The 576,716-nt window shown below is 49.1% G+C and overlaps 6 protein-coding genes across 7 annotated transcripts in view; 1 reads left to right on the top strand and 5 right to left on the bottom strand.

The window, feature by feature from the left end:
* The window catches only part of NANS (N-acetylneuraminate synthase), a 26,641-nt gene extending 12,402 nt beyond the window's left edge, over positions 1-14,239 (top strand). For both annotated transcript variants that reach the window (XM_036261235.1, XM_036261234.1), the window contains exons 3-6: positions 6,907-7,006; positions 8,719-8,873; positions 11,921-12,187; positions 13,941-14,239. In XM_036261235.1, coding sequence (XP_036117128.1) covers positions 6,907-7,006; positions 8,719-8,873; positions 11,921-12,187; positions 13,941-14,150 — 732 coding nt within the window. In that variant the 3' untranslated portion in view covers positions 14,151-14,239. The remainder of the gene's footprint in view (positions 1-6,906; positions 7,007-8,718; positions 8,874-11,920; positions 12,188-13,940) is intronic.
* Positions 14,240-20,464: 6,225 nt separating this feature from the next.
* On the bottom strand, positions 20,465-41,360 carry TRIM14 (tripartite motif containing 14). Its single transcript, XM_036261563.1, has 6 exons — positions 41,145-41,360; positions 38,811-38,906; positions 31,744-31,977; positions 27,509-27,671; positions 23,775-23,867; positions 20,465-21,360 (listed from the first exon to the last, which is right to left on the bottom strand). The coding sequence occupies exons 1-6, from the start codon at positions 41,358-41,360 to the stop codon at positions 20,825-20,827; spliced, it is 1,338 nt and encodes a 445-aa protein (XP_036117456.1). The 3' UTR covers positions 20,465-20,824.
* A 5,741-nt stretch (positions 41,361-47,101) lies between these two features.
* Positions 47,102-91,050, bottom strand: CORO2A (coronin 2A). Its single transcript, XM_036261470.1, has 12 exons — positions 90,984-91,050; positions 66,152-66,352; positions 55,928-56,044; positions 55,152-55,301; positions 53,722-53,901; positions 53,005-53,121; positions 52,234-52,338; positions 51,373-51,469; positions 50,487-50,599; positions 50,051-50,141; positions 48,649-48,923; positions 47,102-47,594 (listed from the first exon to the last, which is right to left on the bottom strand). Exons 2-12 carry the CDS (start codon positions 66,350-66,352, stop codon positions 47,463-47,465), a joined length of 1,578 nt encoding a protein of 525 aa, XP_036117363.1. The 5' UTR covers positions 90,984-91,050; the 3' UTR covers positions 47,102-47,462.
* Positions 91,051-97,217: 6,167 nt separating this feature from the next.
* On the bottom strand, positions 97,218-146,625 carry TBC1D2 (TBC1 domain family member 2). Its single transcript, XM_036261912.1, has 13 exons — positions 146,087-146,625; positions 143,551-143,692; positions 137,625-137,772; positions 130,066-130,199; positions 126,074-126,267; positions 118,317-118,712; positions 113,102-113,212; positions 108,120-108,307; positions 106,619-107,095; positions 102,493-102,613; positions 99,702-99,887; positions 98,559-98,680; positions 97,218-97,713 (listed from the first exon to the last, which is right to left on the bottom strand). Exons 1-13 carry the CDS (start codon positions 146,459-146,461, stop codon positions 97,506-97,508), a joined length of 2,802 nt encoding a protein of 933 aa, XP_036117805.1. The 5' UTR covers positions 146,462-146,625; the 3' UTR covers positions 97,218-97,505.
* Positions 146,626-159,878: 13,253 nt separating this feature from the next.
* Positions 159,879-502,852, bottom strand: GABBR2 (gamma-aminobutyric acid type B receptor subunit 2). The gene is made up of 19 exons (XM_036261795.1): positions 502,352-502,852; positions 399,136-399,273; positions 367,715-367,885; positions 325,704-325,805; positions 312,687-312,752; positions 306,392-306,592; positions 291,428-291,664; positions 254,057-254,117; positions 241,961-242,041; positions 238,365-238,515; positions 235,497-235,629; positions 220,731-220,838; positions 211,286-211,408; positions 176,883-176,993; positions 172,119-172,343; positions 169,536-169,718; positions 165,613-165,742; positions 163,812-163,929; positions 159,879-160,885 (listed from the first exon to the last, which is right to left on the bottom strand). The coding sequence occupies exons 1-19, from the start codon at positions 502,673-502,675 to the stop codon at positions 160,720-160,722; spliced, it is 2,829 nt and encodes a 942-aa protein (XP_036117688.1). The 5' UTR covers positions 502,676-502,852; the 3' UTR covers positions 159,879-160,719.
* A 24,287-nt stretch (positions 502,853-527,139) lies between these two features.
* Positions 527,140-569,926, bottom strand: ANKS6 (ankyrin repeat and sterile alpha motif domain containing 6). The gene is made up of 15 exons (XM_036261580.1): positions 569,525-569,926; positions 562,244-562,746; positions 558,766-558,810; positions 557,894-558,098; positions 556,800-556,906; positions 554,380-554,528; positions 552,937-553,135; positions 552,159-552,208; positions 548,674-548,877; positions 547,396-547,549; positions 545,184-545,353; positions 537,610-537,793; positions 533,116-533,183; positions 530,822-530,938; positions 527,140-527,371 (listed from the first exon to the last, which is right to left on the bottom strand). The coding sequence occupies exons 1-15, from the start codon at positions 569,872-569,874 to the stop codon at positions 527,267-527,269; spliced, it is 2,610 nt and encodes an 869-aa protein (XP_036117473.1). The 5' UTR covers positions 569,875-569,926; the 3' UTR covers positions 527,140-527,266.
* Between the last annotated feature and the right edge of the window lie 6,790 nt (positions 569,927-576,716).

Here is a 576,716-nt window from a genome sequence, read left to right as displayed (position 1 = left end):
GACCCCAGTTCATTCTCTAGGACTCTCACTCTTTGTGCCACCCCAAAATATGTCTGTAAATTGAGTCCAAAGAAACTTAAATCTAGCCTAGCCGTTGGTAGTTTTTAAAAAGGTGGGGAGGCAGAGAACCTAAGCCTCTGGAAACTTGACAGGTCTGGGCTTCAGTTTTGTAGCCCAAATTCATTTTTTAATTCATAGCATCCACAAGCATGACATTTTTCAGATCTAGTTGTGCATTTAACAATCATAATTTCCCAGTTTTGAATTATACGTTTTAGTTTACACAGCATTTTCACAGACTAAGTAATACATTTGACCACTACTATGCCCCATTTTACACATGAAAAAATGGAGGTTCAGAGGGGCTGGGAAGTTTGTACAATATCGCACGACTAGGAAAGGGGCCTGGGGGGCAGATCTGAAGCCTGGTGCAGTGTGCTTTCCACCGCCGCTCAGCTGCCACCGAGGCGTCAGTCCAGCTGTGTATGTGGCTTCCCAGAGCTCAGCAGAGCCTTTGAGCTTCCCCCTTTTTCTTCCCTACCCTTCCCCACCATATAGTTACTTCCCCAGGACAGTTTTCCTAAAGCCTGACCACACCTTAGCATTGAGTCCAAAATAAGGAGAAATGGAAAAAATGTCATTTGGGAATTTACTGCAGTGAGTGACAACTAAAGACAACAACAAACCAAAATAACAAAAAATAACAGACCAAAGAATATGGCAGCTGCTCTCAAAGTGTGATCCAGGAACCCCTGGGGGATTCATTTAACCTTTATTTATTTATTTATTTAGAGAGAGGGAGAGAGGAAGGGAGAAGGAGAGAGAGATAGAAACATCAATGAGAGAGAACATCTATTGGATGCCTCCTGCATGCCCCCCACTGGGGATTTGGCCCACAACCTGGGCATGTACCCTGACCAGGAATGAAACTGGCAACCTCTTGGTGCATGGGTTGATGCTCAACCACTGAGCTACACCAGCCAGGCTTCATTTAAGCTTTAAAAAGCTCTGTGAAGTCAAAACTATTTTCATGATACTCAAGTGTTATTTGCCTTTTTCTTTTTTTTTTTAAATCCTCACCCGAGGATATTTTTCCATATATCTTCAGAGAGAGTGGGAGGGAGGGAGAGAGAAAGTGGAAGGGAGGGAGAGAGAAAAAGAGAGCGAGAGAGAGAAACATGGATGTGAGAGAGATACATTGACTGCTTGCCTCCTGCATGACCCCAACCAGGGCCAGGAACGAACCGCAACCCAGGTATGTGTCCTTGTCCAAGAATTGAACCTGTGACTCATTGGTCTGTGGCTGATGCTCCAATTGCTGAACCGAACTGGCCGGGGCTGCCTTTTTCTTTTTTCTTTTCTTTTTAATCCTCAACCAAGGATATTTTTTCAATTGAATTTTAGAGAGAGTGGAAGGGAGGGAGGGAGGAAGACACACAGAAACATCGATGGGAGAGAGACACATTGATTGGTTGCCTCCTGCATGCACCCCAGCTAGGGCTGGGGATTGAAACCTGCAACCCAGGCATGTGCCCTTGATCAGAAATAGAACTCGTGAAGCCGTCAGTGTGCAGGCCGACACTCTGTCCATGAGCCACACTGGCCAGGGCATTATTTGCCTTTTTTTTTTTTTCTTATCCTCACCCGAGGACATTTTTCCATTTTTTGTTCAGATAGAGTGGGAGGGAGAGAGAGAGAGAGAGAAACATCGATGTGAAAGGGACACATCGAGTGGCTGCCTCCCCACGACCCAACCAGGGCCAGGGACAAACTGCAACCAAGGTACATGCCCTTAGCGGGAACCGAACCTGGGTCTCTTTGGACCGCAGGTTGATGCTCTAACCGCTGAGCAAAACCGGCCAGGGCTATTTGCCTATTTTACTGTCATTCTCTCACTAGTGTAAAGTGGCGTTTTCCAGAGGTCATTGTAATGTGTGATGATCTCATTTCTCTGGCAAGGGCTAATGAAAGGGGGGGGTGTGTATTTTATTTATTTATTTATTTTATTTGTTTATCCTCACCCGAGGCCATTTTTCCATTTTTTGTACAGATAGAGTGGGAGGGAGAGAGAGGAAGAGAGGGGGAAACATCGATGTGAAAGAGACACATCGAGTGGCTGCCACCCGCACGACCAACCAGGGCCGGGGACAAACTGCAACCGAGGTACGTGCCCTTAGCGGAAACCGAACCCAGGTCTCTCTGGACCGCACGTGGACGCTACAACCGCTGAGCCAAATTGGCCAGGGCTGTGTGTGTGTTTTAAATAATGGCTTTATTGACATGCTAAACAATTCACCCAGTTAAAGTACATAATTAAAATTTCTAGTATATCCACAGAGTTGTGCACCATCACCACAATCAATTTTAGAACAGTTTTACCACCGCCAAAGATAAAACTGTATCCGTTAGTAGTCATTCCTCCCACCCCAACTCTCCCAGCCCTAGGCAACCATTAATCTTTCTGTCATTATAAATTTGCCTATTCTGAACAATGCATATAAACAGAATCAGACATGTAGTCCTTTGTGTCTGGCTTCTTTCACTTAGTATTGTGTTTTCAAGGTTCATCCATATTGTAGCATATATCATGGTCTTTCAGTTGTTTGCTCCCAGGTGGCTTCAAGGTGAGAAGCAGGAGCAGTTGGGAGATGGAAAGGACCCTGGGTGTTGGTAGCTGGGGCTGCCTCTCAGCCTGCAGCCTTTTGGTTTCCCAGGAAGCTTCTGTTTGGGGTATAGAGCAGGTGCTCTGCAGCCACATTGAGTTCAGGTGCTGGCACTGACACTGTGGGCTCAGGCTCGTCATGTAACTGCTTTAAGCTAAAGGTGCCCCATCTGTAAACATGGAATAAAGATGCCCACCCCATTGGGCTGGGGTAGGATTCAGAGAGATAAGCCTGTGGGTGCAAGGCCAGTGCAAGACCTGAATCTACCGAATGATTATTGTTCTTACAACCTTGTTACTTACAACCTTTTGGAGTTTTTTTGCATCACACCATCTTTCTAGGGAGGCTGCTCTGTCCTACTAATGCCATTTGTTTCCAACTAGTCTCCTGACTGACCTGGGCACAGGCAGTGAGGAGAAATGCATTCTTAAGAGTCTTTACAAGAGTTCATTTGCTTTGCCAGCCAGGTTCCATTGCTGAACCCGCATGTCCTGTCTACCTGGCCGTTGGAAGTGGGTTGGTCCCTTGTTTGATATTTACCTAGTATGTGGCTCTGGGTATTTATCCACCCTAACTTCCTTGTGGACAGTAGGCATTTAATGAGTGCCCGTTTTCTCCACTCTGCATGCTGCCCTAGGGCATTCTTTATGTGCTAAGAAAAGGTTAAGGTGTGGCAGAATTTTATTAAGGCCAAGTAAACTAGCAGGGTACCTGGTCGAAAGCTGCACAGAGGAATGTGTAACTCCACTGGAATGAGCAGAGTGCCTTTGGTCTAATTGGAAATTTCTATACAGAAAGCCAATGTCAGCCATGACCACAGAGGTGGCCCCTCACACACAAATGACCCATCCTCAGAGCTGTCCTTCCTCCCAGACAACCTCCTTGGTGCCCTCTTTCCTCCTCCCTTCCTTCCCTCCGCCACCCTTGCCAGCAGGTGCCTCCTGCCCAAGTCCCGGTGCACTCCGGCAGGCCACTTGGCTGAGGGCAGGCCCAATCTGTTTTTGATTCCGTGCTTCCCCCTCATCATTCCTCACCTTGGGCAGCTCTCCAATTCATCACCCTGAGCTTCTTTTTTCTTTACTACAGGATCCCAAAACTGAGGGGAGTGGTAGGGGCTTTAGAAAAATCCCAGCTCCTCTCTTCTGTTACCCTATAGATCAGTGGGCCCCAAAGTTTCTCACAGGATGTGATACGGAAAGGGGGTTCTTGGCACACATTGTCAGTCCTTAATTGGTTTAGAATCAGTAAATCCCCTCCTGCCAGATGAAGTGACCCTTTAAGAGGGAGCTCTGGCAGTGCAGCATTTCACCTAAACCTGTTTGCTGGTGGGATCCCTTTTTTGTGTATTTCCCCAGTTGAATGTCCAAGGCAGGCCACACTGGCCAAGTTTTCTCCAGGCGGACTCCCAAAGGCATTTGCTGTGGTGCGGGAGGGAGGAGAAGTTGTGAGACTGCCTGTTGCGTTGTACCCCTAGATGAAAAGGGGATGGATAGCCAGATGGACATAGCTAGCTGGGGCAAGTCAAGGAGTCCACAGAGAGAAAAGGGCCACTGGCACTGATGCAGCCAGAGGAGGCTGGGGCACTGGGGTGGAATTGGCACCTTTTGCAGAGATCAGTCCGAAATGGCAGTTTTCTGAATGGCCACTAGGTGGGGATGGCTCCCCAGGAGGCCTGCAAAATGAGGCATGCCAATGGAATTTGCCCATTTTTTCTCTCACTATAAAATTGTAAATTTTACAACCTCCACAGGTAAGCTTTTGCAGTGTCTTATTTATTTATTTATTTACTTACTTAAAAAAATATGTTTTTATTGATTTTTTTAGAGAGAGAAGAAGGGAGAGAGATAAACAGATGTAGGAGAGAAACATTGATTGGCTGCCTCTAGCACGCCCCCTACTGGGGATTGAGCCCAAAACCCAGGCATGTGCCCTGACAGGGAACCTGGACCTCTCAGTCCATGGGATGACGCTCAATCCACTGAGCCACACTGGCCAGGCTGTGAAGTGGTTTTTTCCCCCCTGCATTTGCCCCCCCCCTTTCCCCTGCTTGCTCTGCACCTGTCCCAAGTGACCTCATCCATTATTTATGCCCTTGGGGACTTTTTCATCATGAGCCACTTTCTCAAGTTGAACATTAGAGAGAAGAAAACTTAGCATAGAATGTTCCCTTTGAAAATAGAAAACACTCTCTTCATCTGTCAAATAGAGTGAGAGGTGTGGAAAAATTTGACTTTGTTCAGTAAACATGGTAAAGAATGTTTTTCAGTACCATTCTAGGGCTGGTTAACAGTGTGAGACACATAGACAGGAGAGAGTGAGCTAGAAAAATATGGAGGGGAAAGAGACAAGGAAGAAATAAAGTAGAAGGGAGGAGGCAGCAAGAACTGCAGCAAAGGTGACTTAGCACACTTGGAGGTGAGTGGCACTTGGGCCACACTGGACAGTGTCTCTTGGACATAGTGGGTTGCAAACTGTCTTTGAACTGTGTCTTTGTTAGCCACTCATATGGCTCTCTAGCAGTTATAACCAGTACATTATTAGAGGACTTACATATCAGGAAAGTTATTCTCTGAGTGCAGCCACTGTGATTGGAGTAGCTCTTCACCTGCTGGGAAAATGGACAGAAGCTCAGGAGTCAGTGGGTTGATTAAAGAGCCTGCTGGCAGTATGACCTTTTCATACTGTTCCTCACCACCCCTGTGCCCTTTGGATTTTCCGGCATGCTGACCTACTTCCTTGCTACTCAGTATGATTCACGGAGCCCCAGCCTTGGCGTTACCCAGGAACTTATTAGAAATGCAGGCTCTCACACCTCACTCTAGATTGACAGTCAGAGTTTGTATTTCATTTTTTTTGTTTTTTTTTTTCAGGTAGAGTGGGAGGGAGAGAGAGGAACAGAGAGAGAGAGAGAGAAACATCGATGTGAAAGGAACACATCGAGTGGCTGCCACCCGCACAACCGACCAGGGCCGGGGACAAACGGCAACCGAGGTACGCGCCCTTAGCGGAAACCGAACCCGGGTCTCTCAGGACCGCAGGCCGACGCTCTAACCGCTGAACCAAACCGGCCAGGGCTGTATTTCATTTTAATAAGATCCCTGGGAGATCCGTGTGCCTGAGCTAGAGCATGAGAAGCACTGACCTAGCTCATCAAGTCTTTCAAACTGGCCAGGGCTCAACTTTAGTTTTTAAAAATAGTAAAAAGCCCTGGCCGGTTTGGCTCAGCGGTTGGAACGTCGGCCTGCGGACCAGAGAATCCCAGGTTAAGTTCCTGCTAGGAGCACGTACCAAAAAATAAATAAATAAAATAAAAATAAAAAATAGTTAAAAAAAAGTTTTTGCCCTGGCTGGGTGGCTCAGTATGGTTGGAACATCATCCTTTATACCAAAAGATTTTGGGTATGATCCCTGGTTAGGGCACCTTTGGGAGGCAACCAATCAATGTTTCTCTCTCTCTCTCCCTTTCTAAAATCAAAAAACATATCCTAGGGTGAGGATTTTTTTTAAAACAGTAGTTTTGGGGTTCTTGTAATTTGATAGCAAACTGAGATTTTACTCTTAAAACTTGTGGTGGTCTTCTGACTCCTTTAGGCATTTGCTATACTTGCCAGTCTCCTGAGTCTTATTGATAAATCCCAGGTAAGGATGTGAAGGGCCCTAGATGGGATTTCAAGCAGTGATGTTGTATCAGAAAAAAAGCAACTGAGGTTTTCCCTGTGGGCTCATGGCCTGACAAGGCTTGGGTTTGATGGGCCCTACCAGCTTCATATGTCAGGGCTTGGCCATCAAATACTCCATTTTCCCACTTTTGGCAAAGAATGAAATTGCCTCTTTTCCTAGCTTTTTGGTCCTGAGTAAAAAGTAAGGCCTTGGCGGGACATTCATTTTCTCACTGCCTGGTTTTCTGGGTCAAGATTAGGTCCTGACCCTTTGAATTTGTTCTGCGCCCTGTGTGGCTAGGGAAGAAGATCTAGCCAGGGGTCCGATTCTTTTCCAGAGTCTGTAGTCAGCCAGGCCAGCGTGCTATGTTTGTTGGACAAATGGGTTGGTAGCTATGAATGAAAGAATGTTTGAAATGGAAAGAAATGACTGATAACAAATCTTTGCCTGCTTTCAAATTGTTGAGAGAGCCCCTCGTGCTGGTGAAAGGAGAGGTTTTCCTGTTGCTGTGTGGTCCCTTGCCTGTTTTGAAGGTGGTGGTTTGAACAATGGTTAAAAAGAGCTCCTCCTTTGATTTTTATAGATGGCAGTTGAGTTTCTGCATGAACTGAATGTTCCATTTTTCAAAGTTGGATCTGGGGACACTAACAATTTTCCTTATCTGGAAAAGACAGCCAAAAAAGGTGAGTGTTTAATCTTTGTCATAAAATACGAGGGGGTCCAAACCACGTTTTTACTACTTTAGTGGCAGCTAAAGGAGTAAATCAGACTTTAGAAAACTGTTTGATCCATGGGCTGATGCCCTAAACGCTGAGCCAAACTGCCCAGGACATTTTTTTTTCTAATCCTCATCCAAGGATATTTTTCCATTTTTGTTCAGATAGAATGGGAGGGAGAGAGAAAGAAACATTGATGTGAGAGAGACACATTGACTGGTTGCTTCCCACATGACCAGGGCCAGGGATGAACCGCAACCGAGGTACTCTTGACCAGAATCACACCCCTGACTCATTGGTCCATGGGTCAAAGCCACTGAGCCAAACTGGCCAGGGTCATTTTTTTTTTATTCCTCACCTGAGGATATTTTTCTATTTATTATTATTAGATAGAGTGGGAAGGAGGGAGGGAGAGAGAGAAACATCAGTGTGATAGAGCCACATCAACTGGTTGCCTCTCACACAACCCAACCAGGGCCGGGGATGAACTGCAACCAAGGTATGTGCCCTTGACGGGAATCGAACTCATGACTCTTTGGTCCACGGGCCAACTGCTCTAACCGCTGAGCCCAACTGGCCAGGGCAGTTTTTTTTTTTCAATCCTCACCCTAGGATATTTTTCTATTTACCTTCAGATAGAGTGGGAGGCAGGGAGGGAAGGAGGGAGGGAGGGAGGGGGGAAGAAAGAGAGAGAGAGAGAGACATCGAATAGAGAGAGACACATGATTGATTGCTTCCCACACGACCCTGACCAGGGCCAGGGACCAAACTGCGACCAAGGTACATGCCCTTGACCGGAGTCAAACCTGCAACTCTTGGTCCATGGGCCAACACTCTAACCACTGAGCCAAACCGGCCAGGGCTAGAAAACTATTTTCAATCTGCACATACTTACACTTTTTCATCTGCTGACTTGAAAGAGGGAGGAAATTAAGGATGACACTGTTGTTATAAGGATTTAATTAAAAATTATTTTTAGCCCTGGCCAGTTTGGCTCAGCAGTTGGAGCGTTGGCCTGTGGACCAGAGAGTCCCAGGTTCAGTTCCCACTAGGGGCACGTACCAAAAAAAAAAAAAAAAATTATTTTTAATTTATATGAAATTACACAAAATTGAGGACACTAAAACTTCTTAGAGGAAGCTTTGAGAAATATACTGTAGGTATAATATCTAATATGTGTACGTTACAGTTTGTATGGAGGATTTACAATATGAGTGATCTCATTTGATTCTCACAGCCCTGGGACTGAAGCGGGTCATGATTTCTACTTATGTAATCAATGAGACATCTGCGACCACATAGCTAGTGAGTGGCAGCTCTGGGCCTCACATTCACTTGTGCTTTTGATTCTGGGGTCTGTGCATACTCTACCACATAGTGCAGCCTCTTAATCCAAAGAGATGCTCATCTTCCTCTGAGGAGTGTGAAATTGCTTTGAATCCTTAATTCAGTTCACTTTTCTAAACTGTAATGTTGGGGGATGAGGGGAGTCTACATTTCCCATGGTTGAAGGCAGGAATCCACCAAGCTCACCTCTGTTCCTCCACAGTGGCTGGCAAAATATTTGAGATATTTGTGAAGTTCAGATGACTGAGGAGACCAACAGTTGGGTTGTGCTTGAGGGAGAATCAGAATCACTGAAAAGAAAATGACGATGGTGTTGGTATTGGGTCACTCAGGCCGCCCAATGGTGATCTCCAGCGGGATGCAGTCGATGGACACCATGAAGCAAGTCTATCAGATCGTGAAGCCTCTCAACCCCAACTTCTGCTTCCTGCAGTGCACCAGTGCATACCCGCTTCGGCCCGAGGACGTCAACCTGTGCGTCATCTCGGTGAGCAGGAGGGAGGGCTGTTGTTTCATGGGCTACTGCAGAATGACTTTTCTTGGGCCATTTATTTTAGGGAAGATGTATGTAGCTTTTTTTACAACCAAAATTCCAACCAACCCATGGCATACTTTGTAATTTGAGTCTCCTTTGACAATCTTACTGTTATGGAATCAAATTAGAATCAACTGTGCAGCTAAGGAAGCAGATGCATTCTAAAGAGGGTGATTATAAATTAAATTTTCTTTTTTTTTATCCTCACCCGAGGACATTTTTCCATCTTTTGCACAGATAGAGTGGGAGGGAGAGAGAGAGAGAGAGAAACATCGACGTGAAAGAGACACATCGAGTGGCTGCCACCCGCACGAACAACCAGGGCCGGAGACAAACTGCAACCGAGGTACATGCCCTTAGCGGGAACCGTACCCGGGTCTCTCTGGACCGCAGGCCGATGCTCTAACCGCTGAGCCAAACCGGCCAGGGCAAATTAAATTTTCTTAAAGCCAATCTTAATTTAGGAACCTTTTTGTTTTTCTTCATATTGAGTTGTAGGTGACCTTGAAACTTCTGGCTTTCCCTGCTCTGTGTTATCTGCCAGTGCGGTTAATTTTCTACCCGTAATTCTGAGCATCCCTGAGGCTCACACTGTTTACATTAACAACCTTGAGAGAGCTTTTACGCTCCCAGGACTTTGTCCACTCCAACTCAATCAGTTCACAGATGGTGAAGTCTAGTCCCAAAGGGAAAAGAACTTATTGTCTAGGGCCAACTCTGAAACGTAACTTCATTAGAAATGTATTTATATGTATGTAATTACCATACAAAAACATAGTAATGTTAGTGTAATTCTACATATACATGCACAGATACAATCATATTGCAATTGATCAGTTTTCCTTTTACATTTTCCTTTCAGAACAGTATTCGACATTGTTTTATTTTCACGATAGTGTAAACTTTTGTACATGTTGCTACAGTCTTCATATTATCACTTTAAAAAAAATTAACCAGTTTTGAAAACTGACACTCTCTCTTTTTTTTAATCCTCATCTAAGGACATTTTTCCATTTTTTGTTCAGGTAGAGTGGGAGGGGGAGAGAGGAAGAGAAAGAGAAACATCGATGTGAAGGGACACATCGAGTGGCTGCCACCCGCACAACCAACCAGGGCTGGGGACAAACTGCAACCGAGGTACATGCCCTTAGCGGGAACCAAACCCGGGTCTCTCGGGACCGCAGGCCGACGCTCTAACCGCTGAGCCAAACCGGCCAGGGCTGACACTCTCTTTTTACCTAAACTTTCGGTCCCTCTCAGTTGATAGTCTTTTCTTTATTTCTTTATAGATTTTGGAGAGAGATAGAAACATTGATGAGAGAGAACATTGATTGGCTGCCCCCTGCATGCCCCACACTGGGGATCAGGCCCACAACCTGGGCATGTACCCTGACCGAGAATTGAATTGGTGACCTCTTGGTGCATGGGTCAATGCTCAACCACTGAGCCACTCTGGCCAGGCTTTTCTCTATCTCTAGCCATCTCTAAATGCCGTTATTTTTGTTGCTGTTAATCCTCATTCAAGGATATTTTTCCATTGATTTTTTTTTTTCTTAGAGAGAGAGGAAGAAAGGAGGGCGAGAAAGAGAAAGAGAAAGAAAGAGAAACATTGATGTGAGAGAGACACATTGATTGGTTGCCTCCCACATGTGCCCCAACCAGGGCCAGGGATAGAACCTGCAACCCAGGTACATGCCCTTGATTGAGAATGGAACCCTTGACCCTTTGGTGCACGGGCCGATACTCTAACCACTAAGTAACACCAGCCAGGGCAATTTTTTAAAATTTAAATATGAGCCCTGACCAGTTTGGCTCAGCGGTTAGAGGGTCGGCCTGCGGTCCAGAGAGACGCGGGTTCAGTTCCCGCTAAGGGCACATACCTCAGTTGCAGTTTGTCCCCGGCCCTGGTTGGTCGTGAGGGTGGCAGCTACTCAACGTGTCCCTTTCATGTCGATGTTTCTCTCTCTCTCTCTCTCTGTTCCTCTCTCCCCCTCCCACTCTACCTGAACAAAAAAATGGAAAAATGTCCTCGGGTGAGGATAAAAAATTAAAAAAAAAACAAAATTTAAATATGATTTTTAAAAACTCAAACAGCTTTGAGTTATAGAACATAGAAAGTAAATGTTCTCTTAATCCTGGGCAAGATTACCATAATCAACAATCTAGTATATATAACTAAATATTTTCCTTGATTTTCTTTATTTGTATAGCATGGTTTCCTTTTCCCTTCAAACCCACCCAAGGTGTAGTCATGTCCGTCCACTCTCTTGATACCAGGGCACAGTGAGTTTTTAACCACCAGCCCTCCCATCTCAGGCCCACCATATTACAGCAGTTTGAATTCTCCAGCCTAGTAACCTGCACTCCCTTGTCCATCATACACCCTTAAAGCCTAGTTTTCAAGGCCTTTGCCACTCAGCTAGCCTAATCTTTTATTAAACTCCATCTGGGTCTTTCTACTGTACTTAAGCTTTCTGGTCACCCTCACTGATAAGACTCACTGGACTTAGAATGCTTTTGTTGCATTCAGTGAATTATAGATTACAGATTAATTAACTATTTAGCATTTCCACCAAAGGATTGTTTTGAGATTGGGCTATATATATTATTGATGGTGCTATTTGTGCATATAGCACACTTGCTTTCAGCAGCTCAGGCTAATTAAATGTGACAGATGCTTTTTGAATGAGTTTAGGCATCCGGTTAAACTCCGTTATTCCTGGTGGTTTGTGCAGTGTGAAACATTCTTAAAATGCATTCTTGACAATAGCCATTATTTTTTGAGCATCTACAGTGTGTTGAGGGTTTTTCTTGTATTTGTGGCAGCCCTTGCCAGCTATTATTAACCCCAGTGAGGAGAGGCCCAGAGAATCTGAGTCTCTTGCCCGTAGTTGCACAGATGGTGAGCTGCTGAAATGGGACTCAAACCCAGATCTGCCTGACTGGAATCTCTGCATAAAGTACCACAATATTTAACCTTTTTTTTTTCTATTTTAAAGGAATATCAGAAGCTCTTTCCTGATATTCCCATAGGCTATTCTGGGCATGAAACAGGCATAGCAATATCTGTGGCTGCTGTGGCACTGGGCGCCAAGGTTTTGGAGCGTCATATAACTTTAGACAAGACCTGGAAGGGGAGTGACCACTCGGCCTCGCTGGAGCCTGGAGAGCTGGCCGAGCTGGTGCGGTCCGTGCGCCTCGTGGAAAGGGCCATGGGCTCCCCGACCAAGCAACTGCTGCCCTGTGAAATGGCCTGCAACGAGAAGGTGGGTTCTGCCCACCTGCTGGGCTCCACTGTTTGAGAGGGCCAAAGTGGGTTTACCTGCCAGGGAGAGTCAGTACCTACCTTGCCTGAGCCCAGGCTGGTGGGATGATCATGTGTTGCTCCAACTCTGAGTCTCTCTGGGCTCATATTAGCAGAGGGAGAAACATACGACTTAAGGAAACTTTAGCAGTTCCTCCGGCTGTCTGGGATCATGTTATAATGTCTCACTAAATCTCTGAAGTCTGTGGCCCCAAACTCTAGACTTCAGGAGATGTAAGGGGCGGTGGTGGTGTCCTGGGCCTCATGAGGCATTTAGGCAGTTCAAGTCTGGGGTCCCTTGGAGTAGGTGAAAGGGTTTCACGAGGCAGTGGAAAAAGGGCCTGTGATATGTCGAAGCATCCCTAATCAGGAGAGACACTGGGTGGATAGGGTGGCATGTTATGAAGGATGGTTGGTGGGGAATGATGCAAATCATCAGTTTGAACTGTGTAGTATTGACTTTCAGACAGAGGGGATGGTGAATACCTCCTGGCACACTGACCACCTGGGCTTCCTGGAAGCTGTGGACTAGGCCCATCTTGGCCTCTGAGTCACAGAGCCAGGCATCCCAGGGCTGCCAGGAGCGCAGATACTCCTGGTCTGCTGCAGGCTGTCTGGGCAGAGATCAACCACCAGGCATGCATGGGGAGTGCTGTCATCTTTTATTCCAGTGGGGCCCTACTCACTTCCTTCAAATGAAAGATGCATAGACAGCAGGAAATTACAATAATAGTAAAAAGAAACAAACTACCTGATAGAGGAAAAGGGGAGAGAATTGTACCAGAAACCAGAATGAGAACTGAGTGCTTAATTTGGTTCTGTCTTCTGGCTCCGAGTGAACAGTGAAATATAACAGGAGGCATAATCTGATATTGTTCGCTGATAGATGTTTGTCCTGGTACTTAATTCCAGAATTGATTCCTTGGCCTTTACATGGAGGATATAGAGTAATACAATAATTGGCTTAGCAGCATTATGGACAAGACATAGAAATGCTGGTCTTGAGCTTCAAGTATCCTTCATTGTTCTTGCCTGCCCATCTGTCTGCCTCGTCCTAGGAGGCCCCCTTTCCTGTCCTCTGAGTAGCAGGCATACTCATCATCTTGTGAGACCTTCATGTTCCTATTTTATTGAGCAATGCAGCCTGTAAGGTTCATGTCCCTTGAGAGCAAGGGCCAGGAATGAGGAATCCTAGGTTCTCATCCCAGCTCCTTGCGCCTTAACCAAGTTACCAGCCGTCTGTAGGCCTCAGTTTTCCCATGTTTAAAATGAGATATTGAACTAAATGATGACAAAAGTAAACGACAGTTTTCACTTATCAGGAGCATTCTATGTTCCAGGTAGATTACATATATTATCACTAATCCTTATCATCATCTGACAGATAGAGGCACTGTTATTTCCCATTTTACAGAGAAACTGAACCACAGCTGGGATTTGGACCAGCTGACTGGGATTTAGACCTGGCTCTGTTTGGTGAGATAACCCGAGCCCTTTCCTTTGCATTTCATTGTGAAGGCCCCTCCTCTGAATCTGAGTTCACCCCCACTGGCTGAGTTCATGCCATGTGTGAGATACTGCTGTAGGCATCGAGGTGGAGAACAGAGTCCCTATTTTTGAGGTACCTTGTGAAGACTGATCAGGGACCTTGGGTATAAAGCAATGGTGCACTAGTTACTTTTGTGAGACTAACACTGTCTTAATTTTATCCACAGCTGGGCAAATCTGTGGTAGCCAAAGTGAAAATTCCAGAAGGCACCATTCTAACACTGGACATGCTCACTGTGAAGGTCGGTGAGCCCAAAGGCTACCCTCCAGAAGACATCTTTAGTCTGGTGGGCAAGAAGGTCCTGGTCACTATTGAAGAAGACGACACCATCATGGAAGAAACTGTAGAAAATCATGGCAAAAAAATCAAGTCTTGAAATAAAGTGTGCCCACTGGTGTGGCTGAGTGGATTGAACATCCTCCCATGGACTGAAAGGTCCTGGTTCAATTCCTGGTGAGGGCACAGGCCCAGGTTGCGGGCTCGATCCCCAGTAGGGGGCGTGCAGGAGGCAGCCAATTGATGTATCTCTCGCACATCAGATGTTTCTATCTCTCTTTTCCCTCCTCTGTCTTAAAAAAATCAATAAAAACATTTTAAAAATAAAATAAAGAGCCATTCTCTGAATTCTGAATTGCCTTGCTGGTGCTGTTGGATGAGGTAGGACAGGAGTGGTCTCCAGAGACCTGGCTCTCATCCACTCCCTGTCCTCGACAGCAGACATTTTGTCCAGGCCCTGTTTCAAGCCTGTTGGAAGGATACAAAGAGTAAATACAACCATCTCTGCTTCAGATTGGCTGGCCCAGAAGGGGAAGTGGACACAAAAGCAAGTTATCACCTCCAGTTGTGTGGGTGCAAGAGGGGCGAGCACTGGCTGTATAGGTCCTCTTCTTTAAGGCTATATTCTTTTTTTTTTTTTTTTTTAATCTTTTTTTAAAAAATTATTTTATTTTTTAGAGAGAGGAAAGGAGAGGGGAAGAGAGAAACATTGATGAGAGAGAACATTGAGTGGCCGCCTCCTACATGCCCCCCACTGGGGATCAGGCCCACAATATGGGCATGTGCCTTGACTGGGAATCGAACTAGTGACCTCTTGGTGCAGGGGTCGACGCTCAACCACTGAGCCACACCAGCCAGGCTAAGCCTTCATTCTTATTGCCCACAAAGCCAATTCATATGACCCAAAATCTCCCTTCCAGACCTCCAGCTGTCTCTCTCCATTGCCCTATCCCCTGCCCACTGTGGGGCTCTGTATTCAGTTAGCTGTATAGTGATAACTTGGTATTAGAGAAGGCAATGGTCAAAGAGGTCTTGCAGGCAGAGAAATACCCAAAGTGTTCACAATTCTGCGAAAAGAGGGAAATGACATTCATTCTTTCAACAGATAAGGAGGGTCAGACTCTGTTGTAGGCCCTGAGGATAAGTCCAATCCCTTCCTCAGGGAGCTTCCATTCAGGTGGGGACAGGTACACAATAAACCATGAGCACAGTAAGTAAATCAAAGTATGTTTAAAAGGGATATGTGCAGTGAAGGAAAAAATAGAACCGTATAAGGGAGATGGGGAATGGTGGGGCTTGGCATATAAGCAGGTTGTGGCGACTTTGAATATGGTGGTAATGCTGTAATGACATAAACTAAGCTAATAAAAAAGATCATTTTACTTCCTTGAACAGCGGCATGAACCTTTCACGGAGATTTTATATCATATTCCCTTGTTCTTTTGAACCAATAAAGATTAATGATTCTTTTCCAGTACATTTTCAAATTCTTGTTTTTGTTTTTTTATCCTCACTTGAGGACATTTTTCCATTTTTTTGTTCAGGTAGACTGGGAGGGAGAGAGAGGAATAGAGAGAGAGAGAAACTTTGATGTAAAAGGGACACATCGAGTGGCTGCAACCCACACGACCAACCAGGGCCAGGGACAAACTGCAACCGAGGTACACGCCCCTAGTGGGAATGGAACCCGGGTCTCTGGACCACAGACCAACACTCTTAACTGCTGAGCCAAACCGGCCAGGGCTGTTTTCAAATTCTTAATCTTTGTTCAGTTGACCTTGTTTACTCTAACTCTTGTTTCAAAGTGTACATTTGAGTCTCTTTTCAAATGCATAAATTAGCCTTCTGAAGTTTGTTTACTTTTGAGTATAGAACCTCCCTTTCCTGCAGATCCCAAAACAGTTTCTGGAAAGGTGTTCACGTTGTATGTGTGGGTGGGATGGTATAGGAATCCTGGGTTATACTCGTGTAAAAAAAGAACCCGTAAAATTGATTTGCTAAGAACTGAAGTGTGAAAGTACCAATTTCCGGCTTATATTATTAACTCCCTTTCACTTTTCCCTATCAACAGACCTTGAATAGACCATCAAAATTTCCTATTCCATGGACTTTTTTTTTTTTTACAACAGCAGAGAAGGTGACATTTAAGCAAGTATCTGAGACTTCCTAACAAGAAGAGACAATATTAGAGAGATGTGTTCCAGGGCCTGGAAACAGGATGTGGGTCTGGAAAAGAGGGAAGGGCCTTGTCTGGGCTCTAGCTGAGAATGTGCAGAAGGGTGGTTTCCAACAGGAAACCAGTCAGTTGTCTCCACAAACAACATCCCATGTGTATGAATTGCTGAGATGTTTTCCAAGAGTGATGGGAGTCATGGGAGTAGGGATGGGAGAGGAGGCATAGTCGGGGAGGAGGGGGCTCCTGGAGGAGGCGGCACTATAGTTCACTCTTGCAGGTTGAGAAGTGACTGAGGGAGTTGGGGCATAGGCTTGGGAAGTGCCCATCATATATAGGGACTAGCAGGTGATGGTTTGGCAGGGAATGGCCATAAGGAGAGGAAAGAAGGGATTTGGAATTTGTCAGGAAAGAAGCAATAGCTTAAAAGCCAGTTGAGTTTGGACTTTGTTCTATAGGCAATGGGGAGCCATGGAAGACTTCTGAGCAGAACATGGGTCTCCCATTCTTACACTTATCCCTCATCTAGCTTGGCTTCTTGGGCAAGCTGTCCCCTCCTCATAGTACAAACTCCTGCCCACCAGGCCTAGCTGTGCAGGGCCACCTCTGTGTGCCCTCTGGTAGGCTGTGCCTTAATTAGGCTGATGTCATTTTCCACTGCTTCCTGGCAAAGTGCAATTGCAGAAATGGAAAAGATGATGCAGTAGGCAAGGAAGGGTCCCTGAAATCTCAAAATCATTAAGGGCCAAAGATGGCTTCAGTGCTGGTAAAGGATGATCACAAAGATGCCAAAAGCTACATAACACTGTCATGGATAGGAACAGCTGGGAAGCAGGGTTTGTTTTCACATAAGCAAGAACTTAGTGAATTATCTTCAGAAGTGGTGAAGTTCCCATTACTGGAGATATTCAATCAGGGACCAGCTGACCACTGCAAGGAAATTGTGGAGGGTGTGGAAAATGAGCAAGACTGTCCAGACCTAGATACTGTGTACATGAAGCAATAACTCCCAATGAAGACCATTGTTAAGAGACAATATATTCATTCAGTCCTGGCCAGCGTGACTCTTTTGATTGGAGCATTGTCCTGTACATCAAAAGGTTGTGGGTTCAATCCCCAGTAGGGATGTGTGCAGGAGGCAACTGATCGATGTTTCTCTTTTTCCCCCTTCCTCTCTCTCAAAAAAAATTTTTTTTAAGTTTTAAAGAGACAGTATTCATATATATGTAAACATACATATTAGAAAACTGATGTCATTTAAACATATCTGCAAACAATTTGCTGTATCAATTAAGAAATTTCTCCAGCCCTGGCCGGTTTGGCTCAGCGGTTAGAGCGTCGGCCTGCGGTCCGGAGAGACCCGGGTTCGGTTCCCGCTAAGGGCACGTACTTCGGTTGCAGTTTGTCCCCGGCCCTGGTCGGTCGTGTGGGTGGCAGCCACTCGATGTGTCCCTTTCACATCGATGTTTCTCTCTCTCTCTCTCTCTCTCCCTCCCACTCTATCTGTACAAAAATTGCAAAAATGTCCTCGGGTGAGGATTAAAAAAAAAAAAAAAAAAGAAATTTCTCCAAATTAAAATCTGAGTGATCTGTACCCTTACAGACATGGACCCCAAGGAAGCTCAGTCCTCTCCTGAGAATAAGCTCCTGCTACTGCTAGATGGTAGTTAGAATTACCAGTTGGCTCAGCATTAAGCACAACAGGAATTCTGCTGAGGATGCTCACACATCCTGGCATGGCACAGCTCTGTACAGTTTTTAAGGCAAGTTCCTATCCTTGGCTTATTAGAGACTCATAGCACTGGTAGATAGGATCATTTCACCTGTTTTACAGATGACACTCTGAGAAGAAGTGACTAGCCTGATGCCACAATTGATTGTGGACCAAAACTGCAGTTTCCTGGCTTGTGCAGGCCCTGGCACAGAGTAGGCATTTGATAAAAACCAATTTTTTTTTTTTTAAGATATGAGAAGTTTTCTTTTTTAATTTTTTTTTTCTTTATTGATTTTCAGAGAGAGGTAGAGAGACATAGAAACATGATGAGAGAGGACATCGACTGACTGCCTCCTGCATGCCCCCAACTGGGGATCGGGCCCACAACCTGGGCATGTGTCCTGACCGGGAATTGAACCGGCGACCTCTTGGTGCGTGGGTCAATGCTCAGCCACTGAGCCACACCGGCCGGATGATAAAAACCAATTTTTGCCCTTTATAGTCCAGTTCTGCCTCTGCTACTCTCATTTTCCACTCTAGTGTAAGAGCTCATCTCAGAGTCCAAGGAAGATCATCTGAAGCTATACTCAGGTCCCACAGAGTAACCAGGCAAAAAAGCTAAGTATTACAGACCTACCGAGAGGGGCTAGACTGAGCAGGCACTGGCCAGAGACTGGCTACTTTCACCCAAATAGTAAGGGCCTGGTGGACATGAGCACAGACCCCAGTTCCACCATTAGCTATGTGACTTTGGGCAAGTTACGCCTTGTGTGTCTTAATTGGGATAACTTTCCACCTCCCAGGGATGATGTGAGGATCAAATGAGTTCATAGTTGTAAAGCGTTAGAACAGTGCCTGACGAAGTTACTTGGCCCCTGTGCCTGTGGGTCTGGGTACCAGTCTTGATTTGCAGGGATGAAAAGAGATGTAGAATCAAGTGCACCCCTCTTTCTCTGTCAGGAATGCCCTCTGCCTGATTTCAGTTCTGAGCCATCCCCACTAGAATTAATTTCTCTTTTCTCAGGATTCCTGGAGCATAGTGCTTAGACATCTATCCAAGCTAGAGTTTTAAATGATTTGGTTAGAACTGAAGGCACTTTTGAGGTTCCTTCTGCCTTGTATTCTACTTGTATTATGTTGCCCCATATGAAAGTGCCACTTTTAGGTCAAAAATATTGGAAATTCGCAGTTTGTGGTTCAAACTAATTGATGCACTGAGAGTCTGTTTAAACCATGAGGGTGATTCAGCTTCACATTTTTCTCACCCTACTACTGTCCTCCTGTTAAGCACCTAACAAGATACTTTTAATATAGTATAACTTAAAAACTGTCTAGGGAATTTGACAAATCAGAACGCTGAGCCTACAAAACTGATGCACAGGCCCTGGAAAGAGGCCTTTCCCTCCCTGCTAGAGGAGCTGGTCTCCCTGTGAAGTCCTGCTGGTTTGGCCTTCTCTATTTCTGTCACTTCTTTCTGGGAAACGAGGCTACATGGGTTTCCTTGGCAACATCTGGATCTGAGGAGCACAGGGTGTCTGGGCTGCCCAAACTCTACTCAGAGCTGCTCTCCTTTTGATTTTAAGACAGTGGGAAAACTGCCAGTGGTTGCTTAGTTACTGCCACCTGCTGAGTCTTCCCAACATCCCCTGAGAAATGAATAAGCAGTAAAATCTCCCACGTTAAAGGCTGGGCTTAAAGGATTGGGCCAAGGGGCAAATCAGAAACTTGCCTGGGAGCTGGGGGGTGGCTCGGCCCTTAACCACCATGGGTAACTTTAAGCAACTTTCAGGTCAGGACCTTAGGCTCCCCAAATGTACAGTGAGGCCAGACTGGGTGATTTGTGAGGTTCTCCCAGCTCAGCTGCTCTGTGATCCAGTGATAGCCAGCTGCTGGCTATTCACTACCTGGGAGGGCAGGGACTTACTGAGTTTTTCAGGGTGGGGAGAGTATAGGACATAGCTGCCTTAGAAAGCTTCCAATCCAGTTGGAAAGATAGGTCCCAGGTTTGTGGTCTGATACTAAGCGATTCTTGTGGCTTGGGGAGATTCCCGTGGGGCAGTTAAGCCTGGGGAATACTGGACAGGAAAAGAAGAAAGGGCTTTCTTGTATAAATGTGCATGGGGCAGGGAGGAAGGATAGCTGCAAAGGTGCAGAAGTCAACTATGTGGTACAGTTCTGCTCGAGGGTATCTGAAAAGAGCTGCAGAAGCTAGCTGAGAAGTAGCTTAGGAGCAGCCTAGAAAAACCTTGAATGCTAAGGCAAGGTGAAGTGCTTTTCCCTCCTGGAGTCCTTGGGAACCTTTTCATAGTTCTGAGAGGTTAAGTGTGGTTTTAGGCAGATCACCCTGGCTATAGAGAGGAGAATGGGGGAGGGTTTAGGCCAGGCACTGTTAAGAGGCTCTCGATGCTGCTCTCAAGGGAGGAAACATGGACAAGAGGAAGTAGAGCGGAGAGGAGGAGGCAGATTTAAAGGACACTGGATAGACAGAATTAGGGCTGGGTGACTCATTCATTCATGTGTTTATTGTGCACCTACTATGTGCCAAGCGGTTTGGCTTCTGTATGAAGGAGGAAGTCTCAGGCTAAGGATAATGTACTGTGATTGGTTAGGATGCTCAGCGCTCACCTGCAAATGTCCTTTTGGGAACTTGGACTAAAAACAGTGTTGCTTAAGTGCTCTGGTGGTGGTGGGGAGGTCTTATGAGAGAGCAGCAGCAGAGGACCTATGTTTAAGGCATGTTGGAAACCAGCCCGAGAGAGGAACTGTTAGAGCACAAGTGTGACCGGTGGGGGAGACGATGAGTGTGCTCAGAGAGTAGGCAGTGGACCACTCACGTCTGTGACCAGAGTCCGGGAGAGCCTACGGGCGGTCACTCCAGTCTCAGCCCCTAGGGCAGCCGGGGGATGCGGATGGCCCCATCCCAGAGCCGCAGGGCAGGATACAGCGGCTCCTGGAACGCGGCACGGAAGGTGTGGAGGTGCCTCATGCCGTCGGACACGTCGTAGAAGGCGAGGACGCCGGCCTCGTAATCCAGGAAGACGCCCAGCCGGTCGGGGTCGTCGCGGGGCCACAGACGGCTGCGCTGGCTGTCGTGGAAGGCCCAGTACTCGAGATCGTAGCGCTTGAGGCACCAGGACTGGCGGTTGCAGCCCAGGCGGGCGGCGGCCGAGGACCCTCGACGCCGCAGGGAGGCGTAGGCCGCGCCCACCCACCAGCCGCAGCCCGCCTCCTGCACGTCCACTTCCCAGTAGTGGCGGCCGGCGGCAAAGCAGTCGCGGCTCAGCAGCTGCCACAGCGCGTCGAACCGCAGCGAGGCCGAGGAGCCCAGGCGGCTGAGCAGAGCGCGGTGCACCGTCAGGCAGTCGGCCGAGAGGCGCAGGCGCGGGTGCATCGTGTCCGGGTCCAGCGTGGGCGTGCGCGCATCTGCGGAGGGCGGAGACACCATGGCACGCCTGGTGGGCGGGGCCAGCGCTGCGCCCCGCCCCCGAGAAACCTGCCCGGCTCGCCCACTTACAAGGAAAAGATGGGTAAACTAAATCCTCCGTGGAGAAATGGAAAGCCACCCTTTTAACCCTGACTGCCTCTGGGGAGGTGACTGAGGGAACATGGGAAGGGCAGTAAGTTTTACTGTACAAACGTTGTACTATCTGAATTTTGAACCATGGAATTTGTTGCCAATTTCTAAAAATTTTAAGCATAATCCCTTCACTGTTAACACTTAGGAATATATCCTTCCAGTATTTTATAGCTTTCCTTAACATTGGTATATCATGCATGCTCTTGGACAATCTTTTTTTTTTAATGTATTGATGTATTTATGAACATTTTACCACACCAAATAATTATTTTAAAGAACATTTTAATGGCAAACCTAAGCTTTTTATGTATGGATGTATTATAATTAAACCTACCCTCCTTTATAATATTTAGGCTTTTCAGAAGGCTTATGAAAACACTAATATGATTACACCTTTATGTATTTGATTATTTACTTTTTATAATTTTTTTGGTTTTGCTTTTTGTTTGTTTGCTTTGTTTTTAGATGGAGTGAAAGGGAGAGAGGGAGGGAGGGAGAGACATCTATTCTCTCACTGGTTGCCTCCCTCACCAGTCCAACCAGGGCCAAGATCAAACCTAAAACCCAGGCAGGTGCCCTAGACAGGGAATTGAACCCGAGACCCTTGGGTCCTCAAGCTGACGCTCTAACCGCTGAGCAAAACTAGCCAGAGTTGTGCTTGATTATTTCTTCAGGATATATTCCTTACAAAGGAATTGCTGGGTCAATGGGGATGACTGTTTTTAAGGCCTTTGGTAAATATTGCCAAATTGTTCTCTAGTAATGTGGTAGTGATTAAACTCCCAATGATAGTTCTCATTGCATTATACCACATGCACAGACATAAAGTTTTTTTAAAAGTCTGGATCATAGCCCTGGCTGGTTTTGCTCAGTGGTTAGAGCTTCAGCCCGCAGACCAGAGAGTCCCAGGTTCAGTTCCCGCTAAGGGCACATACCTCGGTTACAGTCCCCGGCCCCTGTTGGGGTCGTGTGGGTGGCAACCAGTCGATGTATCTCTCTCACATCAATGTTTCTCTCCCTTTCTCCCTCTCGCTCTATCTGAAGATAAATGCAAAAATGTCCTCGGGTGAGGATAAAATAAAATAAAATAAAATAAAAAGTCTAGATCATAAGCCCTGGCCTGTTTGGCTCAGCGGTAGAGCGTCAGCGCTCAGCGGTAGAGCATCAGCTGCGGACTAATGAGTTGCGGGTTCAATTCCAGCGAAGGGCACGTACCTCAGTTGCAGTTCATCCCGGGCCCTGGTTGAGGTTGTGCAGGAGGCAACCAGTCGATGTGTCCCTCTCATGTTGATATGTCCCTCTCACATTGATGTTTCTCTCTCTCTCTTCCTTTCTCTCCTTCTCTCTCCCTCCCACTCTATCTGAAGATAAATAGAAAAATATCTGCAGGTGAGGGAGGATTAAAAAAAAAGTCCAGATCATAAGGTATGTGGATGTTCAGCTTTAGTAGATAATGTCAAATAGTTTTCTCAGTAATGTTTTGGCATTTTCCATAGCAAGGTTTTAATCCTCACCTGAGAATATTTTCCACTGATTTTGAAGAGAGTGGAAGGGAGAGAAAGAGAGAGACAGAAAGATGGAGTGAGAGAGAGAAATATTGATGTTCTAGAGAGACATGAATCAGTTGCCTCCTGTACATACCCCAACATATCAGTAAATGAAAACACAGATTACAAAACAGTATGTAGTCTGGCTGGTGTGGCTCAGTGGTTGAGCGTCAACCCATGCACCAAGAGGTCGCTGGTTCGATTCCCAGTCAGGACACATGCCCAGGTTGTGGGCCTAATCCCCAGTGGGGGGCATGCAGGAGGTGGCCAATTGATGTTCTCTCTTATCAATATTTCTATCTCTCTCTCCCTCTCACTTCCTCTCTCTCTAAAATCAATAAAGGAAAAAAATAGTATCAAAATAGTATGTATAGTATGACACCATGTTTTAAAAAAAATAGACATTAAATATATAGAGATATGCCAAAGAAAACTAGAAGGGCAAATAATAGTAGTTATCTACTACTACATATCTACTAGGGTAGACATGAAGAGAAGAATTTCCAAAGCTGTCCAGTGATTTATGAATGATTTTCTTTAAAAATTTTTGCTTTCCTTTGTTTACTAATTTTTCTACAATGAACATATTATTTTTGTATTTATAAAAACTAATAATAAAATTAAAAACCAAATGGGGTCTCTTAGGGGGAACTCCATTTCTGTGACCCACCCCGCACCCATGCACACCTCCCCCTCCTCCCTGGGGGTCTTACATTTCAAGAAGAGCGATCGCTCTGGTGAGGGACTGATTTTCAACAAGGAGTCCAGCTTGGTACTAGAGAAGCTGGAGAGCCGGCAGTTCATGTCTGTAACGAATTGTAAGAAATGAGTGTCTGGCGCTCATGCAAGCCGCACAAATTATTAAAAATATTATAAAACTGGAGAATCACATGCAAATTTGGGTAGGAAATGCAAATTCACAGCCACAGGAAAAATTCCAGGACAACGTCAGATCTGAGAGAAATGCACTTTCCAGGGTCTGAAGCACATTCAGCAAAGGCAGGTCAGCATGAATGAGCCCTGAACCTGGGGAGGAGACGGCAAGCTCCAGGCACATCCTGAGAATAAACTGTGTGCTCAACAGTCAACCATGGGAGCAACCTCACAACAGAAATGCAAGTTCCAGGATAAAGATGGAAAATAAGAAATTAAAGGTGAGTCCTCAGGAAGGTCATGTTCAGGTCTCATTCAGGTGAAAGGGAGTTCAAGGGAAAACCCAAGCCTGGTCCCAATCTTCAACAGCCCGGTCAGCCAAGTTGGATGAGAAATGGGCTCACTGGAGCTATCAGTCAAGGCAGAGAGTGCTCCAGGTTGCAGAAAAGAGAAGGGAAAGGGCTCTGGGGCTTGGAGGGGTCTGGGAAAGCTTCATGGAGGGGGAAGCACCTCAGCTGACAACTACAGGAGCGGGAAGATTTGGACACCCAGAAAAAGGATGGGAGCCTTTCCCAATAAAAGGGTATAGTGAGAACAAAGACATTAAGGGCAGGTGCTGGGAGTGGCATGTCAGCAGTGAGGAGCCATGAAAGGTGTCTGAGTGAGGATGGCTCTCTGGTGAGGACTGGACAGACAGGGTGAGCGGGGAAGCAGAGGCCCTGTTGGAAGACTGAGACCTGAGCAGGGCAGCAGGGAAGGAAAAGGGGCTGGGCTCAGGAAATATTGCAGTGGCAGAAATGCCAGAGCTTAACTGTTTACTGGAGTAGGGAATGAAGAACAGACTGGAGTCAGGAAGCAGCTGACCAGGGAGGGGTGGGTGGGGAAAGATGCCAGATTCCACTGGGCCTGTTGAGCTGCAGTGTCTGTGGAACACACAGGCACAAAGCTGGGGTGGGTCCTGGAAGGGCAGTGGTGCTGCAAGGCCCCATCTCCTTGGGTCCTCCCTGGGAGTCAGCACCTCTCAGTATTAACTTGTGATCGTAAGAATGATGGCCTCATCTGGAGGTGGGCAAGAGGTGATGGCCTGGGAGGAAGCAGGCCAAGAGTTCACAAAACAGACCCTGGGACCAGAGTGTTTGAATTCTTTCTCGATCCCTACCAGCTCTGAGCCGCATCTTCCTCATCTATAAAATGGGGATAATGAAGTCACCTACCACACAGGATGGTGGTGAAGAGTTGCTGGGCGAAACTGGTAAAGTGCCTAGAACACTGCCTGGCACAGAGCAAGTGTTGGCTGGTGTCAGGCACTCAGCAGGCACTGCCAGTTCTTTGGCAATGGACCCTGAGAATGTACATGTGAATCAACTGCATTTTGGGACCATCTGAGTGTCTTCTTGCCTGGAGTGATGGGAAGGGACTTCAATGCCCACTCACTGGATACTGACAAGCCCAAAGCTTCCTGGAGCCGACGGCTAAGGTTCTTTTTTTTAAAAAAAAAAATTAACTTTTATTTATTTATTTATTAACTGAGCTATTGACTACTACCATTCTGGTATGTGATTTTTAAGTAATTACATCCCAAGAAGAATTTTTCACTTGGACTATGTTCACAATTCCAGTGGAAGTTATGAGCAGAGCAAACACCATCCACACATTAAAAATCTGCTGTGAGCCCTGGCTGGGTGGCTCAGTTGGTTGGAGTATTGTTCGTATGCCAAAAAGCTTACAGGTTCAATCTCTGGACAGGGTGCATATGAAAGACAACCCAATCAATGTTTCTCTCTCACATTGATGTTTCCCTCTCTCCCCCCGCCCCCCCATCTCTTCCTGTGTCTCTAAAAAAAATCAATAAACATCCTCAGTGAGAATTTAAAAAAGAAAAAATCTGCTTTGACAAACCAGCTCAGAAAAATCCACATCTCAGCCCTGCTGCATGCATCACAGTGTCCCAAACTGTATCCTCTGTCTCAGTTTGAAAAGCTTTTCCCAGTTCTCTCCCACTCTCTAGTCCGCAGGCCAATGCTCCAACCGCTGAGCCAAACTGGCCAGGGCCTCACTCTCAAAATGTTAGTGATTATAGCCCAACTCAAGTACTAGCTCCTCCAGGAAGGCTTCCAGGCTTCCCATCAGAGTCCCCCTCTTTCGTCTGAGCCCCCTTAGCCCCTGGCTGTCTTCTCTGTTACTCACCTCATGAAGTTGGCCTGCTCGGCAGCCAGGGCCTGGCCTCGCCTCTCTCCATCTCCCAGAGCTGTTCAGTGGGTGCTGGTAGCATTTTGCCTTGCGTCTTCCTACCTACTTCTTTCTCCTTTTCTCCTGACCTTCCCAGCTGGCACTACCCTGCCAGCCCCATTTGACAAGCTAGCTTCCAAGTTCCTCCACCTCAGCTCCCACCACTGTGCTCTAGTCACTGTGGCCCCCTCTCTGTGCCCAGATCTCAAGTTCTTCCCCCACTCAGGGCCCTAGGCACATGCTGTTCCCTGCCTAGATGTTTCCCCCGATGTAAAAACAGCCACAGTAACAGCTAGCACTCACATGCCTGAGCTCCACTCTAAGCACTTTGCAGATAAGAATTCATTCTGTCCTTATAACAATCCTAGGAAGGGGAACTGCATTATCATCTCCGTGTTATGTTGTTTCACAGAAACAGGCGTAGAAAAGTTAGGTGCTTTACCCAAGATGACAGGGTTGGGAAGTGGTGGACCTGGGACAGGAACCAAGTAAGTCTGGCTCCAGGTCATGCTGTGACCCCGGTGCGCCCCCGCCCTTCAGCTCTGCAGAGCTTACAGAGGCTTCCTTCAGGTCAGTTACCCATCCCCTTCTCAGAGAGGCCTTCCCTACTTCCCCATATAGAGTACCTCCTTCTCCTCCTGGTCACCCTTCATTCCACTTAACCTGCGTTATTTTTCTTCAGAGCACTTATCACTGACATATATTCATTTGCTGTCTGTCTTCTCCCCCAAAGACTGAGCACCACAAAGGCAAGAGCTGTGCCTGGCACATAATAGGGGCTCCATAAATGTTCTGAATGAATGAATGAATGAATGAATGAACAGATTATTTCTGAGCATCTGCTTTGTGTCAGGCCCAGCAGGAAAACCCAAACGATTCTTGCCCTTCAGGCATTTACGAGAGGCAGGGAGGAGTCCATGCAGAATAGCCCCAGGCAGGGGACGGTGCAGGCCCTGGAGTGGAAGGATAGAGGTAGACGTCCAGGGAATGGAGTGAACCCAAGGTGATGTGGACAGGCTTTCAGTGAACACAGCTGTCATGGCCCCGCAGGGACAGGAGCTTGACCAGGCAAAGGGGAGGAGAAGGAGTTGCCCATTCCAGCTAGGACCCAGAGCAGGCAGAATCCTAGGAGTGACTGACGGGCAGGGAGAAGCAGTGTGGCTTCAAGAGGCAGAACACAGTCTCAGCAGGGGTAGGAAGTAAAGTCAGAGGGTGGGTTGGGCACAGGCCCGGGATCATCTGACTACCCAGCCAAAGGCCTCTGGGAGACACGATTCATGGTTGCCTCTGGGCTAAAGGACACTGAGGGAGTAAGGGACACAAAGTCGGTCACGTGGTGACTTACTTTCCTTTAAGCGAACCTCTAGTGGTGTCTGTATCACCCTCTGCATGGCTTCCACAAGGCCCTTGAAGAAGGTCTTGATGGGCTCAAAGGATTGGGGCACGGGGTGGCACATCTCCCCCAAGCTCATCTGCTGCTTCAGCTCCTGCTCAGTGGCTGTGAAGACCTGCATGGGCACATGGGGGTCAGGGCGGCTCCCAGCGGCACCAGGAACAAACCCCAGCCATCAAGTGCAGGCCCATCCCACCCTGCCCTGGCACCTTGGATCAGCCCAGGGCTGCGCCCCCAGGAATACCGCACAGCAGGCCCGGGTGGGAGACGTATGGAGGTCCGGCCTTAGCGCTGGCACGACCCCTCCCACTCCCCTTCCAGCCTTCCACGTTCACCGAGGTCTTCTCCGTGCCAGGCGTTAGCATTGGTGGCAGCGGGGGGAGGCAGGCTGACTGCCTCATGTTTCAGTTGCTCACCACCTCCAACTGGGCTGTGAAGCTTTGCAGACAAAGTGACAGGTGTCTGCCTGAGGTGCAGGGGGACCCAAAGGGGCCAGTTTTCCTGGGAAAGGAGCCCCCAGAAGTTCAACTGGAATGCTGCCTGAGGCAATGTGGCCGCCACAGTGGGGACCTGTCCTGTTTTCTGCCCAGACAGCACCTTTTAAATATCTTTCCAGTGTTAAGTGTGGCTTTGCTAAGTAGAAACTAGAAAATGCATTCTCGCAGCCTCCTTTGCACCCACGGGGCAGGCATGTGACGAGGCACCTGCAATCCAAGACTTGCATGTGGAAGTGGAGGTGAAGCAGGGACAGCAGCATGTAGGGGACAGTGGCGGTGGAGGCTCCGAGGGCCAGTGCCTAGGTCGGCGGTGTGAGCTGAAAAGCGGTGGGGTCTGCCCAGGAGCACACCTGTGCTGTGGCCTGCACCTCCCTCATGCTGCCTGCTCTTCACCCGACTTTCTGGCCCTCCTGGAGACCCTGTGAGCTGCCGAAGCCTCTTTCATAAACTCCTTTCTTGCTTCAGATAGTCACAGTGGATGCTCTTTACAGCTAAGAACCCCGTCTGTACTCTCCGGAGGGTTGTCCTGGGCAAGGAGTTGGAAGACAGCAGATTGCCTTAGGCGAGCAGGCCCTGGCTAGTGGGCAGTTATGCCCAAGATAGGATGGGCGAATGGATGCCTCAGGAGGGAGGGAGAGTAGCCCAGTACTCAGCTGTTGGGCAGAGGAGGCCCACCAGGCAGCATGCTGGACCTCGGGAGAGGGCTGAGAGATGGTCCCCAAGCCCTGTCCAACCTAGGAAGTTGCAGTCTAGAGTTCATCCTCATTTTGTGGGAAGAAGATAAATTGTGGGGAACCAGGGCTAAGGTCACACTCAGAGGGCTGCACTAAAGCTGGCCAGGGAGTCTGAGCGCTAGCTAGAGAGGGCAGGGAGCAGCTCTGGGGTGGCAGGGGGTGGCCCAGAGCGCAGATGGTTGGGATGGGACTGAGGAGGGGAATGAAGGAAAAATGCCGTGACCTGGTAACCCCCAACTCCAGCATTTAGCACAGAGCCCGACACACAGTAGGTTCTCAATAAACATTTGGGTTTAAATGAATGAATGAAACAGCGTATCTGCTTTGTGCCTTTGCAGACTCAAAGAACAGCCCCCTGGCCACCCGTCTCTCAAGCCCAAATCCAGGAATCATCTTGGATTCCCCCACTTCCAATCACCAATCCTGCTGCATCTCTCACACCTGACTTCATCTCTTCATCCCCACGGTCCCATCACTGGTCCAGCCCACCACCATTTCTCTGGACACTGGTCTCCTAACTTCCCATTCTAGCCTCCAGTCCTGCCTGGTCTGCGTGGTCTATCCTCCAACCTATTACCAAAGTGACTTGACCATGTCATTCCTCAGTTTAAAGCACTCCCCTGGCCCCCATCTCTTTACAGGACAAAGTCTAAACTCCATGGCCAGGTATGTAAGGCCCTTCATCAATTAACCCTGGCCTCCTGATCCAGCTGCATCTCCCAACTGTGCCTGTATCCAAGCCCCACCTCCAGCCAGGCTGAACCAGGTGGTTCTCCAGCGTGCTAAGCTCTCACAGGCACATGGTTCCTATCTGCCTGGGATGTCCTCTCTGCTTTGTCCCTCTATTTACCTAGTGAGCGCCTCCTCATCCTCCCACACCCTGTTCACTATCACCTCCTCCTAGAAGGGTTCCCTGATCCCCTGTGCAGAGCTGGACATTTCTTGGACAAAATTTTGCTAGCTCACTTGAGCTGTGTTGTAAATACCCGTTTCTGAGCATGTATCCCCACTTATGAGCTACTAATACTGAGCTGGGGCCTGGTGCAGAACAGGTTGCTCAGTGAATATTTGATGAATAAATGAATGAGCAAATGGAAGGAAGGATGAATGATGAAAATCAGTAGCTTTGGCACCAGAGAATAAAGAAAGAGGCCTGACCTGTGTGGCTCACTGGTTGAGCATCAACCCATGCACCAAGAAGAGGTCCCCTGTTCGATTCCCAGTCAGGGCACATGCCCAGGTTGTGGGCCCAGTCCCCAGTGCGGGGCATGCAGGAGGTGGCCAGTCGGTGTCTCTCTCATCAATGTTTCTATCTCTCTCTCCCTCCACTTCCTCTGTCTCTATAAATCAATAAAGAAAAACAACAACAACAAAAAAGAATACAGAAAAAGATGACAAAGCCTTGAAACTGTATCTGTGATGGAGGAATAATATTCTTTTCCATGGAACATCCCTTTGAATTAGCTATCCCAAAGAGGTACCATTATTTTAAAAGAAACAAATAAATGTACTCCCCTGTGCATCAAAGTACAGTAACCATTTTGCCTAGGACAGCACCTCACCCAGATTTTTTTTTGTTAGGTTTACTGTTTTTACTTGAATTTATTGGGGTGACATTGGTTAATACAATTATATAAGTTTCAGGTATAGAAATTCTATAATACATCAACTGTATATTGTATTGTGTGGTTACCACCCCAAGTCAAGTCTCCTTCCATCACCATTTATCTCCCTAAACCCTCTTCTATCCCCCTCAGCCCCCTTCCCCTCTGGTAATCACCATGCCGTTGTCTGAGTCTATGTAGGTTTATTTTTTTGTTAGCTAACAATGAGACACAGGCTGAGTTGATCGAGGCCACATAAAGGCACAAGAGTAGAAATATCCACCAGGGACTGGCTTGAATGGTTTTGTATCGATTGATTTATTTGTGCTATTTTCCAGCCACAGCCCCTGCCAATCTGTGGTTAGACTCTATGCCACCTTTATTTAGTTGTACCCTGCCTTGTCCCAAAAGCCTTTAAAGTATCTTACAAAGGTTATCTAATACTGCAAGATTTTACTTTATAGTGAGAAAAATGAAGCAAAGAGGAAACCAGGATAAGAATGTAAACTGTAAAATAGAGTGAAATGAGGCACAAAATATATGCTACAAAGTCATAGCCCAGCTATTTGAAACATATTTGGCTGTGAGCTTCCCAGAAGCCATAGCAAAGAAGGAAACAGGAAGAGTTACATGAGTGAAAAGCAATCTAAATGCACAGGTAACTGCACAGAAGTATTGACAAGAGAGAGGAGTTTCTCCCCCTGGTTCCCTGAAGACAGGACCACCATCCTCAACACATGCTGTTGCTAAGTGTAGCATGAACATCATAGGGGTTATTTCTTAGACTCTTCCTCAGTATAAGGTAATAACCTACAATAGAGCCCAGTGACCAAAGAATACCATTATTCTTTCCTTTTTGGGCAAACTGTGACCCAGCTCTTGAGGTCTGTTCAGCAGCTGACAGGACGCTTGCCCTTCCAGGAGGGGTGTCTCAATGAAGACTATATAGGTAGAGGGCTGGGCAATGATGCCCTGCGGCTTCAGTCAGAGAAACCTGGGTTCTGAGCCCTTCACCTCCCTGAGCCTCAGCTTCCCATTCCTAAAGCAGGCTGATAAGATCCACTTTGCAGAGTTCTAGTAAATATTAAAGCTAAGATACATGAAGTGCTTGGAACACAGAGGCCCTCAAAAATGATGGTCGTAAATGTTATTTCATTAGTCTAAGATGTATATTATCTTCCTAACTATGTATATTTTCTGACCACTTGTGTAGGGGCAAGAAAGTCAATTTGCTAACAAGGCAGTTCTCTGTGTAACTCCTTGTGTAAATACTGTCCTCAGTGCCACAGTAACCACATGAAATGCAAATGGTGGTGACAGGTGGCAGCTGTGAGGCAGAAACCCAGCATTACCTGCAGCAGCTGTACAGGATCGGTCTCCTGGCTGATACTGCAGACCCTGTTGGAGAGACTGCTCAAGATGTCAATTTGGTCCTCACAAGATCTGATTTGATCCCCATATGCCTGGAGGGCAAACTGGGTATTTTTATCAATGAATTTCTTGGCCAGCACTTCTTCTTCATCAAGTAGTAATCTGAGTTCAGTGAATTTCCCCGTCAGCCAGGTTTTACTTGACTCTGCATGAGCCTAAAAAGAAAACCAATTGCAGATGATATGAGTGCCAGCTAGGAAATCCAGAATATTTAACATGAAAATACTATTATCACATCTATAAGCAAGGTGGACAATCAGGGAAAAGATCAGCTTAGAAAAAAAAACAAAACTCAAGCTATCGTAAGGGCCAGCCATAACCAATGGGAACATGCATGGAGAAACAAAGGTCCTTTTTTTTTTTTTTTATCCTCACCCGAGGACATGTTTTCATTCTTTGTTCAGATAGAGCAGGAGGGAGGGAGAGAGAGAGAGAGAGAAACATCGATGTGAAAGGGGCACATCGAGTGGCTGCCACCTGCACGACCAACCAGGGCCCGGGGACAAACTGCAACCGAGGTACGTGCCCTTAGCGGGAACCGAACCCGGGTCTCTCTGGACCACAGGCTGACGCTCTAACCGCTGAGCCAAACTGGCCAGGGCGGTCCTTTTTAAAACAGTGGGCAAAATATGCCCGGCCACTGTGGCTCAGTGGATTGAGTGTTGTCCCATGGACTGAGAGGTCCTGGTTTGATTCCTGATCTGGGCATATGCCCGGGTTGTGAGCCTGATCCCCAGTAGGGCATGCGGGAGGCGGCCGATCAATGTTGCTTTCTCACATTGATGTTTCTATCTCTCTCTCCCTTTCTCTCGCTCTAAAAAAAAAAAAATACATTTAAAAAAGTAAAACAGCCCTGGCTGGTTTGGCTCAGCGGTTAAAGCACTGGCCTGTGGTCCAGAGAGATCCAGGTTCGGTTCCCACTAGGGGCATGTACCTCGGTTACAGTTTGTCCCCGGCCCTGGTTGGGTCGTGTGGGTGGCAACCACTCGATGTGTCCCTTTCACGTCGATATTTCTCTCTCTCTCTCTCCCTCCCACTCTATCTGAACAAAAAAATGGAAAAATGTCCTCGGGTGAGGATTAAAAAATAATAATATACTACTGTTTACATTTTAAAAAATGAGCATATGTTCATGTATTACTAGAACAATTAAAAATATGAAACAGAAAATCATTTGAAAAACAAAATAAAACATAGGCCAGCCTCTGCCCTTAACTCAAACATCTGTATAGCCACATGGAGAATGACCATGACCCCTGGCACCTGGGCAGACTGCCCTGTGACGCTTGGTTCTCTCCTTGGCAGAGCAGGAACATATGGCTCAGCAGGATCTAGGTGGTGGGTTCCCAAAGTCTGTGTTTCCTATACAATGGTCTTGGCAGTGGTTAGGTTCTGAGGCTAGCTTATACCACCATGCCATGTAGGTTAAATTGTCTTTGGAGTAGCCTGGGAATTAGTCTACATTTACAACATGGTTTCTATGGGTCACCAAGCCTGGACACAAACGTATCTTTGATGAATGACCAAATGAAGGCAAAAAATGTGTTCCAAACCCTTGACTTATAAACACGTTTTCAAGGCAAGGCATGTAAACAGAGGACCTTTCTACAGAAACCAAGAGATCAACTATATCTCCTCCCAACCAAGCTATGTTCCAAGTTTCTACAGATCCACTCTGTAAAGAAGAATATACAAAACAATCATAATGATACTACACATTGTTATAACTGAAACTATCCAGAAGAAAACGTAAAGTGCAAGCATATGAGGCTGATTATGCAATATGGTTAAAACATTAACAAATTTAAAGAGAGGGAGAGAGTCACAATTCCAGCAGTGAGACAAGGACGTGGCTGCCGGGTTTAGGCTGCACTGGTTCGAAGTGAAACTGGACCCCAGACTGAACTGGGGGGCTGGGCTGGGAGGAGGGCCTGATGAAGTCTAGTTGAGGAGATCTAAGGACTGTGAGAGAGCAAGAACTTGAGCAGCGAAGAAGCCCTGGACATGGAGGCGAAGGATTTTGCACAAGGAGTGCCGGCTGCTGTGTGAATCCATCTCTGCCAAGGCCCCTGAAGCCCCCTCTGGTCCCGTGGAAGGAGGAGCCTGTAAGGGGAATGCAAAGAACTGTTTCTGAAAACTCAGTATGACTTTCAACAATTCTGCTATGGATGCCACTCAGGGGCGTCCCACCAGGGAAAGAGATGTGCTCACCAACCCTGTCCAGGCCACATCAGCTATGACAGCAATGCACTCTGATATGTGGCAGTGCCAGGCAGGAGACAGAGGAACTGCCATGCCCAGCAGGGCGGCGGAGACCAGTGGCATCGTCAGAGTCAACAGCAAGTCCTCATCTTCCTAGTCTCAGTCTGGCAAAGGCTAGTTCATATCCCCCAGCTGTCCCTGACCCTAGGCTGTGGCCCAGTCTTTACAGCTCTGGTGAGTCACAGGGAAAGATACAAAGTTAGGAAAAGAGGATGTTTACAGGTTCCTCAGGGTGCCTGTCTAGGCCTATGTGCCTCAGGTCTATGTCCTGGCCCCCCCCCCCCCATTCAGTAGGGCAGTGGGCTGACTCCTTTGGGCCAGGATCCCCCTTCAGGTTTGGTTTGGTCAATGGAAGGAGGAACTAGAGGGAGGTCAGAGGGGAACAGCCAGGATAGCCCCGCCTCCGAGTTTCCTCCACCACCATCTCACACACACACACACACACACACACACACACACACAGGACAAGCCCGCTCTGGTTGCAGCTCCTGCCTAGGTGGCCTTGGATTCTGCACTCTGCTAATACCCCCTCCTCCCGCTGGCCATGCAGCCCAGGGGTGAAGGTTTCCTGCTGGTGCCAACTGCCTCACCACGCCCAGGTTGGCTTCTCTGCCTCTTCTCTGCCGTGTCACCATTCCCTGCATTCATCTCCTCTGGGTGAAACCCTCAAAGTGGCTTCTGTCTTTCTGGGTGGACCTCAACAAATACAGCCATGGTCCCAGGTCCACCTCTACCTTCCTATGTGACCAGTGACAAGTTATTTCCTTTTCCTGGGTGGCCCCATCCCCAAGGGCCTTTCAGCCTGACACCATCTGCACATTCTAAATCCCTACCTAGGTCTGGGCTCAACAGACATCAACCAAACTCTTCATTTATAAAAGCATCAAAAGCTCATTGTAGAATATTCAGGCGATTCAGAAAGAAGAACACAAGCACTGCATACCGTCATTGTCCCAGCTTGAGTGAAAAGTTAGGGTGGCAGGCGAGTGCTGGCTTTTCCCTACACCGGCATATATGAGCCCTTGAGGAGCAGTGATGGGTTCAAACAGCCTATTAACAGGGATGTCAGAGAAAATCATTCATAGGTGTTGGTGGGGGATTAATGGCCAAGTCTTTCTCAAATATTCTGTGGAAGGGAGTGGCGGGTTGGGCCTGGTCACTGGCTTCGGAACGGCAGACTTTGGACCATGTATGAACTTTATTGATTTTTATTTATTTATGGAACTGTTTTATGGATTCACGTGCAGACGAAAGGTTGCCCCTGTGTGAACGGTACGCAGCAGCGCGCTTGCCCCAGACCACCGTGGGCAGCTGGGCAGGAGGCACCCGGATCCTCACAAACGCCTGGGCCTGCTGAACCGGGCGCATCACTTCTGGAAACGTGTCCCGAAGGCAGTGAATCAAGCTGCCAGAATCGTTCACTGCAGGGGTATTTTACATTTGTGAAAAACTGGAAATGACCTAAATAGTCAACATTAGGAAAATGGCTTAATAAGTCAAACCCTCCCTCTCAGGTGAGGATTTAAAAAAATTTTTAAAAGAAAATAATAAAAATAAATATTGCACATAAGTGAAATCATACAGTATTTGTCATTTGGTGTCTGGCTTATTTCATTTAGCATAACGTCTTCAAAGTTTATCCATATTGTAGCGTGTGTCAGAATGCACCCCCCCCCCCCAAAAAAAAACAACAAAACCCCACAGATAACAAGTAAGGAAATCCTCAGGTGCCCAGAACAAGGAGGGCACTTGATGTCAGAGCTGCGGGCAGAAGACGAGCTCAGACTGGGACGCTGGGCATGCAGCTGTCCGAGAGCGCAGCACATTGGGGCCTGCTCATTCCAGAGGGTGCTCAGGGCACCTGGCCCCATTCCAGCTGAGAATGGGAAGGGGACACCCGCATCAAGCCAGAGTCACAGAGGGCTGCTCCGGCTGGTCTGGGACTGCTGAAACAGAGTCCTCCACAGATGCTCATCCACGGTGCTCTGCAGGGGCCGCTCACAACCCAGGGCACATGGGACACTGTGGAAAATACCTAATGAAGGCAAGGTGATGACACAAATGTCAAATGACACAGGGACACGAACCACCATGCCTCACCTCCATACAGGGGATATGATACTATATGAAATAATATTTGTATACAGAAAAAAAGAAATATCAAAATGTGATTAGAGGTTGGCTTGGAGTGGCAGAATTATGACTGAATTTTTAAAAATCTTCTTGTTGACCATGAATTGAAATATAAATGCCCACAGGAGACAGCCTGGTAACACAGTGAGGAGAGTGAGCAGGCAGGGCCAGGAGATCCGGGCGATGCATGCCCTTCTCATGAGCAGGTGCTTTGACAACTCCCACGCGGGAATGTAGGTCTAGGGTGGCCATATCTTCCTACTTTACTACATCTAATGTTTTATACAAATACCTCTCAGCATTAAAATGGTGACCGCTAATTTTTCTTAATACCTTCTGAGGGCCACTTAGGTGTAAGTCAAAAAAAAAAAAAAACATGTTCAGGATTTGTATACAGAAAACTACAAAATGCTGATGAAAGAAAACAAACATCTAAATAAATGAGAAGATATACCATGTTCATAAATTCTCAAATGCTGTAATTATAGAGATAGAGAATAAATTAGTGACTGCTAGGAGTTAGGGATCGCTGGGAGCAGGGGGTGGTGACCATAAAGGTGTAGCATGAGGTAGATCTTGGTGGTGATGGAACAGGTCTGTATTTTTATTACAGCAATGGTTACTCAAATCTACACATGCAATACATTGACATAGAATGCAGTATATACAATGTCAATTTTCTGGTTTTGAAACTGTACTATTGTTAGGTAAGATATAACCCTTGGGGCAAACCAGGTGAAAGGCACACAGGACTTACTACCTTGGCAACTTCCTGTGACTATAATTATTTCAAAATAAAAGTCTGACATACTTTTAGCATTGACCCATGCACTAGGAGGTTGCCAGTTTGATTCCCAGTCAGGGCACATGCCCAGGCTGTGGGCCCAATCCCCAGTGGGAGGCATGCAGGAGGTGGCCAACTGATGTTCTCTCTCATCGATGTTTCCATGTTTCTCCGTCTCCCTTCCTCATTCTCTGAAAAAAAAGATCAATAATGAAAGTTGGCGAGAAGGTTAAAAGAAGAAAAACCATTCCTGAAACCTGCCTCCTTGGCTGTCCACATGGATCCTAACTCTTGTTTTGGAGGCCCCCACACTATATCTGCTCAGAGTCTTGCAGACAATGAACCTGTGCCCCAACCCTGTTCTAGCTAAACAACCCAAAGCATCTCCCCCATCCCATCAGATGCACCAACTTTCAGTTTCCAAATCCTTTTGAACTGACTTATCCTCCTGGGGCTGGAGTCCTACTCTTGAAGATCTGAGGAACACTATTAATAACTACGCCAGGGACACAACTGTCCTCAGCAAACTGGGTCCCGTAGTCATCTTTCAGATAATGGGTGCTGGGCCAACAGGAAGCCAATTCCGTGGCCTGGCACTGGCCTCAGCATGTCCACTTTTTAGATTAAGCACAAACCTGTCCCCTTGGACTGTCTATGTGAATCCTAACTCTTATTGTGGGGGCCCTTGGCCTGTCTACGTTAATCCTAGCTCTTGTCTTTCAGAGATTTTCAGACAGTGACTCCGCTGTGAACGACTGCCACAGTGCGAGCCAGCTCCTGCCTGACTGTAGGGGTCGGTCAGGGGCTCCCAAAGCTCTCAGGGGAGCAGGCCCTGGGAAGGCATCCCACCGGGAGGGCATCCCACCCCAGCCCTTACTTCCAGGAGGGGTTGCTGAGGTTGAGAGGGTAGGGACTGGCCCAGTTCACATAAAAGGCTCCTAGAGACAGAACAACTTTTTCACAGTCAAAACGGCAGCTCATGATAACATCAGCCTCGACTTCCCATTTAAAACCCACAAAAGAATCCATTTAAATAAACATCATTAAGAAAGGAGAAGTCTGAAGAAAGTAAATTATTTGTGGAAAATATGTATACCTTACTCTCCCTTTCACCATGGGCAGTGAACCCTAAGGAGCTTTTCGTGTGTTCCTTAAGTTGCGTTGTGCTTTGCTTAAGGCATTTGGGGATGGAGGACTAGTCCCTTCAAGAGAATGACCTTGGCCATGGTGAGAGAAAGGTTACTCCTCTATTTTGTCAGGTGTTACGGGGCAAGGTCGGGGTGCTGGGTGGAGGCAGACTCACCACAAAGCTAATGGAACAGTAGCCTCAGGCCCCTCACTAGCAAGACCCCTTCATGGTCTTGCACCTAATTTTGTGTTCTTTTGTTCAAAAAGGGCCCCCCAAATCAGCGATTTTCAAACTTTTTTATCTCATGGCACACATAAACTAATTACTAAACTTCTGCAGCATACCCAAAAATATATTTTTTGCTGATATGACAAAAAAATAGGTATAATTTTGATTCATTTCCACCAGATGACTATTGTTGTGATGGCTGTTGTCATTTTTTTATTTGACAATCTAAGGGTCAGTGTCCCTGACTACATAGTTATTGCACGTTTTAAAAATTCTTGTGGCACACTGGTTGAAAATCACTGCCCTAAATGATAGAAGCCCCAGGCCCCACCAAAACTGATCTCCCCTTTGAATTTGATTTTTCTTTTTCTTCGGCTCCCTAGTGGGGAGAACCTTGCGTCCGAGGAGACATTTGGGCATCTCAACTAGGATAAGGAAGAACGTCCACTTGCCTTGAGCTGCTCAGCAGCATCTTCTATCTGGTTTCTGTTGCCAACTTGCTGCTGCTTCTTGGTTGTCAGCTGCTTTAAATATTCTTGGGTGAGTTTCTGTAAGTGAAGGGGTTAGGGAAAAAGTCTTAATACTGTCACTTTCAAGATTACAAGGCTTCCCAGGTGTCATCACCTCTCACCCCCGTGTTGTGTTTCAGCTGAGGTATCTGAGACTCGGAAGGTGAGATGACTCACCCAAAGCCCCTCTGGTCCCGAGGCCCACATCAGGGATTCTTCAAACCATGATGCCCCATTCTTTCTAGGACAAGCCTGTTTGTGACCTGCTTTTCCTGTCGCTCAAATAGGACCTCAAGGAAAGCTTGGGGACACCCAGGAAGTTATGAGCACAAGCCCCAGAGTCATATGAGCTCTCCTGGTCTGAGTTCCCGGGCAAGGGACCTCAATCCTCTAAACATCGGTTTCCTCAGCTATAAATATGGGGATAACCTCATAGGATTGCTGTGGCAAATAAGTGCTCTACTTAGTGGTGTAGTGCTGGTCAGACAGTAAGTGCTTAATAGACGAACCTTTAATTTTAACATCCAATAAGATTTGCTACTATGTGCAATTTTATTCTAGGTGGGGTGTGGGAGTGGGGACACAACAGTAACCCGAGTTCCAGGAGCACATCCTTACCCCACTGTGATTTCTAAACTTTCAAGTTCAGCTCCTGTTCCTCAGCCAAGGATAATCCAGCGCCCTGATGCCTGTGCCCTCCAGTCACAGGGTATTTCTCCTATCTTAGCACTTGGTGAAACCCTACTCATTCTGCAAGGCCAGTTCCAATGGCACATCCTCCAGGAAATCTTCATGGGCATCTTGTCCCTGGTTCACATTGTCTTCCATCTGAATCCCATTGACCACTGGGCATCCCAGTTATAATACCTACCACATTGTATTGTCACTGTTCTCCCCACACCAGCCAGGGAACTCCTCCAGGTCAGGGAAGAATTGACCTATTCCTTGACTCATGACACAACGTATGTACTGAATGGATGTTTGGTGAGTGAATGAATGAATGGGTGGATGACAGGTAAATAGATGAGTGGGTGGGTGTGTGGACACAAAATAGGTACCCATAGGTAGGTGGGTAGACTTACCTATGAGACCCACAGCTATATCTCTGGACAGCACCCTTGTTAACCCTGGAAAACAGCCTTTTGAGGACCTATTAATATTACAGCCATTTTATATAAGAAAAGGAGGACCTTAGAGGTACAGGCAGACCTTGAACCCAAGATTCCACCTGCTGGACTGGCCCTCACAGGGCCATTCTCACCTTGGAGTTCCAAGGTTGTTAACAATGTAATAATGTTAAGTCATGCCATGCAAGGGAAAGTGGTCATTCATTCATTGTGGGGCTGGGTTAATCATGGAAGACTTCTTGGAGGTGTTAGTGGTAGAATCAATGCCCACTAGAGATGGGTGGGCCTGCCTCTGGAGAGGTGGAGGAATTCGACCACAGCCACAGAACAAGTCAGCCACAGGGCTGGAAGAAGAGTCCAGAGCCCCTGACACTACAACGATTAAGCAAGGGTAAGGGCTCCCAGGTGAGAATGAACCCCGAGGGGGCAGCCCATGGGGTGGACTCCTGGGTTCAAGGCTTGCCTCTGTGTCCAGGGCCTTCCTTTTCTTACCGATAAAATGGTTGTCCTAGTTCCCACCAGGCAGTTATGCTTGTGGAACTGGAGCGTGTGGAGGGAGAGGGTGGAGTGGGTAGATAGAGTAAGAGGTGGGGATGCTCCCAGTGCAGTCAGGAAGTCAACAGCCCCTTCCTGTTAACTCCATGAAATAAAACCAGAGACACTTGTGCGGCTTTCCAGGCTCCATGGCTGTTTTCTAATAGGGAGGGATTTTAATCTTAGTTAAAAGGCAGATTTTTTTCCCAGCCCCAGAGCAGTGTGGTGGGTCTGCCATGGTGGACGAGGTCCAGGGTATCTGGGAAACAGCCGGGCTCCCAAGTTCTCACTGTCAGACCCACATCTTCTGCAGGTTAACTGTTGGCCTTGGCTCATTTTTTTATTTGACAATCTAAGGGTCAGTGTCCCTGACTACATAGTTATTGCACGTTTTAAAAATTCTTGTGGCACACTGGTTGAAAATCACTGCCCTAAATGATAGAAGCCCCAGTCCCCACCCAAACTGATTTGGGCATCAGTTTCTCTTTCTGAACAATAAATAGGTGGGTCGCCTAGATGACCTTTGGGCTGTCTTGAGGTTTCCAGGCCCTAATGGGAATTGGCAGTTGGACCCGGGTCTCGTCCCTCCCGGCCCCTCGCGCCCCAGTGTCCCCACCTTCACGTGCGCCGCCTCTTCCAAAGCCAGGCCCACCGGGTGGCCCCGGTGCGCGCCCAGCACGGGGCAAAGCGCGCACACGCACTGCCGGCAGCGGCGACAAAAGAGCTCGGCCACGCGGTCGCTGTGCTCTGGGCAGCGCCAGCCGCAGGTGTCCTCGGACTCCGTGGGGCCCGACATCCCAGGTGTTCGGCTTAGCGCCCCTGCGCCCGCCATTCACTTCCACAGCTCTGCGCCGCGGGGTGCAGGAGGAGCGCGTGGGAATCGAAACCGGACGGTGGGGCGGGGCCCGGCCTGCGCCAGCCCCGCCCGGGATGGAAGCCTGCAGCGCGGCGCGGGGTGGGGGTGGGGGTGGGGGTGGGGGTGGGGGTGGGGGCGCCTCGGCTGCACCATCACCCTCCTGACCCTCAGGGTGCTTTCCTGCCGCATCTGCCCAACAGTTTTTAGCCGGTGCTGAAGGCTCAGGTCTGGTCCAGCCGACCTCGTGTCTGGCCTAGAGGTGGGGGCACAGCGGAAATGGGGTTTGCTCCTGCATACCTTAAAAATACAACACGCACTTATGTTAACGGCAGAGTGGATTCAATTGGAAAGAGCCAAGGAATTGCAATGCGGGACAAGCAAGTTATAGCAAAAGCCATAGGCAAGTCCGACCAGCAAGGAGAGGGATGTTGTATCTTGTAGAGAAGGAGGAAGTTGGGAGCGGTCGTTGTGGAGGAAAGTCCATTGAAGGAAAAGTGAGAATGCAGAGCTGTGACAGTTTCTCCCTGGCTGAGGGGCTGGGCATGAAGGAAATCCTCCTCAGCTGGAGGAGTAAGGTAGTATCCACTCGCATTGAATTCTTCCCGCTGGGCCCTGGCAGGTTTGGCTCAGCGTCGGAGCATTGGCCTTCAGACCAGAGAGTCATGGGTTCGGTTCCCGCTAGGGGCACAGACCAAAAGAAAAAATAATAGGAGTCCTTCCTGTTGGTCTGTAATTGACTTAGAGTGGTAATGCTTAAGGACTCCCCCTTCTGGCCTCCCGACTTCATTTTAAATGAAGGTTCCCTTTATTTTCACACTCCTAATGGTCTAACTGGAAGGAGATGGGCTCCCCCGACACCTTAGTGAGGCTGGTCCAGTCCTGCTCAGAGAGGTGCAGCCCTGTGGATGGGGACCAAGTGGGCTCTGGCCTTCTGGAGTGGTAAGCATTTACCTACACTTTTCACTTTCCCTTGATTCTCGCTTGCCCTTTCCACAGGAGAAATAACCATTTCCACAATTGTAGGAAACACCCTGGAAACTACAATTGCCCCCCAGGTTAAAGTCTCAGCCTCAGTCGAATGTAAATTGGTGCAGCCATTATGGAAAACAGTGCGGAAGTTCCTTCAAAGATTAAAAATAGAACTACCGTATTATCCAGCAATCTCACTTGTGGGTATTTATCCAAAGAATATGAAGTCAATATCTCAGAGAGAAAGCTGCACTCTCATGTTCATTATATCAATATTCACGAAAGCCAAGATGTAGAAATAACTCACGTGTCCTTCAGGGGATGAATGGATAAAGATGTGGAATGTATATACAGTGAAATGTTACTCAGACCTAAGAACAGAACTCCTGCCATTGCAACATGGATGAGCCTGGAAGACATTGTACCAAGTGAAATAAGCCAGACGGAGAAAGACAAAGCCTATATGGTATTGATACTGTTGTAATTAACCTAGTTATTAATAACAGGAAAGGACAACTATTATAGGCATGTTATTTGGGCAGCTTTGGCAAGAAGCTAAAACTTTACACTCCCCAGGGGTCCAACGGAGAAGAGATAGATGCATGCCCTGTAAAATTGGGGTGACACAAGGAAGGTACTTGCCTGTCTGTCACACCTGGGAACAGGTCATTGGCCAGAATGGGTGTGGCCACTGCAAGGGCAAGAAATGTTTGATATTTAATCCCCTGAACAAAGGAGTTCCTGCTCTTGGGTTCTTGTGCGAATGTGCTCTTGAGCTTTTGGTTGCTCTCTTGGCTCTCTTGTTGTAGGGGGTGTGCTCTCTTGGCCCCCCTGCATTTTCCCACATGGCCCACAGCCATGTGGACCCCACACACAACGGACTAAGGGACTGCAGCTAGCCTGATGCTGAACTAGACCCGGCTGCAACATGGAACGGAGACTCTGGACACTGGCTTTGCTTTTAGCTCTATTGAATCCCCAGCTACACTTCTTCCAGGACTGGATTAAGGGAAATGAGACTTTGGAAACCCAGGGATGTAATTCCATGCAAATAAAAATCACTCATCCTTCCATGTGAGTCTCAGAAAATTCTTTTTCTTGAGATATTATAAAGACTCCAGCCACATCATTCAGTGGGGAAAGGGATCTCCCAGTTTTAACCAGATGAACTACCTGGCCAATCTGTGGAGAGTATATCTCAAGGGTCCTTACCACAGAACAGAAAAAAAATGGTAACTATGTATGGTGAAGGGTGTGTAAATTGAGTGTGGTGATCATTCAACAGTCTATACATCTATTAAATCATCACATTGTGAAACTTAAAAAAAATCACACACAGCCTAAATACATAGGATTTTTTATCAATCATACCTCAGTGAAGCTGGGGGGTGAGGGAGTCTCAGTTCCCACCTACAAGGCTCTTGGCTTTTAATACCCTTAATCCTTGCCCTGTCTATGCTCTAGTCTTGGCTTGTTTCCAGGCCAAAGAACAGGCAGTTTTCTCTGCTTCTAACACACTTTCCCCAAATGCTTATTGCCCTGCATACTCCTATTTACCCTTCAGGTTTCTGCCTAAATATCACCTCCTCCAGGAAGCCTTCTTTGCCTCTCCTGCCACAGCAGTCTACATTTCTCGTATCCTGGGTCTCCCCTTCCCTCCAAACATGACTTGAAACTTCAGACAGCAGGGACAAATTCTGTCTTACCTGTTCCGCAGCTTGGAAAAGTAGGTACTTAATTGTTATTTGTGAAACAAAATCAAGAAAAGGAAAAGTCCCATGTGTTAAAATGTGTAGGCAGACGCTGTTTATTATGTTGTTATATTCTTTCCATAGCAGGATTCCACATCTATTTATTTTCACTTTATTTATTTATTTGACAAAGGTACAAGGAATTTAAGAAACAACATTAAAACAATCAAACTGTTTCAGGCACGGTTTCATATGAAAAGCATAGATCAGTTTCTGACTTCCTGCTTCCCTCTATGATACTCAAGTTTTGTTCCAGGAAGAGCAGTTACTGCAGCGCTAAAGGTGGACACGCCCTAACGCTCATCTCCCAGCGCTGTCTTCATTCTCAGAACGTTCCTGAGTCAACAGTCAGGGGCCTCCCAGGGCTTGGAGTAGAGAGATGAGTGCACATTCTGCTTGCCCTGAGCGTGAGGGCCTGGCCCTGCAAATTCGGGCAAGTCCCACTTCATTAGTCAAGAACATAAACAAAAAAGTAATTTTTAAAAATGGCTTAAAAAAATATCTGATAAAAATTACCTATCCCGCTCCCTTGCTGTGAAATAATTTAAATAATTTACTCTAGATGTAAAAAAAAGAAAAAGTTTGTTCATGGATGCCTTCGTCTTGTTTCTAAGCGCAAGGTCCCTTTGAGGTGGGGAGAGTCTGAGAAGGTTTGGCTCCGGCTGAGGAGGCATTCAGGAAGTCCCCCAAACTCAGCCCCACCTCCACCCCCTTGTAGCCTTTGGGCATGAAAGTTTCTTAATTCTCTAAGGCTAATCTTCCCTCCTGAACAGGAGGACAATCATGCCTCCTAGCCAATGTTAGAGTAGAATGTGTTAGTGAGTGGAGGTGGAAGGGCTGCTTTTTAAAAAAATTTTTAACATTTTTCCTTTATTGATCTTAGAAAGGAAGTGAGAGGGAGAGAGAGAGAGAAACATTAATGAGAGAGAACATAGATTGGCTGCCTTCTGCATGCCCCCCACTAGGGATCGGGCCCACAATCTGGGCATGTGCCCTGACCAGGAATCGAACCAGTAACTTCTTGGTGCATGGGTGGACGCTCAACCAGTGAGCCACACCGACCAGGCTGGAAGGGCTTTGTAAACTGTGAAGTGCTGGCCACAAATGAGGCAGGACAGGTGACCCCATCCAGTAGAATTCTGCTTGCCTGACACCTGGGATTTGGTCTTTGGCAAGCTTGGCAGGCCCCAGCGACTGAGTAAATAGAGGACAAGACAAGCAACTGGGGTGTCTGGCATGTGTAGGCAGACAGGGGGACTCAGCCATGGCTAAGGGAGGGGACAATCAGAAGCACAGAGCCCCCATTCTGCTGGAACAGTGTGGGGGGGGTGGGAGACCTGCAGAGGGCTCAGAACAATGCTTTCTTTTTTTTTTTTTTCATTTTTTGTTCAGATAGAGTGGGAGGGAGAGAGAGAGAGAGACAGAGAGAGAGAGAGAAAGAGAAACGTCGACGTGAAAGGGACACATCGAGTGGTTGCCACCCGCACGACCCAACCAGGGCCGGGGACAAACTGCAACCGAGGTACGCCCCCTTAGCAGGAACTGAACCCGGGTCTCTCTGGACCACAGGCCGACGCTCTAACTGCTGAGCCAAACTGGCCAGGGCAGAACAATGCTTTCTGATTTTAGCCTCTGGCTAGGACTTAAGAGGACAGGGTTGGAGTCCCAGCTCCTGTCTGGTGCTCCTTGTCTTCATCTTAACTGTAGATAGGTACAGATGGACTAGACCAGGGGGTCTCCATCCTCAGTGTATCAAAGAATTACCTGTGAGCTTATAGAAACATACACAAGGCCAAGCCCGACTCTGCTGATTCAGCTTTGATTGGTCCGGAGTTGGGTCTGGCCATCTGTATTTCTTGAATGCTCCCAAAGGGATTCTAAGGTACAGCCTAGGTTGAAACCTACCAGGCCAGGTGGCCTCCAGCAGCCCCCATCCCAGCTCCAGGACTGCTCTGTGCAACGGGCAAAGCTCATCGTCTGCACCTCCTTGGTAAGGAGGTGCATTTACCTTCCGACATTCGCTGTCTCAGGCTGGGCCACTGTATTGACCACTGAGAAAGAGAGCATCTCAGAGAAGGGCTCAGAACACAGATTCACAAAGTAGGGACACAGAAAAAGCTCAGGCTGGAAGGGAACGTTAGGGCCACGTAGTCTTGCTTCCTCGCCTGTACAATCGTCCTTCTCCAGAGGACCTCATGGTTGGGCAGCCAGGGGGTTCTGCAGGCACACGGCCAGCGGTGGGGTGGGGTTCCCTACCACCTGCTGCCTCTTCTGGTACCTTGGACTGACATCTGCCTACAGCATCCTGGCAGACTCAAGCTCTCCGACCCGAGGGCTTTGGTGGCTGTCAGTGGCCGTGGGCAACACCCTGGTGCCTGTGTTCCACTAAGGGAGTGTTTATCCACATCCAGCTGATTCTGGCTGAAGAGAGGATGGTTTACCTCCTGCGTGTATTCTAGAATTGGGCTGAACCTTAACTTCTTTCCCTGAAGTTAAACTCCCTCTTTCCTTTTCCCACAGCAAACCCAGATCATCACCTTACAGGTAGTTTTCCTTAGGTCAAGGCCAACATTTCTTGTCTTGGATGGCAGATCCCAGGGCTCTCCTTGTTCAGATGGAGAAATTGAGACCAGAGAGGAAATGACTTGAGGTCACGTCAAGTCAAGGGTGCAGCTGAGGCTAGAACCAGTGGGTTCCTGCGCTGTGAGCTGAGAACTATATCAGACCAGAAACAGCCGACAGACAGACCCAGGAGACCAGAAGCTCAGCCCAGCCCTGCCACAAACACTCCAGGGGAAACGCCATTAACTGTCTCTCTCTCTGGGCCTCAGTTTCCCCGCCTGTAAAATGAGGAAGTTGGGCCCATCACTGGTTTTCAAACTTCTAATTTTTTTTTGAGTAGCAGAATTACGTATTCCATTGAAGCCAATGTATAAAACAGAAAGGAGAGCTGTCTGGTTAGAAAGAGGGGACGGGGTACAGCCCTCCTCCTTAGCCTGCCCCATTCTGTAGCTCACAGTTTGAAAATCACAGGCAGGTTCACCTCCTAGGTCCTTCTAGCTCTAACTTTCTATAGAGTTCTTTGCCTTGGGAAGTGATAGCTTATCATGGACCCTTACAAACAGAATTAAACAGAAGGCAAGGTATCATCTAAAAAGAGTCCATTCAGACACCGTTGTTTTGAGAAGGCAAATAGAAAAACGGCACCATGTCCCACCGGAATCTTTCGGCGACCGAGTTTCATTTTCTGGTAAAAAATATAGATAGTGGTTGTTCTTGGGGGACTTGTAGTTTGGTTCTGGACCTCCCCATGGAGCCAAGTGGTGTCCCTGAGGGCGAGGAGGGCAGAGGCATCTTCTCAGAACCACTCTGAGCTCATCCGCAAGTTTTTGATCTCCAGTTCCAACTGTTTGGCCTGGACCTCGCGCTGGGTCACCAGCTCCCGGAGTCTTCGGATCTCCTCCTGCTGCCGATAGAACATCTGTAGCAGCTGGGAGAGCACAGAATAGAGGACCAGGTCATGTTGGTGTGCTGGGATTTGAGGGGGCAGGACACCAGCAGAAAGAATAAAACATTGTTCCTTTTGGACTCAGAAAGGTGGAGGTGATTACATGAACATGGCGGAGGCCTAAGCGGGCAGCCATTGCATAGATCTTTTTAAAATAACCTTGTTTTCTTCACCTAATCAATGAAATTTAAAAAGACTTGATGTTTCAGACATTTTTTTGCCTCCTTTGATTCTCCTATGGTATGGAAGAAAGGATATTTCCTGATGTCTGAAGATCGTGGCGTTCTCACCACCACTAAACTGTGTGACTTCAGGCAAGTTACTTACCCTCTCTGAGCTTTAATTTGCTCCTCTGGGAAACGGGGGACAAGGGGTGGTCAGAAAACTAAATTCCAAATTATCACAACTGCTGCTGCTATACAGAATGGTGCTAGGTGCTGGGTGCTCCCCCTAAGAAAGGGTCCTCGTTATTCCCCTGGATGCTCACAACAGTCCAGTGAGGGTCATGGTATTGGTACCCCCACTTTACTGGTATGGAAACTGAAGCTAAGAGAGACTCGGGCCCTGGGGCCAGTGTCCTACAGTTAGTGCTCAGTAGAGCCAGGATTAGAATCCATCTGAGAGATGCCAACCTTGAGTTTTTAGCCCCTACCTACTGAAGCCCAGGGCTACTGAGAGAATTCACACAGGTGATGTATCGGAGTGCCCACCATGGGACCTGGCACACAGGAGGCACTTAACAAATGTTGGCTCTGAGAGCACAAAACTCCTACAGTGTCTGCACTGGAAGGGATTTTAACACCCACCCAGTCAAACCCTCTTCATTTTGCAGACGGTTCTCCACCATCTGTATGTAAGCCCACCATCCGGGCACACAGACGGTGCTTATCGCCTGTCTGGTGAATGAATTAGCAAAGTGAATTAAGTAGCTAGGCCAGGCCACACAGCTGGTCGTTCTTCTCATCCCTCATTTCTCTACCCTCTTGCCCACCCCCACCCCCCACCCCAGGCAGGCATACCCCACCCTCATTCACACCTCGTTCTCCGTCTTTGGTGGGGGACATTCGAAGATGTCAAAGCCGTTGGTGAGCCAGGTTTTCTTCTCCTCCAGCCTGTGTTCTGCTGCCCACCTTGGCGCCTTCTCCTCGAGCAGAGAGTAGGGCCCCTCGCCATCTTCTGCAACCACCTTTCCTGTCTGGTCCCAGAGGTGGGGCGAGGTGGGGGCCATGGGGTTGGAGAGAGGTCTTTCTGGGGGCAGAGGCCGAGGGCTCAGCAGCTCGGAGCCAGGCCTAAGGGACACCAGCAGAGGCTCTGGGAGGGAGGCAGAAGGCTGTGTGAGGACTGAGTGCCCATAAGCACATGGGCATGGGGGGCACTGGCACAAGCAGGCGTGCAGAGACAGACAGACACAAAAGCTGTGGGAGATCTGGCCAGTGCAGAAGGCACAACCCACAGACCAGGGCAGTCAGAGTGCACATCGGAGCCCCTCGCACGTGTCCATCTAAAGCAGCGGTTCTCAACCTGCGGGTTGCGACCCCTTTGGGAGTCGAACGACCCTTTCACGGGGGTCGCCTAAGACCATCGGAAAACACATATTTCCGATGGCGAATCATAACAGTAGTAAAATTACAGTTATGAAGTAGCAACGAAAATAATTTTATGGTTGGGGGTCACCACAACGTGAGGAACTGTACTGAAGGGCCGCGGCATCAGGGAGGCTGAGGACACTGCTCTGGAGAAAGCCAGGCTTGCGGGAGCAGCATGGTGCGTGCCCTGGTGCTGCCCAGACCCCAGGCTCCTCAAGTGAAGCCTTGCCCTCGCTTTGCAGGGACAATCCCACCACAGTGCGCTCTGCGTCGGCCGGTTTATGAATTCTCCCAACACCCCTGGGAAGCAGGGGAGGCAGGCATCACGGAGAAGGATGAGGAAACTGAGGCCCAGAGAGGAGTGTCTAAAGGTATGGCTTTTGGGGTAGAAGGGGAGGAGGAGCCCAGCTGAGGCAGCAGCTGGGGTGTGGGAGGGGGGAGCACCCACTGCCTTCCATGGGCTGGCCCTTATGTTGACAGGACAGGAAGGGTGAGTCAGGGCACAGGGCCTGGGTGGGGGCTGCTGCCTAGACAGTCTCTGGAGTAATTGTGGGGGTGGGAGGAAGGGCAAGGGTGTTCAGCTGAGACTGTCCAGTCACTCTGCACGGCCCGGAGCTTAAAGTAGTTTTCCGTGGAGCAAACCCCTTGACTTGGAGGGAGTGTTCTGAGCCACTTAGGACAAGTCCCTCTGCCTGGATCCCATGTGACCGTACCAGCCACTGGGGACCGACTATCAAGGACCAGTGTTCAGGGTTTCAGGAGAATACAAACACAGTCCAAACGCCTCTCAGCTGCCTGGTCAGGACATGCCACCCCCCACATTCACCTGCGCCGCTTCTCTGCCTTCCTCACCTTTATTCATCCCGCTGAGCCACTCCCTGGCCGTCAGAGAGGGCTGTGCCCCTGCTGTGGGTGGGTAGATGTCCTCTTGGTAGGATTCCGACTGCAGGAGAGGTCAGGACAGTGAAAGCTGGGGTGGTGGGGAGGCTGCCCAGGGGGGCCCTCAGGGAGCTGGGGGTCCAGGCCCTCCCCAAACCCTGTGACTTGAGAAAATCAAGGCTCAGAGAGCAAAGGGTCGTGCCCAAGGTCACACAGCGACTCAAGAACAGAGGTTAGACAAGACTCCTAGCTCCCGGTGACGCTTCCCTGACCACGGGACAGGCTTTCCCTCGAGGGAGGTGGCCATCGGCCTGCCTGTCGCTGCCTCAGGAGCATAGGCTCCAGGGTTAGTTTTCTCCAGGAAGGGTTCCCCGCCTCCCTCGCAGACACCCACCCCCACTACTCTTACCCGCCGGGGTACAATCATGGATACAGGCTCGATGAGGCTTTTGGTTGTAATCAGCTTGTAGAAGCGGAAGATCTCACAGGTGGACACGTCGAGACCTCTCTTTGGCATAACACCTATAGGAAGATGGTTAACAAGGGCCCAGCGGTTCCAGCTGGGCTGGGGCAGGCCCCCAGTGCAAGTGGCCAAGCCAGGCTGCGTGCCTGGATGTGCACAGGACCACCCGCCCCCACCCTGCTTCCCCTCAGCAAACAGTTCCTGAGCAAACACCTCCGCTGGGCCAGGCCCTGTGCTGGGAAATGGGGTTGAAATCATCCGACCCGATCCTCATCTTCAAGGATTTAAATGACTTTAGCTCAACTTTTGCAGGACGTATGCTCTGCTCCAGGTCCCTCATCACCATCCCCGCAGCTGGTGACCCAGATGCTCTTAACAGAACCTGCCCAGCTTTCCTGTGCTTACTGCTAGCGTGGTGTATCCCCTCTCCCGTTGCTTGTCATGGAGCTGTCTTTACGTTTAAGTGGGTTTCTTGTAGACAACACATAGTTGCATCTTGTTTTGTGTTTTATCCTCAAACACACTGAGAAAGCAAGGGCTCTCTTAGTTCAGCCTCTCCCATGTCTGTGCTCCAGTTTAACTGCCTAACCTTGGCCTAGAACACCTTCCTTCGCTCCCCATGCTGTGCTCTGCCTCCTCTGTCCGTTCCCCAGACACTGCTCCTCCAGGAAGCTTCCCAGAGGACCTTCTGCACACCTAACTAGGGCTCCCATCGGGTCAGACTGCTCACCCACCGTCTCCCCTCCCGAATGTGGGCCCTCCTGGGTGGGGCCTGAATCTGACTCAGCCCTGTCTCCCCAGGTCCCCAGTGGCCCCAGTGGCCCAGACTCACCGATCCCCTTCTGTGGGTAATAGGAGCGGTACTCGGTCAGGTAGTTCAGGTGAGGTTTGTCGGCGCTCACCTCATAGTAGCGAATGTTCCCGTCTCCCTGAGGAGGAGGAGGGTATGTTCAGAGCTGGTTCCCATCAGCCCCCAACCTGGCCGTCCACTGCCTTGCAGCAGAAACCTGGCATTCATAGTAGGGAAAGAGTTGGCAAAGCCACCTCACACAAGGGAACACCAGGGAACTGTCACCAAAGCAGGGGGGTCCTCATTTTAACATTCAGTCCCCCCAACCATGTCCCAAAACCCACCCAGGTGCCTCCAAGGCAGAAGTTCTGGGGGCACAGGCCAGAACCCCAGCCCCGTCCAAGAGCTGCCTGCAAAGGTCCGAGTGGCGTGTCCTGAGACCAGCCCCTGGGCCTTACCTGAGGGGCATTTCTGGTTGTCACTGTCATAATGCCTGGGTGGGGCGGGGCGGGGCGGGGGAACGTTGCTGTTGCCATGGGTGGGTGGATCAGGACAGCACATCCAGATGACACCCCCACCCAATGAAGGCCGCTCTGCCAAACCTGAAGGTGCCCCCGATGAGACACACCTCCTCATCGGGACCCAGAGTCGGGGAGGGACAAGCCCTGTCAGGGTGTCTAGCTAAAGCCCTGGGCCCAGGTGCTCTGGGAACCAGGAGGTGGGAGGAAGGGACTGGGCTCTGCACAGGGGGAGAGTGTTGGCGACTCCTGCCTATCGCTGCCCCTGCCTTGCACCCCAGGGGCCCCAGGCTGCTGTCTGGCCACCAGTTGGGCCAGGCTTAGGGTAGTTCTGCCTCCCACCTCAGGATTCCCTGAGACCACCTCCCTCCCGTGCCAGACTGACCTTCCCCACCACGTAGAGCATGTTGGTGTCCGCGTCATAGAAGGGAAACAGCACGCCTGAGGAGCCATCCAGGTCCTCCTCTGTGAGAGGCACGGAAAGATTGTCCTGCAAGGGGAGGGAGACCAGGCAGGCCTGCAGGTCACTCGTGGGGGTGCTCACTGGTGCTCTCTGAGCTAGGAATCCGTCATGGGGCTGTGGATGTGTGGATGTGTGTGCACAGATGTGCGAGAGAGGTCGAGAGACTGTGTGTGTGTGTGTGTGTGTGAGAGAGAGAGAGAGAGAGAGAGAGCGCCCACCACCTTTTATTTTGCCAGCATTTTGCCCTTAACAAAGCACTTCACACAAACCTGATCTCACGGGAGCCCTCCCATCGCCTGTTTTGTTATTTATTCAAATAGATGAAGAAGGAGATTCAGAGAAAAGGAATCAGTTCAGTCTTTGAAACTCCGGCCAAGTGCTCCTTCAGATCAGTGCTGCCTGGCCCCCACCCACCCCACCCCTGCCTTGGACAGGCAGCTCCTCCTGCCATAGGAGGCCTGCTCCGCCCTCCCACCCAGGCCTGGTCTAGATGCAGCCGTGCCCCCCCCCCTCCTGTCCTGACTAGTCTCCCTCTTTGAACGACAAGATGCGAGGCTTGTGCCATCAGGCTGTTGGCATCTTCCTGTTATTCGTCAATAAATTCAACCAATGACTGACTGACTGAATGAATGAAGCCAGAACTAGGCTCAGGAGTGAAGGTGAGGGGTGTGGGCGGCACTGCGTGGGACTCACCTGGTCCCACAGGGCCATCTGCCGGTTGTTCCATCGGGACGTGCCCGTGGACAGCAGCTTCTTCAGGTTCCCCAGAAACAGCACTTTGTTGGCCCGGTGCCCCTTGTAGCTGGCTTCCTGGAGGGACAGGGGTGGTCAGGGACGCCCTTGCCTTTGCTCATGCTGCTGCTCCCCCTGGAGGGCCTTCCTTTCGCACCCCAACTCTGCCTGGAGGGTCCTTCCAGAGTTATCTTCCGAACCACAGAAGGCAAACGTTTGCCCAGTTCCGTGCTCTTATTGAATGCTTATTGAGTACCCACCATAGGCAGAGCACGGCTGGGTTACCTCACGTCATCAGCCCCCGGAGAGGAAAGACTCGTCTCCATTGCTGCAGACGAGGGAACAGAGGCTCGGCCACCTGAAAGTGCTGGACAAGGTCTACCGCGGTCAGCAGGGTGCCCTGAGGTCTCCGGCCCCGCGTTATGCCCCTGACAGAGCTGAGGCACCCTGACAAGCTTTGGTGTTGGACCAGGTTCCAACCCCATTTTCACTGTGGGCATGTCGCCTAACCTCTCTCCAGCCTCAGTTTTCTCATCTGAAAAATGGTGATGACGTGGGTGGGCTTGGCAAGAACTTACATTTCTGTAATGAACAGCTTACTGCCCTGTTTTCAGAAACCTCCACCATCTCCACTCCGCGCTGCTCTGACCCCAAGTCAGACTCGAGCCTCACACTGACCTGGAGGATGGTCCCTGCTCGGGGGTCAAGAACCCGAATCTTGCGGTCTTTACAGGTGGTGGCCAGCAGGCTGCCATTGGTGTTGAAGGACATAGAGAGGATCACATCTTGGTGACAGTCAATTGTCTTCACAGGGCTCATGATTACAGACTCCTTTGTATCCAGGTTCCAGACCATCACCTGCACGGCAGAGAGCCGGCTCTGAGCAGCGGCCGCCCCGCCCCCGGCCCCACAGTCACACGCCAGCCAGGCTGTCGTGAAACACGGTATCCCCGGGAGGGAAGCCACAGATGGCAGTCTGGCCAGGAGGCCTCAGGTGGGAGGATGGGTCTGCCTGCTGACGTTGCCGTGGTAGGAGGGGAAAGCTGAGAGTCAGGCTGTCTGGCTGTGAAAAAAACACCATCTGCCTTGGAGCACCGAAACATTGATGCTGCGAGGACCCTGGGGGACCAGCTCATCCGGGGGCTCCAAACAGCACTTTGCACCTCACATGCACAGACAGGACCTCCACGTTTCGTTGCACAGGCTGTGCCCTGCAGAGCTCCAGGCCAGCCATTCCCATACCCATGATGTGAACAGTGCCCCCTGGAGTTGTGTACTGAACAACCTACACAACCCCAGGCAGTAGCCCTGCAGACACAGCCTGCATGCTAAAGAGCACTTCTAATCAGAGGAGGGAAGAGGCCCCCCACTCCCATTTTACCCATCACAGAGGCCCCTGAGGTGCCTCAGGAAAGCCCTAGAGAACCGCAAAGGGAAGAGTTTAAAAGCCGCAGCTGCGGTGGTACCCCATTCATGTACAGATTGAGAAACTGAGGCCCAGAGAAGACAAGGGACTTTCCTGGGTCGCACTGCAAATCCGAGGTGAGTCAGGACAGAATTTCAATACTCATCTCTGGTCAATGCCAGCTCCTGCTTGGGCTGGAGGACCTTGGCAACGCCGCCGTCCCTCTGAGGTGCCCTGAGTTTTCCCAATCCCCAGGGCCCACACCACCTCCTCCAGGCAGACTAATGGGTTGAACAATGTCCTCCCCAAACTCATGTCTACCTGGAACCTCAGAATGTGACCTTATTTGGACATAGGGTCTTTGCTTATGTAAGTAGTTGCAATGAGGTCATACTGGATTTGAGTGGGCCCTAAATCCAATGACTGGTGTCCTTGGAAGAGGAGGAGGGGACAGACACACAGAAGACAAGGCCAGGTGACAAAAAGGCAGATTGCAGTGATGCAGCCACAGCCAAGGAGCCACTAGAAGCTGGAGGAGTCAGCAGAATTCTTCCCTAGAGCCTTTGGAGGAAGTATGGCCCCTCTAACACGTTAATTTAGGGTTTCTAGTCTTCAGAACTGTGGGAGAATACATTTCTGTTGCCTCGAGCCACTCAGCTTGGTCACTGTTAGGGCAGCGCCGGGGGCGGACATGCAGACCCACCTTGTAGTCGTAGCCCGCGCTGAGCAGGATATTGGCCGCCGTGGGGTGCCACTCCACCAGGCCCACTCTGCGCGAGTGACACACCAGCTCCTTCCTGTAGGCTGTCAGGTTCCTTGACAGCAGCTGCTTGGGGATGTCCCAGATCTTAATCTGCCAGGGGATACATGGCCCAGGGGAGTGTTAGCCAGGGTCACCTTGCCACCCCAAGAGCTGGCAGTGCCCAGCAAAAGGGACAGGGAGTTCTCTCCAGTGCCCAGCAGACGGGACGGGGAGTTCTCTCTGTATCCACCTTTCCCTCAGTGGAGGGGCAGCTGGGGCACCTCAGAGGGACGGCGGCTTTGCCAAGGTCCTCCAGCCCAAGCAGGAGCTGGCATTGACCAGAGATGAGTCCAGGCCTCCCAGTCTGCCCCCTGGTAATCTTTGCCACCCCGATGACCTGAGGCAGTGGGTGGGTAGGTGGGCAAATCTGCCTTCCAGCAGGGACTATCTTCCCAAGTACCATGGCCTCCCCTGTTCCATTGTCTCAAAGGCCCAGGGTGGAGCCTTGAATGCCGGAGGATTTTATAGTTGGGGGAACTGAGGCCCATAGAGAGGGGGGGTCATGCCCCAAGTTCCACAGAGGCCAGAATCTAGGTTACCCCCTCCCCAGGCAGTGGCCTCACCTCACGAAGGATGAAGGAGTCAGGAGCGTCAGGGCTGATGCGAACACCGGTCCATCGCCCTCTGCCCCAGCCCCACTCCTCCGGGTCAAGGGAACAGCCCATGCCGACACTCACCGTGGCATCTTCAGAAGCAGAGGCGATTTCAAAGTCGTCAAAGGGGTTCCACTTGATGTCTAAGACATTCCCTCTGTGCCCGCAGACCTTTGGGTAGTGGGGGTCCAACTTTCCGGTCTGCAAAAACAATGCCCAGGACGATTGGGGAGGAGAGGCAGCTAATTCCACTTTAGCCTCTGACGGTCACTCGGTCAGTCAGCAATCACCAGGTAGACAGGGAAACATAAGGGGCAGACCTGGGTGTGAATCTAGAACGTCCCCCTGTTCCCTGTGTGGCCCTGGGGAAGTCACAGCACTGCTCTGAACCTCAGTGTATTCCTCAGGAAGATGAGAGGAATGAGGGGTGTTTCACAGGGGTGGTGTGAGGATCACAGGAGACAAGGTGTGGACAGGGTCTAGCACAGTGCCTAGCACAGAGCAGGTGTTCAATGAAAGGACATTTGCTTTCATACACTGCTGGTGGGGAGGCAAGAATGGTGCAGCCACTTTGGAAACAGTCTGGCAGATCCTCAAAAGGTTAAACGAAGTTACCATATGACCCTTTAGTTTCACTTGTAGGTATATCCCCAAGAGAAATGAAAACACGGGCCTACAAAAAAAAGTGTACATTGGTGTTCACAGCAACATTATTAGAAATCTCCAAAAGGCAGAATGTCCATCATTCTGCAACCTAAATGTCCATCAACAGATGAAAGGGTATGCAAAATGCAGTATGTTCACACATTGGGATATTACTCAGTCAAAAAAAAAAGAATGCAGTGCCGATGCCTGCTACATGGATGAACCTTGAACACATGCTGAGGGAAATCAGTCAGACATCAGAAGCCACAGAACAGTGCATGATTCCACTTAGTTGATGCACCAGATATGGCTTCATTGCTTGAGCAAATTAACACGTCCCCTGGCACCTGGTATTCCAGACCCTGACTACACACATATGAAAAATTTGGAACAGGTAAAGCCATAGAGACTGCAAGCAGATGAGAGGCTGGGGGGTGGGGGCAACAGGGAGCGACCGCTAATGGATATGGGGTCTCTTTTTGGAGTGATGCAGTTACTTTGAAATCAGGCAGTGGTGATGGTTGCACGGCCATGGAATATGCTAAAACCCCACTGACTTGTAGCCTTTAAAATAGTGACTTGTATGTTATGTGAATTATATTTCAGTTAGAAAAAAAGGGCATTCCCTTCCCCTTCCTCTTTTCCTGCTGAGACTTCCTGCGCAGGGGGGACACAGGTCCAGGGCAGCCCAGTCAGACTCAGGCAGTGTGGCAGGGCCAGGTGCAGCTCAGATGGGCTCCTCAGAGCTGAGCCCGGGCCAGGGCTCCTCCCAGGCCTCGCAGAGCAGAGGCCCAGCCCCAGACAGCGGGGTCCTCCCTTGAGGCCTGCGGGCTGCTCTGTGCCTAAAAGGGTTTTGTGCTGAGGATCCACATTAACAGACATTAGCCAGCCTGAGGGGCTATTGACTGAGCCACTAACAGCCCTGTCAGGGCAGGGACTTTCCAATCAGGAGGCCACTTCTGCCCTTCTGTCCCTTAGGTCAGCAGTCAGCCAGGAGCAGGCCTCTGATGATGGGGGACTCAAGCTCCAAATCAGGGGAGGTATGCCTGCTCCCCTGACAGACCACAGGGAACCTGGCCTGGGCTCTCCGACTGCTCCGTCTGCGGAGACACCACCTCCAAGTCCCCCCGAGGCTGCACTGGGCAGAGAGTGGACAGGACTGTAGGAACTGGAGGGCAGACCCAGGCGGGCAGGGGGTGTTTCGGGGGCAGAACTCAGCTGCCTGGATGGCAGAGCTGTGAGGCCACTGTCATGTCACAGTCATGGCCCCCAGTGACCCCCACAACAGCCCAGATGAACGTGGGAGGGGGGATGGTAGGGGTGGCAGAGGCCGTGTGTACGAGGTTAGGTGGGCAGGCTGACTCCTGAGTTTGAATGCCGGTTCTAGCGCTCACTGCTGTGTGACCTTGGGCAAGTGACCTCAGCTCTCTGCACCTCAGTTTCCTCATTTACAAAATGGCAACAGTAGTAGGCTCTCACTGAGTGGATATGAGGATTAGATGAGTTAATATGCATAAGATGCTTAAGACAGTGCCCTGCACATGGTAAGTTCTCGGCAGATTCGCCAGCATAAGTTCACTGGAGCTGGTCACAATGATCCCATTTTATTGTCGCTCAGAATGTTTCAGGGACCCAGGGAGGTTCTCAGTGTGAGGCTAAACTGTTCTGCAGAGGGACTCCCATCACTTCCTGCCCAACTGATGGGCATTCGCCCAGGGCTGCCTTACTGAATAAATCGATGCCCTCATTGTATTCCAACTGATGAACTCAAGCACATTCTCACTCGACAAGAACAGGTTTGCAAATCTTTTCTTGAGGAACCATAACTACAGAGTCATTTATGTGCCAGGCCCTGTGCTCGGTGCTCTGCTCATATTGTTTGATTACTTCCCAACCACCCCAGGAAGTCGTACAAGAACCCGCGTTTATGATGCAGAAGCTGGGGACCGGAGGGGTTGACAGCTGTGTGCTAAGGGCCACAGAGCCAGTCCATGGCCGAGCCGTGAGAACTGGGACTGTTTCCTCTCACTGCCTGGTCTGCCTCTCGCTATCCTCACGCCAAGTTACCATCAGCATCACGCAGCCCTTTCACTGAGGACCTGCTGGGTACCAGGCCCCATGATGCATACACCTGGTGGCAGAAGATGAATTATGGTCCCTGCTCTCCAGGAGCTGCCAGTCTGTGGAGGGCATGATGTAATATACTCAGGGCTTGGAGAGGCAGAAGAAAGGCCTGGGGAATCAATCCGATAAGGCTTCCTGGAGGAGGAGGCCTTTGAATTGGGCCTTCAAGAGAGGGAGACAGGCTAAGGTAGAGGACAGGCATTTCAAATTAAAAAGGCAGGGCCATAGGTAGGTTTTAAGTGAGAAGGATCCTGAGGCAAACAGCTGGGAAGGCAGACAAAAATGGGATCGGAGAGAAGGCCGGACAAGAGGACTTAGGCCGTGGGCATGAAGACAGTCACTCTGCACAGGGCTCAAGACTGGACCCTATGAAGAGATGGCCATGTGGACGGATGAGATATGTCCTGAGAGGGGGTAAGACTTGGGGCCAGGGGCTGCCCAGAGCAGAGAGTTGAGCAGAGGGAAGGATGCTAGGAGTGCTCCTTAATCCTGGGAATATACTTGCCACTAAAATGCAAATCATGTTCCTGTAATGACTTAGGGTAGAGCATCATTCATCAGCCCTCCCCTTTCGAGCACACAGATGAGCATGAACATGGTTTATAGTAGAATCCCACACCCAGGGTTGGAAGTGGTGAACCACAGAGGTTATGTGGTAACCTTACTTGGTTACCTCCAGAGATGGGAGCTCACTTCCTACCTAGGTGGTCTATTCCACTTTCAGGCTGTGTTTACTGTGAGAAAACACTTCTGACTTCGAGCCTGATGTGGCTTCCCTGTGGCCCCTCCCCGTCCCCTCACTTTCTGCTTTTGGTCCTAGCTCTGTCCTTTGGGACCCCACAGACACCTTCTCCACTCCCTCCCAGGCCAGCTCCTGGGAAATCTGAAGGCAGAGGACCCGTTCCTTGAGTAAGTTCTAACAGATCCATAGAACTGAAAGAGACTGAAAAAACAACACCAAAAAACACACAAAACAATACAGACGAGCCGACACCCTGAATGCCTAGACAGGGAGTCTGAGTGTGGGGGGAACAGGCAGGTGCCACGGAAGGCTCTGAGGTTCAGAGTATCAGCTGGGACAGGCAGTGAACAGCCTGGAGGAGGAAGGCAGGACTTTGTCTGCAGGCAGTGGGGCGTCCTGGGAGGCACTGGAGCACGGAGTGACATGGTTAGACACAGGCTTGAAAAGGGTCTGTCTGGCCTCTATGAGCACCGCGGTGAAGTGCCCCATGCCCCCTTCTCCCAGGCTCCCAAAGGCCCTCAGGTGTCCATTTGACCCCTCAGGCTCAAGGCTCCCCTCTGGCCTGGTCCACTCCCAGCAATGTTCCAGAGCCCAAGGCCGGCCCTTGCCTTCATTCCTTCCTCCTCCACACCTCACAGCAAAGTCCACCCTTCTACCCTTCAGGAGGAGGATCTGCTGCAAGCCGGCCCCAGGGTCAGGAGCCCAACCTGGCAAGTTCCCAGGCTCGGGACAGGCCCGTCCCCAGACCTTCCTGCTCTGCCCTGTTCCCTGAGCACAGCCCTGTTGCCAAGGCTGCAGGCACCGCCTCCAATGGGCTCACCCTGGGTCACAGCTGCAAAAGGAAGGGCCCTGACTGCAGTCACTTCCTCCCTGACACCTGACACCACCTGGGTAAGCCTCGTCCTTTTGAGAAAAAAACTTCCAGACAGTATGGTGAGGCCAGGCACCTTGCAACCCAGACACTCCGTTAAATAACTAGCTAACGTGTCCCTTCCGTCCCTCCCTTCCTGTGCACAGCATTCTTTGCTGACGTGTCTCTACCTGGATGGGACATAATCCCTGGTAACCAACAAAGAGCCGATATTTGGGCCATATTAAGGTCCTCACCCTTACTGCTCAGAGTCCTTGGGGAATTTAATTCCTTTCCCTGAGCCTCAGTATCCGCATCTGTACAATGGGGCAATACTCCCTACAAAGAGGGCTAATGGCATCAGCGTAAGCACTGTCCTGTCTGCTCAGAGTGAGTGGTGAGTGATGGGACCAGCACCTGTGTCCCTTCCCTGTCTTGGCCTCTTGTTCTTGGATGTAACTACTTAAGAAAGTATCAACCAAATGCAATGCAGGGGGCCTCTGGACCCTTATTCAAACACAAGGAGGCGCTCTGGGGCATTTCTCATGGAGCGGAAATCGGTGCCCCAGGAGCCAGTCAGTGCTGCGATCCTGCCATGTGGTCAAGGCAGAACATGTACTTACTTTTTAGAATTGAAGTCTTTGGGGGATAAAATGACAAAATGTCCAGCGTTTGCTTTAAAATACTTCAGGGAAAACAGAAAAAAGGGGTGGATGAAGCAAAAGTGGCAGTCTGGTACATTCTGGAATCTGGGTATAGAAGAGTTCAGTATATTGCTTTCATCTACTTTTGCGTTTGAAATTTTGTCATAATTACAAAAAAGAACTGGATTACAGCCTTGTACCCAAACCAGCAGCACTAGCACCACCTGGGAGAGGAGATGCCAGAATTAGTAAATAAAAATACAGGCTGCCCCGGGATATTTAAATTTCAGATAAACAACAACTATTATTTTTAGTATAGTAGGTCGTATACGATGTCTTACTTACACTGAGAAATTCTTTGTGAAAATAGCTCGGCCGTTTCTTCGTTTGATGACCTAGCCACTGCACTCCTGGGCATCTAGCCCACAGACCTGGAGACTGACTTATGTTCACACAAAAACCTGTGGGCAAATGTTTGCAGCAGCTTCATTCACAACAGCCCCAAACTGGAAACAATCCAGATGGCCTTCAACGAGTGAACGGTTAAACAAACTGTGGTGTAGTCACACCACGAAAGGAATACTACTCAGCAATAAAAAAGCATGAGCTACTGATAACATGCAGCAACTTGGATGGATCTTTTATGCTGAGTGAAAAAAGTCAAGCCCAAAAAGTTACCTACCATATGGTTCCATTCATGTGACATTCTTAAAATGGCAGGAGTATAGAAATGGAGAACAGATGAGTGGTTGTCAAGGGTGAAGAAGAGGGTGGGAGTGAGGGAAGGGGCTGTAGTGACAGAAGGGCAACATGGGAAATCTTGGTGATGCTGGCAACACTCTGTGTCTTGACCAGGATACGATGTCAGTATCCTGGTTGTGACACTGTCCTCTAGTCTCACAAGAGGACAGTGTTGCTATTGGGGAAACTGGGTGAAGGGTACAAAGGATCTGTGTTATTTTTTACAACTGCATGTGACTCTACAATGATCTCAAAACAAAAAAGTTCTGTTAAAAAGAAAAAATAAGAAAAAGTTATTTGGTGCTTATCTGAGATTCAGATTTAACTGACATTGTGTATTTAATCTGGCGGCTCTGGAGCTTGTGGGAACACAGACTCTCTGGCCCCACTTCGGATCCACGGAATGAGAATCTGCGTTGTGACGCTCAGGTGTGAGCTCTGGCTAGTGGCTTCCAGCTCCTGTTCTGTCTGGACTCCTAGGAGTCTGCGACAGCAGCAATTAACATGTGTCCTCAAGCTATTTATGATACTATTTTGAAGAGCACAAAGGGAATTAATTGTCCTGTGCAGCACCTACCCAAGATGTACAGGACAACTACATTTCAACCCCCAGAGTGGCTTTCCGACTGGACACAGAATGGAGCCAGTCTCCTGACTTGGCCTCCAGGGCCTTTATAATTCCAGCCCAGCTCCCCTCTCTGACCAACTCCTATTGCTCTGGCCTGTGTGACAACACACCAGTTTGTTTCTCAAACATCAAACCCATTCCCACCTCAGGGCCTTTGCACTTGCTATTCATTCCACCTGAATACTCTGCCTCTAGAACTTCTAGTGGCTCTCTGCCCAAATGTCACTTCCCCAGAAAAGCCTTCTCTGATCCTAACCTAAACTCCTCTTCCCATCCAGGTCACATTCCATCACATCAAACCAATTTATTTTCTTAATATCAGTTGCTAGTACCTATGCATACTGAACATTTCATGCAAGTTAAAAAACATGACAGTTCTGGAAAAGTTTGAGTAATAACCATCAGGAAAACACATTAATATGTAATTAATTAAGAATGCAGCTGGTTTGGTGGACAGACTCTTTTAAACGCACCCAGAACTTGGAAGAAATAAGTAGCCGCACAGGCCATCTCTAGGGGTCCTTCCAACTCTGATCTTCAAGTCTTTCCATAAATTTTACTGTACACTTGTGCCTCTCCAGTTTGAAAAATTTCATCTCTCGAGAATACAGTTCAAGTCCCTTCTCATTTGGCCCCAGTCCACTTCCCCAGAGTATTTTCCTTCCTCCCCTAAACAGATTGTTTATCTGTTCTTGCCAAACAGCTCTCTGCACTGTTCCCTGAACAGCCCACTCACAGTCCCACCTCCATGCCTTTGCTCCTGCCATTCCCTTTGCCAACTATGCCCCACCTATTTAGTTGGATGAACAATTATTGGGTAATTTGTTCAATCAATAAAAATTAATGAGCACCAATTATGTGCCCACAATGTGATATATGGAAAATAAGTACTGGTTCTTTCTTCCCCTCTGTTCCAAGTATAGAAGATACTAGCAGAACATGAGTGACTCTAATTTAAAGTACTCAGGGCATGGTGTTCTAAAGGGGGGAAAGAAAGGCTATGAAATATGTCCTAAAAAGGAGAATGGTGTGGAAATTTGGGGGAAGAAAAATAGCGGCTATTCATGAACATGGTACATATTTTCATTAGCTTGAGTCATTAACAGTGGTCTCTCAGAAACGCTCTGTAATCTTCTCCTTCAAAGTCTTGCTTGTTTATTCCCAGGAATTCACTCTCCTTTTTCTACTGCAAATGCTTACATTTCCTAAGCATTTTTGGTGTGTAAATATGCAATTCATTTTTGTATTCTGAAATTTTTATCCAACCACTTTCCAAATAGCCATATTATTTTTCTAAAAATTTGACTATATGGTCTTCTATGTTTCTATGTAGTTAATCATAAGTAATAGTGGTTTTATTTCTTTTTCAATTCTTATACTTTTACTTTTCTGGTTTACTGTGCAGTTCAGAACCTTTTATTTTATTGATGATATAAAGGGATGTTTCTAACATTCTTTCTTTACAAATGATGTTTGCACCATATTAACAAAGAGATCAAATATCACCAACAGTGGGACAAACTGGCATGTGCCACATGATGTAATGAACTGAGGATACAATGTCACTTGTTTAATATTATTGCCAAAAATGCATAACATGAACATAATCATGAGGAAACAATTTGACAAATCCAAATTTAGAAATTTTCTACAAAACAGCAGGCCTTTACTGCTTAAAAATGTCAATATCATGAAATAAAGTAGACTAAGAGATATGACAGTTAAACACAGTGCATAATCCTGGGTTGTATTCTGGACCAAAAATTTCTATAAAAACACATATGGAGAGAAAAATATATGAGAGATAAGAAATAAATCTAGCAGAATGTTAACAACTGGTGAATCTAAGTGAAGGATAATCAGTTTATTTGACTATTTTTGCAACTTTCCAAAAGGGTTGAGATTCTTTCAAAATAAATGGTTTTAAAAATTGTTTGCTATATATTAGTAAGATTCCCTTTTTCCAGTTTGCAAAGAATTTTTATCATGAATAGGTATTACACTTTATCAAATGTTTTTTCTGCATTTATGATGAACATATGGTTTTTCTCCTTCCATTTAGTAATGTAGTGATCTACATTCATATATTTATTAATATTAGACCACCCTACATTTTGGGAATAAATCCAACTTGATCAGAATGTATCTTTTTTTTTTTTTTTTTATCATGCAATTTAAAAAGTAGCTACAGAACTATTCAGGCTTTCGTTTTCTATTTGAATTAGTACTGATGAGTTATATATTTTTTATAGAAATGTGTCTATATTGTTAACATTTTCAAATATATTGTCATAAAATTGCTCGTATTAGTGTTTTTGAAACTCTGCTGTCATATTGCCTTTGTTCCTGATGTTGATGTTATTTGTACCTTCTCTCTTTTATTCTCGACCATCTGTCCAAAGGTTTGTCCATCAGTCTTTTCTAGGAACCGACTTTTGGTTCTACTCTATCTTTGTATTTTCTTTCACTGATTTTTGGTCTTTACTATCTCCTTTCTCAAACTTTCTTTGGGTTTGCTCTGTTGTCTTTTCTAACTTCTCAGGTTGAACATTTAGTCATTAATTTTCTTTTCCTTTTTGACTTGAGAGAGAGAGAGAGAGAGAGAGAGAGAGAGAGAGAGAAACATCAATCAGTTTCCTCCTGAAGATGCCCTGAGGATCGAACCCACAACCTAGGTATGTGCCCTGATTGGGAATCGAACCCACAACCTTTTGGTGTTTGGGACAATGCTCCAATCAACTGAGCTACCCAGTCAGGCATTAATTTTCTAATACAGTGTAAGCATTAGTGCTATACATGGCCCTTGAAGAACAACTTTCCCTGCATCTCTTACGTTTTGTGATATATTTTATCATCACTCAGTTTCAAGTAGTTTTAAATATTCATTTGACCTAGAAGTTATTTAGAAATGTGTCTTTAAATTTCCAAATGAATGAGAATTTAAAAGTTATCTTTTGTTATTGATATCTAAGTCAGTGGCATTGGGGTCAGAAAACCTGGTTAATGAGATTCCAATTTGCAGTTGTGATTTTTAAATTCTGAAGTCCTCTGGTGTTTAAGTTTATTGTTTCTGACTCACGGTGGCTTACGAGCTGGGTGATCTCAGACTATGAATTTCCTGATCTTAATTTGTAGGACTCCTGTCCACACTGGAATTGTTTTCCTCTAGAGAATTTGTTTCTGCTTTTACTGAGAACCAGAGGCACTACCAACCCAGCAACTCGACCCTTCGGAGGCTCAGGCTCCGCAAAGACCTGCTATTGGGCTATTTTGATCTCTCTCTCTCTCTCTCTCTCTCTCTCTCTCTCTATCTCTCTATCTCTCTATCTATCACGTGCCCCTAGCAGGAACTGAACCTGGGACTCTCTGGTCCTCAGGTTGACGTTCCAACCGCTGAGCCAAACCGGCCAGGGCGATCTGCTATTAGGTTATATCTACACAAAACTGCCACCTGGGGGATCAAAACCTGTTAAATTTCAGTAAATGCATACGGTCCAACCTCTACTGTCAACATCTGCCCTTAGGACAAGTCAGTTCTTTCTGTTCACTTACTGCTTTCCTCTCTTACCTTAGATTTTGGCTTAAGGTTGGCTGGGGGGGGGGGGGGAGGGTGGCTTTGGAGATTTCCCAGATGTCTTGTGAGCCTGGCAAAGCATTAAAAATTATACTTTATTCAGGAGTGAATTATTTTACACTGGGGTGGAGGTGAAATTCCAAGAATAGTCAGGCAACTACTGAAATCCCAGGAGAGGTATATTTTTCCCAGTAAGGAAACAAAGGCTCACGTAAGTAAAATGACTTATTTAAGGTCTCACAGCTGGTAATAGTCAGGTCTAGGACATAAACCCATGCATGGTAGTAGAAAGCCAGGCTCTTCCTACCTTCCCTCTGTCCAGAGAGGTACTGTGGCCTGGGGCTCGCCAGGAACCCTTACCTGGTGCAGGGGGATGACGAGGAAGGCCCCCCCACCAGCGCACTCAGTCACGACTGCAATGAAGTGGGGGTTCACGGCGCAAAAGTGATTGTCGTGGACGCTGTGGGTGATGGGCACTGAGTCGTAGCAGTTCTCCTTGCTGGCTGGTTTGCCAAAGACGTGGCGGAACTTGGAGCTCCGGTATTGGGGGTGCCATGACATCTGCAAGAGACAAACGGAACAAAAGGATCTGAGGCTCACTGCTTTGATAGCGGAGCACACGGGGATCTCACCTTGAGAATACATAAGGTACAACCTTCATAGCAGAGACGTGCTATGAAGGTCAACCAAATGAACAGGCTATTATTGGGGCTACTTCCTTAGACTTGGGGAGATGTGGCAAGATGATGTATAATTACTGCTGACCTGTTTGCTTTTCATCCCTTCAAGCGTGAACACAGAAAAGCAGAAAAACCATAGAGAGACCTCACCACATTCCCAATCCACCACTCACTTGACAGGCCAGCTACCCTGCCCCACCCCGGCCCAGGCAAGTGGTGACATTGTGTTCTCTGGAGCCAGCCATCCTGTGCTTCGATTCCAGCTCTGCCTCTTGCCAGCTGGGCAGGCAAGTGACTTAATTTCCGAAGTCTCCGTTCTATCATTTGTAAAATGGGGACAAGGAAAGTATCCTTCTCATGGACTTGCCATGAGGATTAAATTAGATGGTACATTTAGATCCCTTGATCAACGGTAATAATCACAATCACTATTATCATCCAGGCATCTTGCGCTGTCCTGACCTCTCATCCAGCCTTGTATTTGTTCACTCAGTATTACTGAGCACCACCGTGTGATCAGACCCCGTGCCAGGCCCTGGGGTTTTGGAAAGAGTAAGCCCAAGCCCATCCTTACAGGAGCGAAGAGTCCTGTGAGTGAGGTCACTAGGGGAGTCTGGGCCACTGGGAACCAGGGGGCCATAGGTAATAATGGAGGTTTGTACATGGCAGACAGGGTGGGCTTACCAGAGGAAGTGACACGTGAGCTGTGATTTGAAGGGCAAGTAGGAGTTAGCCATGTTGGCCGGACAAGAGAGGGCTGGCGGGAGGTGTCCCAGGCAGATGGAACAGCTTGAGCAAAGGTCGTGAATCAGAAGAACATATGGAATGTTTGGGGAACTACATGCAGTTCGGTAAGATTAACAAGGGGATGTTAAACAAACATACATACACGTATGAACATGTGACTTGGGCGATGTGAGTGAAGAGAATACCAGCAGATCATGAGTGGCCGTAAGAGGGTCCTGGGCCTCATGAGTGGCCAGATGCATAATACTATGTGTCCTCCCCTCAGCCTCGCTGCTGCTCAGGCCCAACCCCTGCCCCTACTCTGGCTGACCCCACTGAACCCTCCCATCTATGCTCCCCATGTAAGGCAGAGGGATCCTCTGGATACCAACCCCAGCTATACTCCTTACCACCCTGGCCCCCACTTTGTATCACCCTTCATTGCTCCCTACTCGTTACTGCCCTACAGGTTCAAGGCCAAACTCAGCCTGTCATTCAAGGCCTTCTGGTTGTGTCCCACCCCATATTCCAAGATGCACTTTTCTTGCTGGTCTTCTAAGTGGTACCTTCCAGATGAAGAACACCATCCAGCTTCCCTTGGGTCTGCTTGCATTTCCAGTCTTCTGGGGCCTACACCCTTGCCGTTCCCTCTGGTTGGCTGGCTGTCCCAGCCACCTATTTATTGCCTGTATCCATCTCTGCAAGCCCACAGCCTCCCATCCCCCAGCTCCCAAGCCCCCCCGAGTCTTCCTTGATGCCCCGACAAGCAGAGACCTTGCTTTCCTCTGCTCTCCACAGCTCTCTCTTCCCTGTGTCTTAGGTCCCTGCCACTGTCTGCCCTGATTTGGAGTTTGGTGTCAGTTCTCATCTTCTCTACCAGCCTGTGGGGTCCTCAACAAAAAGCCTGGGCCCTCCTCCAGGAGAGCCTAGCACAGGGCATTGCCTGCCCCAGGCCCCAGGAACTGCTTGGGGAAGACAAGTCTGGCTGGACACCCACAGGGTCAGGACAAAGATGGCATCTGCTCAGCCTGGGCAGCCTGACCCTTAAGGCTCTTCTCTGGGCTCAGTTCAAAGGCACAAGATTAGACTGTTGACCTCAAGAGGTCATGGTGATCAAGGGCCTGACCCATGCGCCAAGCCCTTACCGGTAGCCCATCTGCCTCAGGGAGGCAGGTCCGTCCTGTGAAGCTCAGACATTCCCACTCTCCTTTGGGGAACTTTGCCCAAAACCCTGGCTGCATTTGCAAGAGCTACAGGAAGCAGCACAGAATGCAGGGGCTGACTAATTAATGCCCATCTGATCCCAGAAGGGATGTAAGAAGCCTCTTAGAAGTAGAGGGAACACAAGAGAGAAGGAAATGGAAAAGCCACGGTGAAGAAATGGGGAGGCAAAATGTAGGAACAAAAAGAGATCCTCTGAGATGCAGGGGGAGGTAAGCTCCCGAATGTGTGCTGCCAGGTCCTCCACACAGAGGAGGTGGGCCTCAGATTTGTGCCCGAGCTTCCTAGCAGTCAATTCAATAAGGGAAACAGAAAGGGGTTTAGCCATTGTGTGTAAGATAAAAAACCACCCCTGCTAAGGAGAAGCACAGGTTTTCTCTGCCCTGGCTCCTGAGAGAAATGGGTCCCGGGAGTCCTCAGAAAGGAACAGCAGGTACAAAGGCCTCCCTAGGGTCTTGCCAATTAGGTGGCAGCTGAGAAGCTGCCTTAGGCCTAGGCTGGGGGTGGGAAAGTAGGGAGAAGTCAGCAGGTTCGCTCCAGGTCCCACATCCCACCTCACTCTGAGCAGCACCAGGGGTGGGGAGGGCCTACCTATGGCCAGTGGTGATGCTCACCAGACAGTCCATCATCCCCTCCCATCCCAGCCTCCTTGCAGTTAGGCAGCCACCCTCCAGAACTCTTGTCCTTGGCGCAAGAGATGAGGAGGCCATGTGTTCCAGATGGTAGTTTTCATCATCCTGGGTCCCCCCAAGAGACTGCATGGAACTGAGCATCTCCCCCCAGCTGACTCATTTTGGACATAGCATGACAGAGAAATAAACTTACAGAGTGAACCACTGAGGTAGTGGGGTTATTTGTCATAGAGCATAGTCTACCCATCCTGACTCACACACTGCCCCATGCAGGCCCAACCAATGGCAGTGGGCAAACAGGTGCCTGTGCTTGGGGTGGCCAGAGACAGGAAGCCTGCAGGGAACAGGTGGGTGAGGGGCAGGACCCAGATCACATCAGGAGCCACTTTAAAGAACCTGGACTCTGAGGGCAATGTGTGTGTGTGTGGGGGGGTGCTGCAGGGTTAAAGCAGGAGAAAGACCACACAGTCACCTTTATGGAAATAATAAACTCACAGTTTGGGGGTGGTTTCTATGTGCCAGGTGCCATGCCAAGTGCTTCCCCTGTATGAACCGAACAAGTAGGTGCTGCCTGGCTCCCCATTACAGAGGCAGGGATCGAGGCAGAGAAGTGAAGCCCCCCGCCCCCCAGGTCACACAGCCGTAAGTAGTGGAGCTGGGAACTGAACCCAGCTGTCTGCAGACTCCAGGTTCCTGGAGATCATGACCAGGATGACAGAAGCTCTTTCACACCCACTACCCCCTGGCTCCCCCCTTAGCGCATGACCATTATCACCCCCACTTTACCAAAAAGGAAAACATGGCTCAGGAAACTAAGTGGACGGCCTCCAGAAAGGAGGCTGTCGGCCTCCACTGATGAAGATGGCTGGACTCGAAGCAGCCTGCACAGTGACCTCTGCTCCCCTGCCCCAGACGCCTTGCCTCACCCCACCCCACCCCACCCCACCCCACCCATCTCACTACCTTATCTTTACTGCCAAGTTTCTTCCAGACCTATTGCCACGGAGGGAAACTTACAGAAGTGGGGGAGGGAGCAGCACCCAGCCAGGTGGGCCACCTCTCCCTTTGCCCATGACATGGGATTATGCACACATAGGTGCAGGTGAAGTCTGTGCATCTGCGTGTGCAAGTCTGTGCATCAGCACTGCATCCACCAGTGTTCATATGTGCCCATGCACTCAATCCCGTGTGGTTCACGCATGTGTGCATATTTGGATGTTTAATTGCATCTGTGCATGCATGTGTCTGTGCACATATGTGCATAACAGTTGGTGCATGCATGAGTTTACAGACTCAGCAATTCAGAGAACAGGAGTTTTCTTTTCCCCACAAGCAGGCACTTGCTGGAAATGAGGACCGTAGCGGGCCCTCAGCACTGCGAGGCCTCGCCCATGGGCTGGCCCAGAACAGCTGATCCAGGCCAGGTTCATTCCATGCCACCTGTCCTATCTTGCCTGGTCCCATCTGGCTGGGTCCACATCAGTGCCACAGCAGGCTTTCTGAGGCGTGGCACAAGGCAGGGTGGCATCGATTCTGTCCCATGCCTGCTTAGTGGCCCTAATCCATGCCAAGGATTAGGCTCTGTGGGCTGGGAATTCCCCACCCTCCAAAAGGATTTAGTCATCTCTGGGTTTAACATCCCATTGAATTGATTTCTTAATGCCTGACAGTGGAATAGCTAGCTCGCTGCCTGTCCCATCCCTTATGACTCTCCTGGGGGTTGTTGTCTCTGTTTGGTGCAGGGGAAGTGACCCGACCAAGATCATATGAGTAGGAACAATGCAGGTGGGAAGCAGAACCCAAATCCTGTCGAGAGGCCCCTCTTCCTGCCACATGCTCCTCTCTGACAGGTGAGAGAGACAGAGACAGACAGACAGAGAGATGTTCCTGCCTGCCCCAAAGGCCTATCTTCCCGGCCAGGCCCTCAGTGAGGGCAGGACAAGAGTAGCTGCAGGGAGGCTGGGATGGAACCTAAACTGGGTGTGGTACACATCAGCATAATTGATTATTCATTAACCGCACTGTTCCTGGCCTCAGGGAAGGAATGAAATGACCTGCTTTGGTCGGGGAGTGTCCTGGACGGGTAGATGCCTGGTGCCGCCAGCTACCATTGTCCCTTTGTAAGTCTGTGGCTCCACATCTAATATTTGGAGTTTTAGTTTATTTTTTCTCTTAAAACTTGACCTTGTGGTCAGTGAACTAGCCCCATACGTGCCTCATGAGGGTCCGAACCACCAGGCTTATGTCGGCTGTGGTTAACAGGGAGATTAGAACCACAAGTTTCCTAGTTTAAAAAAAAAAAAATTACTGTAAGAGTACAGAACACTCTATTTGAGGGTGAGCTACAAACACCAATAGTTAACACAATAAACACCTAGTTATGGGAGGTATCTCAACTTGACCCCAGTCCTTGACCAGCTATCCTCCATCATGGAATTTACCCTGATCCTGGCCTTGGCCCCAAACTCGACGGGGAAGCTCCTTTTCAGTTTACCCTGAATCCGGATGGGGCCTCTGACCCACCCAGGAGGGGTGGGGTTCTGGGCCAGGAAGCCAACCCGCCCTGCTGTCAAGGGCTCGCTGAACCCTGGAACCCAGGCAGAAAGAAGAAGCCACTGCTTCTCCCTAGGGAGATTTTGTTGACAGTCATGTCTGTTCATCTGAGTCCAGGCCCTGGTGCTGCCATTTCTAGGCACAAGGTGACTTTATTGCTGCCTTCCCCTGGCCGGCCAGCGGCAGGGTCTGAAGTGACAAGGACCTCATCCCTCAGGCATAGTTTTCTTCCCTCCTTCAAAGCAAAGAGAGGCTGGTCGCTGTCCACGGTGGGAAGGGACCCACTTTCCTGGCTTCCCCGGGGTGGGGACGGGGGACTCTGGGCGGGAAGACTTTCAGCGCTCAAGTTGGAAAGTCCCAGGCAAAAAAGTTGCTCCCCCTGCCACCTACCAGAGGTCTCCAGGTCACATGCAATGATGCTCCTTTACGTCACCAGTGACCCTGACTCTGACAACTTGCCCATGAAAGAGAAGACTCCAGAAGGGATATCTTAAAGAGCCCAACATCCTAAACCAGAGAACAGACCATCTCAAAGCAGAGAAATCCAAGAAGGCTTGTCAAGAGACGTGAATATGGTTTAATTCAATCAACCACCTTCACCCTCCAGCTCTGTGCTGAGTCCCTGCAGGCCCCGTGGCGGGGGCGGGGGCGGCCAGGGACAGCCTTTCCGTCCCTGCTTTCCCATGCTTACACTTCTCAGGGAAATGGCCTTGAGCGGGAAGATGAGAGGCTGTGACCCTGACGGGCTGCTCAAGCAAAGGGCAGTGGCTTGCAACTCTGAATGCACGTTAGACTCATTTAAATCCCATCACTGGTGAGGGACCCAGGCACCAGCGCATCCAGCACAGCGCCTCTAGTCACACGCGGCTTCTAAACGAAAGCCAAAAGCAAAGGAAATGCAACATTCAGCTCCTCAGCCTCTCGGGCAGCGTTTCAAGTGCTCCATGGCCACATGTGGCTGTTTGGGCATCTGACTGAACAGTGTGATTACAGACATGTCCATCACACCTGTGTGACTCTGGGCACATTACTTAATGTGTCTATTTCCTCACCAGTGAAACCAGGCACTGTAACAACAATAAAATAATAGCGAACACTTAAATCTTTTACTATGTGTGAAATATGTTCCATATACTAACTCAACCCTCACGCTAATTCTGTAAATACCCATTTTCACAGATGAGGAAACTGGGGCCCAGAGAGGTTAAGTAACTTGCCCCAAATCACACAGCTAATAGGCAGCTGAGCTGGAACTCAAAGCCAACCCGTTTCAGTCCCAAGTCCACACTTTCTCAGAGGGCTGCCCCGATGATGAAGTGGGATAAGCCACACAGCACAAGCAGCAATGCTGGGAATGCTTAGTGCTCAGCAAATGTTGGCTGTTAAGACTGTTGTGGTCCCGATGTTTACAGGATGCTAAGATTTGATTTAGTGCATGACAGGTAGGTGCTGAGGGCCCCACATTTGGGGGAATCTGAGTAAAAATCCCCAACCAGAAAGTGCAAAGCAAAGCCGCATGCTAGGCAAAAGGCCTGACCCCTGGTGCTTACCAGTTGTTGGAGGAAACAGACAAGCAAAGGGAAAGCTAACAACACCTGCTGGTCAAGGAGAACCTGAAGAGAGTGCGTCTGTGCGTCTTTCTGGCAGGGCTCCGAGTGGAAGGCAGCAGCTAAGCCCAGCCCTGTGCTCAGGGCGCAGGGGCTCTGGGGCTCTTGGGGGGGGGGGTATGGTCCCACCTGGAATGCTCCTGCCACATCAGCAATGGAGGCAGAGGCCCCCTGCAGCCACCAAGTAAAAAACAGTCCTGTCTCCAGGTTCCCTGCCCCAGTATCCACCTGCCTCGGTCCCCATTTCCTCTCTTCCAGGCCAGCCCCCACCCCCACCCCCACCCCCACCCCAGTCCTTCTGGTCCAGCACAGATGCCCTGCCACAGGCCCACAGGAAACACAGATTGAGTCAGAGAGGGCGAGCCAAGAAAATGCCTCTTTCCTCCTGATGAGATTAGGCCGGAGGGGGCGCCTCCCGACATCTGACTTTGCCCAGAGCCAGGTCCCCAGGCCCTGAGGGGCAAGGCACCTCCTCTGATGGCCCAACAGCCCCTGCCCCAGGGCCCCCACCTGCTCTCTACCCCTCCCTCAAGCTGTGCCGGGCCTGGGCAGCCTTTTCTCTGGGTGACTCTGTTGCTTCCTGCCCCCAGGTTCCTATCCTGCCCCTGTCATTTCCCTTAGGGTCTCCTTTGTCTTCAGGATAAAGCCCTGGAGTGGATTTGACCTGTGAGGCCCCCCACGTTCCCCCATGGGCTTCTCATCTCCAGAGACCTGCCCCTTGAGCCAAACAGATGTGCCTGCTCTCCCCTCAAAGCATCGTGTTTTCCCAGACACCCTGTCTCTGCTCATGCCCCTTCTCTGTGCCTTGAACCTAGTCAGCCCACATCAGTCCATGGGCACTTAGCTGGCCTCCTGGGATGCCCCCTCCTCTCACACCACCTTCCTGGGCCCGTTCAAATACAACCACCTCCCAGGGCTGAACACTTTCTCTGCCTGTAAAGCAGCCCAGGGCAGGGGGAGAGAAGGCACTAGGTTCAAATCCTAGACCCCATTTGTGTCTGGGCCTCAGCATCCTCCCCTGTAAAAGGGTATCCTGATAGCCACTCACGGGTTGTGCCAGGGATTCCATGAGATAAGGGATGTAAACCAGCTGTACATGTCTGGTGCTAAGTAGGAGCTCAGCGGATGCTCCTCCCCTCCCTCCTGTCCTGCTCCCTGCGTGTCTTCCTTCTTTCACCCGTCCGTCCGTCCGTCCATCCATCCATCCATCCATCCATCCCCAAATGGCCCTTTCTTTGGCTTTGCCCACCCACAGGCCAGATCCCAGAGACAGGCACCATGGGGAGACCGACCTGGCTTCCGTGCTGACCTTCCACCAGCACCCCGTCTCTCTGACCCCTCAGGACATGAGGACGCGGGCCTGAGTCTGCCCTTTCACAGCAGGTGTGACACCCGTTTGCTCCATGACCTTGGGCAAATCTTGTCCTATCTCAGGTTTTCACTTTCCACCCACAGACGGGCAATGCCTCCGCCCTGCCCACCTGTTAAGATGATGGCGGAGGGCTCTGCTGTGGCGCACGCCAAACCCGGGGCCCGCAGGGTGCAGGAGCGGTCTGCTGGCGGCCGCCAGTCCTCAGAGACACGGAACAGGCGTCTTCCTGTTTGTGCCCCCACATCAGGCCCTGACTCAAAACTCATGCAGATTTATTGCCCCACGTTCTCCTTATCTGGCAGTTTCGAGAGATAAGGGCCACTTGGGACTTTGTAAAGACACCTCCAGGAGACAGAAAGCTTGGAGGCTCCACTTCCTGCTCACCGTCCACTCCTCGGCAGCGTTTCTGGATCTGTCTTTGAACAGAGAGGGATGCTGAGGCCCAGAGAGGGAGAGTGTCTTGCTCGGGCCCTCTTGAGCAGGAGACAGGGCTGAGGCTCCCTGGGATGGGTGTCTGGCCAGGGCCTGCAATTTGTTGTCAGCAGGTCCCTGCCTCGGACCCACGAATCCACACACACCCTGCCCCACTGCAAGGGACCTGGGGCCCAGAGCGAGTTCAACCAGCATCCCCGGGTGCCCCCTGGAGCCTGTCCTGTCCTGAGGGCCGTGGGGAGAGCCAGTGATGGCCCTGACGGGCCGCTCGGGAGCTCAGATCGATGGGAGAGGCCGTCTGTAGCAAGTTCAGTTCAGGGCAAACAGGCTGAACAGGCTGCAGCAGGGAGATGGAGATCTGGGGACTTGATGAGGGCAGCCGGGCGGATTTTTGACCTAAACTTTAAAGGCCGAGCCGAGCGAGCCCAGCACAGAAGGAAGAAGGCACTCGGGGCGGAAGGCAGGGCCCTGGGCCACGCAGGCCCTGGGCGCCCAGGTGGAGGCTCTGAGGCACAGGGGGGCTTCGGTGTGGGGTGGGGAAGCGAAAGCACAGCCAGGGAATCACAAGGGTCTGGTTTGGCTGGGATCTCGGCAAACGCAGGGAGAAACGGGGGCCTCGCGAGAGAGGTGGCCGGGCAAGGGCTCGGATGCCGGCTACGGGGCAGGCACGGGGAACTCCGGGAGGTGTCCAGGCTTGGAACCAGTGGTGTGACCTGGTCAGAGCTGAAGTGGATTTAGCCTCTGCAATTAGGTAGTTAGAACATTTGCCCTGGGAAAGTACAGGGTGGGACAAAGGTGGGTTTTTACAGTTGTTTGCATGGAAAATAATACAATAATTAATAAATCATAATACAAGAATAAGCTGTGTTTTGTGTACTCACAATTGTAAGCCTACTTTTGCCCCACCCCATCTTTTTTCCTTAACATTGGGCTAGTGTCTAAGGAAGGAATTGTGGGTTTTGTTTCCTGCCCGGCTCTCAGCCTGGAGGGGCTGGGGCATGGTGAGGAGGAGGCGGAGGACCGGGGCCTTCCTTGTCCGGCCTCAGGAGGAGGAGCGTCATTGATTAGGGGGCGACTGGGGGCGACTAGGGGGCATGTGCAGAGCTGGCGGATTTGGTGAGCAGGAGTCCACGGCTGCTCTGCTTCTACAGATCTCAGTTCCTCGAGCACCCAAGCCGGGAGGCCTGGCCTGCAGGCCACATCTCAGCAGTGGGGCTTTCGAATCAGAAAATAGTTTCCTTTCATCCTGCAACCCGTCCCCTGTGGCAAGAGCCCCCAGACATGACTGAGGCCTGCTGCTCCTGCAGACGCCCGGCCCAGGGCCCTGCTTCCCAGCTTAGCCGCACACTCAGGAGCGCGACGGGAGCCCCTTCCTGCGTCCTCCTCACTGTTGTTAACGTGGAGGTAAATGCCGCTGCTCAGCCTAATCAGTGCCCCAGCGCGCACCTGTAACAGCTGCCGGCGCGATGGCGAGGCCACCTTCTCCCACGGCCAGCGTCCCTGAGCTCTGCCTGCCGGCCAGGGACAGCAGGCGGCCCTGCTGAGGGTGCCGAGGAAAGATGTCAGTGCCCAGGCTGAAGAGGCACGTCCAGCCCTAGACCAACTCCGCCAGGACTGGTGACAGGATCTCCCTTACACTGTTGTCTTTTTGTTTTTGTTTTTCATTTAAAGTGTTGATTTTGGAGAGGGAGCAGGAGAGAGAGAGAATGGTTGTTCCACTTATCCACGCATGCTTTGGCTGCTTCTTGCATGTGCCCTGACCCGAGATCAAACCCGCAACCTTGGCGTATTGGAACGATGCTCTAACCAACGAGCGACCCGGCCAGGGCCTCTGCACTCCGCACGCGGCAGTGGGTCTGAAACTTGCGAGCCCCCGTCACTGGAAGGTTGGGCCCATCCTCTCTGATTTGGAAAGTTGAGGGGTGGGGAGCCTGCGAACCTATATTTCTAGCAAGTTCCAGGTGACAATGGCGCAGCTGGTCCAGGGACAACTCGTGAGAGCCCCTGCTCTCTAACCCTGCTCCGTGATTTACCGAGTCCTTCCCATTCACCACTCCTCACACCCCCTTGGGGTGGGAGAATTATCCCCATTTTATGGATGCAGCAAGTTGTGCTCAGCTCAGGGCATGAGAGCCACTCCTTTGAGGTCACACAACTAGGAGGCGGTAGGAACTTGTCTTCAAAAGGCCCCTGAGCACACAGCCACTGCCTGACTCGAGCCACTTGGGGCTGCAAGCCAGATGGGACTTTCCATCTCTGAAATGTCCTTGGTATACAGACACGGCTCGGCCGCACTCAGGCACCGGGCGGGTGTTCCCATGCCCGCGCTCAGGCATCCCCAGTCCACACTGGCTTCGGATCCGACACCCGGCTACAAACCAGACTCACCTTCTCGGGGTCTCAGGACGGCACAGGCAGCTGCCCCTGGCCGCCAGCTGGGAGACGGGGCAGAGGCTGACCAGGCACTTGGCCTTGGCACACAGGGAGTCCTCAGAAAACGGGAGTGACTAGTGGCCCAGACAGGAGTTGGCGAGGGATTTGGGGAAAGAAACTAAGCCTCTCTGTGCCTCAGTCTCCTCATCTGTAAACTGGGGCCAATAACAAAACCTAACTCAGAGCGGATTTGTAAGGACTCAACAAGTTTATTCATTTAAAGTGCCCAAGAGCAGAGCCGAGCAGGGGGCAGCTCCTCCGTAAGGTCTTCAGTCAACACGTAAGGCCCTCTTACCTCAGCACCGAGCCGTGCGCCCTCTTCATCAATACATATAAGCAAAACCGTTCAAGAACAGAGGAGGCGACTGTGAAGTCAAAATTGAACCATCACGGTGGTGACGGCTGCACAACAGTGGAAAGGTGCCTCGTGTCCCAGAACTGCACGGTCGACCCCTGAACAACGCAGGGGCTGGGGCACCAACACCCCTGCACAGCTGAAAATCCACATATAACATTTGACTCCCCAAAACTTCCGTCGTCCCTCAATATTTGTGGGGAGTTGGTTCCAGGAGCCCTGTGGAGGGGGCAGTGGGCTCTCCCCTAAGGGCTCACCCCTTCCCTCCGGGCAGCCAGGGCCGTCTCCACCCGGCCTCAGGCAGACGGGGCCCCGTGGGTGAGGGTCCTCACCACTCCAGGGGGCGGCTTCAGGACGCCTGAGGTCCTGCTCCCGGGCAGAGGGGTGGCTTTTATCGAGTTCCCTCTGGCTTGCTGCCTCTGTGCAGCTGGCTGTGGCTCCCTGCGGAAGCAAGGCCCCTAGAGGCCGCAGTGCCCTCAGTGACCAGCAGTGTCCCACCGGGCTTTAGCCGGGAGCCCTGCTCTGTGGACAGAAGGTACACGGATATTCTGAGGCCAGTGGCCCGCATTCCCTGCGTGACCCTGCTCAAGTCACTGTCCCTTTCTGGGCCCTACTGCCCCATCCATAAAATAGGACTGCGCGTCCCTGCCTGCCACCCTCCTGAAGCTTTGGGGAGGCTCAGGAGGGAGGATGGAGGCGAGGCGTTTTGTTTATTTATTACAGGACATGACCACATCGAGAGGTAGCATGGCAGTGGTTACAGACATGGTCAGGGGCCGGCCTGCCGGGCTCAAACATCGGCCCACCACACACCAGCCATATGACCTTGGAGTTTACTCCACCTCGCGAGGCCTCAGTTTTCTCTTCTGTAAAATGGGATGGTAACAGTAAGTGAGTTCATATCCGACACGTACTTAGGACCCTGCCTGGCACATGGCATATGCAAACTAAAGTCAGCGTCAGTAATGACTGCAACTTCTATTGCTCTGTCACTGTGAGCAGGCACTGTTCTAAGCCGTTTACCTATCAGTGGATTGATAGGTAAACGAACATTTAGCAGAATGAATAAGGATTTTGAATAGAGCTTACAGTTTAAATAGAGGCACAAAGATCTTCTCTCTCTCCTCAAAGTAGTGATACCTAGCGATCTAAAGACAGGGATGGGGGAGTCATCTGTGCTGGGAGGCACCAAAACCTCCTTTCTGGAAGGAAACAGAAGCCTGGGCCCCTCCCTTACCCTTAGTGCTGACTGAGAATCTAAAGCTCTAATTCTTATCTACTCTAACTCTTTGCCAGACCCACTCTCAAATGACCTTATTCCATCTGGGGGCAAGACACAGACACACCATCCCAGGACTGCAGGGCCAGGGACCCAGCACAGCCCCCGTCCTCTCCACACCATTCCACCTGCAACGCCTCTCGGCTTGTATCGCTCTAGTGATGGGAAGCTCACCCCTTCCGGGGCAGAGAGCTCAAATGTTAGACTTCCTCCTCCTACTGAGTGGAAATCTAACTGCCCCCCCCAACCACATCCACTGCCCCACAACAGCCCTTCAGAGCGCTGAGGCCCCTGACCACGTGCCCCTGTGAAGGCGTCACTTCAGGTTAGGGAGTTTCTTGTGTGACTCAGCTTCCCTTCACCTCCCCATTTGGGTTGCCTGCCCATGATGCTCCGAGCTGTCCCCATCTCTCACCAGGTTGGAGCCCAGACACCCTCAGACCCTCCAGATGGAGCCTGAGAACCACTTAGTAGAGCAGTTCTCCCAAAAGGTTCCAGACTTCACATCTCAGAACAGTAGCACTGGCCAGGCCCCAAGAGATCATGGGGTGCAGGGGGACAAACCAAGTCAGCATGCCCAGGGCCACTCCTGCAGGGCAGAACCAAGAACAGGGTCCGGGTTTCCAGCCTCCCGGCTCAGGACAGTCTTCTAAGACAGGGAACAAAGTTTCCTTTGATCCTGTGCCTGGATACCTACCATACCAAATATTTTGCTCCTTATCTGTGTTGCCATTCTCAGAAGGACAAATTCCAAGGATGGCTGGGGAAGAAAGATCTTCTAATTGTGAGGCCGGCGGTCATTCATCCTACTGGGCTCTCCTGGGGCTCAGCTCTTTGAAAGGGGCTGCATTTCTTCGGAGTGCGGTGTGGGCTGGGAAAGATGGGGCTCCCTGGGGTCAGGACAGAAGACAGACCCCAAGTCTTTGATGCTAGAAAAGCCAGCAGAGCACCAGCAGCCACGAAGGAAGGGTAAATTGGGGCACATCAACTCACCCCCCACTTTCCTAGTCCCCAGCTGCAGACGGACACAGGCTGTGGGCCCAGAGGGAGCCAGGGGGTCTCTGCCCTGGGAATGGGTAGAAAAACGGAGACGTCACTACACTCGAACAAAGTGTGATCACTCACGGTGGGCGTATGAGGCGGGCAGTAGCATAACGAAGACCAGGAGGCTAGAACAGTGGGACCCAAGCTTTTTTAAATTATTTTCTCGTTTAGATAATGTTTTTCCTGAACCCCAAAGATTGTCTTACATACCTCACTTTGGAGGCCACCAGAATAGAAGATGGAGAGACTCTCAGAGAGGATTTCGGGCAGAGATCATTTCGTTTAACCCCCTCGCTTTGCAGATGAGTAAACAGGGACGTGGGACAGGATGTAACTTGTCCAAGGTCCCCTGGCTGATCAGTGGCAGATCCCAGAGAGAACGCAGTATCTACTTCTCGATGCTAAAACCAGCTGCCTCCATGTTCCGGCCACAGTCCAGCCCCTACTGGCCCTCTTGCGAGGCATAGGCAGCTCCTTCATGGCTCAGCCCTTTGGGGCTGCCTCCCCTGTGCTGTGAGGCCGCTCACAGGCTCTGAGGGAGAGTAAAGCTTACAAGTGCTATCAAGACGGGGGACGCCGGGCCATCAGCAGATTTTGGTTCTAGAAGTCACTCTGCTTCACTCTAAAACCTCGTCTCCCTTATCTGTGAAATGGGTCTAATCAAACCCAGCTTTGGGGCTGTTGTTTGGGTGCCCATGGGGTTCCACAGACATACGTGAGCTGGAAAGTGACCAGAGGAATTTATTGCTGTCCTTGCACTCTGGCAGGTTCTGTTTTGGGGGAGACATCTGCGATGCCAAGAGCTGCCCTGGACCCTGCAGCACCTGGAGCCCCTGCCGCCCAGTGGTTCCAGGCAGTTCCCGCCCAGGCCCGGCGTGGGCGTGGGCAGCTGTGAGTGTGTCCTGGGCCTTCCGAGGTACAGACCTGAAATCCGGCTCCTGTCTCTATGGCTCTGTTCCCTCCTGCTGAGAAGGGGAGGTGGGGGAGGGGCAAGTGCAGTAGGGAGGGGAGCAGTCTGCCTAGGTGCAGACAATAAGGGGGTGCATTTTCTATAAAGAACTTAAAAATAATCAAATCGACTAAAAGTCTGACTTTTTATCATCATAATGGGCCTATAGTTCTAAACAATGTCAGTGATAAAACACCCCTCCCTGCCAGGGCGGGCTGCTCCCACCTCCCTGCTGCTGGTATCTGGCCAGTACCTGATGCTCTTCCCCTTAGACTGAGCCAAGCCCAACTGGATGTGCACCGCATCCCCCACAGGCTGGTGCCAGCCACGTGCTTGTGTGGCTCCTTCCCCAGTAACCCCCCCCACCACCACCACTCTGTACATCCAGCTCCCTCAAGGCTCAGCTAAACTGCTCCCTCTTCCAGGAAGTCTTCCTGCATGCACTCCTGTCTGTTCCCCAGCTGGCCCCGACTCCCTTCCCAAGCCTCCTGACGCCCAGCCCAGGCTGTGGACTCAAAGCATTATGTTCTCATCTCCAGAGAAAGATTCAAGAAAGAAACCACCTTCTGAAATCTGGAACTCACAGCATAGAAAACCACACCAGGAGAGGCACTTCCTAGCTCTGTGACCTCAGACAAGTCCCACGACCTCACCAGTCTGAGTGTCCCTGTGCACAAGGACCATCTCATCTTCAAATAGTCTCCTTGGCTTGACCTGCCATCCCTTCTCTTGGCCACACCCTACAACTTGTCATCATGCAAAAATCCTCCACCGCTTCCAAAGTCACCGATTCAAGCACCCCGTTGCTGACCATACCGCCCCACCTCCAGCTTCTTGCCAGATATGACCTGCCCTCTGTTAGTATCACAGATGAATCAATAAAAACAGGCTCAGATCCAAGAAGAGAGCCCTGGACCACAGACTACTCTCCAGGATAATACCAGCCATAGCTCATTCCTCCTCTCCAGCTGAAGGTCATCTTGCAGGGACCAGAGCAAACTCAGTGCTTTTATTTTTTATTATTTATTTTTTAAAGAAAATGTTTTTTTTTTTTTTTTAATTTTTTAAAAATATGTTTTTATTGATTTTTTAGAGCTAGAGGAAGGGAAAGAGAGAGAAACATTGATGTGAGAGAAACATTGATCAGCTACCTCCTGCACGCCCCCTACTGGTGGTCAAACCCACAACCTGGGCATGTGCCTGACCGGGAATGGAACTGGGACCTCTCAGTCCATGAGACAATGCTCAGTCCACTGAGCCACAGCAGCTGGACAAACTCAGTGGTTTTTATTCTTCAAAGGCCCATTGCCTCCAGCCTCAGGACCTTTGCACAGGCTGTTTCTCTTGTCCAGCATGCTCCCCTCCCCACCCTCACCTGGTTATTCCCTACTACTTTTCAGATCTCAGCTCAAATGTCCTTCCCTCAGAACAGCCTTCTGCAGTGACCCTGGACTAGCTACATCACTCTGCACGCTGTCACACCCTCTTTTTTCATTCGGGTACCCGCTCCAGGTTTTGTGGGACTCCAGGATTACTGCCCAGATCTCTTCATTCTGTGAGCCCACGAGGGCAGCATCTGTGTCTGTTTTGCTCTGCTCAGTATCCCTAGCATTGAGCCGTGCTTCATGTGCAGAAATGATCAATACATGAGTAGAAGTTGCATTCAAAGAATTAAATTTAAAATAACTTTAAGCCCTGGTTGGGTGGCTCAGTTAACTGGAGCATCGTCCTGCATACCAAAAGGTTGTAGATTCAATCCCCGGTCGGGGTATGTACAGGAGGCAAGTGATGGATGGATATTTCTCTCACATTGATGTTTCTCTTTCTCTTCCCCTCTCTCTAAAAATCAATAAAAACATATCCTTGGGTGAGGATTTAGAAAAACAACAACTTCAAGGAATAAATGAACGGGCTAGTCTGGGCAAGAGTTTAGGAATATCTGTGTGGGGCAGGTCTCTGCGGTCTCTCTCCAGGGTGGACCACAGGCCAGCCTACTCCTGGGAATGGTCATGACAAGGATGGGGCTAATGACCCAGCCAACAGGCTCTCAAAGCTCCTTCCTGTCCCTTATCTCCCAGCCCTCCTCCAGGCCCGCCCCATTACTCACAGTACAGGACACTTAATGACCAGCCCACTGGGGCATTTCTGTGTGAACATTCTCTTCTTCCCAAGGGCCAGAACTCAGGAGCCTTTTCTTTGTGGGGTTGGATAAGGACAAAGTGGTGGAATCTAGTCAGAGCAGGGTTCAAATCCCAGCTTTACCTCTTGCTGGCTGTGTGACTCCGCAAAAGTCACTTAACCTCTCTGGGCCCCTATTTCCTCATCTGTACAAATAGGACAAGAATATCTAGCCAGAGGTTGCTGTAAGGATTAAATGAGTAAAAAAAGTACATTAAGCGTCTAGTCTAGGGTAGATATGCCACGTGTCATATCTAATTGATTTCAAGACAGTTTTTAACATTTTAACATCTCTGAAACTGAAATGCAACTCATAATCACAGTTTGTCTGCCTTTTTTTCTCTACTAATGGATTATAAAATGATGGCACCTCTCATAGTAGATGGTGCCCTGCATTCGGTGAAATACAGCAGTAGCTGTTTCTTTGCTTCCTTTGCGGAGAGGTAGAAAGGTCTGTGTGAGTCCAGGGTCCAGAGACCGAGCACACACACTGTGGAGGGAAAAGGGTCTGCTGGGCCTGGTATGATGACACGGAACCCGACAGCATCAGGGAACATGAAGGCACAGGCCCTTCCCGGGCCTGATGGCCTCCAAGTCTGTCCCACTGCCCTGGTCTTACTCAGGGTGGCCGGGACTCCAGCAGGACCCTCACCTTTCTGGCTCTGACCCCGTGCTCCTGGTGACACAGCCTGCAGTCGCTGGCTTTGGGGGCAGTCTGGTCACAATGCTAACTGTGCCTGCAGCCACCTACAACCCCCAGGCTCTGTCCCAAGAGGAGAGTCCTGGGACCCACCCTGAGACCTCTCCTCCACTGTGGCCTATTTATTAAGCCACCCTGGACTCTGCTCTCAACTGCTCTGAAGGTGAGCCCTGGGATGTCATCCTGACCTCACTAAATCCCAGCGCCTCCTAAACCCTCCAGCCCGGTGACGCCGGTTACTCGCGCCTTCATTGTTCTGTTGTAACGTGTATCATATACAGCCAAATGTTTATGGCAATAAAACGTCTACCACATATAAAAATGCCTAAATAAAGAAAAGACAAAAGAAAATAAAATTCTGCCATCTAGTGATAACCTGCTTGATATGTGTCTGAATATTTCTGTATTATTTACATGTGAGCAGATATATTACTTTCCCATATTCAAACCAAAACAAGCTCAAGCCGTATGCTCTCATCTTGGAATTTCTAGTTAATGCAGCATTGCTGACCTCTCTCTACATGTGTGTTTCCTCTCAGTGACCTCATAGTGCTCCCCCATCCTCCATCCCTTCACCCGGCCAAGTCCCGAAAGACCCCTCAGACAGGTCCCTGCGGCCTGACCGGGATGCAGTGCTTATGGCCTTTCAGGTTTCTGGGGACACTTGTCCCCCTTCCTCCAGTCACAGCCGCCTTCAGGGCCCCGCTAAGCAAAGCAGAGCTCTTAAATCAAGGGTGTGAGGTGAATGGTGGCTGTCTGCCCCTGTGGGCTTTGATTGCAGGCCTTTCAAACAGACGATGTTCTCCCAGACCCAGAGCTGGCTGTATTTCCCCAACCCCCAGGGCTCCAGACGCCCCAATAAACTACAATGAACAGGTGCCTGGCATTTTATAGCTTGTAAAGTGTTTCCATACTCTATGCGATTCTCAGTCTCACAACAACCCTGTACATTAGGCAGAGCAGTAGCGATTATCTTCGTCTTACAGATGAAATGAATGAGGCGCAGAGAGGTAGGGCCATTTACTCAATGCTCTCCCTGCTTCCCTCCCATTCAGAGTCTGGGCAACTGCAGACTGCAGTAACAACCTGGCTCTGGCATCCCCTCCTCCAGGGAGCCTTCCCAACCCCCGCCCCGTGCACCCTGGAAGGCAATGATGGGTCTGGTTTATCTCCCCATCCATACTCCCTAAGCATGGAAAAACCTCACTAGATGGCTGCTGGGATAAAGATCATTACAATTAAGGCAGGAGACAGTCTTTCACTTTACATGAGGACAAGGGGCATAAAGAAGAGATAGGACTTGCCTACCGAGCAGGTCAGGGCTCCCTCCTCAGGGGGAGCTTCTTCTGTTCCAAAGTGTCCCTTGCTATCTGCAATCCTGGACTCCAAGCACTGCCAGAGGTTCATTTCCTGCTCCTCGGCACCGGCTGGGCCCTACCAGGTCCAGGCAGATGCAAAGGGGAGTACTGTGGAAGGGGCTCTGGGTAGGGGAGGCTCAGTCCCCCAGCCTGGGCCACCACCCTGGGGTAGCCTTAGGAATGGCAACAGTAGCTGGCCACCCACTGGGCACTTTCTGGGCCACTCCCTGTGCCAACACTTTCTGTCTACATCTCGCTTCGTCCTGCAGCTGGCACCATTATGATGCCATTTTCAGGTGCGGAAAAAAAGGACCCTGGCCCAAAGCTCCCTCAGTGGCTGCAGTGGGCCTGGAAGCCTGGGCCGCATCCCTGGCAGCAGACAGCCCCAGGGCATGTGGGCACGAGAGCCAGAAACAAATGTACAGTCAGAGTACAAGAGGCAACTCCTCCCAGGAGACTTGCAGGCTTGGTTTGGCACGGCCCCAAACTCTCCCTCCCGATCACCCGGCCACTTCCCACCCAGGCCGGCTGGAAAATGAGACTTGAGCCCAGGGAACACGGGCTGGCCCTGGCAGTCCCCAAGTACCCCTGTGGGCAGGGTCATGCCACCTGCCAGCTCCCTGCAGGCTGCAGGCTCCGGGCCAGGCTGGAGCAGCTGTCGCTTCAGCCCTGCACAAGTTCTCAGCTCCCTGTTTCCTCAGAGTAAGACCTCACATATCTGCTCCCCACGGGCTGAAAGTGCTGAGCAAGGCCCTGCCTTCCACTGGGCTTCACTTTCCCTCTCTGAAATGACGCCAGGAGTGGGGTGAGTGGAAGGTGGGGGTGGGCGGCGGGAGGGGTTTTTCTCAATGGAACCCACCAACTCTGACACTGCAGGGTTTGCCTGTAAGCAGCATAGCACAGTGATAAAGACCCTGACACTGGAGCCAGACAACATGGGTTCAAATGCATGGCCCTGGGCAAGCTGTCTAACCTCTCTGGGCCTCAGTGTCCCCATCTGTAAAATGGGTATAACAGTAGAAGAAAGACTGAAAGTAAATGCAACAAAAAATTTATATTGATTATCTGAGATGAAAAGAGATGTGGGTAATTAATTTTGTCTGTTTTCCTGTCTTTTTCTAAATTCTCCACTATTAAGTATTTATAATAGAAAGAAAACAAATATACTTTCTTTGTGAATGAACTTTATTGAGATACAATTTGCAATATAATATACCCATTTAAAAAATAGGAATAATAATGAGTAACAGCATCTATTCTACAGATTGTTTTGAGGATTAAATGGGTTAATGTGTGTAAAATCTTAGACGGTACCTGGAGCATAAGAAATGCTATTGTTTGCTAAATAAATAAGTCTGTTTGCTAAATAAATAAGCCCAAGACCATTCTGACTTCCTCCTCTTCCTGCTCACCTGGGCTGGACCTTCCACCTCATCTCCAGCAGCAAGGTGCCCCGTGTCCACTGCCCAGCGCCACTTCATCATCGTATGCCTGGACTACTTGCACAATCTTCTCTCTGTACCCCCCAGGAATTGCATTAACAGTCAAATCTGGCCATGTCCCTGCTCTGCTCAATAGCCTTCCATGGCTCCCCACTGCCCTGGACTAAAAGCCCTACTCCTACATGAGACACTGTTTCAGCAAGTTATTTAAGTTCTCTGTACCTCTGTGTTCTTCACTGAAAAAGAGAGATAAAAATAGTATCTCCCTCACAAACTCATAGGACTCCATGTTGTCTGGGTGGGGTACACAATCTGACTCTTAGCCTCTCTCACCTGTCTCCTCTGCCGTCTCCTGTCGACACTGTTCTAGCCTGCTCTTCCTTGAACTTGCCAGGGGTGGCCCTATCTCAGGGCCTTTGCACTGGCTGTTCCCTCCACCCTTCCGCCATTCTGGGATGGCTCTTTCCCCAGAAATCAGCCCAGCTCACTCCTTACCCTCCTAGACTTTGTCCAAAAGTCGCCTTCTCAACGATTCCCCTGACCACCCTATTTAAAACTGCACCCCCCTCTCCCTTCCCCCTCACGCGCCAGAAATGCAGTCCTAACGTTAATTTGCTCCATCTCAGTTATCACCATCTATTTTACTTGTTTTTTTCCTATTCAATTGTAAGTTCCTTTACAACACATTTTTTGGTCTTTTTTTTTTTTTTACTGTCAAGACTCCTCCCTGCACAGAAAATACCTAGCGTAATGTAGGTGATTAGTAAATGAATGGTTAAATGACTAAATGAACACTGTAATGCACATAGGGCAGAACCAGGCAGATGGAAAGTACTCTGCTCTTTAATGATATCTTTTTTCCATTTAGGCTGAACCAAATCAAATTGCCATTACTTATAAGTCAAAAGGAGCCAGACATTGGCCATTTCACACAGTTTAACCTAATATGTTTCCCATGGCAGCCTGCAGGCCCCTCAAGGCCTAGCACACAGAAGTGCCCAATAAATGTTTGTCCACAGAAATGAAGTCACCTACTCCTGGCCCTTCACACTAGGTGTGATTGCCAAGTACCTCCTCTCTGTCTGAAGGAGGCAACGCACAGACTATAGACTTCAAATAATAAATAGAGGATCTTGCTAAAGTATTTTCTGGTCCTCCTGAAAAAAATCTCTGTCACCTGATATCTGGTAAAGAACATAAAAATAAAAACGCACTCACTCTAAAATAACCCAGGTTCTGGCCATTTGGAAATAACCAAGGTCTAGGGCTGAACCAAGTCCCTTCCCAGGGAAGAAGCCCAGCTCCCGTCTCTGGGAGGATTCATGTGATGATGGCAGAGGGAGGGTGGAACATTCTTTGGTTATCTCTGTGTTCACTGCTCTTTACAATAAAGGCTTTGGTTAAAAGAGATTTAAGTCTAGAACATGGGTTATCAGACCTAAAAAAAAAAAAAATCAGCAATCACAGAATGTACCCCATTTCACAGATGGGGGAAGTAAGGTACAGAAAGCGGAAGGGTTTGGCCAGGGTTAGAGTGGGCTCCAGGAAGAGTTCATCCTGGAATCTGTCTGCTGGCTTAGTCCTGGGGTCTTTCCTCTGGACCACGCTGCTTCTTTGCTGGCCGTTGTGCTCATCCCTCTCTTTCTCTCTCTTTCTCTAGTTACTTCCTTATGGGAAAGTCCTCACAGTAGAAAGCTGGGGGACAAAGGGCAATTAAGAAAATGTTCATGGACTTTTGTAACAAGTTGTCAGTCAGACTGTCCTGCAAAATTAAATCCACCAGAGAATCCCCATAGCCTTGTCAGCATAGAGGTTTATCCTTTTATATTTATTTTTGCTAATTTTATAGGAATAAATAAAGACTGCTTTCATGTACTATATGGTATGCATTTACACACACACACACACACACACACACATACACACGTCTTGGAATCAGGATCCCTGGGCTTGGATGCTGGTTTGCTTTATGACCTTAGTCAAGTCATATCCCCTTTGGAGACAAGGATGCCTATCTCTACAATGAGGGGGTTGGATGAGATAATTTCTTAAGATCCCTTTCAGCTTGGACATTCAGAATTCCATGGTGCATTTAAAAATTATTAGCATGGAATGACTTTTTTTTTTATCCTCACCTGAGGACATTTTTCGATATTTTGTTCAGATGGGGCGGGGGGGGGGGGGGAGAGATAGAGAGAGAGAAAGAAACATGAAAGGGACACATCGAGTGGTCGCCACCCACATGACCCAACCAGGGCCAGGGACATACTGCAACCGAGGTACGTGCCCTTAGCGGGAACTGAACCTGGATCTCTCCAGACCGCAGCCCGATGCTCTAACCATTGAGTAAAACTGGCCAGGGCTGGAATGACTTTCTAATAACCAGAATCTGCCATGCTCCTAAAAGCCGCGCCCAGATTTTACAAATGTAGAGATGACAGGAGACGTAGGAAGCACTTTAGCCTGTGCATCAGAACTATGCTTGAATCACAGCACATATACTTAGTCTGCTTTTAAGAGGGGCTAGTAACACTCATTTGTGATCTAGTTCCAAGTTCTGTGCTGCTCCACCATGGCCAGAAGGCAAGGCCATGGTCACTTTTTTCAGCCCTTAGAATCACAGACTTGAGGTAAAAGGTAGATCACCCTGAGCAAGTGCTCATCCAGCCTCTGCTTGCATACCTCTGATGACACAGAGCTCACCACCTGCCCAGGAAGCCCCTACTTTCTTTTAGTTGTAAGAAAGTTCCTGGGAGAAAGGCAGATCATGAGGGGGACAAGAGAGACCAGAATGCCCAGACTCCCTTTTTTTTTTTTTTTAAATATGTTTTCATTTGATTTTTTAGAGAGAGAGGAAGGGAGCAAGAGATAGAAACATCCAGGTGAGAGAGAAACCTCCTGCATGCACCCTACTGGGCATCAAGCCTGCAACCTGGACATGTACCCTGACAGAATTAAATTAGGACCTTTCAGTCCATGGGATGATGCTCAATCCACTGAGCCACACCTGCTGGGCAGAAGGCCCAGGCCTGGAGAAGGGTTACTCTGGCTCCTCCTCTCACTTGAGAACTTTGACAGCTGCTAACCCAAAGGTGCACAGGAAGTGCAGGGCCACATTCCTGTCCTAATGCAGGTGGGTTCTGAACAAGCCCCAGGCTGATTACTGCCCGCCAGGGGGTAGACACCTCAGGTCCCCCTTCCTGCCTTTGCTCCCTTTGGCTGTGGCTGGAGAAACAGTGCTGAGCCTGGGGCTGTTTAGGTTGAAGGTGAGATTTATGGGTCAGATGATTGCCCCTGGGTGGGGGTCAGATGTTGTCTCTGTGCCCAGAGCAGGAACACCAGAATCCAGCTGTTTAGTGCTAGTGAGATCCACATCAGAAAGCGTGTGCAATGGACAGCAAGACTTCTGGAGGGAAGTTCACAGAGGGGCTGGGCCAGATGCTGGAGGTCTTTACTTACAGAGCATCAGCCACAGTCCTTCAGACATGTGCTCTGTCCCAGACCCACCCCTATGGCTCACACTCTCAGCGCTGTGAGGCCTCGGGATCCAGCAGAGCTGGGACATAGAGCTGGATGTCAGCAACTGAGCATAGTTAAGGGACTTCCCACACCATTCCTTAAAGCCAGACGCGTGCGTGGGTCTGGTCCAGGCAAGTCTGCAACCAAGGACCCCACCTCCAACCTAGGGATCCCCTAGACCCAGACCGCGAAGCAGACTTGGCAGGCAGACTCTGACAGCCCCACCTTGCATGCCTAGGCCGGGTGGATAGGGACCTGGGGGTGTCCCCTCCTCCTGTTTTTTACACCAAGGGGGAGAGTACCAACACGGGTTCCGAGGGTCACTCAGGCCACAAGGGGGCCTGTCGGGGCCGGCTGGCCACACCCGGAGTGAGCAGCCCTCACTGCGGGCGGGAGTGGTGGGCGGTGCAGACAGCGCCCATCCGGGCCCTAGCCGTCGGGAGCATGGACCTTGGGGTGGGCCCTCCTCATGGCCCAGTGAGGAAGAGGCCACCATGTGCCCTCTGTCCCAAGGGGGAAACTGAGGCCTAGAGAGAAGCAGTGCTTTGTGCAAGGTCACGCGGAGGGGCTGGAAGCCAGGTCCCCCGCGCCCGGCCGGGTCCCCGCGTCGCGCCCTGCCCCAGCATCCCTCCTGGGGTGCTGCAGCCAGGAGACGCAGCACACACACCGCGCGGACCGGGAAGGCATGGCTGGCAGCGCGGAACCGCCCTACCTTGATGACGGCCGCGCAGGTGGCGGTGGCGTCCGGATCCGGATCCGAGCTCCTCGCCGCCCGCCGAGTCCCGGAGCCCAGCGCCACCGCCTCCACCCCCCGCAGCCTGGCGGGCGGGGCCGGTGGGCGGGGCCGGAGCCCAGCACAAGCCCCGCCCGCGCACCCCTCCTTCTCCACTCCCCCAGCCGCGCTCCTGGCCCCCCGGGGCTGGTCTCGGGGCGTGCACACACGCAGAGAACAGGCGCACACACCGGCGCGCGTACCGCAGTGATTGGGGCGGGCTCCCCGGCGGCCAGACTGCGGCTGGGACAGTCAGACCCGCCTGGCTTCACGTCCCGCCGGTCCCTCGCACGGGACAAGGGACTCGACCTCCCGGAGCCTCCGTTTTCCCCTTGGAATGGAAACAGTAGTCGTGTCTGCCTCAGAGAACTATTTGAGAATTAGATGAGACGATCTAATTCACGCGCCCGGTAACAGAGCCGCCGCCGGAGAAGCGCTAAGTAAACCCGGCCCTGGAGCTAAAGGGCAGGGAGCGCCGCAGGAGAGTAGGGAGGATCTCCTTCCTTCTCCTGGTAGCCAGGAGGGGGCACTGCTGCGCGGTCCGGCAGGCTCGGGGTCCGGGGTACCCTAGGCAATCTGGAGGAGATGGGGAGCCCCCGCCTTTGAATACCACCTTCTAACATTCATTGAGCCAGGTCCTGTTCTTCACACCTTAAAGCATTAATTACCTTACTTAACGATCACGCAAACCTATGAGGTTACACTATTACTTATTTTACATATAAGGAAGCTCAGGCACAGAGGCTAAATACCTTGCTTAAGAACACACAGCTTATTCAACACTAGGCAACGTGGCTCCCAAGCCCAAGCTGATAGCCACTCCACCTCTCCTGGAGAAAAGCTGTGTTGTATCTCCAGGGCCTAGAACAGTGCCTGAAACATAGGAGACACTCAACATTTGTTGTGTGATTGGAAGTATATACTCTGGCCTGGCAGGTGTGGCTCAGTGGTTGAGCATGGACCTGTGCACTAGAGGGTCACCAGCTCCATTGCCGGTTAGGGCAAGTGACCGGGTTGTGCCCGATCCCCAGTGTGGGGCGTGCAAGAGGCAGCCGGTCGATGCTGTCTCTCATTGATGTTTTTTAAGAAAAATTTCTTTTCCTTTATTAATTTTTTTTAAATCCTTACCTGAGGACATTTTTCCATTTTTTGTTCAGATGGAATGGGAGGGAGAGAGAGGAAGAGAGAGAGAGAGAGAAACATCAATGTGAAAGGGACACATCGAGTGGCTGCCACCTGTACGACCAACCAGGGCCGGGGACAAACTGCAAACAAGGTACCTGCCCTTAGCGGGAACCGAACCCGGGTTTCTCTGGACCGAAGGTTGACGCTCTAACTGCTGAGCCAAACTGTCCAGGGCTCTTTTATTGATTTTTTAGAGAGAGTGGAAGTGAGAGAGAAAGATGGAAACATCGATGAGAGAGAACATCGATTGGCCGCCTTTGCATGTCTCCCACTGGGGATCGGGCACACAACCTGGGCATGTGTCCTGACTGGATTTCGAACTGGCGACCTCTTGATGCAGGGGTCGATGCTCAACCACTGAGCCACACCGCCGGACTCTCACTGATGTTTCTATCTTGATGTTCTCTCATTGACGTTTCTATCTCTCTCCCTCTCCCTTCCACTCTCTCTAAAAATCAATAAAGAAAAAAAAGAAAGAAAGTATACACTATGTCCTAATTTACATAGATTTCATTTAATTCTGCTAACTCCTTTATTTGGCCACTATGATCACCACCACTTTACAGATAAGAAGAAAATTGAGGCTTAGAGTAGTTAAGAACTTGAAGGCTCTTGATTATCTCCTGAGAAAGAACAGCCAGGCTCAAAGCCTGTGATTCAGTGTTTACGGGCCACTTCCCTGCCCAGAGCCAATGGGCTCCCCGCTTATCACCCAAAGTCCAGCAGCTAATCTGGCCTGCAAAGCCCCAGCCCTGACACAGGACGGTGAAAGCTGGCCTGCTCAGTAGGCCAACTGAATGCACACTTCTGGTATTGGCATGACAGTTGGTTATTTGATGTTTCAGAAAAGCACATGGAAAATCAGAATGTTGTGGGAGTTCCTTAAATTTATGGTTCAATACTGCCTTTATTTTTCATTACACCTGGGGGGTGGGCACCATAACCTTGTGAAGACTAAGGCACTTGAATGTCTTAATTCACCTGGGGCTCAGGCAGTCTCTCTGGTGCACGTACCCCTCTCCTACCTCCTAGCATGCTCACACCCCTGTGCCTCTGCTCACGCCTTCTCTTCCATTAAGAATTCTTGCCCTGGCCGGTTTGGCTCAGTGGCAGAGCGTCAGCCTGCGGACCAATGAGTCGCAGGTTTGATTTTGGCCAAGGGCACGTACCTCGGTTGCGGTTCCCCAGCCCTGGTCGGGGTTGTGCGGGGGAGGGGGGGGGCAACCAGTCTATGTGTCCCTCTCACGTCAATGTTTCTCTCTCTCTCCCTTTCTCTCCCTCTCTCTGCCTCTGACTCTATCTGAAGAAAAATGGAAAAAAGTATCCTCAGATGAGGATGAAAAAAAAAAAAAAGAATTCTTACTGCATCATCTCCCACTGTCTAAACCTACTCATCCTTCCTTCCAGACTGGGTACCAACACTCTTTCTTAGGAAGCCTCCTCAGACGCCGTGGATGTGCCCTTCTAGCCTCGTGTCTGTATCATCCCACCCTGTGCATAAAGACAGGTGGCTGGGACTGTTTGGGGAATGCTGGTTTGACAGGACTTCTGGGGGCAGTGGGTATATGGACCAAGGAGCAGAGGGGCGGCCACTGGAGGCCTCTGTAATAAACAAAACCTAGGACCCTTCTTGGAGATGCTGTGTGTGTCCTCATTTCCTGCTCCTTCCCTCCCCCTAACCCTGTTCCACTTCCAGCTATTCCCTGACCATCCTCTGCATTGCACACATGGGGAAACTGGGTCCAGTGAAGATGATTTGCCTAGCTGGAAAACCACATAATAGACCTGCCTCCAAAATTGGGCCCATCTGCCAGTACCTTCTACTGGGCCGTATTACTGATTGGGATGGGCCAGGAAACCAACACCTTTCTCCCCTAGGTGTCAATATGGCCTGCTTTGTTTAATTGCCACATAAGGGACCAGAATAGGTGTGTGTGTGTGTGTGTGTATGATTGGGAGGGGGGGGCAAATTCTATCTACCTGCCCAACATGGAGCTGTCTGTACCATACGGCCCTGTGCCCAGGGGAGATGGAGCCGAGAAATAGGGGGCAGCAGCTCCTGGGAGGTGAGGGCTGAGTGTGGAGTAGCCCTGAACACAGGCAGTCTGCGGTGGGGGGAGGGAGGCCTCTCAAAGTGCCCTCCAGGCCCTTCCTTCTCCTTTGAGGAAGCCCTTTATTCTTAGGGATTTTGGCCCAGGGAAGTCTCCTGGGTAACTCTTTCCCCTTCCCCTGTAGAATGGGGTGTGGACCTCAGCTTCCTGGGGGTCTAATGTCTGGAAAGGGGTGCTTTGAGCAAGAGGTCCCATCCCCTGGGGTAGAAAGGTGGGAGCTGTGAGGGATCAGATCCTCGTCCTGGAAGGCAGCGGCCCCTGGGGATGGGGGCGACAGCTGTGCTGCAGGGCCAGGAACCTGACACCAGGGGTAGGCCCCAAACGCCCTTCAGGAGGAACAGAGGGAGGGTGGGCAGTCTCTCTAGGAGCAGCCGCCGCAGCCGCAGCCCTTCTCAGGAGTGTGACTCCATCTCCACCTGTCCCTGCTACAGCCTGCTGGGCAGGCTATCCCCACAGGCCCTGCCCCACTCGGGAGGCCGTGGGCCAGGCCTGTGCTTTCCCCTGGGTCTGTGGGGGAAGTGAGCTGGGGGGAACCCTCCCTGGTTTGCACCAAGGGCCTCTAGGCTTGAGCATGGCTTAAACTCAGTGGCTGTGACTTTGGGCCAATTAACCTCCTTATGCCTTTGCCTCCTCATCTATACATTGAGCGTGGCCTGTAGTGGGCTAGTGCTCCAGGACGGTCATTTCGCAGCCCTGGCCTGGCTCTAGCTCCCTCTTCAGGGCTGGAGGAGGCCCCATGAGTCAGTACTCCTTGTTCTGTGGTCCCCAAACCTCTCAGTGTGGCATAATGCCTGTGCCCCACAGCAGGCTCTGTCACCAGTATATTTTTTTCCTTTATTGATGTTAGAGAGGAGAGGGAGGGAGGCAGAAACATTGATGAGAGAACATCGATTGACCACCTCCTGCATTGACCCCTGATTGACCCCTCCTCACTGGGGACTGGGCCCACAATCTGGGCATGTGCCCTGACTGGGAATCATACTAGTGACCTCTTGGTACATAGGTCAATGCTCAACCACTGAGCCACACCAGCTGGGCAGCACCAGTATTTTTAATGCTCTCAGTGTACCATGATGCTCATGCCCCACAGCAGGCTCTGAGCGGGGTCCAGCACCAGTATTATTGTTTTAATCCTCACCTGAGGATAGTTTTCCATTTATCTTTAGAGTGGGAGAGAGAAAAAGAGACAGAGACATTGATAGGAGAGACAAATCGATTGGTTGCCTCCTGCACGACCCCAACAAGGGCCGGGGACAAACTGCAACCGAGGTACATGCCCTTGACCAGAATCAAACCCGTGACTCTTTGGTCTGTGAGCCGATGCTCTAACCACTGAGCAACCGTCCAGGGCCAGCACCAGTATTTTTAAAAAGCTGCTTAGAGGACTCTGTGGTGTGGCCGTATAGGGACCAGGTCAGGTGGCACAGTCCTGGGTCAACTGCAGAGCCTTCCCCCTTCCCCCAGTGGGGGAGGGGAATGAGAAATGGGGGGGGGGGTAGAGAGGAGGGAGAGAAAGATGAGGGAGGGGAAGAGAGAAAAGGAAAGAATGGGCCAGGGCTGGAGGGGAAGAGGAAGGAGAACGAAGAGGTTGGGAGTGGGCAGGGAGGGAAGACAGGAGGGGAGGGTGCCATTTATCTGGCAGCCCCTGTCCCATCTGGGATGGTTTACTCTTTGCTAAAGAGGAAATCTGATTTTCAAGGTGGAGTCTGAAGGACCACCTGGGCCCAGTATCCCCTGGAGCCTTGGGCCTTTGCAGGCCTCAGAGACCTCTTGGTGATGTTTTCTTTATGAGAAGGCCACTCACTGCCTGCGGCTGCACTTTACTCTGTGCCAGGCACCAGGCACCAGGCACCAGGCTCATCACCAGCGTCATGTCCTTGTCTCCTGGTGACGGCCCTTAGGGTTGCAGCACCCAGCCAGGACCCCAGTCAACCTCACACCGTCATGCTTCACAGATACCGTCTAGTGATGAAAGGGCCTCAGCATATGAAAAAAGTAGAGTAAAAATGAGAAAGGCCATCAAGCTCATGTGGGGCATTCACAGGAAACCCGGTGTCCTTGGGCCAGCCTGCGGCCTGTGAATGTAATGGGAAGAGCCCTGAGCATCCCCGCCCCAGGGCTGTGCAGGGCCAGTGCAGGGGCATGGGGTGCCTGACGTGCCAACCGAGTTCACACCTGTGGGTGACAGAGGGCCTGTCTCTTGTCCAGTAGTGGCCATGGTCTCCTTCCCCAGCCCTGGACAGGAGCCTCAGATCAAAGCTAGGTTTCCATGTGAGAACCCCGCACCCCAATCCTTCATACCAAAGACTGCCAAGCTCAAGGCTACACTGACAGTCACAGGTTCTGTTGAGAAATGAGCTGCCACTGTCTGTGCGGCCTTGACTCCCTGCCTTGAGGGGGTGGGGGAAGCCTGTCTGCTGAGGAAGGGCCTGGAAGAGCCCAGAACTGAAGCTGCTGGACAGCTGACGGCCAGGCTGCAGCTGTCACTCACCGCCCTTCCTCACCCCGCCCACAAAGTCCGTGGTGGGAGATCCGGTCAGACAACTGACCCAGGGCTCTCTGCCCAAGCCCCACACCCAGTTCCTCTAGATGGCGGGCAGGGTTTTCCTTGGGAACCCCCACCCCCAAATGGCTGTGAGCAGAAAGGAGAGCATAGGAGCCAAACGCAGGAAACCGGCTTGGGCAGAGGGAGGCGCTCTTGCCCAGGAAGACAAGCCGTAAGTGCACAGGCCGCCCTGGGGAATCCGGAGGGCTGGCCTGCAGATGCCCTCAGACAACAGCCAGGGGCATCCCAGGCCGGGAAGGCCCTTGTGGTGGGCTCACCCAGGAACAGGCGGTTACTGAGAACCATGTAAGCTCCAAAGCTCGTGAACTATTTTTCATATTTATGTTGTTTTGCACAGATAAACTCAGAGAACGTTCCCGGTTCCCTATAAAGACGGCACTCTGTCTATGTGCTGAAGCGCTGAGGAGCAAGTGAGAGAGGGGCAGCATCCCTGGGTATGTGCTCATGAAAGGGTGACCCAACCAGCAGGCGTTCCGATGGGGAGACTGGAGCCCAGAGAGGGGAAGGGACTTGCCCGGGGTCACATGGTGATGAGGTCATCCTCCTGTGAGCCTGCCAGTTGAGGGTGGGAAGGGCTTTGGGGGAGCACAGGTGGCCATGTCAGGCCTCCCCATCCCCCTCGTCCTCACTGGTGCAACCCTCAGGCACCACGGGGACCAGGGATGCCCGAGTCTCCAAGTAGTTGGCCTTAAACTGCTCCAGCTCCCGCAGCTCCGCCTCCAGCCGCTCCCGGTGGGCTGCCCGCAACTGCCGCAGCTGTTTCATAGGAAAGGGGTTCATGTCATTGAAGGCGATGTTCATCAGCTTCCTGCGGGGAGAGCACAGTCAGCCCAGAGCAGTGTCCCACGGCGCCCGCACTCACCATGCCTCCCCGTCAGGCCTGCATTCACTCTGCTCACACGGCTAAGGCCCGGCCCCTGCTCACTTTCTTTTGTTGTTGTTGAAAGTATTACAGATGTCCCCCTTTTTTCATCATTGACCTCCTCCTTCCCGCTCCCACCCCCTCCTACCTTCCCAGCCTAGTGTCCCTGTCTACTGGTGTGCATATGTGCATATCAGCTCTTTGGTTCATCCCTTCCTACCCCTCCCACCCCTCATCCCTCTGAGGTTTGTTAGTCTGATCCCTACTTCTGTGACTCTGGATCTATTTTGGTGGACAGCTTATTTTGTTCATTATGTTCCACAAATAAGTGAGATCATGTGGTATTTGTCTTTCTCTGACTGGCTTATTTTGCTTAGCATAATACTCTCCAGGTTCCTCCATGTCATCTCAAAGGATAAGAGATCTTTCTTTCTTACAGCTGCATAGTATCCCATTGTGTACATGTACCACAGCTTTTTTATCCACTCATCTACTGATGGGCACTTGGGCTGTTTCCAGATCCTAGCAATTGTAAACAGCACTGCTATGAACATAGGGGTACATATATTGTTCCTGATTGGTGTTTTAGGGAGCTCACTTTCCAGGGAGGAAATGGTAAAGAAGACAACCCCCACTCAGTCTTATGTACTGAGGCAGGAGCAGCTTAGGGCTGATTATGGGAGCCCTAGCCTACTAAGGAGAGGTTGATCAGGGAAGGCTTCCTGGAGGAGGAGACACATGAGCAGGTGTGGGTGGTGGGGAGCGGTGGAGAGAGCAGGGTGGGTTCTCACCGGCTGTTGCAAATGGTCTTGGTGAAGAAGTGCAGGTACTGGTAGATCTCCAGGCTGTCCCGCAGCCTCAGGATCTCCTCCTCGTTGTACTTGAAAATGGCCAGGGCATAGCGGAACACCACCTGGGGGCAAGGTGGGGGCTCAGGCTGGGCAGGTAATCCTCAGAGGGAGGAGAACCCACACACCAGTCGGTGTGGGAGTCCCTGGACAGGCTGCAGAAGCTGAAAGCTTGGAGGTGACGTGTGTAGGGTGGCCACGAGAGAGGGGATGGCTGGAAACCCCGTGGGGGACACAGCTTGGAATCTGGGGATTGGAGCTGAGTCCCAGCTCTACACTGACTTGCCCAGGGACCCTGGGCAAGGTGTTGGCTCCAGTGGACCTAATGGGGGTAATGCTGTTTTTACATGGGGCACCAGCAGGAATCAATGAAGTGACAAATCCGAGGGTTCTCTGTAAACTGTGCAGTCAATATGCTTTGTTTTTTTAAAATTTTGTTTTATTTATTGATTTTAGAGAGAGAGTAAGGGACAGAGAGAGATAGAAACATCGATGAAAAAGAATGCCAACTGGCTGCCTCCTGCATGCTCCCCACTGGGTATCGGCCCACAACCTGGGCATGTGCCCTGACTGGGAATCGAACCAGCGACCTTTTGGTGCATGGGTCGATGCTTAACCACTGAGCCACACTGGCCTGGCCAATATGCTTTCAACCACCATATGGAAACGGGTGGATGGTGGGGGAGGGCCCACCCAGGGTCTCCTAGCAAGGTCAGGGGCAGAGCTGAGACCAGACCCAAGTGCCAGCCTTCAATCCAGGACTCAGTCCAAATAGAAGGGAAGGAGGGGCGCAGGGCACTGGAGTGCAACGGAAGGAATAGGGGCGATGCCTGCCTCCTGGGTCGTGCTCATGCTTCCTCTCCTGGGAAAGGACCTCCCCCAACTTTAGGGAGCATCTCTGGCAGCAGACACTCCCTCTCGTGTGTGTGCAGCAATCTGGGTTACAAAGCCATGCTCCCAGCAGCTGTCCTCAGCAGCCCTCGGGTGTCACTGTCCTCCCATGTTTCAGGGGCAGAATCGAGACTCAGAGGATGGAAGATCTTGCCCAGGACCCCCTGTTCACCCCCCGCCCCGGCAGCACCCTACCTTGGTGCCCTCATACAGGAAGGCGTCCCAGACCTGGAGGAGGATATTGCTGATGAGACTATCGGCAAAGACCACGAGAAACCAGTTGAAGGTCATGAAGGAGAGGTCGACTTGGTGCTGCCCTAGGTGGGCCATGAGCTTGGGCAGCTTCTCCGCGAGGAGGTCCTGGAGCACCCGCTGGTCCACCTGGAGGCCAGTGAGAGGGCCCATTAGCTGCTGCCCAGGGAAGGGGCTGTTTCCCGCCCGCCCGCCCGCCCGCCCGCCCCTTCGTTCCCAGCCACAGTCCTGGAGCCTCAGCTTGGGGACACCCTGCCCAGGGGCACAGGCCAGCCTGGCTGGGGAAGGTGCAGTAGCACGTCGCTCTGCTGATCCCAGGTTGCAACACCGAGCTCTGCACAGAGGCCTCCGTGGGCTGCTACGGTCATGCGGTAGAGTTCTGGCCCCTCTGCCCCTCTGAACCTCAAGCCAAGCAGGAGCTCAGGCTTGTACCAGCTGACACTGCGGCTGCTTCGCCATACCCATTTTGGGCCCGACACACAAGATGCTCTGTGCATGTCTTGGGGGAGGTCCTGGGTGCAGGTATGGGTGGGGAGTCACATTGTCCTGCTACCTAACTTTGAGAAATCCTCCTAAAGGGGAATGCTGCTGGGCAATGGTTGTCAGCGACCTCCCTGTGGTCACTGCCATGCTCCATCCTTGTTTTCCTTGACCCCGTGGATAATTCCCAGCACTGGCTCCTTCTCTGGTGCTAAGACATGGCTCTGTTGTGATCGGCCCACCTCCAGGACTGGCCCATCTGAGTCTCCTGTTGCTCTCGTGTCCTGTAACCGCTGGTTTCTCAGCCCTCCCCTTCCACTTAAGTCCTCTTCTGGGCATTAGCTGTTGGCGTGGCTACACCTTCCCTCCCTTCCTTCCTCTCCCAGACCCCGGGTCCACCGTGGAGGCCTAGCGTCCAGCTCAAAACCTGGGGCCACTCATTCATCTCAGATGCACTGAACCTGAAGGATTCATGGTGAACTGATATGATGTCTGAGGTTTACTTTGAGATCATCAGAGGAGGAGGAATGGGAGAAGGTTGAGGTGAAACAGCACTGACCTCCTGGTGTTGATAATTACCAATAATTACTGATAATTACATGGAGGTTCACATACTGTTTTTTCAATTTTTCTGGACATTCAAAATTTTCTATACTAAAAAATGAAGACAAAAACAAACAAACCAAAAAATCCCACCCACCATAGCACTTTGGTTATATAACACACCTCAGCTTCAGAGATATTGAAACATGAACATGACATATAGAACATTTCCCAGCCTGCCTTGCAACTAGAGGTACCATGTGATCCAGTTCTGCGCAGGAGGTGTAGGCAGGAACTGCTGGGTCGGGGAAAGCTGTCGGAAAAGGAGCCAACTCCTGCCTTTCACCCTCTGTGTCTTCCAGCCTGGGCAGGGCCCCAGGGCCGGGGTGGTGCAGCCGCCCTATGACCACAGATGATAAGCAGGAGGATGAAAGCCGTGTGCAAGGTGGCAGAGCAGAGGGCAAGAAGGGGCCTTGGGCTTTGTCATTACCTGAGAAGAGTCCCCATTTAAGTCGCTGTTAGGTTGGGCTTTCCTTCCACGCAGCCAAACACATCCTTACCTGATTGACCACCTATTTCCCGATGACCTACATCCTGATCTTTAGCCCTGACCTCTCTTTCTTCTTTTTTTTTTTTTTGTTAATCCTCACCCGAGGATTTTCCATTGATTTTTAGATAGAGTGGAAGGGAGGGAGAAAGAATCATCGATGTGAGGGACACATCGATTGGTTGCCTCTCACATGACCCAGGTACATGTCCTAGACTTGAAATTGAACCCGTGACCCTTTGGTGCGTGGGCTGATGCTTTAAACAGTGAGCCACACTGGGGCAGCTTTGACCTTTCCACTCCACAGCTGCGTGCCTGCTCTCTCCTGAGCTCCCACCCCCAGGTGGATGTCCCAGAGGAGGGCCGCACTGGGTGATGTAATAGGAAGGCAGGTGGGTGGGCGGAGATGGCTTGGTAGGCTTGGGGCCGAGAAGTAAAGTTCCCTTTTGATGGCCTCCCTCCATAAAGCATATGGCGCTGGCACAGCAGGAACAGGACAGGGTTAGGACAAGGGGTGAGGCGGCAGAGGCAGGAGATGTGGGAGAGTGGAGATGGGAGGTTTGAAATGATTTTCATTTACGTCTCTCAACAAACCCAGGAAGTAGCGTTCTTCCCATTCAAAAGCGGACAAGCCTGAGGTTAGAGAGGGCTGCCACTGGCCAAGGTCGCACAGCTGATCCCTGGGGCTGGCTCCGACTGAGTGCGCTGGTCCCCAGGCCTGGCCTGTGCCCAGCGGGCAGCCGAGGTCATGAGATGATGGAGGTGGCTGTGCTCTCAGTAGGAAAGGTCGAGCGTGAGTGAAGAATCATCACCACCTCCATCTCCCAGGCCCATCTTCCCCCTGCCTGACCTCTACTTTGAAATTCTTCGCTGGCAAATAGCAAGTGACACTAGATTTTCTTCTCCAGTCCAGAGGAAACCAATTGCTTCTAATGATATGTCACCACTGGAATAGCCAGTCTATCCTGTGGGCAGGCCCCACAGTCTAGAGGTCATCAGCTTACCAGGACTTCCCAGCAATCCCAGCGCGGGGCTACCGGCCCATTGTGCAGAGGCACACATGGAGGCCTGGGAGGCTCCTGACTCTTCCGAGACTCACGGCTTGTAGGAACAACCGAGTGGCTGATCTGCAGAAGCCCTAGGTCCCCTCCCTGGCCTGCTTACCTGGGACGCTGTCAGCGTCTTGCTGTAGTAACCGGCTGGCATGATGGTCTCCACAATGGCCACCAGGCACCAGAAGGCACTCTCCTCTTCATCCAGGACCAGCAGAGCGATGGCCGCCAGCCTGTGGGGGTGGGAAGGAGGCCTGGAGTGACCCACAGCAGCCACAACCAGGCAACTGGAGACAGAGGTGGCTCCCTGGTCCCAGGGGGAAGTCCTGCCCCACCCTACACCCTAACCAGGCTGGTGTTCTTGGCACGTGGGGTGAGACAAACATGCTTTTGGGGAGGACTATATAGGGGATTTCCAGAGCAAGAGGGACCATCTTAGAACAGGGACTCTGAAGTCCTGCTGCCTGGGTGTGAATCCTGGTTCTGCCACTTTCTTGCTGGGTGACCCTAAGCAAGTTACCTACCTCCTCTGAGCCTCAGCATCCTCCTAATAATCACAGGACTATTAAGAGAATACACACAGTTAACACATGTTGCCTGGCTGGTGTGGCTCAGTGGTTGAGCGTCAACCCATGCACCAAGAGGTCGCCGGGTCAATTCTGGGTCAGGACACATGCCCAGGTTGTGGGCCAAATCCCCAGTGGGGGGCATGCGGGAGGCGGCCAATGGATGTTCTCTCTCATCGATGTTTCTATCTCTCTCTCCCTCTTCCTTTCTTTCTCTCTAAAATCGATAAAGGAAAAAAAATTAAAATACATGCTAATGCCCAGCACGGTGCCTGTTTCTTTTTTAAAGAAACAGGGTCAATTCTCAAAAGGAAAAAAACACCTTTTATCTCCTCAGTAGATTGGGAAGGAATTCCTCTCCATTCTGGTGAGAGCTTTATAACTGCCGGCTATCCTCATCTTCATATGCACAGGCTGACCTCTGCAAGTGTGCCAACCTCGCTTAGCCTTCCACCTGCACAGTGGGACTAATCTATCCACCTCCCAGGGCTGTGAGGCCTTTGGAGCGAGAAGACTAACCCTACAGGGCTTTGCTCGCTGTCTGCCATATACCAGGTGCTCAGTACACGAAGTTCTGTTTCTCCTTCGCTTCCCTTCTCCCCTTAATTTATCACAGGGTTCTAAAGAGATCATAGGTAGAAAGAAAACACTCATAGTGCTGAGCAGGGAAGTCTGCCTGGAAGAAATACTGTTTTCTCTACTTCTCCCATCTTTCCTGATCGGTCTCTTCCAAGGCCATCCAAGAATACACTTTCCAAAATGTACCTGTCTGTCAGGATGCTAGGTGAACACAAAGTCGCATATTCGAAGATGTTTAGGGAATGCTATATACTCTAGCTCCCTTTTAGAGGCTTATGATACCCAGTATCTTAGCAAAGCCTCCGAGAAATCCTGCAGTGAAAAAAGCCTCGAGTGACCTTCTAACCCAAGGCTGTCAGTGGGGCAGTGGAGCCCCTTCCGTATAGTGCACCCACTGAACACCCTGAGGGAGGCCCCGCTTCACAGCACTGAGAAGGCTCACACCCTCCATGGGCACACAGAGCACATTTCTTTAATTCCCCCGGGGGACAGACATCTCTTTCTTATAACATTTAAAAGAATCACATACTCATTCAGGCAACTTTACCAGGTGTGGCCACAGTAAGTTACTCACACACTCAGGTACTGGGAAGGCTACGGCACAGCTCCTGGACTGATCGGGTCAGGGCAAGGGGCCACTCTGCCCATAACCAGCAGAGCACATTTCATTGTCTAGGTATTTATGCTTCTCTGGGCTTTTACTGGATTGGATTCGTGACCTCCAACCTCTTCTCGGGTTCATGTTTTTTAAAGAAACAGGGTCAGTTCTCAAAAGGAAAAAAACACCTTTTATCTCCTCAGTAGATTGGGAAGGAATTTCTCTCCACTGTGGCTAAAATATTTGTACAAGCTCTCATGAGCCTGAGCTAAGTGGATGGAGAGAACAGTCACAGGTCTTCTGGGAAACAGAGCTCTGCCCTTTCGGAGCTGGGGAAGGGTGGTGGGGGTTCAGAAGTCATTTAGCTCAGGAACAGCAAATGTAGGACACACTGGCCACCACTCTGACTATGCCCAGGGCAGACATCACTAACTGATCACGGCACTCTTTCCCGCCGAACTGGAGGCTGCCTCAGAAACTCTCACAAGATAAGGCTTAAGGCAGCTGCATGCTATTGGTCTAGACAAATTCACTACAGACACGGTAAGACAGGCCCAGAAAGCAAAAGTCACTTGTACAAGGGGTCACACGAGTCAGTTGGTAGCAGAGTGGAAACTGAACCCAGGGCTCCCAAAGTCCACCGTGGTGTTCTCTCCACCTCTCCTCGTTCACTAGAGCCTCTGGATGTATTCAGAGCAGGAGCTGGCTGCCAGCATCGGCTTAGATTTCTGCACATTAAAAGGTCAGCGATGACAGGCTGCTGGTACCAACTAGGGCCTACAAACTGCTCAGGGCTGCAGCCAAACTCCAAATTAAGGCATTTAAGGCCCAGTGGGTCTGCAAAGAAGGGAGTGTGGTAATGGGGGGAAATAACTAACTTTTAAGGACTCATTTTATATTTGAAAGGGAAATGGATTTAAAGTATTTGCTCTAAATTAGCACTAAATCATTACCTGTTGCATATAAGCAGGGTCTGTCTATGAAACACGACACATGCAGTTCCCATGGAGGCCACTAGATGGCGGCACTCAATAAGTAAAAGGGGCTTGTAGGCTGGGTTTAAGAGCCTTTGAAAGAGTAAGTAGCACACACTACATTTGAACAGGTTCTATTACAACTAACTTTTTATTTAAAGCAATAACATGAATATTTTCCTAAATACCAATAATCGGCTTAAAAAAAGCATTCAGAGAAAGAAGAAAATAAATATCCTGTGGGTGTTACCCCTCTGTTGGTCTCAGGTGTTCCTAAGTACACCTGCCTCTTTCCACACAGGGAGAAGTTTCTTTCCTTCTCTGAGGTTTATCTCAAGACCCCCGCTGCTATAGGAATTCCCCCTGCCTCTTCAGCACAGATGAACTGTTCTGGGGTTTAACTCAGAATTTCCAGTAATTGTACATGTATATGCTTAAGTTCACCCAGTTTAGCCCGGAAATAAAGTATCAAGAATATGTACTCTCAGGAACCATTCCCATCTGAGTAGGGACAGTCTGAATGTTAATTCTGTGTTGAATAAGTGTCACACCCTGCCAATTCTGAAAAAAGAGAAGAATGGCTTATGTAACTTTTGCTTGAGCATATGTATGTCTAAGTTGAGTCAAAACTTGCTTTGGGAAACATCTGAGATTGTGCAACCTCTACTGAGATGCGAATCCCCCACAGTACTGGAGGGGGCAGCCCTCCCAGGTCACTGTACCTCTATCCCGTCACCTGCTGTTGGGCCAGAAGGAGAAACTAATCCAGGCTGGGCCAATCAGATTCCTTCCTTTGGGAATTTAGACCTGGAACATGAGGGTATCCGCAGAAGGGGAGACCTGCTGAAAGGCTCTAGACTCAGGGGCTGAGGTCTTCATTCTGACAGCCTCCTCAGGCCCAAATGTCCAAGGAATGATGGACAGAGAGGCTGGTCTACTGAGAGAGGAGGAAGCAGAAATGGGGGACAAGAGGCCACACACCACGCAGCCCCACAGAGGGCTATAAGGAAGGGTCATCTCCGAGCTGCACAACCTGAGAGAATAAGGAGTGGATGATGCCCCTGGGTGGTGCAGTTAGTTGCCCCGGCTTCCAATAACCATGTGGTCTCTAGCTCTATTTTCTGTTCTTGGCTTGTGAGGTTCCCTGTAACAAATTCTCTTTTCCTTTGGCTCTGCTAAGTGGGTTGCATTTAAAGCAAATGATCCTTGACCCAGACAGTTTGCACAATTTGTGAGCTGGGTTGTGCGTGACACAGCTCCAGGCGACTGTTCACTGTGCTTTCTACAGCAGTGGCACTCCCTGAGCACAAACCGAAGGAGACAGCATGGGATGAGGAGCCCCAAGCTCTGACCCCCTTGTCTTGAACATGTCCTTTCACCTGCTTGTCTCCATCTGCCTGTACAGTGGGAATCATATCAAGACCCCTGGGCTCACCTCTCCGGGTTCTGGGAGGCTCCAAAGACACAGAGGGCTGCTCTGAAGGATAAAGGCTGTTTCCTCACTGGGGCTATGGTGCTCACCTGTTCAGGCCCTGGCAGTAGCCGATGGAGGGGTTCAGCCAGGAGAAGGCCAACAGCACCCGGCGGAGCTTGTCAGGGAAGATGGAGGTGGGGCAGGTAAAGTGCTTGTTGTTGGGGAAGGTACGATACAGGTCCAGCTCAATCTGGCGGGCAGCAGGGTGCTTGCAGGTCTGGCTCTGACTCAGCAGCTCCTGGTAGCGGCCAGGGGCCTGCAGGTGCTGGACACGGCGGTGGACCAGCCACCTCCACACACGAGGCCGATGCTCTTGGGACACGCCCATCCGCAGCAGCTGCTTGAGCTCCACGGAGGGTGCAAGCTCACCCAGTGCAGCCCAGCGCTCTCGCAGCGGTCGCTCATTAGCCTCGTGGGCCAGCAGGTGGTGGGAGCGCACTTCCAGTACCTGGATCTTGGCCAGCAGCTGCAGGTCTTCCACCTCATAGTTGGGCACCATCCGGAAGCCATACTCATCATACTCACTGCCAGCAAAAGCCCATGTTAGCAACACCTTGCAGAGCCCCTTCCCAGATAAGGGCAATGGGAGAGGGGTGCACCCTGGGCAAGCCTCCTGCCTAGGCTTCACCTTGGGTTAGCCATGCAGCTCCAACACGTCACTCAGTTCTCTGAACTGCAGTTTGCTCATCTGTACAATGGGTAGAGAAACTCCTGCTCTGCCTCATGAAGACCCACTCAGATCCTCTGTTATAAACTGCTGGGGCCTAGACAGTGCCTGGCACAGTAAGTGCTGAAGAAACATTTACTCATTCATTCTATGTAAATATAAAGGATCCTCTTATTACTCCATGTTGTCTTAGGCCCAAGGAGTCTTGCACTATTAATATAGAACCCCACTTCCACAGCCAGTAAGCCCAAACTGGATGGGGCGCAGGTGGCACCAAGGATACAGAGCTGGGAGAGCTGGCACCCGTTCCAGATGGCCTTTCACTTACTCAGCCATTTGCCCATGTGTGCTCTGCCTGTGCTCACTGAATCGGGAGCTCCTACAAAGTAGGGGCTTATGCTCACCTTACAGAGGCTGCACAGGAGGCTCTGAGAGGTAAGTGACTTGTCCAAGTCACACAGTGGGAGACTCAACTGTGGCTCCAAAGCCTGGGCTCCTGCCACTGGGCCATCCAGCCTCCAAGGGCCTTCGACCCCAACCACAGGCCCTCCTGTCCCATTTAACTGTCCTTATCCATTGTGCTCAGGGGAGGCAGCTGGCTTGTCTCCTCTCCTCCCCTTTCTGACAGACCTCAGGGAGGCAGCCTGGGGAAGCGGAAACCAGAGCTGTGGAGGCAGACCCAGGCCAGCTGCACTAACGAGCTGTGTGGTCTTGGGCAGGGGGCTGCTTGCTCTGAGCCTGCATTGCCTTAGTGTAAAACGGGGCCCATCCCAACCACATGCTCTTTGATCTGAAAATAGAGGAGGTAAGACATACGCAGTGCTCACAGTCAGCAGGGAGCTGGGGACCCCCAGGTTACACAGAGCTGCCGCTAGGCTCACCTGATGGGACTCAGCTCGACGCTGTCAGCAGAGGCCTCGCTGGCTTCCCACTGCAGCGCCTCCTGGATGAGTTGCCTGAGCAGCTCGGAGCACTCGCCGGCCTGGTCCCCCATGGCCTCCTGCAGCCTGCGAAGCCCTGCCAGGCACTTGCTCTCCACCTGGCAGTTCTTGGCCTGGAGGTAGGCACACTGTGGAGGTGGGGTCAGGGTGGGGGTTGGTCAGGCCACTTGGTTGGGCTTGGATTACCCCTGAGGCCTGAACATTCAGCTTTAGGCAGCGCACCCTTCTCCCAGCTCTCAACTCCCACCCTCCCCACCCCCAGCCCTTCACATAAGGGAGAGGGCGTGGACTTAGAATCCGAGGGTTTACAACCAGGCAGAAAGGGCTCCAGTCAAGAGAGAATGGGCCCAGGGCTGGGTGGCCTGCAGGCCTATCCTGGCTCACCTCTGCTGGCTGAGTGACCTACGAGGCACGTTACTTAACTTCTCTGTGCCTTAGCGTCCTCTGAAAAGTGGGGATAATAGAGTCTGCCTCAGGATTCTCGTGAGGCTTAGAGGAGCTGATGTGTACAAAACCCTTCCCAGGGCACTTGGCTAGAGCGAGCTGCCTGTGGGTGGTATCACAGAGCAGTGCCCGGGGATGGGCATGGAGCTCTGGACACTGCCCCAGTGCTTTCTGCGCCGCCACGTGGACTCTTTCTGTTCCTCCCGCACAACACCTCTCCCACCTCATGGACACACACTCACACCCTTCCTTTGCCTTGAACTTTGTGTTTCTGTTTATACAAGCTGGGCAGTGCTGGGCACATCAGGTGACCTCCCTGGTCCCGTTTCCCTTCTTTGTAAGATGGAGATGGGAAAGATCTGCCTTGTCGCACTGTCAGGGCCGCTGGGCCAGCCCAGCTCCTGTCTCATCCTGGGGTGGCAGAGTGGAAGCCCCCTGGGCAAGGCTGCCATTCTGTGGCACCCCTGCCTGGGCCACCATCTCCAAACATTTGCTGAGCACCAACAACAAGCCATCCTGTGAGCCTGTTCCACCTGTGTCAGCTGCCCCCCTCGACTCCCCACCACCAGGCGGCTTCTGAGACCCCTCACCAAAGCCTCCTCGGGACTCTGCTACAGACTCCCAGGTCTTCCTCCTCCAGGCCCACCTCGGCAAGTCCTCCGAGCACCCAGCTTTCTCAGAACAGAAGTCTGACTGAGGCCCTCCCCACTCGAAACTCCTCAACAACTCCCAGCTTCCTCAGGTGCGCTCCCAAGTTTCACATCTCAGCCCCACTCCTCCCTGCCCGAGCTCACGGGTCTTTTTTTCATCCTTACCCGAGGACATTTTTTCGTTTTTTTGTTCAGATAGAGTGGGAGGGAGGGAGAGAGAGAGAGACACATGAACGTGACCACACGACCCCAACCAGGGCCGAGGACAAACTGCAACCGAGGTATGTGCCCTTAGCAGAAACCGAACCCGGGTCTCTCCAGTCCGGGTCTCTAACCGCTGAGCCAAACTGGCCAGGGTAAGCTTTCTTATTTTTTAAAAGCATTTATAGCTATAAATTTCCTCCTTTGCAAGGCTTTCACTTAGTCCCATAAATTTTGGTCTAGTGTGTTTTCTTTTTTACTCATCTTTATGCATTTTGTAATTTCCCTTGTGATTTCTCCTTTGATTCATTGTTTAAAAGTGTGTTAATTTCCACAGATTTGTGAATTTTCCAGTTTTACTTCTGTCATTGATCTCTAACTTCATTCCACTGTGATTAAAAAATATATTTTGTATGACATCTGTCTTTTTAAATCTGAGACATAATTTGTGGCTTAACTAAGGTCGGTCCTGGAAAATGTCACGTCTGCACATGAGAACATGTATGATGTTGCTGTTGGGTCCAGTGTTCCGAATGTGTCTGTTAGTTCCAGTTGGTTTATTGTGTTGTTCAAGTTCTCTAGTTCCTTACTTATCTTTTGCCTAGTTGTTCTACCCGTTATTTAGAGTGGGACATTAAACTCTCCAATTACTGTTGTACAACTGTCTGTTGTTTCCTTCCATTTTGTCAGTTTTTGCTTCATCTATTTTGCTGGCCTGTTATTAAAAGTATAAATGTTTATAACTATTGTATCTTCTCACTGTATTGAACCTTTTATTAATACATAACGTCTTGCTTTGTCTTTTGTAACTATTTTAAAATTTAAAGTTTCCTTTGTCTGATATTAGTATAGCCACCCTGCTCTCTTTTGGTTATTGTTTGCATGGAATATCTTTTCCATCCTTTCACATTCTATCTATTTGTGTCTTTGGATATAAAATGAGTTTCTTGTAGACAACATATAGTTGAATCATGTGTTTTTATTCATTCTGGCCATCTGTCTTTTAATTGGACAGTTTAATCCATTTACATTTAAAGTAATTATTGATAAGGAGGGACTTCTGTCATTTTGCTATTTGTCTACAAGCACTATAACTTTTTTGTCCCTCATTTCTTGCATTACTTTCATTTTTGTGTTTAGTTAATTTAAGCATTTCACATTTAAGTGAAATGCTTAAATTCCTTTCTTATTTCCTTTTGTGTGTATTCTATACCTATTTTCTTTGGGTTACTGTGGGAATTACATTTAAAATCTTAAAGTTATAACATTCTAACTTCAATTTATACCAGCTTAACTTCAATAACATATAAAAACTGCACATTATATATAGTTCCAGTCCTACCCTTTTGGTTGCTGATATAACAAAAATTACATCCTTATACATTGTGTGCCCCATAACATAAAATACTTCTTTTAAATGCATTAGTCTCTGAAATTACGAAGAAAACAAAATGTGGAGTTACAAACCAAAGTTATAATACTAATAGTTTTTAGACTAATTGTTTTTTTTTAAATGTAGTTTCTTAAATCATGTAGAAAACAAAAAGAAGAGTTACAATTTTTACAATAACATATTAGTTTTTATAATTGCCTATATGTTGACCTTTATTGAGATCTTCATTCTTCACAGAGCTTTGAGTTACTATCTCAAAGTATTCTTCCATAGTATTCTTTCATTTAACCCTATAGGACTCCCCTAAGCATTTCTAGTGGTAATGAACTCTCTCAGTTTTTATCTGAAAATGTCTTAGTGTCTCATTTTTGAGGAAAAGTTATGCCAGATATGAATTCTTCTGTTTGTTTTTGTTTTTATGTTAATCCTCATCCAAGGATATTTTTCCATTAATTCTTGGATACAGTGGAAAAGGGGGCGGGGGGGAAACATCAATGTGAGAGAGACACATGAATTGGTTGCCTCTAGCACGACTCTGACCAGGGCTGGGGATTAAACCTGCGACCTGGGTACATGCCCTTGAGTAGGAATCAAACCCTTGACTCTTTGGTCCTTAGGCCAATGCTCTAACAGCTGAGCCAAACTGGCCAGGGCCAGATATGGATTGATTGAAGGCTTTTTTCCTTCCAGCACTTTGAATATATCAGCCCACTGCCTTCTGGCCTCCAAAGTTTCTGATGAGAAGTCTCTGCTCATAATTTTATTGAAGATCCCTTGTATGTGATGAGTCACTTCTCGTTGCTTTCAGATAGCTCTCTGTCTTTGGCATCAGAAAACGTAAGTATACTGTGTTTTGGGGTGGGTCTCTTTGAGTTTATATTAAACTTGATGTTTATTAAGCTTCTTGGATGTTTATATTCATCTTTCATCAACTTTGGGACATTTTCAGCCATTATTTCTTCCAATATGCTCTGCCCCTGTCTCTCTCTTCTTGGATTCTCATAATATAATGGTATGTTGGTCCACTTAATGGTGTCTCACAGATTATTAGGCTCTGTTTATTTATCCCAATCTTCTTCCTTTCTGTTCCTCAGATTTGATCATTCCCATTGCCCGATCTTCAACTTCACTGATTCATTCTGCCTGCTCAAATCTGCCTTTGACACTCTCTAGTGAATTTTTCATTTCAGTTATTGTACTTTCCAGCTCCAGAATTGTGTGTGTGTGTGTGTGTGTGGGATTCTTTTTAGGTTTTCTGTCTATTAAGATTCTATTTTGTTAATACACTACTTCTTTTAATTCTCTACATCTTCCTCTAGTTCTTTGAGCATCTTTAAGATAATAATTATTAAAGCCCTGCCAGGTGGCTCAGTTGGTTGGAGCGTTGTCCTGTACACCAAAAAGGTTGTAGGTTTGATTTCCTGTCATGGCACATACCTAGGTTGTGGGTTTGATACCTGGTCAGAGCACGTGCAGGAGGCAACCAACTAATGTTTCTCTCTCTGTCTTTCTCAAATCAATGAAATATATCCTGTGAGGATTAAAAAACACACACAACTGTATTAAAGTATTTGTCTAGTATAGCTGCCATCAAGTCTTTTTTCAGGGACAGTTTTTCTTGATGTTTTTCCTTTGAATGGGCCATATTTTCCTGTTTCTTTGTAAACATAATTTTTTTTTGAAAACTGGACATTTGAATCTAATAATGTGGTAACTCTGGAAATCAGATTATCCCTCTTTCCTAGAGTTTGTTGGGTTTTTAAAAAAATTGTTTTTTTTGTTTTGTTTTATAATTGTTGTAGGCTATTTTTGTGCCAAGGATCAGCCTTAGGTGTAAACTTAAGGTCTTCTCAGGTCTTTTCTGAGACTTTCCCTGGCCTTGCATGGCCACTTTCTAATTTTCCTTATATATACAACTGTTTTTGAATGTCTAGTCTTAATATCTGGCTCCCAAAAGGAAAAAAAAGAGAAAATTAAAGGTGGAAAACAGGGTGCCAGCTCTTTAAATTCCCTGGAAGTTACTTGCTCCAGGAGGAGCTTGAAACAATGGGGGCGGGGGATGGGTAGGTGCAACAACAATGACCGCCTGCCTTTTCCTCTGTGTCTCTGTGATTAGAAGCAGCAATCAACACAGCCAAGAGGGAGAGTAGACAGGTAATGAGGAGTGAGACGAGATGATGAGACTGAAAGGGCGGTTGAACAGAGATGGCCAGAACAGGACTCCCACCTCTCACCTTCATCAGGAGGGCCTTCTCCTTCTCAGCCACCCTTCTCCAGATCTTTGTGACCTGGTGGATCTCAGAATTGAGAAAGCGGTTCTGGGTCTGGTATGCTTCCATGTCATCCTGGAGAAGAAAGCAAAGCAGTTAAGGATTTGCACTATAAACATTACCTTGGTTCTCACCCTCAAATGAGCTTCCAATACTTCCTTTCTTTAGAAATTTCCAATAATGCAAACAGAAAGGAAGTCTGAAAGAAAAAAAAAAAAAAAATTACTGCTAGCCCCGTTCTCTAATCTTCAACCTAGAATTGAATGGTGAAGTGAGCACTAAGCCTGGAATTCAAGTCCTAGCTATGACTTCCTGGCTGAAAGGATTCACTGAACTGCTGTTTCCTCATCTGTAAAGGGAACAAATATAAACTTATCCCATTGGACAGCAGGGAGACTAAGAGAGGTGACATGTGTCATAACACTAAGTACAGGGACTAAAATAACAGACACTCAAGTAATGTTTGTTTTTAAAATAAACATATTTTATCATATATTTACGATCATACTAAACAATTTTGGGTGAAATTTTTTTTACGTAGTGTCACGTTGTAAATACTTTTCTATGTTGCTACAGAAAATTCCGTGTGATCATTTTTAATGTCAGATACTATTCTATTGGGTGAATTACCATAACTTAGTTATAATCCTTGTTTTTTTTTACTTGAGCTCTGGGTGTTTTCAGTTTGTTTTTGATTATGAATAATGCTGTGAGGAACCTCTCTGAGCCTAGAGTTTTCCTTTTACAAGCTCTGCAGTAGAGAGAGTAATATGCAGCTGCTGGAGTGTGCAAGAAGTTGGTCAAGCAAGCACTGGAGAGGTTCAAGTAGGAGCCTGAGACTCAGAAAGGATCAGCCATAGCAACGGCTCTCTGTCTTTTTAAAAAATGTTTTTATTGATTTTTTTAGAGAGTGAAGAAGAGAGAGAGAGAGAAACATCAGTCAGCTGCCTCCTGCATGCCCCCTACTGGGGATCAAGTCCACAACCTGGGCATGTGCCCTGACCAGGAATCGAACCAGGACCTCTCAGTCCATGGGACGATGCTCAATCCACTGAGTCACACCCGCTGGGCAACGGCTCTCTGAGTCACACTGGCTGGGCAACGGCTCTCTGTCTTTATTCTACTTACATGGACAGTGCAGAAATGAAAGAGAATGCACACTCACAGCTATACCCAGAAATTCCAAGGCATTTACTAGCTGAAACTCAACCCCTTTCTTTCCCACTCAAGAACATGTACTGGGCCGTAGTTGAGTAGGAGAGACACTATTGCAGGGATGACTCTGGACATGTCCTGATTTACCTGGAAATTAAAAACATCACACCTAGTCTGTGTTGTTTCATTATCAGGAAAGGGTCAATTGTGCACAGCTCATAGGTGATTCTGATCCTTCCTGGGTGGGTCTTCTTTCTGGCCAACAACCCTCCTAGCCCAGAAGCTCCAATTCGTGTCCAGGGTCTACTGCCTTCTGCCTAGTCAGCTGACACAGTGGGAGGATCACAGGGCAGGAAATAAATGCCCTAGACTGACTGCACCATGTGGCCTCTCACCACTCTGCTGGGACTCTCCGTGATGTCCCCAACCCCGGCCACTCCCTTCTTTCATCTCCCTCACTGTGCCTGGGCTGCAAGGCTGCACTCAGGCTAAACTTGCTCTCTGCTCTCTCCTCCTAGCCAGGACCCAGGCAGTTCCAACTGCCTAGCCCCGACTTCCTCTTCCCCTCCAACTGTGTCCCTGCCCTAGATCAAATTCTACGCTCTTTCTCTTGGAAATGCTGCCAAGGGTGGTGGCTGCTCTTCTGGTCTGCCTGCTTCCCTTCATGATCCCCACTTCCTTATCCTTGTGTGGTAGGGGCCACGAGCTTGGTGAGAATCTTCATGTTTGCAGCATAAGGACCAACACCCGTGGGCATCAGGATTTCAAGGACCACTCCCCACTCCCGTAAGTCTTACACTTTAGTGTCTAGAGATTTAGAGAACTCATGAATACAGAGGCTGTGCAGGCTCCCTGCACCATAACTCCCAACCCCATCTCCGCACTGAGCATGTTATCTCATAATCCTCCCAACAGCTCAGAAACACAGAAGAGGTCTCCAAGGCTCTGAAAGGAGGAGGAAGTTGCCCAAGGTCATAGAGCTGGTACAAGGCAGGGTGTGACTGAGCCTATGTCTGTCTGTTTCTAAAGTCAAGTCCTAACCACTGCATTTACTGCCCAGACACTCTGTAAGCACCTTCCCCACTGAACTCCACCTGGATGTTAAGTCTTGGTAGTCTTCCAGCTGAATGCACACAGGCTTGTCTGACCTCTCTTAATGGGTGGTATAATAACAAAATGTCAATGACGCACAAACTGCCCAAGTCCAGCGCTGCCTGGTGGTCAGGACACTGCCTGGATATAAATTCTGCCTTCACCACAGAGCCCCGGGGCAAGTTACTCACCCTTTGTCTTGTGTCCTCACTTGGAAAATGGGGATAACAGCACCACAGGGGTTGTTAGGCAGAATGGGTTAGTTAATATGTACAAAGGCTTAGGATGGGGGCTGGCATGCGGCAAATGCCTAAGTGCACCACCTCCCTTATGGAGTTCTCACATCTCTGAGGGCCACTCCTACCCAATGCACTCCCCTCTACTGCTGAGATCAGATCTCTGGCTGCTGCTGCTGTGGGTTCTTCCCCAGTGCCTGGGAAAACGACCAAGCCTCCAGGCAAGGGAGAAGAGCTGCCAGGTTCCGGAGTTCCTGCTGTGTGCCAGGCCCATTTACCCGCACTCACTATTGGATGTGATTTCATCTTGACTACAGCGCTGTGGGCTAAGTACTGAAGAACGACCATTCTTCCTTTACAGTTAACAAACAAGCACAGAGAGAGTAAGTTCCCCTGTCACACAGATGGTACGGAGAGAGGGAGGACGAACCCAGGTGTGTTCAGTCCACCATAGGAACCGAAACTGCTTCCAGCTGAAAGGCATTGGAGTGTGCTGCTGGAGCGTGCTCTGCACCGCCATGGTCCTGCCTCCTGTTCCCATCCTTCTCTCCTCGTGCCCGGCCCAGAGTTTGGACATACTGCATAGGGTGGAGAAGGGCAGGGTTGAGCACCCCTGGAACAGCCGTGGGTGTAACGTGGGAAGTGGTGTCTGGGAAGCACCTTCTCATGCAGCTCATTGCCCTACCTTGAGGTTCTTCTCGGCTCAGAACTGTAGAGAGGAAAAAAAGAGATCTCAGAGAAGAGACAAGCCGCATGACAGTCACCAGTGAAGTAAAGGAGGAAAACACAACTGGAGAGAGAGGACAGACAGGAGGAAAGAGTCTGCCTGCCTGCCTCCACAGGGATCAGGGACCTGGGAAGTGTCTTTGGAGAACGCCGTGTGGACTAGCCCACGAACTAGTGAGGAACTAGTGGGGAAGGCAGTGGACTGTGTGGGGAGGCCTGGGGCCTGGCTGTGACCCTGATGCTTGTGCCATGTGACCCTGGACTAGTCCCTTTACCTCTCCAGGGCTTGGCTGTCCCTGCCAGAAAATGGGGTGGGGGGCAGACTAGATCTTGGAGTCTTTCCAGCTCTGATATTAAAGGTCAGTGATTCTACTTTTAATTGACAGCTTCAATAACAAGGGGCATTTATTCTCGATCACAGGGCAAGCAGGAAAAAGGCCCACAACTAAGGGACTTGAGACATGCAGCTCCTTCTAGCACAAGATGCTGGGCCTCTGAGGATCAGCTACAAACGTAAACTTGGTTAACGTGACTCATAACCAGTGTCCTCGCATCTGGACTCGCTGATAAACTGATCCCTGTGCACATGCTAATGCAGGGGCATACTCAGCCCCCTAGGAGTGTCCACGCTTCCAGGCAGCTCTCTGGGGCAGGGGGGAGGTATACAGTGAATCCAATTCTCTGACCCCAGGCTGCTTTCCTGGGTCTCTAGCAGTGGAGTCCAGCAGGACGGGCCCAGCAGGGCAGGGAAACAATCTGCTGGAAGCCTTTCCCCACTGTGTGAAGGTCAGAGAGCTCTCCAACAACCTAGCTGCACCTGCATTTGAAATTATTTTGTTTTCATTTTGAACTAAAAAAAAAAACAACTCTGATTTTAAGGAAGAAGACCCAGAGACTGGTCATGTGGTTTTCATGCTGAAAGAGGAGAAAGGAATCTGGGTTTCTGTCACCTTCCTTTAGCCTCCTAACAGCTGTACCACTGTACCACACTGCCCCCTGGTCTCTCAAAAGCTTCTTTAGCCCCCCCCCCCCCAACAATAGTTCTTTGGTTCAGCAGCACAGGAGTTCCCACGGTTATACATATATACACGTGTGGCTGTGAGTGGCAGGGTTTGGGGCAGGACTGGCTGGTTATCCCACTGCCTTTAGGGAAAGTGGGACTATGAGCATCTATCCCCAGCCTCAGGCCTCCAGGTGTCTGGCAGCTCTTGTCACTGCCCTCCAGAGGGGACGCTGCAGCCCATGACAGGCATCACACCGATAATAAAGTTCCTGCCTCCTGTGCCACACTGGTCCCTGTGGGATGGGCAGCCTTTCCCAGGTGAGAGCCACAGCCTGGGCAAGGGGAGGCAGGGATGGCGGCGGCAGCTGGAAGAGGCAAAGCTGGAAGGCAGCAGAGCAGACAGACCAGTCGGAGATGTTGCTCCAACCCAGTCCAGTTCCCCACCTCCTCAGCACATGGAGCACACAAGGGACTGCCCCACAGGGCTGGTGCGAGGATTAAATGAAACGATGCAGGTAATGCTCTTAGGAGCAGTGATTAGTGCCATCATCATGAGCAGGTCACAGCCAGCTGCAGGTTACCTGTACTGTGTGCAGGACTGCTCGGGGAGGGCCGCCCTGGAACCATGGGGGCTCCCGAGGGCACCAGCATGACACCTAATCAACTAGGCTAAGCCCCGGGTGTATAGTGGTCTAGTCCTCAGGAGTTCTGACCCACCTGGAGCTCTTTCTAATCTGCTAAGCTAAAGGTACCTTCCCCTTTCAGCCTAGGACACCATGAAAAGATCAAACTGCACTGGGCCTTCTGGTTAAGAAAGTGAGGAAGTATATAGCAATATTCCACCAACATCTACTTCAAACGTGAACATTCCGGTATTGAGGGCTATCCCTGCTGTATCTAGAAAACCCTCAGAATGGAAAGCAGTGCCCTCCCCAAGGGCCTCGGGCCTGGAGAGAGCAGCCCTTACCTTCAGGTGCTCCATCTTCTCCTGCAGGCTCAGGAAGTCCTTGTCGGCAGCATCTGGGGGCACGAGGGGCTGCGCAGAGGAATGCGTGAAGTCCTGGGTGACCTTCTCAGACAGCTTGTGGATGACCTGCTGTTTGGCCTGGTTCTTCTCCATGAGCAGTTGCACGTGCTGCTGCAACTCCTGCACCTGCTGCTCCCGCAGGCTCGCCGTCTGCGCCAGGCTCTCCCGCTCCTGCTCCAGGGCCTCCACCCGCCTGCGCAGCTCCTCGATCTGCCGCACTTTGTGCCGCACCAGCTCCAGCCGGTCCCTGTCCTTGGCTGCCGCCAGGTACGCGCTGGTTGCCCGCTTCTCCTGCTGGGCGGCCTCCAGCGCCTTGTGCAGGATTCTCACCAGCTCCTGGGCGGGGAAATGGAAGCGCCTTATGAACTCGGGAAGGACTGTGAGGTGCCAGAGGTGAGGCTTGTGCTCTCACCAGTTCTCCCAACAGCCCTGGGGGTGGCCAGCATCATCCTCTGGGTCATCTCATCTCACCCTCCATTTTCTCTTTTTCTGTTCAAGACTTTTAACTTGACACATGGTTCCCTAGCTCAAGACTACACTTCCCGGCCAAGCTTACAGCTCAGTGTGACCAAGTGACAATTCTAATACTGGATATGGGCAGCTCTGGGTCACACCTTTGAAACCACTACACACATGCTCCCCTGGTCCAGTTTCCCTTCCTTCTGGATGGGAAAAGGCAAGAACTAGAGCAGACACACTGGGCTCACAGCAGAAGTTGCATGTTGAGGATGGCAGAGTTGCCCCACCAGCTCAGAACTGCTCACTGACCTCCTGACTCTTCCATGAGAATGTGAGGAAGAAAGAAATTTCCAAATTGTTTTAGGCCAGAGTACTTTAAGGCTTCTTTGTCTTAGCAGCAGAGCCCGTGTCCTGAGTAACGCCTGTCTATTTCAGAGGAGAGCAAACTGAGGCCCAGCAGAGTAGAGCAGAATTCAATCCCAACTCATGCGGACTCCAAAGCCTGTGCCCGGTCAGTAATGAAAGTAGGGGTGCTGCAGCACACGGGCGTGGCTCTTCCCTCCTCTTACTCCTGTGGCAGGGCAGGCATCACTAATTAACCTCAATACTCCTTCCTGCTGAGCTGTTGAGGCCTCAGAATCCTTCTGAATATAGCACCTAAGCAGAACCTGCCAACTGAGCTGAGACAACAGACAGAAACACAGCGACAGTCCTCACACTAAGCCACACACAGAGAGCCTCATTCAGTTCATGTGTGCCCATCCCCCTCAGCCCACCAAGCCATGCCTGCAAGGCTGGTGCAAGGAGGTGCTAGAGAGCAATAGACCCCAAGTTACTCCTTGGCAGAACATGTGATTCACATGGAAACTCAAGGTCTGCTTGGCTCCCCATGATTTTGAGCCTTCACCCTCCCCAGGACCTGTCTGGCTCCAAAGGAGGGATATGGTTTCATTTAGGGCCAGGATCAGATTATCAGAAGCCAGGCAGCCTAGCCACCTGCCCCACATGAACTCCGAACCCCATGAACCTTGTAGGGAGGCCAGCCTCATCTGCAAAAACATAGTTTCCTATATCTGATACTGCTGTAATGGCTAGTCATTAATAATAGGAAAGGAACAAAGGAAAGGCCAAACACTATAAGCATGGCCATCTGGGCAGCTTCACCAGGAAGCTGCAATTTTACACTTTCCAGGGAACATCCAGTCCATTCCTTGGAAACCACAGGGCGAAGGGGTCCAACAAAGGGAGACGGAGCATGCACAGTCAAGTCAGGGTGACTCGAGAAGGACCCTGTCAGTATAACCTGGAACAGAGATCATTGGCCAGAGGGGGTGTGGCCACTGCAAGTGCACAAAATCTTAGGTTAAAATCCCCAAAGGAATGTTTTATTTTTACTCTCTTTTTAAAAAAATCCTCACCCGAGGATTTTTTTCTATTTATCTTCAGATAGAGTGAGAGGGAGGGAAGGAGAGGGAGAGAGAAACATCGATGTGAGAGGGACACATTGACTGGTTGCCTCCTGTACGACCCGACCCCAACCAGGCCAGGGGACGAACTGCAACCGAACTGCCCTTGACTGGACTCGAACCTGCAACTCATTGGTCCAAGGGCCAATGCTCTAACAGCTGAGCCAAACCGGCCAGGGCTCTCTTTACTCTCTTGTTCCTCTGGTTTTGCTCCTGTTTCCTTGCATTTCCCTGTGTTCCTAGAAGCCATATGGACCGTGGCCATGTGGACCACACATGCAGTGGACTGGGGGACTGAGGCTGGCAACACAAGCTGAGCTAGCCTGATGTTGGACTGGACTGTGCAAGTATGAAACGGAAACTCTGGGCAATAGCTTTAATCCCAGCTCTGCTGAAGACACAGCTACACTTCTTCCATGGCAGGATGGAGGGATAGGGGACCTTGGGAGCGCAGGGGTGTGATTCTACGCATTTTCCTGTGCAAGTCTCAGAAAATTCCTTTTCTCGCAATATCACAAGAAGCCCACTTCCACCAGCAATATGTGGGGGACACGGAGAGCTCCACACTGATAACATATCCATGCCAAAGCATTTAAATGGATCAGCTGGGTAGGGTTATTTGCTAAGAACAATTTTATTTTGAAGAACTGCCTCAAATCATGACTTTATATGAGACCAAATTAGTGTGCATCTTCTGAAACATCGGTACTAGTGACTGTCTCTGCTCTGCTTCTCTCCTCCATCCACCCTTTACCAAGCACCCACTCAGTGCTAAGCCCTGGGCCAGTTGCTGGGGCCCAGAGGGGGACTGGTCCTAGTTTCCCCTTCCAAAACCAGAAGGCTAATGGGAGCAAAGGTGAATTATAGTAATAGAGTGATTTCCTGTGACAGCAGGAAGCAAGGTGTTTGTGGGGCCCAGAGCAGAAAGCATTGACTTCTGCCTGGGGCGGTAGGGAGGGGGGAATCAGCACCTACAGAAAGGGATGTCCCTGAAGAATGGGGAGGGCCAGAGATGGCCAAGCAACAGGTGGGAAATGATGACTGGAAGGGCTTTCTAGACAACTGAACCAACAGGTCAAGCGAAGCCCCAGAGGGATGAAAGGGCAGATAAGGAGCTTGGGTGCTGCAGAAAGTGCAGGGGGGTGACTGCAAACCAAACCGGAATGTTTGGAATGAAGAAATCACTTCTTAGGGCCCTGCTGAGACAGATCAACATTCCTGTGGCTCCAGGCTAGCTGGGAAGCCCAGATCATTTTCTGGTTCAGCTGAGATTTGGAGATCATGTTCATAACTAACTGCCTGGCGAAATACCAACAGACACCACTGTTCGGACTTGACTGAGGCTCAGAATCAGGTGGGTATTTCCCCCCAACTTTGGGAGTCAACTCTGAAGCCCATTTCATTACATCCAGCTGTCTCCCCCTTCCCACATCTGGCTCTCAACATCCAAGACCAAGACATCAGCCCAGGAAGCTCTCCTCCTACCTCAGAATCCCTGCACCACAGTGAGAGATGGAGAGAGGAAAATTGTGGTAAGGTGGGAGGGGGATGGATTCAGCCAGAATAGAAAGCATAAAATGGAGTAGGAATGGATGACAGATTCAGAAAACCTGGAAGGCCCTGGGAGACCTGGCCCAGCCACCTTGCTGTCACTTGGGGAGACTAAAGCCCCAGAAAGGAGAAGGGAGAGGACTAAAGGGACCCAGACCCCCTTAAGTGGAAACACACCATGAATGTGCTCCCAACTCCTAATCCAGGATTCTTTACTTCTCCATGATGCGTAGTTAATGGATTTTGTACTGAAATGCTTCTTTCAATTTCTTTAAAAATGGCAACAACCCATGTTCATAGCAACAACATTCACAATACTCAAGAGGTGTAAACAACAGTGTCTATTGATGGCAAACAGGTAAAATGTGGCGTGCATGTGTGGGCATGCACACACACACACAGTGAGGAATATTATTCAGTCCTAAAAATAAAGGAAATACTGCCACATACTATACATAGATGAATCTTGAGGACATAATGCTAAGTGAAATACGCCAGTCACAAAAATGCACATATACAACATATAGAAATATTAAAAACAAAAATGGAAGATTGTGAAATGTCCATTTTGAAACTGCTTTTGTCCTGTAAAAAGTTATATAAAAGGTGTCACGTCACGTGAAGTGCACTCAGAAGTCTTTGCACCCTGTGCAGCGGAGTATACTCAGACCTCTGCCTGGGCTTCCAGGGAAATAACAGGCTGCTCTTTCCCCCATCGACGGAGTATACTCAGACCTCTGCCTGGGCTTCCAGGGAAATAACAGGCTGCTCTTTCCCCCATCGACGGAGTACACTCAGACCTCTGCCTGGGCTTCCAGGGAAATAACAGGCTGCTCTTTCCCCCATTGAGTTTCCCAAGCAAATTACATACCTTCACCAAGTCATCCTGAGTGAGATAAGTTGGCCCCATGCGGCCCCAGGGAGGGCCCTGGAAGACTCCCTCATTCCCAGCAGCCAACAGATGGTGAACATCACCAACAACAGCTTTCCATCTGCCAGAGCAGACGGCCTTCAGGCTGCGTGCAATTCTGTCACCTCTGAGAACCTGAGTAACCTGGCCAAGCAGCCATCTGGTACTATCTCCTGGAGTCCAAATCTCTCGTGGGGCCAGCACTGCAGGGGCCTGCCATAGATGATGGCTTACTGGGTATTGGAGTCGCCCTGTCCTTTAATATGACACAAGGAGGTACAGAGAGTATCCAACAGAGTTTGAGTTATAGATTCTTAAAGGATCTCTAAAGTTATTGGCAATGGCCACCTGGCTGTCTGAGCCAGAACAAGACCCCAGCTCCTATGTTCTCCAGTAGCCTCAGGAAGAAAGATGGTGTCTTCCCAATGAAGAGCCATGGAGGGGCTTCTGGTAGATGTGGGCCCTGAAGTCCAGGGAGCTGTTTCCCCAGCTGAGCAATTGGACTCAGAGGGTCAGAAGGAGAGCTGTTCTCCGACCAGCATTCTGAGTGTCTAGAGCTTGGCATCCCAAGGTTGCGCTAGCCTCCTGTGCCCACTCTGGGCCAACAGTTGGTCTCTTTTGCTTTTTACCTTCTTTGATTTTGGTGTCTGGGCTGGAGGTAAAAGCCCAGAGTTGGTAGGGCTGGGGCTCCCCCTTCCTAATGTGGAATGAAGACTTGACCTCTGTCCATCACTGCTGTTCCCCATAGCGCATTTCCTTGAGGTCCTCATGGGAGTTCCCCAGAACTCCTCAGAAGGGTTCTCCCAGAGCCCCTCAGCGGTGTATGTCATTCCTTCTAAGGCAGGAAGGAATCAACAGAAAGGGCAAGGAATGCTAGCAACAGCCCAAATAATCAAAGCCTGAATCTGCTGGGCAACTGCTGGGGGCCAGGCACCAGGCTTTATGAATTTAGACACAGGCCTCTCCAGGAAACATGGTTATAACTCCACTTACAGAGGAGGAAACCGAGGCTATACAGGTTAAGAGACTTGCTCAGGGCTAGAACTGGGGTCTGTGTCATCTTATTTAAAGGTCTGTGCTCTGAATTACCCACTAGACCGAAGCACATTTGTGAGATGGGTTGGAGAGCGTGCAAATCCACTCACATTGGGGGTCAAAAACTAAACCACAAAACTTGCTCTCCTCCCACTACCTGCGAGGACAGGATGGATTGAGGTTTGCTGGAAAGTGAACCAGTAACAAAGTCCAGATTCTTTAATGCTTGAACAACTTCCTCCTGACACACTCTGATAGTAGGGGAGTTGTCCACAGCTGGGGCCGCCCTCACTAATCTCCAAGACCTTGCCTTCAGTTACAGAAAAATGGTGCGTCCTCCAGGGCTGCAGAGCTGTCAGGGGCAAACCTAAGTGAAATCTCTGCCTCACAGGACCTCTCTGCTTCATTTGACAATGCATGTGCTTTAGGACAGGCCAAGTCAAGGGAGGCTGCCCATATTTTCTAGAAAAAAGGGTATGTTATGGTGAATGGAGAAGTGGTGTTTACTTTCCAGATTTCTTTTCCTATCCAGGTTCAGGTTTGGGACTCAAGCTGTCCTGGTTCAGGGATTAGGCAGTTGCTCTAACTAGAGAGTCTGCTCCTGGTGCTGCACTGCCCTCTCCTCCCTGCCAGGTGACCCTCACTGCTTCACCTGGTCGCCCTGGATGTAAACACGATCTACCCTCTGGGTTGTAGGCTTTTTAATGACTTTCATGTCTGTGTATGCGTGTGATCTATTTTCTACAATGACCATGTAGCTTTTTCTTCTTCTTCTTTTTTTTTTTTAATCCTTACCCAAGGACACTTTTCCATTTTTCGTTCAGATAGAGTGGGAGGGAGAGAGAGGAACAGAGAGAGAGAGAGAGAGAAACATCAACATGAAAGGGACACATCGAATGGCTGCCACCCGCACGACCAACCAGGGCCGGGACAAACTGCAACCGAGGTACGTGCCCTTAGTGGGAACCGAACCTGGGTCTCTCTGGACCGCAGGCCGACGCTCTAACCACTGAGCAAAACCGGCCAGGGCTCTTCTTCTTCTTTTTTTTTTTTATTATCCTCACCCAAGGACATTTTTCTATTTTTTGTTCAGGTAGAGTGGGAGGTAGAGAGAGGAAGAGAGAGAGAAACATCGATGTGAGAGAGACACATCGATAGGTTACCTCCTGCATGACCCTGACCAGGGCTAGGAACTGAGGTACATGTCCTTGACCGGAATCGAACCCGTGACTCTTTGGTCCATGGGCTGATGCTCTAACTGCTGAGCCAAATCAGCCAGGGCAGCTATCTTTTTTTTATTTTTTTATCCTCACCCGAGGACATTTTTCCACTTTTTTTTGTTAAGATAGAGTGGGAGGGCCCTGGCCGGTTTGGCTCAGCGGTTAGAGCGTTGGCCTGCGGTCCGGAGAGACCCGGGTTCGGTTCCCGCTAAGGGCACGTACTTCGGTTGCAGTTTGTCCCCGGCCCTGGTTGGTCGTGCGGGTGGCAGCCACTCGATGTGTCCCTTCACATCGATGTTTCTGTCTCTCTCTCCCTTCCTCTCTCTCCCTCCCACTCTATCTGAACAAAAAATGGAAAAATATCCTCGGGTGAGGATAAAAACAACAACAACAACAACAACAAAAAAAAGATAGAGTGGGAGGGAGAAAGAGGAAGAGAGAGAGAGAGAAACATCGACGTGAAAGGGACACCTCGAGTGGCTGCCACCCGTACGACCAACCAGGGCCCGGGACAAACTGCAACCGAGGTACGTGCAGAAACCGAACCCGGGTCTCTCTGAACCGCAGGCCGACGCTCTAACTGCTGAGCCAAACCGGCCAGGGCTCTTTTTTTTTAACTGCTATAATTAACTTCTCTATGAAGCCTAAATCTTCCTCCCTGTTATTGTCCCCTGTTGGGCCTGACTCAGCCCCTGGGCCAAAAGAACTGCCTGCTTTTTCTGTCCTGTGAGTCCCTCAAAGATCTGTGCCCAGTTACCAGTTCCCTGGGTGGCCCCTCCCAGGACCCTGCATCCAGATCACCCTTCTCCAAACATTGTCCCTCTTCAGGTATGGGGTCAGACCATGCTCAGTCCTTCAGGAGGGGTCTAAGAGGTAATTATTAAAGTAGGTCTCCAGAGAGCCTGCCCTTGGCGGCTTTCTGTCACCTCGTTTGAGTGACAGCGTGTCCCTGAGTAATCAACAGCACAGCATTTTCAACCACCCATAGTTTGCTGTTAAGGACCACAGACTGGCCTATATGAAGAGGGTTCTCCTGGAGACTGGGCCAGAGCTCACCTTCTGAGACTTTAACTCCTTGGTGAGCACCAGAACCTGCTGCTCCAAGGCCAAGGCTTTCTCCTGGGCAGTTCGGTTCCGTGAGAATCCTTCGGCAAAGAGCGGAAAGGTGTTCTGCCGCTTGGCTTTCTGAATGAGACTGGCAGTCAGAGAGGATTTGGGTGCAGGCTTCAGAGAATCCACTGGATCTTTCCCTGATCAAGAGACAAAACACAGGGTATGATCAGGGTCTTGGCAGTTCTCAAACTTGAGCTTGCTGCAGAAGCACTTGGAAGGCTTGGTAAAATGCAGACTGTGGGACCCTACACCCTGGGCTCTTCATTCAATAAGCCTGGGCGGGGCTCGAGAACTTGCCTTTCTCAAATATCCCTAGGTGATGCTGATGCAGCTTGTACAGGGCTGGACTAAATAAACCTTATTTACACTGTGCTGGCCAGGCCATTCAGCCCATCCTCGAAGCTGTGCCTGCCCCCTCTCGGATCCCCACCCGCACAGGCTGTTTGCCAGGTGGTTATCCCCTCAGTCACAAGCCCTGATGGAATGTCTTGCTTCTTGTATCAGGATCCCACCTCTGTCCTCTGAGCAATTTTCAAAGTACACAGACCTGTCTCTTGATAGGAACATGGAATATCTGTACTCTGCATTCTTACCCCAGAGAGCAGCTCAAACTACAAGCTAAGTTAGGAGACATATTTCCCACAGTTGATTGCCTCAAGGCTGCATAGTCCTTTTAATTACTCTCGGGGCAGGGTCAGCAACCAATGGCCCACAGGCCAAATCTAGCCTTTCTTTTTTTTTTGTAAAGAAAGTTTTATTGGGATACAGCCACCTGTGCCTCTGTGCACCGTCTGTGCTGGTTTCCCTCCGTAAGGCAGAGCTGAGTGCTGGCAACAGAGCCCACATGGCCCAGAGGTCCACGATCCGGCTCTGGACTGAAAACCTTGCTGACCAGCGCTCAATGTTATTCTCAAACCAAATCACTCACTCAGGCCGCCTTGTCCTGCTGTCCCCAGCCTTTGCTTTAGGGCTCTGCCATCAGTCTGCAACCACGGACATTTAGTGGCCTGATTACATGGTCAAGGGACCTTGAGAATCTTGTTTACATGGTGCAGACACATCATGCCTATTATGAGGCCCAGCAGAATTTCTCCTCAGGCCTCAGCCCAGAAAAGACTTTGCTTCTTCTAAGAAAATACATGTTTAGTCTTGTGGACACTGAGAATAACCTACTTGCATCTCCCTTTGCTGTGGCTGCTGAGATGCTCAGAGCCACATTTGCTGCCCACCCTTAGCTACTCTGAAGGGTCTTATCTACATTTTTAACGCTAATCACTCATTCATTTTCCCCAGTTATATATTTTAATAAGCTATCCTTGATCCTTTTGAGACTAAGGTATTAAAAATAAGGATGTGGCCCTGGCCAGTGTGGCTCAGCAGTTAGAGCAGCGGTTCTCAACCTGTGGGTTGCGACCGCTTTGGGGGTGAAATGACCCTTTCACAGGGGTCGCCTAAGACATAACAGTAGCAAAATGACAGTTATGAAATAGCAACAAAAATAATTTTATGACTGGGGGTCACCACAACATGAGGAACTGTATTCAAGGGTCACGGCATTAGGAAAGTTGAGAACCACTGAGTGAGAGGGTCGGCCTGCGCACTGAAGGGTCTGGGGTTTGATATCCGGTCAAGGGTTGCAGGTTCAACCCGCGGCCCCGGTTGGGGTGTGTGTAGGAGACAACCCAAGTCGATGTCTCTCTCTCTCTCTCTCTCTCTCTCTCTCTCTCTCTCTCTCTCAGATGAGGATGAACAAAAACAAACAAAAAAACAGCAAAAATAAGGATGTGGAATGGGATCCTAGGGGAGAGGACACATAGGGCTTGGAGGACGAGCTGAATGACTTAGCATTGCTTTTCTGGGGCTCAGGCTGAGGGCCAGCCAAACAGGCTTGAACAGATAAAGAACTACTCTAGTAAGTGACAGGAACCAGAAGCTCCTTGAACTTGTTGGGTATAAGAACAGACTTATGAGAAATCCGGTGGAGCCAGGAACACAGCAGCCCGCAGAGCTCCGGGAATGTCATGCCGTTCTCTTCCCGGCCAAGGGCCCTAGGAGAGTCAGCCTCTAGGCAGCTCAGCCCTGCAGCTCTGCTGACCTCCGAAACACTGCTGTCCATCAGCCTGCAGACGGGCAGCACAGGGATCACTGCGCTCATTTTACAGTTGGAGAAAACAAGGCCTAAGACAGTGTGGCTCGATCAGTGCCTTAGGATTTCGTGGGAGTATCTCAAGGCTGACTAGGAGGGGCAGAGGGTGGGGGACCAAGGGGAGCCCAGACTCCCAGCCCTGAGTCAACTCAGCTTTTATCTGCTTTATATATTAGATTTTGTTTATGGCATCAAGGTTTCATGGCAATAAAGACATAGTTTTAAAAATCACTGATTTAGAAAATGAGGTTTCAGGTCATAGTACGTGGCCAGAATGCTCGGCCCGAATCCTGGTTCTGTCACTAGCTGTGTGACTGTGAGCCAGTCACTATACTTTCCTGTCCTCAGTTCCTTATTTACTAAATGAGAATAACAACAGTATGTGTGCTCAGGGTGTTGTAAGGATTACACAGGTTACTGCAGGTAAAGCGCTTAGTGCACATGACAGGAACCTGAAAGGTTCCAAGTGCAAGACGCCAGTCAGAAAGGACCACATGTTGTACAACTCCATTTATATCAACCACCCAGAACAGGCAAATCTGTAGCGACAGCAAGTAGATTAGTGGTCGCCTAGAGTTGGAGGGAGGTGGAAATTGGGACTGATGGCTGAGAGATGTAGGGACTCTTTTAGGGGTTATTACAACTGTTCTAGAATCGATATGGTGATGGTTGCATAACTGTGAATATATTGAAAGCCACTGAACTGTGTACTTCAAATGGTGAATTGTATGGTATGTGAATTATATCCTAAAACAACTGTTACCCGCCCCCCCCCCCAAAGTGCTTAGAGTAGCCCTGGCACAAAGTAACTGCTACATAGAAGTGCTAGTTTCATTATCATTATGGATTTGATATAGTCCTGACCTTCTCGTGGACTATTCTTGTGATCTGCGGGGTCTCCCTAGGCCCTGCTCCAAAGGGGCGCTTTTTTAAGAGTCACTTCTCCATGGCCCAGGGGTCCTCTCTGCCATGAGAAGACCCCACAGTGCTGCCCCAGCCAGTTTTCTCCCAACTGTTTCTAAGTTAAAATAGGTTCTAAGGGCACAATGCCACTTTCTTTTTTTTTTTTTAATCCTCACCCGAGGATGTTTTTCCATTTTTTGTACAGATAGAGTGGGAGGGAGAGAGACGAAGGGAGAGAGAGAGAGAAACATCGACGTGAAAGGGACACATCGAGTGGCTGCCACCCGCACGACCAACCAGGGCCGGGGACAAATGCAACCGAAGTACGTGCCCTTAGCGGGAACCGAACCCGGGTCTCTCCGGACCGCAGGCCGACGCTCTAACCGCTGAGCCAAACTGGCCAGGGCCACAATGCCACTTTCAAAGAGCCAACACCCCACCCTGCCAATGGTGTGGGTCTCTTACATTCTGCGAAAGAAATAATAAAGTGCTACGTCTCAGCTGAGACGGATGCCCGAAGGCCATCTTCTCTGCTTCTTCAGGCAGGTCTGACAGCGTTAAATCACGTGAGATTTTCTTTTGTTACTTTAAGAATCATGGCTAAGAGTTTCAGTTTGGGAAGATACAAAGAGTTCTGGAGACTAACGGTGTTGATGTTTGCAGAGCAATGTGAATCTACTTAATGCCACTGAACTGTATCCCTCAAACTGGTTAAGTTTTATGTTGTGTATATTTTACTACTACTAAACAATACTAATAAATCATTGCTATTAGACCCATAAACCCAGGAGGAGTGCCCTGGAGAGTTCCATGGCTGACACAAAAGCACAAATGCTGGTTTCTGGGGAGGAGAAGGGCACTCACATGGTCTCTGAAGGCAGCTCACCTGGGGCGCTGGGGTCAGGGGGTGAGGGCTGCCCCTCCCTCTGAGGCTCCTTGCTTGGTAGAGAAGCTTCCTCTGTAGGTCCGTGGCCGGTTCCTTGGGCCTGCCTGTTGCCCCGGATGTTGTACATCGTGTTTCTGAAGGAAAACAGGAGCACAAGGCTGACAACCCTGCCACTCTGCCCTCTCCTCCCCGCTGTCACTGCTAAAGCTTAGGCCGCACGCCTACCCCCAGGCATGGCCTCATCAGTCTGCTAGACTCCAGGCACCCTGCCACTCCCAAGCCCCCAGCCCCTCTCCTTTCCCTTATTTCATCACTTATCACCTTCCACAATATTGCTTATAAATGATATAAACTGGACTCCCCTACCTCACCCCTGCGGCTGGAGTGTAAGCTCCACGAGGGCAGGGATGTTCGTCTGTTTTGCTCACCAAAGCACTTTGAATGCCTAGAACAGTGCCTGAAATATAGAGGGCCCTCACTGTATACATGTTGACTACATGCTGAATGGCCTTTCCAAATTAACTTTCCTAAAACCTTCACCTGGTCTTGAAACTACCTGTCTCAAAAATCATCAGTGGCTCCTTACTTCTGCTGAGAAGAGCTCCGAACATCTGGCATCCTTATCCTCTTGCTTTCTTTCCCTGCTCCAATCTGTTCTCTCTGGAGCCTTCACAGGTCATCTCACAGCCTCCGAGGAGCTCACTGCACTTCAAGGCCACCCTGTGACCAAGCACTTGCCTAGGTGGAATAATGATGTCTTTTCTTCACAAACTGGGCACTAACACACCTGCACGCCTGCTGGCAACTGGCACTGGGGTTGTATGTGCCCAGAGTACAAGCTCACTACATGTTCGATTTGCAGGAAGGAACTAAGTACCACTAAAGGCTGGCCTAGGTCCAGGGACCACAGAGAAATTCATAGTGAGTCAGATGAAAAGACAGTTCAATTGAGTTTATTTTCCCTTTTCAAAGATACAAAAGTAGACATATTTCAAAATTAGGAACAGGGAAGAGAAAATGATTCAAGGAATTCAGTAGGTCAGTGTTTTTCAAACTGCAAGTTATAAACCATTGGTAGATTGAAAGATCAGTTTAATACCATGACCAGCATTTAAAAAACAAAATAGAACCCGGTCGGTGTGACTCAGTGGTTGAACATCAACCCATGCACCAAGAGTCACTGGTTCGATTCCTGGTCAGGGCACATGCCCAGGTTGTGGGCCCAATCCCCAGTGGAGGGCATGCAGGAGGCGGCCAATCGATGTTCCTTCTCATCAATGTTTCTACTCTCTCTCCTTTGCCCTTCCTCTCTCTCTAGAATGAATAAAGAAAAAAAAGTAAAACAAAAAACAAAATAGAAAAATAGAAATGTACCCCAAGAGAGGGTTAATATTTTGTGAAATATATATATATATATAGCGCATATTCCCCCAAAATGTACGCACACTTTAACAGCTGATAACTCACTTAATTTTCACTCCTTTTCAGGTTTAACTGATTAAATGTGTTATCAGCTGTTAGAGTGTGTAAACATTTTTGGGGGGACACCCTGTATATATACATTTGTGTGTACTGAGCTATTTCTCACTGTGGCCGTGGTCAACAGAAACCACCACACTAGGGATCATTTATGTAAGGGCAGCAATAATGTGGTAAAAAAAGAAGAGGATGCAGAAGTTTGTAGATCTGTGCTTGAATCCTGGCTCTGCTGTATCACTCCAATGTTAAAGCAGATTTCTAGCATTATGGGGTACAAATTACTCTGAAAACCCGTATTCCAAAACCCTAGATGTTAGATAAATACAAAACATATTTCACAAATATTTAGCTGAATTATCAGGAAAGAAAGAGAAATCTTAGGTACTAAACATGACAAAGGAGGTAAAACTCAAGCGGGAAGAAAAGAGGAAGGTGAATGTGTAGATTAGATTGCTGTTCAGCAAATGTAGGCATATCTTGGAGATATTTTATTTATTTATTTTAAACGTTTTTGTTTTTTAGTATGTTTCTATTAAAAAAATAAAATAATAAAAATTAAAGTACCTCATTGCTAAAAATGCTGAGCCTGCTGAAAAATTGGCACCGATAGATAGGCTTGCTCAACAATAGTTACCACAAAACTAATTTGTAAACAACACAGTATCTGCGAAGTATATATAGTCTTTTCTTTTTTTAAAATATGTTTTTATTGATTTTTTTTTTTTAATAGAGAGAGGAAGGGAGAGGGAGGTAGAAACATTGATGAGAGCGAAATGTCAATCGGCTGCCTCCCACACGCCCCACACTGGGGGCTAAGCCTGCAACCCAGGCATGTGCCCCGATTGGAATCGAACCAGTGACCTCTTGGTGCATGGGTAAATGCTCAATCACTAAGCTACAATGGCTGGGGCTTTTTATTTTTTTGGTTAATCTTCACCCGAGGATATTTTTCCATTGATTTTTTTTAGATAGAATGGGGGCGGGGGAGAGAAACATTGATGTGTGAGAGAAAAACATCAATGTGAGAGAGGCACATTGATTGGTTGCCTCCTGCATGACCCTGACCAGGGCAGAGATCAAACCTGTAATCCAGGTATGTGCCCTTGACCAGGAATCAAACTTGTGACCCTTTGGTCAGGCCAATGCTCTAACCACTGAGCTAGGGCAGTATCTTCAAAGTATAACAAAACAAGCTATGCCAGTATTCACTCCTTCCCTGCCACCTCTTGACTTTGGGCATGGCCATGTGACTTGCTTTGACCAAAGGAAAGTTAGCAGATGTGATGTAAACATAGGTTTAAACTCTGCTCGCATGTATGACCTCTTGAAGAACATGCCTCAGATAGCTGCTGGCCCATGGAAGATGACAGATACGTGGAGTAGAACTAGATCTTATCAATAGCTTAGAGTCACAGTCAGGTGAACCTAGCCTGTATCAGCTCAACTCAGACGGGTGCAAAATAAATGCTTATTACATGACACTAAATTTTGAAGTGCTTGCAGCATTATTGTCATGAGAGTTGATTACTATATAAGTCTGTTCAGAGATCAACTGTTTTGTTTTTTTACATTGGAATATGATTGACATATAACATTACATTTGTCTCAGATATACAGTATATTTATTCAATATATGTATATATTGTGAAATGACGTTAACTAGACAATAAATCTAGTTAACATCCATCACCACACATAGTTACCATTTTTTTCCTTGTGATCAGGGATCAATTGTTGATACCAAAAACCTAGAGCCTTGCTTGCAAGGGAGGAAAGAAAACAAGGTTTGGACCCACACCAAGTGTAGGGTTGAAATAGAAATTTTACATAAAGCTGAGACTCCTGAAAATCCATAACCTCTGTGAAGAGGTTAGAAAAAACATGCCTGCTGGCAAAATTCACACAAAGAAATACTAGGTGAAGGCTCGGGGTATTCAAAAATTTTTTGTCATATCTTTATTTGATTTTGATATCAGGGTAATACTGACCTTATGAAATGAATTAGGAAGTGTTCCCTCTTCTTCTTTTATGGGGGAGGGGGAAGAGTGTGAAGAATTGGTATTAATTATTCTTTAAGTGATTAGTAGAATTCACCAGTGAAGTTATCTGGTCCTAGGTGTTTTGTTTTCGTTTATATTTTTGGGTAGTTTTTTGATTACTAATTCAATTTTCTTTCATGTCTGTTATAGGTCTATTCAGCTTTTCTATTTCTTCTTGAGTCAGTTATAGTAATTTGTGTCTTTCTAGGAATTTGTCTATTTCATCAAAGTTATCTAATTTGTTGGCATATAATTGTTCATAGTCTTCCCTTATAACTCTATTATTTCTGTAAGGTTGATAGCATTGTCCCCTTTTTTGTTCTTGACTTTACTAATTGATTCTTATGCCTTTTCTTAGTCTGTCAAGTTAAAGGTTTGTCAATTTTGTTGATTTTTTTCAAAGAATAATTATTTAATCTGAAACTTACCTTTAAAAGAAAATCCAGTTTCTTGGTATAGTTGGGTCCAACATAAAAAGGAGATTGTACTTTAATGGAAATGAATCAAGTTAAGAACAGAGAAGAGGCAGGCCGGTGTGGCTCAGAGGTTGAGCATCAACCCATGCACCAAGAGGTCGCCAGTTTGATTCCTGGTCAGGGCACATGCCCAGGTTGTGGGCCAAATCCCCAGTGGGGGGCATGCAGGAGGTAGCCAATTGATGTTCTCTCTCATTGATGTTTCTATCTCTCTCTCCCTCTCCCTTCCTCTCTAAAATCAATAAATAAAAAAAAAAGAAGAAGAATGAGAAGAAATTAGAACTTGGCACTCCCAGTACCTGACTTTGAAATTTGGTTTCTGACTCCTTTTACTAATATTATTAAGGTCCTGTTTTAAGGAGCCCAACACCTTGGTCAAGTCACTTCCCCTTCCTAGCTCTTATTTTCCCCATGTAAAAATAAAAGGTGGCAGTCAAATTAAAAAGAATGATAAGGCCATGAGGGGCACTATTTACTGAGTAGCACTTTGTGCTGGGTCTTGTGCTGAGCCCCATTACAATGTATCTCACAAACCACAAGCCACATGACTTAGAGAGGACCCAGGGACACACCCCTATAGCCAGAGGAACTGGCTGGGTGGGGTTACTATCATTGCTGCCCACAATTCCCCTTGCTTCTCCAACATGTTCAGGAGCTCACAAGCAGTCATGCCTGGGGTGTGGGAACCATAGAAACCCAAACTTCAGGGCAGTAAAGGGCCTTTTAAGCTCTGGTCCACATCTCCTCTGGGGATGGGGAGTGCACTAACTATAGACCCACACCAGGTGGCTACTACCCAGCCAAACTATTGTGCTTGGAAGAGTCATCTCCATTTCACCTATTTATTGACTTGGGTTGGAGCAGTTCATAGATCATTTTCTGTGTAGGTTTAGCTCCAAGTGTGAAAGGCCTGGTCAGTATAAAGGCAGTGGTCATAAAGGCTTGTTTTAGAAAGAAAACCTTGCGCAAGCCATTTATCCCCTCTGAGCCTGGGTTCCCTCATCTGCAATGGGGAAGATGAACATATTCAACAAACAATGAGGTCCTTCCCGGACCAGGCTCTAAGCTGAACACTAGTAATGCAACTCATTTAAACCTCATACACATGCATTCAATGCATTCAATCCTCACAACAGCCCAAAGAAGTAAGTACTACTATCACCTCCATTGTACAGAGAGGAGAACCGAGGTTTAGAAAGGATAAGTAACCAAAGCCACAGAGGTGGTAAGTGGTGGGGCTGAGCATCATACCTGGAAGTCTGACTCCATAGCTGAGAACTTAAATGTTATACCACGTTATAGGGTTGTCCAGACAACTCAATGAGAGTGTAAAGCACCCAGTACAGGGCTCTAGAAGCCCCCTTACTCTCTTACCTAGACTATGACTGGGGCTCATGGCAGACCCAACTGCAAACTCTAAGACCAGCTAGAATAAGGGGGTATAGGAGATAAGGGCAACCCTGATCTCATTGGGTTCTCCCCAGGACACTTGCAATGCTGCCTTGCATTTTCTGTGGGTTACTACAAGTGTCAGGAGGAGGTAACTGACAACTCTCCGGAAACTTCCTTCCTTTCTTGGTCTGTACATATTTTCTGTTCCACTTCTATAGTTTGTGGTCTTCATCAGGCATGAACCTGGTGTAATCTTTGTGAGACCACCCTGGATACAGTATGTACTGGCTGGATGGCTGACCTCTGAGGTCCTCTCAAACCTCCCATCAGGCTCACAATGTACCCTCAGCTCCTGGCAAGGGAAGATCCCCAGCAGGGTACCCTCCTTCTCCACTCACACTGGGAGACTTGGGGGCTTGATCATGCCCTATACTCCCCAAATCTCTCTCTCTCTAGCTCAGATCCCTCTCCTGAGTTCCAGTTTCCTCTACCCGGTGCCTGTCAGGTGCCTCCAAGCTCTAAAGAACACTCATCATTTTTTTCCTAAAACCTGCTTCTGTCCTGGGAACAGCATCACTACCTTTCTTGTTACCCAAGAAAACTCAAACACTGAAGCTGACAGAGGGAAATGCTATGCCTGAGTCACACAGAGCCCAGGGTCTCTAATTCAAGTCCAGTGAACAGTCTCTTCTGCTTTTGCAGAGGTCCAGTTTGTCTGAAGTCCTCACAGAAAATATGCACCCAAATAGGATCAGAACTGGGTATATAGTTTGAATTCCCAGAACCTTCCATTCTGTCAGTAAGAGCAACAATAGTAGTAGCAGATACTAAAGGGTGGGGCACAGTTGTGAGAACACAAAACAGTTTATTCTTGTATTATTATTTATAAATTACTGTATTATTTTCCATGTGAATAACTGTTAACCTACTTTTGCCCTACCCTGTTTTTATTAGTGCCTACCTATTGCAAAGCACAGTTCTAAAGCAGTTTGTATGCAATGATTATTTAACCCCTGTGCTAATCTTATAAGGCAAGTACTGCTGAATTTTATATTTACTAACAATTTAAGTGCAGCTCAGAGAAATCAACTTGCCAAGGATACCACAGCCCATGACTGGTGGAGCCAGGATACAAATGCAGGCTGTTTGACTCAAAAGCCCAGGCCAGCCCGGCCGGTGTGGCTCAGTGGTTGAGCATCAACCCATGCACCAAGAGGTCGCCAGTTCAATTCCCAGCCAGGACATATGCCCAGGTTGTGGGCCCAATCCCCAGTGGGGGGCAAGCAAGAGGTGGCCAATCGATGTTCTCTTGTCAATGTTTCTATCTATCTCTCCCTCTCGCTTCCTCTCTCTCTAAAAGCAATAAAGAAAAAAAATTAAAAAAAAAAAAAAGCCCAAGCCATATTGCTATCTTCTTATAAACTTCTTAAAACAAAGCCTGCCAAGGGGAAATTGTATATATAATACATTATTCAATGAAAAAATAGCTGAGATATGATGGATGTACAAAAAATTACACAATAAAAGTGAATAATTTGATGGGTTTGACATATATAGACACTTATAAAGCCATCACCACATTGCATTCAGCATGATCTCAATTATGCATGTATGTGTATAGAAAAGGAGGAAAGAAATACACTAAATGCTAAGAATGCTTGTCTGGGTACTGGGATTATGGATAATGTTAAATTTATACCTTTCGAGAGATTTCTAATTTCCTGCAAAGAACATGCACTACTTTTTTTTTTTATCCTCACCAGAGGACATTTTTGTATTTATCTTCAGATACAGCAGGAGGGAGAGAGGGAGGAAGAGAGAGAGAAACATCAATGTGAGAGAGACACATCGAGTGGTTGCCACCCACACGACCCCAATTGGGACAGGGACAAACAGCAACCGAGGTACGTGTCCTTCGCAGAAACCGAACCCAGGCCTCTCTAGTCCGCAGGCTGACACTCTAACCACTGAGCCAAACTGGCCAGGGGGAACATGCACTACTTTTTAAATCAAACAATAAATGTAGTATTTTAAATAATGGCATGACTTGAAAACAAAGCTGCTATTCCCTCCCCAGGCCCACCTCCCTACTGGGAATCACCCAGATCACAGTAAGTTCTGAAGAAGGGGCTGCTTGCAGCTTGGCTAGCCCCTCAGCCTCACTAGCACTTACTGTATTTCAGTTCCCAGGTGCTTGAGGGAGATATTCTGAAGGGCCAAGGGCATGGTGGGGGCTGGCTGCAAGGCAGCTGCCACACCCACATATCCAGGGGGTGTTTTCACGGGGCACAGGAACTCCTCCAGCTCTGCCTCCTCTTGTTCTGGGGAACAAAGAAAAGGGAAATCATCCACCTAGGTCACTGCACTTGGAAAGAGGAGATAGGTGGGCGCTATGGGCTCAGATTCAATGGGGGGGGGGGGCGCGGGAGTCAGGGAGCTGCCTGAACAAGCCTTCCTTGTGAGTTAATAGCAGCAGAAGAGGCAGGTGGTTCACTGAATGTTCTGCAACCAGTAAAATGATGCATTTTGTTGCACCAGCCTTCCTAGAAACATATTAAAAATTGCAAAACTGCAAATATTTCTACTTCTGAGAATCCACTCTAAGGAAGTTGTCTGAAATGCAGACAAAGCTTTATGAGCCGGGAGGCTCATCCCTGCACTATTTAGCCTCGATCTGAAAATAACATCAAGATCTAAGGAAAGGTAAAATAAATCAGGATGCCTTCAGTTTTAAAATGATGCTAAGAAAAAATGCTTAAGAACACGGGGAATGTGCATGGGACATAATATTAGGTTGAAAAAGCCAGATAAAAAAATTGGGGTTATAGTATGATCTCCATTGTATAAGTCTCAAAGAAATACTTTGCAATCTTAATGGTGGTCAGAACTGCATGATGGGATTAGAACTGAGCAGGCTACTCATTACAGTTTACTGCCCCCCCCCCCCCAATTGCCTGTAGTAAACATAGGTTACTTTTATAAACAGAAAAATAATATATACTTATCAAAAGTAGATGTTAATAAAGAGATTTTACAACACGGGTATTTTAGGGTCACCATACTGAGTACTAAAAAGCAAAATAAAGCATTTTATATGTTAGCGGATCAGAAATACATTTAAATAAAAGGCAGGCGAGAGGTCATAACATAATGTTAACACTACTGGCTGTTTCTGGGTAACAGGCTTGTGGCTACTTTTCTGTTTTTCAAATGTTCTGCTTAAACAGTGATTCCTATACAGTGAGTACCCAGATTTAATATTAAGGAAAGTTTCAAGGCCAAGGAATCATTTCTTGAGGTGTAAGAGCAGTATAAGGTGAACTATTCAGAAGTTAGTTTTGAATGTCAGCCAGTGGAGGAGAACCAAGGCCACTTAGGGGATGGTCTGATCTTGCTCAGGCAGCCCGAGTCCCGCAGGGCAGCAGACGCCTTCCACTTGGAGCCCTCTTACTGACAGGGTGAAATGTAGGGGTAGAGGAAGTTCATTTTTGCACTGCATCTGTAAGAACATGAAATGCAATGGTAGGAGCCAGGGAAAGTTGTTCAATCTACTCGAAAATAAACTTTGCAATCAAACTTGGCAAATAACAGATCTGTTAATCCCTAAGAGGCTCTTTCAGATCCGTCAGGCTGGCTAGTACTTGGCCATACCCTCTCATTCTTTTGAGTTCCTCCCTTCAATTTACTTTCTCAGCAGTTTGGGTGTCTACCCTGAGGTTTCCAGGTAGGGCTGGAGACAGTGAGATAATCAAAGGCATAGGAAGCTCCCAGCTTCAGGAGCAGGGAAAAGTGCACATTCTGGAAGACCAATTGGGCGAAAGCTGGAGGGCAGCCAGCCAAAGTGCGGGGAGTTCTGGGAGGTGGAGACAGATTCCTTCCAACTCAAGTCAGGGAAGACTTCCTGGAGGAGGGGCACTGGAGCTGGGCCTGGAGTGTTGGAGGTGACTTAGACCTGCAGAAGGAGTGTGGGAGGATCCTGCTGTGTAAGTAAAGGTAGTAGCAAGAGGTTCCAGAGCCAGAGTTGAGGATGCCAGGAGGGACCCAGAGAAGGAGCCCATAAGGACAAATGAGATTAGGGTGGCTAAAAAAGGTCTCATCTGGCTGGAATGGCAGAGCCCCCTGGGGGTTTCAGCAGGAGCATAAAGAAACCTGGTTGACTAGAAAGGGCTATAGCCGTGGAGTTGGAAGACCTGAGGCCAAGCCATGTTTCTGCTAGGAGGGCACTGTGACTGGGCTGATCACTTTTTCTCTTTCGGCTTCAGGTTTCATATGTTTAAAGCTGGAAGGCCGTCCTGCACTCTGCCTCCTTCAGAGTTAAAGTATATGAAAATGTTTAGAAAACCATAAAGCCCCACACTGTGGACGCACATCTTTCAAAGTAGTTTTATCCAGATTTTGAGCTGATCACAATAATTAAGGTTTCCTTGTTTATCAGTACTTGAACCATCTTTATTCTGCCTCATTCAGAACAAACAAAAAAATTACCATCTGTCTAAGATTTTAACATCTTGCAAGTACTTCCCTAACTGCCAATATCCGTTTTCCTTTAACTTCCACCTGAGGCTCCAGATATACTCTGAGGCCACCTAGAACTACACCTTGGGGATAAATGTCACCACTGGTTGGTTTCAACAAAGAGGAAATAGCAGCCCAGAGAGGGTGAATTTTGTGGCCAGGCTTGCACAGTTGTTAGCAGAGCCATGGATTCAACCCAGTTCTTCACTTTTCCTTATTACAAGCAGACGAGCAGACAGTTCAAAGAAGGGAGGGGTGCCCAGGAAGGTACAAGCTCCCAATGCAAAGGGGTGTCCAAAGGAAGAGGCACATGATGGTGATGCCACAGTGAAAGTTAGCACTTCCTGCAGGAAACAGAATTGACCCGTCTCTGGTCTGGGACCTCTGGGCCCCTCTCCAGCCTGGAGAAGTACCCTCAGTGAAGTGACCACACAAAGATTTTCAGTAGCATTTACTTGTAATTCTCCTTTTGCCTGAACTATAGAGGCTGTCCCATCACCAGTAGGAACAAGTCACTGCCTAACAAACAGGGCTTAGGCCAGCAGGTCACCGGTTTCCTGGAGGACCCTGGACACATGGCCAGTCGTCTCCTCAGTTTGAGGATGGGGGGGGGGGGGAGGGAGCTGCATCTGCAGTCTAGGGTTTAAATTTCAGCACTGACATTTTCTTACTGTTTGACCTTTGACAGGTCCCTTGGCTCTCAGGACCCTCAGTTTCCTCTTCTGTAAAATGGGAATAACAGTAACAATCTCATAAGATTATTGTGACGATTAGATAGTTGATGCTGGTAAAGTGTTACAACGGTGAACAGTGTAAGTGTATTCATATATTTATGATGATAAGCATTTATAAAAGTGCTTTGTAAGATGTGTTCTACTTTGGCAACATGTCATTATTATCAATCTGTTGGCTTTCCCTTGATCTTTCTTGGTTCTGTGGAGACCAACGTTTAGGTAAAATATAAAATTAAGGTGTGACCGCTCAAAAGCTGTAGAGAACATGCCTTGCGGCCACTCAACACTATCCTGAGACTCTGTACAAGATGATGCGTCTGTGACTCAGTCAGACTGAGTCAGTAGGTTTTCGCTGCCCTGGCGGTAGGCCCCTGCTTCCTCCCAGGAAGTGCAGAGACTGCAGAGGTGGGGTAGCCTCCTCCATACTGCCAATCCACGGACTTCCAGCTTGCTCAAGACTCCAGAAATATCTTTCAGGGTCAGCTGGGGAAGGTTTCACAGGGCCTCAGGTCCAGGGTGGTGAGGGCATACTGCAGGGCGAGTGAGGCTTCAGAGGAGAAGCCCACATACATGCCTCCTGCCTCTCCCCAGTGTCCTCCTTGGGAGACTGGTGCCCTGGTCCTGACAACCACTCCCCTGTCACCATGCCCACGGCAGGAGCTGGCCCAGAGAGGCCTGCCAAGAGTGCTGAACCAAAGCCATAGAATTCAAGAATATGGAAAGGGTTCAGCACAGTAGGTGAGATTCCAAAGCTACTCTTTTGATAACCTGTTTCTTCCCATTTCAAGTCAGAGAGGGTTTCTCATTGCTTCTGGTCTGAGGCTGATGGGAAATTGTGTCAACTCAGGCTGCAGTTTTCAGCACAGCCAGGGTTGTTTGGGAGGTGGGGATTGGGGGTGGAACAAAAATGTAGACGCAAAAATAAACCCTTCTGTAAAGAAAGCCCTTAAAAGCATAAAACGCCCAGAAAGTTCTCAGAAGAGATTATTGATAAAAAGATGCAGTTATTATAAGAATAACAGTGTACATGTACACATATAATATCATTAGGACAGTTGTCATGTACTAAGCACTAACTATGTGCATGGCATTATGCTAAAGGCTTTACATTCCTTTCCTCATTTAATTATAAAATTCAATGTATTTGCTCATACAGTCAATTCAACAAACCAATGTGCCAGGCAGGGCACCAGATACTAGGGACACAGGTGACAAAGACATAGCTTCCACTCTTGAGGGCTAGTGGGCAGAGACTGACAAGGACACTCTAATTATTACCAATGTGACAGACCTCGAGAATCATCTGAAAGTGTTCAGGACTCATATAGAATCCAGCTGGCAAAGTCCCAGGAAGCTGGCAAGAGGAGGAGATGACACTAATGCCTGGCCATTGAGAATAAGCAGGAATTTGCCAGGCTGAGAAGAGAGCAGACGCCCTGGAGCCGCTGAAGCCTAAGGCACAAGGTGGTACGAGGCAGGTGCTGGGGAGCAGACAGAAGTGAGACCAGGCAGGGCTGAGTACGGTGCTGGAAAGCTGGGTGGCAGCCTGGGACATGGTGAACAGCCAGGGAAGGGAGTGGAGCTCAGGCTTTCATTTTAGGAAGCTCACTCTGGCTGCAACGAGGAGGATGGTCAGTGGCAGGCTGGGACATGGTGACACCAGAAAGGAGGCTGCTAGAATTTTCAGCTAAGAGCTGAGGCCTGATCCAAGGCAACAGCAGTGAGGGGGGGTCTGGGTCTGATGTGTAGGCCAGAGGGAGACATGGTCAGCACTGGTGACTGACTAGACTGGCTAACTGAGATCCAGGAAGAAACTGGGTAGCTCCTGTTTACTGGAGCAACTGGGTAAATGGGAGGATTTACTGAGGGAAGAGAAGCTGGGGGAGAAGTGTCCAGGGCAGATGAGCTCAGTCTCGGACATGTAAAACATCTGGGTATGGAGGTCTAGGATGCACTTGGCCACAGTCCTGCCCTCACCCATTTGGCTTCCCTATTAACTGAGGATGAGGCGTCTTAGAAATGCTGCAGATCTGTGCTGGGACCTCATTCTGTGCTCTTGCAGGGGCAGCTGTGGGTGATCTGTCCTGAATCTAAAATCTGCCAATCATATTCTTGGCTTCAGCATGGGGGTGGGTGGGAGGGAGTGATCTCCAGGACTCCTCCCTACTGGGATGTTCTAGAATTTGGGATCAAGAAACTTCATTTGTGGGCCATGTGGGGGTGAAAGATTCTGGCCTATGCGAACACCAGGGATAAAATAACTGGTCTACCCAATTCACAGTGCAAAAGCATTTGTGTAAAGCAATATCAATAACTGCATTTTCTCATTAACCTTCCTCACAGAAACTCTGTGAAAGTTTCATTTCTTAAGACAGTCCCATAATAGTCGTCATAACAGTAGCTGACATTTATTGAGCTCTGACGATGTGCCAGCATTGTTCCAACCACTTAAGGTGTATGGATTCATTTAATCCTCACCATAACCCTAAGAAGAAAGTAAAATTTCTTTCTGGTCTGTGGGCCAATGCTCTAACCACTGAGCCAAACTGGCCAGGGCAGAAAGTAAAATTTCTTTATTGGCCTCATTTTACAAGGAAAGAAACTGAAGCTCAGAAAAGGTAAGCGACTTGCCTAAGGCCACATAAGATTAGGAGCTGAACCCAGGTGGCCTGGCCTCAGAGCCCATGTTCTTGCCTTCAATGCTATAGTGTTGCCCTAATTGATGCCGAGTCACATCCCTGGCTCTCTGCTTCTTTAGCAGAGGGCTCCTCCCACTCACCCCCAACAGGAGGGTACAAGCTTAGCCACTAAGAGTCCTGGGTGTGCACAGGAGGTGAGCCCGTTGGGTACCTAGCTCAAGGCGCAGGGCACGCTCATTCCCAGCCAGGGCAGCATCAGGGGCGGCGGGAGGCGCAGGTGGGCTGTTGTGGAACTCCCAGCGCTTCATCTGCAGCTGCTGCAGCCAGTACAGCATCACGTGCTTGGTGGCGGCCTGAGAAGCACAAGGGTTAGTTGGCAAGGCCCTGTACTCTTGGGTGGGCACTGGGTGTGGGGCGTGGGAAGGTCAAGGGAGGCTTGGTAACTCTCTCCTTCCCAGAAAAAATTTCACTGTGGCTGGGTGCCCACCTCGAAAATACCACATGCTTCTTGGCCATAGAAGATAATCAGGCTCTGGTCTCTCACTTAGAGGTTCCTTAACCTTTCTGGGCCTCAGTTTCCTCATCTGTACTATGGTATACTAACATTCATTTCATAGGGTGGTTGTTATGAGGATGAAATTAGGTAAGGACGGTAAAGTGCTCAGCATAGTACCTGACATACAGTAGGTGCTCAAAATGCGCTCACTAGGTAAAGGAATTTGGCAGTGCTAAGAAAGATGGTAAGAGCTTTGAAATTCTGACATGGGTGGGGCCCTGGTACCATCACTATCTCTATCTCCCTGTGCAACATCTCAGTGTCTTGGCTGACTTTTTGTGAAATGAAGACTCCTTTCTGTTTTGGGGATGCACTGAAATCACACATATGATCGGGGACTGGAAAGCCATATGCACACTACAACAAAGTGGCACCCTCCAGGCAACCCAACATGTTGATGGCTGATGCCAGTCATTGTTCTTCCACCACTGGATGGTCCAAACACCTATTCTCACATCCATTTACATCACCAGATCCTCTAGGAAGGAGGCAGGGCAGGAGTGATCAGCCCCTTCTACAGATGGAGAAACTAACGCTCTGAAGTTGCTAAGGCTGGTCCCAGAACCTGGGTCTCCCATTTTTGAAATGTGGCTTATACAGAGAAGGCCTGGGATTGGGGATTGGTTGGGCACAGAAGCTGGGTAGCTTGCCTGGAGTGGATGGAGCCTCACAGAGCTGTTCACGATCAAGGCCACATGAGAAAAACAGCACTATACGGCAACCAGGGAAAGGCTCTCCCTTTCAAGAGGCTCACAGGTGAGGTGTGCATGAGGCCAGGGGGCTTCATGAAAGAGGCCCTTGGCCTGTCTTGAAGGTAGTAACTAAGAGAAAATGATGCCCACCAATCTTTTCTTTGTACTTTCCTTGAGAGACCTCAGGCTCTCCCAGGACTTTACCATGAACTTGTGCTGACAAGCTCCAGCCCATATTCAAACCCATTTTATTAATTCATTGGATAAGTATATATTGAGCACCTGCTATATGTGTCAGGGAACGTAGGAGGCACTGGAGATATGGTGGTGAGCCAACACACAGGCTCTATCCTCTTGGAACTTAAGAGTCTACCGAGGGGGACATACACCTGGATGTCCTACTGTCTCCTCTTCCTGGGTTCCCTGTCAGTGACTGGCCCAACCATGCAGTCAGCCAGTTACAGGAGCCATCCCTGACTCCTCTCTCACATTCTTCCTGCCTCACATCCTGAGCCACTGTCGCCCTCTCCAGTGTCACTGCTCTGGCTCAGCCATCATTCTCTCATGATTGCCTCCTGATGGATTCTGACCACCAGCCTTGCCTTCTCCTAATTTGTTCTCTACCCAATAGCCAGACTGAGCTTTCTAAACATTCGAACATCACCATGCTTCCTTCCTTTTTTAGAGAGAAGAAGGGAGAGATAGAAACATCAATGTAAGAGAGAAACAGGGATGGGCTGCCTCCTGCATGCATCCCACTGGGGATCAAACTCAAAACCTGGGCATGTGCCCTGACCAGGAATCAAACAGGGACCTCTCAGTCCATGGGACGATGCTCCCGTCTGATTTCAAAGCACATGGTTTTCCCACTGTTTCAGCCTATCTCAATTAAACATGAAGATTAGATCTACTGAAAGGGAAAACAGGTTTAGATATGCCCTGATGAACAATCTAGGCAAACCAGTGAAACCCAAATGTTTACTTCCCAATACCTGCCAACATTTTCTCAGAATTCACTCTTGGCCAAAACATCCGGAAAAATGATTCAGAATCTAGGCCTTGAGAGAGGATTGCAAAGCTCATATCTCGACTATACTTCAGCCCCAAGTAAGAAAATTAAGGTAAATGCATCATCAGGTACTCCCAAAAGTAAAAGTTTTGACACAGGACTTTAGAGGAAGAAAGACTAGGACAGTCCAAGACTATGAGATTACATACACCACTCTCGGATGCCTGACCTCGGGCCAGTCACGTCGTCTCTCTGGCTCAGTTTCCTGACCCCCACTGTGGGTCCAGCCCTCCTGCCCTTGTAGTGGGAACTCAATGAGGAAATGGGTGTGCATGCTCTTCGGAATTCACAAAATCCCGGGCCCCCACGGCTCATCGGGCGATAAGGATCGGTGATAACTGTTCCTGTAAATTTTCTGTGACCGCCCACCGGCTCCCGGCCCGGCCCTAGGAGCTCATGGCGGTTCAAAAGGGGAAAACAGCTCATTTACCTTCAGGGTAATGATCCGGCTGGGAGTCTTGATTTCGAAAGTCCCCTCCTCCGCGTCCACCTTGCAGTCAAACACCGCACTGGAGAGGTCGATGCTGTTCAAGGGGTTGGCATCCTGCGCGGTCCGCGAGTAATACAGGTGACACTTCCTCTCGTCGTAGAAGAACCAGCGATATTTCCAGCCCCGGAGGGGCCCCTTGCCGCCAAACTTACTTAAGTATCCACAGAGTTTCTTGGGGGCCGTCTCCAGGGGCCGGGTGCAGCCCTCCGACTCCTCGGGAGGCAGCACCTCGGGGCCCCTGGTCGACCGGGTAGGCTCTCCGGACCCGGGGTCAGGGGCGCTGGACCCCGGGGGTTTCTCCTGGGCACCCTCCATCGCCGCTCTGCCTGCGGAGGACCAGGAGGTCCGCAGCCCGACGCGGAACAAATCTCGGAGACTCAGAGGGAACCCCGCGAGGGCGGGGCCGGTGCTGACTCACCTGTAGGAAGGATGCTGCTGGCGGCGGTGAGGGCGCCTCGCCCACCGAAAACCCAGGAGGGCGTCTGGGCACATCCCTCCCGCCCTCTCAGCAGACAAGCCACGCCCACCGCCACGCCCCACCGGCTCCTCATGCCACGCCCACTTCCGGTTTCCTTCCCAGCCCGTCAGCCATCTTTACTGAGGGTGGCTGCAGCAGGTGAGGGGGCCTGTGGTGGAAGGCGTGGTGTCACTGAGCTAGGTTGTCCCGCGGGAGAGAAGCGGGACGGCGCCTGCCGTGGACTGTACTGCCCTGGTATCTCGCGTAATAATGTGGAAGGATAGTTCCTTCTCACGCCGTTCGGGCCGCCGCCTTTTCTGCCCAGGTGCCGCGCGTGTCTCCATGGCGGCGCACCGCGCGGCCATTGGCTGAGAGACGCCGGGCTCGGTGGCGCCACTTCTGGTCCCCCGAGGGCCCGCGGGGCTGGGCCTGCTCGCTTTCCCCGGCGCTTCAGTTGGCCGCCGGAGATTCAGCCGGGGCGGCCTCCCCTCCCCTGCCCCAGTTCCGCTCGCACCTTCCGGCGCCGGTTGCATAATAGAGGGCGCCCGGGCGAGGGGCTGCTCTGCTGGAACCCGGCGCCGCGCCGGGGCGGCTGGGCGGCTGGGCTCGGTACATGTCGGAAGGAATACATAGGCCCTGAGTCGCTCAATTTCCAGCCTCAGCTTGCTCTGGCCCTTGATTTCCCTCCGGTCTAGGGCGCACTCCTCCATTTCAGTCCACCTCTTCTAGCCCTTCACCCGAGGATATTTTTCTATTTATCTTCAGATAAAGTGGGAGGGAGAGAGAAACATTCTCTTTCCCATCGACTGGTGGCCTCCCACAGGGCCCTGGACGGACTGCAGCCCAGGTCCATGTTCCTGACCAGAAGGGAACCCACTGAGCCAAACTGGCCAGGGCCTGGCTTAGGTACTTTTAACGGGAGGCTGTGGAATGATACTGAAAATACTGGTTTGAAAAAGCAGGCCACAAAACTGTTTTTTTTTTTTTGCAAAACTTGCTGTTTGGCTAAAAAGAAAGTTGTGTGAAAGTAAGGTTGGAAAGATGATGTGTAATGTTGGTAATATTTTCCCTAGGTGGTGCGTGTAAGGATAATTTTCATTTTCTTCTTTTTGCTTTTCTGTATTTTCCAAATTAAAAAAATATATAGTTTAAATCATTTTTTAAATAAATGTACTTTTAAATACATATCTGTTCCTGTTTGTAAATGGCTCCAAAGTTATAATTCCTTACTTGAAGAACGGGGGTCATAAACCCTTTTCTAAGCTCCACTCCCACAGAAAACAAGAGAGTCACATACAAAAAGACTAATTAAGGAGATTTCTTAGAGAAAGAAATACATAGCATCCAGTTCTGGGCATTGTAGCCTAAGGACACAGACTTACTATCATTCTCATGGTAAGGAGTTAGAAGGGGTAATGCAAGTTTCTCAACTTGTCTACCCTGTTGCAGGTTGAATTGTTTTCCCCCTAAATTCATGTGTTGAAGTCCTAATCCCCAGTACCTCAGAATGTGACTATATTTGGAGACAGGGCCTATAAAGAGGTAATTAAGTTAAAATAATGTCATTAGGGTGGGTCCTCGTCCAAGCTGATTGGCCTCCTTATAAGGAAGAGGCGATTAAGACGCAGAGGGAAGTCCATGTGAAGACACAGGAAGAAGAAGGCCATTTACAAACCTGGGAGAGAGGCTTCAGAAGAATCCATACCTGTTGACACCTTTATCTTGGATTTGTAGCCTCCAGGATTGAGTAAATAAATTTTTTTTGTTTAAACCACCCAATCTGTACTTTGTGGCAGCCCTAGCAAACTAATACCCTAAGCACTAACAACAGAGTGAACTTCCTTAGACGCCCATCCAGGATACACGGCCCAAAGTGGCTTAGAGCACCTATGAAAATTCCTAGAAGCCTTATTTTATAAACATAAATAAATTCATATTAAACAGTTTCATATGAGACGTTTTACATTAATTTCCAAAAATCAAAATAGTCAAACTCCCAACCATCTCCACTCTGAGGGATGGAGGTAGAGGTAAAGGGGGTAAAGTCTCCAGTTGGGGTGGTGGGTGTCAGGAAATTTGGCGACTGGACTTTTCATTGGCAGATTACAACTTTTCTAGGCTTTGGTTTCCTCATCTATAATATATATTATAATTCCTATCCAAAATATCCTACTGAATGTGAAGACCAAAAGGTAATGATGAAAATTTTTTGAGTTGGTATCCCTAATCTGCCGTAATACCAATGTGCTCAGGGTTGCTCTAGGGAAAAGGAAACGTAGAGGAAGAAAAAAATGGTTTGAGTTTTAGGCATAGGGACATTAGAAGGAAACTTCTGTTGATCTAAATGCATTAATTGCTATATATCCTAATGGGTACACTTCTGGTAACAACATCAAAATATAGTCAACATTCCTCCCTATCCTGTCCTTTGGAGGATAGCGTAAACTGCAAAGCAAGAGGTTGTCTGGAAGTGACACCTTGTGGCCTTTGTGGTGTACTGCTCTTGCCTATATTAGGTATTCCCACGCTCTTTTGTCAAAGGGCTTAAAAAAGGTACCAAAGAATACCCCTTCTCCCACAACATAAGTCAAACAGGCAGAGTAATAATTTGACATCCTTAAAAACAACATATTTTACATATTCCTTCAACCCAATTATTCAGTGAAAGCAAGAGAAACGGACTACCAACAAAATCATGTGTTTCTTCATGTTCAATAAGGGTTTATTACATGCACTAATGAACATTATATTTTAAGTTATTTGAGCTGTCTTCCATGTTGAAATTTTTCCTTCTTTTACTGTGGGATAGTTTTAGTTCTCTTATTGAGGAAAGAGTACAGTCTTATTGAAAATATGTTTTAAATATGTTAGGCTTTCTGGCTGACAAAACATCACCATATCCTTTCTAACATACTCATTTTTGAGTAATATCATTTTCAATTGATAATAAACCCAAGGATTCATGTTTATTTGACACATGTAATTTTCAGATACATAATGTTTAAAGGAGTTAGGTTCATTTAAATCAGGGGTGGGGAATGTCTGGCCTGTGGGCCGTATAAGGCCCGCGAAATTAATACCAGCTAACATCACCCGCCTCACCAAAGAGAAGCAGTTCCAGCCATCACGTTAGGGGTGAGTTAATTATATGTTTGACCAAATACAGCAGGCTAATTTTTAAGTTGATAATTTTGTATGGCCTAGGAATGATATAAATATCCAAATGGCCCTTGGGAGAAAAAAGGTTCCTCACCTCTGATTTAAACCCACAAGTCACTTGCAAACAGGGTTCTCATTGGCAGTATTCCTATAAAATAGTGAATTAGGCAAACAAAAACAATGTTTAATTTTGCAATTTAACATGATCTTCAAGGTCAAAACTGGCTTCCCAGCTACCTGGCAGGATCATTGTAACAAATGTCCACTCCATCAGTCAAATTTTGCATGACTGAATATAATGGAAATTCAATTTCACAGTGTTTAGTTATAGGATCTTTAAATAAATGACCTGATAGTGCAGACATTGAACACTTCTATTTTATATTCCTATCCGATTCTGAACATAAACCAGATTATGCAAAAGGAAATTTAGTTCCAGGGAAATGTGCTTTTAAAATTATATTTTATTTTAAATAATATGGGAAAATATTTTTAGTTTAATTTTCACAAATGTATAAGCCAGAAAAATAAAAAACCAGACTTCCATGTTTCATGTTCTTGGTATACGTGGTAAGAAATGTAGGAACATCATTTAATGAGTGGGGAGAAATTAAATATTAAATCTTGATGGTACCTTTATCACTTCTCTAGTGTCTCTGGAGTTAGACTGTCTGGATTTGAATTCTGGCTCTGTAATCACTAGATGTCTGACCTTGGACAAGTTACTTAGCCTGTCTGTGCCTGAGTTTCTTCATCTGTATAACTGAGGATAATCATAGTACTTATCTGGTAGTGTTATTACATGATTATATGACATAAACCACATAAGTGCTTACACAGTATCTGGCCCATAGAAAGTATTTAGTAAGTGTTAGCTACTAAAATTAGTATGAATTCTAGGAATCATAGTTTTTTGAGCTGATAGGGACCTCCCAACATTCATTTGATTTAGTTATTGTCTAAATTCTCTCATTTTTATTCAGATTCTATAACTAAACACTATAAAACATGTGCTTGGTGTGTGGTTACCCTTGGTGGGGATGGGTAGTGGGAAAGATGATACGAGGATTCTCCCCTATTGGGGTATGGGGTTATTGAAGCAAGAAACTGGGAGGGGAAGGAGTTAAATTTGGGGATTTCTGATATTTCCTCGATCCTAGGATTTTCCCTCCTTCCCTCTTCCTCCTTCCTTTCCTGCCTTTTCTTCTTTTTTTTTTTTTCAGCCCATTGTCTCATCAATTTATCTGTTTAATCTCTTGTCTCATAGAAACAAGGTTTTACTAATTTTTCTTGAGACTAAAGCGGATGAGATTTGGCATTTACTTCTGTTTCCCGCAGGAAATCTTTTTCCAAAGTATGTTTAATCTCAGCTTATTGCATGCTGTTTGTTTTTATATGCTGCAGAATCTTCATAGACTCTAGTGGACTTTTTTTTTCCCTGCTTAGGAAAAGGCATATTTTATTGAGGTATATACTAATGATGTGTAATTTCTTATATACATATGGTTTTTTATATAAATACATATATATAAAATAGACATGTATGTCTGATTATATGTATATGTGTATACTATGCACATATAATCACACATCATAAGTGTACCATTCAAAGAATTTTTATGAAGTGAACACAGGCCTGTAACCAGTGCTCAGATCAAGAACCAGAACATTACCAGTACCCAGAAGCCCTCTTTATACCATCTTCCCTACCAAGGGTAACCACTATTCTGATGTCTAATAGATTAGTTTTACTTGGTTTTGAACTTTTTATAAATGGAGTCTTACAGTATATCCTCTTTTATGTCTGGCATCTTTTACTTTACATGTTTTTTTGGACTCATTCATATTGTCACATGTAGTTGTAGTTTTCTTCCCATTCTCACTGCTGTATAATATTCCACTCTGTGAATATACTACATCATACCTTTTTTCCTGTTCTACTGTTAACAGCATTTGGGTGTTTTCCAGTTTTTTGCCAGCAGTGAATATCCTATCCAAGTTTTCTCCTGGAAGGGTGAGCATCTTCTATTTTGCTTCCCCTGCTCTGGGATGCTGGCAGAATCCTTCTGCCAGATCTTGGAGGCCTGAATGCTGTGGATGCAGTGCTCAGGGGTAGAGGTTGGGGTATGAGCAATGGGCAACTTGGGCAGAGTTTTTTTTCTGCTTCTTTCATGCTATTGGTTTGTCCGGTCTTCAGTACAGTAAGGGTTTCCCCCTCTCACATTGCCTGGGCCAAAGGCGCCCAGACTGGGGTTTACAGCCTCAGGTGATGCCACAGATGAATTTCATAGGTGTGCAAATCTATAAATTAAAAAATTGTGTTTTCATTTTAAGTTAATCTAAAATAAATTAATTAGGCGTATCCTGGGTCATATGAATCCAGCTACTTCTGATGAGGCAGTTTAAGGAAGTGGTAGGAGGGTGTGCTGTAGTATCATACTGTCCGTGTTCAAATTCCCTCTCTACATTCCGGCTGTGTGACCCAGGACAGCACTCCGCCTCTGTGCCTGAGTGTCTTTAGTTGCATAAGGGTGGCAATAATTATTCCTACTCTAGGGTCCCTGCGAGAGCTAAATGAGATTATGCCTGCAAAGCACTTAGCTTCATGTTTAATGTGCATTGGCACTCAATCACCATTTGAATTATGTGTTTATCTGGGTGGCCCCATGGCTGTCAACAGCTCAGGAGAAAAAAGCAAAAGTGGATTGAATAGAGAAGTGATGTGTTTGAGCTGAGTGAAGGCCAAGTGACATCATGGCCTGCTGAATGAATGAAGTTTTCACAGTGGTTTAAATAAAGAAAAGCAGTGTGATAATTGAGTCATCACACCAGGCAGTCTGAATTCAAAGGAAGGTGCCGGGAGCAGTTGGTGCTGTGCATCGTGAGCTGCAATTTATTTTTCAGCAAAACTCATTTATCCCATGAAGTCAGTGTTTTTAATATGGTTTTTATTGGTTTTGTCATTTTGTTTGCATTTAACTTATAAATTTGTTTGGTTTTTATATGACGGATATAAGCATGTGTTTATACCTAGTTTGAACATATTTAAATAATTTTCTTTATAAAAACAATTTAAGTCAACACCGTGTCTGAAAAGGTATCTCTACAATTTCCAAGTTTGAGGAACACTGCCCTGGGTCTTTTGTATTGAAATTCAGATGGAGAAAAATCAAATGTATTTCCTCTTGGCTTAGAGCCCTAACTCCCCATGTGTGCCAGAACTCTCCAGTTAACAGCCTGGTAGACCAGAGCAGGAGAGCAGCCATGACCTTGAGAACAAAGATGCCAAGCTAATAGCTCTTTAGCACCACCAAAGCCTGCAGGTAGGCAGCTTCTCCAATTTCACTCCACTCCAAAGCTCTGAGCATGGACTTGATTTTATGATATAGGTGACCATGGTCTTGCTTTCCAGTATTTTATTTCATTCATTCATTCATTTATTTATTTATTTATTCTCCTCACCCAAGGACATTTTTCCATTTTTTGTTCAGATAGAGTGGGAGGGAGAGAGAGGAAGAGAGAGAGAGAGAGAGAGAGAGAGAGAGAGAGAGAGAGAGAGAGAAAGAGAAACATCGATGTGAAAGGAACACATTGAGTGGCTGCCACCCAACCAGGGCCGGGGACGAACTGCAACCGAGGTACATGCTGTTAGTCGGAACCGAACCCCAGTCTCTCTGGACTGCAGGTCGATGCTCTAACCACTGGGCAAAACTGGCCAGGGCTCTTTTTTTTCTTTTAAATAATTTTTCTTTATTGATTTTAGAGAGAGAGGAAGGGAGAGGGAGAGAGAAATAGAAATATCAATGAGAGAGAACATCGATTGGCCACCTCCTGCATGCCCCCCACTGGGGACCAGGCCAACAACCTGGGCATGTGCCCTGACCAGTAATTGAACCGGCTACCTCTTGGTGCATGGGTTGACACTTAACCACTGCGCCACACCAGTTGGACAACTTTCTAGTATTTCTTCCTTTGCATTCAGGATCTTTGCCATAGATGGCTCTAATGGGATAAAATATTTCCTGTTATATAATCTAGATGTCGGCAAGGGTGATGATGCCCAGTGAGATCTAGAGGGGATAATCTACACTTCCCATTCCAGCGACTTTCCAACGCTTCTGTGAATCTCCAGGAGCTGCCGTGCTCATGCTCACCTGCGGCTCTGTGTTCCTGCTAATGCAGGGAACACATTTTCCCTCTGCATCTCGTGGTTTACTTGTTTTATCCCCACTTCGGCCTCCACCCAAACCCAAAGAGTATTTGTCCCTTTCTTTCATTTCCACTCAAATCCACAAGACTTTTCCTTGTATAGTAAACATTACCAAAGGTTTTTTTGGGACATTCTTCAGGAGGGGGTGAAGTGAAGGGGAGAGTTCACATCACAGCAACACAAATGACTTAAAATCAAATGTTTGACAGCTCTGTTCTTAAAAGTCTTTTGGCCGCTTTGCTATGTTACTTGAACATGGCTTCCCTCCTCTCTCATCTTTCTCTCTTCTTCCACTCCCAAATTTCTAGTCCTTTCTAACAGAATGTTTGCCCATGTTTCCAGAATCTCACCCCCATACCCCCTACAGAGTGTGCCAAGATATTTTCCCTAACAGTTTCCTACCTAAGGTGCATTCTGTTGTCAGGAGGTTAGAGGATTGTTGGCTGCCCCACTGCACTAACAGAAAGCTGTTCACTTTACAGTCTGCTTGTCTGGGACTGAGCAGATATCAGCTCAGTGCTTACAAAGCACTTTCACCTACATGAGCCCCTGGATAAGTGATCATATCCATTTACAGATGTGGGCCAGAAGCTCAGAGAGGTTGAGTGAATCATCCAAAGCCACACAGCCAAATAAGTGGGGAAGTAGAAACCTGCACCCAGCCTGAAGAATTTGAGGTATGAGTCATGTCATCACACACAGACAGGATATGTGCTTTCTGATCACTCAGAGATCTGAGGCCACGTGGATCCTGGTGTAAATGATTAACACGACAACCCCGTTGGCCTCGGGAGCCCCAGGAGTTGAACTGCCAGTTCCCTCTGTGCCTTCCTCTTCCTTCCCTCTTTTGCTGGCTAGCTCTTGCTTATCTTCAGGTCTAGGTACAGGACTGGTAACCTATTCTGCAGGGCTTAGTACAAAATGACAACATTGTACCCCTTGTTCAAAAGTTATTAAGAATGTCAAAACAGCAACAGCAGAGCATTAAGTCAAGTATGGGATTCTTGAGACTACTCAGGTCACACGCCCATGAAGCCAGCCCTGTATGGAGGTTACATCCTCTAGGATAGTCTCTGGCTCCCCATTCTGAGCCAGGTGCTTATCACATACTACTGTCATTTCCTCTTTATGCACCTGTCTCCCCATTAGTCTGTGAGCTTCTTGACACCTGTGTCCTGTTCACTGCTGTTCCCCTGGTGTCCAGCACAGGCCCTGACACAGGGCAGGGACTCAGGGGGCTCTATGGGGGCCTTGGAGCTCCTGGAAGTGAAACCTGGAGGAACCAGGCAGTGAATTGTCATTTCTAGGTTGAACCTCCCTTGGACCACCCCAAGGTCAGACCAGGCATGACTGAGTGAGCCTGGGGTACTTGCCAGGGGATTTAAGAGTGGGATGGAGGTAGGAGAGGGACTAATGTTCTCTTTAAGAGAATGTGTTAATCATCTACCGCCCAGGATCTCACAAATCCTGTTCCTCAGGGCCAAGCCAGGTATGACCAGCCAAGGCGGTGTGGGGGACAGGCAGGGGACAGAGAGTGCAGAACAGACATAGGCCCCTTCCTGGGTGTACACAGCTTGGTGCCGGTCCTGTGGTCCTCATCCTGGCCCACTGACCCTTCTTTAGCCTCGTGAGGCTTCTTAGGCCCCCACACCTCCCTACTCATCCTCCCTACTCAGCGATATGTGTGGGAAAGGGAAGTCGTTTCCAAATGTCTCCTCAGAATGAGGGGAAGAGAGGAGGGCAGAACTCTCAAAGGTTTTGGACAAAAATGAGTGCTCATGTGGAGGCCTCATGATTTTCACAGATTTCTTTTGGTTTTAAATGACAGAAATCTACTACTCTATAACCAGATAAAGAGACATATTAGCTCAAAACCAAGAGGCTCAAGGGTATCTTTAGGCATTGCTGGCCCTTGAATCCAAATATCACCAGAGCTCAGTTTCCCTCTTTTCACTTTTCTCCAGGTAGAGGACAAGATTTCAGACCTCGTGAAAACTCTGACAGGATACCCTGTGAAAGGCTCTGATTGACTTATGGTAATGAGCATATTTCTGAGCCAATCCCTGTGTCCAGGGATGGGAGAAAGTCCCTCCAGATTGTGCTTCCAGAGGAGGGGTGGGAACCAGGCTCCACAGACAGGGTAGTTAGCCAGTGGCCACCAGTCTCTGTCTTTTCTAAACTCAGCACCACCTCCTCGCCCCGTCACTGGCTTCTAGGCCTTTAGAGCTGGATCCCAGGAGGATTCCTGTAGAGCAGAAACTGATGAGCACAGGGAACTGGCTGGTGCTCCATGCTTGCTGTTTCCAGAAGCCTCTTCCCACCCTCCCTCAGAGCAGATCTCAGGGTTTTCTTCCCAGAACAGGGTGAGGAGACCCCCAGGCAGGTTTCCTCAAAGGGCTTCAACTCTAGGATGCTTCTTTTTGAGGCTGAGAAATTGTCTTTCTTTTTACCTCATAAATGAGCCAGCCATAAATGAAGGAAGACAAAGAGAACCCTTTAGAAAAGAACAACGTGCAACACTGCTCTCTGGGCCTTTCCTGTTGATTTCAGTTAACACAGGCCTGTCCTCAAAGCCAGGCAAGACAGGAACAGCTTTAGTGATGACGGTAAGGAGGATTTCCTTCAACCCTTTGCGCATTTCTCCCTTTCAGATATGCTAAGAGGCGAGGTCAGGTGTTTTCACCAGTTGATTCCACATTTATTGAGGAAGTAGGAAGCTCTCTCCAGATCCAAGGCAGCAGAGAAATGTCTCCATTTCATAGTGTCTTCCCACCATGGTGGTTCTTTCTACTGTGATTCTGGGTCAGGTATGATGAAATGGACTTGAGATCAAAGAGCTGGTGTCTCAAAGTCAGGACATCTGGGTTCCATGCCTGTCCACTCAGGACCTTCTGCTTAACCTTGTCTCTTATTACTGGGTCTCAGCTTCCCCACCTGTGAAATGAGGGGTTGCACAAGACCTCTCAGGTCCTTCTTAGCTCTGAATTTCTGTAAGTCTAGGTCAGATAGAAAGACCAATCAGGGTTCTGGTTCTGTTCCCGCTTTTGCCACGATTCATTAGATGACTCTGGGAATTCCTCTTCCTTGGTGGACCTGTTTCCAGTCCTTGAACAGCCTACATCATGTTGGAGGGCTATATAATAGGTGGTATGGAGCAGGGCTCTCTCAGGGCCTGCTCTTTGGCGGGCTCACCACTGAGGATCCCAGGCTCTAGAAAGCTCCAGCCCGGAACTAGCCTTCCGGTGAAGTCTACAGGTTTAGTACCCCTACTTCTGGGGCCTGTACCCAGTCACATGGCCTCGGGCCTATGTAGCCTGCTTTGGCCTTTTGCTCTTGCTCAGTCTTCCAGACCCAGCAACAAATATGGGCATGCCTCAGCCAACATGTTCAGTTCCACTGAAGCTTCATCAGAGCCTGTTCTGGGTTAATGGGAGGGCCTGATGCTTAGTGGGACATGGAGGAGGCAGATGCAACCCTCATCCTCAGGGAGCTCATGGTCCCGGGTGGGGAGGAGGACCAGTGTGAACACACACCATGTACCGTGACAGAGGGTCAGCATCCTCAGCACAGAAAACAGGGAGAGGATTTCATGCCGGGGATTCTAGAATGGTGTTTTGCCGGGGACCTTGAAGAATGAGGAGGATTTGAGATGGAGCTGCAGGTGGAGAGTCAGCATGATGGAGGAAGTGCTAACAGTCTATAGGGTCCAGGGGGAGGCGAGTAGTGAGGTTGGGAAGGAGCATGGGACCCAATCTCACAGGCTGTCATGGCCTGGAGGGTGAGTCAGGGCTGGGTGGGTGGGGGCAGTGAGGCTTCTGGATTAGTCAGGAACCTTTTGGTTGCAAGTGATGGGAACTGAACTTGAACTAACCCTGACAAAAAGTGATTTATTGGAGGAACTGAGATTCCAAGGAAGGCCTGTACATCCCACCATGGGAAGGCTCAGGTGCTGCTGGCCCTCAGGATCAGCTGTCTGGGGACTCAGACACCATCAGCACCCACCTCTTAATCCTGTTTCTCTCTGTGTGGACTTCATTTTTCTCATCTGTGGCCGACTACATTTCTCCACGAGGAGGAATCCTGGGGAAGAGACTTACTGGCCCAGCTCAGGTCAGGTTCCCACTTTGGATCCCTCACCTGTGGCCAGAAGCTGGGTCACATGGTAACAGGGCTGCTCTGATCCTCTCGCAGAAGGCAGGGAGGGCAGCTTCTGAAGGAGGCACAGTGCTGAGCGGGCGACCCCAAGCTATCCCTTGGGTTTCTGAGCAGAGGACTTCGGCCTGAAATTACCTGCATTTTGGGCTTAAGAGTCAGCATTAAAGATGACAGTTTTCCCCCTTTATCCATAAAAACAAATTTGCAACAATTTATTAAAAATTGATACCATGCAATAGGGGTACGAGAAATTCCTCATTTACATTTGATTCTGGCAGTTCCAGTCTAATTTAAAGCATTTGTGCACTAACATCATTGGAAAACACCTTCAGGCTGAAGCCTTTTCGGAAATGTGCGGTGTATTTGCTGCGTATAAAAGAACAGACCGTTAAATAGCTAGAGTCACTTCTGTGGGTCTTGTTATTTGCAGGGAAATTAAAAAAATGGGTGAACCTACAGTATCATTAAGACAGAGAATGTAGTTTGTGGGTTAACCTAGAAGACTGCACGTTCAGGAGTCACAATGGGTCACAGACGCACACACTCACCTCCGACGGCCCAATACTTTTGTTGCTTTTCCCCTTACTATGCTGGAATAATATTTCTACAGGTATTTGTGTGTGTGTGTGTGTGTGTGTGTGTGTGTGTGTGTGTGTACATTATGTACAATGAATTGTTTCTTTCTCTTTGAAAAATTAAGGTGGCCCTTTAAATTAAATCGGATTTTGGTGAAATCAAGAAAGCAAGTAAATACTGGTAATACACAGTGAGTAACAACACCAATTTTTAGTGCCTAAACAGACAATGACTTCAACTTGACCTGTGATGTGTTAACATTTTTTTTTTTCCCTAAAAGCTACAGTACCTCCATAACCTCTCTTTGGGGGAGGGGAGAGGAAAGCTATGCTACGTGAAATAGGGTGTTCTGAAACGTTGGCGATGGTAAGATGCCCATGGGCCCTTTTGTCAAAGCCTGGTGGTGACAGCAGCATATTCTGACTTCAGTGGTCTGGGAAGAGATTATTGCCTGCCTATGGAAGCTGCCATTAGGTTTCTTTAGGGAATGAGCGGCTGCTCAGTTGTGCAGATGTCCTGGACGTTGTCATTCAGGCCTTTCTTTAGCAAAGAATGAACCTGTCTAGGAATGTCACAAGTCATAGGGGACTCTCTTCAGCCGGCTGATCCTGGGAGAGAGCTGTGCTATGAGCTTCTCTGGGCCACTCCCCTGGCTGCTGTGAGGGCTGAAGGTCATGGTCATCCTGATACCTCATGGATCAGGGCTGCTTCACTGTCTGGTACAAAGCTTTCCTGCACGAGATCGAGTTTTGATCCTCAGAGTGACCCTGTGAGGTAGGCAGGATGGGAATTATTTCAACCCCAACTCAGGGGAGACTGAGGCTCAGAGAGACACTGGTGACTTGCCCAAGGTCATGGAGGGAGTCAGCAGTGGAATGAGGACTTGAACCCAGGTGTGTCTTACTCTCAGGCCAGTGCTCTTTGGGGTTCAACTACAAGGGAAGAGTGATCTTATGAATGAGAATCAGTGTGCTGACTGATCACCCCTGTGATCTCATGGGCACAGCTTGTCTGGACTGAAGGCTGCCTTCTGGAAGCGGAGAGAGCCCTCGGCTAGCAACTTCTTCCCTACGAGTACAGGGATGCCTTCTAGAAGAAGAATGCCCATGATTCACTTTGGTCAGAAACAAAGTCAGTGGAAAAAAACAACAACCCGGCAAGCCCTTGGGCCCTGATGAGAGAGGTTAAAGTGCACAATCTTTCTGTTTTGTGTATGCTGGGAGCAGACATTCCATGATTACCTCAGGTGGCCCCCCTTATTACTGGGAACACCTGATGCGAACACAGGGACATGGCCAACGTGGTGGGTGCATGACCGACTGTCGGTGAATGCTGCAGAGTATGTCTGCAGTGACGTGCCCTAAATCCCCGCAGTCCAGAACGAGTGTTATTGTGTTAATGTGTGGCATTTATCAGAGAGTGAGGTCCCACCGGGAGGCATGGGAGTCAGCCCGCTCCAGCACCCCAGCCCTGGGCCACCTGGCGCAGAGCTGTGCCTGGCTGCCCTTCCGGCAGGCCCCTGTTCCAGGAAGGCTGGGGTTGGCTGGACTGGCAGCTGCCCTGCCTACCTCCTTCCCCAGAGCGGAGAAGGGCTGGGGGGGAGGGGACGGGGCACAGCCAGTGATGCGTGTGCAGAGGCAGAGGACATTTCTCCAGCAGCCCTTTCTCTCTCAAGGCTGTGCAGTGACTTCCAGCTGGAGTTCCAGTGACTCTTTCCTTGTCTAGGGTTTTTGTCAAAGTTTCAAATATCCTAGTTCCTCCTGTTTGCAGACATTAAGGAAGAAGTAATTTCCATTCCTCTTCTTTGTGAAAGAATAAAAACTTCACAAATAAGGCCCGAGGTCAGGTGCCAAGTGTGCCCCATCCTGTCCACCTGAGTGCCATCCGAGCAGTTCTGCAAGGCCAGCCATGGCGCCCAGCTTCTCCGCAGCCAGATCTGACAGTGTTCCTGCAGCAGACACCTCTGCTCTGTGTGGTTCTGTCACGGGGGAGGCCCTGGCCCCAGGCCTACCACCCTTACAGGCCCGAGACCATAACTCGGAAGGAGGGTGGCACATGTCTATGGCGGGGGCTGGCGGTGGGGCTGACGCAGGGGCTGACACAGCTGGCGTCCACGCCTCCGATGGACGGGAGGTAGGCGTGGTGGAGGATGGGGAGCTGGAGGGACAGCCGGCGCTGGATGCTGTGGCAGGGAGAGAAGAGAGGGAGGAGCATTAACGGAGGCTATCTGGCTGCTCACCAGAAAGCTCTTTGGACTCGCTTTGACGAAGAGGCTGATGGTAGAAGCTGTTTTATCTGAATTCAAGATCTGTCCATCCTATCCTCTGACCATTCACCCATCCAGCAGGTATTTAATGCAAGCCTGCCTGTGCCAAGCACCACCCTGGGAATAACCAGGGAGACATTATAAGCAAAGAGGATGCTCCTTGGGCTTCTGGTTATCCCTAAGCACCAGGCTTCCTGCAAACACAGACAGTTCTCATTCTCTACGCTTGCAAGCCTCCACATGGGCTTGGCTTTGGGTTCCATCCCTGAAAGCTTTCCCAGCTGACGCGTCCTTCCCCATTGGCTCTGCCTCCCTGCCTTGCCCAGGACCTCAGCCCTCCTTGCTGGGCCAATTCCAGTAGTTTCCTTCCTGGGCTTTCAGCTTCTTTGGTGACTAGCATTACATTTTCAACATGGAGATAGGACATTCAGGGGCTCTCTAAGATCTGTCTCTTCCAGTTCTCCAGTTGCATCTTCTACCCCCTCTCTCTGTACACTCTACCCTCTGGCAGCTATTTCCCCAAAGCACTGCTCCTGGCCACTTTCCTTGCCTTTGCAAGCGCCGTTTCCCCAGCCTAGGGAACCTTGGTTTACTTCCTGATCTGACGAACTGCTTCTCCTTCAAGATCCAGTTCAAGTGTCCTCTTCTTTGTGCTAACTCCCCAGGGAGTGAGCCCATTCGTCCTCCGAGCACCCAGAACCCTCGGTAAATTTCTGAGACGCAGCCAGAAAAACCAGAGCCAGGGGGACAGTTTATGGGACCGATGAAGGACAGAGTGGAAAGGGAGCTGCCTTCCAACTCCCTTCTACTGCCACACCTCTGCGCTCCCCTTCTCATCAGCCTTCACCATGACCACCAGCAGGAGGTCAGGAAGTCACCCTAGTTGGTAGAAAGGTTGCTGTGGGGGAGTGTGTGCAGGCTGCGGCCCCTGCTCTGCTCAGCTTTGTGCACTTCTCCATGGCAGCCGGGAGGTTGCACTCCCTGTGTTCTCAGTCCTTCTGTGTCCCCAGTGCCGGGCCATGCAGGGGGGACGAAATGCCAGATCTTCACAAAGACCCAGTAGGCAAAAGTAGTCTTCCCATTGTAAAGATGAGTTTATGTAACTTGCCCACAGAAACAAAGCCAGAAACAAAGCAAGGTGGGACTCTTGCTTCTGTTAAACTATAGAGCTTTGTGGGGGAGGCCAATCAATGCACAGGGGCTGCCTCATCCTGACAGAGGGGCTGTGCCCCGGACTGTAAGTAGGGCACTAGTGGGGATCTGAGATGGTTGGGGACAAATGCAGGGCTGGCTGTCCCCACTCCCTAAGGACCTGTTGGCCTGAGGGCTTCTCCCAAGAGATACCTCACAGGTGCTCATGAGATAGGGGTGTTGGAGATTTCATTTTGAAATTAAAGTCAAGTCTTTGTAATGTCAACTATGATTGATTCCTTCAGGCAAGATTGTGTCAACAAAGAGTTCAAGAAAAGGAATCTGAAGAATAAACTCTGACCTGGGAAAGGGTGCCCCGTCTGAGCATTTCCGGCAGGGCCATCTACCTGGACAAGGTGGGCATCTGTCCAGTTGTCAGAGCCACAGAATTCTGCTGTCTAGTGGGATCCTGTTTACGTTTTCATTCATTCAGCAGACACTTGCCACGAACCTACTTGGCGCTGTGTTCAGTCCAGGGGAATTTTGAAGGACCCATATCTTACCTGAGTCAATGTGCTGACAATCTAGTGTGGGGAACTGACAGGTAAACTGCTGACGCATGTCATATAACCATCAGTAATTGTTCTGACTAGAAGCCAGTGAGCCTGGGAGCTAACTGGGTTGAGAGGCTAGTAGCTCTAACACTGAATGGCCCCAAATGACATGGCCGTTGGTGATTCAGCTGTTTTTGCTGGTTCCTCATCGCTAGTCACTTCCCAGGGGCCAACTTGCAGGGCTGATATTTCTTTATTTTATTTAATTTAATATTTTATCCTCGAGAACATTTTTGCATTTATCTTCAGATAGAGCAGGAGAGAGAGAGGGGAGAAGAAAGAGAGAAACATCGATGTGAGAGAGACATCGACTGGTTGCCACCCACACGACCCCCAACAGGGGCTGGGGACAAATTGCAACTGAGGTACATGCCCCTAGCAGGAACTGAACCCGGGTCTCTCTGGTCCATAGGCCGACGCTCTAACCACTGAGCCAAACCGGCCAGGGCATGGGTTGACATTTCTAGTCTCTGCCTCCAATCCGCTGTGAGCTGGGAAAAACTACCACTGGGAACAAAGCGAACTGAGATGTCCAGGTCTTTGTTTCGATGTTACCTTCTCATTTATTCTTCTCTGACCACTCTATTTAAAATTATACTCCTAGCCCCTCCCCTGCCTTATTTTTCTCCAAAGCATCATCATTTAACATACTAGGTTTTGCTTTGCTAATTAAGTTATTGTCTTACCAGATAGATTGGTAGCTCCATGAAGGGAGGGATTTCTGTCTGTTTTCTTTACTGCTGTGTCTGGCACATAGTAGATCTCAGTAAATAAATGCACTCACCAAGATTAAGATGTATACATAACAAAGGCAGCGTGCTACAGTGGAGAACATGGGATTTGATATTAGACAGACCTGAGTTCAAACCCTATCTCCTGCACTTAGCAACTGGGTGAGCTTTGGCAAGTCACCTCCCTTTTTTGAATATTAGTTTTCTCATCTGTACAATGAGCACTGTCATCTGACCTGCATCATGGGAATGCGGTGGAGTTCCGATAAAATAATGCACGTGGAAACACGGTGCATGGTAAACTGCAAACCGTTCTGTAGGCGTCATGAACTCTTCGGCAGTAATTCTTAAGGAGAAGGTACTTACTGTTCTGGGGAGTTGATATCTTCTATGGGATCTTTGCATGTTCGTGAGGGCTCTGTTGTGTTCCACTGTAGCTGGGGATTTTGATCAAGGTGATTTTTTAAAATGGCCTTTCCCCCATCTGAAGGCAAAACAACATTACAACATGTTATATTAACTTGATTTAAAGAAATCGATAATGCAGTCTTTTTAGGATGCTGCCCCAGGAGAGAGAACGCAAAAGAGTCCAGCATCCCCATGCATTGTCCAAGCTGTGGCCTCTTCAGCAGCTTTTCCTGGGACCAAGGCAGGGAGCCGAGGACTCCGCCCAGGGGTGGAAGTGGCGTGCTGGAGATGTGTATGGGGTGCCCTGTGCCCTCCTTTTTTTTTCTTCTTAGCATTAATGATTATTTATTTATTTATTTATTTATTTATTTATGTATTTATTTATTTATTTACTTTTCAACTATGATTGTACTCTTTATTATGGAGAATATATCATTGCACATTTACAGTGTTACAGAAAATAATATTTCTAATTTATTCTGCTTTAATTCCTCTTCAACTTCTTACCTTTCAACTTTATCTAATTTTTATTTTATTAATTTATTTTTGTTACAGATGTTTCTCCTACCTGTGCCCTCCTTTTCTCCATGAACAAAAGAGGGAGAAATCAGGTCAACCGATGTAGGCAACATAGCTTGACATTAGAGGTTTAATATGAAGGCCCTTGTCACTGGTGCATAGGAATGTGATGACAGAGACAATACCTCCAACATATACTTTCCAAGAATTGAAAAGAGTAATAACAGTAAACTTCTGGTGGGAGTTTAAATTGACACAACCTTTCTGGGCATCAAAATGAGCATCAAACACTATAGACAGTGTTTATATCTTTCACTCAGAATTTCCACTTCTGGGAATTTTCCTAAGGAAATAATTAAGGATCTGTGTGAAGATACATACAAAATGTTCAAATCAGTATTGTTTACAATATTGAAAACTTGGAACTAATCCTAATTTGTCCAGTAATAATGGATTAGTTACATACTAATATATATTATATTATGTATAATAAAATTAATTATAATTAATAATTTATATATTGTTAATTTTATAAGACTACTTATTCTATAATAAGAATAAAAGAAACAAGATCTTTTTCATCGACTTAAAATTTAATTTTATTGCAAAAATGAATATATGCTAATAAAAATGCAAACAATAGAGAAATATATAAAATGAAATGTAAAAGATTCGCTTCTCACCCACCTTTCCACACAGGTGGATACTGTTAACTATTTGGTGTCGGTTCTTTTTTGTTGTTGTTAATCCTCACCCGAGGATATTTTTCCAATGATTAAAAAAAAATCTTTATTGTTGAAAGTATTACAGATGTCCCCTATTTTTTCCTTCATTGACTTCCTCCTTCCTGCTCCCACCCCCTCCTGATTTCCCCAAACTATTGTCTGTGTCCATTGGTTATGCATATATGCATATAAATTCTTTGGTTTTTAGATTAAGTGGAAGGGAAGGGAGAGAGGGAGGGAGGGAGGGAGGGAGGGAGGAGAGAGAGAGAGAGAGAGAGAGAGAGAGAGAAAGAGAAACATTCCTGAACCAATCAGAACACCAGGAATGCTGGCCACGTGTGTACAGGGGCAACTGGAGCCCAAAGGTCTGGGAGGCAGAAGCCCCAGCTCTGCCTGTATGACCTCAGACCAGTCCGTCCTTCTCTGACCTCTGTTTCTTCACCTGTAAAATGGAAGGTTGATGGTTGGTGTCTGAGACCAGGCCCCCACGTTCTAGGGGCTCCACCTTCTCTTACCTGTGCTCTCCGTGAAGTTCCCTAGGCTGAGGATGTCATTGAGCTCTTGGTAATGGTTCTGTTTAATGTAGGTGGTCTTTTCTGGCGTGTCCTGCAGCTGCATGGTGACCTCTTCCAAGTCTTTATCGAGCTGGAAGACAAAGGCTCCAGCTGAGTCAGAACTCTGGCCCAGCCCCTGCCCCAGCCCGGGCTGCAGGCCTCGAGAGCCAAGAAGTGGCTCACAGGGTCACAGGGCTGGGCCTCAGGCTGGCTTTGGGAGGGCACTGAGAGCCAGCGGGGCTGCTGCATGCTGGGGAAGAGATGCAGAGGGCCCCTGTCAGCTCTTGTTCCAGGAGGAAGTGTGATGAGAGGGGCCTGGGCGTTGCAATGATGTGTCAGTGCAGGCTTGTGCCTGATGGAATAGCCCAGGAAGGTGGGGGGAGCATCACAGCACAGGCTCTGAAGCTGGACAAGCCTCCGGGCAAACCCAGGGCTGCTCCTTACCGGCTGTGTGCTGGCCGGTGAGAACCGAGTCTCAGTACCTTCATCTGTAGAATGGGGTAATAACAGTACCTGCCTCACAGGGTTCTTGTGAAGATTAAATGAGATAATACAGTAAAAGTTCATCCCAGTGCTTGACACATAAGAGTAACCTACTCCTATACTACTATTACTGTAGTTACTATCGATCCTAGCAGAACCCTTGGTGTGGGGGTGGAACAGATCACAGGACTGGTCAGCTCTGAGCCTCACACTGTCATGAGACTCAGGTCAGTAGGGTGCCTTCAGAGGAGCTGAGCAGGACAGACCCCTGGCACCCTCAGGTTATATAAACACCAGATGCAAGCCCGGGGCAGTTCAGTCCCCGAGAAGCTTGGGGAATGTATGTTGGGGAGTGGATGGTAGTTGGGGAGGGTAGCGGGCATCCTACTACAATATAAGGGAGGAGACCCACAAACTGTAAAGCGCCGTACCGCTGTCGAGAGCACAGCCACACACTGTTAGTGAGTTTCCAGGTGGAGGAGGTGAGAGAGACCTTTCTGTGTGACTCGAATGGTAAGGCTAAGGTCAAAGCACCCGGAAGCCAGACTGTGGCTCCATTTCAGGAAAGAGAACCCAACATGTCAGGGTTTGACAGTGGCTTGGATTTGGGGTTTCCTAAATGGAGTGAACTCTTCATTGCTGGGGTGTGCACGTGGAAGTCGAGGGACAGAAACCGTTCCTACTCTGCTCCGGGGGCAGGTAGAGGGCCCTATCTCCAGAGCCCACGGCAGGGGCTCACAGCAGTTAGCAGGTGGACATACAGCAGCTAAACACACAGAATGCCAGTCACCACGGAATTTCAGACAATAAGGAATCCGTGTTTAGAGTAAGTATATCCCAAATACTGTACATGACACACTTATACTAAAAATATGATTGGGTGGCCCTGGCCAGTTTGGCTCAGCGGTTAGAGCGTCGGCCTGCGGTCCGGAGAGACCCGGGTTCGGTTCCCGCTAAGGGCACGTACTTCGGTTGCAGTTTGTCCCCGGCCCTGGTTGGTCGTGCGGGTGGCAGCCACTCGATGTGTCCCTTCACGTCGATGTTTCTCTCTCTCCTTCCTCTCTCTTCCCCTCTCACTCTATCTGTACAAAAAATGGAAAAATATCCTCGGGTGAGGATAAAAAAAAATAAAAATAAAAATATGATTGGGTGTTTGTCTGAAATTAAAATGTAACTGGGGCCCTGGCTGGTTTGGCTCAGCAGTTAGAGCATTGGCCCGTGGACCAGAGAGTCCTGGGTTCGGTTCCCGCTACGGGCACGTACCTCAGTTGCAGTTTGTCTCTGGCCCCTGTTGGGGTCGTGTAGGTGGCAACCAGTCAGTCGATGTGTCTCTCTCACATAGATATTTCTCTCTCTCTCTTCACCCCTCTCTCCCTCCTGCTCTATCTGAAGATAAATGCAAAAATGTCCTCAGGTGAGGATAAAAATAAAAATAAAATAAAATAATGTAACTGGGCATCCTGTATCTAATCTGGCAACCCTACATCTCACTTCTTCCTTGGGACCCTTAGCCTCCCCCGGGGCTAAGTGTGATATGCACATTCTTGTCAAAGCAACTAGAGCGAACCCAAAATGTGTACAATTTTGTATCACTTGCTTAAAAGGCACCCCCCTGCATGGGTTTCCTTTTTCTTTCCTTCCTGACCCTGAGAGCGGGCTGTGCCACCCCCTGGCTTTAACGGCACTACCAAGGAAGACAAATCCCTTCGGGAGCGGCCGGCAACCAGGGCCGAGGGAGTCTCATCCGGCAAGGACCTCGGGGAGCAGAGCTGCCTGCCGATCTGGGCCTCTCTCCTTAGCACCATTAGGTGAGAGAGAAATAATGTATATTCTCTTTGGGCCACTAGATTTGGGGCCTCTGTTATAGCGACTTAGCCAGTATCCTGACCCACACACTGTCCTTTGTTCCCCTCCTGTCTCATTGAATCAGAATTCCTCCATTAAGCACATGGCCCAAGTGGCATAGCCCTGGACCCAAAGGGAGGGCTGGACAGAAGGAGGTAATTTGGTTTCCCCTCCCTGGTATAAAAAGTCCAGAATTTGAGGTTTGGCTTGGGCACAAAAGAATTTGGTCATGGCCTCTCTGAATTATTCAAGAACTAGTTCAAGACCTTCAGGAGGAAGTGAGGTCGGCTGCAGCCGGCTCTCTTCCCTGAAAGTTTCTCTGCACGTCCTCCTCTCTTGTGGTGCATTGTGTAATGTAGGTGATTACAGGGCGTGTTGGGAAGAGTGAAAAGTGGAGGGGAGCACCCAGCTAGGCATCTGCTTGGGAAGTAACAGGAGGTATAATGCGTCCTCTGCCGCCTGGGTCTCTGACGCAGTGCTCCCGAAACCCTTACAATTTCCTGTGCGACAGGTGTGTTTTTTGTTTTAATGAGGCAACTCTGGGTGGGCTCCTGGATGAGGAGGGCTGGTCAATCAAAAGACCAAGCCATGACTAGAAGCTTGAACTTTTCAGCCTTGCTCCTATTCTCTTGAGAAGGGAGAAGGGCTGAAAACGGACTTAAGGTGGATCATGCCTGTGTGAGGAAGCCTCTTTCAGAATCCCAGAGTACAGGGTCTGGAGCGCTTCCAGGCTGGCATGCACATCCACACTGGGCCAAGGACGCGCCCTAAGTCCATGGGCAGAAGCTCCTGTGCTTGGGACCCTCCCGGACCTTGTCCTGTGCGTCCCTTCATCTGGCTGTTCATTGTATCCTTTATCAGACCCTTTAATAAACTGGTCAACATACGTGTCCCCTGAGTTCTGTGAGCTGCTCTAGCAAATTATCTGAGCCTGAAGAGGGGATTGTGGGGCCCTCCGTTATAGCTAAATTGGACAGAAGTTGAGGGTAACCTGGGGACCTACTACTCGTGATTGGTGTGGGTGGGAGCTGTGTTGTGGGACCGAGCCTTTAACCCGTGGGATCTGACACTGTCTCCAGGTAGATAGTGTTAGAGCTGAGCTACATAGTAGGACACCCAGCAGGTGTCACAGAGAATTGCTTGGTGTGGGAAAACCTCCCCCACATGTTTGGTGACCAGAAGTGTCAGGAGTGAAGGGTTCATATGAGTAGTAAAGGAGACACACAGAAGGTGTAGAACCGAGTTTTTCCAGCTCACTGCTGTAATCTGGAAGTTAAACATCTCTAAGAACACCTTTCTTTCTGGGGACGTCTTGAATCAGGGCATTGCTGGACACCAGGAGCTTGGGCCAGGTGGGCAATAAACTCCTGCCAGATTCTGACTCACAGCCTCTGTCTAGCTCACGTTCCCCTGGTTCTTGCAGCTGTTGCGACAGTGCATGGGATGCGCAGCCGTGATGCAGGGATGTGCTGGAGGAGATGTGGGAGCGGCAGCTCTGAGCCCCTGCACCGGGCACAGGGATGCAGATGGGAGGACAGGGCCCCGGCTGGCAGTACCTCTGTGATCTTCATTCGCAGGCGATGGTTCTCGGACTGCAGGCCCTCCAGGCGGGATGTGCTTGCTTGGTTCACGCTGGTGACGGAGGTGGACGTTTTAGAATCTTCTTTCTTCTGATTCTGAGTGAACTGGAAGCGTCTGTTCTGAGTTGCTGCATCTGGGTTTGTTCTCAGAGTGATAAGCTGAAAGGACAAAGGTGGGTTTGAGAAGAGAACCACGCGCCCTGGCCGCTTTGGCTCTGGTTAGAGCATCGGCCCACAAACCAATGAGCCGCGGGCTTGACTCAGGCCAAGGGCACGGACCTTGGTTGAGATTCCTCCCCAGCCCTGGCTGGAGTCGTGCGGGAGGCAGCCACTCGATGTGTCTCTTTCACGTCGATGTTTCTCTCTCTCTCTCTCTTCCTCTCTCTCCCTCCCACTCTATCTGAACAAAAATGTCCTCAGGTGAGGATTAAAAAAAAAGAGAGAAGAAAACCCCGGGGTCCTCCCTCCCCTCTCCATCCAGGCCCTCCCCGCAGGCCCTGCACTGGAGGCAGCAGGGGGTCACAGAGAGGACACAGCTGGGAGTCCAGAGCCCTGGGCTCAGGACTGTCTCTGCCCTTTGCTCGTGTGTGACCTGAGGCAGGCCCCTTCTCGCGGAGCCTTGGTTTCCTTCCTTGTCTGTAGAAGTCTGGTCTCCTGACCCTGTTTCTCCTTCCGGCATCCCAGGCACTCTGCGGAGCCCACCTAGAGCCCCGCAGGCCTGGCTCCTGCTGGGCCCGCTCTGCCTCAGGCCTGAGCCGTGTGGACAGTGAGCCGGAAGTTGGGGAGCAGTGAGGTGGAGAACAGTGAAGGCCTCTCCTTGTTAGAACCCTTGGCGAGTCTTGGGGCAGAATAGTGACTGGCTGTCGCTGACAAAGATATTTCTATATAAGAGAAAATGTTGCCACTTAACCCTGATCTTACTCATTGAGTGGAGAAACATCTCTGGTTTGAGGCAGGCTCTGGGCTCAGGAATGGAGCGCAGGCTGAGGGAGCCATGGCCCCTGACCTCCAGGACGCTGTGGGCCAGAGGCGAGGGGCTGAGCTCTGAGGAAGGCCTGGCAGGTGCTGAGGATATGGGAACCCAGGGGGAATATGAATATGCCGTCCCAGGGAGGCCTGGGGCTCGGCGCACTTATGGAAAAGGACAGTTTGGAGGGTGGACAGGGATTTCTGGGGAGACAGGAGGAGACTGAAGGGTCTTGAAAGGCAGCCCAGTGTCAGAGACTTGATCCCGGAGCCAGGAGGGCAGTGAGGATCTACTGAGGTGACAGAGCAGAGTGACATGGTCAGAGCTGGGCCAGAGTCAGCTGGCATCTGTTACAGGATGGAGAGCAGCGGAGCGCAGCTGTGGCGTCGGCCGGAGCCTGGGCAGGTGTTGACAACCAGAGAAGGGAGGAGTGCAGGCCAGAGGCACTGAGGGCAGAGCTGGCACTGGCTGGGGACTGACTGGGCATCATGGGCAGCCTCTAGGGGACGAAGGACCCTGAGTGACCTCTGCTCTTGTCCTTTCCGAGCAGACACTCCCCCACATTGGCCACCAACGCCTCCCTGCTCTGTCCGTTTCTTGAGACCCAGAGGTCAGGCTCCCCCTGTAAGAGCCTCTGCCGCGGGGGCTCCTCAGAGGGCAAGGCCTCTGGTTCACCTGCCTGCTGCTGAGTAGGACGAGGTCTGAAAAATACGTCTCAGGATGTCCTGAAGGCCAGCTTTCCAGATGAATGACAAATGTGAGTGGCTGTTAAAAATGGTTCTGCTTGTTGACCCACTAATACCACTTGTGCTGCTCTATCTTAAGGAGACAGGAAAATGTGTTATGTAGAAATAAAAGTTATGCATTGCTCACCAATAAGAGATCAAGGGGACAAACGAATATGGAACTTTCCCTCAGTGACGGTTATACACGTGGAGAAACACAAAGGACACACAATCAAGTGAGAGGCACACTGCAGAGCAGTACATGTGTCATACATGTGTTGTCATTCCAGCTATGTCGGAAAAAGCATCGCCGCCTAAGTATTAAAAAAACACTGGAAGAAACACCAAAACTATTAACAGTAAAAAAACCCCCAACAAACGAAACATTAACAGTGATTATTTTGGATGATGGAACTATGTGAGACTTCTGAAAAATCTGTTTTTTACTCTTCTGCACTTTCCAAGCTTTCTGCAATGTGAACTGTGTTCATCATTAAAAAGAAAAGAAAAGGCCCTGGCCGGTTTGGCTCAGCGGTTAGAGCGTTGGCCTGCGGTCCGGAGAGACCCGGGTTCGGTTCCCGCTAAGGGCACGTACCTCGGTTGCAGTTTGTCCCCGGCCCTGGTTGGTCGTGCGGGTGGCAGCCACTCGATGTGTCCCTTCACGTCGATGTTTCTCTCTCTCTCTCCCTCCCACTCTATCTGTACAAAATATGGAAAAATATCCTCAGGTGAGGATAAAAAAATAAAAAAAAAGAAAAGAAAAGGATGTGTCAAACTTAAAAAGTGAAGGAAACTCAGTGATCCCCATACGCCGGGGGCGGAGGCCAGAGGCCAGGCGGTGAGGGTGGGCGGTGGGCCACTGCCTACCTTCGGCACGAACACCAGGCAGAGGGTGATGGTGCTGCAGAAGATGATGACCAGGGCCACGATGCAGAACTGCACGTTGGGCTGGTCCCGGGTCAGGAAGGAGACGGCGGCCCCGATGATGCACATGATGCCCACGTTGTAGACGCTCATCCCGATGTACTTGCTGTCATTGAGAGCGGGGATGCTGACGTTGCGGGTCTCCCAAGCCAAGAAACAACCGAACAACTGCAACGGTGAACAGAAAGGGAGGATGGTCGTTACCTCGTGGAGGCACAGTCTCGCTGTTCTGAGAAACGACCAGACTGAGGGTTACTTGGGAAGTGAGGACTGAGGGGAAGGAGGCCGGGGCTTTGCTGTCAGCCAAGTCTTTCAGATGTCACCACCTGTCTCCACTCATAACCCTGGCTTGAGTCTGGGGGTGCAGATTGGGAATGTTACAGCAGTTTGGTTCTCCTTCACCCCCACCCCTGGTTCATGGGTAGAATAACAAGAGGCCATAGTGGGAAGGAACTTCAGATATGATCTCAACCATCTCCCCTCATTCTATAGAGAATACTGAGGCCTAGAGAGAGGAAGGGGCTTGCCCAAGGCCACACAGCAACATGGTGGCAAAGTGGACTGTGTCTCTAGAAGTTCAGTCTAGTCTTTTTTCTACTATACAAGGAAGAGTCCCTGTGTCTGGAACTTCTGTTAACCCCTCAATGTACATAACCACCCAGGGTAGAGACCATATTTCCTAGCCTATACATGTGTAGGTTCTGGACAATGCCATGTAGTATGCACAAGTTCTGGGAAGTGTCTTGAAAAAGAAAGATGTTTTCTTTTCCTCCTTCCTAATAGATGGAGTGGAATGTGATGGGTGGAGCTTGAGTAGCCATTTTGGACCACTAAGTCATCTTAGAATACCACGTGGAAGCAGTGGGATGAAGATGGGGGTCACAAGATGCAAGAAGCTCAGATGCTGGGATCCCCCACTTCTCTCCCAGATTGCTTACTTGAGAGGGAAATTAACTATTTCTTTAACCACTCTTATTCTGGGTTTGTTTTGTTCACTTGCAGCTCTACTCTTAACAAATATCTCCCAACAGAATTGAGCAGGATAGAACTCAAATATAATCTGAAGCAGGGAGTTGAGTGTTTTTCTTCACTGGTGGTCTAAGGGGAGGGGGGGCAGGCTGCAGAAGGAAGTACAGATGGATGCGGGGCAGAAATGGTGTGGGTGGGAAGAAGAGCTGACCAAGACTGCTGACTGGTGCGGGGGCTTCTGCTGCAGCCCAGCACCTCTAGGAGGCCTTCCCACAAGGCCTCTCTTCCCTGTGGTCTCATCACTGCAGTTTGGGCATGCAACACCTGCGCGGGCCACTTAGCATCACAGTGAGGGCCTCTGTTTTAAGGTTTTACTTTGGCAGCACAATGCTGTGTGGTAGAAGGGTGGTTTTTACAAGGCCGGATGGTCTGGAATCTGCTCTGCTATCCACTGGCTGTGTGACTCTGGGCAAGTCACTTTACCTCTTAGGAACTCAGTTTCAATATCTGTGAAATGGGAATACTAATGCCCCTCTCACAGGTTTCTTTTCAGATGAAATGAGAGGATGGATGTGAAAGCATTTTAAAAATGGAAATGTCCTGTACAGAATTTAAAAGGCACTTTATAATTGGTATTATTTTATACAATCATGGTTGTTCCTCTCCTAGTGTGTTACCTCACAGACTTATTTATTTATTTATTTTTATTTTTTATCCTCACTGGAGGACATTTTTCCATTTTTTGTTCAGATAGAGTGGGAGGGAGAGAGAGGAAGAGAGAGAGAGAAACATCGACGTGAAAGGGACACATTGAGTGGCTGCCACCCGCATGACCAACTAGGGCCGGGGACAAACTGCAACTGAGGTACGTGCCCTTAGTGGAAACCGATCCTGGGTCTCTCTGGACCGTAGGCCAATGCTCTAACCGCTCAGCCAAACCAGCCAGGGCCAGACTGATTTATTTTTAAAAAATTCCTTTTAAAATGGGGAACCAGAAGCCCAGGAAGCAGACACCAAATGAAGAAATGAAGCCAACAGCTGTGAAAGCCTGCTCTGTGTTGGTTCCCTCGAATTCAGGCCCCTGCAGTCCCACGAGGGCGCTGGGCATGGCTGTCCAGGTTTCACAGGGGAAGAAGCAGCGGCTGGGGAAGGCAAAGTGGCCCGCTGGGTCCCACAGCAGTGCGTGTCAGGGCTGGATGGGTGCCGGGACTCCTGCCCTCCGACGGGGGTCTGCGTGCCTCCTCTCCGCCGTGCTGCAGGTGGGCCACCAAACCAGCACGAGAGTCCCCATCAGTCATAACACAGGCCAGTCTGGGACCTGGTGGTTGGCTACAAGTCTCTGACGAGTGCCAGAAGCAAACACAGAGTCACTTGTTTTTGGGCCTTCAAGGAGAGCAGTGAGGGTTCATGAGCACAGGTTACATCGAGGCCGATTTCAGCTGAGGATAAGAAAGAAATCCCTAGAAAAGCAACGCATCTGTAGTGGGTTGAATGGTGGTCCTAAATGTTATGTCCACATCCCAATCCATAGAATCTGTGAATGTGACCTTATTTGGAAAAATAATCTTGGCAGATAAAATTAAGGATCTTGAGATGACGCATTCTCATCCTGGTGGGCCCCAAGTCAAATGACAAGAGTCCTTCTAAGAGACACAGGGAGGACGACTTGAAGGCCATATGAAGGCTGAGGCAGAGACTGGAGTAGGGCAGCCACCAGCCAAAGAACACCTGGAGACATCAGATCCTAGGAGAGACAAGGATGCATTCTCCCCAAAGGCCGCCAGAGGGAGCACAGCCCTGCCTTGATTTCAGACTTCTGGTCTCCAGAACTGTGACAGAATGCATTTCTGTTGTTTTTAAGCCACTAGTTTGTGGCAATTTGTTATGGAAGCCACAGGAAACTAATACACCATTCATGGATGATACAGGCTGCTTTGAAGGGGGTGAGCTTCCCATCACTGGAGGTGTGGAAGCAGTGAGTGGAAGAACACTTGTTGGGGATGCTCATGGTGGTCAGTGGGGTTCAAAGATGCTGAAACATCTGACAGCAGAGTGGTCCTAAGGGCTGTGCATGTTCTTTCCAGCCCGGAGATACTGAGGTTCCAGAGCAGGGGGGCTAAGAGAGGGGCTTTCAGTTATAAACCCTTGGGGCCAGGAGCACTGTGGACAGTTCTTTGTATACACTGAAAACAGTAAAGCATTTATGCTGTCAAATACAGTTTCATTGACATGATCTGATGGAAAGTGTTAGCTTTACTGGAAGAGGTACAGCCATCTCCAGCCACCTTTGGAAGTAGGTGGGGAAGATAATGAATGGCCAAAACATTACAGATGAATCCAGCTTAGAGTCAATCTGATTCACATAATCTAATTTCACAGAGTCAGGATCAAGAACATGGAGGCTGAAGGGATCCTAGAAAGAGTAGTTTCACTCTCTTTATTCAACAAGGGCTGGGTAAACTCAAGTCATGGATGTTGCACACTTCCTGTGACAGGGAGCTCATTCCTTTCCAGGGGGCTCCATCACATCCATGAACATGGCTCTGTTAAACAAAATCCTTCCTTACATAGATCAGGGGGCTGCCTTCTGGTACCTCTGCCTACTAATGATGGATCTGCCCTCGGGTCTGTGCCACCTGTCTCTGACAGCTCTGGTGACCAGGTCCCCAGAGTGTGTCCTTTTCCAAGCCTAGGACCATAGGCCAGTCTTCAAGTCCCATTTACATTCTGGGCACCTCCTGGTCATTACCTCGTGGGACTCAGATGGCAGCCCAGTAGTTAGTTCTCAAAGGACCTCTATGGAAACACAAGAAGGTCCCAACTAGTATGAAGTGGGGGTTCTTTGCCTAGGGTCCCCTAACACCTGCTCTTCTAGTGTAGCCCCGTGAAAGACCCAGGATCAGTCACTAACAGTTTTTGGAAGCAGCAGCAGAGGACGTGTTTGAGAGACATAAAGAATCCCGGCTTACGTGACTTTTGGAGAGGGCTCCATTTTCCAGAGGCAGATGGCGGCTTAACTTTCCTGCAGAAAGGTGAAGAGGGGCAGCAGCAGCCTCCTGTCACTAGAGGGATTTTAAATTGAGGCACAGTTTTCACGGATGTGTAGAGAAGGTTTAAGGATCAATCTGGGATAAGGTAAGGTGGGACCTTTCAAGTCCTTCCTAACTTTGAAATTCCATGATCGTGTGGGCTTGGCATGTGATCTTTGATTTTAACAGATGAGTAGAGTGGAAAGAATGCTGGGTTCCAGGACTGGAGGTTACCAGATGGCCTCTGGCTAATCACTTAACCTCCCTGAGCCTTACTTTCCTCATCTATAGAATCGGATGAATCCACTAACCTCCCACGGATTTAGAAGATGCAGCGAAATTCGGGATGCGAACACGCGCTAGAGATCAAAGGCTGCCGTTCCGGGAGTGGCCCAGCGGCAGCCGGACAGAGGCACACTCGCGGGTTTTGTTTGGGGTTACTCTCTGGTAACCTCATTTTCAACTCTGCCACTTACTAGCTGAGTGACCCTGGGCAAACAGAGCCTCAGTGTATTCATCAGTGAAATGGGGACATTGTACTATCTCATAGGGTTGTTATGGAAACTGCAGAAGTGTGGCAGACATGGGGCCTGGCATAGAGAAAGTGCTTAGTCCTGGGGCTCTTTTATTTTTACGTTGGTGGAGGCCCCTAGGAGAGAGTATGACAGGGAAGGGTTTCCCTGTACCTCGCCTCCCGCGCTGCACCTACCATGAGAAGCCCCTTGTAGGCATAGACGATGCCGAGCCAGATGGTCATGTGGGTGTTCTCACAGTGCTCCAGGAGAGGGCGGATGGAGATGTCCCGTCCAGCTGGATCCGGCTGTGCAAAGAAAAAACCAGAAACCCAGGATGGCACTGGGCGCCCTTCCAGCAACTGGTCCCTAACTGTCCTTTTCCCTCTCAGAAGCCACAGCTAGGGCCACCCTCCTCTGTGGCACTAGCTATGGCTTTTTGGACCCCACCTCATTTCCCACCTCTATGTCCCCATGGGGGTGGGCCTCAGCAAGCGTTGACTGCCTTCCGTTTATTGATCATGATCTAGCCTGCACTAAAGTTATATATGTTCTTTATGCCCTTCTAACTTGAGTCAGAGCTCCTGAGGGTAGGGACTAGGTCACTCCTGTGCCCGTAGAACCTAGCACGGACCTGGCCCAAAGCAGGCATCTGTAACATTTGTTGAAAGAGTGAGGGTGAGAATGAGGCACACGATTAGGTCAGGAGGCCTTTAGGTATCTCTGGAATTAATTTGGGGAGCTGGGAATACAGATCTACTGGCTGAGCCAATCACGGGGCCAATCAAGCCCTTCGAAGGAGACCTTCTTGCCTACCACCCATTAAGGGAGCTGTGGTGGTAGCCATGTCACCTATCATGATCCATCTGGGGTCAGAGCTGATTGGACAAAGGGTAGGCACCTGACCCTAGGCAGCCAATCCGGAGGCTGGTCAGAGGCCTGTGAGGTTTCATGGTGCAGAATGCTCTGCCCAAGACAGGTGGTAGAGAGGACCCTACCCAAGCTCAGGAATGAGAACTGGGAAACTCTGGGAGAGAATCAGGCAGGAGGTGGCAAGAGAAGAAAGACACCCAGGTAATAAAAAAATATATACTGTACATACAGAGGGTGGGGCAAAAGTAGGTTTGCAGCCCTGGCCAGTTTGGCTCAGTGGTTGCAGTGTCGGCCTGCGGACCAGAGAGTCCCAGATTCGGTTCCCACTAGGGGCACGTAACAAAAAAAAACAAAAGAAAACAAAACACAAACAAACAAAAAGGTTTGCAGTTCTTCATATGAAAAATAATACAATAATAAATAATAGAAAAATAAACTGTGTTTCCCATACTTACAACTGGAAACCTACCTTTGCCCCACCCTGTATTTTTCCTGCATCATTGAGAATAAGATGCGGACATCCTGACCCTTCACCCCTAGCATGTATTTCCTAAGAACAAGGAGATTCTCTTACATAATCACACACAGTTAACCAAATCCAGGAAATTGAACATTGATACAGTATATTATCTAATATACCATCCATTTTCAAAGTTCATCAATTGTCCTAATAACGTCTTTTAAGGCAATTGTGGTTTTCCAAAACAGGATCCAGTCTGGGACCACGTATTATATTCACTTGTCATGCCTTTAGGCTCCTTGAACCCCTCACGGGTCCTCAGCCCACTTTGGTTTTACATGTCACTGATATTTTTGAAGTTTTCGGTTTAGTTATTTTGTAGGATGTCCTTCAATTTGGGTTTGTCTGAAAGTGTTTGCATGGATTTGGGTTATGCGTTCTTGGCAGGGGTCCTATGCCAGTGATGTGTGGCCTCCTCGATGCTTCACTGCAGGGGCACCTGATGCCATTTGTCCCATTACTGGTGATGTTAACTGATCACTTGGTTGAGGTGATGTCTGCCAGAACTCTCCACTTCAAAGGTACCATTTCCCTCTCATAATTAATAAATAATCTGTGGGAGACACTTTGAGCCAGTGTGAGTATCTTGTTCCCCCACAAACATTAACTCAGTGGTTTCAGCATTCATTGATGATTCTTACCTGAGTCACATTATTTTGGTGGTAGCAAAATGGTGATTTTCTAACACTATGATTCCATTTAAATACTTGGCATTCTACTGTAAACAAGATCTTCCCTTTTGGCTCATTTAGAAAAATATTTATCAGTATGGACTTGTAGGTTTCTTTTTAATTCAGTGTTTTATAATCCAGTAATAAGATTTTTCATTTTTATGCTCAATTTTTTCCAGGTCTGACTAATGGAAAACTTCTTCATACTGTCTTCTGTTTTTTCAAAGTTTCTCCATAATTTAAAAAAATGTTTTTATTGATTTTTTAGAGAGAGGGGAAGGGAGAGGGAGAGATAGACACATGGATGGGAGAGGCATCAACATTGATTGACTGCCCCCTACATACCTCTTACTGGGATGGAGCCTGCAACCCAGGCATGTACTGTGACCAGGAATCAAACCAATGACCTCTCGGTGCACAGGTCAATGCTCAATCACTGAGCCACACCGGCTGGGCTGTCTCCATAAATTTTTGAGCACTTTCCTACTTCTTGGCACAAGATGTTCCCATCTCTCCTCACACTTTCCTTGCCCCAGAGTTAGAATTAGCCATTTTTTCCAAGGAGTCCTGGTTCTTTTTAGCAGAGACTGGTATTTAGAAACCAATATCTGGGTACCAGGTGTGCTCACTGTTTCTGGGGTATTACTTCTAGGTCCATGTATGTATGTATGTATCATCCATCCATGCATCATCATTTCATCTATCTCTATCTTTCTCTCATCCATCTAGAGATATACATACATATAAGCTCTAACACCACAGGGTTCTTGCTTGCCTCCCTCTATTCCATATTTGCAATCTTTCTCCTTCTACAGTGAGAACACTGGTTTCCAATAACATCAAACTATTCTCATTTGTTTACTCCTACAAATAAACACAAAATAGTTTCAGAATTGCTACATCTATACACTACTAATAAATTTATTAAATAAAGTGGAAGATTACTTTGCAAACCTGTTTGTCTCTGGAACAGATCCCACTTAGGGTATCTCCTCAAAGAACTGTGTTCAGAATGCTGTCCTGTTGAGGCCCAGGGTAAAGCCAGATGCTGGAGGGTAAGGGTAGGCAGGCATTCCCAGGGTCAGTCACGAGGAAGAAGGGGCACTTTGGTGAGGTAGAAGGCAGGCCTCAGGCAGGTGGAGGATGGAAACCCTATTTCTCTTGGCCTTGTTCTCTAGGCTTGGCCTTTGGGGCAGCAACGTCCGGGGCACCTATGAGTTGGGGAAAGATGGTACTCCCGCATGGAAGCCAGCGTGCTGGAGGTGTGGGGCTTGTGGGTTTAGGCCATCTAGTAACCAGCTCATACAGTTGCGTGCTCTCTAAGGCTTGATTTCCCTTGTGTTGTCTAAAGCCACAGAAAGCCTTAGCTCGGCCTCTACAGTTCTGACGCCACATGTAGGCTGGGATGCCAGAGGGGGGAGGAGCCTGAAGCCTCTGCAGTGGTGGCAGTGGGTACTAGCGAGAGCCACCCAAGGGAATGTGATCTCCAGGAACCATAGTGGGCGTGGCCAAGGCTAGAGATTTCCCCTCCACTGCTGCCCACCCAGGAGCTGAACTGGATTCAACTAAGGGTGAGGGGAGTTTCCTGATGTCCTTTCATTAACTGAGGAGACCGAGAAAGGGCTTGGTCCCAAGGTCAACAGTGACTTAGTGGCAGATCTGACAACCAAGCAGACATCAGAATGCAGCAGCACAGGCCCGGCACGGTCATGCCTGAAGAGTAAACCCGTTAACGATGATCCTGTCTGTTCTACAATGAAAAGCACTAATTTATGATGAATTCTTAGATTCTACGTGTAGAGGACTGATTCTGTCATAGACCCTGTTCAACGCGATGATAACTCCATTCACAGGAAGCTGGCCCTGGTTGTCTGGTGTATGCCCCCACGACAGACCCCTCCCTCCACTCTTGGTGAGATGCTTGTGCAGTTCTTTTATTGAACCAGAACCTTCTCCTCCTGGACCTCCACCCATTGGTCTTTCCTCTCGGGCTCCCCAGAATAATCTGAAGCTCCCTCCTTGAGTCTGCACACCCTTCTTCAGGAGGGGGAGAGCCACAGTGAAGGTACACACCACCTCCTCCCACACATCGACCTGGTCCTTTAACCTGCTCGAGTTTACCATTGATTTGTAGGTCTAGGTTCGAGCTCAACCACCTGGTGAAAGCAAGTCCACTTGTACCCTTGCTCTAGATCTCCTTGGCTTCCTTTAAAAAAAATTTTTTTTTTCTTTATTGATTTTAGAGAGAGGAAGAGAGAGGTGGAGAGAGGGAGAGAGAGATAGAAACATCGATGAGAGAGAACATTGATTGGCCGCCTCCTGTATGCCCCTCACTGGGGATCAGGGCCCACAACCTGGGAATGTGCCCTGACTGGGAATCGAACCGGCAGCCTCTTAGTGCATGGGTCAATGCTCAACCACTGAGCCACACCAGCCGGGCTCCTTGGCTTTCTAAGTAACTACCTTCCACCAGCGATTCAGATGTTCCTTAGGATTGACTAAGACCCCATCAGGTAATTTTTATCCAACTGCTGCTAGCTCTGTCTTCCCCCTTCTGCAGCTGACATTCCAGCCTGGTTACCTTTCCCTGTTTTGTAACCCCCTCCCCACCCCAGCCGTCATCTTGGTCTGCTCTGATCTCTTTGAATCCTGAAATCCTAATTCTTAATCTGGTCTTTTAGCCCTCACCCATCTCCATAAACGTTAGCCAGCCTTGGCTGCAGAGCTGGGAGGGCAGCAGGGAACTGAGGGCTGCTTTGTTCCCAGGAAAGTCAGTGGTCCCGAGGGTGGGCAGAGATGCCTCTACACCATCTCCCCAGGCTCTGATCCAGAAATAAGCACAACGATCTCCTTGGTAGTGAACATTGCCCGCTCTTCTTGTCTTATCCGTCTTGGTCGTGCCTGAGACTGGAGTTCAGAGTGGTCTGAGCAGTCACACACAGGAGAGATGCACCTGACTGAGCAATGGGAGGGGGCAGGGAGCACGGATACCACCTGAGCGCTTACTTGGCGTCATTGTCGTGCACCAGAGTGCCACTAGAGGACACCAAAGAACTGTGCGGAGAGTCTGGCCAGCAGCTGTGCATCATCCTCTGCTGGGCAAACAGAGCTACTGCTCCGGCTCCTGAGGCTGTAAGTGATGAAGCCCTCAGCACCCACTGGCCTCAACAAGGTCAGATTTCCAGGCACCATGAGGACCCCCCAACCCCCTTCCAGGGTAGTGGCGATGGGGTAGGGTAGGGAGTTACTACAGAGGAGCTGAAGGGCCCAGGCGGTGCCTGCCCACCCCATTCACCCTGCTCTACTGTGGGCCAGCCACGCAGCCCAAGGCCAGTGAGCACAGGGCATTGACCCCTACAGGTGCCAAGCTGGGACCTCACATCAGGGTCTGAGCCAAGACTCAGGCCCCCTTCCCCAGCCAGCTGTGGACTACAGCATCTCCACTGGCCTAAGAAGGTTTCCCTTGCTCTGGATACTGGCCTACAAGAACTTTCAACTTGCTTTTTTCTCTTCTCTATTTTTCTTCCTTCCTTGCTTCTCACTTGGACAATTACCTAAGTAATCATTCACTCATTCATTTCATACATAACTCTCAAGCACTACCATTTGCCAGGAGTCCTTCTGGGCAAGGGGAATGAAGCGATCCCCAGGACTGACGAGAGCCCTGTCCTCATGGGCCTTCACTCTAGCAAGATCAGGATGACTCCAGCCTCAGAAGGAGAGTGGGTGGGCTCCACCAGTAAAGCCACCCTAAGGGCACCAAGAGCTGCTTGTCAGGAGTGACACTGATATCTAGTTGCTGAGCTACGAGCTCTGGTCAAAGCCTTGTAAGAATTCAGTAGGATATTGTACTCATTTTACAGTTGAGAAAACCGAGGCACAGTGAAGTTAAGTAACTTGCCCCAAATCTCTAGCTAGAAAGTGTCAGCGCTGAAATTCAAACCCAGGTCTGTCTGACTCCCAAACCAGTGCCTTTTCTGCCCTCACCATGTGCTCTTCCCAGCCTTCCCTGCCTCTCTCAAAGCATCCTGCCAAATTCCACGGAGACAGTGGGTATAAACCTGCTCTACAAAGGGTGAGGTGCTGGTGGGAGGGATGACTTCATTGCTAACGTTCGATAGAGTCCTCCCTGAAGCCCTGGAGCACTGTGAAGGCTCTGAAGGTGCTGCAAGCTGGACTCAAGCCAATGAAATGCTCTTCCCGCCTGATGGGGTGCAGTGCCCCGCAGAGAGGCCACGCCTGTCCGTGGCGGGGAGGCTGCGAGAGCTCACACCTGACTCCTGGTCCAGCCGCTGCTCAGCGGGAGGCATGCAGAAGCTGCTGGGAGACAGTCTCCCCCATCTGCGCATTGAGAGGAGAGCAGCTGGCCTGAGAGTCCCTCTGCAGAACGCAATTACTCACAATGTAGGTCATGGCCCCTGCAAACATCCTGCTTTGTCAGGCTGCGTAAGTGGACAGACCGATCGAGAGGGTGGCTGGGCATGAGTTGAGGCCTTGACTCCTGAAAGGTCAAAGCCTTGGTCCTGCTATAGACTCGCTGGGTGACCTTGGGCAAGTCCCCACCTTTTCCAAGACCCCAGTTACTAATTTGCAGAGTGAGCCCATGGGCTAATTTACAGTATAGTTACTGGGAGCCTGAACAATGAAGGGTCGACTGTATTGTCCTACACTGACAGGTTCAGGAAAACTCAATCAACATTTCTCCTGTGCTGACTGTGTGCCCAGCACTGTACTCCATGCTGAGGCCCAGGTGTATCGGATGGAGGATGCCCACCTTCCCGGAGCGCACCTTCCAGTGGAGGGCGCAGAAGGCTGACGAGCCACACGGCGCAGCTAAGAGCACTGCGGTGCAATGTGTGCCTAAAGGGAGGCATCCGGCACCTTGAGGAGTGCTAGCAGGGGACCTACTGCGGATCACACGGTCTGGGAAGGCTCCTCTGCAGGGGTGACATTTAGTCTGAGACCTGAGTGATGAGAAAGACCAGCCATGTGAGAGTCTAGGGGGAGAACGTTCCTAGGAGAGGGAACAGTAAGTGGGAAGGACCTGAAATGACAAAGACTCTGTGATGAGAAAGACCAGCCATGTGAGCATCTAGGGGGAGAACGTTCCTAGGAGAGGGAACAGTAAGTAGGAAGGACCTGAAATGACAAAGACTCTGTCATATTTTAGGAAGCAAAAGGAGGCCAGTGTGGCTGGAGTGTGTAACAAGTGCGGGGCCAACACACGAACCACCCAGGGAGCTCGTTAGCATGCAGATGGTCGGCAGGTGTGGGTGCTGCAGCTCGAACACGCTCCCAGGTGACAGGATGCTGCTGTCCAGGGACTGCCCCGTGGGCAGCAAGGCCTTAAAGGATCCTAACCCACAGGGCGACATCTGGTCCTCACTTAGCAGATCTTCGGTTAAGAGCGAAGATTCCTTTGTCACTCGCACACCTCTGGCAGAACGACAGCCTAGCACAAGGTCAGGCTCGACACTGCCTATCTGTGTGTTTGGACCCTGGACCAGGCCCCGGTGGTACAGTGCTTCTGCGTGTCCTGTGTAAGGCTGGGCAGGGAAGGTGAGGAGTCTGGGTGGAAGGCATGCAGGGTGCCATGGGCTTTCCCTGTGACCGGGGGGCACTTGGTCTCTCATGCTGTCACTGCGTGGGGGGCTCTCAGGCCCCACCTAGCCAGTGCTTCTTTGAAGGAGGGGGTGCTCCACCTTCTGACCACTTCTCAGAAGTTGCTCTCAGAACTTGTTTTCTGGCACATTCCTGCCTTTTTTCCCCTTAAATTTCAAATTTGATTTTGGAAATATACAGTCAAGTTGGTAGGTAAGTGTGTATATAAATGATGGTGGGGGAGGGGAGGGTGCCTAACCTGTGGGCTGTGTTTCAGTCTAGAGAGGCTTCCCTTCTCCTGGGAAGGCACGTGAGTCGACACAACCTCTCTGGGGGAGACGGGGGTCCCATCAAGAGAGCCTGGGCAGGGAGGGGAAGGGCACCTGGTTCAGACCCCAAGTCCAGCTGCCTGACTTTGAACACATCTCTAAGCCTTTCTGAGCCATGATTTCCTCATCTGCAACCTCCTAGCGTTGGCAAGACAATCAAAGGGGGTAACGGGGTGTTTAGCCGGCTTCAGAGAGTGGAAAGCCTGCTCCTGTGTGTAACACATCATCATTATCTGCAACCGCAGAGACACAGACCGCTGGAGCCGGGAGGAACCTTCCAGATCCCTCCGGGGCTGGGCTGCTTATCTCAGCAGCAGCAGCCTCACATCTCTGAGGCAGCAAAGCTAGAAGCTGTCATTCCAAGGTAAGAATGTTTTTTAGAGAATGTCTGATTAGGAGTTTGAGTGGATGTTTCCAGAATCTCAGGTGTGGAAGGGGCCTGCGAGATCGCCCGCAGGGCTTCTCGGCGGGGCACGTCCGGCACGGTGCCCTGCGGGGCGGCGCGGCTCTTCCCGTGAGGGGCGCCCCTGTTCCGTGCAGGGCACGCAGACCCGTGGCGCTTGGGCACCAAACCCAGGAATGTCCTCTGGTCACCGTGACGGTCTACACCTCCCTCCCCGACTCCCATTTCCAAACACTGAGAGGATGGTGCACTCGTCCAATTCCTCGTGCTATAGCTGGAGAAACAGGCTCAGAAAGGACTCTAGCGGCAGGGTGACTGAGTGCAGACCCAGACGCGGGTGTCCTGACTAGCCCACGCCCAGTGCACCAGACCATCTGCGGGTGGGCACGGGAGGGGCCAGCCTTGTGGGCGAAGGAGCCAGGAATTTTATACCCAGGTTACAGGTGAGGAAACAGGCTCAGAGAGGACAAGAGACTTGCCTAAGGCGACACAGCAAGGCAGAGGCAAAGTGAAGCCAAACCTCTTTCCTGCAAAGTAGGTGGGGGTGCATCTCAGCTGTTTGTCATCCCTTCCTTGGGGCCTGGCTCTGTTCTCTCCCTAGGAGGTGGGCCTTCAGGGGTGCCCCTCTTCTCCTTGGGCCTTTGTCGGGACCTCTGGGGCAAGTCCGGAGCAGGACAGCTCACAGGTATGACCGCTGAATCCACAGCCAAGAGGCGCTGGGCCATGGGGGGCTCTCGTGAGGCACAGTGAATGGCATCTCAGTCAGTACTTAGCACTCAGGTGATTGACTTGAACACCCCGATCCTGGCTTCTTTTGGAAATGAGACCCTGGGCAGCACAGGGCCTGCCTCGGGGGCTGGCCGTCCAGCGTGTCTCCAGTCCTCCGTCCAGAGTCCAGTGAGTGCGTGGAAGAGCTTTTAATTTTAAGGAGACTGCTGAAGTAAGGGTGACAGCTGTCCCTGTTAAGTTGGTGAAGACCTGGGCGAGACTGCGTGGAGCCGGAGAACAGCTGATGTGCGAGGAAGGCCCAGCTGCACCCGAGGGCTGGGGGAGGGGCTGCCGGACGGGGACCCCCCGGGAGAGCCACAGCGTCGGTGGAATGTGCCAGCTCAGGGAGGGCAGTGCCATGGGCACCTCGTGTTCTGAGGAGCCCAAGCCTCTGCGGGAGCCGGGACAGGGAGGCGGGAGGACAGAATCAAGAGGAGACAGAAGAGAGGCAGGGAGGAGGGAAGCTGGCTGGGCCACATGGTCCTTCCCCAAAGACTTCTGCACCTTCTGGAAGTCCTACTAAAATTCAGGAAATGCTTGATGAGCAAGAGGGGGCGCTGGTGAGCCTGGCAAAGGGCTTGTGACTTGCCCTGGGTGATGTGGGGTGGAAGGGAGAGAACGTCTGTGAACCAGGACCTGGGCTGTACCCACCGGAAAGGCTAGGGAAGGCCCAAACCCCTGGCAGGCGCAGGACGTTCTGGGTGTCCCCACCTCGGGGGTGTGAGGCAGTTCTTCCAGATACCAAGACCCCTGTGGCCTCAGCTGGCACTGGGATGCACGGAACATCGGCTAACTAGCTATTCACATGGTCACTTCACTTTTGCAGAAGAGATCATGGAGTGGAACGGTCTGGAGCCAATCTTGGGCAAGGTCCCTCACGTGCCAACATTCGGGGATCCCATGGTGCAGCACCAGACCGAAGAACGTGTTTCCCAGGCATGGCTCCTGAAGTCTGGCTTTCACACACCCTTAGCAGAACCGGGGTGCGCGGATGCCTCGTGCCCCGACCTGGCCGGCAGAAACCCGCAGGCCCGTGTTTCCCAGGGCGCCTGTGGGAATGCCTGCGGCCACACCGCCTCCACCCTGGGAGCAGGACACTCTCTTCCTGCAGCCCTGGCCGGCCTGGCCCCACGCAGCTCGGTGTCTGGGCAGCAGGCAGAGGCGGGAGGGTCCCATGCAGGTCTGGGGGACATGTGGGGGGCTCTGGGGGCGGGCAGGGTAAACAGAACAATGAAAAGACACAAAGGGATGAAGAGAAAGGAAACTTGTGTCCCACAGATGTTGATACAATACAGTAAGATTATGAGATGCTGTTAATTAAACCCTGAGAATAAACAAAAACAAGAGCTTCACGAGGGAACAGTCGTTGGGTCCCTCTGTGATTGGACCCCACATAATACTTTCCACCCTCAACTCCCACCATGTCATCTGCGGCCAGGCCCCATGCCCTCCCGGCCGGGTCCCTGACTGTGCGGTGTCCTGGGGTGCCCTTTCCTCCAGCACTGTGTGCTCTGCACCCACTCCGCTGTCTGGAATCTCCCAGGTCCTCTCCGCCCAGCCCTCTGGGGCCCCAGTGCTTCCTGCCTCTCCCCCTTCCCCCGGGGCGGTCCACTGATCTCCAGGTCTCCCTCCTCCCTCAGCACTCCCACGTCCCTCCCACCAACTGCTCTTCCTCTGCCCCTCACCCCACACTGCTCACTGTAAGCCAGGTTCTGGCTAAATGTGCCACACACACTGTCCCGTTTCATCCGAATAATCGCCACAGGAGTGGGCTCTAACACAGACCTGGAACTGGAACCCAGGTCTGCCTAACTCCCCTAACCATGGCTTTACACCCCCAATCCAGAACTACCCAGCTCTGGGCCTCCCAGTCCAGGTCCCAGGCAGCTGCGCTGGCCCTTCTCAGCCTGGCCTGTCTCTCATCCTCTCGTGGGGTCTGCTGCTAGCTCAGTGCACGGCCTGGCTGGTGGCTCACAGAGACTCCCTGCTGTCAAGCCCAAGCCCAGCCTGGTGACATGGGAGGTGACAGAACTAGGGTGACAGCGGAGAGGCTGTGAGTCAGGAAGCTGGAGCGTGTGGGATCCTGGACAGAGGGACTACAGTCCACCACTGCTGTGCGCCTGCCTCGGTCTTATGGTTTTCAATGTCAAGGACTTCAGGAGGGCCACCGGTCCCGTTTCCATTTCTCACAGAGGGTACAGCCCCGGAATAGGCTGTAATCACCCAAGGTCACACAGCAAGAAACCTGAGGACCTGGCACGTGAGCCCAGTGTCCTGACTCCCAGCCCAGGGCCCTTTCCATTGTTCGTGCTCCTCCCTGGAACGTGGGCTAATTCTGGGAGTCCCTGCTCAGCAAGGAGAAAGGAAGCTGGCTGCCTGGACGAGCCTCAAGTGTTCCCTCTCGTGTTCCCTGCTGCAGCTCAGGTTCCAGTTTGCCCTTGGCTAAAGGCAGCAGGACAACAGCGCAGTGCTCTGGTGTAACCGACAGCCAGGGGCCTTGCCTCTGGACCAGGGCTCTGACCCAGGTCTGAGCCCCAGGTTCTCCTCGGAGAAATGCTGGTGTCACCTGCTTTGAGGGTTGTTCTGAGCGTCCAGCAAGAGCCCGGAAGACAAAAGGCTACATCGCCCAGACGCTCATGCCTGCAGTAAAGCGCTCAAGAACAAAACATCCATTTCATTTGCCTGTTGTCATTCAGGGAGGCAAGTGAGTTGGGAGCCCCAAAAGTGCAGTGCTGCAAAGACGGTTCCAAAATTGGATGCTGTAATTGGTGTCGCTGTCGCTGCTGGCCGCGAGCAGGACTCCCCGGGCAGCCACAGGCCCGGGAGAGCATGCATGCCCCCTCGCTCTGCAGCCGGGCTCATTTTTCTGGGCTAGTTTCCTTGTGCCCTGCCAATGCTTTCTTCCCTGCACCGATGTTGGAGTTTCCAGCGTGAACATGAGGCTCCAATTCATTATAACCTCGAAACTGTTCTCAACTCATCGAACACACCCATTAACAACAAATATGTAAATCTGTATAAATATAAATATATCTTTTGAGGTCACACTATTCAATTATTCTATTTTGTGCGATCACAGAACTTTAGGGCTTGAAGAGATTCATTCAAGCATCATCTTTCACTTCCCTTCCTTAGTGTGCTTCCCTGCCAAGAGGTTGTCCAGCCTTTCTTTGCATACCTCTAATGATGAGACACTTACTACCTCCTAAGGAAGCCCAGTTCATTTTGGGATCGGTCAGACTAAAATGTGAATGTTCTTCCTCATTCTTTTTTTTTTTTTTTTTATTGATTAATTTTTGTTACAGATGATTCTCCTTTTCCCCCCACTGATTCCCCCCTCCCACTCCCCTCCCTGCCCCTTCCCCAGATTGTTGTCCATGTCCACTGTTCATGCATACATGCGTATAAGTTCTGTGGTTCATCCCTCCCCCACCTCCCCTGTTCTTCCTCATTCTAAGCTGAAATCTGTATCACCAGAACCTCCTCCATGGGTCCCAGCTCTGTCTTCTGGGGCCCTGCAGGTCGTGGCTCCTCTTGGCCCCAGGACAGCCCCTTTGAAGCTTAGAGACAGTGATTGTGCCACTTTGAACCTTCTTGTTGCTGGTTGACATCAATCCTTCTTACATGGCACAGCTCCTATTCTTTCCCCACCCTGGGCACACTTCATCTTGTCACTATCTCCACAGGGTCTGGGGCCCATCTGAAACTACAAGTCTCCAAGGGGACCTGGGCAGGGTAAGACTTATGTCCCCTCCCTGTGCCTGGAGCCTTATGCACCTGGGACTGTCTCCTGAACTTGCATTGGTTATTTGGCAGCAAAACTACATCATGGAGCTTGGCGGTCCACATGGTTGCTGTCCACATGTAAGAGAATACTGATGCATGGGGGACACACACTCACACACACACACACACACACACAGAGCCACACGCACACAGCCACACACACACACAGCCACACACATACACAGTCTCACACACACACACACACAGTCACATACACACTCACATGCAAAGTCATGTACACACACACTCACACACATGTGTGTGCATCTCATGTCCCTTGGGGATCTAAGGAACTATGTATCCTGTGATGCAGAGCCCCTGAGAGTTCTTTCCATGGTCCAGGAAAAATGCACTGGTGGTCCTGTCACCCCTCATGACATTTCAGGGCCTCCTTTTCCACACAGGATGTGCTTAAGTGTGCAATCCAAAAATAGGCCACCAAGGGCTACTGGTGGGTGGCCTTAATGGTCTCATCAAATTTTTTTTTTTAAAGACCCAAATTAGAGAGGAGAAGTGGGCAATCCAGAAATAAGACAGGGTGGGAGAATAAGAACAGGAACTGTAGAGCCCTGGCCAGGTGGCTCAGTTGGTTGGGTATTGTCCTGTGCACCGAAAGGTCACTGGCTCGATTCCTGGTCAGGGCCTATGCCCGGATTGTGGGCTGGATCCCTGGTAGGGGGTGTGCAGGAGGCAGCTGATAGATGTTTCACTCTCATCACATACATGTTTCTCTCTCTCTTTCTCTCTCCTTCCTCTTTCTCTTAAAATCAATAAAAAACCTTAAAAAAATAAAAAGAACAGGAATGCAGATTTAAGGAGAACTGAGGTTGAATGTTTTTCCTATGAACCAAAGTTGTGACATGGCTTTGGCACAGCAAAAAATAAGCATGTAATCGCCTCTAACGTTCACTTTAGCATTTTCCACATATATAACCACACGTGCCCCCATAACAATCCCACGCAAGGTAGGACAGAAGTATCAGCCCTATTTTACAGATGGGGAAACTGAGGCTCAGGGAATGAAGGAGTGGCAGAGGTTGGTGCTTCCCTGACATCCCATTTGCTCACCACAGTTAGGGGTCATCTGACTGGTTCTGGCCAGTGGGCGATGGGAGGAAGTGCTGTTTGACCCTGTGGGCTAAGCCTGGAAGAGCTGTCAAGAGATCTGTGTGGTGCCTCATGTCCAGGCTCGGATCCCTGAAGATGGTTCCCCTGGAGGCCTCCTGGATTTAAAAGTGGACTTTGTTTGAGAGAGAAACAGACCTTTCATGCATTTTGTTGCTGAGCTTTAGGGGTTCTTTATTACTACAGCTTGGTCCAGCCCATCCTGATGAATATAGAAGGGCAATTCCATTTGTTTTCATATTATCACGTCGGGCACTGTGCTAAGGACTTTGTCCATGTCACCTCATGCCATCCTTGAAGCTGTGAGAAAAAGATTATTCTTTCTCTTTACTGTAGGGAAAAACGAAGCCACAGAGAAGTGAAGCTGTTTGCCCAGGGTCACAGAGATAATAAGGTGTGGGCCTCGGACCTGACTCTGGGTCTGTGGGACTGGAAAGCCTCGATGAACTCTGGTGATTTGCAGAAACAAATGGCTATTGTGTTCCAACACCCCGTTGGGCTAGACGCCGCCTCTGAAGATGGAAGATCGCACAGATTGCTTTTCTCATTCGGATGTTATGCCTGAGTGAAATCCTTGTGTTCTGATTGATTATAGCAATACTGATTTTCCAATTTTAAAACAACAGTGCAGCTTGAAATAATATCAAAAGAAAACACTGAAATACTTGAAACTTTGGTTTAAATCCTCATTTGGTTTTGCTTGAACTGTGCAGGGCCTGCCTCGTCTCCCCTGTTTAGGGCATCCCCACGCGGACTGCGCCGCGGCCACTGCTACTAAAGCAGTCTGGGCTCCTGCTCAAACCGGCCGGGGCTCCTTGTACCCCCAGCAGCACGTTCTAGGTTACAGCCCTCAGAGTGTGTCGATGCGAACATGCACTGTGAGACAGGGTTCCATGGCCAAAGAAGTTTTGAAAATGCTAATTAAAATTGTTAGTTAAAATATTAAACTGCAGGACTTTTCAGAGCCTTTAACTTGCTAAAGCTCAAGAGGCAGTTGTGTAATTTCTGGGATTTCTTAAACTTGTGGATCATGAAAGCCTTCCACCCCCTTTTATTTTGGGACAGCTAATGGGGTAAATATTTATGTCATATACTTTGGAAAGACGTTGGCTTTTAGGATAAAGTCTAAAATTCCCAGCTTAACATTCAAGCCCTCCCAAGAGTTAGTCCCAGGTCAACCTCTAGTCTCATCTCACAAAGCCCTATCTGTCGACCCCAGGCTTCAATTCCTGCCCTGCCCTTACATCTCCTGTTCATCATCCCCTCCCTCAGTCCTAGGCTGTGGGGATCTCAGCTGTAACCTGAAGAGAAAACAGGCTTGAGGAACAATGTCAGAAACTGCACACAATGCGCCTCTGTTCAGGGGAATGTTAAAAACACTGTTAGTGCCGTGGCTGAGAGGAAAATGGGATGATGATTGCATGACTAATTGAAAGCCATGTGTTTACCGAGGCTCACAGAATCCCTTTTAGAAACAGAAACGGGGCATGCACATGCCAAGGAACAAGGCAGAATGGGTGCACATTGGAAACAAAAAGCACCAAGATATGCTGGGCAGAACCAAAGATATCAACATAATTAATAAAGTAATTAACATGCACAGGAAACGCAAAAGCTGCCAGGAGGCTGATAAGAGAGGGTTATTTAAAAAATGAGCAGGGTAGCAGGGATGTGAAATGAAGTTTTGCATTTTTTTTTTATCACAGACCCCCAAAATATTCTATGAGTAATAAATAGGCCTTGACTTACTGCAAAAATACCCATGAGGCTGGGGCCAGAAATTGCTGTTAAACTTCTCCCTGGCAAAAGAATCGGCTCAAGCAATCAGTCCGCCAGAACCGAGAACGTGGGGAGGCGCTCAGACTGGGATGGGAGACCCGTACCAGGTGAGCTCCGGTCCCAACTCTGCCACTCACAAATGATGGGACCTGCAGCAACACTTTAACCTCATTGTTGCCATCTGTAAAATGGGTCTAAACATAGGACCTCTTCATAGTTTTGAGGACTGACCGGACAGATATATGTAAAGTCCACAGACCAGTGCTTGGCCCGAGTGAATGGCTCCGACAGGGTCAGCTGGGACCACTATTATCCCCCCATGGCCAACCACCCAAGAGAAAGCTCCCCGATAACACCTAAGTTCGGAAAATGTTTCGAAGTTTTCATTAAGAAAGACAGACAAACTCATGCTCCCTCATGCTGCTTCTCCTTGTCTGGTTCCTGGGGTGTTTCGAGGAAGGGCAGGAAGGTGAAACACGTGCTCTGGGATTTGGGTTGAGTCTGTTCCTCAGTTTCCCCATCAGAGAAATGAGGGATCTGTTTGGGCGATTTCTTAATTCATATCAAGTTCTGAAATTCTGAGTCAACACTAGTTACACAGACAAGTGATTGCTGACAAGGCAAAAATGACCCTCCTACAAGGCTTCTTCTCTTCCTGCTCCTCCTTGGCCACCTTCCAGCTCTGTTCCTGGAGCCAAGGTCCTCTTAGGCCTCAGGTGGAAGCTCAGAGTCTTGGGGCTACTGTGCCTCCCTCATCAGCACGCCCACTTGCCCTGAGCCCTGGGCCTCGGGCCTCTGCCCGTCTCACCAGCAGGACACTTAGCTCCGCCACTTAGCCCACGCGCTCTGGCCCTCACACCATCTCCCCACCTGTTCCTCCCCGAGGGGTCTGTCTTCCCACCCTGACTTTTTTCCTTTCTCAAACATTTATGAAAATATTTATTTTCAAACAGCAAATCTGAATAGTACAGTGAATACTTGGGCACTTTTCTCCAGGAGTCAACAGTTGCTAACATTTTGCCGTATCTGTTCTCTCTCTTTCCACGCACACGTGCACACACACACACACATACACTCCTCCCCAAACCATGTGAAAGTAAACCTCAGATGCCAAGACACTTCAGCATGAATGAATGTGTAGTCCTACATAACCACAATATCATCAAGAATAGTAACAACGATGCCATAATATTACAGTCGGCCCTCGATTATCGTGGTTAATCAATTCCAGATCCTACCGCGATAAATGAGTTTCAGCGAAGTAGGATTCTTTATATATAGTCGTCCCTCGCCACTACGTGCCTCGACTTTCGTGGCTTCACTCTGTCGTGGATTTTTCAAATATATTCATTAAACAGTTGATTGAGATAGTGAAAATGATACAGTGTATGCTCGGCTGTCTGAGTCAATTATACACCCCCTGTATTACAGTTAAAATTAAAATTACTGTACATATGGACTGTAGGCCTATGTATTCGAGCACCCCAGGAATCCTTCAACGCCAGGTGCAACTGCTAGAGTCTGGAACGGATTAACAACAATAAACGAGAGACGACTGTATCTCATAACCATGGTGAACTTCGGTGAAGAGCTCACCATGTTGTTCGGCTGCTGAAATTCCAGCTCCCTCCAGCCCTGTACCTACTCTCTACCCACAAGTAGCCACATTCTACTAATTCCTGAACTCTTCCCACACATAGTCTATACTTTCCTGCTCAAGAATTTTCATCAACTTGGAATGCCATTGCCTCCGATACCTTCTCCTTGAGGTTTTGCTCATCATTTAAAGCTCAGCTAACTGCTGTTTGACCTAGTGATCCCACTTCTAGGAATAAATCCTAAGAATCCCAAAACACCAATCAGAAAGAATATATGCACCCCCATGTTCATAACAGTGTTATTCACAATGGCTAAGATCTGGAAACCAGTCCAAGTGTCCATCAGTAGATGAGTGGATAAAAAAACCTGTGGTATATTTACACAATGGAACACTATGCAGCTGTAAGAAAGAAAGATCTCTTATCCTTTGAGATGACATGGAGGGACCTGGAGAGTATTATGCTAAGAGAAGTAAGCCAGTCAGAGAAAGACAAATATCACATGATGTCACTTATATGTAGAATCTAATGAACAAAATAAACTGATGAACAAAATAGAAACAGAGGCATGGAAACATGGATCAGGCTGACGAAGCTCAGAGAGAAGCGGGGAGGGAAGGCGGGAAGAGGTTAACCAAAGAATTTATATGCATATATGCATTGCCCATGGACACAGACAATAGAGTGGTGAAGGCTTGGGACAGAGCGGGAACTGGGAGGAAGGGAGCAGTGGGGGAAAAATGGGGAACATCTGTAATACTAATAACAATAAAGATTTTAAAAAAGCTCAGCTAAAATTCTCTGTTGTCCAAAGAACATTCTATGGTCCTTCTAGATGAAATGCATCTTTCTTTTCATATCTCCATAATATACGGGAAGCCAGTGTGATGACATATGTCATATATGGAGGAAGACAGAGACAAAGGAACTAATCCCTGATCAAACTGTGCCTGAAGTCCATATAACCTCTGGACCTTTACAGAATGCCAATGCATTCCCTTTACTGTGTGCTCCAGTTTGAATTACTTGTAACCAAAATCATCCTCACGAACAGTGTTGGGATTAGGGCTGACAATCGTGTAGCCCCCTAAAGCTGTGGACAGCAGGAGAATACAACGCATTATGAGCAGGTGCATGGGACGCTTGCGTTTCTCCTGCTTCCTACCCTTTCTGGAATGCCTGCCCTGTACCTGGCATGCCCCATGTACCCTTTCCTGTTGTTGTTTTTAAAATTGAGATACAATTCACCATTTTAACTACTTTAAAGTATACAATCAGTGGTTCTTAGTATATTTCCAATGTTGTTCAACCATCACCACTATCTAATACCACATTATTTTCATCATCCCCTACCGGTCACTCCTATTCCCCTCCACAGCCCCAATCTACTTCGTCTCTATGGCTTTACCTATTTTGGACATTTCATAAACGAAATCATGTTCGGCGAAAGTGCCAGACACTAAAAGGCCATATATATGATTAGTGCTAGGCACTTGAACGTGTGGTCCCAGTTAATGCTCATGGTAAGCCTGTGAGGGAGGGATGGATTTTTTCTCATGAGCACTGGGGCTCAGAGAGGGTGAGTCACTCACCCAAGGTCACATAGCTAGGAGGTGGCAGAATATGGATCAAAACTTTAGATCGCAGTGTTTATGGCCACCCCATCATTCTCCCAAGGCTCATAGTGCATTTCCATTTCCTTGGCATGGAAATGCATTTCCAGAGGCCTGCCATATATTTTTAATAATTGGTATAAACACACAATCTCTTGTCAGCCAGCTTCCTGTCTGCTGTGAGACACAGATAAGGAAGGAAGAGATGAGCGACGCAGGAAAATCACCCATACCTGTTGGCAGGACTCACTCCAGCCGCTCTTGGTTTAATTCTCCAAGCCTTCTGTGTCCGACTCATGTAAGAAGCTGACTTGCGTGAAATGTTAAACACCACGGTGGATGTTCACAATCTGGCTTCGGCAGCTCTGGAGACAGTGGCTCAGAGGAGGGGGGCACGCAGCTTGTGTCTGTTTGCAGATTCGATTCCTTTGGGATTGCTGAGCCAGGGCTGTGCTGGGCTGGTCTCAGGGGGCCCATTGACAAGGAGTCAGACACAGGAAAAGAGCAAGATGAGGGACCAGCTCTGAGACAGCTCAGAAGCAGGGCGGCCAAGGGCCAGATGATAAACGATGCTCCATAAAATAGCTAACACTCATGAAGCACCCTTGACATGCTGGGCACAGGGTGAGCCTTTTACAGGCACTGCCCCTTCTAATCCTCCCCAGAGCCCCATATTAATGTCTAGACCCATAATATGGATAAAGAAACTGACCCTCAGAAGCAAAGTCACTCACTGTATTAGTTTTCTAGGGTTGCTATAAAAATGTCCTCAAACTGGTTGTCTGAAAACAATGGAAATGTATTTGTGCAAAAAGTTCCGGAAGCCAGAAGTCCGAAATCAAGGTGTCACAGGGCTGTGCTCCCTCTGAAGGCTCCAAGGGGGAATCCGGTGCCTCGTCCAGCTGCTGGGGGATCCAGGCACTCCTTGGCGTGTGGCTGCATCACGCTCATCTCTGTGTCCCTCTTCACACGACCCTCTCCTCTGTGTCTGTGTCTTCTCTACTTCTGTTTCTTATAAGGATGATGCCGTCTTAAGATCTTTAATTACATCTGCAAGGACCCTTTTTCTGTAGAAGATTGCAGACACACGTTCCAGGGATAAGGATGTGGACATAGCTTTTGAGGGCTCACAATTCAACCTGCTATACTTCCCTGACTTCACATAGCCAGTGGCTGAGCTGGGATCCGAAGTCGAGCTTAAGTCTGGAGTCCATTTGCTTGACCCCTTTGGGCTAAATGCTACCTATTTCTCTACTGTGTGATTGTGGGCATGTCATTTAACCCCTATGTGCCTCAGTTTCCTCATCTATAGGCTGAGGGTAACAATGGTGACTGCGTCATGGGCTTGTGAGGACTGAGCTGAGCAGGTAAGGCACATGGAACGGTGTCCAGCACAGAGCACGCCTCAACAACAGCTATTGCTATTATTATTATCAAGACCACACGGCTTCATTGAAATCCTGGATGAAAGCTGAGCAGACCTGCTCCTGAGGATGAGGCTGGACCAGGCACAGTGCTCTCAGATATTTGCTGGGTTTGAATATTTGCTCGTAGGTGCTTCCCTCTTATGCAATACCAACCAGATAATCACAGATGTGAAAGAGGTTTAAACATTTATAAGGGAACACTACACTTAATGGAGGTTAATGACTTTGAAAGCATCAATGAAGAGAATGTTTCTCTAAAACAAACCCAAGTAAAACTCAGAACTGATGTGGAAAGAAGCAGGAAGCATGAATCGATCCCCAGCTACCTAACACCGCGTGGCCTGGCTGGGAACAGTTCCGATGTGCAGCGAGGTCATCGTGGGCCTGTCAGCTCACCTCCAGCCTTAGTTTCCTCCTCTCTACAGTGGGGATGTCAAGGTGCTTGGCAAACTGTGCATGCTGCAGAAATGTGAGGCACTCTTATTATTGCAGTACGTGTTTGCCAGGTGTTGAGTACCTGTGCCCAAGGGGTTAGGGTCCCAGTCTGGAGAAGGGCAAGGGAGCGGTGGGCTGGGACCGAGAACTGGGCAGCCCCAGAGATGACTGCTGTCTCCTGTGCTCTTAGGAAGGGCCCACAGGCTGTGTCCGTGTCTCTGAACTGAACTAAGCATCTCTGGGTCATATTAAGTATTCCATCCTATGTGAAGGTGAAAATGACTCAGTATTTGGAGTTTAATCCACTGTCACTTTACAGAGAAATTCCAACAGCAGAAAATAATCAACACCCCCCACGTGGCTGGCTGTTCCATCTCAGAGCCCCTGTGGGTGCCCCGGCCCCTCGTGGTTTCTGTGGTTGGTGGCTTCCTGCAACTCAGGTGGGTGTGTCAACCCGCCTAAAGCTCTGGGCTGCAACTCGCTCACCCTCTGCCTCTCACCTTCAACGAACGGTGCTGAGAGACAGACGTCTTGTAGCGTTTCCTTCTTCCGATTCCTCGCTCTGTCTTCCACCGGGCAAACAATGATTCCAAGGATGATTTAAGGGTTTTCAGAAAAATGCGAGACCAGGGGGCTCATTCAGCTCTGTGGGGTCTGCACACGTGAACCTTCCCGGGTGGGCCTCTCTCTGAGTTGATGTCACTGGTCCCCATCATGTTCTCCAGCGGGGCTGGGCTGAGGGTTGGTAGGACTTCAGGTTTCCTGGATTCAGGCTTTTCTTCCCTTACCCTTTAGCCTTCAATATATTGCCCCGAGTCTGTTTCTAACTTTGGTATCTAAAGTGCAGTCCTGGGCCCTCCCTGGAGATTGGTGAAGGTCTGGTCCAGAAAGTTCAACCCTGGCTGCACACTTGAACCCATGGCAACCTCTAAAAAATCCCAATTTCCAAACCAATTAAATTAGAGTGTGTGTGTGTGTGTGTGTGTGTGTGTGTGTGTGTGTGACCTGAGTACCAGTATTTTCAAAAATATCTCTTCTGGGTGATGTAGCCAGGATTGAGAACCACAACTCTAAATTATCTTTCAAATTATTGAAAAATCTTCCTCTATTTAAAATATTACTTAATTTTCTTTTCAGACTCAACATACTCATCCTATAATTTAAACCAGCTACTGGGCAACTGTACCACCTGAGCAGGTAGTCAATGCTGACAAGAGTCATGACGTGGAAGCTTGGTCATTCGTTCACTCATCCATTCATTCATGCATTCCTTTGCTCATCATTTACTTGTCTATTCAAACAACGTATATTGAGTACCTACTATGTGCCTGCCAGACCTATGGGAGGCTGTGGGGTCGAAGCACTGAGCAGGAGAGACAGGCCCCTATTTCATGGAGTTCACGTTCTAGCGGAGGAAGACAGAACACAGGCAAGAGCAGAGGGACGAAGGATGTGATGAAGAAGCAGGGCGAGGTGAGACGGAATGGCAGAGGCCAGTTAGGACTTGTTAATATTGAGTTAACATAGCAATTCTCCCTGAGTGTATACATCAGTGCAACCTCTATGAAAATCCTGATGCCTCTTTTGCTGACATGGAAAAACAGATCCTGTAATTCATTTGGAATCTCAAGGGACTCTAAATAGCCAGAACAATATTGAAAAAGAACTAAGTTGGAGGACTCACACTTCCCAGTCTCGAAGCTTAGCATAGTGCCAGTCAGCAAGGCAGTGTGGTGCTAGCCTAACGATAGGCATGTAGATGGATGGAGCAGAGTCAGGAGGCCAGAAAGAACCACACATCAATGCTCAACTGATTGTCAATAGGCATTTGAAGAGTAGTCAATGAGGAAAGAACATTCTTTCCAATAAGGTGCTTGGGCAACTAGATATCCACATGCAAAGGAACTAATTTGTACCACTCCCTTACACCATATACAAAAATTAACTAAAAATGTACCAAACACCTAAATATAAGAGCAGTATTGTCGAACTCAGAAGGAAACCCAAGTGTTATGAATCTTTATAACCTGAGTCAGGTAATGGTTACTTAACTGGGGTACCTAAAGCACATACAACGAAAGAAAACACAGATAAATCGAACTTCATCAACATTACTTTTTATGTGTGTCACAGGATACTGGTGGGGAAGTGAAAAGACAACTCAGAATGGGAGAAAAATGTTTGCCAATCATGTATCTGACAAGGGTCTAGTATCCAGAATATATAAAGAACTCTCATAACTCAACAACAATTCAATTAAAAACAGGCAAAGGACTTGAAACGACATTTCTCCTGTGCAAATGGCCAATAAAAACATGACAAGATGATCCACATCACTAGTCCTTTGATAGTCACTCTCATCAAAACCACAGTGAGACACCTCCTCACATCTGATAGGATGGCTATGGTCAAAAAGGCAGATCAATAACAAATGTTGGTGATCATGTGGAGTCACTGGAACCCTCATACATTGCTGGTGGGAATGCAAAATGGTGCAACCACTGTGGCACTGTCTGGTAGTTCCTAAAAATGTTAAACAGAGTTGCCACAGAAACAGGCAATTCTATACCTATGTATATAACCAAGAGAATGGAAACATATATTCCCACAAAAACATATACATATGAATGTTCATAACAGCATTATTAATAGTAGTGGAATTCAAAAAGTGAAAACAACCCAAATATCCATCAACTGATGAATGGAGAAACAAAATGTGGTATATCAATACAAAGGAATATTACTCAGCCACGAAAAGGAATGGAGTACTGACACAGGCTACAACATGGAAGAACTTTAAAAACACTATGCTAAGTGAAAGAAGCCAGGCATAAAAAAGCCCCACATACTGTAAGAATCTGTTGACAGGAAATGTCCAGAGTAGGCATTTCCACAAATAGATTTGTAGTTGCCAGGGGCTGGAGGAAAGGGGTAATGGGGATTCACGGGTAGAAGGAACAGGGTTTCCTTTCGGGGTGATACAAATTTTATGGAATTAGTGTGGATGGCTGCACAATTTTATGAATGCACTAAAAACCATTGTATTGTTCATTTTAAAACTGTGAATTTTATGGCATGTGAATTATATCTAAAAAAAAAGATTCCTCTGCCGTGTGAGAATGGCTGGGGAGAGGCAATGAGTGGGAGCAGAGAGCCTGCTTAGACAGTTACAATTTGTAACAACAACAATAAGCAATAACCCAGTGGCTTAAACAATGAAGGTGGCTGTTTACCCTCAGCCCCCCTCTAGTCCATTGTGTGCCAACTGTCGCTGTAGCTCATAGCGCCCCTTTCTGGATACCAGTGATGACATGGTGGTGCTTTGGACCTCAGGGGTAGCAGTGGAGACGGGAAGGAGTGATGGATTAGGATAGGATTTGGCAGTAGGGTCTGCAGGACTAGGGCAGAACTTCTCAGAGAATACCCCATAAGATGACTCTAAGGCTGGAGTCATTCAACTAGTCAACCAATATTATGTATTGAGTATGTGCTATGTGGCAGGCTCTTTTCCAGGTGCTGGGGATACAACAGTAAATAAAATGCAACCGCCCCTCTTCCTGTGTTCTCATGAAGCTCACTTTCTAGTGGATGGGGCAGTGTTTGTGACAGTGATAGGAAGTTGGATGGACTTGACCAAAGTGGTCATCATGGCTGGACATCAATATCTGCTTCTCTCTCTTCTGGGTATATCGTAGGACTGTTCTTCCCTGCCCCCACCAAACTCATGCATGGAGACTTAACATGTTCTGGCCAATGAAATATGAGTGGAAGTGACATGTGACACTTTGGAGTGGACACTTTAAAAGTCAGGGCACATTCTGCCATGTACTCTTTCCTGGTGCCACAAAAACTGCCCCAAAAGGTGCCCCACCAGCTATGTCCTGGAGTTAGCCTGCTTAGGGGGCAAGCCACAGCTGACCCTCCATGGGCAAGTGTTATGATGAACAAAGAACCTTTATTGTTGTAATCCAGGGGTGGGGAACCTTTTTTCTGCCAAGGGCTATTTGGATATTTATAACATCATTCATGGGCCATACAAAATTATCAACTTAAAAATTAGCCTGCTCCATTGGGTCAGGCTAATTTGATAGGTTGTGATATTAGCTGGTATTGATTTCATGGGCCTTATAACACCTGCGGGCCAGACATTCCCCATCCCTGCTGAGTTGCCCTTCTTTTGTTGTTACCACAGCAAAACCTAGCACACCCTGACTAATCCATGTTCTCACTCACTTTTTCACCCTCTGTGGGACATTACATCCAAGCTCAATCCTAGCTCATACTTTAGAAAAGGATGGCCAGCACCTCAGCACAGTAACTCACACTTCAAACCACATGTCATGGAGGAGGTGCTGTTGGTAACAGCCCACTCTGTGGGCCTAGTCTTGCCCGTCAGACTTGGTCCTCGAGGAAGCCTGAGCACAGCAGCCCTGGAAAGGCTGAAGGAGCACCTGGTTGACACACCATTTACAGAGGTTCTTGGGTTGGAATTCCCTCCCCCTCCGCGAAAAGAGGGGATGTCTCTGTGGGTGCCACGGCCTGTGTTTGTGCTGATGTGGATGGGTGGAAAACCATCAAAATTTAAAGGCTGTCTTTGCTCAAGAACTGGAATAGCTTCACCAAGACACACAGCGGTCAGAAGATGCCAGGATCACAGACAGTTTCCCAGCTGTCTGCTCCGTGCACTTGAGAATTTCTAGGAAACAGCCCCTCCCCTGGAGAACTCCGGACAGGCAGAGACCAGACTTTTCCACTCCAGGGCTGTCCCTTGGTGACCACGGTGGTGCAGTCTCTTTTGCTTTGTGTCCTGAGGGGCCTCCGGAGCCCAAGTGCGTCCTGAAGGCACAAGGGACGCCAACAAGGAGCATGAAATACATCAATCACTCACGACACTAAGATGCCTCTGACACGCGGTACTGCAGAAACACGGCGGTGGCTGGCGGAGCCCTTCTGCCATGCACGGTCCCCAGTGCTGCCCACAGCCCGGGCCCAGCCGGGACCTTAAAGCGCCTCTCTGGCGTACCCTTCCAATTAAATCTCACCTGGCGATCTCATTTCAATAACTTAATCTGGAGCTTACATCTTGCTCCCTCTCCCAAAGGGCCTGAGGCAGCACACAGCAAAGCCCGAACACACAGGACAGTTAGAGAAATAAACACAAATGATCGGTAGAAGAGATAATCCTCAGGAACCTGAGATAAGATGGCCATTGCCCAGGTGTTGAATTTGGCTCCATCTCCCCGGCAGCCAAGGTTGAAAAGAACACCAGAGTGGCTCCCTTGGTGACCACGGCCTGCTGGAGGGAAGCAGGAGGCAGTTCTGGGGACAGTGCGGCCCCTTTCCTGAACCCCAGTAGGCTCCTCCCCTGGCCCTTTATCTCAGGGGCACTAAGTCACAGACTGGACAACAGTGCTTTATAGGAGACACTGAGTCATTCTGCAGTCGGCAGCTTGAGCCCCACACGTGGGCCCTTGATAAAAGGTGAGGGTGTAAGATTAAATTAAACTGTGACTCGGCAAAGACATTTCTTGGAGAATCCGGCTTAACGGGCCCAGACAGATGGGTTGAGGTTGGACATATGGTGGCATGGAGAGAGAGTTCCAGGTGGAGGGAACAATTGTTCAATAAATATTTACCGAGCACTTACTCTGAGCCAGGCCCTGCCAGGGGGTGCCGGGGACACTCAGATGGCCTTGGCCTCTGAGGAGGTCACGGCCGAGGGGCCCGGGTGTACAGACAGATGATTACCAGTGGTGTGACCAGACGAGGGGCAGCCAAGGCAGCCCGCTGGTCCAAAGGCTCCTGGAGAAGATTCTGAGCTGCCTCTTGAAGGTCAAGCAGGAATTTTTTCCATGAAGATGGCCTAGTGGGTGGGAAGGAGGATGTTCTGGGTGGCGAGGACAGTGCGTACAAAGGCAGGGAGGAAGGGACAGCGCGATGCTGCCAAGTGCCGACAGCTAGGACAGCCGAGCACGTGACTGAGGAAGGTGGTGGAGATGAGGCGGGGAAGGAAACGGGGCCGGATGCTCTAGGGCCTCCTGAGCCACCGAGTGTGGGCTTCCTCCTCCAGCAGATAGGGAAATCAAAAATCAAATTAATTCTCACCTGAGGATATGTTTTTATTGATTTTAGAGAGGAAGGGAGAGAGAGAAACATCAATGTGAGAAACATTGATCGGTTGCCTCCCGCATGTCCCTCGATCAGGGATCAAACCCGCAACCTTTTGGTGTTTGGGATGATACTCCAACCAACTGAGCCACCTGGCCAAGGCAGATGGGGAGCATTTTAACCAGGAGAACGAAATGATCAGCATTTCAGATGGTGCAGCCTTTTCCTGAGAAGGGTTGGTCTGGCTCACCGGGGTGGCCCTCAGCTGACAGGCCCACCAGAGGTCCTCGCTGAGTCCCACTACCCTGCCTGGAACGTGGTCTGCATCTGGCTGGGGCCTCAGCCTGGCCGTCCAGGACCCCGTGGATGACTATGAATGACAAAGGCCTGTCCCACTGTCCAGGGCTGGCAGTGGTGACTCATCATTTGGAGTGTAACCCTCAGCATCGAAGCCTCGGGCCACCAGCTGCGTATGAGCAGCCCCCAGAGCAGAGTGGACCCTGACCTTTGGCACATGGCTCACCCTCGCCGTTCTGATATCCCTTCTTTTAAAAAGGAACAGTGTGAGATGGGACTTGGACAAGCTTTGTGAGGATACCAGATGTTTACAGAAAGTGTCTGCTTTAGTATCTTTTAGAGCAACTGTAGAGGGAGGTAAAAGATAATAGTTAAACTTATTTAAAAAACTCTATGTAGTTGCCTCTTCAATACCTGTTTCCATAGAAACAAGTGAAATAAGCCACCAGTTGCAAAGCTAAGCGTAGCCCATGGCTCCCCAATCCCCCACTGCTCCCACAAGAAAGGGTGGTAACAGTACGAGGACGCGGAGGGAAGTTTGAAATGCTCCTGTCCCAGACGTCCCTGAACTCGATCGCGGCCAAGACAGCCAGAAAGCCACCGAACCCGGAGTGCAGGGAACTCCTGATGGAGGCCGCCTGGCCGCCTGTGGAGACGCCTTCGCCATCTGTGTATGCGAACGGCACATGCGGGCTCCGCGGGGGGCTGCACTGCACCAGTTCCTTGGCTTCTGCAGCCTGGGAGGCAGGTGGGGAAGGTTCCAGGGAGTGCAGGTGGCCTCAGGGTGCCGCCTCCATGGCCGCCCTGGGGCTCTCCTGGGTGGTCAGTGTTCAGCGACCCTGAGAGTGCTGTCTCCATGTCTGCTGTTTCAGAATCATTTCCGAAGGGTCCAGTGGAGGCGCAGGTGGCGGCCTGGGATAGAAGGCAGGCCTGGGAACACAATCAACCACCCTTCCACCTAGATGCACAGGCTGTCTTCACACCATCAGTTTTGGGGAAATTAACTCAAATTATTTTCCTTAAAAGAAAAAAAAAAAGCCCCAGCTGGGTGTGTGTATATGCACACACACACAGGGTCAATTCTTGGTTTTCATCTCACTTGATCTAAAAACAGCATTTGACACACTTCATCAAAACTTGCTCTTTGAAACTTTCTTCAGTTGGTTTCCTAGAAACCAAACTCATCGGATTTTCTTCTTATCTCTGTGGCTCTCCCTACAGGTCTCCTCTGCTGCCTTCCTCCTACATTCTTAATCTCCAGGCACTGGCCAGTGTGGCTGAGGGTGTGTCCTTGGTCCTCTCCTCTTCTCCATCCATTTCTCCACCCCCACCCCCGGGTGCTCTCATCCACGGCTTTCTGTCTCATCTCTATGTTGACTGCATCCAAGTCCATCTCCAGCGCCACCTCTCCCTGAACTCTAGACCTGTATGCCCAACAGCTACTCACCATCGCCACAAGCAGAGTAGGTGTTCAAAAGAGGAGAACTGTTCCCAGTAATACGAATTACATTTTAAGACCTTCTAAACATACTTGGCAGGCTTATCCACACCTGCTATATCGGAAGTGCAGAAACAGCCAATCCTGCCATCAGACTCTAAAGCAGAGGCAGGAAAGGCTGAAGTGCAGTGAGGAACACGGAGCACGAGCAGGAGCAGGGGGCTAGTCACAGGAGGGCACCTGTCCGTCCTCCCCTTGGTCTAGGGCATCTGTCTCTGGAGACCTCGCCTTCCTTCTTCAATTTCCCCCCATGTATGGACAGCTCTCTCCCATGCCCCCGCCCATGGATGGCTCTCTCTCCTGGCTCTGCCCTTCCTTCCTGACTGCTACTCTAAAGCCCCCTTCCCTGGCTGCTACTCTGAAGCCCCCTTCCCTGGCTGCTACTCTGAAGCCCCCTTCCCTGGCTTCTCCTCCTGTTCCCATCACTTTTAGTGGTTCCTAGGGCTCCAGTCAGGACATCTTCACTTCTTACTGTACCACTCGCTGGGTGACCACTCATTCCTGCAGCTCCCATCCTCGGTGTGCTAACTGCCCCTCCCACCATGTCTCTATCTCCTGGACAGACTGCTCCCTTGTGCTCTCGGACCCTGCATCCAATCTTCCAAGCCCCTCTGCTCAGAAACGAACCCGCATGCTCCCTCCCAAACCTGCTCCTCATTCTGCGCCCTGCCTCACTGAGACCGTGATCCACCAACCAGCCAGAGATCGGGCATTGTCCTTGCTGCCTCCCTGCCCCACCCCTTGGAGTCAATCCATCACTAAGCCTTGTCACGTCTGTTTACTGATATCTCTCAAATCCACCTACTGCTCTTTGTTCCCGTTGCTACTGCCCTGCTTTAAGTCACCATCAGTTCCTGTCTGGATTATAGCAAAAACCACTTCTGAGCCATCTTTGGGTCTCCAGCCTCGCCCTCCATCTGTTCTCACCCCGCAGCCAGGGAAAATCTGATCATGTCACCTCCCTGATTAATTGTCTTTGATTTTGAAGTTTTAACTTCTCTGCTTAGCGCACATGGTCCCTAACAACCCGGCTCTGCTTGCATCATCAACTGCCCTTTCTGTCATCTCCCCAAAGGCACCATTGGCTTTGGCCAGTGGAACTGTTATACGTGATCTTTAAGAAAAAAAAAAGATGCACCAACTTCATGCTAAATAGTGAGAAATTAGATGTCTTCCCTAAAATTGGAAAGAAGGCCTCACTAATACAAAAACAAGAAAGGAAATAAAAGGTACACCAATTAGGAAGGAAGAAATAAAATTGCAGATGATTGTCCAGGTAGAAAGTCCCAAAGAATCAACAAAAAACCCTCCTGGAACTAATAAGCAATTATAAAGTTTGTAGAACACTAGCTTAATATACAAAAATTGCTTTTCTATAGACCAGAAAAGAGCAATTGCAATTTAAACTTGAAACCACAATACTATTTATATTAGCACCAAAACCAAAATTGCTTAGGTATAACCCTAACAAAATATGTATAATATCTATATGAGGAAATCGACAAAACTCTGATGAAAGAAGTCAAAACAGATCTCTATAAATGGAAGGCTATTCCATGTTCATGGATAGGAAGACTCAATATTGTGAAGATGCCCGTTCTTCCCAGCTTGAGCTATCAAGATGCAACACAATCCCAATCAAAAAGCAAGTTACTTTGTGGATATCAACAAACTGATTCTAAAATTTAGATGAAGAGGCAAAAGGCCCAGAATAGCTAACACAATATTGAAGAACAAAGTCAGAAAACTTTGACACTATTCAACTTTAAGACTTACTATAAAACTAGAGTAAATAAGACAGTGGGGTATTAGTGAAAGAAAATAGACAAGTAGACCAGTGAAACAGAATAAAGAGACCCATGCACATATAGTCAACTCATGGATGACAAAGACACACAGGCAATCCAATGGAGAAAGTATTTTTGACAAACAGTGCTGGAACAACTAGGCATTTACGTGCATTAAAATAAATCTAGACACTGACCTTCCACCTTTCACAAAAATTAACTCAAAATGGATTAGAGACCTAAATGTAAAATGCAAAGCTGAAAAACTTCTAGAAGATAATAGGAGAAAATCTAGGTGACCTTGGGTTTGGCAATAAATTTTTAGATGCAACACCATAAGCACGATCCATGAAAGAAATAATCATAAGTTGAACTTTATTAAAATAAAGAAAAATTCTGTGTTAAGAGAATGAAAAGACAAGATATAGACTGAGAGAAAATATACCGGGCACATAGCAGAAGCTAAGTAAATATTTATTACAGGACAGAGAATGAGGCTGGCGCTGGGATGCCTCCAGCGGGACTTCAGAATCCAATTTTCAGCCCCAGGACACTTGCATGTCCTCTCATGGGGAGAATCACCTCCATGGGTCCTTCTGTTGTTCTCAAACCCTTCATCCTATTTACTTATTAGAATCAATGTGATCTCAAATAACTACGCTCATCTGTCTGCGTGGCACCATGAAGTCAAGGACCTGGGCCGCTGTGCTCACCTCTGCCCTCCCCGTGACAGATGGAAGATGGGTGCGGGTGCTGGCTGGGCACTGAGAGAGAGTGCTCAGACGCTGCCCTGTCCTGGAGAAGCTGGAGGCCCAGCGGGTGGGGTGGGCGGGACAGGGATGCCCTCAGCACCGACGGTCAGGATGCTAGGGACAGGAGCAGGGAGGGCAGCTTGTAAATGTGGTGGAGCCAAGGGACTCAGGGACATGTCCCATGGTGGCAACACAGGGCCTGGTACTAAAGTTCACTGACTTGTCAGAGAAGGTTCCAGAAAGGAGAAGCATAGGCACAGGCTTGAAAACGAAACAGAGTGAGGGCGGTGACTGGAATCCTGGTGTTCAGAGCACGCAGAGCAATCTCAGGCGTCTGAGGCAGGCGGCGGGAGAGGAACAGACCACGAGGATCTCTGATTACCTCTCTCTCCCTGGGGGTCCTAGAAAAACCTGCCCTGGAGGAGAATATAGGACACTGCACAGCGCTGGGCACGCTGTTCACCTACCGCTGCGTCTGACAGGGGAGGTCTGACGGAAAACAGCTGACAGCTTAGCACTGTTTGGTGGAAAAACGACAATAAACCAACAGTAAACCCACAGGCCCACAGGTCGACAAATAGAAGGGTTCTGCTACCATGGCAACAGAGTGTCAGGGCAACCCTAAAATAAGAGAAAAAGAGGAGCAGGCCAGAAAAGGTTGAGAGAGAAATCCCAGCAGATACCTGGAGGGGAACACAGAGATAGCATCTGGGTTGAACCAGAGCCGGCTCAGGGGCCCTTCCCAGGCTGCTTTCTCTTCTATACAGAAGGGCATTTCCATGGCACCCTGCAGCCCCTCAGTTTGAGAAGCACTGCCCTGGCAGGTCTGGCAAGGGCTAGGGTTCTGTGCATGGAGCTTGAGAGCAGCACTACTTGTCACAGAGAGGAAGGAAGAAAGGTATGACGATGATAGCAAACCATCACTTGTATGAATCGGACTGCACGGGGCTGATCTCCTTTAACAGGTCCAGGGGGACAGGCTTCCTGGACCCGTCTGCGGAGTATGCTGACTCAGGCTGACCCCAGCTCTACACCTGGGGAGCCCCTAGTGAATACTAACATTGAATGGAGGCAGCCTCGCCCGGCTCCTCGCCGGCCCTTGGGCTCAGCACCACGCCGGCCAGGTCTGGTTTCTGTCCACCTGTCCAGCTCCAGGTCTTCCATGGGCTCTGTTTGACTGGCTTTTCTTCCCTTTCTACATCCCGGGCCCTCAGTCAGCCCATGAATGTAATTTTAGTCTTCATCTGCAGAATGTGGAGACACTTTCCTGCCCTACCCACTACACAGATCTGTGGCCAACAACCCAAGGTCTATGTATGAAAACCTTTAAAAAACACAGAGCCCTGTCATGTGTTGAAAGGAAAGGGAGGGTAGCGGGTGAGAGGGTAGTTAGTGGTCTTGCCACCAACCTGCTGGGTGATCTTGGGTAAGTTATACAACCTCTCTGGGTTTAGGTTTCCTCATTAGTAACACGGGATTGCACCTGTTCCACAGCATTACTGAGGATGCAGTGAGATAACACACAAAGCTAGCTGTCACCACCATCACTGTTACTACTATTAGCATTACTGCTTGTATTATCATCACCCCAGGCTCTCCACAGCCTGGGGGCCCCGTTAGCCAATGGCAGCTTTTCCTTGTGTTGACACCCTGTCTGGATTTCCAAATCGTGGTGGTGGTGAGGGACTCCCTCTGGGTGGATTCAGGGGCGGGACTGCTCCTTTGCCACCTGTGCAGATGAATGGTGACCAGATATCACCTCCCTTCTGGAAACAACCTGTCTACCCACGTGACCTCATCTGCGCTCCTGTCCCCTTCATCCATGGGCAGGCCAGTGTTGGGTCTGTTTGGGTCTGCTGGCTCTGCTTCCTCCCAGGATGTACACTTAAGGCGATGAGACGGAGGCACACAGCCCTGAATCTCCCTCCTAAATCCACGCTGTCAGAAGCGGCATCCTCAGCCACCGGTCTGATGGCGTCATTTCTCACTCGGCTGAGTACACCCTCTGGCTGTCTCCAGACAAACGCGACTGGGCATCTCATCTGCTAGAAAACTTTCTTGTCCAGAAGGATAAAAACTTCTGTCCCCAATGCACAGAATGACAATGTCCAGGTTATTTATTATTATTATTTTTTATCCTCACCCGAGGACATTTTTCCATTTTTTGTTCAGATAGAGTGGGAGGGAGAGAGAGGGAGAGAGAGAGAGAGAAACATCAATGTGAAGGGACACATCGAGTGGCTGCCACCCGCACGACCAACCAGGGCCGGGGACAAACTGCAACCGAGGTACGTGCCCTTAGCGGGAACCGAACCCGGGTCTCTCAGTACCACAGGCCGACACTCCTACCGCTGCACCAAACCGGCCAGGGCTGTCCAGGTTATTTTAAGAATTCATACCGAAAGCCACAAAAAGATTTCCCTAAGAGTGCAGGGGGAGAACTGGAAAAAAATCCCGTTTTCTCCGTGGAATTTGCTGCAGGGAATCAGAGCACGGCCCGCGCAGCCCGCTCTCTCCAGCAGAGGCGGGCTTAACGGTTCTCAGAGAGAACCAACAAAGATGCACTTCCCTCACCTTGAACTTCCCTAATCTGGAGCATCCTAGGAAGATCGCTTTGAAGGACAAGGCCGAATGCAAGACAACTCCCATGTATGTTTCACAGTACTGTTATGTGAGGTTCTTTATTTTAACAACAAATTTCTGATATCAAATATGTGAAAAGAAATCTACTGTTTATCACTTTGCAAATCGTATGGTAACTCGGAGGAGTTCTCAGCGTGCTTATGCCCTAGTAGCACTCATTAAGGAATTTATTTTGAAGAAGAGAATAAAACCACAATGTAATTTCTGGACTGATAGGTCCGATAAATGGAGATTTCTACAATGTATAGAAAGTATATTTATTTAAGCGGCTCAGCGTTTCTCTTTAATTCTGCATATATCCATATACCTAGACAAATTCTTTCACAATCTCCCCCCCAGGAGTGAAGACCTTATATCTGGCCTTCCTGAAATAATGTATGTCTCAAATAGAAGGAAACAGAAATCATGTGTTCCTGATAGAGAATGTGGGCCCTTATGGACTGTGATGGTTTCCCCGCGACCACCTGATTTCTTCTCAAGAAGTGCACCTTGGGCTGCCGAGTCCAGCTGAGCAGGTGGGCTGCTCTGTCCCCACGTGTCTGGGAGAGGCCTCCCGCAGGCCTCCCTCTGCTGGCGCCCGCGCTTACCTCCATGCTGTACCTCTCCACCGTCCTTCTCAGGGGGTCCACGGCCTGCCAGCAAATGAGGATGCACAGGTCAATCAGCAGCATGCCCCCGACGATCACCAGCAGTTTCTGGTCCTTGATGATCTGCAGAGAAGGCAAGAGCAGAGTGGGTGTGAGACTGCTCCCCAGATAGCAGCTGAGGGCCGGTTCAGGGGAACGGCTGAGTCGGGCCACCTTCAGAGTGGGAACCCCTGGAGACTCTCCATCACCTGCAGGATAAATCAGCCAGGCTCCTTTGCTTGACATTCCGGGTCCTTCCCAAGCTTGGCCTGGCCACGCCTAGTCTGAGGCCCTGCTGTGATTTCACCTCCCACTCCTTGTTAGGGGCTAGTTCTTTTGTCTGAAACACTCTTTCCTTTTGGTCTGGCAAACTCCTAATAATTCCTAAAGACCCAAGTCTATTGTCACCTCCTCCATGAAGACCCCTCTTACTGCCACAGCAGAATTAATGGCTACCATAGCACTGTTCACATACTTATCAGGAGTAGATAATAGTAGAAAGAACAGAAAGAACAGCTAGCATTTAATGAACACTTACTCCATGCCTGCCTCTGGGTTGACTGCTTTACGTACCTCATCTCATATATAAAGACACACACTATTATTCCCATTTTATGGACAAAGAAACTGAGGCTTGTGTGGGGTGAACTCGCTCAGTGTAATATTGCTCCTAAGAGGTGAAGTCCAGATTTGAACCAAGTTCCTCCTATCTCAGAGTCCATACCCTCCACTATTTACAGAACTGAGCTGACATCATATTAAGTTTCATACGCATCTGCCTTCCTCAGTAAACATTTATTTGTGTACCCTCAGGACCTAGCCGGGCCTGACATGCAGTAGGGAGTTTGATGGATTGAACCAAGAAGGAATATAAAAAGAAGAAATATAACTTCCATCCCTCTTTGCCGCCTGTGATAGCTTTATTACACTGTGAAATTCTCGCCCCGCTTTCTGTCCCCCTGAAAGAGAGTGGCCCGGGGACACATGCTGTCAGTGCAAAGCTAGCTTGCGGTTCGCTCACTGCATGTTTATGTACCCCACCCCCATAAAGCTAATGTGATGAAGTAGTTCCAGAAAAGATTATAGAAAAATAAACAAAACTTGGGCAGACACCTATGAAATATCACCAGGACTGGCTTTTAATGATTAAAGCCACTTTTAAAAGAGAACTAGAAACTCAAGGGGCCTCTCTGCAGCCAAACCATGAAAAGAACAGGAAAAAAAAATCTCTGAGTTATTGCTGAAGAGACCCAATCCACCAAGGCCACTTTACCTGGGGCTGGCAAAGCCCCGTCCTTGAGATTTTCCAGAAACATCTAGTGACTGGCGAATGCTTTGCATAAACCCAGCTAACCCCGGCCCTCTGGGGAGCGAAGTGACTGCCTGCCAGCCCTGAGAAATTGGGGCAAAAGGAAGAAATGCCCGAGGAGCTTAGGAGGACAGGCTGGCAGGGCGGTGCTCACCCAGGGCGCTTTGCTCACGCTGTGCCTGAGCCCTGGAAGGTCTTCCCCCACCTTTCTGCTGACACCCCCGTAGCTGATGTCCCTGAGTAGCCACTTCACACTGTATGTGTGATCATCTGATTCATGTCTGTCATCCTACTATGTTGTGAGCTCTGTGCAGCTGGATTTTTGCTCCTCTCTCTATTCTTAGCACCTGCCTGAGCCCAGCAGAGGAAAAGTATTCAACAAGCACCGGCTGGTGGATGATGCCCTAGGAGAACATGCCCTGAGCACTCACTCAGCGCCCGTCCCCATGTGGGGCGCTGGCGACAGAGATGGATAGATCCCGGCGCTGCCCCCGGGGTTGGCAGGAGACAGACTTGTCAGGGATGATTATGAGAGGGTGCTGGAGGACAGGAAGCGGCTCACAGAGGAGGAGCTGGAGGCCCGGAGGGAGGAGGTTGTGGGGTGGGGGTCAGGCAGAGGAGACGGCACCACAAATCACAGAGCTGGGAGACATTCCTGGATGGCAGCTGAGGGGAGGGACTGTGTCATGTCACCCCTGGTTCTGGGGGCTCCTGTGACTCCCCATCACCCATAGGATACATTCAGCCAAGCTCTTTTTCTTGACACGCAAGCCTTTCCCAAGCTTGTTCTGACCACTTCCCAAACATGTACACTTCACTGATGCTTAACTCCTTCCTATTCTGAGGCTGAGCTGTGGTTTTCATCCTTCAGGCCTTTGCAGGTGCTGGTTCTCTCGTCTGAAACACCCTACTCTTCCTGTGAGAGGCTCTGGGTGCGGCTGGGTGTGATGGGGTGAGTCGGGAGTGGCTGGAGACAGTGCCAGCTGAGCGGGAGGGCTTGCAGGACGTAACGGGGCCTCACGAGGGTCCACGGGGGTTTGAGCACCTTTAACTCCGGGGTGATGGGAGTAATCTGCAGCAGTGAGGGATGGGCCCAACCAAGGTGGGAGTCTGCTGCAGGAGACCGGTTAGGAGCTAGGGCAGTTGTCCAGGTGAGCAGGGAGGAGGTCCGACGCAGAGCAGTGACCACCAGGATGGACGGAGGATGCTGATGCCACAGACACTGGGCACCCTCCGGTCCAGCTCGCCTTAGCCTTCAGTCCTTCTCCCTCCCCAAGCTTCCCCACCAGTAAGTGCCAGCACCCCCACATTCCATCTTCTCCGCCACGGCTTTCCCACGAGACTACAGGCTGACTGCTCTTCCCGTGGCCTTACTTCCAGGAGCCAGTGACCCTGGACTTGCTCAGCAGTGCCATTTTCTCCTGGTCTCTTCCCAAGAGCTCATGAGGTACGGGAGTGTGGAACACCTTACACTCCAGCACACAGAACTGTGGGTCTGCTGGGACTGCACAGTCTACACTGGACAAGAAGTGGTGCACTGAAGGGAAAGAGCTGAGAAACACGGGGTGGGGCCATCCTCAGGGAGTCACCTGTGAAGGGAGGAGACCTCCCTTCAGGGTGGACACAGCCCCTCTTCTGCTGCTGCCCGAATCGGAAGGCACCCAGGTGCACAGCTGGCCTTACAGATGAACACCAGGACTTCCCTTTGATAAATGTGATAAAGCCTTTCCATTTTAAGGCTCTAGTATGAAGTCTGAGGTAGCACGTGGCAGTGGAAAGACAGGATTTGGGATTAAGTGGACTTGGATTGGAGTCCTGGCTGCACCTCTTGCTACCTGTATGATCCTGGGCCAATCACTTCCTCTCTCATTCTAAATTTCTCATTTATAAAATGTCAAGGGGCAGGAGAACGCAGGGAGCAGGGAGGCTCATGTATTATCTCTAAGTATGGTGCCAGGGAAGAACACGGGTTTTGGGTTTAGAAGACCTCATTCTAATCCCAGCTCTTGACAAATGTGATCTTGGGCATGCTGCATAACGTTGCGAGGCTCATTTTCACCTCTGAAATGGGCCACAGAGCCCTAAGCTGCAGAGTTGGTATGAAAGTAAAATGAGATACATGGAGAGCATCTAGTTACAGTGTCTGGTACAGAGGAGATGCTCAACAAATGGCAGCTATTTGGTTACCATTACTTGGGTTTTGACAATTAGCGGTTCTGTTTATGTGCCTGACAGTGACATCTAGAGGGAAAATGTGATACTGCACCTCAGCTCTACTAGACCCAGGACTAATTATCACACTGATGGATACATGGTAGGAAGATTCTGAGAATAAGAGGAGAGAACATGTCTAATTTCCTTTTGGTACCATTCCCAAAGCCTGGCCAGTGTTTGTCACTGAATGGATTTAAACTACATTTCATATACTACTTGCAGAAAGATTCATTAAGTGCATACTCTGAGTGAGGTTCTATCTTAGGCATGGGGGATGGACAAAACATAAGTATCCTGCCCTCAAGGTGCATGCAATAGCGAGAGAGACTAACTGTGAATAAGTAAATAAATACCCACACATATACACAATACAGGATCAAGGAGAGGTGATTTAAAATAACCTATTAAAAAGGGATCTAAACCCTGGCCAGTTTGGCTCAGTGGTTAGAGCATTGGCCTGCAGTCCAGAGAGACCCGGGTTCGGTTCCCGCTAAGGGCATGTACCTCAGTCCCTGGCCCTGGTTGGGTCATGTGGGAGGCAACCACTTGATGTGTCCATTTCACATCGATGTTTTTTTCTCTCTCTCTCTCTCTCTCTCTCTCTTTCCCTCACTCCCTCACTCCCTCCCTCTCTATATGAACAAAAAATGGGAAAATGTCCTCAGGTGAGGATAAAAAAAAGAGAGATCTAATATTTAAAATTTTACAAACAGCACTGACCTGACCATACAAAGTCTAAGTACCAAAGAATCCTCACATTAGGCAAGGCCCTCTCTCAAGTCTCACCTCAGCTTCTCTTACTTCCTTATTTTTCAGCTTTCTCTTCAAAAGCTACATCAGTGCGTATTGATGCCATCACACTCCCTTCCCTCTCTGAGGCTAGGAGGCTACTAGTGCCCTGTCCTCACTGGGTGAGAGAGGAGAGCAAGGTGCCCAGGAATGAGGACTCACCAGGTTATGGCACCAGATCTGAGTTGGCATCTTAGAACAAGCTATATGATCTGGGATAAGCTTCTTAACCCCCTGAGCCAGTTTCCTCATCTGTAAAATGGGGGTGACAAGGACACCAACCACATTAGGTTATCAGTGCTTGGCTTACAGTGACTGTTCAACAGATGTCAGCTACTGTTAACAGGGTACTTCCTTTTGTGTTGAATCAGGGATTAGCAACTGCAAATACGGCCCACTGCTCATTTTTAATTTTGTTTTCTTCATTGCTTTTAGAGAGAGAGGAAGGGAGAAGGAGAAAGAGATAGAAACATCGATGAGAAAGAACTTTGACTGGCCACCTCCTGCATGGCCCCCCAGTGGGGATCACGCCCACAACCTGGGCATGTGCCCTGACCGGGAATCGAACTGGTGACCTCTTGGTGCCTGGGTGAACGCCCAACCACTGAGCCACACCGGCCGGGCCCACTGCTCGTTTTCATAAAGGAAGTTCTACTAGAACACGGCCATACCCATTCACGCCTGTATATGGCTGCTTTTATTCTGCAGCCGCAGAGCTGAGAGGCTGCTGCAGAGCCGGCCCTGCCCGTGAAGCCTGCACTCTGCCGCTGGCTCTGTGCAGAAGAAGTTGGCTGACTCCTGGTTGACTGAAAAAGGCATCTCTGTCTCTTCAAAAAGCTTCGGATACTTTGACGGATTCAGACCGAACTTCTCTTGGACCAACTCTTGCCTGGCTCCAGGGACACACTCCAGGGGGAACAGAGTGTAGATGTGTCCTCTGGGGCTGGGCGGCACAGTGGCCCGCTCCCTGCACCGCGCAGATGGCGGACGCTCTGGCGAGGCTGTTCAAAGCCCTCTCTTGGCATTTCCCTCGAGCTGAGCCTGGACAGAGATCTGAGTGGATGTCCCTGTGTTACTGTCTGCAACAGAATCAGGTCACACTTGTAGTGAACTTCCTTTGTCCTCAGGAAGCCCATCTGCCCCACAGAAGAGCTGGGCTCTGAGTTACCGCTCTCGTCTCAACATTTCCATTCGGTCCCAGCAAGAGGCAGAATGAAGACTGTACTGGGGCCTCTCAATTCAAGATTTTATGACTGGCCCTTAGAAAAAAGGGCAACATGCTGTAAAAATACCGAATTTGGAAGCATTAAGTCACCACGTGTCAACAGGCTTCTTTTCCTTTAACGGCTTTAACAATGTAACCATATGGGTGGAGTTCTCGTATATGCATTTGGGGAGGGCCACCGTGGGTGGAGAGAGAGGAGGTGGGAGCCAGGGAAAGAAGAAAGGGATAAAAAAGACTGTATGAAAAAAAAAAAAGTGTATGATTGCATTTGGAAATTTATATAAATCTAGCATATGTGTCAGTAAAAAAAAAATTAAGGGGCCTACTTTAATAAAAAAGTCTAAACTTAAAACCAATGAAACAAAACGGTAAAAACCAATCTTGGCTATACAAAAGAAGATCATGGAGAATTCAGTCCCAATGCTGACTTGCAACGACCACAGCCCTTGCAAAACAATCTGGTTCCCCGACGCGAGTTCTGGACCCGCGGGTGATACAGATTTCTCGTCTGCACCTTTTACCTCCTCTGATTTGGTTGATAGGTGCAGCGCTGCAAACCTGCCCCTGGAATGGCTAGAAAGCCCAGAGCAAAACGTTCCTCATGCTGGAATGGTGTGTTCATCTGGCCTTCATTGTCTTCACAGCAGACAAAACCGTGACCAAATCTGCACTCAGGGCCTTGGGCGTTTCTCAGACCAGGCCCTTCCCTGGACCCTGGGGCCCAGCACCAGCCCGAGCTCTCAGTTGCCCAGAGTGCCAGGGGTACAGCGAGTCTCCTGGGCTCAGGCAGGGCCGCAGGGTGTGGCCACGTCACAGCTCCACCTCTGGGGAGCTTGCAGACAACTCCACTCCTACAGTCTCCTCGACATGCTTTGTCAGTCGCTGCCAGACAATCAGAGTTCTTGCTCACCGCTCACAGGAGTAGCGGAACATAAAGGCTGGTTCTTTATTACAGATCATAATATGGATGAATCACATACTGGCACAGAGGAATTGATTCTCCAAAGCCAGGATGGAGTTGTCATCAGTGGCAGAGCCTCTCTCTAACCAGAGCCGCAGAGCAGGAGGCTCCAGAAGTTTCTTGGTGCCCCTCAAACTTTGGCTGGCATCAGCATCTCCGGGCAGGGCTGGTGAGGAACACACCCCTGGGCTCCACCAGGATTCTTAGGGCTGGGGTGGGGGTGAGAACGTGCATTTCTAACAAGCTCCGAGATGCTGCTGCTGCGGCTGTGGCCGGCCCAGCCTTGATCCGGCCAGAGCTCTTCCACCTGCTGTCTGTCACTATCACCTGCGAAAGTCCAACACTCCTGATGCCCAGCCCCAGGCCCAGGTTTGGTTTCCCTGGCCGGAGCTGGGTTACTTCTCATAGTTTTCAAAAGCTCCCGTTTGATTGTAACCTGCAGCCGGGCTGAGAAGGGTGGCTCCCCAGGCTGCTCTTACAGACAGAAGGAGCAGTACACATGCTGCCGAAGCCCAGCGAGGGAAGGCGCCTCCCGGAGAGCACGGGCAGGGGCTGGCCAAGCAGGGCTCCTTCCTCGCTCTACATGCAGCCGGCAGTTTTCCTGAGGCGGCCCGGCAGGGGGCAGGGGGCAGAGGGCAGAGAAGGAGATACCCCCACCCCAATCTGTGCAGCGGCTCCTAAAGCAGCCCTGGCGGTGGGAGAGGAAGGTGGTGAGGATGATGAGAGAACAAGAGGTGCCACTGGGCGCCAGGCCGAACCACAGCTCAGGAAACAGTACCACTTCAATATGCCCCCATTTCATAGACGGGAACAGAGGGCCTCAAAGGTGGGAGTTTTGCCTGAAGTCCCGCTCTCCTGCCTCGCCTGCTGGCCCCACCGCGCTGGGCATGCCCGCTGTCTGCCACAGGTGCCAAGGCTCAAATCCAGTAACCGGATGGCAAACCCAAGCTTTTGAGGTAAGAATTGGAACAAGAGGTACCACATTCCAGAGTGGGGTGAGACCACATGCAGGATCTGCAGAGGTGTCTGTGAACAGGTAACACCCATATCAGGGGTTTAAAAAGTAAGGTGTGTGTATGGGGTGGGGTTGAGTCAAGAAGAGGATTTTGGGGCCCTAGCTGGGTAGCTCAGTTGGTTGGGGCATCGTCCCCATACACCAAGATTGTGGGTTTGATCCCCGATCAGGGCACATATAAGAATCAACCAATGAATGCATAAATAAGTCAAAGAACAAATCAATGTTTTTCTCTCTAAAATCAACAAAATAAAAAAAGTGTAGCATTCAATTAAAAAAAAAGAAGAGGATTTTGGAAAAAGGTGTCGTGATGTTATGAGACCCTCCTCCCCCAAGGTGAGAGGATGGGGTGCGGGGATGGTTCCTCTTTGACCTCAAGTTAGGAGAGGTTTTCAGGAGAGTACTCAGGGGACTTGATTGGCAGGGGTCCCTGCAGCCTGGGGGACCCAATGAACTGATGCCTGAGGAGCCTATGAGGGGATGACATGCTGGCCAGGTGCCCTCGGGGTGGGGGGAGGGCATCTGGTACAGTGGGATCGACCGGAAATCCTCAAGATTGCAGGAGAAGGTGCAGGAGAGCCTCCCTCCTGCACAGCGGACGCAGCCACGGGCGGGAGAGGGCTATGTGCCCAGCGTGAGACAAGCTGGAGGGCAAGGCGAGCTGTGCCCAGGAGCCGGGGAACTGCCAGATGCTCGGGGCGGGGGAAGAAGCCACAACAGGCCAACTGGCAGAGCATTTCACCCATGTCAAGGGCACTGCTGGAGAGAAATTCATAGTAATGGGGGCTTTGGAAAGCCCACAAAGACACCCAGGAGAGTCTAAGGAGCCTGCTTAACCCCTGCCAGGCCCAGCAAGCCCAATGCCAGCTACTGGCAAGTAAGGTCATTCTTGTCCCTTCCACTTCTCCGGGCTGCGACTCCGGAGGGTTCAGAAACCTTGGGAATGCGACGAAGGGCAAAAGCTCAGGCTGGCGAAGGCAGAGGCGGCCCACCGGCACTCCCTCTCCACACGCCTGCGCAGGGGGGGGAAGTGCGCCTCTGCGGCCAGTTTCACGTTCTGGATATTATGATGGACTCCATACACGGTTGCTGACCAGAGGACCTTCACAGTCATGAGACTTGCACCAAGTTTCATCTAGGAGCAAGGCAGGAGCAGCACCACTGCAAGAACTAAAAGGCCAGTGATGGAAAACACTTCTCTCTGACATCCTGAGTCAAGCTTAGTCAGCATGCTGGTTACACCCAACCACACGGGCGGCAAATGCTTTCCGCCCAAATGAAAACAGAACTCCCGTCTTCCAAGGGCCTCTTTGAACATGGGATGATTAAGCCAGGTCCCTGCCCGGTGTCAGTCCCCCCTTTCAAGGGCTCCCAGTGCCCCAAAGTTAAAGTTCAGATTCCTTACCATGACTCCTGCCTTACCCTGGGGACTCTTCTTGCATCCTGCCTCCACGAACCCAGTGCCCAGCCACACTGAGCCTCTTTCGGCAACAGGAATACACCCCTCCCCTCCCTAGGCCTCTGCACACAGTTCCCTCTACAGGGCTTGAAAACTCCCCAGCCTCTGCCTGGCTAATCCCTACTCACCAACCAGTCTCAGCAAGGTGACACTTCCTACATGAAGCCTTCCTTGACTGCTTGTACCCCAGCAACCTCCATCCCAACGTGTCCCCGACCAGCCCTTATCAGTGTGCATGGGAAACCCTTTGTTAACTGTCTCATTTCCCCAGGTGACTGAAGCTGCAGAGGGGCTGGGGTGGGGCAGGGATTGTGTTTATCTCGAATTCCCAGCAAATAGCCCAGTGCCTGGCACACAGTAGGTGCTTAATAAATATTTGTTAAATAAATGTTAAGTGAACACTGCAGATGCCCTGAAACGGAAGGAGTGGTTACCTTCTTCTTCATTTTCACATTTTTGAAGATGGCGTGGACCCTCCAGGTCTTGGCAAACATCGCCCCGAAGGCGGTTGTGTAGCCCACGGTGAGAATCCAGGTCCTCACCTAGAGGCCAGGAGAAAACACAAGCATTAACGTCTCCTAGGTGGACCAACCTCATCACTTACGAGAGTTTCCCAACAGGGGGACTCTAGATGGTGGGGATAGACTCTGCACATCACTGGGTTTTACTAACATCAACAGTCTTTCAATCACATTCTAATTTGATAGACATTGAATTCTATCAGCCACTTGCCACATCCAGGGTTCTGGGTACTGAGGCGTTTGAGATTAAGATCCTGCCTTCAATGGGTCCCCAAGGAAGCCAGCCACAGAGAGAGGCATGAAGGGCCCTGGGACCACTGAGGGACCACTGAGGGGCCACTGAGGGTGACAACTGCCCTCTGGCCTTCCCTCTTCCATCCCTTCCTTGAGTGCCTTCCATGTGGGGAGACAGACCTGCAGAGGGGAACATATTGCTGACCTCTGTCTCTTCACCTGGGTCTACAGGGGACCAGGTGGCCCAGAAACCTCTTCTATGAGTCCTGTGTTTTGGGCAGGGGTGGAGGAAGTCACCGAGTCACAGGGGCTGAGCCTGGGCAGAACTTGCTATGGGCCTTCTCCGGTGCTCAGCAAACACGCCATTCTGGCAGAACAGGGCAGGATGCGGCCAGAGCTGGCTCTGGGGAACACCTGATTGGCAGCTGTACCTGGCTAGCTTCAGGCCATCACGAGGGGCTGCTCAGTTTGGCAGGAAGGCCAAAGGAAAAGGGCTATGAGCTCCCCACTCCCCCCACCCCAGAGCCTGTTTCCTCAGGCATTTGGAGAAAGAGAGGAGTGGACGCTGCCTGGATTCTGCTGCCCAGCACCCCCACACCCCTTGGCCATAGTTAGGCCGCTTGGCTCCTGCTGTGTGACCTCCAGAGTCTGGTTTCTCAGTGCTAGGCCAGCCTGGCCCCTGAGCCCACAGTGGACCACGGGTCCCTGCTCAAGACTAAGGCCCTGTGTGACTGCTGCCCATTCCCCAGGACAAAGATGTGCCCTGACCCCCAGCTCTGGGATGGTGGCCGATGGGAACTGCCAGCCTTGATAGGAGCCAACAGCCTGGGTCCCTGCGGGCTGGGAAGGACCAGTCACATCTGTTGGGTTTGGGGGCCGCCGGGATGCCCGTTGCCTGCTCACACCACCATCATGGCCAGACCCAGCCTCTCCAGACCGGACTGGACACCCTCCAATACCCAGGACACTCGCCTAGCTCTAGGCTGGGCCCCACCTCGTGCTCAGCCCTGGGCTGTGTGCCACTGGGGCCTCCTGCTCACTGGGACAGAAAAGCCGTGTGCTGTGAACGCGAGTTCTAGGCTTCGGTTTTTCCTCTGCCTTTCTCCAGCTCTCGTAAGCTAAAGTTCCTCTCCGAAGTCCCCACCTGCCTCAGCTGAACAGCGAGAAGGGGATGCGGTCGGAGAGAACGACGGCAGGCTGGAGCAGACGGGTCCGAGATGGGACGCAGCCGACTGGCCCAGCCCAGGTCTGCCATGAGCAGGTGCAGGAAGCTCCCAGAAATGTCCCACCCGATCCCTTCACTCTGCCTTTCCGGACACTTGGCTCTCGAGCTTTTTAGAGACGAAGACTTTCGCCTTTCTACTTTATTTGTGAAAATAGTAACTGTCTGGACAGACGGCAAGGCTGACCACTCTAAGTCCCGGAAGGATGACAGCATTAGTTATGTTTCAGAAACATGGACATGTGAGGTGTGAATGCTGACAATGTACAGGTAGGCACTTATCCTCTCTCTCTCCTCTTTTTTTTTTTTTTTTTAAATTTCAGAAACAAGGAGAAATCAGACAGGCAAGAATGAATCACAATCCTTTAGAAAAGGCATAGAATGACCACATCATTACCCACATTACAATGTGGGTATGCAAGAAAAGTAAACAGAACAGAGAAGGGAAGGAGCCAATTATTGCAGACTTAGACCTGAGCTCATGCAGTGACCAGACCATGCATTCCTAGTCTGTTAGAGATGCATAGGACCTTATGGATCGATCATTTCATTCATTCATTTGTTCATTCCTTTTCATGTTCATTCAGTAAGTACAGATGGTCCTCCACTTATGCAAAGGGGTTATGTCCCGGCACAATTCAAAATTCAGAGTAGGTCTTTTTTGAATGTGGATCGCTTTTGCACCATTGTAAAGTTGAAAAACCCTAAGTCTGAACCACTGTTGGTGGTTGTATTATAAGTTGGAGACTGTATTATTAGGCCAGAGGCTAAGTATATATGATAAACACAAACAAATAAACAAAACAAAACCAACAAAAGCCAGGGTGATGTTTTGGAGCCATCAGCTGAGTGAGAAACCACTTTGCAGGTGAAGAAGCTGAGATTCAGCGTCTAGGATGTTTCTCTTAACCGCGCCAACGGCTCCAGCTAGAGCTGAGCCTGGACTCAGTGGCTGTCCCAGTCCAGCCCTGTCTCCCCTACACTGTGCTCCCTCCTCCTCCAACTGAGTCTGGCTCAGTTTCCTCCAGGAGTCAGCTGTCAGAGGGAAAGGACACACTGGGGTGGTTGACCAGCCTGAGGACACGCTCCTGGGTGATCCAACATACTTCCAAATTGAATGGGGCACCACGGCTATTAAGACCAATGGCTTTGATTCATTTTGATTATCTTCTCCTACCAGAAAAATAATTTTCAAAATGAACATATAAAGAACATGGAAACTTTAAAAGGATGATAAATGATGAAATAATATCACCATTTTTTACCACACCACGGAGCTGGCAAAGATCTCTTATTTTGGGTAGAAGTGTCACTCCTACGTGCTTATTACATTTGCTGGACTTATGTTTTTTTTTAAGCAACAGGCAAGGCCACTTGTCTATTTTGTGAGGGCTAAATTCATTAAAACTCAATGTTATAAATGAGTTAATTAAAACTCAATCATATTGATTGAATCTGGCATCTGGAAACTGCAGTATCTTGCTGCAGACTGGAAGTGAAGAAGGCCGAGGACGTCCTGGGCAGCAGAGAGTCGCAGGCATGGCGGACCGTGTCCTTAGACCGGCCTGCTGGCCAGGCGGGCCCTTACGCTGCTACATGGGAACCTGGATCGGGGGAGGGTTTCCCCCATTCCCTCAATGGGAGCGACTCTGCCTGAACGTCTGGGCAGATGTGGTCGGTTACACACCTGCTTTCCTTCTGGGAGTCTGGAGTTTTGGTCTGTTCTAGGCAGAGGGAGCCCCGATACTAAACCTGAGGGCACCGAGCAGCTAGTGAGCTTCCCTGGAGACAACACTGCACATGCACTGTCACAGTTCGTCGCCGGGGAACTAGGCGCGTCCCCTGTGACTCCACGGAGAGAGGTTCTTGGAAGCTCGCATCTGGTTTTTCCTGGTCTTTGCCCCCTGAACCTTTTCCCTTTGCTGATTTTTCTTTATATTGTTTCGATGATGAATCCTCCTTGGGAATTACTGAGCTGTCTTGGGGACTCTCAACACAACGCCCTGTCACTCTCTGGCGTGACCGACTGACCAGCACTCCGTTCTCGGGAGGGTTCTTGTGTAAAGACCACCAGACACACCCACCGAACTCGGGTTCCAGGGTCAGTCCGAGGGCTAAATATTAGTAAAGCTTAACTGCTTTCATTTTTCTACATAAAAAGTAAATAAAAGCTGTAATACATTCCTCCACAAGAGGATCCCCGTGGTTTGTGTCCCATTTGGAGGCAGCTCCTCGGACAGTGACGAAAGCACAGAGGAAACTTGAGAGCGAGACGGACCCACGGAGCCGCCCAGCCCAGCGGGCTCCGCTCAGGCTCAGCACCGGGTCGGGCCTCTGCAAAAGGGACGTGTCGTTTCCCTCTCCACCCCTCCCCCATCTTTTCAAGATGGAAGTGGGCCTCTGGCTCAGTGCTGCCGATGTGAGGGCTCTCCTTGGGTTATCACCTCCATTTTCAGGCTTCATGCACTATTTTTGTGCTGACAATTTCCTTATCTCTTTCCCAGTTCCCATCTTCTTCTGAGTTCCAGAGCTGCATGGGCCCGTCGCTAGAGACCTTGGGTGTCCTGTGGAATGTCCACACGCCACAGCCAGAGCTGAGCTGTCAGCTTCCCCTGAGCAGCTCCATTTCTTCCCAACTCAGGGAGGGTGCCACTGTCCACCTGTCACCCGGGTGAGGGGCCTGGAAGTCCCCCAGGAGTCTTCCCCCACTCTCACTCTCCTAATCAATCCCCAAGCCCAGCTCCTTCTGGGTCCCCCACCCCCTAGACCTTCCTTCGCTGTCTCTGTGCTCTCACAGGTGGGGTCCCATGTTAGCAATGCCTGGGCTCCCTTGCCCTCTGGTTTCTGGCTGGATGTGGAAGGCCCCATCAGGAGACTGGGGGCGCCAGGAGAAAGCAGATGGGACAGATGCTCCCTGCCGCCGCCGCGACCGTGCTGTTTCTCTGTAGCTGGCGTCTCACATGGCTCTAGCCCTCTGGGCTCAGGAAGACAGTGGCTCTCTACCCTTCAGGCCTACGAGTGACGAGTCTTCCTGCAGGTGCTGGTCTCTGGGGCCTCCACACCCGTGTTTTCTTCCTTGTCCTCACCCACACCTCTTTACGTGACCCAGAGGGTGGGCTCTGTCTCTGCTGGGGGTTTGCCATCTCACTCCACGTCTCGCGTACTACCCCTCCTCTCTGCTCCCACGGAGCTATCCACATTAGTCATTATGAGCAGGGCTCTGGAGTCAGACGGACCTGGGTTCAAGGCCTGGCTTTGTCACGTGCTCTGTGAACCTGGGCAGGTCTTGTAACCTCCCGGAGCCTCGATTTCATCTGTGAAATGGGAATAACAAGAATGTCTCTGACTGTGCAGAGTGGTTGTGAGGGTTAGATGAAAGGCGGTGTGCAAAGTGCTGAGGTTCTTATCCAGCGTCTGCTAGTTGTCCACTCCGACTACTGCCCGAGCCTCCGGCCAGTGGTCTCCGCCTGCACACACCTCCTGCTCATCCATCCAATGCAAATCTGAGCAGGTCTCTCTGGGAGTAAACCCATCACTGCCCCAGCGAGCCTTCAGGTTCGGCTCCAGGTTCTTAGCTGGCGCTTCACACCCAAGCAATGCTGCGCTGCATAAAGTTCCCCACACACCCCGCGGGCTCATGCTGCCGGGCCTGGCACCAGCTATTTTGTCCATTCAGAATGCCATTCCTCATTTTCATCTCCTTCACACATTCTCATTTGTCCTCTAAAATCTAAATCATGGGCCACCTCCTCTGGGAAGCCCTCCTAGACATTGCAGGGAGGTCATGGCTGCCTCCTCCTTGTGACTTCTGCCCTCACACATGTTTCTGCTGTGCCAGTCATGCTGAGATGGCATCTACATGACCACCTGTCTGCCACTCCCACAAACTAGTGCTACTGGATGGTAGAGCCTGCTTTTCCTACCTTTAGATCTCTGGAGCCAGCACTGAGGGGTCATCAGGCTGGGTGGCTCAGATGAAGAGGTAATGAACTCTTTGTCACCAGAAAGGTGCAAGTCGAGCCAAGCAATCACATGCAGAAGACCACAGAGGGAATTGGAGCATTCAATTGCAAAAGAGGCTGAGTTCATGGCCTCAGTGATTCCTTCTACCTAAATGAAATCTGTTATCTGTGAGGTACTGAGCTCCCTGTCACTCCACGTATTTAAGTAGAGCCTGGAGGACTCCCTATCAGGGTGCTGTAGGGGCGCTTCCTGCATTGAGGGAGCTTTTATATGATGAAGTCCCAGGTGTCTCCCTTCTGCATAGCTCTATGATGCCAAATCAACTGGAAGAGTCTAAGGGGCTGTAATGATTCTGTTTCCAATATGTTGCCTCTGCTACAAGTCTCTCCTGATTCATCAACACAAGACAAACAGCTACTTCATTTTTTTCTCCCAAAGCCTTACACACATTTCCTCTTCTGATGCTAACATTTTTCCTTTTCTCTCTTCAGCCATAAAGTGCTCGGGCCCCTCTGCACACTACCTCAAACACATACATCCACGGGGTGGGGGTAACGAATTTGAGGCAGGCAATGCCCATCTCGGTCTCAGCTATGAATAAGGAGAAAAAAAAACCCAAAACAATTAGAGCAAATCTCCAAATGGAAGGGAAAATCTGTGCCCAGAACAATTTAGCTCAGCTGCTTGTCCAATTGATTTTGGGAAGGGCTGCCTGGCAGAGAAGGGCTTTCATTGCTCTTTTGGGGGAAAGCAGGAAAATGGACACCGGCCCTCTGGTAGGTGTGCTCTGACAGATGAAGAGCCGCTATGCTCTGGGTGTCCTGCTAGCACAGAGGCCTGTGGGTCCTCGGTGGGGAAGTCAGACAGCGGAGGATGAAGCCTGTTGGCTGGCAGGATGCTGGGGGGCAGGCCGCTTTTCCGCTGTCCAAGGTTCTGAAAAGGGCCTCTTGTTTGGTTCGGACGGCTCTCCCCAGGCAATCACTAGTGAGAGGGCAAGGAAGGAAGATCCAGACTGTCCAAACGCAAACCCCAGGCCTCCTTTACGTATGAGGTCCAGGGCAAGGCATGCACCCCGAAGCTGAAAGACCTGGCTTCAGCCTGGGGTCCCTCGGGCCTGCCTTGTCTTCCTGGGGCAAGGGGCGGAGAGATTTGGTGTGTGCCCCAGGGCAGTATACCTCTGAAGACTGCACTCTATAAATAGCTCTAGAGACTCTGTCTTGCCCAGGATCCTTTCAGTAAGATCCGCACAGAAAGTGCCCTCTAGGGTTTAGAGTACAGTAAAGCCTTTTTGAAGAAAATTTAGGGAGTCATTGGAGATTCTGGGCACAAACAGGGGTACTCTGGGACCCCAGGTAGGGCCAGTGGGAGCCTTGGGGCTCCATTTGGGAGGAGAAATTTGAGAGGCACTACCTTGGGATCCTTTGGAAAGAACCCCCTCTGTCAGGCCCTCCCAGCCAAAGGACTCATCAGGTCACAGGCCCCGACGCCAGCACGCTGCAGTGCACGGCACACAATGCACCCGGTGGCCATGGCCCAGGGGACAGAACATGCAGAGCGAGAGGGAGGCTCTTCTCCCCCCATGACCCCAGCAGGTGCCCTGGGGAGTTTTCAAAGTGTGCCGTGCTCAACATGGGCGGAGACAGCAGGTGCGGGTGTGCTGGGGAGGGGGCTGATGTGTGTCTCCAGGCAGCTCTGTGGACGGAAGCCATGGACGAGTGAGGGGGTGTTAGGGCGAGAGGAAGGAGAGGGTGGGCGGACCATGGTGACTGCAGTTGTGAAATTTGTGGGCAAGTAAGAGGCATCTTTTGGGACTTTCAGAAGTAAATTCAGCTCATTCTGAAGAGTCCCCTATTTTAAGTTCCCTGCTTTGTCCCTTTACTTTGGCCTCCCTCCCTCCCCCAAGCCTGTCTCTATCAGGGCATGCAACATACCCAAAGGGAGTTACTTGTGTACCTACATCTCCCTGTCTACACTGCCAGCTCTCTGAGGGCGGTGATCTGCGTGGTTCAGCTCCATGCCTGCAGGTCCTGGCATATTGTGGTGCCTTGAAAATGTTATCATATAAATGAATGGACTGTAGGGCAAGGGCGGGGAGTGGCTCACCTGAAGGTGTGTGGGCAGGACATCAGCTGCCATGAGCGGGAGAGTCTGGGGGGCCCCCGGTGCCTTCCTTTGGAAGCTAGAGGCCCAGGGAGCCCTTCACCACGGAAGGCCTTGGATAGCTGGGGACAGAGGTGATAGGGGTCGGGAGGCCACTGCTGCCCAGAAGGGAGCTGCAGCCTGTCTAGGACTCCAGTTGGCCTTGTCAGAGCCAGGCCCCGTGGCTGCCTCCCTCAGCTGGTCTGAACCTGCCAGGCAAGGCCCACAGCAAACCGTGTGGGCATCTCCTGGCCCAGCCTTCCGACCACCTTCAGGAATCACAAAGCACTTTGTCACGGCCAGCCACAAAAGCATGGCATCACATGCCAAAGCAGCCCCCAAACCACACGATGGTGTTAGGTTACCTTTCAGTTGTCTCAAAAAGAAATCTCCAAGCAACAAAAAAAATATCACAGATATTTATGACCTTTTAACTGAAAACTTCACTAATTCCTACTAGGCTTGAATTTACTTGGAGGCCATTTGAGTATTCCCAGAGAGCCTTTACCTTGTGAGTTACAGTGAGAAAACCCCGCATCTCTGAGGGCTGGAAGAGGACACCACGCTCGCCAGTCCAGTGCCGGGGCCCCCACTCTCCCATTCCTTCCCAGCCACTGCCCACCCTGAGCCCATTCATTTACCTTGTGAGCAGGTGGAGGGCTGAGGGCGGGACTCAAGACCCAGAATCCAGCCCCACCTCCTGTGAGGGGACGGCCCTGCACCCAAGACTCCGGATGGAGGCCCAGGAGCCCCTGCCTCCCCCAGTTGATCCTCACGGGACAAGGTCTCGGTGCTTCCATGTCTCTTACATGACAGTCTCCAGGAGACAAACACAGGAATGAAGCAAGGGTTCTGGTCTAGACCTTGCCACTCCATGGTCGGTGGACGCAGCTTCAGCATCACTTGGGAGCTTGTCAGCTAGAGATGCGGCACCTCAGGCCCAGCCCACACCCACGGAGCCAGAATGTGCATCACTAAGACCCCCGGTGACACGTGTGCACACTGAGCAGCACTATCCGTGCCGGTGGGAGTCGGGACGACTGCCCTTTGAGGGGTGTGGACAGTAACTGCAAGGAGTCGGGAGGACTTACTGGGATGCTAGCAATGGTCTGTTTCTTGATCTGGATGCTAAATTCACAGCTGAGGTCAGTTTGTGAAAACTCATTAAGCTATATACTTATGTGTATATACCTTTAATTCAATAAAAAGTGACAAAATAAATAAAAGTCTGAGGACTGTCAGCCAGGGGAGGCAGCTGGGGGATGTAGAGCTGAGCCACGCCCTCTGAGCTGCCTTTAGAGCGCCCTGGGCTGACCTGGCTCCTAGCTCTTACGTCAGAGCCCAGTGGCCGGGGAATCCTGTTCGAGTGCCCTCAGAGGTCCCGTGAGTCTCTTACCTCCCTCACAGCCTGTCCTGAGGCCCCTTTCAGCACTCAAGGCAACAGAGGCAAAGCCGCGGGGCCGTGACTTAGGCAGGCCCAGGCCTGTCCCTGACCGTTCTCGCGGAACAAGACCACCTAAGGCTGGAAGTTGCTGAGGATAGACCTACAGCCGACTGACCAGCCTCTTCTTCATCCCAAGTTTACTCTGCTTTATCAGTGTCTCAGCGATGTTCAGAGGCGACCTCAGTTACTCAGACAGTCCATTCGTTCGTTCGTTCATTCATTCATTCATTCATTCATGTGATAATGGCTAACATTTACTGAATCTTATAATGTGGCAGGCACTGAGTGCTTTACATACACTCTCATTTAATCCTCACAACCCAAGTTATCCCCACTTTAAAGAGGAGTAAACTAAGGTTCAGAGATGTTAAGTAACTTCAACACTCCGATGGGAAGTAGTATGGTTAGGGTTTGAACACCAGTAGTCTGGACTGCAGCTCCCCTGTGTATGAGCCACTCTGATGTACTTTGGGGATGCATCAAAAAATGAATCAATAAATACACAAAAACCCCCTGAACTGTACACCTTGAAAGGGTGAATTTTTACGGTATAAAAATGATATCTCAAGCCCTGGCTGATTTGGCTCATTGATTAGAGTGTCAGCCAGCGGTCTGGAGAGACCCGGGTTCAGTTCCCGCTAAGGGCATGTACCTCGGTTGCAGTTTGTCCCCGGCCCTGGTTGGGTCGTGTGGGTGGCAGCCACTCGATGTGTCCCTTTCATGTCGATGTTTCTCTTTCTCTCTCCCTCCCACTCTATCTGAACAAAATATCAAAAAGTGTCCTCGGGTGAGAATAAAAAAAAAATTCTATCTCAATTTTAAAAAATCTGAATGGATGAAAATTTTGGTTGCAATATAACCCTAAGAATTTAGCTGATCTGTTTCTCCTGGTATAAATCAGCTTTAAAAAGTATTGTTTTCTTTAAAAAAAAAAAAAAAAAAAAGACGAATGAAATGTCTCAGATGTCTTTTTTTGTGGTTGTTAATCCTCACCTGAGGATATTTTTTCCACTGATTTTTAGAGAGAGTGGAAGGAAGGAGGAGGGAGAGAGGGAAAGAAGGAGAGAGAGAAACATCGATGTGACAGAGACACTTCAGTTGGTTGCTTCCACATGCACCCTGACCCAGGTTGGGGATGGAACTGCAACCCACGTATGTGCCCTTGACCAGGAATCAGGCCTGCGACCTTCTGGTGCGTGGGCCGACACTCCAACCGTTGAGCCACACCAGCCGGGGCTCGGATGTCTCTGGAGTCTCAGAGCTCGTTCCAAACTTCAACCCTGCCCCATGGCCACGGAGGACAGAGTTCTGGTTTTCTCTCCGGTAAAGTGGGGACAGTGGCCTGGGCTTGTCAGGCGGCTGTGGGGACTGGAAGAAAAGGCCGCACCTGGTGGCACACTGGCCTCAGTCATCACAGCCAAGGGCACTGGATTTCACGAGGGCACGGGCTCAGGCACTAACGTGGCACCGCCGCCAGCAATGTCCTGAGATGCCTGAGGCTGCTGAGCACGCCTCCGCTGGAATCCACGGCCCACCTGTCTCCTCATGCTCACTGCAGAGTCCCTCCGCACCCTGCGCGCCCATCCCGGGCTTTCTGCCCAATTCCACAAGGCAGATGGGTGCCTTTCCTCTTCCCTGCCCACCTTGCTCCCTCTCCGGGCTGCCAGGGGCTGGGGTTCCAGAGCCAGGCCAGTGTGTAAGCTGTGCTGGGCCTTCCCACCCCCTGGCACCTGGGCTCTGGCTCACACCCAGCACTGTCCTCATAGGAAGCTCTGTGCCCACAGGGGCCATGTTGCTATGGTGATTCCACTACCCACACAGTGTCCAGGGAGACAGCACGGTGTAGCTGGAGCTATTTGCAAGACTTGCTGAAACCAGGCTGGGAAGATTCCGGAAAGGGTCAGAAGAAGCAGGGGATGGGAACTAACTGTTACTGCACCCCCAGAGATAGCTCTGTGTGTGTGTGCGTGCGTGTGTGTGCGTGTGTGTGCGCGTGTGTGTGTGTGTGCGTGTGTGTGTGTGTGTGCGTGCACTGACACATTCCCCAGCCCCAGTCCAAGTTAAAATGGCCCTTCCGAGCAGAGGCACAGCCTCGAGAGAGGTATCACCATGTGACTGTCATAGGTTTCTGCCCGAGGTGATGTTCATGGTTTATCTTCGTGTTCATTTTCTATAGAGAACGCTTTTTAAAAGGTGGCACGCCTATGGCAGAGCAGACCGAGCTGTGACTTACAATGCTCCACCTCCGAGGCTGGCTCCATGGTCTACCTTGTGGGACTCCAGGAAACTGCTGTGACGGGGAGAAAGATGCCTACCCTTCCCCCTCTCTCCCCTCCCCATAGTCAACTTACATTTAGGCACCCACACATGACCCTGCATTTGTTAAACTCATTTTACAGATGACAACGCCGAGGCGCAGAGATGCTGCATCACGGGCTGCAGCTGGAGCTAACAGGTGTCAGAGGAGGCAATGAAACCCGGGCTGCTGTTTGCGATCAGTGCTCACTGTGTCAGGTGGGCTTCTACCCCTTCTCCCCGTTGGTGGGAGTCGACTGGGGCAGCCTTCTAGGTCTGGGGAGAACAGAGACCCAGGCAGCAAGGGAAGTAGAGGAGCCAACCCTGGAACAGTAGGTGGGCACATCCCAAACTGCACCCATCGTGTCCTGATGTTTGGGCTCTAAACTCCAGAGCTTTCCATTGCCCTTCCTGGGCAACAATGGCATTATTAAAGAGATGACCCAATTCAATCCAGAGTCTTTAATCGGTGACTTTTCCCCACAGTCATAAATGTGGGCTCCCCTCTGCAGAGCCTCTGAAACAGCCCTGACTGCAAATAAATGAGTCCTCAGGGTGGTGAGAAGCGGGCCCTGCTCTCCTCCCAGGGCCCTCGTGTGCGGAGCTAATGCTGATTAGTGAAGCACTTTATGGTTTATTCATGCCGCCTTGCTAGGCTTCCCAGGACAACCTTCCCCTCGTACAGATGAGCGCGACTCCCAGAATAGAATGTCAGGCTTCATTAAAAGAAGAAACCCCTCTTTGCTCCCTAGCCCGCGTCAGCCAGTGTTTGAGGGATGCGGGTCAGACCCCGGGTAGCACCTGCACTTGTGAGCAGGAAGGTATGTCGGGAGCTTCTTTCCAGGAGGGAGAGACTCCCCGAGGGCTGGGCCTCACGTCTCTGCACCGGACACTCAAACTCCGGCCAGTGAACGTGTTCCCGGGTGGCGGGCAGTGAGTGATGAGGACCCGGGCACAGTGGCCCTGGGAGGAACAGAGCAGAGTTCTGCTGCCCCGTCCTCCTCTGGGAGACTAAGGCAGGTCCCTCAGCTCTCAGGGACTCATGGAGGGATCAGAGCACAGTGCAAATTAAAAGTCACCAAACTAGTCCCCGGGGAGAACTTTCCTTAAGGTCTCCTCAGGCTTAGGGAGGGTGTCCCGAGCACAGAGGGAAGGAGAGAGCCTTGTTCTTCTAACTTAGCTTCTTCAGGGAGCCTCAGGAGCAGTGCCTTGCTCAGGCCTCACCAGTGCCCAGGAGAGCTGCCCACAGACGCACATGGCACCCAGGAAATGGCAAGGCGCCCCAGGGCACAGAATCGTGCTGAAGCAGAAATGTAGGAGACTTCATGGGCTTCGTACCTTCCCTAAAATGAGCAAGACTTCCGCATACCGAAGTCATCATCCTTGGCCACGAGGACTCTTGAGGGAAAAACCACTAATTCACAGCCACAAGGACTTCTGAGCAGCTCAGTCAGAACACATGGGGGACCTGTGACTCCTGAGTTCACCTTCTTAACCCCCAGAAAGACAGGATAAAGCAGAGGGGGCATGCTGGGCTTGGATAAAACACTTGGATAGGAAGCTTGAACTCAGTGAGCCCCGCAGGACTTGGGGTCGGACTGCCCGCTGGTCCACCCAGAATCGATGCCTGAGCACCCCTTTGACTCACCACCCACCTGGGGTATCAGGGACAAGACCACCCACTTCTCAAATGAAACCTTTAGAACAAAGTAAGTGTGTTCGGAAGGTTCTATCTCAATTGCTAAACAATTCACACTGAAGTTCCTGGTAACATTAACAATTTATTGACTCCATGTAAGAGTCCGTCCAATCTAAAAATCTGCAGAAATCAGGGGAGCCTCATTTCTGCAACATAAAATCCCAGGGGTTTCCCTCCTTTCTATCTGCTGTCTCAGAGCACGGGGATCCAATGCAGCCCAGAAAGTCCAAGGTGGGTGGTGGTGACCTGCAGCAAGTCTCAGGGGTCCTCTGCCTGCTCTTCCCTCCCTGACAACTGTCAATCCATCATCGTCCAATAGTGGGCGATACTGAGACTTTGGAGCAGCAATTAACCTAAAAGAGTCTGCTATGCCAAAAGGGGTCGACACTGCTCTTAACAACAAAAGACTTGCTTTCGGATTACTTTTTGTTAGCACCAATCTTTGACCATTCCATCTAGCTCTGATCTTCCAGACAGAGAATGGATGACTTATTGCACTGGGGACAACAGAGAGAGACCCCCAAACGGCTAACCCAGTTTTTGTGAGCTCACAGTAGTCAAGGTCCAGACATAAATCTCAACAGGTCATCCTCATCTTAAAAAGTAAGCTGATGATACCTTCCACCAGAGCTAGTGCTACACAACTGCCAACGGCCAATGTATAAACTCCTTCAAATAACAATTGGCAACAACAACTTAACATATTGATTAATTTTCAAAATAATATTCCTAAAACACAGTAGATAAGTTACACTGTTTTGGGCTTCCTTAAACACATGCATTTTCATTGGTGGTGATATAGTTCTCAAGGGGACCAACAGTGGGTCTTAGAAGCGAAAAAATATTACCCTTTTTTAAAAATCCTCACTAGAGGCCATGCTTAGAGAGAAGAAGAGGATGAGGGAGGGAGGGAGAGAGAGACATTGATGTGAGAGAGAAACAGCTATAGGCTGCCTTCTGTAGGCTCCCTGACAGGAGATGACACCCACAGTCCAGGCAGGTGCCCTGACCTGGGATCAGACCGGCGACCTTTCAGTGCACGGGATGACGCTCAACCAACTGAGCCACTCTGGTGGGAAAATATTACTCTTTTATGTAGAAACGAAAGATGTACATATGGTACATATGTCTTTGGTATTAAATTTTCATGGGGGGCGGTTAGAAAAAAGTCTAAAAAGGCTCCTTGGCGGGGTGGGGGGTGTTTAGGAAACAATGCTTAAGAAACACTACTTAAGTTGAGAATAATGACTATGCTCCTTGCTATATGACTCAAAGTTATCTACACAGACTTCTCTCCTTAGAGCCTGTGATGGTTATTGGGGTAAATGGGTAGATTTGTTCCTTCTTAAAGGGACCTGACCCTGAGCCCCGGTGTGGATGCTTTTCTGGGTGGTAATTTTTTTCCCTCGCTTTTCTAGGTTATCCAGCCATTCCTCAGTGGGCTGTCGTCTAGCAGTGGCCTGTCAAATCCCTAATCTAAATTTTATAGGCGACATTTAAGTCCATTCTGGTCTGAAAGCAACAACCTACTTCCTTGTTGAATTGTGTGAACAGCTCAGTGGGCTGTCTCCTGCCTGTTCATGTATTTTCATGCATTACTGGGTTTGCATGTGTGTTTTTGATGATCAAGGTCACCAAGAAAACCTTAGGTCATGTTCCACTGGGACAAGCAGAACGACTTACCGTGCAAAGTGTTTCAAAGGTCTTCTCCGAGACAAAGGATCCATCGAGGCCGAAGAGAAAGATGGACGCATAGGACAGCATTCCTCCCAGGATGATGAGGTTGTTCATGTACGGACTTGACATCTTTATCAGCCTGACAAGAGGAGGAGAGACTAGTTAACAGAACTGGTAATGGAGTTATTTCTTGGACAAATATTTTGACTGTGTTCACTGTTGCGAAGGCGAGAGGGGAGGAAAAACTGTAAGCCCTGGTCTCCCCCACCGGCCCCTCCCAAGACTGCCACCAGTTAGGAGCTGTTTCACCCTCACTAAAGGACCCCGGACAGTTATCAACTCCTAGTTGTTGATTTTTCCACTTCCTCGGTCAAGTTCACCTACCACTGCTGCTCTAGGGGTAGGTTGTAGCATCAGATTCTTCAACCACTAATTTCTAGTTACACAAAAACATTAAGCCAACAGGTTTCTGTGGCTGGGGCTGGGAAGACATGCCAAATCTAGAGACTTCTCTGCATTTATGCCCAGCAACCATCCACGGTGAGGGGGTGCCTTACCACACTGCCCATGCTGAGCAGACCAGGTCTAGGAGCCTATAGCTGAGAACTCAGGCTGCTCAGGAGCAGTGGTCACCAGCAGAGAGTGAGCGCCCCCTCTGGCTGCCTGCAGCTCACACTGTCCCGTGCACAAAGAGAGCCACACATGTGGGTGGGAACACCTCCCCTCACCAGGTAATGGAGGGGGACAATGGAGTCCTTATTCCCACCTCCCATCCCAGTCTGCATCAGGCTGCGGTTGGGGCAGTGTTTGTACTCTCAGACTCTACATTCTTCTCCTTCAGTTCCTTCAGGAATTCTGCTGTAACTCCCAGCTGCCCAGCAACCCAGGACTGGGTTAAACCATCAGCTGGCAGGAGCTCAGCCTCAGAGGTGCCTGGCTCCCCAGCACAATCCCCTCAGAACGTCTTGGGTTTTCAGGTGCACCATGATCCAGGTGTTCTTTTGCAGACTGTAATTATGATCAATTGTTCCCTGAACATTTTCCTTGGCAGTATGTACTTCTACTAATCCTTCCACATTTAAAAAGTGTAATGTGGTCTCAAAGTGGAAGGGAGAGAAAAAGCCTGCTGTAAATTGTGGACCATTTACATGGTCTTTCGAGTTGGGAGCAGTGGGTCCCGCGCGTGGTGCCTGCCACCCACAGAGGTGCACCGCTGGCAAGGCAATTAGTTGGCTGACTTTCGTCACCTATAAAAGCACAGCTCACACTGCCGAGGGCGCATGTGAAGCTGAGATGAGACTGGGTCGCTGGAGGTTCTTTTGCAAACCATGAACTGCGAAGGCACCTTCATTCTTATTATCACAGGGAGCCGGGGAGGGGAGAGGCCGGAGTTGGGCAGGCTTCCCGGAGGAGGAGACCTTAACGAATGGGTAGCATTGAGGTAGACAGAAGTGAGGGGGATTTGGAACTGTAGTGAAATTTTTTCCCTATCTCTTTGCAAATTTTTATATCTGCAAAGCCAGTCAGAAGACTCTCATGGATGTCAGCCTATTGGAAAGAGTAAGGATACTTTTCCCCAGGAGGCCAAGACGGGGTAGTTGAGGAATCAAAGTGGTTTGGCCTTAGGACAGGGGCATCTCACCATTGTGACAGGCTTTCTTGAAGCCTGTAGGAAGGGGCTCTTGTTAATTAAGACCTGTGTGCCCAGGCCTCCTGATAAACGCTCAGCATTTAAGGTTTGTACAGAGTACACAAAAGTTGCTTCAATTTTTTTGAGTGGCAGTGCGTGTGTTATTGGTGATAAATAAAATAAAACAACAGGTGAATAAAACTCCTTTTTGTTCTTCAGGAAACATGTTTGGCCTAAGCGCTTGCTACCAAACGCTCCAACAACAACAACAACAACAACAACAACAACAACAACAACAACGAATCTAGGTTTGGAGGTTATTCCTTTGCAAACACAGAGAAGAAAAACACCTGTTCCCCTGGCACTGGGCTTGTTCCTGGCAGCCCTGGAGGTCACGCGGCGTGGCTTCTGGGCACGAACGATGGCAGAGCAGAGCTGCCCAAGGGTGGGCACTGGGCCTGTGACTGAGAAGGTCCTGCTCTGAGCCCCTGCTCAGCCTCTGCCACAAGGCAAGGAGCTGGGATCAGAAACCTGCTTTGGAAACCAAAGAAGCGGCCTGTGCTGAGTAAACACTGCCACCTGGGGTGGTGGCCTGTTCCACCCGTAGCTGACCAGAGTGACTCAGAAAGCGAGCAGTTCTCCTCTGCAGAGTGCGGGGCAGGTGTGAGGGAACAGAACCGAAGACCTGAAACCAAGGGGATGGGCTCTGCCACATGCAGCGGCGTGGCCTTGGACAGCGGCCTCGTCACTGAGCTTCAGCGCCCTCACTGGTCACCCAGGGAGGGGCTTCCTGGGCAGCAAAGGACTGTACCCAATGGGAAGTGCCCGCCCTGAACTCAGTGACGCCCCACCCCTGACAGTGCTTCCCCAAGATGCTGCGCGTGGGGCAAAGACACTGGGGAATGCTGTCTTCTAGCTTTCTCCCTGGACCACCACACAGTGCACCAGCAGGGCCAAAGCTCCGAGACGGCCCGTGGACTTAGATCCTTCCGTTTTATTTAACCCCACCTTCCCCAAACTTATCTGACCAGGGGCTCCTGTGTGTGTGTGCATGTGCATGTGCGTGAGTGTGCACACTTGCTCACGAAACATCTAATAACTTCTGAGCGACTGAACGGCCACTTTAGGCAACTGCCCTGAACGCTCCTGTGGCCTGGAGAAGCCGTCACGGGATGCTCCCACACTTTGTCCAGGGTCTCTCCATCCAGAAGGCGTGCTCCCAGAGGAGGGCGTGCGCGACTTACTTCTGATTCCGGTTCTTGATGTTGAAGAAGAGAAAAGCGCTGGCCATGATCATCCCCAGGATGGTGAGGGCAGAGAGGATGCTGTAGAGAGGTAGGGAGATCTTCCGGAGCTGCTCCAGGATGATGGTCTTGTCTTTTGGGGGTTCGGATCCTAGAAGGCCAAGGAAAAGACATCAGCGGGGCCCAGTGCAGTCAGTATCTGCGAGCATCTCTGCCTGGATGTCCTCGTCATCTGCCACCTGTGCACAAACTCTGTGCAGGACACGTTTACCGGGCGAGTGGGCTCTGGTGCTTGGTCAGCCTGCCCAGCAGGGAGCCTTAGCCAGGACTTATTTCTTTCTCTAAAGAAAATCAATAAGGGATTTGTGATGCATTTAATAGCCATTAGAAGACTAGAATTTGATTTGGTCTAATTACCCTGTTGAAAAACCATTGCCATTTATCTCCCAAGGTAACAGAGGCTTGGAAGGTGCAGGGCTGGATGCTGAGTGGGTACCTCTGGGTGTCACTGGGGGTGAGGAAGGTGGCTTTGGCTTTCAAAGACTCTGTGCCAACACACGATAATGACCACCCCGCGACAGGGAGGACGCCTTGCCTGTCGATTCCACGGAGATGTGTATGTGCTCTGGCTGTGGATTTTCTGCCTCAAGGTCATTATGTTATAAAAGCTCTTTCTGGATTTCCATTTTCATAGGACTCGCTACCTGTGGGAGGCAGAAGCTACCTGCATGCCTTCCCCTCCCTACTGTGCCAGGACTGGACCGAAACTGCGGGACTCCATCTCTGTGTGATGCGGAACTGTCCTTGCTCATTCTTCAAGGGCACCAGGGAGCTGGGGGAGCCCCGAGGGACGCAGAGCAGACTCTTCTTTATAAAAGGTGGCACAATTGTCCTGTTGTAGTTTTGGGAGGACACCCTCACCCCCACCCCACTTCTTGCAAGTCCTCTCTCTCAGCTGCTGTTGCAGTCAGGTTTCTGCTGTAGAACTGTGACATGCTGGGCTTTCCCCTCCAGGAGGAATGTGTGGGATCAGCAGGTGCCTGGGAGTGGCTGGACCTGGGGGCCTGGGGAGACCCACCAGGGGTCAGGATGAACCCCCCACCCCGCGGCAGTGCCATGAATGCCAGGCTCCATTATGCCTCCCTTCCCAGGAGACAGACAGAGGATGGGTAGATGCTGCAGAGGTTGAAAGCTCCCCGGAACATCCGTGTTTAAAACATTCTGACAGCAAATTCAAATGTGTTTGGGAACATGCAGCGGATAAGAGGCGCCTGAGCCACCTAAACCATCCAGGGAAGTCGCCGGGTTTGGAACCTGCTGGCGTGGCTCATGCGAAGCGCTAAGTGATTCCAAGTAGAGAGGCTTTTCTCGGGAGTGGCCTCAAGGACTGCAGTCAGGGCAAAAGCAGACACAGGTGACGGAGGTGACACCATTTCTTGCTTCCAGTGAAAGCTCAACATCTGGAAACTTCCTCCCCTGCTCCCCGATTTCCTCCCCCACCTGTAGCCTGGGCTGCATCAGGCTGGCTCAGGTGGCTTCTGGCTCCCAAACGCCTCTGGGCACCGAGAAAGGGGCAAGGTCCAGATCAAATGTCATCTGATGACTGAGACCACTAGTTGTTTGTGTAGAAACAACTTCAGAAAATTGACAGCAGCTCCTCCTCCTTCCCTTCCCCCGAAATGGTGCCTCCCCACATGCATCTTAACTGAGACATGATCTTTCTTGTTCCTCGTCCAGTCCATCCATTCATTACTCATCCATTTTCCATCATTCTTTCATCCATCACTACTCCTTCATTCATCATCATTAATGATGGTCAACATCATTAATAATCACCTTCTACCTATCAGGCCCAGAGCTGGGTACCAGCGATTCAAAGATAAACAAGACACAGTCCCTGTCCTCAAGGAATTTACACATTAGTCATGTAAAAAGAAAAAGGAAATGATAAGTAACAATAATAATTATTGAATGCTTACCATGGGCTAAGCACTTTATAGATTTTTTTTCATTTGGTCCACCCAACAATCTCATGGGTAGAAAAGATTACTCCCATTTTTGTGGGTGGAGTGAGGGCCAATAACCATTTTCTAGGTGTTAGGTAGTTTTTATAGCTAGTAAGTGACAGAGCTGGCAGGATTTGAACCCAGGCCCGCCTAACTCTGAAGCCTGTATTCTTAACACTATGCCAATGGCCTCCAATGACAGCAACTAGGTGGCTGATAATAACAGCACAGGGAGGCCTGTGCAGGAAGCAGGAAGCAGGAAGCAGGAAGCAGGAAGCAGGAAGTAGTGCTGCCTGAGGGAGTCAGGAAAGGCTACGGAAAGGAAGATGAGTAGTTGGTGCTCACCAGGAAGACAAGGAGGAAGGGGCATTCTGGGCAGAGAGCCCAGCAGAGGCAAAGGCTGGTGGTGTTCTGGCCTGTGTGAGGAGCTGTGAGCAGTTGGGTTGGAGAGATCTGAGAGAGAGGGCAGGGGGAGGGGTCCCTTCTGGAGGCCCTGGGGGTCACACCGTGGAGTAAGGCCCCTTGTTGTGATCAGTGGGCACCATGAAGGGCTCTGAGCAGAGGTGAGGCATCTTGAGCATGACATGGTGGCAAGGGTACTTTGGCTGTTCAGGGCAAAATGGCTTGGAGGGGTTAAGACTGGTTACGCCCATCCACCCACCCATCTATCCATCCACCCACCCATCTATCCATCCACCCACCCACCTATCCATCCACCCACCCATCTATCCATCCACCCACCCATCTATCCATCCACCCACCCATCTACCTATCCATCCACACACTCATTCGTCCATCTACACACTAGTTCAGTGACTCATATATTCACCTGTTCATTCATTTATTCACCCACTGAGTCATCCACTCACTTGATCAATCATACATTCATTTTTTTATAAAATATCACTGAGTCTCAAACATGTGCCAAATCCTGGCTGATGCTGGGAATTTAAAGCCAAATAGGATCCAGTAAAGGAGCTCATGGTCCAACAATCTAGAAATTTCTAAACAAAGTGACAGTGACCATGATAAAGGCAGAGGCAAAACATTATGAAAGCCAAGGGCAGGGGGCCTTCGCTCAGCTGGGGGCAATCAGAGAAGGCTACACAGAAGAGCTGTTACTTGCTCTGGTTCTAGAAGCCGAGGAGGAGTTCTCCACAGAATGAAAGAGGGAATGGTCCTCCAGGAAGAGCAGCATGTGGAGAGGTCTTCTTACAACCCAACCAAGTCCTTTCCCAGAGGGAAAGACAGAGCTAGATTTAGCTGGACCACACGGAAAAAGAATCACTCCTGGCACCTCTGGTTTAAACACAGACGCCGCTCTGAAAGCCAGCACGCGCACAGTGCCAGTGACCCTTCCCCAGAGGGGAATCCAGCTCTCACATGGATGATGGGGACCACGTGAACGATGGGGACCCTGTGCTCAGTGAGTACTGTGTTGACAGGAGAGGATGTTGCCTCTTCCCCACAAAGCCAAGGACTCTGAGCTTGTCCCCAGTCCTCAGATAATATCAAGGCTTGGGAGGCAATGGAGCAGACCCCCCCCCCCCCCCGAAGCCCACGTGCCTTCAAGAAGCCCACCTGCCTTACCTTGGAACCTGATGGTGTCATTGATGATCTCCAGGGTGTCGGCCACTGCGTTGTATTCTCCCACTTTCACCTCCCTCCTATCTGTGGGGAGCAACAGACAGCGGATGGTTAGATCCGAGTCCTGTGCGCAAGGCTGGGTGCTCCTCTCCCAGCTCCCGCCCTCCCCGCGGGCCCTGGCCACGTTCTTGCAGGCTTTTCCTTTCCCCAGGTAGACGCACAAAACTTCCAACCAGATCTGGGCTGGAACGAACACGCTTTCACACCATCTTGTCAACTGGTCATCTGTCCTTTGCTGTGCAGAAGGGGAGCCCACTCCCTTATAACTGGATTCTCTGCCTGTTACTGAGTCCTTCCTGGCATTGAGCTGAAGGGTCTCTCTGTGACTTTTCCCCTATAATTTGTGTCTGCCCAGTAGGACCACGGACTACCTCTGCTCTCTCTGCCCCAGGCGGTCCTAGAGAATGAAGACAAAGACAGATCGCCCCGACACTATCCCCACCCCACCTTACAGAACATCATTTCTATTTCCCACCCCACCCAGGCCCTTCCTTGGGCCATACTCCACAATGTCGCCCACTGTCTGTCGGATAGATGTAGATCCAAGAACTGACCAATGCACTTTAGGCATGCTCTCTCTGGTCAGCTGCAATTGGGGGGGACCATCCCCTCCTTCATTCTACACATCTTATTTCTATTGATGCATTCTGAGGTGGAATTTGCATCTTTCAGAGGACACATTGCTCTGCTGGGTCATACTGAGCACAAAATTTCCTTCATATGTACTTGCTCGGCATATTTTTAGACCTAAGTGATACACTTGAGTCTACCTTCATCCTAGATACCATTCTGTTGGGGGGTTTAGGGCAGCGATTTCAACCGGTGTGCTGCAAGAATTTTTAAAACATGCAATACCTGACTATTCAGTCAGGGGCACTGACCTCTTTTCCCTTAGACTGTCAAATAAAAAATATGACAACAGCCAACACAACAGCAGCCATTCAGTGTGAATGAATCAAAATTATACTTATTTTTTTTGTCAGATTGGTAAAAAATACGTTTTTTTGGTGTGCTACAGAATTTTAGTAATTAGTGTGTGTGTGCCAGGGGATAAGAAGGTTGAAAACCACTGGTTAGGTCACTGTTTTGGTCACTGCAGAATAATGACAATGAGCACTGGATCGGGGCTGTGGCCCGAGGGATGACGGGTAGTAATTAGATTCGACAAAGGTTTCTTTTTTTCCAGGTAAAGTCTGGACAACTGGGTGATCACTGGGTGGGGAAGATGAGGAGTGGGGGAGTAAAATAAGTGGCTGGGGGCTCAGGTGCCATTCCTTAAGTGGGGAGCCCAGGAGAGGGTCAGAGGAGGGGAAGGGATGGGAAGTTGCCGTTTGCATGTGCTCAGCCAGAGGGGCCTGCCAGGGCGCAGATGTCCTCGGCTCTGGAGCGGGGAGAGGTCTGGGCGGGGGAGAGGGAGTTGGAGCAGGGAGCAGGGGGACGCCCCGAGGGACAGTGCTGCGTGAGAAGTGAAGAGGACCAAGGGCATAATCCTGGAGAGTGCCAATGTGGGGTGTGCCGAGCAAGGACGCTGCGAGGAGACTGGGAAGACGTGGTCAGGACGTCAGAAGCAGGATGCCAGGAGAGAGGGGGCTCTGTAGAAGCCAAGGAAAGGGACAATTTCATCACAGTGCTGGCCAGCAACGTCACATTGCTGAGAGGCTGGGACAACACGCCCCTTGATCAGGGGGGTCGGTAGATTTGGCGTGTGGGGGACATTGGTATGGTGACAATAGATAAAGCAGACTCAGGGAAGCTGGGATTAGCTGCAGAGAGAAATGCCCACCCACAGGGCAGGCGGGTCCTCAGAGCTGCAGACCCTGGTCCTCAAAATGCCCAGAGATCACAAAGCGATATGGTAGCGGGAATACCAAGCATGAGCCCTGAGGAACTGCCTTGGCTCTGGCCCAAAGTGAATTTCTTTGCATAAATGCAGGTGCACTGCTGGTCCCTTAAAGACATTTAGGAGATGGAACAGGGAATCCCATAGGCCGGCCACACTTCCGCCTGCATTCCTTGACCGTGGGGGGGAAAACAGGGCTGTAAAAGTCACTTCCTTCTCCTGCAAAGGTCTCCTCACCATTTGGAGGGCGTCACACTGTGCAGGCGGCTGTGGCTTACCTGGGCCACCCAGCTCCTAAATGTCACATTAGCAGACTCTGCTGGGAGCTCCAGCATCCTTGCTCAGGCCTTTTGAAGTCTCAGCCCCAGTCAGCTCCTGCTCCTCAGAGAAGGAGGCCCTGATTTATTTATTTGGCATGGGGAGGCAGCACATGAAATATGCAGGCTGATCGGAATAAATCCTCAGGAGCGGGAAGTAGTGTGGCTGCCCCCTGGGGCCCCCAGCCGCACAGCCCACCCCTCTGACTCACAGGCCCTGATGTATGTCCCACGGCATCAAAATAATACTCAGCTTCCCACCATGGCCATAATTACCATAATCTCTCCCTGGGGGCGATGCTTGGAGGCTCACAGGCACTTCACACCTTGCATTTCAAGCTCATAGCAAACCTGAGTTGGGCATACCTCACCCCAGCGCGTAGATGAGGGAGGAGCCTCTCACAGGTTAAGTGCACGCCTGAGCTTGGGTCCCCCAGTTCCGAATTCAGAGCACTTTCACCACCCATACTGGACAGGGCTTCCGATCACTCAGCCCACATGTACGGAGTGCCTATTGCACACCAGTCCCAGCCCGAGGTAGTTCATAATAAAGAACCCCTCAAAAACAGCAGTGTAGCTGGTGGAAGATTAGGTTGTTTCCTTGCCCTTGACCAAGGTGGCCTGGACATCTGTGCTGGAGGCTGGATCTATAAAGATGAACAAAAGTTCATAACCTCTGACCCTGTAGCTCAGTGACTGCAGCCTCACACAGCCCTAGCCGGGAGGTGAAAATCATTCCCATCTGCGGACAGTATCTCCTTTCCAGCTCGCACCCCGAGAGCAGGGAACTTTCAAAGTGGCTGGGAGAATCAAAGAGGAGAAGACAGGCAATTTCTGTTCAGGACAGTGAAGTTATTTGAGTCATGATAAAAGTAACTGTGAGCCATTTGCCAGGTCCCCAAACATTCCCTATGTTTTCTTACTGCCGCTGGTTCCCCTCAATGGTCCCTCTGCTGGGAAGGGGGCTTTCCCTTCCCGCTACCAAACCAACACGTCCAGACTTTATCCACCTCTTCCAGGAAGACTTCCCAGACCACTGCGATCCCCTCCCAGCACGCACGTGCTGTGAGCTCAGGGCACTGGGTGGCAGCCCCTCGCGTCGGAGCAATGCCCCAGCTGCGCCCCGGCCTTGTGGTTCCTTTGGCCGGTTGGTTCCTGAGCAGAACCTGAAGTCTTGCTTCTGATGTTCTGGGTAGCACAGAGTCTCGTCCCTGGCACCCTGCCCAGGGCCCCTCTGGGGTCTGAAGGTGGAAGGATGGAGCCCCCTGGGCTCCTCCATTCCCCATGGCCCAGGTGGTGGTAGCATGACAGGCTCCTGGCACTTCCAACTTTCGACTGTTGGGCTGCTTGGTAACTCCCTTGTGCAGACATTGCTAAGGCTTCACTGAGTTACAGGCTGGCCTTGCTGACAGTGGACCAGGGCACTTGTGGACAGATAGAAAGATCCTCTGGGGGTCGGCAGGGGGGCTACCGAGCAGAGGGAGAGGGGCCTGTCACTGGCTGACCGCCCTGCCCTGCAAGCTCTGGGCAGGGTGCCACTGACTCACCGTGCCACCCCGGACAGACCATTCTCTTCCTCTGGGCCTCAGTTTCTCCATCTGCAAACTGCACTGCAGCGGTTCCGGTGGTTCTCAGCCCTTCCTCAGTCACCCGGGGAACTGCTGTACCAGAACCCCTGGGGCTGGATCCCGGGTGGCAGTATTTTTAAAAGGACCCCGATGCATAGTTGAGAACCACTGGATTACACGGAGGGCCCTTCAAGCTGACACTGTCTGTTCTCAGAGGCTAAAAATACTGCGAAACAAAGAGCTCCCTCACCTGCAGAACAGTACCGGTTCCTTGTGGGGCAAGAAAGGAGTGTTCTCTTTAAAAAAGTGCACTCTTTATCTCCAAGTCTTGATCTGGGTGACAGCTCCTATTGGTGAAAATCAGACTGCCAAAAAAAGGGCCCGTCTGAAAATATTCACTGGCCGAGGGCCTGGGAGCATCCATGGGATGGCTGGAAACAGCTTCAATCACAGAGATTCTGCCTCCCACCTGCACCGCAACCAGCCCGGCGGGAGGACCAGTTGGAGGGGCGCCAGCCTCCCGTTTTAGCTGGGTCCCCACATCCTGCTACAGGGCTCTACTCCCCTCATCCCCAAATGTCCACTGGTCCTCAGTGGGCTCTAGATCTGCACGAAGAGAGGTGTGTGTGTCCTTCAAGTTTAATTGCTGCAAACGTACAGACTCAATGTATAACTCGGGGGTTTAAAACGAAAGATGATCTTGGCTCAATGAAAATCAAAGATGCTACACAATTAATGCATTTTAGGACCCCTGCCCCGCCTAAGAAAATCCCAAACCCAGACCGAAAGGGCTCTGACTGGGAGGCAGACTCCTGGAGCTGGTCTTGGCGGCGGCCACCCCTCCGTGAGGACCGCTGGGGAGCCCCGTCCCTGCCTGGGTCTCGCTCGAGCCAGCGGGCTGCTCTCGGGGAGCTCGCAGCTTCCAAATCTTGTTCGGTGATTCTGCAGCCGCTGTGAGGGTCTTCCTCAGTTCATGCTGAAAGCTAGTCCCTGAGGTTTCCCCTCACAGGCCTGGCTCCGCCCAGAGGCCGCACATCACATCAGCTCCTGCTCCTGGTGGTCCTTCTGAGACGGATGCGGCGATTTCAGGCCTCGGTTCTGCTCTTCCCAGGATGGCCAGCCTTGCCCAGGGAGCCCACCCCCCGCCAGTCTGCTCACTGCGAACAGAGCTGCAGGGTCTCTCCTCTCACCGGGTGGGAACAGAGGGGAGCAGGCCCCTGGAGACCCTCACACACGTGGCTCTGTCTCCACAAACAGCAGCCACGGTCCCAGTTCTAATCGTTAACTTCACTGACCTCTGTTTTAAGATTTTTTAACAGGCTAACTGGACATTGTCCAGGGAGTATAATGACCCCACCAAGGGCAGACTTGTCCACTGACTCGCTCAAACTGGCCCAGGGGCAAAAGCTAAGTACCTGAGGGGACAGGACACACACAAATACAACAGGTTATTTGCCCCTCGGACACTTTTTATCTCTTCTTCTTGGTTAACTCCTAGGGTCTTTCAAAATTCATCTCAGATGACACCTCTCTCAGGTAGCCTTCCCAGAATCTTGTAGGAGAAGCCAAATGCCCCCTCCTCGAAATGCCCTCAGGTATCACACCCATTGGGGTCCTGTGTCTGCTCCATACTTGGCCGAGGGCTCCCTGAGGGCACCTTGTGCCCAGTCAGCATCTGGCACATAGGTACCAGGAAATGACTATTAAGCAACTTCATAAGCCCAAACCAGAGGATTCCCCCCCTTACCAAAGAAAAGATCTTAACCACCTCAAAACTGAGAATTCCTGTTCAATAAGGACTTACAGTTTATAGACAAGGGACCAAACGGGAGATGATGTTTGCAAAGCCTGAAGACAACCGGGGACTGATACCCAGATTATATAAGGAACTCTGGCAAATCAACAAGAAAAACATAATGCCCTCAAAATAAAAGTGGTCAAAGGATCAGAACAGACAATTAACACATGTCTAACAAGCACAAGAAGAAATACCCAAACTCATTAGTGAGCGCAGAAATAATATTTTAAACCACAATATGATATTACTTTATACCTTTAGATTGGCCCCCCAAAAATGATGGATCTGGGAACACCAAGTACTGGTGGGAGGTTGGGACACAGGCATCCTCACGCCGGTGGGAGTGGAGACGGGCATGGTGACTCACCGACAGAGCCATCTGGCAGAATTTAGGCATATTCAGTGTTCAAACACCTTCCAACTCAACAGTTCTGCTCCGGGCATTTGTCCTAAAAAAATGCCCAGTTGGGTTCATAAGGGGACATGTACAAGGACCCTCATTATTTGTGGAGGCAAAGAGTTGAGGTAACCTGGGTGTCTGTCACTGGGAGAGGGGGTGGGTGTGCCCATGGGGTGAGCATTGAAAGCTATGGGCTAGGTGTACACCCAGGAACATCTTAGACAACAACGTGCTGAGTGGAAAAGAGAGAGAAACAGAAAAGATATGTAATCCAGTCGCACTGATGTAAATTCAAAATATAGGCACAAATAACAGTAATAAACTACATTTTGCAAGAAAAGATACAAACACAACACAGGCATTAAACACTTGGAACGTCTGCCTTTCATGGGGGGAGGCAGAGACGGGGTATGAGAATAAACGAGGGAAATAAGAACAAGAGGGGATGTTGTGCACCGGTGACAAAGTGTGAAGTATGTCCTAAGGAAGCAAGATTGCACTTTTCTCAAGAAATTCTGGAAAGGGGTAAACCTGGGGTCACTGTCAGGAGTGCCCAGGGGAGGAGAAGGAATCCGACAGTGCCATGGCCCTTCTGGGTAAGTCACCAACCCAAGAACACTCATAGCCTCATGACGTTGGACTTTCACCACCCTCTTAAGGCAAAGAAAATGATCACCTAATAGTTTACTTTTTAAAAAAAATCCTCACCGAGGACATTTTTGCATTTATCCTGAGATAGAGTGGGAGGGAGAGAGGGAGGACGAGAGAGAGAGAGAGACACACATTAAGTGGTTGCCAACCACATGACCCCAACTGGGGCCAGGGACAAAATGCAACCAAGGTACGTGCCCTTAGCGGGAACGGAACCCGGGCCTCTCTGGTCCATGGGCTGATGATCTCACTGCTAAACCAAACCGGTCAGAGCTACTATTTTTAAATAAATGCTGAAATGATGGCTCAGAGAAATTAAGCCACAGGGCCTACTACTAACAATTAGACATGCCCGCTTCAAAGCTCACATACTTTCCATATGATAGGAGATGAGTTCTCCATCACTGGAGGCATTTAAACAGAGTAAATGCTGTAAAGGAGAGTTAGGGCTCCCTTCACATGGAGAATCTAAGGCTCAACGAAACACAAGGCCTACTAAATAACTCTGCCTTCCAAGCCACTTCCTCGGGCTTCCTGAAAGGTGAGCCCTGCATCATGAGGGCTGGGTCGGCGTCAAGGTCAGGGTCAGGCTTCCAGCCTGTAGGAACCCACATTCACTTGTGTCTTTCCATTCCTGCTGACTCACATGCCTGCCTGTGTATCCTGTATTTCGATGGACTGCATCTCCACTCTTTTTTTTTCTTCTTTATTGAGTTGAGAGAGAGAGGAATGGAGAGGGAGAGAGAAACATCGATGAGAGAGAACATTGACCGGTCTCCTGTGTGCCCCTCACTGGGGTTGGGTCCACAACTTGGGCTTCTGTCCTGATTGGGAATTGAACCAGCGACCCCTTGGTGCATGGGTTGACGCTCAACCACTGAGCCACACCGGCCAGGCTATATCTCCACTCTTAATTATATCAAGTTGAGTGGCAGTCAGCAAACTGGCCACCGCAGACCCATGGCTTGGTGAAGAGAGCCACACAGAACACGCCTCGACAGAGAAAAGGATATCAGAAACCAGCCTTAAGAGTCTCAAACTGGGGTCAGACGTGCTCTGAAAGTTTTCTAGTAGATTCTGGGAAATTATCTTCCTGCTTCCATAGGCTTTGACTCTCGGCCAGAAAAATTATGAAGCCCTTGGGGGTGGGGGTGGGGCAGGGACCATTTCTTACTCAACTTGGCTTCCCCCAGAGGACTTGGTAAAGTGCCTGGCAGATGCTCAGGAAATGTGCACTGAATAGAACCATATCTGTTACCCCGAAGACCAAATGGTAATTAATGTCTGCAAATGGGAAGGACAAGCCTACATTTCACTAGGTACGTTCTGAGTGACAATTATGTTGTTAGAGCAATGGAAGACCTGATCCCTTCAAGTCAGGTGCTGAAACACAAAACTCCCCAGTCTGAGTCTTTTATGCTCCGCAGAAGCAGTATGAAACTCAAGCACATCATCACTCGCTGAGATTCTTACAAACAGGCCTAATGAAGGCAGAGACGGTGAGCCAGAGCACAGATGCTGAGATTTCACGAAGAACGGCATAAACAAGGCTCTAATCATGGCTTCACTCAACTTCCTTCCCTGCTGCAAATTCTGAGCCATGTTTAGACTTTGGCAGTAACATGAATTCTTTCTTCTCATAAGGAAATAAAAAGCCAATTCTCTAGCATTCATCCTTATCTAATGTGGTTTAGTGGAAATCCGTGATGGCATGGGGGAGGCGCTCTGAACTTGGAGTTGAAAGGGGTTCAGGCTAGCCCCACTATACCCAGGATGTGTGGCCAGCAGGACGATCCCTGCCTTATGGACAGCCATGGGTAGCGCCCTCAGCATAGTGCCTGAGACAAAGGCAAGAATGCATGTAATTTATTTGGAAGGTGGTCTTAGGACACACTGATAGGGTTCAGGGTGGTGAGACAGGGAAGGGAAGGGAGCCAGTACAAGGTGCATGAATGAGCAGGTTTCTGGGAAGGCAACTGAGGTACAGTTCCATTGAGATTGTCCTCAGCTGACATCTGGAAACAGACTAGAACATACCTTGAAGTTCTTGGGCATTTCCAACCAAGGGGAAAGGACACTAGGGGATTAGTCCTCCACTTCTTGTCCATCCCTGGCTCAGGGCTGCCCCAGAAGCATTAAGTCCCTGACACCTGACCAGCTCCTTGCACAGGATAAGAGTTGCAGGTGCTCTTAATAAGATGCTTATTCTGGAACCCTGGATGCTCTGAGCCACCCTCTAGGACTGTCCTGGTGGGAGGCAAGGACTCTGGGAATCCTCAGAAATGGAGTAAATAAAAGGAAACTAGGGATGAGGAAGATCATTTCTAAGGCTCTGAAACCCCCTCTGGATTCAAAATGCCTCAGTCTCAAGAGGGACCATGGAGTTGGCCCTGGGGCATTATTTCAGAATAGTTCTGTTTGTCCAGCACTTCTATGTTGGTGAAAAAGGTCCTCCGGTCTAGAATAACAGTGGCTGCCATCATGACTTTGCTTTGGTTCACGTTTCTGTTGTCAAGGCTGACTGTGGTTCACCAGACCTTCTGCCTTGATTTAAGTCATGGGAAAACATGAGTAAATGAAAGGTTCTTAAGTTTCCACGAGATGTATCACTAACTAATTCAGTAAGCATTTACCAAGAGCCAGACAAGGAGCCAGGCAGCATGCTAGCAATGTGACTAGCTTCCCAGAACTAGAGTTCACAGCAAAATCTCAAATGGCCCTAGCCCAGCCCCAGGAGACAGGCAGGGCCGGCATCAATGCCATCCCATTGTACAGAGGAGAAGACTGAAGCTTAGGGAGATGAAATGACTTGCCCAAGAGCAGATCTTGCAAAAGGAGCCCCCACTGCTGGGGCTGGTTGTTTATGCATCAGTTCTGTCATGAGCTCTGATATCCACTGTCCTCTCTACATAAGAGGGCAGGCGGCAAGGGAGAAACAGACAGGGGACAGGGTGTGAAGGGCATGGCAAAAATAACATGGTGACACCACATAGAAGCCATGTGCAAGGTCAACGGCATGAGGTGATTTAGGAACTCATAACCCCTGGGGAGGAGGCAGGCCTATCCTCTGGGTAAATTTCTAGAAGGTCCCAGAAGACAGAATCTGGACCAAGCCCTCTTGGAGGGGGAGCATGAGCCCAGAGAAGAGAAGGAATGAACTCACCGTCTCACAGTGAGTCAGGGACCACCCCAGGCAAGACTGTTCTCTTGCCTGAGCCCCAGTTTCCTTTCCCCTCTGTGAAATGAGATGACAACCAGAAGCCCTTCTGGCTTGGACAGCCTCTTTAGTATTCAACCCCTCCATCCTGGCAGACAAGGCACCTCTGAGACCCTATGAACTTGGATAACTCACTATTGTGCTGATGTGAGCACGCCCTGGGCACAGCATCCCCCTGTCAGCAGGATCAGCGTCTGTTCTGAAAACTCGCAAACAGGAGGACCTGCCAGCCCCAGTTCTGACAGTCCATAGACGCGGAACACACACGGTGAGAGAGCTCAGGCCTGTGTGCATGTGAGCACGCGGGCGCTGGCACCGCCCCCAATCAGCCACATGTCCCTGGAGGAAACACCTCCCTTCCCTGGGCCTCAGCTTCCCCACTGACCCCACAAAGTGGGGAGACAAGATCATCTCTACGGCCTTGTGCCTTCTGACATCCCACATCGCTACGTGTGGGTAGCAGCGATGGGGGTAGGCAGACAAAAAGGCATCGGGAGGGTTTCAACGCACCAAGGAAATCTGGATTTGCCCCTGAAAAGTGTCATAATTTTTGACAAAGTGCTAGTCATAATTGCTATTGCTTGCTGAGCAAGAAATATATGCACATATTTCTCTGTCTTATCTCATCTAGTTCTTCCCATAGCCTAAGCAGAGAGATAGGAATATATTCTTATTTGACAGACGAGGACATCAGTGCTCAGCGAGGTGAAGTCACTTGCCTGATGTTCTACAGCAACTTGAACTCAGGTGGGTCAAACCCACCTCAGCTACTGCTTGCTACACTGTTTTCCTTATAAATGCCTAAAACCAGTCACTGGAGTTGGCGTCTAATCCTAATATAAAGAAAGAGAGGCAATAAAATAGGTACACACTTGTAGCTGTGATTGGCTGATCAATATTTTACAAAATATTCTCCCAGAATGATATAATTTGAGAACTGAAAATGTGACAAGAGAATTTAGTTGCAATCACTCAAAAAAAAAAAAAAAAAAAAGTAAGTATCTTTGCCAAGATGCTTACTTTGTTCAACCAACAAAGAAGTAAGACTTAACAAATGGGAAAATAATTACATTTGCCTAAAATTACATCTTTTACGCACACCAGAGAGCTGACATGCGTTTCAATTACCTGCCACGGGAAGACAAATGGGTAAATCTACAAGATTGCATTATGGAGCAGTAGAACCCAAGGACACCTCTCCTGATTGATCCGAATCTGGTGGATTTCTCTGAAGGAATCTGAGTAACTCGATTGCCTTTCTTGCTTTCCCCTGGATGACTTTGGGATCTGAGCTGACGCAGAAGGCTGGGCTTCCAGAAGCACCCGCTGCCGGAGAGCACCCGCTGCCGGATCACCCGGCTGGTGCTCTGGCTGCCAGCCCTGCTAACGGCCACCCGAGCTGCACTGGCGCCGCCTTGAGGACGGCCCAGCCCCTACGCCTCAAGGATGCCCCGTGGGCTCCAACAAGCCACTGCCCCTCTGCGCGCTTCCTCCTTATCGCGTGGGAAACTCGGTCTGGGTGACTTCAGAGCCCCTTCCAACTCTGACGGCAGAAAAGTCCAACCAAGGACCTGGTTCTAAAATAAATGCATAAATAAAGGTTCTGTGAATAGGGTATGTGCGGTGTCTGCAGAGTAAAAGAAACTACAGAGACACATAGTCTGGGAATGAGAGGATATTAACAACTGTTAAGTGCTTTAGGTGTGATCACCGTACTGTGGCTATGTTTTTGAAAGTCCTTATCTGGTAGAAATGCATACTGCAGTGTTTATAGATTGAAATGAGATAACGTCTGGGAGCTGCTTTGAAACATTACAGCAAAAAACAAAGGGGTGATAGGGCGGGTCAAGATAAAGCAAGATTGGCAAAATGTTGATACTGTGAAGCTGGTGAAGCATTCACTATGCTATTCTCTCAACTTCAGAGTCTGGAAATTTCTACAATCGAAGACGAGAACAATGCAAGTTTTCTCAGAATATGGGAACTGACTTACCCCTCACCCCCATAATTTAATGAGTTTCTCATAGTCATGGGGAAAGACTGAATCAGCCTGAGAAGTAATACAGTAGAGAAAAAAATATTCTAAATAAGTTGAAACTAATATTTTCACAGAGAAGTGTTTTCTATTGATTTTTATTTCTCTTATCTGGAACATCATACTTTCATTTGTTTTGATGTATTTTATTGCATGAAACAACACCCCTGAATACAGAATTTATCAACTAGAAAGAAGTATCAAAAAGCCTACCTTGAAATTGAGTAAATTTAATGGTCCCCATTCTCTCCCCATTCCGGAACACAACTTGACCCTAAAAACAAAACAAAACAAACATGAGAACAAAAGAAAAATGCTACATTAGCTTAGACACTACCAATCTCAACTAAAATTCATAAACTGTACAATGTAATTATTAATATTAGAAAAAACCCAGACACCTGCTAGACCACAGATGCAAATTAAAGTAATTGTTTTTAAACTGGTTGTGACTTTATCTGGTTAATTTAAGGAGCACACAATCAATAATGGAACTAACACATGTGAATTAAAGCCGAGATATGCATCATCATTATCATCGCAGCTACTTATTAAACGCCCACATGTCCTGTGTTATCCTGGGACAAGGTCTTCCAGGGTGCTGGAAAGACAGAGGCAGAGGCGAGGCCCCTGGAGCTTGGCCCTGATGGCCCCCGTGCCCCACCCCTAAAGATGTGTGGCTTTGCTGAGGCTATTTGCTTGAGGACCAGAGGGGGCTGAAGGTCAGTTAGCAAGTCTTATGAAGGACAGAGAGTGTTTTTGTAAGTTCTTTCTGAGTGGTGACATCAGCCCCAATTATAACAGGGCTACGGGGCAGCACAAAATTAAGCTTCTTGAGCCAGTGACATGACTAGTGTCACAGGCAGCTGAGCACCCCTCATTAGGGAGCCCGGGGGCTAAAGACAGTGAGTGGCATCTGCTTTGCTGGCTGATACAAGGGTTCCATACGCTGGGCTAACCGTACTGGGAACATGGGGGGCAGCAGTCTCCCCTAGCCAATTTATAGTCCACCTAAAGTTCTGCAGCCGTGTGAAGAAATGGACACACGTCACATCAGTGAATCTTATGACAAGCTTGCGTGCAAAGGGGGATAATCTTGACTTTACAAATCAAGAAACTGACCGAGGAGGTTATGCCCTGTCTGTAAGGTCACAGTAAGCTGCTGGAGTTCAAATCGAGTTTGATTTTTAATGTTTACTTCACCATAGCATGTAGTTTCTGATCCAGAAATAAATTCCTATCCGTCCATTAGTGAGACATTAGGGAAAGAAACGGTCTTGAGGGTGTACTGCTTTACTCTCAGTCACGCTCTTACATTGTCAGTAACAGCACAGACGCGTTCAGGTCCCACTCAGTTCTCAGGAGAAAGTGCCAGAAAGTATCCTCCCTCGGTGGAAACCCAGGGTCTGAGGCCCTGCGGGGCTTTCGGCACTAAGAGAAAATCACTCTTGTTCTCAGAACAAGAAACACCTTCTTTGGTCACTTTGACACTGTGTGGACATCCTGAAGACAGCTGTGAGCAGCGTCAGTTTGAAACGAATGCCCCTGAAGTCTATATTTAGTTGCCGGTAAGCAATTCCCTGGCGTGTGAAGACACTTCAGCGGAAGGTGAGACAGGAGCTGTAATTTTATTTCCAGGGATGACGGAAAAACACAGAACATCTTCCAGAAGGATCGCTTGTATGCAAACCGTCCACTTTGCACCATTCAGAAGACATTTCTTCCTCTGACCAAGGGGGAGATCTAACTCCACCCATTTCCTGCCAAGCTTTGAAGAATTCCAAAGACTTCCAGATATAAAATGTGGACAAAGTCTGCAGAATCCTTATCAAACTAAAAGGCGGCTGGAACAGTATTCAAAGCTGGGACGAAATGGGGTGGAGTACGGGGTGGGGATGAGAAGGAATCTCCCCTTTACTCCTCCCACCCCCTTACTTTTAAACAGAACGAATTAGTCCCTCCTTGAAGGAAGACCTGTCATACTTGATTTTACTCACAATGACCATTCTCACTCGCAGGAGCTCCTCCCAGCCCCTCACTTTCCCAGGAGCACGGGGGAAGGATGCCAGTGTCTGAGTTATGGGCCTGGCACGGCCCCTCGTCTGCAACAGGCACACAGTCAACGGCAGTAGTAATTTTTACTTAAAAATGTTCGCTAGGAGAGAGCTGTCCAACCCCTGGGAAGAGATGTTCCACACTGTGTGATTTCAGCTGGCAAAAGGGTAACTGGTGGGCTTTTCCCCGAGGTGTCCTAATCTCAAACATCAGCCCCGAGGGGACCGAGTTCTCGAACCACACTTGGGGTCTACCACGGGAGAGATCTGAGAACTCCATGACCATGGTAACTGCGCCGTGACCGACACACAGATGGGTAACTGGCTAGACTGAGGGTCTGCACCAGGAAGAAGACAAGAAGCTGCCTTCTGAGGACGATGCGATTCTTTCCCAAAGGAGTTACCATGGCACCTGCTGCCTTTGACCCCTGAAGCCAACTCTGCTGCCCTGACCATGGCTGATAGGACAGGGACCATCATCCCAGTCTAGCCATTCTCTTTAAGACTGGACATGAGGAAGGCCACCTGCTAATCAGGTGATTTTCATGAAATTCTGCCCAGTAGGTGTCTTCCATATTAGCAGGTGGTCAGTTCACATCATGTGTGGCACAAATATTTACCTACCCTGGGCCAGGTACTTCTGTAGGTGCTGATTCTTGCTTTTTGAGAGCTTTATATTTGATTAGGAGGAACAGACAAAACAGGTTTGCCATAAATGAGTAAGATGATTTCAGTTAGTGAAGAGTGCTGTGGGGAGATGAAAGTTGGGGGCTGGGCGAGGGGAGCCAGGAGCGACTCCCCTGCCGGGGTGACAGAGAGCGTGGGCCTGCATCGTAGGAAGGACGCACCCCATGCCCAGGGAGAGGCCCGCAGGGCGAGGCCCGCAGGTGGGAAAGGAACAGGGAGTGGGCCAAGTCACATTCCACCTGGAGGTCCAGGCAGGGCTCTGGAGCGCAGCCAAGAGCCCGGGGTGGGAGTTAAGCAAGAAATACTACAATCCACGTTAGCACTGAGCAGTGGGTGCCCTGCTGCGCTGCCGGGGTGCCCCCCCAGAACAGGCACGCCTTTTCCTGGCTGCTGACATCGGCTGCTGCTGAGTGGTCCTGCCCCCAGGGGGAGCCCTGTCAAGTGAAGTTACGCTCCTTCCTGGGGCCAGCCGATATTCAGTGGTAAAGGTGAAGGGGATAGTTCTAGCCCCCATACCCGAATTCAAGACAGCTGTGAAGGGGCATGGGATGCAGAGGTCCCCGTGGGGTGGCTGAGGCTGTGACTGCAGCTGCATCACATTGCAACCTGTCCCTCTGTCCGGCTGCTTCACTTCCCCCTCCAGGCTTTGTTTCTGAGAACACTCCTTGATACACTCCCTGTGCCCTAGTCTTTGTCTCAGAACCTGTTTCCCGGGTAACCCAACCTAAGACACTGCCAACAAAGGTCACGGGAAGGAGCCTGGGTGATGAGGCTGTGGGAACAGGGCGATGGCTTCTGAGTGAAGCCCACGCAGCACCCAGACTGCTCCAGCTTCGCGGGCTGGCGGTTCAGCCAGGCCAGGGGCCGGCTTCCGTTTCTGAAACCCCAGCTTGAGCGGGATTTTATTCTCTCCTCCCCACAGGGGTATTCTTTATGTACATAATAATGCCGTGACTCTCCTTGGGCTTCGGCTGTGTGTGATCCCAGGGCTGTGCTGAGGATCATCACATCCACTCGAGATCAACCCATGTGATGCATCACACCCCAAAGCAACGGAGTCCGGTAACTCTGGCCGGTGTGGCGGCTGATATTGGTCGGCCCACGATCCATACCCACTCTATATCCTCCTCTGTGTCGCAGGGGCCCAAAACCCAGAAACCACATTTCCCAGAATCCCCTGCCAGCTGGTTTCCATTTAGGTTCTGCTAATGAGAAGCATTCATAGGAGATTAGAAAGTATGCATAAAGGAAAATCTATTTTGTTTTCTGCTTTGGTTGCAGCAGCAGGGGCTCTGAGTGACTGCAGGTCTCTGTGGGCCCTGACAGCCCTGCACTGTCAGTGTGGGGGTGCTCCTGTGGCCGGGGGGGGGGGGTGTCCCCAGAACAGTCGCAGGAACCTCAGTGACCAGTGTGCTTGGGTCCCCTTTATTTTATTTGCATTCCAAACCGTAGCTGTGGTCATCCTTATAAACTACTCGGAAGTTAGAATCCAGTCGCAATCAATAAGCTGTCAAGGAAATAGGACCACTTTAGGTACTGAGAGGCCATGGCACCGGGTCCCCTTTGGGTCCTCTCCCCCAAGGGGCTGGGCCTCTTCTGTGAATACTCATGTCCGTGACAGCACTGGCCGGCTTTTCTCCTCCACCACTTCCAACAAAGTTGTCACCAGTTCCCCGCATTAAACCTCCCCACGAAGTGCCTGACATGGCTTCTGTTTTCATGACTGCATGCTGCTTGATCATGAATTCTAACTTCTGAGGAGTTTGTAAGAATGACCACAGAGATCATTTGGAATGAAAATAAAATAATGGAGGTAAAATCCCAGATGGATCATTTATAAGGATTTTTGTTTTCCTGAAAAGTAGCCATAAAACTGCATTTTCTTTTTCAGAGAAATCTTCAGAATGCATAAGATAATGTGGAAAAAAACTAAGTTGCAGCATTTGCCAGACAAGAGTAAATATCGGCATCACTGTGACCTTGGACAGTCATTGAGTGTTTCTGAGCATCAGTTCTGCTATTTGAAAAATGGTAAGAATAATACTTGCTCCTCAGGGTTGTTTTTGAGAATTAAAGTAGACAATTATGAAGAGGGCATAACCCAGGGCTGGCTCACAATAAAGGGTAACTTTTAATTCCGCTAGTTTATGAATTGCATGCATCAAGCCCCACGTGGTCTCTTTCAATTTCACAGCAGAGGGCAGAGAGACCCTGCCCTGGAACGATCTGGTGTCTGGCTGGAGCTGGAGGCTACACAGAGTGAGGACTCACTTGGTTCAGCCTAGTTGCCTGGAGCCCTGGGCCCACTGAGGGACATAGTCTCTGCAGATCTCTGTGCATTTATTTAGGGAAGGATCTCATTCCTTAACATGACCCTAACTGCACGCCTGTCTCTGGGCAGTTGTGTTTGTCTTTGGGATGTGTGAGCATTCATGCTCATCTGAGTGTTTGATTTATGCTGTGGGGAAACAAGATGAGCCCTGACATGTCATTCAGGCAGCAAAATATCTAAGGGAATGGAAGGGCGATGGGGGAATCCTTGTTGGTTTGCCAGATGGGGAAGCACATTCCTATCTGTGTGGATGATCTGAGCCCACCTTGGACCATTCTGCTGACAGCCCTCCACCCAGAATCATTCTTGTCTCAAATGAATAACGGGGACTTTGAGAAAACACTGGGGTTAGATTGCTGGTCAGATTTTCCACAAAGGGTAGAGATCCTCACCGTGTGGGCTTCAAGAAAAGGAGCCCTCTCTGCCCCCAGGGATGCCAGGACTTAAAAATACCGAACAGCTGGGTACATCCACACACATATTCTGCAAAGGTGAAAAATACTTTTTCCTGCATGTCCCTTTGGGCTGTAGGGACAAGTCATAGTTTGTATACTATTTAATATATTTTCTTACATGGAAAGTTCTTTGGATAGTCCCAAGCCTTGAGGAAAGTTTGATCTCCACGGAGTCTTGAGCAGTGGGTGTGCAGGGAATGAAGAAAAGGGGCAGGATGGGAAGTGTGGTCTGCCCAACTGCCACCCTTCTGCACCCTTGACCAGCGGGGGTGCAGTGGAGAGGAGTGGGGACCAAGAGGAGAGGGCTGGCTGGATGCCCAAGCGCGGCGGAACCAACTCCCTCTCCTTTCAGTAATGACACAGGGTCAGGCTGGTTTAGAGGAGCAAAATATCAGAAATGGAGGGTATGTCCAAGAAATTGGGCAAGAGTGAAGTAAACTGTGATAGACACACGATGAAACATTAGAATACATTCATATCCAGCACCGCTGAGCATCGAACATGTGCTGGGCATGTGCCAGGCAGGCACCAGATAGAGAGTGGGCAAAGTCAACGGGTTCTAGATTGCACGGAACTTGCAGTCTGAAGGGAGAGAGACAGACATTAAGTAACAGCTACACCAACAGATACGCAATTATAAACTATAATAAGTAGTATAAAGGGAAAAATAGGGTTGTAAGAGAGAACTCCGACAAGATCCCAGTTTGGACTGGGGAAGTCAAGGAGGCCTTTCCTGGGGAGGGAGTATTTGCACTGAGACCTGAGGAGTCAGCTCAGAGTGGGGGAGAGGGCATCTGGGAAGAGGGGATCGCAAGTATAAAGGTCCTTTATAGGCAGGAAACAATGCCCATGGAACTGAAAGTGGTAATTAAGGAAGAAATGAGCAAGAAATGTGACTGGCAAGGTGGATGGGTGCCAGGTCATGCAGAGCCTTATGGGCTGTATCAAGGTTCTGGGCTTCATTTTGAATGCAAGGGGAGTGAGCTGCTGAAAGGTTTTAAATAAGGGTGACTTGATCTAAATTACACAGACTTGCACATTATAGTATAAAAATGATAGAAGATTGGAAAAAGTGATCATCTGACTGTGTTAGATTCTGGCTCGCTCTTCACCAAATCCTTTTCCTTTTCTTCCTGGGCACATGGTTAGACTGCACTTTCCAGCCTCCCTATAGTTAGGTGTGGCCAAGTGACAGTTCTAGCCAATGGAATGTGGGTAGAAGTGGCCTATGGTAATCCAGGTTTGGCCCATGAAACCTCCCACAGACTCTTCATGCTCCCTCACTTCCCCCATCTGTTAACCAGATTCACAGAATCTCTGAGAGAGCTCAGAGGCCTGAGGAACAGTGGGGACACGAGACAGGAGCCTGGGTTTATGAACCACTATGCGGAAAGGCTCTCCACCAACCAGAAACAACTACTTTGGATTTTGCTAAGAAAGAAATACATTTTTACTGTGTTAATTCACTGAGATTCTTAGATATCTTTGTTATAGCAGCTGGTGTTATTTATCCTAACTAATACCATAATGTAAGTAAAAAAAGACAGGATACAAGTAGTATATGCAGTATGTTCACAATTATGTAAAAAGCATCCCCACAAAGTCAAAATGTTAACACTAGTAGGTCCTGGGTTGTGTGATTATGGCTTTTTCTTCTTTTTACTTTTCAGTAGCCTATAATGAACATGTATTATTTTAATAACAGGAAAACTTTATTAAAAACTTTTTGAAAGGATGTTATAAGGCACATTTGTACAGGCAAAAATAGCAACATCATCACCAACAAAATAATGCTCTCTCTCGGAATAGATTAATTTTTACTGACAGCTTCGAGTGTTCCTGAATGAGAGCCAGAGATCTGTGCAGCATAAGCACATTCTCCTCAACCTAGAATGATGGAAAGAGCAGTAACAAGGGCCTGAAGCTGTAGGTTCAGGCTGTGCTCTACCATTTTCTAGGAAGAGAATCTGGGGGCAATCCCCTTCTCATCTCTGTTCTCGGGGTTCGCTCTGCAGAACATTCTTTAATTCATTTTAAATCTCTGCTGAAACATTTGTGTATGTTATCTAAGATTTTTTTCCTGGGGTTCTCCTTTATTAGTAAATTCTCAACAACAACCCCAGTGGGATGAACTACATATTATTATTATCTCAATTAAGAAATCTGCCTAGGGTCACATGACTAGGAGGTAGTAGAACTGGGACTCATCCCAAACATGTCTGACTTCGCGCTCACGCTTCTAACCACAAGCTGTCTTGCCTCCCTTTGCAAGAACCAGTCCTATGGAGCCTTGGGCAGGGGAGGGACTAGGAAGTAGGTGGAAGAGGAAGGAAAGTAGCCAGTCAAGGATGTGCTGGTAAATGTGTAACAACTGGCTTTTTTGGGAACAAAGAGGAATCTCTGATTTGTAATGTCTGCCAATTTCCTTGGTGTAAATACTCCCACCAAGGCAGATTTCAGGCTATCAACCATTTAACAACTGGATCAGTAATTCCCGTTCATTTAACAAATGGTTCTTGGCTGGGACTCGGAGAGTCACATCTCTTGACTCCCTCCCCATCAGCTTCTGCCAACAGGAGGCTCTGAAGGAGGGTGGGATGCAGGAGAAGGACCGAAGCGTCCGTTTTCCTGCTCCTGTCAGGGTCTTTGGCTCCTTTCCACCCTTCCAGCACTGGTCCTGCCACGCCCCGGGGAGGGGCCAAGGGCAGCGGGTCAGTGCCCCTCCTCAGGTGTCTGGGCACCAGCTGTGCGGGCCTTCTCTCTGAGCACCGAGGTTCTGAAGGCCTCCCTTTCCTTCTTCTGGCCCTGGGGTGGTGACTACTCTCAGCAGCTGGTGTCTCTGCTGCCTCAGTGTTCCTTTTATAACTTTCTTCTTCCAACACCTGTTAAACAATTCCCCATATTAAATCCTCGCTGACTGAAATGCCTAGTTGTGTTTCTGTTTCCTGATTGGACTCTCATCCTCTCCATCTACCACGTGTCCCTAGAGGCCTTGGTCTTCCAGGCACAAGCTCCACAAGTGAGGCCCCAATTCAAGTGGCCTTCCTTACTCACATCCTTGATGGACGCTAGCAGGTGCCTTCCCTGCCCACCTCAGTGGTGCCGGTGCTTTCTTCTTCCACCCTGAACTGCACACTGTAACTGCCTCCTGCTGGGATAGCGCCCCACCCTCCCCTTCAAGGCCTGAGGGGCAGCAGTGCAGATCCTTTGTCGAACTGCACCAAGTTCAGTTGAATGAAGTGGGCTCCCTAGTTTTGGGGGATCGCTGGAGCAGCACCCTCAGAGGAGCTATGGAGGAGGAGGAGAGGGAGAGAAAGGGCACTGGGCAAGCGCGGTGCTCGGTCAGCAGCACGGTGTGAGAGGGACTGCGGGCCGAGCAGTGCCCGAGGCGGGGGAGCTGGTCATCACCGAGGCCAGCAGGTTACCACAGGTCAGGACATCAAGAGGCCCCTGTAGGACATCGGCACTAGGGGTCTGTGCCCCTGGGCTTAATGTGGGACATTCAGGGTTCCAGCCCCATTTCTGTCATCAACTCCCTGTGTCCCGTAATTCTGTTCCTTCCTCTCTCCGGGCCTTGGTTTCCTCAGATGTACAAGCAGCAGCTGCCACCTGCTGCACTTGCTGAGAGCTTCCTCTGGGACAGGCTGTGCGTGTCAGACCCTGGGGACTTGCCACGCTAAGCCGAAGTCCTTGTCTTCCAGAAGCCCCCATTCTAATGCAGGTGACAGGTCAAAAATAAAATGACCAGGCAGTGTGATAACTGGCAGGAGAGGGTGGTACTGAGGGTCGTGGAGCACAGTGCAAGGGCACCTCTCTCGCGAGGGAATGGCTTGGAGGGGACAGAAAAGAATCAGCGTGAGCTACCCAGGCAAAGGGGGTGGGGAAGGGAGTGTGTAGGCAGAGGGAACAGTGTCTGCAAGCGCTTGGAGGCAAGATGGCTCTTTGGAGACCCAGAAGGAAGAGCAAGGTTGCTGGCGGGAGGTATGCAAGGGGCAGGGGGCTGGTGGAGGCCAGGAAGGCAGGGGACACATCAGGAAGGGCTTTGAACCTCACAGAAAGGTTGTAAACCAGGAGGTAACAAGTCCAATGTGCTCTTTAAAATAAAGGAAATCCTGCCATTTGGGACAACATAATGGACCTGGAAGACATTCTGGTAAGTGAGATTGGCCAGACACAGAAAAATACTATAAGGTATCACTTATATGAGAACTATACAGCAGTTAACTTCAGAGAAGCTCAGAGTAATGGTGGTTGCCAGGGGCTGGGGCAGGGGAGGGGGAGTGAAATGGAGAGATGTTGGTCCAAGGGTGTAAACATCCAGTTATGCAGGTGAGTAAGTTCTGGGGATGAAACGTACAACATGGTGACTACAGTTAACAGTACTGCCTTGTATACCTGAAACTTGCTAAGAGGGTAGCTGTTAAGTGTACTCACCGAAAAAGAGAGAAAGAAAATGGTAATTCTGTGAGGTAATGGGTGTGTTAATTAGCTTGTCTGTGGTGATCATTTCACAATGTATGCATATACCAAATCAAGTTATATACCTTAAATATATACAATTTCTACTTGCAGAAAAGCAAAGCTACTTGGCTGGTGCATGGAACATGGATGGACACAAGGGCAAGCCTGGCGGCAAAGAGCCAGTTAGAAGCTGCTGGGAGTCCAAGGGAGAGATGAGGGTGACGAGGTGGAGAAGGACCCACGATCCTAACGGTGGGAAGGAGGTGGAAGTGGACCGGCCAGAGCGAGGGGATGGCCCAGCTGTGAGGGCCGAGGACAGTGGAGAAGCAGGGAATGGCTTTCCAGTTTGGGCAGACGGATGGAGGCGGTGCCATTCCTCACCCCCACAGACAGCAGAGGGGAGCCGGCTGGACCAGGCAGTGGAGTCTTTGTCCAGGTTCCTGAGTGGGTGGTGGAGCCAAGGGAGCCATGCAGTGAGGCCCCCTCCAGGCTTTTTGCCCTCACCTCCAATCTCCCTTCCTGGTTTGCTGCCGATGCAAGCATTTCCATGATTAGAAATATTTAATTTTGCTTTACTGTATGTTCTATTTTTGTTAAATAGATTAGCCTCCACCAGGAAAACCAAATTGCTGACCAGTCCAGCTCAAAGTCTGAGGTATGCGATTTGCAATCTGTTGGAATCTTCACTTCCAGCTGGGGTGGGCTGCAGACTGGCCGGGGGGAGCAGCTGCTCCAGCAATCAGCGGCCCAGGGGTGAGGCCAGGCAGCGAGAAAGGCACAGACAGACAAATATTAAAAGGGGACTCACAGTCCGGCTGGTGTGGCTCAGTGGTTGAGCATCGACCCATGCACCAAGAGGTCGCTGGTTCGATTCCCGGTCAAGACATATGCCCAGGTTGTCGGCCTGATCCCCAGCTGGGGGGCGAGCAGGAGGCGGCCAAATGATTTTCTCTCATTGATGTTTCTATCTCTCTCTCTCCCTCTCACTAAAAAAATCGATAAAGGGAAAGAATTTTTAATAAAAATAAAAGGGGACTCACAGACAGGGATTCAGAAGGGGCTCTGTGTTGGGAGGTGGACCTCTGGGGTTCTAGCCTGGGATCCCCTAGCTCTGTGGCTGCAGTCTCTCCTAGTGTGTCAGGAGATGAAGGTCACACTGTCTCAAAGCCAGGTCCAGAACGATCTTGTGTAGAAAGGAACCTGACTGGTCTGCTGGATGGCAGGTAAGACCCTCAGTATGTATCTGAGCAGGTGGGAGCCAAGGCATCAGGGGAGAATACAGGAGGGAGGTTTTGGTTTTTGTTTTTTCCTGTAGAGAAGAAGGAAAAGTGGGAGCTGGGGAGAGACCACAGGAGAACTGGCCTCTAAAAGAAGATGGGGTGGCTGAGGATGAACTCAATCTGAAATAAGTAATGTCCAACTCGAAATTATTCAAATGACATCCTCTGGTGCTGATTTCCCTCCACCTGTCCCCCACATCTTCACTGGAACCCTTCACAAGTCCTCATAAAAGGGGAGTGCTTTTGTTTGTTTGTTTGTTTTACGTGGTTATCATAATCAGTGTGGCTCAGAGCTGAGGAAAACAAGGGTCCGAATCCTGAGTGAATTCAGCAGAGCAGGGACACGGGAGTGAGTCCCCGGGGATGGGAAGGAATCTGCAGGCCAGCTGTAGGCACCCTGCAACCGGGGGACAGAGAAATGGAGCCTCCTGACAACCTTTCCAAGCTCCCAGTGGCTGACGTCAGGTTGCACAGATGCAGGAGGCTCCCCAAATCTTGACTGTGTCTTGGTTTCTCAACCTGTAAACGGTGGTGTGAACTTGCATCTGCCAGTGTGCATGTGTGTGTGGCAGGGCAAAGACAAGGAGAGCTGATGTGACAGTCTCCCAGGCTCCTTGCAGCCCTAACGACCCTCAGCTCCGAGTCCCCCTTCCCACCTCCCACCTTGGACACAGCGGACTCAGCTGGCAGGCAGGTGGCCCTGGCACGGCTGACTGAAAACCCATTCTCCCCTTTGGCTCCGCTCTTCCATTAGAAACCCAGATGGCTCACAGGGCACTGGGGACTATTCTCTTGGGCTAAGCCTAAAAATCTTCCATCAACTAAAAAAATCTCCCACTAATTCTCCTGGGAAGGAGAGACGGGAGTTAGCGGAGGGGAAAACAGAAAGGGAGAGGCTGCTGTGTTGATAGCCCAGCTGGATGTCTCAGGCTGATGAGGGTCAGGAGGCTACTTCCAGCTGCAGAAACCAGAGCGAAGGCTGTGAAATGCCAGGGATGGAGAAGCAGCGAACACAGTGGGTGTCTTCCACCGTTTTCAGGGCTGGCGTGGGGCTCCGGAAACTGGGGAGACAGATCCAGGAACCCCTGGGGTAAGATGGGGTCTCTCTTCTCACAGCCCTTCACTGGCCTGGGCGTGAAGGGATCCTCACTCCCATCCACAGTCACTCTTCTAAGAGCCCTGCTCAAGTTATGGGTCCTCTTGGTGAATTCAAGAATCATAATTCCTAGAAGTATAGGATTTTCACCTTTTTTAAATTTTTTATAGCTGTCTACTTTATAGTGAACACTTATTTTTCTTGCTCAGCAACGGATTCCCCCTGTAGATGATAATAAAATCAGTATCCTGATTTTAATGAAGTGATTATGTCAGTCAGGGTCTGTGATAGCCACACTCTCAGATGGCCCCGGTGACTGTCACCTCCTGGTAATCATACCCTGGACAGTCCAGGGCTGGCCTGTGTGAACAGTGGGACATCACAGAAACAACAGTGCGTGATCTGATCTGAGACGAGGTCGTGTAGAGACACCGCAGCTTTAGCCTTGCTTTCTCTTGGACCACTCCTGCTGGTGGAAGCCACCACCATGTCAGGAGGACACCCAGGCAGCCCTGTGGGGAGGCCCACGTGGTGAGGAGCTGGGTCCTGCCAACAGCCAGCCTCAACTTGCCAGCCCATGGGCGAGCCATCTTGGAAGCGAATCTCTAGCCCCAGTGAGCTTTCGGAGACTGCAGCCCACAGACATCTTGCCTGCCTGCACAGGAGAGACCCCCACGCCAGAACCTCCCAGCAAAGTCACTCCTGAATTCCTGACCCATAGAAAGTATGCAAGATAATACAAGTTTATTATCGCTTTAAGTTACTATGCTTTAGGATAATGTGTTAGGAAGTAATAAGAGGTGAATACCGGGTCACAGGAGGAGACAGAATTCACCCTGGATGGTTGAAAAGAAGAGACATTCTCAAGGACTACTTACAGAGTGGGGTCAGAATAGCAACGCAAATAAGAGAAGATGATGTGCCCATAGACCGGCAGTGGCAGGAGCTGTTGCATACTCAGAGCAAGGAGGAAAGGAAGAAATAGTGTCCTCAGGGCTTATAAGAGTGGGAGACACAGAGGAGAAGCCGCAGCCATGGAGCGAGGGGCACAGCTACTTCAGGAGACAGCACCCAAGCAGGGCAGGGCTGCCCTGGGACCCCCCTCTCCTCTTGGCCTCCAATCTCCTGCCTGTACCCTCCACTGGCCAAACCCAACCAGAGGCCTGAAGACAACTGATCCCAAGTGACGTCAACTATAGGATCAGCCTCTCAGTGCACGGAGAAGGGCAGAACATGGATCTGTGGGAGGACAGAACGAGAAGACAGAAAAACCAACACAGATCCATCGGGCTCCATCCTCAGCCTTTTTCTAGGAAGCTGACTCTCTGCAGGGCTGGATCACATGACTTAGACTAAACCAGTCAACGCAGCCTATCTTCTAGCTACAGTGATTGGTTCAGGGATGGGCGCATGACCCAAGTCAGCCAATCAAGGCAAAGGAGACACATTTCCAGAGATTTTGTTGGTGTTACTGGGGAAATGAATGGGCTCCTTCTTTTGCTGGACTTGGTGTTGTGATGATGGGAGCAGAAACAACCGTGAAGAGGCTGAGAATGGAGCTGCCACAGGAGAAATCAGATCCAGGGGTGGAGAGACAGAAACCTCACCCCGAACTTCACTGTTATGGTTGGTACAGTTTTCTATTACTTGCACCAGAAGCATGCTGGATGGGACATTCTCATCCACAGCCTTGATAATTCTTGTGGCAACTCTTTGGGGTAGGCTGAGCAGAGATCATTAATTCCATTTTACAAATGAAGAAAATGACGTTCAGTTCTCTTTGTCACTTGGCAACCAGCTCATTTAAGTTCATAATTGAGTTCACTACCCTAGCCTAGGTTTTTGGTGTATGTTTTGTGTGCACATTGTGTGATTTTAGATTTCTGACTTCTGTTTCAGTGGCCTTGATGTATATATATGCCTGTTATTTAAAACTGCTTCAAACTCTCTTTAGAAGCAGGTGGCACTCAGTGACTAATTTCAGTCAAACAAGCAGACAAGTCATGGGGGTTAGGAAGATTCCCAAGGCCTCACGCCTGGCAGGCAATGGATCTGGGGCTGGGAGGCGGAACGGAAGCAGGTCCTCAGGCCCTTCCTCGCCCCCAGAGGAAAAGGTCCTCCTTTCAGAACTTTTGCTTTCATACTTTCCTCTTTTCCGGCTTCCTCATTGAACTGCCACACCTCGAAGGACTGTGTGAGGCCCTTTCGTGGGCAGATGGACACTCAAGGCTGACCCGACAGGACAGGCTGCTCACTTGGTGGTTCCCAGGGAGTTTTGAACAAAGCAGGAGCACTGTCCAATCTGGCAGGGGAGGCATGAGGGACGACATCTCCTCCCGGCTCCTGCCTTGGGCGAAGTCCTTTCAGTGGCTTACTACGACTGACGCAACCTGGCCCGACTTCTTGACAGTTCCTCCGACTTCGCGTCCCCTCACTGACACCGTTCCAGCCACACCGGCCTCCACGCAGGGCCTCACACACCAGCTTCTGTGCCTGTTTCATGATTTGTTATTAGATATCAAACTTCTCATTGGATGCTCAATTTTTAAAAACAGTCCTTTAAATATTCTTAGGCTTTGTCTAGAACATAATTAAGCTATTTGGAAAGAGTCTGACCCTTTAAAAAATATGTTTTTATTTTATTTTTATTTTTTAGAGAGCGAGAAGAAGGGAGAGAGAAATAGAAACATCGATGAAAAGAAACATCAATCGGCTGCCTCCTGCACGCCCCCTACTGGGGATCAAGCCTGCAACCCCGGCATGTGCCCTGACCAGGAATCGAACCGGGACCTCTCAGTCCATGGGACAGCGCTCAATCCACTGAGCCACACCAGTTGAGCAAGTGTCTGACCTTTTTGAGGCTTGTTTTTAAACTCTGGTGGGACCAGGGCCACTTTTTAGTCTAGGGTTAATTTTAACCCCACCACTGAGACAATATCCTTCTGAGTATCTCCCTCTCTATTATGAAATTTTTCCACCCTGGCTGGTGGGAATGTAAATGATTCCTGGCCCTGCTCTCAGGATCCTTCTGCCTGTTCCATTCTGCTGGTTCTCTCCTGGGTCCTGTCCCCCATTACAGGGCAGGTGCTGATGAGCAAACAGCTGAGGCCTGCGGGACCCTCTGCAGCTCTCCCTGCAGCTCTCCGCTGCTCTGCCTGCAGCTCTCCCTGCAGCTCTCTGCTGCTCTCCCTGCAGCTCTCCCTGCAGCTCTCCGCTGCCCTCCCTGCAGTTCTCTGCTGCTCTCCGCTGCTCTCCCTGCAGCTCTCCCTGCTGCTCTGCCTGCAGAGTCTAGCCTCCCTGCTCTCTCTAAACCCAAATCCTCAACTCTTGCTCCCCAGCTGGGCAAGATTGCTGGGCCCTGGGCCCCCACCTCCTTCCTGTGCTGTGGCTCGAAAACTCTCCAGGCAGCTAGCTGGGCCGTCGTCAGGCTCATGTCCTTTGTGTCCCTTCTCTCAGGGGCCACTCTCCTCTGCTGTCTGGAGTCCAATGTCAGAAAACTGTTGCTTCACATAATTTGACTGGTTTTTCAGTTGTTTAAGGCAGGAGGGTAGATCCAGTCCCTATTACTCCTCTACTTGGCTGGAAGTTCAAGCTCCCCTCCTCCAAGCACTCCAGACGCTCTGAGCCTAAGCCTTTGCATAGCTGCCCGTCTGCCTGGACCACTCTTACCCTAGTCATCCATGGCTCACTCTTGCCTCCCTCAAGTCTCTTCTCAAACGGCCCCTTCCAGCGAGGCCTCTTCTGGGCACCCTGTTCAAAACTCCCCCCCACCCCTCCTCTAGTGGCATTTCCAGTCCTCCTTCCCCTCCTCACATTCCTTTTCCTCTCGAATAGCAACCACTGCCTTCTAACATATGATTTAATTTACCTATTTAATAATATGTCAATTTTGACTGCCTCCTTGCACCAGACTGTAGATTCTCTGCAGGAGGGGACTTCTGACTGCTTGGTTCATGGCCGCATCCCCAGCTCCCAATACAGTACTTGGCCCATAGTAAGTTCTTAAAAACTACTCACTGAATGAATAAATGATTGAAAAGATAAAAAACAAGACCCCATAAGAGCAGCGATGAAGGCTGGAAGTGAGGATGCCTGTGTGGGAGAGGACCCCGTGTCCCTTCTGTGCGAAGGGCAGCAGGGGCAGAAACAGCTGGTCACCCGGGTCATGGCCCGGGGATGGAGCTCCTAAAATGCCAGGGTGCATCCTGCGGGCAGTGGCGAGCCACAGATTTTGAAAAAGGAATAGCGTGGCCAGAGATTATTCAGGAACAGTAATCTGGTGGCTGTAAAGTGAGAGCCAGAATGACGGTGTGGCGAGGGGGAGGAGGGGCGGCATCTGGGATCTCAAGAGTCAGCAGAGCTCGGCAGGTGGAGGGGGGAGTGGAGACGACATCTGTACAGAGTGGTGGTTGGTGTGACAGTGCAAAGTTGGGCTCCGAAGGCTTCCACAGAGAGGTGGGGTTGTGGCAGACGTGTAGAAAGAACGCGGGCATGAGAGGTGGCAGACGTCAGGCCTGTCACCGGACCCCAGCACGTCCCGCCTTGTGAACCGAGGCGCCGTTCCCGCCTATGAGCTTGGGCAGCTTACTCAGCTTCTTCAGCCTTGGTTTCCTCTTCTGTGAACTGGCAATGATCACATCTCCCTCAAAGGCAGGGCTTGGTCTCGGGAAATTCAGGACTCTGGGGACTACATCAGTGTTGGTTCCCATCTCGAAAACCTTTCCTCTTTCACTACTTCAGTCACAGGAGGCTCCAGACATTCGAGTCGCTTCTCTGACCGCACCAGGCGGCAGCGTCTGGATCCTGCATCATCTCAGCCCCAGCTGAGGTCCACCGACCACCCAACGGGGGAGACGTAGGAGAAATCACTGCCTGATATGGTTCTACTACTCCTAAAGTCGGGGTGGGAAGCATGAGCCCAAGGACAGGAGGCCGAGCTGAACATCTGCTCCGAATCCCATTGCACTGGGGGTGGGTGAGGGAAGCAGGATGAGCTTCCACTACCCTGGAGTTTAGACCCCAGGATACTCTGTTCGTAAGAAACTTCATTCCTGAGACAGCTGTCCAGTGGCTGAGGTCATTAAACCTGGATTACTGAGGCAACTCTTCCTAAGCTAGCTGATAGAATGACTAGATTTGAGGATGAACAGGGAATGTTTGGGGTACATTGCAGAAAGCATTGCAGAGCCCCGCGCACTGCGGGGTCCTGCCAACTTACTGAAAAGGAATTGACAGTGGTTGTGGGGATTAACTATCTCCACATATGGTTTACTAAAGATCCTGTGTGCTCGAGAGAGAATCCAGGCCACCGTTTCATTCCATGCTGTGGGTCTGTAAATATAGATAGATGTCTGTATGTAGGTAGGTACACACACACACACACAATTCCTGCATGCTTCATACATTTACACCAAGAGTCTATGAGAGTCACAGACTAGAGCTGATCAGTCACAACAGTAATTATCTGTATGCCCCTTAAGGCCTCAAACCTCAAGAGATTTTTAAGGAGGCCTATACCCTATGTTAGGCAACATTATCACCCTACTTATCTTTTCTACACATTCAAGATCAAATTATATAATATGCCCTCAGTTAACTGGACTCCAGCCAGCGGCGATCCAATCAGTAGAGCTTTGGCACTGAGGAGAAAGAAGACTGGAAACTGAGGCCCACTCGAGGGCAGGAAACACTCAGGGCCTCTCTGGCATCCACTTCAACCCCGTGTCCCTTCTCTGCCCACGGACTTCTAAACGAGAATCAGGGTCCATCTAAGAAGGGGGCGGAAAGGGGAGGAGCAGTAATATTGACTGAGAGCCCACATGTGCTCAGAACTGTGCCAGTCAGAGCTGTGTCAGTTAATCCCCATGACAGCCCTGTGAATACACCCTACTGCACAGATGGGAAAACTAAGGTTGAGGGATTACCCGCTCAAGTCTCTTGGCCAGAAAGCACCAAGACTGAATTAAAACCCAGGTCTTTTGAAGTTAATATTTTTTTACGTCTTCTTGTTGTTTTTTTGTTGCTTTTTTACTGAGACCTAAAGTAACATATCTTCACCACAGAACATTTGGAAAGGAGAGATAAGCAAAGAGAAAGGCTTCTGTCCAGGGACAAACACTGTTAACATGTTGGAGTGCATTCTTCTAGTCTACATAGTTTTACATTTTCATCAAAAGTGGGAATTTACCATACAGGCCTCTGTATCCTGCCTCTTTTCACTAAAGAATGTATTATTAACAATCTTCTATGCCATTAGATATTATTCTATAACAACTATTATTTAATTGCTGCCAACAATTTCACTGTAGAGGTGTATCAAAATTTACCTAGCTAAGCCCAGGCACTGCACATTCAGGTTATTCCCAGTTTTTGCTGCCCCACCATAATAAACCACGTTGCCATGAACTTTTAATTGGCCATGTCTTTGATCATATCGCAATAGCTTCCTGAAGGAAACTTCCTGGAAGTACAGTTTTTAGGTCCCAGGGGATGGGACGCAGTACTCCTACAGGGCATGAGAAGGTCTGAGTGCTCACTTCGAGGAAGCACTCTCTGCGTTTTGAGGTCCAGCCTGATTGTCTGGACAAAACATTTATGCTTCTGGCTGGGAGCGTCTTCAAAGTTTAAAGCATGGTGACTAATTGAATGTGAGCCACACAGGTCATTTAAGATAAGTCAGTCACCAATTTAAAAAGGAAAAAAAAAAAGTAAAATTAATGTGAATGATAAATTTTACTTAGCCCAGTATATCTAGAATAGTATTATTTCAATTGCAATCAATATAAAAAACTATGAAGGAGATATTTTACATTTTTTTGGTACTAAGTCTTTGAACCAGGTGTATAATGGACCTGCCACACCGAACGGTGCGGATATAGGATGTATCGGACCCCCTCCTGTTTCCTTGTGAAGACAGGGCCTGGCATGAGTGAGTCAGTCGCTGGCAGAATGAACACCCCTCCTGAGGGTCTTATCCTGTCTCCAGCAGGAAACAATTCTCTCTGCTGTGACTCCCTGGAACCTGGGAATGTTCTTTCTCGGATGTGTCTCCCAAGTGTATTCGGTCCTATCTACACACAGCTATGCAGTTACAAGGTCGCCAGCGGTGCCTACACTAGGACTCAGAGCCACCCCTCCGAGGATTGTTAGGGCCACAGCCCCCAGAAAAGGAGGTGTTTCGTGTGTTGGTGTCAAGATGTGTTCATGTGGAGGGTGGGGGCTGAGAAGACAAATGGTGACTGTCCCAAGCCTGACCCCAGAGACTGGGTCTGAACTCTGTGGAGAGAGGGTCTAGGTGGAAGCTAAAGGGATTATATTCACAGGGAATCTTGTGGGGCTCAGTGCACCGCAGTTGACCTTTGAGCCCAGCCAGTGAAGTGCTGAGAAATGCTTAACAAGCTCTCTAAGGGGGAGAAGGAGGAAGCCCTGATTTGTAGTGTTTGCCAATTGCTGTGGTGTAAGTTCTCCCATCACGACCACTGTTAAACAGGGAGTTGGAAAGACATGCGACAGTCAGCTATAAGGAGCTGATACAAGTCAGTTCCAACATAGCACTGGGCCCAGCTAAGCAAGTGTGACAGAGACAAGGAACAGGAGGCCTCCCTCCCCAGTGCGGGCTGAGACCAGCCCAGGCCTGCGGAAGCCCCATACGTGTGGGGGACTGGGGAACAAGGATCTCGCAATAGGGTGGTGAGAGGCCCCCACAAGTGTCTTGCAGGCACTGGATGTCATCAAGAGGCTGTGGCACTTGGCCAAACTAGGACCCTTTGTGAGCTGCCTTCCAGAGGAAGGTCTGAGAGAATTGTGGAGGTGGGATGGAACTTGAGGTCATACTATTCCGCAAACACCAGGGCCAAACACCAGGAGGTCTATTCCGCAAACACCAGGGCCAAACACCAGGAGGTCTCCTTAATGTTGTAACCTCATTTGCAGACAGACTGGAGAGGGTCTAGCCTTACATCACGTCTGCCTCCCCACAGACTGTGAATGCCTAAAGGCTCAAATCAGATTTGTCCTGCACATGCGTGTTCTCTGCTTTTAATGAGCATTTGCCAAGCATCTTTCTGGACCCAATCTTTGCCTCTGTACACATGCAATATTTTTCTGCGGGATTTGGAGGGTTGACTGTACCACCCGCTCTCCCTGGGCCACCCATGCAAAATTTCAGATTATTCAGATGTTAAACTGTATAGACTACCGTAAAGTCTACAGATACATTTCTTTAATTTACAGTAGTAATGTTCAGAGAGTACATAACTTGAGAAGCATTCAGTTCAAATGGGAAGTAATTGCATCAGAAGTATATCCTTGATCTCCCCCTTTTCTATCATGACTGGTCGAAAAGCAGGCCTTATGATTTTTCTCTTGAACTGTGCCTCGAATCCGCTTGGTTCCCTCTGCGCACTCACTGCCGTGGTCGGTACCAGCATCCCTGCTGTTGCTCTGGCTTCCTTCTCATCTGTTCTCTTCCACTGAAACCAGGGAAAGATGCTTAAAAACAGCAACCGATCTGCTCCCTTGCTAGGCATCTTTCCATGGGATCCCACTGGTTTTAGAATAACAGGTGTGACATAATCTGGCCTCCACCAACCCTTCTCCCCCTCTCCCCAGGCTCATCCTACCCACGCTCTCTGCTCCAGCCATGCTGGCTTTATTTTGCCTTCTCAAAGGTGCCACACTTCCTCTTACCCTAGGGCCTTTGCATCGCTCTTCCCTTTCCCAGGCATGCCCTTCTATCCTTTTTGCCTATTAGCTCCTATTCATTCTTCGATCTCAACCTCCTCAGGGAAGTCTTTTCTGACTCCCAGCCTAGGCCTCCATATTACATACCCTCGACGCATGCCGTAACTTACTTTCAGAGCGCTTTTCACAATTAATATATATATTTTAAAATCCTCACCCAAGGATACTTTTCCATTTATCCTCAGATAGAGAGGGAGGGAGGGAGGAGAGAGAGAGAGAGAGAGAGAGAGAGAGAGAGAGAGAGAAATTAACATGAGAAAGACACATCAATTGGTTGCCTCCCACATGACCCGACCAGGGCTGGGGACCAAACCGCAGCCGAGGTACGTGCCCTTGACCAGAACCAAACCCATGACTCTTTGGTCCAAGGGCCAACGCTCTAAGTTCTGAGCCAAACTGGCCAGGGCCACAATTAATATTTAAATAGTTATTCAGGTGATTATCTCTTTATTATCTGTTTCCTCCTGGGTATAAGGACCACAGCTGCCCATCTCAATCCTATGTCCATAGCAACCCCTCCCCGTGCCTCTCATACTCAAGTAGTAGCACACACGTGCAGAAGGAACGGACGAGCAAGGAGAAGCAAGCACTTCTCTCAGCGTGCCAGGTTTGTACGCTGTGGTCCGATCACTGATTAGAAGATTCCATGGCCCAGAAAGAGTGTTTGATGGGTTCCTGGACATATAGTTAATTCTTTTCACTGGATATTTATTTCTTTTGTTCTTTAAGCACCTCCCCTCAACCCCCCCCCTCCCCAAAATGTGATCCATATGAGGAACAGCCTTTGCCTTCCAGCAGGGACCCCTCAAGCGTACAGACTCTACAGTTTCACCGCACCTTCCTGACTTCATTTCCAGAGCAACCTAGCAGGAGGCCCTTGGTTACTGGTCTCACTTTGCAGAAGAGAAAGCAAAGATTAGAGACTTCCCGAGGTCACCACTGCTCAGATGTAGGGGACAGCATGCAAACCCAGGTCTGTGGTCACACTGAGCTGCCTCTCTCTCCCGACAAGCTCAGCAAGCCACCCAAACGACAGTGTCACTTCAGTTTTGCCCAGGATTTTTCTCCAATGATTTCAGAATCATTTTTGCAACTGGAACATCTCTCAAAGGAAGAAAACTAGTTCATCACGGTAATCAAGTCTGTCATAGAGGATGCGTGATGGTGTTTGAAAATGTAATCCTATGAACATCAGAACTGACAACTCTGGAACATCTCTAGGCTACATCTGCTAGTAACGGTCTTTAGCATTCAGGTTGGCACTCACATGGGTCGGTGTGATACTTTCCATAGCAAAAATGCCTTAATGAGGAAGTTCCTCAAAGAGGAACGGGGTGGAGGACAGATTTTAATGAGGCTGAATCCCTGAAAGGGTGAAGGGTGAGTGAAGAATAAAGGCATGCACCCTGGCCAGTTTGGCTCAGCAGTTAGAGCGTTGGAGCATGAACCAGAGTTGAGGGTTCGATTTTGGTAAAGGGCACGTATCTTGGTTGCAATTCGTCCCCGGCCCTGTGGGAGGGGTCATGTGGGAGGCAGCCAGTCTATATGTCTCTCTCACATTGATGTCTCTCTTTCTCTCTTCCCCCCTCCCCCATCCCACTCTATCTGAAGATAAATAAAAAAATGTCCTTGGGTGAGTATTAAAAAATAAAAATAAAGGCACACAATGGAACATGTGTTTCCATCTGTCAGATGACAAGATGGGGCCTCCTCAGGAGACATAGCCAACACTCTCTGGAGATCAGGACCTTGTACAGAAAACGAGTCAAGACATCAGGGCTGCCTCCTGGAGAAAATGTGCTTTGATTAGAATGAAGCATACGCATGTGAGTAACAATGACCTCTTCTAGATGTACAGTTCACTCACTCACTCCTTCTCACCCACCTGTCCACCCACCAAGTCATCCACTCATTCACCTTTGTCTATCTACTCAGCAGCCCATCAACCGACCTACCATCTACCCATCTATCAATCCATTCATCCACCTATCCGCACAGCTATCTATTCATGCACCCACATACTCATCCATTCATCCATCTATCTATGTCTACTTCTCATCATCTGTATCCATTCATTTACCATACATCTGTCCATCCATTCAGCCATCCAGCTACCTCCTCACCCACCACCCCTCCGTCCACCCTCTCTTCCACCCAACCAGCTAACCGGTCTTTCCTGTATGTCTACTATGTGAAAGCCATGAGGAGATGTTGAAAAGGTTGGAGACTGGTGGTCATAAAAAATATCTGTGATGTATTTGTTAATTTACCATCAGCTAAAATTCAAATATAGGCAGACAGGGAGCTAGCAACAGAAAACAGGTGAATCTCACTCTCAAGAAGCAGGTAGTAGAGTCTCTGCTGTAAAACTAGCCCACAACTTGAGAACGAAATGACTGCACAACAGGGGTTAATGCAAGGACTTCCACGTCATGTCGCTTGGGTGTGAGGGCCATGTTCTGATGGCCACCACAGGCAGCTGCACCCACACAGCAGCTGGGCTCTTGCCTGTTTGATGGACCACCCCTTGGCCGAACGCCATATTTTATTACTAAAAACACACGAATGTGGGAAAGGGCATTCAATAAAAAGGCTATTAACCTCACCACAAAAACACTCGTGTATACAAGCACGGTACTGTTTGTTGCTTTGGTAACTATACAATCTGGCCAAGAAAACCAATATTCTGCTGTTGGTTGATTCTTCTCTCTCTCTCTCATTCCCTTCCCACTCTTTTATGATTCATTTCTTAGCCTTTTTAGAGGACAACCACAGTGCCTTTCAAGATAAAGCAAAGACAAAGCAATAAGGAGGTCACTGCTTCCAAAACCTCCATCACACATGGACCACCTTCAGGATTTCTGCAGCATCCACGTACCATATGTTTTTTTTTTTCTTTACTAAGTATCTGCCTCTTCTTTAAAAAAAACTGAAAAAAGAAACCTTATATTACTACCTTAAATGCTAGTTATTTTTTTTGTAGTACACATTAAAATAAACACAACTATTAAAGAGTGTAGGTCTGCTTGAGATTATTATGTCAGTCAGAGAAAGACAAATATCACATGTTCTCACTTATATGTGGAATCTAATGAACAAAATAAACTGAAACCAAATAGGTTCAAAGGCATGGATGCAGGGAACAGACGACAGATATCAGAGGGAGGAGGGGGCGGCGGTAAGAGATTCACCAAAGAACTTATATGCATATATGCATAACCCATGGACACAGACAACAGTGTGGAGAAGGCCTGGGGTGGGGCAAGGGCTGGGTGGAAGGGGGCGAAGTGGGGGGGTAATGGGGGGCATCTGTAATACCCTCAACAATAATTTAAAAAAGAGCGTAGGCCCTGGCTGGTTTGGCTCAGTGGTCAGAGCATCAGCTCACAGACCGAAGCGTCTCAGGTTCAATTCCTGATCAAGGGCATGTACCTGGGCACAGGTTTGATCCCTGGCCCTGGTCAGGGTCGTATGGGAGGCAACCAATCCATGTGTCTCTCTCATGTCGATGTTTTTCTCTCTCTCTCTCTCCCCCTCCCTCCCTTCTACTCTATCTAAAAATCAATGTAAAAATATCCTCGGGTGAGGATTAATAACAACAACAACAACAACAACAACAGAGCGTAGGTCTGAATACCAGCTAAGATCATCCCCTCTGCTGCCTCTGAGACCTGTCAGGGGACCTGCCACCACCTCTGCTACCCTTGAGCCTGACCTGAGGGCTTGTGTCCCTGCAGGCTTTACTTCATCTGTTCCTGCAGAAACGTGCTTGCTAATTTTTAAATAAGAAGGTTTAACACAGTTTTCCAAGGGGCACGTTTGAAAAAAAAAAAAGTAATGTTAAATGTAATTTTTAAGGTCAATGTACATGTTACATGAGGAACAATGATACTGGACTTTAAATCTCTTTTGTAAAACAAGTCTGAATATCAGTGGATAGACTGATCAATAGCCATCTACATGATGAACATGAACCCCCAGCGATCACATCCTAGGGGTGTGCGGGTATGTATGAGTGAGTGTGTGTTTGCCTGTGTGCTTAGGAGAGGTGACGGCAAAAGCTGCAAGAATGACAACTGAAGCAACGACATGGGGACCTATCAACTCCTGTGTTTCCTGGAAAATTAAGCCCTGGTATTTGAGGGTCTGAGGGGACTCTGTGTAGCTGGTATCCAAGCACACCATCCTTCCTCATCATCCTCATAGTGAGTTAGAACTTACCATACCCCAGACACTCTACAAACCTCCAACAAGCCTCTTTAATCATCACAATGCTTTAAGATAGGCCTTGCTGCTATCCACAGGGATCCTGGGGGGGGCCCTGCTCAGGTTCCCTCTTTATGGCAGAAGCACCATCCCCCAGGTCCTGGGAATACTGGCTATTGAGGGTCCCAGCAGGGTCCCTTGCTGGGAATTACCCTCCACTATGGAGAACAGCTTCGCCCAAGAACACACCCCTCTGAGGCCCAGCCATGGCCTGGGACTGGATGATGAGAAGATACAAAGGCCCAGGTCCTGTGCCGTCATCTGAGCAAGTCTGAGGGCCACCCTGGCTCGAGCCCCCCGAGGACCAGGTAGCCTCAGTTGCAATCCCATTTCAGATCAGCCTCTTGCTCTATCCAATCTGGCCACCCTCTCTTCCTTACATTCTGTTTCCAGAGCTCATTTTCCCACAAACCTTCTGCACACAATGCTCTGTCCCCGAGTCTGTTTACAAGGATCCCTATCTAAGACCTTGCCCCCACTTTACAGATGAGGAAACTGAGGTGCAGAGAGATGAAGTTCTTGCCCATGCTTACCTGACTAGTAAGTGGAGCCAAGATGGGGACCTAGGAGGTCCGTCTCCAGAGTCCATGCCCCTAGGCACTTCCCACTACTGCGTCTTAGGAAGACAGAGGTGAGCACCCCCCCCCCCCCCGCTTCAGTCTTCTCTCTACTTTACCCCCAGCATTTAAAATGTCCTGACCAGGCTCCAGGGCTCTGCTTGCCAATTACTGGTTTCAGCAAGCATTTTAGGATGCTTGAATTCCACTGAAAAATAAGAAAGCAGGGAGAGATTGCAAGTCCATGAGAAACTGGATCTTCCCAGCTTCCTCCACCACCCCCTGCCCCCAAGCAGGCTGGCTATTAGCAGGCAGGCAGAGGGTCACATCCGAGTGTGTGTGAGTGACCTCTGCACGAGCACACGGCAGGGCCAGCATCCATCCGTGTTCAAAGCTGTGTGTCTTGTCAGCTGAATGTACGTCAGCTGTCCTCTCCTGATCGAAGGAGACGTCCCTCCCGCGCAGCAAGCTCACAGGCTAACACACCTTGACACACACTGAGGGCGTAGGGCATGTTCTGGCCTCTTGCAAAGAGAAATGCATGGGACGTATGGGGAGCACTTCAAACTTGGTTTTCCAAGTCCATGAGCAAGGTGTCAGCAGGGCTGGTTCCTTCTGAGAGCCGAAGGGGAAGCCGTTCAGGCCCCTCGCCCGGCTCTCGGCAGTTTGCTGACAATCGCTGCAATCCCGTGGCTTAGAGAAGCAGCCCTCATCTCTGCCTTCACCTTCACTTGGCTCTCTCCTCTGTGCATGTCTGTCTCCAAACTTCCCCTTGTCATAAGGACCCTGGTTATATTGGATTACCTGACTACAGCAGGACCTCATCTTAACTAATTACATCTGCAGCAACCATATTTCCACATAAGGTCACGTTCGCAGGTACTCTGGGTTAGAAGTTCAAATACAGATTTATAGGGAGACACTGTTCAACCCACGACAGGGGTTATCGTGAGGATTAAATGAGATAATGCATTTAAGAGCTTCACCTAGCACCTGGCTATAGTGAACATTCAGAACGATCGCCATTCCTATTGTCATCTCAGTGGCTGTCCCTGTGATTACCAAGTCGCTGGCTCCTTCCTTTGTCTGCTTCTCGCAGGGACCCGGACAGAGTCTGTACATAGGGCTGCTGCTGAAGCGCTCATAAGATGATACACGCCCCCACACCACTTTTCATACAGAAACAGCTCTTTTCCCCCTGACTTGAGGAAGTCAAACTTGCAAGCTTTGAAAGGCTAGGCATCAATTCAAACAAATTACTAAACCACATTATTTTGATCTTTCAAATTTGTCTGACAGCAGAAGGAGTGGATTTCTTTCCTGTGCTGTATGTTGTCTGCAGTCATTTGTAATTGTGTTTACATAAGTGGGGGGAGGGCAGCCAAGCGGCGCCCAGAACACAGGTTTGGAGACACCTGCATTTATAATCAGACCTAGGATGCAGTTCTGAATGAGGCTCACCGCTAACGCACCCTGGGGCCCTAGCATGGCCACTTTGTAGCCTCACGGAGCAACAGTTTCTTAATTTATTCAATCAACAAACAAGTATTCTGTGGACTCAGGGCCAGTATTATACAAGGCAGCAGGGGTACAGAGAAAACAGCAGGCCCCAGGCTCACAGGCCAATAGTCCATGGGAAGGGCAGATGGACACACAATAACCCCGTGCAGATGGGGCACAACATCGTCCTGCTTTCTCCCCCAGGCATCCCACATGGTTGCACGCACCCTGAGTTCCTTGGGGGCAAACCTTACATCTTACGCTTGCCTGGCCCGGATCTGGCTTACAGGATGCTAGCTGGATTAATGGAATGCCTAAATGGTTAAGAAGGTGGGTTCTGAGCCAGCCAGATTGGGCAGTTTTGAATAAACTGTCACTCGCTACCTGTGGGATGTTGGGTAGGTCATTTATCTTGGCTCAGTCTGTTTTTTTCAAATCTATGACATGGTCATTAACTATCTAAATCATTCATTCACTAAACAAATATTCATCGGGTACCTCCTCTGTCCCAGGCACCTGGTTCTAAGTCTCAGGGATACAGCAGAGAACAAGGCAGACAAGGAATAAGTAAAACACGCACCGCATCCGATGGGGGCAGCTATCGTGAAGGAGGATGAAAGCAGTGGGGGCTGCAGTTCTAAACAGGGTGTCGGGGAGGGCCTCACAGGGGTGACGTGGACAGAGGTGTGACACAGGTGAGAACTGGGCGGAGGTGACATAGGTGAGTCCCAGGCACTGGGAACCATACAGCCCCACCAGGTGGCTGTGCTGAGCATTCTTCTCAATAACAGTGTACAGTGCTTAGGATGCTGCCTGGGATGCAGTAGGAACTCACTAATTGGTAGCTGTTATTAGCATTACGTTAATAAGTGTAATTGTATCAAGGAACAAAGGAGAAGGAGACTATAAATGTACCCTGTACACGGGACAGCCACACATCAAGGATTATTATTATTATAGTTGTAGTTTATTACTAGCAGTTACATCTAGGAAAGGCTCCTGACAGCCTCCAGGCACAGAGGGCCCATCAGCAGCTCCCTCTCCCCCTCAGGCCCTGAGACTTGAGCCCCAGAGAGATGCTGATGGGAGAGATGCTGATGCTGATGTGTAAAGAATAGATTTCTCTCCTGCCTCAGGAAGGAAGCAGTGACAGTCCCTCATGCCCATCCCAACACACACACACCACACCCCCCCCCCACACACCACACACACACACACCACACACACACCACACCCCCCACACCACACACACACCACACCCCCCACACCACACACACACACCGCACACCACACACACCACACCCCCCACACACCACACACACACCATACCCCCCACACACCACACACACACACCACACTCCCCACATACCACACACACACCCCACACACCCCCACACCCCACATACACCCCACACACACCACACCCCCACACACACCCCACCACCACACACCCCACACACACCACACCCCCCCACACCACACACACATACCACACACCCCACCACCACACACCCCACACACACCACATCCCCTACACCACACACACACACCACACATACACCCCCCCACACACACCACACACACACCCCACCCCCCCACACACTACACACACACCACACCACCCCCCACACACCACACACACACACCACACATACACCACACATACACCCCCCACACACACCACACACACCACACACACCCCACACCCCCCCACACACACTACACACACACCCCACACCCCACACACACCACACCCCCACGTCCCCCCACACCCCCCACATACACCCCCCACACACACCACACACATGCACACACACCACATACACACACCCACACCCACACCGCACCCCCCCACACACCCACACCCCCACACACACACCCCACACACACACCCCACACCCACACACACCCACACATCTTCCACATACACCCCCCCACACACACCACATACACACACACACACCACTCCACACCCCCCCCCCCTACACACACAACCAGGGAGACGTCCACACTAGGGTGAAATAGTGACACTACCTATCACAGCAAGAATATGGGAACCACTATCAGCAGATTCCTGCTAATACTTCCCTTGTCAGTTCTGACTATGTGCTGTGTTGAAAAGCTTTCTAGTTTACAGAAGCCTGGAAGGCAGCGGAGAAGGAGGGTGGGACCGAGTTTCTCCATCACGTGTGGAGTCAATCAGATGGAAGTTTGCTCAAGGTGGCCGTGTTTCCGGAGCTGCTGGCAGGTGTGAAGTGCTAGGCAAAGCCCTGTGGGGACCCGAGAGACGAGGCGCTGTGGTCCCTGCAAACCCGAGAGCTGCTGCTTCACTGGAGGAGACAAACCAGGCTCCGCCACAGCTGAGAGCAGCCCGCAGAGCGCAGTGCACTTGAGGGGAGTCCGGAGCCTGGAGGGGGGAGGCGAGGGGGCGGGTCTGGTGCTTAACTTAATACACAGATATCAGTTAGGTTACGGTAAAACTCCCTCTTTTACATTGCCCACAGATACAAATATGGAAGTCTAGATTGGATCCCCCAGAAGCAGTCTAGGACAGGGGACGGCGTGAAGTGATTTATGAAGGATGTGTTCTCAGGAGAAATCTGTGGAGACAGAGAAAGGGCAAGGCCAAGCTCGGACGTGGTTGCAGGGGGGCGAGCCTCAGCCCAGCCCCGTGGGGAGCCGTGGAGGGTGGACGGCCCTCGTGGTGTACCACACGGCTAGTCCCTGCTGCTGGCGGGGCTGGGTGCCAGTCCCAGGCAACTCCAGGCAGGAGGCTCCAACTGCCCAAGGTGTGAGCCATCAGCACAGGCCCCCAAAGACCCCGGGGGATGGGCAAACCTAACCAACCCCCTAACACGAGTCCCAGGACATCCAGTTGGGGCTCCAGCAGCATCTGCTGCGGTTAGTTTCTGTGCATCATGCTGAGTGGTAACTCTCAGGGCCACTGGAGTGTGAGGGGCAGCGAGCTGGACTGAAGGGAGGAGCAGGAGGGAGGTCTGTGAGCAGGGGCCCCCACCTGTAAGAAGACTGTCAGATCCCTAGAGTGAGTGGCAGCAGCTGGAGAATCCAGCTTCCAGGCGTGGTTTACTCTGTTTTGTTTTGATACTAAACAACTACAACCTTACTACAAGTTAGGAGGGTTGTTCACTGTGGAGAGGATTATATGAGAGAATATGCGTGAAACAGACTGGCACTTGGTAGGTGTAGAATGACTGTTTGCTGGTCCTGGTTCTGAATTTTGCTTGATTAGGCTCACATTAACTCACCTGTAACAGCAGTAGTAATAATGCTAACAACAAAAATGATGCTGCAGTTATCGGGTGCTAAACACTCTTGTCACCTCACAATACTTTATAAAGTAGGGTAGACTTCCTTCCGCTCCACGGACGAGGAAGCGGAGGCAGGGAGTAAATAATCTCCCCGAGGTCGCACAGCTCCACGCCGTAGACTGTGGACTCTTTGCCTGGCTTTTCAAATCTGTGTTTCCTGTTATAGTTCATCGCGGAGCTTTTTTGTTTGTTTGTTTGTTAATCCTCACCCGAGGATATTTTCCCATTGATTTTTAGATAGCGATGTCCAGACCCACGGCTGGCCCAGAGAGGCTGGGCAGGGGCTGAAGAACGGATCTATTTTTAGAGAAACTTATGGGTCACCCATTTTGCAGCTGTGATTACTTCTGCATTAGGCCACCCCCAGGGAATGAGGAGGCGATCACAGGAGAGAGTTTAGTAAAATGGGCCCTCTTCTCACAATCAAAGTATTTCCCAGGAGCTTCTTTCCATTTCTCTGTGGCCGAATGCTCTTGGACGCCTCAGAGCCCCCCACAAACCTGATGTATATACCCTCAGTAACTTTCTAGGAAAAATACTATGTGTATTACATTTTCACAATAGGGTCCAATGAGATTTTATTAATTTAGCCTCTGTCATAGGCACCGCAGACTCAATACAGTGTCATTTTAAAAGAGATTAAAAGAGTCTGGCCGGTGTGGCTCAGTGGCTGAGCATTGACCATGCACCAAGAGGTCGCCAGTTCGATTCCTGGTCAGGGCACATGCCCAGGTTGTGGACCCAATCCCAAGTGGGGGCATGCAGGAGGCGGCCAGTCAATGTTCTCTCTCATCGATGTTTCTATCTCTCTCCCTCTCCCTTCCTCTTTCTCTAAAATAAATGAAGGGGGAAAAACTGTAATAAAAGAGATTAGAAGAAACATTTACCAACACGGGTCTACACTGTTGGTTAGAGCCATCATATCTGGCATACCCGAACGATTTTTCCACTTTGAGATCTGGGATATTATCCTTGTTTTAAGAGACTGGAAATTGAGAAAAATTGTAAAATAATCACCCCCCAAAATTAAGACTTTGATTTTCACCTGGATTCTTAACACATGTTCTCAAGCATGTTTTGAAGGGTTCTGTCCTTCTGTTGATGAGTTTAGTGTACCTCTGGTTATAAAGGGGTTCCTGGACCCAATTTCAACGTACGTGTGTGCGCGCGCTTCCCCACACCTTCGAGCAACTCTCCAAGCCCAGTAGGGTGTCTGAGAATTCAGTTCAATCCAGACGCTACGTACCAGGGGACAGCATCAGATCCCCAGGTAAAGGGCTCCGTGCCACAGGACAGCCGTCTGCTTCAGACCTGTGCATCTGACCGTCTGGCTAGGAATCAGAGGTTCCCACTACCCACTCCTTGGACTCGATTAATTTGCTAGAGCAGTTCACAAAATCCAGGAAAAACAGTTTACTCACTGGATCACCAGCTTGTTACGGAGGATGCTGAAGGACACGTATGAATCAACAGCCAGGTGAAGAGATGCACAGGGCAGGGTCCCAAAGCAGCTCTGTCCTTGTGGAGCGTGGGGCTCAGCACTGGGGCTCATGGAAGCAGCCTGGCTGGAACTCTCTCCTTCTGGCTTTTTATGGGGGCTTTCTTACATAGGTGTGATTGACTGAACCCCTGGCCATTGGCAACTGATTCGACCTCCAGCCCCTCTCTCCTCTCTCTTCCCCAGAGGGAGGGTGGGAAGGTGGGACTGGACGTCCCAACCCTCTAATCCAGTGGTTCTCAACCTGTGGGTCGCGACCCCTTTGGGGGTCGAATGACCCTTTCACAGGGGCTGCCTAAGGCATAACAGCAGCAAAATTACAGTTATGAAGTAGCAACAAAAACAATTTTATGGTTGGAGGTCACCACGATATGAGGAACTGTATTTAAGGACTGTGGCATTAGGAAGGTTGAGAACCGCCGGCCAGTTAGGCTAATCCCATGGTTGGTTCCACTAGCAATCAACCCCATCCTTACACACTCCCAAAAGTCACCTGACTAACCTAACAAAAGACACCTTTATCATTCTCAGCACTTAGGAAATTCCACAGGTTTTAGGAGCTGTGAGCCAGGAAATGGAGACAACACCACATGCATATGAGAAATATATGTTGGTCACCTGAACGACCATGACCACATACATGTATTTTTTGTAAATCACAATATCGCAGGCAGGAGAGCCTCAGTGGGGGAGCCTGCTAACCCATGGTATATGGCCATGTGTGCTGGGGACAGGAGCCTGGCACTGCACCCGTGCTCCCAGCACACGGCGCAGGACAGTCAGCACCACAGCATGAGCACCTTGCAACTGCTCCACAGGTAGTTCCCACTGAACTGCAGGAACATCGAGGACAGCTCTCCAGGCTTTGTTCCTGTAAGCAGAACGGGGTCCTCCCGCCAAGGGCCTTGGGCAGACATAGGGTACTGCCCAGCAAATCTTCTTCTACTTGCCTATCTCTCCCCCCACCACCAGGCGGTGTGCTCCCAGCTCCCAGCACGGGGTATACTAAAGGAGTGAATGAATGCAGAAACAAATACATCTTGACAGGTTTAAAATAAAAGCGTGTGTGTGTATAGGTACGTGAGCATGTGCGTGCACACACACACGCACGTGTGCACACACACACACACACACCACTGGAGCCCCAAGCAATTCTTAAGGTTGCTATTTGAGAATCACCTGGACTGCTTGTTCGTAATGTGAGTCCCTCAGCCTTACTGCAAAGCCACTGTATCATACGTTCTGGGGCAGGCCTGGGAAATCTGAATTTTTAAGCTCGCTGGGAGAGTATCATTCATCTAGAAGTTTAGGAATCATTGCCCTACAGCCAGGGGAAGGAACAGCTGGCCCACGGGCTGCCTAAGGCCCACGGAATCAATATCAGCTAACATCATATGCCTCACAATTTAGCAGGCTAATTTGTAAGTTGATAATTTTGTATGGCCTGCGCATGATGTTATAAGTATCCAAATGGCCCTTGGTGGAAAAAAGGTTCCTCACCCCTGTGACTGCTAAGCTGGGATTCTCAAAATTCTCTGGGCTTTGAGACCGAGACAGTGAACCATCCGTAACAGGGCTGATCATCAGAACCGTGCCCTTGGAATCTGAGGTGGGCAGGATCCCCAGGCCATCCGTGTGCAGGTGGGACACAGAACTCCATTTCCAGTGTTCCCTGAGAAGAGTAACTGGAAGGAGAGCTTCCTAGAAACAGAAACAGAGCTGGGCCCCAGGCCACGCCAGCTCCCCAGTGGTGAACTGCCCTCTCCCACATGCCGTAGTAGCCACGGGCCCAGCTCCCGATCGAGATGTACACGCTGAATCAATTGAAATTGAGTCACAGATATAATTAATTTAACGTGTTTAAACGATCTTCTGTATACTAAACATGCTGAATGCGTGTGGCCCAGAATAAAGTGTCTGCCTGAGAAGGGAAGGATGGTCAGGGTGCGTGCTGTCTGATGAAAGCCCTTCAGCAAACAGGAAATGCCTCCATTTCTTCCCACCTCCCCTTTCTTTCCTTTCTAACTATTTATTTATGACTGAACTTGGCCTTCTGTGGTCTCCTTGGACCACAGAGTCACTTTTTATTGTATTAGAAGGCATCCTTTCTTTATTCTGATCAGAAGACAATTTTAACGAAACCCGTCTACAACCCAGGGACAAGCACATATTAATATGTGACAAAGGGGATGAGGGGGCGTTGAGAACTGTTCCTCAACTGCAATATCTTTCTCAAGGAAACGGGGGCTGGCACGAACAGGAGGAGAAGGCGCCAGGCGCGGTGGGGCAGGGCCCACCTCGGTACCTGGCTCTGCTGAATCAATCTTCCTGGGTGACTCTGAAAGCGCCCCGACGGTATCTCAGACACTCACCTCCAACGCAAGGCAGCGGAATCTGAGGATCTTGAAGATGCTCTCAGTTCTGACGTCTGCTGAGTTATGAGTCACAAGTCGGAGCATCAATATGTGTCAAGGAATTTCCCATTAAAAAGAAACTCATCTTCAAGCCGTGGCAAGCGATTCAGGCAGTCTGATCTAATTGCTCATCAAGTAGGGGTTATGAATTATTCGGCTTAGATGAAAGGGAGCACTTAGAAGTAGTTATGAATTAACTCCTGCTAAGATACCTCAGGCAAAATGCCGAGCTCTAGGATTATGCGAGACGGCAAGACGCCTCCTAGATTCTGTAGCTCTCTATCCAGCCGTTTCAGCTTGGGGTGCTATGAATTCATTCTCTGAAATAAGAAGCCACGTGTGAAAAGATGACCTGAATAAATGTGCCCCTGTTTTGAGACAGTTCTGCCACAGTGTTTGGTGGGACCCTGGGGAAATCCCATCCCTCTCTAAGTCTTGGTCTGGATTTGTACCATGAAGAGAAAGGCCCTCCAAGGTCTTTGGTTCTGTGTGTGTGTGTGTGTGTGGGGAGGGGTGGTTCTCTGGGATATTGGGTGGAATGAGGCAGGGACTATGGGAAGAGGGTAAACAGACAGGGCTCTGGGCTCCCCCTCTGTTCAACTGAGGAGCTCCTCTCTCCTCTGTATGACATACCAGACACCATCTGAGATTTTATAGAAAGAGGTTCTGAGGATTAAAAAAAAATCCTCACCCGAGGACATTTTTTTTTTGTTCAGGTAGAGCGGGAGGGAGAGAGAGGGAGAGAGAGAGAGAGAAACATCGATGTGAAAGGGACACATCGAGTGGCCGCCATCCGCACGACCAACCAGGGCCGGGGACAAACTGCAACCGAGGTACATGCCCTTAGCGGGAACCGAACCTGGGTCTCTCGGGACTGCAGGCCGACGTTCTAACCGCTGAGCCAAACCGGCCAGGGCAAAAAAATTTTTTTTTTTAAAAACTATTCTTCTGAGGAAAGCTGTTAAACCTTCCAGTCTGAATGTAGGCTGAGCTATAAACACCCATTTTGTTGGTTCCAGTGCACTAGAATCACCTAGAGGATTCGTTAAACCACAGCCTCTGGGCCCACCCCAGAGATTCTGATTCAGGGGGCCTGGGGCGGGGCTGGAGAATTAGCATTTCTTTCTTTCTTTCTTTTTAATCCTCACCTGAGGACACTTTTCCATTTTTTGTTCAGATAGAGTGGGAGAGAGAGAGAGAGAGAGAGAGAGAGAAACATCGACATGAAAGGGACACATCGAGTGGTTGCCACCCGCACGACCCAACCAGGGCCGGGGACAAACCGCAACCGAGGTACATGCTCTTAACAGGAACCGAACCCGGGTCTCTCTGGACCGCAGGCCGACAGTCTAACCGCTGAGCCAAACTGGCCAGGGCGAGAATCACCATTTCTAACCAGCTCCCAGGGCACACTGGGTGCTGCTGGTCCCGGTATACTTGGAGGATCTTTGACTTTAAGAGAAAGGCCCGCCTCCTCAGCTTGTTCCTTAGAAATGGGCCCCAGTACACCTTCCAGCCTTGCCAGCCTCCTTTCCTATGTTCCCCGCACACACGCACGTGCTTCTCTCTTGCTCACCACACTCCGCATATCTAAGGCACAGCTCACAGGCTGCCTCTTCCCCAGGCCCTGCCTGACCTTTCCCCAGAGGTCACAGAAACCCCTCTGGGCTCACACGGTTTCTCCCAGGGCGCTGAGCACCTCCTGTCATTTGTATTCAGGTCTGGCCTCTGCATCTGGACAGGGAGCCCACCTTACTCCCCTCGGTGTCCACACCATCGTCTGCCCCCCAGCACCTGCACAGGTGCTCAGTGCCTGGCCCACCGGCCAGCAGTGCGAGGCTGAGTGCACACACAAAGGAACACAAATGTTTAAGAAACGCACCGATCAACTTATCCTATGTACTCCTCTTAATACCCCAAGACAGACCGGCTCTGTAGATGACTCTTGAAAACTCAGGTCAGTACGTTAGCCATTTCAACCGATTCTTTAGACAAATTTTTCATATTGTCTGGGAGCAGAGTCAATGACAAATACATCAGGAGACAGAAATAACTACCACTTAGGTCCATTACAAGAAGGTAGTGTAACACAACAATTAAGAGCTAGACCCAATTCAAAGTCCAGCTCTGCTCTGATTAGATTTAGTACTTAAATGCTCTGAGCTCCAGGCTCCTCACCTCTAATGAGGATAATAACAGACCTGCTTTCTACGTATGACATAGGGATGCAATGAGACCATTATCAACAATAATAACTGCTAGCATTTACGGAGTGCCTACTGTGTGCCTAGCATTGGGCATACCTTATTGAGTCTAATCTACATAAAGTGCTTATCAGCATAGCATCTAGCAGTAATGAACATTCAAGAAATAATAGCCATTATTATCATTGTTAATTTTCTCAACTTCTGTGCAAGACATTTATCATTTCCCCCATTTCTCAGATGAAAAACTTGAGACAGTTGCATCCTCCACAAATATTAGCAGTTTTCACTCTGGGATGGCTAATCTTTACAATTACCCGACAGGATAGGTATTATTTCCATGTTGGGAACGAAAACTCGGTTTGGAGAAGGTAACCTAAAAGTGAAGGTCCAGGATTTGAATCTAACTTTGGGTCTAGAGCTTCTGTTACCCACCCACCCACGGCCGGTGCATTCCACTGCTCTGCGTGCAGTCAACTCAGTATGGGCTTTCTAATCCATGGGTTATGGAGAAGCCCTTTCCCAAAGTGTCAGAGAGCGTCACTGCACCTCCTGTTCTAGCAGCCCTGAAATCCTACAGCCCACAGGACGTTATGCAATGATCTGCGAGAATGGATCCAGTGCCAGAGGGTGTGTGACACAGCCCGCCTGGCCTTGGATGTCTCCAGGGGGCACTAAGGAAAGCAGAGCCTGGGGGCCTGGGACTGACCGTGACCCCGAAGAAGTTGGTCTCATTCATGGCGTTGAGGATGATCCTGCCCAGCGTGTGGTCCGTGTAGTTGAAGTCCTGGATCCGCTGGTGCCGGCTGCTGGCGTGCAGCGTCTCCATGGCCCTCTGCAGCGTCTTGGCGATGACCCAGATGCCATCGTAGGCATACCCGTGGAACTTGCTGGGCCCCACGCCTGACCGCTTGTTGTTGTACTCTCTCTCATACTGCTGGGGCGTCTGCAAAACAAAGGGTTGGGGGACAGCAGGTTACAGCCTGCAGGGACACCAGGCACACAGGGCCGAGAGCTGAGACTCTCCGAACGTCTAGGCTCTGTATGTGCATGATCTCCCTTAAGCCTCACAGAAACCTCACATGATAGGTACTAGCATCACCTTCATTGTACAAGTGAGCAGACTGATGCAGGGAAGCCGACTTGCCTAGCACCCCAGAGCTAGTGAGCGGCAGGGCTGAGATTTGAACTCTGGTATCTGACAAGGTTAGGGTGAAGAAATCATGGTCCCTAACCAGGGCTCCCCATGACATTTGTAGGGCCCAGGGCTACAGTGCCAGTGGAGGCCCCCATCTTTATGTCTAAATATGTAAATTACAGACAGACAGATCAACAAACTGTTCAATAAATAGCCCTTCTGACGTTCTGGAAGTCCAAGCCTGAATTCAGAACTCTAGGGCTCCTCAGAGCTTCAGGCTGGACACGGCAGCATGGGGCATGCTGGTCTCGCTCTGCGGTCCACTCCGGCAGCCCAGCCACGCGCACCTCCTCCCATTCCAGCATCAGAAGGCCTCTGACCACCCAGAGGCGCGGTTCACCCTGAAGAAGGCTGACCTAGGCAAGATGCTCCCTGGGCACCAGAAGCAGCTCCAGCCATTTGGGCAGGGATTTGGGGCATGGTCTAGGAGGGAGAGAGGTACAGGCTTTGGCTGGGCATATCCCAGTGGCCTGGTGGATTCTGAGCTCCATGGGGTCTGAGTGAGGCCCTCCTAGAGCATGGGGCATAGGGCACATCCCAGGTGCCCAGGTGTACGAGCTGTTCTGACCCAACATCAAACCCTCCTCTTTCCTCTTCCATCCTATAGCAGGATCTGTTAATAACTCGGCATTAAAAAAAAGTATTTTCTCCCATGGAACTGAATTTCATGAAAAAATTTCATTGGTGACATTAACATTCTGACTGTGGTCACAAAGTACTGGGAGTGTCCTTTTACTCGTCCCTGAAGCTTGCACATCCAAATGAATGCTGCCCCGGGGAACCTGTTACCTCAGCCTCTCCACGGCCTTTTCTCAAATCACTTCTGAACCCCTCTACCAGAACGTCATCAGAGCCATGGCTTAGTCTTTGGAAAAACCTTTGGGGCAAATCACACTTAGAAACCATCGATTCACTATCAGTTTATTCTGGGAAGGGCCTTTCGATGTGGTCACATATGCCCCACCCCTGCAGCCCGAGGCACAGAGAGGTCCCGAGATTTGCCCAAGGTCACACAGCTTGTGCTTTGTGTGTAAGCATGTGTGCACGCATGTGTGTAGCAGGACTGGTCCAATTCATCTCTGATACTTCTCTCATTTTTTACTTTTGAGGGCACAATTCCTATTTGAAACCACCCCAAGTTGCTTGGGGCCAGGTCTCGAGCATGGGAGGGTGGTGAAGCTGGGCCATCACAGGTTGGGTCATCCCGTGGCTGGGGCCCGTCTCCTGCACTTGGCTCAAGGTGCTAGCAGAAGAGGGTCGCTCACACAGGTGCCAGGGGACGGCCAAGGCCCTCCCACTGGGACCCTGCAGGTGAGGAATTCTGCCCACCAAATGCTGGTGCCCCAGCAACAGATCCACCTCCCTCTTTTTTGTTTAAGCTCCTGTTGGATGACTAAGGTTTCATCCCTGTGTACAGTTTTCCTCAGACATGCACCATGTCCAGCCATCACATTCTGTTCATCACTCAAAATACACAGCAGAAACTCCCGCCAAAGCAAGGGCCCTTCACGGAGGCTGCACCGCCTCCTGCCCAGCTCAGCCGCTTCCCACTGCCAATCACGCCCCACCCGCAGCCTACCCCGTGGGCCAGCTTTCCGCAATCATCCTCCGCCATCTCGCTCCTCCTGGGGGCGGGACGGTCCATTAGGAGGCTCTCTCTCTTCATCAAACCTTTTGGGTCCTTCGATCACATGGTCTGTTCGCACCTCAGGGCGTCTGCAGTAATGTTTCCGCTGCTAGAAAGCTGCTTCCCCAGTCTTCGCGTGATAGTCTTGGCATTCCAGTGCCGACACTGGTCACTTCCCAGGGACAGCTTTCCTGACCCACCCTTTCTGAAACCCCCTCACCCCAGGCATTCTCTACCCACTGGTTTTATCTTCTTTATTGCACTTTTCATGGCCTGCAATTTTCCTACTTACGTGTTTACTTGCTTATTGTCTGTTGTCCCAACCCCTCTCCCCACAACTAGAATTAGTCTCCACGGGGTCAGGGATGCTGTCTTGATCACAGAGGTATCACCAGAACCCAAAACAATACCTAGAGACCCTTTCTCAATTTCAGTTTCTCCATCCGAAAACTGAGAAGGTTGGACCAAGCGATCTAGACATTTCCCCTGAGGAACAGAGGCGAGAGCCTGGCAGTGTGTGAGGACACTGGACGTGGGTGCCGGCTGACCTGCTGTCCAGCCCCAGCTCTGTGGTTTGTTAACTGTGGCCTGGGGTGGGTCCTACCTCCCTTACTGGGTGGCCCTGAGGGTTCAGGGAGATGACGCATGCAAACCGCCCGGTCCAGTGTCCAGGACGTGCAGGTACCCACAAATACCAGCCACTGCTATTAAGAGTAAAGGTCCATGACTCAAACGTGGGTTCTTCAACCTGGCATCCAGACAGCCACTTGCCCAGATGCCCTGAAGACCCGGGACGGTGCCGAAGCCCATGCTGACGGGCCAGCGGTCCTCCAGTGGACAGCCTACCTTTACTTCCTCAACAATGTCCAATCATTGCACACTTAGGCAAAAGCATCCTTGAATCTAAATTTTCTAAACACACACACTGGTAGTTATTTTTTTCAGAATAAATTCCCAAAAGTATACATGCTGAGGCAAAGGGGATACAAAACATAAACACCATTCACGCCTATATAGATAAGGCTAAATTATTCTCCTCACACGGGATGTTAAAATTCCACTGTGTACGAAAGTACCCATTCCCCTGTATCTTTGATAACAGCAGGTACTTTAAGTCATTGTCAGTTTGTTAGGTTAAGAAAAAGCATATCTCCTTTTAATTTTAATTTGCATTTCTCTGATTTCTGATTAGAGTAGTTCCTTTCAAACATTAATGGGCAATTGCCATTTCTTAGGTGCATTTCCTTTTAATACCATGTTGCTGTGGTGGTAGTCACACATATACTGTTTTGATTTTTTTTTTTAAATCCTCACCCGAAGATATTTTTCCATTTATTTTCAGAGAGAGTGGGAGGGAGGGAAAGAAAGGGGGGGGGGGAGAGAAACATTGATGTGAGAGAGACACATCAACTGGCTGCCTCCCACATGACCCTGACCAGGCCTGGGGATCGAATTGCAACTGAGGTACGTGCCCTAGATCAGAATTGAACCTGCAACTCTTTGGTCTGCAGGCTGACGCTCTAACCACTGAGCCAAATGGGCCAGGGCTAATGTTTTGCTTTAATGCATCCTTGTTACTTTTCTATCTTTGACTATTTGGCTATGTTTTTCTTTGATGTTTAAATGCAATATGGGTCAATTTCTGGCTTATTCAGCTACTGGCGATTTTTAAAGTATTAAAATGATTTGAATTGTATTTCCTTAATTAATAGCTTTAGGCATAAAATGAATGTGGTCTCTTTGACTTTTCTCCTCCTGGGTTTTGCTCCTATGAGCTTTTCCTGATGCACACAGAGGCATCTGGGGGCTGCTGGTGTCTGTCTTTGAGTCCTATTTATTCAACCTAATGATTATATAATCACATGTCGTCTCTAGACCTCTTCCCTATCCAGGTCATGCCGCTGGGGCATCCTTCAAGGTTTCTGTGACCCTCTTAACATAAGAGTCCAGACCTGAGCGTGGTATCACCAGGAGGTAAATGAGTGCCAGTTTTAAACTTCCTTGGGGTTACTTTTTTTGAAGGGACATTAGGAGGATCACGATCATATTGTTTATTCAATTTGACCTTGGGGCCAACACAAGCCCCTAAGATCCTTTTTACATGTGTACTTACAAATCTATATCTTTTCTGTCTCAAAAACTGTCCTCCATTTCAGGGACAAGGGCAGAGTCCTTGGAATGGGACACAGGTGTCACTAAACCCTGAAAGGTGACCTCATTCTCCCTGTCTGTGTAAGCGCCAAGCTGAAGTGTCTGCTACCACCCGGCATCTCGGGCCATCCATCACTTCCCGGGGGAGCCGCACCAATCTCCCCTGGGCGAGCCAATGACACAGGACGAAACAACTGCTGGAGAAAAAGGAACAGTTGCTCTTAAAGGAGGCCTCGGTTTACGACAGGCAGAAGGGCTTCTTCCACTGTGAAGCCCACACTGAAAGCTGATTAATCACTCATTATCTGAGGTCAAGTGTGTGAGATGCTAAAAGCTCCTGAGAAAATAACTTTGTGCATATTTTCCCAGTTACCGACAGGTTGTGCTCCAGCATATTTCTGAAAGGCAGTTGTTGGGGCTTATTTTCCCACAGAAACTGTGTTATAAATAGTGGTTAGGTTCCCGGGCTAGCCCACACAGGCTTGCTAACCCCACAATGTGACTAAACCTTAGGGGCCTGTCATCCCGACAGAACCAAGCGGAGTCTTGCGTTTGGAGGAGGGGGCCCAAGGATGGAACAGAGAAGGAGGAGAACACATCTCCAACTGCCACCTCCTCGCCCCCTTCCCCCCGCCAGCTGTCGAACTGGCAGGATTCCCCCTAGAATTCCTTATAAGATGTGGGGACCACAGAGTCTCATTTGAAAGGTATACTTGGGGACGTTTAGTCTCCCAGTTCCTACGCTCCAGTTTGTACATCACCTGGGAGCTGGACAAAAACGCAGATGCCAGGGCTCTGCACTTTGTTTCAGGATGTCTGTGAGATAACTCATATATCTATATTTTAAAAAATATTCTAAGATTTCAGTTACACACAAATCAGTTACTATTGATTAAGTCCCTCCTATAAATTGATTATTGGATCTTTTCAATAACAACTTCCAGGTGCTGAGCTCCTTCTGTGACTCCTCCAGTGCTGGGAGCTCACTCTCTCTCAGGCAGAGCCCTGCACAGAAGGGATGTCTGATGGCTGTGGGACTACCACTCCCAATGCAGTTCATCTCTCTCCCTATAACTTACACCAGCATGTTGCATCCTCCTGCGAAGCCGCAATAAATGCCTGCTCCTTCTTACAGTGCCTCGAAGAGCTGAAGGCAGTGACATGCTTACCCCATCCCCAACAGGCTCTTGTCCTCCTTTTAAGTGAAATGGTCTCAGGTCAGACTTCTGCCTGGCTATGCAGACCAAAGCTGTTATGAAGACAGTTTGGAAGAGCAGAGTAAAATATAAAGAGATATCCAAAGGCATCAGAAAGCAACCAGGGCACCCAGGGCTTGAGGAGTCACGGTTCTGGAGAGAGGACAAATGCTTCGCGAAGAGTCCAACATTCTTTGCTGTTTGAAGCACTTGATGATTTGCAAGGCTAGTTGCAGGAACAGAAAGCACTGGTCAGAGTTTCCAGCAGTTCCATAGGAAAGGGAAAACAAAAACACTCTAGTTTATGGAGAGCAGAGCAGCAAGCCTTGTGATGCCTCTCGGAGAAAAGAAAGCACAGAACAGTGAGCCCGGTATTCAGAGTGGTATTCGCACTTGAAATATTTGGTAATAACTAAGCTGCATAAATCCAGAGGCTATGAAGCCAAGCAAAAAGTGGAGCTGAGGGGCTAAGCAAATAAGCAGAAGTGTTTGGAGTCTCATAGTACCAGAAAGGCACAACTTGGACTCGGGGGCCAGTAAACACCCCAGGATTTCAGTTGAGAACGAATACCAGAAATGAGGGCAAACTAAAATAGAACAGGCCTTACAAAAACAAAAGTCAAGCCTGAATCATTTAATTCCTGATTGGATTAAAGTGATCTGCTTCTAGCCTAGCTGCCTGCTTGAAGAGAAAGAAATCGTCTCTAGAGAAAGATAATATCATCTATAGCCTCTACAGATTTTCATATCCAAGTCAATTAATCAACTTTACCATATATACTAGGAGACAGGACCACATAATAAAAAGAAAAAAAGAAAAGAAGTGAGTTAAGTAAGTAATTTTGGAAAGAAGAAAGGTAGGATGTAGAAGTAGACCTACAGGTGCCCCAAATCTTGAAATTGAGATGGACTTTAAAATAGCAAGATTCATATGTACAAAAATAGATTAAAAGACACAGAATAGCACCAGAGAACTGGGAGCTATGAAAGAAAATTAAATGGAAATTCTAAAAAATCATCAGTAATACTTTCAACAATAAAGATAAATTTAAGAAATATAGTAACTGAAGTTAAGAACTTAATAAATAATGGAAGCAGCGTAATATACACAGCATAAAATAGGTAAGTAGACTGAAAAAATTTAGTAGGAAATACTCAGACTGAAGCACAGAAGGAAAAAAGGATGGAAAATAAAAAATGAACATAAACGATGTATGCAATATGTTGAAAATGTACAGCATATGTATAACTGATGCCCTGGAATGTGAGGACAGAGAGAATAAGCAGAAGCGATATTAAAGGGACATTATCCTTTAATTTCCCCCAACACACATCAATTCACAGATTCATGAAGTTCTCGAAAGCTCTGTGAATTCCAATCAAGATAAACACACACACACACAACCCTCATTTCAGCAAAGCATTGTAAAACTGCTGAGACCAAAGCAAAAACAAAAATCTTAAAAGCAGCAGGAAGAAAAAAAAAACAGGTGCAGTACCTTTAAAAGAGCAACAAAAAGCCTGTCAGCTGACTTAATAGAAACCACGGAAGCCAGAAGATAATGAAATGACATCCTAAAGCGCTGAAAGAAAATAACAGATCATCTAGAATTCTACACCGAGTTAATGTATCTCTTAAAATTAAAGGTAAAAGAAAGAAAATTTCAGACAGCCAGAAACTGAATTTGTCTCCAGCAAACCTATAGTAAAAGACCAAGAAGAGGTTTTTAGGCAGAAAGAAAACAGAAGAATAGAGGAACAGAAATGGAGGGAGGAATGAAAAGTAATAAAAATGTGAATATGTGAGTAGATCTCAGTGAAAAATTATATCAGGGCAAAGAACATCCAAGAAAATCTTAAAGAAGGACAACAAAGATGAAGGACTTACACTACCAGATATGAGGTCGTATTATAAAGCTTCATTATTAAGACTGCATGGTATTGGTTAAAGAGTAGGCAAAGAGACCAATGGAAGAGAACAGAAAGTCCACCAACAGACCCATACTACATATAGTCATTCAATTTACAACACAGGTGATGCTGTAGCATAGGGGGTAGGGAAGAAAACTGGTCCCAAATCAATTAGTTATTTATGTAGAAAAGAATCAATCTTGATCTTACCTCAGATCATACATAAAATTAATCCCATGTGGATTCTATATCTAAATGTGAAAGGTAAAACACACTTCTAAAAGACGAGATAGGAAAATGTCTTCATGAGCTTGGGTGGGCAAATATGGTTAAACAGGATACAAACATACTAATCATAAAGAAGACTAATAAACTGGATGACATTAAAATTCAGAATTACTGAAAAAACATTAAGAATTTCTGTTCATCAAATACATCACTAAGAGAGTGAAAAGATAAAATACAGAATGGGAGAAGATATAAGTAATACATACAACCATCTAAGAATTCATATCCAGAATATAAAAATAATTTTTACAAATCAATAAGAAATAGGCAGAGACTCCCAAGTGGAAAAATGGGCAAAAGTCTTGAGTAGGTGATTCATAAAAGAAGATATCAAAATGGCCAATAAAGAGATGAAAAAAATGCCCAACTTCATTGGTCATCAAGGAAATATAAATTAAAACTAAAATGAGATACCACTATACACCCACTAGATTGGATAAAATTAAGAAGCTGATAATGCCAAATGTTGGTGAGCATGTGAACCAACTGGAACTCTCAATCACTGCTGGTGGGTGTGTAAACTGGTACAACCACATTAGAAATCTGTTTGGCAGGGTCTACTGAAGCTGAACATATGCAGATCTTATGACTCAGAAATTTTACCCCTAAGTATGCACCCAATAGTCATTTGAACATATATTCACCAAAATACATCAAGTACCTAGAAATAAATCAAACAAAATATGTGCAAGAATTCTACAGAAAAAAAATGAGAAAACATTTTTGAGAGAAATTAAAGAAGATCTAAGTAAATGCAGGGATATACAAAATTAGTGGATTGGAAGACTATAATATGAAGATGTCGGTTTTCCCTAAATAGATCTACAGATTCAATAATATTCCAGCAAAAACCAGATCAGGTATGTGTGTATGTGAGCATGAACTGATAACCTGATTCAGAACTGTATACAACAATTCAAAGAGATTAAAAATAGCTAAGAACAATCATGAAAGAAAAGAGAGGCCTTATTACTAGTTACCAAGACTTATAAAGCTATAGTAATTAAGGAAAAGGTGTTTTGATGGAAAAAAAACAAAACACCAGACAAACAAACAGAAGAGAAAAGAAACTTTAGAAACAGAAACAGGTATCTGCAGTCACTTGACTTATGATAAAGGTACTATGGCAGCACAGTGTGGGAAAAGGCAGACTTTTCAATAACTGATAATGAGTCAATTAGCTATTCATATGAAAAAGAAAGGAAGAAAAGGCGCCTTGATCCTCACCTCACACCATACACAAAATCAACTCCAGGTTGAATGTAGATCTAAATGTGAAAGGTGAAACAATTTCACTTCTAAAAGACAAGAGAGGAAAACATATTCCTGACCTCAGGGTATGCTTCGTTAAAATAAAGAATTCGTGTTTGTTAAAAAATACCATTTAGAGGACTTCTAGGCAGCTGAAGACAATGCAAGCTGTGTATTAATCAACCTCCCCAAACTATACTAAATGGCTTTACAGCTGCAAAAATTCTATACGAGATCATACCCTCACCAGTAACTGAAGATGGGGAAGACCAGAACTCCAAGTCACTGTGAGCAAAGAGAAAAATGAACCAATTCCTCCCTGCAATCACTTATGCCCTGTGCAAGGCTTGTGGCAAATAGAAGTAAATTAAAAAAATGGGCAAACAGAAGATGGGAGCCATTTAAGGGAAAGGTATAATTAATATCAGCAAGATGAATCCACCCTAAATCTGAAGACACTAAAAAAGTAACTGGACAGATCAGAACATTTACTATAGAAAAGGGATTTCAAAGTACTTACCAAGAGATGTACGATGATGTTCAAAGCAATACTATCCATAATAGCCCAAAACTAAACAACCAAATGTCCCATTAAATAAATGTGTACAAACGGTGGAATACTCGATCGCAGTGAAAAGAAACAGATGTCTATGTGGGATAACATAAATTAACTTCATTAACATAATGTTGTGTGAAAGAGGCAAGGCCCCTAAGAGTATATAAACTGTATGATTTCATTTATTTAATGTTCAAAAACAGGCATCTGTAAAGTGATAGAAGTCAGAAGAATGGTTACGTTTGGCTGTGGGTATTGAATGGGACAAGGCATAAGGATGACTTTTGGGTTACTAGTAATTTTCTTTTTCTTGACCTGAGTGGTGGCTACATAGGTGTTCTACTTAAATAAAAACAATTATTTTTAAAAATCAGAAGTAATCCCAATTCTTCCGGCTATTCCTCACCTGACATAACTGAGTTATGGGCTCATCACCTCACTACTCCTTTTCCTACCCCTGAGGTTTCTATGCTGAAGAAGGAAAAGAACTACAGTGTGTTGAGCACTTCTTTTGTGTCTGGGACTTTGTAAGACACTTTCTTCTGTATGATCTCATCCCTAGAGCTCCATGCTCTTTGTCACAGAGCTCCCATGGCAGTGACGATGAGGTGGGTGCAGCGTGTCATGGGCCACTGGCTCTAAGTTGAGGACTTACTAGATTCGTATTTCCTCCTGTTCTGTTGATGAAACACTTGCGGGTGGTCGCAGAAGCTTCCTGCCAGAAAACATTACAAAACTCCTCCAGAGAATGAGCCTGTGCCTTTGATAGAGTGTTGGGGCTGCCTCTGCAGTCCCCACTGATTCCAAGGTTCTGTGAACATCTCCATCTGGTGCCTGGCCCAGCTCTGTGTCTCGGCAGGGGAACCGTAATGGGAAGATGTCCTTATCGGCAAGGCTGAGCCATCACCAGAATCGCAAATGCTAACCATGGAAACAAACTTAGTGGGACTTTGAAAAGTGAAAATGATGCATGTATGCATGAACAATGGACATGGACAACAAAGCTGGGGACAGGGTGGGGAGGGAGGGGTCAGCGGGAATCAGTGGGGAAAAAGGAGAAACATCTGTAACAAAAATAAACAAATTAAAAAAAAGAAAAGAAAAGTGAAAACGGACACTGGAAATCATCAGTGTCAACAGAGTCACGTGAGGGAGCAGAGTGGTGATGGGGAACCTCAACAAAGAGAAAAAGCCAGACATTAGAGCCAAAGCAAGTATAGGGGCGGTCATCATGAGGTTCCAAAAGACAGCTGAATGTGCTCAGGGAAGCCAGCGGTCTGCACTTGCTCCATCACTGGAAACTCCAACAGGAAGGGACCCGTGAACACCCGTGAACGTGCTCTGGAGGAGACCATGACCGTGTATTCCTCCTACCAGAAATCTCCTGGGCACCAATGCGGGAGCTGAGGACGGCTTGATGCTGGAGACAAGCATATGGAAGAGGGAACGTCGGAGAACGCCTGCCCAGAGGGAAAACTGTCCCACTTGATTCTGTGACTTTCTCTCTCAGGAGTCACCTTTATCCTGGGAGTCCAGGGTTTAACACGAAAATCATGCCCCCGCTTGCTGTGATAACCCCATACCGCATTTACATAGTCAGAGAACTTAACTTGGAAAGGACACCAGGAGTTATGTGGTCCACATTCCTCATTTTCAGTTGAAGATACTGAACCCAGGAAGAGAGAGTGACCAGCTGGGGTGGTGAATCAATTGGTGGGGATGCCAGGATTTGTGCCAGATCTCCCAAGCACCAGACCCGTATGCTCCTACTACGCCACTCGCTCCCAGGGGCCTGCTGAGATGCCACAGGAAGGGCTGATTTGGGCACGCTCTGTGCCTACGTGTGTCACAAGTCTGGAGGGATGGCATGGCAGGCAGGAAGGTGCACAGTGTGGGAAACTGGCAGTCTGGCTGCAAGTCCTGGACGCTCCCTGAGCTTCTGCAAGACTGTATCTATTTCACGGGGCTGCCATAACAAATGTCCGCTAGCTGGGTGGTTAAAACAACAGAAATGTATTCTCTCACAGTTCTGGAGACCAGAAGTCTGAAACGAAGGTGTTGGCAGGGTTGGTTCCCTCTGGAGGCTCTGAGGGAGAATCCGTTCCAGCCTCTCCTGGTGCCTGCCAGCAACCCTTGGGGCTCTCTGTCTCACGGGTGCATCGCTCCATCCTTCTCTGCCTTCACGGGACCTTCTCCCTGTGGCTAGTCTCCTGCCTTTCTCAGATGAGGGCACTTATTGGATTTAGGGACTACCCAGGTAATCACGGATAATCTTATCTCAAGATCCTGAAATTAATTAAATCTTCAAAGGCCTTTTTTTCCCCCAAATAAGATCATGTTCACAGGTTTCAAGGTTTAGGATGTGGACATATCGTTTTAGGGGTCACTACTCAACCTACTACAGGGATCTCGGGGGTGTCCCTTTTGCCCCTTAGCACCCCTATATGAAAATAGTGAGGATGGCAAGAACCCATTGACTTGGGATGGTTCTTCACGTTTGCTTGTCTTCGTGGACACTGATGGGCCCCAAAATACAGGTATCAACCCAGCCACCTGTGCCATGCTGACCACCATCCCCCGCAGTCATGAAAGATGCAAATTCAAATTCAAAAAACATTTCTCAACTCTCTAGAACTTCCTTTGACCTGAGACTTTTGAAGGCTGGTTGGGGAAGTTGGCTTGTGGTCAGACCACAAACAGGAGTGCTTTATTAACTCTGCGCCCCACACCTGGGGAGAGGGCATTCAACAGAGCAAGCGTGAAGGATGGCTGAGCCCCGGAAGGCTCGCGACAGGTACAGCCTGTTCAGGGCCAGGGTCAGGGGTCGGCGGGCGAGGCGCTCCCTTCCAGCGCGGAATTTACGAGGAAGCCACAACCCTCCGTAATCAAGATAAGTAATATTTTAATGAATCAAAACTAATGCAAAAAGTCTAGGATGAATAAAATATCAACATTTTAAGAAAAGAAAGAGCCAATCCTACAAGCGCGTGATTCAAATCACTTAGCTCACCCGAATCCTGGTCCTCAGGATCTTGTCTTTATTAAAAATTTTGATATTTTGCTCATCATGGAGTTTTGTATTAATTTTGAATTTAAAAAAATATTGCACTGCCCTGGCCAGTTTGGCTCAACGGTCAGCGTGTTGGCCCTCGGACCAAAGGGTCTCTGGTTTGATTCCTGGTCAAAGACACGTACCTGGGTTGCAGGTTCAATCCCTGGCCCCGGTTGGGGTCGTGCAGGAGCAACCAATCGATGTGTTTGTGTCACATTCGTGTGTCTCTCTCTCTCCCCGCCCCACCTCTTCCATTCCATCTAAAAATCAATGGGAAAATATCCTCGGGTGAGGATTAGCATCAACCACAGAAAATACGCCATGAAGATACTTTTTATCTTGATTACTGGGGGTTTGGGCACTCCCTTAAATTCTGCCCTTAGTCCCAGCTGTGGAACCTGAAAGGACCTGTGTGGGCCCGGAGGGACCAGTAGGGGGCATGAAGGGAGAAATTGTGAGTCCTGTGCAGCTGGAAGGCTCTGAGAGTCTGTTGGGAGGCTGGTCTACAGGACCTCCAGGATAGCCCTCAGGCTCTGACTCCAAGAGGCCGAAAAGCCGCAGGTGTCCCTGTGTGACTTCCATCATCCTGTAGTCCCGGGATGATGTAAGGAATGCTGCCTCTGGCCTCAGAGACTTTGGGGACAGGCACTGGGTCTCCTGGAATTGTGAAAGCTGCCTCAGGCAGCCTGGCTTTGCTCCCATGGCACTGCCCCAGCCTGGGAGGCCCGGGAGTGGCTGCCCACACTGCCGTGGAGTGAACAGCCCCAGGAATAGCCCCAAGGTGTCCCATTAACCGGCACAGCAAGATGGGGGGTAAGGTCAGCCTCCTCCCCAGCCCCTAATTTAAAAAAAGATCAAAAAGGAAAGCCAGTGACCTGGGAATAATTTGTTTAAAGTCGAAATACTTGCTCCAAGGAACTGAAAATATGATCTCCCCAAAATGCACAGCTCACACGTGTGCTCGCCCGCCCGGGCTCACAGCCACGCTCCTGAGGATGACAGTCGTGCCCCCTCTCATGGTGTCCCAGGGCCCCCACCCGGCTTCACGGACCACGTGTGTGATCACTTACATCCCTGAGCTTCCTTAAGTCTCTCGGTTTTAATTATTACACTATACGCCTGCACAGAATTTTTACCTTAGTTTTTGTATTTTCCTCAAATGTTATACTATTTTTAAAGTATTGGGTATCTCTGGACCAAGTATTTTCTAGTAAACTGCAAACTTTGACATTTTAATAATAACACTTCCTGAAATATAATGAGTTGTTGCTCATTATTCAGCATCTCAAAACCTTTTTAAATACCCCTTGATTTCGGTATGAAAGTATTTCTTTCAACCTCTCCTAACCTGAGTGTTTTTCTAGGATCTCTCAGGTGCCAGCATGATCTAAAGAGTGTTTACAAACTGTGTCCTAATGATTTGCCTTTTTTTTTTTTTGACAAATCAATAAACCATTCTTGAAGAATTGGCTCCAATTGAGATTAAATAATGGATAAAAATAATACATACATATTTTACTTTACATGAACTTTGTTCTTTAGATGAAACTGGGTCTGTGAGCACGCTAGAGCTGAGTGTAGAACTGAACAGTCTGAGCTCGGAGAAGACAGAAGAGAATGTGCACCGCCGCACCGGATTCTGGCCGGTAGTTAGCACTGAGAGGTGACTGCCACCATCTCCGCTGGGGCTCGCATCCCCCGACTCCCGATAACCCTCACTGATCGAGAACAGTGTATGTACTTCTGAAATACTTTTGCACGTGCCACATTGCCTGGTTCTCTTGCAGCCCGACTGGATAAGCAGGCCAGGGGTTCGGGACCCCTAGTGAAAACATACAGAGGCCCCAAGGACTTAAGCACCCGCCTAGGTCCTCCTCCCAGATGTGACAGTACCAAGGTGCCAGGCACCATGTTAGCCATCTTGCACAACCCGCTGTCGGCTCCCTTTTAGCCTCAGAGGAGGGCATTTCTACCACCGTGATGTAGAAGAGAAAACAGTGGCTGGGAGAGCTCAAGGTCACAGCTGGTAAGTGGCAAAACTGGGGTTCAAACCAGGCTGGCTGGTCTACAGCACGTTTCCCCAAGTCTACTGGAGCATCTTTCTTCTCCAGGATGCCAGGAGCATCGGTGTGTTTGAGAAATGATATTCCAGGTCTGCGGGGCACAGGACAAAACCGTAAGAGTCTCAGAGGCAACACTTGTAGTTGGTCCTGTAAAGGCCACAACTCCACCCCTTACATGTGCACTGTTTACCTTATTTGATGCACACGGTTTCTTAGCAGGGCATGCAGTAGATGGCTGGCTATTCCCATTTAATAGACACGTGAAGCTCAGAGAGGTCAAGTGATTTGCTTAAAGACACATAGCAAAGGGTACTTTTTGCCAACATAATCAGATAAGGTGATCAAAGGAGATGGATTTGTGGGCTGAGAAAGGCACTGACCTTTCCGGAGATGGTCTTGATCTGCTTGGAGCTCAGGGGTTCAAAGTCCACGCCAATGTAGCCCTCCATGGCCGTAAGCAGATTCTTCCGGAGACAACGGGATGAGTTGGCTTCTGTATGCACCTGCTCCCACCAGAAAGGCTCATACCAGCCTGGGATGATCCACTGGTATTTGCTACCGTACACGTTCTCATCATATGCCTGCAACAGATGGGTTGACCAAGAAGGCACCAAGAGTTAAACGTGTGTTCAAGGCTGTGTGCCCTGTGAGAGAGGTGTGTATGTTGTGTGTGTGTGTGTGTGTGTGTGTGTGCGCGCGCGCGTGCTTGGGTTGGGGGGGAGCGGGGGGGGGCTCAGTCTTCCTCTTACAGAGGATTTATTAATTTTTCTATTACTTTCTTGGTTTTTCCTCCTCGTTATCTGTTGAGAGACCCAAGGTAGTTTATGGATAACATGTATAATAGAATAATAAACACTGAATAAAAATTAAAATGTAAATATAAATGTAAATATAAATTATTACTGTTTACAGGAGGTAAAGGGAACAGAACACAGACAAGCCGACCAAAGCTTCTAACACTACATGTAATAAGCTGTATATTTCACCAGGAACTCCTGTAAGCGCAAGAGAAAAGGGTGACAAGATGATCTGCATAGCTCTTACGATCAATAAGGGAGAAAACAGCCCTGGCCTGTTTGGCTCAGCGGTTAGAGCATCGGCCCATGGACCAGAGTCCCAGGTTCAGTTCCCGCTAAGGCCACGTACCTCGGTTGCAGTTTGTCCCCGGCCCTGGTTGGGGTCGTGTGGGTGGCAGCCACTCGATGTGTCTCTCTCACATCGATGTTTCTCTCTCTCTTCCTCCCTCTCTCCTTCCCACTCTATGTGAAGATAAATGCAAAAATGTCCTTGGGTGATGATAAAAAAATAAATTATAAACAAGGGAGAAAACACACCATTTCTTCAGGGAAACAAAATGTTTTCTAGGCTTTAACCCACCCACTCCCCCACCCCCCGCCCCACAAATGCCTCATATTAGCCAGCATGCTATCAACAGCATCCCTACAACAAACAGATTTCATAAGGCTATTTTTGTATAGATTTTTACTAAAAGCTGAGATCATAATCTTAAAACACAATCCAGGGGAAGCAATTTTGCAAGGGGCCAAGAAAATTTAATCTACGTATGCAATTTATCTAAGATGCCTCCTGGCAAACTGAGCAGTCTCTCTGAGTCTTTACCCAAAGATCAGTGTGCATAAGTCCAATCCTAACAAAAGTCCCTTACATTTGTATGCTTTATATATATCTTATTTGTCATTCATGTTCATCCTTTGAGGTGGTCCTGGCAGAATTTATTATCCTCATTTTAGAAGTGAGGAAACTAAAAATCAGAGACAGAAAGTCGCTTTCCAAGGTCACACAGCCAGGGAGAAAAGTCAGGCCGGAACCTAGGTCTGCTGACCATTATGCTGCAAAACCACACTGCCTTCCTCCCATTAAAAAAAAAAATCACCAGACTGTTCTACTGGAGCTCTGTTTGGCTTTGGTTCTTATTGTGATGATTTTATATGAGGAAAAGCATACTTTTTGACAGCTTTGCTTCACCTATCAAAACTGGGTCCAGAATGAAGTTTCCAAGTAGATTCAAAGTCCATTTTTTGAAATTCCCCTCTAGTCTTAGCAAAATAAAATGAAACAAAACTTTCTGGCAGCCCCAATCATAACAGGTTGAGGCAAGAAGACAGCTCCACTTACTAGCACATTCAATAAGAGTCAACAGATACAGCGTGAGGACATGAGGTCTTCTAGTCAGGCACAGGGGCAGATTTCCATTCGTGTGCATAAATAAAGAATCCTACTTCGCAGAAATTCATTTATCACAGTAGAGTCTGGAACTGATTAACCGCGATAAACGAGGGCCGACTGTAATCTGAGGACAGAGACCAGGGGACGAAATGAAATGGTTTTCATTTTCTCTGCCTCTGGGAGGCAGCACTGAGCAGGAAGTGAGGAGCCTCGAAGGGATCTGCTATGGCAGCACTTGGACCTGCCAGGGTCCCATGAGGAATTGTTTCTGGTGAGTGAATTTCCGGAAAATGGAAGCTTGGTCCATTTGAATGACAACACACTTTGTTTCAAACATTAGTCGATTTTATGAAAAAAAATTGTCTATGACCTTCTGGTCATATATATATAGTCAAGCAGCACTAGATTCTCGGCCCCACACCAGCTGGGTAACTAGCACACAACGCCTTGGGCCTCACCCTTCTCATCTGCAGTCTGTGGAAAGCAAAGCCCATCACTGGCCTGTGTAACAGTTAAATGAGGTCCTATGTGCACCATGCCTGTCCCACACTGCACTCGGGAGCACATAGTTCCCTTGTGAACTTCGGTCATTATTATGGGCTGTGGCCAGTGATGCTCCTGGGGGTGAAGAAGACTGGTCCAAACCCCCAGGGGTCCTGGACTATTTTACTCAGAGTTTGGGATCCACTTCCTGTGGCTTTGTCTCTTTTCTAGCACTTGGATCCAGGCAGCCATGTTCCACTGTCACCACATCCCTCTCCTCACTTGGACTCTGCTGCTTTTATACTGCTATGGGCTTGGAAAGCAGGGACTGTGGAAATACGTGTGGAGCAAAAGTCAATAGGTTTTGAGTGAGGGTCTAAAAGGGAAGCAGACTGGACTTAAATACATCATCCACTGTCTAAAGCAACCGTGGCCAGCCCCTGGGCCTCAGTGCCGGTATGCCCACATCCAGAGAGCTGAGGTTGCTGGAACGTGAGCTCTCGGTAGCAGCTGGTATGCTTGGCTGTCTCCCTTACCAGATGGGGGTGCTCCTGGGAGGTGGAGTCTGCTCCCTCCAGGGTCCTCAGTGCTCAGCACAGTGCCTGCTGCACTAAGGTCACCCAACACATGGTTGTGGAGTGACGGAATGGACACATTTCCAGTTTACTTGGTCACCTTGGTTTTCATTTTCTCTGCCTCCGGCAGGAATGTGGTCTCAGGACCTATGGCCACCAAATGGGCCCTGCCATGTCCTAGCTCACCTTCTTTAGTCCCATGAACTGCTTCGGTTCCTATTAGCCATAGACTGGGAACCATGATGAGAATTTTTTTTAAAATCCCATTTCCTCTTTTATTAACTTTCCTTTTGCCTGCGCCCCTCCCATATAAGGACATTTCCCTTTAATATCATAGCTCACTGAAACAGTGAGAAACCCTCACATCAGTGCAGCAGTTAACAGGTGGGACGATGGTCTCCCTTCAATGGTCTTATTTAAGCCTCTCGACAACCCCACGAGGCCGATGGGACAGGGATCATTGCTTCCACTTTGGAGGTGTGGCCGCCAGGGACCGGAGACGTAAAGTGCACTGCCCCAGGTCACACAGCTGGTGCAGCTAAAGCCAGAACCCAGGTCACAGTGCTGGAGGACCGAGACCAGACCACCGCGGAGGGCAGAGAAGGCAAAAGCAACATGTCTGGGCTGCGCTGGAGCCAAAATGAACATTTTGCCACAGGCTATAAATAGGCCGTGCATTTGCTAGAGCCTGCTCGCCCACGGGGTGGCAGCTCCAATCTCAAGAACACAGCAACATGCTGCAAAGTTTGCACTGCGGCATTCGGGCGGCAGGGACGCGATGTTTCCGTCCTGTCTGTGCTCTGCCGTGGGCAGCGAGGCTCTCTGTGGTCTCTGCTCTGAGCAGCACCCCCGGCCCCATCCCATGCCGGAGTCTCGAGCCACTGTGGACACCGAGCAGACTCCCCTCAGGACCTTCCAGAAGAACTCCTTCCTAACCAGATAAGACTGAACACCCTGGGGGGCAGATCCGTCTGAGGGTTTACACATGGAATAAACACTCAACCCAGACCTCTGAGACACTCCTGCGTGAACAAAGCGGCCAGCAAAGACTTTCAGGGAAGGCCCATCTCAAAGTACCAAAAATCCAAGAAGGGGAGAGAGAAAAGTGGGGTGAGAAGGTAGGGGCTGTCCCATGCCAAGTGGAAGACAGGCAGCCTGGGGTTTTGGGTCACGAGGAAGACGGCCACACCATCTGTTCTGAAGCAGAAGCCACGGCTGGAAATGCTACTCGGAAAAGAATCGCAGCGCACGGCACAGAGTGAAATCACAGCCACGCCTCCGCCTGTGTTTGGCTCGGATCGGAACACGGGGTGTGTCTGTGTTTCTTGCAAACAGGAGGTGGCCAGTGCCCAGTGCGGTGCCTTTACGGATCATTTTTATTAATTTATATTTCTTGGAGTTATTATCCACCATGTGCCAGCCGCTTGCCGGGCCTGAGGATATGGGGGAGGGTAACCCAGCCTTTTCTCTAAAAGAGATCATGTCCTCCAATTTGGAGCATTATTTTCTTTTTCAAAATGGGTCGTTTCTGGACCTTACATGGTACTGTGTTAGGTTTTATGAGTTTTGAAGGAAAACGTATTAAATCAATTTGCTATGTTTTTAAATTTCTTTCTCATGTTCCTCCTTAGATTTGCATATGAAATGACCACTAGTACCCTTAACTGATACATAGGAGGCTTAATACAACCTTGTAACGTCTGTCAGTTAGTAAACTCGCCAGCCCACTCAGTGGCCCTTCAGACACCCGAGGCCTTCCATGACACTCGAGACAAGATCTCTGACATTGACTGGGGGCTCCCTGTATACACTAGGCACGGTGCAAAGGGTCTCTGCTCATTTAATCTTCACACCGATGCTATGAGACAGGTGTTACTATTGTCCCCTCTATAGACAAGAAGACCGAGGCTCAGGAAGTGTCAACAACAGGCCCAATCCCGTCACTAAGCAGCCGAGCAAGGGTCCACGCCCAAGCAGACAGACTCCTGCGCTCTCGGCTCCACCCAGAGCGCCTGCAGTGCCGGCCTCAGAGCCCCTCTCTTCTCCCTGGGAAATGGAGAGATGAGCAGGCAGTTCTCACGCTGCTCCGGGGCCTTCGGGAGGAAATGTTCCCACGCGACTGTGGCTTCCAGCCACTGCCGTCTCCTTGCTCCTGCTCTCCTTTCAGCCTCTTCTGAAATGGGGCACCAGGAGCTGAGAGGGGCATCCTAGGCGCAGCCTGTCAGCACAGAGCAGAGGGCCACCTGCCCTGGGGGGGGACATGCAGCCTGCAGGCACCTCGGCTCCCTGGCAGCTGTGCTCACCTGGTAACTCACACTAACCTTGAAGTCAACCAAGACTCCAGCATCTCCTTTGCTCTCAACACGCAGTCCTCCTCGGCCACACCTCTACCACCTCTGGCGCAGGGGACTTGATTTGTTCTAATATAACCTTCTGTTAGGACTGTTAGATTTAAGGATCTTTGATGGAATCAAATGTTCCAGCCTGTTAAGGTTCTCTGCACCCCGATTCTGTCATCCAACCTATATCCCAACTTCTAAAATTTCTACATGCTGTTTTCTATAATTCCGTCCGAGTTACTGACAAAAGTTCAAAGAGCACAGAGGCCCATAGCTATCACTAGAGACCACACCCCAAAGATCCTCAGTCCAAGAGGAAGAGCTTATTGGCCACATGGCGACTCATATAACTGGGTTCTCATTCTGTTGACTTTCCTCCTGAGCCAGGGCAGATGAGGGGGAGCCGGGGCATCGGAATGAAAAGGCTTAGCTCCTGCCTTAGGAGAATAGGGAATCAGACTGGGAATCGGGGGAACAGGGATGGAACCCAGGCTCTGCCCCGAGCGGTGGAGGGCTTCTGGAAAGCCCCGTCAGCTCTCTGAGCCTCTGTTTCCTCACCTGCAAAATGAGATAAGAATTGTTGCTTCACATGGTTATTAGAAAGATTAAATAAGATAAGGTATAAAAAAGCACTTTGTCACCTGTCACACATCAGACAGTGGCAAAGGATTCAGGGGTTGATAGTGAGTAGTTGACAGTTTGTTTGCAGCTAAGGCACTGAGCCGGGGTCACAGGGCAGGGCGAGGTGTGAGGCACCTCTGTCTTGTCCCGGTGCCCAGCACCTTCCTCGGCAGGTGTCCACCGAGCACGGCTGAGTGGAGGGGACTCAGAATCAGCAGACAGGATTTAGACAACAGGTGAGGCAATGCATTCGGTAAATCACAGGCAGGCCCCGGGTCTTCCTACAACTGCACTGTCTCGAGCCCTGGGGTTTTAGCTCCATGAAAAGAAAGAGCAGAGAGAAGAACGCGTTTGCTGCCGGACTGCAGTCCTAGGATCTCACTCACCGACCAGGCAGTGAGAATGTGTCTGAGAAAAAGCTTTGTGAATTTCCCTAAAGTCACAATTGACATGATCAAAGTTTTACTTACACAGCAGAACACTTTTGCTGCCATATGCTGGTCAAACTGGCCAAGGATGATCCTCACGTCATTGTCCTGTGGACAGAAAGACACACATGTGAAGGTGAGCAGATGATGGTCAGCATGCTCGAGGCCGGGGCAGAGGACGTCTGTGCCGCCCCCCCCCGCCCCCCACCCCCGGCTTCCAGCCAAGAGCCCTGCCTGAGCAGGGCAGGCAGGGAACACCTCCTCCCAGCCGGGCCTAGCCTGGATCCTCCGGCCCTCTTTGGGGTCCGCTGGCCCCTGGCCCCTGCTGTCAGCCCTCCTGGTCTGTCTCATGGGCAAGCAGTGGGATGTGTCTACACAGGCTGGAGGCTAAAGCTGACCGCTGCGAGGGGCCTTGGCCTCGCCCCTGCTCTCCGGCAAACCCTGCAGGGCACAGAGACGGTGTCTAATCTTCTTCCTCTCTCTACATGTAGGGAAACTGAGGCCAGAGGAGAGAAGGGAGCTTCCTAGGTCCCCAGGATGGTATCTACAGAAATGAGACAGGAAACCCAGCCCACCCCACCCCCACCCTGCCCATTATTCTAGATTTGTCTACCTTCCTGGAACCCACAAAGCTTCCTAATTAAATTTCAGAGTCTCTCTGAGTTCTGAGCTTTGTTCGAATATCGGGTCTTCAAGGGTGGCCTCAGGTGGCGCCTTCTTCTCCATCGAGGCTTCAATTTTCTGATCTGTGAACTGCGGACAATGGTGGTACCCACCTTTCAGTTGCTGGGGGCACACAGTAAATGCCCAGTAAGTACTAGCTAGTATTCAGATTTTATTACCTCCCCCACCCATCTTCATTTAAAAAAAAAAACACAACAAAAACCTATGTTCAAAATCTCCGTAAGTGGTTCTTATCTTATTATCTCAATGTGGATAATATGTATAAGTTATACAACAGCTCTTTTGGCTCATTTATTAATTCAACAAACATTTACTCCATGTCTGTCTGAGGCTCCCTCCCCTGCCAGGGTAAGTAAGGGGCCCTTGGTTGCTTTCCAGGGGGTGAGGGTCCAGGCTGGGCCCTACCTCACAGAGAACAGGCGGACGGAGGGTGTGCGGGGCGGCCACCAGGAGGCCAGCTGGGCCCTGGCCTGCGTGCCGGCCCGCACCCGTCACGTCCTGCCTTCTGCAGTGAGGCTCAGCCCTGCAGGTGGCGCTACCTTCCACCATGCATCCCGTCCTCTCCCTCAGGCCTCAGAGCCCTTTGATGCACAAAGAAGAGACACATGCTTTTAAAGATCAGTTTTTAGCATCTTTCAAAATTGGAAAGTGCTGACTGGGAGGCCATTTTACTCATCATGTACTTTAGCAAAATAAAAAAGGCTTGGATTCTAAAATCATCCTTCGTTTGCAAGCAAGAATGGAAAGCAGAAGAAGAAAAAAACTTGCTCTGAAAGGACTTTCAGAGATCATTAACAGAGCAGTTGAAGGAGGGCCAGCCTTTGTCATCACCATGTCCGCAATGCTATACAAAGTTCTGGGCTGCTTCCGTTCTGTGGACACGCTCCCAGGCACACTCCGGGGTCTTTCTGCTTGCTTGTTGAAATCTTTTAGCATTTCTTGCTGCTAAAAGTATCCATCCAGCCATCCAACAGACATTTATGGAACATCTACTTTGTGCCAAGTCCAGTGTTGCTAAACATGGTACAGTAGAAACAGCTATTGGATTTTGCAGTTAGAGAGACCGTGGCTAAAATCCTAGCTCCACCACTGACCAGCTGCAAGACCCTGGGTCGAACTCTCCTGAAACCTCAATTTCCTCATCTCGGAAAGAGAGAATGCTACCTATCTTGCAGGTAGCTGCAGGATTCCTGACATGAAGCCCACCTATTGGCTTCCATGATGCTCCCTTCTGGGTCCCTCCTACCTCCTGCTCACTCCCGCTCAGAATCAGCTCCTCATCTTTCTGTCCCTAAATGCTGGTGTTCCACTCAGTGCTGCCCTCGTCACTCTCCTTGGGCAACCTATTCATGACACCAGCCACAAATCCCGTGTGCCGTGGACTCCAAAATCTCTCTCCGCAGCCCAGACTCGTCCCCAGCGGCTCACTGGACACCTCCGTGGATTCTCCAGGCACCTCAAGCTCCACGTGTACAAGCCCTTTCCTCCTCCTGTATTGTGCATCTCTGAGACTGGTGGCACCAACCTCCCCTCCCCCTGCTGGGAAGATTGGCAGTCATCTTAGAGTCACTCTTCTTCATCCGAGCCACAAACAGAGCCGTTGGTTCTGCCAGTCACAGCTCCCAAATCATCCCTGTCCCTCCAGCCCCATGGCCCGGGTTTAGCCACCACCATTCCCTACTCGGTGAACCACCGCTGCCTCCCACCCCAGTCTGCACAGAGCAAAGGTCATCCCCAAATTCCAATGTGATCATGTAAATGTTTTCATGGCTCCCTGAGCTTTACAGATCCAGCTCCGAGCTCTTCAGTGGAGCATGCAGGACTCTTGCGTGCTCTCAATCCATTTCTCACGGGTCCTCACTTCTCAACTCCTCCACAGCAGTGAGAATGAACCACCTGCAGGTCTGCTCTTCGTTCAATTGTTCGTTCATTCATTCATTCATTTTCTCACTGTATCCCCCCTTTCTTTCTGTAAGCTCATCCATGCAGAATGTCTTTCCCTCCCACCCCATTCATTTGGCCTGGCTAGTTGCTACTCACCCCCCATGCCTTCGCTCAGGCGCCCCTACTCCGAGAGGCCATCTCTGTCCCATCAGTATTGGTGGCCATGTACTCCTCCGTGGTTCCAGAGCACTTTATCATGGCACAAGACAACTTACTTGTCTGTCTTCCCCACTGGACTAAGGGCAACTTGATTCATCTCTGGGTCCCAGCTCCCAGCACAGGTCATAGCATAAATATCAACAAATAGGTATTGCATCGTGCATGATGAAGTGAATGAAAGCCTGGCTCCCACCGGTTATTCGGCAGCTGGTGTCATCGCTGCACTGATATCCTGTTGCCCTAGGGCCTAAGCACTGCCTGGGTTCACCATGCCCATTTCTTGAATGGACCAAGGGACCCACATCTTCATGGCTGACCACCTGACACCTACTGACAGATAATAACCAGCTCTGCCCTTTGTGGGCCATTTAGTGTCTCTGTCGCCTTGACAACCGAGTTGCATGGATTGCTTGGTCTGTGCTCCTAGACTGTTAGCATTGGATGGGGCCCAAGGGATCAGTGATCTAGTTAACCTCTTCCCAGAGAGGCAAACAACTTCCTCCAAGACTTCACATCACCCCAGAAGCAGTGCTCTCACCCTCATGCTCCCGGCCGTTAGAGTGCCCCAAGGAAAGACCCTATCCAGAGCCGGGCTGTACCTGCTCCAGGGAGCTATTCACACCCACCCTAATTCTAGATGGTCAGAGGGCAAGATGCTGCCAAGTCTGGGAGGAAACAGGACAAGCCAGCACCCAGTGCAGCTGGAACCTGAGATCTTGGGGTCGGGAGGAGGATAAAGGGAGATGCAGCTGGACTGGCACCCTTAGTGGGGGCCTGGAGAGCGGTTTGAAGAGTGGGAGGTCCTTTTCTTTTCTTTTCTTTTTTGGTACGTGCTCCTAGCAGGGGCTGAACTCGGGACTCTCTGGTCCGCAGGCCGATGCTCCAACCGCTGAGCCAAACCAGCCAGGGCTGGGAGGTCTTTCAAAGCAGGGTATGAGCATCCCCAGGGCATGAGGAGTGGTCCTGTGAGTATAAAAGTGTGATATACATGGTTCATCTTTCTGGAGCAGCAGTTTACTGGAAAAGAGATAAGGGGAAAGGTTTTGGATTTGTGGGATCTTATCAGTTTTTAACACACATAGTATGCTCTCACGGAAGTTCCAGAATAACGCTTTAAAATGTTGCATAACTAGCATCTTTTCCTGGAAGTCCAGAGTGGAGAGATAAATTCTGTATTGGTAGCGGCCCCTGCTTCTGGCCAAGCTCCCCACCTCCCAGCCAGGGGTACATGCACACTCCCCTCTGTGGTCGCAAGGGTCTGGGGACAGTTTAAGGAGCTTGAGGGAGGGGGACATGAGGGAGGAGAGCCATACGTGTCCCTGAGGATGACAGTGACAGAGCAGAGCTGTGATGTCACAGAGAACCTGGAACAAGGCAGAGGTCAGGGCCTTAAGAATTCAGGCCCTTCCACGGACTCTGGCTCTGCAGGAGGCCGCCGGAGTGCCAGTAGATGACCTGAGATTGGACGAATGACAACTTCCTCTCAGATGGCTAGACCGAAGGCTGCAGACCAGAGTGGAAACCTATGGTCATGCCCTCAAGAAGCCACGCCCATAGGGAAGGGGCAAAAATGGAAGGAAATGGCCATGACTTGAGGGATGGGAGGCGAAAACTGTGGGGGGATTTCCTTTCCTCTTTCCTAGGCTAGTCTCATTTTTTGTCTGGAACCCCTTCGTCTCAGAGACCTCTAAAGGGAGCAAAAATCACACACATACAAAAGTGACACTTGAGAAGGATGACCCAGTTCAAAACCCCTCCAGTGTGCAGGGGATGCAGCAAAGCCAACGTAAAGGACAGTCCCTGAACCCCTTCAAGCACGGTGCTGAGCAGTACATCGGTCTCGGTGTGGGATGCAGGTGTTATTCTTATGCCCACTCTGGAAGGTCTCACAGCAAACTGAGGTCCCTCTCCCCCAAACTGAGACTTTCCCAGGCATAGCGACACCCCGGGCCCCTCTGGACTCTGTCCTCGAGACTGCAGTAAGGGTGCACTGCTGACGGCTCGCTCCCTCTCAGCGAAGGGGAGCTTCCCGCCCCAGGAGGCGAGGCCAGGCCCTCGCTCCACAGCAGCCAGGGACTGACGCACAGTGGAAGACCCCAGCCCCTCTGCAGAAAGGCGGGCCCAGCTCCACGGTGCAGGCTCCAGAGGCCTGGCGGGGCCGGGCTAACCGGTCTCCACCAAGACAGCATTCTGGCCTCACTCCCCTCCAGCCTCATCCTGCTTCTCCCCCCTTCTCCTGAGTATACTCTCCGTACACATTTTCACAGAAATCTCAGGCCCTCTTTCTAGACTAAGATGCTCACATAGGAAGCAGAGGTGCCGGCCGCGACCCAGGTGGGCCTGGCTCCAGAGCCTGAATGCATGACCACTCCCCTGTCCAGTGCCTCCCAGGCCAGGAGGGCCACCCCAACAGCCTGACCGCAGGAGCTCAGCATCCAGCCGCAGCAACGACTCATGGAGACAAGTCCTGCCACTTAGAAGTGAAAGGACCCGAGGGGCAAGTGCAATCCTGAGACATCACAGTAGCTGCTGTACATTTAAAAGAGCAGAAAAACAGAAGTCCACCCTGTCCTGTCTTCCTTCCCTTGTGGCAGGAGTGTGGGGTCCTGCTAGATGGTCAAGGTCGACCTGACACTGACCGCTGGGTTATTTGGCATCTCCTGCCACCTGTGCTTCTATCTTGATCCCTGTTCAATAGCTTCCTGGTTCTCAGAGGCCCAGCCCTGCAGACCCACTCTCTCTACCTTACCAGGCTGCTGAAAAATCAAATAAAATCCAACCAAATGGTGCTAGATGCTGTAGAAAAGGCGGAGGTACCAGGAGCCCCAGGACAGCTGAGCTGTTAGAGGCTGGCCACGATGCAGGCTGGGAGGTGGCCTGACCGGGGCAGAGGACACGGCGGAAGGGGTCTCTCTGGCTAGACCTGGGGTAGGCTCGAGAGAGTCAGCCTCAGCGTCTTCCAGAGCCCCTCCTGGCTCTGACAGACCGACTCCACACCCAGAATGAACACTCTTTTATTTAGCTAAAATTAGTCTTTCTTAGCCCTCTTCTGCCTCGCCAGAAGGTCCCTAAAGGCAGAGAAGCAGGAGACACACAGTCCTCAGAAAGGGAGCGAGGGGGAATAGTCCATGGCAGCCCACTGGCAAAGCACGGCATTTCTTTCAAGTTTATTATTTTATTTAAAAAATTCATGTATAGTTAGCATTCTAATAACATATCTATGCTTATCTTAAGATAAAAATAATGCTTCTTCTTCCACATCTCTGAGCAAAGCCAGCCTGCCGGGAAGGCGCGGTATCCGCTGGCTCGGCTGGCTCTGCGTGCCCTCGGGCGCCTGTACGCCGGTTTCAGACTGACGGCTGGGTTCCGGGCCTGGGGACAGGGATGCAATTCCCACTAGGACTCTCCCGCGGAGCAAAGCGGGGAACAGTCTCCGCAAGGCCCGTCTCTGTGGTCTTTCAGCGACAGGCAGAATAATGGCCCCCCAAAGACATCCATGTCCTAATTCCCAGAAGCTGTGAACATGCCATGTGACGTGGCAAAGGGGGATTAACGCTGCAGATGGAACGAAAGTTGCCAGTCAGCTGACTTACAAAATAGGGAGATTTTCCTGTAATCTGAATGGGGGCTGCTCCGGGGAAGGTGGGCAAAGCAACTGAACAGAAGCCTGGTGCCCTCCCCCAGGGGCCCAAGGCCGCACCCTGGGGCGGCCTTCCACTCAGGCCTGGCAACAGTTAATGTTAAAGGCCCAGAATGAGCTTAACTGCCTGGGGTCTTCATCACACGAGGATGGTTTTATTTCCTGACTTTCTTTAGATTCACAGCTGCTAAATCAGCCTGATTAATTTCATTATTCAGTTCCTCTATGTTCTCGCTTATTTTCGCTTGGGTGATCTGTCCAAGACGAAGAGAGATGTTATGGCTCCCAAGACTTTTGTGTTTCTGTCAATTCCCCTTTGTATTTTAGCAGGCTTTTCTTTATATATTTCAGTGAGATGCAATTTAGAGCAATAATGGTCCATGAGTGTGTTATTCTCATGGTGAAGTGTACCCTTATTTACAGAAAATGACTCTCTCTAACACCTGAACCTTGAATTCTCTTTGCTCTAATATGAACACCGGGATCCTTGTTTCATTTTGGTTTGTTTGGTACACTGGACCTTTGCCCAACCTTTCACCTTTGACCTTTCTGTGTCACTCTGTTGTAAATAGCTACAGTTAGCTCTTCAAAGTACAATCCGAAAGTCTTTGTCTTTTTTTTTTTTAATCCTCACCCGAGGACATTTTTCCATTTTTTGTACAGATAGAGTGGGAAGGAGAGGGAGGAAGAGAGAGAGAGAGAAACATCGACGTGAAAGGGACACATCGAGTGGCTGCCACCCGCATGACCAACCAGGGCCGGGGACAAACTGCAACCGAGGTACGTGCCCTTAGCGGGAACCGAACCCGGGTCTCTCTGGACTGCAGGCGGACGCTCCAACCGCTGAGCCAAACTGGCCAGGGGTAAAATTTTATTATTATTTTTTAATTGATTTTAGAGAGAGAGAGAGGAAGGGAGAGGAAGAGAGATAGAAACATCGATGAGAGAGAACATCGATTGGCCGCCTCCTGCATGCCCCCCACGGGGGATTTGGCCCACAACCTGGGCATGTGCCCTGACTGGGAATCGAACCAGCGACCTCTTGGTGCATGGCTCGACACTCAACCACTGAGCCACACCAGCCGGGCTCAGTCTTTGTCTTTTAATGGGAAGTTTGACTTATTTGAATTTACAGTCAGGATGATTATATTTGGTCAGCAATTACAGCTTTTGTTTTCTGGTTTTCACATTTACTTTTTGATACATGCACTAGATTTTCTTTGCTTTTACCTTCTGTGTTTCAGAAGCTTCTGTTTGCATTGCAGTGTAATTACCATTAAGTTATTCTAAGCCTTCTTTAGCTTATATTTCTCTAATTATGAAACTCATGAGCAAAATGTTCTCTTTGGAGCCTCTCTCCTATGTAAGACCAGGAGTTTAACACCCCCCCCCTTTTTTTTTAACTCATCCACTTCTTTGGCTCTGTTAATGGAATTCAATTACTGTTACTACAGTATCTATTTTTGCATTATACTGTATATGTATGTTTGCTTTCAAGATGAATTTTTGTATCTGTATACACTTTTAGAACAATCATTTAAACCTCGCTCTCTTTCCATGGGTTCTGGTGGTCCCTGCTCAGCATTCCTGTTGTGACCTCAGCTGTCAAGTCTGTCCTGGTTCTAGAAGGCTGACACTGGACTGCAAGGACTAACTTCCAGATGGGCCCCTGCCGCGTGCATCAGGCGAGCCTCACGCATCGGAGAAGGTCTCCCTGAGGCACCGCTGTTTCTGGGCTGGATGCTCAGAGGAGTCCAGGTGGCCTGGATTTTGCACCTTTGTGGAAAATATGCTTTTTCTGGCCTGGATACTTATAGATTTCCCCCTTTATGTTTGTATTTTAAAACTTTTGCCCAAAGGTGTCTATATCTGACTCTTTTGACCAGTTCCATGGGGACATGGAGAGGCCAGCTAGTCGCACCTGTAGCCTGCCTGCCTCCTGGTGACGTTGTTGACTTGGCAGCTGTGTCATGGTTGAAGATTGGCAATTTTAGCGGGTCTCTCTTGAGCCCATTTAAGTTTGTCTCCAATTTTTAAAATATAAATTTCTTATTTGAAAATTGTTTTAGATTTACAGAAAAATCACAAAGAAAGTTCCCACAGGTCCCTTACACCGTTTCTGGTATTTTTAACATCTTATGTAGGTGGGTTTATTTGTTACAGTTAATGAGTCAATATTGACTCGTTATTAGCTGGAGCTCCTACTTTATCAGACCTCAGTTCTTTTCTCTAATGTCTTTTCCCCTCCAGAGTCCCACCCAGGACACATTCCACTTAGTGGTCAGGCCTCCCCGGGCTCCTTTGGACTTCGACATTTCTTATTTTTAAAGGCCTAGACAGTGCTGAGGGGTACTGGTCAGGTATTTTGTAGGAAGGCCTTCAAATAGAATGTGTCTGATGTTTTTCTCATGGTTAGACTGGTGTTATCGATTTTGGGGAGGGAGACCATAGAGGTAAAATGTCCTTTCATCACATCATTTCAAGGGTACATCCTATTATTAGGACTTATCAAGGCAGATGTTGACCCTGATCACCTGTCTGAGTGGTGTTTGTCTGGCTTCCTACTTTAGCGTTATACCCCCACCCACCCCCCACACTGTATTTTTGGAAGAAAGTCACATGACAAGTGGGTAGTTCTGCTCCACCCCCTCGAGCGTGAAATAGTTACATAAATTATTTGGAATTCTTTGGCATGGGACATTTATCTATGCTCTCCCATTTACTTATTCAGTCATTCATATCAATATGGGCTCATGGATATTTATTTTATACTCTGGGTTATATTTTATGGCTTAATGTCCCAGTGGGGTTACGGGGGGCTCCTTCCGCTGGCTGCTGTGCTTCTCGGACCCAGCCCACCCGGGAGGTGGTGTGTGGAGCACTCCTTATTTTCTGGCGATACAAGACGTCTCCGGACCCCGCTCCGGTCTCAGTCTCAGAACCAGCCGCCTCTCCAGGAACACTGGCTCCGTCCCCTGGAGAGTGGAAACCAAGATCTGGGCGCTCAGCATGCTCGCTGACGCTGGGGTGGCGACTTTGTTTGTTATTTTGGTTCTGTTTCATTTGTCCTGATTTTCCCTTAGGATCTTCCTTCTCCAGCATCCGTAACTGTTATCTTTCCTCTCACTGAACTGATTTCTTTGACCATTTCCTTTGAATCTCAAGTTCGTCCTCCAGATATTGATTTTTACTTTCCTTGCCATTAACTCTGTTCTCCACGGACTCCAGTGCAGACTTTAATTCTATGATTTGCTATTTGGTTTTCTTCCTTGTCCTCTGTACCTCCTTCTCTATCTTACCCACAGCGAACCACAGATCTGCTTTTTCTCAGAGCTTTCCAGAAGTTACATTTCTTTGTTCTTGCGTATTTTACCCTTATGTCCTGTTGGCTTTGTCCAGATTCAGTATTTTACCTTTACCCACTCAACAAATTTTTTTTTGGTTAATCTTCACCTGAGGATATTTCCCCATTGATTTTCAGATAGAGTGGAAGGGAAGGAGAGAGGAAGAAAGGGAGGGAGGGAGGAAGGGGGAGAGAGAAAGAGAGGGAGAGAGAGAAATACTGATATGAGAGAGACACATCGATTGGCTGCCTCTCTCATGACTCCAATTGGGGTCAGGGATCGAACCCACAACCCAGGCATGTGCCCTTGACTGGGAATCAAACCTGGGACCCCTTGGTCTGAAGGCTGATGCTCCAGCCACTGAGCCAAACTGGCCAGACCTCAACACATTTATTGAGCATATTAGATTTGGTTATAAGTGACGGGGAAATAAAACAGTGACCACGACAGACAGAGACCATTGTCTCCTACTGCTTACATCCTAGTGGGAGGAGACAGATGATGAAACAACTAGGTAAAATGAATAGTAGGTCAGGTGTTGTCAATGGTTGAATTCTGTCCCCTAAAGAAATGTTGAAATCCTAACCCCCAGTACCTCAGAATGTGAGATAATTTCAAAACAGGGTCATTGAAAATGTAATTAGCTAAGATGAGGTCATATTAGGGTAGGGTAGGCTCTTTTTTTAAAAAAAAAATTTTTTTTCTTTATTGATTTTAGAGAGAGAGGAAGGGAAAGGGAGAGAGAGATAGAAACACTGATGAGAGAGAACATCGATTGGCCGCCTCCTGCATGCCCCCCCACTGGGGATCAGGCCCACAACCTGGGCATGTGCCCTGACCGGGAATTGAATCGGCGACCTCTTGGTGCATGGGTTGACGCTCAACCACTGAGCCACACCGGCTGGGCAGAGTAGGGCAGACTCTTAATCCACATGACTCGTGTCCTAATACAAAGACAGGGTGAAGAGGAAGGGGAAATGCCATTTGAGGCAGAAACCTGAGGCAAGCCAAGGAACACCAAAGATTGCCAGCAACACCAGCAGCTCAGAGAAAGGCATGGAAGAACCCAGCGCCGTCTAGGGAGCAGGGCCTTGACCCTGGACTTCTAGTCTCCAGAATGTAAGAGAATAAATTCTGTTGTTTTAAGCCACCCCGTTTGCGGCCACACACATGCCCGCCAGTGAAATGGAGGAAGAAATGGGCAGACAGGGGAAACAGGGGTGAGAGGAGCAGAGATTTAAATTTTAAATGAAGCAACTGGAGAAGGGACAAGGCTGGGGAAAGGGAACTACTCAGCAAAGAGGAGAAGAAGGCGCAAGAAGGAGCCATGCAGGTTCCGGAGGAAGAGTGTCCCCCGTGGCAGGAACCCTTTGCCGACAGACAGCACGCTGTCCTTGCTCCGCTCTCCCAGGCTCATGGATGCTGGACTCCTTTCTCAGGACCGCAGCTGTGAGCGGTGGAGGAGAAAGCTGGGCCCTGGTGTCACCCAGATCCAGATTTGAATTTCAACCTACCTCTTTCCAGCTGGGTGACTTGAGTTGAGTTCCTTCACCTCTTTGAGCCTCAAATTCCCCATTTGTGAAATGGGGGTACAAAATTCCCTCTGTCCAAGGCTCTGGGGAGGATTAAATGAGTAAGTAAAGATCGAGGGCTGTGCACGAAGACCTGGCCCTTGGTTCGTGCCCTGAAAAGGTTGGCTGCTGCCTTCATCATTGTAGCATCACCCCTGTTCCTCCTGGAGTCAGCTGGTTGGTGAGCAGAACACCCAGTTCCATCCTTAATTTCCTGCAGACTTTCAACTAGTGCTTCTGCTCTATACACAAAGGCTCTTTAAACTTTAAAGCCCGAAGAACTCTGCAGGGCCTCTGAGACACAGGGAGCTATTTCAAGTACCCACCCTGGGGAGACACTGCGTGTGGCAGGAGAATGTCAGTTCAGCACCGGGCCCCGCCCTCCTCCCCCAGCCCCACCCCAGGTGCTCGCTGGCTGCAGACAGGCGCGCTCCACCCCTCGGGTCCTCTGGGCCCCACACAGCCTGGCTCAACCCCAGACCCCACGCCTCCTGGGCAAGAGCTTGGGAAGATCCAGCCCCAACCAACAGTGCTGCCAGCAGGCGCTCCCTAGCTACTGTTCTCTCATCTGCAGAGGCTCCCAGGGCTGCAATGTGACACGCAGGTGCAATGCCTGCTCCTGGGCAGGGACAAACAACCGGTGCTCTGCGTCCCTTCTCCTTACCTCGTGGCCTCTGTCCGCCAGCTGTGAACTGACGGCTTCGGAAGATGAGAGCCCTAGACTGCCACCTGCTCTGACCAGTGTGACTGGGACCCGCCCGAGACAGAAGGGACACGTCAGCAGTTGGCACCTGGGGTCTCCGTGACGACTTTCAATGTGGGCATGAGGGAGTGGAAGAGGAAGGTGACGCTCTAACCACGTCTGTACCTGCTTGTAAACCCCTAGCAGCCCCCCAGGAGAAAAGAGCAAACGTCTTAGCTAGGCATTCAAGGCTCCTGGAAACTGGCTTCAACTCTTTGCAGCCTCCGTCCCTCCCCTGACCCCACCCGATCTGCCAGGCTCCTGGAAGTCCTGCTGACTCCATGGCCGGCTCAAATGCTGTTCCTTCTCTGGAGCCTTATGGGAACCCTCTCCCTGGGTGGGGCGAGTCCCTTCCTCCTTTGCTCCTAGGCCCCTCGGTTCCCAGCTGCCTGAGACGGATCTGCCTTCCTCACCAGCTGTGAGCCACCTGAGCACAAGGCCAGGCCTGAGGGTAAGTGTGAGCCCAGGAGACAGTCTGGCACAAATAAGGCATTTGAGAGAGACCGTGGAATGAACAGACAGATGCCAGTTAGAGACCACTGACGAGTGGGCAAACTTCCAGTTGACCCTTTGTGTTCCTGGAGTGTCAGTGGAGGGGGTCAGGGGCCTAGGGGTTCAGTCCCACCAATATACGTCCTTGCTGTGTTTTTGGGCAAGCGTGTTCCTCTCTCTGGGACACTCACACTGGAGGTGATGCTGACTGGTGCCTCCCTTGCTTGTCAGGCTGGGCTGACAGATACAATCACTGAGTGAGCTCGACATGGCCTTGCAGTTGGCACTCAAACCTTTGGCCGGCGCTGGTCAGTGAGCAAGGGGAAAGCCAAGGGAAGCCAGTTCCTGGAGCTCCTGCCCACGTCTGAGGTGCCAGGGGTGAAACAAAACCGCCCGACCTGCAGGCTCCTCCACAGCCAGGGCACTGGGAACCCAGGAGCGTGGCGTCGGTCTGTCCTTCGGGCTGTGGCCAGCTACACCTACCTTAAGCTTCTTGACGCTGGTGCAGGGGTCGTTGGAGAAGCTCTCAGTGTCTGAGATCTCGATGTCCTCACCATACAGAACCCCAGTCAGGTCATTCCTCACCTGTCACAAAGAAAAAGGAGAGGGTCACCAGACCTTCTGCTTTTGGGCTGAGAAATCAGAGATCTAGATTTTGAAAATATAAGATCCCCACGTTTTAAAATACTGATACTATTTTGAAGTAAAAAAAGAAAGTTAGGACCAAGTGCAAGAACTCTGAAGTCTGTGCCTGGCCCACGGCCCTAGATGTGTGCCCTCTGACATAAAGCCATGGCAACGGGGTCATGTGTTTGAGTAGAAAAAGGCAGGCGAAGGTTGTAGGACCCAGGGTCAAGTCCTGCTCTTCACTGACTTGCTGTGACCTTGGCCTCTCTGTGTGACCCTCTCCCTCTGAAGTCTTCAGTTTCTTCTTCTTTAAGAGGTGATGATCCTTAAAAGCACTTCTTGTTCATACCCATTAGGATGGTTGTTGTTAAAAAACAGAAAGTGGTGGTGAGAATGTAGAGAAACAGACTGCTTGTGCACTGTTGGAGGGCATGTACAATGGGACAGCTGCTGTAGAAAACAGTATGGCTGGTCCTCAATAGTTAAACCTAGAATTACCATATGATCCCGCAATTCCATTTCTGGGTATAGACCCCAAAAGAACTACAAGCAGGGACTCAAAGAGGTATCTGTACTCCCACATCCACAGCAGCAGTAGTCACAATACCCAAAAGGTGGAAGCAACCAAATGTCCATTGATGGATGAATGGATAAACAGATCGCGGCACAGACATACAATGGAATACTATTTAGCCATGAAAAGGAATGAAATTCTGACACTTGCTACACCATGGATGTACCTTGAAGACATTAGGTTGAGTGAAATAAGCCAGGCACAAAAAGACAAGTATTATTGCACTTATATAAGGTACCCAGAGGCGTCACGTTCATAGACACAGAAAGTAGAACAGTGGCTATTAGGGGCTGGGGGAAGGAGGGCTGGGGCACTGCTGGTTGATGGGCATGGTTTCTGTCCTGGTGGTGCTGGTTGTACTAATGTACTTAACACCGTGGAACTGCACACATAAAAATGGTTAGAGTGTTCTGTATATTCTACCACAATGAAAAAAAACCACTTCTTGTTTCAAAAATCGGTAGCTTCTTCCATTGTATATGTCAAAACGTTCAGAATGACTTGGCCCTAAATATCACAGGATGGTCACTGGCAAGCCACCAGCACAGAAGGGGAACAAGGGGACTTCCATAGAAACTTCTGTACTTTATTTCTTTAAAAGAAATACGACACAAACAGGGTGTGAGCGTCTTAAGATTCTGGTAGCGAGCCCATGGGTGGTTGTTAATCCGTGCTTTTCTGAACGCCTGAAATACTTTGTGAAGAATGTTTTGTACCAGGAACGAAGCTGCCGCGGTCAGGGCGCAGCTTGCCCAGCCTTAGTTTTACTTCCACTTTGATGGAAGAGTGGGGACTAGTTGAATGAAAACAAAGCTGACTTTGCCATTACGGTTTATTTCTGCTGCCTCAATTTCTTTCTGGATGCGGGCGGGGGTCCCATGACCTGTTCTGTGTGTTCTGAGGGCGTGTGCAACAACCATGAGACACGGAGCACGTGCAAACACGCCCGCCGGGAGGCAGTGCGGCTCGGTGTACACACCGCAGTCAGGCCCCAGCTCTCCCTGGCAGGCCGCCCCGTTCAGGAAAACTACTCCAGCTCCCGAGTCTTCTCCCCTCTAAAATGGGGCCAGTACAGCATGGCACTCACAGGGCTCTTTCAGGGCCTAGGAAAAGTGCTGAGGATGTGGAATGGCTCGTACACTCGGAAGTTCTTCGTACTGCGTACAAGCTGGAATGATCACTTCCAGGCGTGAGACAAGGCCTCAGGGAGGATCTAGCTTTGTATAAGTGTGTGCTTGAAAGCTGCGTGTAATTATGGCAGATAAAATATTTCATAAGTGGTCAAACTCAAAACAAACAAAACCAGAACGCCCTAGAGGTCATCTCACTCTGTCCCTAATTTCATAAACGAGGACCCTGAGTTTGACCCCGGCCCAGTGCTCTCCACATGGTCCCAGGCTGGCTCTCTTGGGCCCCGCCAGATGTGGGTGGTTCCCGAGGCCTGATGAGCCAGAGCAGGTCAGACGGCTAGCTGGTGCAGCCAGCCGCTCACTGCCCGTATTTCAGCACCAAGAAGTCTGTGCTCAGCTCGAGTATTTATTCTAATGCACTTCTTCTGGGAAAGCAAATGGAGGAAACCAGTAATAAATGGTATTTTAAAATAACCAAAGCATGGAAAAAATGATAATGTAAGTGATCTTCCTCGCAAGGAAAAATATCCACACCCTTACATGTGGATAGAAGGATCATTCAGTTCACTGGGCAAAGACTTACTAAGCAAATTTGAAAAAAAAAAAAATCACCACTTTTTTCCTTCTGGAACTGCAGGCATGTGGTTTTTATTTTTTATTAATTTGTTTTTGTTACAGATGTTTCTCCTTTTTGCCCCATTGACACCCTCCTCCCCATCCCCAGCTTTGTTGTCTATGTCCATTGGTCATGCGTACATGCATATAAGTTCTGTGGTTTATCTCCCCCCTACACACTCCCTCCTCTGAGGCTTGTCAGTCTGTACCCCACCTCTATGTCTCTGGGTCATTTAGTTTATCAGTTTGTTTTGTTCATTATATTCCACAAATAAGTGAGATCATGTGATATTTGTCTTTCTCTGCTTGGCTTGTTTTGCTTAGCATAATATTCTCTAGGTCCTTCCATGCCATCTCAAAGGATAAGAGATCTTTCTTACAGCTGCATAGTACTCCATTGTGTACATGTACCACAGCTTTTTATCCACTCATCTACTGATGGACACTTGGGTTGTTTCCAGATCTTAGTTGTAAATTGTAAATAGTGCTGCTGTGAACATAGGGGTACATATATTCTTTCTGATTGGTGTTCCAACACCATTTATTGAAGAGACTGTCTTGACTCCACTGTATGCTCTTACCACCTTTGTCAAATATTAATTGAGCATATTGTCTTGGGTCTATTTCTGGGTTTTCTATTCTGTTTTTTTTTTCTTCCATCCTCACCCGAGGACATTTTTCCATTTTTTTACTCAGATAGAGCGGGAAGGAGAGACAGGAAGAGAGAGAAACATCGATGTGAAAGGGACACATCGAGTGGCCGCCACCCACACGACCCAACCACAGCCGGGGACAAACTGCAGCCAAGGTACATGCCCTTAGCGGGAACCGAACCCGGGTCTCTGTGGACCTCAGGCTGACGCTCTAACCGCTGAACCAAACCGGCCAGGGCTGGGTTTTCTATTCTGTTCCATTAATCTATCTACCTGTTCTTGTGCCAGTACCAGGCTGTTCTGATTACAGTGGCTTTGTAGTATAACCTGAAATCTGGTAATGTGATCCCTCCTACTTTGTTCTTCTTTTTCAAGATTTCTGTGGCTATTTGGGGTCTTTTTTGGTTCCATATAAACTTTTCGAGTGTTTGTTCCAGTTCTGTGAAATATGTTGTTGGTATTCTAATGAGGATTGCATTGAATCTATAGATTGCTTTGGGTAGTATGGACATTTTAATGATGTTAATTCTTCCAATCCATGAACAAGGTATGTGCTTCCACTTTTTTGTATCTTCCTCTATTTCTTTTTTCAATGACCTGTAGTTTTCTGTGAAGAGGTCCTTTATTTCTTTGGTTAAGTTTATTCCTAGGTATCTTAATTTTTTTGCTGTGATGGTAAATGGGATTTTTTTTTTAGTTTCTCTTTCTGTGAGTTCATCATTGGTGTATAAGAATGCCATCAATTTCTTGGTGTTAATTTTGTATCCTGCTACTTTGCCAAATTCATTTATTAAGTCTAGTAGATTTTTGATGGAGTCTTTGGGGTTTTCTATGTACAATATCATGTCATCTGCAAATAATAACAGTTTCACTTCCTCCTTTCCAATTCGATCCCCTTTATTTTTTCTTCATGTCTAATTGCCGTGTCTAAGACTTCCAGTACTATGTTAAATAAGGTGGCAAAAGTGGGCATTCCTGTCTTGTTCCCGTTCCTAAGGGGAATGCTTTTAGTTTTTGCCCACTGAGTATGATGTTGGTTGTAGGTCTTTCATATATGGCCTTTATTATGTTGAGATATGATCCCTCTATTCTCACCTTGCTGAACGTTTTTATTAGAAATGGGTGCTGGATTTTGTCGAATGCTTTTTCAGCATCTATTGATATGATCATATGGTTTTTTTCTTTCCTTTTGTTTATGTGGTGTATCACATTTATTGATTTGCGAATATTGTACCAGCCTCGCACAGGCATATGTTTTTGAACAGAGTCAATGTCTTTTGGTAGTTGGTTATAAACTGCATTTCTGCAAAGTGAATGCTATTTTTTTTATTCACTTTCATTATAAAAGTAGAAATGTGTTCTGGGAAAGGAATAACCCTTCATTCCCAAGAAAATCACACACACGGATATCCAGGGTCCCACTTGGGGCTTAATATGCATATTGGGCCCAGGGAGAGAGCCACTAGAAGTCTGACTTGCTGAGAAGCCCTGGCCACCCTGGGCCAGAGGAGGAGATGGGCACTGATGAGCAGGGAGGGGACAGAGAAGAAGCTGCCTCGTCACCTGGAAGGAGGGCCAGGAGGGCCAGTGTTGTAAGGAAGGCCATGCGCCAGGCCCCCAGTGATGATAGAAGGGGACTGAATAGAGAGGGGGTTGAGTCCTTAAAGGCAAGGACCTTGGGGCCAGCTCCCAGGGCTGAGGTCACCTAAGGAAGAACTCCCCCTCCTCTCAGAGCAGGGACTTTGGGCCTCACCACTGGAACAAATTCATAAGGATCCCAAGTCGCCTGGTACCACAGAGAAGAACAGGTGGGTCAGAGCCCCAGGAATAAATAGTTTGGGATTGGCTTGGAGGCAAGAGCTGTTGACAATTTCCCCCTCAAGAAGTGGTATGACTTCTCCAAAGAGGACATACAGATGGCCAACAGACATATGAAAAGATGCTCAACGTCACTAATCATCAGAGAAATGAAAATTAAAACCACAATGAGATATCACTTCACACCTGTCATCAATAAATCAAAACAACAAATTGTTGATGAGGATGTGGAGAAACGAAAACACTTGTGCACTGTTGGTGGGAAGGTAGATTGGTACAGCCATTGTGGAAACCATTATAGAGGCTTCTCAAAAAATTATGATTCTAGCTTTATATCTTTTTTTTTTTTCCTTACCCGAGGACATTTTCCCATTTTTTGTTCAGGTAGAGTGGGAGGGAGAGAGAGGAACAGAGAGAGAGAGAGAAACATCGATGTGAAAGGAACACATCGAGTGGCTGCCACCCGCACAACCGACCAGGGCCGGGGACAAACTGCAACCGAGGTACGCGCCCTTAGCGGGAACCGAACCAGGGTCTCTCAGGACCGCAGGCCGACACTCCAACCACTGAGCCAAACCGGCCAGGGCTCTAGCTTTATATCTTTAAAAACCCAAACCACTAATCTGAAAGAATATATGCACCCCCTATGTTCATTGCAGCATTATTTATAATAGCCAAGCTATGAAAGCAACCCAAGTGCCTGATAGACAAGTGGATAAACAAAAGCTGTGGTACATGTATACAATGGAATACAAAAAAGAATAAAATCTTACCATTTGCAACAGCATGGATTAACCTAGAGGGCATGATGCTAAGTGAAATAAGTCAGTCAGAGAAAGACAAATACTATATGATCTCACTTATATGTGGAATATAAATAAACAAACAAAATGGAAACAGACTCTTAGATTCAGAGAACAGGCTGATGGTTGCCAGAGGGGAGTGACTGAGTGAAAAAGGTGAAGAGCTTAAGAAGTACAGATCGGTAGTAACAAAATAGTCACGGTTGTAAAGTGCAGAACAGGGAACATAGTCAATACTGTGGGAACAATATTTGATGCCAGGTGGAAATATCAGGGGGAACACTTTGTAAAGTGCATGACTGTCTAACACAATGTCATACACCTGAAACTAATACACAATAATATTGAATGTAAATGGTCATTTAAAAAAATGTCAAAGAAAAGAAAAAAGAACTGTTATGGACTGTAGATAAAGAAGTTGTGTCCCTAAAGCAGTGGTTCTGAAAGTGTGGCCTCGGACCAATAACATCAGCATCCGCAGGAACTTGTTAGAAATGCACATACTTGCCCTGGCCTGTTTGGCTCAGTGGTTAGAGTGTCGCCCCGTGGACCGGAGAGTCCCAGAGAATCCTGGAAAACCCCGGAGAGTCCCAGGTTCGGTTCCCATTAAGGGCACATACCTCGGTTGCAGTTTGTCTCCAGTCCTGGTTGGGGTCGTGTGGGTGGCAACCACTCCATGTGTCTCTCTCACATCGATGTTTCTCACTCTCTCCCTCCCACCCGATCTGAAGATACATGTCCTCAGGTGAGGATTAAAAAAAAAAAAAAGAAAAGAAAGAAATGCACATTCTCAAGCCCCGCCCAGACCAGCAGTCTGTGCTTTAATCCACCCTCCAGGTGACTCCCATGAACACTCAAGCTTGAGACCCACTGTCCTAAAAGAAACAGGACCGTTTTAAGCAAACTGTTTACAATGGTATGAAAAATGTTTTCAATGGCTTGAATATTTCCTCCTTGATTAGAAGACCATAATGTGTTAACTGAGTAAGAAAATTATAAAAAGGGTGAGTTGGAATGGGAATCACATTTTAAAAGGTATCACATCTAGAATGAAGAAGGGGACAGCTGCCCTTGGGTCTCCCCATCTCAGACCAGACCTGGAACACTGGGTGCAGTTCTGGTATCTATCAGGGACAGTGACAGAGTGGCTCAGGCTCAGAGGAGAGACATGTGGCTAGGATAGGAACCAAGGGCCCTTTAGGGAGCCATGGACATGGGAGGGCTGGGGAGTAGAAAGGTCACGGGGTGACACCAATGACTCCTCAGGTCTCCTCTGCAGTCTCGGGAGTCAAAGATCCAAATTCAAGGATTTTATTTTTTTTTATTATTATTTTTTATCCTCACCCAAGGACATTTTTGCATTTATCCTCAGATAGAGCAGAAGGGAGAGAGGGAGGAAGAGAGAGAGAGAAACATCAATGTGAGAGAGACACATCAACTGGTTGCTACCCACACGACCCCAACCGGGCCCGGGGACAAACTGCAACCGAAGTTGTGCCCGTAGCGGGAACTGAACCTGGGACTCTCCGGTCTGCAGGCCAACGCTCTAACCGCTGAGCAAAACTGGCCAGGGCCAAATTCGAAGATTTTAACAGTTGAACTCAGTCTTCAAACTCTAGGGAAATCCAACATTATTACAGAAGTCAAGAGCCAGTAAGAATCGCTGACTTTGTGGGAAAGCCCAGAACCGGGGGGACAGTCCTGCTCAGAGTAAGCAGGGAGAAAATGCCATCTGATCAGCCATCTGAGCAGCAGGCCCTGTGGGTCTGCATGTAGCCTCCCGCCCAGTTAGTTCACAGGGCCACGGGAGAGGGGGTGACAGGGATTTGTCACTCCAATAAAGCCATCACAATGGCCTCCAGCCTCCAACTGACTGCGCACACAACTTCCATCCACACACCGGGCATCAGGCACACACAGCTGGTTTTCAGCCATGCTGTGAGATACGTGGAAAGAAGTGGGCAGGTTAGAGAAGGAAAAGGAGATGAGAGGAAAATATAGGAAGCTAATGAAATTGGGAAAATTCAGAAGAATCTTCTGGCTTAGCCTAACTCAGTCCATGTGACCCATTTTAAGTGTAATGTGTGCCCACCCCGTTCCATGAGGGAAGCTTGTCACCAGCTCTGAGCTGGTCACAGTGCCAGTCCACCTGCAAGGCCCCCTCCCTGCTCTGAAGCCTGCACCTGTCCACTAATGACATGTCAGCTGCCCAGATGACGCTGGGCACACCCACTCTCTGAAAATCACCCAGCGATTGGGCTTATGAAATAACTGCATTAGGTGCCGTTGTAACTGAAGAAATGCCCTGTGGGTCAGTCTGTTCTCTCCACCCACCACCTCATCTCTGCTTCAGGGTCCCAGGACCATATCTGCATGTCCTGCCAGCCTCCTGTCCCCTTGCAACATTCTGCTGCCTACAGGCAGGGTCAATGAACTCCCTGCCCCTACCTCCCACATAAGTCAGCCGTCATCCAGCAAAGCAAAGTAAAAAGGTCCACCCTGTGTCAGACTGGCAAGGGGCCTTCTGAGACCTCAGGCCCTCAGTCTGGGCTCCTGCTTCATTCCCAGGGTTAGAATTCCCTCTCACACCCAGTCACTCCCTGGCCCCTATGCTTGGGTCCCTTTCTGGACAGCTACCTAGTGCCTAGTCATTCCAGAATGGGGTCTGTTTGTTCTTGCCAGTCTCGTTCATTCAATTGAATTCATTCATTCATTCATTCATTCATTCATTCATTCATTCATGATATTGACATCTCTTCTATTCCAGGCACCATGTGAGGTGGTCATGGGGCTCTGACTGATGAGCAAAAGCATTTACTATCCTGGGTCTCTCTCTAGTGGGAGAGAGAGACATTAATCAGATGACCACCCTGGTACCCATCAAGACAAGGGCACTCACGCTCGAAGGCATGCTTCTGGGAGAAGCTGTCATGGAGAGGTCAGATCCAGGCCAGGAGGTAGGGAGGGAGAAAGATTCCAGGTTGAGCAACAGCATGTGCAAAGGTCCTACAGTGGGAGGGAGCTCGTGGGAAACTAGAGGAAGAGCCGGGCTGGGCTGGAGCAGAGCGTGGGCCAGGCAGGGGGAAGGTTGTTGGCATGAAATGAGAAAGAAGAGGAGGTGGGGCAGACCACGAGGGCCTCATAATTCACACAGAGATTCTGGTCTTGAGCACAGTGGGAAGCAGTTACAAAGTTTCAGGGAGGGGACCGCATGATTAGAGCAGTGTTTTGAAATGATGACTCAGGCTGCTGTGGGACCAATGAGGGGGCCGGGGGCATGAAGGGAACAGGACGGCTAGTGAGGGGGCACCACAATCATCCAGGGGACAGATCCTGGAGGCTGAATACAGACAGTGGTGAAGGTGGACAATGGCCCACCTGAGGATACATTTGGGGTAACTAGTAATCTGTATTAGTCACCAGTTACTGTGTAACAAATTACCCCAAATTTAGTAGCTTAAAACAAGAAAAAATTGTCTTACACAATCCATGGATCAGGAGTGTGGGAGTGACTGGGCTGGGTGGTTCTGGCTCAGGGTCCCTTACGAGGTTGTAGTCAAGATGTTGGCTGGACCTGCAGTCACCGGAAGCCTTCTGGGCTGCGTGTAAGCACCACCTGGGAGGTTTTAGAAACTGATGCCTGGCTGCATCCTATACCAGTTAGACTCCCGGGGCCAGGACCCAGGCATTAGCATCTGTGGAGGTCCGCAGGTGGTGCAGACGTGCAGCTGAAGCTGAGCACCACCAATTTTAGGGGTAAAAGCAACAGATCTGCCAGGCTCACAGCTGGGTTGCCAGCTTGCTTGAACCCCCCCCAGGTCACCTACCCTCACCTACCCCAAGTGCAGGGCACAATCTTCCTTTAACAGCCTGGACCCTCCCCTGCCCCATCCAACAGTTATGCCTCATCGTTAACCCCCACCCTCTGCCCCTGGCTCCCAGCACCACAAGCAGAGCCCGAGCATGCAGGAAGGGAGAATGGACAGAAGGAAAGGAGGGAGAAGGCATGAGGGAGAGGAAAGGAGGAAGGGAGAAGGGAGGGGCGGGGTATTATTACAGCTAGGAGCCACCAGGTTCCCACCGCAGGTCCCAGGCGGGAAGGCTCCGATCCAGCAAGTGAAATGCACAGTGGAGGCGGCGGACAGTAGCAGGGACCCCAGGACTCTGGGCTCCTGCGGCCAGAAGTTCCCCACACGCCTTCCAGAATAGGGCCATTGCCCCAGCTCGGGAACCACCGGAAAGGCAGAGATCCAGGGAAGGTGGGGGGAACCAGGTCTGCGCCGCATGCTCTTTACAACTCTTTGAAAATTCTAATTAGGTCACAGAAATGAACTTGAGAGCAAAGCGAATTCCCAGGTCTCCTATGGAAGCCGAGGTAACCTACTTTGTCATTCAAATGCGCTTGCTATATATAGCCCCGGATTGTGCTGGAATGTCACTCCTCTTACCTGACTAAAGCGTGTAATTATAGATTTACTTCTATTCATTCATGAAATGTGTCTTTACTTGATTAAACAGTTCATTCAAGTAAAACCCATTAAAATATGGAACATGTTAAAATGTGGCTTGTTAGAGGCAGAGGGCACCACTGTCGTTAAATGCTAATTAGGATAAACAGGCATTTGAAACACTCAAATCTTTGAATAATTCAGGTCACTTTTACTGGTGCTGGAGCTCCCCAGAAACCGCCATTAATTTAAGCTAATTAAAAAATTAGCCTGGAGAAGAGTAGACGAAGGCAGGAAGTGATGGCTGACTTCAATCAAACACAGACGGGATGTCATATGGGAGGGAGGGCACGTGGTCTGGGCATCCCCCTGGCAGAGGGAGAACAACAGGTAGATGATTCAGGCAAGCGGAGTTTGGCCCAAAGCCATGGATAAGGCTGCTTTGGTAGATAGTGAGCTCCCTGTCATCAGAGGGGTGCAAAGAAAATCTGGTCAGGATGCTTGAGAGGAGATTCTTTCACCACAAATGCTTGCGGTTCCAAGAGAACAAGTGTTTCAAAATTCTACCTGCCCTCATTCATTGCCTTTAGAATTTTAGTTGCTAAAGCAACCCTCGCAGCTCTGAACTGTTCAGACTTGGAGCATGAATTTAAATTCCTGTGGAAACATCTGTGTGTTTATATTTCCACCTTTCCCAACCTGATGCACTTTCATTGAAGACATTGTTCTTTTAGATTAATGGAGTCATCTAGTTTTTAGATTTCTACAAATAACTGAGCTCTTAGTAACATATAATCGAAGATGAATGTAAGTAAAAATTTTTTTAAAGGCCAAGTACATAGATGAACATGTATTAGATCTATTGTACATATGCGGTACTTGACAGCACCTATGCGTGTATATGCAGCTGTGTCCATGTGAAGACCACACAATGTGTGTGATACCTGCATGTCCACATCAGAGTCAGCAGGCTGAACGGTGACCACTTCCTTCCCTCCCCATGTTGACGTCCTAACCATCAGAATCTGTGAATAAGACCTTACTTGGAAAAAGGGTTTTTGGAGATGTTATTAATTTAAATATCTCAAGATGAAACCATCCTGGATTCCCTGGGTGGGCCCTAAATCCAACAGGTGTCCTTATAAGAGAAATGAAAGGGGAGATTTGGGACACAGAGACATGAGAGAAAAGGCCATGTGAAGACAGAAGAGAGACTGGAGTGATGTGGCTACAAGCCAGGCAACACCTGGAGTCACCGGCGGCTGGAGGAGGCCAGGGAAGTTCTCCCCTAGAGCCTTCAGAGGCAGCATGGCCTCTAACACCTAGATTTCAGACCTCTGGCCCCCAGACCTGTAAGAGAATGAATTTCCGTTGCTTTAAGCTACCCACTTTGTGGTGATTTATTACCGAAGCCCCAGGAAACGAATACACTTGGGGCCTCCTGACACCTGGCTGCTTGCTGGTCCAAACCAGGATCCCACAGGGAAGCCTGGCTTCCCGTCCTGTCCACACGTCACGTCACAGGTGAGTCTTCCCGAAGGGCACCCCCGTGTCCCTCTAATTGATGGCCACTTGTCCAGCTTCTCCTCTGTGGCTTTTCTCACTTCCCAAGAGTTACCAAGAGCAGGAAAACAAGTGGAAGACCAGGGTGGCAATACCACAAGATGTGGGGATCCAGGTGGAAAACTGCCAGCCTCACGGGCCTCGGCAGGGGGCTCAGGGGCCCAGGTCGCAGCTTTGAGCTGGCTCGCAGAGCTGACCGTGAGAGACGGGGCTGTCACATCCACACCTCCACTAACAGCAGCCCCTCGAGGGAAGGGTTTTGCTGGGTTTCCAGGATCGGGTATTGTTTCCGGAATGCTCGAAACTAAGATGAAGGAGAGAACGAATAAATGCCCACTGAGGACACACAGCCCGCCAAGCCGAGAGCAGCTGAGTAAAGGTTCCGAGGCCGGGAGAGCTCACGCCGAGTTTTGAGCCGGTCTGGTAGGAATGAGGCAGATGCCCAGGGCTGGACTGCACGCCTCGGCCCGAAGACACAGCCCCGCTGATGCAGGTGCTCTGTGGGTACCCCTGTGGGGCCCCGTGGGGCCTGCGCTCAGGTTCCCCAAGGACATTTCCCTGCCCCTCTTACCCTGGCACAGGGACGTGAGGACCTGTGACCTGAGCCCTGTCCAGCCACTCACATCAAGCCCTTACTTGTGCCACTCCCACCTGCTGGCGGACCTCCGGCCAGTTCACGTGGCAGACCGGAAGAGGGACCCAACAGGCAGAGATGACCAGAGAAAGGCCCCACAGCGGCCCCCCCGAGACTCTCCCTCTTCCCTTGCAGCGCCCCTGCCCTCAGCCCGTGCGGCAGTCGGAAGGGAGAGGGGACAGCCTGCAGGCCGCGGCACCTCCGTCCCCGGCCCACCGCTTGCTCCTCAGCGGCCACCTTCCAGAACCGCACTGAGGCCAGGAACATGCTTTGGGAGGGACAGGTGACTCAAGGGAGCTGAGGCCCTGTGGCTCGAAAACCCCTCTTCCCATCGGCCAGCCTTCCAGTTTCAGAAGTTCCAAAGAATCTTAAGTGTGATAGACAGAATGATATCCCCCTACTGAAAACAAGCACACACACCCAGAGTGCCCACGCCGCATCCCTGGGAGGCGCTGCCTTACGAGGCAGAGGGGACGTTCCAGGCGGATTAAGTGAAGGAGCTCGAGATGGGGACACCGTCTTGGATTATCTAGGAGGCTCAATGTGACCACAGGGCTCCCTTTAGGGGAGAGAGGGAGGCAAGAGGCAGCTGGAGGAGATTGGACCAAAGAAGCTGGGATGAGGGAGATTTGTTTGAAGAAACCATACTGACTTTAACAATGAAAATGAGGCCGAGAGCAGCGAGCCACCTCTCAACTGCACAGCCCTGGCTCATGGCCACTCTCCCTGGCTGGCCAGGCTGTCCTGAGACTCCACACCCTCTCCCTCTGGGACCCCCAGAGCCCGCACAGGGGTTGCTCCAGGACGTGGGACCAGGCCCAGGTCCTCTTCTTGGAAAATGCACAAAACCCTCTTTAGGGCCCCCCAGCCAGCAGCCTCCCCTTGCCCCGCATCCTTTAAGGAGTTCGCCACTCTGCTGGCCGTCAGCGAAGCCAGGTTCCACTGAGCTGTGGGGGAATTAAATTAGCTATCAGAATCTCATTGCTTTCCTGTGACAAAGTGCCTATTGCTTTAATTGAAGCAGACTCGTGGGACCAAGCCAATATTTACAGAAATATTTGGATATTAATAAAACAGGGATATTATCCAGTTAAGATGATGAATACAAACCTCTATAGGAAATCAACAAGAGGCAAAGTGCATCTCTGACACCAAAATAGAGGAGGGCTATTAGAGAAATCGCACCTGAGAGCACTAAGGAAGCCGAGTGCAAATTGCTCCCTGGCTTTTGAGTCCTGCTCACTGTTTAAGGACCACTGCAAACAGCCCCACCTCTGTGAAGTCCCTCTGGGTTTCCCAGGGAGCTGTGCCCATCCTTCCTTGGCCCTGTTCTGGAGGAAGGGGGAAGCCCCTCAGGTCACCCACACCCACAGCAGCTCACAGCGCGAGGGCTCCCTGGCTCCAGCGCAGGTGGCTGGGGCAGAATATCAAGGCCCCGCGGGCTGATGGAGAGGAGCCATGCTGTTAGCTCCTCCAAGGTCAGGAAAGACAGTCTGCTCTGGCCCTGGCCCGAAGCCTGTGGAGCCGGCCCCAGCCTGCAGAGCTGCTGAGTATGTGTCCTGGGAGGGAGCTGGCGGGTCAGGTGAGCCGGCCTCGTCCTGGGGTGGACATCAAAGTGCTGAGCAGGCCGCCAGCCTGGGTGTAGGGCTTGAAGCTGTGCTAAGCTAAGCAGTTTGTATAATGTGTCTGCCCAGGACCAGTACCGAGGCTCAGGGGAGCTCAGGCGTTCGCTGTGCAGAGTGCAAGGGGACTTTTCCAAAAAGGACCAGAATCTGGAGGCACTGGGGTTGTGGTTTTGTCATGGTTTATTAACCTGTCTGTCTGCCCCTGCCCGAGCTCCTAGAGGACCTGAGGCCCTCCGAGTCCCTTCCATATTCCAGCATAATGGGATGGAACCCAGCTCAGCCAACACTGGCGAAATGAATGAACGAGACCTCAGGACATCCCATTCATTTGCCTGAGGTGAGTGTCACTTAAACACCTGCTCCCCAGCATTCTCAGGAGGCTTGAGAAGCAGCTGTTCATCATCTGTATCAGAGGATGTCAGAAAAGATGAAGAGTTCTTAGACAAAAATGCTGGTATGTTCCAGAAAGGAAGCCACAGAGCAAAAGTGGAGAAGGCTGCTACATCCCTGATGGTGAGAAAGGTAACAGTGACCACTCCTGTTTCCTGAGCACCCTTCATGTGCAGAGCCCCTCACACCTGCCATCTCACTCCTTGACTGGTGGCATAAACTCAAAGGATATAATTGTGGCCAGTTCATGGGTAAGAAAAATGAGATTCAGAGAGGTTGCGTTAGTTTCCCAAGGTCACACAGCTCGGAGGCAGTGAGTCTACTGCTTTCCATAGCCCATGCTGCAATAGGGGTCAGTCTCTGTAAAGGGCCAGATAATAAAAATTTTAGGCTCTGCAGACTAGACAGCCTCTGTCACAATGACTGGACTCCGCCTTTACATTGCAAAAGCAGCCACAGACAATGTGTAAATGAATGGCCGTGGCTGTGTTCCAATAAAACTTTATTTACAAAAGCAGGGGGCTGGATTTGGCCCATGGGCCCACAGTTGTAGACCTCTGCTCTAAACCCTCAGCAAAGCGCCTGTGTTCCTATTTCCCCTGTAGGAAGGCAGGGGGAGAGGGGCAAGAGGACAAACTTGGGTCAGGTGGCTCTGGACCGGAATGCTGGCTGTGTCCACATGGGCTGGGCCACCCCAGGAGAGCAAGGGAGCTGAGTGCATTTCACACCTGTAAATGGGGCACAGCCTCAAGTTACCGTGAGGTTGTTACCAAGAGTGAAAATAAGCTACCACATGCGCAGGGCCCACCACGGCTGAAGCTCGACACATGGCAGGGCTCAACCAGAGGCGACGCAGCCAAGGGGAGGAGGAGAAAACACGGCGTGAGGCTGGGCGAAGGGAGGCCAGCGTGGTGGTCCCACCGGAACTGAACTCCAATAGGTGTGTGTTCTCACGGAGGCAGGTTACTTGGGGCTTTCTGCAGGAGCCTGTTATTCCACAGCCATGAAACCCACAGGGAATGTACAGCACGCGGTGGGAGGGATCCTCACCACCCCAGAAGGAGCAGATGCATGGTGCTTCGTGGCTTCCACAGAGGGTGGGGAGGCAGCTGTCCGCAGACTTGATATGGCAAATTGTGTGATGTGCTGTCTTCCTGGGGTGGGCAGCCAAGCAGTGATGGGGGGACGGGCTCTGCAAACCCTCCCCCACCACCACCTGCTGCCCACGTCTGCTGATTCACGAGGGAGGGCCTGGGTGTGCCAGAAGGAGTCTGAAATGGCTCCCTAGTGAAACCCAAGGCTTTGGAAGGAGACTGGGGACATGGAGGCAGGGGGACAGTTTCTTCTCTGCTTCTACTTTCCCAAGGTCATAACTTTGGCAAAGAAAGGAGGATGTGGGGAAAGTCCATTAATATCGCTGAAGGCCAGGATGTGGCCGACACTGCCAGCTGATGAGCCACTGGCAAGGAACGGCACTCACTGCCCTAAGACTGGCACTGCCACGTCAGGAGGGAGAACTACCCCTCTGTTCAAGAGGACGCGAGACTGAAACTTGAGTGGGAGAGAATGGTGCCCAGGAAAAAGGATCAAACCAGATATGATAAGGGCCGCACATCACGTACAAGGAATATAACGGGTCCACAGGACCGAGAATGCTCAGGAACTGTCCTCTCTCTTTACACCAAAGTACAAAGTATGGGTGGCAATGTTCACTCTGAAACTTTGGGAAAGATGGTAAAGCTGAGCACAGATGTCCAACTCCCACCTAAGCTACCTCCTTCTGAAAGTGACAGAAAGGACCACAGCAGGATAAAAATAGGGGGAATCTGCTTCAGCATGGGGACATAGGAAAGAGTGCCATCAATATGCCACCAACTTTGAGGAATTTCTGCTGGGTACAGTGCCAGCGAAAGCAGAATGAAGCCTGACTCATAGCTCTCCTTCCTGAGAAAGCAGTGTGGTGCTGCGGGAGGGGCGGCCGCGCTCACAGCACCGACCGCGGCCTTGGATGGAGCGTGAGCGAACGCTGGAGGGGAGGCTGAGCCACGGAGGGGTGCAGAGCCCGCCTCTCATGTGCAGCCCAACAGCCTTCTGGGGGGCTGGGCCCCTGGACCCGAAAACAAGCCCGCGTGCCCAGGACAAGCTGGGGCAGCTCTGAGCCACAGCAAGCAGTAGAACAAAGGAGAGGCCAGGAGGAACAGCTCCCGTCTGGAACAGCTGTGTCAACAAACTGCAGAAGAAATCCCCACAACACAAAATGGTCCCCCAATGCCTTGGGCTGCTTGTCCCTGGCTAGTAATGTGAAACTTTGTCTTCTGATTTTCCAAGTTAATATGCGAGGTGAAGAATCTCATAGCATCTAGATAAAACGATGAGGGGGGCCCAGGACTGCTGACCCCTGCAACAAGCAAACACCTGGTCAGTAAAGAACTAAAAGGCACAGAAAAACCTATGAAACTTTTCTAAGACATAAAGGAGGCAAACAAGAAATACACGCAGAGGAAGACTATCACCTCTAAGAAGATTTGCAATGGGAATGAGAAGTAAATTGCAGGGTCTGTTTTGTACTTTGAGGAGGTTAAAGAAAACGAAAAGAAGCTGGCAGTGTTAAGATAATAATGACAGAAATGAATAATGTTATGAGAATTTTAAAAAGCATTAGAAGCACTAGAGAGCAGAATTTAATTGTGGAAAGCTGATGGATGTTATGGAGGCCAACATGGAGATATTCTCTCAGAACAGAGAATCAGGACTAAGATAAAAATGACCAGAGAGAAAATAATAACATGAAGAATAAACAACAGAGACTCACTTGTGAATCACAGTTGACCCTTGAACAATGTGGGGGTTAGGGGCACCCACTCTCTGCTCCACTGAAAATCTGCATACAACTTTGACTCCCCCAGAACTTAATTACTAATAACCTACTATTGACTGGAAGCCTTACCGATTACATAAACAGTCTATTAACACATATTTTGTATGTTATATGTATTCTGTTTTGTATTCTTATAAACAATAAGCTAGAGAAAAGAAATGTTGTTAAGAGATCATAAGGAAGATAAAATATTTATTGAAAATTATCCATGTACAAGTGAACCTGCACAGTTCAAACCCAACTTGTTCAAGGATCAAATGTACTGGTATTTCAGAGCAAAAGAGTAATAATTAAAGATATAATAGAAGAAAACTTCTGCAATCTGAACACCTGATTCTTCAAATAAAAATAGTATCATATTTTAGAAAAAAATAGATAAACATCCAACAGGTGCTATATTTTCTTTTTTTATTCCAAGGATTAAGAAATAATCCTACAAGGATCTAGCACAAGTAAAAAATAAAAATAAAAAAGACTTATCTACAAAGGATTCAAATCACATTGCATCAGATTTCATTACAACATTGATGTAATGTCTAGAGAGGTCTGAAAAAGAAATATTATCTTCCTAGAAATCTATACTTCATAGGAGAAGCAACAGAGAAAAACTGTGATCTATGTAACAGCATAGTAAATATAAGGCCCATATACCCTTCCTGAAAAATGGTCAGTCAAAGATGTATTTATGCCATGGAGAGATAAATCAAAAGACACAACTCATGAAAGATACGTCAACAGAAATAGAAACCCTGAATCTGAATCTTAAAATCATAGTTATTGTAATATAGTTTTAAAACAAAATCAATAGCTCAAATAAAAATGGAAAAAATACTCACAATGTAAAGAATAAAGTTAAATAAAAACTCAAATGATAATAATACAAAATTAGGGGTGATGAGGAATGAGTAGTAAATAAATGTATTAATTTCTGTAGCTAACAGCAACTTTTGCATTTTGCATTGGTACTTAGATAAGTAGAGGCCTAGTATTTTAAACTGAAAATGTGATTATACAATAGTCTTATTATAATGAGGATGCCATATTGTTTACTTAAAAGTATAGAATTTGGTCAACGCTGTAATCAAACACAAATTTATTAGCTTAAATACATTTGATAGCAATTAAAAAAGAGTGAACACTAAGTATGCCAATCAAGAAGTTGGAAGAATGGCAAAGCACACATAACTCAAGAATGAAGGTGTTAACAGAGAGTAAAGCAGAAGCAAATAAATTAGAAAGTAGGTTACAGAAGCAGAGCCAATAAAAATCGAAGTGCTGGTTCTTCGGGTTAAGAAAAACAAGACAACGAGAGGTTTCACTGAAAATTTAATTTGTGTTTTTTGCTGTATGTTCTTTCGCAAGAGAAATGTCTGGAAACCTTGTCTATCCCTCGGGGGGGGGGGGGACATCTTTAAAGGAAAAGCAAGTGGGCCCCTCCCCCTTCCTGCCCTGCAAGCAACCAAGATGTCTGCTTTAAGAATATGAGCTCTACTCTGCAGCAAAATGGAATAGGACCATTTCGAGAGAAGGTTCTAAAAGAAACCCTCTCGGACTCAAGGGTCTGGATATCTGAGAAGAAAAAGCCAACAGAGGTTCCAGATCCATGGGAGGAAAATGGCCAAATCACTCCCTACCGTGTCCCTGCATCTTGGGAGGAGCTCCATGTGGAAGTGAAAATGCTGTTGGAAGAAGGTTGCCACCTGGAACCTGGCGAGGAGCTTGAGGATGTCGGGAAATGTGGCTGGGGACCTGGATCAGAGGCAGTAACCAATCGGACCAGTGTTAACAGCACCAGAGGCATAGGCAGCGGGGGCCCCGGAACACGGGCCCTCCCACTGGGCGATGGAGAGACCACCTGTGTTGCTGGCTATTTGAGAGGAGGGTGACACTTGGAGAGGAAAATGCTAACCCAAGTAAGGGTGGCAGGTGGAGTGCTCGATTCAGATTTAGTTTTTGAAAAAAACAAAAAATGGCCCTGGCCAGTTTTGCTCAGTGGTTAGAGCGTAGGCCTGCGGACCAGAGAGTTCTGGGGTCGGTTCCTGCTAGGGGCATATACAAAAAAACAAAAAACAAAAAATGTGGTCACTTTTTGCATGCCAAATTTAAGATGTTAATACCAGTTATATCAATAAAGAAGCAAACTAGCTACTTTAATCAAGGAGAAAAGGGGGGGGGGGGCATATCTGCAATGAGAAAGCGCATATAACAAAAGACAAGAAATGTTCAGAGATTTTACCCAAATATACACTACGAAATTTGAAAATCTCAAGGAAAGGAACTATTCTCTGGAAAATGTAAGTTTCTAAAATCCCCACAAAATGTATAAACCTAAAGTGATCAAGAAGCATGAAAGAAGCCACAAAGAACTTGTGAAGAGGGTGCGGTGAGTGACAGAAAATCCTGATGGTTTCACAGACTCGTTTTTTATTTTCAACAAACGGTTCCAAAGCACCTAAAAAGACAGAAAGCTTTCTGCTTCACACTGTAAATCTAGAATAACTCTGAAAACTAAACCTGATTATTGATGGCAGAATCAGCCCTGGCCGGTTTGGCTCAGCGGTTAGAGCGTCGGCCCGGGGAGCAGAGAGACCCAGGTTCGGTTCCCGCTAAGGGCATGTACCTCGGTTGCAGTTTGTCCCCGGCCCTGGTTGGGTCATGCAGTAGGCAGCCACTCGATGTGTCCCTTTCACGTCAATGTTTCTCTCTCTTTCCCTCCCGCTCTATCTGAAGATAAATGTAAAAATGTTCTTGGGGAGGATTAAAAAAAAAGGATGGCACAATCAGAGTAAAATGGCACAATCAGAGTAAAATACAAACTCCTCTTACATGTACTTACAGGGGAAAAAAATCCTAGATAATTAAATTGACTCTAAGAGTAATGCAGCCCCGCGGGTTTATTTAAGAGTGCGAGTGTGGCTTAATGTAAATGTGATGCCAGGTCCGTCTATCTAACAGCCCAGTCAACATCCCATCTGGATTCTGGGGGATTCTAAAGGGTCTGTTAAATTCCTGCTAAAACTCGCTCCTCTGCATACGTCTTCAAGTCAGTGTGTAGTAGCTTATTCCTGCCAGTTGCTCAGACCAAAACCGGCGGTACCATCCTTGATGCCTCATTCTTTTTCACTCTACACATACATCCCATCCAGAAATCTCCTCTGTCAGCTCTACTGTGAGAGAAGATCAAGAATCTAATTGGTTTTCATTATTTAGCCCAAGTCACCACCTTCCACGCAGACTCTTTTAAAATATAAGACAGATAAAAAGTCCTCTTTCCTTTTAAAAACTCTCCAGTAGTCCAGAAATAAATCTATACTACTATGATCAATGGATTTTTAGCAAGAATGCCAAGGCCATTTTATGGAGGAATAATGGTCTTTTAAGAAAATGGTGCTGAGTAACCTCATACAAAAAAATGAAGTTGGGCTCTTACCTCACACCATATACAAAGATCAACCAAAAATGGACCAAGACGTAAATGTAAGAGCTAAAACTATAAAACTCCTAGAAGGAAACAGTGTTGTCTTCGTGACCTTAGATTAGTCAAGGTTTTCTTAACTATGACACCAAAGCACAAGCAACAGCAACAGAAAACAGATCAACCAAACTTCACTGAAATAAAAAACGTTTGGGCCCAAAACAGCATGATGAAAGTGCAAAGACGACCCACAAAATGAGAGAAAATATTTATAAGTCATATATCTGATAAGCACCTAGTATCCAGAATATATAAAGAACTCCTGTAACTCAACAGTAAAAGATAACCCAATTAAAAACTGTACAAAGGTATTGAATAGACATTTCTCCAAAGAAGATATACAAGTAAGCTAGAGCCTATTCATCTTGTAATTGGAAGTTTGTACCTTTTGACTACTTTCACCCATTTCTCCTACCTCACACCCCTATGACTCCCTTTAAACAAAAATGTCTATTACAGGCAAATCCATAGACAGGGAAAGTTTGTGGTTGTCAGGGCTGGGGGGATGGGAAATGAGTAACTGCTAATGGATATGGGATTTCCTTTTGGGGTTGTGAAAATGTTCTGGAATTACATAGTAGTTATGATTGAACATCATTATGCATACACCAAAACCCATTTCATTGTACACTTTAAAATGGTTAAAATGGTGGATTTTATGTTATGTGGATTTTTTCTCAATAAAAACAAAAAAGAAAACTCTCCAGTAATTTCTCAAATGACTCAAAATATAAGTTGAGGTGCTTACAAATGTCTTTTAAGAGCTGGAAATCTCCACCCCAGCAGCTGCTCCCCTTCCTCTTCACCCACTCTGTTCCAGCCATAACAGCCTCCCCGGGTAGATCCAGCACCACCAGAACCGCCCCCATAGCAGAACCTTTGCACATGCCGTTCTTTCTGGAACCTCTTCTCCCACATCGCCTGAGACTTGCCCCTCACTGCCTTCAGGTGTCTGCTCCAATGTCACTTTGTCTTTGAAGCTCTCCTTGACCTCACCCCACGCCTCATGGCACTTCCTAGTCCCCTTACCCTATTTCATTTTCCTCCCAGCATTTATCATCATCTGACATATTATACATTTATTTGCTTTGTGCTTGTTATCATCTGTCTCCCCACACTTGAATGCGAGCTCCTGACGGCAGGACTTTGTGTCATTCACTTATGTGTCCACAGTACCTAGAACAGTGCCCAACACATGCTAGGCGCTCAATAAGTGTTTCAAATGAATGAATGCATTACGTATTATAGAACAAATATGAGAAAATTGGTGACTATAATTTGTCACACTAATAGAGCAAAGGAAAAAATCACATAGCTATTAATATAGATTCTAAAAAGAGATTTGATGTTTCAGCATACGTATCTGGTTCAAACACTGAATACATAAAAATATAACATCTCTTAACATGAGGAAGAACGTCTGTTCTTCTAATGGACATCATATCTTACAAACCACATTCTCATTAAAATCAAGAACAAGACAAGAACATTCATTGTTGTTAGTATGTTTAAATATAACTCCAGACGTTTAATGAATGAGGCAATAATAGTAACAATAATAATTGCTAGGATATGTTGGGTGTTTCTTTGGGTACTGTTCTAAGTCCAAAGTGCTTTATATGTATTAACTATTTTAATACTCACAACACTTGAAGTAATATGAGTATGTTCCCATTATCAGGGACACAGAAAAGTAAAATAATTTGCCCAAGGTCATCCAGCTGGTAAGTAGCTGAGCTAGAATGAAAACCTAAGCAGTCATTCTATTCTAACCACTGCATACCGCCTCATAAGAAATCATTTAGCTAAAGATGCTATAATGCTGGAAAACAAAGCAAATTTATTCTTGCCCCAGTTGGTACTGTTGTCTACCTAGAAAGCCCAAGGGAATTAAGAGAGGAAAAGCTACCAGAAGTCATTAGAATTGAATATGGTCAGTCATAAGATGAATATGATCAATAGCTTTTCTATGTTCTAGCAATAACCACTTTTAAAATGTCAAGGAAAATAGATCCCATTCCCTAAGGCAATAAAAATACTTTGAAATAAGCCCAACATGAAATGGAATGCATCTAAATGAAGAAAATGACAAGACTTTACTGAGGACCCAATAAGAAATTTTGAATAGAGAGATGTTCTATGTTCATAAATGGATAGACTTGGTATTATAAAGATGTCAAATGTCCCCCACATTAATTCTGGAGTTACTGAAATTCAAATGAAAACACCTAGTGCATTTTTTTTACCCTTATAGACATTAAACTGGTGAAAATAAAGGCAACAGCGCTAAATGGAGGGAGGGCTACGCGCTGCGTAGCCGAGGGCGTGGGAGTAAGGAGCGTCACCTCCAGCCCCGCCAGGGGACACCTCCCAACACCACTCCTCCACGGATCCATGGCTGTGTCCCCTCCAGCCCAGCAGAGAGGCTGCAAAGCCACATGCTGAGGATGGCTGAACTTGGGTCAACTTGAACCCTAGAATGACTGGAAGGAAGACTCTACCACACTCGCTGGTGCCTGTCTCAGAACTTCACGGGATGCAAGTCCAGAACAGACGGATCAATGGAACAAAAGTTTAAAACTCTGGAACGGTATAGCCCCGGTCGGTTTGGCTCAGCCGTTACAGCATCGGTCCACGGCCCAAAGGGTCTTGGGTTCGATTCTGGTCAAGGGCATGTATCTCAGTTGCAGTTCAGTCCCCAGCTCTGGTTGGGGTTGGTTGTGCAGGAGGCAACCAATTGATGTGTCTCTCTCACATCGATGTTTCTCTCTCTCTCTCCCTCCCACTCAATTTAAAAAGAAAATAAAATTAAAAAACAAAACAAAAACACTCAGGAACAGTATAAAGTCGCACTATCCAATATGATGGGCACTAGCCACATATGGTTACTGAACATTCGCAATGGTTAGTTTCACATGCTGAAATAATATTTTGGACATATTGTATTAAATAAAATATTATTAAATAAAATTTATCTCTATCTTCAGTTTTTTAATGTGGCTACTATAAAATTTAAAATCATATGTGGCTTGCATTATATTTCTATTATACATAACTAGTCCACAGTATATATAAAAATGTTGTATATTATTTTCTAAAGGTAAAATTTAGCATAGGTATTTTAAGTGAATCAGAAAAAAGATACATTAATTAAATGCTGGAAGAATGACTGAGTGACTGCAGAAGCAGGAGAAAGAAGGGTTTGATATTTGAGGCCACATGCTGAGATACCAGATAAAATAAAAAATGGAGCAATAAAAGTCCTAGAAGAAAATGTAAGTGAATATTCATAAAAATTCTTGGGATGGTAAAAGCATGCCAAGCATAAAATTAAAAGTGAAAAAAAAAATGGTCTTGATAAATTTGACTACATAAAATATTATCATTTTCAATATTATCAAATAACATAAAAAGCAAAATTGAATGTCACATGAAACATGGGGATATATCTGCAACAAATGTGATGAAGGGCTAATATCCTGATATAAAGAGCGCTTATAAATCAGCAAGAAAAAGAACACTCCAATAGGAAAATGTGCCAATAACACGATCAGCCAATTTACAAAAGGAGAACAGAAATAAAAAAAATTCCTAGTAAAAATAAAATTCAATCTTGGTTGTAATCAAAGAAATGCAAATTAAAATAGCAATTGCCAAGGATCAAAAAAGAATAATATGCAATGTTGGCAATGAGTGCTCTCATATACTGTTATGAAATTCTAAACTGGTATGATCTTTCTGGAGGACAATTTGGCAAGATGTACAAAAGGTTCCAAAATGTGCATACACTATTTCTAGGAATTTATCCTCTGAAAATAATCAAAGATGTTCATATAAAAACACAAGTATGAGTTTATTGCATGGTTGTTTTGTAATCAGGAAAAGTTGGCAACTAGCCCCATGTAATGGGAGCTTCCTTGAGTAATTTTGGCATGTCCACAGGGTAGAATATTTTCAACAGCTATTGGGGAAAAAAAAACACAAAAATCCAGCAACAGGGAATGTACATCTACCTCCCCTAAGAAAAATCTCTAATGGTTCTGGAAAACAATTAAGACGACCATCAATGAGCAGAATATTTGTAGAACTATCAGAATATAGGGAGGAAGGGCACAGACTGTAGGAGAAATAAAACTGGAGGAAAACACTGCCCAAGACACATCAGAGGGGGCTGTGGAACCGGCGGGGCTGCTCATGGGGTCCCCAGGCCCGGAGTGGAGAGGCCATGAAGAGTCATGGAGGTGGGAGTGTCTTCCGGCCTGGGAAAACATTCCCACTGAACTGCTAAATTAAAGAAGCCATTCCTACAGTGTATGTTTATATATGTTCATTTACATTCACTGAAGAAACTGTCAAGACATATGCCTACTGATGTTAACAATGACCTTTCAGTGGGTAGGTCACAGCCAGTTTTTCACTTTCCTTTGTGCTCCTCTGTGCCAAGTTTTCTGCATTGAGTACATATCAATATTATGTTAGAAAACGATAATTAGTATTTTTAAACAAAGAAGCAAAAATAAAAACAAAGAGAATTTGAAATTTTTATGTACAAAAGTAAGCACATCTTATTATTTTTCTTTTGAAATACTGCAGTAACCTCCTGGCTGGTTTCCCAGACTCTAGGATGCTCAGCCCTCTCTGCCCTCAGGATTGCTACCACCTCTCGCCCCTTATTTAAAAACCTCCTGTGGCTCCCTGCTGCTGACAGGTAAGGTCCGACACTGAGGCACGCAGCGTGCAGGGACTTCACCAGCCTCCTTCCTCCCAGCCTGTTCTCCCACGCCTCACCCTGCGCACCGAACTAGCCAGTCCCAACGACTGTTTGCTGGTTCTTAAAGGCTCACACACCTTCCAACTCCACTCCTTTGCTCATGTTGCCTGACATCACCCAAGCCTGGCAGATGGGCCTTGGGGAAAACTGCAGCCAGAATCGACCAGAATAGCTCTGTGGACCTACACATTGCAAGATGCCCTGCCCTGTTGGCCAAATATCCTGGGAGGTGTGGTAGGAGCGGGTATGGAGGGACAGTGAGTGCAGGCCTTCGAGACTCAAGGTCTGGAAAAACAATTTTAAAAAAAGTAAATGTAGAATCCCATGCTGAAAATTTCAAGGGACTGTAAGGAGGTCCCCGTGAGACGTGGGTGGGTAGGTCTGTATATCCAGCTCCCTGCTTCTGTGGTGGGGGTGGGTGGGAATACTGGCCTAGATCCGCAGCCTCCTGTCCACGAGGGCGGGCACAAGCCTGGGTTTACACCCACACCTGCCCTCTTGGCTGTGAGACCTTGGCAAAGTGACTTAGTCCTTCCTGAGTGAGTCTGCTCTACAAAACAGAGACAGTATCATGCTGGGTGACAATGTCATCACCTGCACAAGTAGGCATCCCATAAATGGCAGTAGATGATGTCATAATTATATTTCTCTACCCCAGTCCTGGTGCAATAGCTGCTTCCCAGGGCTGGAGTCATGCTCTGGGAACCGGGCCCAGGGCCATGCAGGAGGCCTGAGGAAATGTCCCTGGTGAGGGCTTTGAGGTCACTGTGGATGCCCGGGACAGCCCCCACCCCGAGACCTCCACTCCTTCTGGGCCCTCACCCACCCCGTGGTTCCAGGACCCATCGGCTGGGTGGAGGCCGTATTTATCTTATATCACAGCCAGGGGAGTTGAGAGTGGCACTCACCCAGCCCCGCACGAGCCCCGGTGCTGGCTCCACAGACCCACTGCCAAGCTCCTCATTCGCTCTGAGCAGGGTGCAGGACAGTTCCTTTTTTAAGGAACTGGTGTGATTGTGGTGGGAGAGCTGGGCTCGAGGACCTGGTATGGAGGCTTAGGGAGGAAGCATCACTAAGCCCTGGGGCCTCCGCCCTCACTTCAGATGGAGCAGCCATCTCCCACCTGTCTGGGGAAGGGGCAGATGCTCTGAGCCAGAGCAAGGCACTCAGCTTGGCGGTGTGCTTTTGGTTCGAAGGCTTAGCCACTGCAGCCGCCACTGGACAAAAGCTTCCAGATGTGCTCCCCGGACAGCAGGAGCACTGGAACTGCAGACCCTGATAGTTGCTGCTTCTCCCCCAGGTGGGATCTTCCCACTCTGGAGGGATGGGTCGGGCAGGGCCACTGCTGGTGAGCTACAGTCTCCCTGGGGTACTCATATGAACCCCCAAGTCTGCCCCATGGAGCCTGGGCCCCAGAGGGCCTATGGGGCCCATTCTTGACCTTGACCTTGAGTCTCTTCCTTGAATATCTGCATTGGGCCAGGGTTCAGGGAAAAGCCTACTGCCAGTGCTACCCTCCACCCCTCACCCACCCCCACCTGTGAAATCAACAGGCAGCCCTGTAGGCTCCATCCATCCCAGTGGTGCCCAAACTGCAGTCTCTCTGTGTCTCTCATACCCTCTTAGAGTCCACTTCACTGCACCTGTGTGCTTGTAGCTTAAACAGTCTCACTTTTCAAATGAAACCATAACATCCATGAAGAGCAGATCTGACGGGCAGGTGATCTTTTTTCCTGGTATATAATAACATACATACATAACTATTAAAATTGTCCACAAATCATGTCACATATACATACCACCTGGGATGGAATAAAAGGCCTCCCCCCAATGCCAAAGAGGCTGCCGCAGGTAGAGCTTAGGCGTGGGCAGGATGGCTGTCTATGAGGCAGTCCCTGCTGGCTGGCCCCTGGCCGGGTCTCTCCCAGAGCTGGAGGTAAGAGGCCAAGAAGGAGAGGACATTTCTTGCCTGGGGGCAGGCAGCTAAGTCACCTAAAAGCATTAGAAAAAAAATGTGGGGTGGAAGATGGCGGCGGGCAGGACTGGAGGGAGGGTGAGTGTGTGAGAGAGTGAACTAGTGTGTGAGAGAGTGTGAGTTGAAGTGAAGGTGGACGACCAAACCCGAGCCGTGCAGAGCCGCGGAGCAGCCGGCTACCTCGGTCCCTGTGCTGTGGGCGGAGCAGCTGGCTACCTCGGTAGCGGCCCTCAGGGCGCTTCTCCCTGCGCCGCGGGGAGGTCCCACCATTTGGGAAGATCCCAAGTCTTCCCTGGGAGGGGGCAGTGGGAGCTGCTAGGGCCCAGCAACCCGAGCCCACCAGCGCACCTGGCACCATGGGACCAGTGAACACTCTGTGTCAACTCAGACCAGTGCACAGTAGTGGAGCTCCCAAGGTGCTGGTTGCAGAAGCCATGAACATCCCGGAGCCCGACACCATCCCCCATAGTAGCAGCTTGATCAGAGTCCAGATATACCCCCAGCAACAGAGGCTGGGGAGCAGACATCATCCCCAGGCAACAGGAGCACAGACCAGCAGCTGAGAACCATCCCCAAAAACTACAGCAAAAGCTGAGCAGGAGTTGAGCCCCAAGGGGCAGCAATACTCCCCAGCCAGCAGTGGCCAGGACCTGGGGCTCTTCAGAGGCCTGTGCAGACCAGCAGCTCACAAGTGCAGTGGGAAGCCGGAGCCCAAGAGGGACTGGTATGATCCAGCTGCCCGCCCACAGGACCTGCAGGGTGCGGGGGTTCCACAGAGGCCTGTGTGGTCCAGCAGCTCACAAGAGCAGTGGGAAGCCGGAGCCCAAGAAGGACTGGTGCGATCCAGCTGCCTGTGGGTCCTGTGGGGTGCTAGGGCACCAGAGAAGCCAGTGCGACCCAGCAGCCCACAAGTGTGGTGGGAAGCCGAAGCCCGTGAGGGACTGGTGTGATCCAGTGGCCCACCCGTGGGACCTGCAGGGTTCAGGGGCACCAGAGAGGCCTGTGCGACCCAGTAGGGAAACTGTGCGATCCAGTTACCCCTGGGACCTGCGGGGTGCAGAAGCACCAGAGAGGCCTGTGCAACCCAGCAGCCCATAACATAGGCATAGAGCCGGGTCCCCAAAAGGACTGTGTGACCCAGCTACCCATGGGACCTGCAGGGTGCAAGGGCACCAGAGAGGCCTGTGCAACCCAGCTGCACACAAGATAGGCTTAGAGGATGTGAAAATGGAGGTGGAGTAAATAGCAGCTACGCAGATGATCTCCCAGGACCAAATGGGAATTACAACTAAAATAAAGACAAATCCTCGGAAAAAAGCAACAGAAAAGCAGCAGGACAGGACCATATCACCAGGGACACTGGTAGGTTCTGCAGAGGCGAGAGAGGGTGGCGGGCTGGGAGCCCATGGACAGCAGCAGTTTTAGCTGTGAGCAGTGCCCTTAGGGAATAAAGACCAAGCCCACTCCACAGTGCAGAGAACCAGGACAGAGCACTAAAATAGGCACAGCCACTCACCTGGGGGCTATGGCAGAGGGAGGGCAGACTGGGCTAAAACTCTGTGAGGACAACTGGGATTTGGAGAACACTCAGAGTTTTTGCTGAGTTGCGGCCACAAAGGAAGGTGTCCAGTGTGTTCCTTTCCCGAGCTGTGGGGAAAAGCAGCAGTGCCCGCCGCCTCGGAGATTTAGCCTTTCCTAGGTGAGGCAAAGAAATGCAAATTGAGGCTCATTAACAACCAGCATCTATTCCACCCTCTGGAAATCCTCTTATGCAGAACACCAGTGCTACATTCCAAGGCACTGAGTAACTGAGACTACTAGCCACCAGGAAAAAGCAAGAGGATAACGGAACCTTTCCTGGGCTTGCAAATCTACCCAGGAAAGTAAGACTTGACAGTGGTGTTTAATGTGGGCCCACTCAGGCTCATCCAAACCCAGTAGAGGGAGCCACAAACAGCAGAACACCAACACCCACAGGGAAAATTTGGCAGGCTCCAAAATCCACTGAGATAGCCAAAATGGTGAAACAAAGAAACAAATCCCAAATGAAAGAACAAGAGAACTCTATCGAAGATGAGATAAAAGACATGCAGTTAAGCAAATTATCAGAGGTAGAGTTCAGAGCCATGATCTTGAGGAAGCTCAACAGCATCAGTAAGGATATCAACACCATGAGTAAAGATATAGAAACACTGAAAACCAACCAAGTGGAAATGAAGAATGACATAGCACAAATTAAGAACACATTGGAAGGACTAACCAGCAGAGTAGAGGAAGCTGAGGACCGGATCAGTGAATTAGAAGACAGGGTAGAAAAAATCAACCAATCAGAAAACCAAAAAGAAAAAATAATTAAAAAACAGGAAGATAGCTTAAGAGAACTGTGGGACAACTGGAAACATAATAACATTCGCATCATAGGAGTCCCTGAAGAGGAAGAAAATGGGCAAGGCTTAGAGAATATATTTGAAGAAATAGTGACAGAAAACTTTCCTAACTTGGTGAAGGAAGAAGGCATTCAAATTCAAGAAGCACAGAGAGCCCCAAGTAAGAAGAACCCAAACAGGCCCACACCAAGACACATAGTAATTAAAATGCCAAAAATTAAAGACAAAGAGACAATCCTAAAGGCAGCAAGAGATAAGCAACAGGTTACCTACAAAGGAAACCCCATAAGGCTCTCAGCTGACTTCTCAACAGTAACTCTACAGGCCAGAAGGGAATGGCATGAAGTAATCAAGGTCATAAAAAACAATGATCTGAATCCAAGACTACTCTATCCATCAAGGCTATCATTCAAAATAGACGGTCAAATAAAGAGCTTCCCAGACAAAAAAAGGCTAAGGGAATATATTGATACCAAACCAGCACTACAAGATATGCTAAAAGGACTGCTGTAATTAGTAGAAGAAATAGGAAGAAAAATATAACCACACCAAACAAAAATGGCAATATTTATTTAAGTACATATCAATTATCACCTTAAATGTGAATGGTTTGAATGCTCTGATAAAAAGACACAGAGTAGCTGACTGGATAAGAAAGCATGACTCACATATATGTTGTTTACAAGAGACCCACCTCACAACAAAAGACTCACATAGGTTGAAAGTGAAGGGATGGAAAAAAATCTTTCAAGCAAACGAAAAGGAAAAAAAAGCTGTGGTAGCAATACTCATATCTGATAAAATAGATTTCAAAAGGAAAACCATAACTAGAGACAAAGAAGGCCACTACATAATATTGAAAGGATCTATCCAACAGGAAGATATAACCTTGGTAAACATATATGCACCCAATATAGGAGCACCAACATATATTAAAAATCTTCAGGAGGACTTCAAAGAAGAAATCAACAGCAATACAATCATAGCAGGGGACTTCAGTACCCCGCTGACATCACTTGATAGATCATCTAGACAAAAAATTAACAAAGAAACACAGACTCTAAATGAAGCACTAGATCAAATGGATTTCATAGATATCTACAGAGAATTACACCCCAAAACAGCAGAATTCACATTCTTCTCAAGTGCACATGGGACATTCTCAAAGATAGACCACATGTTAGGGCACAAACTAAGTCTCTACAAGTTCAAGAAGATTGAAATCATATCAAACATCTTCTCAGATCACAATGGCATGAAACTAGAAATCAATTGCAACAAGAACATGCAAGGACATTTGAAAACATGGAGGCTAAATAGCATGTTATTGAACAATGAGTGGGTTACCATGGAGATCAAGGAAGAAATTAAAAACTTCCTGGAAACCAATGAAAATGAACACACAACAACACAAAATCTATGGGATGCAGCGAAAGCAGTTCTGAGAGGGAAGTTCATAGCACTACAGGCCTACCTCAAGAAGCAAGAAAAATTTCTAATAGACTATCTAACCTCACAACTTAAAGAACTAGAAAGTAAACAAAAAGAAAACCCCAGAGCAAGTAGAAGGAAGGAAATAGTAAAGATCAGAGCAGAAATAAATGACATGGAGACCAAAATAACAATTCAAAGGATCAATGAAACAAAGAGCTGGTTCTTTGAAAAGATAAACAAGATTGATGGATCCTTAGCTAGACTCACCAAGAAACAATGAGAGAGAACCCAAATACACAAAATCAGAAATGAAAGAGGAGAAATAATAACTGACACCACAGAAATAAAAAGGATTGTTAACAAATATTATGAACAATTGTACGGCAACAAATTCAACAATCTACGTGAAATGGACAAATTTCTAGAAACCACATAGTCTCCCAAAACCGAACCTAGAAGAGATAGAAAACTTGAACAGACCAATAACAACAAAAGAAATTGAAGATGTAATCAAGACTCTCCTAGCAAACAAAAGCCCAGGCCTGGACGGCTTCACGGGGGAATTTTACTGAACATTCAAAGAACTAATACCCATTCTCCTCAAACTATTTCAAAAAATTCAAGAAGAAGGAAGACTTCCAAACTCGTTTTATGAGACCAGCATAGTTCTAACTTCAAAACCAGAAAAAGACACTACAAAGAAAGAAAACTTCAGGCCAATATCCCTGATGAACATAGATGCCAAAATCCTGAACAAAATACTAGCAAATCGAATCCAGCAATATATCAAAAAAATTATTCACCATGACCAAGTGGGATTCATCCCAGGGATGCAAGGCTGGTATAATATTTGCAAATCAATAAATGTGATATACCACATAAAGAAAATGAAAGATAAAAATCATATGATCATATCAATAGATGCTGAAAAAGCATTCGACAAAATCCAGCATCCATTTCTGATAAAAATGCTCAGCAATCTGGGAATAGAGGGATCATATCTTGACATAATAAAGGCCATATATGAAGACCTACAGCAAACATCATACTCAATGGGCAAAAACTAAAAGCATTTCCCTTAAAAACAGGAACAAGACAGGGATGCCCACTTTTGCCACTCTTATTTAACATAGTACTGGAAGTCTTAGCCACAGCAATCAGACAGGAAAAAAAACATAAAAGGGATCCAAATTGGAAAGGAGGGAGTGAAACTGTCATTATTCGCAGATGACATGATACTGTACGGAGAAAACCCCAAAGACTCCATCAAAAATTTACTAGATTTAATAAACGAATTTGGCAAAGTAGCAGGATACAAAGTTAATGTCAAGAAATCAATGGCATTCTTATACACCAATGATGAACTCACAGAAAGAGAAACTAAAAAAAAAAAACCCAACAATCCCATTTACCACCGCAGCAAAAAAGTTAAGATACCTAGGAATAAACTTAACCAAAGAAATAAAGGACCTATTTGCAGAAAACTACAGGTCATTGAAAAAAGAAATAGAGGAAGATATGAAAAAGTGGAAGCATATACCTTGTTCATGGATTGGAAGAATTATCATTAAAATGTCCATACTACCCAAAGCAATCTATAGATTCAATGCAATCCTCATCAAAATACCAACGACATACTTCACAGAACTAGAACAAATACTTCAAAAGTTCATATGGAACCAAAAAAGACCCCGAATAGCCACAGAAATCTTGAAAAAAAAATAGAACAAAGTAGGTGGGATCACATTACCAGATTTCAGGTTATACTACAAAGCCACTGTAATCAAAACAGCCTGGTACTGGCACAAGAACAGGCAGATAGATCAACGGAACAGAATAGAGAACTCAGGAATGGACCCAAGACAATATGCTCAATTAATATTTGACAAAGGGGGCAAGAGCATACAGTGGAGTAAAGACAGCCTCTTTAATAAATGATGTTGGGAAAACTGGACAGCTACATGATAAAAAATGAAGCGAGACCACCAACTTACACCATACACAAGAATAAACTCAAAATGGATAAAAGACTTAAATGTGACTCATGAATTCATAAAAATCCTAGAAGAAAATGTAGGCAACAAAATTTCAGACATCATACGCAGCAGAATTTTCACTGATACATCACCTATGGCAACAGAAACAGGAGAAAATGAACACATGAAACTACATTAAACTAAAAAGCTTCTGCACAGCAAAAGAAACAACCACCAAAATGGAAAGGCAACCCACTCTATGGGAGAGCATAACTGCCAACGATACAGCAGATAAGGGGTTAATTTCCAAAATATATAGAGCGCTCATACAACTCAACAAAAGGAAGACAAAGAACCAAATTAAAAAATGGGCATGCCCTGGCCGGTTTGGCTCAGCGGTTAGAGCGTCGGCCTGCGGTCCTGAGAGACCCGGGTTCGGTTCCCGCTAAGGGCATGTACCTCGGTTGCAGTTTGTCCCCGGCCCTGGTCGGTTGTGCGGGTGGCAGCCACTCGATGTGTCCCTTTCACATCGATGTTTCTCTCTCTCTCTGTTCCTCTCTCTCCCCACCCCACTCTACCTGAACAAAAAATGAAAAAATGTCCTCGGGTGAGGATAAAAAAAAAAAAAAAAAAAAAAAAAAATGGGCAGAGGAACTAAATAGACACCTCTCCAAACAGGACATACAAATGGCTAAGAGATATATGAAGAAATGCTCAACATCACTAATCATCAGAGATATGCAAATTAAAACAACAATGAGGTATCACCTCACACCTGTCAGAATGGCCACCATCAACAATCATCAAACAACAAGTATTGGTGAGGGTGTGGAGAAAAGGGGACTCTAGTTCATTGCTGGTGGGAATGCAGACTGGTGCAGCCACTATGGAAAACAATATGGTTGTACCGCAAAAAATTAAAAATTGAACTGTCATTTGACCCAGTGATCCCACTTCTAGGAATATACTCTAAGAAGCCTGAAACACCAATCAGAAAGAATATATGTACCCCCATGTTTGTAGCAGCACTATTTACAATAGCTAAGATCTGGAAACAGCCCAAATGTCCATCAGTAGACAAATGGATAAAGAAGCTGTGGTACATATACACAATGGAGTACTATGCAGCTATAAGAAAGATAGATCTCTTATCCTTTGAGATGACATGGAGGGACCTGGAAAGTATTATCCTAAGCGAAACAAGCCAAACAGAGAAAGACAAATATCATATGATCTCACTTATTTGTGGAATATAATGAACATGACAGTCTGAGGAATGGGGTAGTCCCAGAGACGTGGAAGTGGGGTACAGACTGACAATCCCCAGAAGAGAGGTGGTAGGGGAGAGATAAACCACAGAACTTATATGCATGTATGCATGAACAATGGACATGGACAACAAAGCTGGGAACAGGGTGGGGAGGGTTTGGGAGGTGGGTATCAGTGGGGGGAAATGGAGAAACATCTGTAACAAAAATAAATTAATTAATTAAAAAAAAATCTGGGGCACAGATGGGACACTATGGCCTTCAGGATTAAGATCTGATGGGTCAGGAATCCCCTCCTGCCTCCTAATGTTTAGAGGAGCTTCAGCTATGTGGGCTGCACAGGTGATCCTGCAACCTGAGGGAAGCCAAGGCCATGGACCAGAGGGGCTCGGTGCCTCCCGCGAGCCTGGCCCTGTCTCAGATCAAGCGGGTTTAGGAGCACAGCAGCCTCACCGAAAGGCTGCCCAGTCCTCCAACGCAGGGGTTCTCAGATGCATCAGAGGGTCTGATTCACAGGGTCAGGGAAGAGTCCTCAAGCTCCCAGGTGACAACCACACAGATGCTGCTGGTCCAGGGACAGCACTTTGAGAACCACTGCTCTGGAGAATGGGACTACCCGATCCTGGAAAGAGAGGGTTCTGAAGCGTTGACAACTCAGAATGAACCTCCTAGGATAACGAAGCCAAGGAAAATCACTCAGATACAAACTACAATGTGTGCATTCCCAGTGCCCAACACCAATGCCACCCAGAACAGCCACATGGCAGGTCCCTGGTCACTGCTGGTTCCAGTAAAATTTCCACTGAGATGAGGTCTCTAGAAGAATCCCTACCCAAAAACAATGTCATATCAAAAAAAGACCCAGTTAAGAAACAGCAGCATGGCCTGTGCTGAGTTCTGTGGGGGTGTGACTTGCTGACCCGGCCGGCTCCTCCATTGTTCCGATGGCCCCTGGTGACTCAGCACAGGGGCTAGGAATTCTCAGCACCCCTGCCACCCCCATCGCACCATCCCAGGTGCAGGCGGACTAAGGGCAACAGAGGGCAAATCACTGTGTTTGCCCCTAGGAATCTGGCCTAAGGGACAGAGACTCCTTACTGAACACACACGTGCCAGGTAGCATGCAGGGTGAGGGGGCTGAGAGGTCAGCAAGGCTCTTGTCCACAGCGCTCTCCAGCCCCATGGTGGTGGGCGACCAATGAGAGAGCAGATGGTGTATTACAACTGGTACAGTGAGGGGCACATCTGATCCTGCCTGGGGAGGCAGGTGGAACCAGGCATGGGGGAAGGTGTTCCCGCAGAGAGAGAAGCCAGTAGGGGGGTGTGGCTGAACCAAAGGGGATAGTGACTGAAGGTGAGACAGAGGAGGAGGCCTTGAGGGACCATGAAGGGTCTCTGCAACCAGGATGAGGAGCTCATTTCTGCTCAGAGCAGCAGGGAAGGCCCATGACTCTAAGGCTAGCTCTTGGGTTAGATGCAAACCCCAAGTCCCCCACCCTCCCCTACAGGAGTGTCCCCCAGGCTACCGCTCCATAATGACACGTGATAACTTTAGAGAAAGTGACCAGAGACCCCTTTGGTGGGGCAGATGGTGACTTGGCCAGCGGGGAAGCTTTCAAAGGGCCAGGCAGGGCTGCGGAAGGCTGAAAAGGCAGGTGCTTTGAAGGGGAAGCTCTTGCAGATGGTGCCCTTTCCGTCTGGGACAGATCAAGGGCTCCGGTGGGTCCTGGCCTTGGGGGAGGCTCTGGTATGCAAAGGTCAGCCCTAGAAGGTCTGTGATCACTGAGGACCGGCTGGGCAGGGAGTGTTGGAGCCTGTTTCGGGGGTGGGGAGGAAGGGGGGGATGCCTGTGGCAGGCACAAACCAGCCACACTCCGAGCTCCTGAAGGGCCAGCCAGGGACGCGGGAACCAGATTTGAGATGACAAAGCACAGCAGCTGCCCCTCGCATGGTGCTTATGGTGAGCCGGGCACTTCCCTTAGCGCACTATGTTTCTGAGCACATTTAATTCTCATGACAACGCTAACGGTTAGTTAGTACTGTTATCCCCATTTTCAAGATGAATAAATGGAGGCACAGAGAGGTAAATAATTCTCATGGTCACACCCCGGACAATGGCAGGAGTAAGGTCACTGATCAGATCTCTCTAAGTCCTCATCACAAATTCTTTAAGCTAGGAATAATCTTAGAGTCAACCGGCCTTACCCCCATAACTTACAGAAGGGGAAACTGAGTCCCGGAGAGACTGAGTGATCTGTCCAGGGTACATGGTTAACTGCATCAGAGAACTAGCAACCAGAAGAACAGCTTGATGAAGAAGGTTTAGTAGGTGGTAGGACCTGGAACCAGGGGGAGGGGCCTAAATACCCCTGTTAGTCCCTGCTGGTCCTTCCGGACACTGCTGCTCTGGCCTCCACCCTGTGTCTGCAGTGCCCACGTGAGGGTTACTCAGCATTCAGGTCTCTGACTTCTTTGCCCTCATTCCGGTGACCTCTGCCACTAATCTGCCTTAGCTATTCACTCACAGCCAGGGCCTGGCTCCTCAACCCCTACATCCCTCTTCCTGCTCTGACCACAGCCTCCCATCCCTCCACCTCCCTCACCCACATGTCCTCACGCTTCCAAGAGACCTCCAGAGCTCCACTTCCTCCAAGCCCACGGTCACCTGCCTGCCCTCTCCATCTCGGGCCTCATGGACCAGCCTCTCAGCAGTACCCTCAATCTTCACCACCCGCCCCCACTGTCTTCCACCTGACAGAGTCCCAGGCTGGGTCAAGGTGATTCTCCACCTTCATCCTACTCCAGTCACCCGGCCTGCGGAAGGCAGTCAAGCTGCCGAGTAGCCTGGGCTACTCTGAGCACAAGGGCTCCCACCACAAGGGGGCATCGTTTCCACCCTGAATTCCTGAGCCAGCTGTCAACACCAACCCACATGGGCAGCACCCTGAAATCACCTGGAAAGCCTGAATGGATGCTAATGCTGGGGACATCTCACATCATTGTTCTGGGGGCTGGCCTGGGTACCAGGATTTATAAAGCTCCCCTAGGGATTCAAAAATACATCCTATCCATACAGAGGAATACTACTCAGCTGTACATAGAAGCGAACTTCTATACAGGCACATAGATAAACCTTGAAAGCACTGTGCTGAAAAGAATCCAAGCACACATGCAGAATACATGTTATATAGTTCTATTTACATGGAAATCTCAGAAAAGGCAAAACTATAGAGCAAGCCAATGAACCTGGGGCTGGGGTCGGGCTGACTGCCAATGGAGAACTTCCAGAGTGATGGGAGGGTTCTGAGACTGGACTGTGATGATTATACATGTTTTAAAAATAAGTGAACTGTATACCAACAATGGGATGGATGGACGCTATATAAATCACTCCAATAGAGTTGCTAAAAGGGGGGGGGGGGGAGGAAAACAAATCTAACCTATATAATTTAAATGTGGTTTTGTATTTAAAAAAAAAATTCCCCTGGTGATGCTAATGAGCAGTCAGCATTGAGAAGCCAGTGAAAGAGGCCTGACACCCACGGACCCCAAGCCATGTTCATGCCTCTCTGGCCCTCGAGAGCTCAGGGCCTCGGCCCCTCAGGGGCCACGCTGTTGGTTTTTGAATGAATGGATACGCATTCCTGCAGCTTGTCTCACGAATCAGCAGCATGGCAAACGTCCATTTAATAGCACCAAGCATGCGTGTCTTCCATTTATGTTCTCATCTAACCCTCTCATCTCCAGGGCCTGTGAGATGGAGATAAATCTCCCTACTTTACATAGGGAGACTGGGATCTCATTCGGGTGAAGTGCTGCCCGGTGTCTCACACAGTCGCTGCTTGGAAAGCTGGGCCTAGAGATCAGCCGACTTGGTGTCTAGTCTTTCCTTCTTCTCTCAGCTCATTTAAATCTTTACTCCAAAGAGGGCAGGGCTGAAGTGAGCTTGCTCTTTTCGGCCACTGATGTGGGTCCTGGCAGCAGCTCTGGATCTGGTATATCTGAGTCAACAAGGTGAAGTGACCTGTCGGAGTCACATGGCAAAGCTGGGCTTAGAGATGGGCATATCTGACCCAAGACCTGAGCAGCCTCTGGGTCACCACTCACTGACCTTAAATCTCAACGATCCTGGGCTGGAAGGAGCAGCTGGTTCCAAGGTGGGATGGCCCTCAGCTCTACCCCCTCTCAGTCCCAATGGAATGAGCTCCTTGGGATTAAGGTTTCCCCCCGAACCCCCTTCAACTTTCGGATTGCTTTCATTTGACATTCCTTCCAGTGCACCAGTCCAGAACAGAAGTGCTCGACGCTGCTGATCGACCAGTTTCATAAAAGGAATCCAGTTTCCTCTGCACTCACAAAAAGCTGTTAGCCCCTGGCGAGTCTCCAGGGCCTGCACTCCAGCAATGCAGCCCAGACATCAGGAGAGGGATGCCAAAGCCCTTGGGCACAGAGAGGAGTCAGCTGGGCGGAGAGATTTACATCAAGAGGGGTTCTCGCCAGCAACACCACCAAGCAACATCCTGTCCTCAGCAAGGGGGCTTCCCTCTGAGATGCCCTGAAACTCAGCGGAGGGCCCTCACACAGCTGTGCAGGGATGGAGATGTGCACCAAACTGTCAATACCTGACCCCAGTGGGTGGGGACAGTGTGATGTAGAAAACACTGGCCAACAGTCCCGAGAGCCAGGCTTCCAGCCTCAGCTGGGCTCTTTCCCAGCATGTGCCCTGGGGCAAGACGCGCAGCCCTCAGCAAGCCTCAGTTCCACCTGTCAGATGGGAACCATACCCCGCCCTGCAGGGCGGCTGTCTGTGAGAGTGTTGGGGAATCCACAAAGCCCTCAACTAAGTCAGGGCTGGACATTTTACCTCTTTAGATCAAGGCTTTCAGGTTTTTCAATTCTCCCAGGTCACATGCAGTGCCCACGTGACTGCAGGAAGTTGTGGATGGAAAGCAGGAGCAATGTGAGTCTCGACTGGGAGCCTGGACCACAGGCTTCAGTCTTGACTTTTCTGAGAATCATCTTTCATGATTCAGAGATGGTTTGAAACTCTGACCTTTTCCCCTTCCCTTCTCTGGGCCTCAGTTTCTCCTTTTATACAATGAGGGGGTTAGGGAGGTGTGTCTAAGGGTCCCTCAGGCTCTGACAGCCAAAGACTCGACTGGAAAAAATCTGGTCCCTCCAGATTGCCGCAGAGGCCCGTGTTAACCGGGCCACAGTCCGGCCTCCCGTCAGCCAGGTTCACACTCCTTTCAGAACATTTGTTGCTGCTGTGAAGGGCAGTCTTCCAGCAAAAGCCTCGTCAGTGTTTGGCGATGAGTCACTCCCCCTGGAGGTCTATTCCCTTTGTGCCTCTCCCTCGGGACTGAGACCAGAGGTGGGAAGACGAGGGCCAGTCTTGCATGGGAAGAGTTTGCTTTGTTTGGATAACCACAGATGGTGGGGCCAAACACTCCTGCTTTTCAAGCACCTCCCGAAACATCCCTCTCTGTGCATGAACGTTACCGTTTACAAAGTTCTTTCAAATCCATGACTCATCTGATTTGGACAAGAATCCTGAAGGGATAGGGGAGGAAATCGAAGCTCAGAGAAGAAAGGTGACTTCTCCAAAGTCATGGAGCGGCCCCTCCTTCCCATGGGAGATATGGGCAGAGCCTCCGAAAGGTAAGTGCAAGGCTGGGGTGGAAATCAGGTCTGGTGATTCCCAGCCCTCAATCCCCCACCCTCCTCGCCTACCACCCCCTGCCAGAATGGGGGGTCTTTTCCAACCCCTCCCACTAAGGTCGGCCTGGATGTCTGTCTCACACGTTTACTCCCCACATGGTGCAGTGTTTTTCTCTTGGGCAGCTAAGCACACCCGGAATGTCTTGCCTCATTGGGAGGCTCCAAGTATCAAGACCACATGGGGAGGGAGAGAGGCAAACAGGAGCCACAAGGAGAATAGGGAGAAAGACGAGAGATGAGTTTGCCCATATCTGAATAGGAAAACTTTTTTTTTTAATCCTCATCCGAGGACATTTTTGCATTTTATCTTCAGATAGAGCAGGGAGGAGAAAGGGAGGAGGACAGAGAGAGAAACGTCGATGTGAGAGAGACACATTGAGTGGTCACTACCCACATGACCCCAACTGGGGCCAGGGACAAAACGCAACCAAAGTACCAAACCCAGGACTCTCTGGTCCGTGGGTCAATGCTCTAACCACTGAGCCAAACCGGCCAGGGCTGAGTAGGAAAACTTTTTAAATATTTGATAATATCCACTGTTAGTAAGAATGTGAGGAAATGAGCCCTGGCCAGTTTGGCTCAGAGGTTAGAGCATTGGCCCATAGACCAAAGAGTCATAGGTTTGATTCAGGTCAAGGGCACATACCACGACTGTGGTTTGTCCCGGCCCTGCTCGGGGTCATTCGGGAGGCAATTAGTCGATGTGTCGCTCTCACATTGATGTTTCTCTCTCTCTCTCCCTCCCACTCTATCTGAGGATAAATGGAAAAATATCCTCGGGTGAGGATTTTTTAAAAAAAAGAATGTGAGGAAATGAGAATTTTTCAAATGCATTGGTGGTACTAGAAACTGGAACAGCCTTTCTGGAAATCAATTTGTCTCACTATTTTAAATGACCCAGAAATTCTACTTCTAGAAATCTACTAGGTGGGAAGGTGTCGGCTGTGATGTTAAAAAGCTGTAAACATCCATAAAGGTCTGGTTCAATAAATTATCATCTATCCATCTGACAGAACACCATGGCCCATTAATAATGATGAGGTCAATCAAGACTTCTAAGATCTGCTGTAACGTGAAAACAGCAAAATCTACAGTCTGAAGTCACTGGGTTTAAACAAATATATTGAAAAAGTTCTGGGCAGACAAAAACTGAACTGAGTGGGGTTCACTGGGGAGAGAATGTAGAAATTAGCAACCTTTTTCTTTTTTTACTGTATACATTTTGGCAGGTTTTTTTTATTTTTGCAAAAATAGCACCATGTGTAATGTGTGGTTGGTTGTAAGCCACTAAAACAAACAGACAAAAACCCACCCAACTGATGGTGACACCAGGCTTCCTTTCCCGGGCAGCTCCTCCCCAAAACTTTCCTCCCCGGAGAGGCGCTATGGGTGGCACATCTGATTTTAGACGGTCACTACGACAGCATCAGTAACAAGGACAACACACCTACAGGGGTGGTGAGGGAATAAGCCACGTGGTCTAGCAGAAGGCACAGTGAAAGGGAAGGGTTAGCTCCTACGCGGGCTAGGATGGAGCGTTCACCTGTCCCAGCCACAATCAAGTCCCTCAGCCATCAGCTCTGTTTGGACAACGGTAAGACAGCTTTGGTCCTGCTAATAAAAGTGCTTTAAAGCCCTGTGATATTGCCCATCCCTGACTCAGCCCCAAGGCCCGTGCCGGAGAGGGCAGCTGCTGACAGGGAGGGGAGCGCGCCCCTCCGCTCGGTACCTCGGAGAACCTCTGCACGTCTTGGGTGAGTGTGCCCACTCGCTTCCACTGGAAATGCTTCAGCAGCTTCAGGATGGCTGGGTTCACCGCGTTGTCCGACGGGACAGTCCGGAAGAAATAAGGGTATTTTTTCTTGTCAGCGAGGACAGGCGTGGTCGCAGCAAAGGAAAGCTGAAAAACACGAGAGAGAGAGAACCTCACTGGTGGGCCTCGCCGCTCCGCGCCCGGATCTTTTGGAACACACTAGACCTTTAGTTCTGACTTGGGCACAAACGCACAGGGCAAGATATCTTTAAACCTTTTTATTGTAAAAGGAATACATTATAATGGAAGAGAAGACTTTAAAAGTACAAAATAAGGAGAAAGAAGGAAAAAATGGGCCAATAATTTACCCCTTGCCAAAGAACCATTGATGTTGTAGTTTATTGCCTTCTGGTCATTTTTCCATGCACAATAATTTTAGTTTTTTCTTTTATCCTCACCCGAGGACATTTTGGCATTTATCTTCAGATAGAGTGGGAGGGAGAGAGGGAGGAAGAGAGAGAGAAACATTGATATGAGAGAGACACATCGAGTGGCTGCCACCCACACACCCCAACAACCCCAACCGGGGCCAGGGACAAACTGCAACCAAGATACGTGCCCTTAGCAGGAACCGAACCGGGTCTCCCTGGTCTGTAGGCTGATGCTCTAACCACTGAGCCAAACTGGCCAGGGCCACAGTAATTTTTTTAAAAAAAGATTCTCGAGGTCATTTCACATACATAATTAAACTGCCCCCCTCCCTGGCACACTTATCATTATCCTACAGGAATTCAGCTATCCTGTTAACTCCTTGTAAACACTGTCATCACTGCACAATATTCCAGTATATGAAAATATCACAATTTATTGAATCATCTCTAATTTGGGGCATTTAGATAATTTCTAATTTGTCATTACTGTCATATTATTCTACAAGCATCCTTGTGCACAGCTTCTCCCCCCCCCGCCCCAAATTTCAGGCTATTTCTATAGAACAAAGTCTGTGATATAAAATTTCCCAGATAAAGCGTAACGCACTTTCAAGATTTGATCCTTATTTCCAAAAAGGATTGTATCAATTTACATACTCACTCACCAGGTATAATTAGAGAGCCAATTTCACCACATTCTTGTCAACAGAGGAAATAAAACATTATTCTAATTTTATAATGATTCATCACCGAAAAACTGGAATCATGTTACATTCATTAGTTATTCATAATGTTTAACCTTTTTCCATGTGGCCGTTAACTAGCAGTGTGTCCTATTTTGGGAATTTGCTTTTTCATGTCTTCTGTTTCTTTTTTGAGTGGTATTCTAATGCTTTTCTTATTGCGTTTAATGAAAACTTTTATATGTATAGCATTCAAATTCAGGCTGCTACAGTTGCTGTGAATATTCCAGTTTGTCTGCTTTCCCATTTTGTGTATGTATTTTAATTAATACTTAGTGGTCGAATCTGTCCACCTTTCCCTTTATTATTTTTTCTCTCTCTTTTAAGTGCCAGTAAGTTGCTAAACTGGATTTTTTTTTTTTTTTTTAATCCTCACCCGAGGATATTTTTCCATTTTTTGTACAGATAGAGTGGGAGGGAGAGAGGGGAAGGGAGAGAGAGAGAGAAACATCGACGTGAAGGGACACATCGAGTGGCTGCCACCCGCACGACCAACCAGGGCCGGGGACAAACTGCAACCGAAGTACGTGCCCTTAGCGGGAACCGAACCTGGGTCTCTCCGGACCGCAGGCCGATGCTCTAACCACTGAGCCAAACTGGCCAGGGCGCTAAACTGGATTTTAATGATCTGTCCAACAAGGCCCAACTTAAATGTCACCTCTTCCATTACGTTTCCTCTGACCTCTGCTCTCCCTTCCCTCAGCCCAGTCAACAGAAGTGGCCTATCCGCCTTCTGTACCTTTGCAGTGTGTGGTGTCCTGTAGTTTGATTTGCAATTATCCTATTATTAGTGAGGGTGAGCATCTCTCCTGTGTTTGAGAGCATTCGCAGGTTCCTTCTGGAGACTGTTCACATCCTTAGTCTGTGTTCCAGTTTGACCTGTTTTTCGTATCAGTTTGTAGAAACGATCTTGTATATGAAGGAAATTAGCTCTTTGTGATATAAGTTACTGTTTTCTCCCCTCAGTTTCTTTTGATATTTCTTAGAGTGTCTTTGGCCACATGGAAGTTTTTTTAAAAATGTGGTTGAATTTGTCTACTTCTAAATGTTATGTCTTCAGGTTTGGAGTCATATTTTCCACTCTAAGATTGAAAAAATTCCTTCATGGTTTCTTCTAGTCTGTCATCTCTCCCTCCCTTCTCTTCCTTTCCCCTTCCCCTTCCCCTTCCCCTTCCCCTTCCCCTTTCCTCCCCCTCCCTCCCTCTCCCCCTCCCTCCCTTCCTTCCTCTCTTTCTCTTATTTCACTTGAATCTTTGATACTAAAGGGCATGGTTGAAGCAAGCTCACTCTTGCCTGCCCCCAGGTCTCTTCCCACACTCTTGCCCGTCCCAGCAGCAGCTTAGAGTCCAATTCAGCATCCAAGGAAGTAACATCCTGGCACCCCAGGCCCCAGCTGAAGAAGCTCGTCACCCGAGGAAGCACTCCCTCCCCGAGACAGGCAGAGCGGGTCAGTGGAGATCTGGTCCCTTTCCCTGGTCTGGTTCAGAGGAGGATCCCCGGATCTCCAAAGTCCACTCAGCAGCCTAAACAGGTCCCATCTGTTGGAGCTGAACACACACCTGGAACTAAAGAGCCCCTACAGGAACCAATCTTTAAGATCCTCACAGAGATAGGGACATCATCCCAAGACTGGTAAAAGTCAAGGACAGAATGGCTGTCAAAAAAATTCTGGATACAATAAGGACCAACAGAAAGAAGCTACAGAGAAGACAATCACTGCTGGACACACTGAGGAACACTTGCATTCAGAGCTGTCCAGCTGTGTAGGTAGTGAGATCCCTGTTTCTGGAGGTATGCAAGCAGAGGCTGAACCATGACCTAAAGAGAACACAGAGGGGCTTCAAGGTGTCTATGAGCTCCCCCAAAACTGTGTGAAAAAGCTTATGTGGGTGTGTATGTGCATACAGACACACATTTTTCTGAAAAGAGGATCCATGGCTTCCATCAAGTTCACAAAGAGGATCCTACAACCCAAACAAGACCAGCGCCCTTGCTTCCGGTGATACTTAGGTCCCACAGTGAGCTCAACAAATAGAAGCTCTCTGCAGTCCCTAAAACCTAGTGCTCATGATTCTTCTCTCAATTTTAAAACACTTCAAGCCTCCTGTGGTTACCAATAGAAGGAACTATTAGAAAAATCAGGAGCAACTATTTCAGGACTTGTGATGGTATATGTGTCATCACATCCCAAAAACGCTTTTCTAATACAAATTTGGAGAATGTTGGTTTTCTGATGTGATTTCTGAATCACACTCTGGTTGACACTTTACCATTATTGTCCCATTAGTTCCAGGTCTACAATTAATTGTTGCTTGAACAACCTCATATGTTTGCCCTGTAGGTAATTACAGTGGTTACTGTTCAGTGAATAAATGGTCCATTGTGTTTACAATGGGCTTGGAGTACAATATATGCCCCAGGTCTAAATCATGTTGGGTGCAAAATATTAACTGGCACTGATATTTTCTGCACCATTTGAGATAATGCACACTTTGATTAGATAGCTTGGCATCACTGTTCCTCTCGCTTTCGCCCCCTAAAACGTCCTTCCATGGGCAAAGGCTGCAGATGCCCACTAGCACCGCTGAACTGCAGAACCGGAGGACCCTGCAAAATGGTCCCGCTCTGGGGTTCTCTACCCTGGCTGCACACTGGAATCATCTGGGGAGATTTTTACAAATAGTAATGATTTGGTCCCACCCCAAACCAACTGAATCAGAATCTCTGGGCACAGAGGTCTGATGGCATCTGTATTATTTAAAAACTCCCCAGGTGACAGTGATGCCCAGGGAAGGTTGAGAACCCTTGATACAGATCAATACCCTTCGTTTTTTCTTTCTTTCAATTTAACTTTCTATTGGTTTCAGGTGTACAATTCAGTGGTTAAGCAATGATATACTTTACATAGTGTTCACCTCGACATTTCCAGTACCCCAATTGGCTCCATACACAGTTATCGCCAAATTATTAACTATATTCCCTAATCTACACCTACATCCCTGTGACTATGTTGTAGCGACCAATTTGTACTTGTTAATCCCTTTACCTCTTTCACCCAGCCCCCAGCCCTCTTCCTGCTGGCATTTACCAGTTCGCTCTCTGTGTCTATGAGTCTGTTTCAATTTTGTTTGTTCATTTATTTTGTTCTATAGATTTACACATGTAAGTGAAATCATATGGTAATTGTTTTTCTCTGACTGACTTATTTCACTGAGCATAATACCCTCTAGGTCTATCCATGCTGTCACAAATGGTAAGATTTTATTCTTTTTTATGGCTGAGTAATAGTCCATTGTATATATGTACCACAGATATTTTATCCATTTGCCTATTGATGGGCACTTGGGCTGCTTTCATATCTTGACTATTGTAACACTGCAATGAACATATTAGTGTATATCTTCTTTCAAGTTAGTGTTTTGGATTTCTTCAGATATATACCAAGAAGTGGAATCGCTGGATCATAAGGCAAATACATTTTTTTTTTAAATCTTCACCCAAGTATATTTTTCTATTTACCTTCAGATAGAGTGGGAGGGAAGGGGAGAGAGGGAGAGGGAAAGAGAGAGAGAGACATTGATGTGAGAGAGACACATCTACTCGTTGCCTCCCACACAACCCCAACCAGGGCCAGGGACAAACTGCAACCTAGGTACACGCCCTCGACCGGAATCGAACCCGTGACTCTTGGGTCCATGGGCCGATGTTCTAACCGCTAAGCCAAACCAGCCATGGCAGGTAGATACATTTCTAATTTTTTGAGGAAACACCATACATTTTCCATAGTGACTGTAGCAATTCCCACCAACAGTCAGCACTTGCTCTTTTTGATTTATTGATGATAGCCATTTTGATAGGTCAACCCCCTTAGTTTTGAATAAGCAGAATGAGACCCAGAAACAGGGAGATATCGAGCTATCCACAGTAGCCAATAAGAGAGAGAAGCAGGGCTCAAACCCAGGTCTAAAGGACTCTAACACCAGAGCTCTTTCCCTTCTTGACGGCTGCCCCCAGCCTCCCCTGTGCTTGCCAGACCTTCCCCCACACAGTCACTCAGATCTTAAAACACAAGGCCTGGTGCTTTAGGGCCAGAACTTGAGAGACCCAACCTTTCTGGGCTCTCCTGCCTTATTTCACACAATCAAGTTCATTTCTAAACACACTGTGACTGAAGCTTTGAGTTAATCCCCAAACCAAGGATTTACTTCAGAGAGTACTTTTAACTTAATTTTATAATTCTGATATTTCTAGTTTTATTGTATTATTTTGAGAATTTGGCATGTACAATGTCTGCTTTTGGAGTTTATTGAGATTTTCTTTGTGGCCTATTTATTATACAATCAATTTTTGTACAAGTTCTATGGTGGCTGGAAAAGCAGATGGAGTCTCTGGTTGGAAACTATAAAAGTATCAGATTGCTTATGCATAAGTGATATAATAAAACTAACTAATTATATTATTACATGCTTTATATTTTTATTTACTTGACCTATTAAAGACTGAAAGGTTTGTTAAATTTTTCTCCATTGTCTCTGACAATTTCTTCATGTACTGTGTGGGGTAAAAGTAGGATTATAGTTGTTCGTATGGGTAATAATGCAATAATAAATAAATATATAAGGATAAACTATTTCACATACTCACAACTGTAAACCTACTTTGCCCCATCCTCTACTGCGACAGTTTTTGCTTTACATCCTTTGGTTTTATGTTGTTTTGAGCATAAATGTTCATAACAATTACACTTATTTTTTCAGCAATGAACACCCTTGCCTAGTACAAATATCAGGCACTTAATAGATACTCATTGAGTAAACTGAGGATTAAAATGTTTTTCAAGGTAAAATAAACCCTTTGTCATTTTATTGTTTTATAAAGAGTACATGATTGAATTTTAAATATATGTTTATTACTATAATAAATAGTTGGTTTTACATTTATCATCTTGTCAGCAGTCTTACTCTTTTTAATGCTTCCTTTGTCCCTTTTTTTGTTAATCCTCACTGGAGGATATTTTTTGCATTGATTTTTAGAGAGAGTGGAAGGGAGGGAGGGAGTGGGAGAGAGAGGGAAAGAGAAACATCGATGTGAGAGAGACACATCAATTGGTTGCCTTCCACACGTGCCCCGACCAGGGCTGGGGATTGAACCTGCAACCCAGGTATGTGCCCTTGATGGGGAATCAAACCCGAGACCCTTCGATGCATGGGCTGATGCAATAACCACTGAACTACACTGGCTAGGGCTCCTTTGTCCCTTTTGATACATGGTATCTGTACTCTTCTACATCTGGAAATCTATATCTATATCTATCTATCTATCTATCTATCTATCTATCTATCTATCTATCTATCTATCTATCTATCTATCTTAATCTTCACCCAAGGACATTTTTGCAGTTATCTTCAGATAGAGCGAGAGGGAGAGAGTGGGGAAGAGAGAGAGAAACATCAATGTGAGAGAGACACATCGACTGGTTGCCACCCACACGACCCCAACCAGGGCCAAGGACAAACCACAACTGAGGTACATGCCCTTAGTGGGAACCAAACCCAGGCCTCTCTGGTCCATGGGCAGACGCTCTAACTGCTGAGCCAAACTGGCCAGGGCTCCATCTGGATATATTAATCTTGCGTCTTGTTTCAACTTTCTGACGTACTGCTTAGTATTCTTAAGAACAGTATGGAATTGAAAACTTGCCGAAAATGACCCTCTGTTGCCTTGACACATGGTAGAATTTAGCTGGGTATAAAATTCTTGGGCTACCACTTTTCCCCTTTGAAACTACAAGGTGATGCAAAAAGAGAAATCAAGGGCTAGTTTGATTGCTCATTTGTAGGTATCTGGTTTTCTCTGCCTGGATGCTGGAAAAAAATGTTTTTTATTCTTAGAATTAAAAAAATTTGCCAAGATAGATCTGGCTGTGGCACTCTTTATTTTGTCTGTGACTCAGAAAGTCCTTCAATCTACACACCTAAGTCTTTCAACTCATAAGATATATATATATAATATATAATATGAAATATATACTATATAAATATATCATTATATGTAATATATACTATACTTTTTATATATTTATATTATATTCGTATATGTTCTTTTCTGTCCCCTAGAACACCTGATTATTGACGTGTCTTTTCCTTTTTTTAAAATATATTTTTATTGATTTTTAGAGAAAGAGGAAGGGAGAGAGAGAGAGATAGAAACATCAATTGGCTACCTCCTGCATGCCCCCCACTGGGGATCAAGCCTGCAACCTGGGCATGTGCCCTGACCAGGAATCAAACCAGTCACCTCTTGGTTCATGGGGTCAATGCTCAATCACTGAGCCACACCGGCCAGGCTACGAGTCATCTTTTCATTCTCCAAATCCATATCTGTCATATTTTCTTCCATGATTTCATCTCTTGGTCCTTGTCCTCTGCATTCTGGAAGAGCATTTTATTTTATTCTATCTCCTTTATTACAGGGTATGTGCATATTCAGTTTCACTAATTTCTGGCAAAATGGCTGTACCATTTACAGTCCCAGTAGCGAGGCACAAGTGTTTTCATCTCATCACATCCTAGCCAATATTTGGTATTATCTGACTTTCTAATCTTTGCTCATCTTTCAGGGATAAGCTGGCACTTCATCAGGGACTTTGTAACCCTTGACTGCAACGTAGTTGAGTCGCTGCACATAAACATGCTAGTCGTTCAGGTTCTTTGTTTTGCAGGCTTGCTGATCTGCTTCTCAGCAGCCTCAGTTTTGAGCTTTATTGTCTCTAACATATTTTATTGTTATTGACATTTTCCGTTTCCTAATAATTTTTTATGATTATATCCCTTTTCACCCCATCCTCTTATCTCAGGCTATTTCACAGTGAGCATATTGTTTCTGCGTATAATTGAGGACACCAAACATCTTTCTAAACTTTTCTTCTTTATCCTACAATAGACCATTTTCACAGGTAGACTCTTCCTATGCTGCTTCTGGGTATTGTGTGCTTTGATCATTTTTGCAGCACTTTTTCAAAGGCTGAATATTATGTGTTCAGTGTATTCATCCTCAAAAGCAAGCAGGCCTTTCAGACGTGGCTTATCAAAAGGCGCGCTGTGTGGACTGCCCCTGGCCCTGTTTTCTGTCTATTTACACTGTAAGTGAGTATGTTTCTCAGAAAACTGGAGACTAAGTATCTGAACACAGATTCTGGTGTCCAGCAGGCTCTCACCTGTGCTGGTCTACATTACTGAGGTGACATCTTTCCCCTCAGTGCCCAACTTTCTGGTGCTCAAGATCGACACAGCACACAAAGCAGACACTGCGGCCAGGGTTTCTCTTACTTGCCCATAAAACTTCACTTGGGAGGTTTCTGCTTCCCAGGATAGTATGCCCTCCTGTCCTGTTCCTGTCCAGTTCCCTCTCCACCAGGAATTGATAGTTCTGTCTAAATTTAGAAAGATAGACGAGAAAGAAGAGGAAAAGCCTCTTGGTTGCCTCCAAGATCAGCAACTGTGAGTAGAGGCATAACTGTCCAGTTTTCTGATTGGTAAAAGCCCTGGTCTCTACCTTAGATTGAGGGGCGGCGCGGAGAAAAAGTCTGCCTATTATTTTCAGGACTATTGTTACTTTATGAGGCAAGGGTTAGAATACCAGCAGGCAAAGTGTGGCAGAACGTTCTCAATCCAGCTCCACTTTAGAATTAGTGAAGCTTCCAAAATTCTGGAATGTCGGTGGATCTTAGAGCCCCTTGGTTCTTTGAGGTAGGAACTACCATCCACCTCACAGCTGAAGGAACCGTGGCCCGGGCAGGTGACACAGCTGTGCAGGGTCAGTGTGGGAAACGTGGAGCCGGTATTTGACTTCATACCTAGTTCTCTCTTCAGCCAGCTCTGGGCTGTCAGTCCCAGATGAGGTCAGGCAATCATCCAGGTCCTGCTCCTCTTTCTGAGACCTGGTGACAGGGAAGAGATGGCTTCCGGAGTCTCTCCAGCATGGCATGTTTCCGTGGTGGGCACAGCTGGCCCTGGAGATTCTGGGAGACACGTTAGCCAGCAGAGTGGGAGACAGCCACCAGCATCTCTCTGGGAGGGAGCCCTGGCCTGCCACGAGGTTTTGTGAGAATGCAGGGTCTACATATTGCCCTTGAAGCGGAGGGCTGAGGCGACTGCAGGCCCAAGTCAGGGAACCGGGGAACCAGGTTCCGCTGCACCCCTAGGCCTGTGAGCACAGGGCACTCCGTTTCCCCTCTGTGGGTGTCTGTTTTCCTCATCTCTTAAAATGATGGATTGGACCAAAGATTTCAAAGGTTTCTTGCAACCACAAAATTCTATGCTTCTCTCTTCAACAATTGAGGGAAATGATTAAGGAGTTAGTTTTGAGTGGGTGCGTGTTTTTCATCTGATTTTATTCAGACAATTGCCGCTGTGTCTCACTCCTCTTTGCAGATATAAACCTGGAGAGAAGAATGTAAATACACCTCCCTCCCAACTTCAGAACCGTGGTTGACTTCCCGGCCACTGATGAATTCTTACCTAACCGCAATTCATTCTTCACCTGGTTCGGGGCCTCTGAGTTTAGCTTTTCTGCAGAAAGAAGCCATTTCTCAGTTTAGGCCAGAGTCGCCCTACTTGCTAAACCCTAGGTGAGAAACGCCAGCCAGATGGGAGGGGGCATGAGTGAGGCTTGTTCTTTTCTCTGCTTGGTTTAATCTTTCCCCCCGGGTTTGCTGACTGTTTCTGTAATTAAATGAGGGAGGTATTTGTCATCTAGGGTTCCTTTCAGCCAAGATGAATGGAACACAACTTTCTCAGGAAGCTTCTGACAAAACCCTGTTTGTGGCCAGTGCCAGGATGTGTACAAAGGCGCCGGCTGCGTGCACTGGGAACTCGGGTCCACTTCAGGTCTGCGCCAGGCCACCGCTGCACCCCAGCCCCGCAGAAACACTGTTTGGACACAAAGTGCCTCAACACGGATGCCGGTGAGATCAATGTGATGTGGAGTGGCTGCAAAGCACCTCCCGAGTTAATGAGGGAAAATGAATGCCTGGCGCTCGGGCAAGCCCGAGGCCCGACTCCCACGAAGGCCTGCTCGGGCATCGTGCGCAAACTTGCTCTAAGGTTTGACCCTCTTTAGCCAGAGAGGGTCAGGCTGGAACCACTTGGGGGACACTCATCTCTCCTTCCTGTTGCTGAGGTTTAGTGTCTACTCACTCAGAGGCGCACAGCCATTCAGCTCTTACCACCCACTCCCACGGCCATACTCCTACCGGGAACTGGGAACCAGTTGTGAGGGAGGCAGTGTCCTGGCGAAGTCACTGAGGCTCAGGCAGGTCGGGTGACTTGCCCGAGGCCCTGCAGCTAGCAAGGGACAAAGCTGGTGCTGGAGCTCAGATATTCTGACTTAGTGTGTGACAGCCCTGAGTTCGGCACTATTACGATCTGCATTTTCCAGATGAGAAGACTGAGGCTCAGAGAGGTAGAGCCACTTGCATTTGGTCGCGCAGCAAGCAACTGGCAGAGCAGGGACTGACTTCACAAGCTTTTGTTCATTCCACAGACTTCTATGCTTCTTCTCTGTGATAAACAATTTCCACATTTTCTTCTTTAGTCTGACTTTGATCTTCAGAGCTAACCATGATATAGGTAGAGTAGACTTTATTACCCTCATTTAATAGATGAGGAAACTGAAGCTCAGAGAGGTCAAGTGATTTGTTCAAAGTCACGTGTTAGCAAGAGGCAAGGTTAGCGCTTGGACTTGGGGCTTTTGTTCTCGGCATGCAGTTCCCTGTTGAACATGCAAGGCTGCGTCATAGGGAGGCAGCTGGGTGCAAGCTAAGAGAGCACTTAAAAGCAGGGAGAAGAAAAAATATAATTTGCTTAAAAGAAAAACAATGATACCGCATCCATGGCTTATTATTGTTTTTTTAATCCTCACCCGAGGACATTTTTGCATTTATCTTCAGATAGAGCAGGAGTGGGGGGGGTGGGAAGAGACAGAGAGAAACATCAATGTGAGAGAGACACATCAATTGGTTGCTATCCACATGACCCCAACTGGGGCCGGGGACAAACCACAACTGAGGTACGTGCCCCTAGCAGGAACCAAACCCAGGACTCTCTGGCCCTCAGGCCTACGCTCTAACCGCTGAGCCAAACCAGCCAGGGCTATCCATGGCTTATTATGCTTTTGATTCCCCAAAATGGTCCAATTCAGTTATATGAAACAAAACTCATAAGTATATTTGAATTTTTTATTTAAGAGAAAACTGTTTGCATTTTTCTTTCCAAATTTCTATTATAAAATATAAACTACTATATAAGTGTATAAATATGAATGTTCAGTTGAAGCAGTAATAACAAAACCAATATCCGACTGCCCATCACTTAAAGAAATGGCTTTTATTTATTTATAAATAGTAGATTGTAAAATAATTTAATTTTTTGGTCTCTAAGCTACAATTATTTTTTATTATGTGGTATTCTGTGATTTTTGTTTCCTTTTTCACTCTCCTTTTCAGAATTTCTATTTTTATTTCATGCAAAGCAGGTTGAAAAACAAATACTACTTCCTCAAATTTTTCCCTTTTCTTTTTTTAAGTAAAAAATGGGAGTGAAACAGAGAAGCAGAAAAAACAAGTCGGTGCTGAGAGACCAGTCTGGTCCATAAGAATTTGGGGTTTCGGTTTGGACAGGTTGGGCCCATGACTCACAAGGCAACTTTGGGAACCTTACTTTACGCTTTGGGATCTGTCTCCTTCTCTGTAAACCAGAGTGACACCCCATGTCTCAGGGTGATTGCGAGGTTGGAGATAGCACCGGCACCCAGTTAGTGATTGCTAACACTAGCTCACAACTTCTAGACTTAGAAGTTAGAGATTAGATGGGATTTCTTACCATTTGAAAGGCCTTTTACCTTACAAGGCCCTTTCTCTCAGCAATACCACAACCCTAAGGAAGGCAGAGTAGAGGAGTAGACCCATTTTACAGATGAGAAGCCTCAGTGAATGAAATGGTTTGCTCATGGAGACATGGCTGCCTCCAGGCAGAGACATAATTCTAAACTGGGCCTTCTAAATTCCAATCTAGTGACTTTTAAATGGTTTGTTAATTTTAAAAAGTAATGATTATATTGCTTTATGTCTAATTGCGTACAATTAGAATGTATAGTTTAATTTTCTCTTAAACTTCTGGTGAAATGCTCCATTTTCCCCTCACAGCTGTGCAGGTGACAAATGCAGAGAATTAACAAATTACATTAGAAACCTTTTTGCTTTCAGCTGATGTCTTTAGGGGTAAGAGGCGCTCTCTTGTGATCACAGCTGTGAAGCCAACTGCCTTTTAATTACCTCACTGCAACAATCATGTCTCCTCATGTCAATTTAGCACCTTTAATTAGCTGATAGGTTGAAATAACATCTATGGGGGGAGCGTGTGCTGGGCCCAGCTCGAGGCTCGCAGGGGAAGAGGACGCAGCATGCTCATCTGCGGGGCCTTCCCGTCTCCTCGAAGCCAGTTTCTACTCATCCGTCCAAGCCTGCTCACAGCCACCTTCTCCAGGAAGCCTTCCCTGTTGTCCCTCAGTTCTCCCAGCACCATTTCTTCCCCTTGCTGTGGGAAGGCTGACTCTTGGGGACATTAAAGCTCCAAAAAAAGGGGTCATCTTAGGTTCAGTGTACCCTTGTGAGCCAACACCTTCCACAAGGGAGGGAGCGGCAGGACGCTCTGAGATTTGTTTCATGTTCAGTCCTGGGAAAATTAAGTTGAATCAAGATAAAGATTCAAAGGTGCTTTCGAAGAATGTGAAATTATCCTCAGCGAGGCAGAGGAGGTCATCCTGGACCGGCGGGGCTGGGCTGGGGCAGAGGAAATGAGAACAGGTGTATGGTTGTGGAACAGAGACCCAGCTCCTCTGTGTGTCAGCTGCAAGCCCCCCAGAACCAACAGGCCTCAGTTTCCTTACTGATGAAATGGAGAGAATAGGTCCTGTCCTGATGAACTCACCAGGGCAGCTCTTTAAAAAGAGAAGAGAACTTGTACATAAAACTGTTTTATAGGAAGTAAGTCCTTGTGCTAATGGTCGGTGAGGGTTAGGGGGCTCAAGTGGTCTGCCCGAGCCCCCTTTTCTATCACTCCAAGTCCTTTCTCACTCCAGCCTTGTATTTCCCCAAACATCTCTTTCTCTCTCTTGTTCCCCTGTGAAGAAGCTTTCCTAAACACCCAGCTCCAGTCTGGGCCCCTCCATCCAGACCTTACCACACTGCATTCAACTGCACCCTCACTTCCCTCAATAAAGCTGCAAAATAATAAGCACTCAAGTACTTGTTGAACAAATGCATGCGTGAATGAATGCAAACGAAGCAAACTCATTGTGTGGGGTCCCAGAAGGAAAACTAGGATCAATGTCTGTTTCCGGGAGGCTGATATGGATCGCTATAAAGTAGAAATATTTAATAATAAGGTGTTCAAACATGAATCAAAACCTTGCAAAGTACTGACTCCCCCACCACTGGAGGCACTGAGGAGAAGGTCATGAATGATCTCTCCACGCAGGTCGCGAAGGGGAGTCCTGCATCAGCGGGGGGAGGGGGGGGCTCGCGTCAGTCAGTACTGGGTCTTACCGGCGCCGCTGGCGGCACATCCAATTTTCAGGTGAGCCCCAGATTAATATTTTATATCTTAATAGGAATGCTTTCTCTTTATTTACCATTATACTACCTTCTTAGTAAGTGATACCAGTTTCCCATTCATGGTATTTAAATAAAAGGATGAGTCAATTTCAAAGAAAATATTAAATAACTTAATGATACAAGCGGTATATGGATTTGGCAGAATTAAGAAAGTGACATGCAAACGACGAGATCTGGAGACCAGAACTGCAGGTTCAGTAAGGAGTCTGACAAGCACATACGGTCCTCAGAAAGAAACTCTACTCAAATCTCCACGTCCCATGAAATGAAGTCATAAGATGAATTTAAACAGTCGAGAATGAGCTAGACGCTCTTCTGGGCACTGGACAACGGGCACTATCAGAAGACCAGAGGGAGGGTGGATCTCTCAAGTAAAAGAAATTAACTACAAAGAAAAAAAGAGAAATCACTGTAGAAGTAGAAACGGCCTCAGTAAGAGGGTTGCCCTATCAAGCGGTATTGGGAACATGCTTGTATTAAAATTTTTTATTTATCTGAAATTCAAATTTAGATGGACATCCTATATATATCCATGGTGACCTAAGTCACCATGCAAGTCGGAGAAGGTAAATATACTCGGGCCTACGTGACACTGTCAAGGGGCCGGCGGGCTGCAGAGAGAAGTGGGTTGTAAGTGGAGAGCATGTGGTGATCAATTACTTATGTCTGCAATTAGCACAGGAAGGGCAAGTCATGGCACCAACATCATTCATTTATCTGCCATCCTGGGCTTGTCCAACTCCTCATTTTGCGTTTTGAAGACAAGGGACTTGCCCAGGCTCCCAGCCCAAGTCCACAGCTGGGCTGGCCTAAACTGATTTGCTGCGGCATGGGGCCTGCCCGAGATCAAAGCAGAATGCTCCCCATGCCGTGGTTATGTAATTCCCGCGTACCCTCAGCGAACACGAACACCCACATCAGCGGCCAAAATGCACCCAGGCAGTCAAACCCTCTGCCTGATCCAATTCATCATCACGACTACATTTGAATGCCCCAGAATAACACCAACAACGTGAAACAAAATCATTCCCACTCAGAGAGTTCTGCTGAAAAAGATGATGTTGTGACAGAAAGCACTCAGGGGCCTGAACCACTGCGCTCTTGATGTACTATCTCGGGGGCTTTCGGTAGTACAGTTTTACACTTGACTCTTGGTAGAAACGGAAAACAACTATGCTTTATTATGAAGCAGATACTTCACTTACTGTTATTGAATCAGGTGAGACTGAACTACATTTGGGTTTTCTTCTTCATCTCTCTGTTGGTTCCCTCGTCTTAGGTAGCTCCTCTCCTTGTAAAAGTAAGAAGCCTGCACTAGGTAACTCTTTATTTCAGCTCTAAGACTTCGCGATTTTGTAATTCTATGCTTAATCTACAAAACAAGGATACATTCTCTCTTTTTTTTTTCTTTATTGATTTTAGAGAGAGAGGAAAGGAGAGGGAGAGAGATAAACATCAATGAGAGAGAACATCGACTGGTCGCCTCCTGCATGCCCCTCACTGGGGATTTGCCCCACAACCTGGGTATGTGCCCTGACTGGGAATAGAACTGGCGACCTCTTGGTGCATGGGTTTACGCTCAGCCACTGAACCACACCGGCCAGGCAGAAATTCTTCATTCTTTAGGCAAGAAGAGACAACATGCCGAAAGGGTTTTAAACCAACCTCTTTTACAAAGACATTTAGTCTAATGTTTACATCTCCATTTGGATATTAGCCTTTTACTTTCTGCTCTTCTTAATCAAGTTCATTCATTAGTTTTCTCATTCATTAAACGAAGATTTATTTTTTAGAAAAATTATAGTTGCGTTTTCTCTTGACCTAGAAATCCTACGTCTAGGAATTCCTCCCCAATTTACACTGGCACAAATAGGACACATGGCCAAGGTGATTCCTACAGACTGGAAAGAACCCACGTGTCCATCAGTATGGGACTTGCTGTACATACTATATTAGTATGCCCACATAAGGAGTGCTCTGCAGCTGTAAAAAGAATAAGGAATGTCATATAACGATAAAACAGTGAGTTCTGGGAAAAGTAAGTGAAAAACAAAGGTGCAGAATAGCATATATAGTACTCTCCCTTTTGTGTGAGAAGGATGAAGAGCAATAAACATACACACACTCACAGCTTTTTAATTGTGAAAAACTTGCAAAGAACTTGAGAGAACAGTACAATGACCACCGTATACTTTTCACCATTCATCATTTTCCACATCTACTCTCTTCTCTCTAAATACATATATTCATATAAATGTATATACACTCACATATATACACACAGAGACACCCACATACCTGCATGTACACATCCCTAATTTTTTGTTTTTGAAACATTTGAAATTAACTTATTGATGTTTTGACACTTTACCCCTAAATAGTTCAGGATGCAGCTCCTAAGAATGACATTCTGCGACATCATTACATTTGTCATTATCGTGTTGTGAAAATGAACAGTAATTCAGTATCACATGATGTCTAGTCCACATTCATATTTCTTTAATTTTCCAAAAATGCTGTTTATATTTTTATATTTGTAATTTTAATATGTTTTCATTGATTTTTAGAGAGAGAGGAAGCGAGAGAGAATAGAAACACCGATGAGAGAGACAGATCGATTGGCTGCCTCCTGCACACCCTCCACTGGGGACTGAGCCCGCAACCTGGGCATGTGCCCTGACCGGGAATCGAACTGGCGACCTCTTGGTGCATGGGGTCAGTGCTCAACCACTAAGCCACACTGGCTAGGTGCCCTTTACATTTTTATAATACAGAATCCAATCAATATTCATGCCTTGAATTTGGTTGGTATTTTTTAGTCTCTGTTCATCTGAGAACAGTCCCCAGCCTTTCTGTTATTCTTATGGTTTACACAACATTAACTTCTTTGAAGAGTCCAGGCTAGGTGACTTGTAATTTATCTTATATTTGTCTGATTGTCTGCTCATGGTCAGATTAAAGTTTAAACATTTTTGTTTAAAACATTAAATAATTATATTTGCTAGTTCAGTCCACTGAAAAAAATATGAAAGTGAGGCCCAGTAGCAATAAGCATAACCAGCTCCCAGATCTTGGTTTCTAAATATGACTCCCCAGCAGAAAGAACCAGGGGTCTTTGGAGAAATGGCCAATTCAAGTCTACAGCAGGTAAGATATTAAGTATCCAAATTCAGGGCAGATAGGAGAGGAAGGGAGAGAAGGGGCAGGCGGAGGGGAAGATCGTGCCAATAAAGGGAACACTCTTTTGTAACGGAGAACGCCAGCTTACATGTGGACGGAAGACCAGAATTAGAAATGACCATCTGCAACTCCAAAGTAATGAACAGTGACTCAGGCAACGACCATCAATTGATGCTAAAACCATCGCGTGAAAGATTGTGGGGAAACAGGATATTCACATGGTCTCAAAGTCTCACCCCACAGACGAGTTAATAATTACTGAGAGGAAAAGGTACCTTCACAATAAACCTGGCAAACACCACCTTAGCCAACAGATCAGACTTAGCATCATTGTAACCGTTCACGTGCGGGCCTCCCAGCGTGATACACTGGGAAGAACATGGTCTACAAAGTGTAGCCTTCTTGCTAAAATGGTGCAACCTGAATCTAATCATGAAGAAACAATCAAGTCCAGATTTGGGATTTGTGGGACACTTTATACATCTGGAATGGGCTTTTAAAAAAGATCAATGTCCTGAAAGCCAAAAAAAAAGGAACATTCTAGATTAAAGGAGACTGAGCACATGACAACAAATACAATACATTCTCCTGGGTTGAATCCTTGATCCCTTCCCACCCGCCCACCCCCAAAAATAAGTGGCAAAAAGGACATTTGGGGGCAACTGGGGAAATTTGAATATAGACCACATATTAGGCAATGTTACTGTTTCACTGTTAGTTTTTTAGATGTGATCATTCTATTCTGGAGCTGTAGGAGAGTATAATCATTCTCAGATTCATGCTGACAAATTAAGGGATGAAGCGTCATTATGTCTGCCAATTACTGTCAAGTGCTTCAACAAACACGAGCTGGAGAAGTGGGTAGGGCAAGCGAGGGCGACGGAAACAAACGCGCAAAGCGAACCTGGCGAATCCAGGCAAAGGGAATATGATGTTCATCGTACTTTCTTTTCACTGTTTGCAGGTTTGAAATTTTTCAAAATAAAAAACTGGAAGAAAATTTGGAAGAAAGGTAGAAACATAAGGAGAGAAACAAAAACAGTGTCTGCATTAAAATATAATGTCTACAATGGATGGAAATACCATCCATTTAATATATTTCTTAACATCCATGAATTCATAATGCTACTTACATAAAAGGGAGAAACTGAGAAAGGGAGAACCCCAAAACAAAACAGAAACAAAGATTCCTAGAGTTTCTCCTAAATTTCAGGCCTGGACTCTGGGGCTCCAACAGCCAATATGGGAGATGCGGTCCCACCCTCACGGAGGGAGCCCACAATTATCAGGCAGGCCTGGCACTGAATGGGAATTGAACCTGCGGTGATGCTGCCAGGCAGATGTGTCTATTGGAGGCTGTAATCTGGCTGGAAAGGCTTCCCAGAAAGTGATGCTTGAGCTGAGAATTAAGGAGGGGTCCCCTTTGGCCAGCCGGGCTGCTGGGTTGGGCCACAGCTGCCTTGCTGTGCCAAGTGTCTGTGTACCCATTACTCAGGCAAGGGGCCTCGAGTTTCAGAAGACTCCGAGGATGAGAAGGGAGCCTCTTCCTGGCACACACAAAGCCAATGCACCATCTCAGAAGTAACTGGGACAGTGCTGTGTAGCAGCTTGTGTGGGAACTTGGGGGAAATCTGAGAAAATTCCGCTTACATCGGCATCTGGGCATCATCTCAACACGTCAACTAACCCAGGATTGTTTTTCTCAGGTTGAGCACTTCCCACTTTATAAGGCTCGATCTCTTCACTGTGGAAATAATAAATTATTGAATCTTCTTAGATTCAAAGTGAAAACCTTCTGCATAATTTAAAACAAAATTAGGCTATGCTCTATTTAAAAAAAAAAAATCAACCCATTCATTATAAAACCTCCCAGAGTAGAACTCTTAAGTCCTACATGCTTGAAATACTTAGCATAGTTATTGATTTTCACCAACAACCAGTCCATCTATTTTCTGAATTCAAAAGAACCATTTATTTTTTTTATACATAACAAGTTACTGGATGAGTAATACGTTCTAAAGTGTTGTGTGTGTGATGAATGATTTACAAGGACAGCACAGGCCTGCACGGAGGTTCAGTCAGCCTGAGCTGTCATCTGCTCACAGGGAGCAAGCTCCTTGCAGAGGAGGGCGGGGGAGCGACCCGGGAGACATGGAGGGAACCTCGTCCACGGTCTCCGGAGACCCCGCTCCTATGCCCTGAGGTCTGCTCCCAGCACGAAGCAGGCAAGTCTCTGCTTCTTGTTTCCCTCATTCTGAAAACAGGCCTAACTAGGACGATGCCTGCTCTCCCGCACCCACAGCACTGCCCTGAGGGTTATGTGCGACTGTGTGAGAGGCAGTGACCTGCCTAGTGGTTGCCCGCGTGAACTCTGGAGCCACTCGGTCCTGACAATCCCTTGGCAAGACACTCAACCACTCTGTGCCTTAGTTCCCTCACCTGTGGAAGGGGGATAACAATGCCCAGTGCAGAGGGTTGGCATGTGGAATAAAAGCGTTAATTTATGCACAGTGTTTAGAGCCGGGCTCGGCTCCTGGCAAAGACCAGAGAAATGGAGGCCATAAGTTACAAGTTGGTTTTGTATTAGGCCATCCACATGTGTCCATTCAGGATTTCTGAGCACCTACTCAGTGGCAGGCCCTGTTTGAGGGTCCTGGGGTACAGCCAAGGCTCAGATGAACAGGTACCATCGGGAAGGAGTTCCAGTGCAGTGGGCAGCACGGAGAGGGCACGGGGCAGTGGGCAGCACGGGGAGGGCACGGGGCAGTGGGCAGCACGGGGAGGGCACAGGGCGGTGGGCAGCACGGGGAGGGCACGGGGCGGTGGGCAGCACGGGGAGGGCACGGGGTGGTGGGCAGCATGGAGAGGGCACGGGGCAGTGGGGACAGCAGGGGCAAGGCCCAGGGCTGCAGAGAGCAGGTTGTATCCCTGAGCGTAATGGACAGAGAGGAAACCAACAGAAGTGGTGGTGTCACAGCTCTTGCACTGCTCATGGTGTGACCTTATGCAGGCTGCTGGACCTGTCAGTGGTCACTTTCCTCACCTGTGGAAGGGAAGTTCCCTGCCCAAAGAGCTCTGTTGGAGAACTCGGCCTAACTGCAAGGCTGTTCCCACGGTTCTACATGGATCTGTGCCCCTAGGTGCTACGTGTCTTAGGAAGAAAAAGGGAACCAGGCCTCAGACCATGAGCTCCTCAAGGAGGGAGTCATATGCAGGACCCGGGAGAGAAGACAACAGGTTTAAGGCAGGTGCTGATGGCTCTGAGCCACAGAGGGTCAGGGAACAGTGACATCACATTATCAAGGTTACATGGCCCTTGAACTCTCCCAGCACTCCCCCTTTAATAGGAGGCCCAGAGAGGTCAAGGGGTACACAGAGGGCACCCAGCTAGTCCCAGGAAGCTGATCCAGATCCCAGGGCCCTGCCTCTACCTGGGAGGTAGACCAGGAGGCTGTCCGGGTGCCTGGGCCCTTGAGTAGGAATGTGACGTATGACACAGGGAATTGTGTGGCATCATCTACGGAGATGAAACTCTGAGAGGCTAAGGAACCTGCCCAGGGTCATCAGCTAACAAGTGCCAGAGCCTAGATGTGAACCCAAGCCCAAGCCCAAGCCCAAGAAATGAACCCAGTAGTATCAGTATTACAAGTTGACCAAGCACCTTAGCCCCTCTGTACAAATGGACCCAAGACCACCTTATCACACGGGACAAGGAGGGGGCAGTCAGTGCTGTGCCATGACACAAACCCTATGCTTTTGCCCCAGAGCCCCTGCCTGGCACCCACCGAGCACACCAGGACTGGCCTCACAGGAGCATAGCCATGGTCCTGGGGGAGGGCGGGGTGGGATGCAGAACGTTTATAGGTGAGGATGGTCAGGCTCCAGCAAGAGGGGTTATGAGGCCACCCATCCAGGAGACAGGAAGCCAGGTGACCTCATTTCAACCCAGTGCTCTTTCCTTTGCTCCTTATTTGGAGGCAGGGGCCCCTGTGTGCCCCTGGCCACTATGGGGCGGGTGGTCTTGCTGGCTGAAAGAGGTCCCCAAGTCAGCGTGCCAGACCCAGGCTTGAGCAGGGCACGCTGCGTCTGCACCGCAGAAGAGTCCCTGTGGTCCGTGATGCTGATTGCAGGGACACCCAGAGCTGACTGCAGGGACACCCAGGGCTGGGGAGGACACTGACCGCGCCTGCACTTTTACTCTGACATTGTAAGACTGCATCCTGGGGCTGAGTCAGCAGGTGTTTTCCTTAAGCCAACTGGAGCCTGAATGCCTGTCCTTAAAAACCTTCCCCCTCAGCTGACACCTGGGATCCTGTTAGAGACCCCGGGTAGTCCTGGGTGAGAGGCACCTTAGATTGGCAAGGATCACCTAGGGTCCTGTTAAAATTCAGATTCAGGGTCAGTAGGTCTGAGGTGAGGCCTAGGCACCTGCATTTCTAATATGCTCCCAGGTGCTCCGGCTAGTCCATGGACCTCATGGCTTTAGAGGATCTCTAGACCCGTGCTTCCCAAACTTCCCTGATGATAAGAACTAGCCAAGGCACTTGTTAAAAATCAGCTTCCCTGGCTTCTTCCCTGGAGATGCTGATCGGTGGACCTGAGAATCTGATTTTACCCAGTGAACCAGTATCCCGCCCCCACTGCATCCCACCTGAGGAGTCCCACCATCCGAACAATTTGGGAAACACTGCCCAGTACAACCCCTCATCTGGTGCCTGAATCCCCTCTCAGCATCCCCACCTGGAGCCCCCGAGCTCCACCTGAGGGGAGCTCATCAGCTAAGGCACGGGTTCCCACCACCTCTGGGCAGCAGATCACTGGAGCACTAACAAGCCCGCGGAGGCCCAGGCTCCTGGATGCAGGACAGGCAGGGCTGGTGAGGGCGATGAACTCAGCCCTGTTTGCCGAGACCTCCCTGTCCACACTTCCCACTCCCATCTGTTACTTCTGCCCCTCACAAAAACCCCACGTGGTGGGTATTACACCCATTTTACATGTCTGTCCTCCTGCAGGGGGTTACTTCCTAACTCTGGCGCCAGTTCTTTCCAGACTCAACTTGTAATCCCGACTCAACGCAACCTGCAGCTGCGCTGCTCACTCGCCGGGAGGAGTGAGTGGTTTCTTTCTTTAGAACGAATTACTTACACCCTGCACGTGTCCAGAACGGGGCTGAGGTGGCGAGGGATGCATAAACAACGAGGTCACTGGCGTTACGCGCTGGGAACTGCTATGACTTTTGAGACCATGGTCTGGAATTGATAATGGGGGTCAGAACCTTGAGTTCAATCTTTAACCAGCTGGACAGGAAAGATGTGAGTTGGAGTCCTTGGCAGGAGTAGATGGGGAACCACCGTGCACTCGACAGCACCGGGCCCTTTGCCTCCGTGAACACTCAACTGAAGAAGAGCGTGTGCCTCCTACAGCTGCCCTGGGCTGACTCTGCCTCTCCCACAGGTTCCCTGGTCTACTTTCCCTGCTCTGAATCACCTTCATGGTCTGGACTGTTCATCTCATCCACACCACTTTGAATCTGCAGACAAACGGAGACCTGAAAATCTTGAAGGAGTTCCCCGCCAAGGGCACGGCTGGTGTCTCAGATAGCGAGTCATCAGCAGGAAGAATATTACCCTTTCACCCGAGGGGGCTTCCAGGCGGCAAGCGCTCCCCCTGCTCCACTGGCCCATCGTCTCATCCTCTCCACGGCCCCGGAAGAAGGGCAGATTTGGCTGGCCCATTTTGCAGATGAGTTCCGTGAGGCTGCAGGAGATTGCCAATTTGTCCAAGCCTGTTCTATCAGTAAGAGACAGGGAAGGGACAACTACCCAGAGTCTCTGAGATACAGGCCTCTGCTCTGGCGACTGCACCTACCGGCCCCTCTGCCACGTCCCCCTGTCCTGAGGTGGCAGTGCTGAGCACTGGGATTCACACGGGCTGGGGACAGCCTGGGAGAGTACACAGCAGGCACAACGCGTTGAGTGAGGGAATGCATAAAGACAAGCACGAGTCAGTGAATGAACAAATGAGTGAGAACAGAACGCCTGTCCTTCCCCACAGAAGATCAACGAGTCCTGCTGGCATCCCTTCTGAGAACTCACACTTCCTCCTACCCATTTGCATCTAACCCAAAAGCTGCCAACCTCTCTCAGCACACGTGACATTCCCCCTGTTCTCAGAACCAAGCTCTGCGGCCCCAGGCATCCAATGACGTGGCCGGGAAGGCTCATCCGTAGCCTCCAGTCCTTGGGATTTCTCCCACTCCCTCCACTTGGCCCACAGAGTGTGCCCTTAACATGGCTCCTCCTTCTCCTTCCCTACCCTTTTTTCCTCTATGAATCTAGAAGGTGGAAGCATCTCATAGATTATTAATGTGCTAAATGGCCCCTCTGGAGACCAGTGCCAAGAAACGGCTCTGACCCGCCCTGGATTATTGGCCTCCATTCTCTTTCTTAGACAGAGCCACAGCCAAGTTTCCAGCTGCCTTGTCACACACTGCTCCTAAAAGGTTTGCAATCAAGTCCACGGTCGTCACCTGCCCCACAGCGAGGGCGTGGCACCATGGGGCTGGCCGGCTGGATTTTTTTTTGCATTCTGGAATGTCAAGCTCTTTTTAAGGGAAGTGTAGTTGACATACAATATTATATTAGTTTCATGTGTACAACGTAGTGATTTGATATTTATATACCTTACAGAGTGGTCACCATGAAAAGTCCAGTATCCGTTTGTCACCGTACGAAGTTACTGTGATATTATTGGCTGTATTCCCCCTGCTATCCTCTACAGCCCCGTAATTCGACTCTCTGTGTTGAGACAGACCCTGTCTTGTGTTCAGTGTCTTGCTGAAGAGCCTCCATCCTGCCCCTGGTCCCCTGGTTTCAGGGTCTGCAGTGCCAGAGCGAACAGCCTCGGTTGCTGATGCAAAGCAGGGGTGACCTTTAAATGCCCATCACTGTAGTCAGAAGTCTAACACAAGTGGAGGAGACCTTGTCATTGTAACAGCAGCCCCTGTTTCATAGTCTGTAAACGTGCGTTCACTTAAAAAATCAAAAACAAAAGCCTTCACTGATTCTCAGATTGCAGGGAACTCAGAAGGCGAGCTTGCTAGTCCCACTTTCCAGGACAGAAAAGTGGGGCTGAGAGCCATAACTTAGACCATGATATACATCACAAAGCAATGGAGAGCGAGCCGTGGGACCCGGCCTGCTGTTACTGTGAGAACTTGGGGCCTCCGTTTCCCAGTCTGCATAATGGGGAGACTGGACCAAATGACTACCAAGTCTCTACCACCTTTGCCTTTCGATGACTCTACCTCAAATTCCACATCCCACAGCTAAGGAAGAAACATTCTGTTCCTTTTTCAGGCAACTTTCGACCTGAGAAAAAATCAAGTCAGATGACAAAATTTCTGTTCCTCTGAAGCAAACGGCCTTGACCAACAGTTTAAGTGATGCTGGAATTCTGCAAATAGCAAAGGGCCCGATTTGGAAGTTTTCACTGATTTGTGTGTTTTTTTCAATGTTAAAATCAAGCATGATTTAGGGTTTTCAGAAATCAAGCCCTCAACGCGCTGGGACAGAGCTGGGAACGCGTCTCCTCTCCCGCAGGAGCTGCTCCGAGGAGCCAGTCTGTCCGTCCCGCACACGGAGTGCCCTTCCCACGAAGGTCCCCCAGGCGGTGCCAGGCAGGCCGCAGGCAGGGCGGGCGCCCAGGGTTCCGGGCGCAGTGCCAGGAGAAACGCATCTGCCATTCCACACTGATCAGCGCGGCTGCCTTCCCAGGCTCTGCGGGGTTCTTGACGAAATCGTGTTTGCGTTTTGCGGGGAGCAGCCCTGGATCCCCTCGGTAATCGGACTTGACTTCCATCAGCTGGACTATGTCTGTCTGCGAGCCGAGGCAGCGAGCATCTCTCCCAGAAAGGGGGAGTTCTGTCCGGGTCTCTGCGGAGGTCGAAGCCCCTCTCGTCGCGTCTCCAGCCCCGCCTCCGCCTTCCCCACCCAGCTCCGAATCCTGCGGCCCCCAGAGCCCGCGTGCGGAGGCACAGACCAGACGGCGGGGACGCCCGCGGAACTGCTCAGACCCAGCGCAAAGCAGCGTCAGACTGCGAGAGCACGGGGCAGAGGGGCCTGTGCAGGGTGACGGCAGGACTGGCCTGGGGTGGTGGGACACAGCGCCATATGCAGGTCTTAGCACCTAGAAAGCCACACCCGAAACCCATGCGATCCTATTAACCAATGCACCTCAATAAACTTCAAAAAATAATAATAATAATAAGCAAGCCCCTTTCAGATCTCCGAGGACAGGATTCTGAGGGGGTCTGAAAAAATTTTCAAAGGAAACACATTAGTTAAAAAGTATGGGATCCATGCCCTGGCTGGTTTGGCTCAGCGGTTAGAGCGTCGGCCCATGGACCAAAGAGTCATGGGTTCAATTCCGGCTGTGGTCAGGGTCATGCAGGAGGCTCCCAGTCGATGTGTCTCTCTCACATTGATGTTTCTCTCTCTCTCTCCCCCTCCCTCCCACTCTATCTGAAGACAAATAAAAAATATCCTTGGTTGAGGATTAAAAAAAGTCTTGAGTCCAGAGAGGAGATGAGGACGGAGGCCCAGGCAGAGACCATTTCAGGCCTCCCTTCCCTTTTCCCCAACAAGGGGCTGCAGCTGCAGAGCCACTGGGTCCTGCCAGGCTCTTAGGATCTGCCCTCATGGTCAGGAGCCTGAGGCCTGGAAGGCAGGAATCCAGAACTCTGTGGGCAAACACTCCCTGGTGCCACGCAGCACCTGAGCCAGGCCGGCACCAGGCCCGGGGCGCAGGGTGAATGAAGCCAGACCCTGACCTGAGGCAGCTCCAGGCCAGGGCGGCTGCAGGCCCAGGGCGGCAAGCACCGTGGAGGAGTGTGGGGATGAGGAGCCCAGGGGGAGGGGTGACTTCCCAGAGGAAGGGCACCACACCACAGGCCATGGCTGCATCCTGGCAACACGAGGGTATCTGCCCCAGGAGCACTTGTTAGGTCCCAGCGTCTAGGTGAACTGGCCTTAGACATCACCTGGCCTAGCAAGTCTCCAGAAACCAACTGCATCTAATCTCCGGAGCTGCTGGTACAGACACAACAGCAGGGGTAAGGAGTGGGGTACCCAGTTCTTGAGACATTTGATGAACCCCTTAACCTGGGCCTGCTCAGAGCAGAGCCAGGAATTTGCATTAACAGAAGCACATCCCCACACCTCAGCAGTGACGCTGACAATATAGTTGAGAGCCACATCCTGGTCTGTGCCCACCGTGTGTGTTAAATCTCCCCAACAGCAGGCCTGGGAGAGACTGGAAGGCTTGGGGAATCTCGGGCGAAAGAGAGCTCACTGTTCCACACCAGGCAGCCTGCTCCATGCTCGATGCCTCCAGCCACAAGCGCAAACCCTGCTCCCTCTGACTTCACCCGTTGCTCTTGCTTCTTCCCACCGACATCCCAGACAAGCAGCAAAATCTGTCAAAGAGCCATGCAGCTCTGGGGGCCGAGACTCGCCCTCCTCCCCCGCACCCTGTGTGTTCTCCAGTCTGAACGTGCTTAGTCCCCAGTGGCTAGACCCTGGACCTTCCCAGATGACTCCCAGGCTATGCCCCGGCCTGAGCCCCACCCTGGGCAAGGTCAGAGAGATGGGAGAGGGACAGCCCGCATGCAGACCCTGGCCTCCGTGAAGGTCCTCGACTTTAGCTGGAGGAGCTGACACGTCCAGTGGCTAAGGGACTCACGTCACAATTTAAACAATATTAGCCTCTCAACGCAGCAACCATGCATCAAAAAGCCGGCAAAAGCAAGTTAAATTTAACCAATTTCAGCACCAGGGTGCATGTCACCCTTCTGTTGCGCGTCCCTATTTCTGTAGCACCAGGAAGCTGAAACAACTGATCACGTATTCCAGGCCACCTCCCCTAAAGGGAAGTCAGAGCTACTTCTCAATTACACAAATTACATGCATTTTCCCATTTGTGAAACTCCGTTTCGGAGCCCAGTTTTGAGTAAGTTAAGGGATTCATCAAACCCTGTGAATGACAGCAGACCCATCACCCAGCCCTCTACCACCTCTGCAAGCAAGCTCAGCCTCCTGGAGGTGGGGAGGGGTGGGGGTTCCCCAGAGTCTGGCCCGTGACACATGGGGCCGTGTTCCTTGAGAATGGGGAAGCAGAATCAGGTTCCAAGGCTACTCCCCATCAGGATCCAGATCTTTGTTGCTACATCCCCCTTGCCTAGGAGCTCATCCTGCGATTCTGCTCTCCAACTGTGGGGCGCCCTCCAGTTCTCGGCCCCTCAGGGTCCCCATCCACGACAGCCCTTGCTCTGCCCCTGTGTCTGTCAGCAGATGCCTAGTGCAGTGGCAGCCTGAGCATGAGAGTCACCCCAGGAGCCCGTCGACATGCAGAGGGATTCTGTTGAGGTGGCTGAGAATCTGCATTTCCTCCCAAGCCCCCCACCTCCCCATGATCAGGTCCTCGCTCTGAGAAACTGCAGCGGAGGGTCCCAGGCTCCCGTCTCTTCCCAGCGCCTAGTCCTGCACCGGTGAGGATCTCCTCTGTGCTGGGCCTGTGCTAGGTGCCGGCAACTGGGAGGCGAAGAGAACGCAGTCCCTACCCCCAAGAAGCTTACATCCTAATAGGGAAGACTGGCAGTAGAATAAACTGTTTTCCACAAAATGCAATATAGAAGCAATGCAGAACTAAGTTTCTCTGGCTTCTTCTCACTATCGTGCTCACTCTCCCAGAAGAGTGATTTTTCCTAATCCTGCCCCACTCTTCAAATCTGAATATCACAGACAGACCATACACCTGTGTATGTAATGTATGTCCTGTGCTTCATACATAAAAAGAGTGAGATATTTTTGCTCCCTCCCCACAAGAACCAATTTTCTCCCCCTTGGGGTAGATGGAAAGGGAATTGTTTAGGAAGGAACAATTAATTCACTTTGGAGGCTGGGGATGGGAGGCACAGAAGGAAAGGGATCAAGGAAGGCATCACAGAGGAGGTGGTATCCATCCAGGGTTTTGACGGATGAGCAGGAGTTCTGCAAAGCAGAACGGGGACTCAGCATCAAGTCTCCCTTGTTGGGCAACCTGAGCACCTGCCTTGCTCTCAGATATTAGCCTCCAAGATGATCCCTAGTGATCTTCACCTCCCACTATAGCTTGTGTAGTACTCGCCCCCCCCCCCCCCCCAAATAAGAGCTAATTCGCATAATCAGTAGGATATGACAGAAATGATGACAGGCAATTTCTGAAGCTGGGTACTGAAAGACTCTGCCACCTCTGCTTTGAACTTGCTTTGGGGGAAGACACTCAAGCAGCCCTGTGGAGAGACCCACATGGAGACGCACCAACTTGTCAGCCATGTGAGGGAGCTACATTGGGAGCCGGTCCTCCAGCCCCAGCAAAACCTTCAATGATGGCAGCTCCCAGCCTTCAGACCTTCCAACTGGAACCCGAGCATCAGGAAGCAGACACAAGTCAGTGTGTGGGTCTGAGTTCCTGACCCACAGAAATTATAAACTAGAAAATGATTATTGCTGTTTCAACCATCAGGTTTGGGGGCGATCAGTTACACAGCAATAAATAACTAAGACGACCTCCATCTCATAACCTGGTTCCCTACCTTGTCGACTCCTCCAGGCTAGAGGCTGTCTTGTTCATGCCGAGGTCAGGTAGCCCTGGCTGGTAAGCCAGGCATCTCCAACACTGTGCCTGCTTTTGCAGCAACTTGGGGAATTCCAGACAGTCCCGGTGAGGCTGTGAGAGGGCCAGGAACCTCCCTGGATTCTTCCCTGGGTGAGGATCTCCCAGACAGCTTGATCTCTCCTCTGGGGAAAATGTCTACCCGCTGGTCCTTTGTCCAGCCATCCCTTCCTCCTTCCTTCCGCCCTCTGACCATTCAGCGGGCATCTAATAAGGTCTGTGAAGTGTTAGGCCCCAGAAGGAACAGCAGTAACTCAGGCCCAGGTTCCATCTTCAAGGAGCTCACTGCCCAGCTAAACATGTCCTCACAACTGTGGAGCCTTTAAAAGGGGGAGAGGCAGAGAAGCATGGGGGGGGGTATGCTTGCTAGAAGTAAACTGGGAAGAGAGAAAAAAAATTTTCTAGAAGGGCAATGTTAGATAGTGCAGTGAGGAAGGCTTCCTGGCAGAGGTGGCATTTTAAGCTGGGTGTCTAAGAACGGGAAGGTCTGACAGTGGCCATGGGGAGAAAGGGTGTCTCAGGCAGTGGGAGCAGTGCTGTAGGAAAGAACAGGAGAGCTAAGAATCGGGTGTCAGCCTGCGGGGAGCGACGGGAAGGGGTGACAATCTTCTACTACCCTGTCTTCTACTACCCTGACTGCCGACGAGAGACTGAGGCTCAGAGTGACATGCAGGGTGTGTAGTGAGCCCCCTGGCATCCAGGAAAGGAAGCCCAAGTACAGAGAAGGGAAGTGACTTGACCAGGGTCTCATGGCTGCCCAGAGGCACCACAGGGCCAGAAGCCAGGCTCCAGGGCCCGCTGAGCTGTGCAGGCTCCGGTGATGCGGTTGTTTGCACCATCACCTGCAGAGCTGTTCTCAGGCCTCATCTCTTGTTGCATCCGCCCGCGTTCAGCGTGGCCTGCTCCGGCCACCAGCGTGACTCACTGCTGCCCAAGCCCACACACTCCCACCTCCCGCTTTGCACACGCGGTGTCCTCTGCCAGCAGCCTCTCCTCCACATCCCCAGCTGTCCAACGCCCTCTCCTCCTTCGCAGCCAGCTCAGCGTCACTTCTCTCAGAAGCCTTCCTCGTCCCTGGGATGAGTGGGTGGCCCTTCCCTGGGACCTCGCCTTCCCTCACCACACCTCTGCTGGGCTGGCTCCTCCCTCCCCGGTCCCCCCAGCACCCAGGCACGCAGGGCCAGGTCCCGAGAGGCCCTCGGTCAGTTCGAGCAAGCAGAGGGAAACCAGATGCCCCATTCCCACTCTCCCCACCCTGACAACCGCCCACCGTGCTCCAGCCCCCTGTCCCCCTTCTGTTCCCTGAACATGCCAGTTTCTTCCTCATCACAGGCACTACATTAGCTGCTCCATCCATAACAATGGGTGCTCTTCACCCGACCAGTGCCTTCTCCCCCTTCAGGTCTCCGCTCCAATGTCACCTGCTCCACGAAGCCGTCTCTATACCCCCTCACCCCGTTTATTTCTATCACAGCCCAGTTTCCTTACGAGTCTCACCTCAAGGGCCAGGCTGTCTACGTTGAATCACGGCTCTATCACTTATGAGCTGTGGGTTTTTGGACAAGTTATGAGCTTTTGTGTACTTCAGCTTCCTTACCTATGACATGGGGGTAACCGTACCTACAGCATGGAACAGTGATCAGGATTAAATGAGTTACTGTATGTAAGTGCTCAGAACAGTGCCAGGTATGTAGTAAGCGTGACATATGTATTAGGCAAGTGTTAGCTCTTAGTATCATTACTTAACGATTCATTTGCTTACTGCCTGCCTCCCTCCTAGAATGTAGGCTCTAAAAGGGTTAGGCCATGTCTGTCCTGTTTAGCACTATATCCCAAACGTCTACCAAAATTCTAGGCACGCAGTAGGCAGACCTTTCTATTTGCAGGAAGGATGGATGGATGATGTGGGTAATGGATGATGGGAGGACGAACAGATGGATGGGTGGGTGATAGATGGGTGATGGATGGAGCAAAGCAGTACAGCATGTGCACGGCGACCGCTCATCCCCAGCGCTCACGTCCTTCCACGCTTTCCCTCTCGCGCTGCAAACAGCAGCCAGCACCGCCGAGCTTTGCCTGCCACAGACCACACAGTCACTGGTGGAACTTCCGACACTGCATAACAGTTGCCAGTGTAAAGAGCAAATAATTGGCCAGCAGCCCCAGGAAAGGCTTAACTGGGGAGAAAGGCAGGCTTAGTAGACAAGAGAATTTCAGTGGGGGTGGGAGGTTTGGTTAAGAGCCATCTGGTTAAGGGAAAAGAGAGAGCAGGGCTCTGGGGCCTGAAGGTCCAGGGTGCATCTGGGGGCAAGGTGGGTAGTCTGGAGGGGCTGAGGCATGGAACATGAGACAGGGACAGAAGATGACACTGGACAGACAGACTGGGCTGATGGCCCTGAGACAGGCTAGGGGGTCACTGAAAGATTTCAAATGCACAGAGGTGGTGTTAGGGCTGCCCTTTAGAGACCCACTGGTGGCCAGAAGGGGCCAGAAGGTCAGGCCAGAAGGTGGGCCTATGGAGGCTGTGTAATCACCAGGAAAGGGTGGGCCAGGGCCTAAACCAGGCGACTTAGAAACCATGTTGGGCAAGGAAATGTTTCTGCAAAAGACTGGTGGCCAATCAGGACAGCCCCCCAACCGAAGGGGGCGGGACCTTACCTGCACCAGATTCCAGCCTTGGAGGGACTCTGCGATGATGGATGTCACGGATGGACAGACACCTCCAAACACCATCAAATGGTTCGGCCCGTATTTTATTGCATCGTAGAAGGCTTTCAATCCTTTCGCATTATCACACTGGGGAGCAACACACAGAAAAAGAAATCCAAATTAGAAACAGCTTTCCCCAGGGGCAAGAGACCAATGGTGGATTCACACAAACAAATGTGCCTCATGGGAGACCTTCTGGGTTTAGTTCTCCCATCGGCGGGGTCTCGCTCTGAGCCAGCCCTGAGTCTGTGCTGTGAGCTCCCTGAAGCATGATCTTGATGCCCCCATCCTGGCTCCCAGTGCCTCCCAGTGGGGTCTCCCCCTACCACGGTCTTTTATATTTAGGATGGTTATTATCAAAAAAGCAGAAAATAGCCAATGTTGGCGAGGATGTGGAGAGACTGGAACCCCTGGGCATTGCTGGTGCAAATGTAAAACGGGGCAGCTGCTTCAGAACACAGGACGGCGGTTCCCCACACAGTTAGCAGAATGACTGCATGATCAAGCGTTCCACCTCTTGGTACTCGCCCCCAAGAACTGAAAGCAAGAACTCCAACACATATTTGTACATGCGTGTCCACAGTAGTATTAGTCACAGTGGCCAAAAGGTGGAAACAATCGAAATGTCCATCAACATAAGTGGGTAAACAAATTGCAGTATATACATACAATGAACTACTATTTAGCCTTAAACATCAAGGAAAGTCCAATACATGCTACAACATGGGTGGACCTCAAAGACACGCTAAGTGAAATAAGCCGGATGCAAAAGGACAAACACAAGAAGACTCCACTTATATGAGGCACCTAGAGGAGTCAGTTTCACAGACAGAAAGGAGAGTGGTGGGTACCAGGGGCTGGGAGAGAGGGGAGGGGGTCCGTGTTTACAGGGTACAGTTTCAGTTTGGGGGATGGAAACATTCGGAGATGGATGGTAGTGATGGTAGTGCAACGATGTGAATGTCCTCAGGCCTCTGAACTGGATGTCCACCTAAAAAAGGTTAGGATGGCATATTTTATGTCATGTATATTTGATCATAATAAAAAAAAAGAAGAAGAAGGAGGGGGAGGAGGAAGACAAGGAGATGAATCTAGAGAGAAGAGTTCGTTCAGCAAACACTTGTGTTCAGCCCAGGGCTGGACTCTCAGGAGACAAAAGTCGGACGCAGCCCTGCCAAGGACCTCACACAGGAGAACGGCAGACGGACCACGACAGAGACCCCGGAGTCTACCACGGGAGCGAACGAGGACCAGAGTCCACGAGCGTTAGCAGTCAGTACGGCTCACGTCCCACCTCTGTCAACAAGCCGCATGGTCATCTCTTCCCCGGACAGATTCTGGCCCCTGACTGGGCTCTTGTCCCCCCCCCCCCCCGGGGCCCAACGAAGCCCATTCACCACCTGGCAGTCTGGGGTCCTTTGTGAAACATAAATTAATTCCCCTTACGCTTCTGTTTTCCTGGCACTTAAAACCCCAACTCTTATGAGAATATAATTCTCAAAAGGTTAAAAACATCATTCTTATGAAAATCAATAGTGGGTACATGTCACCCTTTTATTTAACTCGTGAATAAGTGTAGCTGCAGGGTGACAAAGTGGATTCAAAAGAAAATTTAAGAGACAGTGATTTTTACAGTGAATAGAAAAATAAATAAGATTGCTAAATTAGATACAAAACGGGTTCATGTCATACACGGCAATAAAACCATAAGCTTTAGGGACAGAAAAGAAAATAATTGAAAACTGGCACGTTTTACCAGTTTTAGAGAATTTTAAGATGTCTGGGCTTTAAATTCCCCCTGTCAGATGACCAGGGCTGTTGAAAAATGCACTAATGCCCTGGCCGGTTTGGCTCAGCGGTTAGAGCGTCGGCCCGCAGACCAGAGAGTCCTGGGTTCAGTTCCTGCTAAGGGCATGTACCTCGGTTGCAGTTTGTCCCCAGCCCTGGTTGGGGTCGTGTGGGTGGCAAAGAGTCGATGTGCATCACTCACATTGATGTTTCTCTCTCTTCCTCCCTCTCTCCCTCTTGCTCTACCTGAAGATAAATGCAAAAATGTCCTCGGGTGAGGATTTAAAAAAAAAAAAAGAAGAATGCACTAAATGTTAGGCTATCTATATAATATCTACTTTGTATTATCTACAAGTTCTGGTATGGCATTCTTTTTTTTTATCCTCACCCAAGGACATTTTTCCATTTTTTGTTCAGATAGAGCGGGAGGGAGAGAGAGGAAGAGAGAGAGAGAAACATCGATGTGAAAGGGACACATCGAGTGGCTGCCACCCGCACGACCAACCAGGGCCGGGGACAAACTGCAACTGAGGCACGTGCCCTTAGCGGGAACCGAACCCGGGTCTCTCTGTACTGCAGGCCAACGCTCCAATCGCTGAGCCAAACCGGCCAGGGCTGGTATGGCATTCTTTTTTTTCATCCTCACCCGAGGACATTTTTCCATTTTTTGTTCAGATAGAGCGGGAGGGAGAGAGAGGAAGAGAGAGAGAGAGAAACATCGATGTGAAAGGGACACATCGAGTGGCTGCCACCCGCACGACCAACCAGGGCCGGGGACAAACTGCAACCAAGGCACGTGCCCTTAGCGGGAACCGAACCCGGGTCTCTCTGTACCGCAGGCTGACGCTCCAACCGCTGAGCCAAACTGGCCAGGGCTGGTATGGCATTCTTAACGCTCCTTATCATGATGGATCCAAGAATCCACAAGATCCAGCCCTATCTCTCACTCAGATCTGATTTCCCTCCACTCTCCCCCTTGCTCACCCAGTTCAGCCTCACCAGCCTCATTTTTGTTCCTTGAAATTGAAAGCAATTTCCTTCCTGCCCCTGGGCCTTTGCACTTGCTGTTTACTTCAGAAATAATATTCACTTTGTTCTCAACATGGCTCACTGCTTTTTATCACTCAGGTCTCAGTGTAGCTGTTACCCTCTCAGAGAAGTTGTTACTATCCCCAATTCCCCAAATGGTCCCTACTCCCAGTCACTCACTAACAGGCTGCCCTATTTATTGCCCTAACATACTTCCTAAAAGTATCTGAAATCTTTTCTATTTTTTGGTTTGCCTGTATATTGGCTGACCTCTCAACTACAATGCAAGGCTCCTGAGGGCAAGGATGTTTATTATTGTTTTTACTGCAGTCTCTCCAGAGCTTGAACAAGGGCCTTGGCCAGGACTTAGTAATAGAAAGGAGTACAGTCCAAACTGACAGACCTCAGAGGAGGGGGGCTGGGGAATGGATGAGATAAACCAAAGAACTTACATGCATGTATATGTAACCAATGGACACAGACAACAATGCTGGGGTGGGGGTGGGGGTGTGGAACGGGATAGGGAGGAGGGTGTCTAGGGGGGGAAAAGGAGAAACATCTTTTAAAAACAAACTAATAAAAATGGAAAAAAAAACATACAAAATAAAAATGAACAAAAGAATCTAGCCCTGGCTGGTTTGGTTCGGCGGTTGGCGCTTCCGCTCCCGACCAGAGTCCCGGGTTCGGTTCCCGCTAAGGGCACGTACCTCGGTTGCAGTTTGTCCCCGGCCCTGGTTGGTCGTGCCGGTGGCAGCCACTCGATGTGTCTCTTTCACATCGATGTTTCTCTCTCTCTTCCTCCCTCTATCCCTCCTGCTCTATTTGAAGATAAATGCAAAAAAAAAATGTCCTCAGGTGAGGATAAAAAAAAATTTAAATAAATAAAAAGAAGAATCTACTGAATGCCCAAAGGAGCACCGTGACGTTCTCCCTGTATCTAGTTTCTCCCTCTTTCCACGGCCACGTCTCTCCTGATTTCTGTCCTTCTCTTCCTTCTCTGTCACCTCTTTCTTTCTGCCCCCCCCCCTTCCTTTAAGCGACCAGACCATAACATGGGATGACAGTGGGCTGCCCTTTCCTTGTTTATTTGGGAGACTCAGGGCTGAGGCTCATGGACGAGTTTGCTGTGGTTCCTGGCCTCGGGGAGCCCACGGGGCACAGTGCTCGGTGCTGGGCACAGGCAGCGCCGTGATGGGCTCACGCTGTAACAGGCAGCGCCGTGATAGGCTCACGCCGCAACAGGCAGGGCTCGGGGGCAGAGTGCTGGAGACGAGGGATGAGGGCAGTTCCTGGGCTAAGGCTCCCGGCGGCTCTGGTGCCAGGCTAGGGAGTTGGGATGGGAGCCCAGAGCAGAGGTCCTCAGCCTCCCTGATGCCGCGGCCCTCCACTACAGTTCCTCGTGTTGTGCTGACCCCAACCAGAACATTATTTTCGTTGCTACTTCATAACTGTAACTTTGCTACTGTTATGTCTTAGGCGACCCCTGTGAAAGGGTCGTTCGACCCCCAAAGGGGCGCAACCCACAGGTTGAGAACCGCTGCCCTAGAGCGCGTCAAGAATTCCATTTCTAAATTGTAATTTAATTTTTAAATTGGCCAAGTTACTTTTTTGCCAAGAAAGAAAGAGAGAAGAAGAGAAACGTGGGAAGGGAGAGAGGAGGGAGAAGGAAAGAGTACGTGACTGCTTCTTGAGGCCCTCTATTCGCTGTCCCCGTTCCTTGATGGGAAGCAACACTTCCCACCCTCAGCAGAACCCAAGCCGCTGCGACAGAGAAGTTCCGGTTTTAATTGTTTCTATCACGATTTACTGAACCATTTCCTGTTTTTATACAACCTGGTAATGATTTTAGCTTGTTTCCTAATCTGTACTAATGACAGTGATAATACAGAACCACAAGATTCATCATCAAAGTTGCATTAAAATAATATTAGCAACAATGAACTAATTAATACTTGTTTGCTTGGCAAACATTTCCCCGGTACCTAGTCCGTGCAAGATTCTGTATTAACTATGATGTCCTGGCTCACAAATAGTCGACTTCAGAATATGTCAACTTAAAAACCGGACAATATTTGACAAGCAGTATTTGAGCTGGAAGAATTTTCCAATGTTCATAAAATGTTTCTCAGACTCCGTTTTCACCAGGCTGGGTGCAGAAGGCAGAATTTTGGCCCCCATGAACTCTGCCCCTTGGTCTTCCATTCGTGAATACGCTATGTTACGTGGAAAAAGGGACTTTGCAGATGTAATTAAGATTACAAATCAGCTGACCTGCAAGTATTATCCAGGTGTCCCAGTGTAATCCCACAAGTCCTGCAAAGCAGAGATCTTTTCTGGCTGGTAGCAGAGGGGGAACCAGACATTCAAGGCATGAGATCGGTCTGATGTGCCTTTGTCGGCTGGAAGAGGAAGGGGGACCCATGGCAAGGAGATGGGAACCTCAGTCCCACAAAACTGCAAGACACTGAATTCTGCCTACAAACTGAATGAGTCCAGCTCAGCTCATCCTGATTCTGACCTTGTTCCCGGAGCAGAGGACCCGGAGCTGGAACACACAGTGCTGAACTTCTGGCCAATGGACTGTGAGACTGTACGCAGCTGAGGTTGAACCACCGGGGTTGTGGTCACCTGTACCAGCAGCCATAGACAACGAATGTAGCGAAGGAAAATAAGAACCACCTCTTCCTGCACGCTAAATGCAGTCCACATAAAGAGCTCTCCTTAATGGATAGACAAGATCCTCATGGTTTGTATTGTGTTGAAATACTTTTCTATTACGAATTAGAGACAGTAAGAGGATTTTGGTTTTAATGTCCTAATGGGGCAAAATAAAAAGTTTTTCACCCTATGCAGGTTTCTGTTCCGTGACCACCTCTCCCACGCTTCCTTTAGCCTTTGCTGCTCTGTGAGATCCACGTGTGTGTGGGCAGTGCTAATCTGGCCAGCCCTGCTCTCTCGTTTCCAGATGTAGATGCTGAAGGCTTGTCCTCAGCACGAAGGGACTCGTCCACTGTCCTTTCAGGCCTGGGGGAGGCCTTCTGGGATTCCCCGTTGAGAGCTTTCTCAATGACCTAGAGAATGGAGCTCAGTGGGCCAAGGGGAGGTTAAAGCTAGCAGTGTCCCAGAAAGGACCGTTCTCCCCAGGATAACGCTGCAAGCCCAGGCCTCCTCTTGATCACTCTTGACCTGAAGCAGGAGGATCAACCTACTCCACACCAAGCATTCCTCCTTGGCTCCCTGGAGAGCACTTCTGCTGTGAATAACCAAATAAAAATCACATGGATGGATCTGTGCCGTTTTCAATGTTACCTCCCTCATCTCCACGTCTAACATTGTATCTTCTTACCTGACATGATTAGTGTCCCAAATAGATGGACTTCCCTGACCAACACCGAGTGTTTGTAGCTGGACCAGCTTAGGGGTTTTCAAAGTGCTGCTCAGGACCCAGAAGAGACATTTTAGGGCCAGTGAAGGGGGCTCTGGCTCCTCCCCTCCACTTCACCTGGCAGCTCTCCTTGTATCTATTCTTCACACAGCATCAACCTCACACATGGCTAGCAAAAAACGAAAACCACCAAGGAGATGACCCCGAAGGTTCTTGCCTGTGCACGATTTTTGTCTTTGGCCTCAAGAAGGACAGGTGAATATCCTGCAGCCAAGCCTGGTTGGGTCAGTGGCTTGAGCACACACGACAGACCATCACTCACAGGAAGTTAATCCACTACACATCAGTTTGCCCGAAGGTCAATTTGCCAGATCACTGGGGAATTTCTCTAAGCTGGAGTTTCCCCAGGGATTCCTTGCAGACACTTCACATGGCCATTTCCCAAGGATTTGTCCTTCCGGCTTAGGTGAAAGTCAACCTCTCCTCTATTTCCCGTTTCAGTCCTTCCTAAATGCTGCACTTGGAGATGCTCCCCTAATGCCTGTTTATTACTGTCCTCTTCTTAGGGACCAATCCCTGCCTGAGCCAGCGAAATGCCAAAGTGTTTTTAACCCCCATTTAAGGTATCTGTCAGACAGCTCTTAGTGAGCTCACTGGGCAAAACCATCAGTCTGAGAAATTATTTACAGCAAGTTGCCATGGAGCGATTTGGCTTTTGATAAATTGCTCTTGGAGCCCCTATTCGGGGGTTCTCGTGTCCTGAAAGAAAGCTGTGGGATTTATCATGTTCTCAGGATACCCTTAGAAGGCATTCTGACAGTTGGCGTGGCCATAACCGACTGGCAGACGGGGAGGCAACCCCATCGCGGTTGATATTCTCATGCCATTTGGACATGGCTTCTGGCACACAGTAGGCCCTCAGCAACGGCTGCCTCCCCACCTCTCCTCCCTCTCGGCAGCCTTTTCGCCGTTGCCTTTCATCGACTCCACACCCACAGTAGCTCATGGTCACCACCTCCACCCTCCTCTCCACCGTCTGTTCCAGGGGCTCCCCTTCCCCGAAGGATGGACTTGTCACAGAGAAATCGCAATTGGCACACAGAGACTGTTAAAATTCAGCACCTATCAATGGGAATAGATTTGAAAGCCATGAAAATCAATCTTTAAATGAAAAGTTGGGACTCTAGAATAAAATCCATTTTCATTTAAACCTCATTTTAAAAGATTAGAATACTTTTTTTTTTTTTATTTTACTTAAAAATTTCAAAGAAAATGTTGCTAAGAGTTAAGATGTAAGAATCCCAAGAAAATGTCAGAGTTAATAACAACCAATTTGAAACTGGGCATTACTCCACGCAGAACTGCAGAACTGAGGAAGAACTGGAAAGCCAATGTGTCCCCCTGTGCCCGATACAACGTCCCTCTAGGCGTCGCGCTCCAGGAGCAGTCAGCATCTGCTTACATCCCTCCCGTGGCAGGGGTCTCACTCCCCCGCCAACTCCTCCTTGGCCAGCTCTGCTCCTTAGAGAGTTCTTGTGTTGGTCTTGAAATCACTCTTCCTTTCGCATTCCCTGTCCTAATTCTGAGCGGAGAGGTCAGCAAACCCTCCCCCTGAGGGGCCAGACAGTAAATATTTTAGGCTTTGCAGGCCTTGCTACTTCTCAACCCTCTGTCAATACACGCACGCGAGTGTGGCTGCATTCCAATAAAATCTTATTTACAAACAGGCAGCAGCCAGAAGTGGGCCACGGGCCATAGTTTTCCCATGCCTGTTCTAGAACCTCACAGAACACCTACCATCCTTTATTTCCACGAGAGCCCTCAGATACCTAAACTCAGCCAGCCTGACTCCAAGAGATGTCTTGTTTGCGGGAAGACCAATTCACCAAGCTAAGGGAGCTCCTCCTTCCAGACATCTTCATACAATATGGCTACACACCTCCTCCTCTTCTCTGGAGAGGCTCCAAGGACAGATATTTCTAGGACGTACCCCCAAAGGCCTCCATCTGCTTGGCACAGACCAGGAACATTAACTAACGTGTGCTGTGCACTCACTATGTTAGTCATGCTACACAGAACCCCACACAAATTATCCTATTCATGCCTCACAACATTATACAGGGCCAGCACTATTATTCTCTCCATTTTAGAGATAAGGAAACTGAGGTTCAGAGAGTTCAATAACTTGTCCAAGGTCACATAGATGTAAGGATTCAATCCCAGGCAGTGTCACTTCAGATAATTGTTTTATTTTAAATAAGAATGTGTTGTAATGAAATACTTTCCTCCTAGAAAAGAATCTATCATATACATATAATGTATATAAGGTATAAAAACAGTAATATGAACATACAGGACACCCAACACCGATCCTATGTTGCAGTCCCTGCATGCTCACCCTGCACAGACCCCTCCTTCACCGAGAGGGAACCCAGTCTGCATTTTGTTTATCCTTCCTTGCTTCTCTTTATTGTTTTATTACAAGTATATGTTTCCTGAATGCTGTATCATTTCATTGAATTTGTTTTTAAATGTATATATAAGTGGACTCATGCTTCATGCTGTATGTTTTGCCCAAAATTTGCCTTTATGGCTTCACATTATGTTGGTGAGATTTTTGTTGCTGAATTTTTGTTGCTGCAGTTTATTCGTTTTCATGGCTGTGCAGTATTCCAGCATAGAAATATGCCGCAGTTTTGTTGTTATTCATTCCCCTGTTGAAGGACACCTGGGATGTTTCCTGCGTTCTATGTGGCTGCTGTTGTAAGCCGGACGGCTGAGTGTTTCTATACGTGTCTCCGGGCACTGGTGCAGAGCTTCTCTGGGGTGTACACCTCGAAACGCAATCGCTGAACCACAGGGTTTCCCACACTTTCTCGAAGTGGTTTTGGCCATTTATACTCCCACCAGCAGTGTTTGAGCAATCCCAGTGCTCCACATCCTTATGACTTTAATTTTTGCCAAGTTTGTGGGTATTCGATATGTCATTTCAATGTGTATGTTCCTGACTAGTAAGGAAGATGAGCATCTGTCCACATGTGTATAAGCCATGTGTGTGTATTCTTTTGGACTGATGACTTTGTCCATTTTTCTGTTGGGTTGTTTATCCTTTCCTTATTGATTTGTTTGGAGCACACCTAGCCACGGTGCTAAACTGAATGCAATGATCACCTCCCGCATTCTGGGCATGGACTTCTATTAATGTGGCCTCAGAATGCAGTCCTATTTGGCAATTACTTCCCACAGAGCTGACTGTCAGCAGACGCTACTAAATCAGCACGCAAAATCTTGGTAACAAAACGCCTATGAACCTTTCTTAGGAATTAAAAAAGAAGAAGAAACGACTTGATGATAAAATTCAGCCGACCGGAAGATGAATCGAAACGTGGACCTCAGGAACGAAGGGCTAGTGATAAAAAGCAGCGATTGTGAGCACTGGAGCCATTTAGTATGAAACGACGACACGTGAAGGTAACGTGACATAAAGTTCCGGAGGCGGAGGAGGGAACCAGAGTAGTAAAATTCTAATTTCCTCTTCTTCCACAGAAAGGCTTGAATCGATACCATCTAAAATTGAAAACTGGAGTTTAAAAGCCAGGACTCTAACCTCACTGCTTTTCATAATCTTTTATTACCCTCAGATATTTAAGAAACAAATATTTCCTGTAGTAAAGGCAAAACTGCTTCATGTTGAGCAATTCCTTCTGCGTTACCTATCTTTTCTCTGGTTACATTCAAGTAAATAAAAGATAACATCAATTTTAATTAGCATGTAGTAATGACCTCATTTCATACAATTATTTCTGTCCATCTCTCTACTTCCATGCGTGGAAAGAAATCTGGAATGAGACCCCTCTAATGTGAGAGAGGGTGAAATTTTGAGTGATTTTTTTCCACTCTCTTCTTTGTACCTATTATTTTACTTAAAATTTTTAAAAATACATTTTTATTGATTTCAGAGAAAGAGGAAGGAGAGAGAGAGAAACATATTCTTTCTATAAAGACAGAAAGTCATTTTTAAACTGGTAAGCTTTTCTCAACCATTTATTTCCCTTTTTCTGCTCTTCTGTGATTGACTTTCTGAACGGAAAACCAGGTTCATTTATTATTGCTAAATCATCTTAAAAATTAGCCCAGCACATGGGCCAACTGGATTAGATACACAGTTGTCCCTCGCCACTTCGCACTCGACTGCGGTTTTCAGTGGCGAGGGACGACTGTGTATACATAAAGAATCCTGCTTCGTGGAAATTCTTTTGTTGCGGTAGAGTCTGGAACTGATTAACCGCAATAAACGAGGGCTGACTGTACACTAGGTTGTTCCTCCATTGAAATGAATTCATTCAAACACCTTCTGGGCATTGACTCAGTGTTGGGAGGAACAAGTCCCTGAGACACATACAAATTCCTTGAACAAAGTAGATATTCAAGAAACATTTACTGCAAAATTGAATTTGGAAATAAGAAGAGTAATAGTAATAACATACTAAGCCCTTAAATAGCATTTATTTGTGCCAGGCACTATTCTAATTTCTGGGTGTGGGGGGGTGTGTGTGTGTGTGTGTGAACTCAATCCTCACAACAGTCCTACTATCTCTATTTTAATAGGTGAAGAAACTGAGGGTCAGAGAGGTGAATAATTTGAGTCAGGGGCACAAGTGGGATTCAAATCCAGGGAGTCAGGCTCCAGAATCCACGCTCCATGACATCTGTATTTATTCTTCTTCCTGGGCCCACAGAGAGATGACATTCCCTGGCCTCTCTTGCGGTCAGATGTGACCACTGAGTTCTGGGCAACAGAATACAAGCAAAGGTGATGTGCACTAGGCCAGGATTGGCGTATGAAACCACCCACGGGTGCTCAGTGCTCTTTTGCCTCCATTGTGTGAGTGGGGAAGACGCCAAGGATCTAGAAGCGGGAACAGTGCCCTCGGATATGCCTTACTCTTCTTGGGCAACTCCCATCCTGACTGAGCATGGTGGTGGCAGTTAGGAGACTCCACCATGGGCAATCCTGGAGCCTCTTTAGTCTGGCTGAGACTGTCTCAGAGCTGCACGGCCTGAGTCTCTTCCTGCCCACACCTCCCGCCTGCCCCTCTCCGTTCACAGGTGTCAGACCCGCCCCACAGTCCGAAGGCTTGCTCTGCCTCTGCTCTCTCCCCCTTTCCCTTCACAGACATTCCTCCCAGTGCACCTCTGGCTCTGTCTAGGCATCTGCTTCCCAGAGGACCCACCCAACACCCTCCCAACACCCCGATCTGCACTGGACTATGACATAAGCAAGGAAAAAACCTAAATGTATTAAATCACTGGACTATAAGGGTGTTTGTTATTGCAATTAGACTGCATCAAGTAACAAACATTCTTAATGACCTGCTGTGAAATTCTGAAATGTAAGAAAGCCAACACCTGGGAAACTACTAGAGAAAGGTGAGGAGAGTTTCAGTGAGACAAAACTGGCCATGGGAGAGTGTGCTGTCATGGAAAATGCTTCCCCTGACATTCAAGGCCCTGCCCTTAACCCAGAATTCAGGGCTGTACCAGACTACTGAGATCCGTGTCCTGGGCTGCCCTGGTCCCCTCTGTCCCCCTGTGCTCCGGACCGGTATGTAACAGACTGGGGGGACAAAATTCCTGCTGCCCGGCAGATACCACCCTGCTGGTGGACACGGCCTGAAATAAGAGTAGTCATATCTAAAGAGCTTATTAACTCCAGTCATCTTGGATACTGAGAAAATGGCATTTCTGTCATCTTCCCGAGCAGCCCCTGCATTCTTGGCTGGCTGCACACTGTGTTATCGGAGGATGATGGAGCTGCACCATCTCTCCTCTGCACCGGTAAAGCCAATTACCCAATTTACAAAATGTTTTTCAGAGACTGGTAGATACAAACTGCGTTTCCTAATTAGCTGTCAATAAGTTCCCCCGCACGTGCAGGTGTGACATTTTAAAAAGTCAGGGTCACGAATGCAAAGTGTGTGCCGCCTGTAGGAGCGGGGGTGGGGTGCTCCTTTCTGCAGGTCTGCACGAGCATCATAAGTTGTCAGCACTCTCCCTGGGGTGGGGCCGGGCCCCCTGCTGAGGAGGCTGGCGGCTGTGTGCCCCGAGCCCTCTCCCCTCCTTCCCACTCCTCGCATGCCTCCGCCACGTGCTTCTGAGGGACACGCGGTTCCAACACTGCTGAGGGCCTGGGCTTGGTACGAGGATATGAGATGGGCTTCCTGCCTTCAGGGGACTTACCATCTAGAGGAGATGACAGATGCAGAAACCATTTAGTCAGGTGTGTACAAGGCGTAAGGGAGGTCTGGACCGGGAGTTATAAAACACTCGACTGCCCCATTAACACTCACAGTGGGGTGATTAGGAGCCAGGTCCTGGGATAGGTGCTGGGGACACAGGGAAGGTTACACACAGTGTCACCCACACGGGAGCGCTCATTTCACTAAGGGAGAGAAGATCGACAGAAAAAGCATAACACAAGGCAGGATAAAAGTCAGAACTATGGTGGAGATATAAGTCATACACAAAGAAAATACACTGAAACTTTCTGCTAAGACTTCCTGGAGGAGGTGGCATTCCAGCTAAGCCCCGAAATGAGGAAGAGACCCAAGTGACCGGAGGGCGCACCAGGCTGCGAGGCCGGCCCGAGTTAGGGGGCTCGGGGGTGAAGAGCGCAGGGCGCACAGGAGGAAGGAGGGTCTGCTCCTGGGGCAGGAGCACGGGGTGAGGAGGGGGCGGGGCAGGGGAAGGAACGGGTGGCGTCAGACTGACTTAAGCAGCCCCTGGGGGAGCCCCGGACAGCAGGAGTCACCGCACAACTTGATCGGGGGGTGCCGAGGGGAAGCCGTGCTGGACAGAGCCTCTGGCAGCCCAGGTAGCGCAGGCGTCTGGTGGAGAAGGAGGAGGCCCGCTGAGAGCGGGGGCCATGATCCCGGGGTGAGGCTGGATGGACAACCTGGCCCAGCACCCCCGGAAGGACACGTGTCCACAGAGGAGTTCACCACTCGGGGCTCCGCAGCTCGGGTGCGACCAGTGCATGATGTCAATGGGACCCAGAGTGCGGGTCACCTCAGTGGCTTCCTCAGTAGAAGCTCAGCGATGGGGAAGACCAACACCCAGGAGATAACAAAGCCAGCGATGTCAGGGACAGTCCCGACGAGGGCCCCAGGCCTGCCGCGGCCTAGCCCTGGGACCACCTCCTCCCTGGGCTTCGCTTATAAATCGAGAAGGTTCAGTTTGTGGGTTTACCAGTCAGAAAAGGCTGGCTTCTGCTGTAGGGAAAAAAATCTCAATGGAACATCCTAGAAGAAGCTGACTTCTCTCTCAGCAAGGGGCTCTGACACGCCGCAGTTGCCAGGGGCCCAAGCTGATAAAACAACTGCCACCTTGAGCGCTGCCGGTTGCCCAGGGAGAAGGAAAAGAAACGTCTGGAGAGGTTCGACCAGACGAAATGGAACTCCTCGGCCAGACTGGGCCCACCCGAGCACCAGGGGCCCATGGTGCAACCTGGACAGAGGAGAGGGGAACTAGGTGTCAGGGAACCTACAAATGACTGCCACAGTCGATCTTCAGATCCCTTCCTGCCCTACAGTCTGTGGTTTGATTTATGTTTCAGGACATTTTTTTTTTTTAATCCTCATCTGAGGACATGTTTGCATTTATCTCCAGATAGAGCAGGAGGGAGAGAGAGAGAGAAACATCGATGAGAGAGACACATCAAGTGGTCACCACCCACACGACCCCAACCGGGGCTGGGGACAAATCACAACCGAGGTACGTGGCCTTAGCAGGAACCAAACCTGGGACTCTCTGATCCACAGGCCGACGCTCTGACCACTGAGCCAAACTGGCCAGGGCCCAGGACAGATTTTAATTCAGTTTATACGTACCAGCTGTTTCTCTAGCACTGACCTACGTGCCAGGCACTGTGCTAGACCCTTTACATGCATCACCTTATTTACCAGTCATAACACACTACTCGTTTAATAGTCACAATGTCCCTGTGAGACAGACACTATTATTATTTCCCATTTAAGAGAGGAGGAGTTCAGGGAGCTTAAATGACCAACTCAAGGTCACACAACTAGTGTGTCAAGAAGCCAGGACTCAAGCCTAGGCCGTCACGTTCCAAACTTCTCTGTCTCTTACCACGCGAGCTGCCTAGACATGGGCGAAATGCCTTCTTCAGCAGAGGGCCGCCTGCCGCTGCGGGTTTGGGCACAGCCTGCAGGAAGATGCTGTACAAAGAGTTATTTCGCTGAGTAGAGGAATAGACTAATCCTGAAACTCTATGAGGAGAGGCAGGGAGACAGGAAAAGCGGGGTAAGTCTGGGAACAGCCAGCGACCCCCTGAGGTGGAGCACTCAATGGATGAATGGGAGGAGTGGGAGGTGGGGCTGGGAAGGGGGTTGGGGCAACCTTTGGCAGGCTCTGGGCACCAGGATAAGGGGTTGCACCTTATTCTGGGGCCCTGTGGAATTTTTATGTATTTTATTTATTTATTTTTAATTAAAAAAAAATTTTTTTTTTATCCTCACCCGGGGACATTTTTCCATTTTTTATTCAGATAGAACGGGAGGGAGAGAGAGGACGAGAGAGAGAGAGAGAGAGAGAGAGAGAGAGAGAGAGAGAAAAAAATCGACCCAACCAGGGCCGGGGACAAACTGTAACCGAAGTACATGCCCTTAGTGGGAACCGAACCAGGGTCTCTCTGGACCGCAGGCCGACGCTCTAACCGCTGAGCCAAACCGGCCAGGGCAATTTTTGTTTGGTTGTTTTTTAACCATTTTAAACATGAACACTTCAGTAGCGTTACATGAATTCATACTGTTGTGTAACCATCACCAGTATTTCCAGGACACTGTCATCATCCCACAAAGAAAAACGTCGTACCTAATAAAACCTGGAGAGTTTTTAAAAGGGCTTAAATCTGATAATGACACCATCAGGTTGCAATGGACAACACTGGCCGCCACTTGAAGGCTGTTATTAGAGGGAAGAGGGCTGGGCAAGGGGCTGGGTGATGAGACCGGACAGGGGTCCAGGCGGGAAACGGCAGGGCAGCAAGAGGGCAGAGGGAATCGGTCAGACTCGGAACAAAAGAAAGCGAGACTGCAGAAGGACAGGGGTGTCCTAACTTCCTCTAGGGGCCCTGTGGGACCTGGGCCACCAGGAACTGAGGTAGAGACGCCAGGAGAGGACTTGGGGCCCCGAGGACACTGCCGGAGGCTGGCTGCCCACTCCACTGAACTTCCCTGGTGAGTCACATCCCTGAACCTGACACCCCTCCCTGGGACACGGGCCGGAGCTGCTCCCCTGGCTCCCCCGGGGGTCTGCGGCCCGACAGAGCCTGCCTGTGCTCACTCACTGGGCACCTGCTTGGAGAGGAAGGGCGGCTGCAGACCTGGGTCATCAACGCCATGGCTGAAACCACACTCATTACTCAGGCGGCCCGCCCGCAGTCAGCGGCGGCTCAGTTGGAGTTAATTACGTGCCTTTCTTGTCCTCCAGCCGGGGACACAGTGCTCACTCCCCTGACTGATGGATGAGGGTTGGGCCGCTGTCACACATCACCATGACCAGGGAATTCTACTAAGGGGACCTTCCAATTCCTCAATCTTGTCACAAATCCTCCCACCTCTCCGCAGCCAAGCTGCTGCTGACGCCTGTCTTCAGAGGACCTTTCAAAAGGCTATTTTCCCAGCACCCTAACCCTGCGGGCCTGCTTCCCGCCCGCACCCCATGGCCTCGTGGTCCCACAGCACAGCACTGACCTCACTGGGAAGCCGGTTGCAGAGGCAGCCTTGGGCCTAGCTGTGTCCCCAGCTCAACGCCCTATTCCCACACCCAGTTCCTCCAAGGCTGAAGTCCTAACCCGCCCTCCCAGGTGTGTATCTCCAGATCCCAACTCCTGCCTGTCCCCCATCCCCTTGCCATGGCTGAGATTCTGTCAGGTGGTCCCCAAGCCCATCAGGGCCCCGCCTGCCCAGACCACAGTGCCTGGGGCTGCCTTGGACTCTGGAGGGTGCGAAGCTTCCCCTCGCCTGGAAAACAGGGCAACGGGCTTTCAGCTTGAAGCCTAGCCGGAGACAGACCAGAAACCATCCCAGCGAGTGCTGGGGGGAACAGAGGCTCCAGGAGAAGGAATTCTTGCGAGGACCCTGGGAAGAAGTGCTGGCTGGAGGCGGGGGAGCTCCAGAGGAGGATGCATTTCAGGAGTGGGGCCCGGGGGCAGTCGGGCCAGTCCATTTAGGGGTATGATCCGATCCAGGGAAGCCCCTTTGCAGGCCCCTTGGCCATGAGGCTGGCAAAACTCGAAGGGCAGCAGCCTTTGGAAGGCCAGGGGGAGATGTAGACCCCCAGAGGGTAGCCCATCCCAACCCTGGTGGGGGCTCTCATCGCTGTACCTCCCTCTTTGCAAAGCAAGGAAGCAGTGCTGAGACATCCTAACTAACCACGATGGAGCCCCTGCCCGGGCACAGGGAAAGTGAGGTGCCGGGGACCTCTCCACCACCCCTCCATAAACACCTGTCACGGCCTCCTAGCCCCCCCCCTCCCCGAGGGAGGGCAAAGAAAAATTACCTTCGAAAATCCTACAAACAGAATAGGAGGATTTTTCAGGGTTTATTCATTTTCATGCAGAGAAAATTATGATTATTTTCTTCCCTGAGTATCCACCTTGCTATAAAATTATGACTTTGTTTTCTCTTTGGGTTTAACAGATCCTTCCTGAGCCTTAAAGAATTACTTGAATGCAGTTTTTTCTTGAAATTATAAAAAAAAAACAAAAAAACAAGCAGGCAGACAAAACAAAAAAAGGACAGATATTGAATGATTCACTTAAATTAGGTACCTAGAGTAGTCAAATTCACAGAGGCAGAAAGTGGAATAAGGGTTTCCAGGGCGGGGGCACCGTCATTTTTAGTGGGTATAGAGTTTCCGAGTGGGAAGGGCTTCCAGAAGGGTGGGTGGTCGAGGTTTCACAACAATGTGAAATCTATTAAATGTTACTGAACTGAACCCTTAAAAATGGCTAAAATGGTCAACTTGATGTTATGATTTGGAAACAAACAAACAAACAAGTAGGAAGGTAATATCTTCCCCAGGACATGCCCATGTCCACGCTGGGCCTCAGTTTCCGAATCTGTAAAATAGAAGAGAAATCTATCTTCCCTGCTCTCTGAGCGTCGGTGTGGAGAGAGAACCAGTCCCTTTGCTTTCTGCCAGGCCAGGAGGGCTTTTCAAAGGACACTTTATAAAGGAACTACAGAGAATCAAAATGGAACCAAATGATGAACACACAGAAGCACAAAACAGCCTCCTATCCGGAGGGCAGACTGAGTGCAGTCAGGAGGCTGGAGGCCCCCATGCCCAGCTCCCCTCTGCCCTTTCCAGAGGAAACCGGAGTGGAAAGAAGGGAAGGAAGTTGTCCAGGGCACACAGCAAGTCACTGAGCAAGCTGAGGCAGACCCTCCTGCCCCTCCCTATGCAACAGGCCCCCAACTCCTTAGACCCCATGTGGCTTCTGCCATGACGGCCATGTCCATGCCCGGGGCACCTGGTTCATCCTAGAGGCCTTCGCTCGATGAGATGCCTTCCTCTGGCTAGCCCAGCACCCTCTGGGGTGGAACCAAGGGCAGGCACTGGAGTGTGGCTTTCTAAGGACGGGCTATGTCCTGTGCCTTTGCGGCAGAGCTGCAGTGGTCTGACGCTGAAGCCAGGTGCCTGGGTTCAAATCTCCCACCTGTAGCTAACTGACCTCGGGCCGGTTCTCTAGCTTCTGTGTGTCTGTCTCCTCCTCCACAAATGAGGATAATCGTGTCTACTGCACACAGCTGGAAGAGCACCTGGCACCTCATGAACGTCTGATGAAGGCTAGCTGTTGGGTTTACTCTTCTCGGGACCCCCACTGTCCCGAACGCATGAGGCGCTCTGGGAGCGCTGGCTGAGCCCCATCCTGCCCCGGGGGAATAAAAGGAGTCTGGCAGCCCTGGGGGTGGGCACTGGCTACGAGTTCCCTTCTCAGGCTGCACATTAAACAGCAGTGGAGACCCCCCCCCCCAGGGCAGCGCCACGGCGGGGGAGGCCCTCACAAGTCCCCCCATGGTCAAGCCTGGACCAGCCTCAGCCCTGCTATGGAAGAAGCAGGTGCTGTGGTCAGACAGGCACCATATGGGGACCCGCCCCTCTCTATTCCGGGCCAATCTGTTGACATGACAACCAGCTTCCCAACCCTGTGCCCAATCTCTTTCCTTGCACTTGTGTCCTGCCAGGTACACCCTCCACATGCCACCTCCCTGGATGGAGGAGCATCTTCACAGACTCTAGCAAGCCCTCCCCCGAAGAGCAGCAGACAGAACATCACCAGGCACCCCTGCTAGTGAACAAGGGAACTGGCAGCTCCACCCTCCAAAGCCCCAAAGCGGGCCCTAAGCAAGCACAGAGGGAGGGCGGGGCCCCATCTCAAAACTTCCCAGGAAACCCGGGGCTGCCTTGCCTTCCCCAGCCAGGAGCTGACGAGTCCCCACCCCCATGCCATGCGCAGTCCCCAGGTACTCACATTTGGGGAACTGGCAGGTCAGGAAGGGCCTCTGAGCTGAGCGCTGCATCCTGCTGCTGGGGAACCCAAGGAGGATGGCTTAGCTGTGACTACACAGACCCACCCCTGCCAGCCAGGGCTCCCTCACCCACCAAGAGTCCACTCGTTGCTCTGAAACAGACAAAAGAGCGTGCTGGATTCTCCCGCATCACACGAGAGCACACAGACTTTTCTTTTTAAACCAGCAATGTTGCGACCACAAACAACACTGCAGGGACGAGACGCATGGACTGAGTGCCCACCAGGGTAGCAATAACAACAACAGACATAATAATAATAGCTCTCAACTCTGGAGGCTCCTTATGTGCCAGGCAAACTCTTCACAAACATCATCTCAAGGACCTGACTGTTCATGGCATCCCCACTTACAGATTTGGAAACCAAGGCAGAGTTTAGATAACCACGTCAGGGACACCCCCTGGGTCTATCAGTGCACGTACCCATGACCTCGTGAGGCCTGGGGCACCAAGCATGAAGTGGCAGGACCTCCCCGAGTCACCGGGGGTGATGCGCAGACAAGAAGACCTCCAGCAGTATGCTCAGACAAGGAAGGAAGGATGAACACTCGCAGGGGAGGAAACGGTGCATGACTGGGGAGGATAGGAAGAGAGCTAGTTAATAAATAGTTCTAGCCCTGGCCAGTTTGGCTCAGCGGTTAGAGCGTCGGCCTGCGGTCCAGAGAGACCCGGGTTCGGTTCCCGCTAAGGGCATGTACCTCGGTTGCAGTTTGTCCCCGGCCCTGGTTGGTCGTGCAGGTGGCAGCCACTCGATGTGTCCCTTCACGTCGATGTTTCTCTCCCTTCCTCTCTCTCCCTCCCACTCTATCTGTACAAAAAATGGAAAAATATCCTCGGGTGAGGATAAAAAATAAAAAAATAAAATAAATAGCTCTAACAGCCGAGCACTGAGCTAGGTGCTTTCGATGACATCATCTGTCCACCTTGCGTAAGGATTTCTTGAGGGGTTGGGGGAGGTCGGTGACCAGGACTAAGGAGACTGGAAGTGCTTCTTGGAGGAGGCAGCCTTTGAATCAGAAGGCAGACAGGCTGTCTCTATTCTGCATAGCTCAGGACACAGCACCTCCTTTACAGCCACCCAGTACACGGTCCATCCTGACACCACACCCACACTTGGTTCTCCACGTCCTCTGCAAACAGACTGAGCGTAGATTACCCAGGGAGCCGTACTGTCAACATGGCTCCTCACGGAAGACAACCAGGGAATTCGACCAGGAGGCCGGCTGACGCAGTCAGCTGACATAAATAAATGAAAAGGTGGCACCGCTGTCTCTGTGCGGTGCTAGTTTTGATGACTGTTTCCTGGAAAACTGAAACTTCACGTGCAAAATCCCCAGCCTGGGCACCGTCAGTCTGTGTAAGGGATCAGCCTCAGGTCCTGAGGGGCTCTCACTGTGGGTCGCAGGGCAGGGCCCAGCCAGGGGTGGGCACAGCCGACAGTCAAGTGCCTGGAACGTTTTCCCACGTGGCTGGTGCATGTGTGGGCCTAGAGCTCATCTGAGATCGCGAGCACAGTGAATTTGTGAGTGGCATTATGACCCTCCTCAGCCTCAGGGCCCACCCCAGGCCCTGTGGGGTGGACAGGACTTTCTCTGCTCAGTCACAACACACACACACACGTCCTCTGTGTGGGTCCCACTGTATCTGTTATTCACCAGCCGCTGTTGCCATGGCTGGCTCACCTAGCCCGGGGAGTGGGCCATACCCGAGGACAAGAACCATGCCTGGACTGTCTTTTTGGGCCTGGCTCCAGGCCACGCTGCGAAACTGAGTATGAGCTAAGACAGCCCCTCCGTTGCTGGTCGGCGGTGAGAGATGTGGAGGGTCTCCTCCCGGGTGGGGCCTTGAAGGTGAGGACTCCGTAGGACTTCCATCTCCGTGGAGGCCCGTCAAAGCACTGACCTGGCATGATCCCTGGTCAGGCTCCAGGCTGCCCCACCATGTAACCAGGACAGTTCCCTTCTGCTATTTTGCACACTGGGCATCAGAAAATTTTGTGTGAACAGAGGTCTCTGTAGCTCTGCAGAAGAGAACAGCCAGAAGACCAGAGCAGGTGGGTGGTTTGCCATGGCAACACGGCCCTCCCATCCAGCCGGGCCCGCCCCACCCAGGACCCGCAATCGGTGTGCTGAGCTTGCTCCCGAAGTGGTCCAGCTGCTTGATGGTCTGGCCAAATGGACAGCAGCAAAATTAAAACACAATAAATCCTCCCAGGAAATAAGTGTGTTCTTGGAGTTTCAACACAGGATGAGGGGCCGGGGATTTCCTTTGACCTGGATGGCGTTGAATTACTAATGGCCTGTGTCACAGTCTACTTGGGCTGCTACCACAAATACCATTTGGGCTTATACAACAAATATTTATTTCTCACAGCTGACTGGGTGACTAGGAAGTCCAAGGTCAAGGCACCAGCAGATTCGGTGTCTGGTGAGAGCCCGCCCCCTGGTTCATAGCCGGCTGCCTTCTCGTGATGTCCTCACATGGCAGAGGGGTGAGACGTGCTCGGGGTCTCTTTTTGAGGGTACTAATCCCAACCACGAGAGCTCCACCTATTACCATCGCACTGAGGACTGGGTTTCAACATATGAATTCGGGGGGGGCACAAACATCCAGTGTACAGCACCCTCAATGCCAGGCTGACGGGTGCCGCCTCCGCCCTAAGGAGCGCGTGGCCAGGCCCCTGAGGACACACCGTGTACAGTGGTGCTGACAGGCTTCACACGGGTTACCCAGACATAGGTAGTAGTCCAAGGAGGCTCGGATGTAAACCAGAACCCAAACCAGACCTGTGAGAGTAAGCGGAGGGTCTGCAGCCCAGCCTGGCCGTAGCAGCCCAGCGGACAGCAGGAGAGAGGAACAGAGCCGGGCTCCACAGTGGGGCGCGCGTGGGTGTGGGGTCTGAGTGCTGGGCGGCCGGCCGAGAAAGAGGCAGGTGCACGGGTGGTAACTGCTAACCTGGGCGATGGCTTCACAGAGGGTATTTACCTCACTCTTTCTACGGCGCTATGTTTCTGAAATCACCCCTACGAAAGGCTTAAGAAAAAACAAAAGGAAAAGAAATGGTCAAACAGACCCTGAAATCTCCCCTTTCCTCATTTCAATGACCCCAGGGGCTCCTGCAGGACATACCCAACCAAACACCCAAATGGCAGCGAGGAGAGGCCTGGGCGCTGCGAAGGCAGGACCGCCCGCTTCTCTCTCCGGGCAAAGCTTACCTTCCCAGCAGTGTGCCTCCGAGGTTCACCCCTCCCAGGGCATCAGCACCTCCTACAGGTGTGACCCTAAAGTCCTCCCTCCCTCCTTGCTGCCTGCTCTCGGTGCCAGACTGCCCATCTCCATCTGGGTGACCCGAGGCCCAAACCTAGACTCAGCACTCCCCCCAAACCCAGTCCCAGAAGGAGGAATGCAGACGTGAGAGGCAAGAGACGGGCTGGAGACTGAGTCTGAGAAAGCTGCTTCTCTCTGGAGCCTTCCGCAGGGGCAGAGCGCTCAGCAGGGGCTCGGACACGTGGAGCTCCGGAAACCTTGGCCATCACTATCATTGCTGCTGCTATTTCCATCAGTATTAGGAGCAACTCCCCTCTCTACAGCTCCCCCAGAAAACGCGGAGCCTTCCTAGATGCCAGCTTTGCACGACCCCGCAAGTCCTGAAGCTCTAGTTGCCGAGCATCTGTGGGACACGCCACTCTCTGCCCTCACTGCATGTGCTCCTGTCCGGTCCCATCTCTTTCCTGGACCCCTGGCAGGTCCCTTTGCTGCCAGCCTGCTCCCCCCACCCCCGCTGCTCTTCACCTTCTCTACAGAGTGATCTCCCTAAATGAAAAGCTGATCAAAGGCCTGCGTGGCTCTCCGTGACCAGAAGCACTTAGTTCGAACTCGTTCGACACAGGGCCTCCCGGATGGGCCCCACACCCCTGGCTGGCTCTCCCCGCCTGAGCGCCTTCCCCAAGCTGGCAGGCGGCGTTCGAAGGAGCATCTCCCTCTCCTGCTCTGGCTCCCCAGCCCCTCCCCCAGGGTGCCTGCTCCCTGGCGAGCACCCTCTCACCTTGCCTCCCAAGGCTCAGCTCAGATGTCCCTTTCTGCCCCCCATCCTCCCCGATGTCAAGAAACGGGAGTGACCACTCTTCCCTGTGCCCGTGGACCACGCACACCTCTGGAACCTCACCGGTACCGGCAGGGCCCAGACTCCTGGCCACCCCACAACACCCGATTCCAAAAATCAAAACAACAAAAATCAGAAAGCCATTGTAGGTTGTCTTAACGTTATTTTTTTTAAGTAAGAACATTCAACAACAAAACAAAATGAACAAACAAATCCTGACATCTCCTAACACTACAATTTGCTTTTTAACGGCCATGATAAGGAAGGATGAGGGAGAGGGGGACAGGAGGAGCGCCACCTCAGAGTAAATTCTTTAAAACGAACAGTGTGAGCTCAGGGAAAAAAATTCTTCTTTTTCTCACGTCACCATGGTCTTTAAAAACCCTGTCCAGGCCAGTATGGGCCCAGGGTGAGACCCTGTGAGCATTTCCTGGGCTGTCCACGTCTCCCATGGAGACTGCGAGCCCCAGAGGGTGAGGTGGAACCAGGAGATGCTCAGATGATCACCGACAGACAGATGTGCAGGTGTGTCTGTCCAGGACCGTGGGTGTCAGGGCCTCCCCGCTCCCTGGTGGCCTGGGAATGTGATTTCCAGTAACACCCCATCACACAACGACCCAGCTACAGGAAAGCCCCCGGGCTGGGCGACTGGGTTGGTTATAGAAAGATTTTACTTGAATAACCGCTTTTCTCGTGTCATTCGGGAAACACGCCTTACAATAATAATAAAATACAAACAAACCTGCCCAAGCACTTGGGAGCGAGTCTCAGTCATGAATTAACTTGAAAGGAAAGAGAAGCAGGGAGGAAAGGGAACTGAATCTCACGGAGATGCTGGGTTTCTTCGTTAGCCAACTACCTTGCACCTGCCAGTTTCTGCCTTCCTCAAACACCCCCAAACAGCCGCTGGATCAACAAAGTGGGGCCGCAGTCTGTCGTGGAGAGTCCAGGACCCCACGGCCCGGGGTGCAGCTCGGAGGCCTCCCTGGACTCGGCACCCCGCCCTAAAAAGCGCAGTGACCCCTTTTCTACCTGCCCTGAGCTGCCGGGAGGGACAGCTGAGACGCTGGATGACGCAGGCTCTGGAAACTCCAGGACTGAGCACATGCAAGGGACTGCTGCCAGAATTATTGTTATTGTTGTTGCTAATAAAAATGCTAATAAGTGTACACTAAGAAAGAATGATTGCATGTAAATAAATCCCCCGCTCGCGCTAGCCTGCCTCACACAGCGGACCTCATGTCATTCGCCAAGGCACTCACTGTTCCGGGGAGGCGCTCGAGACCCCCAGTGACTGTACATCATCATCCAGCGACCTCCCCGCTGCCCCCTACAACCAAGGTCCGCGTGGACCTTCCCCAGCACAGAAGTGGGTCTGGAACAACTGCGCCGCTGTGTTTCCTCAATAGCCAAGGTCCATTCATGCTGGAGAGAGGAAGAATTTAATATTTCTAATCACTTTTTGGGGAGTAGTTTACTCCTGGAAATGCTGTAATAGGTTTTTCATCTGGCTTCCCCTTGGTTGGTACTATCCGTTCAGGACGCCCCGTGAGCTCTCCAGCTCCTCGGCGGTCCCTCTTTCCCACATGCCCGCTGCGTTTGCCCTTCTGGTCTTCGCTCCGGGGAAAAGGTGGGGTCTGCACCCCAGCCCTGTGCGGGCACATCGGGGGAGCTACGCCAATGCGCCGGGAACAAAGACCAGAAGGAGAAATGACTTCCCTTACCCCTGCTTTCTTTAACTGCAGCCCAGAAATCTCGATGGTTTGGGATAAGAAACTGGCCCCAAACTGATTAATTTTGCAAAACACACCTTCCAGGGTAGCGCACAAGATCTTCAGAAAGAATATTCAGGTTTTTCCTTCCCACCCCGAGCTTCAGGGACCATAATTAGAGTATCGTGGAGCAACAGATTCAACTCTGGTTCACTGAGCCCCCAAACCTTCCCACCAACACGAACAAAAATAACATCCCGTTCTGCTCGAAAACACCACCTCCGATTCAGGTCTGTGCTCACCCATTGTGCTCGGTGCATTTTTAGGGAGCTCTGTTCAGCTGGGTTTTGACAACTGGAAGCCAAGACAGGGAGGCCCGCCCCGGGCGCAGGGCAGTGGTTTCCAAAGACATCGGGGGACAACTGTGTCAGAACCACCTCGGGGGCTCGTTAAAATTTCATTTCCCAAGCTCTACTCCAGACCACCAAACAGACATCTCTAGGGCTGTCTATTTTTAATTAGCATCCCTGATGATCCGATGCACACTCAAGTTTGAGAAGCCAACTCGTTTTTCTGCCAAAGAGCTTTACTCAACAACCTCAGCACCACCACCCTCCCGCCCCTCCTCCACACACTGATTTTGACTTGACTGAAATTAAAGTCATTATTTCTGCAGGACAGGACACCAGAGGGGTCAGAGATCTCCCAAAGCCTGCAGACTCTCCAAAGTCCTCCGAGTCCTGGTCTGTAGCCCAGCGCTCCCCGACCCTTGCTGCGATGGCTACCAGCCACCTGATAGGTTCCTTGTGTTTCCTTTTGTTCTAGAAGACCACGTTTTTCAAGCTCACTATCTATCTGCAGTGTGCAGAAGGCTGGGCACAGCACCGGCCCTCAGGAATTGCTTGTTGATTGCCCTACACTTGGCAATACCTTCATGGATTGCAATCACTCACTGGAAGGTCGTTCCTTAACTAAGCATTGACTGAATGCTAACTGGATAACAGTATCGCCGGCAGTAACAGTCGTAATAGTGCTGGTGATCAGAGTCATGATATAAAGACCTTTTCAGTTTGTCACCATTTCCCTTTGACTCCCATGGCCACCTGTAACACCAGGACAACGTGATCACACCCACTTCACAAAGGGAAACTAAAGCTCAGACAGGTTAAGTGATTCTCCTGAGGACCTACAGCTAATTGAGAGTCAGGGTTGGTGCTCAATTCAGACCTCCTGACCCCTAGGAGTCAACCACTCTTTCTCTGACCCAGTGAATAATATTGAGCATCTACAGTGCTATTCACCGCCTTGGTGCTGGGGATGTTAGAGCCGAGCCTGCATGGTCCCTGCCCTCCCGGTCTCCCAGCCTCATCGCCCTGAATGACACAGAAGCAGGGATCAACAAAGAGACAAGACATGTACATGGACTGACAGAACAGGGCAGGGCATGACAACGAGACGAAAGCAGGGCAGCAAGGCCTGAGCAGGGGTGCACAGTGAGACGGAACCACCAGACTGCCATCCCCGGGCCTGCCTCTCACTGCCCCGTGCTGCCAACCTCAGGTGCTGCGAGCCCCGGAGGGGGGAGGCAAGGGGAGCACCACTCTTGGCGTGAATAGGGTGTTTGCCAAAAAGGATGGAGAGAAGGGGTCCCGATGCTAGCCACACTTCTCAGAGCCTTGCTCCAGATCCGCAGTGGGCCAGACACCACTCGGAGCCTCGCCTTCCTTCTCACCTGGGGCTGTGGCCCCTGCCTTACCTGCCCGGGTCACAGCCTTACGGAGCAGTTGGGATGCCCACACGAACATGATCGGGAAACTCACAAGCCCAGTCTGAGGGTCAACAGTCACCCTGATTCCTCAAGGAGCCAAAGGTCTTCTGCTTTTCTTATCACATCTTGCAGCATCCAGAGACCGCTGCTGCCTCCGGTTCTGGCAAGGAGCGGCTCCAGGACGCGCTGCTACTTCCAGATCTTCAACTTGGGCTTCACACCGCGTGACAGCTGACTAGCCACGAGCCCTGGGCACCCACCGAACCTCACAGCTCCCATTTCTCCCCCTGTAAAGGGATCGTGGGACCTATCCTCCCAGAGCTGGTGTGAGAGTCACGTGAGAGACATATATAAACCACCTGGAACAATGCCTGGCTCATCGGGAGCACTGTGTGCCCGCTACCATTATTTTTCCTTTTTACCATTTTCCATTAAAAAAGAAAAGTGCAAACGACATGCCCAAGTAGAGAATCTCTGTGGTCAAACAGAATCATGTCTTACAAATCCCACTGTTCTACCCTTCCACCCTGGCACCTGGACACGCTGGAACTGGGTCCCTTCCGGCCCCTCCGCTGCCTGCTTCAGGTGCCCGACCTCACAGTCATCCTGCATGTCATCCCCTAAACATAAGCCGCCTCCATCCACCTCTGTGCCTTTGCTCACACCTCACCCCGCTTCCTTGTGCCTGGAATGCCCTTCCTCTTCCAGCCATGGAATCTGAAGCCTACCCATGTTTCAAGTGGGGATTTCACTGGGTTATTTCCCCACATAACAGAGCACACACTCCTCCCAGCCATCACCCAAGGGAGGGCTGAGCCCTGAGCCGTAAGCCCTAGGCAGGAAGGGGGCAAGACCGGGGTCGAAGGACAGAACTCCAGGGTGGATGTCTGGCAGTGTGGAGAGCATGGTGAGGGTGGCGGGGATGATGCTGAGGGTGGTCTGCAGCCTCCTAGTCCACCCCCTCAGGAGGGTGGGTACCACAGCAGGGCCCTACGGTCCCCGACATCACTGTGAGGACCTCCCAGCTCCCTGCTGTCTGCATGGGCACCGAAGACCCTGGAGCCAGTCCTCAGGGCCAGGAGGCTGGATAGTGAGGCTGCTTTTGGAAAAGTCTGGCCACCCAGGACTGAGGGCTTTCTCCTTGTGCTGAAAGGGCAGGGGAACGGCATGTGGGGGTCTAAACACTCAGGAACCCAGACAGGAAGCTGGACTTACCAAGGAGATAGAGGGACACCAGGGACTGCAGCTCCTCGCGCCCCAAACAACCTCCTGTCCTCTCCTCCACCCCCGAGCCTCTCCCCGGTGCCTTATTATCAGTGGAAGCCCCCATCCTTCCACCGTCCAACACAGGCAGCAGTGTGGCCTCATGATTAGAAGCAAGGCCTGTAGAGCCAGACCGCCTGGGTTCCCACCCCAGCTCCAAGGCTGCACGGTGATGTGACAGTGGGCAAGAGTGACCACTCTGAGCCTCAGTGGATGACAACAGTACCTACCTCACAGGGCTGCCACGAGATCTAACGAGCCAGTGTATCTGAAGCAGTCGGGGCACACCTGGCCCCCAGTCAGCACAACGTAACGCCAGCTCTACAGTCATTACACCTGTGCACTGTCGTGGGCTCCACGGTGGCCCACAGAATGATAGGTCCACGTCCTACTTCCTGCAACCTGTGAATTTGACCTTATGTGGTAAAAGAGCGAACATTACCTTGTATGGCAGGAGGTGTGGTTAAGTCAAGGCTTTTGAGAGGAGATGCTTATTCTGGAACGTCCAGGTGGCTCTGAATCTCGTGAGTGAGGCAGAGGGAGATTAGACAGACAGCAGAGGGGGCAGACAATGTGATCACAGAGGCAGAGTTTAGAGCGATGCGGATGGGCGTCAAGAATACCAACAGCCCGGGAGCTGGGAGGATTGCTTCTCCCTAGAGCCTTCCGGGAGAGGACGGTCCCCGACAGCCTGATTTTGGATTTTGGACCTCTGGCCTCCAGAACAGCGAGCGGATTCATTCCTGTTGTTTTAAGCCACACAGCCTGTGGTACTTTGTACAGGAGCCCCAGGGAACGAATACAGATACATCTTTGACACAACCCTCCCCTTCACCTGCTGCTTCTGTCCCGTCTCTCTCAAATCCAGCCATTCCTCTCCATCTCCTCCAATATCAGCATGATCCCATCCAGGCCCTGAGAGGCTCTTCTCACCCCATCCGCTTTCCACTCACCAGCCCTTCGGACCTTTCTCATGCCCCTCCCACACCAATTCAGGATAAAGATCTCAATAAAGATGAAATTCCTGTCTGGCCGGTGTGGCTCAGTGGACCGAGCCTCATCCCGTGGATGGAGAAGCCCCAGTTTGTCCTGGTCAGGGCACATGCCCAGGTTGCAGACTCAGTTCCCAGTGCAGGGGGGTGTGCAGGAGGCAGCTGATCAATGTATCTCTCTCACATGGATGTTTCTCTCTCTCTCTCCCTTCCTCTGTCTCCAAAAAGAGCAAAATATATGAATATATTTAAAAAGATAGCCCTGGCCGGTTTGGATCAGCGGTTAGAGCATTGGCCTGTGGACCGGAGAGACCCGGGTTCGGTTCCCGCTAAGGGCACGTACCTTGGTTGCGGTGTGTCCCCGGCCCTGGTTGGGTCGTGTGGGTGGCAGCCACTCGAAGTGTCTCTCTCACATCGATGTCTCTCTCTCTCTTTCTCCCTCTCTCCCTCCTGCTCTATCTGAAGATAAATGCAAAAATGTCCTCGAGTGAGGATTTAAAAAAAAGATAAAATTCGTGCCCACTCTGTGAAGGGTGGGGGAGGCGAGAACGGGGAGGAGGGTGCCAAGTGGGGAAAAAAGAGAAACATCTGTAACAAAAATAAATTTAAAAAAAATTCCTGCCCATTGGCCACAAGGCCCTGCACTGTCTGGCCGCTGCCTACCTGTCTCGGGCTCATCCTCATGCTCTCCTCCCTCTATGCACCACTCTCCAGCCACAGGGCTACCACACCGACTGTCACCCCACCCCATCTGACCTATGTGGTTCCTATGTGAACGTCCCCAGCAGTGCAGACTGTCGAGGATTCCTTCACATCCCCAGTGCGCCCAAGGAATGGATCAGTGGGTAGGTGGATAGACAGACAGATAGATGAATAAATGATGTATAAAGATTCGGAACCGCCCAGGCATGGCTAATGGTATTTACAAGGTATGTAAACCCAAGCCACAGGCTAGCCCCTGACATATATGTATATAACCTTGTAGGTGAATGAACCATAAGCTGGCAAAGAAGACATTTCCTCTCTTGAGAATCTGGATTTGAACATGCTAAGGAAATGAGGGCGGGCTCTCAGAGCACACATCACTCCCCCCAAACCTGGTTAGGTCCCCCTTAGACAAGCACACTCTACCATGCACCTAGCCCTCATGGTCACAGTCACACTACATCTGTCTTTCCGCACATTTCATAGTGGTCTTGTTTACCACTGTATCCCTGGTGCACCGAAGGTGTACGTGAATAAGTGAGTGGATGGATGGAAGAATGGTGGTTGACTGAGGAGTCATGTGAGTCCACTTAAGACGTAGCTCACAGATGCTCCTATAGGAGAATGGGTCCCAGAATTGAGGAGATAGGACAGACCTGCTCAGTGTCTGGTTGATCCATCTAAACGCGCCCTTGAGGTTCCATCCAGGCCTCGCCTGGGAGAGAGAGGGGGACATGTGCGGAGCGTCCATGGAGGCAGCCAAGTGGGGAGAGGAAGGGCCGTCAAATCCCACCCATTCAGGCTACAGAACCTGGAGCTGTTCAGCCTGGAGAAGAGCTCACAGGGGGCCCATCTGTGACCTCTACACATTGGCGGGTTCTCAGAAGCAAAGGGTACAGATGTGATTTCTTTCATTCCGGAAGGAAAATCAGAACCGGGGTGGGGGCGGTACAGAGAGACTATAAGGAGGTATCTATCAGCTGAAAAGGAACAACTATTACAAACCATGGCTATTCAGAGAGGGGGTGAAGAAGTGGCAGGCCAGCCATCCCTGGAGGTGACCAGGCATTAGATGCCCACTTGTGGGACAGGTATCGAAGGGAATGCAGCCCTGGAAGGCCCTCTAACCCTGAGAGTCAGAGCTATTGTTCTGTCACAATTCCGTACACTCTAATATAGCTGTCACCGCCTCGTCTGTATCCTGAAGGATGTGACAAGCACAGTTTCGTGAAGAAAGTAAACAGAAATCCCAGCCAAGGTAGTGCTGCAAATCAAAGTCACATTCTGAGGTCCCCTCCTCCTCGCTGTACCAAACACACAGCAATGATATAGCCAAAATACAGAAATAGAAAATTTAAAAATATAACATTACTTTAAAAATAAAAATCTCAAGAAAACCACAAAAACCCGTGTGTGAAGTGGAGATGAAGAGAAGTCAGGGATAGAGCCATGTTCAGTGCAAAGGGGAACCAGCGCCAAACTCGCGATTGGAAGCAAAGCAGGTAGCAAACAGCCTCCGCTACTCAGGAGAAAAGCTGGAACGAAGTTCTACCAACTGCTGCCTGGCACTGCAGACCACACGAAGCTGCATGCTCAGGGTGGCAAGACAGCGAAGCAAAACCGAGGGACGGACTGAATGCAAAAATGGCCCTAATTATTCAGCCTTTTCTGCACTCACAGCCTGTGTAATAGGACTTTGAACCTCACTCTCCCAATAAGTGGAAGCTACTCTCCACCTCTTGAATCTGGGCTGGCCCTGTGACTTGATTTGGCCAGTACAATGGAGATGACAGTAAGTTGGTTCCTGGCATAGGCCTCAAGAGCTAACTAATAGAAAAAGACAGTTTATAATGAGTCAATAACCAGATGGACAGCAGATGTTTCATCAGCAACAAGAGATCTAAAGGACAAAGTTCTGAAGGTAAATAACTGTTTGCCTAGAATTCTATACCCTGCTAAACTATTTCTCTAGAGTGAGAGGAAAAACAGAGACATTTTGAGACATCTAAATATTAAGAGAGTTGACCACCCTTGACCCCCACCATATGCACTGAATACAACTTAAAAATTGAACCCAGAAGAAGAAATGGGACGCCAAAAAACAATGGCGAGAAAGAACATTAGTAAGACTTGTTGGCAAATTTCATTCCTAACTAAAAAAAATGAAATAAAAAAACAAAAATAATAACTAAAAATTGTTTAATTAGTGGAACCAAAATTCTAGGAAACACAGAAAATACAAAGCAGATATTTAGTGGGTTGCTTGACATTGTTACAATTCTTGTTGGATTCAGTGGACGAGAAAGATCCTGAATAGCTTTAGATTTTAGGAGGAAAACGAGATATAATTCAGAAGGTATGCTAAAATGTTAAGGGTATTACGTCAGTAGAGGAAACAAAGGGGTGACAGAAGGAACACAAAATAAGATGGTAGAAATATGTCCGCAATCACAATAAATATAAACCAATTAGAGCCACCTATTAAAAGACAAACTAAAATGAGTATAACAAAATGGGATGCAAAGTGTTATGTACAGTATGATGTTTACACAAAGCTTTAAAAAGACTATATATTGTTTATGGACATGTACATTTGTAGTAAAATGTAAAAACAGAGATGGGAGAAAAAAATACAACCAACTTCCAGACAGCTGTCATCTCCACGGAAGGAAGAAGGGAAGGGATGGGAATGGGAAGGACAAAGAGGCGGCTTTGGCTGCTTTTCAACGCTTTCGTTCTGTGAAAAATGAGACGGGGAGGGAAATATTCATAGTTTTCAAATCTGAGCTGTAGGTACAAGCTCTACTGTATTTTCTTACTGTATGTTTGAAATATTTTGTGACGTGTTTTAAGGTTGGAAGGAAGGACGAAAGGAGTAAGGAAGGAAGGAAGAAGGAGACAGAGGAAGGAGGACTAACCATGTCTTTTATTTTCTGTATTCGGAAGCTCTGACATCTGGGACCTTGCTGACTCCGTGAGCACTGCCCCTCCCAGGGGACAGCAAACAAAGACCCTGTGAACCTTTTATATGCAAACCAACCCAGAGCCCATACCCCCAATCACTTCACTGGGCTCTCACAATCTGGGCCACTGTCCACCCGCCCTCATCACCCCAGGGCCAGGCACCAGACCACTAGGGCCAGCCCCTGAGCCCCAGACCTGCTGAAATTACTCAAACTAGCCCATCCTAAATGGTGTACCTTGCTTAGCCTGTTCCTTCCCATGGAAAACACAAGAAAAAAGCATGCCCAAATTTCCCCTTGCTCCCTCTGCCTCCTGATCCACCCTGGGCTTCCCCACGTGGCCCTGCAGAGGCTGCTGTGATTCCTGTTTCTAAAGGACGGGAGTGCAGCTCCTTCCTCATGACAGCCATTCACTTCCATGCCTGCATGTCTCACTGTACCTGGTGAAAACAATCCCTGGTACCCTAGAAACAGGAAAAGAAAGGAAAGAAGGAAGGGGGGGAGGGACGGAGGGAGGGAGAGAGAAAGGAGAGACATAAGGATCAGCTCTAGAGAACTGACCAGAAATTGAGACTGTAAACTCAGTTCATCCAGGCCTGGCTCTTTTCAAGTCAGGTCTCCGTGACGTCATTGCCCAGAAAAAGACTTTTAGGGTAAATCAGCCTCCTCTCTGCCTTTGCATATGTTGTTCTCTCAGCCCAGAGAGGTTCTCTGCCCTGCAGCCCTATCGAAATTCTCCTCCTTCTAGGCTCAACTGACACCCCACTTCCCTGACCCCCCTGCAGAATGAATCACTTCCCCAGCCTGGTTCTCAGTTCAGCCCTCTGCTGGCTGGCCCAGCTCTGTCCCTCTCATATGAGGGCTCCAGGGGCAGAGAAGCTGTCCCATTCATACCTCTGAATCGCCAGCCCCTGGTAGGCGTGGACACACCAGAACGCACAGGTCACGGCCATGCAGATGAACCGATGACAGGTACAGCCCTCAGAGTGGGAAGGGGATTCCTGGGGGGAAAGCAAAGACTACAAGCCCATTGCGGCCCAGCAACTGGCAACGTCCACAGTGGGGTCAGGAAATGGCGCCAGCTGTTCCACGGGAGTGAATTTTTAAATAACTCCAGTGTATAGCACTAAAGGCCCAAACTTCCAAATATTTCTTGATAGACTCATTTTAAAAATGCAACACACATGTAGACATGCCTTCAGGTTTTGGACACGTTCTTATTGTTTACAAGTCTTTCTCTAGCCCCCCAAAAATCTTTTTTTACACAGCTTGTAGAAAATCCCAACAATACAGTAACATATCAAGTAGGAAAAGCAAGCTGCTCCCCCTTCCCTCCCCTCCAATCCCACCCTCCAGGGGTAGGGAGTGACCCCGTGGACGCCCCGCTCCTGAACACGCAGAGCTGTGCGCAGCCCGCCTTGGACACTTGGCGTCTGCCTGCCGCTGTGCGAGGCGTCCGGCACGTCTGATTTACCGTCCACACGGCTCTGGGAGGGAGGGTAATTACTGCTTCCAGACTAACAGCTGTAGTCAGGAACTGGCTCCGGAGCCGCTGCCTGGCTTTGAATCCTGGTTCAGCCATTTATGAGCTGAGCTCTGTGGTCTTGGGTGGGTTTATTTCTATTCTGTGCTTCAGTTGCTTAGTGCTAACAAATGGTGCTTACCTCCTAACAAGTTGTGGGAATTAAATATATCGACCCATGTAAAGAACTAAGAACAGTACCTGACACACAGAAGCCCAATGAATTATTATTTCCATTTTAAAGCTGAGGAAACTGAGGCCCAGAGCGATTAAGTGACTTACCAAATTCAACAGATGATCATGAAATCAAGCCACAGACCTGCTGGGAGCACATGAAGCCCCCAGAAGGCACAGGGTGTGGGGTGTTATTCTGCCCTATGACTTAACTTCCCCACGTGCTCACCTGACATTTTTTCCTCTCACCCTCTGCTATTTCTTGCCGCTAGCTCCCTGCCTCCATCAACCCAACATCTACACCCAGTTGGCTGACTTGCTGTGGACTGAAAGCCAAACACAACCCTGTTGGTGGGAACAATGTCACTCAAGCACAGCCAGGCGCAGAGCGAGGCCCCAAGCAGAGCGCCCCTGCATAGACTGAATGAATCTGCATCACCATCTTCCTTCTCAGCGGTCCAGAGACCTGCAGATTCCAGGCTGGGTTCTGGAGCTGAGGTGGCTGGATCCCCGCCCTCTGAATAAGTGAGATATTGATGTCTGGATATATTTTCTAAATCTTTAAACTAAAATTTCTGATTTAGGCATTTTTAAATGTCCCCACTCTTACAAGGCAGAGCTCTGATGGCGTGTTGCGCTCCAGACGCCTGCGTCTCCTGTCCAGGCACCGCTCTGCAGTCCAGAGCCGCCCTCCGGTCACCTCTGCAGGCCGGAGACTAGAGATCAGGAGGATGGAGGCACGCTGCCTGGAACAACGTCCCAACTCCCCACCCTGAGTCCTCTTGACCGGTGGCTGCGAGTGTCTCTCAGACGTGTGCATACCTGAATACTAAGCTATGCTGAAACCACACACACAGGGCCACAGCTCTGGGCTGGACCTTGGGTGGGGGATGGGGTGGGTATCACGGTAAGACCCAGGCTGCACCCTGAAAGAGGTGGGGGTCAGAAAAATAAAAGGCTGCGTGAAAAGGATGTCTGGAGGAGTTGGTACAAATGCAGTTTGGGGAGAGCTAGGGACACTGCTTGCTTTGGGGCCCAAGGACCTCTGAGATTTCTGGTTTCCTAGCTACATTCTTGGGCTTGCTGTACCGAGAACGAGAGCGTGTGCATGAGACGTCCTGCCGGGGCCCACGCAAACACACCGAGCTTCAGCAGGAGTGACAGGGGAGGTAGAATTTTCTGGCTTATTTGAACAATCAGATAATTCAGGTTCTAAATGGATTTCTTTGGGCTTCAGTCTCTGATTGGATTACCTTGAAATCCTTCCCTCTCCTCTGGTGAATACGGAAGACCCAGATCATTTTCACCCTAAAAAAGTTTCAGAAAATCGAGTGCTAAAGTCACGTGGGGATCGGCTCAGCATGGGAGCTTGTTGCTTGCAGGGTCGTCCTGAGTGGGCTGCTGGGTGAAGGGTTGCTTAGGAGTCCAGGCTGATGAAGCAGCCTGCAAATGCAGGAGGGATTAAAGGCTGAACACGCTTGGCAAACGATAAGCCCACAGACAGGGAGACACGGAAAGGGGGCGAGGATGAGGGGCACTGGCACCATCACTGCCACGTGAGACCTGGACTCACAGCCAGACAGACCCGTGTCCAGTTTAGCTCCACTACCTGAGGCTGTATGACCTTGAGCAAGTCCCCTTACCAGCCTTGGTTTCCTCCTCTATAAAATGAGATGACACCCATCCCACCAGGTTATCTACGACAACTAAAAAAAAAAAGGTACACATACATTTTAACCCAGTGCCTGGTACATAGAAACTGCTCCAGAAAAGTAGCTGTTCTTCTAATTCATGCCATTATTAAGAAATGTGTCTTTTACTCACATCAGAGACCCACGTCCCTCCCCACGGCAGTCAAGCTTTGGGGCAAACTGATCCTGGGACCCTGTTCTCTGGTCTCAGACCTCATGAACAGGGCGTCAGCTTTTACTCCACAAGATCCCTCTAAATGACTTAATAACAGGGGCCCTAGGAAGGGGACCCAGACTCAGCGTAATTACTAGTCTCCTGCCCTCTCTGTAATCTTCACTTCGTGGGGATTGTTTGATTATAATAGTTGGGGGTTTGTGTGCAGTATTTAATGAGGCAGATAAAAGTATGTTAGGGTAAAACAATAGTATCTCTAATGTAATGGCCTGTTCTGTATCTTCTCCTAAAACCATAACAAAAGATGCTTCCATCAAAAAAAAAAAAAAAAAAAAAAAAAAAAATATATATATATATATATATATATATATATATCTCCCTCCCTTCTTTCCTCTCTCTCTCTCCTTACTTGACATCAAATTAACAAGGCTCTCACCTCATCCCCACATTCAGGTGAACAAGCCATGGCTGATCACTCACTCCTTCACACCCACCATGCCTGATGGGATCCAGAAGAGGAAGGGAGGGAGGAGGCAGTGTGGTGCAGTGGTGAGTGCCCCCGCTTCCAACCCCGGCTCTGGGCCTACATCTGTGCCCCTCAGCCCAGTCACTCTCCTTACCAGGCCAGTTTCCTCCTCTATTTTAAGCCTAGCCTGGCTCTACTTTTGCAAATAAAATAAAGTTTTACAACGAGTGCCCATGGGACCAAGATTTGGGGAGATTTATGAAATTAAACACAGTTTAAGAGGAGATAATTAAACATAATGAAAATAATGCCCAGCTAACCAGAGTCCAGAAAGAGATATTAGCAGGTAATGGGATGATCTCAGAGGTCTCGCCTGGCTCTGACGTTCCATTATTTTAATTCTGGGCTAGAAAATGCCAACATTTCCCCGAGTCAATAAACATCGAGAGACTGATATTTCATCGGAATCCAAGTCTGACTTTTCAATATTGATTTTTGTGAAGTCAATTTTGGTTGAAAGTGCCTTTTAAAATTGGTGCTTCTGTGGTGTCAAATGTCAACATTTATTTTTCCAGAACTCTCTTTCCTGTGGGGACTCTGGTCAGCGAATGAAGCTCTTGATACTTGGAATTCCTGTTTTTCTTGGTTCGGATTGAGGGCCTTGATTAATTGTGTGGGGTCTATCTTTGACCAAGCCTTTACAGTTTGTTCCTGTTTGGACATAAAAAGTAAGTTCTACATGCCCGGCCCAGCCGGCATGGCCCAGTGGCTGAGCATTGACCCATGCACCGAAAGGTCGCCACTTTGATTCCTGGTCAGGACACATGCCCAGGTGGTGGGCCCAATCCCCAGTGGGGGGCATGCAGGAGGCAGCCAATCAATGTTCTCTCTCATCAATATTTCAATCTCTCTCTCCCTCTCCCTTCCACTCTCTCTAAAATCAATAAAGAATAAAAAAATTTAAAAAGTAAGTTCTACAGTAGGCATGCCCTTCATGAAAAGGCCAAGAGAGGAAGAGTCAAAGGGTGGGGGAGGAAGGAGCTTCCGTGTGTGTGTGTGTGTGTGTGTGTGTGTGTGTGTGTGTGTGGTGTCGAGCTGACGCTTGGACAGCTTCCAGCAGACCACAGTTCCCCTTCACCTGCTGCTCGGCTTTGTTCTGGCTACTTCCCCTGAGCTTTGCTGGATCACTTGCAAATGGCCATGACACCACCTCCCTTAGGGAGACTGTGAGAAACAAGTAAGACAGCTCATGCCAGTGCCCGGCCTGGGCCTGGTCCACAAAAGGCCATCAGCAAGTGGCCATCTTCCCCCAACCCCTCGACTTATGTTCCCTCCGCTGCCACAGTTTATTTAAACATTTTCGAATCTATAGAAAAGTTGAAAGAATAGCACAATTAACACCCATATACCTTTCATGTATTTGCCGATCATTAATATTTTCCCATATTTGTCTCCTTCTCCCCCTCTATCTGCTCTCCCCATGAATTACTCGAGTGTAGGCTGCAAACTTAAGACCACGTCACCTCTAATACGCTGGGATGTAGCTTTTAAAAATAAGGACACTCACCAGCTAACGGCATTCTCACTATACAACTTGAAAAGTAATATTCATTAAATAATAGTATTTAAGATAAAATTTGTATTTCAAACTTCCTAACTGTCCCAGACATGTCTTTTGTGGTTTTCTTTAATTCTAAATTAAAAGAAAAGTCACACATTACATTTGAGAAATAGTCAATTTCTCTTTGCCAATCCATCCTGTGATTTTTAATGTGGTATGGGGGAAAACAAAACAAAACAAAAACTTTCTCCAAGGCAAGCAAGGACAAAAGAGCAGATGATAATTTGGTAACAGAAGAGGCAAGAAGAAACCCTCAGAATTGGGTTGAAATCCTCTCTGAGCCACAGGCTCTGGGTGACCTTGGACCTGATGCTTCCTTCCTATAGATGTTTCCATCATCTGTAATCATGGGCTTGGACCAGCCCATGCCAGGACCCCATTATCACCCCAACACAGGGAGTTGAGGCTCACCAGCTTTTGAAGTCATGCAGAGCCCAATTTGAATTCTGCTTTACTGACAATGTGATCCTCAGAATTACCCTCAAATTAGCTCATGTGTCTGAGCCTCAGTTTCCTCATCTGCAGAAAGGGTGTGCTAACATCAATGCCTACCTCACAGGGCAGTAATTAGAATTAAACATAATAATTCACATGAAGCACTACGCACAGCAGTGTGCGCACAGTAATGGCTCAGTAAAAAAATTTTAAAAAGCTATCACAGTTATTAATGTTCCAGAAGTTATGGACTCTACAATCAAAGCTCTTCTCTGCACAGCAATTACCTTTGGCTACGAAGAGCCCTTCACAATTTATGAAGGACTTTCTCTAATATCTTCTGTGGAATGCAGTCTAGGGAGGTGGCGGCATGGGGACCATTTCCCCCAGTTTAGAGAGGCTCAGAGAGGTTGAGCAGATTAACTGAGGTTACCCAGCTGCTTACAGAGGGGACCAGGACTCGAGGGGCCACACCCTTTTCCTGCCCCCTGGTTCTAAGCTCTTGTTCTGTTACCACAGCCTCAGCATCATATGGCTTTCCATCCATTTCTGCCTTGAGAACACTCCTCTTGTCTTATTTCAGTCCACTGAGAGTCCAGTCATATCTGAACACAAAGTGCATCCTACCGTGTGACCACAGAAAAGAGGCTCTGCTTCCCTGAGCCTCTGTCCCCCATCTGAGAGACGGACCATGAAGCCTCTGCCCCAGCAGGCTGCTGGTGCTCTCAAGTGTGGAGCAGAGACGTGCGTGGACGGCAGAGCACGTTAAGGAAGGACAAACACCCTGCTGCTGTCAGGCTCTGTGGGCACCACGGGCTCCTTCCGCAGGAATGTGGCCCTTTCCATGTGAAGCCAAATCTGCAGCACAGAAACTTAGGGTCCCTTCTCCCAGGCCTCATTTTTGAATCATAAACTACAAGAATCAAAGTCACTTTGAAAAATGGCTTTTCATTTGTCATGATTTTCATTTCCTCAAAGAACAGGCATATTATGCTAGGCAAAAATCAATGCTTCCCCATAATAATGTGCCTACAGATGTCCGGTGCGGAAAGGCTCGTGGAGAAGGAGTAGAGGCTTATCTATGGGGCACATCAGCACGTCAAGAATCTGAAAATCAATACCTTCTGGGCTTTCATTACAAATGCACAATTCTTTACATCAAAATACAAAACAAATGACTATAGCTTTTAAGACAAAAACTGTCTTGCCATTAAAAAATGCCTGTGGACATCTCAAGGGAAAGATGTATTCTTGTATCAACCTCAATATTACAATATTCAGAGTATCCTCCATGTCCCAGAACCTAGTCACTCTTCCTTCCCCCGTTTACACCACATACATTTAAAACCACTGAACCAGAACCCCTGGGGTGAATGGAAGGGAGGAATCCATGTGTACTAGGGGCCAGGACATGCCGCTGTCTGGCAACTTGCTAAAGAAACACAGACGTTCAGAGTCAGATCTTATGTCAGACTGTGGCATTCCTCAGCCCCAAATCTTCCCCTGGCCCCCTCTCATGGTTAGGTACTCCCCAACATCACCTTTTCCCTCTTCAGCCACGTGGGCCTGTCCACTGCTCCTCGGACATACTGTAGCAGTTTCCCAGGACTGCTGTAACAGCTCGCTCCGGTCGAAGAGCTTGAAACAAGAGTCATTTATTCCCGTGCAGTTTGGGAGACCGGGAGTCTGAAATCAAGGTCATTCCAGGTGCTTTCAGAAGGCTCTGGGGACAATCTGTTCCATGCCCTGCTCTTAGCTTCTGGAGACAGCTGGCGATCCCCGCCATTCCTTGGCCTGTGGAAACATTACTGTGGCGCATGCCATCCATGTCTCCCTTTGGATGTCGCTGTCTCTTTCTGTGTTTCTTCTTCTCTGCTTTGAAGGACCCCAGTCATGGGACTAAGAGAACACACTACTCCAGATCGACCCCATCTTAACGGATTACATCGTCAAGGACCCTATTTCCAATAAGGTCTCATTCGCAGATACTTGGGGTTAGGACTTCAACACATCTTTTGCCAAACTTGAAAATGAGTCTAAGACAGAACCAGGGGTAAGATCCCCAAGGCTTCAGATCCTAAGAAACTATTCTGGGTAAGGAAAGAAATCATCTCCATACATATCTGGTACTGAACACTACAGTTCATCTAAGCAGGAACTGAGCTGAGCTTTAACATGCAAGGCAATTCATTTATACTTGATATTTACATATTTTCAAATGTGCTCTAAAACTGTGGGTGCCTTTATTTATGGAGAGGAAATTGAGATTATTCACGTTTATAATATTATTTTAATAAAGAACCATAATTTTCACAGAAAAGACTAGAAGTGATCAGATGATGAGCCTAACATTTCTTCTTGCTTTTATTTAAGCATAAGCTAATTGTAATCATTAAGCTGAGCAAGCACATTTACTGATGGAGCTCCTTCAACTACAGGCAATTTTCTTCTCCTCAAGATGGGCTGATATAAACCAAACCCACAAGGGGTGGGACACCCTCTTCCTCATGCACCTAATAGCTTCAACATCCTCTGCCCACCGGTGTTCAAAAACGGTTATAGTGGACACTGGTGGTCTCCGACGTAGCATTCATCTTCCTCTCCCCAGAGAGGCCCCGGTTTTCATCTGGGCTCACCCCTCTCTCACAGTGTAGCAGCCACACTGTGAGGGAACCTGGCGATTTGTCTAAACCAACCGCGGTTCAGTCCATTTTCCCTGAGCATCATGGGTGCAGGAGTAAGCCAAGGAGAAGAAAAGTGCTAGGGAAATTTGGGCCAATAAACTATGAAAAGTTCCTTGGGGTTGTAGGACAGGACCCCAATATGACACAGTACAAGGAGTTCACAAATCTGGAATCAAACCTTGATTCTCCCACTTCCTGGCTATGTGACCCAAGAAAAGACAACTTACCTTTCTAAGTAAGCCTCGGTCTTCTCATTTCTAAAATGAGAATAATCAAAGTTTCTGTCTCACGGGGATGCTACTATCATCACATTAGCTAACATATTCATGCAACTAATATTTACTAAGTATCTACTATGTGCCAGCAACCATTCATTCTTCTCTCCAGGGATAAAACAGGTAATAGAATAGACAGATACCCCCTGCCTGCAAGGAGCTTACATTCTAAAAGATTTTAGTAACTGTTAGCTATTGGTCCTAGTAATAATAGTTCTATGGCAATATTATGATTCATATTTCTCAATTAGTAAGAATGCAATTTCAATTTTCTTTCTCTTTTTCTTTTTTTCTTTTTTATCCTCAGCTGAGGACAATTTTGCATTTGTCCTCAGATAGAGCAGGAGGGAAAGAGGGAGGAAGAGAGAGAGAAACACCGATGTGAGAGAGACACATCGACTGGTTGCCACCCACACGACCCCAACCGGGGCCGGGACAAACCGCAACCAAGGTAAGGGGAACCAAACCCGGGACTCTCCAGCCCCGGGCCTGACGCTCCAAACACTGAGCCAAACTGGCCAGGGTGCAATTTTAATTTTAAAAGAATTGGGCCCCCAGCCCTGGCTGGTTTGGCTCAGTGGTTAGAATGTCAGTCCCAGACCAAAGAGTCGGAGGTTTGATTCCCGGTCAAGGGCACTTACTTGGGTTGTGAGTTCAATCCCCTGGGTTGTGCTGGAGGCAACCAGTCGATGTATCTCTCTCATATAGATGTTTCTCTCTCTCTCTTCCTCCCTCTCTCGCTTCCTGCCTCCCTCCCTCCCTGCCTTCCACTCTATCCAAAACTCAATGGAAGAATATCCTCAGGTGAGGATTGACAAAACAAACAAAAAAGAATTGAATCCTCTAACTTATCTACCTCCCAAATACAGATCTCAACTAAGGATTCTTTAAACTTGTGTACTGCTTCGGGTTACATCATAAAACCAAAGATTTCCCTGTGATATCTGAATTTAATTCAAGAAGAAGATCTGATTTCAGCAGCTTTTAGTCCAGACTTTAGAAAAAATTAATTATGCATGCATTCAGCTAGCAATGAGCAAACTTGATAATTTAGGCAGTTTAGCAATTGGATTAAAATTTTACAGCTAATTTAAAGTACTCTGCACTACTGACTTCAGACTTGATGTTATGAAGCTGAATTAGCTTGGACAAGAGCAATTGCTCAGCACTTTCAGCATACATGGCCTTGACTGCCTGTAGGCACAGGGATGAGAACGCTCACACCCACCACAGCGGCTGGCTGCTAGGATGCCCAGGGGTGCACGTGTGCCAGACTGAGTTTGTTTTGTGTTCTCTGAAGCAAGGCTGGGTCTTATTTATCCTTGTCTCCCCAGGCCTGACAAAAGTCACAGCATACTCCATAAATGAATGAAGTAAGTCCTGGTGGTAAGGTCACAATGATTGATGGCTGTGTGACTTTAGGCAAGCCCCTTCACCTCTTTCAACCTGCTTCCTCTACAAAATGGAAATAAGAACAATACCTACCTTCAATGCAGCTCTGAAGAACGAGAGATAATGTATATAATACATCTTGGTACACAGTTGGTGCTCAAGAAATGTAGCTTCTTGTCTTATTCATTGTGGCAGTTTTAAAACGAGGATCCAAAACTCTTAAATATACCTCCCTTAGGAGTGGGGTCCATGTCCCCTCCTCTTGGATCTGAGAGGACTTGTGACTGCTCTGATCAACAGAGCAGGTGATGTTATGTGATCCTTAAGACTAAGCGATAAATGCCAGGCAGCCGTGACCTGGATTCTCTTTTGGGATCTCAGGATGATCCCTATCAAAACCTGGCCACATGCTGTAAGAAGCAAAAAACATGTGGAGAGACTGTGTGTCAGTCCTCTGGTCAATGGTCTCAGCTAAGCTTAGCCTTTGAGTCCACCCAGCCCAACAAGTATTCCCAAATCACAGTGCAAGACAAGCCATCCCTGCTCCGGCCTAATTTCCTGAGCCACAGAGTCCCTGAGCATAATAAAATGGCAATTGTTTCACCGCTAAGTTTGGAATGGTTTGTCACAGAGCAATAAGTAATTAAAATATTCATTAGCTATCATTCATTCATTCAACATTCATTGGGGCCTTCTGTGTGCTAAGTAATGCAGAGCACTGTGGAGCCTCAAGACGTGCACGGCTAATGGGGAAACAACTGCAGGTAGCTAGTGGTGTGCTGGTAAATGTTTGATAAACACCAGGGGCTGGGGGAGGGCCCTCTCTGTAGTGTTGGCCAATTTCCATGGTGTAAATTCTCCCATTCTTGTCAACTTCCAGCTACCAACATGAAGTCGGCCAGCTTGAAAGACTCCTGAGAATTTAACATCAGCTCTCGCTGAGCCAGTACGAGCCAGCTCCAACACACCACTGTGAGAGGAACTCAGTCTGGGGTGAGAAGTGCTATGAAAAAGGCAGCAAAAATGTCAGGGGCAGGGGGGGTTCCAGGTGGTCGCGGTAATGGCAGCCATGTAAGTCCAAAGCTCCAATATTGCCTCCAAGAAACAATAAAGCATGAGAAGAACCGCCCTGGCCAGTTTTGCTCAGTGGTTAGAGCATCAGCTCGTGGAACAAAGAGTCACAGGTTCGATTCCAGTCAAGGGCCTGTGCCTCAGCTGAGGTTTGGTCCCTGGCCCTGGTCGGGGTCTGTGGGACTCAACCAATCGATGTGTCTCTCTCACATTGATGTTTCTCTTTCTCTCTCTCTCTCTCTCTCTCTCTCTCTCTCTCTCTCTCCCTTCCTTCCTCCCTCTCTCCCTCCCATTCTGTCTGAAAATAAATGGAAAAATATCCTCAGGTGAGGATTAATAAAAAAATAAATAAATAAAAAAAACAGAATGAGAGAACAAATAAAATGTGTACTTTTAATATAACTAAAAGACAGGGACCTCCCAAACCTCAAATTATTTAGAAGTAGAAAAACAAACCCTAAGTCTCAGTGAGAGCAGGTTCCCACAATGAGTGCCCTCTGGGGGAAAGTATGTAGACGAGAGGAGCCGGTGGCAGGGGCAAAGCTGATCTAAAACCACCCTAGCAAAAAGAAAAGTGCACCCTAAGAAAGAATACCCTAGAAACAAACAGTAAGGGCTCCGCTCTCTTACCACAGGGAGTGGACTTATAAAAACAGGATGCCGGAAGACAGTCTTAGGCGATGCTTGGGGGAGGGGGAGAAGAGGGCTCATGGGAAAGAGAGGTGCCTTCCGAAGCCACAGAGTGAAGAGGAAAGAAACGAGAGGGAAATCTAGAACCCTGCAAGACAAAAGAAACTTGGAACAGAGGAGGACACGCAACGCTTCCCCACTAACCTTCCCCCGTAAAATAAAAAATGTCCGGGACAGCAGCTGAGCCTCCCCGAGCCAGTACTGTCCCCCATCTGCACAAGGAGGCTGTGTCCAGATGTAAACTTGTAGCAGTCCATATTTTCACTGCAGCATGGCTTGTCGGAAGTCTAGTCGGCCTCATGTGGAACGTCTTGTGACTGTGTGGGTTTCTCTAAGAACAGAGCTTGCTGGAGGGCAGGGGGACAAGCCAGCAAGGGAGCAGGGAGGGTGAGATGGGCGAGAAGAAAAGGGGGTACAGGGCGGGCTGCTGAGCTGGTCACTGTTTTGGGTGATGGAGGAATCACTGGAGTGCTTCTCAGGAGCATCTCTCTGAAGGACGGAGGCTGAAGCATCTATCCTGCGCTGGTCCAGTTCCTCTGAGGAGCAGGTGCCAGAACAGGGTTAGATGTGCAAGAGATACAACAGGGGAAGCGCCGCTGAGAGAAAGTGGGCTGGCAGCCGGGAGGCGGGGAGGGCACAGACCGCGACACAGGACTCACACCGCGTGCAGGCCAGGGGACAAGCAGGTAGGGTGGTCAGTGGAAGATCGTAGACTGCAGTGCACTTCTAGGGGTACTCGGCAAGGTCGATGGGCATCCTCGAGCCCACAGCACTGATCCGAGCTATCCTGCGTCTCCCAGGCACGGGCCTGCCCGAGTGTCCCTGCTCAGCTCAGCCCTGTCAGGGAGCATTCCGCAGGAGCACGGGGAGCGGTGATGGACTGCAGAAGGCCCCAGCTGGAGCTGCGGTCAATTACGCTTCTACTCCTCGGGACGGCGGAGGCGCATTTTCATAGCTGCCATATGGGGCCATGGGGCCTAGCGACAGGAACCCAGAGAAGTACGGTGGAGCCTTGAGGGGGGACCTCATCAGTGTGCACAAGAGTGCAGCTGAGCGAAGGGGGCCCAGGGGATGTGGGTCAGGACAAAAAGCATCGGCTCACCCCCCCCCCCCCCCCGCCCCGTGTTGGGCCCTGGATAGAACCAATATTCCCACTGCTTCACCCTACGTACACGGGAGGTCTGCCCAACAAGAAGAGGGCGCTTCCTCAGCATTACAAGGTGAGCACATGGCCCTGGTGGCTTAATGTGTTGAGTAGTGTCCCTTCAATGTTCATGTCCACCTGGAACCTCAGAACGTGACCTTATTTGGAGATGGGGTCTTTGCAGACGTAATTAGTTAAGGATCTTAGGATGACATTATCTGAGATTTAGGGTGGATACTAAATCCAATGACTGGTGTCCTTTGGAGAAGACACAGAGAGACACCCAGAGAAGAAAGCCAGCAAAGACAGGGGCAGAGACTGGAGTGATGCAGCCACAAGCCGGGAACCACCAGAATCTGGAGGATGATGCGGGGGAAGGAGCCCCCCGTACGGCCTTCAGAGGGAACGTGGCCCTTCCGACGCCTTAATTTTGGACTTCGAGTCTCCATAACTGTGAGGAGACAAACTTCTGTTGTTTCGAGCCACCCTGTGTGCGATCATTGTCATGGCAGTCCTCGGACACAAAAAGACGAATCCACTATCACAGTATTAGTAAAATAAAGTAGTAAATTAGTAAGGAAAGAAAATAATAAACTGACAATTCAGTGCCCATCAAAAGGACAGACCTCACAGAGTTAGAGGAAGAAAATCTCAACCAGAAAATCAGTGATTCTTGGGATTGAAATACATAAGAGCCATGCCTCTCATCCCCTATCAAACCTCTGGGCAAGAACTCGTCCAGCTTCTGCTTGCACACCCGTAGTGGTGGGGGACTTACTACCTCAAGAGGAAGCCTCTGTTTCCGGCAGATCCGGGAGTCAAGCCCTTCCTTCCATGGACCTAAACTATCTGCCTCCCTGTGACTCCCCAGCCTCCAGCCTAGCTTTGTTCTCTGGGCGCATCTTCTACTAAATCTCCTTTCTGCAGGCTACTGGCCCCGGTTCCTTTAAGGAATAATATAATTTACAAGAAATACAACAATGAACCAGAATATGCAAATTGTCTTATCAGCTATACTCCGTAAAGACCATCTTTCCTGATCAGCATACTGTTCTGTCTCTATTTTCATCAGGGATCTGCAGAACTGGCACCCCCAGAGCTTCTAGCAACCAGAGGGCACTTGGGGACAGCCACTGAGGCTGGGCGGGCACACCAGGCCACGTTTAGGAGGTGAGAACTGGCAGAGTGGTCCCTTCACTCCACATAAACCTATAGAGCCAAAGCCTGGGGCGGAGGGGGATAAGGAGGCTGGGGTGAGGGCAGGGAGGCTGTGGGGGGACAGAATGAGAATATTGCCATCAAGTGACTCCCAGAACAACAGTGTGGGAGCCAGAGCCAGAAATACTACCTAGAACTCTCAGTCTAACTCAAGTAACTGTCATACTCTAGCTTAAACAAAGGGAAAGGCACACACAGGTACAAGCGGTGTGATGGCCTCCTGTGGTAGAATCATGGCAGGCTTCCAGAAGGAAGTGCCTATAGGCTGGTTTTTAAGTCAGACATGACAATCAAAATAAAGGAACAGAGCTAGCAGAGGAACTGCCTAAACAAAGCAAGAGCATGTGAACCTTCAGGCCATGTTCGTAGAGAACAAAAGGTCTAGTGTGGCTGGAACAGAGGGGGTATTTATGTTTTTGCAAGAGGAAGAGGTGAGGGTAGAAGATGAAGAAAATGATGGTCTCTTAGACTGCGTAAAAGTTTCCTCTCTTCAGCTAAGACAGGAATTTTAGGTCCATTTATGGTGGTTCTTAAACTTTCGTGTGCATTAGAAATCATCTGTGCAGTGTGCTTAACAAGTACACCCCAGCCTTGCCGCACTGTGCCCCTGGCCCCCCCAATTCCCTTGCACACCCCATCATGCCCCCCATTCTAATTCTGTGCATCGGAGTTGAACAGGGTTTCGACATCATAAATATGCTCCCGCAGTGATTCCAAGGCAGGAGGTGGCAAACCTCACTGAGGAAGGGCTCCTTCATTATGAACAACGGTGCGGGTGGCATGACAACATATTAGGCTCTGCCAGAAATACTGGCATTTAAGTTCACACGGAAAGATGCACTGGGGAAAGAGAACCAATTTCAATTCTCCATCAAGGTACTTGGTGAAAACGAAAGGCCAAGAATTTATCAGAAATTACCTCTGTGGGCAAAGCAATGACCTGTGGGCTGCCCAGCCTTCTTCCTGGACCTCAGAGTTGCCTGTAACTTGCAAAGAGAGGCCCTCTGGTCATTTCAGGCTGAGCCCAGGGTTGGGCCCCAAGATCTCTCAGAAAATTGAAGCACACCCTTGCAGAGAAGTCATTCCACCACAAAGGAGCTACAGGGATTTAAACAGACGTTTCATGTTGTTTTTGAAAAACAAAAGGAATCCTAAAAACAAAAAAGGAATTTCGGGAGCAAAGCATCTCAGGAGTGGACAATCCTATGGGCCAATCTGCCAACAGATGCTCAAATGTCTCCTTCACACCCCTGGCTCAGAGTTGTCCGTAAGTACAGCATCCCAGGTGCTCCACTGCTCCCGCAGGTCCAGTGGTTCAGGGTGTTTGCAAACAACGACCTAGCTCACCTGGGCTCTGCTCACACAACTCCAAGGACAGGGCATGCTCCCCTTCCCTTTGAGGGTGGCCCAGCCCAACTTTGAAGAACTATGACCATTAAAAAAAATCTAACCCTAACATGAAAATTTCCTTTTGTGAAATGCTCTAAGCTCCCGGCCTCCGCACTGCCTCAGGTAAGTCCGGTCTTTCTGCTGCAGGTAGGAAGGTGAAATCCACGCGCAGGAACGGCCTACAGAGTCTGCACATGCTGAATATCAGAAGGGAAGACCCACTGGACTGCTTTGAGAACCTTTACACCACACTTGTCTTCTGTTCCCTGCCCCCTGCTTTCTAAGGGAAAGGTGAGGGCACTGATGTTAATAAAAATTATTATTTATTAAATGCTTCCTGTGGCTGGCAGAAATAATGTGCGTGCATACACACACGCACACCAAGGATGTCCACATCCTCATCCCCAGAACCTGTGAATACAGTACATTAGGTTACATGGCAAAGGAGAGTCAGGTGACAGATAAAACGAAGGTTGCTAATCAGCTGACTTGAAAGTCAGGAGATTATCCTAGATTAGCAGGGTGGACCCAATATAATCACTAGGGCCCTTAGCAGCGGAAGAGTGAGTGTCAGAGGGATGCCCTGTGAGAAGGACCGAACCGGCCACTACTGCCTTTGGGGGTGGAAGGGGACTGAGAACCAAGGACTGTAGGCAGCTTCTACAAGGCAAGAAAACAGAGTCGCCCCAGAGCCTCCAGAAGGAACACCGCCCTGCTGACAGCTTGATTTTATCCCACTGAAACCCACGTTGGACTTCTGACCTCTAGAACTGTAAGGTAATAAATCTGTGTTGTTTTAAGCCACTAAATTTGTGGTAATTTATGACAGTTGCAATAGAAATCTAATAATACACCTACTCTATGCCAGATGATATACTGGATAGTGTACATGAGTATCTCATTTAATAATTTAACAACCAGAGAATAGATATTCTTTTTTTTTTTTCATCCTCACCCGAGGTCATTTTTGCATTTATCTTCAGATAGAGCACGAGGGAGAGAGGGGGGAAGAGAGAGAGGGAGAAACATTGATGTGAGAGAGACACATCAAGTGGTCGCCACCCACGCGACCCCAGCCGGGGGCAGGGACAAACTGCAACCGAGGTACGTGCCCTTAGCAGGAACCGAACACGGGTCTCTCTGGTCCATGGGCTGACGCTTTAACTGCTGAGCCAAGCCAGCCAGGACGAGAATAGATATTCTTATCATTCCTCTATTGACAGCCGAGTAAACTGAGGCTTGAAGACTTGCCTGGGCATTGGAGACAGAAGTGGCAGATTCAAACTTAGGTTTGTCTTCAAAATCCTTTATGTAGGAGGGTGGGGAGGAAAACGAGCAGCTAAAACTAAGATTACAAAATGGGAGCAGAGAAATGAAAAGTCCTGGAAAGAAAGACCCAGGACAAAACACAAATAACTCCACAGTTACAAAGGGGTGTCCTGGATGAATGAGAAATGCTTGCAGTTTCAGTTCTCATGCCAGACTCAACATGCCTAAACTGGGAGCACATCTGGAGATCATCTAGTTCAAACACCCCAGGCTAAAGTGGCTGGGTCCCTAAAGTCCATTCCAGGGCAATGTCAGTCTCCTGGCAGCTGTCATCCTGGGGGTAATGGTGCAGGTAAATCCAAATGTGCAAAGCAGTGACAGGTGTCAGCAGAGAACAGCGAGGCCAGGCAGAGATGGGGCTGGAAGCCAGGGCCCACTCCCTATCCAATGCTGGCTCCCGTGCACCCCTCACCCTGCTCTGCCTTTCCTCCTTCCAGAAGAGTCCATGGTGGCCTGCGGACACTAAGAGGAGTGTCGCTCTGCCTGCGGCACAGAGATGGAGGTGGCTCGGAGCCCTGTGTCTGTGATGTCTCAAAGCAGTGCCCTCCTCGGCAGGGCCTCTCCCTCCTGCACACACAGAAATCAGGACAGAAACAGGCCATGTTCAAAGTTACCCATTGTGTGTGCTGACACCTGTCACTGCCTTGCACATTTGGGTTTACCTGCACCATCGCCCCCAAGGTGACAGCCACCAGGAGACTGGCACTGCCCTGGAATGGACTTTGGGGACCCAGCACTGTCCCCCCTCGTCCTCTCCCAGGGAGAGGAGAGACAGCACACCTCGTGGTGGCACACTTTTCCTACAAAACAACTTCATTAGCCCGAGGCACACATTTCAGCCTCCCGTCTAATCACCCACCACGCACCTCTCACACACGCTCACGCAGAGAAAACACCTCTCACACACAAGACCCATTTACGATGGTTCCAGAAAACCCTGTTTCACTCTCTGCCCAGAGAGCCGCCCCGTGCCCCCGCCGAGCCCACGCCCAGAGACCCGGCTGCCCACTCACAGTGTCAGACTCCCTTGCCGCCCGCTCCCTCTGAGGGTCCCAGTCATCCTGCTAAAACACCCTTGTGCTGGGAGGAGCCCTGCTGCTCCAGGACCGGCCTGGGGGGAAGTCGGGCGCCTTCCACCATGCGGTTCCTCCCTCCTGGCCCGAGGAAGCCCGCGGCCTCCTCCATCCCCTGCAGCGGCTCTGAGCCCCTCAAGTCTTAGCTCTTTTCCTGGGTGGCCCCCTCATTCGCATGAAAACGGGATCCTTGGCTAAATTCCACTAATTTCAACATTTTAGACTTGCATTTTACTTAAATCATTTCTAACGTTTAAAATTGTTTGAAAGTATAACCAAGTATACACATAACAATGTAAACGATTTGACGGTCATTTCCTCAAAACAACCAGAAGGCCCCCTGCTAAGAGCAGAAGCAGGCGGGTTCACCTTCGGAAATGCTGCACCTCCAGCACACGGGGCGGGGGGACCGAGAAACAAATCAATTAACCCCACCCAGCCTCTGGGAGTCCAGGGACAGGGTCACAGACACTGAGTCACGGGCACCACGCAGCTTGCCCTGCTGCCTACACTTAGTTGCTAACTATCCAACACCGAGTAATCCTGCCCACAGCATAAGGGGGCAGGTTCCCCCCGTTTTCTCCTCATTCCTCAAGGCTCAGCTCAAGTACCCCCTCCTTCACGAAACCGTCCTAATGCCCCCCCTTGCAGCCAGTCAGAATCTATCACTCCTTGAGTGATGCCAAGGGGCCAAAACAGAACAGTCCTACCATGTTCCCAATACTGGACACAGGAGTGTGAGGTGCTCTCTTTGAGGGGGGCATGAACAGACAAGGATCATTCTAGACTTTGGGTAAGCTATGCTTTGGGAGCCCAGAGCAGGGAGAAGTCTAACCCACTAGAGAAGAGGGAGGGCAGGAAGACATCCTAGAGGACTTCCTGGAGGAGGTTCCATCAGAGTGGAGGGTGGGTATATGCAGGCTTTGGGAGGTGGTAGAAACCACACTGTGGAGGCTCAGAGATCATGAGACAGGGCAGGGTGCCTCAGGGACCACTAGCAGATCCAGAAGTCTGACACCTGGGATTTGGAATAAGCTATTAACAGACTGAGCTTGACTGAGTTCCTGACACTTTTGAAACCTCAGTTTACTGATATGTAAAATGGGAATTATAAGGCCTACCTCCTCAGTGATTCTCATACCTTAGCACACATAAGAATAACCTGGAGACCTTATTAAAATGCAGATTCTGGGCTTCCTCCCCTCCCCTCTAACCCCACACAAACACGGAATCTGAATCAGTGGGTCTGGGATGAAACCCAAGGATTTGCGTTGTAACACACACACACACACACTCACACCACACATATATACATACCCCACACTCACACCACACACACACACACATACCACCAACACCACACACACACAGAGCACACAGATAAATTAGAGGAGGGGGTTGTCTATAAGTCTATAAAACATCGTTTGAGTTATTGTAAGACTAACAATCCTATGTAAATGAGGTGACTAGCAAGCACTTGATCCGTCGCTGGTGCTCAAAGTTAGTTCCCTTCCTTCCTCTACCCTTGTTCCTGAAAAACACTGCACCAATTTTAATAGACTCCATCCACCTTCATTTTAGTTGGAGGTGGCTTTATGTTTCTATTTGTGTTTCTGTGTCTGCTTCCTCCAACAACACCTGAGCCCCTTACGGGGAGGGACCAAATTAGCATCCTCGGGGTCACACTCGGGGTCACACGCGGGGCCCCTGGCCAGGTAAGTGGTTTGTGAGTGAAAGGTGTGAAGAAACACACTATCCCACAGCCCCTCAGCCTGTCTCGGTGCTACTGTGCAGGAGGCAGGTTGATTGGCTGAGGGGACCCTGATGGCCTCACCCAAGAGGAGAAGAGAGGCTCTGTGAGGAGTGGGAAGAATGAAACCCACCAAGAAGTACAGCTTCCCCTGGCCAGTAGTTAGAGCGTCAGCCTGAGGACCAAAGGGTCCTGGGTTCAATTCCAGTCAAGGGCACATACCTGGGTTGCAGGTTCCATCCCTGGCCCTGGTGGGGGTCATGCAGGAGGCAACCAATGGATGTGTCTCTCTCACATCCATGTTTCTCTCCCCCTCCCCTGCCTTCCACTCTATCTCTATCTAAAAATCAATGGAAAAATATCCTCGGGTGAGGGTTTTAAAGAAAGCAGCAGCAAGGCTCCTCCAGCACGGCTGCTTCCACTTACGGCAGCCCTGGGAACAGTTCTGCTTCCTGGGCACATTAAGTCCAGCTGCTTGACCACTCAACAAGTTCTTTATGACATTCAAGACTCTCAGACCGGAACGGCATTAATGAAAGTTTCATGCCCTGATAAGTAGTTCCCAGGAACCAAGGAAGGCGATGACCTTCCCCTTCCAGGGAGCTGGCTGGCTCCCCCAAAGCCTCTTCCTGTTCTTTCTTAATCTTCACGTCCAGGTAGCTGCCATCTGCTCCTGCCCCTCCAGCCTCCCGCCCCAGCCCTAATGCAAACCGCACAGCTTGCGGCTGGACCATGGCAACAGGTCCAGGCTCCCTGCCTTTTCCAGTGCATCCCCCCACGGTCATCACAGTCTTCCTGCAGCACAGCAGAGGTCTCTCCACCCCTGCTCCAAGCCTGCGGGGCCCCCACAGCGCCGCATCAAGAGCAGATATTTCAGCCTGACATTCAAGCTCCCCGCGGGCTGGTCTGACCTAAGCTGTTCCCTTACCACTCACGACACTGACCCCTTCACCCTTCGCTCCAGACCAGAGTGTCTGAGCTGCAGGTCCCACCCTGTGGTGAGGCATCACATTGATTTAGTGGGTCCTGACTAGAAATTTTTAATAAAATAGAATAGAATACAAAAATACTAGGGTGCACAGGAAGTTTCCACTTCATGAAAATTCTGTTTTAGATGTGTGTGTGTGTGTGTGTGTGTGTAAGTGTGTGTGGGTGTGAATGTACCGTATCACACTGTAGAATACACATCTCACCATGAATCACAGTCAGACAGACCTGAAAAGGGCTGTGTGAGCCACCTGCACGCGCGGCTTCTCCTCTGTCCTGCGCTCCCCGGCCATCTCCACACCCCTCCCACGAGTCCTTCCCCTGCACGTCCCCCTCCAGCCAGCCGCCTCCATCCATCCAAATCTTACCATTCACCCAGCCTGGCTTGGCTGGTTCCCCCAGAAGCAGACCCTGGGATGAGGATGTTTGTTTGGGAGGTGACCCCAGAAAGGATGAGTGAGGGAATGGAGAAGGAAAGAGAAAAGGGTTCTCTGCTGAGCAGGTTCCTGCTGTGGGCAAATGGACTCAGTCTGCGGGACTCTGGGCGGCCAGGGAGCGGGGATGTCACTCGCCGACTCCTGCCAGTCCGTGTTGCAAGGTCCTGGCAGTTGGAGGTTTTCAGGGCAGCGTGGGGGGCAGTGAGTGCCCAAAGGCCATGGGTGTAGCAACATTGACAAAGGTCATTTCTTACATGAAAACTGACCTTCTGCTCTGCCCATCTTACACGCATGAGCGTGTGCATGCACACACACACACACACACACACACACACACAGGGGCGGCATATTCCAGCCATGGAGTGAACATTCCTTCCTCTATCTCTGTTCCTAAAATTCGATGATACAAGGATTTTAATAGAGCAGAGACCCCGTTCTGCCTTTGAGCTGACCCTGTCATATTTCTATATCTGCTTCCTGCAACATGACGTGAGCTCCTTAAGGGGAAGGGCCAAATCAGCTCAGCGCCTGTGCGCCCTTCCTCCTAGAGAGGGCCCACGTTTTCTTTGGGGAACACCCTCTCTCTACCCTCAGTCCACGGGAGCCAGCGCATCCCCGTGGCCACAGCGACAGGGGCAGAGGTGGGCACTGACTCCACCAGGCCCACTTAGGCTCGCTCTGGGGACTTCTGTCGGCCTGTTAGCAAAAGAATTGCGTCTCCCCGGAGTTGCTGAGAGCTGCTGGCTGCCATCTTCCTACCGAGAGGAGAGAAGCTGCCAGAGAAAGGAGCCGACACAGAATCAGAAAGGGGGGCAGAGGGCACCAAGTCCTGTGCCACCATTGTCTGAGTCCCTGGAGCCAGCCTCCCTCAAAGCCTCTGAGCGGTTCCCACCCAGGCAAGTCCTCCTCTCCCCTGAAGTCAGCTTGAACTGAGTTTCTGTCACTTGCAACCCTGGATCCACCCGCTGCAGCCTATGTCCCTCTGTCCATCCCCTGGAGGACAGAGCGCACGACCCTTCCGTACCTCTACAGTGCTGACCCTCAGTGAGGAAGAGAAGGGGTCTAGAGAGAGGGCAGGGGTGAGGAGGCCACCCAGGCACTGCAGTTTCCGGGCACAGCAGACAGAGACACAGGGTCAGTGACCCAGGCAAAACCGTGACCTCCGGGACAGGTAGTGGACAGTTACAGACACGAGTGTGGGCAGCAAAGAGCAGACAGGATGACCCTGTGGAAAAGGAGGCCAGGGGCTGAAGCATGTCGGGGTCACCTACGTCAGTCTAAAAGAAGACCTGGGTTCCGACACAGGGACCTCGGAACTTGTCAGCATAGTAACCCAGATTCAGCCCCCGTGAGGCCCCTAGAAACACAGTTTGTCAGAGCTGGGGACTCAGGAACATCTTGTCCAGCCGTGAGGAGTGGCAGGGGCTGGCCTGAGGTCACTCAGCAAGCTGGTGACAACACTGGGACTAGAAGCTGGGCTGGTGTTCTTCCCACTACCCAGGGAAGAAGCCAGAAGGTAGCTAGTTCCTTCCATCATGTCACACTGCTGGAGGGGCACCCGCCACCATCAACCACCCTCCTGAGGATCTTCTCCAGTGTGAAATCCCCGGTGCTCAGGAGATCAGTGTGAACTCAGTCCCCACCCCACCCTAAGGCTCTGAATGTCCCTGTGTATGTAAAGCCACGTCCCCAGCCCTGCCTTGGACCAGGCACAGCGTGGACAGGACATTTCTAGTTAACAGGAGTACAGCTCCTTTGGGAAGCTCCTTTACTGCAACCAAGTATGTATATTCAGCACCATGGAACCTTCGATTACAACAACAATAATAATAGCATCTAAGCTCGGGTTACTTAGTCCTTTCTGTGTGCCAGGCACCGATCGTGTGCTTTACACAGACCCCTCTCATTTAATCCTCACACCAACTCTGCGGGGTGGGTACAATGGCCATTCATTCTATAGATGAGGAAGCAGAGGCACAGAAAGGTTAAATAGCTGGCCCAGGCTTACCTCGGAGCAGATGGCAGGCCAGGAGGTAAACCCAGGCGTCTGGCCCCAGGAAGCCTGCTGAGGACCACTGTGCAACATTGGCTCCGCGCAGAGAAGGGAGAGTGTTATCACTCTCTGAGGTGCTTTCCTTAGAAAGGCCTGCTCATGAGGCTGACCACTGGCTGGAACCAGAAACTCGCATTTTGGGAGGGTTCCCGCTATTCCCCGGGAAGAGGCGCTCACGCTGCCTCCACTGTACAAACAGTGTGCTCATCCCGCGCATACTAAACTCTTCTGGCGGGTTAGCAGTTTTGTTCTGTGCTGGGCAGAGGGTGTCTAGATGAACAGCCCCTAGCAAGAACCCTGGGCAATGATCTTCCCTGGTAGACATGTCACATGCGCTGTCACTGTCCAGAGAGTTAAGCTTGTCCTGTGTGACCACTGGGAGGGGTGCCCGGAAGCACGCACCGTTTCCGCTGGACAGTACCCCATGTGCCTGTTCCCTTTGCTAGTTTTTTTTTTGTTCTTTCACTGTAATGAAGCACGGCTGTGAGAACGACCCTGCTGAGCCCTGAGTCCTCCTGGATGAATCGTTGAACCTGGAGGTGGCCTGGGGGACCTGACGCATCCTCCAAAGCCCTGAAGGTAGTCATATGAAAGAATGAAGTCATGGCTCAACTGGTCTTTGGTAACGTTTTTCTCAGGCCCTTGCTTTTTGCCACATGAGACGATCTTTCCAGTTCTGCAGTGTGCCTTCGAGCGAGTCGTCCCACACTGGCTGGCACAGGGTTCCAAGGCTGTCAGGGTCCTTAGAGAACTATCTTCAAGGGGGGCCTGCCGCCTCATGGGCATCAGAGATAGGCCTTCAGCCATCAGCAATACCAGCAACATTGTCTTACTTACAGGGAAACTGAGGCTCAGAATGGTTGCATGACCTCCTTGAAGACTAGAAATTAGGTCTCTTGACTTCCCATCCAGGGACCACCCAAGATCTGTCCCAGAAGGGGACAAGCACAATGAGTAGAAGGGGTAAGGAAAACATTTTATTGCAATATAAGGAATAATACCCTTCCAATAATAGGGATACTCCTAAATGCATTGAACAAACATAGGCAAAGTGCTGGGAATGCTACAAGAATCAGACACAGTCCCTCTCCCATGGAGCTCACACCTAACAGAAGGCTTTATTTAAGGGACTGAGCTCACATCACTAAGCGGCTGGGTCGCTGCCTATTGGGAATCCCTGCCTTCTAGCACCTGACGGGGTTATTTTATGTTCACCTGATAATGTCAGACTGGCATCAGGTCAGGCCTGCTATATTCTTTGTCCACCTCTTCCTTTCTGCTCAACCATCCTCCTCCAGAAAAGCCCAGCCCAGGAAATGTGCAGGCCACCATCACAGAAGGCGTAGTGAGCTTTGGAAACAGATGGCCCCAAGTTTGATCTCAGCTCTACCCCATTCTAGCTCCAGGATTCTGGCAAATGCTAGAAGCCCTTGGACTCGTAGCATCCTCCTCTGCAAGTAACAGGGGTCTGGGAGACTGCATGAAATCTGCACCTGGCCTCGTGCCTGTTCCCCAGCAGGAGCGCAATGAAGTTGCGCCCTACCCCCCTCGACGCCCAGTGTGCTGGATGTGCCAGTTTTATGAATAGGCCACCTACTTTCCCTTCTTCCCTCCACTAACAGGAGGGAGAACTAGGTTAATTACATTGAGGAGAAATGCAAAAGGGTAATAAGGTCTCCAATCCCATCTTTTGTTCACATGTTAAATAAATGTAAAAGTTATTACCCAAATAATGCTCAAAGATTTGGCCTCATTACCTTGGGTGCTGGCCAGATCCAGGGGTTAGTCACTAAGGAGGAGATCCCAGTTATTCAAGGATGACTTTGCTTATGTAAGAATGGGTATTATTCGTACACTGTCAATTGAAATGTTAATTTTTTTAATGTTTTGGTTTTTTTTTTTCTTTCTCCAAGCCAAGTTCACAACAGGAGAGAAAACAGCCAACAGCCATGGTACCCAAGAAGAAGATGATTTCTCCAAGTCCCCTTCTCTACCGTGTCCTTATTTACATGTTTATAATCATGCAAACTACATGTCTACCATTTCAGAGTATTTTCAAACGCATCTCCACGTTTCACCATCACCTTGATATCTGCCACGTTAAGGGGTATGGTGATCACCTTGATATCTGCCACGTTGAGTGGCACCTCTCCAGGGCCAGTCTACTCCCTGTGCCTTCTCTGGGCCTCAGCTTCCCCCTCTGGGTTTGGACTAGACCAGGGCTTACCAAACCCAGCTTAATTTACCAAACCCAGCTTAACTGGCATCATCATCAACGAAGAGCTTTCCAATATCCAGACTCCCAGCCCTCACCCCATCTGCCTCTAGAAACTGGGGCCTGGAAACCTGAAGTTTTAGCAGGACAAGCCCCTCCTCCCAGGTCACTCAGACGCAGCCAGGTCAGCATGTGGCCAGCTGGACTAGACTATCTGCACATGGCTGCCAGGGTTGATATTCCACACCGTGGATGATCCTGCAGAACCGACGCCTGGTTATGATCTTCATCATTACCCTATTTCTAGGTACCTGAGCTGTTTTCCACTTTCCTAAATACGATTCTTTCTAAATGGGTCGTGCTGGCTGTCATTTTTCCTCATTCACAGGCAGCCACAGAAAACACAGAGCCCAAAGGAAAGTCCACATCCTAAAGGTCCATTAAAAAGTGATAGATGTCTCGGAATCCAGGTCAATTTCAAAGGTGGATTTCTCCTGATTCATCTCTCAGTGATGACAGGGCAGGGCTGGGTGGATTTGATTTAAATCTAGCTGATTTAACTTTCTAGTCAGGAGGATTCAATTTGACCAATTTTTTTTCCCCTACAAAAGATGTGCTCTCCCCCGCCCCCCTCCCCACCAGAAATACAACCTTCAAGTCTCCTTCACAGCTCGGAGACAACTATAGCTTTCTTCTTTGTTAACAACAACAAATGATTTTATTATCTCTTCCCACCCTCCACCCCCACCCCAGGTGCCAATGGGGTAAAAAAGGTGAAATATCTGTAACAAAAAAATAAATAAATAATTTTTAAAAAAATGATTTTATTAGCATCCAAGCATCCTTGAATGTCAAAGCTGGGAAGGCCTAGGACTCACCCAATTTGACCATGAAAGGCCCCCAAAAGCTAGTACCTTCCAAGATCCCGCTGAGAGGTGTGGCGGAGCAGGAGGAAGACAGCTCTCCAGACCCCCGGCAGTGCCTTCCCCACCACACCCCACTGCCTCCACCATTCACTCGGTCCTTCCTCGGAATCCCACGGCTACCAAGGGCCTCGAATTGCCTGGTTTTCCTTTTACCCCAAACTAACTGGAGCCATGGACACAATAAGACTCTGGGTGTTAAAGCACTGCAACAACTAAAGAATATGTATAGAGCTATGTCTACAGGAAAAATAGACCTGATGGAGCGGTGGGATTAATAGATTTTCTTCTTCATTTTCCCAAATAGCACTGTGTTGTTTTCAAAATAAGTGTAAGCTTTACAGCCACAAAAACATATGAAGCTCTTGGTAAAGGGGGCATCCGGGGGCCATCAGAAAGACAGATGAGGCCGTTTACCTTGCTTTATTTCTGCTAACTACCATGACCGCCTATTTTGGATATTTTCTCCAACAACAAGCATTCACAGCTATGCTAACAAAATACCCCAAGGTGATTCATATGTCTGGATTTACACTGACTTCCATTACCCTCCCCTGACATTTATAGTATATCTTAATCATTCGAAAGATAATCAGGTGGGGTCTTACAACATTTTCTCTGTTGACTTGAATTCCATCTAATTTTTCATCGTGTGTGTGTGTGTGTGTGTGTGTGTGTGTGTTAATTTTCCACGTGTTTAGGTCCTGTCTCCCCAGGAATCAGAATCATGCCCTCCTTATAGCGAACTGACCCCTAGCAGCGCAGCGTAATCCAGACTGCCTGGGACAGAATCCTGTTCATCACTTGCTAACTGGGTGACTATGGGTGACTCATTTAACCTCTACTGCACCTATTTCTCTATCTTTGAAATGGAGGTTAAAGAATAGTATTTACCACATAGGGTTAACTCAGTTTACATTTTTTTTTTAAGTACTCAGAATTGCACCTGACATAGAATAAGTACAATATAATTGACAAGTTTTAAAATACCTTCACCAGCCCAGAAGTTAATGAGGTCATCAGCAAAATCCCAGAGAGTGGGGAACACTATAGGACAAATGACCCAGTTTCATCAACAAATTGTCAGGAGAATAAAAGAGAGAAAAGAAGGAGGGAGATGAAGGGGGAACCTATCGATTAAAAGATGCTTAAGAGATATTTACTACACCCATGTTCATGGCAGTATTATTCAAACAGTCAAAAGCTATAAGAAACCCAAGTGTCCATGAATAAATAAAATGTAGTATAAAAATACAATGGAATATTATTCAGCCTTAAGAAGAAATAAAATTCTGACACATGCTACAACATGGATAGGTGAAATAAAGCAGACAAAAAGACAGTGTATGCCTCCCCTTGTACAAGGCATCTCGAGCAGTCATACTATAGAGACGGGAAGCAGAACTGTGGCTGAATGAGGGGTCGCTGTTTACTGGGTACAGAGTTGCAGTTTGGGATGATGAGAAAGTTCTGGAGATGGATGGTAGTCACGGGAGCACAACACTGTGAATGTCCTTAATGCCTCTGAAATGTCCACTTCAAGGGACTGAAATGATCAATTTAATGTTATGTTTTACCACCATTTTTTTAAAAAGATGATTAAGAGACATATCAACCAATTGCAATGTGTGGACCTGATTCAAAATAAACTAAAAACGGTATGCTATTTATGAGACCATTGGAAATTTGACTGGATTATTTCTGATATTAAAGAATTAACGTTGACTTTTTTAAGGTGTGATAATGGTATTTAAGAGTCCTTCTTTTTTACAGATATAGACAAAAATAGTTACAAACGAAATGATTTACTATGTGAGATTAGCTTCAATCTAATAAGGGAGGAGAAGTGAATGGGGATTCCTTATACTATTCTGTGTCCTGTAGGTGTTCGTAAGTTTCCACCATAAAATAAAGCCAAATAGCTTATTATCTTTAGAGAATGAGCTGTTACATTATGCATATAATCTCAGTTCTCAGTGGTCCGGAAAGATCCCTGGCACACCACTGCTGTTCAGTGACCACTCGCTAGTCCTGTCTGCTTAATTCCAGTTAATTCCAGTCCCGACCCGGAGGGGTTTGGAAGCCACGGACCTTCCCTCTGCTCTCGCCTCACCCTCTCGGCGTCAGCACAGACTCTGCCTAGTGCTCACCCGCTCCGGGTGTTAAAGGAGTCAACAACCTCAGAGCTGCAGAGTCCTTTTCAAAGAATTAGCCTCATTTTATAGATGAGGACCCAAGTCCCCGAGAGCTTAGCGACTCCCTCGTGCCGCGAGCAGCAGAATCAGGACGTGAGCCTGGGTCTGTGTGGTGACAGAGTTGTCCTGTTTTCCACGCAGCCTCCTTTCTCAGGCCCAGAGAGAGAGGCTGGCCTCCCACACACCCACCTCTCCCTGCTCTCCTTAGAGTGCTCCTGGGACCCACCCCCAGCCATCGTCTCCAGTTGGGCTAACTTGCCCCGTGTTGCCCGGGTGAGTGGGGATTCTCACTCTCCTTCTCCAGGTTTACACTCTGAGGTTGCTGGTCCTCTCCCGGCACGTCAGGTGAGAAGAGCTGCCCCAGGTGGCCGACCAGGGGCTACCAGGTGGCTCTGACACCAGAACAGCCACCAGGCTTTCCAGTCTTGGTTCCCAGAAGCGGTAGTTCTCAACCCTGGCTGCACATTTCAATCACCAGAGGAGATTTGAAAAATGCCGACACCACGGCCACACCTCCAGAGATACTGACCTCATGGGTCGGAGGTGGCCCCAGGCATGTGCTGTTTTTGAACTTCTCAGCTGTTCAAAAGTGTAGCTAGGGTTTCTGACCCAGCCTCAGAAATGGCAGGATCCTTTTCTCTAACCAGTTAGCCTTTTTTATCTATAAAACGAAGACTCCGTTTTTTAAAAAATAAACGGCTGAAACAAAACTAACATTGGCCTAAACATGACATATAAGTAGAATGCACAGTAAATATTGGTTGAAAAGACCAATGAAACTAGATTTACAGAAATGCAACATCTGAGGTTCCTAGGTAGAATTAGGTACCTTCAGCTGTCTCCCCCTTTTTCTATCATAGCTCTAATGGAGAAACTTCTAACTTGTCTTTCTGCATATGAATGCAAAAGTCACAGGGATGTGGCTGTTGGCACAATCTCTCCTTCCCACGCCCAACAGGACTCCCCAGAGGTTTTCAGAGTAGAGGCATGCTTGCGCACGCGTGCACACACACACACACACACACACACACACACACACACCCTCAACTCTCTACCTGTCCCAATAGCTGGGCTAAGGCTACGGAAAATACCAATCTTAGGCATTATAAATAGCTAAACGAGCCACTTTTTTAAGCAGAAGGGAGATGCACACACGGTACCATCCTTTAGCAGTGGGGAAACTGTTCTAACATTAGTGGATGCACGTGGTGTGCAGGTACTGTCTAAGCTCCCACATGTGCTCCATATTCCCATTTCACCCATGAGGACACGAGCTCAGAGAGATTAAGTCATTTGCCCAAGGTCACAATGCTCATCAGTGACTGTCCTGAGATGTAGAGTCTGGTTTCCAGACTCTAAAGTCAGTGGTCTTCCCGTCTTACAGCCATACCCACCTCCTTTTCCATGCCCCCACAAAATGTGTCCAGACACAGAGCCAGGTCACTGAGGCCTGCAGACTGTGCAGCCCTGGTAGGGTGCTCGGGAATCTCTCGGCAACGGCTGGTCCCACTCTTCCAGGTGCCGAGGAAGCAGAGCTGAGCACTGTTCAGGGGCCCTTGTTCCGGGCCCCCTGCATCGGGTGCACAGCTCCACCACAGCCCTGCCCACCCCCAGCGCAGCTGTCTGTTTAGTATCTGTCTCACACGTCAGTTCCACTGAGGGCTCATGATGAGAGAAAAAAGTATTCTCTTCACCATTATCCGTTCACTTAACAAATATTTACTGGATGCTCTCTATGTGCCCGACAGCAGGGACTCCTAGTGTGCTAACGTGGAGCTCACATGATAGTGGTGGAAGTGGGTACTCGTCTGAGAGTTACACACAGATGCGTGTGATTACAGCTAGTGTGCCATGGAAGGCACAGGGCACTGGAGAACACCGAGCAAGGCGAGGAGGACCTGATCTGAAGGGACAAGGGCAACTTCCTGAGGACGTGTGGTCAGAGCTGAGCTCTGAAGGATGTGTTGGGGTTCACCAGGCACAGGGCATCGGGCAGTGGGGGCGGTCCATAAAGAGAGAACTATACAGCATGCAAGAAGACATGAAACAAGGTGCAGAGACTGGTGCCCAGAGAGCAAGGAGGCTGAAGTGAGAGATAAGAGTGATGATGTATGCGGGGGTCAGTCCATGATGTCAAGGATTCGGTCTTTATTCTGAGGGCAAAGTGAGCCCACCAGGAGGGTCCTCAGCAAGGGAGTGGTATAAAAGATTTCAGTTCTGATCATCTTATCTGGGTGCAGAGTGCGGGGGGGTTCAAAGCATATACAAGAAGACAGTGAGCAGGTCAGTGCCATCACCAAAGGGCCAATGATGGTGGCCTGGGGCAGCGTAGTGGCAGAGAAGAGAAGTAACTGGATCCAGGAGATGGTATTTAGGATGGATATGGTAGAGAAGAAGAAAGGTGTGGAGGATGACCCCTGGCTCCAAACTGCAGAAACAAATGGATGCCGTATAGTAGGAAGGGGAACCCTGAAGGAAATGCAGGACGAAGGAGCAAGGCCAAGGTGCCATAATCACAGCCGACGGGCTACATCTCTGGGCTGAGCCCAGGCCCATGTTGCCATCCTATTACAGAGAGAAGAAAACAACAGTCGAGCTGATTTTTTGAGTAATAAGTGGGCAAATACTTCAACATTTAATTTATATGTCACTGGTTTCAAAATTCATTTAAAAACCTTCCCATAATCTTACCAGGTTTTAGGTACACCGCCATTATAACACCCAAATTATTTCTGATCTAAAAATAATTATCCCATATGTTGCTTTGCCTGAAAAAGTGTTGAGAGAAATTATTGGCAAGGAACATTTTTCTATTGCCAAAGAACAGTGAGCCAATTACCAGCAATGCCTTAGCTCATTTCATCCATTCTTAAGAAAACCTATCAGAGGAGACACATATTTCCCAAATGCATTTAGGACTGAGGGTGTCCCAGCGGGGGCAGAGCACTGGGAAGTGATTATAGATGTATGAACTACAAGGAGACCCAGACAAGACCAGCGTTGGGAGCTCTGTGAACAGGTAGGTGGAGGTATTGGCAAGAGCAAGCCGCTCTTTGATTCTGGATCAGAGGTCGCAAACTGACCACTCTTGGGTCATATTCAAGTTTAAAATGTTTTAATGCTATTTTAAAAAACTGAGCGGACATTTAAAAAATCCACATTTCTGGCTTCTCTTGAAACATCAGTAGATTTGGCCAAACTGGGCCACATTCCCATGGTAACCATCAGCTGAAGCTGAGCAGCCACTGGCCTTCAGATGGGCAGGGCTCTCCTATGAACCATATCCCCAGGACTCCACGTCTTCATCCGACAGTGTCAGCTGACATTTATCACTGCTCTTTCAATGTTTTTATGGTGAAAATATTTCTCTCTACCTATGGCTCTATTAAAAGTGGGGAAACAAAACCAAGAAGACTGTATGTTTCCAAGAAAAATATAAAAAGCAAATTTCTGAATGGAATCAAAAAACTATCCTGACAGGTGTGATTCACAAAGTGTATCTATGCCAATCTCTCTTACCCCTGCTCTCTTCATGGGTTTATATTATCTGCCCAGTGCCTGTAGTATGCTCTTGAGTCTGCAATCTCTCAAGACTTGAGGCCCCAGGCCAGGGATTCGGCTTTAAGGAAGGGACCCAATTTTAGGGGAAATAAATATAAAGAAGACATGGCCACAAAAATGACCAATGTTCAGTTATTAGAACCAGGATCCAGGGTGAGGGCCAACTCAACGATAATGATAATTCTGACCATGATTGTCACAATAGCTATTACCAAACACTGACTATATGCTAAACATCATGCTAGGTATTTTACATGTATTTCTTTTAACCATTTTTAAAAATATATTTTATCATTGGCCCAGTTGGTGTGGCTCAGTGGTTGAGCACTGACCCATGCACCAAGAGGTCACCAGTTCAATTCCCGGTCAAAGCACATGCCCAGGTTGTGGGCCCAATCCCCAGTGGGGAGCATGCAGGAGGTGGACAATTGATGTTCTCTCTCATCGATGTTTCTATCTCTCTCTCCCTTTCCCTTCCTCTCTCTAAAATCAATAAAGGAAAAAATTAAATAAAATATATTTTATGATTATTCTTATTTTTGATGAGAAAACATCAATTGGCTGCCTCCTGCATGCTCCCTACTATGGGTTGAGCCCACAATCCAGACATGTGCCCTGACCAGGATTCTAACTGGCGACCTCTTAGTGCATGGGATGATGCTCAATCCACTGAGCCACACTGCCTGGGCCTTTTAACCCATTTTTACAAATGAAAAATCTAAGCCTCAGAGAGGTTAAGTCATTCACCCAAGGTCATGTCACTAATAAGCACGGTCCACCACCGGTGGTTTATCTGCTAGAGACACACATCAGAATCTCCAAGGGAGATATTTAGAAATACATATGCCTGGGCCCCACCTCCAGAAGATGCTAACTCAGCAAGTCTGGGTGGAGTCTAAGCCTTGGTGGAGAACCGCTGCCTTATGCCTCGTTGTTGCGTGAATGACTGCTGGAATGAGGTAGCTAACACAAGTAAAACGGGCTACCTTTTCCCAGTAATGGTGTCACTAGGACCAGCCTTACAGCAGCCCTTCCACATGCAGACACGTGCTTGATCCAATCCATCACTCTCGACCCTCCAAAGGCTGGAGAAGCATCTGTTGCTCAACAAGCCATTCTTTCTTCAATGTGACACCCTAAAAAAAGGCTCTTCCAAGGAACCAGCGATAGTATCTTTCAAGGTTATGTGTGCAGAAGGCTTTGTTCAAGACATGCAGAAGGGAGAACACCCTGGCTTGGGGGTGGGGTGTGGGCAAAAACTGACCTCACGAATGTTACGTGGTAACCGTTGTGGCTCATGGTGATCACAAGCCCCATACATACATGTTGTGGGTCCCCAACTCACTCACCCATAAGATGCTTATCTGAGACCAAAAAGAAACAGAAAGGAAGGAGACAAGGGCTTTGGGCACCATAAGGGTTGCCATGCCCTGAAATTTAAGAATTTCCTTCATGAGAATTGTTCTTCCATATCTTCAAAGTCAATTATTCTCCCTCTGGGTAAATCTGACCACACCAAAAATTTACTTTATAAAGCATCAGAAGTAGTATTATCACAGACAAGAAAAACGATTGTACTTCTCTTGAGCAGCGGGGGTGTTTTATATTATGGATCATGTATATATTCTTGCTTTGGCCTCTGTGAAGCACAGGACAGACTTTTTATTCACTCTTAGCAATTGTGCAAGACCTTTTGCACACATTTCTCTCTACTCACTTTGCTCATCTCTTCGTTTTATGATCCTCTGTTAAGTATTTTTTTAATGCTCCAATGATCTATTTACATTAAACCCCTACATTACAGACATTTTTACAAATCTTTTTTGTTTGTTTTACATGTTTAACATTTCACAGAAAATTAGAAGCTACAGATCAAGGGGTCAGCAAACGTTTTCTGTAAAAGCCCAGATAGTAAATATTTTAGTATTTGATGACCATATGGTCTCTGTTGCATTATTTTTAAACAACCCTTTAAAAAAATGTAAAAAATTCTTAGCTTACAGACTTTAACAAAAAAAAAAGGCGCTGTAGTTTGCTGACTTCTGATATAAATTAAAAATTAAATTAAACTATAACTTACCAGAAATAATCACTATTAAAATTATGGTACATATCCTTTAAGACATTTATACACATATTTTAATGAAGTCTGAATTATATTATACATAATGTTTCATGACCTGTCTTTTTCATTTAACAATAAATCATTAATATCTTTCTATGTCAAGATTGGATACCGAAAATACTATCTAGATATATCAATATTTATTCAACCAATCCTCTCTTCTTTAGTACTGGGACTTTTCCATTTTTCACTATCATAGATTATACTCCAACCATTACCTTAGGATAAAGTCCTAGAAATGGAATTTCTAAATCAAATAAAATACATATTATAAAGTCATTTGACAAATATTCTCAGATAACCTTCCAGAAAAGCTATACCAATTTACACAACACTCCTCCTAACAATATTGAGAATACACATGCAATCCTCACCACTAATGGGAATTACCATTTTTTATCTTTTCCAAAATGATAGGTTAAAGCGGTATATTATTACTTTAATCTGGATTTTTTGATAGCTAATATATATATATTTGTAACTAGAGCATTTATTTTTACTGCACTTGTATTTATTCTTTGGTGAATATCCTGTTCAGGCCTGAATTAGTTTCCTGTTTCTGCTGTAACGAATCACCACACACTTCGTGGTTTAAGACAACACAAATATATTCTCTTATAGTTCTGGGGACAGGAGTCCAAAATCATACAGGGCTAAAGTCAAGACGCTCAGGCGGTTCCCTCTGGAGGCTTTGTCAGCGCTTAGAGGCCACCCGCGCTGCGAGCCCACCAGGTGCGGGGCAGCAACGCCAGGACTCTCAGGAAGACGGTGGAAGACAGGGTCCCAGAACGCAGAGAAGCGAGCACACTAGAGCGGACCTCCCACCATGGCCAGGAAACGGGTGGGGCAGGGGCTGGCAGGGGGCCCAGCACCGGGGACATGCCCGGGGTGGCTCTCCTCTGCAGGCCGAGCTGATGCAGGAGTGCTGTGCAGGACTGGACTCCCTGACAGCGATGGGGCTGACAGGTCCCAGATAATCAGAGGCCAGTCAGCAGCACTTAGCTGTTCGAAGCAAGGTGGGTGTAAGTAGACTGCAATGAGCAGCAAGGTCAGAGGGGCAGGCTGAGAGGCCTGCTCCACAGAGACCTGGGAAGATGGCTGCCTTTCCTCGGGGAAAGACAAATGAGCAGCAACAAGAGTACTGCTTAATGTATGCAACCAAAATAATAATAATAATAATAATAATAATAATAATAATAATAATAAATGGATGATCAGGAGGCTGGAGACAGCTGTCCCACTAAACGAATCCTTAACCTTTACCCAGTGTATGGACCTGAGACATTTTTCAGACTGGAAAACCTCTGTCGGAGGGAGACGCTAGGGACTCCCATGCAGACCAGAGTCCTGCCCCTCTGCCCTTGATCCTATAACACCACAGCAAGTATATATGATAGCAATTCCCTCGGTCTTTCCCAGAGGGACCTACAGAATTTACTCCGGTAATCATAAACTTAGAAAAGAGAAAGACCCACACTTTTTGAAAATCGTTAAACACAGGGTCCAAGTTGATAATGATATCTGAGGACCCAAAGGATCACTGTGAGCCCTTGTTAGAATGAAATGATATGGGGGATAGCCAATAAAAGGAGTTCGAGCCCAGGTGGAGGTCATAATGAGTCTATGAGGTCCGCAGACCCACCCAGTCGTTATGTCCCCAGGTGACCCACTGAGCATCTTTCGGTGGTCCTTGGCCCCATTTTGACAGTAAATGGACAGCGCCATGCTCGTGGCCTGAGAAGAACATGGTGTCCAGGGGGCCAGAGCCCTGAGTCGCCTCACCTAGTGACCACCTATCAACAGAGAGGCTGGGGGAACCAGAACAGATAGAATAGAAGAGAGATGATGCGGATCAAGTGTCCCCCCCAAACTAGCCTTGGTGTTGGGGTCTGAAATAGGTCCCACTAACTTCCTCTTGGAGATTTCCTAGAAAAAGAGACCACAGAATTTTGGAGAAGATGCTCCAGATGGGATGAACTTACTAATCAAAGAAAGTGAATGCAAGTGGATGGGCCAGACACTGTGGTGCACTGTCCAGATCCCCCACTTCGGGACCCAGACTGCTGTGGAGGCGTGGCTGCTGACCTCACCAATGCACCCTCTCCAGGAACTGCCCTTGGCCAAAGCAAACTGCCTTACCCACGTTTACAACCCTTCCCCAGGGACAGCTGACATCCAGGAACCGTTCTGCTCGGGGTTATAAGGAACCTGCATCCATGCCTCAGTTAGAATCTGGGGGCTATGCTGGGCCTCTGCCACCACTGCCTAGAAGTCTTCCAGAGAACACCTCTGCACGTAAACCTCCCGCGTGGAGATCTCTGCTCAGTCCCTGTTCCGGGGAATCTGACCTAAGATGGCTTTGTTATAAGTATTTGTCCTGGCTGCTGTTTATGGCTGTCGTGGATCCTGTGGGGCTCCACCCAGGTCCCCTTTGCTGGGTCCACATGCCTGTCCCCCCACTGCTGGGAATGTCTGCTGCTGTGAATAACTGAGCCCCTTAGGGAACTTGCCCTCAGCCTCAGGGAACTGCCTCACCCCCAGGGGCAGCCCATGGCCAGTGACTGGTGAGGGGGGGAAACAAAGACACAGGCCCATTGCTTCAACTTGGGAGAGTCCTGAAGGGCCACCCCAGCTCCAGGGCTCCCCGTGGGATCCCCGGAGGCACTGATGCTCAATACTGCTGCCCCTCCCGCCCCCTCCTGCTGTCCCCTCAGTAGTGCTTGGTTCTCCCCAGAGTACTCCCCAGTAAGCCTTCCATGGGCTCTTCTCCATCTCAGAGTCTTCTTTCTGGGAGCCCAACTTAATATAATGGTGGTTCTGATTTTCCGATATTTTTCAATTTTGTATTCAAATGTATCTGTCTTTTCCTTTGCATTTGCCCATTTTTAATTGGCTTGTTTTAACATTGTAACTTTTTAACTGTGATTAACAGTCATCCTCAACACCCTTTGTTAAATAACTCAGCTTTCCTCAATCATTTTATATACAACATTGATCATATATGAAATCACTGTATTTATTTGGGCACACTTCTGGAGTTGCTGTTCTGTTCCACTGATCAGTCCATCTCTTTTTACTATTTCAATTGTTATTTATTCATTTTTAATTATTAATTTAAAATTGACATTTTAATTAATATTTTAATTAAGTCATTATATTAGCTGCCGTTTTGCGTTGTTTTGTTTTAGGCTACCTTGAGTCATTTTAGGACTATGGCAGAACATTAATACCACAAATCTTGACACCTAAGATGTTATTGATTCATCATTCCACAAATACTTGGAATTCCACAATACTAGGACCTGAGGACACAGAACATACAGAATAGACTGGGGCGGGAGGCGGGTGCACATGCTCATTGAGGACACAGAACATGCAGAAGACACTGGGAGTGGGAGGCTGGCACACACACTCATTGAGGACACAGAACATGCAGAAGACACTGGGAGTGGGAGGCTGGCACACACACTCAATGAGGACACAGAACATACAGAAGAAACTGGGAGTGGGAGGCTGGTGCACACACTCAATGAGGACACAGAACATACAGAACAGACTGGGAGTGGGAGGCTGGTGCACACACTCAATGAGGACACAGAACATACAGAACAGACTGGGAGTGGGAGGCTGGTGCACACGCTCAATGAGGACACAGAACATACAGAACAGACTGGGAGTGGGAGGCTGGCACACACACACTATGATGACGCAGAACATACAGAACAGACTGGGAGTGGGAGGCTGGTGCACACACACTATGAGGACACAGAACATACAGAAGAGACTGGGAGTGGGAGGCTGGTGCACACACTCAATGAGGACACAGAACATACAGAACAGACTGGGAGTGGGAGGCTGGTGCACACACTCAATGAGGACACAGAACATACAGAACAGACTGGGAGTGGGAGGCTGGTGCACACGCTCAATGAGGACACAGAACATACAGAACAGACTGGGAGTGGGAGGCTGGCACACACACATTATGATGACGCAGAACATACAGAACAGACTGGGAGTGGGAGGCTAGTGCACACACACTATGAGGACACAGAACATATAGAACAGACTGGGAGTGGGAGGCTGGTGCACACACACTATGAGGACACAGAACATACAGAAGAGACTGGGAGTGAGAGGCTGGTGCACATACACTATGAGGACACAGAACATACAGAAGAGACTGGGAGTGGGAGGCTGGTGCACACACACTATGAGGACACAGAACATACAGAACATACCGGGAGTGGGAGGCTGGCACACATGCTCAATGAGGACACAGAACATACAGAACAGATCAGGCGCGGGAGGCTGGCACACACTACTCAGTGAAGCCCAGACATGCAGGACACAGTAAGTGCATATCATGGTGAATCTATACAAGGGCATCAGGAAAGGTCTCCTCAAGGAGGTGGTGTTTGAGCTGGGATCTCAACTAGCTAGAACCAGGAAAACTCATCTAGGAGAACGGAGCACGTGACCGGGAGGGGTGGGGGGGATACACTCCAGGTAAGTGCAGCCTCCAGCTGAGATGGGACAGGGAAGAAGGCCCAGGCCAGGCAGGCAAGACCCCAAGGGCCAATTTTGGATTTTCTCCTGAAAACACGAGGAGGCCACTTAAGGCTTTAAAAAGACAGCTTTAGTGATATATAATTAATCTACTATGCAATTCACCCATTCAAAGTATGCAATTCAATGGTTGTTAGTATATTCACACATATGTGCAACCGTCAGCATTATCAATTTTAGAACATTTTCATCACTTCAAAAAGAAATTCCAGATCTCTTAGAAACCACTCCCTACTTCCCTAGCTCTAAGCAACCACTAATCTACTTTCTGTCTATAGATTTGCGTATTCTGCACATTTCATATGAATGGAATCATATAAAGTGGTCTTTTGTAACTGGCTTCTTCTTTCACTTATCACAATATTTTCAAGGCTTATTTATGTTGTAGCATATATCAGTATGCTCCTTTTAATGGCCAAATAATACTCGATTTTGTGGATATACCGCATTTTGATTACCCATTCATCAGTTGATGGACATTTGGGTTCTTTCCCACCTTAGTGACTATTTTAAGTGCTGCTGCTACAAACATTTTGTACAAGTTTTTGTGTAGACGAGTTTTCACTTCTCATGGGAACATATCTAGAAGAGGCACCGCTGGGTCACATGGTAACTCTATGTTTAATAATTTAAGGAACTGCCAGACTGTTTCCAAAGTGGCTGCACCATTTTGCATTCCCATTGGCCGTATACGAGGGTTTTGATTTCTCCGCATCCTCACTAACACTTGTTATTATCTAACTTATTCATTCTAGCCATCCTAGTGGGTGTGAAAAGGCATCTCATTGTGGTTTTGATTTGCATTCCCCTAATCACTGAAGGCTTTTAGCGGAGGGCCTGCTACAGTCAGACTTCTGAATCTGCACTCTGGAAAAAGGACTTGAGGACAGAAAGAAGGCCATGAGACGATGGCTGCGAGGCTGTCACAGCAGCCTGGGGAGCTGGAACAGCAGCTGGGGCTGTGACGGAAGAGATGGCAAGAAGAGCAGGGTGGGCTAAACAGATAAAAGGGCTGGAGATCGCCGGACGGGGCGCAAGGAAGGGTTCAAAGTCACTGGTTCGCAGAACTGGGTGGATAGCGGTGCCCTCACCAAGGGAACACAGAAATATTTTTTTAAGTTGTGGTAAATACACATAACATAAAAATTACCATCTTACCCATTTTTAAGTGTATAGGTTTTCAATGTTAAGTATTTTTACATGTTGTACAACCAATCTCCAGAGCTTTTCCATCTTGCAAAACTGAAACTCTACCCATTAAACAACAACTTCCCATTTCCCCCTCCCCCAACCCCTGGCAATCACCATCCTACTAAGTCTTCATGAATCTGACTATTCTAAATATGTTTGTTTGTTTGTTTTATTGAGAGAGAGGAAGGCAGAGAGAGATAGAAAAATCAATGTGAAAGAGAAACGCCACCCCCCCTGGGGATCGAGCCTGCAACCAGACATGGGCCCTGACTGGGAATCAAACCAGGACCTCTCAGTCCATGGGATGGCGCTCAGTCCACTGAGCCACACCGGCCGGGCTTGACTACTCTAGATCACTCACACAGTCTTTGTCTTTTTGTGACTGTCTTATTTTACTTAACTTACTGTACTCAAGGGTCCTCAAGGTTCATCTGTGTTGTGGCATGTGACAGGTTTCCTTCCTGTTTAAGTAACATCACAGAATTTTTTGACTGACCAACAAAAAACATAAGTTTATCTAAAACACTTTATTCTTGAGTATCATACTCTAAATTTTAATCTAAGCCTATTTCAGATTCCGATTCTCAAGGTTCTTCCGACGCAGAGCCGCCTTTGCCAGATGTGTGTGATAGTGACACCTTGCTGCTCATGACCCACACTCCACGGCCTTGACCCCTTTAGCATCCTTCAAACTCACAGAATAATTCTCAGGAAATCCAAAGGATAAGGGGCTTTCATCCGAATTACCCGTTTGGTTGTTTGTAATTTCGTTTTTCTTTAATTAAATTATCTACTGAGGAAAACTAAACAGTTGTGTTTGAAAATTAGTCCTAACCTTTTCATAATTTTAGGCACCCGCTATTCCTCCATTACACAAAAGTTGGTCATATCTACCTCCCTGAAATCTGAAAATGTTGTGGTCTACTCCGAGAGCTCGGGCAGTTTCTGTCTTTAATCATCTTGCCTGGCACGTGACAGGCAGTCTTCTGCATTCACAGTAATTATAATAATTCATTATAGTGTAATCTTTTCGAACACATAATAAGCAACAATGTAGAATCCAAATGCAAGTTAAAATTCAGGCGAGTGGAAGGTCTCCAATGAAACAAGTGACCATAGCAACTGAGGCGGAAAATAGACGAAACCCGAACTCCACACAGAGGATGATAATCTTCATCAGAACGACTCCTCTGCCTGCTGAAGACACATCCCGGTTTCAGAAACACTGAAATGCCGAGGGCAGATGTGCACCTTAAAACGAAGAAGATGTGGTGACTGGAGAGAAGCAAAGGGAATAGAAAGAAGGTTTACACAGAGCAGCAGAAATTGCTAGCAGGTGTCGGGAGAATGAAAAAAATGTAATCAAATAGGTAACAACCACACCCAGCCCCTTTACACCCAAGAATCCTTGTTGGGGGCAAAAACCTACACGCCTCACCTAACTCCCCAGAGTGAAGTGCAGCTACGGAGGACTGCGAAGGAGATCTTGAATCATCAATAAAAGATGAATCAAAAGCCCCACCTCTTAGAAGGTGGGATGTTAATAGTGCTTATCTCCGAAAGGAGCAGATCAGGGAAGAAAGTTGTTATAGCTGTAAGTATTCTCTTTTCTACGATGAAGATACATATAAAAAAATGTTTAAAAAAAAAGAAATAAAAATATTTTAGAAAGAAACACAAAATTGCCAATATTTAAAAAGAAAACAGTTTCTGGTGTTTCCATGTGAAAACCTCGGTTCCCCGAAAATGACCGCCTTCGTGCGATGCCTGCCCTGAAAGCCCGAGAACGAGGCCTCGGGGCACAGGGAGCCCCGCGTCACCGCCGGGATCACGTCGGTTTGGCTGTGAAGCACCGCTCAGCGAACAAGCTCGTCCGACCGACACTCAGAGCTAATTCTTCAGCTGCTCTCTCTGAAGGTCACAAGAAGCCCTGCTGCGGAGGAGATGAATGGTAATGGTTTTTGTAAGGACGAAGCCTCATTTGGGACCCACCAGTCACTGCAAATGCCATCCACACACCCCACATCAATCCTCCCGGGAAACAGCAAAGGTTTATAAACTTTGTTTAACAGGCAGGCAATCCGTCCTCCGCGCACTGGGGCCCTGCCTGCGGCCTTGCCTCAGCTCATGCTGTTGGGTCGTTTTGGTCTCCATCACTCTCTGGGGAGGAACAGGAGAGCTTTGGAAACTGCTTCGCGGTCCCCTCTGGTGCCCGGTCAGGGCCTGGAACACAAAAAGTGCCTACAGAGTTGCGTCCAGTGGAAGCACAGCCAGCCGGCCAAGGATGCCCAAGTCCAGATTCAGTGACGTCGCCTGATCTTACAAATTGATTAAACCCATCAACGATCAACACAAATGATGGGGTTTTCCTTGATGCTCTTCTGAGGGGAAAAGCACACCCACTCATGGAAGCCACGGAAGCCACAGTAACGTGGGGGTATCACAGGTTCCTTCACACACCCCGATTTATGTTTCTGCTGTAAGTCTGGGCTCCTGTCCCCGGGCCCGGACAGCAGGTGCCTGGGCTGGCAGGAGAGGCTGGGGGCAAGAAGCAGAGAGGAGCAAAGGAGATCTGTGCCAGAGTCCGGCCTGGAGCAGCAGACAGCCCCCGGCACGTCACTCACCCTAAGTACAGGCTCACTGCTCTGAAGGACAAAGAGAGGAGATGGCAGACGAGGTCAGACGAGAGGTGAGTAGGCAGCGGTGCCGCACAGAAGAGGCAAACTGCCAGACCCTCACCCCTGCGGGGCCTGGGGCTGCCGGGGCCTGGGGCTGCCGGGCCCTGAGCTGGGCCTCCGAGGCTGAGCTGACCATGCCGCCCTGCCTTCTAGAGCTCACGATGGGTCTGGGGGGACCCGGAGGCCAGGGAGGGGGTCATGAGCCAGCCGTCTGGGGGTGTTGTGCAGGGGCAGTAGTGGAACCGACCTCATTTCCCTCCATACCCTCTTCTCTTTCTGCCTCCCAGGCTTTGGCTAGCAGGAGTCCTGGCCACCACATCCTAGCACAAGAGCTCGGCTGGCCGGGCTCTCCCATCTTGTGAAGAAGGAAACAGGAGAAACATGTCTTGCCCCTGACCTCCCAGAGGGACCATGGCTGAGGATGAACCCGGAGACCCCAGGGCTCTGACTCTGAGAGCGGGGTCTTTTCCTGTTCCCACACTGGCCAAATACACGGAGCCCTGACATATGCTGGGAAACCCAACTGATGGGGACTTCTGGGCAAGCACAGGAGGCAGTGGTTCTCTGGTCAGGGAGACTGGAGCAGGAGCCGCCATGAACAGGACAGGCCTGAGGAGGGGACAGCGGAAGGAGGAGGACCCCACAAAAAGTGTGCCGACTGCCACAGGGTGAGTGCCTGGGCCAGGCCCGTGAGGAGCAAGGCTGTGAGGAAAGGCCCGGAGGCTGATGTGGGGGAGGGCCAAGGAAAGGGAGTGGGCAGAGATGAAGCCATGGCCCTCAGCCTGTGTGACCAGGAGGCAGAACCACGCTGGTGGCCTCAGGTAACACCTCCAGGTGGGCTGAGGTAATCACCAAGGTCCTTATAAGAAGGAGGCAAGAGAACAGAGTAAGTAGTAGGACATGTGACCATGGAATCAAGAAGTTTGAATGAAGCAAGGAAGGAATGAGCCATGAGCTAAGGAATGGATGTGGCCTCTAGAAGCTGAAAAAGGCAAGGAGACCGATTCTCCCCTCAGAGCCTCCAGAAGGCAGCAGCACTGCCAACACCTTGATTCTGACAAGATTCATTTTGTACTCCTAACCTCCAGAACTGTAAGAGAAAAACCATGTTGTTTGAAGCCACTGTTTGTGGTAATTTGTTATAGCAGCAATAGGAAACATGTTTCATCACTAAATTTAAGTTAGGCACTTGCCATCTAGCTAGAGATCAAATGTAACCATCCTCCCCTGCAGCTTGGTGTGATCATGTGACTAATTTCTAACAATGGGACTGAACAGAAGTGATATGTGCTACTTCTGGACCTCCCTCAGCTTTAAGACAAGCTGCTTGCTCTGGAATTCTGCACTTTCTCTTGCCCTTTTCCCCATCTGGTGGACTGAAATACAGATGTGGCACTGACCCTGTTCCAACCACATCAATGAGGATACATCCCACAACATGGTGAGACAACAAGCATTAAGGAATCTGGATCCCTGAATGACCCTGTGGAGCACAGATGCTCTAATAGCCTGGATCAACTAGACTGTTGGTTGATGGAGAAATAAAATTTTAATTTATGCAAGCCACTGTATTTTGGGGTCTCTTTGTGATAGCAGCCGATATATATCCCAAACATAGTGCCTAAAGGAAGTCCCTATTTATTTGGAAAAATAAACAGCAGAAACAAGTCATTACACTGTTATAGGAACAGAGGTGGGCAAAGTGTCCAGGAGCACAAGAGACCCCTGTTGTGCAAAGGAAAGAATTCCACACTGGAACCTAGGACCTTAGATAGTCATTTACTCAACATAAGCCCTCAGTCCAACCTGTCCTGCTTTATGGGCCTATAAAACAATAGGAGTAGCATTAAAGATGAAACAGTTATTTCACATGGCCAATACCAGGAACCAGTCTGGAGAGCAGAGTCCCTGAGTTCAAGCAGTGGGAATGAAGACAAAGACACAGATATAGGATCAGGAAGACTGTCCTCAGCAGGATCAGCCTCAATATGCTTTATTACATGCCTTTTATACCTCACAGCAAAAGCTTAGTCATATAAGCAAACAGGAACTTCTTGATATAATGCCCAGGGCTACAACAATGCTGTATAAAATGTGTTTGCCTTGAGGTTAACAGGAACACCCTGTCTGTTCCTCGGACATCTCAGGTATTTCATGGTATATTGGGCCACATTTAGCCCCAAGCTACACAAACACAATGCAAGCCTACTTCCTTGAGATTGTGGGAGAGGTCGAGCCTCTGACTCTAGACCTCCAGGCTCCGTGGACTTTGTCAGACATGTAGCTGGCTCCCAACAAGCCAAGAGGACTACTGCACTATTTGAAGCCCAACTGTATTACCATTGCCCAAGTCATGCCATCTGCAGGGGTTATTTTCATTCCAAGAAGAGGGGTCTAAGCCACTTATATGCCAGACCCAGGCTCCTGACCAAAGGGAGGTGTCTGGGAAAACTGCATGCTGGCCAGCCCCAGGACAGATGAAGGCGTGGTCCAGACAACACGTGGTCAAAATGAAGAGTCCTACTCATTGACTTTTCCCATATTAATAATCTGAGGGCATCTGAGACAAGTTTACAACATCTTGTAGATATTCAAGCATTGTTGCCAACCTTCTAGCATTCTTTTCTGTTTTTTTCTGGTGGTTGTTGGCTACTTTTTCTCTCTCTTTATATTTCTGTCATTTTCAGCCAATTATGTCTGTTCTGCCAAAAAAATTTTGAGAAATGAACCCAAAATGCCTAAAGACAGAGTTTGGAAAATGGCCCTAAAGCACAAGTCAAATCACATCATCTCTCTGCTCAAAATCCTCGAATGTACGATGGCCACGAAACCTGTGGGGATCCAGCCCTGCCCCGGCCAGTGTGATCCATAGCACTCCATCACTCTGCTCCAGCCTCAAAAGCCTTCTGGCTGGTCTTGAATTTGCTAAGCAGGCTGCCTCAGGGCCCCAGCAGCTGCCTTCCACTGGCCTGGACTTGAGGACATCACAGACTCTCTTCCTCTCCTCGGTCTCCGCTCAAATGCTACCTCAGAGAGGACTGCTCTGGACACGAGCCCTCACCTGGCCCCTAGATCATTATCACTCATCCCTTACTCTGCTTCGCTTTTTTTTCTAGTATCATGACCACCTGACATGGTTTATGGCCAGCTGGCTAAGATGCTTATTCACGCATTGTCAGTCCATCTCCCTCACTGGCACGCAAGCTGTCTGCAGAGGATCTTTGTTTTGTTCGCGGACATACCCCCACTGCCTACAACAATGCCTGGCCCATGGCAGATGGTCAATATGTGTTGAATAAACAATATGCCAAAATTACGACTACATGAAAACCCAGTATTAGGGCTATTCATTTTTTGCCAACTCATCATTATGGACATATTTTTCACTTGATCATACTGTGTTCAACCAAATAGTTTTAGAACAACTTGGTTTCGGCCAAATCAACTGTCCTGAGGGCACTTCCAACCACTGTGCAGCTCATCACCTGGCACACTAACCACTTATTTATTTGGAAAGCAGGTCTAATTCCCCAGATGAAATTCACCCAATCCCAGCAGCACCTTTACTGTGAGGTGTTTTGCTGGGAAGCCTGCCTGCCATCCCAGCAGCTGGCATAATCATGAGGTTGGTAATACCAGAGCTCAGGAAGGCTGCAATTAGTACTTGACAAGCACTTTATGGTCCGCAATTTAAATGTCTATGGCATTGTAATTCAGTTCCTGGATGAGGCAAACATGATACTAACCTCATCTGGAAAACTGGATGAAATGCCTCCTCATATTGATGGCCTCCTAATTAGTGCACGTGGGGAGGTGTGGCTCCCCTGCCATCCCACCTCCAAATCTTGAGGAATCTTTAGCATCCTCCTAAAATTCATGCCCATGACTGAATGTGCATCCTCTGGTTCCAACACACGTGCTGACCGAGTACCCACTGAGGGGAGCACTAGGATGGGCTTGTTCCTCCCAGGGTCTCAGTGTGGCTGGGGAGGAGTGAGTGCAGATGACCCTGGCAGTCCTCACCCTCTAAGGGTTCACCTTTGAACTGCAGACATGGTCTTCCTCCAGCCTGCTGAAATGCCTCTTTGAAATGTAAACTCTTCATACCGAAAATGCTGAAAATGCACTTAATAAAATTCAGCACTCATTTTTGATCTAAGATAACAAAACAAAACCCTCTTAGTAAATGAGAGAGAATGTACCTCCAAGACACAAAGTCTGTCATAGACAACAGCCAGCACGCCCAGCAACAGTGAAACAGAAGTCAGCCCATCGACCAAGAATATGCTCACGACTTCTACCCTCCTACCAGTTCTGCTCTCAAAGTTTACAATGCCATCCGGGGACAAAGAAGCAAGGTAAAAATATTGCGAAGAGGCACAAGTATTGTTATTTATAAATAATACGACTGTCTACCTGGAAAACCCAAAGAAACTCGTGAGGAACTATTAGAGCCAATGAGACTATTCAATGAAGCGGCTGGCGATGAAAGTAATATTCACAAATCAAAGTCTTCTACATACTAGCGATAATTTTAAAACACAGCAATGAAAGGGAACCACTATAAAGTAATAGGATAACACTCACAATAGTAAAACAGATATAAAACACTGAGAAATTCACTCAGTGAAATGAGTAAGATTTATATGATAAGGGCTACAGTGTCTAGAACGGCTCAAGAAATATTTGTTGAATGAATGATGGTCAATTTTTCCAGAGGGATATAAGACAGGTAAGAATGAAAGAAAAGATGTATTCTGTTCCTGAATGTGAAGACTCAATACATTTAAAAAATTTTTTCTTTACTGATATTAGAGGGAGAGAGAGAGAGAAACATCGATGAGTGAGAACATCGACTGGTTGCCTCCTGCATGCCCCACACTGGGGATCAGGTCCATAACCTGGGCATGTTCCTTGACCGGGAATCAAACTGGTGACCTCTTGTTGCATGGGATGACACTCAACCACACCAGCTGGGCCTCAGTACATTTTATCCTTCCCAAATCAATCTCTAAGTTCACCAAGTTCCAAGCAAAATACCAACTCTCCCTCTGGGAGCACACCTGTGCCTTTCCTGTCCCCGCCTCTTCCCCTCCTGTCCCGGTCCCTTACCTTCTCTCTCCTGAGCTCCCAGGGCCCTTCTTGTGCCTCTGTAACTTGTTCCTGACCTCATTCCTTCTACAACTCACTTCTACCTCTGTGACTTCCTAAGTGAACTTTCTCTTATAGTTTGAAAAAGAATATCAACTTTATTATTATTATTTTTAGAACTCAACAAAATGATTCCCAGTTTCTAGCATAAGGTTAAATAAACAGGCAAGAAGAGTTAAGAAAATCCTTGGAAAGGGAAGTACCGTTACGGAGACTTGTCTTACGGGCTATTAAAGTGTAATTTAAGCTAAGGTGATGTAAACAGTGGGGCACTGACCCAGAAAGCACCAGACATGCCTGAGGGACAGGACGGAAAACGCAGAAGCACAGCGGCTATTTGCAGAATCATTTCCAGTAAGTGGAGAAATAAGTTATTCAACAAATGATATTGGGACAGTGGATTAACCATATGGAAAAATATATTAAAGTTTCACGTCATAAAAAAATAAGTTCTAAATGTACTAGAGTTAAATATTTAAAAATTAAACCATTTGTGTAACCAAAAGAAAACCTAAGTGGGTTGATTATAAAGCCACAGAGTATTTATAGGACGTTCTAAGCATGACACCCGAAGCAGAAACCGTAAGATATAAATCTAGTTGTGTGAAATTTAAAAACCTGTGGTAACAAATAAACATATTAAAAAGCAAGAGAGAAAACTGGAAAAAATATGTGCCACCTACATGGAGGAAGGAAGAATTTTTAATCCTCACTTGAGGAGATGTTCATTGATTTTAGAGAAAGAAGAAGGGGGAGAGAGAGAAAAACAAAACAAAAAAAATCGACGTGAGAGAGAAACCTGAATCAGCAGCCTCCTGCACACGGCCCAACTCGAGATCGAACCTGCAACCTTTTGATGGACAAGAGGATGCTCCAACCAACTTAGCCACATCAAGCCAGCGGAGGTGGTAAGAACGTCAATATATAAAAAGCAGTTTCACAAACCAGTAGGAAAGGGCTACGCATTTTAATAAAAAGAGGCAACAGATATGACAGATCAATTCACTAAAACCGAGGGCTTATTAGATACTGAAATACATTCCACCTTTCTGATAAACAAAGAAATGCAAAATAACAGCTTATCATCTGCCCGAGGGGCAGCGCTTTTGTGTTTGTTTTTATTTAGTAATAACTCCCAGTTATGTAATGCAGGAAAGCGCCCCAGCCCCCACCACTGCTGCCCCAGAATTGTGGCATAGAGCCTGCGGGTGGCCAGGTGGGCCCCATCCCTTGTGCGGCCCAGCTCTGAGGTCTCGGGCAAGTTACTAAAACTCTCTGAGCCACAAATGTTTTATCTCAAAAGAAGAAGAAGAATAGGGTCTATCTATGTCATGAAAGCTAAACAAGATGATGGATAAAAGCACCTGATTCTGGTCCAGAGAAAGCTCTTCAGAAATGGCAAAGAGAGCTAAGTATTAAAATACTAAATTTAGCATACCCTTTGGCTCAGCCAACGCCGAAGGCTAAAGAACGCAGCGTGGAGAACACACATTCTGACTCAAGGCTGTATGCTGCAGCATTGTTTAGAATCACAAAAAACTGTAAACAACCCACATGTTCAGTGACAGAAGATTATGTAAATTAATTACAACCTAGTGAAATATTGGGAAGCCACTTAAAAGTAGGGAATAAAGGTACCAAAATGGCCTGGAGAGCTTGCCACAATATAGAGTTAAAGAAAAAACAACAAGTAACAAGTAGCAGTTAATGGGAATTTTGCTTTTTTTCTTTTTTTTAAGTGTGGTGATACATGCCACAATCTCAATAGTGATTATGTTAGCTGGTGAGGTTATGAGTGATCTTCATTTTCTTCTTTTTATTTGCATCTTCCGGTTTTTCTACCATAAACATAAGTTACTTCTATAATAAGCTAAAAACAGTACAAGTTATCTTTTTTCTTTGAACGCAAACTCTCCAAATATGAAAGTTTGTCATTAGGATGGTGTTTTTTTTTTCAATAATGCAAATGGTCTTATAAGGTGCATTTGCCTTCCCAGCTGGAAAAAGTCCAAAGGTGGAGATGGACTCTCCCGGCATGATATTGACTCAAGTCCCCAAATAGAAATTGCTCGTGCTACTCAATGATATCTATCGATCCTCAGTACATTTGTCCTCATTCTGAAAAAGGAGGCTTGTGATTCCAAAATAATGGACCTATCCTGGCAGATCAAAACCAAGTATATTTTGCCATACTCTGCAATAACATTTCCAAAAACACAGAGTGAGAACAATGTCTGTGGCAGAGACAAACTTTACCCCAGTCCAAAGCTTCTCTCCTTTTGGTCTTTCTTTTGCCCAGAAGACGGCCTCTGCCTGAATTCCTTGCCCTAAGGACGAAGCTCCGCGCTTCCCTCCAGGCCAGCTGCTGCGTCACACCCCTTCCCCGGACTGCTCCGCCCACAGCAGAATGCTCTGTTCTGCAGAACGACCCTTCCTCTCTGGCTCCTCCACTGCGTCTCTCCTGGGTTTGCCGGCTCTTGGCCACACGGCTGCCTACGTCAGGATGCCTGGATTTTACCCACAACCAGCCTGACGGCCCCATCCCATAGACCCCTGGCACCAACTACACACACGTTGCAGAGAGACACTGGCTCATCAGCAACATGAGGACAGGAACCATGTTTGGTACTGCCCACCAGGGCCCACTGCAGCGCCTGGCACACACAGTCTTCCTTAATAAGCATCTACAGAAGGAAGGGAGAGAGGAGGAGGGAGGGTAACTTTGAACAAAGCCAGGCACCAATAAGAACTTTCTCTAGTCTGGACATCTTAGATAGTCTCATTGGCATCATCTTCCCAGCACTTGCCCCAAAAGAGAGCCCATTCCCAGGGACCCTGGGACTCCAGCCTACCCTTCCCGGTTGGCCTGAATGCATCAGCACGTGGGCCAAGCAGCAGACCTCAGCTGCTCCCTCCCTCCAGAGATCATAATGAGTCATAGTCAACTAGGGCCTCGGTCTTTTTTCACACCGACTTCCTTTAAGCCTCATCAGCTCTGTCCTACCCTTAAGCAGTTGGTTTCCTGAACCCATGCACCAAATGATACGCTGAATTCTAAAAGAGAAATCTTGGAATCCTGGAGCAACGGGGTGACTACATAAGAGGAATTTTTTTTTCTGCCTCTGCCATCTAAAATATTTGCTAATCCTCCTAGCTTGACATCATCAGCAAAATTTGACCAGTATGACTTCTATGACCTTATTCAAATCACTGATTAAAGAAAGAATACATACCTTCCTTTAAACATATATATAAATTCAAAGGCCCAGGCAAAAAACAGAACCCTTTTGACAACCACCACAGACTACTTGCAGATGAACACATTTTGTGTTTGAGATTCAAACAACAGATACACCAAAATGGACCATCTTCTCTACCTGGTTGGAAAGTTATAAAAGGTTTCATCAAATACCTTCACGGAGTTCACATCTGCCAAGTTCCCAGCTCCCTTGGCTTAGCCAGTCTAGTAACTTTCTCAACAGAGTAAGTAAAATCAGTCCAGCAGGTCCTGTGGTTGGAGAAATCGGAGTGACCCCCAGCGATCACCATTTCCTTTCCTAATTACTCAGGCCACCCTCTGAGCAGCCTCTGGAGTCACAGCTGGCAGAGGTCCCTGCCAATCTGCTTGGCCCAGTCGTGCAGCTCTCCGTGGGGGGCACCCGGGGAAGGGTCCCGGCATCCAGGATGAGCAACAAGAAGAGGGCCCGCTGGTTCTGGAAGGGGGAGCACAAAGCATGATGGGCATGAGAAAGAGGAGCCCAAGGTGGGCAGGATGGTGGTGCTGCTCACTCCCTGGAAGGAGGACAGGCGCACAAAGGCAGGGCCAAGTCCTCTGCAGGAGGTCGCTGCTGCAGTGAGGACCCAGGTTCTAGCTCTGGCTCCCTGCAGTCTCATTGCGCGGCTGAGCGAGTCGAGGCTCCCTTACTCTCTCGGTATCTTAATTCGTTTGGTCTGCCAAAGACCGAGTGGCTTATAGACAACAGAAATGCCTCACAGTTCTGGAGGCTGGAAAGTCTAAGATCAAGGCACTAGCAGGCTCAGAGTCTCGGAAAGGTCTGCCTGCTGGCTCACAGACAGCCGTCGATTGCTGCAACCTCACGCGGTGGAAGGGGCAAGAGAGCTCTCTGGGGCCCCTTTTATAAAGGCACTAATCCCAGTCATGAGAGCCTCCCAACGGCTCCCAATCGCCTCTCAAAGGCCCCACACATTGAGAGTCAGAACTTACTATATGAATTTTGTGGGGAATGCAAACATTCAGTCTATAATATGAGGCCTCAGCTTTCTCATCTGTGAAACGGGTATAATTATAAATGTATCCGTGGGAAAGCAGATGACTGGACTACTTAATCTTTTGAGGTCCCTAGAGAAGCCAGACACAAAGACAGCGGTGCATGATGGTTAGGGACGCGAGCCCTAGAATCAGACTGCCTGGGTTTGAATGAGTTCATTACCAGCCATGTAACTTTAGGCAGGTCACCGAATCTCTCTGTGCTTCCGCTTTCTCATCTGAAAAACAGGGGCAATAAAATGCTGACCTCCCAGGGCCTTGATGAGGAGGAGATGATTTACTACCTACCAGTAAGTGCTTAGAACAGAAGCTAAGCCCACGGAACGTGTTTGCTCTGAAGATGCTGGTGGTGCTGTTGGTGGTCGTGCTGTGGTTTAACTAGGCGAGTGCCGGCCTGCCCCAGGGCACCTAGACAGCAAAGCAGGATTCCCACATCCCAGGTTTCCAGAGGACCTTGCACAGCTCCAAACAGGAAGAGCTGTGCTGGAGAAAGCAAACTGCTGCGGCCAGCAGACAGGCCAGTACCACCCGCTAAAATGTTCTCTCCTGCAGACGTCTCCCAGCCGGAGTCAGAATGGCAGAGGTTTGCGGAACGGCTGCATCCTTCCGAACACTATCATGTCCGTGATGATTTTTTATACCATACAAGCATCTGAAAGCTTTTAAACCGGCTTCTTATACAATCCCAAACCATATAAGAAAATCTTTTCAGGACATATTTATTTGTTTGCTCTGGTGGGCCTTAAATCCCCTCTGACCTCCTGACTTCTAACTTACACAGGATGAAAGAATCTAGCTGCCCATTTTCCGCCCTGGAAAGGAAGTTCTGACTTAAAAACAAGAACAGATCGCTCAGTCTTTACATCCACTGCCCCATGTCTTCCTAAAACCTAAATGAGACCTACTTCAGTGCCCATTATTTTCACAACACCGCTTTTTCTGTCGCTTTCATGATTTCCTTTTCCTGCGTTCAGACAAGTGCACAGTGGGGCTCCCTCAGCGGAATACTTAACAATATCAGAGATTCCTGTCCTGACTTTCCTCAAGGGCTTTCCAACACCGTTATCTGATTTAAGCATAAAATCACGTCGGGGGAGGGGAGTCAGAGCAGGTGCCCCCTCTCCGCTTTACAGAGGCTAGAGAACCCAGTTCCCATTGAAAGGCCCTGGGGTGGTGCCTTCTAAGATCCACGCCTGTATTCTGAACACGTCCTTCTCCTTCCTTTCGGCATCCCCTAGGCCATTACAACCCTCTCTAAACACCCAGAGCAGATCCATTTCAGTAAAAATCCAACTCAAGACTTTATGCATCACCTTCTCGATCGGTGGGTGTGAGAAACCACTGCATTGCTCTGCTCAGAATCTCTTCTGCCCAAATGGACTTTAGGAATGGTCCTGAAGTCCACTGCTCAGGGAAGTGAGCTGGGGCCGACTGGAAAGGGCTGGAACCGCAGGTCTCAAAAGGAAAGCCATTCAGCGTCCCCGCTGGGCAGCACCAGTTCGATCCTCTCAAGATGGCCTGTTCAAATCACTGCAACCCAAAACGACAGCAGCCCCCCAGAGCTTTTCTGTCTCGGGGCATAGAGGGGGTGCCTAACCTTGCCAGACACCTTGCCCCGCTCAGACACTGGTCGTCTGTGGCTCAAACAAGGAAACCTCTGCAGCAAGACTGGCCACCCATCAGTCTGACAGGCCGGGGACATCAGTGCCAGTCCTCTGCCCTCGGACCCATGGCCAGGCCTGCCAACCTGCCTTCTGGCCGCCAAGGTTCCACAGCAATTATTGCAGCACAAATCATGGCCACTCGCTGCTTCCCTTCACCAAGAAAGCCATTACGAGAAATGTAAAGCTGATTGCATCGGTTATGTCCACCTACAGACCCAACTTGGAGTGAGCTTTGAAACCACTCTCAGGCCCTCTTCAGACCCTGAGTCATGTTCCAACCGGTAAAATTAGAATGGTCTCATGGCAGGCTCACTGCTGAATCTAAGCAGGGCCACACGAGGCTGGGTACTACTCTCAGGCATCCATGGTGTGCACAGCTCCACGTGGGGCTTTTCGGAGTAAGCCCTCTCCTCCTTGCTTCCGGCCACCCTGCCAGGCAGGTGCCCACGTCCCAACTGTGCGGATGAAGAACAGGCCTAGTGGGTTTAGGGCTTGCCCGAAGCCACACGTCAGGAAGTGACACCACCAAGATTTAACTGCCTGATCCACCTTCTTTCCCTTGTGCCCTCGTCTCTGTGATGTCCCTGGGTGCCCTCGTCTTTGTGATGTCCCTGGAGATGGCCGTGGACAGTGAACTGGGGAGTGTCCTCCAGCTTTAGCCGACAGGAAGCCTCTGTGCTGACAGCACGTCCTAGAAGCCAGGGCCTTGCAGGAGGCCCTCGGTGAGCAGTGACGGCTTTACAAAAATATGCGTTCAGACACTGCGGCTCAGAGACCTTTTTCCAGATCTTTCAGCTCTTTCTCCGCATTGTGTCTTACAGTCAGTCACCTATGTGCCTGCCACATCCAAGGCTCAACATTATCCTCTCAAAGTCCCACCTCCCAACCTTTGCTAGTACAGTTCCCTCTTCCCACAGGGTCCTCCCACATCTTCCATCTTTGTCCTTCAAGGCCGGCCAGAAGGTCACCTGCTCGGCGAAGCCCTCCCAGGTTGCACGCAGCAAGAAGTCAGCACCTCCCCTTCATGCTCCTATAGCCCTTACTTGTGCTTCCCCTGAGAGTATATTTAAATTGGCCTCCTACCACTTATTTTATTTGACAAACACTTTAATGGCACTTACTAAGTATCAGGCAGTTGATGAAGCAAATTGTAACTGATTTAATTTTTAGAACTATCCTATGAAGTAAGCACTGTGATTATCATCCCATTGTCCAGACAAGAACACTGGGGCAAGGGAAACCAGGTGGCTTGTCTGGAATTAACACAGCTGATAGATAAGTGGTTGCCAGGCAGTCCTGCTCCAGAGTCGGTGCCCACTCTTAAACACTCTGCTGGGGCCATTTGCTTTCCTGTGAGTTGCCCACACTGTCCTGTGAACCCCTGAGGGCAGGGGTCACGTCCACGTCGTGTTCGAATGACCACAGCCGAGTACGAGGCAGGTGCTCTGTGCTTGTTCCTGAAGGAAACTCCATGTCTAGCACGAGGTCACCCCTCCCACGTGACCAGCTAGAGGACGGCCTGCAGTATGGATACTGGTCCTGAGCGCCCGCCTCCTTCCTGCAGACGCCACCGGAGGCGTCTAGGAGGCTGAAACAGGAAGCACTCTCTCCGGGGCTTAATCGAAGGGCTTTCGGGACAGCCACGATGGCTGACTCTGGCTTCTGACTGGATCCCGGTGAACCCAGTCCAGAGTACAGGGCCACAGACCCCACCTGGCTAGAATGGAGTGTAGTTGGAACCGTGAGCAGTGCCCAGGGCACTGGGATTAAAGTCTGCTGACTTAGACTTAATAGTCTCTGCTTTTTGACTCACCCTGGGCTCATCACTCTGTGCCTCAGTTTCCCCATCTATAACTGGGGTTATTAAAGAATTCCTCTCTTACCAGGTGTGACTGAATGACGCACTTGGAAGAAACAGTAAACTCTAGCACTGTGCAAAATCGGTAATTCTTATTGTCTAATTGCTGGGCTAGTCTCTACTAAAATAAGGTTATTATCAGAACTAAATGAGAAACTAACTGCACTTGACACTTGATCAGACTGGGGTACAAAAAAGGTGACGTTTCTTTGAATGTTCAAGGACGAGAGGAAGACGTCCACCCAGGTCCTCCCAGCCACACCTGGCCCTGGGCTCCCGGGTGATCTATGCTGACAGGTTGGTGAGTCTTCCTCCCCTGCACCCCTCCAGGTGGCCCTGAGCTCAGCCTCGGAACCAGGCCCCACTGCCAGCCTCAGTCCCTCCAGCTCAGCCCTGCTGCCTTGGTGGCCACCGAGACGGCCGGCTGTGCCACAGCCAAGACAGAAGCTGAGGATTACAGTTCTTTCCGTTGCACTTATACACACAGCACCGTGCCACACCACCCCACCTCCGGCCATGGTGTCAGGGGAGAGTGCCAGCCTGTCCTTGACACCCTGACCCCGGGACCCACACCACACAAAGGTCCACAGAACTTATTTTGTGCTTTCTTGCAGCGGGCCCCACTCAGGGTTGTGCCACCCCTCAGGCATGTTCTAACAATTTCAAACCCCAGAGGGAGGAAGCAGAGTCATTCCTTTCCCCCCTCTTTGGGTGGGACCACTGGTCCCCAGAAACCTTGAAGCTTTCTAACAGTAAGCAGGGGGGGCTTCGAGGATGTCATCTGAATATAAAAGCAGACCAGAGCAGGGCTTCTTCCATTTATACCCACTGAACTTTAGATGTGTGCAATCGAAGAGCCATCCAGGTGACTCAAGCACAGCAGAGGTCCTCCTCCGTGGACACCTGGACCCACAGCAATTCTCAGAGGCCAGTTCTGCAATTTTCTGGCCCCACCACACACCAGAACAGATCTGCTGAATACCCCCGGGGCACCAGCTTCATACACTTTAATTTTATTTAGTCCTCACAACAAGGCTGGTTGTTTGCTATCAAACCTCCATGTTACACATCAGGGAAGGGAGGCCTCAAGAGAAGCAGCCCATCCAAGGTCACCCAGGAGGGCTGAGAGTTGTACCAGGGCCTCTCTAGCTCAAAAGACCAAGCTTTCTCCTGCACTTCGCCTTCGCGGGCGTACATGTGAAAGCCCAGCACAGTGCCCAGCGCGGAGTAGGAGCTCAAAAAGGAGCAGTCGCTTTGTTTTCTCCACGGTGGAGCCACAAGGCTGGAGGTGGGCCTGCCAGTGCCACAGCTCACAGAGGGTCGTGAGCAGCCAGGGCAAAGCCAGTCAGATGGTCTAAAATCCCAGCATCTACCGGGGACTGGCTGGGCCTTCCCTGAGGCTGTGGTAGCTGGGGGGCAACTGGGGTCCCCAAACCTCCCAAGCCAAACTCATCATCTTTACCTTGCCTGGTCCAGAATTCTAAATTCTCAACCGGAATCTTCACGTCTGCAGACAGCCCTCACTAACTCCCCCACCCCCCCCCACCCCCAAGTTTCCGCCTGGAGCCCTTACCTCTGAGTTTGGCTGTGGATGGTCTTGCATCCGACACCTGCCAAACACAGATGGCTTTCTTCCAGAGACATCTGTCTGACAGCTGAGAGGAAGACAGGTTAACTACGACTTGTTCTAGATGCTTACGTAGGACAATCTACGAGGGTCACAACACCTTAGCCCCCTACCTCACCACTTTCACGGTGTTATAATCTAATACCAGGCCCTCCTTTATCAGGAGGTTGAATGAATCACCCACATGAACATCTCTGTATCTTTTATAAAGATGTTACTGGCAACATCCAAAGGCCCCGAGTGAACAACCCAGAGTTAATTAATTGTTGGCTTAGTTTAAGGCGTATCTTACATCTGTGACTCTTTACAACTTTTTAAAGCCCTTTCACTTGAATCTATTTCTCTTCCCCTCCCTCCCTCCTTCACCTACCGACCTCTCTCTCTCCCCTCTTTCTTCTCCTCTCTCTCTCTCTCTCTGTCTCTCTCTCTCTCTCTCTCTCTCTGTCTCTCTCTCTCTCCACTTCCCTCCAGTGATGTCCACCTAACTTCATGGAGAACCAGGGCCGGCGTAATTCCCAGGTTACAGACGATGAAACCAAGGTGTGTAGAGAGTTAAATGACTAGTTCAAGGCCATCCACTACTGAGTATCAGAAATGGGCTACCCAAGTTAAGGGCAGAGTTCTTTCCAGTGACCCACCCGGTCCTCTCAGCTAAACGCCGTGTCCCTCAAGCCCGAAGGGAAATGTGTTCTCATCACGTGGGAACAGTAGGGAGACTCTCCCGCCTTCCAATCCAGTACTCGACTGGAGCCATCGTCCTCACAGATGCCTGATAATGTCTTCTCCCTCTGCTCCATTTAGAGGCTCAGTTGCGATTTTATCTGAAATGGTTATACTTCACATTGTGTTTAGCACCACTCATGCATAAAGCATTTGTTACACGTGCCACGTGCCGGGGGCCATGCTAGGTGCTCGGACACCGGCCTCCGTCCACTCACCACTCTTACCGAGCACCTGCCGTGCACCTCGTGGGCCTGCTGCAGCCACCTGAGGTGGGGACGCCAGCTGGCAGTGACAACACAGAGCGTCAGGGCCTCACCGGGACAACAGCCGAGCCCTGAGACCCAAGACTGCTTCACCACCGAGCTCTCAGTGTACCTCAGATTCTTCTGGAAACGAACAGGGCTTAGAAACAACCACTTAACTTAGAATACCCATTTAATCAAACTCAGACACAAATCACACACTTCTTCGTCGGCCTCAAACACAGTCCCACTTAAATAAGACCCAGTTTTTATGTGACCATGGAGCATTGTACATTTTCATATACAGTATAATAAAAGAACAGCAAAATGTAGTGGGTGCCTACTCAGTGTGCTCCATACGTCACATACATGTTCTTTCTCAACCTTCAAATGACCCTCTGAGACAGTAACATGCCCATTCACAGAGGAGGACACCGTGCGGGTGGGGAGCAGCGCCAGCACCCACACCGTCGTCTGATTCCAATGTGATTCTCTGTCCACAGCGCCCGGCTGCCTCCCCGACGTCCGCTCATCCTCGGTCACCCCTCTGCACTGTCCATCCAGGCATTCCGCAAATACCTGCTGAGCACCTACTGTGTGTCAGAAACCGTGCTGGCACCCCGGTGAGCTTGGACAGACCCATTCTCGCACTCGGCGCGTTCACAGTCCCCTGGGGACAGGGGAACACCAACGCTGACCAAACGATCCACCCGTGTAAAACTGTCATGATAGCACCAGAAGGGAAGGGTTCGTGGTTCTTAGAGAAAACATAATGGGATTTTCCTAATCAGGGAGGTTAAAGCATTCCAGGCAGTGGGTGCAGCTTGTGCAAAAGGCCCTGTGGGGGACAGAGGGACACTCACCCAAGAAACTAAAGGGACCATGTCAGTGTCTGAGCCCAGAGGGAGAGGGGAGAGTACTGAAGCTGGGAAGTGGGCAAGGCAGACTCTGCGGGGCCAAGGCCATCAGAAACAGTTCCTTTCCCATTCCCAGAACAACAGCGAGTCCCTGTGGGGTCTTAGGCAGGGAAGCCACCTACCCAGAGCTCTGGGTCATGTTCCTCACTGTCCTCTGCACCTGGGGGCAGCCCCTGCAGCCTGCACCATCGCGCTTCACACCTGCATGGTGCCGAGCAGCCACCCCGTGTGCCTTTGAGAGCACAGCTGTTCCGGGCCCATCTCTGCAAGCCTCCCACCTGCCCCAGGCCTGACACCGAGGAGGTGCTTAGCAAGGACGAGCTCCGTGCATAAAGGAAGCATGGCTGCTGCCCTTGAGATGATCCCAGTCCCACAGGAGAGACACACAGAGACATAAACACGAACACTGAGAAAACACTGCAGGAGGTGACGAGTTCTGCAGGTACAAGGGGAGCAGACAGCGGCTGTGGGAGCCAGGTGTGCACACAGACATGCCTAAAGTCACCAGAGAGCACAGTGCTGCCCGTGTGTGACCGAGTGGGCGGACAGGGAAATGGGTGAAGATGGAGCTGAAGTGGAGGGGGAGGCAACCACAAATAAAAAAATAAAAAGCCTCAGCTACTGACAAAAACTTGCCACTTGCTTTCATGGGAGCAAGAGAACTGTGTGAAGATGCTGTTCACTTAGTGCCTGATCTGTAGAGATCGAAGTCTGATCACCTAGTGTAAAATTCCAGCTCACTACTTGGTTGTGTTAAATAAGTCACGTACCCTCTCTAAGCCCACTGTAAAGTGCAGACAGTAACCGTACCTGCCCCATCAGACTGTTGTGAGGGTCAAATGAGTGATGATGTAAAGCACTTGACCTAAGGACAGACACACGCTAAGCATGGGCCAAGAGTGACCTGCTGTTACTGTTGTTATATTCTATTTTCCTTCTCCTATACATTTGCAACTGAAAGTTTCCCTTCCCTTTTCCTTTGTTGATGACAAGATTAGACATTCTCCAAGGGCTTCCCAATATTTCTAGAACTCCCGGAGTCGAGCAAGGAGCTTGGAAGGGTCCGCTGGGCCCCAGAGGATGCTTTGGGGGTGATGGGAGAGCCAACTGTCCTTCCATCAGTGAAGACTCTGAGAGGGGCTGGGCGGCAGCACCAGCATACTCTGGTCACGGGTCCTGGAGTGCGCGCCCAGGTCCCATCTGCCAGAATCCCTGGAAGAATTCTGGGCATTCTCAGAAAAGCTTCAATGAATGGGTAGTCCTAGAAACAAAGCGATTTAGATCGATTTAGATAATATAGTGAATATTACAAGAATGGCTGCTGCTTTCCAAATCAGCTCCCTCTGAACAAAGTCAAGAGGATCATGAGCAGAGTATAAAAATATCATTTTCTCTCTTCTACCTCCTGACCCTGCGTCCTGAGAGCAGCAATAATGTATCATTCCACAAAGTCCTTCCCTGGCTAGATTGTATCAGAACGGTGACTGATGATGTCCTTGCCAAATGGCAGGAGAAGGGGTCTGCTCCAGCCAGCAGCTGTGGAATGTGGGCACTGATGAAGACAGATGAATCCATTTACTCAGTACGTTGGATCTACCACTAATTTTCTAGATGACAATGACACTTTATCCTTCCAGCAATGTGGACGGTTCAAAAAATAAAAAACTGGAAAAGTAGGACGTTGGCAAAAGAATGCCCCAATCCTTGACTCAAGCAAGAATTCTCAGACCCTAAAACTCCAGCTCATAACCAATTTACTCTGACTTTGTACACAATTCTAATAAACGTGGTCGGTTATCTCTCAGATTTGGGGTCCAAACTCAAACCAGATCAGGAAGATGGTCACCTCCAGACTGAGCTTCCCCAGTTCTTAAGTCAATCCTGACCATGGAGGGATAAAGAGCAGAAGCTTCCAGCCCAGGGAGTGGAATAAATCTTCTTGTTCCCAGGATCCCATGGCCCCTCTTGATTCACTATACCCAGACCTGTCACTAGATTGCCTGGCTCACCAAGGCTGATGACTTGGCTTTATTCCTATAATTTCTACTAGGACCAGAGCCCAGACCAGCCCTCTGCTGGCTCTCATGCTCCCTAGAGGTGGAAGTGGGGTAACAGAACCTGATTCTTATGTCCACCGACTGCTGGTTAGAGTCTTTTCCAATAAACCGATCTCCTAAAGCCATAATAGTTCTCAGATGCTGAAAAGTATTTCTTTCTCCGGTTTTCACATGTCTTGGAGGATGCCGCGTATGTTTGTCAGGAGAGGAGACTCACATCAGCTTCACACATAGTCTTCTATTGGAACGTCACACACGCACCCTTTCCCCTTGCACTCCATAACTACAGGCCCCCCCAAAGCACCAAAGAAGAAATAAAAATCAAGCAGGAAGCTCACCCTACATGGCCTGGCATACAGAGTACTTCCTCAATTTGTTAAAACTATGCCCATTAACTACACCCATAAATCCTCTTAGAATCTAAGAGCTAAGTTCCAGGCTTTTAGATCTACTTGTTTGTGCAATAAATATCTATTGAATTCCTGTGCCTGGTCCTGAGATAGTGCCCGGGGGGGGGGGGGGCGCAAGGGAGCCAGACATACCCAGTGCCTGCCCTCTCAGTTCTTACAGCAGAGCAGAGATTCCCAATTAGTGCTGCGATTCACAGAGAAGCAAAGAATTCCCTCTGGTCTCAGCAACTAACCTAGCACCAGAACCCAGGTCGCCAACCCCCTATGGGGCTCACACTCCCACAGTTTCAGCCTGGCACACCTGCTTGTTCCTGGAAAGGTACACAGAGGCAGGCATCTTACCAGCCTCACTGCACATGGTTACATAAGCAGAGAGAATAAGAATAAAATAAATGAGCAGATGAATGCAGATGCTCATTGGGCAAACTGTGCCATTTAATTTTCTCACCTTCCTAGAACCAAGATAAATAACCAGAAAAGTAAGCGCTAAGAAGTCACTTACATTTCATTCCTAACAACACGGGGAATGACCAAGCAGTTACCTCCAGAAGGGAGATGCACTCCCAGCATCCTCTGCTGCTCCTTCCATGGCTGGATCACACTACGTAGTATGGTTTCTGTCTTGGCCACTTATTTAGATAGTGAGCTCAAGGGTGGGATCTGTGTATCACCCACCCCAAAACCTAGAACACAGCCTGGCAGAAAGTTCTTTTGATCAGTGTGTGAAGCATTAGGTGTTGGAGCAGCAGCTTGTAGTCTCTGTGGCAGCCATCCAGATGGGCCACTCAGGTCTTCTTGGAAGAGAGAACCTACAGGAGGAGTGCCGTCAGCTAGCAGCCGTCAGCTGCAGCTTCAAGATCTGTTACAGCATTTAATTAAGCTAAGGACGCAATCTCCGCTGCAGCCAGTGATGGAACTGGGCAAGGATGCTAGAGCCTGACTCTTCAGGTACAATACGGGAACCCATCAATGCGCAATCTTTGCTCCAGTGCACCCCGCTGGGCTGTCCACAACTTTCAGAGAGCTCTTCCCACCCAACTCTCCTTCCTCCCCTTCTTCTTTCACAGGTATCAGAACAGCGTTGTGGGCTGAGGGTTTCCCTGCCTCCTCTTTCACAGGAATTACCCCCAAGAACTCTTGCACTTCTAAATCCATCTTGGCATCTACTCCCTGAAGGACCAGAATGACAAGTGTTGGTGAATATGCTCTTCTACGTATCCCAGCCTCCTCTGAAGTTACGTTGACCAGTGACTATTTCTGGTCAATGAAGTATGTGTAGAAATAATGTGTTGCTGTCAAGAAGGAATGGTTATAAACCCTGTGTGTCTTCGCCATGGATTCCTCCAGAGGACACCCCCAGCTTCTTCAAGCCACAGGTGGGAGAGTCACAACACAGAACAGCCTGGATTCGGTGTTCCCACTCAGAGGAGAGCCACGGGGGGGGCCTCTGACACACACTGACTTTGGGTGAGCGATATATAAGTTTTACGGTGTGAAGCAGCAGAGATTTCAGGATTTGTTTGTTCATGCAGCATAGCCTAGCCCACCCTAACAAGAGACACATATCCTGTATATGATTTGGTTAGCACCTCTATTTGCACTGCTATCTTACACTTCCAGCTTGTTCATTTCCCTGCTGAAATCGTACATGTCTGTGCCCACAGTAGGGTAGGCCGAATACATGAAGAAGAACCCCTTTAACAATAAAGTTAGAACACCAGAACTCTTAGCCCAATGTCAAGTGCTAAACAGGCCCTACTGTGTTAGTCCCACCCACCATCCACACAGGTGCAGGACAGATCAGACCTCATACTAGGGAAATTCGGGGGTTGGTGCTGACACAAATATGCAGAAGGCACCTACTGTTTGGCAGGTTACATAAGGTTAACCCTGATATATGAGGTCACCTAAGTCCTGTGGTGCTGGGAGTGGGGAGGGTGAAGACTCTGGGGGAAGAGATCTAAAAAATCACTCATTTTATTGGATGCTAATTCAGAAAGCAGATTTCAATTTATTCGCTTACAGTTCAGTTTAGGAAACATTTACTGATGCCCTCTGCATGAAAGATACTGGGGAGTCAGACAAGCAGTTAGTAGACTAGATCCATTTTATAAATGAAGAAAGGGAGGCAAAGCGCTTGCCCAAGGTCACCCAGCAGGTAAGTGGTATCCCACAAGGATACAAGGAGCTCATGCAACAGGCACTAGGAGCTCAGGGAGCTGAGGTTCTGGAGTGGGAGCTGGCCCTTCTGTGCCTGGGACATTTCTCCTCACTCCCCTAGAGCGCACTGATGGCAGGGACTGCCAGGCACCCCCACCCCCAGGGCTCCCTCTCCATTGCCCCTCTTGCCCTGTGAGGGCTCAGCCTTCCCAATCTCCTCCACAGCCCCTCACTGCCTCTCCACCTCTGCTTAAGCCTCAGCGTCTCTCCCTTCCACTACTATAATAGCTTCTGGGCTTCTTGGTCTCCAGGCTCATCTGTCTACTATCCAGTGTCTACATTTCTACCAGCCTTGATTATGTCACATTCATGTTCAAAACCCTCCCATGGATCCTCACAGCTCCAGAATAAAGTCCAACCTTCTTCACATTGGCATTCAAGGCCCCCCGCACCTACCAGGAGGCTACCTTTCCGTCCACAGATCCTGCACTTAGGTAAAAACAAAAAAACGTCACTGCTCCCCAAACACACCTCACACTTTGTTGCCTCTATCCTGTGATCTTGGGGGCCCTTCCTGAGATCCAATCTCCAATTCCCTGGGCCCCCACCTCTCTGTGCCAACATGACATTCACCTTCCCAGCCTCTTTACTGCTCATCCAGGAGGCTCTTGACTTAGACACGATCGTCCTTTCTCTTCATGCCTCTGGCATCTGTTGTTTCATTCCTGAATTCAGCCTTTCCCAAGTGCCTGCCTTTGGGGATATCTGTGATCAGACCCACCTGGTGTCCACACCCCTCGAACAGATCAGATGTCCTTTGAGGAATCACCACTTCTCCACTCAGCATTCACATAGTTGAATGGAGCTGACCTCACTCCCTTGCCCTCTGTTACCAACTGAAGAGGGTCTACCCGCTGGACACACAGTAGAGCCAAAACACTGAGTTCTGCAGTGGAGAAATTAAGGCAGTATATTGGCAGGGCACCAAGCCAGGAGAACTGTAAGTTCGTGCTCAAAATCTGAACTCGCTGATCGTTCTTATTCAAAGAATTCTAAAGGCGACGACGGAAGGTTAGGGGTTAAGGGGTCATGGGCAACGCTGATTGGTCTACGCTTCAGTGCTCCTTCCTTAGTCTGATTGATTCAGTTCCTAATGTCATCTTGTCTGGTGCCTTTGTCACTGTGGCTGGGTGATCTAACAGGCTTGAAGAATCAAGATTCTGTAAGATATTTCATGATTGTGCATCATGTTATCTTTATTTATTTATTTATTTATGTTCCCCTTTTTTCCCCATTGACCCCCTCCTTCCCACTCCCACCGCCCTAGTGACGTTATCTTTCAAACAAAAGGCAGAAGCTAAACGTTTTGTGACTATTATTATTGTTTAAGCCAGCAATTTTCAACTTTTTCATCTCATAGCACACATAAATTAATTACAATAATTCGGCGGCACACCAAAAAATATATTTTTGCCGATCTGGTAAAAAAAAAAAAAAATTGGTATAGTTTTGATTCATTCCCACTGAACGGCTATTGTTGTGTTGGCTGTTTTCATTTTTTTATTTGACAATCTAAGGGGAAAGAGGCCAGTGACTCTGACTAAATAGTCAGGTACTGCATATTTTAAAATTTTTTGTGGCACCCCAGTGTGCCGTGGCACCCCAGGGGAAAATCGCTGGCTTAAGCTATCATTGTTTTGTGCTTAATTAGTTATATTTTTCTATTATCTCAAGCAAAGGTACTTTAAAACATTTTTTCTAGACTGTGCTTTACAGGCGGGCCTCTGGGACAGGACTACCATACTTAAATCTTTGACTATTAGTGACTAACATGTTTTCTTAATCTTTGACTATAAGCTATTGACAACCAAAGTAATTGAAACATTTAGTGAAAGCCTAGACCTACATCTCTAGACTGTGTGATCTAATACCAAAACATGATTACTGTCAACTTCTGGTTTTACCTGCATGGAAGGCTGGCGGATGTCCCAGGCCTATCAGTGTCATGTGATTGGTTCGGGGATGGGCATCTGACCCAATTCAAGCCAATGAGAGCTGATCTTGGGAATTTTGCTGAAACAGTTGGGCAAAAAACACTTTTTACTGGAGTTTCTAAACTGGGACTGTGTCAACTTGCAGCTGCTAGGGGCCATCTGCCACCACATGGGACAGCCTGCCCCAGAGGGAAGCCAAACACAGGAAATCAGAGCTAAGAGACACGCAGAGAGATTTTTAAGATATCATTTGACTCCCTGGATTCAGACATGCCTGAACTCAGCCTACTCCAGGATTTTTCAGTCATCTGAACCAATTAAAGTCGGCTTTCTGTCACTTGCAACAAGAGTCCTAAGCAATATACTTACTAAGGGCCAGGTACAATGATGGCCAGTGGGGTTATAAGATGTGAGCCTGATCCTAAAAGAGGTTATTTTCTCTCTTTTCTGACAATAGCTCTATTGAGCTATAATTTACATACAATAACATCCATTCTTTTAAAGTACACGATTCTATGGTTTTTAATATACTCACAGAATTGTGCAACCATCACCATGATCACTATCTTGCATTGAAAATGACAAGCAGGTGCTTGCTCTATTCTACCCTACATACCAGCTCCTCTCTTGAGCCCAGGGCTAGGTTTTACTCCTTTTTGCAGCACCAGCAACTGCAGTAGGTACTCAGTTAATGCCTGCTGGGCTGTACTCAGACCTCCTTGAAAAGCTTAGCCTCCATCCAACATTTGTTTGGGTCCTTTCTAAAGCACAATGAATGAGAGAACAGATAGTTGGCAAAGCCACTCAAAGAAAGGATGTGATCACCAATCACTAGATTTTCTCTGGATTTTCTAAGCTGGATCCCTGTATCAGGGGAGACTTCCAGAGAGGTGCACACCTGGAATGTGCTCCTGAACTTTTCCTAAATTTATTACAGAATAATTTAAAATAGTAACAAGTGGAAAAACATAAATCCAACAAGAAGGGAATGATTTAATTCTTGTGTACCCACAGGATAGAACAGTATACCACCACTAAAAATCATTTTTTAAAAGAGGATTTGAGGACATGAAGAAAGACACATGATATAATGTTAACTGAATAAAACAAAATATAAAAGGCACAAGTACATAAAATAGCAAATACCAGCAACTGGAAGGGGATAATGCTAATTACTAGATTTAGTTACTTTTGTATAGGTGAATTATGGGAAATTATTATTTGTCTTCATCCTTCTTTATCATTATCCATTTTCTAAAATGAGCATTAATCAAATCAGAAAGGCCAATATTTTTTAAAAACTCATTTCTTGGTTATTTATTTTATTAATGTGGCTACCAAAGAATGAGAAACAACCACATGAAGAACATTTCTAAATCTCCTGCAAAAGTTTCAGAAAAAAGACATTGTCCCTCAGAGTCTTCTAATCAAACATGTAAAAAATGTAATCTACCATGTTTACCTTTTTACCTTGACTGCCAGGAAGCTCAAAGTTAAAATGTAATACTAAAAAATGCAATAAGCATCCTAGCCAAGGTTTCTTGGTACAGCAATTTCCATGCTTCTAACGGGTTTCTGATGCTTCCTTTTACCTGTATTTTCAGTTGTCTTGCTTATGTTTTTATATATTCAAATCTTCCTTGAGATACATAAAGAAGTATTTGCTAAAGTGATTTGAGGTACACCAGAGAAAAGAGGTCATGACTAGCAGATGCTCTGTTGAGATGTTTCATTTTCACAAACACACGTCACTGAGTGGGGCTTTAAAAGTTCTATCTCTATTCTAATTACAGTAGAGGGTCAACCATGGATAAATGCATGTAGGATGCTCCTTTACTGAGACAAGCTGCCCCAGTGATCAGATTAACCCATTCCTTGCTAAATCTCCATCTCTTTGAAGGCTATGTGGATAAAGGTCCATACTGGCTGCTCACAGTCTCTGGCCATTGACTGATAGCAAATGTCAGCAAAGCCAGCCAAAATCAGTTCACCACATCCATCTTGTATTCAAGTCTACGGACAACAAGTGACACAGCCAGCAAGTGATTAGGGACTACACACAATCCACAAAGACAGCCCATCTGAATAAAACAGGCCCCGGACACTCTAACTGTAGATTTTGCTGCAATTACCCAGACTGATCCTTCCTTTACTTTGGCTCAGAGAGAAAGTACCTCTACTCTAAAGATGGGTCACTTAAAAAAAAAAAAATAGGTATTATATCACCTGGGCATTCTATTCTCCCAAACATGACATCTCATGGCAGGAGATAACATATTATTTGACTATAAGCGAGAATTCTTTTTTTTCCCTGGTGATGACCTCACTGACTCTGTGAGATTTCAAAAGCAAGAAAAACAAATAAGCAGTCTTAATATTTTAGTTGTGACCATTTTATCACACCTAAAGTCTTAGCGTCTTACTTGTGAATCCACGCCAGAAGAAAATGGGAGAAAGGAAGCAGGAAACATTTATTTAGTGCTGACAGCAGGCCAGACAGAGCACTGGCCACTGAGCCTTCCAGCTCAAGTCATTTTCCACTCTGGGCTGTTATCTCCCGGAAGCGTCACACTTCACCATCCTGCAGAGTACATATAATACTCTCATTTTTTCATATGTGAAAATCTAGGTTTAGAGAGAGTAAATACCTTGTTCAAGGTCACCCAGGGGGAAGATAACCTGTTTCTGACTAGAACCCAGGTCCAACCCACCCCAAAGCCTATGCTCTGTGCCCCTTCACATAGTTAGAGATGCATCCTGTTCGCATGAGGCCGGTGCTACCCTCTGTCCTCCTTCCCAATGCTTCCTACCTATTCCCAGGATCCGAAGAGCATTCTGACTACCTCATCCTCTTGACTCTGGGCCCTCTCACTCAGAGAGTCATCAAGACACACTTGAAAAATAAAATTAAAAGCTTCAACCCACGCCCTGAAACCAAGCACCCATCCCTTTACTGCCACAAACAAGCTCATATGAAATCTCTTCCAGGGAAGCTTTCTGAAGGGATAAATTGATGATGGAAACATTATGCAGCTGACAATATTTGATGATGATGCAAGAAGGACTGCCCCATCTACAAATGTTTTTGTCTCCAAAGAACTGGTTCTCCTGTGTCCCTTCCAAAAGAATATGTGCAGAAGCAACAGTGCAGAGAAGACATGCCTCTATGTAAGTGCATCGTGCTCTCCATTTACGTGTGTAGGACAAGAACCCCCAGAGAACTTGAAGTGTTCGGACCAATATGAGGGCGACAGGAATGTCATTCAAGAAATGATTCCACACCCGGGTTAGCTCTGCACAGCCCCGAGTTTGCATCCTCCTGGGGCAGAAGAAGCCTCTAGGCTTGCAGCAGCCTTCGCACACCTCCACCGTCACCCGTTCCTTCACCTTTTATTTACAGCGCAGAGCAGGCTGGTTCATCCGTGAGGGGGGTGAGGAGGGAGGCATAAGATGCAATCCAGATTTCTGCTCTTTCTCCAGGGACCAAAATAGGGCCAGAGAAGGAAGCAGAGCCCAGGCTGCACGATCAGCGCAGCAGCGCGACCCTCCTCTGCGGAAGGGTCTGCGCCTGGGCTCTAGCAGAAGCGCCGGGAGAGCCCCGGGCAGCCGGGGTCAAGCTCCGCGCCTCGGCCAGGGTGGCGCGGTGGAAGAGGCGCCAACCGAGCTTACTGCACAGGAAATCACTGCCCCCTTCAGGCCGCATCTCAGATTCTGCGGCGGGAGAGTAGGGGCTTCCTTAGACCGAAAAACTCGCAAACCCGACCTCGCGCGGCCGGCGATCCTTCCTCCAAGCCCGCTCTGCGCACTTGCTCAGACCCTGAGCTGCAGTGAAGGTCCGCACCGGGGCTTCAGCCGGAACCCAAGCCGAGGGTGTGAGGAGGGGGCTTGAGACGAGAAGCTCTAGGCTCTTTGGCACCCCTCGGAGAAGGAGGCCGGGAGGGCAAGACCGCTGCTGTGCTCCAAGTCCGTGCTTTAAGTCTAAGCCCAGAGAAATTGCGCCTGCTGCCGCCGGGTCAACAGCCGCGCAGCTGGACATCCCCCGCGCATCCGGGGCAAGACCTGCTCAGGGCACTCTCTGCACAACTAACCCGAGGGGCGGTCTCCTCATAAAACTGCGCCGGCCACATCCAGGCGGCAGCGCTGCAGAGCGGCGGCCCCACACCTGCCCGCGCGGTGCGGACCCTAGCAGCTGGCGCTCACCATGCGCCCAGTCCTGCTGCGCGCGCTGGCCCCTCGGGTCCCGGAGCCCTCCGGACCTCAGAGCGCGGCTCCGCTCTCCTAGGGGCCCGCGAGCAGGCCCGTGGCTCCCTAGCCCCAGGTGGCCCAGTTTGCAGTCAATGCATCAGTTCCTCCCACCTGGCACTCCACATCCCCACTAGCGGGACCTGGGCAGGGACAACCAATTCAGGCCTTTTGGAGGTCCAGCTCCCACCTTCTCCACTCCTCTCTGGTTAAAGGAGACCCTAGCCTTCTACCCTACACCTCACACACATACATACACACATACAATCCCAGAGGAATGAGATGCTGCTCAGCAAATCTTGGTAACAGCTGTGCCAGCCAAGCCCGGTGGGATCCCGGGGGTGAGCGATGCTCTCGGCAGGCACGGACAGGTCAATCAGGGCTCTGCCCAAGAACCAAAGCTTGCTTCTGACCAACACTCTCCCCGCCACCATTGCCCACTACAACCCCGACGGCGCGTGCCAGCCGGACACTCACCTCGGTGTCGTAGAGCCGCAGGTCGAGGAAGTAGGGGCGCAGGAGTGACTCGTTTCGGATCTGCTCGATGGCCAGTTCCACTGCGGGAAGTACGCCGCGCCCGATGCTGCCCTTGGCCACCTCCTTGGTGAGCGGCATGAGGCCCATGATGGAGAGCGGCGGGCTGCTGGGCGGCGGCCGGGGGGCGCCCCGCGCCCAGCCCCAGGCCCCGGGCGCCAGCGGTAGCATCAGTGGCAGCAGCAGTAGCAGCAGCAGGCGCGCGGGCGGTGGCGGTGGCGGCGGCGGCGGCGGCCCGGGCTGTCCGAAGCTCCGCGGGGAAGCCATGCCGCGCCGCGGGCTGCGGGCGCCGGCTCACTCGGCCCGCATGGCCTGGCCCGGCCCGCCGCCCCGCGCCAAGCTCTCCCCGCGGCGCCCGCGCAATGGCGCCGGCCCCCGCTCCGGCTCGGGCTCCGGCTCGGCTCAGAACGGCCGCGGCGGCAGCGGCGGCGCCCGTGACGGATCAATCACGCTGGGAAGGGGTGGGAGCGAGCGGAGTGCGGGAGGCGGGGAGCGAGCGAGCGAACGCGGAGAGGGGGGCCGGCGTCTCAGCGCGCGCCTCTCTCCCGCACGGCCACCCGAACCCGGCCGCCTCCGCCCGCCCCCGTGCGCGCTCTGAGCCGCTCTCCCGCCGGGAGCCGCTCGGCGGCAGCTCCTGGAGCCCGGCCGGGGGAGGGCGGGCGGCAGGAAACGCGGGAGGCGAAGGCGAGGCTGCTCAGCGGCGGCTCGGGCCGCCTCGGGGGACGGGGACGGGCCGTGCGCGCCGGGGGAGAGGGAGGCGCCGGCGCTGCGGCGGCCGCGGGGAGGGGCGCCCTCCCAGCACACGCACACACGCGCCCCCGACCCTCCGCCGCGCGGGTTGCCGCTGCCCGCCCGGGACCCGAGCGCCCGGGGACAGAGATGGGGAACGAGGACTAGCTGTCGCCGCTTTCCCGAGCGCTTCCTGCAGCACCTGCACGGTGGTTTGGGACTGCTTCTCGGAGGTCTGGCTGGGAAGGTCTGGGCGGCGAGTGCGCCACGGAGGCGTCTTAGAGGCACCTGCAGCTATGGTCTCCTGTTCTGCACGAGTGCCCGAGGTGGGGGGCTGGGGCTGACCCAGCCCCAAGGGGCAGCCGAAGATGCAGCCGGCTCTGGGACACTCCTTGGTGCTCGGGTGTCCCGCCGGCCTTTAGGGCCTTGGGTGAGGGGCCTCCTCTTCCCTAGCAGAGAAGCCGCCCTTTGCCAAACCCAGACAAGACTGGAGTCCTCACCTTACGTGTGCTACCGCCCCCTCCAGGCATTTGACCTCCCCGCGTCCCCACTCCCGAAGGGCTCCGCCCTAAAATTCTCCCCGGGTGGGAGCACTGTCCTCAGGCCCGAGCGGGTCGGGGTCGGCGCTCCGCAAGACTTAGCCCTCTCTCTCCCAGGGCACACTGGCAGAACGGACTAACCTTAAGCAACGCAGTCTTGTGATCTGACCTAGGGCCTTGATCCCTGTGTGTCTCTTTATACTTGAAGAATAGAAATCGTGTTCATTAAAATATAAAATCCCAAGGAGTGATGCATCAGGGGGGACACAGTAGGTCATCAAGTCAGAAAACATCCTTGATCCTGAACCGAACATTATGGGTGAAACTGACGACCTTGTAACAAGGTTGGGTGTTTAACCTTCACAGAACACTTACTATATGCCTTACAATGCAATCCTCACAACAGCCCTCTGAGTTAAATACTGTTTATCATCCTCACTTTACAGGTGAATGCACTGAGGTTTCAGTTTGTCAAAGTATGCAGGGCTACCCAGGGAGGACTGGAACCCAGAGCCAACAGGAGCTCTCTACATAGTGCAGTAGGAAAGAGCACGGGAAACAGCTTTCCCAGCAGGCAGGAGGGACGCTGCCCTGACTTTGTATTGCTCTGGACCTCATTTCCCTCAGGCATGTGCTGAAGGAGGTGGACCAAACTCTGTCCACAAACGTCCTCTTCTGGAATGAGGCAGGCGGGAACAGCCCTGAATTACAGGCTAGGAAGCATGAAGGAGAAGGGAGGCTGAGCCCAACTCCTGGAGAGTACCTTGGACAGCTCAGGGGAATCCTGGCCAACTTCTCCCCGCCTTAATTCCTCTTTCTAGGCTTCTGCTAACACCATGTCCCTGGCTAAGTAGAGCGTTTTCTTCTCCCCAAGCTGGAAGTCTTGCCTGGCAGAGCTCACCTGAGCATCTCCACCAAAAAAATGGGCCACAGGACAATGTAATTCCCAGATGCTCACTCAGCTGGTGTCTCACTTGACATCACAGATAGCCTCTAGTCATAGCTTCTGGCATCTGCCATTCCTCAACCTCTCAGCTCAGGTTTCTGAGTGAGCATTTTCACTCCCCCCCCCCCCCCTTAATCATCTGTGTTTCCCTTGTAAGCTGTGCCAATAAGGAGTATCCACAGACACCTACATCTGGGAATAAGTTGAAAGCTGGGATAACTGCTTGACATTTACTAAGCGGTTGAAGGCCCTGGCTGGCACCCTGCCTTTCATGCCCTCTGTCTCCACGTATGCGGTGTACTGGCCCTGAGACACATGGCCTGGGACCAGCCCTGATCTGAGGAGGACCAGACTCATTTCCATCAGCCCGGCTCAGGCCGAGCTCTGATCTCATGCCCCATTTCTGATGTTGGGGCATCCCTCTGGTTCCGGATCCTACCCTGGACTGTGTTCCAGTTTGAGTAACTGGATCCTTGGCGTGCTTCCTGGTTCTGAGTTCCTGCCTTGGTCACTGGCCTCAAGTCCACGTTCCTCTAGAACTAGAGTCCAGCCTTTTGCTTTATGATAATCACTCGTTCCTGCAACCAATGTTTTGCAGTGTCTGCTATGTGCTGGGCAGTGTCCTAGGAGCTGAGGATACAGGGATAAATAAGCCCAACTAAAACCCTGTTCTCCTAAAACTCAAATTCTAGTGGAAGAGAGACAATAAACAGAACTAAGAAGATTATTTTAGTATGTCAGTTTATGAAAAGTGTTATGAACAACAATAAAGCAGGAAAGAGGATTGAGACGGACAGGGTAGAGCCACAGTTTGAAGGACACACTGAGGTGACTTTTCAGCAAAGGCCAAAAGGAGGTAAGCAAAACATGCAAATGATATTCCAGATAGAGGGACAGCAAGGGTAGGGGCTCTGAGACAGCAGTGTGCCTGGCATGTTCAAGGAATAGTCAGGAAGCAGTTGGCTGGAGTGGAGTGAGCAAGGGGAATACAAGAGCACCCGGGGTCAGAGGCAGAAGGGACCAGATAGGACCTAGGCATTGTCAGGACTGAGGCTTGCACTTGATGAAGTGGAAACTACTGGAGGGTGACATGAATAGAGCAGTGACATGATCTGAAATATTTTAACAGGATCACTCTGGCTGCCAAGTGAGGAATCATTGGTATGGGGGGAGGGTACAAGCAGGGAAACCGATTAGGGGGTTATTATAAGCTAGGTATGATGGCAAGAATTAGGTGCAGGCAGAGGAGGTGGTGAGAAATGGCTAGGTTAATCATTGTTCTTCATAGTAGTAGGAATAAAATGCATTGGCAGATGCCAAGTCTCAGGGCTGTGGTAAACAGTGATCTTTATGAGCTCATCTACCTTGTGAGAGATGTAGTAGGGACTTTAGAAAGCAACATGGTCAGGGGTGCACCCCCAGAAAATGATATAACTGCAGGTCTGTATGGCTTCAATTCTTATCTTCTAAAACCCTGACTCATTAGCAATCCTTTCTCATGTCCTCTCCCTACACGCGAGGACCAGAAGCCGGTCTCCAACCCACAGTTCAGAGGTTGGGGCTGAGAAATTATGCTTTTACTCTTTCTGGGGATTTTGGGTCACCATGGTCCACCGACTGCCTCTCAGAAGGTCAGCCCATCCCTTTGAGCAGGATCCCAGCAGTGAGAGGCTGAACAGGCCTTCCCCTGCTGTCTGTCATTCCATACTGGGCTGGACACCCCTTGCCACCCCAGCGCCCGCTGCTCAGATCAGCCCGTCCAAAGCTGCCTCCTCTCGGGACTGGGATCCGTTTCCAACATCTTGGTCCTCGTCTGTCACCCATGGCTGCCTATCCTCTAACCCCTAGTTATAAAAAAAATCACAAGCTATCTTTGCAAACATTCCCCATGTATTTCTTATTCATGTTTACGTTGAAATATTTCTTTCAACTAAGTAGTTTCCCTGGATTTTTAAAAGTACGTTGTTTGTGTTCATTTCTTTTTTTTTGTAATTGATATGTTAAGAATGATGGCTCCAAAAAAGATCAGTTGAATGAATCTAAGTTGCTTTCCCTTTTCACAAGACATGTTTTTTAAACCGTAAAATTGAGTTTCAGGCATCCAATGTGGTCTGGTGACACAGTTCGAGTAATAATAATAGCTACCATTTATTAAACACCTACCTCCTCTGCGCCACACACTTTGGTATGCATCACCTTACTCTTCATGACTACCTGTAAAATAGGTGTTAGAATCCCAGTTTTGCAAATTATGAGACTGAAGTCCAGATGGATTAAATGATGTGCCTAATGACACTCAGCTTACGAGACTGAGGTCCAGATGGATGAAATGATGTGCCTAATGACACTCGGCAGAGACAATGACAGGGCCCAAACTCAGTCTGTCTGACCCCACACTCCTGAATATGCCTCTCCTTGAAGGTGCCCTTATGTGACTAGGGAGGAAACAGTTTAAAGAAATAAAGAATGTCGCCAAGGGTCAATACCAGAGAGAGGTCACGACCTGGCCAGGGCTCCCCACCAACTTAGAGATGAAGCTGGCTTTCCTTCTGGTTATCAGGCCAGTGTCTGGCTTGGAGAGAGTCTGTGACTAAACCCTTCAGGAGCCAAGCCTGGGGTGGACCAGCGGAGCCTGGGGCCTTCTCTTCCACCCCTGCTCCTCAGGCAGTTTGAGAACAGGGGAAGATGGTTCCACGTCGGCTGGACAGTCCTAAGTGTACCTGGGCAGGAAATTTAGCTCATAACTGAGTGGTCTCCAGAAGGATACAGACTGGCAAAGGGACCCAAAGCCCCTCTCATGTAGAGGTTTCAGATCCTTTACAAAGGAGATCGTGGATGAATAAGAGTCACAGTTTAGGAATAGAGCCCTAGACAGGGAGGTGTCCTGTCAAGTCTCTGGTCCAAAACCTCACCAAAACTGAGGGGCAGTGGTGAGTTTGGGAGTGAGGCAAAGCTGGGTTCAAATACTGGCTTACCAATTATTAGTGCTGCAACTTTGGGTGAGTCACTTACCCTCCTGAGCTTGTTTCCTCGTTTGTAAAGTGGACATAAATGATTCCTCTTTCACAATAACAAGGTTATGGTGAGGATTAATTAATAACAGCAGCTAATATGTATAGAGGACTCATGTGCTAGGCACTGTTCAAGTGCATATAACTAAATCCCTTATTAAATAAGATGATGCATAGAAAGTACTTCGTATAGTACTAGGCACTTATTGGGCATGCAGCTCATAATAATGATAACGATGATGATGATGATAAAAACACCACCAGAAATGACCAGATCAGTGCCTCCTGAGGCCTCTGCTCCATTATGTGACTGATGGGATTTTTGTACATTATTTCTTAGGCTCTACCAAAGTCAGCCTTTCTACAGCATTCACTTTGGATCCCAATCTACTGGGGGAGACCACGGTGCTCCCCGCACCCATGACGGCCCCTCAGCAAAGACAGCTCACAGGCACCTCCTCACTCCCACCCCCAGCCAAGTCTTCTCTTCCTCTGGAGAAGTGTCTCCAGATTCCTCAGCCTTCCCTGGCCACCCGTTTAGAACCTGCCCGTGGCTCTCTTCAAGGGCGATACCCAGAAGTGGCCACAAACCTTCCACATGGGTGAAGAGGCATGTAGAATCACAGGCCACCCCTCTGTGCTCACGCTCTGGGCTGCTGTCCTGCTGTCTTTCCAATCCACAGTCACCTGCATTACTCGGGATGGTTGTGTAAACCCAGAACAAGGTACCAGTGAGTGTAGATATGCAGCTGGACTTGTTTCTGTCTGGGGGAACACCAAGCAGGAGTGACACCCCTGGAGGTCAGGAGAAGGGGAGGTCATTCATGCTGGCATCTTAAGCCTGGGCTGGGGCTACTGTCATCACCACACTCTCTTCATCTCTTATTTTCCCCGTTACTCTACACGCCCCACTATTTCTGTTTGCTGGTCATTGTCCACCAAAATGTCTGGTGTGCCTGTCACGGGCCTGGAGGTGAGGACGTTCTGCAGTCTCATCATCCACCCGCGCTTGCTCCAAACACACCCTGTGACAGCCCCTCCGCTGCTCCGCGACCTTCTTCCAGAGCCACAGCTCGTCCCGGGACCGAGTGCCTGCGTGTCCCAGCAGGTTCTTCCCGCCTGGACCTCTGATGTCAGTTTCTCTCCATGGCCCTCATTTGGGGGGAGGGGTAGAGGGGGTTGATTGTATTGAACTACAATATACACACAGAAAACTGCACGACTCTTACGTGCACAACTCTTTCACAAAGTGAAGACACCCACGTAAACAGCACCAGGACGAAGAACATTAACCAGGGCCCAGGAGCCCCTGTGAGATCCAGCCATTACCATCCCTGGGGCAGCCACCCTCCCGACTGCTGACACTGCAGACTGCCTTCTGCCCTTTCTTGGTCTTAATATAAATGGCATCACTGTCTGTCCTCTTGTGTGTCTGACTTCTTTCACTCCACGTTAGGTTTGTGAGATTTATTCATATTGTTGGGCGTGATTGTAGATCTTGTATTCTCAGAGCCATATGGCTGCCTTAGCCTTTTGCAATCTGACTTCACCACATGAATCTGTGTGCAGCCCCTTGGTTTTCTCCACCCACACCCAACCTGGCTGGTGGCAGTAGTCTAGCGTGATGCCTGCCTCCGAGTCTTCTCTTCTCCAACCTGTTTCATCTACTCTGCCAGACTAACCTTTCAAGAGCTCAGCTCTGATCAAGTCCTTCCCTGCTCAAAGCATTCTATGGCTCCCTGTTATCCATGACAAACTCCCCAAACTAGGACTATAGGCTATTTACAATCTGGCTTCAATGTTCCCAGACTAAGCCACCAGCTCTTCTCTCTCTCCACACCGTCTGTGTTCCAACGACTTGGAAGATGTTAGCTGGTCCATAGACACGCCTACCCTTTCCTGCCTCCATACCTCTGCTTGAGCTATTCCATCAACCCGGAATGTTATTTCCACTCTCTCTCACCGGCAAAATCCTGCAAGACCTGGATCAAATGTCACTTCCATGTGATATCTCCTTTAGTCACACCAGAAAAAAATAATTGTTACCTTCTCTCAGCTCGCGTAGCAAAGCCTGGCTCATGCTGAGAGATACCACTTATCACTTCTTTAAAAGTTAATTACCACGTTTCACCCATTCTAAGACACATTTTTACTCCTCTCTGAAATCTGGATGCACCTTGCCATTGATGGCATCTTATAATTGGCAGTGTTTTTTCTTTCTTTCTTGGTAACACACAACATAATGGTGTCACAGAGTTGATGAAAGACGGTATTTCAATTTTTATCTCAGCACATTCTAGAACAACTCTCTGGACCACACTGCATTGTCTAGTTTGTATTTCTGGGTCCCTTTCCATGTGTGAGACCATAAGCACACGTAAAGTGCGCAGTCTGTGTGTGTTGAGTCAAGAGGTATGCATTATTCATTAGTACCTGGACATCTGCTGCCCGTTTCTACCATGGGGAGGGAAGGTGGTGTCTCAGTGTGGCTCTTCAGGAGGTTCCTCAAAAGGGGAAGAGGATTCCTCTTTCTTCAGCAGGTAGTGAGAGCCAGGTGACAGTGGGGGGCGGGGGTGGAGTCAGCCACAGAAGTCTACTTTCCCTGAGGTTGGCATAGCTTGAAGGGGGAATGTTATATAGGAATAATTTAGTGCTGAACCCATGATTGTAACACCGTCCCTATCAGGTAAATGTGATTTGCTTTTCAAGGATCTGATTTACAGCCTGGCCCTCGGAAGCACACGGTGACAGGAAGAAGTACATCCCAGCCAATCTCGTTCCAAGCCTCCCTCTTTAAATAACAACAGTGTCTTTTCATTTGCTTTTTTTCTCTAATGAAATCAATTATTCCCTCTGCCCTTCAACCCAGCTCTATATTATAGGATGTAACAAAAGACACGAGGAGATTGGCAGCTTGCTTCAGTGATATTTTAGTTACTCTTTGCCAATTTCTTAATATTCCAGCCACTCACATTTCATAGGTGATTTTAGTAAAAGCCAACATGTTCTATTGTGTGTCATGTGCTTGTGAAATTAGGAAACTCAACGTACATTATCAAGTGCTTTGGGATCATCCACTTTATGTGATCAACGATACTGTCTTCCTGCTACTGGACCCTTCACACGCGTGGACCTAGAGCCCCCCGACTTTGGATGGAGCTGTGTCTATGTTTAAAGGATTAGTTTGGACGGAAGTTTGCTCCTGTGTTCAACAGGGGTCCTGAACAAGGTAACAATTTTCCAGGGCTTTCTCTAGTTTTAGGACAGTTTGATAAAGAATTCATTGTAGGTATCAGGTGTTTCTTTCCACCGGACGGTTTTCCTGGGTGTGTCAAGGGCATGGAGACTGCCAGGCATGATCAAGTTCAATTGCATGGCCATCTGGACATTCTTTGGGGAGTTTCTTTGATTGATATCTTTATTTTGTCAGGATCCAGGAAAGCACTTAATTCTTTCATACAATTTTCATGATCTTTGAGCATATTAGATGTCTCCGGGGATTTCCTACATTCCATCGTCTCCTTTAGAGGATGGCGGGTGCAATCACTCCCAATGTGAAAACAACAAATGAAAACTTTCTTGCCGCCAAGAGCAGAGACCTCTGGCCCACAGGACCAGGGGTGAGAGGAAACAGAGGGATGGAAACAGATTTATTTTTTACCTTATATCCTTCTGCTATGTTTGATTTTTTTCCCCGAACATGTATTCCTTTTATTAAAGAAAAAAAATGTTGTTTTTTTTATCACTTTGCTCTATTTTCTTATTGCCTTTGATTCTACTTTTCTCCCTTATATTTTCATTTTGAGAAGTTGAGCCAGAAGATGACTCAGTTCATTAAAAAAGTCCGACGACGACAAAAAGGTTTTTTGTTTTTTTAAACCTGCATTTTGGTTTCTATTGTTTACTATTGCTTTTCCTTTTCAATTTTCTTTTTATCTATGCTCTTTTTTTTTCAATATTAGATTTAATCTTATAATAGAAACCAAATAAAACCCTTATATCCAAAAAATGAACGTGCTTGGGGGAAGTTAGGGACCCTTCAGGAAATCTGAGGGAGCCGCAGACCCCTCTGCAGAGACAGACACGCAGCCTCAGGGCTGCCCCCGGAATATCTACGCAATACGACCTAGTGTGTAAGTGCCCTTTGCATATATTATCTCCTTAGTTATTCTGTGAGGTGTTCTTGTGCCCAATTTACAGAAGAGCAAATGGGGTCTTACAGACGTTGAATGATTTGCCGAACAGCACAGGGAAAGTGACAAACTTGGGGCTATCCTCCCGGACTTAAGGGGCCAGCCTGTCTACTCTGCCACACCCCGGCTTCCAAGCTAAGTGAATTATTGACTTTCTAGCTTCTCATATTGTTTTGCTCCCGTCGTTCAAAGTGGGTGCCAGGTGCCTTATGTTGTTTCTTTACTGTTTCTCTTGGCAACGTCCTCTGTGGATTGCATGTTCTTCCAGACATCGTTTAATGCTGGGTGTGAGTGTCTAAGGGGGTCACTTGACTTATTGTCACTTTGAAGGTTCTCAAGGGACGACCGAGAAAGGAGTCATAGGACCTGGACGCCAATCTTTCTTACAGCCCAGGCACGTGACAGCACAACCTCTAGGGCAGGGAAGGGGTGCACTTGGGGAGACCCTTGGCTTCATTTTCCTCTTTTTAAAACAGGTGAATGTTGATTGTGAGCAATTTCAATTTAAAAAAATCTTATCGAGCATTACCCTGTGCCTGACCCTCTGCTTAGCACTTTATAACTAGAAAGGGCCACAGCTGGGGTTCTAACCTAGGTATGAAAGCCTCCAGGGCCTTCTACCCTACCACCCTCTACCCTGCTGCCCCGTACTGTGGCGCCCTACATGATCCCCCTCCCTAAATGATCAAAGGGACATGGAGATGCCACGCCCTTCCAAATATCTCTTCTCTCTTTCTGTAAAATGTATGTCTTGCCAAAAGTCTACATTTTTAATGTTCATGAAAATGATATTATGATCAATGAAAAATTAATGGTCTGTGTCTATTCTTAGGCATTTATTTGTCTCCCAATCCATGGTGATAATGTGAATTACTGTGGGAGAAATCTCACTCACATAGCCAGGGTGTTACTAGGGCTTGCTTTAATTTTAAAATAACTCTACACACATGTGTTTTGGGGGATTTACTAAGACAGAAAATGACTCCCATCTTTCACTGTGATGATCTGATCCACCTTCACACTGGCCACTTCGGGTTCCCTGACCATCCAAACACCCCACCTTTGTGCCTCTGTGCACATGAAACCCTCTACCTGGAAAGCTTTTCCCTCCACCTCTAAACCACACCCAGTTTTCAGGGCCCAAATGAAAGTCCACTTTCTCCATGAAGGCTTCCCTGATTGTCTCTCCAAGGAGACAACTCCTCCGTCTTCTGGATGCTCTCCCCACGAGTACATCCGCCCTCACAGTCCTGCCATGATGCTCAGGGCTGCCTCTCCCCCAGGCGTGCCTATCCTTCTCCGTCTCCTCTGCAGCCTCCGCCCAGCGCCCGGCACGTAGTAGGTCCTCAGAGACATCTGTTGAAACACAGTGGTGATGTCCAAGACTTGGTTCTTCACCTTCTCTCATGTCTCCTCTTCCCTGCTCTGCTCTCAGATCCTCAGAGTCCAACTCATTCTCTCCCCTCCTGGCCCTCCATGTACTCTGTCCTCAATTTTTCACTGATACCACATGTTTCGGTAGTCTGTTTAGCTGACTTAACAAACCACTCTAAGATTCTGTGGCTCAAAATAGCAGCCAATTGTCCTGCCAGTGTGGCTCATGGTTGAGTGTCAGCCCATGCACCAGGAGGTCACCGGTTCAATTCCAGGTCAGGGTACACGCCCAGGTTGTAGGCCCAGTCCCCAGTGGGGGGCATGCAGGAGGCAGCCAATCGATATTCTCTCCCTAGTCAATGTTTTTAGCTCTCTCCCTCTCACTTCCTCTTTCTTTAAAATCAATAAAAAATAAAAATAAAAAATACCAGCCACTTTGTTCGCTATGACTGCCGTGTGGGCCCAGCTGGGCAGTTCTGCTGGTCTTTCAGGTGATCACACACGTGGCTGCCTTCAGTTGGCAAGTTGGCTGGAACATTTGGGAATCTCGATGTCTCCAGATAGCCTTGGAGTTACTCCCTTTCCATGTGGCCCCTGGGCATGGTCTGTCCTGTGTCCTCTCCAGCACAGTAGCCAGAGGTTTTATGTGGCAGCTCAAGTCTCCAAGAGGCAAAGGCGAAAGCCCCAGGCCTTAAGATTTAGGCCCCAAACTGGTACAGTGTCACATCCATCATGTTTGTTTGGAAAGCAAGTAACAGACCCAGCCCAAGTTCAAGGGAAGAGGACATCAAAATGGATGTCAGGAGACATAGTTCATTGGGCCACCAGTGCCACAAACCACCACACCACATACAGGGCTATTTGATTCTGTGTCTGTCTCCCTCCCACTGTGGGGCTCCTTAAAGACAAGGGCTGTGTCCCCAACACAGTACCTCACACAGCCTGAGGACTTAGTAGAGAGGAAAGAAGAGGACAGTCCCCCAAATAGGGGTCTGGACACCTTGGCTCTGGACCAGTTTTACCACGTTGTGACCTTGGCCCAGTCCATGTTCCTCTGGACCTTTGTCCCTTCATCCCTAGTCCCCATTCCTCCCTCAACCTCCAACACAGCCACCCTTGCAATATACCCGACACGGGTCACGTTATCCATTCTTGTAAAATATCCGTTCCTCTGGCAGTGGGTGTCCATGCCCTCCCTGCTTCTCCATTTCCCAGCGGCACTCCCTGGTGCCCGGGTACAGCCCTCCCGAACCTTCTGCAGGCGAGTCACCCGAAGGTACGCACCCCGGACTGGGGCTGGTGGATCACAGCACTGCGAATTGGCTGACCAGGAAACAGGAACTGCTTGAGGATTTAAAACCGAGGGACTTGGATGAGGGAACTGTTACTCCGGGAATGAAAGGGCTTAGAAGCTCCTTGGTCACAGTGAAGCAGTCAGATATTAGCAACAGAGGAAAATTGCTACCTTCCCTAGTGGGAGAGCCAGAGAGAAGAGCGGTCACCTGGTAAAGCTGAAACCATAACTGACCTGTGCAGCCACAGCTGAGCCCCTGGCGGAGGTGCAGCTGCTGCTTGGAGAGGCCACCTGAGGCTGGGAGGGAGGAAAAGAAATACCCTGGCTCCTGCCTTCCTCACCCCTCCAACTTCCAGTTAGTGCCTCTCAGTGGAGGTCACCGACAAGCTTGGGAAGCAGCCTGCAGGTTCCAGACCCCATGCTACAGAGCAGAGGAGGGGGACAGACGATCTCAGAGCACAGACCTCGTCACTAACCCTGCAGACAGCGCTCCTGTGTTGCCAACACTTAGCATTATCCAACTTTCTAGTTTTTCATTGACGGGTATAAGATTGAATCTTGCTGTTGAAATTTGCATTTCTTTCCATTCCTGATGAGGCTGAGCATTTCTTTATAAACTTGTCAACCATGCAAGTTCCTGCTTGTCTGAAACAGCCTCTTCTTGGTTGGCCAATATTTCTTGCATAATCTAGCAATTAATCCCCTGCTAGATTTAAATATGGTAAATCTTTTCTCCCTATATATTAACATTGTGACCTTCACTTAAAAAGAAATCTTTAACTTTCCCGTAGGTTATTTTTATTATTAGCCTTAGGGCTCTGTGCTTTTTTGTATCTTATTAAAAAGTTAGTCCCCACTTACTAGCTCTGTGACCTCAGGCAGATCCTGTCCCCTTGGTTTCTTGTATTTCAGTTCTACAAGCCTATAGCTGTAAAAAGAGGGGAAGAAACTTGGTCTTTTCTCAAGATTTTCTATGTGCCCGATTTCTTTTTTTTTTTTTTTTTTAATCCTCACCCGAGGACATTTTTCCATCCTTTGTACAGACAGAGTAGGAGGAAGAGAGAGAGAGGGAAACATCGATGTGAAAGGGACACATCGAGTGGCTGCCACCCGCACGACCAACCAGGGCCGGGGACAAACTGCAACCAAGGTACATGCCCTTAGCGGGAACTGAACCCAGGTCTCTCCGGACCACAGGCCGACGCTCTAACCGCTGAGCCAAACCGGCCAGGGCTATGTGCCCGATTTCAAATAATTGTTTTAGGGAGATGTTCTCTGCTCTGTTCCCCCAGCTGGGAGGGCTTGGTTTTTAGAGGTGTTAATTTCCCAGAGAACATACTAGACATTGTCTTCACAAATGACATGGGGATCGGAAGCAGCAAGGCAGACCTGGAGGAAAGAAGCAACAAACCGGTTCCTTCAGGCCTCTCCCGGGAAACGCAAGGCAAGGAAGTCAATAAAAAGTTGAAAGTTGGCATTTCTCAGCTCTCACTTTGCTCAGGCGGCCTGCACGTCTCAAGGAAATGTGCATGTGCCAAATTCATTTGCATTCCCATAATTTCTTTGAAGGATTCTGAAAGCGATCCATTTTGTGGTTGTGGAGAGACAGAAAGAGCTCTGGACTCAGATGTCAGACAGAACCCCGTCTGACATGCAGCTGATTTGTGGTTTTCGTAAGTCACCATGCTTCTTTGAGCTGCAGGCTGCCGTCCCCGGGAAAGATTTTCCCTGCACGCCTTTCCAAAACGCTTCAGCTGGAGAATAGAAATGAAAGTGCTTTGCAACTTTAACAGATTTTTCTAAAGCACCTACTGTGTGCTAGGCACTAGGGTCTTTTTCTCACTTAATTCTCACAACCACCACAGGAAGAGAAATTGTTTATCCCCATTTTACAAACGGGAAGACAGAGATTCAGAGGATCGGAGAAGTTAAGTCAGTTCCCAGGCTTAAACAGCCGGGACTGCTACAGCCCTGCCTTTAGGTAGACTGCAACATGGAGCTATTTGGTGTGGGGACTTTGGCTCTTCCTATTAGGTATTTCTCAAGTTCTTTCAGACTGGAACGCTAACTCCTGGGAAATAGGAAGGACCCACACCCCATTTTCCTACCTTGGAAATAAATTGCCGATGGTTCTGCTCAGGTCTTCCCTCCCCGCAGCTCAGGCGCTCTTGCGGCCCTGGCCGCCCCAGGGATCCCCAGACCTGGCTGCTGAGGTTTGAGGGCTCCCTTGAGATAGCATTGCAATGGCTCCTACGGCTCTGAGCAAACGGAAAAGGGATGGGAGGACCCTGCCTGCCCCAAGGGACAGGTGAGAGCCCCCAGGGGGTGCGGCATCCCATCAACACAACAGAGCCCGAAACAGTCGGGACCGTTCCCCAGGAGCCAGGCTTCCCCTTAGCTCTGTGGGGCCAGCTTTTCCCAGCTCTCCACTCCCAAAAGATGAGGCTGCCTGCACCCTAGCAGGTGGAAACAGGCTCAAGGAGTCTGAGGGCAGAGTCTGGGTGTCCTAGGGTGCGGTGGGCTGAGTTGGGGTAAACACACCATGGACATGTGCTCTGTCGTTGCTACCCTTGGGTCCCACCTGCCAGCTTAGGCTAAGGGTCCTGGAGTTGTGACTGGGGACAGTGGTCTCAAATGCTCCCTTCCCTTGAGACTGTTTCCCTCTGAGCCCCATTCACAGGAAACTCCCAGGACACAGCCAGCCAGGAGCCGAAGAGCCAGAGCTGATGCTTCTGAACTCAGGTACGTGTCAGCTGATGAACAAGGCATCAGGGCGACTGGGCAGCGGATCTCCTTTCCTGTCTTAGAAAATGGTTATCGCCCTGGCCGGTTTGGCTCAGCGGTTAGAGCGTCGGCCTGCGGTCCAGAGAGACCCGGGTTTGGTTCCCACTAAGGGCACGTACCTCGGTTGCAGTTTGTCCCCGGCCCTGGTTGGTCGTGTGGGTGGCAGCCACTCGATGTGTCCCTTTCATGTCGATGTTTCTCTCTCTCTTCCTCTCTCTCCCTCCCACTCTATCTGAACAAAAAAAAATGGAAAAGTGTCCTCTGGTGAGGATTTAAAAAAAAAATGGTTATCAAGTCACAGAATGTCAGAAGGTCCCATGGAACCTGCGTTTCAGTACCTGCGATCTCAGAGGGAAGACACGCTGGGCCCACAACCCCGGCAGTGCCTCCTGCTGGAGTGACGTCTGGCAGTCCCCGGGAGGGAGGTCCTCACCCCTGCTGGACTGGGGGCGCTGTAACAAAGCCAAATATTCCTCTAGATTTTGAAAACTCAAAGGCAGAGCCTTTGTTTTTACAATTTCACCTGGATTCATTTGGGCTCCTGTAGTTTACCGAAATCTTGTTTCTCCCAGGGAGACAGCAAGGAAACGATGGCTTCCTGTGGCAAATCCCTGCGAGGTGTAGGACTTGAGAAACATTCGCTTCTCATCTCGCAGAGCCCGGGGGAACCAGAGAAATCCCAAACCCAGTGTTTCCTGGGAAGCACCACTCGATGCTGGAACAAGTACCAAAGGAAGATGGTGTTGGCGAAGTGGTGACACAGTGACCTCGAAGCTGGGAGACTTAGGTACAAGTTTCAACTTTGTCACTGATTTGCTGTGTGGCCTTGAGCAGGAACTGTCCCACTCTGGGCCTGTTTCATCACCCACAATTTGGAAGACAGTAAGACGCTCTCTGAACGCCCCTCCTGTGTCAGCTCTGACTGGGGTCCCTGGCCTCACTTGCACTGTCCCTGGACAGCTCCTCCAGCTATCCCTCTGTGCTTGCAAAGCCAGGGAGGGCTTGAGAGGGTGTCTCTCAACCTCGTTTTCTTTCCATTTAAACTCAGATTTACTACGCGACTCGTCCACATTCCTCTGGAAGTGACAGCTAGTGGATATGGAGTACCTAAGGCACTTTGTCCACATCTGACCGGGGAAATCAAGGGAAAGACAAATCCAGATTGCTCTGGGCTGACATTGCTGCTGCAGGATGATGTGGATTCTGCTGTTTACAGAAATAAGTCCAGGGTGAGTCGAGGCTTTTTGATGTTTAAAACCAGATGGTATTTCCTGCCTTGATTAGCCTCAGAGCTGTGGTTCCCATGACAACTCCAAAGTTCCACCTACTGCAACTTCCCCGTTCTCTGAGATTCTTCCTCTTCCATCATTGTGCCAAGGTCCCCGGAGAATAAACCCACTAACTAGCATGATCACAGCACTTTCCAGTTTATAACGCACTCCAATATTTATTACCTCATGTACCCCTCACCACAGCCTTGCCAGATAGCACATGCTACTCCCTCCATTTTTCAGATGGGAGCACTAAAGCCTCAGAGCTGGGGTGGTCGGTCCTCTCAGCCTTTAGCGCTGGCAGGACCTCATGTGGGGCCCACACGCTAGGGTGATTCTGATGCCCTGCTCTGCAGGCCATCGACTTGCTTATGATTCCTCAGTGGTCGATTCTACACATGTATTGGGTGTAGGTCAAGATGTGACATCATAAGGCAAGTGACTTAACACCTCTGTGCCTCACTTTCCTCATCTGTAAAATGGGTAGCAATAATGGTACCTCCAGATGGACAAAAGAATTAAATTAGTGTAAAACCACAGTGAGTGCTCACTGGGTATGAGGAAAGAAATGAGAAGCCTGGGTAAGTCTCAGGTCTACTTCGACCATCCTGTGAGCTTGAGTGGCCCATTTTTTGTCCAACCTGTTTCTCCCTCTGTATCAGCATCATGGTGCTCAGGTGCACGCTGTGGGTGATGAGATGAATGCATGGAAGCTTCCTAGGAGAGCACCTTCCCCCCAGTGCAGCCTGCACACACATCCCCGGAGACCGTGGACAGATGCAGGTTCTGGCCCAGGCATGTGGGCATGTCTGCAATTCTCATAAGCACCCAGGGGATGCCAAAGTTTCTGGCCCAAGGACCACACTTTGAGTTTCTAGGCTACAGCTGGGAAAGCACCATTCAAGTGTTATCAATGATCAATCATGAAAAGTGCCATGCCCACAGGCCTCCAGTTACAACCTCAGTCAAAAGCTCAAGAAGTGCCCTGGCCAGTTTTCTCAGTGGTTAGAGCATTGGCCTGCGGTCCAGAGAGACCCGGGTTTGGTTCCCGCTAACGGCATGTACCTCGGTTGCAGTTTGTCCCTGGCCCCGGTTGGGATCGTGTGGGTGGCAATCAGTCAATATGTTTCTCTCACATCGATGTTTCTCTCTTTCTCCCTCCCATTCTATCTGAAGATAAATGCAAAAAAAAAAAAAAAATGTCCTCAGGTGAGGATAAAAAAAATTAAATTAAAAAAGCTCAAGAAGCTTGGAAAGCCCACTGAGTGTGTCAACAGAAGCCTATTTGAAGGTTTTTCCCCAGGAGAGAAATTTCTATCAGGAGAAGGGCTCCTTAGGCCCCCTCCGCCCAGGCTTTGGGCATCCTGGAACCCCCACATCTGGTGGAAGATAACCTGATATTGGGGCTCTCAATAGAGAATGTAAAAACATTGTGTTACATCAAAAGATACTCACTGATAATGACTTCTGCAATTCTTTAAAAATGAAAATAGACTTTTTTAATTAAAAAAAGTCAATGTGGCCCAACTGGTGTGGCACAGCAGTTGAGAGTCGACCCAGGCACCAAGAGGTCACTGGTTCAATTCCCAGTCAGGGCACATGCTCAGGTTGTGGGCCAAATCCCCAGTGAGGGGCATGCAAGAGGCAGCCAATTGATGTTCTCTCTCATCGATGTTTCCATCTCTCTCTCCCTCTCTCTTCCTCTCTCTCTAAAATCAATGAAGAAAAAAAAAATTTTTTTAAAGTCAACATGACCCAAGAATGCTAAGTGATCGATGTTCAAGCACATGATAGGCAGTAGATCAAAGCAGAGTTGGCACATGGGTCTAAAGAACACAGTCTGGCCCTGCCCGTTTGGCTCAGCAGTTAGAGCGTTGGGGACCAAGGGTCTCAGTTTGATTCTCAGTCAAGGGCACATACCTTGCAGGTTTGATCCCCAACCCCAGTCAGGGGTCATGCGGGAGGCAACCAATCCATGTGTCTCTCTCACATCAACGGTTCTCACTCTTTCTCCCCCCATTCTTCCCTTCCTCTCTCTCTAAAACATCAGTGGGAAATATCCTCAGGTGAGGATTAACCAAAAAAAAAGATAAAATATATGTATATAATGTGAAATGTGCCATTTGAACCATTTTAAAGTGTACAATTCAGTGACATTAAGTGCATCCACAGTATTGTACAACCATCACCATTATCCAGTTTTAGAATTTTTTATCACCCCAAAAGGAAATCTACCCATTAAGCAGTAACACCCCATTTCCTCAATCCCTTGCTTTCTGTATCTATTTGCCTATTCTGTATATTTCAGATAAACAGAATAATAAAATATGTAGTCTTCTTTGTCTGGCTCCATTCTTTCATGTCTTCAAAGTTCACCCATGGATCAGTACTTCATTCCTTTTCGTGGCTGAATACATTGTGTGGATGTATACCACATCTTGTGTCTCCATTCATCCATTAATGGTCATCTAAATAGTTTCCGCCTTTTGGCTATTGGATCTAGTGCTGCTATAAATATTTGAGTACAAGTTTTTGTTTGAATACCTATTTTTAGTTCTTTTGGGTATATATCTAGGAGTAGAATTGCTGGGTTATATGGTAATTCGGTTTTAACTTATTGAGGAATCACTCCCCCTTCTTTTTACAGATGTTCATAAACCCACAGGACTGGAAGGGACCTCAAAGTGACTTTGAACAGTGTTTCTCAGACTGCTGGATTTCACACACCAGTAAAACTAAAACTACCATCATCGCCACCCGTCCCCCAAAAGTGGCAGGGACTTTTGTCAAGATCAAGTCCAACCCTGGAACATGAATATATTGTCAGGTGACTCATTGCCTTGCACTTTTCTCATGTCACCTCCAACCCTGGGTCATTTGGGAAACACCTGCCTGGTCCAATCCTCATCCAAAGTCTGAATTCCCTTCTCCAGCTGCCCTGGACTTGACCAGCCTCTGGGGACTCATGTGGGGGAGGCCCCCGCTTCTCGGTAAGCCTGGTCCCTGGCATGTTCTCCCTCAAGGAGAGCTGGCCCTGCTTCTAGGCTCTCCCCAGTATCTTTGCTCCACCCTGGGGCCCCACAGACCTGGGCCTCATTCCACCTTCTTCAGGACGGGGACCCACCCACCTTGTTTCCTGAACGCGCCCTGGGGCTGAGCACCCAACGTGAAGTCGATTCCAGGAGAGGTGGAGATGAGGCATCCTCCTGGCTTGAAAGGGTTTTTAAAACAGAGAGAATCTCCCAGCTATTTATAGTATAAGTGCCTCCCTCCATCAAAAACACAAAAGTGTGCACAGGCCCTACAGACTAACCAGGTTTTGTCCTTTGTTGCTGTGACTGGCTGAGCTTATACCAGTTCAACGTTTCCGAGCGCTGGGGGGCAGCAAGACAGCGTGGGTGAGAAAACGTGGACCCCGCATGGGTGAGGGGAGAGGCCTGCATGCAAACCGACTGCCCTGTTAACTGGGTGACTAGGGTGAGGCTTGTTGATGTCTGGGTTCCAGTCATCGGACTGGCAGAAAGGGAGTTTTAAGGCCCCCCGGGGTTGTTCTGAAGGGAGCGAGGCCGCGTAGGGACGCACCGGCCTCCACAGGTGCTCGCTCCCTAACCAGCGTCACTGGAAGCAACCTGAGCAGCGCCCTATGCCTTCGTGAGCAAGTCACAGTGAGCAGACAAACGCACCATTATTTAATATACATTTGGCAAACAAAAAATCCTTCAAAGGATCGATTCCCTGTATGGAAGTAACAATATGTTAAAGTGTAGTGCTAAGGAACACGGAACCCACTCTGCAGAGCCGAAACAAAATGGCATCCTGGGCTCTTACCGCAGGATACAGCGGCCCTGCTGAGGCCTGACGCTGGGCGAGGCCAAACCCTACCCCAGGCACCTGCAGGGTGAGGACAGGTCTCCCTGGAGTACAGCCATGCTGTGGGTCTGTGAGCCCTGGGGAGGTGGCTCCAACAGGAACTAGGAACCTGGGAGGGACCTCACTCTGATGGGGTTGGGTCACCCCACCAGGAAGGCCCTGAGGAGGGAGCCCTGGGTGGCAGGGAGATGAGGTCTCTGCTTTGGAAGCTGAAGACAAGTCAATGGGTTTCTGCTCCTCCCACTACTGCTGACTCTGTTTATTTCCCCTCTGTCATCCCGAGCTTTGGTGACTCACTGTCCGCAGAGACTGGATTCTCAGCCGAGGGGATGAAATGTAAGGCAGGGTTAATCCCCTTTTAGGCTGCATGTCACAGAGGAAAAGAGTCGCCTCAGGCCATCGGGGAACCTGGCAAGCTGTCCAGAACTATCCAAGGAGAACCTCCAGCCCAGGAAAGATGAGTCACCGCCCACCTCCCCAGGGAGCAGATCCATGATCCCCGGCTGGACCTGCAGAATCTGGTGTTGACGTTCTCAGGAAAAGCATCAGCATTCACCTTCCATGTTTCATAGGATCTGGTGGTTAATAAGAGATGCACAGGACAGATGGGCATGGACGGTAATGCACACCTTCAGCCGGGCTGCGGAACCCCAGGACAGGTCTGTGGTCTGCAGGAGGTGCCTCCTGGGCAGCACAGGGCGGTGTGGATGCGCAGCCGTCTAGCCTCGCCGGGCCCGCACGGCGGGGTCTTTGGCAGCTCTAAGGCCAGAGCAAACCGGAAGGCGTTCCTGCTTCCTTGTCTGCTGGACCAGCTCCTGCGACTGGCTGGAGAACCTGCTGCTGCCTTCTGTCCACCTTGCTGGGAGTCCCAGAGACAAGCACCAGAGTCCGGCACAGAGGGAGGCACGGTTCCACCGCCAAGCTGGCAACTTGGGGCTCCGTGGCCAGCAGCACTGGCTGAGCTACTGCTGCCTCCGGCCCCACCCACCCGGCCATGGCTACGTGGGCAGTTGGGAGGGGGGGGAGCGGATTTCAGACAGCCACTGCGGAGACTCCACACAGTATGAAAGAGACTTCCTCACCTTCATCTGATCCTCAGCCCCCGAGGAGCTCCAGCCCCAAGAGAAGAGAAACCGAGGCTCCAGGAATGAAAGAGACACGCCTGGTATTACCCAATAAAAGGTGACTGAGCCCACACCCCGTGCTAGGGCGGCCTAGAACCAGTGTTCTCCCCAGGGTAACAAATGGCTTCTATGCATTTCAAAGAAAAGAATCAGAAATCCGGAAAACAGATATCTAACTTAACCCCCTGACGATATTTAACCCACAAACACAGTATGCTGTCTGCCTTCAAACACTGTCTTCCACAGCTGAGGGTGCCCTTGCTCTTCCCCACCCGCCCCTGCGCAGTCTCCCTCCTTCGGACTGGCTCCAGCTCTGGCCTCTCCTGCCCGGCTGAACCCGAGCCATCACTGACACATCCTCCAAGCTGCGGGCCCAGCACACACCTTTAGACAAGACTCCTCACAGCACTGCAGTGTTGTGTTGATGGCTGTCTCCTCTAAGGTACTGTGGGCTCCCTGAGGGCAGAGATGGGTTTTTTCATCTGTGGATCCAAAGCACCAGCATGGGCGGGCACATGGGAGATGCTGAGTAAATGTTCATTGAATGTAAAAGTAAACATTTTTCTTGTACAACTAACCAGCCTCTGTGTAATGGTCCAAATTAACCAAGGAATTGGGAGCCTTCCTGGGGCCATCAGGAGATAGGGCTTAGACACCCAGCACACACCAGGCAGGACCTGCACAGCTGCTGAGAACAGTGCCCTCCCCTACAGGATGGAGAGCCCTCTGAGCAGGGTCCTGGCCATCTCAAAGTCAGGGACCGCTTCACCAAGGTCTCACTGCCAAGCAGGCCACCTCCGCAGAGAGCTGCTGGGGAGAAAAGAGGCCATTACCAAAGGCAACTGAAGCCCTTGAACGTCCCTCAGCCCACTCCTGCGGAGTGTGGGCTTCACAGCCGCCACTGTCCCAGTCAAAGCAGAGTCTCCCTGCCTGTGCCCAGGACACCCCATGAAGGAGCACTGCAGGGGCACCATGAAGGAGCATTCTGTGATCAAATGTGTGGGAACTGGTACAAGCTCCCTGGCCCCTTCAAGACACACTGGTGTACCGGAGGTTCTGAGAGGTCCTACAGCAAAGGTAACCATGTAATTGCGCTGTCACCCAGTGTCTGCCAAACCTATTTGATCAGAGAGCCTCACCCCACTTTCACATATACACCCCTCTCTGTTGTTCTTTAGGAAAAGCCTATTAACAACCTGTGAAACTAGTCTTCCAGCGAACACACTTGGGGAAATACTGGTGAAGGTCATCGGGCAAGGGAAACACTGTGGAGGGGAACAGCCTCTTGGGGGAAGAGACCTGGGGTGAGACAGATCATCAAAAAAGGGGTCATGGCCCGAAAAGGGTGGCAGGGATCTCTCACCAACACACAAACTTCCTGAAAGAAAAAGCCTTAGAACCACTTGAGTCCAGTGAAACGGACGAGAGAAGCATCCATTCTGAGCCTCAGTTTTTCCATCTGTAAAATGGGAATACTCATCTCTGCTCTTTCTGGGTCATCAGACGAGACCGTGGAGGTTTGCGTTTGTGGAAAGCTGGTGCCAGCGTAGCTCTTGTGCACTGTGGGTGTTCCAAGCAACTTGCCTGAGTAGAAGCAGCACAAATGACGGGCTTATGAAAAGAACAGGACAGCAGCGAAAAGCTGGCACAGAACCTCCAGGCACATAACTCAGAGGCCGTGTATTTCATGGGCAAACAGCTCAAGACCTGTCCGTAACACCTGAAGACGTGAGCCCATTACGTCAGCAAGAACCCCTAGTGCTTCCAGCTCCAGGAGCGGGTGGGAGTCCGTGGAAAGAACACAGGCTTGGAAGCCCACCAGTTCGGTCCTAAGCCGGTCTGCTCCTTCCGGGTGTGTAACAGACACGCAGCTTCACTCCAGGTCTGTTTTCCCAACGCGTAGGATGGGGTTAAACTCTGCCAGCTTCCAGGGTGACAGTGAGGACGAGCGACACTGAGGTCAAGCTGCTGCACACACAGATGCCCAATGACTGTGTCTCCTCAAAGAAGGCTGGCACATGAGGAACAATCATCAAGACGCTGGTCAGTGAGGGCTAGAAGGAAACCCTTTCTCCTCCGTCGTGTGGAAAGCTGATTTCAGCAGGTGGGAGGGTGGGAGGAGGGAGGAGGAACAGCACCCACTGGGTTGACAGGCAGAGGGAGAACACGAGCAGGCTCTGGGCAATGTGGCCATGACCGCCTCTGAAAGCCAGTGGAGCAGGAAGGGGCATGCGTGGCTGGGGAGGGAGAGAGGAGACCTGCAGAGCTCGTGGTGAAGATCAGAATTCTGTGAAGGCTGCCATCTATTGGGTACATCCCACTGGCCAAGCACTTTATGCATTCTGGCTCTAAGCTCTGCCTAAGAGGCCAGGTAGCCCATCCCGGGCTACACAGCTGGACACCCACAGGGTTGGAGCTGAACTCTGAGCCTTAGTCCAGAGCACAAGCTGTTTCCGCTCCACCATGCTGCCCCTTAAGGTTGGGATTGGATCACCCATTCACATCTCTCACCTGCTGAGGTCCTCAAGGGTGGGGGCTTGTCTCCCTACCCCCAGCACCCAGCAAATGACAGACATGCAGCACATGTTGGCCGAATAAATTACTCACTTAAAAACACTCCAAAAAGCTACTGGATTTCAATCAGAGCCCTTCTAATATAACATAACATGGTAGAAAACTACACGAGCCAATGCCCTTCTGAGGAACACAGCATTAGAGTCTAGGAAAAAATTCCAAATTCTCTGCTTCTTTGCCTAGAAATTGTGAGCCCCGAAGTCCTTCCACAATGCAGTATGTTAGGGTCTTCTGCTCCCACTTAAGTGCAGAAAGCCCTTTGGTGATCTGGGGTGAGCGGAGTGGAGTATCAGAGCACAGTCGTGCCCAACCACAGACGAGGAAACTGAAGGCCAGAAAGGAGAAGGGATCTCACAAGATCACACAACGAGCCTCCTCCTTTTTCCTACATAAAAGGCTGCCTTTGCGGTAAAGGAAAATGCAGTCAGTCCACACACTCCGTTGCACGCTGTACGCATAAGGCTAGAGCAGAGTTCTGTGCAAAGCAGTAAGGATCCAGCGGCTGGAGGGGTTAGAAAGGCTTCATGTGACAGGTGACTCGGACTGTGAGGAACAAGTTAGAAGCTTTAAGGGAAGATGTAGCAGAAAAGGCTAATCTTCTGCCAAAACATGCGCTTCCCCATCTAAGGATAGAGTTGCTGTGAAGCCACGACCTGAACAAAGACTACATTTCCCAGGGTCCTTTGCCTGCAGGTAAGGACATGTGACTACTGATGATCACTGGAGGCTACTGGTGAGTGGGAGCAGGCGGAGCCAATGGAATGTGAGCAGTTAAGAGCAAGGCACTAAGAAAAGGCTGTGCCTTCCTCACCTTCACCATCCCTTCCCCTTTCTGCCAGCCAGAAAAAGACTCTGACACCCCCGGGAATGGCACAGCCACAGGTGAAAGAAACTGGGCCCCGAATCACCGCATGAAACACCTGCCAAGCAGAAGCAGCCATTCTGGACTGGAAGTGGAAATAAGTCTCTAATGTGTTGGAGTTTGTTATAGGGGACTGGAAGACGGGTGTTCCAGGCAGAGGGAACACTGTGACAAAGGCACAGGGTGTGGCCAAGCAGGGTGCTTTTCGGGGACGGGAAGAGCGGAGGGTGGCTGTGCGGAGGAGCGCTGAGAGGCAGAGCTCACGCTGGTGGCCACAGGAAGGAGGATCATGTACAGGGATTGTTTCCAAGGGCCCTGGTGTTGCTGGCACTGCTCTCAAAGGAAGAATGGAAGTTGTGAATGGTTTCCTGTAAAATTTGTCTCTCCCGTCCCTGTGGAGGAAATTGAAAACAGACACAGAAAGTCTTGTTAAATCTTTTAACCATTAATTCAGTTGACACAGTGTTGTTAATACTCCACTCATACTTGAAGAACCCATGGGCGTCTTGGGGGAAATAAATTACCTAATTGACAGAGTACCAAGTTTAATAAAAACAGTCTGAGTCAGACTCTCCCCCAGCACCCACGATCATAGCACACCAAAGACTGGGGAGGCCCCGCGACACAGGAGTCCAACCCCTCAAATGAGGAAGGACCGCAGAGCCCAGGGAGCAGGACTGACCTGCCCCAGGCCACACAGTGTGGATGGGCGACGTCCTCCCCTGCTTTGCTGTATGTTCCCCCAGCCCCCGGACTTCCGGGGAATCCGTGGGAGCCAAACTTCTTTCTGCTCAGTGTGAGAGTCTGAACAGCCTTCTCCTCCTTGCCCAAAAGATGGCAGGCTCCTGTTCACAGCCATTCACGTCTCCCCCCATCCCTGCAAAATCTCTCCCTCCTGTCCCCCTGCACACACATTTTGAGACAGAAAGGGGAGAGAGTGATTGTTTCTTTAAACCCAGAGAACATCCTCGCTGAACTCCTGGCCAAGAGGCAGAGGTGCACAGAAGTGAAGACTAAAGACTAGAATCAAATAGCCTGGGTTCAAATCCCATCATCTCTCCATGTACGAGCTGTGTGACCTTGAGCAAAGTACTCCATCTCTCTGGGCCTTGGTTTCCTCCTTTGTAAAACGGGGATAATAATGGTACCACAAAAGGCGGCTGCTGACGTCGACCCTGTGTAAGCAGCAGGCGCTGCCGTTCCTGTCCTCGGAAGGCAGCAGCATGGCTTTAACATATATTTTTAAAACTAACAAATTAATGTGGAAAAATGTAAAGCAAATTAAAAAATGAATACTCTCTGGCAGATTGTGCTCTGCTAAGAACAAAAAGGTAAAAAAAAGTCCATTGAATAAGCCCAGACGTCAAACTTCTCTCACGTCATGAACTCCTCACACCCCAGGGGTCCCTCTCCAGACTCCCGGGGGGGGGGCTCTCTGGTGCTGACCGGGCCTCCCAGACACCCGAGGGCAGTGAGTCGCCCTTCACCGAGTTCTTCCCGGTCATTTTAAATCAGCTGGGAAAATGTCACCATGGTTCCATCAACACAAACCTGAAGGCCACAGGGCACAGGACAGAGAAGCAGATGTGCGGTCAGAGGACCCTGAGTTCCCACTCGTTCACTAGAGGGGCGACCCAGGCATGACGCTCCCCACCCTGCTGCTGTGTCCATGCTGGGGCTGAGATGAGGCTCGACCTGAGATACCGAGCGAGGTGACACTGCCAACCGCAGAAGACGGAGAAGTACACAGGAGGGGTGACGGCGCTGCCCTTATTCAACACCACCTTGGCTTCCACTGCCTGAGAACAGGTCAGGGCGAGACAGGGTTCCCGCACTCCGTGCCCCCTGACCTTAGGGGGGAGCTGTGGATGATGAGAACCGTCATCGTCCCAGCATCCACAGCTGATGAAAGATGATGATGAAAACTGCCCTTGAAAAACCCCTGAGTTTCAAAGGACCTGCCTGATAATTCTCAAAAGAAAAAATAATAAAGCAAATAGTCATTAAAAGTCAAAATAAGTGCTCAGTCTATCTAGTAGTTAAAGAAATGCAAATTAAAACCAGGTATATTTTTGGGCCTATCAAATTAATAAAAATTTAAAAACATACCAAATTCTCATACCCACAGCTGGTGGGGATGTTCACTCGCTCTTTCTGGAAATTAATTCAAGAAAAGGTAACGTATACCTTGAATTAGACTCTCTGACTCTGTGATTCTACTTTTAGACAACTATTCTGAGCAGATAATTAGGTCTTACACACAGAGCTGCCCACGGCAACACTGTTAGAGGAAGCCTGGGTATCGACATAGCCAACAAGTAGGAATTTAAAAAATGATACATCCATACAAATGTATTCTATTAAGAAGAGTTCTTAATGACACAGGTAACTGCATGTATTTAATGTTAAATGAAGGAAGTAGGATGTAAAAAGAATATGTATCTCAGTTTTATGTATTTCACATAAAACACTGCAGAGTGATCTTCCCAAATGTGAACAGTCTTGGCCTCTGGGTGGATGGATTGTGATTTCTTTAAAAAGTCACCTTTTTGGTACCGTGCAAATTTAGTGAAATGAATGCTAAATATCAAAGCACTGCTTTGATAATCAGAAAAAGTGGGAATGGGAAAAAGCAATCTATGGCTTAGGACCGACTAAAGTAAAACTCAGGTCATCACTTCTGGTTAACCTTCTCCAACATATAACCTGCCCGAAACTAACTGGTAAGCAGACTTGCACACATATCACACCTTGAACACGAGAGTGGGTTTGCATGGAACCTACAGACTTGCAGGCTGAGGGCAGTGCTTTGCTGATTTTTTTAAATGGCTGAGCCAAGTTTTTAGTTAATATTAATTTTTTTTTTTAATTTAGGCTAAAATGTTCAATTTTTTTTGACTGTGTAAGAAATATATTTTATATCACAACCCTGTTACATATATACAACTGAAACAAATTTTACCCTTCCTACTTGCAAAGAATGTTGATATTTTCTATTCTACTCTGTTTTTAATGCTGCTTACGAACCACCGAGTTGGTCCCACGCCCTCCAGGATGCCGTGAACCACAGCTAGTAAGACACCAGGCGACAGTGAGAGCGGGGCCTCTCTTCTCTCACATGTCCTGGTCTGGGCTCACAAATGTTCCAGAACCTCTGAGCTACAGTGGGTACTCTCTCAGCCAAGGCTGGGTTGCAAACAAACAACTATGAATGTTAGAAGGGGAAGTTCATGCCCAGTAACAAGAAATAGGCAGGAGCCCCTGCAGTCAGGGTCAGGCAGGTCCAGCCTAGAACAGCTGAGACCCAGGGCATCCAAAGGGCTCTTGGAAGCCCTCAGCCTGAGGACCTCTTAGCTCTTTCTAAGAACCAGGACAAAGCTGCAATGGTAACCTAGGGTAGTGAAGATACACCTGCTTTTGGAATATTAAACTTCTCCCAATCACACCTTTACTCTACGACAGACTATGATACATAGTCCTCATTTCCATGACTTGGGTACTATTTACCCTAGAATAAGAGGGCCTTTCTCTCTCCAAAAATCAGTTCAGCTCCGCTCCTTCCCCTTGCATCTATCGCCATGTTGAAATTACTGGAGGGACTATTGTAGCTGACTCTCAGCAGAACCAACCTTATGGGAAGAGAGATCTGGAGAAGAAACAGGCCCCATGAGGAGGGGTGAGCACCCGGCCATGAGAAGCATGCAAGCAGAGCCCGCCTCTCCAGATAAAATTAGATAAAATTAGACCTCGAAGGTCCTTGGGGACACTGAGGGCCTAGAATCCTAGTAAAGCCCTGAGCCGTCTGAAACAGGAAAAACAATTAAAAAGATGGATAGCGATACCTTGCCTGCGTTCAGCTCGGAAATCGCTGCCAGGATCTGCTGCCTGGACCCGTCTGTCTTAATACCCAGCTCCTGCAAGTCGCCGTCGGTGAGGGTGAGGAAGGCTTCCATGTCCACCTGGGGAGAAAGAAGGGAGCCGCTGCCACCTGCTCGGTGCCCACCTCCTCTTCCCAGCCACGACAGAACGCGCGTGATTATGAACTATTAGTGCTCAGTAGTAGTGGATTAATTACGACTTACTATTTCCAATTCCTGACTTTATGCTGAAAGTTTAGTTGCAAATATCAGTAAGAACTAACTCTCCTCAGCTCTAGCCCCGGGGTTTTCAGCATAGGTGTGTTCTGGAAAGATTCGGATAATGAAAGAAGAAAGAAAAGCCTCCGGGGCAGTAATCAGGCGGCTAGAGCCGTAAATATCCCAGTCCTGCTATTAGAAAGTGAATTCCAGTTTGACGGGACTTTGAACGATATTGGCTCCTGCACAGAGAATGTGGGTATATGGAAGTACTCACCACGTTTGCCCCCAGAGGACAAGAGAGATGCAGACTGTGGAAAGACAGAGTGAGAAAATAAACAAGCAGAAGCAATAAGGAAAGGGCCACGGAGAACGCAGGTGCAGGGCTCAGGCAAGGTTTCTGTGGTAGAAATCCTAACATCTGTCATCCCTGCCTGTGCCTCGGCTCTGGCTCTGGGAGAAATACCTTCCACCCCATCTCTCCTTCTCACTTTTAACAGTCACTTTGCTTTCTTGGGTTAAAAAAAAAGTCTTGAACCAGGTTTGCATCCACGGGAAAGGGTCTGCTCCCTTACCCAATCCCAAGCTCTCTCTGAGATGCAGGCATCTCCCACCTCTCTGACAATGACATGACGAGCTCCTCTGGGACCTTAGCTCAGGAGATTTGGAGGAGCTGAATGGAACAGCGCCGCAGTTTGGGCTGAACCACCTGGTCCTGGTTCCAAAGGACACTCCCCTCTCTCCACCATCCCAGACCTGAGGCGGAGACACCACATCCATCCAATGGACCCTCAGTGAGCACAGAATGTATCAAACAAAAGTGGGCAGCCATCAGCAAACAGGAAAGATTTTCTTGATGACAAAAAAAAAAAAAAAAAATGGCTGCTCAAATTTAAAACTGCAGGGAGGCAGGAAGGACAGACTGGATGGGGCAGCAAAGCAAATGCCCGGGTTGCAGGTTCAATCCCCAGTAGGGGGCGTGCAGAAGGCAGCCGATCGATGTGTCTCCCTCACATCAATGTTTCTCTCTCTCTCTCTCCTTTCCTCTCTCTAAAAAATCAATAAAAACCTATTAAAATAATAAACTGTTCCTGACTTTGGAAAACTGACTTTAAAAATAAATAAAGTGTAAAATTCAAAGATTTTTAGTACAGAGTTGTGTAACCATCACCACACTCAATTTGAGGATATTTTCATCCCCATTAGAAATCACTCCTCATTCTCTCCTCCCATGTTCCCTGGCAACCACTAATCTTCCTGTCTACAGATTTGCCTCTGGACACTTCCTACACATGGAGTCATACAACAGGTGGCCTTTTGTGACTGGCTTCTTTTACGTAGCATCATGCTTTCGAGGCTCATCCGTGTTGCAGCATGTGGCATGTGGCGTTGCTTCATTACTTCTGTATGACCTAGTTATATTCCATCATAGAGAGATTACACATTTCATCTGTCCATTCATCAGTTAGTGGGCATTTGGCTGTTTCCCCCTTTTGGCTACTATGATAATGCTGCTGTGGGCAGTTGTGTACCAGTTTTTGTGTGGACACGATTTCATTTCTCTTGGGTGTATGCCTGCGAGTGGGGTCGCGGGGTCAGATAGTAACTCTGTGTTTAATGTTTTGAGAAACTGCCCAACTGCGGAAGAGTAATATTTTAAATATGTGATTGAGTGCTGTTAAGCAAATAGGAATTCTCTTAGATTAACACAGATTCTACATCCAGACACTTAGCAGAGACTCATGAGGCTTTGCTTTGGACCGGCTTTAAATCTAAAGCTTGTCAGCCAACCCCCTTCGACAAGGGTGAGCAGGACAGGCACAAACTTTACGAGAGAGAGCGGTGCTCACAATTACAGAATCCTATCACAATAAAACAAGCCACAGGCCCCCAGGATTTCAATGCAATGACTGAACTAAATGTGCTGAACATGAATTCTATTTCCACAGCTGTCTCAATGAAGATCAATCCAGGCTAGTAGAATGAAAACCTACATATTTAGACTTATTTTTTTTCCCAACAGCAAGATTTAAATTGACATTCAAAAAGAACAGCCTTACCTCTTGCTCCTCAAAAATGGGCTGGTATTTCTCAAGTGATAATTTCTTAAGGATTCCAGTCAGTTCGTCTTCAAGAGGGAAAGATGTGAAAAAAGACCATTTTAGAATTTGATAAAATGTATCAAAAGAGTGATCTTCAAACTTTCATAAAGCAGCGGTAATCTCTTTTCAAATGAAATTCTATAGGAAAGCCCGTCCCAGAAAGCAGATCTAAGCCTGGGTATGAAGGGGGCGACCACCCTCCCCCCTCAGGGCAGGCCTTGGGCATCAACCAAAGCCCCAAGTCGGCTGGGAAGAGAGAGGACAGGGATGTTCCTGGCCAGGCTGACTCCAACGGCTGCACCACCAGACTCCTGGTGTTCTCGCTGTGGGACTAAAACTCTGCCTTCTGTCCAAGAGCAGTTTTTAATTAGGGTTTCTCGACTACTGGTCTCCGCACCTGCAGTAAATGCCAATGCGAGCAAGTCCTCAGCTAGTCACAGAAAGGACTTCAGAGAAGAGGCAGGAGCGGTTGGGACCAGAGTCGGGTTTGGCTCCAGTGTGCGGAGGCTATGCACTTCCGGGAGGGAGGGACGTCTCAGTGGGGCAGCAGAGCCAGAGGGGTCGAGACCAGAGGAAAACAGAATATTTGGGGTATCAAGAGATCAGAGGAGGGAGAGTAAAGAAAGGAAAGAAGACCACCATCTGGGGGCTTGAAGAAACATTTATTCGCACATTCAGTATTTGCCAGACTAGGCATGGGGGACTGAATGGGGCCAACACAGACAATGAGCAGGCTGACAGAGGAAAACAGAGCAGCACTGGAGAGGCTGACAGGGGAAGGGAGGATGCTGCTTTACACAGGGGGGCAGGAAGGCTTCTTTCATAAGGTGTCATTCGAACACTGAATGAAGATGTGCAAATATCAAGGGAAAGAGCACCAGGCAGAAGAAACAGTAAGTGCAAAGGCCCTGGGGCAATGGGTGCAGTTCACAGAAGAGTAGACTGGAGGTTGGAAGGCCTGAGTTCCTTCTTTTAGTCACTCATTAAACAGTGGCCACCGATGTGCCTACTGTATGCCAGAAAGGCTCCTGCTGGGAAGGAGCTCAGTGGCAGGGAAGAGGTCACAAAGAAGTGACCATTGCGCACTGCTCACCATCAGGCACCCTGCACATGGACGACCCGCCTGCTCTTTCAAACCACCTCATGAGTACGCCCTATTCCTGCCCCCATTTACAGAGGAGAAACTGAGGCACAGAAAGGTCTGGTGCCATATCTTGGGTGGGTCACACTGCTAGGCCACAGCACAGCAGGGATTCAAACCCAGGGTCTAGCCACATGTCCCATTGGCAATGAGTGAAGGGCACGAGCACGGGGATCTGGGCACAGCGAGGGCAGCTGGCCCAGCCAAGGGAACTGGAAGAGCCTTCACAGAAGAGCTGTTCCTGAGCTAGGACGCATGAGATGAACTGAGTCTCAATCCAGACAGAATCCCTGTAGCTTCATGACACCACACCTTTGCCCCTGCTCCCTCCACATGCAGCCTCTGCCCACAGCGCTGTGCTGGGAAACGGTTAACAACGGCTGGGGGGGGGAGGGGGGCATGACTTTACCACAGATTTGACTGATACAAAGAATGTGTAACACACAATTTACACATAATACCAAATCATACGATACTCTTTTATTATATATTCCACAGAGCAAATGTTTTATTGCCGTTCAGGCGTCTCCCTGAATTCTTCCGCTGGCTTTTGCCCTCCTCTGGTGCCTGTAGCCAGTGAGTGCAGTTCCAACACGAAGGCTGGCCGTTCCCTTGATGGGATCGTGTGAGATGAAACGAACAATGACGACGTATGTTGGAACATCATATGAGCAACTTTGCTGAATTAGATAACGGTTTTCAAACCCTGGAAGAATATTTTCTCGATTTTTTGTGCTAGTCACAATATAACAGTACCGGACGTGAACTTGTAAGTTTAACCTGCGGAACTGACACTGACTCTGCGCCATCTAGATTACCCACAGACGAGCTCTAAAGCTGTAGCTCCAGCCCTGGCTGACGCTTGCTGACTCACGGTGTGAAATGCCCCCATCACAGCCGACTTCCAGCTAGCGGGGTACTGCTCCCGGAGTGGGACCGGGGAGAGACGCACAGGAGCAACAGCGCACCCCACACAGCATCCCCACCGCAGAGGCGGAAGAGATGTCGACCATCTCGAGAGCACAGATGTTAGTAAAATACAATAAAAAAACAGAAAACAATTGTTTTAAAATACCACATACCTTTATACTCAATATAATTAATTATAAGGTTCAGGTAATTTGTTTTTCGTTCTTTCCTTTTTTGTCTTCTTTTATATATATTTTGTTGTTGTAAAATCTGACTGTGAACGGCTGGTTTAATCACCAGCTCGCACATTTCCTATACATTTAGCCCTGAGCTCTGGCCCACCACTGCCTCACCCTTCCCAGCCCCCGTGGCGGGGCCCGAATGTCCATGCTCGTAAAGGCTGCCACGACGCTGGCCTTTGCTGATCACATCTGTGTTACAATCATTTCATGGGATTCTGCTGAATGCACCTGACGCCCCACCTGCTGTCAGCAGCCCACCACCCAGCACAGGTGTGGCGCCCAGGGCCTGCCCAGCGCCTCCAGGGACCACTGTGAGGCTCAGAAGGGACTTCGTCCCAGGCCTCACTGCTTCCAACGGGAGTCCAGAGGGAGCGACGCAGGTGGAAAGGTGGGCAGGCAGAGACTTACATGCAGCCCTTGAATGGGGCACACATTTCCCACAAAAATACAAAGAATATCTGTTTGGGGATGGATTACAACCTCTGTCCAGCAACAATCCAATGCCCACAGGGCAAGGGTCTCACTGCCTCAGGACCTACAAACCCCAGAAGGAAAAACTGCTTTCTAAGCAAGTGAAATTAATCTGCAAAGAATTTGCTGTCAGGTCCTCCTCTTTTTTCATCCCATGTAGGGCTCTGCAAACCTTTTAAATAATGAATAAAAGGGGAAAAGAGTGGGCACGGACAATGCATACAGATATCCCCTGTCTCACTTTGTGAACAAAGGTGAGGTACAGAAACCTCACTGAAGTTTCAGGGGTTGACTCCTGAAGCCTTGGAGGCGGGAGAATTCTATGACTCCATCCAGAAAACGTGGTTAGGGAGGAATGGGGTTGCTGGTGAATCTCTGAAGCTTTTATAAAGGGTTGCACCAGGGACCACAAAACAATAAAACAGCCCCTGAATAAACAGGAAGCCAATGGCAGCACGCATTTATCAACTCAGGACAGACCAGCGCCTGTGCCGTTGATCTCGACTTATCACTTGCTGGACAGAACCTGCTCAGCACGTCCCGGAGCCGCAGTGAGTCACCTGCAGGTGCTGGTGAGGCCGGTGCACAGTGAGATTCTCCTCCCCTCTGTACACTCTCTGATTTGCACCTGCCTGGGCCCCACCCTCACAGAAGTTCTGCTCCCTCCTTTCCATCCCCACTGCCAGGAGCCACCAGAGGGCAGTTTTAAAGATGACCTTCTCTTCATCTCCCTTTCTCCTTCCTGGGCCTCCCCGCAGAGCCCCCACTCCTGCCCTGCCATCCACTCCATCTCCGCCCCTCCCCCAACAGGCTTTGATGACGAATGCAGGTTCCTAAGTTCTCCCGTTGCGGTGGATCTACAGCTTCTGCCTGCCCGGCATCCATCCTCCTCCTGGAAACTGCACTTCCCTTCCCTTCGAGGAGCTGCTTCTCTCTCACTTCCAACCCACACCGTGCAGGCAGGGCAGGCCCACCCTGGCTCCCAAGGCAGACACACGGCCTGGGCCTGGACCGTCAGCACATCCTCCCCCAGCACCCAGAGACAATCAAGGATGGGCAAATGACCCAAGCTGTTTAAATATAGCCAAGATAGGCCCATGACCTTTACCCCTGGGGTTTTGCTGGACCTATTGAGAAATTAGCACTCTTTCTGCTTTCGTTGCTAAGTTAGCAGGAAGAGGAAGTAAGCCTAATGCCGCTGGGGGACATCCTGGCCATCACTCAGAGAGCCCATCTGAGATATGGGGCAACGTTCCCAAAGCACCTGGATCCAGACGTGCCTGCAGCACATCCTAGACATGTCCACTATATGCACCAACAAATGATCAGTATTTTGTTTTTGTTTTTGCTTAAAGCAGTTTGAGTGAAGATTTCATCACTTGCAACTGAAAGAATTCTGATTTATACCAGGTCCAGGGAATGGTACCTAACTGCTGTTAGATAAACATTTCCACAGGTGTTTTTGTACAGTACATATAAAAAAAACTACACTCAAAAACGATTTGAGGTAGCTGACTATACCCTAAGCACAGTGAAGACAAAAACACAAGACAGACTCAGGGAAGGAGAGGGGCCGGTGTGGTTTGTAACAAATAAACCTGGCCTCGGATGGCTATCGCAACGAGAGGCACCTGCCAGGCCGCCGCGGTGAAGGGAAAGGATGGGGTCGCAGGACCTCAGGAGACTCACCCTCATCAGTGATGGTGCCACTGCTGGAGCCCCCGCTGCTCTTGGACTGCCGATGGGACGAGGAGGACGACACTGAGGACTCAGCCGCATGGCCTTTGGGTGAAGGGGACGGCGTGAGGGTGGGGGAGGTGCTTTTGGAGGTAGTGGAAGTTCCAGATGGGGGCCTTTTACCCGTCTCCAGTTTCTGCACAAAAGAATAAGACAAATACGTGGCCATCTCCCGGAAGATAGAAATGATTCAAACAAACACACAACAGAGAACACTCAATAAAATATCTAACCAGGACTATGAAATCTATTAAAAAAAAACACATGCAAAGCAGAAACAGAGTTATCTAAGCAGTTACATGGGAACCCTCCCCTGGCGCTGAGCAGGGGGTGGGGTGGAAAATGCAGCCCATAAAGTCAGAAAATGTGGGGACTAGTCCCGCCCCTACTAGCATGTGTCCGTGGCCAGGTCCCCTCATCTCTCTGTTAACCCAGCTCCAAGGTGGAAGTGTGGCTTATGTATACCTGAAGTTCCTTTCTGCTCCTGATGTTGCTTCATCTAACTCAGCTGCTTCCAACCTTTCACCAAAGGACAGACTGTCCCCTCCACCCCTACCCCATGTGCATGTGCATGTGTGTGAGAGACACAGAGAGAGAGAGATTGATTTTATTTTAGACGTTTTTATTCGGAAATATTTTTAGATTTATAAAGAACAGAGAGTTTCTGTGTATCCCTCAGCCAGCTTCCCCTGATGTTAACATCTTACATAACCATAGTACAATGATAAAAACTAATAAATAAACACTGCGACATACTATTAGCTAAACTAGACTTGACTCAGATTTCAGGGCTGTCCCACCAACACCCTCATTCTGATGCAGGATCCGGTCCAGGTTCCCACGCTGCACCATCATCATGTCTTAGTCTCTTCCAATCTGTGAGAGCTCCTAAAGTTGCCTTGTCTTTCATGATCTCGACACTTCTGAAGAGTCCCGGTCAGGTATTTGTAGACTGTCCCTCAGACTGGATTTCTCTTATGTTTGCTCATAATTAGATTTGCCTATGGGTGCTTGGGCCAAGGGCCAGGCTGATGTGCCACTCTCAGCACATCATACGAGGAGGCAGAAAGTATCGGACTCTTACTACTGATGATGTTGACCTTCATCGCCTAGTGAAGGCGGCATCAGGTTTCTCCACCGTGAAGTCACTGGTTTTCCCTTTATACCAAAGAAATATTTGGGGGAAGATATTTTGAGCTCAGTATCTTGTTATTCCTTAAAGTTTAACCCACTAATTTTAGCATTTTTTGGTGGATCTTGTATGGAGCAACTCCTAACGTGATGTTCCGATGATGATTTGCGATCCCTCTTATTCTTTCCACATTATTTGGGATTTTTCTGTAAGGAAGAGTTGCTCCTTCTCCCCCAATCATTCAGTTATTTATTCATATCACTATGGGTTCGTGGATATTTATTTCATTCTTTGGGCTATAATCCAATACTATCATTATTTATAGTTGCTCAAATTGTTCCAGTTTTGGCCACTGAGACCTTTCAGGTTGGCTCCTGTGCCCTTTTGACATACCCTTTTTTTTTTCCCTTTCTTTTAAAAAGCATTTCCTTTTCCTGGGTGGTTTGGCTCAGTGGTTGGAGCATCGGCCCGCAGACCAATGAGTCGTGGGTTCGATTCTGGTTAACGGCACGTACCTCGGTTGCGATTCGTCCCTGGTCCTGGTTGAGGTTGTGCGGGAGGCAGCCACTCAATGTGTCCCTTTCACGTCTATGTTTCTCTCTCTCTCTTACTCTCTCTCCCTCCCACTCTATTTGAACAAAAATGGAAAAATATCCTTGGGTGAGGATAAAATAAATAAAAGCATTTCCTTATTTTGTGACACCACAAAGTGCTTCAGGCTCATCCTGTATTTCCATGATCAGTTACTGGAATAAACCACTACTCCAAGGCCCTGGCCCCTTTTATGGGAGAATGGTATTTAGAAACCAAAATCTGGGTATTAGATTGTTCATTGCTACTGGGATGTCACAGCTTCTAGGTCCTCTCAGTAGACAGAGCAAGGAAATATAGGAAGTATACTAGCCCATGTATACATACATAGCCACATTTATTTCTTTGTCTATCAACCTGTGTGTGTATATGTATGTATGTATGTGTGTGCATATTTATATTTACAAGCATGAATTCATAATGATTCAATACTGATACTTCTGACTTCAATCCAATATCCACAGGGTTTGTTCTACCATTTCCCCTTTAATTTATTCTCTGACAGTTAAAAACTGAGTTTATTTTTTTTATTATTTTATTTTTTTATCCTCACCCGAGGACATTTTTGCATTTATCTTCAGATACAGCAGAAGGGAGAGAGGGAGGAAGAGAGAGAGAGAAACACCAATGTGAGAGAGCCTCATCAAGTGGCTGTCACCCACACAACCCCAACCAGGGCCGGGGACAAACTGCAATGGAGGCACGTGCCCTTAGTGGGAACTGAACCCAGGACTCTCTGGTCCGCGGGCCGACACTCTAACTGCTGGGCCAAACAGGCCAGGGCAAAAAGTGGGTTTATTAAATTCACTTATTTATTCAACCTTAGTATATACATCAAGTACATACATATGCAAAATGTATATATATGTAAAGTGGTTTTGGAATTTAACCTACATCCTTGTAAGAAAAAAATGTTCACCTAGAGTCCAGTGCTTGTGTATGGTTCCGTCTGTCTTTACTTTGGCCTCACCATGGCCACGTGACATATGGGCTTTTCCCCACCTTCCAGATTGTGGTTGTCACTCATCTGTAATACAGTGAGATCTGCTGCCACAGTCTACATTCCATCTTTGGTGCCTGGTTGATTTTGTTTTGTTTTTAATTTGCATACAGTAGAAATAACTCTGTTATGTACAATTCTATGGATTTTGACGGACGCACAGTTGTGTACCCACCAAGAGTACCATACAGAACAGTTTCATCATCCTCCAAATTCCCTGTGCTGTTCCTGTCTAGTCAATCCTTCCCCTCAACCTCAACCCGTGAAAATAACTGATCTATTTGCCATCCGTATAATTTTGTCTTTTCCAAAATGTCATATAAATAGAATAATACAATATGTAGACTTTTGGGTCTGACTCAACATAATGCCTTTTAAGTCCATTCAAGTTATTGCATGTTAACAATAGTGTGTTCCTTTCCGTTGCTGAGAAGTATTCCCTGCATGGATGTCCCACAATTAGTTGACCCATTCACCGGTTGATGAGATGTTTCCAGTTCAGGGTGATTGTGAAAAAACTGCTATAAACACTCACCAACAGATTTTTGTATGAACAAAAGTTTTTTAAAAATTCACTTGGGTAAATAAATACATAGGCGCAAGATAGCCTGCTCACCTGGTAAGTATAAATTTAGTTTTATAAGAAACGGCCACACTTTTCCAAGGTGGCTGGACCATTTTGCATTCCTACCAGCACTGAATGAAAGCCCCAGTACTCCACATTCTCATCAGCACTTCCACCTTTACATAATTCTAATTTTAGCCATTCTACTAGGTGTGCTGTACAGTTCTCACTGTGATTCTAATTCGCATTTCCCTAATACTTGCCAGTCGTGTATCCTTGATGAAGTACCTACTCAGATATTTTGCCCATTTTTAAATTTGTTGGTTGTTTTCTTATTGATGAGTTATCAGAGTGCTTTATTCTGTAGTTTATATGATATGGATAGGTATATTCATTTTTATAGTTATCCTATTTAGAGTTTTCTGAACTACTAGAGCTGTGGTTTGGTATCTATCATTAATTTGGGGAAATTCTCAGCCGTTATTTAAAAACATTTCTTCTGCCCCTCCATTCTCTTCCTCTCTCTCTTCCTTCAGGGATTCCAGTCACCCGTACGTCAGGGCATTTACATTCTCCCGCAGCTTCTGGATGCGCTGGGGTTTTGTTGTTGTTCTTGTTTTTGCTTGAACGTCTCGTTTTGTGTTTCGATTTGGGTGATTTCTATTGCCCTTCCTTCCAGTTCAGATTCTGTCTCTGACTGTGTCCAGCCCACTGAGGAGCCCCTCAAAGGCATTCCTCATCTCTTCCCCACCTCTGATTTCCAGCATTCCCACCCGACTCTTCCTTAGAGTGTCCACCTCTGTGAAAGACTTCCTCACGTGATTTTGTATGTTGTTCAAATCTTCCATTAGAGCCTTTATCATATTAATGGTGGTTTTTAAAAATCCCCTGTCAGGTAATTCCAACACCTGAGTCATAGCTAAGTGAGAGCCTCCTGATTATTGCTTTGTTTCTTAGGAGTGTGATTTTCTTGGGTTTTCATATGTTTTGTAAGTTTTGCTAAAAATGGAACATCTTAAAAGTACAATAGTAGAAACTAAGATTTTTATGCCTGGAAATGGACACATCTCTTCTGCTAAGCCCCTTCTAACTAACTACATTGCAGAGTGTGAAAAAAAAAGTCCCTTTCTTCGGTTTTAAAAGACTATGTCAAGCCCTGGCCAGTTTGGCTCAGCGGTTAAAGCGCTTGGCCCTGGACCAAAGAGTCGCAGGTTTGATTCTGGTCAAGGGCACGTACCTTGATTGCAGTTGGTCCCTGGCCCTGGTCGGGGTCGTGCAGGAGGCAACCAGCTGATGTGTCCCTCTCATGTCGATGTTTCTCTCTCTCTCTTCCTCCCTCCTACTCTATCTGAAGATAGATGGAAAAATATCCTCGGGTGAGGATTGTTTAAAAAAAAAAAAAAGACTGTCAATTAGCTGCCTATATTATTAATAAATTATTCCCTCTTCTTTTGCTATAAAAACATTCAATAATAAAGGTCCTAATTAAGCAGGAGATAATTAGTATATATCTATAAAACAGATCTACCCCAGCCAAAAGCAAAGAAACATGATACTCTGGACCTGTGGGTAGCATTATTGGGAAGAGGACAGGTAATTATAAGATTTGGGGTGCTATGACATAGCTGAACTGTCCTCTATGTCTTTAACATAGGAGACTGATTACATAACAGCCTCATCTCCACTCCTCCCGGAATCCATACCTCTTGCTACGTAATCTGTGTGTTCTCCTGCACTGGGCAAGCTGATTTGCCTAAACAACTTGATTGTTCTTCAACTCACAGGTTCAGCCATTGCCACGAGGACACGTCCAAGCTTGTGGATGCACATGGCCCAGTTGTCCTGGTTTCCCCAGCCAACAGCCAGACGTGGACGTGATCCCCCCCCAGACCAGAAGGACTGCTTGCTTAAGTCCAGACTACACTTCCAACCCACGGATTCACGAGCTAAAGAAATGCTTTTTGTTTTAAACCACTGAGCTTTAGGGTGGGAACAGAAAGCTGATATACCCAGTGGGCCTTTAGGCTTTCAGAGATCTGGGAAGAATGGAAAAAATGCTCTGAACCCCCCACTCTGTGCCTCCTAAGGCTCACTTCATGCTGATTCACAAACAAGCTAGAAGCCATGCCTTGTCAATATCCCACTATTACAGTAGAGCTTGTTTTAAGCAAAGTACAGAAGCCAGAATCGGGAGGCTCATATTTCTAATTCTTCCTAAGGGAGTCTTTGAGAAGCACTTCATGTTTCCACTTTGCTGCTGGAGCCATTGACAGAAAGCCCACTCCTGGTGTCCTTTGATTTAGACAGTAGTTTCTAAGAGCCCCGGGGTGGGCTGGCTGCAACACTCTCGGGGGGGAAAACAGATTCCCCAGACCCGGTCTTAAGAGTTTCACTCAGTCATGCTGGGTGGAGCCCAGAAACCTGAAGGTTACAGCATGTTGTTATGTTAAGAGTATCAGGTGATCACTGAACTGGATTGTTTCCCCAGCTTATAGTTTCCTAAATGCATCTTTTGACACAATTTACTTTCATCAGAATATACATGTATATAGATTATATATGATAGTTGCATTCAAGTAAGAGAATAGGTAACATAATTTATAACTTAGATGTCTACTTATTTCCAACACCAATTAAAGGAAGCTAGTAATATCTAACACACCTAATAGGATTATCAAAATAGAAACAGAAAATGTGGGGCAACAGAGGACAATTATATCAAAGGCCAGACTAACAAATTTACTTTAATGAGTAGCTATGAGTTTCCTAGCAGCAAAGGCAAAAAGAGTAATACAATAGTTATATAATTCTAACTATTTGAGGAAAGAAAATATATCCCAGTATCAGTAGAGACATTTTTTTTTTCCTAGAGCCAAATTCTAAAAGGAACTTAATTACACAGATCTTACTACACTAGTAATTTTCAATACATTGGAAAATATGATAAGGTATAGGGAGAGAAAAACCTTTTCTGGAGCTATATCGTAAAAGGAACCTAATTATGTAGGTCCAATTGCTAAAGGGACTTTGAATCATCAACAGTGGTTGGGGGGCAATAAAGACTATTTCTCATTCATCCATGAAAACATCAGTCTCTGGAGGCCCTTCCGGGCAAAAGTCCAAGGGTGAGGCTCTCAGGTGACCTAAGTTTACGCTTAAGATCTAAAAAGTATGATAAAGAATGGGGCTGTTCCTGGATTTGGGGTCCTCCTCTCAGGAGGAAACGGGTTTCACTGCACCACTGAGGAGGGGCCAGTTCACACTCAGGACTAGGAACCTATGCTCTGGGGGCTTCGGCCATCAATCAGCCCAGGAGGAGGGGCTCAGGAGGTGGAGGGGGCACTGTGAAGACACTAAAGACCTTTCATTCCAGAGAGGCACTTAGGGTTTCTTGTCCATGGCAACTCCAGAGACAAACAATGTGGTGATGCCATCAGGCTGCATCACTGGAGGAGGGTGTCAGAGCAGGGAGGGGAGGCCCTGGCTCCGACTTCCTTCAGCCCCTCCCACCTGCCATGCTCTGGCCTCCGGAGAGCTGGGAACCTGACCTCTCAGCCTCGGACAGTCTCATGCCCCTCTCCTTCCTTCTGGCTCCTCGTCCTTCAGGTCCATTCAGATGTCATTGACGCCCTGCAGCCTGGTAGTGCCTCCTCCCTTCCCCACGACAGCCCCTACCACACTGAGGTGAGCCTGCTCGTATCCATAGTGACACCCTGCAAATGGTCACGAAACCCCAATTCACTGCCGGGTCCTCACTGCTGGCAGTGCCGGGCACAGAGCAAAAGCCCCAAAGGCGTGTACAATGAATGACCAGGTCGTGCTGAAAACACCCACAAGCTGACACTTACACAGGCTCGCCAGGGCCAGGCCCCATCCTAAATGCTCACGCGTGGAGCTGGGATCTGAGCCCTGGCAGTCTGCTCCTAAGCCCACACTCTGAACCCTTTTGCTCCAATCAATGAACAAACGTGTGCAATGTGAGGCTGGATGAGGCACCTGCTCGGGCCCTGGAGATCAGGCGGGAGGTGACCACGTGTGCAGGGGACCAAGGTCACAAGGTGTGATCTCAGCGACCACCCACACGATCCAGCCCTTCTCAGAAAACCCAGGAGCGGCTGCCGGAGGGGCCTGTCTTGAGCCCATCCATGACTGTGGCACCGCCCACGTTCCCCAGCATGTGGCCATGTTAGGACAGAATCTATGAGTACAACAGGAAGACACAGCAACAGAACAAGCACCTTGCCACCAGGACCGCCACCACCTGCTGGGGAGACCAGTTGCTCAGAAGGGCTGGACCCAGGTGCTGGCCCCACGGGACTTGACCGATGGCTGGGCTTCTGCTCAGAGAGTCCGGCTGCCTTCTTCCTCTGGGCGGCGATCTGGGACAGGACACTGTCTATGCTGCCACCTGGGGAAAGAGGAACGGAGATGACTGCCATGGGTCCAGAGGACCAAAACACAAGTGCAGTAGACCTCCTGGGCTGACCTGGGTGAGCCAGACCACATGTCCCAGAACCCTTCCCCATGGGATTCTGGGTCAGAACACTGAAGGAAGCAGGATGCAGGCCGCCACGTGATGGAGGCCCCAGTGCAAGGTGGGGAGATGCAGTGCTGGCAAGACCAGCTTGTCCTCACGACCCCCGCCGCCCGCGGCCCGCTCAGCCTCCAGCATGGGTGCCCGCCCGCCCCACATTCCCGCTGCAGCCCGGTGCAGCCACACCAGGGTTCCTCCCCGACCTGTCTCCCCTTTTCGGACCTTGACATCCCCAGCTCTCCCACCGCTGTGTCAATAACTCCCTCATCCCATAACACTCGGAGATGTCAGCTTCCCTCATTGACCCCTGATTGCCACGTACCCTTCTCCCCAAATCTACTGGCAACCTTGAATGATCACGAAAGAAAAAGGAAGTGATAATACCCAGGGCCAGGGAGGGTGCCAGAGGGAGAACACTGATAACGAACATTGACAGGGCACTACTCGGTGCCGGGCACGGGGGTAAATATTTTATATGTATAAACAGAGCCATTCTGGAAGGCAAAATGTAACAAAAGCCTTGAAAATAGGCAAGCCCACTGACCACACCACCCAGTGTTGAGCAAATCACCGACCGAGTACACAGATATGGAGGCGGGCAGGCATGACTTAGTGTGGCTATCTACAGGAGCAAAAATCCAGACCCGCCTCTGTTCAACAAGAGGGAACTGGGGTAGCAAGTGTGACACCTCAGAGGAATGGACTGCACTCTGGGTACGGACATCAACAGTGGACACAATGTGGTGTAGAGTCCAGAAAGGCTGCAGAGCAGTTTATACCCTGAAGTCGGCCTGTCCAGGTCCAGGTCCGGGCTCTGCCACTTCACAGCTGTGTGACCTGGGCCGAGTTACTTAACCTTCCCGAGCCCCAGTTCCCTCAACTGTAAAATGGAGAACATGTCCCAGCAGGCCGTTGGGAGACTGAAGGAGATAATCCACTTAAATGGTTTGATACTATACCTGGCACATACTAAGTGCTCTATAAATTATTCCATGTTCATAAATATAATATGCATAAAAGTACTTTGTGCCCGGCTGGTGTGGCTCAGTGGTTGAGCGTTGACCCATGCACCAAGAGGTTGCCAGTTCGATACCCGGTCAGGGCACATGCCCAGGTTGTGGGCCGGATCCCCACATGCAGGAGGCAGCCAGTCGATGTTCTCTTTCATCAGTGTTTCTATCTCTGTCTCCCCCTCCCTTCCTCTCTCTCTAAAATCAATAAAGAAAAAGATATAAAAAAAAATAAAATTCTGAAGAACAAAAAGTACTTTGTGAAGACGTATACCAAAGTGTTAATGATGATCTCTAGTGGGTGAGAGTATACCTTTATTATTATTATTATTATTATCATCTTTTGGTTTATCTGGTCTTACAACTTTTCTACAAGACATGGCACTCCTTGTAATGGCATTCCTTTGCAAAACCTTTCTGCAAAGCTGGTTTGGGTTAATCCTGGATGTCCTTGGAGAGGACAAGAAAGAATGCTGTTAAGGCCAAAATAACCGTGGAGCACTCTGGTTTGAGTCCTAATTGTCACGGACTTGCTGTGAGTCCTGGGCAAATCCCCTGCCCCCTCTGAGCTTCAGTGTCCTCATGTGCTCAATGCAAAGGCAGGATGAGAAGCTCAGGCTCTATCTTCAAGAATTTTAAACACCATGCATTCTAATTCCGTGTAAAATTTTCCATGAAAAGAAAGCATCATAGCCTTATTTCCTCTGTCTCCACTCCTGCCCCCCCAGACATGCAGGGGAGAAACTCAGAACTGTGAATTCACTGGAAAGTCCCCTGGCCACATCAGGGAGACGAGGTGTGTGCAGCTGTTTCTCGGACTGTCTGCAGAGTGAGCATAGGGGGTGGCCACACTCTCAGCCCCAGGCATCGGCCCACCTCCTCTAAGTGGCCCTGCCGGGTACCCACCTGAGCGGTTATGCAGCTCCCCGCCATGCCTACTGACGCCCCCTACCCCACTGGAGCCGCCTGAGGAATGAGGTGAGTGGTTGAAGTTTCCAGAATTGGCAGGAGAGGCTGGGCTTCTGGTGAGAGATGGAAATTTAACTGGCCTGACAGGAGTCTGCAAGAAAATGGTAGGGGACAGGGTTAGGGGTTGCGGCTCCTTCCTCTGGACACCCAGAATCTCAGCGGGAGGGCCCTGGCGCCCAGCTGGGCCCCCGCAGCCAATGTCTGCACCCACCATGCACGTCCTTGCTGACCAGGGCTCTGCCTGTCAGGAGTCCCCTAAGGGACAAGAGTTCACTTCTAGCTGCTGACAACCTGACCAGTACCTCAGGCTGAGGCCCCGTGACATCAGTTCCCATGGGTCACTCCGCTTTCGGGATCACTCAACTCCTCCCACGCTGTACACCAAATGCAAACCCGCCCTGCCCATTCTGAGCGTCTGCAGGCACCAAGCTCTTGGTCACCTTGCAGAGACTTGATATGACAACGGCCCAGGGAGGCAGGAGCAAGCACAGGCATCAGCCCCATTTTATATCAGAGATGGGGGCCCCGTGCTTCTCGTCACGGGGCTCACAGTGGCAGGTCAGGTCCGAAATCCTCGGCTTGGGTTTGCCCACTTACTGTACCCACGGTGTAGACAAGTCTACACACACGGAGATAACCTCCCACCTCGAGAGGGGTATCTCAGTATGTTACAGAGACACCGAGGGCCACAAAGACAGAAACCCCTGTGGTCCAGAGGATGGAAGTCACACTCTTTCTGGGGGCAAGAAAACACCAGTAATGCACAGAGCTGCCTCCTACTGTTTGCTCTTGGTCATGGACCTGAGCAACATGTGCTATGGAACGTGACTAAAAGCCAAGAATCTGATTTCTGGTCTCAGGCCTACCCCACCTGGGTAATCTTCAGCATACTGCATGCCCTCTCTGGACCCCGGGGCCCTCGCCTACTAAAGGGGAGGTTGCATTAGCTCAGGCATCAGACTGTGTTGCCCGGAGCTCCAGCGCTCCAGAGAGGACAGAGGGGCCCCTGCTTTCATTCCCTGCCGCGACACTATAATCTGTGTACGCAGTAGGTTCCTTATAGGGTTCTGTTAGATAAAAGACATCACTGATTAAGAAATAACAAAAGGCTTTAACCCCCCTGGATTAGCGGGTCTGAGGATCTTCCCCCTACAACACATCACGATTTCGTGAGCAGGGAGTAACGCATCAAAGCATTTCAGCCGGGCGACTTACAGTGTCCGTGCTCCCGCTACCCATGGGGTGGCCCCTGCTGGCTCTCTGGGGCAGCACCGGCTTCATGGGGTCTGCCTTCCCGTTGTGACACGTCCGGGACCGGTCTGAGCTCCACAGCTCAAAGCTGGAAGGGGGTAAGAAAGGGGGGATGACTGCCTTCAGCTTGTCACTCGGGAGTCTGGTGAAGGGGGCTCCGTTTCGAAGCTGAAAAAGACAGGCTGTGGGTTAGCCACAGGCCCCGGAGGGCTCCCTGCTCTGAGAGAAAGACTCCAGATCTTTTCTGCTTCTCAGAGAATGGCACCACCTACCCCTCCACCCAAGCCAGAAGCCAACGTGGCGTCCTCAGCTCTCCTCCCAGCAACGGGGCAGAGCCCACGTCTGCTCCGCTCCAGCTCCGGGCTTCTCCCAGACCCATCCACGCAGCCAGATTAGAGCAGGGACAGAGGATGGAGAGCCCAGCGAAGCCAAGTGAGGCTGAGTGTGCCGGGAGGGGCAGGGGAGGCACTCCCTGCTGCAGGCAGAGGGGCCTCTCGGAGGAGGGGCACCTGGGCTGAGCCTGTAGGCCGAGGCAAGCAGGCCCAGTGAGGAGGGGGGAAAGGACACTGCAGATGGAGGGATGGATGTGGAAAGGCCTGGAGAGAAGCAGGACGCGTGCAGGACGGCAAGGAGGCTTGTGTGTGATCACAGCTGGGCTTTCGGGAGGAAGGGGCAGGGGGGAGGGCACTGGGAGGCAGGGCTAGCTCTCTCTGAGCCCAGGAACCGCTCCCTTCCCCTCCCACCACACCCATCCCACTCTCCAGCCACACCTCCCACTCTGACATTTTTAACTGAAACTGAATTTTACATTTTGAAAATGTGGTTTGGGGTCGGTATAAAATTCACACAATGAGGACTGGTGGACTGTCAGGGAAAAGCATTCACACAGTCCACACTAACTTTAATTAAGAAAAGACAGTGAACTTGGTGCCAGATGGTGCTTTACAGGAAAGGGCACCCCACAGCTAAACCTGCCTCCAAGCCAGGCGTCTCCACAACGCCCATTCAGCAGGGCTCCCTGGCCCCTTCCATCTGCCAAGGGGCAGGTGCGCACACTGCTGCCCTCTACAGGGCCCGAGGAGGTGGGACAGCAGGGCTCCAGGGCAGAATGGGCACCCTGGGTGCCCATCACGGCTCATCTGAACCTTTCTGGGAGTCTCTGAACAAGGGCGGTGCCCTCGGGACCTCGGCAAGTTCATCCAGCAAATGGGGGGTTGTACTGGAAAATGACTAAGGACACTGGCAGCTGCAAACCCACCGGAGATGGACATTCTCACTCCTTCAGGTGAGTCTATAAACTGCTGCCCACTTTCCGGAAGGCAATGACATTCACACCCTTTGATCAAAGAATTCCATTTCTAGATATTTACCCCAAGGACAGAATCAGGCGAGTGAGGGAAACAGGCATAAAGATATTCACTGGCACTGTGGAATCAACAACTAGAAACCCCAAAGTCCGAAGGCCAGACCTCACTATCACCCAGGCACACGCCCATGATGGAATGTGACACGCAGCCGTTAGATGCGACGTGGACAGTGTTCAGTGATGTAGAAAAATGAAAAACTTTTCATAAATCATGAAAAGCAGTTAACAAATCAGGCTCAGCACCGTCTGGAGAAGATAACAGTGTCCACTGTGCACACTGTCAGAGAGGCTTAAAGAGTGAATGTATGTGCTGAGAATAGCGGCCGATGCTTGGTCAGTGCTGAGTGATCTGCTGTTATTCTAAACAGCATTATATCAGATTCATAAATGCTAAAAATGATAGGGGAAATGCTCAAACAATATATGCCACACAATGCCAATCATGATTATATGTGTAATCAGGGAGATTTCATTTTTCTTCTTTATATTTTACTATATCTTCCCAAATTTCAACAGCTTTTTTGTCATATGGAAAGTTGTTATTGCTATTTAATATCAAATGTTAGGTGGTTAAAGCTCCCACAGCCAGTGTGTAGAGAGACCCATCTGCACTATCACACAGTGTACAGGAGCAGGCAGATCTAGGTCAAGACCCATCGCTGCTAGGCGGGTCCTGAGACTGCCTGTCTTCTAAGGGAGCTCCTCCACTCCCTTCTCCTCTCCAATACTGCCCTCTCCTGGCCAGCCTCCAGATAAGGGTCTGAGAGCTATATGGACTTGAGTCTCACCCCAACCAGGAGGCTCTCATTTCAGAGCAGAGGAACATGAAGCCCAGAGAGGTGCGGTAACATGTCTAAGGTCACACAGCAGATAACAGAGCTCACTGTGAGCCAGACACTATGCTAAGATCTTCCTGTAGGTGATCTTATTTAAATACTACAATCAGCCCTGGCCAGTGTGGCTCAGCGGTTAGCATGTCGGCCCTTGGACCAAAGGGTCATGGGTTCGATTCCCGGTCAGGGGACATACCTGGATTGCAGGTTCGATCCCTGGCCCCAGTCAGGGCACGTGCAGGAGGCAATCAATAGATGTCTCTCTCTCTCACACTGATGTTTTTCTCTCTCTCCTCTCCCTCCTCCTCCTTCTCTTCCACTCTCTCTAAAAAGCAATGGAAAATATATCCTCGGGTGAGAATTTACAACAACAAAAAACCCACATCCATGAGAGATAGCATCTTTAAGCCAGAGACCGCTAGCTGTCCCCTAGGATCCATCTTCCACATCCTCCTTAGTGACACCCCTGATATTTAGCTGGGAACACAACCACCCGGAACAAAGACTTCACTTCCCAACCTTCTGTGCAGTGATGTGGTCATGTGACTAAATTCTGGCTAATCTGATGTAAACAGAAATAATGTGTGAGTTTCCAGAAGTCTTGAAAGACACTGGCATGTACCCATGGCCGCCTCTTTCTTGGTTGCTGGAATGAGGCAGTAATGCCCAGAGCTCTAAGCCATCGTGACCAAGGGGTGACTTGGTAATAGAAGCCATGCCTAAGAGACCAACAAGTAGAGGAACCCAGGTCCTTAACTCCGTGGAACAACGTACCAGTCCTGAACTTCACTTACTTGAGAGAAATAAGCTACTATCTTGTTTATGCCACTGTCATTTGTGGACTTTCTATTACTTACAGCTGAATTTCATCCTGACACATCCCTAGATGAGGAAGCTGAGGTCTCTCTTAGGCTGGAAAATTCTCTGTGAGCCCTCTCTCCCTGGCTCTCCATAACCAAGTGTCCACGTCACCCATCAGTTCCTACCCTTCCATGCCTGGTCCTCAGACTGCCTCCCTGAGAACGTGGTCAAGACCTACACCTGGCCACAGCACCAGCACAGCCTCACCCACGGTTTCGAGCTGGCATCTTTCCGACTCCTCGGTGCCAGGGCTGTACCCGTGCTGCACATTATGAAAGCAACCCCATTTGTGACCACAAGAAAGACAAATGCCCACATCCCTCCTTGTAAATCAATCAACTAATGATTGGGAGAGACCCGAAATGCTTTTAGAAAAGCCCGACACTCACCATGGTTGTCAATAACACATCTTCCTTTTCTCCTCTCGTGCTCCCAGGACCTGAGAGACAAATGGAAGTTTCCTGAAATGACCCCGCCACGAGTTTGAGGCACGAGGATGAGTGACCAGGTTGGCCTTCATCCTGGTAAACAAACTCTCCTGGGAGATTAAATATTTAACAATAACTGGTATTCAATATTTGAATAGAGGAAAGCATTAAAAATGTATCTCAGAGCATGTTTTCAGCTTTTCCATAAACCGTGCTGGGTCAGACAGCGGTGCACCCGGCTCAATAGTCTGTCTCAAACGGTGGTGCCAAAGGAGCTGGTCTGGGTGTGGGGAGTCTCACAGAAGGGATCTGAGCTAAGCAACTTCCCCATCAGTGCGGGAATCTCCTTCAGCACCCTAGCAAAGTCATCTGCTCTGTTGAATACCTCTAGTGTGGGAGAGCTCACTACCGCTCCACCCCCCAGGAAACTCGTTCTATTTCAAAACACTTTCTGTGCAAGGCACACATCACATTTGATAGGTGGGAAAATCACCTCTCCACGGCCTCAGGCCCCTCAGCAGGTGTGTGGAACAGAAACCCAGGACCCTTGCTACTAGCTCCCCCACCCCCCACGCTGGCTGCACCTGTGTCCCTAACTGTCTTTGCAGATCAGCCACTCTGCTCTGGTCACAGTCCAACATCATCTCACCTTTGACATCAGCCTGGGAGGCAGGACACAGGGCAGAGGACTTGGGTCTGACCATTCTGAAGTCCTACTACACCTGCAGCTTTTCCTTACCATTGTCTTTCATCGTGGGGGCCAAATCGGGGAGCCCAGAGCGGCTCGTCTTGTCCTGGGGGGGCGCCCGCATTGTGGAGTCCAGCGCTGGCTCTGGCTCATCACAGAAAGGCAGTGGCTGGTTGCTGGACAGCCCACGGGGCAGCGTCTGCATCAGTTTGAGCTTCCGAAACCGATTCGACATTCGGTTCCACCAGGACTGCCAGGGGAACGCGAGCAGAGGTCACGCACCAGGACACCCAGCCCAGGGACAGTGACTGCTTCACGTGCTTCCCTCCCCTCTCCTGGGCGGTGGCAGGCAGTGCTTGATAACAGGCTGCACCCTTTCCCACTAAACCCTGGTTTTCTACTCCTTCCTGACCCTGCCCTTAGAAGCCATTTCCAACAGGTTGGAGGTAGCAGTGAACCCCAACTGCCGCCCTTTATCTACTCAATCTCCTGACTGCACGGATTTGAGGCACGGGGACCCAGACAGGGGTGCTCCTTGCTCGAAGTCTTACAAGTCCAGAACAGAGCGACAGACACAGAGGCAACACCAAACACCCTAACATCTATCACTGCGTAACCTCCCCCATCCCAGGGACCATGCAAGGTGTCAGGGTGTCCGCACAAGGCCTGGCCACCTAGGATGAGGACAGTTGCCACCTCTCGGGGTTCCTCAGACCCTGTGGCAGCTCAGAGGTTCCTGGCACAGCCCAAAGAAAGGCTGTGAAGGCCTGACCTGGGAGACGGCCGAGAGAAGAGGGGCAGAGGGACCTGTGCCAGCAGCACTGTGAGAAGGATCCGGGGCCCCGAGAGCCACCCCACGAAAGGAATGGCGAGTCTGCAGATCTGAGGAGGTACAGAGGTTCTGGAGGGGGGAGGGGAGCAGGAGGGATACGTTTTTATTTCAAATAAGTACAGCAGATGGGGAGAACGAGAAATTCGAAGAAAAATACCAGGCTTGCAGTTAGAAATAAGCAGCTGGAGCATGGTTTTGGGGTTTCTAGGGGAAGCTGAGGGGGCCTGTGGACCACAGGGAGATCCCAGAATAGCACAACCAGCAAACATTCTACACGCTGAAGCAGAGGCTGTACAGACGGCCTGGGTGGGAGCAGGGGTGTTCACTTTGATTAGCTTAGTACTACATCATGCAGACATTTTAAAAATCCCCTATATTTATAAATTAAGTCTCCACATCAAAATCTGGTTTCTTCGGGAAAAAAAAAGGGAAGATCTGGCAACATGGACCCACATTCTTTGCAAAGCAGCCACTGATGCCACTAAGTGGTTATGATGACCCTAGTTTTCCTCAGTCCCCACCATTCCCTACCATCATCCCATCTCACTTCCCACCCCCGCCAACAGAGCCCTGACCCCAGCCGTGGGTTAAGAGGAAGTGGCAGGCATTCCTCATCCGTAGACCTGGTCCTCTGAATCCCTTTAAGACAGGAAAAGGCAAACCTTGAGCCCGCCTTTGTCATCGGGCAGCACTGGGACACTCCAGGGCTGTCGGACCTTCGAGTAGGGCGGGGGTGGCGGGTGGCTGGGCCGGCCTTTGTCTTTATTCACCTGCATGCAGACAGATGCCAGCAGTCGAACAAGTTCCGTGTCTATGGGCACAAAAGGCAGCGTTTTACCTGCAAATATGTCTGTTGGGCTTTGGGAACTGGGCCCAAGATGACCCCATCAGCTTTAACTCAGCCCTACAGCTGCAGAGTCTGTTATTCCAGGATCAAGGTGCCCAAAAGGTGGCCAAAGGCCAGCGGCACTGAACCCACCTAATCAGCAAAAAAACCAGAAGCTCTCTTCCCACAGGAAGGCAGGCTGTGTTGTTTAAAAAGTACAGGCTCTGCAGCCAGATGGCAGAGGTTCAAATTCTTCCTCTGTTCCTCTCTGGCTGTTTAACTCCAGGTAGATTAAGGAACCTCTCTGTGCCTGGGTAAAGGGGTGACTACAGTGCCCCCGCGTAAAGATGTCTGGAGGACTTGAGGGAATTCCTGACACAGTAAGAAAAGTGAAGTATTACTGGTTTTTATTAATTCAACTAGGTTATAAAAATAAGCAACAAACAAGAAGAAACTACTACAAACGATTAATAGTGCTTTTCTCTTGACGGCTGTTTCTCTTCTTCTCTCCATGTATTCAATAACAAACATGTGTTTTTTCAAAAAATTTAGGCAAAAAACTTCATTTGAAAATCCACGAGGGAAAAAGAAATCTTCTGGGGAGACACTGTTTCAAGGGGAAATGGTGGGGAGCGAGGGAGGACACGCAGTGAGAGCGAGTCTGTCAGGAAGGCCCGGGCCACGCAGCCTGAGATCAGAGACTCCTTCTGAATGATGGGAGCGGGACCACTGGGCGAGGGGGCCCCTACAGCTGGGGCAGGCCATCTTCCCTGGTCCAGTCACCTCCCCTTCACAGGCGACGTGGAGCTGTTCCCCTCACACTCCAGGAGGACGGAATGGAACCGAGCACGCGTGTGCTGCGTGGGGAGGGGTGGGATGATGGCAATGCTGGTGGCAATGGAGGACACTCTGGCCCGCCACCCGGCAGCTCAGAGCAGCGGCAGGAGTGACAGCAGGTGGGACTGCAGAGGTAGACGGCCCCTCCCCACGGCCAGCAGGCTGGGGCCTAGCTCAGGGCTCTCCCTCTCTGAGCCGAAACCCCTGGATTATAAACATAGAGACCCGCCCTGGCCGGTTTGGCTCAGCAGTTGGAGCGTTGGCCTGCAGACCAGAGAGTCCCGGGTTCGGTTCCCGCTAGAAGCACGTACCAAAAATAAATAAATAAATTAAATAAATAAATAAACAGAGAGACCCTGCCCTTTGAGTTGGCTGAGTGGAAGCCCCAGTTTACAGAGGAGGGCCTGTCGCACTTGGGGAGGGGCCAAGGGGAGCAGTAGTACCAGCTGGAGACCGAGAGGTGGGGCTAGTAACAGAGATGCCTCCAGCGTGGTGCCCTTGACCAGGCAGCCTCCACCTACACACTGGAACTGAGGGGCCATGGCTCCATCTCTGATTCTGCCTGTCACAGCGCCTTCTGGTTTCCTCCTGAGTCCCTCAGAGTTTCTGGCTTGAAGCACAGATACCATTCACGCCTTGCTGGCCTTCCCTCTCCTAGAATCCCAGAGGTTGGTGCTGGGAGAGGCCTCGGGGACCACCTGGTCCCAGCCCAGCCCTTGCTGGAAAGAGAGCAACTTGCCTAGGGCCATATGGTGAGCTCTTGGGGCTTCCCCTTGAATAAGCAAGTGCTTAAAACACAGGTGAGCATCAGGACTCCCAGCCAGAGAAAGGCAATGATGATTAGAGATGGTGAGCATTTTTTCATGTCTCTTGGCCGTTTGTATGTCCTGTTTGGAGAGGTGTCTATTTAGGTCCTCTGCCCATTTTTTAATTGAATTCTGTCTTCCTTTTGTTGAGTTGTATGAATACTCTATATATTTTGGAAATTAACCCCTTAGCATTGTTGTCTATGTCCACTGATTATGCATACATGCATAGAAGTTCTGTGGTTTATCTCTTCCTTCCCCCCCTGTACCCTCCCTGAGGTTTGTCAGTCTGTACCCCACCTCCATGTCTCTGAGTCTATTTTGTTTATCAGCTTGTATTGTTCATTATATTCCACAAATAAGTGAGATCATGTGATATTTGTCCTTCTCTGATTGGCTTATTTCACTCAGCATAATACTCTCCAGGTCCCTCCATGTCATCTCAAAGGTTAATCTCTTTCTTACAGCTGCATAGTACTCCATTGTGTAAATGTACCACAGCATTTTTATCCACTCATCTATTGAGATCAGGAGGAGGGTGTCAATGGGGGGAAAGGGAGAAAAAGAAGAGAAAGGCAATGAAGATTGAGAACGCTTTCCTGAAACAACCCACCAGGATCACTCAGTAGCATCACTAGGTCAAAGGCCGTGTACCCATTTTTTGCTCGAAGAGTGACATCAGCCCCTTGGTTTAGCAGATATTTGACAATTTCCTTATTCCTGGGGAGGAAAGAAAGAGCCAGAGTTAGACCCACTGAAAGCGAAAGCACGGCTTTGCTCCCGAGCAACAAGACGTGACGTTAACCACAGCGCAGCTCTCTGCGCGCCAGGGCACGGACAGCTGCACACAGCCTCGTTCCCTACCCCCGGGCAGGTCAGGCACGAATGAGATGGAAATCAAAGCCTAGTTGCTCCTCCCATGAACACAGTGAACACCGAGGGCTCTGCCCCCAAACCACCTGGCCACCAAGACTACACGCAGGCCCACTCCCCCACCCAGATCAGGACCCTGCACGGTGGAAGCCTCCACAGGCCAAGGTGCTTGAGGTGGAAGTCTGAGGCTCATCAAATAAGAAAACAAACCCCTTGGAGATGATGCAGGAAAATGCTATGATCAGCTGGAACAGGGCATGGAGTCAGACTACTAGCAGCTGCAAGACTGTGTGCAGACCCCTGCCTCTCAGCGAGCCTCCCCAAGGGGGCTCCAGGGGGCGACAAGATGATGGAGAAGGGATTCGGAGCACCAGTCAATGCTGCCATTTCACTTGTTCCAAAGGTTAGAACAAGTGTCCCCATCGGACGTCTCTGAGGAACCACTGGTATGAATGGCCATGTTTATTTCCAATGGGGCAACTTAAGGAGGTCGCCGTGTATCAGCGTGAAAACCCCAGAAGAGGCAATCACCCTGTTCAGCTGAAATCAACCTACAGACACTTTCTTTCTGCGTAAGTTATCTGTCTCTGCTGCCTGGCTCTGAATGGCCACTGGTGAAGTCCTGTGACGAGGTCACAGGAAATCAGGACACAGGAGGGCGGCAACGCAGGAAGGAAGGGCCCGCACATCTTCCACCTTTTTTGCATGCCTCAAGATCTCCCCAGCCCTAGGGTTTATCTGTAGGTCTCAGGACCACAAAGCCCCAGCAGGAACCCCATCCCAGCCTGAGCATCCCAGCAGCCTTGCTGTGGACAAAGTGGGGCTGGCACTGACCCATGATAGGTGGCCTGCATGAGGGCCGTCCAGCCGTGCGCACTGTCCTGCTTGTCGACCTCAGCATGCCTTTCCACCAGCAGCTGCACCAGCGGCAGCTGCCCCATGACGGCTGCCAGCATCAGGGGGGTTGCCCCGTCCCCATTGACCAGGTTCACGTGGTTGGGGTCTTCGTCAGCTATCTCTTTGACCAGCTGGAAGTTTCCTATAAACAGAGGCAATGGTCCATGGGCCTGGCACCACAGGCTTATATACCCAGTGGGTTCATTTAACAAACACTTGCTGATCCTGCCTCTGCACTGAGCTGCAGGGGATCGAAGATGAGTCGGAGGTAGCCCCCACTCTCAAATCCCTCAGCCTATGAAGGACAGAGACAACGATACAAACAGCTTTACTAACAGATAGAAAAGTAGGTGTCTACAGAGGACAGATGAAGGAAACAGAGAAAGGGCAATGCCCATGCAGAAGGAGAGTACAAGTCTGGGTAGGGGTTGAGGATCAGGGAGGGCTTCCTGGAGGCGGGGTCTATTTCAGAAGAGGACATTTTAGGCTAAACAGTCCTTCATCACAAAGAGACTGAAGTAGGTAGGTGGGCAGCCAGGCATTTCAGAGGTAGGGAAAGCCAGGGTCTAACCAGGGTCTGGTGAGGTGGAGGAGCCTGGGAGGCTAGAATCTGCTTGTAAAGCACCATAACAACTACCAGTCTCCAGGGTCTGAACCTTCCTGGGTGAAACTACAGAGTCAAGAAACAACAAAATGCCTGTTTCTTTCTCACATACTCTGGGTGGCCTTGACAAGGGCTACAAATATTAGGTTGGGAGAATGTGGTGCCGAATACTTAAATACCCAAAAAGATCTTCTACAGCACTTACCCATTTTCAATGCGTGGAAAATATCAGGCCGCCTTTTCTCCTCATCTAGGTAAACAAGGGTTTTAAAAGTTAAGCACTGGAAGGTTTACTATCACAACAGCAAAGTCACAAGAGTGTAACAACATGGCCTAGCTTTTAAAATTATCTACTTTTCAAAAGCGATCTAATTAGAGCCCTAAGAAACGGGCACATCCAGCAGCCTTTCTGGAGTGCTGTTATCAAAGCATGACCGAAAGCGCTTCAGAGACAGATCTGGCCAAAATGACATAAACAAGCAGCGGACTATTCCCTGATCTCACAACATCAAGTTTTTGGGCATTCCAAACTTTGGGATGTGCTGTCTTCGATACGATAGAAAAGTATAGTCTTGGAAAAATCTGAACTCCTATGAAAAATTTTAAAAGAAACAATGATTCTTTTCTCCTAAAAACAAAATGGACAACCAGGAGATAATTGCAGAGCTGAGGACCCTGAGATGCTAAGCAACTAAGCCCAGGGGAAGGCCATGGATGTGGCCTCCAGGAGAGAGGATGTTCATGTTTGCTTTCCTTCTGAAACGAGAAACAATCTGGATATGATTCTGAGAGTCATCCCTGCCTTACAACTGCAGACACAGCTCCCTGCAGATGACTGCCCACCTGATGTGTTCACGCTGGTCCCTGCAGCCCAGTTGCTTGGTGGTGCAGGACCCCTGCTCCCCCTGCTGACCCCCAAAGCAGGGTCTTGCTGCACCTACCCAATGCCAGCCCCTCCCTCATCTGCTCAGCCATCACCTTCCTCAAGCTTGACTAGTGGGGACCCTGCTCCTGTCAGAAAGCAGACGTCGTCATGACCAGTCCCCCCCCCCACTGGTGGGAAAAGGCAGGACTTCCTGCCGCCTCTGACTAGCACCAGGTATGGAGCAGCTGTAGGAGGAAATCTGCAGCTCTGGGCTGAATCTCTGGTCCAGGTCAGCCCCACCGGGCAGCTGGGAGGAAGCCGCAGCATGACACAGGGAGCCCGAGTCCAGAGTCAGCATATCAGAATGAGTGCCTGTCTCTATAGTAATCTGTCTCCTCATCGCTAAACGGGGATAACATGTTATGTTCAGGCTGCGTGGTGATTGCAGGGATAAAGAATACAGATGGGAAATGATTCAGAAATGGTTAGGTCCTATTCAAAGAACAATTTTTGTTATCTTTACTAGTAACCAGCACCCACCCCAGCAAGGGTAACTACTTAACTGCAGGGTTGTTAAAGGAAGGGTAGACACGGAACAAAGTGTCTGATTTTGCCTGTAAAATACTATTATGAAACAAATCTGCATCTTAGTTTTAATAAATATGACATGTTCCTTTAAGTGTTTCAGAGTCTAATCTGCTGTGGGCGGGTACTCTCTCATTCCAAGACCCTCTGACAGAAAAAAGCATATCACCTGGCCTTAGTTCTGGTAACTAAGCAACCGTCTGGTACAAATGAATCCCTGACAGTCTAGCTTGACCCCAGGAGGCCAGGGCAGCTGTGAACCTGATGTCCAGTGACCCTGGACTGGTCCCTTCCTCACTCCGGGCTCCAGGATTTGCATCGTTATCAGAGCAGCTCTGGGGACCCTGCCCCAGCCCAAGAAGCCACCATAGTGGGGTGGAGAAGGTATCACAATGACAATTATAGCCTCTAAGGTAGCTTGCTACAGCTAAGTCAAGGGAGAGACCTAGGGGTCCCTAAGTCCCTGGTAGGGTGAATTTCCCCGCATCTCACAAAAAGAGCTAGTAGCTATTGTTATGTCTTTGATAACCTGTCATTATTCGTAACACAGCCTTGGTCCTTGCTACTGTCCCACCTGAAGACTCTCCTAAGAGCCTGCATGGCACATTCCCTCAGGTCCCAAGTCAGCTTAAATATTACCTCCTCCAGGAAGCCACCCGACCTCCAGCCTCATCGCCCCAGCCTGTCTCTCCAAACCCTCGACCTTGCCCCCTGACACTTACCACCTACAGTGCTAGGTAACTTACTGTATTTAATAGGCTGTTTCCTGTTTATTATCAAGGTTCTCAAGGGCAGGAACTGGATCTGACTTGCTCAGACATCCCATGCACTGTGAGCAGGGCCTGGAACATTGTAGGCACTCAACAAATATTTGCAGACTAACTAACTGGACAAATGGTCAATAACCTATTATAACAGCTTCCATCTACTGAGTGCTAGCTATGTGGCAGGCTCTGGACACGTATTTTATAAGCACTGTCTTATTAGAGTTCACAGAACCTTACAAGGTAAGTGCGTTTATTATGATTGTTTTGGGAAAGAGGACACTGAAGTCCTGAAGGGACAATGAACATGCCCAGGCCACCTAGCCATAAAGTGAAGAACTAGCCTCAAAGCCTGGTCAGCTTGAGGGGGAAGTCTATACTCACAGCCACAGCCTGATCCCGTCAAATATGACAACAGTCACAGCAGCAGGAGGAATGGCAGGTGCCTGTCCCTCTCAAGCCCGCCCTGTGGGCCAGGGTGACCTCACATAATCCTCACAGCAGTCGTGTGAGGTTGTGCTACTCCTGTCCCCCACTGATGGACAACCAAACAGAAGCTTGGTGAATTCAGGCAACCCACCCAAGGTCCCTTGGCCTTTCCTTCAGATTTTTACCCTTCAGTCCTAGACGCTTATTTACTGCAGCTGTCATTACGGCCTGGGCCGCCTGTCACTGGAGTCAGACTCATCACAGAAAGAAGGTACTAAGGCTGTGTGTGACATTGCATTTCATGGTCCTACTGTACATGATGAACTGGAAGTTTTGAAATACAATGTATCCTGTGGCGGATTTGCTAAGAATTGTTCAGCCAGTCCTATAAATGCCAGAAAGATGGCAAAAAAGAAAAGAAACAGGACACATTACTAGGTGCTGAAAAACCTCAAAAGTGGGCTGAATTTTATGTGAATTAGTCTTTGGGGACTTGAAGTCAAGCACACTGTTGGCAAATTACAGTCCATGGGCCAAACCTGATCTGCTGTTTTTGTAATTACAATTTTATTGGAACATAGCCACACCTCCTCATTTACATATCACATATGGCTGCTTTTACTCTAGCAGCATTGAGTGATTATGACAGAGACTATGTCTAAAAGGCCCACAAGGTCTAAAATATTTATTATCTGGTTCTTTACATGAAAAATTTGCTGACCCTGTTCTAAAAGGGTCCCAGAACCACCTGCCTCAGAACCACGTGGCCTGGAGGAGGAGCCGTGCTATGTAGGTTTCCAGGCTCTTCCCAGAGCTACCAACACTCTCTCCAGAGGGTGGGCCGGGAACCCTGGATGTAGCTGGCACTCCCAAGTGAATTTTACACACCGCATATCTTAAGTCCTACTGCTCTGCAGGCCGGACTCTGATTTCTGCATGCCCTTCAGTTGGGCAATCCTCAGCTTGAGCCATTTAAACACAGTTTGGGGTCCTCTGGGAAGCTGAGGTTGGGAGGTGAGGGTGAGGAGAAGCAGCCTGACCTGTCTTGGGCCTGACGGTGGTCAGTGGGTCCAGGTAACCCGCAAGGTCCCTGTGCTTGCAGTCCAGCGCGACCTCGAAGGCAGTCTTCTCCAGCACGCTGAGGTGGTCAGGGTTGGCCCCCTTCTCCACCAGCTGCTGGGCCACGCCAAGCCTTCCGATGAGCGCTGCCAGCATCAGTGGGCTCCAGCCCACTGTCTGTGCTGCGTGGTTGGGGTCTGCACCCCACTCCAGCAGCAGACGCATCACGGCCTCATGCCCATGCTGGATGGCAGCCATCAGGGCTGTGATGTCCAGCAGCTCATTCCTGCTGCCCCCCGCTCCTGGCTGCTCGCCTGAGGGGCTGTGATGATCCACGAAGGCACCAGCTTCCAGGAGCAGCTTCACAACACCCAGGTGGCCACCCCGAGAGGCCACGGTGAGCACACTGGCCCCCAGCCGGTTCTGAGCATTGACGTCAGCCCCGTGATCCAAAAGCAGGTGTGCCACGCTCACGTGCCCAAATCTGCCAGGAAGATGAAGAATCAGTGACACTAAACATGGACCACTGACAAGGAAACACTTAGTTAACACTCATTTGTCATTAACTCCTTGGAGCTGCTTATAATAAAAGGCCTTTCTGGTGCGGGGCCCTGCATATGTACCACCACAAAGGTGAGCAACTGCCCTGCTGAGTTTGAATCCAGTTCTGCCATCCACCTGCTGCATGACCTCGAGAAAGAACTGTAACTTCTTTATGCCTTCATTTCCTCTTCTGTAAAATGGGATGTAACTGTATTGACTTCAAGGGCATGTTAAGGATTGAGTTACTATACCTAAACATATACTAAATGTATAATTATTAAAGCCCCTAGAACAGTGCTTGGCCAAAGGAAGCGCCACATAAACGTTAGCTGTTACCATTGTAATCGTATTACATTATGCAACATGCCAAGGTTACCCAGATGGCAAGAAGCTGCGTCAGTCAGAACCCAGGTCTGTCTGAATCCTGCTGCCCTCCCCCTTTTCCCTACACCACGCTGCCTCCCACATCTCAGAAAGGTCATTTTATTCTGCTTTGTGGCCTGGTAATCTCTCTCTCTGCCAATGCCGATTCCCCAAGGGCAGGGCCCACGTCTGAGCCATGTCTACCCTTCCCTCCCCAAATGCACACAGAGAGAAGGTCCTAGCGGAGAGGCACCAGACCCCATGCCAAGAGGTGTGGCAAGGTTGTGGTCAGCTGAAATAGGCTCTCGTGTGTCACCAGAGGCCTGCTGCCACCTGCTGGCAGGAATGTTTCACCTCCAGAGGCTTAGATTTGGGCCTTGGGCCAGACCCCTCTGAGTGAAGCTTAGGGAAGGCCCTGCTGGGACACTGGGGAGACAAACAAGCACCCATCTCATACCAGGAAAAGGAAAACAGAAGCCTCTTCCTAGCAAAAGCTCTCCCTTCTTTGCAGAAAAGTTCTGTTTTACAGCACCTCGGGTTGGCACACTCTTTCGGGGCTCAGAGCCCTGTGTCAGAGCTGGAAGAGGCCTGGCCTAACGAGGAAAGAACGACCAGAAGAGAAGGCCGGGTCTTACCAGCCCATACTGCCTGCCTACGCTGCGTCCCCAGGCAGCTTTCTGAATCTCCTTAGTCCACTCCTCCTCCCCGGAAGCGACTTTTGTGGCTCAGGACACCCAGGGCCTCCCTCCCCGCTACGGAGGCAGAGCCAAGGCTGCTCTCTGGTTTGAACTTAAATACCTTCTGGGACGTGAACCTTAACAGCACCAGGGCCCTTCCGCCCACAGAGGGCTGCGCACGGAGCCACAGGGCACTGGGCCTGTCCTCCTCCTCGCCAAGAGCAGCGAGAGGGCAAGTCAGGCTGAGATAAACTCAAAGGCAGAAAGCTGCAACCCCAGTCTGTCCCCTTGCTTCCAGTGTCGTTCCTTCCTGCCCATCCTTCATGATATTCCCCAAACCGAAAATGATGCTCAAACCCTACATCTGATGGCCACTTCCCACTGTCTGAAAACCTGCCGACTTCGTCCATCTCAAAGTATCCTCGGGCCATGCTCATCTGTATGCACCAATTATTAGACTCTCCAAAGACAGGACTGGGTGCTGACCCAGAGTGGAGCTCAGTAAACTGTCAGATAAATGAGTGACTGAATGACTGGCATAACCACACAGAGGATGGTCCAGAGACAGGCAACGGAAATGACTGCAGAACTGGTATATCCTCCACTGGGACAGATCATTTAAAAGATACACTACTTAGTAAGCAAGCATGAGATAAAATCTAGTATAATTCCTAACAGTATTACAAGGTACTGTCACGTTTTTATCTCATTTGATCTTAATAAACCCTGAGGTAAACTGCCCAGTTCACAGAAGAGGAAATCAAGATTAGAATGGCAAGCAATAACCCAGAAATGTGAACGTGACAGAGCCAAACCTTGAACTTGGACCTGAAATCCCAAACCCCACTCTTCTGGTAGAACACATTTTCTCAGAGGAAGAAGAGGGCTGAATTTCAGCAGAAATGCTGACATTTGGAATGCTTTCTGAACTCATGGGGTAGCCCAAGAGGTCATTCAATCAGGCTGAAAATATAAAAGGATTCAACAAAGGCTGAGATAATTTTGTGGATGCTAGATTTCTAATAGGTAATTACCTAAGATAGGGAAGCTGGGGCTTTCTGAACAGCTGCTACTATTACCAATTAATTTCTGCAATTAACACCTGTGTTTAAAGACCTGGCACAGATACTATCACTCAAAGCACTGGGTGGAGAGCCCAGCTCTGCCACACTGGCAGGAGGAGAAATGAAAGGCAAGAAAAGGAAAGAAGCCAACCTGATCCTTTAGCATCAGGTAAATTTGGCAAGTGGCTTCCTGTGGCCAACACCAAGAAGAAAAAAATCAGTCACAGAATTCACAGCTGAGAGCACAGGCTGGGAGCACCTGCCAGGGTGTGAATCTGACTCTGCCACTTACTAGCTGTGTGATCTTGGGCAAGTTACTTAACTTCTCTGAGCCTCCATTCCCTACCTGCAAAACGCAGATGACAACAGTACCTACTTCCTGAGGTTTTGTGTGGGGTGAATGAGTTAATTCATTTAAAGCACTTAGCACATTGCTCAACACAATGTAAGTGCTCAATAAAGGCTATCATTTTAAGAATAGGAAAAAAAAAACCCCACAACCACCATGAATGTAACCATCGACAAGAGACCAAATTGCAGTGCAGGCACAGGGTCCCTGATAGCCTGGCCTGATCCAATGAGCTTTGGAATGTAAAGAGCTGGGGTGATAAACAGATGCTCTCTTGCATGGAAAGTGGTGGCTGCAGGGAGCACTGTCGGAGGCACTCTGAAGTGTATCTAGATTCAGGGAGGAGGAGTACAGACTGGAACATGTTGGCATACAGCCATGCATTTGCCCATCCTCCCAAGTACAGACAGACCGTACGTATATCCTTCATAAAGTCTCCCATATATAGGATTCCTCAGCATACTGAGTAAGCAGCAGAAAGCTACAGCACAACCCAACATAGACAGAGGTGACACCTGAGTACGGACGGTCAGTATCGGCAACTGAGGGACAATACATGATAAAGTACCCAGGCCCTGTCTAGGTCAGTTCTAATCCTCTTATAGATAGGATTGTCATATTCTACCATATTCTCATGGGAGTAACTAAGATCACAGGTCATAGCTAACGCTCCCAAAGCAGCACCAGGAAGATAAATGAAGGAATAAAGAAGAATGTAATTAATCCAGAGCCTGATTCGCAAGTGACAAAATCAGGACACCAGGACTACAAATTCCAGCAGGCAGTGCTGTAGAGAAGGAAAGTTCTCTAAAAATGCTAAAGTATTAGTTAACAGAGTTTAGGTTAATTCTTCTGCGTTTCCTGCTCCATCAACAGTAATGGAACTTAATTAGATGAAATTAATCAGGTGACTGACCAACATGCAGAACTTGGTTAATAGCAAAAACTGGAGAAAGGGGGTCTCTGAGACACCCTAAAGCATGCCAGGTGCTGCGGTCACAAGCGGGCGGAAGAGCAGGGAGGAGGGATGCATCAGTGGCTCCCAAATCTGCTGTGTGACAGAATCGCTGGGGGCCTCTTCTCACACAGCCCATCCTTCACTCCTTCCCCACCGGGTCTTCTAAATCACAACCCCCAGAAAGGGAACTCAGGAATCTGACTTGGAAAAAGCACCCTGATGATTCTGATGTGTGGCAGGTTTGGGTGCCACTGAGGAAGGGGACCAACTATAACATGGGGTAGTGGGCACTACTACAGGGGCTCTCTCAGAGCTAAGAGACCAGGAAACAAGGGGATGTCATGGCAGGTTTCCCAGAAGCTAAGCTGGGAGGAAGAGGGGGGCTTCACTGAGGGCTCTGGAGTCAGATTTCCCAAATTTGCTGACAAGCTGTATGCGCATGAGCAAATTCTGTAATCTCAGATTCTCATCTGTAAAGTGGAGCTAATATTCTTGGTACACAGTAAATGCTCAATAAATGTTAACTGCCCCCCCCCCCAAAAAAAAAACCCACAAGGAGACACAGAAAAAGTCTGAATGAAATCATCTTGGCCTGAGTTTAGGTTTAGTTTAGGAAGTTTAGTTTACATCCTAAACTGAGCTTAGCTCCTAAACTGAGCTTAGTTTAGGAAGATGGAAGGAAAGCAGAAGAGAGAATTTGGGGAGGGGTCTGAAGGTGAAAGTTAAATGCCCTACTGAGGGCTCTTACCAGGGGAGCCAACACAGGAGAGGCACAGCAATCATTTCAGAAAGATCTAGAAACTCTAGAGAGGATGGATTAGAGAGGGCACACCTGGAGGAAGGCAGAGTAGTAGAAGTCCCCTACAAAGTGTGGCCTGAACTACGGCAGAGGGGAAGGAGAGAGGGTGTGGATTCAAGAGGATATGGCAGAGACAGGTGAGCAGACTTGGCACAGACAGGTACCAGGGCCCAGGCTTTACCTGGTACTTCAAAGCCTGGAAAAAAGCCTAAGAGAGACAGGGAACCTCAGATGAAAGATGGATAGAACCTAAGGCTTTATGGTCACCCCAGACAGCTCTGGGCAAGAAATCAGGTATCTTAAGACAAAGGGTCCCAATACACAGGTAAGAGCGTAAAACTCTGCATTGCCCATGCAAACAGGCATGCATTCCCTAACTGGGATGTGTTCCCAAAGTGTGTTTATCTTTTATTATTTATTTATTTTTATCCTCACCCAAGGACATTTTTCCATTTTTTTGTTCAGAAAGAGTGGGAGGGAGAGAGAGGAAGGGAGAGAGAAACATCAATGTGAGTGGGACACACTGAGTGGCTACCTCCCGCATGACCCAACCAGGGCCAGAGACAAACTGCAACTGAGGTACGTACCCTTAGCGGGAACCGAACCCGGGTCTCTCTGGACCAAAGGCTGACACTCTAACCGCTGAGCCAAACCGGCCAGGGCCCAAAGTGTGTTTATTGATTGAAATAAATGCCCAAGGGTTGAGGAATGATTAAGCAAACCATAGTACTGTCCCATGGATAGACTATCTCACAGCAGTTTAAAACAACATATTTGAAAATAATGCAGAATAAAATTTTTCCAGCAATACAAACTAATTAGAGAGACTATGTAACATTTGGAAAAGAACTCAAAGAAATAAAATATCATCAGCATTATGACTAAGAACGTCATGTTTTCAATGCCTTTTAGAAAAACAAATGGCTTATACATATGGAAAGATGCTTCACTTCACTCACAATTTTAAAAATGCGAATCACAGCTACACTGAGATTTTTCATCCATCAGACACAAAACCCACAAGTTTGCTAACATACTATTGGCGAGGCTGTAGAAAAGCAAGCACTCACACACACCGATGCTGGGAGGGTAAACTGGTATATTTATTGTGGCGGGCAGAATTATAGGTCCCCGAAGATGTTCACACCCTAATCCCCAGAACCTACATTAGGCTTCATGGCAAAAGGGAAATCAAGGTTGCAGATAAAGGTATTAATCATTGAGGTTGACAATCAGCTGATCTTGAGATGGTGGAGTATCCTAGATGACCTAGGTGGGCCCAGTGGAATCACAAGGGTTCTTTGATGTGGAAGAGAGGGGTAGAAGGGTCAGAGTCAGATGTGAAGACAGAAGTTGCTGGCTTTGTAGAAAGTTGTACAGCAGCCATTGGAAGCAATGTGGTAAAATCCACCAAAATGACAAATGACCTGCATTCCCTTCTTGGGGAAATTCTGCAAGAAACTGAGGGGTGTGTGGGACCTAAGGAGATGGCTGACAGGAGTAAGAGACTTCAGTGTATACCAGAGTTTCTCTACACCAGGGTTTCAAGTCCTGTTCACCCTGCTTCCTGAGTACATCTCAAACTCACCTCTTGCTCTCCCAATGCTGTCTCTGCTCTGGTCCAGGCCAACATCACCTCTTCCAAGGCTGCTGCAACCGCCTCCTTACCAGCCTTACTCTAGCCCACCTCTCCAATCTGTCCTCACACTGCTGCGAAAGTGATTTTCCAAAACCATCTGATTCTGTCACTCCCTCTGCCTAGAACCTTCCATTATTCCCCAGTGCCTTTAGGATAGCTAACCTTTCCCAGCCCTGCCACAGGGCATCTGCCTTCTCTCCAGGGAGAGCTCATCCCCCAGTACTCCCAGCCCCCTTCCAGCCATAACATCTTTCTGACACTCCTACCAAGGCTTTATGTCCACTTTTGCCTCCAAACCTTTGCATGAGTCTCCTCTCACCTCCCACTTCTTCTGTCCCGGTGAATTCCTAGGCATCCTCAGGTCTCCATTTGAATATATACATCATCCTTACCAGAAACCTTCCCCCGCCTCCCCACACTGAGTCTGCTACTGCCGGAGCTCCCTGAACTTTCCCCGTCAAGCCTGTTCCCTTGTCTGGCCTATCTACCCACTGGCATGTGAGCTGCTCCCAATGGGACTTCGGCTGGGTCCCACAGCATCCCCATCACCAGGCTAGGTGGGTGGGTAGCTCTTAGGAAACCCTTGTTGCAAGAAGGGAGGAATGAACACCTCTAAGACGGAATCCCCAAGGCTGCACTCGCAGGGTCCAGATTCTGTTTTGAAAGGCCAATGTTTCTAAGACTCTGATTTCATGTTATTAAAAAGCGCTTCCATTTCTCGTCGCATCCCAAAGCGGCTCAAAGTTTACCATTCCAAGTCTCTAGAATGAGCCCTTGACCTTGTACCCCCGGGGCGCCCGCCGGGTCCGCGGGCAGGTCTGGCAGCCGACCCCGCGGACCGCTGGCCCCACCCGGCGCCCGGCCCCTCACCTGGCCGCCTGCATGAGCGCGCTCCAGCCGTAGTGGTTGCGGCTGTTGACCGAGGCGCCGCGGCGCAGCAGGAAGCGCACCAGCGGCTCGTGGCCGCCGGCCGCGGCGAACTGCAGCGCCGTGTTGCCTGCCTCGTCCGAGCAGTCCACGGGCACCGGCGCTCCGGCCGCCGCCGCCCCGGGCCCGGCCGCCTCGGCCCCCGCCGGCTCCGCGCCTGCCTCGGGCTCCGCGCCGCGCTCCGCCGGTTCCGCCGCCCCCGGCTCCAGCAGCCGCCGCGCCGTCTCCGTGTCGCCTTGGTCGCAGGCGCGCAGCAGGAGCTGGAAGGCCGGGGGCAGCCCGCCTTCGCCCATCGCGGCCCGCGGCCCGCGCCCGTCTGCCCCGCCGGCCGCGCCGGCTCCGCCCCCGGATACCGCGCGCTGGCGCCCCCTTCCGCCCGCCTGCGCGCCTACTGTGTGCCGGGCGCGCGCCCGGGGCGAGGTGGGTCTCCGCCGCCGCGGCCGGCGCCCCGCGGGTTCCGGGAAGCAATGAGTGGCGTCCGAGGCCCTGGCTCTCGGGTCCACCTCTGTCTTCCCCGCGGCTCCGGAGACTTCCTGCCCCAGCCTTCCTGCGGCTGCGAGCTCCGGGCCGTGGGCCCGGGTCTGAGTCCACCGCCGCGCGGGCCTGGCCCGCCGGGCTTCCTAAACAGTGTTGACTGATGAGAGGCCGCAGGGGTCCACTCTGTCCCCACAGATTGCCCCGCGGGGCCTTTACTGCCAGTCCTTAGCTGGGCAGGGCCCCTGGGGCTACAAGTGCCTCCTGTACCTTTCTCTTCATCCGTGGTTCTAAAATCACCATTGGGGACATTTTGCAAATGCAGAGTTTCTGCCTTCACCCCAGGACTACTGAACTAGGACCTGAGTGTGGAGCTCTTCCCTACAGCTGTGTTTTAACCAGCTCTCTAGGTGATTCTGATGCTGCAGTTTGAGACCCTGTATGATCCTCAAAGCAGTCCTGTCAGCCACCAGGTGATCACCCCGAATATACAGAGCAAGCAGCTGAGGCTTAAAGGGGTGTACCTTGCTAAAGGCCACATGATTCTCCTGCGGGAGAGCTGTTGACTAGAACCCACGTCTTCTGGTATCTAGTCCAATTCTCTTTCTATTCTCAACAAATAGTAATTGAGTACCTACTGTGTGCCAGGTACTTTTTTAGGTGCTGGGAAAACTATAGGGAACAAAATAAACTTCCTGCCTTCCTGGACCCGACAGTGGAAAGAGAGGCTGTAAATACACAAACAAGTAAGGACCGAGTATGAGTGATGAGTGCTATTCAAAAAATAAATAGAACATAACAAATCCAAGTCAGTAGGACAGAGGATGGGATGCTATTTTATAGTAGGGTGGATAAGGTGTCACTGAGAATGTAACAGTTGCACAAAGATGGGAAGGAATTGAGAAATAGATCCATGTTGACAATTGAGAGAGCACAACCCAGGCAGAGGGAAAAAGAGAAAGAGTCTAATGAGAGCAACCCTGCCTGCAAATTGCTGATGCCATCTGCTCATTGATCTGCTCACTGAGGTAACATTAACTTCTGATAGGGGATAATTGGTTTCCATAGATTGTGAGCTGTGGCCCCAAAGCCTAGCAAAATGGCAGGTGTATGGTAGGTGCTCAGTCCGTAATTGTGAAATGACTAAGTCTCACAAATATAGAGTTATAATACAAAACAAAACTTGATGCATAAGAGTCATGGTGTTGGCAGATCTAAGAAGATGGTAATGTCCTTAGGATCTGGGCCAGTAGGGCTAGAAGAAAAGGTCTAGGCAAAGTGTAAAGATAAGGAAAAGTCTCTACGTACGAAAGACTCAGATTGCAAAACACTTCAGTACCAGGTTAAAGACTATGGGATGTATGGAAATTGTTTGAGCAAGTGAGTGACAGGGATAGAGCAAATCACTTAGGCCCAGTGTCAGAGGTAATACACTGTCACTCATTTCCAGATTTGGATCCATTCACCACAACAGAGTTGAGGATGACTTCTTTTTGAAGGTCTAATGAAGACTTTTGTTTCTGTGAAAATCATGAGCAATTGCATCCTTGTCTTATTCTGTGTATTCAGTGTTTCTTCTTATATTTTTACTAACTAGTTGTCCCATTATAAATGTAATATACATGGAGCCCTGGCTGGGTGGCCCAGTTGGTTGGAGTGTCGTCCCATACGCCAAAAAGTTGTGGGTTCGATTTCCGGTCAGGGCACATACCTAGACTTCAGGTTCCATTCCCAGTGGGGGTGCATACGGGAGGCAACTGATTGATGTTTCTCTCTCTTTTATTCTCTAAAATCAGTAAAAACAAACAAACAAACAAAAACAAACCATATCCTCCGGTGAGGACTGGAAAAACCGTAATATATATACATGGTAAAAAAATAAATTTCGCCCTGGCCAGTTTGGCTCAGCGGATAGAGCGTCGGCCTGCGGTCCGGAGAGACCCGGGTTCGGTTCCTGCTAAGGGCACGTACTTTGGTTGCAGTTTGTCCCCGGCCCTGGTTGGTCATGCGGGTGGCAGCCTCTCGATGTGTCCCTTCACATCGATGTTTCTCTCTCTCTCTCCCTTCCTCTCTCTCCCTCCCACTCTATCTGTACAAAAAATGTAAAAATATCCTCGGGTGAGGATAAAAAAATTAAAAAATAAATAAATAAATAAATAAATTTCACCAGGACAAAAGGGTGTGAAACAAAAGCAAAAGCCCCTATCCCTCCTCTCCCACTCTCTGCTCTACTTCCCACAGGAAGCCAATATTCACATTTAGTTTATCTTTCCAAAGCTGCACACGTCGGCATTCATCAAACTTCTTTATTGTACGAGAGAACTAGTCTCGGAGGTTGCACAGCCAGGAACAATGTCCCAAATCATGCTACAGCTGCACCCTATACAAGGGTGGCATCTGTACAGGCCCTTTTTGGTGTCACCGGCTTGAGAGTCAGACCTGAGATTGGAGTGGCTCAATAGCCCGGGTCACATGTTTTGCCTGATAGAAAAGGAGGCTGGGAAAGTGTGTTTCTGGCATTTTCAGCATCTATAGGGGGAGGTAGGCTCCCGTATAGGTGCCTCCAAAGGTAGTATAAGAAAGAGGTTCAGATGCTGGGCAGCCAAAAAGGATAACAAATATCCACTACAAACATACCCTCTGGAGTGGACCTCTGTTGCTTATACCTGCCTTGCCTCTGTTTGTCTGGAAAGAAACACCCTCTTTCTTTCGGGGCGCCTCCTTCTCCCACTCTCAGTCCATGTGGTTTGGTGGTTAGCGTATGTCCAAGCCCATCCTAATGGCTTCAGCCCAGGATTTGTTGTTAAAGCACCTGAGAGTGAGGCCCTCTCTGCTGAGGTTGTCAGCTGTCACTATGTCAAGCTGTCGGGATGTCGCGAGCCAAGCTGGTGTTCTCTCTGCCACCACTTAAAGACAGCCTGCCTGAGAGTGAAGCCACCACACAAGAAACCAGAGGCAGGTGATAGGAAGGGACAGGGTCAGAAATTCCACCCTGCCCTGCTTTTGTTGTTAGGTTTGTTTAGAGCAGGGTCCTTGTCAGTCATGTGTAATCCAAGCCTTAACAAATGTATATTTTACTTTTCAAATGAATGGGTTCACACTGTGCATATTGTTCTAAATCTTGTGGGGGTGTTTTTTTGTTTTTATTTTTTTGTTTTCATTTATTAAATGGTTCGAGCATCTTTCCATGCAGGTGAATATAGATCTACTACACTCTTTTTAATGGTTGTATGTAACACCATTAAACAGATGTACCATAATTTAATCCTTTTTAATGATTCACAATTAGCCTATTTCCAGTTTTCGGCTATTAAAAAAATTCTGCATTGGACAATGCTTGCAGCGGTCAAGTCCCAGCAGGAGACAGATGGCACACTTGGCTGAGGAAATGAGGAACATTTACTGAAGGACTAATTCCAGAAGTGTGGGCCAGGTTTACTAGGAGCCACAAGGGCTGGTGCAGTACTCCAAGGCTGGTAACAGCAGGGAGCCATTAACTACCCCAGGCCAAAAGGGAGGAAAGGAGAGAGCAGTTGCTGGAATTCTGCAAGAGAGAAAACGAGAGATCTCTCTGATAGGAGCTATGGCCTTTGGTAGAGGGACACAGCCAATCCACAGCAGCCCCATAGGAAAGGATTCCCATAGGAATGAGAACCTCTGACCGCAGCCTTTTCCTCCTGCTGACCTCTTGCCCGTGCTCCTCGTTGGCCAAACCCAACTTATTTATTTATTTTCAATCCTCACCTGAGGACATTCTTCCATTTTTTGTTCAGGTAGAGTGGGGGCGGGGGGGGGGAGGGAGAGAGGGAGAGAGAGAGACATCGACGTGAAAGGGACACATCGAGTTTCTGCCACCCGCACGACCAACCAGGGCGGGGACAAACTGCAACCGAGGTACACGCCCTTAGCGGGAACAGAACCCGGGTCTCTCTGGACCACAGGTCGACGTTCTAACCGCTGAGCCAAACCGGCTAGGTCCAAACCCAACTTTTAACCAGAGGTTCAGAGCCTGCTGATGGAGCCCTCACAGTGGGCCTCCCAGGGTTCAGAGCAGGGAGGAGAGAATGGGGCAGACAAATAAAGATTCCAGCATCTTGTTGTTCAAAGTGGGCTTGTTGACCAGCAGCATTGGAACCACATGGGAGCTTCTTAGAAACAGCATCGCCCGGCTGGTGTGACTCAGTGGTTGAGCATCGACCCATGCACCAAGAGGTTGCCAGTTCGATTCCTGGTCAGGCACATGCCCAGGTTGTAGGCCCAATCCCCAGTGTGGGGCATGCAGGAGGCGGCCAGTCGATGTTCTCTCTCATCGATGTTTCTATCTCTCTCTCCCTCTCCCTTCCTCTCTCTCTCTAAAGATCAATAAAGAAACAAAATTTTTTTAAAAAAGAAAGAAACACAGCATCTTGGGTTCACCCCAGACCTACTGAACCAGAATCTGCCTTTCAACATGATCCCCAGGTGACTCTCATGCAAAGATTTTTTTAAAGCATGGATCCAGCACATCTTTGTATACCAAGTATTTTTTCTTCTTTTTTTTTTTTAATCCTCGCCCGAGGACATTTCTCCATTTTTTGTACAGATAGAGTGGGAGGAAGAGAGAGGAAGAGAGAGAGAGAGAGAAACATCGATGTGAAAGGGATACATCGAGCGGCTGCCACCCGCACGACCAACCAGGGCCGGGGACAAACTGCAACCGAAGTACGTGCCCTTAGCAGGAACCGAACCCGGGTCTCTCCGGACCGCAGGCCGACGCTCTAACCGCTGAGCCAAACCGGTCAGGGCTGTACACGAAGTATTTATGAACCATCTTTCAGTATTTTTTTCATTGTTGGTTTGGGTCCTCTGAGAATCAAATGCCGAGATGGTATTTTTCTGGGAGAAACGCTTGTGTAGGATAAAGGGGGAAGGAGGAGGAAAAGGGAAGGAGAGTCTTCAGACCATGATGTAGGTCTGACAACTGGAAAGCAGAGCAGAAGGGAGGAGGCTTGGGTAGGAAGAGCTGCCATACAAGTTGTGCCTTACAGCCACACCAATGTGTGACCCCGAGCAGAGGTGGCTGCTAAGATGTACTGCATTGAACAGAAATGGCCAGCTTCTGGTACCCCTGCCCTGCTCAGTCACTGACCAGCAGAAGCCAGAGGAAGCAGAGCCTCAGCAAGAATTCAAGAAAGGATCTGAAGGCGTAGCTGCTGGAGGCTCAGGCAACTTGCTCCCCATCAGGTTCTCTTAATGGCCACCTGAGCAGTGCACTTCCATTGCCAACACAATCCCCATTCAACCAACATCAATGGAGTGTTCTCTGTATGCCAGGCATTATATGGTGGGTGATAGGGTCACAGCCCCTGGCTTCTTCTAGGGAGTCACACATGGCTGCAGAACAGAGCGATCTGCGTACTTTTGTTTTCAATTCAAAGGAAGGTACCACAGTTTGCAGGGTATTGCTGATGTCTTCTTGGGAGAGCTTGGCCACGAGTTGGGCCCAAAGACTGGGTGGGGTCTGGGTGGTTGTAAGAAAGAGGGGAAACAGCTTGAAATGAGAGAGCAGAGTGATAGAGAGACCAGAGACTGGTGCAGTGGACTAGAAAGGAGATGAGGAGGGCTTACTAGGAAGTAAAATAATCTATTTACTTTTAAATGTCTAACATTTTTCCTAATAAGATAATAATGTTTGTTGTCAAGCATGCCAGTATTGTGAAAATATCAAATGCTAGCTTCTTGAGATCAATGGCTTTGAATGTTTACCACTATGTCCCCATAATCTAGCGCACTGTCCGCCAAGTGGTAGGTGACTAATAAATATTGTTTGAAAAAAAAAAAAAAAAAGAATAAATTGAATGAAAATGAAAGGGCCACCGAATCTCACTTGTCAGAAGTAATTATAATACAGTTAATGGTTTGTTGAATATTCCTGTAGATATTTTTTTCTTTTGTGTATGTTAACATATTTTACCAAAATAGGATCATGCTATTCATACAGCTCTACAACTTGCTTTTCTTAACTTCATAATGCATCTTAAACCCATTTGTATGTTAAACACCTACAATTAGTGTAATTCTTGTTAGTAACACTGGGGTATATTAAGGCATGGATGTGCGATACTTTATAATCTCCTATTAATGGACAGTTGGGTTGTTTCCAACATTTTGCTTGTAAAAACAATAGTGCAGTCAGCTTCCTGTATGTTCATCTCTTGAGCACCTGTGAACCTATTTCTGTTGGATAAATTCCTAGATGTGAGATTAAAGAATCAAAAGGATGTGGACATTAACATTTCTAATAAATGTTGCCTAATTGCTTTCGGAAAGGTTATGCCAGTCTGCATTCCTACAGAGTGTACGAGAGTGTCTGCTATGCACATCCTTGGCAGCACTGGAATTAATAACCTTTTTAATCTTTGTGAATCTGATAGGTAAAACAATATTTCAGAGTAAATTTAATTTGCATGCATTTTAAGTAGAGATTTTATTATCTCTTTTGGGGGGAACTGTCTATTGAAATCCTCCTGCCATTTTTATTTTTATTTGTTCTTTTTATTTCCCTGTTAATTCACATACTGAATAAATGTCATCTGCAAATATCTCTTTCTGATTTGTCTTTTATATTATTTGAGGCCTTACAAAACTTTAAAAAAATTATGTAGTAGTCATATTTATAAAT

This window comes from Molossus molossus, unplaced genomic scaffold (genome assembly GCF_014108415.1).
Source record: "Molossus molossus isolate mMolMol1 unplaced genomic scaffold, mMolMol1.p scaffold_m16_p_14, whole genome shotgun sequence".
Taxonomy (NCBI): Eukaryota; Metazoa; Chordata; class Mammalia; order Chiroptera; family Molossidae; genus Molossus; species Molossus molossus.
The sequence above is the reverse complement of the archived record's forward strand: the minus strand, read 5'-3'. Positions and strand labels throughout refer to the sequence as shown.

Coding starts and splice junctions, on each gene's coding strand:
- CORO2A (XM_036261470.1), bottom strand. CDS start 66,352: ATGTCATGGCACCCCCAATACCGGAGCTCCAAGTTCCGCCACGTCTTT. Junction 56,045..66,151: donor TCGTCATCCCCCTGCACCAG/GTAAGGGTTCCT, acceptor TTGTTTTTGCAG/ACCGGAAAGTTGGACCCCCA. Junction 47,595..48,648: donor CACCAAAGACGGAGAACGAG/GTGTGAATGAGG, acceptor GTGCTCTCCCAG/CTGCTACAGATGTTCTATCG.
- TRIM14 (XM_036261563.1), bottom strand. CDS start 41,360: ATGGCGGGCGCAGGGGCGCTAAGCCGAACACCTGGGATGTCGGGCCCC. Junction 38,907..41,144: donor AAGAGGCGGCGCACGTGAAG/GTGGGGACACTG, acceptor CTTCACTTACAG/AAACTCACCCAAGAATATTT. Junction 23,868..27,508: donor AGAGGTTCGCTTAAAGGAAA/GTAAGTCACCAC, acceptor AATTCGTTACAG/ACATGAACTGCCGGCTCTCC.
- ANKS6 (XM_036261580.1), bottom strand. CDS start 569,874: ATGGGCGAAGGCGGGCTGCCCCCGGCCTTCCAGCTCCTGCTGCGCGCC. Junction 554,529..556,799: donor GATGCTACTGAGTGATCCTG/GTGGGTTGTTTC, acceptor TTGTGCCCATAG/ACACGGAACTTGTTCGACTG. Junction 547,550..548,673: donor GTAGCGGGAGCACGGACACT/GTAAGTCGCCCG, acceptor ATTTTCTTGCAG/ACTCCTGTCAGGCCAGTTAA.
- TBC1D2 (XM_036261912.1), bottom strand. CDS start 146,461: ATGGAGGGTGCCCAGGAGAAACCCCCGGGGTCCAGCGCCCCTGACCCC. Junction 143,693..146,086: donor GCCGGATCATTACCCTGAAG/GTAAATGAGCTG, acceptor TGTGCTTCTCAG/GCCGCCACCAAGCACGTGAT. Junction 107,096..108,119: donor GTCGAGCTGAGTCCCATCAG/GTGAGCCTAGCG, acceptor TTTTGCTGGCAG/TGAGTATGATGAGTATGGCT.
- GABBR2 (XM_036261795.1), bottom strand. CDS start 502,675: ATGGCTTCCCCGCGGAGCTTCGGACAGCCCGGGCCGCCGCCGCCGCCG. Junction 367,886..399,135: donor AAGGCTGGAATCTGGTGCAG/GTAAGGTCCCGC, acceptor CGTGTTTTTCAG/CTTTCCTTTGCTGCGACCAC. Junction 160,886..163,811: donor GATATCAACTCCCCAGAACA/GTAAGTACCTTC, acceptor TCCCTGCCACAG/CATCCAGCGCCGGCTGTCCC.